Below are 543077 nucleotides of genomic sequence, written 5' to 3'. Positions count from 1 at the left end.
GTTGATAATCTCTAGATCCTTCCATGTTGCTGTTAATGGCATTATTGCTTTCTTTTTTATGGCTGAGTGGTATCCCATTGTAGATATGTACCAGATGGTCTTTGTCCATTCATCTCAGACAGTCCTACTTCTAATCCCACTTCCTCTACTGAATAACTGTGTGATTTAAACCAAGTCTTAAGTTCTCTGGGAATTTGTTTCCTTATTCGCAAAATAAGGATTTATCCTGTAGATTTGTAAGATTATTAAATGAGATAAATGTAAAATCACCTACATCATAAGTACTCAAAACTAATGTGAAGATGACTGGTACTGTGAATGCTTTACTTATCCTAAAATACACTGAATACTTTTATCAGATGCCTTTTATTTTTTATCAGGGAATACTTTGTGATCAGAGTAAATGAAAATTTCACATTTTGGTCAAATGCTTTGAGAACCAAATAATTGTTACTGGTCCAGTCATAGTGCTATTAAGTGAATTATGATGCAGGTGCAATGAGGTCTTTCTCTTGTTTGTTTCTTTTTTCCTTCCCTCTACCACTGCTCCATAGGTCTTCCCCAGGGGCTCAGTCAGTAAAGAATCTGCCAGGAATGCAGGAGATTGCCTGCAATATAAGAGGCCCAGGTTCAATCTCTGAGTTGGGAAGATCCCCAGGAGAAGGAAAAAACAACCCACTCCAGTATTTTCTCTTGGGAAATCCCATGGACAGAGGAGTCTGGAGGGCTACAGTCCATGTGGTCACAAGAGTTGGACACAACTGAGTGACTAAACCACCACCACTGCTTCATTAGCGCCCATCCCCCAACCTCACAAAATTATTGGCAGTTGTTTTGTGGTGGCCATAGTTAACTGGTCAAGAGAATAGGCAAAGTTATTCTTCCATCAGCCACTTCCCCTTCCATTCCCTTACTCCCAACCCTGCAGTGTTGCAGTTCAGCTGGCTGATGCTTAGCTTTTAGTTGAGATGGGATATGTGTTTTTAAACCAACTCTTCCTCCCAGCCCTGGATCCTGAATTTCAAGAGTCAATTCTTTCTCACACGTCCACTGTGCATGCAGGTAAAAAGATGAGCAACCTTTCAGGATGAGGTCCACCAACAATGTGTAAAATCCTGAAATTCTGCTCCCAAAGAAAACCTCCCCTGGGAAATCTAGTCCACTTATAGGATTCCAGTGGAGTCTTGGCTTAGGGCATTAACAGTACCCCTTCTCTGCATTAAAAGGGTGAAATGGTATCTTCACATCACTTCATGGCAATAGACAGGGAAATAAAGGAAACAGTGACAGATTTTATTTTCTTGGGCTCCAAAATCACTACAGACTGTGACTGCAGCCATGAAATTAAAAGATGTTGCTCCTTGGAAGAAAAACTATGACAAACCTAAATGAAAACCTAGACGGTGTATTAAATAGCAGAGAATCACCTTGCTGACAAAGGTCTGTATAGTGAAAGCTATGATTTTTCCAGTAGTCATGCACAGACGTGAGAGTTGAACCATAAAGAAGTCTGAGCAGCAAATAATTGAAGTTTTTGAGTTGTGGTGCTGGAAAACACTCAATGAGTCCCTTGGACTGCAAAGATATCAAACCAGTCAATTCAAAAGGAAATCAACCCTGAATATTCATTTAAAGGACTGATGCTGAAGCTGAAACTCCAATACTTTGGCCACATGATGCGAAGAGGCAACTCATTACAACAGACCCTGATGCTGGGAAAGATTGAGGGCAGGAGGAGAAGGGGATGACAGAGGATGAGATGGTTGGAGGGGATCACCAACTCAATGGACCTGAGTTTGAGCAAACTCCGGAAAATGTGAAGGACAGGGAAGCCTGGCATGCTGCAGTCCATGGAATCACAAAGAGTCAGACACAACTTAGCGACTGAACAACAAAATAGTATCTTATGTCCCTTTCTGTTTCCCTGCAAGGACCTCCTGAATCCTTCAGAGTTGAGGTTTGCTGCCTCATTTCACTCCTAGTCTTTCGTTCTCTTCTTCCAATTAAGCATTATTCCCTAGAACCTTAGAACCTGGACTCTTCCAAAATTATTCATCCTACCCCAGTGTAACACTCTGGTACGAGGAGGGAATCTGAATGATACAAATCGGCTTGCTGTAGCCTACTTACAGTCAGCAAAAACAAGACAGGGAGCTGACTGTGGCTCAGATCATGAACTCCTTATTGCCAAATCCAGACTTAAACTGAAGAAAGTAAGGATAACCACTAGACCATTCAGGTATGACCTAAATCAAATTCCTTATGACTATACAGTGGAAGTGAGAAATAGATTTAAGGGACTAGATCTGATAGAGTGCCTGATGCACTATGGATGGAGGTTCGTGACATTGTACAGGAGACAGGGATCAAGACCATCCCCAAGGAAAAGAAATGTAAAAAGGCAAAATGGTTGTCTGAGGAGGCCTTACAAAGAGCTGTGAAATGAAGAGAAGCAAAAAGCAAAGGAAAGATATTCCCATTTGAATGCAGAGTTCCAAAGAATAGCCAGGAGATATAAGAAAGTCTTCCTCAGCAATCAATGCAAAAAAATAGAAGAAAACAACAGAATGGGAAAGACTAGAGATTTCTTCAAGAAAACTTGAGTTACCAAGGGAACATTTCATGCAAAAATGGGCTCAATAAAGGACAGAAATGGTATGGACCTAACAGAAGCAGAAGATATTAAGAAGAGATGGCAAGAATACACAGAAGAACTGTACGAAAAAGATCTTCACAACCTAGATAATCACAATGGTGTGATCACTCACCTAGAACCAGACATCCTGGAATGTGAAGTCAAGTGGGCCTTAGAAAGCATCACTACGAACAAAGCTAGTGGATGTGATGGAATTCCAGTTGAGCTATTTCAAATCCTGAAAGATGATGCTGTGAAAGTGTTGCACTCAATATGCCAGCAAATTTGGAAAACTCAGCAGTAGCCACAGGACTGGAAGAGGTCAGTTTTCATTCCAATCCCTAAGAAAGGCAATGCCAAAGAATGCTCAAACTACCACACAATTGCACTCATCTCACATGCTAGTAAGGTAATGCTCAAAATTCTCCAAGCCAGGCTTCAGCAATACGTGAACAGAGAACTTCCAGATGTTCAAGCTGGTTTTAGAAAAGGCAGAGGAACCAGAGATCAAATTGCCAATATCTGCTGGATCATCAAAAAAGCAAGAGAGTTCCAGAAAAACATCTCTTTCTGCTTTATTGACTATGCCAAAGCCTCTGACTGTGTGGATCACAATAAACTGTGGAAAATTCTGAAAGAGATGGAATACCAGACCACCTGACCTGCCTCTTGAGAAACCTATATGCAGGTCAGGAAGCAACAGTTAGAACTGGACATGGAACAACAGACTGGTTCCAAATAGGAAAAGGAGTACGTCAAGGCTGTATTTTGTCACCCTGCTTACTTAACTTATATGCAGAGTACATCATGAGAAACGGTGGGCTGGAAGAAGCACAAGCTGGAATCAAGATTGCCGGGAGAAATATCAATAACCTCAGATATGCAGATGACACCACCCTTATGGCAGAAAGTGAAGAGGAACTAAAAAGCCTCTTGGTGAAAGTGAAAGAGGAGAGTGAATAAGTTGGCTTAAAGCTTAACATTCAGAAAACTAAGATCATGGCATCTGGTCCCATCACCTCATGGGAAATAAATGGGGAGACAGTGGAAACAGTGTCAGACTTTATTTTTGGGGGCTCCAAAATCACTGCAGATGGTGACTGCAGCCAAGAAATAAAAGACGCTTACTCCTTGGAAGGAAAGTTATGACCAACCTAGATAGCATATTAAAAAGCAGAGACATTACTTTGCCAACAAAGGTCCATCTGCTCAAGGTTATGGTTTTTCCAGTGGTCATGTATGGATGTGAGAGTTGGACAGTGAAGAAAGCTGAGCGCCGAAAAAATTGATGTCTTTGAACTGTGGTGTTGGAGAAGACTCTTGAGAGTCCCTTGGACTGCAAGGAGATCCAACCAGTCCATCCCAAAGGAGATCAGTCCTGGGTGTTCATTGGAAGGACTGATGCTGAAGCTGAAACTCCAATACTTTGGCCACCTCATGTGAAGAGTTGATTCGTTGGAAAAGACCCTGATGCTGGGAGGGATTGGGGGCAGGAGGAGAAGGGGACGACAGAGGATGAGATGGCTGGATGGCATCACCGACTCGATGGTCATGAGTTTGAGTAAACTGCGGGAGTTGGTGATGGACAGGGAGGCCTGGTGTGCTGCGATTCATGGGGTCGCAAAGAGTCGGACACAACTGAGCAACTGAACTGAACTGAGCCTACCTACCCATTCTGCTCTCTCTATGCCCACTGCCTCCTCACTGTGATTACCATCTATAATTCTACTTTGGGCTTCCCAAGTGGCACAGTGGTAAAGAACCTGCCTGCCAACATAGGAGACACAAGAGACATAGGTTTCATCCCTAGGTTGCAAAGATCCCCTGGAGGAAGAAATGGCAACCCACTTCAGTATTCTTACCTGGAGAATCCCATGGACAGAGAAGACTCAAGGAGTGAGACTGAGCACAAGCATGAATTCTGCTTTACTCCAAATGGGCTTCCCTTGTGGCTCAGCTGGTAAAGAATTCGCCTGCAATGTGGGAGACCTGGGTTCAATCCCTGAGTTGGAAGATCCCCTGGAGAAGGGAAAGGCTACCCACTCCAGTATTCTGGCCTGGGGAATTCCATGAACTGTAGAGTCCATGGGGTCGCAAAGTGTCCGACATGACTGAGCCACTTTCACTTATTTCAAAGGCGTCTTGTGCCTGGACCTCTTTCCCAATCTTCAGGCTCAGTATAACCATTTGTTGAAAACAGTCTAAATGCTAACTTGTTTGTTGTGCTTGAAGTATTTTACAAGCAGTAAATCTTCGTCCTATTCATTTGGATGAACATATATAACAAGCAAAATGGGAGAAGCACAATACCCAGACTCTCAGTCCATGGAATGTAAGCTATCCCACAAATTTATCATGTACACTAGTTCTTCTCTGGCTTTTAATTATGATGTCATGCAGTGAACTCAACCACCTCAGTTCTTTTGAGTTTTTTCTCCTTGATGGATATAAATTTTGTTTTCTAGGACCTCTATGAAACCTTGAGCTCCCCCCAGAAAATGCAGTTTGAAAACAATTGATAAAGAACAATCAAATGTGGTAATTGATGGAGTAGAACAAACCTCCCCCGCATCTAGGAGGGTGGTGTCTGCTCTCTACCTATAACTGAGCCAGCCTTACTATGATGTGAAAATGCCATTAACCTAAGTTAAAGTCATGAGTTCTGTGCCATTTTTTTCTGGAAACCAGTGTGGCATAATGATTAAGTGCCTTGGAGCTCTGGAGTCAGGCAGAACTGGGTTACAAACCAAGCCCTGTCATTTCTGAGAATTGTGTCCAAGGGCTCATTGTTTATCCTATCCTGGGACTTAGTTTCATCTTCTGCAGACCTCAGATTAATGTATATCAACCTCACATTTGTAGGGTTGTTGTGAGAAAGGAATGACCAACTGTGAAACTCTTCTAAACCAAGAAGGCAGCACAACCAGTGCAAATCCCTTCACAACGGGCTGTCCTAAACCTTCATGCATATATTAAAGCTTAAGTCACAGAAAGTGCACAACACATTTCCCCATATTTAGAACTGGTTTTAGCATTGTTGAGTTACACTAAGCCAGTTACGCTTGCTTTAAAATTCTCTTGTGAAAGAGTACCTCTTCTGAACAAGAAGGAGCCACTCAATTCTGTGCCTACAGAACACAGATACTAGCTGTAGCATCCTTTGTAAATATGATGTCATAACTCTGAACAGAAGCTTGAATTCTGTTTAATGCCCATAATCTCTCTTAGTATCTTCGCAGATGCAGTATCTACTGAATTCCTAACATCATCCTTGGCATGGTGTTAGGACTTGATAATAAAATCCTTATAGTTTTTGTTCAGTTAACTTGGAGATCTTTTATTTACGTTTTGTTCCTCCTTTAAGAGCAAGAAAACCTCAGCAGTTAAAAAGAGTAATTTGGGGGACTTTCCCGGCAGTCTAGTGGTTATGACTCTGTGCTTCCAATGCAAAGGGTGCAAGTTTGATCCCTGGTCAGGGAACTAAGATCACAAATGCTGTACAGTGCAGCCAAAAAAAAAAAACAAAAACAGTTATTTTGTCCTATGTACTATAAATAGCATATATGAAGCAAACCAAACAGTATGGCCGAAACTAATCAGTACCCGCCCCCTGCAGAACCATGTGATGAAGGTGGATCCCCTCTTGATTAGTACGGTTGAACACACCTGTATTGATCAAGTTAGTGGCTGCAGCCTCTTTGTGTTGCATATATAGACACAGTATCAAGGTCACGCAGACCTTGGCATTTGCTGAAAAACTACCTAAGTCTCTAAAGCATGTAGATAGTTTGAAATGGTTTCTTATAGGATGTTAACCCCATTCTTGTGGGCACCTATCAAATTTCTGTCACTGGATCAGAAGTAACTAGTCTAAGGGCATGGTTATATTAGTAAGTCCCTTCAGCAGAGAACTGAAAGGTTTTCGTGTCTTCTGTATTTCCTGATCATTTATCAAATTTGGTCTGACACAGATATTTCATTGGTCATTGTTTTTTGTTCAACCGACTTCAGAGTTCAGCCCATTCCACTGCCTTTTATTGCTTGCTGTTTTTAAGGAGATGCCTCAGTAGAAACCCCCTTTTTCTGTACAGTGTAATTACTGAAGCACATAAAGTGGTTATAGCAGGAATTTATCACTTTCAGGTGGAAATACTCCCAGCCAAATAAAAGATAGAGTAGGAATGCCAGAAGCAATTTATAACAGGCTCACTGACATTTTGTGTCGAGAAGCTCTACCACTGAATAAGCATCAAGTCATAAATCTCTATAAACGTGATTAAAGCAAGTTATTCTTTGAGGGGATACCACAATAAAAGAATGTTGTGATGCAAAGCAGGAAAATTCTGTTGACAAAAATCACCAAAAACAGCTGTCAGTAAAATTTACAAACAGCTTGTTTTAAATTCTGTCAAATTCCAGCAGCTGTTTGTTTGCACGTAAAGTGTTCATTTAGGAAACAGGAATTGACCCTAGTTTGTGTTCCATTGTGTTTCAAAATTTTGTTATCAGTTTAATCAAAATTCATACAGTAATTTAAATTTCTTTCCAAGGCCAAGTGAGAGGTAATCAGTATATTTAAGTATGCCTTAGACACAGTATATGTTCAATAAATTGTGAAATAAATGAGTGAATGACTGTACACCACTGTCCCTGAAATTACAAAGTGCATTTTAGCTTTTTTTCCATTCACATATACTGTTTTGAAAATTATGGTTTGTTCATATTGAATTCATTTTGCTAGCGTTGGTAATAACTCTTAATAGCCCTTCAGAAATAGATTTTAGAGTTTAGAACATTGAATTAAAATTTAGTTACTATTGTAAAGTCACTCTCTGTGAGAGAAAGTTTATCAAATCTCTCCTCAGTATTTTGCATATGCCTTCATATAGTTGCTTTTCTCACTATTTCAAAGATAGTTTATATATTTCTTCATCTGATAAGCAGGGATAATAGAAAATACTTTATTGCTATTGTACGGGTAAAGTAAGCTAATACCCTTAGCAAAGTCCTTGATTGATACACTGTAAACTTTTAATACTATCACTTTTATAGTACAAAACTCTAGGTTCAAGAATAATAAAGTGATGAGAAATTTATTCTTAGGTAATAAGAATGACGATATCCTCCTAGATACTCAGACCGGAATCCAGTATGTTTCAACTTTTAAAAATATACGTTCCCTCAGCCTCTCTCTTTCTGTGTGTGTGTGTGTGTGTGTGTGTGTGTGTGTGTGTGTGTGTATGTATATACATGTATGTATGTATGCGGCACTAGTGGTAAAGAACCTGCCTCCCGAAGCAGGAGACTCAAGAGACACAGGTTCAATTCCTGGGTCAGGAAGATCCCCTGGAGAAGGAAATGGCAACCCACTCTAGTATTCTTGCCTGGGAAATTCCATGGACAGAGGAGCCTGGCAGGTTACAGTCCATTTGGTGGCAAAGAGTCGGATACGACTAAGTGAGAACACACATGCAATTTTTAGATGTTAATTGGGAGATCGGGAAGTTTCAAATGATAAAAGCTTATCTTAAAAATAACTATACCAACACTTCTCATTGTTAAGCCAGACATACACAGTGATAATCTTTACAAGAATTATTCAAGTGGGGCAGGAGTCATAGGGTAGGGAGGGGGAGGTTGGTTCCAGGAACTGCCATGAATACCAAAATCCGAGGTTGCTCAAATGCCATGTAAGCCCTCTGCATCTGCGGGTTCCATATCCAAAGATAAACCAACCTTGGACCATGTACCAAGTTTGGGATCCACGGTTGGTTGAATCTGAGGATACAGAACCCACAGATAAGAAGGTCCAACTACATTTACTAAAAGAATTCTATGTATAAGCGGACCTGCACAGTTCAAACCCCTGTTATTCAACAGTCAACTCTATCTATTGGTTTTTAATTTCCAAAAAGAGTCTATAGAATGCAGACTTACCATATAATCTTAACAATCACCTAATGGTACAGATGTCATTATCTCTTCAATAGACAGAAAAGAGGCTTCAGATTGTTTAGTAACCATCCCAAGGACACACAGTTTATAAATGGCAGAGGTGGGAGATAGATCCAGGTCTGCCTGTCTTCAAAACCCAAGTTTTAAGCACCTGCATAACCTACTTTTAATTAAATTTAACTTCCAAGGATTTTTAAGTCCAAATTAAAGACCAGAGTGCATAATGGCTTTTAGGACAATTACTCAGTATAAAATTATAGAAGTTTAATTCATAGTCTTTTCCCTCAAGAGAATTGACTGTCTACAGTTAAGACTAATATAAGAAACAATACAAATTATATGAGACAGATTATAATTAAGTGTTTGATTATGCAGTGCATCTGTTAAGTATCACAAAATGTCAGAGGATAGAGTGTTTAAAATTGTTTATAGAAGACTGGAGTGATGGTGGATGTTTTTATGGGCGAGGTGAAAGTGGGAGTTCAGTCTTGGAAGATAGAAGTTTGAAGTAGTAGAAAGGCAAAGGAAGATTATTTCAAATGGGCAAAATCATATAACAGAGAGACACATGATGGGGAACACTGGCACCAGTTTGACTAGAACAAAAACATTAGATTGAAGCATATGAAAGGACAGTTTTTGTAGGTCAAAAATGGTCAGATAACAGCAATTTCAGCTGGCTCAAGCTAATACATATTAAATAGTAGTGATTATGTATAGTACATCAAAGTGAAAGTTGCTCAGTGGTGTCTGACTCTTTTCAACCCCATGGACTATACAGTCCATGGAATTCTCCAGGCCAGAATACTGGAGTGAGTAGCCTTTCCCTTCTCCAGGGGATCTTCCCAACCCAGGGATCAAACTCAGGTTTCCCACATTGCAGGCGGATTCTTTACCAGCTGAGCCACAAGGGAAGCCCATGTATAGTGCATAGCTGAATACAATAAAGAATTTCTGGAATTTGGGGGAGGAGTCCATGAAAAGGCACTTTCTTGAGAGGGAAGCAAGCAGGAATCAACTAATAATGGCTGAGATTATTATTTGCCCATTTATGCACTGTGAGAGAGATGTGGAAATAGGTTGCTTAGATATTCAAATAAAAGCCCTGGTTCAATTAAAGCAAATAGAATAAAATTAAAGGACTGAATTTTTTTGTAAACTTGCCTTTTCAAGGCAACTTGAGCATGAGAATAAAAATTAACTCACATTATTAAAAATAACAATTCACATTTATATAATTTTGGCATCTGTCAGTGATGTGTGGTAGCTGATTTATACAGGTTCAAAAGATCCAACACTAAATTTGTAGGAATTTTACTAGCTATTTGTTAAATGTAGCCATTATCAAAAAACATATTACGTAAGCTTAGAATTAAATAGTTTCTTAAAACAAAAGTAGTAAATATTTAAAACTCATCATGTCCTAAATGTTTTACTACATTTTAAAAATGTCAATCTTCTTAGTGTGAATTATATTTTTTAGAAATTTCTATGATGAATATGCTATAGTACATAAAGGTGTGCCCCTGCACATTTCTTGCCAATTTCATGATCAGTAACCTCCTCGTGGTGGCTTGAAATCTATGTTAGTTACAGATTAATACGTCATGTCTGTAATTCTTATATTATGAATTGGCACAAAAAAATTGATGATTTGTTTTTCCAGTATTCAAAACTAAGTCAGCAAACAATTCACTCACATCACTGATAAAAAGTTTCACCTTATCTTATTCATGAATTTAATATGAATATCAACCAGTATGTGTGGGAATTATGCTCAGAAAGCCAGTTATTCAATGTTTACCAGCACAACAGTGCATCTTCCCATCTGGTGTCTTCCTTGTCCCCCCCACACACACCCCCACACTCTCCCCGCCCCCCACCATGAAAGTCTTCAGGCTACATTTCACTTTTATTCACAGACCTGGTGCTGTTGGCTATAGCATTGGCATCTAGCTTTTCCCTCTTCCCAGGCTTTGACTCAGTCCCACAGTGATTCCTGCTGCCATAGGCTCTGAGGTCCTGAGATTCTTACTTCTTTAGGTTCCACAACACCAGACCAAAGCTCTCTCTAGCGGCTACTTTTGGAAGGTTCTCTGGGTCAACACGGCTTCATTAAAATAGGGAGATTTCCTTTTCTGCAATATTGTACCTGGGAGCTTCCCTGATAGCTCAGTTGGTAAAGAATCCTTCTGCAGTGCAGGAGACCCGGGTTCGATTCCTGGGTTGGGAAGTTTCCCTGGAGAAGGGATAGGCTACCCACTCCAGTATTCTTCGGCTTCCCTTGTGACTCAGCTGGTAAAGAATCCGCCTGCAGTGCTGGAGACTTGGGTTCAATCCCTGAGTTGGGAAGATCCTCTGGAGAAGGGAAAGGCTACCCACTCGAGTATTCTGGCCTGGAGAATTCTACCAACTGTATAGTCCATGGGGTTGCAAAGAGTCAGACAAGACTGAGTGACTTTTGCTTTCACTTTCAATATTGTACCTCTTCTGAACTAATTATGTTGCCTAGTGCCTTAAGTATCTCCTAAAAATAATATATGAAGTTGACCCTTCTGGTTTTGCTGTGCTTTTTATGTTCACATCACACATTTCTGAGGGCTGGTTTGGAGAAGCACCTCCTAACCTCCTTGACCTTCTCTGTGTGTTTCTAGCAGGTATCACTAGCTAATACACTGTACCTTTAACTTATTTATCTGATTTAATATTTGTATTTCCTTATGGAATGCATGCTCCATGAGAGCAGAGGGGTTTTTTTGTCTACTCATTTCTATAACCCCAGCACACAGAACAGCTCTGGGGGCTTAATAGATATTTATAAAAATGAATGAATGGGGACAATGTGACAGATCTTATGCTGTAGTCAGAATCAGCTTGGCCCTTTGATGCTGAGGGCATTACTTCTGGAGCAAATTTGCTCCGCATTCCCTTTAATTAAGAGAAGGTTTTTGTTTTTTATTTTTCTGTTTCTCCTCTAGAGATCCCTAAATCATCTGTGCCCTCTGCTGTGCTGGGCTTAGTCACTCAACCATGTCTGGCTCTTTGCAACCCCACGGGCTGTAACCCACAGGCTTCTCTGTCCATGGGGATTCTCCAGGCAAGAATACTGGAGTGCGTTGCCATGCCCTCTTCCAGGGGATCTTCCCAACCCAGGGATTAAACCCAGGTCTCCCAAATTGTGGGCAGATTCTCTACTATCTGAGTCACCAAGGAAACCCAAGAACTGAAGTGGGTAGCCCATCTCTTCTCCAAGATCTTCCCAAACCAGGGATCAAACCCAGGTCTGCTGCATTGTGGGTGGATTCTTTACCAACTGAGCTACCAGACAAGCCCCATTTGTGCCCTACAAGTTCTCCATAGATAATTAAACTCTTCTCCTTGGTGGGTGCTTCTTAGACTCCCCTCCCCACATCATTCCCTAGTCATACACAGAGTCGTAACTGGAAAGTTATAACATAACCTAACTGTCTGAAGAGAAATAAAACCTATGAGTGTGTAAAATCAGAATGTTTAAAAAAAATGCATTTTCTTAATGGTTCAAATCAGAATTTCTTTTGTGAGATGGTTTGGGAAAATTCTTGATAAGATGTTTGGCTAAGAAGGGTATTCATAAAAGCTAAAGCAGCAACAGGTGTTGTTTAAACTACTATGCACGAGGAGAAAAGAATTAGCTCTGGGGCCTGGGAAGGAGGAAACGGGGCCTGGGAAGGGGAGACGGGGACAGAAAGAAGAGTCAACAAGACTGTCACGGGATAGGGCTTGCAAGAAGAAAAGGCAGCCAATGAAGAATCCCAGGAGTTGCATGGTGAGAACTTTAAGAACAAGTCCTTAATAATGAAACTCTTTTAGCCGGCTATAGGATTACTATGGAAACAAATCTGAATTCCATGGATTTATGAGGCCTGGCTCTCTGAAAATTGCTATAGATGCTCTCTATGTACACTGAGGTAGAGATAATGGTATTTCATGTCTCTTATGCCTGTGAAGTAGCTGAACATATTTTTGCTTACAGATCAGAGCACATCATCATATGCTGCCCACCAACTCCCAACACCAAAAAAAAAAAAAAAAAAAAATACAGATAGGAGCTGGCTGGCAATCTGGGACCTTGAAATGATAAGGAAAGTATGAAATTGTTAGCAAAAATGGTGAGAGCCCAGATTTGAGCAAATCTGCTTTGAAATCTAATCTTTTGTTTTATCTCAGTAGGGCCACCGGGTAAGAAGATTCTGGGTTTTTTGTTGTTTTATTGTTATTTTTAAAACATCAGATACTTCCTGCCCCCAAGGGGTAACATTTTGCTCACAGAACAAGAAGGACAAAGGCTGTGGTGTTGGAAGATGTTTCAGGTTTCTAGCATTTCAACCTCAAAACCAGCCAAACAGCCCACCAAATGTGTGCTTATTCTGCCAGAGGCAAGAGACAATAGTCTGTGTGGGTAAAAAACATTACCTGAAATTTTTTCTGATGATATTATCTTCTCAATAGTGTTCTATTTTCACATTGAATAACATGATGTCCAAGATTTCACATCTTTCTGGCTTATTACTTTAGGTGAATGTAGGTGCTATAATAGCAGTAATTATCAACCCAGAAAGAACAGGAAAAGGATAAAGACCCTTTGTATTCCAGCTATTTTTAATGGTTAAGGCTACTTATAACAAAAAGGAGAAATATACGTCAAATGTATGCATATTTTTAAAAGGATCATGTGCATCTTTTGGGGGAGGAGTAGGGAGGTAAAAAAATAGGAGAGATGGAATAACAACTAATGAATAGGCTAAGAAACAAAAACAAACCAAAAGTGAAAACAGGATATTGTACTTGAGACTTGGTCCAGAACAGAGGGTGCAGGTTCAATCCCTAGTCAGGGAACTAAGATTCCACGTGTTGCCTGGCACAGCCAAAAAATTTAAAAAAAAAAAAAAAAAAAAAGATACATGGTCAAGCCCTTGCCCTGCCATTTGCTAATACTCTGACTTTAGCTAAGTCATTTAACGCATCTCACGCATCAGATGGTACTTGAGCGTGTACATGCCATCACTCTCTTAGATGCCGGAAAACCAATCTCTTTCCCACCCCATCACAGATTTTATAATCTCTGCCTCCCTTGTATTTACTCTGTAATAGGAAAAACAATAATTACATTCTCATAGTGTTGCTGTGAGAATCAAATATCTTATGTAAAAACAGTGTGTAAGGTATACACACCAATGATTATTATAAAACTATGACAAAACTAAACAGCATATTAAAAAGCAAAGACATCACCTTGCTGACAAAGGTCCATAGTCAAAGCTATGGTTTTTCCAGTAGTCATGTACAGATGTGAGAGTAGGACCATAAAGGAAGCTGAGCACCAAAGAATTGATGCTTTCAAATTGTGGTGCTGGAGAAGACTGTTGAAACTCTCTTGGACTGGAAGATCAGACCAAATACTTCTCCTTATCTGAACTCAAAATAAGACGTAGTCAACCAACTCTACATTTGTTAAAATTGAAATAAATTTTTTAAACTTCAATTGTCAGTGCACAATGGCCTCTGCTGAAGAAAATACCTTCTTTAAAAAAAAAAATCTATGAAGATTTTGTGCAACTCCCATTATGATCAATAGACAATGTGGCTTGCTTTGAAATTTTTCCTCTGGATTTCATTTCCAAGTAGGAATTAAATTTCCTTTCTTGAATTGTAGGGTGCCAGAATAAATGGTTGAAGCATTGGGGGAGAATCACAAAGTCACACTCATTCTGTTCTAATACTAGAACCACAGACAAAATAATCCCCTATAATTTAAATAGAGATATCCTCAGACCTAGGTAGTTTTTAATTATATAACATCATTACAACATCGTTGAAAGAAAAATATATCTAAAGATAATTTTTTTAAAATATTGAATTAAAATAACAATTAAAAAATAAAAACAAACAAAATAGCAATGTAATATGCCTACTCAGGGAATAAATTTAATATCAAGTCAAACAGAACCATAGCCCCATATCCTCTCTTATTCGCATTCACATGCTGCTACTGCTAAGTCACTTCAGTCGTGTCCGACTCTGTGCGACCCTGTAGACAGCAGCCCACCAGGCTCTCCCATCCCTGGGATTCTCCAGGCAGGAACACCAGAGTGGGATGCCATTGCCTTCTCCAATTCACATGCTATATTTCTTTAAATAAAATTCTAGCACTAACATATCCGTAGGTCAAGCAATCTTGATAAGCTCTGCTCTGAAAAGTGTTCTATAATTAATCAAAAATTGTTAAGTATTACTTGAAATGAGCATTTCTTTTATTTTAAGTATTACTTGCTGACAAGCACACCAGTTTTGAAGTAGTGGTAGTACCTATTTTAAATAGTATTTGATCCATGGTAGTACCTATTTTAAACAGTATTTGATCCATGGATCTTCTAAATAAAGTTGCCACTAACTTTTGAAGATAAAAGTTACCATTAAGACATCATTTTCTTTCTCACAAACTGAAATATGCCTGCAGACTTGTGAATAAATTGGTTTATGTATGCATTTCTGTATTGTGCTTTACTTAAATTTACAACCAAGTAAATATAGAACAAACCACTACATAATACAACTAAGATCAAAGGCACATAAAAGTTATAGTACGTGCATACATATATTATTGTAGTAGGATATAAGATTAAACTTACTCATTCTTAAATTCATAAGGTTGAAGAGTTGCAGACTCTAGAAATATAGGAAGGAGTTTTTTCTGCAGTAAATTACTGCAGACAGTTCAACATTTCAAAGTGTGAACAACTGGGCCTATGCAAGTATAAAGAATAAACATCACTAAATGTGGTTTATGTAGTGTTCAAGCGTGGTGTGATATATGTGATGGCTTAGTTCTGTGCCAACATGAATCAAGATGTCCACATCCTGTCAAAGTAACAATGGACCCAACCTTGCTAAGACAGCAATATGATTTCCAAGCAATGCACTTCTTAAAGAAAGAATTTAAGGAGAAAAATGGCACTTTGGAAGAGAAGTACAATCATATTTCAAATAGAATGTACTACAGCCTCTGTATTTTACGTAGCTTCACTTATTGTCTTTATGTACTACTTAATACAAATAGTTTATTTATTAAAATGTCTAATGAAAATTTGAAAACAAATATGGTACTCATTATTTTATAAGGTTTGGTATGTTTTTTAATATAGTAAAAGTTAAAAATGTTCATCTTTGTGAAAATCAATATTTTAACTCAAATAAGTACAGGAAGAGTAATTGTACAATTGTGACTATGTTTTTAAAATAATGAACCTTTTATTGCTTTCCAACATGACTTCAGAAAGGATTGCAGCTCTTTTTTGTGTTACTCATATTCTACATAAACAGAATATGAAACACTTTATAAAAGTATATAATCACAGTCAATGAACCACATTTTACTTAATAACTATTTAAGTGAAATATAATAAAATCCTGTATAAATTATGTTTTTATGAGGAATAATCATTTCACATCTTATACTGAAGCTACCTCCATCACTGGTGAGATTTTCTTTAAAATAATCTATTAAGATCAATTGTAAGGTACCTGAAGAAAGTAAACTATAAATATGGATCTCAAGATTCATATTCAAGCTAAAATTTATGCTTAATATTTCTATTGGGCATCTATACTAGAACTAGGGGTGGACAAAAAACCCAGTGTTAATGACCCAGGGTTCATTAGAAGGTACTGGAAGGGTTGGTACCAATAGTTTTTATTTCTCACTTGTATGGATGATCTTGACTGAATCACAAAGAGCAAAGCTGTTCACTCAGTCATATCCTCCTTTCCAATTACTTAAGTTGGGAAGAGACTGAAAATTTATTCTGGTGATGATTTTCTCTGATACTTAGAATTAACAAAAAGAATACATCAAATAGAAAGAGATTCCATTTCAAGTCCAGAATTAAAAGGAAGGCTATTTATTTATTTCCACATGTTGCAGAATAGCAATGCAACAGGAATGGCTTCCTCCATGTAGAACCTGTTTGATTTGTTAAAACTTGACTTTCATGTAGAAAAAAAATGTTTTTGGTCAAATAAGTATCAATATTTAGAAAGATCTTTTCAGGGAAATCAACCCTGAATACTCATTGGAAGGACTGATGTTGCAGCTGAAACTCCAGTATTTTGGTCATCTGATGCCAACAGCCAGCTCATTGGAAAAGTCCCTGATGCTGGGAAAGATTGAGGGCAGAAGGAGAAGTGGTCATCAGAGGATGAGATGACTGGATGGCATCCCTGATGCAATAGACAAATTGGGGACTAATACCAAATAGTTTCAGATCCTGGAGACACTCTGGGGGTGGGGGGGACAGAAAAAGGAATGAGCCAGAGCTATTTCAAATCTCAGTATTCTGAAAAGGGAAGGTCCACTTGGGGAAAGTATCCACCTGCCTACCCAGGAGCCACAGGAGATGTGGGTTCAATTCCTGAGTCAGGAAGATCCTCTGGAGGTAGAAATGGCAACCCACTCCAGTATTCTTGCCTGGGAAATCCCGTGGACAGAGCATGGGGTAGTAGTCCATGGGGTCTCAAAAGAGACTTGACCAAGGTACTAAACAATAACAAAATCGGTTTACTTGAGGTGGGTCCTCTTAACTCCAGGCAGAATTTCATAATAAATACTAATGTAGAAGAATGAAAAAAAAAAAAAAAAAGAAGAGGAGAAAGAAGAAGAGGGGGATAAAAGAGATATGATGGTTCTTTAACTTAAAAAAATGAAATCAAAGTTGTGAAAATAAATTACTTAACAACACTTAGGTTATAACTGCAGTTATGTGTTCATCTTTAGAATGAACAAAGCATGAGCCAAAACTTCACTGCTTTGGGGTGTAACATGGCAAAGAAATGTTTTTGATAGTCAGACATGGCATTCTTAATCCATGTTTTAATCCATGTATGGGCGTCTCTTAATCCTTTGATAGTCAGACAGTTCTTTTTTGAAGCTCCTCCCTTGTCATCATGCCTACGGCTTTTTTTGCTCCTCTCCAGTGGTTGGGGAGTGAAATTGGCACTTGCTCAAGATTCTAGCAGTTATCTATTATCACTTTCAGTGACTTCAAGAAAGTTTGCATTTTATACAATATTTGTATTTTCATGTTGAATTTGATTTGCCATTGCATTTATATCATATTCTCCAGATGCTGATGTTTTAAGCAGTGGGGAAAATAGAATCTAGTGTTAAGTGTACAGAATTCTGTTCCATTTGAATGAGTACTAATTTTACAAATGACCAGTTTTGTACTATGTAAGTATTTTGTATGTTCTTTCCTATATAATCCTATGTACATCCAGGAATTTGGTTTTGAAAACTCAAAAGAAATACCTCTTTGATCTCTAAATAATCAAGAATGGCCTGTCTTTCTGAACATCCTGTGAATGACTAGATTTTTATATAGATGAAATGTAATCATTGAGAAGTAAGTTTCTATTTCATCCTCAGAAACTTTTTTATGCTATTCTCATGTCATAATAATATCTTTGCAATATATGTCTAGTCAGTAGCAAGTTAATTGTTTATCTCAAAATTTAACTAAAAAAATAGCAGAAAAATAATTGCTTATCAACAATCTGACTGGTGAGTTGTCAACAAACAAACAAAAGATTTTCTATTTTAATTGCTTTTCTTTGTGGCAGTTTAAGTTGGTAAAAAAAAAAATGATTAGTCAGATTGTTAGGTTTGTCTTTAACTTTGCTGTTTGTACAAATATACGTAGGGAAAGGGTAACTATAAATTATGACAATTTGAAATGCAATTATAATCTCATGATACAATGCATTTTCACAGTCAGAAAAATATAACATTGGCAAGAGCCTTGTTGCTAGGAAATAAAGCTCTCTCTACCAATTAGTATTCCTGGAAGTTTTCTATTAAAAGAATGTATTGTTTCATTTTGAAAGTTTCTCTGGATTAATTTGGATTTTCAAATGGGGTTTACATAAGAAACTAAGATGATAAAAAAAATTGTAAATCAAACTTAAATCTATCCAATGCTTGTCAAAAAATAATTAAGAATGGGTATCCTGACAAAATCCCACTTATAATATCAAATCTCCACATTTCATTTGTACTAGTGATGCAGGAAAAATCATCATAATGCATCATAAAATTGACTTGTTTGATTTTACTGGGGGAACAAAAAAAGGTTTACTTTTGGAAGAAGAACCTTCATTGCCCAAACTGTTTTACATTTGGTTCACTAGAAACCAAGCCATTATTGGCCAACAGATAATCAGTAAATGAAAAGAAGCAGTAGAGATGCACTCTTTTCTGCCACCTTTAATGCCTAAGTTATAATAAGTTGGTTCATAACCTGCCCATTTTGAAGCAATCTATTTTTTCAGTCATTTCTTTATTTAGAATCCTGTGACCCTTCTCATTGCTTTAAACAGTGGGGAACACTTCTGACAATACACTAGTGGCTTCACTTCTTCTCTGTCAGCAACAAACATGCTCTAGTAACTTTGAGAAAAGACTGATCACTTTCCCTAGAACAATGGCCATAATACTTTTTCTTAGAATTTGATAAATCAGTTCAGTTCGTTACTCAGTTGTGTCCAACTCTTTGTGACCCCATGGACTGCAGCACGCCAGGCTTCCCTGTCCATCACCAACTCCCGGAGCTTATACAAACTCACGTCCATTGAGTCAGTGATGCTGTCCAACCATCTCATCCTCTGTCGTCCCCTCCTCCTCCTGCCTTCAATCTTTCCTAGCATCAGTGTCTTTTCTAAACAGTCAGTTCTTTGTACCATGTGGCCAAATTATTGGAGTTTCAGCTTCAGCATCAGCCCTTCCAATGAATATTCAGGACTGATTTCCTTTAGGAATAATTAGTTTGATCTCCTTGCAGTCCAAGGGATTCTCAAGGGTTTTCTCTAAAACCACAGTTCAAAAGAATCAATTCTTCAGCGCTCAGCTTTATTTATAGTCCACCTCTCACATCCATACATGACTATTGGAAAAACCATAGCTTTGACTAGATGGGCTTTTGTCAGCAAAGTAATGTCTCTGCTTTTTAATATGCTGTCTAGGTTGGTCATAGCTTTTCTTCCAAGGAGCAAGCATCTTTTAATTTCATGGCTGCAGTCACTGTCTGCAGTGATTTTGGAGCCCAAGAAAATAAAGTCTGTCACTGCTTCCATTGTTTGCCATTTGATCCATGGCAGGAGCAAAAAGCTCTGTCTCATGCCCACTATTCCTCTCACGTTCCAATGAGTAACAAAGAAGTAGGCTCATATTATGAAAGGTCAGGGAGATAATAGAAACAGTAGTGATATTTTAGGATGATTCTCAATTATTGTTAGCCTTGCTTTGAATTAAATCCTGCAATAAACTCAATCACAGTCATTTTAGCTCATGCATATCAAAATTTAGCAAGTTCCTAGAAACTTAGCAGTACATAAAAAATTACCAAATGATTTAAATTTCCCAAGAAGGTTTAAATCACTAAATTTCCCAAGGAGGAAGTATCACTAAGAACAAAGCTAGTGCAGGTGATGGAATTCCAGTTGAGCTATTTCAAATCCTAAAAGATGATTCTGTGAAAGCGTTGTACTCAATATACCAGCAAATTTAGAAAACTCATCGGTGGCCACAGGACTCGAAAAGGTCAGTTTTCATTCCAATCCCAAAGAAAAGCAATGCCAAAGAATGCTCAAACTACTGCACAATTGCACTCATCTCATGCTCTAGTAAAGTAATGCTCAAAATTCTCTAAGCCAGGCTTCAGTAATACGTGAACCGTGAACTTCCAGATGTTCAAGCTGGTTTTAGAAAAGGCAGAGGAACCAGAGATCAAATTGCCAACATCTGCTGGATCATCAAAAAAGCAAGAGAGTTCCAAAAAAACATCTCTTTCTGCTTTATTGACTATGCCAAAGCCTTTGACTGTGTGGATCACAATAAACTGGAAAATTCTGAAAGAGATGGGAATACCAAACCACCTGACCTGCCTCTTGAGAAACCTATATGCAGGTCAGGAAGCAACAGTTAGAACTGGACATGGAACAACAAACTGGTTCCAAATAGGAAAAGGAGTATGTCAAGGCTGTATATTGTCACCCTGCTTATTTAACTTATATGCAGAGTACATCATGAGAAACGCTGGGCTGGAGGAAGCACAAGCTGCAATCAAGATTGCAGGGAGAAATATCAATAACCTCAGATATGCAGATGACACCACCCTTATGGCAGAAAGTGAAGAAGAACTAAAGAGCCTCTTGATGAAAGTGAAAGAAGAGAGTGAAAAAGTTGGCTTAAAGCTTAACATTCAGAAAACTAAGATCATGGCATCTGGTCCCATCACCTCATGGGAAATAGATGGGGAGACAGTGGAAACAGTGTCAGACTTCATTTTTTGGGGCTCCAAAATCACTGTGGATAGTGACTGCAGCCATGAAATTAAAAGACACTTACTCCTTGGAAGGAAAGTTATGACCAACCTAGATAGCATATTAAAAAGCAGAGACATTACTTTGCCAACATAAGTCTGTCTGGTCAAGGCTATGGTTTTTCCAGTGGTCATGTATGGATGTGAGAGTTGGACTGTGAAGAAAGCTGAGCACCGAAGAATTGATGGTTTTGAACTCAGGTGTTGGAGAAAACTCTAAAGAGTCCCTTGGGTTGCAAGGAGATCCAATCAGTTCATCCTAAAGAAGATCAGTCCTGAGTGTTCATTGGAAGGACTGATGTTGAAGCTGAAACTCCAATATTTTGCCACATGATGCAAAGAACTGACTCATTGGAAAAGACCCTGATGCTGGGAAAGATTGAAGGCGAGAGGAGAAGGGGACAACAGAGGATGCGATGGTTGGATGGCATCACCGACTCAATGGACATGAGTTTGTGTAAGCTCCAGGAGTTGGTGATGGACAGGGAGGCCTGGTGTGCTACAGTCCATGGGGCTGCAAAGAGTCAGACATGACTAAGCGAGTGAAATTTACTGAACTGAAGGAGATTTTTAAAATGATATATTACTGTGAGAGATGCCTGAGAAAAAATAGGTTGTAAAACCACTAGACCATGATAACTGCCATGTCTTTCTTCCAAACAATCTCTATGGAAATTGCAAACATCCTCTGTCCATTTACTCTCCCTCTCTGAAGCTTTCAAATTCATGACAAAATAAATGACAGACATCAAATTATGGTAGAAGAATCCTGAATTGTAGGTCTCTCACTCACTAAGGACGTCACAATACTCATAAATTTAAGTTTCTCTTACATCTCCTCACCTGCTTTGCTCCAACTTAACTTGTCTGCTGAAATCAGACACATTTCATATTGATTTTTCCTTTGTGTTTCTCTCACTTTTACTTGCTTCTGTATTTATTCCTACACTGAAATTATTTTTCCCTTCCTTTCTTCCAAAAAGAAGAAACTTTCTCATGCAAGAAATCATAAAGAGAGAACAATGCTTGGACAGTTTTTTGAAATTTAACCCACCTTCCTCTTCACCCTCAGCATTTAGCAATCCTTTTAATCTGTATACAGTTGTAACTGATAAAGAAAAAGATTTCATAAATGTGGGTGTTCTTCCTTGAATTTATCATATTCCTTAAATGTAGCAATTTAGTGAACTTCATAGTCAAAACTATTGTTTTTCCAGTGGTCATATATGGACGTGAGGGTTGGACCATAAAGAAGGCTGAGTACCAAAGAATTGATGCTTTCGAATTGTGGTGCTGGAGAAGAATGTTGAGAGTCCCTTAGACTGCAAGGAGATCAAATCTGTCAGTCCTAAAGGAAATCAACCCAAATATCCATTGAAAGGACTGATACTGAAGCTGAAACTCCAATACTTTGGTCACATGATGCAAAGAGTTGACTCATTGGAAAAGACCCTGATGCTGGGAAAGATTGAAGGCGGGAGGAGAAGGGGACGACAGAGGATGAGATGGTTGGATGTCATCACTGACTCAGTGGACATGGATTTGAGTAAATTCCCAGAGTTGGTGATGGACAGCGAGGCCTGGTGTGCTGCAGTCCGTGGGGTCGCAAAGAGTTGGACATGACTGAGTGTATGAAAAACAAATAGAACAAGAGATACACATGAAATTTTTTTTCTTTTCCCGCCTCATCAATAACTCAAGTTAGATACCTAATTAATGCAAATTTCAATAAACTGGCAATCATGGGTTTCTCTGGTCAAAATTTAGTTAGGTACAAAATCTAACTACCTTCAACTAGAAAGCAAATTCTTGAAATTAATACTAATGTGAACTAGTATTATTTGTATTAGTATTATTGTGTTAAAAAAATGAATACATACATTACATGAGGTTGAAATAATACTGTAAGAAGTGGCAGGTAAAGATGATAGAAAAGACAAAAATAGAATAAAAAAAGTGGTAAAAAATATATATATACACTTAATATAAGAGTCTGGCTGAGTCTATATTTTTCAAATCTTTGTATTATTTAATCTATTCATTTTATTATTTTGTTTTTTATTTAAATTTACCAAAATAGTAGCATGGGACATAGTTAATGTTTTCAATTTAAATTGAATTAGATTTATACATTAATTTATATTTAATTTGTAATTTTGTTGATTTTATATTTTATTTACATATTTATTTTAGTTTATAAGAGCTATTAGCTTAAGAAATTAGGCTTAGTCTTACCTTTGTATGTATATATGTAAGAAAACCTCAGTATCAGAAACTTTTTTTTTCCATTTAAAAGCTACTATTTTAAAATATATTGTAAAAGCTACTTGACTCAGAAACATTTGAAGTCTCTATAAAGCTTAGCTAGGTAATGGCTTTCTATTCTTCCCTACTTCCCCAACAAACTTCCAGGAATAGAGTATATCTCTCAAAGCCTGAGAAACTACAGCACCCATGCACATGTTTACCTTATCGTTAAAGATATTCCCCAATACATTTGCTCTGGGATGTCATTTGCTCATGCAATTTTCATGAGTTAAGCATAGTTTTCAGAATAACTGCATACCCACTCTGGTTGGAACTCTCATAGTTTGAATATACAAAGTTTCAGTTAAGATCAATATTGGTTTTCGGATGAAAGTTTACATGACATAAATTCCTCAAGTAAAAAACAAACAGAGTTAATAGATGGTTGTGATAGATGTCAGAAATGTAAACTCCTGAGGTCTTACTCATCTCTGAAAACTCAGCTACTTTATCATTTCCTCCAGGAAGACTTCCTGGGCCCCTAGGCTCCAACGGTGGGCCTGGTGCTGCTCCTCTAGACTCTCAGAGTACCAGTCCTTATTGTGTTCTTTCCCATTAATCAGATGGAAAAGGAAAAGGTATAGGTGTTGGTCTTTTAATCTTTATATCAGATAAAAGGCCTGTCTCAAAGTCTCATACCCGATGCCTAGTGTATAGTAGACCCTCAATGTTTATTGAATGGGTCTAGCTCCAGCAAATCTTATTTTCCAAGAGGAAGAACACTTTTAATAAGAGGCTTTTTTTCACAGGCTACTCAGCAAATGTCAAGTCTTTTAAACTATTGCCTAGAAAAATCTTACACTGGAAACTTTAACCTTTAGAAGCCATATTAGCATTTACTTGAATGCTATGTTGTGCAATGAATAACAGTCTACATCTAAAGTTAGCTAACTTGTACTCCAATAACACAGATTTAATAAAAATGTAAAGTGGATAGTGAAATTATCAAAAATCGTAAACTCCCAGCTTATTACTCTCTAACAAAGAACATATTCTCTAGTTAATCTTCTATTTCCTAATGATCTATGGCCACTTAGTCATTCTTAGAATCCAGTCAAATCCATTACAGTATCAGTTCTTACAGCTTCCAGGCAGGAATTTCCTTCATTTGCCCACATCTTCATGTTTCCCTGTGGATGAAGATTTCATTGTATGTCAGGTGAAAGCATAGCTCAGTCGGTAAAGAATCTGCCTGCAATGCAAGAGACCCAGGTTCGATTCCTGGGTTGGGAAGATCCCCTGGAGAAGGAAATGGCAACCCACTCCAGTATTCTTGCCTGGAAAATCCCATGGACAGAGGAGCCTGGTGGGCTGCTGTCCATGGACTCACAAGAGTTGGACACGACTTAGCAACCAAACCACCACCACCACAGGTGAAAGCTGATTTTTAAAATGACATGTTCTTTGAGTAATTTTCCCTATTTGAGGAAAAAAAAAAAAAAAACCTGAAAAGATAGAGGCTTTAGAATAAGTAACAGTCCAATCGCACTTAATGTGGGTCCACTCAGGTTTTCTCTTTGCTCACTACTTTACTTTTTGTTGTTCAGTCGCTCATTCGTGTCCGACTTTTTGTGACCCCATGGAGAGCAGCACACCAGGCTTGCCTGTCCTTCACTGTTTCCTGGAGCCTGCTCAAACTCATGTCCATTGAGTCAGTGATGCCATCCAACCACCTTGTCCTCTCTCGTTGCCTTCTCCTCCCGACTTCAATCTTTCCTAGCATCGGGGTCTTTTCCAATGAGCCAGTTCTTCACATCATGTGGCCAAAGTATTGGAGCTTCAGCTTCAGTATCAGTCCTTTCAATGAATATTCAGGTTTGATTTCCTTTAGGATTGGCCGGTTTGAGCTCCTTGCAGTAAGGGTTTCTTAAGAGTCTTCTCCAACACCACAGCTCAAAAGCATCAATTATTTCAGTCTTCTTTACGGTCCAACTCTCACATCCATACATGACTACTGGAAAAACCATAGCTTTGACTATACGGACCTTTGTCGGCAGAGTGAAGTCTCTGCTTTTTAATACACTGTCAAGGTTTGTCATAGCTTGTCTAAATGCATCTATAAATAGTTGATGATTCTTCATCTAGTTTTCCATGAGCACATGTGCTTATAATTATTTTATATTGTATATGCATTTGCATTCATTCCACAAATATTTCTTGAGCATGTATTATACACCAGGCACCTCTATAGTTCTATATGCATATTTCTTATAGCAAAATATTTCTAACTTATATGAGGAAATTAGATATATCAGTGTTTTGTAAAACTGTGAATCTATGTGTTCTTCACTTTAGCACAACTACAGCTCTCCCAAGCTAGAACCCATGAAATTATTTGTGCCCATTTGTTAGTCTTCAAAGCATAAGAAAGAGACCATGTTTGGAAGGACCATGTGTCATTCCCCTCTAATTGTAGTTCTGCTACTGTTGACTGATTTAATTTTGGTCTCAGTCAGTTCAGTTCAGTTGCTCAGTTGTGTCTGACTCTGTGAGCCCATGGACTATAGCATGCCAGGCTTCCCTGTCCATCACCAACTCCTGGAGTTTACTCAAACACATGTCCATTGAGTCGGTGATGCCATCCAACCGTCTCATCCTTTGTCGTCCCCTTCTCCTCATTTCTCCAAATGGGAGGTATGTTATCATCTCCTCCCAGGTTTCATACTCTTCATGGAACTCTTGATTTTCTATCAGAAAACTTATCCCTCCCCTAGCCTTTCTATCTCAGTAAATGGTATGGTCATTGACACTGTGCCTTATGTAAAAAATTTAGGAGTTAACCTTGATTTCTCTCATCCCCTCCTCAGTATCTAATCTAATATTTTTATAACCATTGGTTTTATCTTCAAAGGTACCACAAACCCATTAATTTATCTCCATCTCCTCTGTTTTTTCCTGTCCACCACCATCTCTCACCTAATCCACTGAAATCACTTCGCTATTAGCTTTCCCATTTCAACTCTTGGAATTTTGCTGTTCATTCTCTGCACAGCAGTCAGAGTGATGCTGTAAATCTAAACAGACCCAGTAACTCCAGTGCTTAAAGCTTTCCTATAGCTTCTTCTTCCATGTGGAAGTTTTACCACTCAAAGCCCTTTCTGTGATCTTCATGCATTTCATGCTGCTCCCCCCCACCCCCATCGCCCCCATCTAACTTCCTTTCCTACCACTCTCTCCTCTGCTCACTAAGCTGCATTCACTTTGGCTATTTGCTGAAATACCAAAAAGGCCAAAAGCCTGTTCCTTCTTCAGGGCCTTTGCATTTCTGTTCCCTGGGTCAGAAACATTTTACTCCAGGTCTTTGTGGTTTAAGTGCATGTGTGCGCAGTCTCTTCAGTCATGTCCAACTCTGCCACCCTATGGACAGCAGTCCACCAGTTTCCTCCGTCTGTGGGATTCTCCAGGCAAGAATACTGGAATGGGTTGCCATGCCCTGCTCCAATCTAAATAACTCACCTTCCCTTCATTCACTTATCAGTTTCCCTCATTACAAATCTTCATGATCTTGTTATATGTATTTTTTCTGGTCTACTTCTATCCACCTAATCATTATCTTCATGAAAACAAGAGACTATTACTCATCTGAATGCCTGGATCAGGCACTCGTTCACCTAAATGTGTGCCTTGAACATATTTGGCCAAAAGTATTTGTTGGATGAATAAGTAATGAATACTTGAATGAATTTTCTTTTTTAAAAGTCAATATGCTAAAAGCTGGTTTTTTGAAAAAATAAACAAAATTGACAAACCATTAGCAAGACTCATTAAGAAACAAAGAGAGAAGAACCAAATTAACAAAATTAGAAATGAAAATGGAGAGATCACAACAGACAACACTGAAATACAAAGGATCATAAGAGACTACTACCAGCAGCTCTATGCCAATAAAATGGACAACTTGGATGAAATGGACAAATTCTTAGAAAAGTATAACTTTCCAAAACTGAACCAGGAAGAAATAGAAGATCTTAACAGACCCATCACAAGCAAGGAAATTGAAACTGTAATCAAAAATCTTCCAGCAAACAAAAGCCCAGGACCAGATGGCTTCACAGCTGAATTCTACCAAAAATTTAGAGAAGAGCTAACACCTATCTTACTCAAACTCTTCCAGAAAATTGCAGATGAAGGTAAGCTTCCAAACTCATTCTATGAGGCCACCATCACCCTAATTCCAAAACCAGACAAAGATGCCACAAAAAAAGAAAACTACAGGCCAATATCACTGATGAACATAGATGCAAAAATCCTTAACAAAATTCTAGCAAACAGAATCCAACAACATATTAAAAAGATCATACACCATGACCAAGTGGGCTTTATCCCAGGAATGCAAGGATTCTTTAATATCCGCAAATCAATCAATGTAATACACCACATTAACAAATTGAAAGATAAAAACCATATGATTATCTCAATAGATGCAGAGAAAGCCTTTGACAAAATTCAACACTCATTTATGATTAAAACTCTCCAAAAAGCAGGAATAGAAGGAACATACCTCAACATAATAAAAGCTATATATGACAAACCCACAGCAAGCATCACCCTCAATGGTGAAAAATTGAAAGCATTTCCCCTGAAATCAGGAACAAGACAAGGGTGCCCACTCTCACCACTACTATTCAACATAGTGTTGGGAGTTTTGGCCACAGCAATCAGAGCAGAAAAAGAAGTAAAAGGAATCCAGATAGGAAAAGAAGAAGTAAAACTCTCACTGTTTGCAGATGACATGATCCTCTACATAGAAAACCCTAAAGACTCTACCAGAAAATTACTAGAGCTAATCAATGAATATAGTAAAGTTGCAGGATATAAAATTAACACACAGAAATCCCTTGCTTTCCTATATACTAACAATGAAAAAACAGAAAGACAAATTAAGGAAACAATACCATTCACCATTGCAACAAAAAGAATAAAATACTTAGGAGTATATCTACCTAAAGAAACAAAGGACCTATACATAGAAAACTATAAAACACTGATGAAAGAAATCAAAGAGGACACAAACAGATGGAGAAACATACCGTGTTCATGGATTGGAAGAATCAATATTGTCAAAATGGCTATTCTACCCAAAGCAGTCTATAGATTCAATGCAATCCCTATCAAGCTACCAACGGTATTTTTCACAGAACTAGACCAAAGAATTTCACAATTTGTATGGAAATACAAAAAACCTCGAATAGCCAAAGTAATCTTGAGAAAGAAGAATGGAACTGGAGGAATCAACCTGCCTGACTTCAGACTCTACTACAAAGCCACAGTCATCAAGACAGTATGGTACTGGCACAAAGACAGAAATATAGATCAATGGAACAGAATAGAAAGCCCAGAGATAAATCCACGAACCTATGGACACCTTATCTTTGACAAAGGAGGCAAGGATATACAATGGAAAAAAGACAACCTCTTTAACAAGTGGTGCTGGGAAAACTGGTCAACCACTTGTAAAAGAATGAAACTAGAACACTTTCTAACACCATACACAAAAATAAACTCAAAATGGATTAAAGATCTAAATGTAAGACCAGAAACTATAAAACTCCTAGAGGAGAACATAGGCAAAACACTCTCCGACATAAATCAAAGCAAGATCCTCTATGACCCACCTCCCAGAATATTGGAAATAAAAGCAGAACTAAACAAATGGGACCTAATGAAACTTAAAAGCTTTTGCACTACAAAGGAAACTATAAGTAAGGTGAAAAGACAGCCCTCAGATTGGGAGAAAATAATAGCAAATGAAGCAACAGACAAAGGATTAATCTCAAAAATATACAAGCAACTCCTGCAGCTCAATTCCAGAAAAATAAATGACCCAATCAAAAAATGGGCCAAAGAACTAAACAGACATTTCTCCAAAGAAGACATACAGATGGCTAACAAACACATGAAAAGATGCTCAACATCACTCATTATTAGAGAAATGCAAATCAAAACCACAATGAAGTACTATCTCATACTGGTCAAAATGGCTGGTATCCAAAAGTCTACAAGCAATAAATGCTGGAGAGGGTGTGGAGAAAAGGGAACCCTCTTACACTGTTGGTGGGAATGCAAACTAGTACAGCCGCTATGGAGAACAGTGTGGAGATTTCTTAAAAAACTGGAAATAGAACTGTCATGTGACCCAGCAATACCACTTCTGGGCATACACACTGAGGAAACCAGATCTGAAAGAGACACGTGCACCCCAATGTTCATCGCAGCACTGTTTATAATAGCCAGGACATGGAAGCAACCTAGATGCCCATCAGCAGATGAATGGATAAGGAAGCTGTGGTACATATACACCATGGAATATTACTCAGCCATTTAAAAGAATTCATTTGAACCAGTCCTAATGAGATGGATGAAGCTGGAGCCCATTATACAGAGTGAAGTAAGCCAGAAAGATAAAGAACATTACAGCATACTAACACATATATATGGAATTTAGAAAGGTGATAACGATAACCCTACATGCAAAACAGAAAAAGAGACACAGAAATACAGAACAGACTTTTGAACTTTGTGGGAGAATGTGAGGGTGGGATATTTCAAAAGAACAGCATGTATACTATCTATGGTGAAACAGATCACCAGCCCAGGTGGGATGCATGAGACAAGTGCTCGGGCCTGGTGCACTGGGAAGACCCAGAGGAATCGGGTGGAGAGGGAGGTGGGAGGGGGGATCGGGATTGGGAATACATGTAAATCCATGGCTGATTCATATCAATGTATGACAAAACCCACTGGAAAAAAATAATAATAATAATAATAAAAAAATTAACACACAGAAATCCCTTGCATTCCTATATACTAACAATGAAAAAACAGAAAGAGAAATTAAGGAAACAATACCATTCACCATTGCAACAAAAAGAATAAAATACTTAGGAGTATATCTACCTAAAGAAACTAAAGACCTATACATAGAAAACTATGAAACACTGATGAAAGAAATCAAAGAGGACACAAACAGATGGAGAAACATACCGTGTTCATGGATTGGAAGAATCAATATTGTCAAAATGGCTATTCTACCCAAAGCAGTCTATAGATTCAATGCAATCCCTATCAAGCTACCAACGGTATTTTTCACAGAACTAGACCAAAGAATTTCACAATTTGTATGGAAATACAAAAAACCTCGAATAGCCAAAGTAATCTTGAGAAAGAAGAATGGAACTGGAGGAATCAACCTGCCTGACTTCAGACTCTACTACAAAGCCACAGTCATCAAGACAGTATGGTACTGGCACAAAGACAGAAATATAGATCAATGGAACAGAATAGAAAGCCCAGAGATAAATCCACGAACCTATGGACACCTTATCTTTGACAAAGGAGGCAAGGATATACAATGGAAAAAAGACAACCTCTTTAACAAGTGGTGCTGGGAAAACTGGTCAACCACTTGTAAAAGAATGAAACTAGAACACTTTCTAACACCATACACAAAAATAAACTCAAAATGGATTAAAGATCTAAATGTAAGACCAGAAACTATAAAACTCTTAGAGGAGAACATAGGCAAAACACTCTCCGACATAAATCACAGCAAGATCCTCTATGACCCACCTCCCAGAATATTGGAAATAAAGGCAAAACTAAACAAATGGGACCTAATGAAGCTTAAAAGCTTTTGCACTACAAAGGAAACTATAAGCAAGGTGAAAAGACAGCCCTCAGATTGGGAGAAAATAATAGCAAATGAAGAAACAGACAAAGGATTAATCTCAAAAATATACAAGCAACTCCTGCAGCTCAATTCCAGAAAAATAAATGACCCAATCAAAAAATGGGCCAAAGAACTAAACAGACATTTCTCCAAAGAAGACATACAGATGGCTAACAAACACATGAAAAGATGCTCAACATCACTCATTATTAGAGAAATGCAAATCAAAACCACAATGAGGTACCATTACACGCCAGTCAGGATGGCTGGTATCCAAAAGTCTACAAGCAATAAATGCTGGAGAGGGTGTGGAGAAAAGGGAACCCTCTTACACTGTTGGTGGGAATGCAAACTAGTACAGCTGCTATGGAAAACAGTGTGGAGATTCCTTAAAAAACTGGAAATAGAACTGCCATATGACCCAGCAATCCCACTTCTGGGCATACACACTGAGGAAACCAGATCTGAAAGAGACACGTGCACCCCAATGTTCATCACAGCACTGTTTGTAATAGCCAGGACATGGAAGCAACCTAGATGCCCATCAGCAGATGAATGGATAAGGAAGCTGTGGTACATATACACCATGGAATATTACTCAGCCGTTAAAAAGAATTCATTTGAACCAGTCCTAATGAGATGGATGAAGCTGGAGCCCATTATACAGAGTGAAGTAAGCCAGAAAGATAAAGAACATTACAGCATACTAACACATATATATGGAATTTATAAAGATGGTAACGATAACCCTATATTGAAAACAGAAAAAGAGACACAGAAATACAGAACAGACTTTTGAACTTTGTGGGAGAATGTGAGGGTGGGATATTTCAAAAGAACAGCATGTATACTATCTATGGTGAAACAGATCACCAGCCCAGGTGGGATGCATGAGACAAGTGCTCGGGCCTGGTGCACTGGGAAGACCCAGAGGAATCGGGTGGAGAGGGAGGTGGGAGGGGGGATCGGGATGGGGAATACGTGTAAATCTATGGCTGATTCATATCAATGTATGACAAAACCCACTGAAATGTTGTGAAGTAATTAGCCTCCAACTAATAAAAAAAAAATAAGATAATAAAAAAATAAATAAATAAAATTTAAAAAAATAAAATAAAATAAATAAATAAAAGTCAATATGCTTAGAGTGTAAATGTGACTCATGACATTGCAGTTCACTCAGACACTCAGAGCTCAGTGACTACATAAAAGATCCTGAAACAGGAGAGAAGGGGGCAGGGCACAACTTTTGAAAGAATGACATGGCCCAGAGGACAAAACATAAACTACGCAGAATCAAATGGGCCAAAGATGGCAGACAACTCAACTTTGACTAGACCTTGATCCTCATTCAGCAAGCTAAATGACATACCCAGAGGCACCATGACTTTTCCAAGGCACTATCAAAAGACCAAAAAGTGGGCAGTGGCCCAATTCCTGGAAATCTCCACCCCTTCCCCCAAATAGTTGGAATAATCCTCCCACTCATTAGCCTATGAAATTACCCAGTTCATGAAAGCTAACCACACCACATTTTGAGACCACTGCACTTCCCCTCTGTGATGGCCAACATTCTGTCTGTGGAGTGTATTTCTCATAAATCCACTTCTCACGTATCACTTTGTCTCTCATTAAATTCTTTCTGCAATGAGACATCAAGAACCTGAGCTTCAGTAGGTCCTGACACCAGGTCTGTGATCTTAATGGAAAGACCATGGGTTTTGGCTGGGTTCAGGTCCCAGCCACATGGATTTGAGTCCCAAACTGGCTTTTGGCTGGGTTCGAGTCCCAGCACATGGATTCAAGACTCAACCTGAGGTAAATGGCTTCAATCCCATGATGTAGGTACTTGAGTTTGAGGTTAACTAACAGATTCTTTAGTTTCTTTTTTCCCAGGATAATTCACTGCCTGTTTTCTGAAACAATTTTATGGCTTCAGAGAAAAACATTCTCAAACAAACACCACTTTAAACAAAGACCAATCTTTAAACAAACTTTCAACATGAATAGACAATGATCATTTTTAGTTATGTAAATTTAAAACATATGATTAAAGGAAAAATTTAGTACCTTAGTGATATGCAGGAAATATGAAATATATGCTAATGTTTAAATTGTACACATTTGGTAGGAAGGAAAAAGTAGTTTTTTAAAAGATAAGGTTCTAGAACTCTGTGCAATTTGCTTATAAGAGATAATAAATGTAATATTTTTCCTAATTAGCCAGGAGTTAATAGAGGATATAATCCATTTTTTATCAAAAATGAAAAAATGAGTCATTTTTATATTTTAATATAGTAATATATTTACCATATATTTATATATTAAATTATACATTTAATATATAATTTTATATTTAAATTATATTATTTTAATGTATTATATTTTGTTATATTTATTATATTTTACTAAAAATTGAAGTTCAGCTCTTAGATCAGACAGAAAAATAATTCAAGTCACATAGGAAAATAAAATTCTCTTATAAGATAAAATTAGGAAGTCTGGGGAAATTCTCATGGAGACAAAAGACAGAACTCAAAAAGATTTTTAAAAATTATTGCAAGACACATGTATCATTTTATTTTTAAAGATAAATGCTTTCTTGCTTTATGACAATATTCAGAACCTCTCCCTAAATGTACATGGAATTACAGATTCTACTGAATGCAGAAAAGAATACAGCAAGTTTGTCTGAGATCTGGCAGTCATGAATAAGGAATTTCTAGACTCGCCTTGAATGCCAATGAATGTCAAATTCATGAAACTTACTAATAATAGCACTAACATTTGTGTAATACTTTATAGTTTATGGACACTTTCAAATACATTATCTCATTTGGTTTTCAAAATGACCCTTGGGAAACTCAGAATATATTTGATGATATTTAACTGATGGCAGAAGTTAGGTCAGGCCTGAAGTCATTTAATGGCCTCCCAGATGGCTCAGTGGCAATAAAAATCTGTTTGCCAATGCAGGAGTCATAGGAGATGCAGGTTCAAGCCCTGGGTCTGAAAGATCCCTTGGAGGAGGAAACGGCAACCCACTCCAGTATTTTTGCCTGAAAAATCCCATGGACAGAGGAGCCTGTGGGCTACAGTCCATGGAGTCACAAAAAGCCAGACACAACTGAGCGACCCAGCACACACACACACACACACACACACACACACACACACACACTCAGTGACTTAATTGTTGTTTTTGTTCAGTTGCTAAGTCATGTCTGACTCTTTGCGACCCTGTGGACAGCAGCACACCAGGCTTCCCTGCCCTTCACCATCTCTCAGAGCTTGCTCAAACTCAAGTCCATTGAGTCGGTGATGCCATCCAACCATCTCATCCTCTGTCATCACCTTCTCCTCTTGCCTTCAATCTTTCCCAGCATCAAGGTTTTTTCCAATGAGTCAGCTGTTCGCATCATGCGGCCAAAGTATTGGAGTTTCAGCATCAGTAGTCCTTCAGGGTTGATTTCCTTTTGGATTGACTGGTCCTTGTGGTCCAAGGGACTCTTAAGTGTCTTCTCCAACACCACAACTCAAAGGTATCAATTCTTCAGTGCTCAGCTTTCTTTAAGATCCAACTCTTACATCTATACATGACTACTAGAAAAACCATTGCTTTGACTAGATAGATCTTTGTCAGCATAGTGATGTCTCTGCTTTTTAATACACTGTCTAAAGGCTCCCCTGATAGCTCAGTTGCTAAAGAATCCTCCTGCAATGCAGGAGACCCTGGTTTGATTCCTGGGTCAGGAAGATCTGCTGGAGAATGGATGGGCTACCCACTCCAGCATTCTTGGGATTCATTTGTGGCTCAGCTGGTAAAGAATCTGCCTGCAATGCTGGAGACCTGGGGTTTGATCACTGGGTTCGGAAGATCCCCTGGAGAAGGGAGCGGCTACCCACTTCAGTATTCTGGCTGGGAGAATTCCCTGGACTGTATAGTCCATGGGGACACGACTGAGAGACTTTCACTTTCACTTTTCACAGGTTTTCTTCCAAGGAGCAAGGGTCTTTAATTTCATGGCTGCAGTCACCATCCACAATGAATTTGGAGCTCAAGAAAATAAAGTCTGTCACTGTTTCCATTGTTTCCCTATTTACCATGAAGTGATGGGACCAGATGCCATGATACTGATTTTTTGAATGTTGAGTTTTAAGTCAGCTTTTTCATTCTCCTCTTTCACCTTCATCAAGAGACTCTTTGGTTCCTCTTTGCTTTCTACTGTAAGGGTGGTGCTATATGAATATCTGAAGTTATTGATCTTTCTTCCAGCAATCTTGATTTCAGCTTGTGCTTCATCGAGACTGGTATTTTGCATGATGTACTCTGCATAGAAGTTAAATGAGCAGGGTGACAATATACAGCCTTGGCGTACTCCTTTCCCAATTTTGAACCAGTCACTTAATACTGTATTCAGTTCAGTTCAGTCGCTCAGTCATGTCCGACTCTTTGCGACCCCTTGAACCACAGCACGCCAGGCCTCCCTGTCCATCACCAACTCCTAGAGTCCACCCAAACCTATGTCCATTGAGTCGGTGATGCCATCCAACCATCTCATCCTCTGTCATCCCCTTCTCCTATATTGTCCTGTATTGAAATAAGCAAAATCTACCCTTCAGCTTAACCTCATTTTACTTGGGAATAAAGCTTCGCATTGCACAAGAGTACATAGGTTGAACCTGCAGCAGCCCTGGGACACTCAAGGCAGCAATTTACATTTCCAGTAAGATGCAAATAGATGATTACAGATCCTTTTCTGTCAGAAAAGGGGAAAAGGTGAAAGAAAGAGCCTGCAAGCACTCTACTTCAGAAAACATGGACCTCCTCCAGTGAGGAGTTTGCATAAGTAGGAGCCCTGGAAGAGAAAGCTGGCCTTATCCACAAGCCAGCTGGGGCCACCCTATCCTCACTTTAAGCTGTGCTAGTGAACATCATGTGTGAAAGTGTTTTAATGTTCTTGAAAATGTTCATCTGTGCTAATTTTTTAAGATAATGAGTCAAGGTATAATTTAAATTTGTTAAGTGATGGGCTTCCCTGGTGGCCTAGATGGTAAAGAATCTGCCTACAATGCTGGGTTCAAGCCCTGGGTCAGGAAGATCCCCTGGAGAATGCCTGGAGAACCCCTGGAGAAGGGAATGGCTACCCATTCCAGTATCCTTGCCTGGAGAATTTAACGGACAGAGGAACCTCTTGGGCTATAATCCATGCAGCTTCAGAGTTGTACACGACTGAGCGACTAACATTTCACTTCACTTCAAGGGGGGTTTAGACTAAGATGTGAAGAGTGAGTAGGAGCAACCCAGTAAGGAAGAAGGGCAAGCAGCCGTATTCAGGCAGAGAAAGTGGCATGAGTGAAAGTCAGAGGCAAGAGATGGTACAGCCCACTTTGCTACTATGTGCCAGAATTCTTCACTGAGGAATTAATGTGTGTTTTCTTCACATAGCTATAGATGAATCAGAAGCCCAAGAACTATTTTTTTTTTCCTCTTCAAATCTCTCTGTCCCAGTTAGGGTTTCAATTGAATAGAGTCCTGGACCCTGATTTGCAGAGTTAAGAAAATTTGGGGGACTTCCCTGGTGGTCCAGTGGGTAAGAATCTGCCCGGCAATGCAGAGGACATAGGTTGGATCCCTGTGGGGAACTAAGATCCAGCAGGCTATGGAGCAACTAAGCCTGTGTATTGCAACTACTGAGCCTCACCACAACTAAAGTCCATGCCCCACAAGGAAAGATCCTGCATGAAGCAACAAAGATCCTGCGTGATGCAATTAAGACCTGATGCAGCCAAATAGAAAAACACTTTTAAAAAGAAAATTTTCTTTTGTAAGAGAAAATAGTCCAAGAAAGCAGATAGGCTTTGAGGTTGTAAGATCAGGAGAGAAGATGACATTAGGCACCAGTGAAGTAAAGCTAAAGGTAATTCCTGGATCAAAGTCAAATACAATCATGAGGAAAAAATAATCCATTATTTGTGCCAACATTAAAACCAGACACAGAACAACTTTTTGCCACATAGAGAATGGGTGACATGATTATATGAACTTATTTTGCCCCCTCTTTTTTGGAAGTCTGTTGCTTTTTGTATATAAGGCTTTTTGGCATTATCTGTCTTGGGTTTTCATTGAACAATGAAGGCTTACTGTCAAGTGATTTCCAGCGTTATTATCAGGCAGCTGTACCATCTTGTTTTTAATCATCATTTCCAGAGTATCTAGGAGCCTCTCATTGACTGCAATAAGTCAAAATACTCTGCAATTGGAAATTTTATATACTATTGTTCAATAGAACCTACTATCCAGTTTATTCAATTTATTTTATGGTAAAATCTATCAGGAATTATTGAGTTAATTATCTGGCTCGACTGTCGGGAAATTCTAGTGTGATAGTTTTTCCCCAGAGCACCAAGGGGAGTTTGCTCATTTGCTGTTCATATTATTCCCAGTGTTTTATTGTCAATGACATGGCTGACCCTAAGCAAAACTGAAAAGCAGCCAAAGTTCATTTTGAGAGTCGTTCTTCCTTTTCATGCATACTCTCTTCATCTTTTTGATAAAGCATGGATTGTATTTAGTCCCAGGAGTCCTCTGATATCCACTGACACTCACTGGATTTATGAAGTGCTTTGAACACCCAACATTTGTCATTAGGCTTGAACTGATCTTTCCATTGTTAAATTCTCTTATAAATGCTTAGTCCTTATGGGACCTAACTTATCTTCAGCATTTGATACTTCTTCCTTGATTTATCATTTTTTTTTTTTGCCCCTTTGGCCTCCCATCTGGACATCCCATTTCTTGGATTTTCCTCCTATTCCACTGCTAACTTCTTTCTGGTCTCCCTTGTTCCTTCTCTTCTCTTTAGTCTTTTAACATTGGAGGGATGCAGAGCTCAGAGTTTGGTTGTCTTCTCTTTCTCTCTATAATCACTCTCTTGATGATCTCATTGCTGGAAATATCATCTATATACCCATGACTGTCATTGTATCCCTTCAGTGGGTCTTCCTCCCGAACTCCAGACTCATGTTTCCAACTACTTCCTTGAAAGTCTCTCAGGTTTCAGCCTAGTGTTTACTACGCTGATAAAAACTGAGCTATGAATGTTCCTCAGAAAATCTGCCCCTCCTGAAATCTTTTCTGTCTCACTTGAAAGAAACTTAATTTTTCCAACTAATCCAGGCAAAATCTTTGGAAACATCCTGGACTCCTTCATTAGCTCATATCATACATCCAACTTTATGCATCTAACTTGAAAATACATCCAGAATTCAACCTCTCCTGACTACATCCAATTATCTACAGTAATACCACACCAAATGAACCATCATCATCATCTCCTATTGGATTATTACAATAACTTTGTAGCTGCTTTCCCTGTCTCTGTCCTATAAACTGTCTTGGTTTAGGTGCCTCCAATAACAGATCCTGAGTGAAAATTTGGGTGTAATTTATTTAGAAAATGTTCCTAAGAACCATTGTAGGATGAGGTGCAGAGAGAAGAGTAAGAAGAAAAGCCAATAAAAGATTTAATGTTAATAAGAAGGTCAGCATGTGAACAACTGGGGCTCAATTTTATTGGTGATCTTCTGAGAAACTGAGCAAAACATATTTCTGAATTTTACCACCGAGGAGCAAGGAATGTCAGATAGTTAACCCTACCAATAGGATATCTCCCAAATCCAAAGACAGCTACAGTGCTGTGCCTCTTTTTTTTAAGGTAAGAGGTGTAATAACTTGTCCTTTAGCATTGAAGGAATATCCTGGCATTCCTCAAGACATTGGACCATAAAAATATCACTGATGTACCATGAATATTTGTGGGGTTTATGTACTTTCCAGTTGACATATGACTCATCAGAGCATCCAGAGCATTTGCCGCTTCATGCTCACTAGTTCAATGAATATGTCATTCACCTACAGGAGTAGTGTGAAGTTCTATGGAGTTCTGCTTTAGATTCTGCTGCAATAGGAAGCAGGAAAGTTTACAAAGACCTGGGGCAGGACTCTAAAGGTATATGGCTCTCCACCAATAATCCAGATATCCTGAAGTGTGAAGTTAAGTGGGCCTTAGGAAGTATTACTACGAACAAAGCTAGTAGAGGTGATGGAATTCCAGCTGAGCTATTTCAAATCTGAAAAGATGATGCTGTGAAAGTGTTGCACTCAATATGCCAGCAAATTTGGAAAACTCAGCAATGACCACAGAACTGGAAAAGGTCAGTTTTCATTCCAAATCCTAAAGAAAGGCAATGTCAAAGAATGCTCGACATACCACACAGTTGCACTCATTTCACTTGCTAGTAAGGTCATGCTCAAAATCCTTCAAGCTAGGTTTCAACAGTATGAGAACTGAGAACTTCCGGATGGTTCAAGGTGGATTTCTAAAAAGGCAGAGGAACCAGAGATCAAATTGCCAATATCCATCAGATCACAGAAAAAGCAAGAGAATTCCAGAAAAACATCTACTTCTGCTTCACTGACTATGTTAAAGCCTTTGATTATGTGGATCACAACAAACTGTGGAAAGTTCTTTAAGAGATGGAAATACCAGACCGTCTAACCTGCCTCCTGAGAAAAATGTATGCATGTCAAGAAGCAACAGTTAGAACCAGACATAGAACAACAGACTGGTTCCAAATTGGGAAAGGAGTATGTCAAGGCTGTGTACTGTCACCCTGCTTATTTAACTTATATGCAGAGTACATTATGCAAAACGCTGAGCTGGATGAATCACAAGCTGGAATCAAGACTGCTAGGAGAAACATCTATAACCTCAGATATGAAGACGACATCACCCTTATGGTAGAAAGTGAAGAGGAACTGGCAGAATGCAAAGAGGAACTAAAAGCCTCTTGATGATGGTAAAAGTGAAAACGCTGCCTTAAAAACTCAATGATCAAAAAACTAAGATCATGGCATCTGGTCCCATCACTTCATGCCAAATAGATGGGGAAACAATGGAGACAGGCTTAATTTTCTTGGGCTCCAAAATCACTGCGGATGGTGACTGCAGCCATGAAAGTAAAAGATGCTTGCCCCTTGGAAGAAAAGTTATGACCAACCCAGACAGCATATTAAAAAAGCAGAGACATCACTTTGCTGACAAATGTTCATCTAGTCAAATCTATGGTTTTTCCAGTAATCATGTATGGATGTGAGAGTTGGACCATAAAAACTGAGCGCCAAAGAAATGATGCTTTCAAATTGTGGTGCTGGAGAAGACTCCTGAGAGTCCCTTGGACTGCAAGGAGATCAAACCAGTCCATCCTAAAGGAAATCAACACTGAATATTCATTGGAAGGAATGATACTGAAGCTGAAGCTTCAATACTTCAGCCACCTGATATGAAGAGTCGACTCATTAGAAAAGACCCTGATCCTGGGAAAGTTTGAGGGCAGGAAAAGACACAGGATGAGATGGTTGGATGGCATCACCGACTCGATGGGCATGAGTTTGAGTAAACTCTGGGAGTTTGTGATGAACAGGGAGGCCTGGTGTGCTGTGATTCATGGGGTCGCAAAGAGTCAGACACGACTGAGTGACTAAACTGAACATTTACTCTATCTAGACTTTTAATCTTGGCTTTTTGGTATTTGTTATACATTTTGTACCTTTAAGAACCCAATCTTCAGTACCCAGTTTTAATTAGGGGTGTGATTACTGACTTGATTGCTCTCTCCTCTTTGACTCTCCCTTTTCTTCCCCAGGTCACCTCTATCTCCTCCCTGCCCCTTCTCTTCTCTGCTTAAATTTGTGAATCTCTCTGGATGTTCTGGGTTGTGGAGAACACTTATGGAACTGATTACTGGCTAGATTTGTCTCTCCCCTTTTGACTCCCCCTCTTCTCCTCCTGGTCACCTCTATCTCCCTCCTCCCTCTTCTCTTCTCCATGTAGCTTTGTGAACCTCTCTGGGTGTCCCTCACTGTGGAGAATTGTTTCACCATTAACCTAGATTTTTATCATCTGTGATATATGGATGGAGAAGTCTTAAGGCTACTGTAAGAATAAGACTGAAAGCCTAAGGCAGGAGGATTAAATCCAAAACCTGAGAACACCAGAAAACTCCTGACTCCAGGGAACATTAATTGACAAGGGTTCATCCAAAAGCCTCCACACCTACACTGAGACCAAGGCCCACCCAAGAGCCAACAATTTCCAGAGTTAGACATACCATGCTAATTCTCCAGCAATGCAGGAACACAGCCCTGAGCATTAAAATACAGGCTGCCCAAAGCCACATCAAGCCCATAGACACCTCAAAACTCATTACTGGCCACTGCATTGCACTCCAGAGAGAAGAGATCCAGCTCCACCCACCAGAACACATGTGCAAGCTTGCCTAACCAGGAAACCTTGACAAGCTACTAGTCCAACCCCACCCACAGGGAGCAAACTCCACAATAAAGAGGAACCACAAGCTTCCAGCCTACAGAAAGGCCAAACCAAACACAGCAATCTAAACAAAATGAAAAAGCAGAGAAATATTCAGCAGGAAAAGGAACATGATAAATGCCTACCGAACCAAACAAAAGAGGAAGAGACAGGGAGTCTACCTGAAAAAGAATTCAGAATAATTATAGTAAAGATGATCCAAAATCTTGAAAACAAAATGGAGCTACAGATCTATAGATTAGAGACAAGATTGAGAAGATGCAAGAAATGTTTAAAAAGGACCTAGAAGAAATTTGAAAAAAGAGTCAAATCAATGATAAATAATGCAATAACTGAGATCAAAAGCACTCCGGAGGGAACCAACAGTAGAATAATGGAGGCAGAAGATAGATTAAGTGAGGTGGAAGATAGAATGGTGGAAATAAATGAAGCAGAGAGGAAAAAAGAAAAAAGAATTAAAAGAAATGAGGACAACCTCAGGGACCTCTGGGACAATGTTAAATGTCTCAACATTCAAATCATAGGAGTCCCAGAAGAAGAAGACAGAAAGGCCATGAGAAAATACTTGAGGAGATAATAGTTGAAAACTTCTCTAAAATGGGGAAGGAAATAGCCACCTAAGTCCAAGAAACCCAGAGAGTCCCAAGCAGAATAAACCAAGAGCAAAACACCCCATGACACATATTAATCAAATTAATGAAGATCAAACACAAAGAGCAAATATTAAAGCAAGGGCAAAGCAACAAATAGCACACAAGGGGATTCCCATAAGGCTAACTGATGATCTTTCAATAGAAACTCTTCAAGCCAAAAAGGAATGGCAGAACACACTTAAAGTGATGAAAGAGAGAAGCCTACAACCCAGATTACTGTACCCAGCAAGGATCTCATTCAAATATGAAGGAGAAACCAAAAGCTTTACAGACAAGCAAAAGCTAAGAGAATTCAGCACCACCAAACCAGCTCTTCAACAAATGCTAAAGGATTTCTCTAGACAGAAAACACAGAAAAGGTATATAAACTCAAACCCAAAACAACAAAGTAAATGGCAATGGGATAAGACTTATCAATAATTACTTTAAATGTAAATGGGTTGAATGCCCCAACCAAAAGACAAAGACTGGCTGAATGGATACAAAAACAAGACCCCTATATATGCTGTCTACAAGAGACCCACCTCAAAACAAGGGACAAATGCAGACTGAAAGTGAAGGGCTGGAAAAAGATATTTCATGCAAATGGAGACCAAAAAAAAAGCAGCAGTAACAATACTCATATCAGATAAAATAGACTTTGAAATAAAGACTGTGAAAAGAGACAGAGAAGGACACTACATAATGGTCAAAGGATCAATCCAAGAAGAAGATATAACAATTATAAATACATATCCACCCAACATAGGAGCACCACAATATGTCAGCAAATGCTAACAAGTATGAAAGGGGAAATTAACAGTAACACAATAATAGTGGGAGACTTTAATACCCCACTCACACCTATGGATAGATTAACTAAACAGAAAACTAGCAAGGAAACACAAACTTTAAATGATACAGTGGACCCGTTACACCTAATTGATATCTATAGGACATTTCACCCCAAAACAATCAATTTCACCTTTTTCTCAAGTGAACACAGAACATTCTCCAGGATAGATCATATCCTGGGCCATAAATCTAGCCTTAGTAAATTCAAAAAAATTGAAATCATTTCAAGCATCTTTTCTGATCACAATGCAATAAGAACAGATGTCAACTACAGGAAAAAAAAACTATCAAAAATACAAACATTCAGGGGCTAAATAATACACTTCTAAATAACCAACAAATCACAGAAGAAATCAAAAAAGAAATCAAAATATGCATAGAAACAAATGAAAATGAAAACATGACAACCCAAAACCTATGGGATTCTGTAAAAGCAGTGCTAAGGGGAAAGTTCATAGCAATACAAGTTTACCTCAAGAAACAAGAGAAAAATCAAATAAATAACATAACTCTACACCTAAAGCAATGAGAGAAAGAAGAAATGAAGAACCCCAGTGTTAGTAGAAGGAAAGAAATTATAAAAATTAGGGCAGAAATAAATGAAAAAGAAACAAAGGAGACTATAGCAAAAAATCAACAAAACTAAAAGCTGATTCTTTGAGAAGATAAATAAAATAAACCAAACATTAGCCAGGCTCATCAAGAAAAAAAGGAGAAGAATGAAATCAACAAAATTAGAAATGAACATGGAGAAATCACAACAGACAACACAGAAACACAAGGGATCATAAGAAACTACTATCAGCAACTATATGACAATAAAATGGACAACTGGAAGAAATGAATGATTTCTTAGAAAAGCGTAACCTTCCAAACCCGAACCAGGAAGAAATAGAAAATCTTAACAGACCCATAACAAACATGGAAATTGAAACTGTAATCAAAAATCTTCCAATAAACAAAAGCCCAGGACCAGACTGCTTCACAGGTGAATTCTACCAAAAATTTAGAGAAGAACTAACACCTATCCTACTCAAACTCTTTCAGAATATTGCAGAGGAAGGTAAACTGCCAAACTCATTCCATGAGGCTGCCATCCCCCTAATACCAAAACCAGACAAAGATGCCACAAAAAAAGAAAACTACAGGCCAATATCACTGATGAACATAGATGCAAAAATCCTCAACAAAATTCTAGCAAACAGAATCCAACAACATATTAAAAAGATCACACATCATGACCAAGTGGGCTTTATCCCAGGGATGCAAGGATTCTCCAATATTTGCAAATCAGTCAATGTGATACACCATATTAACAAATTGAAAGATAAAAATCATATGATTACCTCAATAGATCCAGAAAAAGCCTTTGACAAAATTCAACATCCATTTATGATAAAAAGCCCTCCAGAAAGCAGGCAAAGAAAGAACATACCTCAACATAATAAAAGCCATATATGATAAACCCACAGCAAACATTACCCTCAATGGTGAAAAGCTGAAAGCATTTCCCCTAAAGTCAGGAACAAGACAAGTGTGCCCACTGTCACCACTACTATTCAACATAGTGTTGGAAGTTTTGGCCACAGCAATCAGAGCAGAAAACGAAATAAAAGGAATCCAGACTGGAAAAGAAGAAGTAAAACTCTGTTTGCAGATGACATGATCCTCTACATAGAAAACCCTAAAGACACCACCAGAAAATTACTAGAGCAAACCAATGAATATAGTAAAATTGCAGGATATAAAATTAGCACACAGAAATCCCTTGCATTCCTATACACTAACAATGAGAAAACAGAAAGAGAAATTAAGGAAACAATTCCATTCATCATTGCAATGAAAAGAATAAAACACTTAGGAATAAATCTACCTAAAGAAACAAAAGACATATATATATAGAAAACTATAAAACACTGATGAAAAAAATCAAAGATGACACAAATAGATGGAGAAATATACCAGGTTCATGGATCAGAAGACTTAATATAGTGAAAATGAGAATACTACCCAAAGCAATCTATAGATTCAGTGCAATCCCTATCAAGCTACCAACGGTATTTTTCAGAGAACTAGAAAAAATAATTTCACAATTTGCATGGAAAAACAAAAAACCTCGAATAGCCAAAACAAACTTGAGAAAGAAGAATGGAACTGGAGGGATCAACCTGCCTGACTTCAGACTATACTAGAAAGCTACAGTCATTAAGACAGTACGGTACTGGCACAAAGACAGAAATATATGTCAACAGAACAAAATAGAAAGCTCAGAGATAAATCCACACACCTATGGACACCTTGTCTTTGACAAAGGAGGCAAATATATAGAATGGAGAAAAGACAATCTCTTTAACAAGTGGTGCTGGGAAAACTGGTCAACCACTTGTAAAAGAATGAAACTAGAACACTTTCTAGCACCATACAGAAAAATAAACTCAAAATGGATTAAAGATCTAAATGTAAGACCAGAAACTATAAAACTCCTAGTGGAAAACATAGGCAAAACACTCTCCGACATAAATCACAGCAAGATCCTCTATGGCCCACCTCCCACAGTTATGGAAATAAAAGTGAAAATAAACAAATGGGACTTAATTAAACTTAAAAGCTTTTGTACAACAAAGGAAACTATAAGAAAGGTGAAAAGACAGCCTTCAGAATGGGAGAAAATAACAGCAAATGAAGCAACTGACAAAGAATTAATCTCAAAAATATACAAGCAACTCAAGCAGCTCATTTCCAGAAAATTAAATGACCCAATAAAAAAATGGGGCAAAGAACTAAAGAGACATTTATCCAAAGAAGACATACAGATGGCTAACAAACACATGAAAAGATGCTCAACATCACTCATTATCAGAGAAATGCAAATCAAAACCATAATGAGGTACCATCTCATGTTGGCCAAAATGGCTGCTATCAAAAAGTCTATAAACAATAAACCCTGGAGAGGGTGTGGAGAAAAGGGACCCCTCTTATACTGTTGGTGGGAATGCAAACTAGTACAGCCACTATGGAGAACAGTGTGGAGATTCCTTAAAAAACTGGAACTAGAACTGCCATATGACTCAGCAATCCCGCTGCTGGGCATACACACCTAGGAAGCCAGAATTGAAAGAGACATGTGTACCACAATTTTCATGGCAGCACTGTCTACAATAGCCAGGACATGGAAGCAACCTAGATGTCTATTGGCAGATGAATGGATAAGAAAGCTGTGATAAATATACACAATGGAATATTACTCAGCCATTAGAAAGAATGCATTTGAATCAGTTCTAATGAGGTGGATGAAACTGGAGCCTATTATACAGAGTGAAGTAAGTCAGAAAGAAAAACGCCAATACAGTATGTTAACACATATATACGGAATTTAGAAAGATGGTAATGATGACCCTATATGTGAGACAGCAAAAGAGACACAGATGTAAACAACAGACTTTTGGACTCTGTGGGAGAAGGTGAGGGTGGGATGATTTGAGAGAATAGCATTGAAACATGTATATTATCATATGTGAAACAGATCGCCAGTCCAGGTTTGATGCATGAGACAGGATGCTCAGGGCTGGTGTACTGGGATGACTCTGAGGGATGGGATGGGGAGGGTGGTGGGAGGGGGGTTGAGGATGTGGGACACATGTATACTCATGGCTGATTCATGTCAATGTATGGCAAAAACCACCACAATATTATAAAGTAATTAGCCTCCAATTAAAATAAATTAATTAATTAAAAATTATTAATTTTTAAAAAGTCCACAGTAAGACTGAGCTCTGGCCACTGGCTGTCGTAACTTGCTCATCATATGCTAAATAAAAGATGTACAGATGTGTAATAGGTCAGGCATCTGTGCTAAGCAGTTAACAAGAATTACTCCTATTGCTTTTGTAAGGAAGGGAGAAAAGCCCATACAAAGTGCATTACTATCAGATATTTTCTCCTAAAGACAGAAAACTAAGATGACAAAAACAGGCCTTTTTTATTTATTTGAATTTAATATTGAAAAAAAAGTCTCATAATCTTGTTTTTAGTTTTAATTGAAAAGTTCAAGCTAGTCTAAAGCCCCTAAAATACTGTTTTCTATCAGTCCTTTGCAGTGGCTAGCCCTTCACCTGGTTCACAGTGACATCACCACTGGCCAGAGACATTACTAATAATTATCCACCAAGATATGGGAAGGTAACTATTAGAAAGACAAAAACATTTACTTTAAGGTATATGTGAAATTTTAAAATATTTTGATCACATTGAAATTCTGTCAAATGAAATAAATTTTATACTTGTATGTGTTAGTCTTCAAAGAATTATCAATTCAAAAATATCCATTAAGAGTCTAGTATTTATCTCAAAGGGTGCTAGAAACAATATATTATTTCTCATAATTGCTATCAGTGGAGTTTCCAAGGTAGTATAATCCTATTCCTGGTTTTTCTTCTTAGCATCATTCTAACAGGGAAACTGTCCATTCTCAGTGGATTTGAAAAGTATCCTTTAGAGAATTGTCTCTAGGCTGTGATAGAAGTTCCAGGACTTAGAAAAGAGAAAAGTCTATGAATTTTAGCTTTTCTTGCTGCATGTTTCAGAGCTGTGTTTCATCAGATGGTCATCCCCGGTGGCACACCACTGAGTTTCACAGGAGAGCATTGATATTCCCCACCTCTGCACTCCATTAACAATAGGAACTTGGTCCTACTTAGTCTTTATAGAGAGAAAGATACCTTGACAAATGACTCTATACATTACCTCCCTTTATTGGTTTGGAATCTGAAAGTTGTACTTTAGCAAGGCAAATGTGCCAACGGCATGTGACACCAGGGGATCTGTCCAAACCAAAGTGAAGAAGGGTACAAGATTCCTCATCAAATGCTTTAAAAGGAGATCTAGCAATAATTTGAACTGCAGTTTTGGCTCAAAAGTAAGCCCCTCTATATATTTCAGTTATGTTCTAACTGGAGTGGGTTGTCTTGCCCTTTTCCAAGGGATCTTCCCAACCAGGGGATCGAACCCAGGTCTTCCACATTATGGGCAGATTCTTTACCATTTGAGCTACCTGAGAAGCTACCTGGGAAGCAATAATTTGCTCCTTGTCCTTGGATGTCCCTGGCATTGCTTATTGTGTCCTTACTATAAAACACCCTGTGGTGATCTGGCACTGATTCTTCCCTGCTCTTGCTGATCATACCCATCACTTACCAACTCTGCACTAGGTGACATCCCCATTGGTAGTTTGAAACATTTACAGCACAGAAATCTAGCAAATGCCACAAATCCTAGCCTTTTCCCCCCATGGAAACTAGTTGTTAAACATTTACCTGCCTACCACTGAAAGCTTTTATTTAACAAGTATGAGTATAGTTCCTTTCACCTAAACTCATTGATAAGAATCAAAGTTGAAAGCCATAAAAAGATATGGAGGAACTGTAAATGCTCACTCTTAAGTAAAAGAGATCAAATTGAAAAGGCTGTATACTGTATGCTTCCAATTATATAACATTCTGGGAAAGGTAAAACTATGGAAACAGTAAAGAGATCAGTGGTCATTGTGGGAGGGGGATGTATAGGAGGGCAGAGGAGATTTACAGGGCAGTGGAAATGCTCTGCATCCTAATGTTGACCTAAAGTATATAGACTGCCAGATATTTCTTCAGCAAAGTGAAAGCAAAAGTTGCTCAGTCATGCTTGACTCTTTGCAACACCATGGAGGCTATACAGTCCATGGAATTCTCCAGGCCAGAATACTGGAGTGGATAGCCATTCCCTTCTCCAGGGGATCTTCCTAATCCAGGGATCAAAACCAGGTCTCCCATATTGCAGGTTAATTCTTTACCAGCTGAGTCACCAGGGAAGCCCAAGAATACTGGAGTGGATAGCCTATCACTTCTCCAGAGGATCTTCCCAACCCAGGAACTGAACCAGGGTCTCCTGCAAACATAGTCTTTATTCAGGATCAGACCAGCCTCTATGTCCTCCTCTCCCTGCCCCTCACTTCATACTATTCAGATTAGTTTCCTTTTTCAAGAAGCTTCCTTGGACTCAGATACTGGTATCTCTTCAACAAATCTGTGTCTTTTCCCATAAAGAAATTTTCCTACTAACTGCAAAGAAAGAAGCATTTTCTCCAGGTACTACATATTCCCCTGAGAAAATATTTCCTCGCTGACAAATCATTTTTAGACACTCTGTCCCTTTAGGCTGAAGGAATAGAAAAGAAACACAAGATTTATATGTGGTTCCAAGCCTCAGGATTTAGCCACAGGTGCTAGGATGGGCAAGGGTACAAGATACAGGAAATGTTTTCACCTCTTCTCTTAGGATATCTTATCTATCTCCTAGCCCCACTGCTACTCTGGAGAATTCTCCTGTTCTTCGTGCAGAAGTGGATAATCAATACATTTTTATTGGTTCATTACAGGAACTCAAGGATATAAATTTGTCTGGGAGAGTAGCCAGGAAACCCAGGCTCTGACCTCTGTTACCTGAGGGCCCAGGGCTTATCTCTGGCCTTTCATCCTGGGCCCCAACTCCCATTGTCTCTGAGGGCTACACCTGGCTTGTTTCAGCTCCACCTGTAGGCTCTCTGTCTCTAGCAGGAGGAAAGGAAGCTGAGAAGGTATGAAGTCTAACAAGCTAGCCTACCTTCAGGCTGGAACGCTTTACAAGGTGCAGTATTTCCCTGTCTCAATTTCTGGAGGACAAGGGTAAAATTTGCCTCAAAGATATACTTCTTCAAGATGCCTACTCATCTCATAATAGGAAAAAAAAAAAAAAAACCCAGAGTTACCAGCACTCCTTTTTCTTTAGAATAGACAGGAAGGGAGGGGGCAGGGCATAGCCTTAAGAAGAATGACACAGCTATTGACAATATGACACAAACTGATTAGAATCAGTCAGGCCCAAGATGCCTGACTACCAGCAGATCTTGAGCCTCATTGTGTGATCATTATAATACATTGTTGTTGTTGTTTAGTCCCTAAGTCATGTCTGACTCTTTTGTGACACCATGGACTCTAGCCTACCAGGCTCCTCTGTCCATGGGATTTCCAAGGCAAGAATACTAGAGTGGGTTGCCACTACCTACTACTCCAGGGGTTCTTCCTCAACCAGGAATCAAACCTGTGTCTCATGCATTGGCAGAAGAAATTCAGTGGTGTTTTTTCACCACTTGAACCACCAAGGAAATCCTTATAATATATAGCATAGCCTAAAGAACATACCCACAGGTGCTGTGACAGTTCTGAGGCAGACCAAAAGGCTAAAAAGTGGGTGTTGACCCAATTCCTGGAAATCCCTCCCCCTTCCCCAAAATAGTTGAAATAATTATCCCATTTGTTAGCCTATAAAACTACCCAGCCCATAAATGTTGTTGTTTAGTCATTAAGTCCTATCTGACTCTTGCGATCCTGTGGACTGTAGCCCACCGGGCTCCTCTGTCCATGGGACTTCCCAGGGAAGAATACTGGAGTGGGCTGCCATTTCCTCCTCTAGGGGATCTTCCCCACCCAGGGATGGAACCTGTGTCTCTGACATCTAATCTGCATTGGCGGGCCAGTTCTTTACCATTAGCATTAGTGCCACTTGAGAAGCAACCCACAAGAGACATTCCAGGTCTTAAAATTCTGACTAATTCTGAGTGCCAGGCCTTGATATTTTGATTTTTATCCCCAAATCCTCCCCTCCAGTTCCTGGCACTGAGTACCTTGAAAATGCTTGTGTTTTCTAAAAAACATGTAGCTCTCACTTGTTAGGCACCTGCTCCTGCTGCTGCTGCTGCTAAGTCGCTTCAGTCGTGTCCGACTCTGTGCGACCCCATATGCAGTAGCCCACCAGGCTCCCCCGTCCCTGGGATTCTCCAGGCAAGAACACTGGAGTGGGTTGCCATTTCCTTCCCCAATGCGTGAAAGAGAAAAGTGAAAGGGAACTTGCTCCATCGTGTTCGACTCTTAGCGACCCCATGGACTACAGCCTACCAGGCTCCTCCATCCATGGGATTTTCCAGGCAATAGGCACCTGCTACATAGTCCTATTTCAGCTGCTGAAGTATGGAAAAGGACCTGAATTATCCTCATAGTTTCAGATTCCAATCTTTCTCCAGGAACACCCCACTTTCTAAAAACTTTCATGGAAACCAGGTTAACTATCAATTTCTAGTCTATTACTTCATGAGCTTGTTTCTTGCCCTTGAATGTGACCCATTCACCTGATGCTGTATTTATCTGATTCTCAGTAAGACCCATATAATCTTGAACCTTGTCATTTGCCCAAAGACTAGATTGTCAATGTCCTCCTAGTACTGTTCCAAGAAGTGACAATCTGTTTGAACTCTTCTTTGAGAACCCAGAGTTCCACTGGTGAGGTACACTCCTGCCTGGCTCAGTTCCCTGAAAATATGAAGACTCTTGAAATAGTCAGAGTGGAGAACTCTGTAGCAGACATGGGTACACTCTGTGCCAGCCTTAGCTAATTAGATGTTTTCAGTTACGAAAACAAGTCACTTAACATTTTGGTGCCTCATTTCCCTCATATATCAAAAGGGAAATAATAATAAATAGATTTGTTGCAAGACAAAATTCAATAATGAGACAATGCTTTTGAAAATATGAAACTGTATCAGTGTGAGGCAATTTTGTTATTATATAGCCTAAGTTGCTTTGGTCTTCCAATTTCAGTTGAAATTAAAGAATTGAACACAAAATATCAATTTGGTAAAGAGAATATAGCAAAATAAACAGTCATAAAAAGATCAATTTAATCTAGACTTCATTTTTTATGATGTGAAATTATTTTAAGTAAAAATTTATTTTTATTTATAACACAGGCTTAAGAAAGAAAATATATTGGAACAATTGCAAAGAATTGGGCCATAAATTTTATTAGATTTTGACATCATTTAAATATGCATCAAGTAAAGGTTATAGGCTTGTTTTATGCTATTAAAACGGTAAACTCAAATGATAACACCATATAGGGAAAATTAAGAGTTTTTATCTTACATACTAAAATAAGATGGGCCCTTTCTTTAAAAATATTAGTACTGTAAATAGATCTTAATTTTTGCCTGTGAATAATTAACAAGCCAAAAGAACAGCAAGTAATAATTTTTCACTTAGAATTCATTATGATTAAATATTATAAATATAATTTTGCATTTTGCTCATTAACAATTTCAACAGTTTTTAAACTCTTGCCTCTCCTGGTGGTTGCTGCCGCTTTACAAGCCTACAGTCAAGGTGACTCAGCAACTCCTCTGCTCGCTTAAAATGATTTGAATTCTGTTCACAATCACCAGGGTGAACAATCACAGTGCAAAGAAATCCCTAAACAATCTTGTTTTTAGGCAGCCTTCCCATCTTCATACCTTATGTTGCTGGGATCAGAACACCTCCTTGGAGCAGACAGAGCATATTATGCTATGCCTGGGTTTTTCCATCAAGCAGTCTATTTTTCCAAATGGAAATCAAAATTATTTCCAAACCTGGTGTCAAGAGCACCAGTCTCTAGAGTGAATACAAAAATATTAGAATATGTGCATTTATTTTGCATCTTAAAAATAAATAAGAAATTAAGCCTAATCTCTTAGTAATAAAACATCATTTGACATTGGCATTCTTACACAATATTCATATAACAGTTCATGTGTATATTTATAAATTGAAAACACCTACATAATGGGTACATACTCATATATTTTTACAGATAGGACTATGTTGCTTACATGTTTGGAGGCACTTGTTTAGATCACCAGAAAATATTTGATAAATAGTCAAAGTATTGAGAGATTTGCAGTTGAGTTTTGTCTTTCTTTTAAATTAATTAATTTTGGCTGCACAGGTCTTCATTGCCGTAAAAAGAATCCTTAGTTGTAGCGTGTGGGATCTAGTTTCCTGACCAGCCATTGAACCCAAGCCTCTAGCATTGTGAGTGCAGAGTTTTAACTGCTGGACCATCAGAGAAGTCCTAAGTTTTGTCTTTCAGCCACTAATTTATCTCCTTTTTCCTCCTTGTCCAAAGGAGGAACATTCTGCTTCCCAAAATTTTGAACAATTCAGCTCTGGGTATGACATTCTGCAAAACAGAAGTCCTAGAGTTAAATTTGTCTACTTGTGTGAAGAATTAGTTCAGGGACTATATTCCTGCATCTTTGCAGTTACATACACATCTCCAAGTGACAGAGCAAACTATGCAGTCTCCTCTTTGGGAGTTAGAAGGTAGATATTTGGCATCCTGTTACTAGTAAAACTTTTTTTTCTGTATGTTTACATTTGTAGTTATTCTTGATTTGTAAATACAGGTGTTTGAACTTATACTTTTCTATTGTCAGGAAGGTAAAAATTTCCCTCTACACTCTTAGGTTTAGTACCAGGGGCCTGCAAATGTAACTGACAAAAGATAGATTAATCAGAGAAAAAGAACAAATTGATTAATATTTTTATAAACACAGGAGCTAACTGAAAAGAAATGAAACTCAATGAAGCAGTCAGACACAGGAGCTTATATACCCTTTTTAATAAAGGAAAGAAGGTTTGAGCTTCAGGGGATGACAAATTGTGGAGAAGTGATAGGGAATATATGGGAAAACTAATGGAAAATAAGAGTCATTTTAGAAAGCTTTTTAAACACAGATTCATCTTGGTGCTCTTGATATTCATCTTGGCTGTATATTGTCACCCTGCTTATTTAACTTACATGCAGAATACATCATGCAAAATGTCAGGCTGGATGAAGCACAAGCTGGAATCAAGATTGCTGGGAGAAATATCAATAACCTCAGATATGCAGATTATACCACCCTTATGGCAGAAAGTGAAGAGCAACTAAAAAGCCTCTTGATGAAAGTGAAAGAGGAGAGTGAAAAAGTTGGCTCAAAACTCAGCATTCAAAGAACTAAGATTATGGCATCTGGTCCCATCACTTCACGGCAAATAGATGGGAAAACAATGGAAACAGTGACAGACTTTATTTTGTTAGGCTCCAAAATCACTGCAGATGGTGACTGCAGCCATGAAATTAAAAGATGCTGGCTCCTTGGAAGAAAAGCTATGACCAACATAACCAGCATATTAAAAAGCAGAGACATTACTTTGCCAACAAAGGTCCATCTAGTCAAAGCTATAGTTTTTCCAGTAGTCGTGTATGGATATGAGAGTTGAACCATAAAGAAAGCTGAGCGCCAAAGAATTGATGTTTTTGAACTGTGGTGTTGGAGAAGACTCTTGAGAGTCCCTTGGACTGCAAGGAGATCCAACCAGTCCATCCTAAAGGAAATCTGTCCTAAATATTCACTGGAAGGACTGATGCTGAAGCTGAAACTCCAATATTTTGGCCACCTGATGCGAAGAACTGACTAATTGGAAAAGACCCCAATGCTGGGAAAGATTGAAGTCAGGAGGAGAAGGGGATGACAGAGGATGAGATGGTTGGATGGCATCACTGACTCTATGGACATGAGTTTGAGGAAGCTCTGGGAGTTGGTGATGGACAGGGAAGCCTGGGATGCTGCAGTCCATAGGGTCGCAAAGAGTTGGACACAACTGAGCAACTGAACTTCTGACTCTGGTGAGTCATCTTGACACAGGATGGTATGGGGGGTTGAGAATTATGTCTTGCTTTTAGGCAGATAAATGGAGGGCAAAGAACTCTTCTTCCATTTGTTGATTCCTAATTGCTTTCAGCTCAGAATAGTCTTTATGCCAAAGTGGCATATTTTGGAGTGTCACATCCAGTCCCCTTCACTAACAACATCTGCAGTGAATCAGCAGTTTCAGCCTCTGAGTAAATACTCTGGTCAGAAGAGTCATTGTTATTCCCAAACCTTTCCTCCCTTGCCTTCTTCCATGTAGGGCTGGTAAAAGCTGAATATTCTTTTTCCAGGTTCCCTCTGAGTTGGGGGTGGTCAATAAGACATACTAGAAAGCTCTGACTTCCTTACTAAGAGGACAGTTATGACTTGCCATCCATTCTACTCATTGTGACTTTCAGTGTGACTGTACCATTAGAAGATGCAGACAGCATCCTTGCAACCATGAGATGATAAATTGAAGGCCATGAGAATCCTACAGGCTGGAGCCTGACATCATCAAGCTACTGGACCAAGAGCCAGCAGCTTCCCTCCTTCAGAACTGTTCTGAGAAAAATCAATCCCTCAGTAAGTTGGATCTCTCTATTTCTTGAAGCTGAGTACATTTCTTAATTATATTGTCTCCCCTGAACAAGACAACAATAGTTTGCTTTCAGTTGCAGCCTGCATTCCTTTCTCAGCAGTTCCCATGGTTGCGTTAGCTTTTCTTAAATATTGTACATTGTCAAGTCAGATATCTCTTCCTACTTCTGCTAATTGGATTTCTTTTCTCTCTCTTACTGGAGTTTATTCCTAGGAGTTCTTTCAGACAGAACTCATAGATGGTAACCTTTTTGAGCCCTGCATGTCTGAAAAATGTCTATTTTTTGCTTTCACCATAAATTGACCTGGATATAGAAGTCTAGATTTGAGCCAGTTTCCCTTGGAATTTTGAAGTGCTTGCCTCACCATTTTCTAGTCTTCTTGTTAGCAGTTACAGGCCTGGCTAAGGTGCTGTCTTACCCAACCACAGGCAGCAGCGTGTGTGGCTGTCTTATGGGACTGGTCCCTCAGGAGCACAGAGTGAGCGGTTTCCCCAGGGGATGTAAAATCTCACGAGGGGCCCTGAGCCTGACACTTATTCAATTTTCATTCCTTCCCATTGTGGTTTGGTTGCCCAGTTGTGTCAGACTCTTTGCAACCCCATGTACTGCAGCATGCCAGGCCTTCCTGTCCCTCACCATCATGCGAAGTTTGCCTAAGTTCATGTCCATTGCATTGGTGATGCCATCCAGCCATCTCATCTTCTCATGCCCTCTTCTCCTTCTGCCCTCAGTCTTTCCCAGCATCAGGGACTCTCATCCTCTGACGAAAATACTAGAGCTTCAGCTTCATCATCAGTTCTTCTAATGAGTATTCAGGGTTGATTTCTCTTAAGATTGACTGGTTTGATCTCGTTGCTGTCCAACGTCCTTCCAGGAGTCTTCTCTAGGACCACAGTTCGAAGGCATCAATTCTATGACATTTCTGCCTTCTTTACAGTCCAGCTTTCACAACCGTACATAGGTATATATTTTTTCTTTCCAAACGTCTTTAGATGTTTTCTCTTTATTCTTAGGGTGCTGAAATATTTGTACAATGTGTCTGTATATGGGTCTTTTTACATCAGACTTTCAGTGTTATTGGGCCTTTTAGCTCTGGTGAATTTCCTCCTTTACCTTACTTTCTGTCTCCTTCCTCTCCTCTTCCTCCTCCTTCTCTGTCTATAATTTCCTTTCTTTCATTTCCTTTGCTTTCTCTTTTTGTACTGCTTGTGGGAACATCTGAATGAATTATCCAGTCTTATCTTTCCTGCTGTACATTTTGCCTCTTCTCCTGAGCTGTATTCTCAGAAATCTACTTAGCTCTGCTGGCCCCTCACTAAGTTAGCCTTGGGTGGTTCCCAGTCTGTCGACCTACTGACTGTTTTATTGCAGGGGTCATATTTTTCATTTCTGTGATCTTTATTTGTTCTTTCCATAGATGTGAATTCTTGTTTTCTTTTTTCCTTTAAAATTTTTTCCTTTCGATATGGACCATTTTTAAAGTCTTTAGTGAACTTGTTACATATTTCTTTCATTGTTGATGTTTCTTGTTTTTTGACCATGAGGCATGTCAGACCCTAACTCCCACACCACTTGCATTGGAAGGTGAAGTCTTAACCACTGGACTGCCAGGGAAGGCCCTCTTGTTTTTCTGTTAACTATCTTCTCTGATGAGAGTTTCCTCTAGAGTTTGGCGCCTCTGTCTCATAGCTTTTCCTTCAGTGTTTGGTGATTTTATTAGTTTTTGTTATATTCATATTTGAAAATTGATATTTCTGGCTCGGGGACTCTGGGTTCTGTTTACAGCAGGTTATCTTTGGTGACTGTAGGAGGGGGGAGTATGAAAAGCGAGGGTACCTAGGGGTGGTTTGGTATTAGGGCATTTGAGTCCTCATTCCTCCCGGAGAACATAAGTCTTAGGACGTTGGCCTCCACCAGCTCAAGCACCCATTCTGTGTGCCTCCCCTATGGACATTTCTGCTTTAGAAAATAATACTCATGGTTTAGGTCAGTCTAGGGAGGAGTTTGATGCTGGGAAAGACTGAAGGCAGAAGGAGAAAAGGGTGGCAGAAGAAGAGATAGATAGCATCACCAACTCAATGGACATGAATCTGAGCAAACTCTGGAAGATAGTGAAGGACAAGGAAGCCTGGTGGGCTGCAGTCTATGGGGTCCCAAAACATCAGACACAACTTAGCAACTGAACAACAACAACAACAAGGAGGAGTCAAATTCTCTCTTGCCTTTTCTTCAGTCTTGATATTCTTAAGGAGACTATTGAGGACTCAGAGCCTTGTTTGCCTGTCTAGTGCTCATGTTCGGAGACCTTCTATTCTAGGTCGACAGTTCTTGAAGTTTAGAGTGTTACCTATAGAACAGTATCCATGCTCCAACACGCATGTTCCAAACACAGTGAATTAATACCCAGATGGTATTTTGATGCCTTCTCAAGAACTTGGGATATCTCTGGACTTTCTCTTACTTCTCCAGTCATTTCTGCTTGTACTTTTATTTTTTTCAGTCTGTTTCTCTGTCCATATGCTCCTATCTGTTTTCTACCATTCGGGACTTTCTGTTTCACTGATGGCACCCTTGTTTTTTAGCTCCATGATGGAAATATCTTCTCAAAAGATATTTTCTGGGACTTCTCTGACAGTCCAGTGGTTAAGACTGAGCTTCCACTGTAGGAGGCATGGGTTAAATCCTTGGTTGGGGAATTAAGATCCTACATGCCATTTGGTGTGTCCCAAGCAAAATATATATTTTCTGTTATGTAAAAATTCCTGGGCAGAAAACTGGGTAAATGCTGTGTTTGGTCTTAATTTTTATTGTAATGTTTTCTGGTTATTACTCACAAATTTGGAAATGCAACTCAAGCCAAAAATAAAAATCACATAACCCTACTACCTTGAGATAATTAGCATTCATAACTTGATATTTCTTTTGTGGTATTCTATTAATATTTATTGAAACAAAAATGGGATCATTGAAAATATGTTTACCTTTATGTTTAATGAGTGTCTAATAAGTAGCAAACACAGGGATGGATGACATTTAGAGATGTGATGAGGGTACAAAGGCAAAAAGAAAAATTCTCTACCTTCAAGTAGCTCCCAGTCTAAAAGATACAAAGGAATATAAACATTACTATCTTCTCCCAGTTATTCTATCAGACATGAAACTAAGTATTGCTTGTATGTATGTGTGCTCAGTCATGCCGTGAAGGGATTTTTCAGATATTATTAGGGCCTTAAATCAGTTCACCTTAAAGTCGGGAGGCTATCTGGATATGTCTGACCTATTCAAATGAATCTCTTAAAGGAAAACTTTCCCCACATGTTTGGGAAAGAGGAAGTCAGAGATTTGAAGCAGGAGAAAGATTAGACACAGAAGGATTGCTGGCTTGAAAGGTGTAGGCATCTATGTGTGTAGGGATGCAGTAGGCCTTTAGTTGCTAAGAGAAAATCCTGGTTGACCATCAGTACGAGAATCAGGACCTCAGTCTGACAACTTCAAAGACTGAACTTTGCCAACAGTAAGATTTTGGAGGACTTAAATTTCCTCAGAGCCTCCAGATGAGAACCTAGCCTGGCTGACACCCTGATTTCAGACTTGTGATCCTCTGAGCACAAAATCCAGCCACACTGTAGTGGACTTCAGATCAATAGAATATGACTTAGGAGACAGTTATTGTTTTAAGCCACTAAGTTGGTAATAGCTTGTTTTGCAGCAAATAAAAGCTAATATCACCCACATATTGCTATAAGACTTAGTCAAAATATACAGGCAAAAGTTGGGGAGTACACTTGGGACTGGATTCTGAGAGTGCTGGATTAAAGGGAGCAAAATATTGTGTTGTTTATTGATTTGAGACCTCTCTTAATAGCATTTAATACTTGGAAAAGACCACAGGATCTGGTGCTTTCCTAGAAGCATGGAAATGGTGGGAACCCACAACAAATGAGGTATTAAATACCCCAGTTGCCACAGTAGACAGTGGGAGAAAGGATTAAAAAGGCTCAGAGAATGGAACAAGTGCTGAAATGGCTCCTCTCCCCAGGCAATATAGGAAACTGAACCAATAATGCATCCCAAACAAATGGCAGAGATTAGTGTGACCCTCTAATACCTAAAGGATGTAGGGGGTCATGGTCCCTTTCCTATCTCTACTTAGTTCATCAGTTTGGCTCCTGCAAAAATTAGACAGATTCTGAAGGTTATGGTGATCTACCATAAACTCAACAAAATAGTATTCCCAGTTGCAGCTTCTACATCTAAGATTTATGGGATCTTTGCTAGAGTGTATGGACATAGCCCCTGGAGAAGCAAAGGAAAACCCACTCCAGTATTCTTGCCTGGGAAATTCCATGGACAGAAGAGCCTGGTGGGCTACAGCCCATGGGGTCACAAAGAGTTGGACACAACTTAGCGACTAAACAACAACAATGTACATAGCCACAGGTAAATGGTCTGCAGACAAGGAGCTGCTAATTGCATTTTTTTCCCATCCCTGTCAAAAAGAGGATCAGAAAATGTTTAATTCACTTAGAACAGACAAATGTACACATTCAAAGTTTTGCTTTAGGACTGCAGCAACTCTTCTGCTGTCCTTTGTTATAATATGGTCAGAACAGAACTGAGCTGGCTGCACTCTCCACAGAACACCTCTCCGGTTCACTCTCTGGATACCAGCACATCAGTTTAGGAGGCTGTTGTAAGACACAAACACTCCAGATGTGCGAGATAAATCTACAAAGATTCTTGGACCCAACACATCCATACATTGGTGGAGGTTCTGGGGCATCAAAGGACCCATGATCATATTTTGAACTTCCTATAATGAAGAAGGCAATATAATGTCTGATAAGCCTTTCTTTCTTTCTTTTTTTTTTTTTTTTTTTTTTGAGGCAGAAGTTTCCACATTTAGGAATACTGCTCTACTACTCCAAGCTATATATCAGGTAATAGAAAATGGGCAAGGAATGTCTTTGCAGTAGGTCCAGGCTATGGTGATGGTAGCCCTGCTTCTTTGGCCACACAGTCTTGGGCTTCCTCTTGTATTAGAGGTATTGGTGGTGGGAAGAGATGCTCTATGGCATTTATATCAAGTCCCAATGGAAGAATCACAACATTGGTTCCTAGGGTCATGAAGAAAAACTATAACATCTACAGTAGAGAATTATGCACTTTCAAAAAGAAGGTCTGGCATGCTACTAGGCCTTTGTGGAAACCAAATGCCTGACCATGTGACATCAGTGGGTCATGTAGTCAGAATTCCCCATCGTGAGCTGAGGGACTCTGTATGTGATGAAGTCAGGTAGTGTAGGGTAAGATGGGGGTGGCACACCTGGGATTAAGCATGAGAAAAACTGGAAGCACATGAGCGCTGCATAAGCCTGCACACACACCAGTTCCATCACACCTCCCCTTCAGTTCACACTCATAATGCATGCTGGGTCCCTGATGACAAGCTAATGTAGCAAGACATCTAATCTTGGTTCATGGATGAGCTGGGTTGTTATAGATGCACGCTCATATGGGTGGTAGCTATACCAGAGTTGCCCACTCAGACAGGGCCTTGAAGAAAACAGTGAGGAGAAATTCTTCCAATGAATGGAACCTTGGATGGTACACTGAGTCATTATTTTATGTGAAAGGAGACATATTATGCAGCTAGAACACAGACAAGATTATGCCCAGGCTAACTGGATTAGGAGCTGGAAGGTCTGGAAAAGAGACATATGTGTGGATATAAGCATGTGGGCACAGAGTGTAAAAATATTTGTATCACATGTACTCACAAAGCATTCACCACAGAGGAGGGAATAAACAATCAGGTAGATCAAAAATTCATCCAATTGATAATTTATAAGCCAGCCTCTTCTTCATCTAGAGCAGTGCTGTCTCAATGGACATAGGAATGAGTAGCTATGATGGCAAGCTTGAAGGCTATGCAGGGACCCAACTGCATAGACTCTCACTTATTAAGACTGATGTAGTTACTGATGCTACCAAATGTCCAATTTTCCAGCAGCAGAAACTAATACTGAGTTCCTCAATATGGCACCATCCCTCAAAGACAACAGTCAGCTATTTGGTAGCAAGTTGATTACATTAGATCATCTTTACTCTGAAAGAAGCAGCTGACTTTTTTGACAGAGAGATGGCAGGCATTGATTTACCTTCCTTGCCCATAAGGCCTCAGGTTTATATAGTGTTTGCTCTATTCATGTGGCATCTTATGTATATTGTGTTAGACAAGGAGCCCATCTGATGACACAGTGTGGGGGTGAGGGCATGACCAATGGATCCACTGGGCATGCCATACTCTACACCAGCAAGAAAGCTGACATCACGCTGGATGAGAGCCCAGAGGCAAAGCTTTGCAATGATGGAATACCTCCTCAAGTTTTTGCCTTCAGTATGTATCAGTGCTTTTCAACCAGAGGCAAATTTGTCCCCTGGGAGGCATTTGGCAAATTCTAAGATATTCTTGGTTGTCACAGCCAAGGGGATTACTGCTGGCTTCTAATGGATGAAAGCCAAAGATACCACTAAACATCTTATATTACATAGGATAGTCCCACAATGAAATATCCAACTCCAAATGACAATAGTACCAAAGTTGAGTAATCTGACTTTAAATTGATGGACTCATATGGTGCAATTTCCCTGGAGTTGTAATACAACTTACTCATGGATTCCAGATCAATACTCATCTGGGATCCATGAATAAGAAAAAGAAGTGGCCCATTTACCATCACTTCCACCTATTCTCTACAGCACTTGCAATCTCAAGAACACTCCCTAATAAATTCCATGCATATAACCTCTATTGCAGTCTTTTTCCTGCAGAACCCCATCTGTGACAGATTATAAACTGAGCCAAGGCAGTAGCAATAACAATAAAGCCTGCATGGCCATTTTAGAATATTTTAGGGAAAAATAGAGTTCATTACCAATTGGATATAAAAGGAAGGGAAAATAGAAGACTTAATTATAACTTCTAGGTTTACTTGGACAACTGGGTTGGCAGTGATGCATTCATCAAGATAAGGAATATAGAAATAGGAGAATTTGAGGGAGAAAATGACCGATTTTTTGTGTACATTTTCATCATGTATATAAAGGAAAATGCAACAATATAATATGTATAAAGTTACTAGGCCAAATCACATGAACTTGCCATTTTTGTAGGTCAGAAAACTGTCAAATGTTGGTAATTTCAAGTGGATCAACCTAGTAATTACATATTAGCTTCTACATGGGAAAATTTACTATTTTTCTTGAAACTTACGTAGGCCATATAAGATTTCAGAAAGATAATATCTGTCAGATTTAAAAGATAATCTTTTGGGTAATGATATATCACTTACATCTATACTTCCAAAGTAAGAATGTAAGTCACATATTATTGCTTTAAGGCATATTAGGGGCTCTTGATGAGATTTGAAATTCTGCTTTATATCACTTTTCTTGTGAGAGTTGAGACATAATTGCTACAAATAGAGCCAGGAAAGGTCAGAGATAACTTCATTTCCATGCCAAAGCTTTCAAAAACATGCTATCATCCATCATAAAAAAAAAAAAAAAAGAATCTAAGACAGATGTTGTATCCTATGGCATTTGGTTTGCCTATCAACAGGCTCAACTGCAGAACCCCAAATGGCTGCATGCAGTTTTGTGTGTGGGCTCAGTCACTTCAGTCATGTCTAACTCTGTGTGTGACCCCATGGACTGTAGGCTGCCAGGCTCCTCTGTCCATGGGATTCTCCAGGAAAGAACACTGGAGTGGGTTGTCATTACCTCCTCCAGGGGATCTTCCTGATTCAGGGACTGAACACACATCTCCTGTATCTCCTGCAGTGGCAGGTGGATTCTTTACCTGCTGAGCCATCAGGGGAAGCCCAACGCAGTTTTAGGTGAGATCAAAGCTATGAACTTACAGACATGCTCACATCATCTTTATAGGCTGAAAAATGAACTCATTATACCAAGTTTCATCAAGGCTGCAGCATGTGATGTGGATTGAATGTGGGTTTCCAAATATTGCTGATACACCTGATTTAAAATGGTAGCTGAGGTCGTGGAGCCAGAAAAAGGCAGTGCTGCTTGTTATTGTTCTAAGCCTGAGAATCTGGTTTTCATTCCCATTTCAAAAGTAATCCACTGGGTATACACTAATCTGATCAGAGAAAGATAAATATTCATGACTAATATTATGTTATACACTGATCTGAAGAGATAGAAAATTAGAATATGTACATGCAGAGTTCCAGAGAATAGCAAGGAGACATAAGAAGGCCTTCTTCAAAGAACAATGCAAAGAAATAGAGGAAAACAATAGAATGGGAAAGACTAGAGATCTTCTCAGGAAAATTGGAGATATCAAGGAAACATTGCATGCAAGGATGGGCACGATAAAGGGCAGAAACGGTAATGGAAGCAGAAGAGATTAAGAAGAGATGGCAAGAATATGCAGAAGAACTATGAGAAAAAAGGTCTTAATGACTGAAATAACCTTGATGGTGTAGTCACTCTCCTAGAGCCAGACATCCTGGAGTGTGAAGTCAAGTGGGCCTGAGGAAGCATTACTACAATCAAAGCTAGCGGAGGTGATGGAATTCCAGCTGAGCTATTTCAAATCCTAACAGATGATGCTGTGAAAATGCTGCACTCAAAATGCCAGCAAATTTGGAAAACTCAGCAGTAGCCACAGTACTGGAAAATATCAGTTTTCATTCTGATCTCAAAGAAGGACAGTGTCAAAGAATGTTGAAACTACCAGACAATTGTGCTCAATTCACATGTTAGTTAGTAAGGTTATGCTCAAAATCCTTTAAGCTAGGCTTCAACAGTACATGAACCAAGAACTTCCAGATATACAAGCTGGATTTAAAAAAGGCAGAGGAACCAGAGATCAAATTGCCAACTTCTGTTGGACCATAGAAAAAGCAAGTGAATTCCAGAAAAACTTCTACTTCTGCTTCATTGACTACACTAAAGCCTTTGTGTGGATCACAACAATACCAGACCACCTGACCTGCCTCCTGAGAAACCTGTATGCAGGTCAAGAAGCAGCAGTTAGAACTGGACATGGAACAACAGACTGGTTCCAAATTGGGAAAGGAGTACATCAAGGTTCTATATTGCCACATGCTTATTACTTATATGTAGAATATATCACGCAAACCAGACTGGATAAATCAGAAGCTGGAATCAAGATTGCCAGGAGACATATCAACAACCTCAGATATGCAGGTGATACCACTCTAATGGCAGAAAGCAAAGAGGAACTAAAGAGTCTCTTGTTGAGGGTGAAAGAGGAGAGTGAAAAGTTGGCTTAAAACTCAACATTGAAAAGACTAAGATCATGGCATCCAGTCCCATCACTTCATGGCAAATAAATGGGGGAACAATGGAAACAGTGACAGATTTTATATTCTTGGGCTCCAAAATCACTGTGGATGGTGACTGCAACCATGAAATTAAAAGATGCTTGCTCTTTGGAAGGAAAGCTATGACAAACCTAGACAGCATATTAAAAAGCAGAGACATCAATTCACCAGCAAAGGTTTTTATAGTCGAAGCTACGGTTTTTCCAGTAGCCATGTATGGATGTGAGAGTTGGACCATAAAGACAGTGAAGTGCCAAAGAACTGATGCTTTTGAACTGTGCTGTAGGAGAAGACTCTTGAGAGTCCCTTGGACTGCAAGGATATCAAACCAGTTAATCCTAAAAGAAATCAGTCCTGAATATTCATTGGAAAGACTGTTGCTGAAGCTCCAATACTTTGGCCACCTGATGTGAAGAGCTTACTTGTTGGAAAAGACCCTGTTGTTGGGAAAGACTGAAGGCAGAAGGAGAATAGGACAACATAGGATGAGATGGTTAGATAGGATCATCGACATGAACTTGAGCAAACTCCAGGAGGTAGTGATGGACAGGGAAGCCTGGCATGCTGCAATCCATGGGGTTGCAAAGAGTTGAATACGACTTACTGACTCTACAACCACATGCAGAAAGAAAAATAATAACAACTCTCTTAAAATATAAGAATAGATTTGAGGACAGAGGAGTGACATTATTCACAGACAATGCCTAAGTGAGTGATGTGGCAAAAACTATCACTATAGGTATCAATCAGAATAGACTAGGTTGTTCTGAAGTTAAAACAGATAAAATCTGAAAATCTCAGTGACTTAAAACCACTAACTCTATTTCTGGCTCACATTATGTATCTGTTGTGTGTTGGCTCTGGTCTCTGCTCGCCACTGTCCTGGCTCTGGAGCACCATTTGAACAAGAAACCACTGTCTGGAACACTGCCAATCACCCAAAGTCAGCAGAGAGAGCACGATGAATTGCACACTGGCTTTTAAAGGTACCTCCAGAGTCATACACATCCTTTTTACTCACACTTTATTGCCAAAGCAAGTCCAAGGCCACAGAGAACTGCAGGGGGATGAGAAAGTACAACACTACACTATCCTGGGGAAGATAAAATAAAAGTATCAGGTGAGCAACACTATGACACACAAGACTGCCACTTTAATAGCCTGTTCAGTTCAGTTCAGTTCAGTCACTCAGTCGAGTCCGACTCTTTGCGACCCCATGGACTGCAGCATGCCAGCCTTCCCTGTCCATCACGAACTCCCGGAGTTTACTCAAACTCATGTCCATTGAGTCGGTGACGCCATCCGAACATCTCATCCTGTCATCCCCTTCTCCTCCCACCTTCAATCTTTCCCAGCATCAGGGTCTTTTCAAATGAGTCAGCTCTTTGCATCAGGTGGCCAAAGTATTGGAGTTTCAGCTTCAGCATCAGTCCTTCCAATGAACACCCAGGACTGATTTCCTTTAGGATGGACTGGTTGGATCTCTTTGCAGTCCAAGGGATAATAGTCTGTAGCTTAGACCAAGAAAAAAAAAAAAAAAATATGGCAGTGTTGGGAGATGCAGTAGCAGAAGTGATGGGAATCTTGAACTTGGCAGACCTAGGTGAGTAATGGTAAAGGCCTGAGGCCAGAACATGAGTCACTACAGACAGCTTTGGAGTTTCAGGGGACACAGGAGCCTTGCCTGGAGATGTGACAGCAGCTATTTCTCCCAAACAAGTGCATAATTCCTAGATTTTGTTATCATCAGAAAGAAGAAGAGACCCTAGTTTAAGGAAATTAGACGTTTAAAAGGAAAGTTACGATGTAAAAGAGTGACTTACAGAATCCATTTCTCCTCTTGGTGACTTTCCATAATGTAAAGTGTGCCATGTTTCATTCATCTCTTAACGCCCTGCAGTCAGCTTCAAATAATTGCTTGAAAGCTACACTATGAAGACAAATTTAAAATAGGGAAAAAAGTACATATTTTACTTGCCCACTAAAAGTATGATTTCTGTGTTAATTCCTCCTTTCTTTTGGGTTTTCTGGATTTTACATATTTGATATGATTTATTAAAATAATTGAATTTGAGCAGACTCTGGGAGATAGGGAAGGCCAGAGAAGCCTGGCATGCTGCAGTCCATAGGGTTGCAAAGAGTCAGACATGACTTGGTGACTGAACAACAACCACAAATTAAAATAATGATGCATTGACCCAGTTATCAGCCACCATATTAATTTTTATGGTTTTAATTTATAGGGCTAGGAATAGCAATTAAGAAACAAGCATGGAAGCATTTGAATGAGTTTAGCAGACTATCTTCTGTCACTTAGAAATGTTCACAAAAGAGAGGATGAGACCTTTCTATTTTCTTCAGTTTTATGTTTGACTTTATGAATAAGATTTACCCCAAAGCAAAATGATGTGGTTATTAAATCTTATAGTTAGGTTTAAGTATACCTGTAAGATAGATTGTGAAAATTTTGGTTAGTGGCAAAAAAAAGAAAAAAAAATTGGTTACTGGTGATGATGATTGATATCTATACTAAAGAAACTGAACCAGGTTGCTCTTAAATTTGTTTAATTATATGGGGCACTTCGGTGTTTCCTTCAAAATTCAAACAGATCGACAACCCCTCCATTTTATTTTGCAGTTACAAAATCAAATGGTTTTCACGAAGCAGAGAAATAGTAAAGCTGAGCAGTCACTTTCATCTTCAGAGCTAGTGTGGAGAAGTTTTGTTAATGAAAACAAGAAGGGAGGATGAGAGAAGGAAACGAGGGAGAGAAGCTTTTTCAGGGGCTCTGAATTATTCTAGTATCTAGCACAATATTTTGAACCTATGAAATGCTCAGTGATTGTCAAAATGAGTTGAGTTTAGAGTTAATATATATTATATATTCAAAGTTCTTTAATTTTTTTGGTTGAAAATTAAAGCTGTTATTTTGTTCTATTTTTTTGGTATCAGTGTATACTGGCTGTATAAAATGAGTCATTTATAGATGTCTATGGGGCTTCCCAGGTGGTGCTAGTGGTAAAGAACCCACCTGCCAATACAGGAGACATAAAAGATGTGGGTTTGATCCCTGGGTCAGGGAGACTCCTGAAGGAGGAAATGGCCAGCTACTCCAGTGGACCTCAAGAGGAGCCTGGCAGGCTACAGTCCATAGGGTCGCCCAGAGTCGGACACGACTGAAGTGACTTAGCACACACACGGATGCATACATGATTGGACGTGTATACATGTATACATTGGACATGTATATTAGAAGTGCTCCTATCGCTTCTATTTTCTGAAAGAGCTCATGTGAGATTAGTGTTATTTCTCCCTTAAATGTTGAGAGGAATTCACTAGTGAAGCCATTCAGGCCTTGAGTTTTCTATGTGGAAAAGATTTTAACTAGGAATTCAATCTCTTTAATAGATTTGGGGTCACTTCTGCTAATATGTGTCTTTTTTTTTTTTTTTTAGTTAATTGGCTGAAACATGGAGCACACGATGCCCCAGAATGAATGCATTAGAAATGCTGGACCTGCTTAGGCTTAAAGAGGAAACAATTGAAAAGCTTGGGGAGATGAGATTGTTAGAGTGGATTTGTCTTTTAAGACCTACTCACCCACACTGGGAGGGTCCAGAATACACGCCTTTCATAGCTATTGTGAGAAATAAATCTGTGAGGTGAGCCCTGGCATCCTTGAGCTCTGCGATCACTGTTCTCTGTAGACCAGACTTCACACAGTGGGAACTGCAGCTGCTGAATTGAGAAATCTAAACTCGTTGGGAGCAAATAAGATCCCAAGATGGCAGGGGTCAGGTGGCAGCACTCAACCTGCGGAAGTCCAGACAGGCATGATCACTGTGAAAGAGTCAAAGTAGCAATCAGAATAGTGGAACTCCCACAGACCTACAGCCTTGAGTAGCTGATCACGATGTTCCTGCAGGTGACATAGATAGGAAGTCTGCTAAATTCTTACTTGATCTGTATAAATGGAAAGGTTCTAAGTCAAGTGTCATGGACTGAATTTTTGTGTCCCCTCAAAACTATATTCTGAAGCACTAACCTTCGATATAATGATATTTGGATGTGAGGCCTTTGGGAAGTAATTAGATTTAGATGAGGTCATGGGGCTTCCCAGGTGGCACCACTGGTAAAGAACTTGTCTAATGATGCAGAAGATGTAAGAGATGAGGGTTCAATCACTGCACTGGGAAGATCCCCTGGAGGAGGGCATGGCAACCCACTCCAGTATTCTTGCCTGGAGCATCTCATGGACAGAGGTGCCTGGCGGGCTACAGTCCATGAGATCGCAAAGATCGGACACAACGGAAGCAACTTAGCGGAGCACACTGCACACGGAGGTGGGGCCCTCGTGATGGGGTTAGCGCCATGGGACTAAAGAGGAGGAGGAAGCATGAGGCCTCTCTCTGCATATATATACACATACTGAGGACAAGGCATCTGAGCACACAGGGAGATGGCAGATGTCTATGAGCCAGGAAGTGGACTTGGTGGGAACCAAATCTGCTGATACCTTGATCTTGGAATTCCCAGCTTCCAGAAACGCAAGAAATAAGTGTCTGTTGTATAAGCCACCCAGTCTATGGTATTTTCTTAAAGCAGCTCAGGATGTCTATAGCAGGCACTGTAGTTGAAGTGAGCTGGAACACCCATAGAGGAAGGCAGGCTTGGCAAGATGGGAGGTGAGAATTAATACTCCAAAGTTACCTTCCTCTTGTCTTCCAATCTCTTGAGGGTGCCTCCTGCGTGTTAAACCTAACTGGAAGCCAGAAGAGTATGGTTATTGCACTCTGGAGGTCAGCAAGCTGTGGCCCGCAGGCTAAATTTACCCCATTGTCTGTTTTTATAAATAAAGGTTTGTTATTTTTGGTTGCTAAATTGTGTCCGACTCTTTTGCTGCACCATGGACTGTAGCCCTCCAGACTCCTTTGTCCATGGGATTTTCCAGGCAAGAATACTGGAGTGGGTTGCCATTTCCTTTTCCAGGGGGACCTTCTTGACCCAGGGTTCAAACAGTCATCTCCTGAATTGGCAGACAGATTCTTTACCACTGAGCCACCAGGGAAGCCCCAAAATAAAGGTTTACTGCAACTTTATTCATGTGTTCATATTGTTGTGGATACTTTCTTGCTATAGCAGCAAAGTTTAGGTGTTGCAATTGGGGCCATATAGCCCTTAAAGCCTAAAACATATACTCTGTAGCCATTCAGAGAAAATGTTTGCTGATCATTGATACAGTTCACAAGATTCAGTTTCTCAAGGCACAGAGTAGAAGGTTGGAGAAAAATTCTGAAGGGGTGAACAAAGACTACCCAGCATAAAAAGTAATTTCATATTTTGTCAGTGTGTATTTGAAAAAGGTTTCTAGAAGTAGAATTGCCAAGTCAAAAGGTAAATGCCTGTGTAATTTTTCTATACATCACCACGTTCTCCTTCAGAGAAGTCATAACATTTTTGCATTGTCACTGGCCACACATGACAGGCTATTTCCCCACAGCCTAACCCACAGACTATGTCAAACGTTGAATTTTTGCCTGATAGGTAAGAAGTGGTATCTCAATGTATTACTTCAATTTGCATCTCTGATATTAATAAAATGGAATACCTTATTGAATGTGCAAGTCATACTTTCATTTCTTCTTCTCTAAACTACATTTGTTTACAGGATAAATAAGATATTTTCCATTGAAGAATAGCATGCTGTGAAGTTTGCTGAATGTATAAATATGTTAAAGTGAAGGCATTTGGAGGCCAGATGATTCATAGAATTCTTGCACAAGTCCAGCTCACAGTAGTTGGTCCACTGACTGACAAAGTGGTTGTTTCCTTGGTTTCAGGATGTGTAGTTGGAATGGATATCCGTGGTAGACAGTGTTCATTAAATTGCAGAGTAAGAGTTAATCCAGTGGAAAGGCCAGGTAGAAATTTCTAAAACTCCCCCTCCCCCCATGCCACACTTGTGAAATACATTAAGTAAAAAAATATATACATATTGCATCATAGGAGGAATAGTACTCATTGTGTGCGAGCGTGCTAAGTTGCTTCAGCTGTGTCTGAATCCTTGTGACTCTATGGACTGTAGCCCTCCAGGCTCCTCTGTCCATGGAACACTCCAGGCAAGAATACTGGAGTGGGTTGCCATGCCTTCCTTCAGGCGATCTTCCCAATGCAGTGATCAAATCTGCATCCTATGTCTCCTGCATTGGCAGGCAGGTTATTTATCACTAGTGCCACCAGGGAAGCATGTACCCACATGTTCCCTTAATTCACTATTTTGTTCCCCTAAAAACCCCAGATGGATCCTGGTCAATAAAAATAAACTGTTTCAAACTCAACGACGTAGTAGCACTAGAATAACTTCTGAAAGGAGGGTCAGAAGCAGTTAGTATTCATGTGGGATAAACATCTATAAACTTGCCCCATTCATAGGTTAATTTTCACACCCTCCGTTTTGCTATTGTCTAGAAGCACCTGGACAGTTTGGTCATCTACACAACATCATTTTGATGAGAGTGAAAGAAGAGACTGAAAAAGCTGGCTTGAAATTCAGTATTAAATATCTCAGACCATGGCATCAGTCCCATCACTTCATGGTAAATAGATGGGGAAAAAGTGGAAGCAGTGACAGATTTTATTTTCTTGGACTCCAAAATAACTGTGGATGATAACTGCAAGCATGAAATTAAAACACGCTTGCTCCATGGAAGGAAAGCAATGACAAACCTAGACAGCATATTAAAAAGCAGAGGCATTAGTTTTCGACAAAGGTCTGTCTAGTCAAAGCTATGTTTTTTCCAGTAGTCATGTGTGGATGTTAGAGTTGGACTATAAAGAAAGCTGAGTGCGAAAGAATTGATGCCTTTGAACTGTGGTGTTCGAGAAGACTCTTGAGAGTCCCTCAGGCAGCAAGGAGATCAAGTCAGTCTTTCCCAAATGAAATAAACCCAGAATATTCATTGGAAGGACTGATGCTGAAGCTAAAGTTCCAGTGTTTGGCCACCTGATATGAAGAGCTGACTCATTGGAAAAGACCCTGATGCTGAGAAAGATTGAAGGCAAAAGAATAAGGTGGTGACAGAGGATGTGACAGTTGGATGTCATCACCAACTCAATGGATATGAATCTGAGCAAACTCTGGAAGATAGAAGAGGACAGAGGAGCTTGGCATGCTGCAGTTCATGGGGTCACAAAGAGTCAGACATGACTTAGCAACTGAAAAACAACATCACTTTGGTCTATAATATTGATGACATATTAATTGGACCACTTGAGCAAAAAGTAACAAGGTAAGCACATTGGAAGCCTCATTAAGACACATGCTTTAACACTCTCCGACATAAATCACAGCAGGATCCTCTATGACCCACCTCCCAGAATATTGGAAATAAAAGCAAAAATAAACAAATGGGACCTAATTAAACTTAAAAGCTTTTGCACAACAAAGGAAACTATAAGCAAGGTGAAAAGACAGCCCTCAGATTGGGAGAAAATAATAGCAAATGAAGCAACAGACAAAGGATTAATCTCAAAAATATACAAGCAACTCCTGAAGCTCAATTCCAGAAAAATAAATGACCCAATCAAAAAATGGGCCAAAGAACTAAACAGACATTTCTCCAAAGAAGACATACAGATGGCTAACAAACACATGAAAAGATGCTCAACATCACTCATTATCAGAGAAATGCAAATCAAAACCACAATGAGGTACTATCTCATACTGGTCAAAATGGCTGCTATCCAAAAGTCTACAAGCAATAAATGCTGGAGAGGGTGTGGAGAAAAGGGAACCCTCTTACATTGTTGGTGGGAATGCAAACTAGTACAGCCGCTATGGAGAACAGTGTGGAGATTTCTTAGAAAACTGGAAATAGAACTGCCATATGACCCAGCAATCCCACTTCTGGGCATACACACTGAGGAAACCAGATCTGAAAGAGACACATGCACCCCAATGTTCATCACAGCACTGTTTATAATAGCCAGGACATGGAAGCAACCTAGATGCCCATCAGCAGATGAATGGATAAGGAAGCTGTGGTACATATACACCATGGAATATTACTCAGTCATTAAAAAGAACTCATTTGAATCAGTTCTAATGAGATGGATGAAACTGGAGCCCATTATACAGAGTGAAGTAAGCCAGAAAGATAAAGAACATTACAGCATACTAACACATATATATGGGATTTAGAAAGATGGTAATGATAACCCTATATGCAAAACAGAAAAAGAGACACAGTTGTACAGAACAGACTTTTGGACTCTGTGGGAGAAGGTGAGGGTGGGATGTTTCGAGAGAACAGCATCAAAACATGTATATCATCTAGGGTGAAACAGATCACCAGCCCAGGTTGGATGCATGAGGCAAGTGCTCGGGCCTGGTGCACTGGGAAGACCCAGAGGGAGCGGGTAGAGAGGGAGGTGGGAGGGGGGACCAGGATGGGGAATACATGTAAAACCATGGCTGATTCATGTCAATGTATGACAAAACCCACTACAATATTGTAAAGTAATTAGCCTCCAGCTAATAAAAATAAATGAAAAAATAAAAATAAAAAGATGAATGTATGCACATTAAATTACATTAAATGCAAAAAAAAAAAAAAAAAAAGAGAGAGAGAGAGAGACACATGCTCTAGAGAGGGGGAGATAAACATTATGAAGCTTCAGATACCTGCCCCACAAGCCAAATGTTTAGAGGTTCATTGGTTTGAGGCATCCTAAGACATCTCCAAAATAGTTAAGTTATCATGTCCCCACATTTTCTATCACTAGAAGAAACACAACATTTGGTGGCTTTAGGGGACTCAGAGCACTTTTTGGCATACGTGGCAACAATAAATACTCTGCCAACTTTCAGTAGGACTCAGAGCAATAAATTCTGTGCAACTGACTCTGTGATCTAGAGGCACCTGTGATTAGGTAGCTGTGAAGTTAATGACAATAGAGGAATCACAGTTCCAGAACTTCTGCTTTCACAAGTCCACAGATATAAAGGGACTAGACTCCTCGGGTGAACTGAAGAAATTATGCTCAAGGAGACTCGTTTACATTTGAACATGATTTAAGTAAGGTGATAGTTGACTCTGATCTGATGATGTAATGGATTGAATTTTACAGGTACCTGGAGGTGGTGAGTATAGTTTCTTGTGAGAAGAATGACAATCACCAGGGGTAGGGGGAATATGTGCTTATTAAATGGTTCCTGTCACTCCCACCTTCTAGTTCTCTCTCTCCTGTGTAATCCCTTCCACTTGAGTATCATTTCAGTTCAGTCACTCAGTTGTGTCCGACTCTTTGCAACCCCATGGACTGCAGCATGCCAGGCCTGGATGTCCATCACCAACTCCCAGAGCTTATTCAAACTCATGTCCATTGAGTCGGTGATGCCACTCAACCATCTTATACTCTGTCATTCCCTTCTCCTTCTGCCTTCAACCTTTCCCAGAATCAGGGTCTTTTCCAATGAGTCAGCTCTTCACATCAGGCGGCCAAAGTATTGGAGTTCCAGCTTCAGCATCAGTCCTTCCAATGAATAGTCAGGACTGATTTCCTTTAGGATTGACTGGTTTGATCTCTTTGCAGTCCAAGGAACTCTCAAGAGTCTTCTCCAACACCACAGTTCAAAAGCATCCATTCTTCAGCACTCAGCTTTCTTTATGGTCCAACTCACACATCCATATATGACTACAGGAAAAACCATAGCTTTGACTAGACGAACCTTTGTTGGCAAAGTAATGTCTCTGCTTTTTAATATGCTGTCTGGGTTGTTCTATACCCCTTGAGTATAGACTGTACCTAATTACAGAACAGGATATTGCAGAAGTCAAGACTTCTCACATCTCAGATTGTTATAAAGATCATAACTTCTGGCTTGGACTCTTTTCCCCTGGCTCTTACTGCCTGCTTGTTTTGACAAAGCAAGTTGCCATATCATGAGATGCCTAATAAAGAAGCCTGTGTGGAAAGGTGCCTACAGCAGCCTTCAATCATGGGCCAGCAAGAACCCAGGCCCATGAAGAATTGAATAGTGAACAGTGCCAACGACCATATGAGTGGGCTTGGAGACAAATCCATGTTGATCCTTGGAATGACTGCAATCCAGATGACACCATAATTGTAGCCTGTGGGAAATCCTGAAGCAGAGGACAGAGATAAGCAGTGCCAAGATTCTTGATCGCATAAGAACTGTGAAATAATGTGTAATTTCAAGACACTAAATTTTGGAGTAATTTGTTATAAAAAAAAAAAAAAACCCAGTTAATATACTAGCATATCATTGTATAGCTTGAGGGTCATCTATTCAAGACCCTCCCTCCTTTTACAGCAGAGGAAAATGAACCCCAGTGTAATTAAACATGCTCTTTTTAACATTTTTTTTAGGGTAAAAAAGTTTTTAATCACATTGAGATGTTTTATTTTTCTTTAAAATAGCACCAAATCTTTCAAGATGTTTAAATAGATGAATTATTGAATCATGGAATCATAAAGCTGGAAAGGCATTTAGAGTCAACTAGTGGTATCCAGTATTACAAAGGAAGGAAATAAAAATCTACTTTGAAAAATTCCCTTTTGTAATTGCCTTCTAAAGTGGTTTATGAGCTACATGGGAAAACTCGGCTCATTGCTTTAGCTCACCTTATTTTTGAAACCCCAAACAGTATAACTCAGTTTAACTGGCTACTTTATTCACTAGTCCTGACTTTTGGTAAGCTTTAAAAAATCAAATCCTCTGTCAAAGGATGGAGATTTGACACTATTGAGGATAGTCAAAGAAATTAGCTTCAGGCTCTGAAAGCAATTTCAGAAGGAGTTCTAAAACCATTTTAAGCAGTGGCAGTCTCACTGGAATAAATGTATATCCTGTCAGGGCAGCTACTTGCATGAAGGATAGTAATTTGGATATGTAATTTCTGCTTTGTTTCTTGAAGAGTGGAAACATTATATGTCAACTGCACAGAAAACAATAGCCATCCATTCCAGAGCAACTACAACAATGAAAATTTAAATCAAAGGTTTTAAACAGTGCTTCAATCTTTGCTCAACCATTTATACCTATGATCCTGAATATATCCTCTTTGCATTTTGTAGTTATCAGCTATTTGGGTTTACAATACTCTTTCTAGGAGTTCTGTCATTAACTATTGATTTCTGTAACTTTTTCTTTCTATATCATGTCTAATAGAAGGACTAGATTTATAATTATGTGACCCATCACTCAGTCCATATCCTCTCATTTTTCTATATACCTCATACTTTCTCCATAGTTACACATCTTGACTAATACTTAAAATATAACCATTAATAAGAAGCTCTATACTGTCAGCAAAATTAAGACCAAGAGCTGACTGTGGCTCAGGTCATGAACTCTTTATTGCCAAATTCAGACTGAAATTGACGAAAGTGGAGAAAACCACTAGACCATTCAGGTATGACCTAAATCAAATCTCTTATGACTATACAGTGGAAGTGAGAAATAGACTTAAGGGACTAGATCTGATAGACAGAGTGCCTGATGAACTATGGATGGAGGTTTGCGACATTGTACAGGAGACAGGAATCAAGACCATCCCCAAGAAAAAGAAATGCAAAAAAGCAAAATGGCTGCCTGAGGAGGCCTTACAAATAGCTGTGAAAAGACGGGAAGCCAAAAGCGAAGGAGAAAAGGAAAGATGTACCCATTTGAATGCAGAGTTCCAAAGAATAGCAAGGAGAGATAAGAAAGCCTTCCTCAGCGATCAATGCAAAGAAATAGAGGAAAACAATAGAATGGGAAAGACAACAGGTCTCTTCAAGAAAATTAGAGATACTAAGGGAACCATTTCATGCAAAGATGGGCTCGATAAAGGACAGAAATGGTAGGGACCTAACAGAAGCAGAAGATATTAAGAAGAGGTGGCAAGAATACACAGAAGAACTGTACAAAAAAGATCGTCATGACCCAGATAATCATGATGGTGTGATCACTCACTTAGAGCCAGACATCCTGGAATGTGAAGTCAAGTGGGCCTTAGGAAGCATTACGATGAATAAAGCTAGTGGAGGTGATGGAATTCCAGTTGAGCTATTACAAATCCTAAAAGATGATGCTGTGAAAGTGCTGCACTCAATATGTCAGGAAATTGGGAAAACTCAGCAGTGGCCACAGGACTGGAAAAGGTTAGTTTTCATTCCAATCCCAAAGAAAGGCAATGCCAAAGAATGCTCAAACTACTGCATAATTGCACTCATCTCACATGCTAGTAAACTAATGCTCAAAATTCTCCAAGCCAGGCTTCAGCAATACATGAACCGTGAACTTCCAGATGTTCAAGCTGGTTTTAGAAAAGGCAGAGGAACCAAAGATCAAATTGCCAACATCTGATGGATCACTGAAAAAGCAAGAGAGTTCCAGAAACACATCTATTTCTGCTTTATTGACTATGCCAAAGCCTTTGACTATGTGGATCACAATAAACTGTGGAAAATTCTTCAAGAGATGGGAATACCAGACCACCTGACCTGCCTCTTGAGAAACCTGTGTGCAGGTCATGAAGCAACAGTTAGAACTGGACGTGGAACAACAGACTGGTTCCAAATAGGAAAAGGAGTACATCAAAGCTATATATGGTCACCCTGCTTATTTAACTTATATGCAGAGTACAAAATGAGAAATGCTGAGCTGGAGGAAGCACAAGCTGGAATCAAGATTGCCAGGAGAAATATCAATAACCTCAGATATGCAGATGGTACCACCCTTATGGCAGAAAGTGAAGAGGAACTAAAAAGCCTCTTGATGAAAGTGAAAGAGGAGAGTGAAAAAGTTGGCTCAAAGCTCAACATTCAGAAAACTAAGATCATGGCATCTGGTCCCGTCACTTCATGGCAAATAGATGGGGAAACAGTGTCAGACTTTATTTTGGGGGGCTCCAAAATCACTGCAGATGGTGATTGCAGCCATGAAATTAAAAGATGCTTACTCCTTGGAAGGAAAGTTATGACCAACCTAGACAGCATATTGAAAAGCAGAGACATTACTTTACCAACAAAGGTCCATCTGGTCAAGGCTATGGTTTTTCCAGTGGTCATGTATGGATGTGAGAGTTGGACTATAAAGAAAGCTGAGCGCCGAACAATTGATGCTTTTGAACTGTGGTGTTGGAGAAGACTCTTGAGAGTCCCTTTAATGGCAAGGACATCCAACTAGTCCATCCTAAAGGAGATCAGTCCTGGGTGTTCATTGGAAGGACTGATGTTGAAGCTGAAACTCCAATACTTTGGCCACCTGATGTCAAGAGCTGACTCATTTGAAAAGACCCTGATGCTGGGAAAGATTGAGGGCAGGAGGAGAAGGGGACGACAGAGGATGAGGTGGTTGGATGGCATCACTGACTCAATGGACATGGGTTTGGGTGGACTCCGGGAGTTGGTGATGGACAGGAAGGCCTGGCGTGCTGCGTTTCATGGGGTCGGAAAGCGTCGGACGCTACTGAGAGACTCTACTGAACTGAACTGAACTAACTATTACAGTTTCATCACATAGAGATACTGAATTATAGATAGATTTTTATGTTGCTTGTTCACTTTGTTGAGCTGCTTGTAGCTACTGGAACAGCAATATTGAGAAATTTCCTGTCCTTCTATTCTCAGTGGAAAAGAGTTTTGTGTTTCCTTAAGTTTGCCTGCTGCGTGCTAAGTCACTTCAGTCAGATCCAACTCTTTGCAACCCTGTGGACTATTGCCCACACGGCTCCCCTGTCCATGGGGTTTTCCAGACGAGAATACTGTGGTGGATTGCCATATCCTCCTTCAGGGGATCTTCCCAACCCAGAGATCAAACCTGCATCTCTTATGTCTCCTGCATTGGAAGGCGAGTTCTTTATCACTGGCACCACCTGCAAAGCCCCATGATCAAGGATGTCTACCGTGATTAAAGAGGAAAAGTAGTCACATGTATATTGATGGTGTTCTTCAGATTACTGCTTTGATTCTTATTGCAATGAAGGCATCTCTAGCGTGGGTAATGCTCTAAAAGATTGTCAGCCAACTGTACCTTGAAAGGAATAAAAAGTTTGCATTGTGTGGAAGTAGGGAGCACATACTCTCAGTATGTATTAGGATACAGGATGTCTCCACAAGGGAAAATGAAACAGAATTGTTACAAAGATGATGAGACCTCCATTCTACACAGTGTTATCCTGGTGTGGGTCAAATTGCTTTCAGGTGTATCTTCAATTTGGTATAGTTGCCTCTTTTTACCATTCAAGAATATTCAGAAAAATGCATACTTTCAGTTAGGTTTTCAGGGCATTGATTTAATCTCAGCTCAGTTGTGCTAAGACGGGTTGGTTTCCTAAGCTACTAGTTAACCGGAGAGAGGGCAGAACTGATCATAGTCATAGCTGGAAGCACCCTTGGTGGCAGTATTTTGTGATATTCTTGGCTATTGAATCAGGAAGCAATGGTTGATCTCAGTCACATTTGTGGTCAATGCTCAGTGTTTGAATGTGACTGTAGTTTCCCCTGTGCCTGGGGTTCAGAGATTGTGAATCTGAGAAGTCAAAACTCCTTTTCCTGCCTGCATTGACAGCAAGACACAAGAAGACAAGCAATCAGGAAAGCTTGAGAACTCACACAGGCACACTTTGACCCTAAAAATCTGACAGTTCATGACACTCTAGTTTTACCTGCCGTTACTCTTATAGCTCTTTTCCTATGTTCCTCTTTCCTTTCTCCTCTTAGTGGTCTGTATCTCTCTCCAAATCTCCTATTGATGTTCTTTCTTTTTCTTAGTTTTCTAGCTTGCTTTGCTGTAGTCATTCAGAACTAAATAGAGTGCCAACCTCTGAACCAATCCATAGTATATTACTGTGACTTGAATCCCATCGTCTCAGTTACCAATAAATTGCAATTCATTTCTCACAGCTTCCTGGCATAACCTCTGACTGGTTCACACTAAATCTTCATTGTATCCCAGAAATCTAACCTGGCCTAGACTCTGGTTCACTTTTAGGGTTACTCCATGTCTTTCTAGGAGAATTATCCCAGTTATTAGAGTATTATTGGATTTCTTCTTAAAGTTTGAGACAATATTTAAAAATTAGAGAGAAACTATATTAATTATGGACAAATTCTTTAAAAAGTTCAAAAATTTCTAATGTCATTTCAACTTGAAGAAACATGATACTTTGTTACAGAATGGCTGGTATTTACTTTTTCTTTTCCTTTATTAAGAAAAAAGTTGAAAAACACTAAAGTATTCATCTTTTTCTCAAGTCAAGGCTTTGCTCTAGTGGGTTGGGAACTTTTCTGAACCCTTTCTATAAGAAGTAATTGGATGTGTGCATAAGATGAATTACAATTCAAACCAGTCACTGCAAGCATACAAATTGGCTCCCCTGAAAATATAGCAAATTCATTTCTGGTGAATTTTCAAAAGTCAGTTTGGCAAAGTGAGGTAGAAAAAAATAACTACAACTTCTCATAGCACTGATTATTTAATATGTAAGTTAGTTTGTATAATTTGTGTTGTTATCAGTGACACAACTCAATTATGCTTTCCTTAATGGATTGGAGATCTCATATGACCAAATGCTACTCCTCTGCACCTTAACCACTGCCTTGACACTGCCAGTGAGAAACAGCACAGACCACCACCACATCCTTTAGAAATCCTTTCCAAACAGAGAGCCTACTCTTTATTTTATATAACAATCTTATCTCCAGTGTTGTATGGATCTCGACAGAAGATACACTATGGATTATCTGGGTGGAGAATGGAAAAGAAAAATACTTTGTGAACAGTTTATTCCTATGACATTGAAAGAGAATGTCATAGGAATAAATATTCTATGCTTATTCCCCTTATTAGAAGGGATGATGCTGGGTACAGAGAAGAGAATTTCTACTCATACATATCTGCACTCCTTGCAGTGGAGTCTTAGCAAATTTACCTGAGGGCTACGTAGCACCACTGGAAATTTCCTTTTTAGCCAGCTATTTGTTTCTGGTTATTCTCAATTAATGTGCATTTAAAAATAATTGCATAGTCAGAAAAAGCTTTTCAAGGCCTCCAAAATGGCATTTCTGTCTCTCAAAATAGAACATCATTGACCAAAATGATGCTTTAGAGTGAATGACAAATAATATCCTAAAAGGGTAGGCAGAGTAAGTGGAGAGAAAGTAGGATCAGTCTTTTAACAGCCTAAGTGATCACAATTCCTAAAGGGCCTTTTTGGAGAAGGTCATCAAAAGGTCCATGACTATCAGTTGATCCAAGAACTGGGCCTGAACAATAAGAGGCACCACCCGCCTTCCCTGGGGCTTCCCTGGTGGCTCAGGTGGCAAAGAATCTGCCTGCAACACAGGAGACCTGCGTTCAGTCCCTGGGTCCAGAAGATCCCCTGGAGAAGGGAATTGGTATACCCACTCCCGCATCCTTGCCTGGAGAATCCCATGGACAGAGGAGCCTGGCAGGCTACAGCCCACGGGGTGGCAAAGAGTCAGACACAACTGAGCAACTAACAGGTTCACTTTCCCCCACCTTCCTGGTGCCTAAAATGCACTGTCTCTCATTTTCCCACAATGGGAGTGGCTTTCAAGGACTCAGTGTTGAGAGAGCAGTGTGATGTTGAGACCATCGAGATGATACATGCAACAGAACCCAGTGGTAGAATGAGTTAGGACATTGTGAGAGAAGTAAGGAGAGAAGCTGATTTAGAAGACAGAAGAAGGGACTTCCCTGGTGGTCCAGTGGGTAAGACTCTAGCTTGCCAATGCAGGGAGTTCAGGTTCAATCCCTGGTGGGGGATCTAAGATCCCACATACTGCAACTAAGCCCACACGCCACAGTGTACTGAGCCTGTACACTCTAGAGCCCGTATAACACAACAAAGGCCCAGCACAGACAAAATAAATAATAATAAAAAATACAGAAGAAAAAGACTTAACTGAGACCCTTGTGAAAATCTGTGACTGAAGTCTGAAAATGTTGTCACTAATAGATGGGAAGATTTTTCCTTCTTAAGAAAGCCGGCGAAACTATGGATATTCAACTGTTCTCACACAAGTCATCTCCTTTCTGAAATATGTGCTGAATATTTGTTCCCAAGGGAGCCTGAGAAACCTCTATGACTTTCATTTTAAAGGGCCTTTGTTAGAAACTCTTTTTTTAATCTTTATGTGCATGCCTCACAGATGAGGAGAAATGTGTACCTTTCTATTCCCAAATAAGACAAAAGAAAATTGTCATTGGATTTTATGAAACCTATATATTCCACATGAAAGAGAGTATTAAAAAAAGGTAGATTTACTGTGAGGTCCATGATGATCAAGCTTTAGGGCACCTCACATGTATGGGCCTCAAACAGAAGTTAATGCTTTGGATATGATCTGATTTATTTATTTTTTTGCTGTTGCTTTAATTTTCTTTTTGATGTCAAGATAAATCCTATCGATTTTACTATTTTTCATTCTTCTTTTTTCATACTTTATTATTTACTACCTGAATTTCCTCAGGTCTTTAATACATAAAGTTATGTATGGCAAAGATACTATCATTTATATAGTCCACTTTAGTGTTGATAATGTCTTTGTTTCATTGAAACATCTTTAAACTGGGCCTCTGAACTAGCACAACTAGGCCGTTTCTTGCTGTCTCTCACAACTCTTTCTAAGTGTGGATTTTATTAAGTCCTAATGCCACCAGTCGGGCTTCCCTGGTAGCTCAGCTGATAAAGAATCCGCCTCCAATGCAGGAGACTCCGGTTCAATTGCTGGGTGAGGAAGATCTGCTGGAGAAGGGATAGGCTACCCACTCCAGTAGTCCATGGCATTGCAAAGAGTTGGACACGACTGAGCGACCTCACTTTTCTTTTTCACCCACTCCAGTATGCTTGGGCTTTGCTGGTGGCTCAGCTGGTAAAGAATCCACCTGCAAAGTGGAAGACCTGGGTTTGAACCCTGGATTGGGAAGATCCTCTGGAGAAGGGAACGGTTACCTCCTCCAATATTCTAGCCTGGAGTGGGTAGAATTAAGAGGCTTAACTGAGTATTGAATATAGCAGAAATACCTAGTATAGGGACCAGTGACTACCTAGTTAATACAATGTGTGTTAGTTGCTCAGTTGTGCCCAACTCTTTGCGACCCCATGGACTGCAGCCCACCAGGCTCCTCTGTCCATGAGATTTTCTGGGCAAGGATACTGGAATGGGTTGCCATTCCTTCTCCAGGGGATCTTACCAACCGAGAGATCGAACCCAAGTCTCCTGCAGCGCAGGCAGATTCTTTACTGACTGAGCTAGTGCTTAACAAAGAATGAAAGGAGGCAGAGTTTCAGAATTAACATACACTAGTGAAGGAAGATACCCTGGAGAAGGAAATGGCAACCCACTCCAGTAGTCTTGCCTGGAAAATCCCATGGACTGAGGTTTCTGGTAGGCTACAGTCATTGGGGTCGCAAAGAGTCGGACACAACTGAGCGACTTCACTTCACTTCACTTCACTTCAGTGAAGGTCTCATCTCTAAATCATTAACATTTTTGTAGTGAAAAAAAAATGGTAAACACTCCACTCTCCACACTAGAAGGAGATAGCTAAAGTTTAGGATTTAATCATTATCTCAGAGTTTCTCTTCAAGAAGAGTCAGTATTAAAGACTACTGGAATTAACTATTCAGGTAGACCCTCCCTCCTCTTCAGGCACAGTAATGCTCTAAATGCTACTCAGTACAGTTATACAGTCCAGGGAAATGTGAAGGGAGTCATGTCTTGATAATTAAGGAAATATTTTCATCTGGTATGTGACTTAGTAGGTAAAGCTCCTGCAATGCAGGAGATGAAACGCAGGAGACGTGGGTTCTATCCCAGGGTTGGGAAGATCCTCTAGAGTAGGGCATGGATAGCAACCTGCCCCAGTAGTCTTGCCTAGAGAATCCCCATGGACAGAGGAGCATGGTGGGCTACAGTCCATAGGGTCAAGTAGAGTCAGACACGACTGAGTGACTGAGAATGCACACGTCCCAAATTCAGTGGATAGACATGTGCTTTGTTTGACCTCCTCAGTGTTTAAAAATTGAACATTCCACATGTAAATCCAGATCTCAGAATGGACAGGAGATGGACAGGAGAGAATGGACAGGAGATGGACAGGAGAGAACGGACAGGAGAGAGAGGTGACAGCTCTCTCTATATCCCTGCAAAACAGCCATTTTTAGGAAGCGCATCATAGGTGTGCCCTTTACAAAGGCATGCAAACTCATTCCACTTTGCCATAATTCCCATCTGTGCCCGTTAATAGCACCAAGTCCATTTCACTAATTTATATTATCTGCTTAAGGTCCAAATGCTTCAATTCATGATTCTTGGATTAGAATGCCCTATTTTCCCCCAATTAATGACTTTTCTTGGATTTGTGTTTTACTTAAATGTTCTTTAATTATGGAGATCTGTTCAATTACAGCATATACTGGTACAGTATCAAATTTAATCCAACAAAGAGGCTCCTGCGTTACCATTGCTAACGGCTCAGAACAATTTTTCCCTTATCTGTTCTGTGAGGCTGGGTTATCCACCTGCTTCACTGGCCATCATGCTAAACTCTAGGGCTGCTACCCCATTTCAAGCATCAGATGTGAGGTATTTGTTTTAGGAAAGGAAAGGTGATACCAAGCAGGACTCTGTGAGGTCCTCCTAGGTACAAAGTCCCTCTGTGTCCCCCCCTCTTGTTTGTAGAAAAAGGCTTTAGTCTCCTAGAACTTTCCCTGAGTTCCAAAGCACAGACTCAAGCAGTTGCTAATGCAGGAGTTGAAGAAATACAGAAATGAAAGAAAAGCAGTCAATCAAGAAAAGTAATGATCGCGTAAAACAGAGTCCTAGTTCCTCCTCAAGGGATATACATAACAAGCGATGCATATCGTTGAGTTGTTCTGCAGAACTAAGACCCGCCCCCCCCATCCCCACCCAGGTGGAGGATGATGACTTCATGCTGAGAACAGAGACCCCAGACTGGTTGGAATCAGAAGGTTGATGATCAAGATTCCTGAAACATCACCCCCAAATGTTGCCTTTAAAAACTGTTCCCTGAAGTCCCTCAGAGAGTTCGGTCTTTTGAGCATGAGCTGCCTGTTCTCCTTGCTAGGTGCCTTGAAATAGACCCTACACTTTCCTCAATGATAACCTGGTGTCAGTAGAGTAGCTTTGCTGCATGGCAGGTGAGGACAAGTTTGGTTCAGTAACAAGGTGATGGATTCAGGAAGACGTTGAGCGTTCTGTGAGGCAAGTAGAAATTCAGGCAGATGACTAGCAGATAAAGATGTTTGAAGGCAAGGATGTTACCTGAAGACATGGGAGCTAAAAGAGTTGTGGAGAAACCCAGGAGGGGAACTCCTTTGCAGGATCCAGTTCTTAGGTGTCTTCACTTTCAGTTCTCAAGTATAACCCTTGATGTATATACCTCTCTTCTGAAATTTCTCTAATTTTAGTAAAGAAATATACATTTGGCTAAATAGCTGATGTAGTAGTCTTTGAGAGACTGAAGTGATGGGTTAATCACAGGGAAGGAGGCTTTCTTATTCCAGGATTTTCTGGCACCCCAGAAGAGTGGCAGTTCTGGTTACCTATTGCTAAATAACAAGCACATTTAAAATGTGACCCAGAAAGCAGCAAACACATTATTATGCTCACACATCTGAGCAATGGGCAGGTCCTCACGTGGCCGAGGGCTGGAGCAGCCGCCATGTATGTCCTTCTCTTTATGCAGTCTCAGGGCCCCTCCACAGAGTCTTTTCATGTAGTTTCTGCATCAAGGTGACCTAAAGAGATCAGGGTTTCTACATTCCAGCTGGGAACTTCAAGGGTGAGTGCAACACTTCCAACATTCTCACCTTAGAGATTTTAAAATGTCACTTCTGCAACATCCCATTGCTCAAATCAGCCTCTAAGACCAGCAAGGATTTAAGAGGGGAGGAATTAGACTATACCTCTCAATGGGAGAAGCAGCGAAGAATTTGTGGATATATTTAATCTACCACTGTGGCCTTAGAAGCTTACTGGGTACAGTGTGACACAGATTTCAGGTAGTCATTAACATTACAGAAGGGAAACTCCACAGTCGGGCTGGGTATTGAGGGGCATGATCCATAACACTACAGGAAAACTCTGCAGGGGAACCCTCTCAGCCAAGACAGCAAAATCAAACCTTTGGATTGCTGCTAAAAAAGGAAAGAATGCTGACACTGGGGAATGAAGGGAGGCTTAATCATTTCTGTGAGCTTGTTGAATAGAAAGCAGTGAATCAGTTGTAATAATGCTAACGTCTCACTTATCTTGATGACACTTAACTGGTTATCTCAAACACAGGATATAACACTGAAGAAAATTGAAAAGGTTTCATAGCAGGCAAAATAGTAGTAGAATGTCTAGATGTTAATGTGTACTTATTTAATTGTAAGAGGGCCATTCCAGGCTTGACTCTCAAGAGAGAGCTCATTCTCTCTTACTTTACATGCAATTAGCATAAATACAGCTTGTGCTATTTTAGCTGATAATAAATTTTAAGTGTCTTGGTTGATTGGTGGGAACAGGGATGTGAAATGCTGCAGGAGTAAGTTCATTGACAGCAATAAGGAAAAACTCAGATTTTAGGCCTAAATAGCTTCCAGGCCCTAGTATCTTCCTCGCCTTTCACATGCTCTATTCTTTGCCACAGAAAACCCTGGAGCCAACTGCACAGGCTCATCTTCATTCCCAGTTCCCAAGGTCAACAAATTTAAACATTGGTAAAACCTTTTTCTGAGGCTCAGCATTGAGTTATTTTTGGTGTGGATCTGACCCTTAAGTTTTGCCTCTGTTGTAAGAACTGAGTCTCCCAGTTCTAATTCTTCTAAGTGGGCTTCAGTCTAGGTCCTTGTTTTCAGGGTGTTATGTTGATCCCTGATGTCAAAATCTCTTCTGGGTTGGGGTTCTGCCCTCTTGAGGGGTCCCACAGCCCAGGAATCCCTGTTTAGTTAGCAGGGCTGTTTTACCCTGTGAAAGATATTTCCAAAGCCAATTCCTATTACCTGAGCTGCTAAGTGTCTCTAATCCAAGACCCTAAAGTCAAATTTTCCTTAAGATATCATGTCTTGATTTTTCACTGAGAGACTCTTACTGCTGACTGTTCAGGTCACAGCTGAAGAATTGAGGGGGTGACCAATTCTGACCCCGTGTTTGCCACTCTGGCTGATCTTCCATTGTCTGCACTTTCCACTGTCTGATCGGACTTATCTCCCCTAGCAGCAGGTCCCTGCCTTCCCCACCATGCTCTACAAGGTTGGCCAATGATCATGCCCTGTTTAAAACTGGATTATAGTTGCTTTATAATGTTGTGTTACTTTCTGCTGTACAATGAAGTGAATCAGCTACATGTCTAATATAACCCCTCCCTCTTGGACCTCCCCCTGACCTCTACCCCAGCATCCCACCCCTCTAGGTCATTAAAGAGCACCAAACTGAGCTTCCCGTACTTTATAACAGGTTCCCACCATCTATTTTACACACAGTAGTGTATTTATATATATGTTTTTGAACTGTGGTGTTGGAGAAGACTCTTGAGAGTCCCTTGGACTGCAAGGAGATCCAACCAGTCCATCCTAAAGGAGATCAGTCCTGGGTGTTCATTGGAAGGACTGATGTTGAAGCTGAAACTCCAATACTTTGGTCACCTCATGCAAAGAGCTGACTCATTGGAAAAGACCCTGATGCTGGGAGGGACTGGGGGCAGGAGGAGAAGGGGACGACAGAGGATGAGATGGCTGGATGGCATCACCGACTCGATGGGCATGAGTTTGAGTAAACTCCAGGAGTTGGTGATGGACAGGGAGGCCTGGCGTGCTGCGATTCATGGGGTCACAAAGAATCGGACATGATTGAGCGACTGAACTGACTGAACTGAACTAAGTGTATTTATGTCTATCCTAATCTTCCAATTCATCCCACCCTTCCCTTCCCCACTGGCGTCCACATGTCCATTCTCTACATCTGCATCTCTATTCTTGCCCTGGAAATTTTTCATCTGAACTGCTTTTCTAGATTCTACATATATATGTTAATGTATGATGCTTGTTTTTCTTTTTCTGACTTAATTTGCTCTGTATGACAGATTCCTGATGCCCTCAACACCCCCAATTTAAAGAAGCAGGAAGAAAAGAAATATCTATAAAACAAATACAAAAGCAAAAGAAAGAGTGTGGGATTATTTTATGAACAAATAAATACCCCAAGAATCATGAGAACAGTATTAGGCACTTTCTATGCACCAGGCACTCTTCTAAGCCCTTCATAAATTTCAACTCATTTCATTCCCACAAAAACTTGGTACAGTAGTACTAAAGCACTAGTTGTAAGTAACTAGTCCAGGTTACATGGTTAAGTAAGGGGGAGGGGGGCTAAGTTTCAAACGCAATGATGTTTCCCCAGAATCATCACTTTTACTCATTTTTCTAAGTCCTCAAAAGATGTCAGTGTGTCCTAGTCTAGTATGATAACCCAAGTCCATAATGATGGTTGCGAGTCTTCAAAAATATAAGTTCAATGCTAGAGGGTAAAATTGTATAAGATAACTTCAAATAAGTATCTAAAAATTGATTAAAAACTGATGGGACTTCAAAGGGGCAGCATCTGTCATCTGGAAAATGAACTCATGAGTTGTTACTATCTTATGACCATTCACTTTTTCCATCAGTTCTATTTATCCTGACATACCACATCATTAATTGAGACCTGAATCTTTACAGGGAATAGGTAACACACTAGTATATTTCTGGAGTTACACCAGAAACATTTTTATTTGTGGGGTAACAAATTTTGATGCTACATAATTTTTGGATTATGCAGCTCTTTTCAGACCTAAGGTCAACAATACATGTAAAACATGTAAAAGACAATATGCCTCAAACTGAAAATAATCGGTCATTCTCCCCCCAACTTCCATATCATATTTGTAGAACTTAGACAATAGTTATCAATTTCCTCCTTTTAACAGTTCGGCCAAGTGACTAAAAAGAATGATGTTCCTTACATTGTATTTCTTAAAAAATGGACTCCAATTACCTCACAATTCAGGCATAGTTAGTTTGTTACAGGTCATGATTTAATTGCATCAGTTTAGAGTTTCTTGCCAAATTATCTTGTTAGCATCCACAGCCTTTGGGAGACTGAAAGTCCAACTAAATAAACTATGCCATCATAAATCTTTTCTCAAGAAGGACAGATGGAGTTATTAAAAACACATAAAAATAACAAAGAAACCATCCAGGACGTTAAATATGCCTTCTTAAAAAGTGTCCAACATTGGCAATGGTTAAAAGGGAAATCATCACCTGCAAATTTCAGCGAGCCTTCTTAACAAATATTTGGGCTTAACCTCAGAATGATTAAATCAGAAACTCAGGAAGTAGGCCTTGGATACTGGTGTACTTAAAATTTCCTCAGTTAATTCTAACATACAGCAAACTTAAGAATACTGATCCAAGCCAGGGGTTAGCAAACTGTGTTTATTGGCCCAGCCACTTTGTAAATAAAGTTTTATTGGAACCACAGCAACACCTATTCATACCCATATTGTCTACAATTGTTTTGGGGCTGCAGGGGCAGAGCTGAGCAGTTGAGATGGAGAATCTAAAAGCCCAAAACATTTACTATGTGACTCTTTAAGGAAGAAGTTTGCCAATCCCTGCTAATGCTGATGTAACATCACTGTTTTTGAGTGGTGTTACTTAAATGTGCTAAATTTGCTCAAAAGAAGAGAAGGTAAGGTTTAGAAGTACAGTATGTCTCTTCCCCCCTTAATTATCCTTCCAGAAAGTTACATACCATTTCCACTTATATCCTACTGGTTAAAACTTAGCTACATGGAACTGCGTAGAAGCAAGTGGGGCTGGGAAATGTAGTCCTTATTATGATGGTCTTGCTCAGCTAAAATTCAAATGTTCTATTTCTATAAGGGAAAAGAGGAATACAGATATTGGATGCCTGAAAGAAATCTTTATATCAGTCTGTTTTCATATTTAAATATTATACTCAAGATACCTAAGATCATGGCATCCAGTCCCATCACTTTATGGCAAATAGATGGGGAAACAATGGAAACAGTGACAGACTATTTTTTGGGGGGGCTCCAAAATCACTGCAATATGGTGACTGCAGCCATGAAACTAAAAGATGCTTGCTCCATGGAAGAAAAGCTATGACCAACCTAGACAGCATATTAAAAAGAAGAGACATTACCTCACTGACAAAGGTCCATCTAGTCAAAGCTATGGTTTTTCCAGTAGTCATGTATGGATGTGAGAGTTGGACTACAAAGAAAGCTGAAAAATTGATGCTCTTGAACTGTGGTGTTGGAGAAGACTCTTGAGAGTCCCTTGGCCTGCAAGGCGATCCAACCAGTCAATCCTAAAGGAAATCTGTCCTGAATATTCATTGGAAGGACTGATGCTGAAGCTGAAACTCCAATACTTTGGCCACCTGATGTGAAGAACCAACTCATTGGAAAAGACCCCGATGCTGGGAAAGATTGAGGTGGGAAGAGAAGGGGACGACAGAGGATGAGATGGTCGGATGGCATCACCGACGCGATGGACCTAAGTTTGAGTAGGCTCCGGGAGTTGGTGATGGACAGAGAGGCCTGCCGTGGTGCAGTCCAAGGGGCTGCAAAGAGACTACACGACTGAGCAACTGAACTGTACTGAAACAGAACAGAAAAAAATACTCTTTGGATCAGAAATCAACCAAGGACAGATAAGAATGCCATTATCTCTTATGTTAAAACATTTGAAACTTCAGCTTTTGCATATGATATGCTCACTGACTTAGTTTACAATGGAAAACAGAAAATAATTTCCATTTAGAAATCTCTCTATAATCATAAGTTTAGTGCTTGACTTAGATATCCAAAACTAACAGAACAGTCACCTAAACATTTGCTGTCATATCTGATGGCTGGGGTGAATCAATAATTTACGTGCCAGACGGACAGTTAAGAGTGAAAGAGGTGCTATTAATAGATATACTTGGACAACTGGTAGAATCTGGAAAATTGAGACAATAGTCACTTTAATTTTGATATACAATTTGAGTGAGCATTTTTAAATTTAGGATAAAGAGAAATAAAATTAAAAAATCTCAGCATGTATTCTGATTTAATGATGACAAATCATTGAGCCAGATGGATATCATCACTTTAGGGAAGAGTAGGGCTCAGTGGTAAAGAATCTACCTGCCAATATAGGAGGCACTGGAGACATGGGTGTGATCCCTAGGTCAGGAGGATCCCCTGGAGGAGGAAATGGCAGCCCACTCCAGTGTTCTTGCCTGGATAAGCCCATGGACTGAGGAGCCTAGGAGGCTACAGTCCATAGGATTGAAGAGTTGGACATGACTGAACATGCATGCACATACATGTTGCAAATAAAATGCTGCCATTTTAAATTGTAAGAGATTATATTTTATTGTTTTAAATTGTGGTAAATCTTTGGTGGTGGTGTTTTAGTTGTTAAGTTGTGTCCAACTCTTGTGACCCCATGGACTGTATAGCCCGCCAGACTCCTCTGTCCATGGGATTCTCCAGGCAAGAACACTAAAAATTGTCGGGCCAAACATACACTAGACAGTCCACGGATGACAAAAGCTTGAGAAATACTAACTAAAATAAGTAATTTTGAGAGCAAACAGACTTTAAATCACAATATGGGACATGAAACAAAAGGCATGAGGACAAGTCTTAGCAATTCTAACTTCTAATATCTTAAAATCCACAACCTCTATCAATCCTTTCACTTCATCTCTACTGCCATTATTCTAATTGGGTTCCTTGTCTCTATGCATTTGTCCCCCAAATCCATGTACCACCCTGTTCCCAGGGCAAGTCTCTAATGCACAAACATGGTCTTGTCGACTTCCTTTTAAAATCTTTCCATGATTCCTCAAGCTCCTCATTGCCCTTCAGGGTCAAGTCCAGACAGGACTACATAATTTGTAAGACCCATTACAGAATGAAAATGTAGAGTTCCCTAGTTAAAAAAGCAGGGAAAATAATGCCATTAAAGGTAATGGAATATAAATATTTTCCTTATTCTGTGCTGTGTCTTTCAACTTGTCACAATGTTTTTATTTACTATGCAAAGTGTGTTAGTTGCTCAGTAGTGTCCGACTCTTTGCAACCCTATGGACTGTAACCTACCAGGTTCCTCTGTCCATGGAATTCTCCAGGCAAGAATACTGGAGTGGATTGCCATTCCCTTCTCCAGGGTATCTTCCTGACCCAGGGGTGTCTTTCTAAATAAAGATAAATTAAAATCTGAAGTTACTAGAACAAATTTTACTGCTCATGTTTATATAGCACACTGCCAGTTTTAAACATAAAAATAAGTGTCTAACTCAAATGTCGAGCCACCAAAATGACACAATTTCTATTTTATAGCTTGTACATGCACATGTAGAAATTCTGCACAAAACCAATTTAACTGTTTGTATTTTCCTTCTTAACTCCTTTATGTTCTCACCTTCAGTCTTGGCAAAACCTTCCTCTAAGCTGCCTTATCAGGTCCACCTCATAGCACTTGTTACACAAGGCTCTGAATGTCGATATGGTTCATTCTTCCTTGCAACTGAACTGGGAGGCCTATGAAGTCAAAAGAAGACTTTGTTCATCTTTGTTTCTTTAGCGTTGGGCAAAGAGTAGATATTTATCCTGTTTATTATTTGAATGTATAAATGACAATAAATTAATGAATGACAGACCCCATTTCTCAGTTTCCAATTCCCAGATTCCACAGATGGAGGTGTCAGTTATGTTTTTCAAAGATTCCCAAGGATAGATACTCATAGGTATTTTCTGTAATCACATTTCTAATACTTTGCCGACTTGATCGCTTTCTCTTACTGTCAAGTATTTTTTATATTTGCTCACCACTTTTTCATGCACTTGTTTTGCCTGTGGTGTGGGGCAAAGATCCAGACAGACTAGGGAAGCCTAGTTTCCAGTCACTTTTCTAGAATATTTAGGTGAGTTACTTATTTTTGCACTATCTACCTTCCTCCAAGAGTTACTGCAAGAATTATGTCTGAGTATGAACCTGGATGGGCTTCCTTGGTGATTCAGACAGTAAAGATTCTGCCTAGAATGCAGGGGACCTGTAGAAGGAAATGGCAACCCACTCCAGTGTTCTTGTCTGAGAAATCTTGTGGTCAGAGGAGCTTGATGGGCTACATCCATAGCGTTGCAAAGAGCTGGACACGACTGAGGGACTAACACACTCTATGAACATGGGCAGAGGAGTCTTGCAAGCTGCAGTCGAGTATGCATACATGCTCAGTCCTGTCCGACTCTTTGCCACCCCAAGACTGTAGTAGTCCACCAGGCTACTCTGTCCTTGGGATTTCCCAGGCAAGAATACTGGAGTGGGTTGCCATTTCCTTCTTCAGGTGCTTTTCCTGACCCAGGGATTGAATCCTTGTCTCTTACATCTCCTGCATTGGCAGGTAGATTCTTTACCACTTGCAGCATCTGGGAAGCCCATAGTCCATGTGGTTACAAAGAGTCAGACATGACTTGGCAACTAAACAACAACGACAATGAACACATGATAACTTGTCACCAGTAGACTTTTAAGGAATGTTATTCTGTTCCATTCTCCTTCCCAGCCATTTAAATGCAAGTGTCTTCAACTTTTGAAAAATTCACTTTACACCATTTCGATTTTACCAAAGACCTACATTTTCGCCAGTGAAAAGAAATTCCAAGAGGATTTTCACTTTATGAAAAAAGGCAAAAAGTGAAAATAGCGTTCACTGTTTGAGAGGCAGCTCACATCCTGAGCAATGAGAGAGGCACCACCAAGCTCCTTCTCCAGGAACTAAACTCAGCATTTCAGCATCAAACTGCCAGAACTATATCTGTGAGCATTTCTGCTTTATCTCCTGAAATAGTTCAGTTCAGTTCAGCCACTCAGTCGTGTCCGACTCTTTGCAACCCCATGAACTGCAGCACGCCAGACCTCCCTGTAATAGTAGTTCCCGCTTATCCTTGGAGTTATGTTCCAAAATCCTCAGTGGATGCCTGAAACCATGGATAGTACTGAACCCCCAAATATTATGTTTTTCCCTATATATACATACTCATGATAGAGACTAATTTATAAATTAGGCACAGAAAGAGACTAACAACAATAACAAATAATAAATAGAACAATTATAACAATACACTGTAGTAAAAATGATAAGAAAATGGGTTTCCTCTCAAAATACCCTATTGTACAAATTTAATGTCTTTTCCACATATTTTTAAGTTAATTTTTCTTGGAGTAGAGTTGATTTACAGTGTTGTGTTAGTTTCTGTTGTACAGCACAGTGAATTAATTTTACATGTATATATATCCACTCATTTTTAGGCTATTTTCCCATATATTTCACTACAGAGCATTGAGTAGAGTTCCCTGTGCTATTTAGTAAGTTCTCAACAGTTGATATTTTCTCTATAATTGGTATATGTGTCAATCCAATCTCACAGTTTATCCCTCCCCCTTTTCCAGACCACTGGTAACTGGAAGTTTGCTTTCTACCTCTGTTAGTATTTCTGTTTTGTAAATAGGTTCATTTGTACCATTTTTTCCCCCAGATTCCACACATATGCAGTATCATATGATATGTGTCTTTCTCTGTCTGATTTACTTCACTCAATGACAATCTCTAGGTCTTTTCATGTTGCTGCAAATGGCATTATTACATTGTTTTTGGCTGAGTAATAACCCATTGTAAATATGAATGAGATAAACAGCTTTAAATGATTATATCTTAATTCAAGAGAAGAGCATTAATCACCCAAGATAACTTGAACTATGCCATTTTTTTAACATTTTTATTTTTGTATGTGATGTTGGTTAGACAGCTTAATATACCACCCTAATATATGGAAATTATACACTTAAGTATTTTGAATTTTATGTATATCTTCATATACCTGACAAGATAAAGGATAATAAAGATATGTAACATCACGCATCTTTCATTTCCAATGTCTATGTTTCTCTTGATTCCAACTCCCGTACCTCTTCTTCCTCCTGGATCCTTTCACGGTGTTCTCTGAAATTCATACTCAGAAATTCATACTCAGTGTCAGTTTGCTGATACTCCATAACCAACTATCACAGACTGGCTGGTTTAAACAAGTTTATTTTCTCAGAGCTCTGAGGGTTTTAAGTGCAAGATCAAGTTGTTGACAGGTTTGATTTATCCTGAGGCCTCTCTCCTTGGCCTGCAGATGGCTGCTTTCTCTCTAGGTCCACACAGGGATTTTCCTCTGTTTAGGCCTCCCTGGTGTTTCTCATAACACCAGCAGTCAGGTTGAATTAGGGTCCCATCCTACTGGTCTCAGCATAATTTTATTACCTATCTGAAGGTCCTGTCTCCAGATATAATCACATGGGTTAGGGCCCATTTATATGACCTCATTTAAACTTATCACCTCTTTACAAACCCTGGCTCTAAGTACTGCTGCTGTTGTTTAGTTGCGAATCATGTCTGACTCTTTGTAACCCCATGGACTGCAGCACACCAGGCTTCCCTGTCCTTCACTATCTCCCAGACTTTTCTCAAATTCATGTCCATTGAGTTGGTGATGCTATCCAACCATCTCATCCTCTGTCTACTCCCCATTCTATTGCTCTCAGTCTTTCCTGTATCAGGATCTTTTCCAATGAGCCAGCTCTTCACATCAGGTGGCCAAATTACTGGAGTTTCAGCAATAGTCCTTCTAGTGAATATTCAGTGTTGATTTACTTTAGGACTGATTTCCTTTGTGACTCCATGGACTGTAGCCCACCAGGCTCCTCTGTCCATGGAATTCTCCAGGCAAGAATACTGGAGTGGGTAGCCATCCCCTTTTCCAGGAGATCTTCTCCATCCAGGGATAGAATCCAGGTCTCCAGCATTGCAGGCAGACGCCTTACCGTCTGAGCCAACGGGGACACGCTGCTCATCAAGACACCCTGCAATTCCTTTATTATGTGAAGGGATTTTTGGTCAGCTTTACTAATGTACAATTGATATGCAATAAAGCTCGCCAATGTTATGGGTACAGTTCAAGTTTTGACAAATTATACAGTGATAGAACCACCACCACAATCATGATAGAAAACATTTTTATAACCCTAAAAATAATCCCTTAAACCCATTTGCAATCAATACTCTCTACCACAAGCAATCACTGGTCTATTTTCTATCACTATTGGTTTGCTTTTTCTAGAATTTCATATAAATGGAATCATACAGTATGTGGTCTTTTATGACTGCTTCCTTTCATTTACCATAATGCTTTTGAGCATCACCTAGAGTATGCATAACAGTAGTTTTTTATTATTGGAATTCCATCATATGGATATACCACAATTGGTTTATTCCATTCGAGAATTAATAAACATTCTTGGTTATTTTTTCCCCCAGCTTCTGACTATTATAAATAGCAAAATTGGGTTGTTTCCAGTTTTTGGCTTTTATAAATAGCTACTATTAACGTTCACATACAATTCTACGCTGACATGATTTTATTTTCTTGGATCATTACCTAAGAATGGAATGTTTGGTTCAACTAAGTCACTTCAGTCACATCCGACTCTCTGTGACCATTTGGACTATAGTCTACCAGACTCCTCAGTCCATGGGATTCTCCAGGCAAGATTACTGGGTGGGTTGCTATGCCCACCTCCAGGGGAATCTTCCCAACCCAGCGATCAAACTCATGTCTCTTATGCCTCCTGCACTGGCAGGCAGGTTCTTTACCACTAGTCCCACCCGGGAAGCCCCTAGGTCATATAGTAAGTATATATTTAACCTTTTTAATAAAGTGCCAAATATTTTTTCAAAGTGTACAATTTCCCATTTCCATTTGAGGTGTTTAAATGTTAACATTTACTTCATGTCCTCACCAAAACTAAGCATTTTCAGTCATTAATTTTATTCATTCCAGTGGGTATTTTAGTGGTATTCATTGTGATTTTAATTTTGTTTTTCTTCATGACTAATGCTATTGAGTTTAATTCTCTCTTAAATGCCTTCAAGTACTTTAGAACGTCTGTCTTCTCTCCCTGCTAGACTGTAAACTTCATGACAGAAAAAAAAAAAAAAGTTTATTTCTTTTGTCTTTTTAAATTTCAGGACATCTATGCTCTTCATTCTTTAAAAATGTTTTAATAGAATTTTTCAAAAACAGAGAAAAATTGTGAGCTACAAACACTGAGCATTCACAATGCACATGTAAGAATTATCAAGCCAAGCTTTTTGTGTTTGGTCTGTACCACCTCCCAAATCACCCTGCCACACCACACACAGAGATTCATTTTTAAAAAGGTCTGATATTGCATATTTCTTGCTCACAGATTTATCCCTAGTGTTTAGCATGATGCCCAAAATGGAAAGCACTCACTATTTATTTGAATGGTTAGATACTGTTTTTTTATATTTAACTTATTTTATCTTATGGTCTTACCTCAAAGACAGACCATTACTTTGAGTCAGTTGATTAATGGAGTTGAACTTTTTTTGGTAAATTTGAATAGAAATTTCATAAGCTGTGTTTAAAAACTGTACCCATTCTGTCACTGTCAGAGGGATGGTTAAAGCTCAGGAATATTGAAATTTCTTTAAGCAGATCAACATCCCTTGATTACTGGGGGCCAAGATTTTTGGTTGTGAAGAAGTATCGCTGGATAAATCAGCCATGAAAATGAATGGCCATTATGGTAGCTTTCTAGCTTTCAGAAGCTGTTTATTAAAGTCTGTGTTAGGTTGAATACTGAACAGTCCATCATACCGATAATGGATTGAGAACAAAACTGACTTTGGTTTCATGTCGCTTTAATATATAAATTGTAAAACTGGCTGTGAGGATGGAATAAACAATCAGAATAGCCTGTAGCAGAAAACATTTATAGACTGATGACTCGGCCAAAGTAAGGAAGATGTAAGTCAAATTTCTGCAGCCCACTTCATTCTAAGGCATAATTCATAACATAATGCTTCAAAAAATACGTTCTTCTATTGGTTAAGAGATAAATAAGACTGCCTTAGAAGTTAGACACATAAGTACACCTCCCATATTCCCCCAGTTTGGTCCTACAATTAATCCTGAATCAAGTTCTTCTGAATCTTAGTGAGTTTTGAAAAAAAAAAAAAAAAAACCTAAAAGAAAGGATATGCTTTTGAAAACCTAAGTCCTTGTGTGATAGCCTCAGCTCTGTTTTCTCAAAGAGCAATTAGATGACTCAAAAAGATTACTGAGAGGTGATCCTGACTCCCAGTTTGTTTCTGTTTCCTGTACTTCAGCCAAGGTAAGGTGTACACACTAATTGCAATAATTCTTTAATGCAGTTGGCTTTTCTATGCCATCCACTGTGGAATATGTGATGCAAAAATATCACATTTTAAAGCAGTAGTTTAACAGTTCCTGGTACCCTTATGTTGTGGTTAGATGCCAATGGCTCCATGAAGCTTACAGTTTAAAATCGCAATTATTTTAAAGTATGTCTCTTTGGTATACCACCAGTAAATTGGATTATGTTTTCTGAGCCTCCCAAGAGCATTAGCCAAAGCATATCTAAAGCTTTTCCAGTGTCATAAATCATCTTTATAGGCTCAAAGATATTTTATAATAAAGGTTGGGATTTCCCTAATCTTTTTAATGTGAAATTCATGTTTCCTTCTCTCCATTAATCCTTATCCCATTTCTGTGACTCCACTCACACGTTAAATTTATCTAGGCTATCAGCCAAAGTGGAGTGCTTGTTTACTTTTTTCTTAAAGTCCACCTCTTCATCCAAATTACCTATAGTAGATTTAGATTCTATTCTGACCTTGTTTCAAGAAAGCAGGGGACTCAGTTACTCTGGATTGTATGTGTGCAACTGTTAGTTGCTCAGTCGTGTCCGACTCTTTGCAACCCCATGGACTGTAGCCCACCAGGCTCCTTTGTCCATGGGATTCTCCAGGCAACAATAATGGAGAGTTGCCATGCCCTCCTCCAGGGGATCTTCCTGACCCAGGGATTGAACCTAGGTCTCCTGCATTGTAGGCAGATTCTTTACCATCTGAATCACCAGTAAATTTGTGTAGTGATAGGCTTATCGGTTAACCACCTGTTTTGTTGGTATTAACATAACTGGAAGCTTTTCTTTTCGGAAACATATGTTAAAGATTGTCAGAAAAATAAGGAAAGACCTCGTTGTGTACTCGAAACTAACTGAGCTCTAACTAACACTAGGGCACACTTTAAAAACTGCTCAGTGGTGTGTTCCTACACAATTATACAAAATCTTAAGAATTAAAAAAAAAACAAAAAACCTCCTGTCAGTGTGTTTTAATTCTGAGCTCTATTTATTTGACAGTATAGAAACACTTCCAGCCCTACTTGCAGGTGTGCTAAATTGCTTCCATTGTATCCGACTCTTTGTGACCCCAGGGGCTGTAATCCACCAGGCCTTACGGAATTCTCCAGGCAAGAATGCTGGAATGGGTTACCATGCCCTCCTCCAAGGGATCTTCCCGACCCAGAGATCCAACCCATGTCTCTTATGTATCCTGCACTGGCAGGCAAGTTCTTTACCACTAGCACCACCTGGGAAACCCTCTCCAACACTACCCCAATGTAAAAGAAGTGGGAAAAATGAGAACTATGCCACTTGAAGACAGCAGTCACCACTTATATTTTACAAAAATAATGGCAAAATGTCATATAAAGTTACCAAAAATTAAGTGTAATTTTATTTAAACTTTTTGTCTTTTGGCAAATACATTTGTATTAATACACTGCAGATATTTTTCATAAGAGATTCACAGAACAATTCTAATTAAACCTCTTGAATTCCTTTCAAGTAAATTTTAGAAGTCCCCTTTAAATGTACTTGGAAAGAGAAAAGGAACTTTATTGTGATGTACTATTCCAAGAAATAAAAAAACAAGAGGATGTGATGAATTGAGAAACCAAATCACACTCTTTCAATGGAATGTGGCAAAGATCAACTGACTAGTAAAAAATTAGGAAAAAAGAGCCTGAACATACACAAGGCATAATGGAAACCAATCAGATTAATTAGACACCAGTCTTATTATTACATTCCACAGCAAATGTAGAACTAAAAACAGTAAGTCACCTGTTTTGTTCAAACCAAAGCTGGATTTTACAGACATGGTTTGAGAGGCAGAGGGCAACATCAAATCATCTCTCTTCATTTGGCTTGGCTTACTGGGGAAGCATCTAGATTTTCTGAGGGTGGGACAATTCCACTGAGGAAAAAAGAGACAACTGAAAAGAGTTCAACAATGAAAACAAAACACCAAAACAGAGATGTCTCCTTCTTCTGAATGCTTCTATTCCAAAATATTTTGAAAGCATATTTCTCTTTTCATAATTTTCTAGTTTTATTCAAAGTGAATATAAAACAAGCCTTAATGCAACATATTACTCAAGAACACTGTGTAAGCAAGGATTTATGAGTCCTCAAAATGACTTCCTTTATTGTTTCCCTCTTTTATGTGAAAAAAAAGAAAAGAATTCTGAGAGTTGCAAAGGGGGTTTGAAATGACTTGTTTGTTAAGTCCTTTACTATAGGACCAGAGTCTAAACCTACCTATATGTTTATGAAAGACAAAGGCAAGCTTCAAAGTTTCCTCTAAGCACCAACATGAATGCAATTCTGGCTGCATTTAATTGGGGATTAGTAGAGAATGCAGAAATTACAGCACATTATTAAGGAACCATTCCACCCCCTGAAAGATAAGGTGCTTTTCTGATGAAAATAAGCATAGTACATTGAAATTTTCTTTAAAAAAAAAGCTCATCCTAATGAAAATAGAGAAATACCATTTATTAATCCATTAATTTTTCAAGAATAAAGGCCTTTTTATTCATTATTCTAAAAGTCAAAATCTCCATTTCAATAGAGGGCTTTTAAGGGGAGGTGGAAGAAAGTTCTAATGAATATTTATATCTACTTCTATCTGGATTTGCTTGGTGACAAGACACAGAACATTTTTACATGCTATTTAAACAGTGCATGGAACCTCACGTGAAAAATAAGATTGGCATCACACTCATGCTGGGACTGGATGTACTCTAACAGGCCATTTCAAAGATCTTAAAAGAATCAAGCTTGTTCATAGTAACAAACTTTTCTTTACCCCCAAGACGACACAGCAAAGCCAGTAGTCATTTCATTGCAGACTAATTGTCGGTGGAGTGTTTGAATCAGCAGCAGTCATGAAAAATCCAGCATCTGATTATTCCTCCTGTCCATCAAAAGGTTTCCCTGGTGGCTCAGTGGATAAAGAACCCACCTGCAATGCAAGAGACGAGGGTTCAATCCATGGGTCAGGAAATTCCCCTGAAGAAGGAAATGACAACCCACTTCAGTATTCCTGCCTGGGAAATCCTGTGGGCAGAAGAGTCTGGCAGGCTATAGTCCATAAGGTTGCAAAAGAGTCAAACATGATTTAATGACTAAACCACCACCACCATCAAAAATCCAGTAAATATTTATTGAACACTACTGTACATGTGACAGTTGGACCATAAAGAAGGCTGAGTGCCAAAGAATCAATGCTTTTGAACTGTGGTGCTGGAGACGATTCTTGAGAGTCTCTTGGACAGCAAGGAGATCAAACCAGTCAACCCGAAAGGAAATCAAACCTGAATATTCATTGAAAGGACTAATGCTGAAGCTGAAGCTCCAATACTTTGGCCACATGTTGGGAAGATCCGACTCATTGGAAAAGACCCTGATGGAGCTGGGAAAGATTGAAGGCAGGAGGAGAAGGGGGCAACTGAGGATGAGATGGTTGGATGGCATCATCAACTCAATGGACAGGAGTTTGAGCAAACTCTGGGAGATAGTGAAAGACAGGGAAGCCTGGCATGCTTCAGTCCATGGAGTCACAGAGTCAGATAGGACTGAGTGACTGAACAACAAGTGGACACGGATACTGGGGACACAGCAGTGAACGAATCCTCGGTTCTGCCCTCAACTTCCAGTCCCCTTTCCCCCCTCTTTTGTCTTGTTCTTTAGGATCTAGGGAAGAATTCTGAAACCTGTTTTTGCAAGAATCTCAACTGATGCTAACGGATCTAAAAAAATAATCACCCAGGTGGTGTTAGTGGTAAAGAATTCACTTGCCAATACAGGAGACACAAGAGATGAGGGTTTGATCCCTGGGTTGGAAAGATTCCCCTGAAGAAGGAAATGGCAACCACTTAGAAAGAAAACCCATGGTATTCTTGCCTGGAAAATTCAACAGCCAGAGAAGCCTGGAGAGCTACAGTTCATGGGGTCGCAAAAAGTTGGACACAACTGAGCGACTAAACAACAATCACCCATGTGGATGACATATACACCTTCAGTTTTCAGCTCAAGTAAAGCTTATACAGAGAAAACTTCTAGACTTTCCTTCCTTCAAACACATAATTTAATAAATCAGTCAGACTTTCCTAAACTCCAGTATTTTGTAAAAATACTTCCCTCCATTTAATTTAATTTAAAGGAGAGACAATGACTGAGAAATGTTGGAGGTATATCTGCAGCAATCAATAATAAAACCTCTGAAGGATCCTGATTGCTGTGCTAATTACCATCAAATTAATTCCCGTTGTTCTTACAAGCAGCCAAATAACCAGAAGCCAGCAGAACCAAAGCTCCGTTGGAATTTTCTCTTAGATTGGAGTTCCTTCTCTCAAGGACTTTCAGTCATGGTGTGGGTATGGAGACATATTTCTCTGCTCCGTGAGAAAGAACAATGTGGGCATGACGATAAATTTGTTCACTTTATCTGACAAATATTTATCAGGTGCCTGCAGTTTACCAGGCAGTGTTCTAAGTTCTGGGGGAACTTTGATGTCTCCTAGGTTGAAACTTTGAGTCTAGAGTGGAAATGAAGTCAGAGAATAAACAAGTAAGCAAGTGGGTGAATGAGGGTATTTCAGAGAATCAGACATAACATCAGGAAAAGAAAAGAGGGTGAAATGGGGTAAAGTCACCAGGTTCAGGGGATGGGGGAGTTCTTTAGCTCAAATGGTCAAAAAAGGCCACTTTAAGGGATATGACACTAGCCTCAGAGCTAGAAGAAACTCTGAGGTGGAGGCAACTTGACAAACTAGAGAAGTAAGAGAATGCTTCATCTGAGACCCACAGGGCCTTGGATCTTGTGCAGACTATTTCCACTTGGTCATGGAGGGATATGGGGCAGGGTCGAGGAGACCACAGTGCCAGATGTGGCTGCTTCAAGAGAAGCCAGAGATTTTGATTTCAAAGAAAATTGCTTTCAAAATATTGTCAAATAAAATTTAAAATATTTTGCCCATTAACACTATAAGTCCATGGGATCAGGGTAGAGGGCTGCCTGTGCTTTGAATCTCTGCTCTACATCTTTCTTTGGGTCTATATTACTTAGGACTAATCTAATAAAAATGTAGCTCAGTGGTAGAGCACAGGTTTTGCATGTATGTGGCCCCAGGTTCAATCCTCAGCATCCCCAGTTTCTTACCCAGTATACCCACTTAGTGGCATTTTGGGGGCTTCCCTGGTGGCTCAGTCAGTAAAGAATCTGCCTTCAATGCAGGAGACACAGGTTTGATCCCTGGGTCAGGAAGATCTCCTGGAGAAGGAAATGGCAACCCACTCCAGTATTCTTGCCTGGAGAATCCCACAGATAGAGGAGCCTGGTAGGCTACAGTCCATAGGGTCTCAGGATTTGGACACAACAGTCACTAAACCACCAACACTGATCTAATAAAATAATCTGGCAAAAAATATTAATAGCAGATGAAGACATATCTTCTAGAGATGATATTTACAGTTTGGCTGGGATGTCCCTTAAAATGTGAGCTGTAAGACATGGCTGGAAGGAAATTGTTGATCTGGAGAGGTCTGGCTCACTCTATCTCAAGTCACAGCTATAGACCTCCAGCCACTTTGTCTCTTGTAATGCTCCTTCTACTTGTGGACACAAAAACAATGAGAACTAAACTGATGGTAATTAGCATGATGATTAAGATTGTTCAGAGTTTGTTTTTTTTTTAATGGATCACTGTACGTATATCTCCAACTGTGTTAATTTCTCGGTCATCTCCTCCCTTATGGCTTAAATTAAAAGAAGTGGAAGGAAAGAAAATAAAAGTTGGACACAGGTTACTTGGTTTAATAAGGAAATATTATGTAGATATTGTCAATAATCCTTGATGAAACTAAATTAAAACATATGCTTTATAGCAAGAAGCAAATGATATTTAACTGTAGCATTTTCAGTTTTGCTCCTTTTTAGGTCTACTTGGAATCATTTTCCATTGCCTCTTTTATCTGTCTAACTCCTTCATCATGTCTCAGCATAAATGTCAGACCTTGGCTCTGAGTATTGGAAAAATCATGCTACATAGTGTTAATGCCTCACCATTTCTAAGTAAAGCCTGTACTCTTCCCAACTTGAAGCACAGAAAATATCATAAATAATTTTCTATTAGTTCTTTCTTTTAAACTATCTTTTGAGAGCAATTTTAGGTTTACAACAAGGTTGAGAGGAATGTACAGAGATTTCTCATATGTTCTCTGCCCCCTAAATATGCACAGCCTACCCTGTTAGTTACATCTTTCACTAGAGTGACACATCTATATTTTTTTTAAATCAAGGCTGAATGCATGAATATACCATCATCACCCAAAGTCTGTACTCTACCTTAGGGTTCACTCTTGGTTTCGACATTCTATGGATCTGAACAAAAGTATAATAGTAGGTATTCATCACTGTAGTATCACACCAAGTATATATTTTTATTGCCCTAAAAATCCTCTGTGCTCTGCCTAGTCATCTCTTCTCCTCCTCTAACCCCCTGGTAACCACTGATCTTTTTACTGTCTCCGTAGATTTGCCCTTTTCAGAATGCCATGGAATTGGAATCATATAACAAGATCTAGATTGGTTCCTTTCACTTAGTAGTATGTATTTAAACTTCCTTTATGTCTTTTCTTAACTTGATAGCTCATTTCTTCTTAGTGCTGAATAACAGTCCATTGTCTGGATATACCGTGTGGATCACAATAAACTATGGAAAATTCTGAAAGAGATGGAAATACCAGACCACCTGACCTGCCTCTTGAGAAATCTGTATGCAGGTCAGGAAGCAACAGTTAGAACTGGACAGGGAACTGTCAGGCGAGTGTATGTTCCTCGGTTCTTGTCTCATCACAACAATGATTTGGAGTGACGGACATTAAAGCCCTTGGCACGTCACAGCTCTCGGGTCTTGGACAAATTGTGTCATAGCTCTTAGACAAATCAGTGTTACAGCTCTATTTTATTTAGAAGATAACAAGAGAATCCATCCTCGAAGAAGAGAAGAGAGTGGAGGAGCGCACCAGCGTGCGAGAGCAGGAGGGTGGGGTGGGGGGTGGGGGGAGGGAGGGAGGGAGAGAGAGAGCACTTGGCTCCTCCTTTTATATGTTTTCTTCCCCTTGGGCCTGCCCTATGCAAACTGGGCTCAGCCAGGAGTGCTGTTCTACCTGAAGTCCTTACAGTACTCAGACCTTTCTTTGACCTTCCTTTGTTCTATTTTCACAGGCTTTTCCCTTCCTTGTCTTTTAGCCACTGCCATTTTAGACTCCTTTTCCCTATTCTAACTACCTAACAGAACAACAGACTGGTTACAAATAGAAAAGGAGTACGTCAAGGCTGTATATTGTCACCCTGCTTATTTAACTTATATGCAGAGTACATCATGAGAAGTGCTGGGCTGGAGGAAGCACAAGCTAGAATAAAGATTGCAGGGAGAAATATCAATAACCTCAGATATGCAGATAACACCACTCTTATGGCAGAAAGTGAAGAGGAACTAAAAAGCCTCTTGATGAAAGTGAAAGAGAAGAGTGAAAAAGTTGACTTAAAGCTCAACATTCAGAAAACTAAGATCATGGTATCCAGTCCCATCACTTCATGGCAAATAGATGGGAAAACAGTGGAAATAGTGGCTGACTTTATTTTTTTGGGCTCCCAGATCACTGCAGATGGTGATTGCAGCCATGGAATTAAAAGAGACTTACTGTCTATTTGGACGTAAAATAGTCTTCAAGCTGTTCTTTCTGCAAAATGAGCTTGTACTGAAGTTAGATCTTGGTTTAAAGAAGGACTTTGTACTGACTGTTCAGAGAAGCTGGAATCTGGATGGGAGCTGTAGGTGTGGACTTGCTTGTGGGATGGAGCTGTCAGACAGCTTTGGATCTTGGTTAAGGAAGCAGGTATTTAAGCCTAATCTTTTTCCAGCTTGGCTGCTGCAAAATATTTAATTACAGTATTGTTAAGTCACATCCAGATTGTAAACAAGTATGGAACATCTCTGGTGGTCCAGGGGTTAAGAATCCGCCTGCCAATGCAGGAGACACAGGTTCCATCCCTGGTCCAGGAAGATCCCACATGCTGTGGAGCAACTAAGCTCCTATGCCACAACTACTGAGCCTGCCCACTAGAGACTGCACGCCGAAACTACGGAAGTCTCCCTGCCCCAGAGACCATGCTCTGCAACATGAGAAGTCACTGCAATGAGAAGCCCACAACTAGAGGGCAGCCCCCACTCTGCAACTCGAGAGAGTCCACGTGTAGCAAACAAAGACCCAGCACAACCATAAAAAATGTAAACAAATAGTTGAGTGAACCCTTCACTCGGGCTCCCAGACTTCATGTGTGTGGTTCCTGTAAGCTCTCCAAAAACCGTCCTAGAGTTCCCATGTTCAAGCTACCACCATTCTATCACCAAAGAACTACTTATCATTCCTTCCCAGGGAACATCCTTCAGAGAAAGTAAAGCCTGCTCCATAATCTAACCAATGTGCTCCATCCAGTGATTAAAACACCTGATGGGAGGAAATTCCATTTCCTTCTTTATCCACACATGCTAGTGTTAATGCCCTTCTTCTGGGCAACAAATTCTCATTTCTCAACCTCAAGCTTTTTGTCTCATCCCTATCATAGGAAATGACAATGATATAATGAGCAAGAGACCAAGTAATTATTAGCTATTAGGAAATATATAATATCTGAAAGTATTTTGTTTATTCCAAGTTAGGGTTAGGGTGCATATGGTTTAGTCACTAAGTCGTGTCTGACTCTTTGAGACCCCATGGACAGAGGAGCCTTCCAGGCTCCTCTGTCCATGGGATTTTCCAGGCAAGAATACTGGAGTGGGTTGCCATTGCATATAATTAATGGTATTTGACATATTAATATTAAATTATGTGACATTTTATTGCCCTCTAAATAATCCCCCGTGTAACCATATAACTTTAAAGAGATTTGAAGTAACTTAATATGGTATAGCCCTCTTAATAAACGATTGCCCATAAAGTTTTTGAACGGTTTTGAGAGTGTAAAGGAGCATTACGAGTAACCAAGCTTGGTCCAAGGATGTAAGCCAGGACTGTCCTGTGCAAAACAGCATGCATGTTCTCCCTGCTTCTCAAAACACATTCTCAAGCTAAAGAAGAGTTAAGTTTCCTCAGCCAAGCAGGCAACTTTCTCTCATTTGAATTTAAAGTTCATATTTGAAAGCAAATAAAACAATCAATTCCCAATCCCCACAAATAGTGAAACCCTGTCTACTCAAATTTTCAGTATCAATAACTTCCTCCAACATGCATGTAACTAGACTATACACATCACGACTTCACCAAAACAGAGGGACGATGTAGCAAGAATTTCTTGTTCTGCTCTCTCCGCCACTCTTTTCCACTATCTGAAAATATCACTTGCACATTTGTTTTCCAGTTTGCTTTCTGTCCCCCACTTCTCCCCAACCACCCATGTGAGCCCCATAGAGATAAATACTTTTGCTTGTTTATTGCTGTCTTCCTACTGCCCAGAACATATTAGGTGTTCAACAAATATTTGTTGAATGAATGAATGATGAAAGTCCATATGTACTAAGTATTATTCAATTAAAAGCTGAAAATGAGATAGACAGGACGATGTTCTCAGCCAGGTTTTGTAGGGCCACAACTTCCAGTGTCTCTTAGGGCAGGTAAAGAATGAAATGAACACCAAAGAAATCCTTTTGCCTACAATGTGGGGGCTGTGGGGGTTGTGGTCCACTGAAGCCTGCAGCTGCATACCAGCTCTAGCCAGTAGCTGAGCTAAATAAATAAAGGTGGAGAGCCCAGTGCTGTCAGATCTTGCAAGTTTTCAAGAGCAGAAATGTGAATCTTGAGTCAATACCTAGGATGCAACGTGTTGGCTCTCTTATCTTTAATCTTTTCTATAACACTGTGTAGATTAAGTGAAACCTATCTCATGTAGAATCTGGCTTTTCAGCTGCACAATTTTGACCTCTGGTGTAATCCTAATTCCATCCACTGAAATTCATTGCTGCTGCTGCTGCTAAGTCGCTTCAGTCATGTCCGACTCTGTGCAACCCCACAGACGGCAGCCCACCAGGTTCCCCGTCCCTGGGATTCTCCAGGCAAGAACACTGGAGTGGGTTGCCATTTCCTTCTCCAATGCATGAAAGTGAAGTCGTTCAGTCATGTCTGACTCTTAGCCACCCCATGGACTGCAGCCTACCAGGCTCCTCTGTCCATGGGATTTTCCAGGCAAGAGTACTGGAGTGGGGTGCCATTGCCTTCTCCCTGAAATTCATTAGGATGAATTAATTCTTCTTTCCTGATATAAATAATGCTGAGAGTATCATCCCTCTTATTCTCAGTTTCAAAACAATGACTTTTGTTGCATCAATATATTTGTAGCTATTAACTTTCAGAACTTGGATATTTGACTGTGGGACTTACCTATAAGATACTTGACTTTGAGAATGGATCATTATTTATAAACATCTCCCTTCTCAACATGACAAAATCACTTATTATGTCTCCCTTCTCAATATAACAAAATTATTTTAAAAATAATTATCATGAAATAAAACAGTAGCTAGAAAACAATGAAAACTTTAGAAGATTTATCTTTTATTGAATTTCACATATAGTCATGCCAGTAAAAGAAAGAAAATCAATAAATTTAGAGAAAAAAATTATGTTCAACAGAGTAGTGGATTGATACTTTTTAATGATCTTAATTCCTTGTTTGTTAGAAAACAGGGAAAAAACATCTTTTTAGTTGGGCTACCCTGGTGGCTCAGACGGTTAAGAATCTGCCTACCAATGCAGGATACCTGGGTTTCATCTCTGGGTCAGAAAGATCCCCTGGAGAAGGGAATGGCTACCCACTCCAGTATTCTTGCCTGGAGAATCCCATGGACAGAGGCTACTGTCCATAAGGTCGCAACTAGTTAGATATGACTGAGCAATTTGCTGCTAAATGAATAACACACTTTCTGTGTTCAAGCCTTACCTTCTGCAATTTATCAATGACTTCATCAAAATAATTTTTTGTGCATTTAAGTTCATTAGCAAGTGTAGCCAATAATCTATCTTTGCTCACAGCTGATCAAAGAACACTTTAATTTCAAAATAGTTTTCTCACTCAGAGCAACAATTACATAGTCAGGAAAAGCCTTAAAAATTGTTTGGCATAGATTTATAAAAATTTCATTTCACAATAAATTTAGCTAACCCAATACTCATCACATCTTTTATTTCTGTGGGATTGATACTAGCAGACTTTAGATGTTTATGTAGTCAAAACTTTTTGAACATAAATTAAAAACTTGAGGAGCCTACATAGAATGACAGAATTGAAGTAAAAAATGCCCTTTATTCACCTTTACAATTACAGTGTTATCATTGTTTATTTAAAACCTACTGTTTAAATGCTGGAATATATAATTTCAGAGGCATTGGAGGCAAAATCCCACTGAGGCAAGTTGAAAGGATTCTGAACCTTCTTGATCATATAACCCAGTTTTCTCCAAATATTCCTTCATGTAGAATACAATATTTATCAAAGGATAAATAATTTTTTAACTTCTAATTTGAAGTTTGCATATATATTATTAAAGCTTAGTAACCACATCAATTGTTTAGAAATTATATGGCAAAAGATGGTTTTAGGCAGGAGTATTTTATCACTGATGTTTGGAGTTGCTGGAGCTAGATGAAATTTTTAAGAGTCTTTAAGTGTTTCTATCGTTATTTTTAAATTCCTAATCTCATCATAACCTCAGATATGCAAAAGACACCACCCTTACGGCAGAAAGCAAAGAAGAACTAAAGAGCCTCTTGATGAAAGTGACAGAGGAGAGGGAAAAAGTTGGCTTAAAACTCAACATTCAGAAAACTAAGATGATGGCATCCAGTCCCATCACTTCATGGCAAACAGATGGTGAAACAATGGAAACAGTGACAGACTTTATTTTTTGGGGGTTTCAAAATCATTGCAGATGGTGACTGCAACCACGAAATTAAAAGATGCTTGCTTCTCGGAAGAAAACCTATGACCAAACTAGACAGCATATTAAAAAGCAGAGACATTACTTTGCTGACAAAAGTCCATCTAGTCAAAGCTATGGTTTTTCCAGTAGTCATGTAACAATGTGAGAGTTGGACTATAAAAAGAGCTGGGCGCCAAAGAATTGATGCTTTTGAACTGTGGTGTTGGAGAAGACTCTTGAAGACTCCCTTGGACTGCAAGGAGATCCAACCAGTCCATCCGAAAGGAAATCAGTCCTGAATATTCGTTGGAAGGACTGATGTTGAAGCTGAAACTCCAATACTTTGGCCACCTGATACGAAGAACTGACTCATTGGAAAGGACTCTGATGCTGGGAAAGATTGAAGGCAGGGGGAGAAGAGGATGACAGAGGATGAGACGGTTGGATGGCATCACCAACTTGATGGACATGAGTTTGAGTAAGCTCCAGAAGTTGGTGAAGGATAGGGAGGCCTGGTGTGCTGCAGTCCATGGGGTCTCAGAGCTGGACACGATTGAGCAACTGAACTGAACTGAATTTCATCTACATGAGGTAGACGGATTTCCACTGCCACTCTTGAAAGGTCACAGGAAAGGAGTAGTAAGCAGAAGGAGGAAAAGAAATACATTAGAAAGAGTGTGATATACTCGCAAAATCTTTCCCACATGCTCCCTCTCCACTTTTGCAGGAGATATTTGCAGACTGTCTCATGTTTACTCTCTGGATCTGATGCCTACAAATGCTAAGGTAAGTCATTGTTTTTATCTAAAGAAGGATTCACTAAGGATGCTGAATAAGTGAGCTCTTGTACCCCTCATCTCACTGGAAGTCATTTTAATCCCCTTTGTCCTCCAGGGGCTTAATTCAGGGCCACCATTGCCTGAGTTTGAACTCAGAGCTCCGTAACCTAATATTGCCCAATGTGCAGCCAGCCAAATGCTGAAATGCCAACATCTGCAGCAGAGAAGGGGTTTATTCATGAGGGAGATAATTGAGACGATAGAAGAACAAATCTCACCTTTCTAAAGTCGAGGGGCTCTGGAGATTTATGGGATAAAGCTGAGGCTGGGGAGCATGGGGAAAGGGAACTGGAGATAGGAAAGGCTGAAGGAATCATTGGTCTGCACAGGCACAACAAGATATAGTTGTCTTCACAGGATGCTCCTCCAGAAAAATGGCAGCAGTAACTTGCTCTGAGGGCAGAGCTCAGGGTTCTATGACTTTAAAAGGTCACTGAGCCATCACTCTCACAGTTAGAGGGCCTGTGTTCCTAACTGGTCTTAACTAGCTGAAGCTCAAACTAGACACAGCTGAGTCCTAGCACCCGCAAATCAACTGGGCAAACCTCTTGTTTGCAGGTGATGCTTGGATGCCTTTTGAAGCAACAATTAAAGCCAGCTTGAGCAGCAAGGCAGCTTCCAGGTATAATGGATATTACTGATGATTACCCTTAGTTTCACCCTTGCTCTTATTTCAGCTCTGTTTCTGATCTCTTAGCATGTTTATCTTGTTTTTGAAACCAGTTATGGTTTGTATCTTTTGCATTTTATCTGCTATTCTATTTTTGTAGTAAAGATGAGTCCGGCAGAGCTTGGACTGTGAGCCAGCTTCTCTGTATTTTATTGGCAGGTACATATATGTGCATATCTGTAATGTTATTTAAAACTCTAAAAAATTCTGGGAGGAAATGCACTAAATTCATGATGGTTCTTTTCTCTGAGGAGATGAGGATGCTCAAATTGGAAGCAGTGTCAAAATCACTTATATCTGTACTATTTTTAAGGGAGACTATAGAAATATTAATTCAGTAGTTTAAAATTCACTTAAATATAAATGAAATAAAGCATAATGAGGAGATATTTTATAAATAACTGTTGCTTTATTCTTTTCAGATTTTAACGTGGAAGCATGATTTTTACCTTTATTAAACCTCAGTCCATCTATTTACATGACGTTACTTTAACAGAGCCTTAAAAATATTAAATATATATATCACTGTTTTACTTTTTATTAAAATGTTTAAATTTTAAAAATAGAAAAATTATTCACAAAGAACAATTCACTGAAATATTGTTATGAATCATTTACTCTTCTGGTACTAAAATCTACAGAGATAAAAGTATACATTTGGGTCACCATTTTTCTGGAAGTAATCAATTTACTAAGAAAACTCATTTCTCTGCAGTTCTTACTCACTGATACATAACATAATGCCTTAATGCCTTAACTGGATTGTTAGGTAGGATTTAAATGATTCACATGTGATGCTGAGACAAAGCTCTTCTCTAAGAACAGCTCAACATGATTCATACTCTGTGCTATATTTTAAGAAAACAAGAAAGAATAGAGCAACGACTATGAAAGCAGATGGGACAAATACTTTAGAAGATGTCTCAGTACCTGTAAGTGCTGTAGAACCACCTGGCTAAAAAAGCAAAAGAATGTTCATCATAATAGTCTCATATAGCGGAGTTGTTGGAAAGAGCTTCTTTTGGAAAATGACCCCAAACAAACTCAGCAGTGTCTGTGGTGTCTTCTTCTTGACTATTGCAGTGGGGTGCATTTCCATTGTTAAAAAAGCTCCATTAGTTTTAAAATATTATTTTAAAAGAAAAAGAATGTGAAGGTATAACTTGATTTCCACATTATTTAAAACCACTATTTGATGTCTCAAAAGGCTCTTTCCAATTGATATTAGTGATATGATTATAATACACATTTTCAAGGGGTATTAGTACCTGGGATCTATATTGCAGCAACAAAATATGTAATTCTATCTATGGCACCAAAGACTAATATAAATTTATTAAGACTGAGGAGTTTTATGTTATTTTTGAAAATTTCTTGATAAGATATCAGTTATCCATAGCAGATAGAACTATGGATTTCAACCTTGGTTGCACATTAGAAACACTTGGAAACCTTTTAAGACTTCCAGTGGCTACAACATACCCTGACCAATTATATCAAAATTTCTAGAAAAGGTGAAACTCTGAAGTCAGTGTAATTTCCCTGAGTAATTTCTATGTGCAGTTCAAATTGAGAATCATATACCATAATGGAAAATACACGCCTAAAATAATTTTCTCCTTATAAAATGTGAGTTGTACTCAGATTCTGTTGAGAGGAAAGTTGAAACAGGGTTTTTAGGAATGTTAATACCTTCATCTGTCCATCTATCCACTGATTTATTCAGCAAGCACTTACTGAGTTCTGATATGTGCCGAATTTGGCTTAGTTTCAATTCGATCTAGGGTAATTGTTTTTTTTAAAGGCAAGACTATACTGATCCTTTCTTGGGAGAATTTAATCTGAAGAAATAAAGTGAAGGAATAGTTTTGTGACAATTGGGGCTCAGACTGCGGTGGAAATAATCTTGTTGACTAGAGATCTTCTGCTTTGACTCTTTTCTCTTTGAACAGACACTTTAAGGCAGTGGTCCCCAATCTTTTTGGCACCAGGGACCAGTTCCGTGGAAGACAGATTTTTCCATGGGGGTTTGGGGGGGAACGGGTCAGGCGGTAATGTGAATGATGGGCAGTGGCAGAGAGGTGAAGCTTCAGTCAATGTCTGCCTGTCCATACACCGGCCGCTCACCTCATGCTGTGCAGCCTGGTTCTTAAAAGGTGGCTGACTGGTAGCGGTCCCAGGTCAGGGGGGTGAGGACCCTTGCTTTGAGGGGGAATGGAATGAATAAAATCTAGTTAAAAGGATTCCTGGAATCAAAAAAGTACAAGGGCTTCCCTGGTGCCTCAATCCACCTGTCAATGCAGGAGACACGGGTTCAATCCCTGGGTCAGGACGATCCCACATGCCACAAAGCAACTAAGCCCATGAGCCACAACCCTTGAGCCTATGCTCTGGAGCCCCTGCTCCACAATAAGAGAAGCCAGCAATGAGAAGCCCACACAACGGTGAACCCAGCATAGCCAAAAATAAATAAAATTATATATAAAAAAGATCTAGTCTCTCAGAAATTGTTAAAAACTGCAGAAAGTTTGTAAAACTGCTATGTGAAAATACTCATCATGTGGTCCATAGAAAAATTTGATTTTAGGATTTTCCTTCTGAAGAGGCACTGTAAGCAAAAATGTTTTCCAGTTTGCATTTATTACTGGTCTTGATAGCTGGAACCAAGCCAGGGCACCAACAGGCCAGGAGAGCTATTATTTGTGCAGAACTTACCATAGGGTCTCTTCTAAGCACCTGTCTCGCTGTTCACACTGTTGCTGAACCCAGGGTAGGCATGGAGTAAGCTGGGAAACTGGAAGAAGATTCCAGGAGCCAGAGGAACCATAGACATGTTTATTCTCTAATGGCTGGCGCGGCTGCCAGAACGCAGCCATACTGTATTCTCTGATGGCAGCACACACGCCCATAAGGCACCCAAAAGGGCTTTTCAGCTAGGTTTACAGAACGTAAGTGTCCCGTGGCCAATCGAGTGCATCCTGAGGCACATGTGCAGTGCTATAAGTGATCTCAGCTGTTACCATGTGACGTCATTGTTACCGGACGTCGGGCGTGAGCGAGAGGATGTCGGGCGAGAGAGCCTGACCACCGCCATCTTGGCTAATTCATTCTTTCCCTACAGCACCTTGAACATCATGGAATTCTCATAACAGTTCTGTGCAGTAGATACTAGCAATAACTCCGTTTTTAAAACAAGAAAACTGAGTTACAGAAAGGACAGGTGGAATGTCCAACATCACTCAGATAGGAAAACTGAAAGTGAACCTCAAAGCTGGGTGATGAACTTCAAAACTGGAAGTTGAACCAAGACGGTTGGTTCAAAAGCCTACCTCTGAAGGACTGATGCTGAAGCTGAAACTCTAATACTTTGTCCACCTCATGTGAAGAGCTGACTCATTGGAAAAGGCCCTGATGCTGGGAGGGACTGGGGGCAGGAGGAGAAGGGGACGACAGAGGATGAGATGGCTGGATGGCATCACCGACTGGATGGACATGAGTTTAAGTAAACTCCGCGAGTTGGTGATGGACAGGGAGGCCTGGCGTGCTGCGATTCATGGGGTCGCAAAGAGTCAGACACGACTGAGCGACTGAACTGAACTGAACCTCAAAGTGTGTCTGAGGGGGCAGCAGCAGTGGGCATCCCTGTGAGGTTGTTAGAGTCCTGGACCCCTTCCCAGACCTATTCACCAACCCCTGCATTTTAGTCAGATATCCAGGTGATTCATATGTACACTTAAGTTTGAAAAGCTATTTTCTAAATCCCTGTTTTATAGTGCCTCCCAGGTCTGATGGGATCAATTTTATGAGCTGCTTATAAAAGGGCAGATTTAATTAATGTACATGTTGGTATATGTCGGCCATAATAAGGAGCCCAGTCATAGAAATAAGGTAAATTAGATTCTTCTCTAAAACAATGATTCTCCAAACTCCTTGAAGATAAAATTCACCTGGGCACTTGATAATAAATACTCCCTTATCATTAACCTGCTAAATCATAATATCCAGGGGAAGGGCCTATCAAACTAATTTTTTTTTAAAAAACAAAGGGCTGTAAGTGATTCTTATTAGGAGGGAAGTTTGGAAATACTGCTCTGAGTTAAGCTTTTCAATCAATAAATAATGAAGACATAAGATCACTGCATCTGAAAAACTACATCTTGATCAAAAGTACTATTATTATGTCTAAAGTAATATAGGTCCATCAAAAGGGAGTTGATTGACCATAGAAGCAATGAAAAGAACTTCTCAGAGACAAAGCTTTTGATAGCAAAACTCAGGGCTCACTCAGCTCTGATAAGGAAAGTTTCCAGAATCAAAGAAGCATCTTTTGAAGGTGTATCCTACCATGGAGATGGATGCTTCAGGCTGGAGAAGCTTGATGACATTGAACACTGAAGTCATGTAATTAACATGCCTTGCCCTGAGTGTCTCTGGTCGGCAAGCAACCTTCTGATTAACGCTTGATTTTCTGTGTATTATGCTTGCAGGGAAAGAAAATGCATTGGTTGGGCAATAGAAAAGTTCAGTTACAGTTCTCATTGGTGAATCTATAACCCGGCCCTCAGATTTTGACCATCAGTGTTCTGGGCTTTAGTATCAGTCCACCTATGGGAGATATGCCCCTTTATGCTGGTAAGGTATGATTCTGAGCCCTCAGAGCCGAGGTGCGGTGTGAAGTAATGCCTGTCATTCCTTGTGGGAAAGACCTGCATGGATACACTTAACACAGCCCTCTTCCTTTAAGCTTCTCATTTGCCTTTCTGATTACCATGCCTTTCCTCTGTAGCTTAAGGCATTTATCTGCTAGTAGGGTGAGCTGGCAGGACAGTAACCCAGGAGGACAGAGTATTAGTTTAAGAAGGGATTTGCTAAATTTCTTTGACTCTTCTCCTTCCATTTAGTAGACTAACAATCTAGCCTGGAAAACTAGGGAGTGAGTTCAGAATTACAGAACTTCTTGTCAATTACACAATTTCTTGTCATGTAAAGAAAACACATTTTCTGTCTTAAGATGTGCTGTTCATTTGTAGAATGGGGATCAGATGTAGACAAAGCTCGCTTGCTCTCCATCCTGGGTAACTAAAGGCAGGAGAAGGGAGAGAGAGTAGGTAAATGGAGAAAAGAGTGAACGTAGTGCCAATTTTCTGCCCTGGTTTTGACACAGGAGTGTGTGTCTCTGTGTTAAATATTTATTGAATGAGCTGAATGTGGAAGGTGAGCCCCAGTGTATCATTTTGGACCTTGCCACTTCAACGTGAACTAGACCACACGGGATGACACAATGAAGGAGACATCAGGCCGCAGGGTAGCCACCTCAAGTTGAGTGTGACGTGGTCTTGCACTTGAGAGCAGTGTTCCTAACACTGTATTAACCCTGGCATGACTAGCGGACCTCTGAGCTAAAAGTGAACTGTGGTGCCTACGGGAAAAAGGGAAGATGTAACAAACACTCAAGGGTGAGGTCGAGTCAGCCAGGAAATACTGATATTACCACACGCTGGTCAAGCCAAGAAGACCAGATCACAAGTTATTAAATATGTCAGCCTGACTTCAGTCATTAATTCTAACAAAGAAAATAGTGCCCACAGAACAGGGGGCATTGCCCACCCCAGAGACTATCATAGGCAGAGGACACTGCCCAAGACAAATTTGACCCTTTCCTTCACTCATTAGGAGATCTTCACTCATAAGATCCCTTTTCTGACATAAGTGGAAATTCCCCACCAACCACCACCTATTAATAGTCCTCTGCTTCCCTTCCCCTTTGTTGTTGTTGTTGAATCTCTAAATTGTGTCCGACTCTTTGCAACGCCATAGACTGCAGCCTGCCAGGCTCCTCTGTCCATGGGATTTTTCCAGGCAAGAATACTGGAGCAGGTTGCCATTTCCTCCTCCAGGGGATTTTCCTGACTCAGGGATTGAACCCTTGTCTTCTGTATTGCAGGTGGATTCTTTACCTCTGAGCCACTGGGGAAAGCCCTTCTTTCCCCTTACTATCTTAAATATTTCATCTTCACCTTAACTCCTATTTTTTATTAAACTTATTCCTGTTTTTTTTTTTTTCTTCTATCATTCCACAGAAATGTCTCTTGTCAAGGTCACTCATGAGTATGTCAAATCCAGTGGTCAGTTTTCAGTTCCTATTTTAATCCTTCCAGCAGCTGCCTGGACAAGGTCAGCCACTCCCTCCTTTTTAGAAACACTTTCTCTTCTCAGTTTGCGTGTTACACATTATTTCTGGATGTTCTTTCTCTACTTCAAAAATACTGCAGTACCCCAGGATGTTCTCTTTAGATGGTTTCTCTGCTTTAGACACACTCATCTCCCTGAATAACCCCATTCAGACTTATGGCTTGAAGGCCCATCTCTATGCCGATGGTTTTCATGCTTTATTTTCTCAGTATGGACCTTTTCCTGAATTCCAGGTATATAGATCTATCAGCTCATCAACATTTCCTCTAGATGTCTAATAAGCAACTTGAACTTAATGTGCCTTAAACCCAGCTCTTAATATTCCCTCCTAAACTTGCCTTTGCCTCTCTAGTTTACACCTTCTTCAATAAATGATAATTCTATCAAGTCAGCTGCACAGGTAAAAAACCTTGGATTCATTCTTGACTTTTTTTTCTTACATATTTCTCACTAATCTGGCAGGACGGCCGTCAAAGTAATACATCTGGAATCTGACCATGTCCTACTGTCTCCACAGCTCACATTTATTCTGCTGTGCTAGTTTCTGACTTCCACTTTACCTCCCTGTAGTCTGTCCTCCAAGCTATCAGAGTGGTCCTTTGGGCTTGCTGTACCTGTGATTACAAAATGTTCTTAGGACATGGTTTTTGTTATGCCATTTTTTCATTCCTGCTCGTCTCTGCTTGACTTTATTAAGTATGTGAGCTCTTCCTATGTTGTAAACAACATGGCAGTTGTAAGCCCTAGACTGACTCACTTCCATTTAGTTTAGCAATCCCAGGCAAAGAAACGCTCTCTCCCAAAATTTAAATATTAATTCAAGGATGATTGACTCATTTTATTGGAGTCATGTGTCAACCTCTAAGCTAATCAAAGTGGTCATGAGAAACCTGGCCACCCTGGGTCATGTGCCCACCTTAACTGCTGGGATGGAGCAGAGTCACAGTCGTTGACAACCTCACAGAGACGACCTGGAATAGCAGCAAGAGGACCTCGGAAATCAGAAAAGGGAAAGAATTTAGATCAGACAGAAAATTTAGCTAGCTACCATAATTGAATACACTGTGTTTATTTCTAAACTTGACTTGATTTCTGCATCTTGGGGCAATAACCCTAGGGTTGCTGTGAGGTCCAAATACAGTTGCTTCATGAAATATGAAATTATATGCAATATTTTATATGTTAGCTATTATTAAACTGAGATTAGTCCATCAGTGGCTGATGAAATATAGATGGGTACAGAGGACAACCCTTGATGACTTACTACAGTGGCATGAGTATGGACTAAGGTTAACCAAGGATTAACACCTTAAGAAGAGAGAGAGGGAGAAAACTCATCTTGAAAGCCAGGGTAAATAGGATTGTTAGTTATACATTACAGTGAGTGATGACTAGAGGTACATATTTCGGGAAGGATTATTTGAGGGAAAATGTCATCAAACAAGGCTGCAACCAAGGTGCTGGTTAGGGCTGGATTATTATCAGCATACTAAACTGGGGAAGAGTCTGTTTTCAAAGTTGGATGTTTATTGGCAGCACTCAGTTCCTTGCAAGTTGTCAGATTGAGGGTCTCAGCTTCTTGCTGGCTGTCAGCGGAAGACCATCTCAGTTCCTTGTCAACTGTTGGCCAGAGACTGCCCACAATTTCCAGCCAGGCGGCGCCCCTAGCATGGTCACTTACTTCATCAAAGCCACAAGGGAGAGAGGCTCCCAACAAGAAAAATATTACAACTGTGTGTAAGTAATCACCTTCGCAAGAAATGGTTCCTGCCTACACTCAGTTAAGGGAATTGACCACTTAAGAAAAGGAAAACAGGAGGTGAGGATAATTAGGGGCCATCTTAGAGTATCTACTGTACTATGACAACCTATTTTTCTCTCTTTGGTCAGATTTGCAGAAAAAATAAGCTTAAAAAAAAACTTGCTTAACTTTCTATATTCAATAGATGACACAGTACGTGTGTAAGTCATGTTGTGGTTGGAGTTCAGTTGCTCAGTCGTGTCCTACTCTTTGTGACCCCATGGACGGCAGCATGCCAGGCTTTGCTGTCCTTCACCATCTCTCGGAGCTTGCTCAAACTCATGTCCATCGAGTTGGTGATGCCATCCAACCATCTCATCCTCTGTCGTCCCCTTCTCCTCCTGCCTTCAATCTTTCTCAGCATCAGGGTCTTTTCAAATGAGTCAGTTCTTCGCATCAGGTGGCCAAAGGATTGGATCTTCAGCTTCAACATCAGTCCTTCCAACGAATATTCAGGACTGATCTCCTTTAGGATGGACTGGTTGGATCTCCTTGCAGTCCAAGGGAGTCTTCAAGAGTCTTCTCCAACACCACAGTTCAAAAAGCATCAATTCTTCAGCACTCAGCCTTCTTTATGGTCCAACTCTCACATCATGGTATAGCTCCCCTACTCAGGGAGGGTTCTTGAAATGCTAGACAGATGACACTTATAAAAAAAAAGATGATCAACTCTCTCTTTAAATAAAGATAAATTATTTAACAGAATAAGCTATATGTTAATTTCATCATCCAGCGTTTGGGACTTCCATAATGGGAGAATACTTTTGAAGTTCAACTTGAGACGGAGTCAGAAAAGTTCTTAAAGCAGTGAGAATAAAAGTGAGCATAAAAAAGAGCATTCCCTAGATTAGTTAATGTGTGTTTGTGCGTCTCACCATAGAATCTGACAAGAAGGTTTCGGGTTTTTCTGGAATCGTATCTGAGGGTTTCCTTTGGTAAGACTTTCCATTTATTTCCTTCTTAATCTATAAAGTACATTGGTTGGGACATCTTGCTTACAGTATTTTAGCCTAATAATATCTAGTTAATAAATATCTTCATTTAGTACTGAACTGTTTTAGACAAAGACAGGGAAAACTTCTGTGATAGTAACTAAATATTTCTTTTGGCCTGGTTATTGGAAATTTTGAGGATTTTGGCCTATTATTCTACTGAATTGCCAAGAATGGTAGTTTAAGTAAGGGGGCTTTCCTTTTTTATTAGAGATTTCTCAATGAACTCCATGCAACAAGAATTGAAAATCTGTTCTGAGATATTGAAAGAGCCACTTTAGACATAACTTGTTCAGGGCATAGACCTGTTCATAGTGCTGGCTCCATTACACTGGGAGTTTTATTCCCATTTGAATAGAATAATAAAACATAAAGTGGAAATAAATATAATATGGGGAAATAAAAAATTATCTATTTCATTAAAAACAATAGTCAATATTTATAATAAATATAAAATGGAATAGAACCTTAAAAGATTGTGAATCACTACACTGTAAACCTGTAACTTATATAATATTGTACAACAATTATATAGTTCAGTTACAAACACAAAATCCCAGTAAGTATAAAGCAGAATCTTTTGCGCTCAAATAAATGTTAAGGATTAATAAATTTTTGTAGATCTAGGTGACATGGTCCTGGGTTTCTTTGTGAAGAATTTTGGGGTGAGGGAGGTCGAATGGAAGATTAGAGTCTTCCTGAGGGTTTCTGGGGGGAAAGTGTAGTCAGGGACAGAGTCTTCATGTTTGTGCCAGAGTCTGAACTTCAGAAGTCAAGGGAGCAGTAATTGAGGCCAATAAGGTTAGTAGTTCCCTTATCAAGTCAATAAACACATAAATACATCTCATTCTTAAATTATTAGTGAATTTACATATGAAAATGCCAACATATTAAAGACTTCATTTTTGTTTTTTTGGGGAGGGAGACTATGTCAGGATACAGTCTGTGGAGTCAAATTTACTTTTTTGTTATATGATTCTGAGCAAGATAATTACTTTTTTTTCCAAAGTTCAGTGCCCTCATCAATAAAAGGGGCCAATGAATTGAAAGTATGTTGGGAGAATTAAGTAAGAATATTGACCTAGTATTTCACACATAACAAATTCTGAGTAATTGATAGCTGGTGTTCTTATAACTACTTATGTGTCTTCACCTTAGTTTTTCCACTTGTGTAATGGGAGTGACTGAACATAACTGTATATTGGCAAAAGTATTTGCTTTTAAATATAATATTTATTTTACTGTCTTTGGGAAAATACCACATTAAGCAATACTATTAATAAAATAATGATATGTTCAATGCTTGGCATTTTGATGAACTGTGCTTTATGCAGAAACATTTAAGTGTAAAATGTTTGGTCATCTGCACATTTTCCCCCAGCAGTTAACATTAAAGTATAATAGCTAGTCTTATAAAGCTAAATTGTGAAAAATACAGAGCAAAAATTATGCAAATATTTCTCAATTGAAATAGACATCTTGGTCCTTCAAAGATTTGTGGAACAACATATATTAGCACTGTGCTGGGTATGGTGGATACAATGAAGAAGGAATGACAGGTCACTACTCTTGAGGGCCCTGGAGTGTAATGGGAAGAGAGAGACAGTAGAGAGATGCTTATAATGCAGCGGGAAATGCTTCTGCAGAGACCTGAGCAGCTTTTGTAATGAGGGTGGAACAATGCCTGAGGCTCTCTGGAAAGATTTCCTTAAGGAAAAGACCCATGAGAAAGGTGAAGAAGAGGAGTTTCTAGGTAAAAGCTAAGTGGGAATAGGTCTTTCAAGAAAAAAGAGTGGTGTGAGCAAAGTAGCACAAGTGTGAGAAAAGATCTGTCATCATAGGAAACAGCAAGAAATGCATTGAAGTCAAGCATAGACTGCATGAGGGAGAGATAGGTGGCTGTGGTGGGACTGGATTATGAAACACTCTGCAGATCAGTTAAGAAGGAGTTTGCATTTCATTCCACAGAGTGTGGAAAACCAGGCTGGGTTTATAAACAGGGAGGGATAGGATTAACTGTCACAAATGATGCCAGAGGAAATAATATCATTCCCTTTTGTTGTTCTGTCCTTAATTTCTGTCCGACTCTTTGTGACCCCATGGACTGCAGCACACCAGGTTTCCCTGTCCTTCACCATCTCTCAGAGTTTGCTTAAACTCATGCCATTGAGTTGGTTTCCTTTTACCTTGTTACTACACTTGAAAACTTAATGAAGCAAGGAGGCTCCCAGGGGCCCCTGGGGGTAAGGAGATGCAAGCCTGAGGCACCTCCCTCACCCACACCCGGGAGAGCATTTGCTGTGGTCAGGGAACTGTCATCTCCGAGGAAAAGAATGAATTGTTCAGGCAGAGAGCATATTTGGAAAAAATAGTTGTATGTATAATTTTCCCAAAAATTTTAGTATTATGAAAATCAGGTTTTATAGGTAAAGCAAAGATTGCTACTATCCTCAGAGGTAATTCAGGTGACTCATATGAAAAATCAGGTTCTGTACAGGTTATCCAGAGTGGAGACAGTCCTCTGAGAACTGGGAATTCTCAAAACATTTTCTCTACTGCAGAGAAGCCGAAAGGGATGTGGGTTGAAATAGTTTGTTAATGTATGTCCCTTACTTATATGTAGAAATGTGCTGTGAAACTCTTATACAGCACATCTTTACAGACAAAAAGGCAAGAAATAAATGTGCAGGAGTGTACAAAAGCAAAGCATTGGAATTCTGATTCCAAAGAAGGTACCCAAATCCTCCTATTCTAATGGATTCACTGTAATCTCTGTATTATGGAATGTATTATGGTCATCTTTCCATTTTCTTCTTCATAAGTAAACTACCTCAGGGGAAACTTCACTGCATTTCATAAACAGAATAGAAATTCCTGGTTTCCATACCAACCATGCCAACTTCTCTTTGTCTCTCACTTATTTATATATTCATCCATTTAGCCAACAAATATTTATCATGTATGTAGGTACTGATGGGAAAATCAGGAAGATCTAAGTAGATCTCCCGTCCTCATAGAGTTTCATGTCTAATGAGGGAGAGAAATACTACATAAACACTCAGAAGTGCAATCCCTGTCTTCCAGAGGCCGGTTTGAACTTGTCTGCCTACTGAGAATGATTGGCTGGAGCCCCCAGATCCACATCCTGGGGTCAGAAGCTCCGCTCAGCACATATCCAGGCCCCTGTCACTCATGGTCTCCCCTCCTGCCAAGCTTCTCCTGTTCTGTAATGAAGCCTCCACTGTTCTGTGGTTCTTTCAAAGACGATATTAACTTATCCCTTCCGCAATTTCCACTGGACACTCATTCACATAAAGTGTTTGTAAGTAGGACTGACTTTAACCAAGATTTGGGAGTAGGAGGATAGTCCACAGCACGGATGCACAGCAAATGAATGTGAAAACATACTTGGATATTCATGATTTTAGAAGTCCATTCAACCATCGAATTTCTCATTTGTGACAGTTAATCCTTTCCCTTCCCATGACTGCTCAGAAGCAAGCAACCAACCACCCCAATAACAAACAAAATGAACAGTAAACAAATCCCTTTATTCTTTCATGGAGCCTGACCATTTTTTTTGCTTATTTGGATTCCTAAAGACACTCATACTCTCAGAATTACACTTTCTACTCCAAAAGGCTTATCTGTGTATTATATGGAACAAGGATATTTTCTATCCTAAGAGAAATTCTGTTGCCATCTGTTAAGATATATGTATATACATAGTTTAGTTTATCAGGATATATTACTAATTAGGATGCATGCTCTAACAGAAAGTTGTTTTTTGGTTGCTAAGTTGTGTCTGACTCTTTTAGACCCCATGGACTGCAGCATGCCAGGCTTCCCTGTCCTTCACTATCTCCGTGAATTGGCTCAAACTCATGTCCATTGAGTTGGTGATGCCATCCAACCATCTCATTCTTTGTCATCCCCTTCTCCTCCTGCCCTCAACCTTTCCCAACATCAGGGTCTTTTCCAATGAGTCTGCTCTTCGCATCAGGTAGCCAAAGTATTGGAGCTTCATCTTTTGCATCAGTCCTTTCAATGAATATTCAGGGTTGATTTCCTTTAGGATTGACTAGTTTGATCTCGCAGTCCAAGGGACTCTCAAGAGTCTTCTCCAACACCACAGTTCAAAAGCATCAATTCTTCGGTGTTCAGCCTTCTTTTTGGTCCAACGTTCACATCTGTACATGACTAATGGAAAAACCATAGCTTTAACTATTCAGACCTTTGTCAGCAAAGTGATGTCTCTGCTTTTTAATACACTGTCTAGGTTTGTCATAGCTTTTCTTCCAAGGAGCAAGTGTCTTTTAACTTCATGACTGCAGTCACCATCTACAGTGATTTTGGAGTCCAGGAAAATGAAATCTGCCACTGTTTCATTTGCCCCCCCCCCGCCATCTATTTGCCATAAAGTGATGGAACCAGATGCCATGATCTTGGTTTTTTGAATGTTGAGTTTGAAGCCAGGTTTTTCCCTCTACTCTTTTACTTTCCTCAAGAGGCTCTTTAGTTCCTGTTAGCTTTCTGCCATTAGGGTGGTATTATCTGCATATTTGAATTATTGCTATGTCTCCTGGCAATCTTGATTACAGCTTGTGATTCAGCCAGTCTGGCATTTCACATGATGTACTCTGCATAGAAATTAAATAAGCAGCGTGACAATATATAGCCTTGATGTACTTCTTTCCCAGTTTGGAACTAATCCATTGTTCCATGTCTGGCTCTAACTGTTGCTTCTTGACCTGCATATAGGTTTCTCGAGCAGCAGGTAAGGTGGTCTGGTAGTCTCATCTCTCTTTAACAATTTCCCACAGTTTGTTGTGATCCACACAGTCAAAGCCTTTAGCGTAGTCAAAAGAAAGTTAGGAAGTACAATAGAATACAGTTTTAGGACTGGGGAGTTAAACTGAAAAATTAGGGAAAGGAATTTCCCTGAGAAAGAACAGCATTTCTGAAGTGCATTAGCTAGGCACAAATTGTGGGGGAAGGGCACTTCAGCAGGGGGACATACTAAAATACACACGAAGGTGTGGGGAGAGGAAGGAGTTTGGTACACTGGACAAACCAGAGAGGGCAGTATGGCTACACCCTAAAGAGGAAGAGGAGAAAGAAAGTGATGAAGATGGAGAAGTATGCAGTAGCTAGGTCCCATGTGACGCTGCCATCCGTATGACTCCAATTTGTAAGTTTCTGGCTCTTATCTAACAAATAAAATGACACCATGAATTATTTTTACTAAATTTTGACTTTATTGACTTTCAAAACAGAAACAGTTGCACTAAAGCTGACAATTCATACAGACAGACAGACACACACACACACACACACACACACACACACACACACCCTCCCCCACACACATTATATAGAGACCTTCCCCGAGGGCCATATAGTTTGGCATTGTTACAAGTCTATTCTATGGCCACATATATGATTCTGGGTCAGCTGGGTAATTAATTGAAAATTGTCTTCATATTCATTTTCCTTCCCTAGGAATGTTTCCTGCAGAAAGACCCAGAATATGAAGCTTTCTAGAACAGTTTTGAAAAATGTTGCCTGCCAGCAACTATTCTCTATTGTCTTTCAGGACTTGTATCCATCCAGCTGACACATCCATTTCCCCTGTAGAGCAAGTAACTTCTTGCTCTGCCCTGTGCCTTACTATTGGCAAGGCGGTGCGGGAATACATTGTAGTTCTGTTTACCATCAGGGTAAACTGCCCTCCTATAACATTCTTGTAGAAAGGCATTTTGGGGGGTTCAGTAAAGTATCCCTCTATTTACAGGTACTGAAAATAACATACACACACACTCTAGACATTTCACCCACTCCTTATTGCCAAGGTTAATTAATCTGGCCCTTGGCACTTTAGACCTCATAACAGATTCGTGTATTCATGATGATATCCATTCTGTTATTTTCTGAAAATAAATTATTTTGTTTGCTTTCCCAGTTCTACCAGGCTACCTTACTTTTCTTCTCCACTCTTACTTTTCAACTACTCATAACCGTTCCTTTTAAGCTGCCATTTTACTGAAAGTAATAAATTAAGACATTCATCTTCAGTGGTTTCACCTTTGCATAAGAGTCAGCAACTTACACACTAGCATGCTCACAGTGTTAAGCAGACAGGAATTCAATTCAGTAGCAAAAACATTCACTGACCTTAGAAAGAAAACTTTCCATTTATAGTTACTGGCTAGTCTTATACAGTTGCAACTTTCCAATACAGTATAATACTTGAAGATTAAATATTTTGAGGAATTTGTATCTTCTGTGCCTCTTCCCCAAAATGAAGCCATTGGCCACTTGCTGAGACTGATTTTGCTGGAGGTACTGAGTCTACAGCTGGTCATCTTGAGAGTCAGTGCTTATGATGGATCCTTGGCTGCTGGTGTCGGCAGTTTCGTAGCACTTTTGGTCTTTGGCAAAGTTGATGAAAACCTGATTTTTCAAGGGAAATGAAGCCATTAGCACTTGTAAACCAAAGGAAGAAATAAGGGGTGTGCATTTGTGTGGTGTGTGCACAATGGGAGAGCAAATAAAAAGAAAACTAGATTTCACAGTGCTAAGTTGCTTCGGTTGTGTCCAACTCTTTGTGACTCCATGGACTATAGCCCACAAGGCTCCTCTGTTCATGGAATTTTCCAAACAACAATACTGGAGAGAATTGCCATTTCCTCCTCCAGGGGGGTTCTTCTGATCCAGGGATCAAACTGGTGGTGTCTCTTACAACTCCTGCACTGGCAGGCAGGTTCTTTACCACTAGTGCCACCTGCGAAGCCCCAGATTTCATAGGGGCACACCCGAATATATACACAAACTCTCATTAGGAATCCTTCCTCTAGGTATTGAAATTTAACTGGGGTTTGAAAATAGTACCTTTGACTACATTTATAATCATAATAAATGATAAAATCTAAAACTATAATTGAACACCTATAGCCATATACTTGTGTCTATTTGATCTGTATCAATATCTTTCAAGTATAAATAAGGAGCCCAATCCAAGCTCCTATCACACATTTCTACGATGACGTTGAGAGAAATTTCACTAGTTTTAAGAATTAATACACTGAAATAAAATTTGTATGCAAATATCACATTATGTTCCTTATGCTTACTATTTAACAGGCAGACCTTTACGACTTTGTTTAAAATCATCAATTCTATTAGTCATAGATTCATCCAGAAAATTTTGAGAGACATGATACTGGTAACTGCTTACAAGTTCAAGGATAAATCTGTGTTGGCAAAGCCATAATTGCCTTAACTCTCCATAAATAAAACTCTCTGTAAGATGCAGCAAGATTTGGAGGCCACTTTAGCCTCCCTTTCAGGCCCTCTCCAGTGACAGGTACAATCAGATGCTCTATATGTCAGATTGGTTGAACTGTATAAAACTAAAACAGTGCAAAGGTAAAGGAGGATGCTCCATGAAGCCTCCACTTACTGTATATAAATGTAACTAAGACAGATGATTTGAATGAAATAAAAGAATACTGCATTTACCATTTTGGTTGCCTTAATCTAGCAGATCTAAAGCTTTGGCACCAAAATCTCACTAGATAACCCCATCCTCCCCTAATCTAGAAAGCAAATCAATAGAAATGTTATTTAAGAAACATTCCAAGGAGAAAGGAAGGAAAGTGTTAACAGTTATTTGTTTTATAGATGAAAATAATTGTTGCTTTACATATACAGACAACTGATGGGTACAGATGTCTTAGAGAAGGAAAAAAATTTTTTTCTCCATTAAAATTAGTTAACTCTTCACATTTTTTAATAACATCCCAAAATGCACTTAAAAATAAATTAACCTAAATTTTTCAGGTGCAAGATTAGATATTGCTTCAATTAAAAATAAATTGAAGGTCATTAAAAAGAAATAATTATGTATAATTAAATTTAAAAAATAAATAAATAATCAGAATGTATTAATGTGACATTGTGTACATGGATCTTGGTATCCAGCCTACCTCTTCCAGAGTGGTCTGACTCACTAAGAAATTTGTGATATTTAAAGCAGTCTTGTTGGCCTCCAGAAGATCAAAAATGTTTGCTACTCCTCCTGCAGTGACTGGCACATGATATTCTAACATGCTGAGATGCTGATCCTGTGGGAACCAAAGAGGGGGGAAAATTTATTTGTCAATGTCAGGTAATACTGAGTAGACTAGACAAAACTTGACCAAGAGCTAAGAAACACACTGAAATTGATTCCTCTGGAAGTGATCAGTTCAGTTCAGTCACTCAGTCGTGTTCGACTCTTTGTGACCACATGGAACGCAGCACGCCAGGCCTCCCTGTCCATCACCAACTCCCAGAGTTTACCCAATCATGTCCATTGAGTCGGTGATGCCATCCAACCATCTCATTCTCTGTCATCCCCTTCTCCTCCTGCCCTCAATCATTCCCAGCATCAGGGTCTTTTCAAATGAGTCAGCTCTTCACATCAGGTGGCCAAAATATTGGAGTTTCAGCTTCATCATCAGTCCTTCCAATGAACACCCAGGACTGATCTCCTTTAGGATGGACTAGTTTGATCTCCTTGCAGTCCAAGGGACTCTCAAGAGTCTTCTTCAACACCACAGTTCAAAAGCATCAATTCTTTTGCGCTCAGCTTTCTTTAGAGTCCAATCTTACATCCATATATGACTACTGGAAAAACCATAGCCTTGGCTAGACGGACCTTTGTTGGCAAAGTAATGCCTCTGCTTTTTAATATTCTGTTTAGGCTGGTTATAACTTTCCTTCCAAGGAGTAAGTGTGTTTTAATTTCATGGCTGCAGTAACCATCTGCAGTGGTTTTGGAGCCCCCCAAAATAAAGTTTGCCACTGTTTCCACATCTATTTGCCATGAAGTGATGGGACCGGCTGCCATGATCTTAGTTTTCTGAATGTTGAGCTTTAACCCAACTATTTCACTCTTCTCTTTCACTTTCATCAAGAGGCTCTTTAATTCGTTGCTTTCTGCCATAAGGGTGGTGTCATCTGCATATTTGAGGTTATTGATATTTCTCCTGGCAATCTTGATTCCAGCTTGTGTTTCATCCAGTCTGACATTTTGCACGATGTACTCTGCATATAAGTTAAATAAGCAGGGTGAGAGTATACAGCTTTGACATACTTCTTTCCCAATTTGGAACCAGTCTGTTGTTCCATGTACAGTTCTAACTGTTGCTTCTTGACATGCATACAGATTTCTCAGGAGACAGGTCAGGTGGTCTGGTATTCCCATCTCTTTAAGAATTTAAGAGTTTGTTGTGATCCACACAGTCAAAGGCTTTGGCGTAGTCAATAAAGCAAAGGTAGATGTTTTTCTGGAATGCTCTTGCTTTTTTGATGATGCAGCAGATGTTGGCAATTTGATCTCTGGTTCCTCTGCCTTTTCTAAATCCAGCTTGAACATCTGGAAGTTCATGGTTCATGTACTGTTGAAGCATGGCTTGGAGAATTTTGAGCATTATTTTGCTAGCATGTGAGATGAGTGCAATTATGCAGTAGTTTGAGCATTCTTTGACATTGTCTTTCTTTGGAATTGGAATGAAATCTGATCTTTTCCAGTCCTGTGACTACTGCTGAGTATTCTAGATTCGCTGGCATATTGAGTGCAGCACTTTCACAGCATCATCTTTTAGGATTTGAAATAGCTCAACTGGAAAAATAATGTGTATGCTTGGAAACTAACGGCTTTTGAAGAGAGATAAGTCTTGTGAATGTCTGAGAGAAAACAAATTAAAAAGCGAATAAAAATTTCAAAACATTCTACATTCATGTGTACCTAGAAAGTGACTATAATGTTGCATAGAAAAAATATTGTGGAATGATATTGCTAATGTCAGATTACAATAAGTTCACATAAGCTTTTTCAGAGATAACTTTTAGAAATGTCTTTTTTTTTTTAATGCTAGAATTGTTCTAAAAGGCTACGGATTAGTTGTTCAATTTATATTGGCTAAAGTTGGAAGATTTCAAAAGCATTGTCTAGGAGAAATCTCATTCAAATAATGCCACATTCTTTCTTAACTCTAAAAATCCTTTCAATTTATTTAGTCCATAGTATTACCATCAACTTAGTACTCTATTCTTATTTCCTTGGAGTATCTTTAACATCTTGCTTTTCTGAATATTTTATCAGTTATCATGTCCCATTTATTTTCCTTTATTTTTCCATTTATTTTTACTCTCAAATGTAACCATTCCTCTCTATGTGCACCATCAATATTATTAACTTGATGCTTATCATTCCATATCTGAGTTATTGCAAGAGCCTCTTCAGAAGCCTAGAAACCATATACACTCATATGTTCCAGCACAAAGTAGCTAGAATAATCTTTCCTAAATACTAGTTTGGTTAGGATGTTTTTTTACTCCATAATCAACCCCTGTAACCCTTGTGGGTCAGATCAAGATTATTACTGGAAACTCCTCTTCTCACATCTTTGCTTACTGTCTAGTCCCTCCCATGGATTTGTGTTTACATCACACCTGTCACTGCAGTCAGGCCATCTTACTTATTTTTACTTTCAAATTATTGTTTTGCTATCTCCCTTTTAGAGATCTGGAAACCATCATGTACTTGTAAAGAATGGTCTACACAGGAAGACATCAAATTTTTATCATCACTGCACTTGTCTTGTAAGCTCTCGTCCCATGAGGAACAGACCAGGACAAATACAATCTCAAGTTCACTGAAAGAAAAACACTATGACCAATGCGATTTGTGCAAAAATAAGGCATTCTTTTATTTTGATTTTAATTTAGATCATAGAAAATGGTCTTTGATAAGAATTGTAAAAGCTATTTCTTCCTGGATAACTTAGTTTAGGTTTCAGAGGTTGAGGCAAAAGTATTTTGTAGAGGTAAAAGAATTGTTTTTAAAAATGCTCTCTATTTTGCTTTCCAGAATCACTTTATGTTAATATGGTGCCTGACAGTTCATGAAGCATCTTTGTGGACATTTTATCATTTCGTTCTCACACCAGTCTTGTGAAGAAGATGTCAACAGTATTTATAAAATATGAATATGAGGCTCAGAGACTTTAAATCTCTTGCTGGAATCACATAGGTAGAGCTGGATCTCAGTCCAAGTCTTATAATTTCTTTTCATCATTCCACACCTGATTTTCGTTTTAAAATAATTATTTGCTATAATCATCTTGTACAAATTACCTGCACATCAAAGATGATATAATGATAACTTTTTTGCCAAGTGCATTTAAATGTGTATTATATGAGATTTATGTGTATACATTTGTGTGTGCCCATTCTGTTAATACATATATGTAAGATGAAATTAATTGAGTGATATTTCAGGTAGTATGTGATTGAAGCACTTGATTTCCAAGCAGTTCTCCTCAAAATTTTGTGGGCTTATTTTTCAAATGAGGAAAGCAAAGGAGATAATCTCTTCTAGCTGTGACATACAGACAGGAACTCTGTAATTTTTTTTTTTTTCTAAGAAGAAAAGCCCTTGGTCATATGTATCTGTCATCCCTCACTTCTCTAACATATATAACCAATAAACTACTTAAGTATACAATCCAACCTGAAAACTAATACAATATGGTCATAAAGCCTTTGTGAGGAAGAAATAATGGTATATAAAAGGATTATGACACTCTTAAGCAGCTACAAAAATATATAACTTAATTTGAAGATTTTATTTGTTCATACTAAGTATACTTCAGAATATCTTAACCATCTTGAACTAATAAATAAATATATTAAGATGAATAATAAAGGTATTGTCAACTTGAAAACAACAAACATCCACTACCCTATTACAACTATCAAAACCAGCCAATCTCCTACTTACTTTTAAGTATGTTTTTGGAAAGTGCAGTTGCATGAACCTCGTGAGGGCCTCCATGCTCACTCTGGCATTCTTCACGTGAACCTTAACAGTAAATCCTCGCCCAAACCTAGAAAGAAGTGCAGAACACAATATGAGTTATGTTTTGCTGAAATAGCTCTTCTGGAATTCTAGATAATGAGACAGGACCCAAGCTGACCATTACAGGCCCTTTTCCTACACAAAGTACTATCACTTTGCAATAAAAAGTTCAGGGCACGTTGCAAACTGGAAATAGTGCACTGCCATGACTTTTTCTTTCTACCAGTATATAAAGTCAGATCCTTTGGACAAAAGCTGCATTAGAAATAAAACATGAAGTCTTGGCTTTCTTTGCCATCCATGAACTAGTGTGTCTTCTGTCCTTCAGTTGTGTCTGACTCTTTGTGACCCCATGAACTGTAGGCCATCAGGCTTCTCTGTCCATAGAATTCTCCAGGCAAGAATACTAGAGTGGGTAGCCATTCTGTTCTCCAGGGGATCCTCCCAACCCAGGGATCGAACCTGGGTCTTCTACACTGCAGGCACATTCTCTACCATCTAAGCCACCAGGAATTGATGTCAATTTTGGGGCTAAATACTTTCTAATTTAAATCAAAGAAGGTCTTGAGAGCCAAATTATTGAAGATTTGGTATCAACTGTAAAGATTAAAATCATTGGAGTTTTAAAAATAAATAATAAACCAATATAACTGCTAACTTTTATACTTTATACTTTTGCATCAAAAGTAGTGTTTGTAAACAAGTCGCGGCAGACTCTCTGAGAATAACATGTAAGTTCTTTTTCATCCTTTTTTCATATCTTGATCAACTTTGTTTTGTAAGAAAGTCAAGCTGTTGTACAGATAAAGATATAAAGGAATGTCATGGTGTTTGAAGATTAACATGCATATGTACTCTGGCAAATATATTAATTTAATTTTAATTTGATAGCATGATATTCATGTACACCTCCCCAATGTATTTTGGTTAAAAGATTTTAAATGTAGTAAAAATGTTAAATAGCTTACTGAAAGCCTATGCAAATGACAAATGAACATACTAGACAAAAATCACTGCCTTCATGTACTTGTCAAGATCTAATTTGTTACAGAGTTAACTCTTGAAACTACTTCCTGAGAGTATTTTGGTTGGGGAATAATAATCATATCATTATTATATTATCATTATTATTAGCTTTTAGGCCTTCTAGGTTTGGGGGTTATTAATTAAAAAATATTCAATCCTCAGTACTGTTATTTAACTTCAAAGTGAATCAATGGTTAGCTTCTCCATTCCAGTTTTACTACGCATTGTAGGATAGGCTGCTGAGATAATCTTTGAAGGCAAGTATAGCACTGGTAGATCGATTACTCTACAGCGTGTGTTAAACAATGCATTTGTTCTTTACCTGCTCTTAATGTGCTGCAGTGATCCAATACATTGGAACCTTCCATTCACCATAATGGCCAACCTTGTACAGAGAGCCTCACATTCTTCCATGCTGAAAGGCAGAATCATGTCAGCATTCTGGGCACAGAAAATTGGCTTAAGTTCATAAGCATAAGTTTAACTCTTTTCTTTATGGCACCTTAGAAATACTGTTTGAATATTTGAGTCCCTTAAACTGTCTTTTCCTTTGAAGAACAAAAAAATCTTTTAACATATAATGTAAATGTCTTTGCATAGGGTTTATTACTGTTTCTTTTCAAACTTGAGGCCATCTTGCTCACCTGGATTGCTGCTCTATCAAACAGTATTTCTTTCAAGCTCTTTCAAGCTTTGAATTAAGACCTACATTTCGTACGAAATATTTCCAAAATAATACTAAGTTGTTTTCATCATGCCTTATACTCAATATTCAGATAACTTTTTTTTTTTTTTTTTTTGGTCACACCCTACAGCATGCAAGATCTTAGTTCCCTGACCAGAGAGCAAACCTGTGCCCCCTGCAATGGAAGCACAGAGTCTTAACCACTGGGCCACCAGGGAAGTCCCTCAGTTAGCTTTTATGTTTTTGTATTTATAACCAGTTAACCTGTACTTGATTATATAATTCTGACTTCATGGACTATGATACTGGAGGAGATCTTAGGTATCATCTTGAGATCTTAGGTCCACTTAAACACAAAAGTTAATGGAAAATCAGTGATTGGCTTCAGAACATATACTGTGGTTGGGGGCAAGGTTAGTATATAGGATATAAATAAGTCTTAGTTCTAAACATATCTAGTTCTTTTTCTAACTATATGATCATTATAATGAAAGGATAAACTTAATACAAGGCCAATCTTATAAGAAAGGCATAGATAAAAAGCTTTAGTAGCTTTTTTACTTAGTTGATTGGAAGGGTCTACTTCATGGAGGGGGCATGTGGACTAGTTCTTAAAGGATTAGTAAGATTAGAATTTGGAAAGATTTTGTGTAAAGACCAACTCTAGTAGAAAGCACAGCAAAGATAGGACATGGTGATAGGAAAGGGCAGGAGGGAGTGTATGTGGAACCATGAATCACTCAGATTGATTGACTGGAAGAAAAGACCAGAAAGTTAGACGAGGTTGGATAATAAAAGGCCTTGCACACTAAGCCAAAACTTGCTAAATTTTATGTGATAGGCAATAGGGAGGAATGATTGAGTTAAGAGGGTCAAAAGTTATGGAAATTTTATTTTTTAATAGAGTGCTAGGCCCTGTCCAACCGCAATAGCTGGGATCTCACCAGGAAATCCTCTTGACTTGCTCTTTTGACTATGAACATAAAATACTTTAATCCAATTGCAGAATTCACTCTCAGTATATGTTACACAGGATTATGTCCCCTCATTTGTCATCTGACTCTAAAGTTCCACACCCAATTTACCTATGAGAAGTGAGGATGACGGAACATTTATTCTGGACTTCTTCTGAAATGATCTTCCAGAGGTGCCGTTTTGACTTAGGATCCATTCCAGAGCTTGGTTCATCCTTAATAGAAAGTTACAAGAAGAATTTATCAAATTAATTAAATTTTGATGAGGTTCTTTACATGAATCATTGCATCTCACTTGCCTAGAACAGAAATCACTTTTCGAGGTCCTGTGACTAACTTGTTTTATACTTAATGGGCTTCTTTCTGCTGCTGTCAAAAAGCTCAAAATTAATCATTTTAAATTGTCAATCTGTTTAAAAAAGCGCCTCAGTGAAGTTGACACTCTGTTACTTTACACATGTCTCTTATATTTCTTGGAAAAAAATCTGCTTCAATTACTGACAAAGCCAGAGTTTTGATATTTAATACTATATCATCACATATATATCTGAAGCTACATCAACAAGATTGCTGCCTTGGTCCTGATGGTAGAATTGTGCCTATGAGTGATAGATAATATGCCATGTGAAGCACAGAGAATGCAATTTTTTTGTTAATATGATTGAGGTGTATTTTCAGTTTTATGTTATTAATTGAAATTTAATACTCCTGGGGGAAATAAAAGCAAGATTTGCAGAAAATGCCAAATAGAAAGATATAAATTACATTTTAAAATAAATGACATTTTGAAAAATTATTCAGGCATAAACTTAGAAATGTAGCAATGGAGAAGCTAAACAAGCAATAATAGATCTTGACAGACGATTAAAAAAATCAAACTGTAGGTCAAGATTAAGTAAAAATTAAAAATATATGTCTGAAATGGAAAGTATGCAGATAGGATCAACAGAGGTTTATTTTTATAGCAAGGGGTTAATTTGAAATTAAGAGAAAGAAATGAGTATTAGTTTGGGGAAACAGTAAAGATTATATTGTCACTGTTCCTACTTTTGAAGACAATGGCATATATAGTAAATATATATAAAAAATATATAGTATCTTTCTCTCATGGTCTGATTTCAATTTAGCTCATTAACGCATAATATTTGCATAGAGCTTTTTAACATTTTAAAGCACTTTACATCTATTATCTCATAGAGGTGCCTAAGGATTGTTTTCTTCAATTTAAGGGACACTTATACAATAGAATTCCATTATAAATGTCGATTGGCAGGAACATAATGCATTATATGCTTCCGGTATTATAAAGAGAGGCCTTATGCATTACTCTAACTGGGCAGTTTAAATGATTTGATCTTCTATATTACTTAATCCCTGAAATAATGTGGTGATTTATAACTGGTGATTTTATTGCATAGTTAAGCCTCTTTTGAAGTTTTGGAAGTCCCTGAATGAAGGGGCTCTTCCAGAATAAGGGCAGCTTATTTCTCTGAAATAAACACTTCACAAGGTTTGGCTTGGGGAACAGAATGCTATGTCACCCCTAGGGTAACTTATATTTCCAGGTGATCAATTTAATTTTTCAGATTTTAATCAAAATATTAACATGACATGTATTTCTTGCTTTCAAAAAATTCAGGTAAAATAGAATGGCATATTTTCAAGATTGCATCTCAAGCTAGGTAACTCATGTTTTTAAGCAACAAGGAGATAACATTTTAGCACAACACATTGTCCTAAATCGTATATTTCCTTTTTAGTAGAAGTTGGAAAATGTGTTAATTCACCTGACCAGTTACCAATACAACTGATTTCGTCAATAACTGGGAATCAAATTCTGTCATAGTTTTACATACTCATCTGAACATCCTGAATTTATTTCAGCTACTTCCTATTCCTATGTTTCCTCTGAAATTACCTGAGCCATAGCTTCAGACAAAAAATATTTTTGAGGGCATATTATTATGGCAACAAATTGCCTGGTATAAATTTCCTTAATGAGACAGTATATGTGAAGTGCTTTACAAAATAACCAGCATAGTGATTCCCAATCCAGGAATCGAGTAGCAGTCTCCTGCATTGCAGGTGGATTCTTCACCAGATGAGCTACCAGGGCAGCCCCTAATGAGACCTCAGTAAGTGCTTATTGCAATAATGATAATGAAATGTTATATACACAATTGAATATGTGATTCTAAATGGGCAGTAGCCTTTTTCATAATGATCCTCTTACCAGCAACAGAATGGAAGGTTTCCCTATCAAGGCCAGTGCAGTAGACAATTTTCTTTTTGTGCCGTAACTACACATAGAGGTAACTTTGTCCTTGTAGGGCAGCAGGTGAAGTCTCCCAAGGAGTTTTTGAACAGTCTGTGGGTGGAAAAAAGGACTTGTTGATTTTCCCTCACCAAAACCCTTAAAGCATTAAATGGGAAAAGAGCTACTTGTGAACAGAAAGTTTTATAATGGAGAAATACATATTTTAGTTTTATTTTCAAAGGTTCACTTAAAGATGAATAGTTCATTTAGAGATAAATGCAATTCTGTGGAGGCTCATTCATAAACAGGATTTCTTGTCCCCCCAATACATGTGCGTGTATGTGTGTATGTGTTTACAATGGTTCTTTCTGCTGTATTGACACAGGATTTACTTTTAAGCTTCAAAGAGCTAAAACAGAATCCATCCCTTTACAAGGCAGGTTTCTTATTGATTGTCATCACTGTTTCATCTTTTTTCTTACTGTGGGGTGAGCTGTCACAAAGGCTTTAGGTCTATTTAAAAATGACCCAGTATCAAAACTGTAGTGTATTAACTTAGGAATCTTGGGTCTTGTGGCTATTTAAGTAGTTAAATAGCTCTGGCAAATAGTGGAATCCTAGGAGGATTTAAGTAGTCCCCGAGGGTTGCAAAAATAGAGAAAACTGCCCAAAAGATTAGTCCTTCCATTAAAAAGGCAAATAATTGCAGTGAGGTACAAAAGCACATTTCAAAAACCAAATTGTAACCTATTCAATTTCACTTGGGCATTTTGTGCATGCTCAGTCGGACACTCAGTTGTGTCCAACTCTCTGATACCCTATGGACCCACCAGGCTCCTCTGCCCATGAGATTCTCCAGGAAAGAATACTGGAGTCGGTTGTCATTCTATCCTCTAGGGGATCTTCTCAACCCAGGGATCTAACCTACATCTTCTGTTTCTCCTGCACTGGTAGGCGGATTCTTTACCACAAGCCACTTGGGAAGCCCATTTTGTAGGTAGTTCCAAGTTTCAATGGTTATATGAACACTAAAAGATATATAAGCATTCACCAACCAAGGCTCAGTCCAGAGCCTAAGGCAAATCTCATTCTTTATTCTACAGTTTTTAAAAGATAATGGAATAAATACGGGCCAAGATGTTTCTAAAGCTGAGTTCATAGGTGCGTTTATGATATATATATATATATATAATATCAAGCTAATACTGCCTCCATTATCACTGTCAGGAGAAAATTGTCATAGTTTTCCAGATATCAACTTGGTCTTGAGGGTGGGTGGATGGGAAGCATAAACAAAAATGGTTTTCAAATAAACTAGTTCTTCACATTTATACTCACTTCTTTAATATCTTTTTCTGGAATTCCATGTATTCTAGCATAGAAATATAAATGTTCTTCTATGGTTACCAGGTCATCCAAAGCATCTTCCTGAGGACAGTAGCCAATTAATGAGCTGTTAGAGTTAATGTGAGCCAGAGACCTGAATAAAAAGCATCAAAAACATGAATGACTTTCTAAAGATGTTTCCCTCCTAGCCCTCAGACGCTGGGTATGTGTGCATGCTAAGTCACTGCAGTTGTGTCTGACTTCATGCGATCCTATGGACTGCAGCCTGCCAGACTCCTCTGTCCATGGGGTTTTCCAGGCAAGAATACTGGAGTGGCTTGCTGTTCTCTCCTCCAGGGTATCTTTACAACTCAGGGATCGAATCCACACCTGTTACGTCTACCTGCTTTGGCAGGTGGGTTCTTTACCACTAGCGCCACCTGGGAAGCCCCTCAGATGTTGAGAGGGTAGTTCTGTTTGGGTTGTGGCAATTGGTGAGTTGTAAAAAGACGTAAAATGATCCCACCATCATAGTCACACTGAAAAATTTAAAAATTTCCACTCACTTGAGTAGCTGGTTTTTTCCTAAGGATTTCATAATATAACCACAAAATAACATCAAAAGTTCACTTTAATTATTTTTCTCATTTAATTACATTTTGTTTGGTAATTTGAAGCAATTGTTTTTCATACCCAGTCTTATTTCTGATCAGAATGTTTCCACTTGTAGGAATTATGTCTCCAGTCAGCATCTTGAAGATGGTGGTTTTTCCTGCTCCATTCACCCCAAGAAGTCCAAAGCACTGGTTTGAGGGAGAAAAAAAAAAGATGTAAACTAATTCAAACCAAAGACACGTTTCTATTATATCTCTTTTCTTCCTTTCCTTTGGTGAAATAAATTATCAAGAAAAATAAATCACTGGATATTGCAGTGCTTTGTTGGCATTGGATAAAGCTTTCACTTTTAAAACAAATGGGTACTTAAGTATCTTTTTCTCCTTTAACCATCTGAATATTTGTGTATATACCTAGGACTTGTTTTTACATATTATACTCTAGCATGCCTCTGTGTGACATGATAGAATATCCAATAAGGCAGATGTGCTAACCTGACAAAGTAACTGCATTTACAAATTTAAAATTATTCACAGAAAATCACAACTTTACTAAATAAGTAACTGAAGAAATAATCTCTTTATCCGATTGAATAAATTTGATGCGTTTAGTTTGCAGCCCGCCTCGGCAAAAACGGAAATACCCACATTCTCTTTCTGCTTTCAAAGCTGTCTTACTATTGCTGCTATGAACACAGCAATAATATGAATATGAATGCAATTCTAGGACCTCAGTTCTGACAACTGACTTCTATATGCTGTCTTTTGAAGAGGCCTAAAAACTAAGAGTTGAAAAGAGCTCCCTGAACAGACTTCTTGACTGAAAGTCCATTCAAGAAGGATACTAACTTGGGAAGGGGGTCAGGATACGGTGAGTCCTCCCTGCCAAGAGGGGAAGGTTACAGGATAAGTATCACACAGACACATGTAAATTATATATATATAGAATTCATCAAAATATTCAAAGACTGACTTCATATTTCTAGAAAAAAATTAAGGAAAGACAAAATTTTTGTCACTTACCATGTCAACATAAAGGATGCATGCATGCCTGCATGCTCAGTCATATCCAACTCTTTTGCGACCCCCATGGACTGCAGCCTGCCAGGCTCCTCTGTCCATGGAATTTTCCAGGCAAGAATACTGGAGTGGGTTGCCATTTCCTCCTCCATATAAAGGATTGTTAGAAACAAAACATTGTTCCTTACCTCCCCAGCAGGTATCCCAATGCTGATGTTGTTTACAGCTATAATCTTTTTGTGGATAAGTTGGTAAGTCTTTGTGAGACGATGGAGTTGGACCAGGTCATAATTATTTGCACCTTTCTCAACTCTAAATCTTTCAGCCTGCACATCTTCATCTTCATCTATTGTCTCAATAACAGATGAAGAGCTAAATTTTCTAAAGAAGAGCCTAAAAAATGAACCCGATGATTTGGCATCAATAATTTTGAAATGACACCAACTCGGTTTTGACATCATTTTAAAGGTTCTCACTTCACAAAAGTGTGCCAAGTTTGTTTTAAATTTTTTATGCATTTTGCTAAATAACTTAAAAATTAGCATGGGTGTTCTTTATAATAACACTTGTTATCATATTTGAGAAACAGATTTTGCTTTCAATGACTTAAATACTTACAGATTCCCTATTACAAGTCAGAATCTTAATTTCAGTAACCGGGAACTTTAGTTTGGGTTTGAAAGTTACTCCTAACAGAGAGACCAGAGTCATTAGTAGGACTCAACACTTAGAAGACCATGATCAATGATCATTGTTTTTTTTTAATTTGTCCTATTTATTCTTTGGTCATCAATAACACTAATGTAATTCTATAGTCTTTTTTTTTTTTTTTTTTTACTATGAGTGTCTTGCCTAGGACCTAGCCAATATATTAAGGTTATCAGTCCTGAAAACTCTAAGAAATCTCAAACCCACTTCAGTATCTTGTCTACTGAATACCAAAAACACAAAACCAACAAGTCAATTTAGGTCTTCCTCCCAATGTCCCTGTTTCTTTTAATGACATCCCTAGAGATTCCAATTGTGATGTTTTCTTTGAATCTTCCCCATTCTAAAATCCACTAATGCAGTCAGCATCCTAATACTGTAAATACCTTAAAAACAGCCAGTTATTAATCATTTTCTGTTTCTGTTACCATCATAGGCTTTCATTTTCTTTCTCACTAGGTTTATCAGGGAACCTCAAACCACGCCATTGTCTCTGAATCTTTCCTTCTAGTCTGCACTACCTCCACAAAATCACAGCTCCTAAAGCACCATTTGATTGTTGGTCTCTGTTAAAAAACCTTCAATGTGCTACTATTAATATTTGTTTATTGTGTAAAGTCCAAGCTATCACTCTTTAACCAAGCAATCAGTATACTCCATAATTTTTCAACCCCATGCTTCAGCTCCTACTCTTTCATTATATTTAGTCTATGCTCTAATCAAATTTTATTACTTATTTCTCAAATATGCCCCCCCATTTTTCTATCTTTGTTTTTGTCTTTTCTTTTATTAATTTAAATCTTAATTTCCAATAAGTAATACATGCACTTCATTCATTAAAATTAAAATGGTACTAAAGAATATTTAGTGAAAAGTCTCCTTCAAATACATACAGTTTTTTAGCAGACGCATTCATAATTAGAAATAGTTTATGCATACAAATGCATAAAAATGTATTTCCCTTTTAAAACTCAAATGGTAATATACTTCATGTGTAGCTCTGAAACTTGCATTTCTCACTTAACAAATATTAGAAGTAATTCCAAATATTACATAGTGAACTGCATCATTCTTTCTAATGGCTACATAGTGTTTCACTTATAAATTATGAACATAATTTATTTAACCAGTCCCAAATACAGTACATTTAAGTTATTTCCATTCTTTTGCTATTAGGAATGGTTACTATGATGAATAAATTTATATATACATAGTTCTGCATATTTGTTAGCATATCTGTAGGGAAAATTCCTAGGAATAGAATTGTTGGGTCAATGATGTTTATTTATGATTCTGTCATCATTTTACTCAGTCTTCTTTTTATGAATATATTACTAATATCTACATACACAATTCTCTTTTCCCACTTCTACTTTCTATCCTTCTAAACACAACTCAAAGACTGTATCTTATGTTTCTGTACATGTTTTCTCTCTACCACTGAATCTTGATCTCTTTTAGGCTAACAACTGGGCTAATTTAATTTTACTACTTCATTTTACAATACTTGCAGAACCATAATAAGGCTTGAGAACTATTTACTGAATGAAAGAGATTGTGAATTGTGCTACAACTTTTAAAGTTTTTTGAGCAAAACATTTCCATTTCACTAATGGAAAAGCTTACACTATTGACCGTTCTCTGAACATTTTGCATTGAGTTTTGTCATGGATGTCAAACACTGTTTTCATTGTATTTACCTGAGTTTATTTATTAGCCACTCATTGATTAAAAGTCGCAATAAAAAGAACATGGTTCCCTGAGAAACTAAAGCCACAAACATTGCACCTAGTTTATCCATCTCAAAGGTTTCACTTGGATACTCCACTCCATATGCTTTTAAGAAGTCTAGGACCGACTGTTGTTGAGAAAGTTCGATCAAACCATAGCCAAAACAGAATTGTGGGAAAATCAGGAAAATGCGCTTGAGGGTTTCAGAAATAAGTTCTAAAGTCTGAAATAAGAGAAAAAAAAAAGTTCAGTGTTAAGTTTTCAACAAATTGATGAAAATGTGAAACTAGATGTAGATAAATACTGAAACTTGAGAAGCTTATCTAGATTGGTAATTATTGCAAGTACATGCTGAATTTACATATAAACATTTACTATAACCAAACGGTGGAGATTTATTACCAAAATAAAAGCAGAAAAGGATTATATACATTTTTGAGATGGTCTAAGGCATCAGGCCAAACCCTGGGGACTTCAGAGTGTAGTAATAGCAAGGGTACTGGGGTCTGATAGAGTATCTGTGGGGCTTCCCTGGTGGCTCAGGTGATAAAGAATCTGCCTGCATGTGGGAGACCCAGGTTCAGCCCCTGGGTTGGGAAGATCCCCTGGAGAAGGGAATGGCTATCCACTCTAGTATTCTTGCCTGGGGAATTCCATGGAGAGAGGAGCCTGGCGGGCTACAGTCCATGGGGTCACAAAGAGTTGTACACGACTGAGCAACTAACACATAGGTAGATGCCTGAGTAAAGAGGGATTTAGTAAAGTTTTGGAACTAAGGTAATTCCTACTTGAAGAGGGAATAAAATGGTAAAATGATATGGAAGGAGAAACAATCTATCTCAAAGAGGAGCAAATGGCACATTTTCATGCTATTCATACTTGGGACCAACCACTTGCAGCTCATGAATTTTCTTATTCCTCCTGGAGTATGCTTGTCTATTCCTTCCTTCATTTTCTCTTTATTCTTTTCCATTCAATTGTCCAGCATTGTTAGGGCTTCCCTCCTCACTAATCATAATTGTTAGCTATGAGTGGAAAGTGATGCTTACAAAGAAGTAGATTCCACTACATGACTGAAAGGGAATGGGTTGGGTTTTTTCTCTATGGATGTTCAAATGAATCTTAACTCATAGTCATACAACTAAGACATGTTGTCTTTGTCCCTACCATACCATAACAATTTATTAATAAGTAAGAAGTTTAGCTGACTGATTGGCTGCATGATTTCTCTACTGCCATACAAAGTATCTGACTGAATATCTCCATTCCCCTACTCAAGCCCTATCAAAATGTCAATAGTTTTGTCATTGCATAAATACAATCAGGGAGCCAAATCCTTTGAGCTGTTTTGTAGATACTGAAACCCCAGGTGGTAGAAGTTAACTTATAAGCTGCCCACAAGCACAAAGACCCCAGATGACTGGAACTGGAAGACTGATGAGATTGAACCCAATTACCTGACCACCAACCAATCAGAAGAATGTCCATGAGCTGATCACATACCCCACAACCTCATCTCCCTCACCCTGTCTTTAATAAAAACCCTTCTCTGAAAGCCACTAGGGGAATTTATGTCCTTCAAGCCTTAGCTGACTGACTCCTTGCTTGGTGCTCTACAATAAAATGATGCCTGTGTTTCACCAGAAAATACAGAGACATTAAACTAGATACATACTACCAGAGACATTAAATTAAAAATTCTAAAAAAGAATTTTTAAAGGCCATAGTTTCCCCTCCACTACATTTAATACAATCAAATGAAATTCCTCTATTCTATTCAGAGAATGCGAAATACAAAAAAATCTTTCCATCTTGAACATGTTGAAGCATTTGATCCAATCACTGAAGTTTAGCAGACTAATAAAGGACCTTACCGTATCATTAGGCTTTTCCTTGGAAAGAAAGTATACCACCGACAGGGAAACAATGGAATTGATGCCAAAAAAAAGGTTGATGCAGACGTAAGTGATGAAAGCCATTCCTGTATCATGGAAGAACCCAGCCAGCAAGTACATCCAAGAAAATGTGGCATACCTTTATATTAATAATACTAAGAATTAAAATCATACCATGATTACTCTTTTACTAAATAAATAAATAGCTTAGATGGTGTTCCAAAGTGAAAATAAACATTAGGATGAGTCGTCAAGCCTTGTAATTAGACCTCTTTTTTATCTCTCTTTTTAACAACAGCCAAAAAAAAAAAAAAAAAAATCGGAAGCACACACTTTTTTTTACCCCTACAATAAAGATGTTATGTATTTTACAATGTCACCATATGACTAAATCATGAAGTGTACTTTTAAGGAATCTTGAGTAGTCATTACAACCACAGATTAATTTTTACTTGTGAAGAGTCAGACATGACTGAGTGACTAAACAATACAATACTGGTACCTCACTCAGGCAAGATTTTTTTTTTGAATGGAAATATGAGTTTAATAGATATATATATTATAATTTAAAGTTGAGAAAAAAATGACATCATTGTTGGCTAGCTAAGAAGACAGAGCATGCTTAGAAGTTGCATGTCCTGTTTTGAGCAAACTCTTGAGTAACCTTTGGGGTAAAGAAGTAAAACTAGAGACAGATCCTTCATCAGCTAAAATTGCTAACTAAATGGATACTACTCATGCATTCAGGGCAAAAAGAACTGCTACTAAAGTATTGATATTGAACTGTACTACTCGTATTAATTACCCTAATTCAGAAACAACTTTATGTCTGTGTTCTTAGGCATCCATAATAATAAAAATAAATATACATGAATATATTCACTTTTTAACATCATATATATTTATATATACTCACAATTTGTTAATACATAAATTCACACACGTCTATACATTTTTCTGATCATTTTAAAGACTCCATTCATTGTAAATTAAATTACGAATGTAAATTGTTAAGTGTGACATTCGGCACCCAGTAAGTGCTCATTAATAATAGGTATACTATTAATAACAACATTAATTTTCACAAGTATTACACTTTACAAACTATGGACTAGCAAGTGTAATATATTGCTAATCATTACTCATGGCTAATGAAACCCCAAGACATTTGTAAATTAGCTAATGAGATTTAGGTTTGCATCTAGGAGCATTTAATTCTATAAATTCTTCTTTCACCACAGCTTACCCAAACAGCAGAAGTAGGAGAGATACAGCGCTTAGGTTGTTTTCACTGTAGAAGGCAGGTAACTTGAAGATTGCAATGACACCAATTGAAAACGCCACGGGCACCAAGTAGAAGGCCTGCGGGAATATGCAAAACAACGTTTAACATATGGCAAGCTTTTTCTTTTTTTGAATCAATAGCCCATCTAGTTTAAAACTGTAACAAAATGACCTAGAAACACTTCAAGAAATGAATTATTATCTATGTTCTTGTTGCTTGTAATGTTCAGTTCATTTTACACTGATCTCACTCTTGAATTCATCTCCTGCAATAAGAGGTCAAGTCAGTCTCCATCTTTATAGAGAGACTCCGAGTCCCTGGCGTTCCTGCCTCCAGACTTTGAGACTTGGGATCATTTGATGACAGAGGTTCCGTGAAAAAGATAAGACAGCCAGGTATCTTGGTATTAGATTCAGTCCTCAAAGTATTGATTTTATTTTGAATGCTGGAACTCTCTCAGATGGCTGATTTCTAAGGCTTGGTGAGCAGTGTGACTGATAACCACTCTGTGGTTATCAGAGCCATTCTGTGCAAAACAGCAGGACAGTGGGTACTACACATTCTTGGAATCACAGGGATATGAACAAAGAATTCAGTGTTTCATTGGCAAGAGAAATAGTAAATGCTGAGGAGTTTGCGGCAAGATGTACACAATGAAAGAGATGGTAATTTAATTAGAGAGGAAAAGGTCCTAAAATTGGAATGAGGACCAGAAATATAATAACAGAATCTGAGTAGTAAGTAGCCCTTCATAGGAGTGTGCACTTTAAGCTTTCTTGACACATTAAAGCTCCAATTAAGTCAACAGGACTCATTACTGGTTTTTTTTTAAGATTTGACTTCTACAACAAATGCATTTCAGACCTCACTGGAGTCATTAACCAAATGGATAGGCAGTTAATTACTCTTCAGTCCTTCAAGCCAATGGTCTTTATAGCAACTCAGACAATTTTGCCATAATTACCAGGCAAATACATACCCATCCCAGGCATTTGGTCAATGCTGGCACATTTGGAGTCAAGAAAAACCATCTGAACTTTGAGACCAATTTATGCAAATAAGAGAGTTATCAATGAAATTCATCCCTTATTTTCCCTATTAATCTTCTCTAATGTGTCATTCATCAGAGGCTATTACTTCAGATCTTTCACTATTAGTTGATTAAATTTTTATAAGCTTGTTTATATGTTGCCACTAGGCAAGACTATTCTGCTTTAAGCTTCCATTTCTCTCAATTCAAACTTCAACATACTTAAAATAACCTGGTGAAGGGGTTGGAGCATATTTTCCAAGTTCCACTCCCAAGATACAGATCACATTGTCTGGAGTGAGGACCAGTGACCTGCATTCTAGCAAATGTCCTGGGGAATCTGATGCAAGGTCCTCAGACCATGGAGATAAGGGCAAGGCAGGTAGATTTCTCTTTCTTCCAACCACTGGATGAATATAAGCCTGATGCAAATTTTTTTCTTTCATTTACTGTCTTTGTGGTAATAATCTGAACAAACTGAAACAAGTAAGTCTCAAACATAAAACTGTCATCTTGGAGAAGGAAATGGCAACCCACTCCAATATTCTTGCCTGGGAAATTCCATGGACAGAGGAGACTGGTCTCCCCAACCCCTGCCCTCTGTCAAAGCTGTGATCCCTATTTCCAGCAGCTTTCAGCAGGATGCCTGAGAAATAAAGTGTAAACTTGTTTAAAAAAAAAAAACTGTCTTCTAGAGTTGGACTATAAAAAAGGCTGAGCGCTGAAGAATTGATCTTTTGCACTGTGGTGCTGGAGAAGACTCTTGACAGTCCCTTGGACTGTAAGGCGATCAAACCAGTCAGCCCTAAATGAAATCAACTCTGAATATTTGTTGGAAGGACTGATGCTGAAGATGAAGCTACTATACTTTGGCCACTTGATGAGAAGAGCCGATTCACTGGAAAAGACTTTGATGCTGGGAAAGATTGAGGGGAGGAGGAGAAGGGGACAACAGAAGATGAGATGGTTGGATGGCATCATGGACTCAATGGACATGAGTTTGAGAAAACTCTGGGAGACAGTGAAGGAGGGGAAGTCTGTTGTGCTGCAGTCCATGGGGTTGTAAAAAAATCAGACACGAACGACTTAGCAGTTGTACAACAACAACTATCCAAATCAGCCCTGTCTTTCTTGCAAAGACACAAGTGACTCACCATGTCATAAATGAAGTTGGTTACCCAGTAGCAGGTGACACTGATGCCTGAAATGTGTTGCAGCTGCTTGGCTTTTGTCTGATGCTCCCGCACAACGTAGGTGACAAAGCTGGCAGTGGTGACAGAGTAGCCCATCAGGATGGAAAGGGCCACTAAAATATCGATCAAGCTGCTCATTCTGCAGTGAGCAATAGGGGAGGAGAGCACACATAAGTTTGGGGAACTCTTTTCCTTTCAGGAAGATTCATGGAAAAAGCCATCAACAAAACAGTACAAGAGTTGGCTGTGACACAAATAAGTCTTCCTACAGGGCAGCCGGATAATATCTTCCACATGACTCGGCTATGACCCTGGGATAAATAGCTTGAATGCATCTGAATCGACTAGGGATACTTGATAGAAAAACCTGAGTCTCCAAGGGTTACAGGGTATATGCAAGAGATACATAGATCTTGAGCATAGATATCATACAATACTTAAATGCTATGCAGGGAAGTTGAAATGATGAAGCATTTATGCACTTGACCTATAAAAGCAGTAGATTCTGTGAAGCTACAGTCAACAAGCTCTACTTCACAACCTCACTCTACACGCTTTCAGAAACTGCCTTTTTATCCCAGTCAGTGACTTATATTACCAGCTCTTCTGGATTAACATTCATTCAGATACAACTGTGATTTCTAATTATAGCACTTCTCAATATGCCAAGGAGAAAGGAGTCAGGCCAGATCTTTCTGCTTACGTGGCTTGTTCTTGATCTTGCACTCCTGGATAAGGATGGCTATACATGATGATACCTTAAAGAGGAGACAGTTCTTTTCATTAGTATGTATTCAGTTAATCAGAAACACTAATTTTTATACATGCTACTGTATAAAATAGGTAACTAATAAGAACCTACTGCATAGCACAGACAGGGAACTGTACTCAGTACTCTGTAATGGCCTATATAGGAAAAGAATCTTAAAAAACCAAGAGGGTGGATACATGTATATGTATAACTGATTCACTTTGCAAACACCTGAAACTAACATAGCACTATAAATCAAGTATACTCCAATAAAACTTTTAAAAAGGAATACTAATATTTTTCCACGAATAATATGTAATACTTGCAAAAGAATTTTACTTTGGTGATTATCTTTTAAAATGAAATGATTCCCTCTGCCCCCCAACCCCAATCTCATCAATACCACACAACTGATGGCACTCAAATGCACACAGAAAAAAACCCAAACCATTTTTCACATTGTGCTTGGAATTTGGGGGGAAGGGACAGGAATTTACACTTTTTATATAGCATGCTTCCCATCTACTACATTTAAGTTATTATTTTCCAGCTTCTTCTCTCCATCTGTCAATAGGTATGTTTGTATTAAAACACTCTAGAAATGTATGACATTTGAAGAAACAAGTCAAAGGGAGACCAGTTACATGAGGATCTCCTAAAGAACAGACACTTTCCACCCCACCTATGCTGTCTGAGTAACTTTAGAAACAGTAGGGGTAGGAGTGAGGATATCTCCTATGTACTTTTTCCCGTATAGTCAAAAGCTGAGCATGAACTTTCTCACTTACTGCTTATATAGTATATGTTCATTATATTAGATATTAAGACCCTTTCATGGTACCAAATATAGATTATTCTAAAGCTCTATTCTTTCCATTAACTTAAATTAATAATTTTTACTAAGTAGATTATGACATGTTTTGAGGTTAAAATCTGCAACTGTTCTGTATTGAAGGAAAATATATAAAAGTTAAAGCAAAACAAAGAAACTAACAGCAATAATAATCAACTTGACATATAATTTTAATTAAATCATTGGGGGAAAGCACCTTTCTTTTGTGCAAATTAATGGGTTGTCTTTTACTGAGAATTAATTTTCCTTGGGACCTACTTAAACCTTGTTGCTGGATTATAATATAGACAAGAGCAAGTCTCTTATTCCTGACTTATATTGATATTTTGGAATCAAGAAATACTCTATTTCACCACAGAAATCTTTACAAATACATTTACTCCAATATGAAAAATGCTGCTGAAACATTTTTTTCTATATCTTTGGCAGCAGCATCAAGTTATCAGAGTTTGGAATCTATATTACCATCTTTTCTGTGGGTTCTATCAACTACCACAGTCTTGAGTACAGTGAGTAGTCGATGAATGCTGATTGACTCTAATAAAACCTCAAAATTTCAATTATCCCCCCATATGTAATATACAGTAAAAATAACACATTTTCTGTAGTTTCTACACTTGTAAGCCTAAAATGAGTAACTTCCCGTTGACCAATGCTAGTAATGCAATAAGAATAAACATTAGGGTAGAGAGAACAATGTGTCAATATTTTTGGAGAAGAGCTGGGTTGTACAACATTTGCTATTGAAAACAAGTAAATTTGCATTCTAGGGGAAGAAAACAGAATTTTCAAGTTAAATTAACCACTAGAGGGAACCACATGAATATAACAGATATTGACTTGCAAAGGAAAGCTAATTAAAAGGTTTTTATTAGCATGTTAAAATTCAGAGAATCAATTTTAGAACTAAAGGCAAAATCTCAATTCATGTAGAATCCAACAAAGATGGCTTAAAACAGCTCATGTAGTAGGGGGAGGTGGCAGGAGGCTATTTGAACTGATTTATAAAAACAACATTATTATGGTATATCCCATATACTCATTACAATATAATAAAAGTATTTTACGGTGACATGGCTTTCTTCTTTGAAAGAAAACAAGCTCCTTACTGATAGGGTAGAAAGTTACCACTTTCACAAGACTATAAGAAAAGTTAATAAAAAAATAGAAGGCACACTACTACCAGTCTCCACATGTAATGCAAGCTAAGCCTTATTTTTTAATTAAAAACATTTCCTTTTAGGGTCAATACATAAAGTTTATGTTCCAGAATTCTTAATTCTTTATACTCTGTAACTTAGAACTACAAGCCTGCCAGGATCCAGGGCGATTCTGACTGTTTTCATCTTGGTAAAGAACACGAATAATAAATGAAACCTGAATAAAGGTTTCAAAAGCTGACTCTTCAAAGTGGCACTGTCTCTTTTTCTTACCTATATACCTTTGCAACGCTTCTTCCTAGTCATTTCTATGGTTCCTGTACTGTCACAGCAACAAACATCTTTTGTTCTCAGTAAGACATCCTAGTGAAAGTCAAACATTGAATAGTATTTCAAACCAGGTTACACTAGACTCACCTGGCTTTACTCATCATTTAACTTAATTTACCACTTTTGACTACACCCTTTATTGATGCTCTGGATCTAAGCACTATCTATCAAACTTGTTATTTTCTTCATGGTTCCTGCTGCTAGGAAAATGTCAAAGCAGTGGGGAAAAATACTGTTTTCTCAGAAATGAAGACTCTGAAAGATTCTGTCTCTAGAATGAGTATTCGACTACAGTTTACTTCCACAATTGCCAGAACACCCAGCACATGCTATTATGCCTGACAGTAGGGAGGTGAAAGAAGAGAAGACAACAGCATTTCTTTTTTAAACAGTCTGTTAGCCTATTTATTAGGCTGTTGACAAGCAAATATGTTACTTTATTTTCTCCATCTTTATTATTATTTTGGGGATCTATATGGGAAAATAATCTGAGCAAGGCTTAAGAAGATGAAATGGAGAGTAATTGAATTAGAAAAAAAAAATCAGCCTCTTTTGAATTCCAAACCCTTTAAAAAAACTATATGGAAGGGACTTCTCTGGTGGCCCAGTTGGCTAAGACTCCATGTTCCCAATACAAAGGGCCCAGGTTCAATCCCTGGTCAAAGAACTAGATCCCACATGCTGCAACTAACAGATCCCATGTGCTGCAACTAAGACCTGCTGCAGCCAAATAAAGAAGTAAATATTTTTAAAAAATGACTATGCGGAAGCTTCTTGAGAAACCCCAGAAGTAGACTTTGTTGAGTATAGAGAAATATTGGGAAAATGAAGCGGCAGGAGCCAAGCAAACCTGGGTTCAAATCCCACTTCTGATTCCCAGAGAAATAACAGTAGGAAACAATACTACTCATCACAAGAGGGTGCTAAGTATTAGCAATATTTTACACACAGCATGCGTCCTTATGGTAAATACTCAATTAATGGTAACACTTCGTTTCTGGTAGAACTTCTAAAGTTTTGATTTCACATTTAGATTTGTGTATAATATTTATTAACACTATCACTTTATTTTTTAGCCTATGTACAAGTAAATAGCTATAAAATGCTTTCCTGTGAGATATAGCTACGAGGTATGAGAACAGAAATACGTATAAAGTCAGCATTATTATCCTGACTTGATAAACAAAGAAGCTAAATTAACTTGAAATTGAGGGGATTATCCAGAATGTTCCATCTGGTGGTAGTATTACTTCTAAACTCCTTTTAAAGATCTATGGTTTACATACCATAAAACAACTGCCACAGGGAGGAAACGGGGTCTAATGCACATTTTCACATGGAGAATAGCAAGAGATTCAATACAAGGAGCTTCTATGTAAATAACTTTACCATGTCGGGCAGCATCGTATTTTGACATGTTAACTCGCAGGAGGAAATTATTCAGGCTGTTGAGGTAAGCTGGAAGGGAGTGATAGCCTTCTGGATCATACCATACCTGTAACATCCCAAAAGAAGACAAGATCAGTATGGTGTTCAAATAAATTAGGCAGTCTTTATATCTTACAGACTATATAATTTATATTTAAAATAAGTGCACTAGTTTCCTCAGTAACTTATTTCATCTTGGCAGATTATGAACCATCCACCAGAGTGCGGATCACAGAACTCTAAGTTTCCAATCTAGAGATGGGTGGAGATCATAAAAACAACTTTTTCCTACTTGATAGCACCAAGTTATTAGTTATCCTAGACTTTCTCTACAGGTAAAGCTTGAAATAAACAGAAGTCATTATTATCTTCATCTCTATGACTGGTCTATGGTGATTCTGGAACTAGAACTAAGATAATCTGTCTCTTAATAATAATAATAATAAAAACAAATGGCATATAGGCCAGGCTGTAGAAAGAAATAAAATATTAATACATATACAAGCATTGTGTCCTTAGCAACAAGATTGATAACCTTGAAATACCCCCACTAGAGAAAAGGGAACCCTCTTACACTGTTGGTGGGAATGCAAACTAGTACAGCCGCTATGGAGAACAGTGTGGAGATTTCTTAAAAAACTGGAAATAGAACTACCATATGGCCCAGCAATCCCACTTCTGGGCATACACACCGAGGAAACCAGATCTGAAAGAGACACGTGCACCACAATGTTCATCGCAGCACTGTTTATAATAGCCAGGACATGGAAGCAACCTAGATGCCCATCAGCAGATGAATGGATAAGGAAGCTGTGGTACATATACACCATGGAATATTACTCAGCCATTAAAAAGAATTCATTTGAACCAGTTCTAATGAGATGGATGAAACTGGAGCCCATTATACAGAGTGAAGTAAGCCAGAAAGATAAAGAACATTACAGCATACTAACACATATATATGGGATTTAGAAAGATGGTAATGACAACCCTATATGCAAAACAGAAAAAGAGACACAGAAGTACAGAACAGACTTTTGAACTCTGTGGGAGAAGGTGAGGGTGGGATGTTTCGAAAGAACAGCATGTATATTGTCTATGGTGAAACAGATCACCAGCCCAGGTGGGATGCATGAGACAAGTGCTCGGGCCTGGTGCACTGGGAAGACCCAGAGGAATCGGGTGGAGAGGGAGGTGGGAGGGGGGATCGGGATGGGGAATACGTGTAAATCTATGGCTGATTCATATCAATGTATGACAAAACCCACTGAAAAAAATAAATAAATAAATAAAGGGAAAAAACTAAAAAAAAAAAAGAAATACCCCCACTAAATTTTTATACCTAGTTACAACCCAAAAGAAAGTGAGTTACTTTATCTTCTATGTCAAAAGGAAAGGGATATTTAGCAATTTAAAATATTGTTGTTGCTTATTCGCTCAGTCATGTCCAGCTATCCCTGACCCCATGGACTATCCCTGACCCCATGGACTCTCCCTGACCCCTGACACCAGGCTCCTGTGTCCATGGAATTTTCCAGGGTTGCCATTTCCTTCTCCAGGGGATCTTCTTGAACCAGGGATCAAACCCATGTCTCCTGCACTGGCAGACACTGGCAGGCAGACTCTTTACCACTGAGCCACCAGGGAAGCCCATATTTAAAATATTGGTATACCTCCAATCAAGAAAGGCAGTTAGTAATTCGAAATTACAAATCTGATTTAAAGAGAAATTATTTAATGTTAGAACTCCCTTATATAAGAATATTTACTCTTATGTGTGGAGAGAGGAAGAAAAGAAACAAGGGGGAGCATTCAAGTCCCTGGCACTCCTATTTACATTCTATATGACCTTACAAAAGCCAGCTAAAGCACACTCAGTAGTACCTATCTCTCAGGGATGTTACGGGGACGTATAGGTAGTTGGTATAAAATGTTACACGAGTGCTTCGTTTATGAGTCACTAAATGAGTATTTGTTTCTTCACTTTCCACAAGTTTGTACTTGTCTCTTACTAACAAATGAGAAATATGTTATGACCAATTCAAGATTTAAAGATTACTTGTGATCATATGGGTAATCATATGTGTCTGATTCTGTGACTCTAGCTTGTTTCAAATTCAAAGCATAGATATAGTCTAGAAGGAAAAACACCAACAGAATTGTTTATATCCATCAAATTATTAAGTGTCCATGTTCTTTAAAAGCATTGCCTGGTGGCTCAGATAGCAAAGAATCTGCCTGCAGTGTAGGAGACCTGGGTTCGATCTCTGGATAAAGAAGATTCCCTGGAGAAGGGAATGGCTACCCACTTGCCTAGAGAATTCCATGGACAGAGGTGCCTGGTGTGCTACAGTCCACAGGGTCAGAAAGAGTCGGACACGACTGAGTGATTAACACACAAGAAGCAAAGCTCAATGTCTATGACACATATACAAGGAAAAATGCCTAAAACATCAATGTATAGTTAACAAAATATTACCAAGGGGCTATACCCATCACTCAGGCTGAGAAACAGAAATTGCCAGCATCTAGAACATCTTCTCTTTGACACTCTGTGTCCTTTCAAATCATAATGTGCTCTCTCAGCTCTGGATTATATGGTAGTTTTGCTTACTCTCAAAGTTTATAGTAAATGCAATTATAGTTGTGTATTCCTTTCTGTTTTTGCTTTTGCCTACTAATAGTGCTTGGAAGAGTTAGCCTACTTATTGTATGGAAATTAATTCATTTATTTTCATGGCTGAGAGTTCTATTGAATGGGTATATAACGATTTATTTATTTATGCTATTGTGTATGGACATTTGGGGTTGCATTTTCAGCTAATATGAGACATGCTACTATGTGCATTTTTGTATATGTAACCGGATACTTAGATCATGGTATGACTTTATTTTTGGGGGCACCAAAATCACTGCAGATGGTGACTGCAGCCATGAAATTAAAAGACACTTACTCCTTGGAAGGAAAGTTATGACCAATTTAGACAGCATATTGAAAAGCAGAGACATTACTTTGTCAACAAAGGTCCGTCTAGTCAAGGCTGTGGTTTTTCCAGTAGTCATGTATTGATGTGATAGTTGGACTCTAAAGAAATCTGAGCACTGAAGAAATGGTGCTTTTGAACTGTGGTGTTGGAGAAGACTCTTGAGAGTCCCTTGGATGGCAAGGAGATCCAACCAGTCCATCCTAAAGGGAATCAGTCCTGAATACTCATTGGAAGGACTGATAACTGAAGCTGAAACTCCAATATTTTGGCCCCCTGATGAGAAGAGCTGACTCATTTGAAAAGACCCTGATGCTGGGGAAGGTTGAAGGCAGAAGGAGAAGGGGACAACAGAGGATGAGATGGTTGGATGGCATCACCAACTCAATGGACATGAGTTTGAGTAAACTCTGGGAGTTGGTGATGGACAGGGAGGCCCGGTGTGCTGCAGTTCATAGGGTCACAAAGAGTCGGACACGACTGAGCAACTGAACTGAACTGAACTGAACTGGGTACTAGTATACACACACTTCTTTAGGTTAAATACACAAGATTGGAACCACTGTATTATGGAGTATACATTATTTCAAATGCTTTTCAAATCAAATGACCCACGTTTTACTTTCACCTCATGAAAATGCTTGAACATTTAAAGTTCATATTCTCATTTGTATGACATCCCAAAAGAAAGATCACAATTTACCTTGGCAAGCGTTCTATTAGCTGGAACAGTCGTTATATCAAAACGAAGATCTTTAGTCAAAGGCAGCCCCAAACTCCAACCTCCATATCTACATGGAAAAATTGATACTTGTTTTAATGAGAAAATATTCATAAATAAATCTAAAATGTTTAACCCAAAAAAGATGTCCTTTTCATTATAGGGGACTGGAATGCAAAAGTAAGAAGTCAAGAAACACCTGGAATAACAGGCAAATTTGGCCTTGGAGTACGGAATGAAGCAGGGCAAAGGCTAATAGAGTTTTGCCAAAAGAAAGCACTGGTCATCGCAAACACCCTCTTCCAACAACACAAGAGAAGACTCTACACATGGACATCATCAGTTGATCAACTCTGAAATCAGATTGATTATATTACATTCTTTGCAGCCAAAGATGGAGAAGCTCTAAACAGTCAGCAAAAACAAGAGTGGGAGCTGACTGTGGCTCGGATCATGAACTCCTTATTGCCAAATTCAGACTTAAACTGAAGAAAGTGGAGAAAACCACTAGACCATTCAGGTACGACCTAAATCAAATCTCTTATGACTATACAGTGGAAGTGAGAAATAGACTTAAGGGACTAGATCTGATAGACAGAGTGCCTGATGAACTATGTATGGAGGTTTGTGACATTGTACAGGAGACAGGAATCAAGACCATCCCCAAGAAAAAGAAATGCAAAAAATCAAACTGGCTGCCTGAGGAGGCCTTACAAATACCTGTGAAAAGACGGGAAGCCAAAAGCGAAGGAGAAAAGGAAATATGTACCCATTTGAATGCAGAGTTCCAAAGAATAGCAAGGAGAGATAAGAAAGCCTTCCTCAGAGATCAATGCAAAAAATAGAGGAAAATAATGGAATGGGAAAGACTACAGATCTCCTCAAGAAAATTAGAGATACCAAGGGAATATTTCAGGCAAAGATGGGCTCAAAAAAGGACAGAAATGGTAGGGACCTAACAGAAGCAGAAGATATTAAGAAGAGGTGGCAAGAATACACAGAAGAACTGTACAAAAAAGATCTTCACAACCCAGATAATCACGATGGTGTGATCACTCACGTAGAGCCAGACATCCTGGTATGTGAAGTCAAGTGGGCCTTAGGAAGCATCACTACCAACAAAGCTAGTGAAGGTGACGGAATTCCAGTTGAGCTATTTCAAATCCTGAAAGATGTCGCTGTGAAAGTGCTGCACTCAATATGCCATCAAATATGGAAAACTCAGCAGTGACCACAGGACTGGAAAAGGTCAGTTTTCATTCCAATCCCAAAGAAAAGCAATGCCAAAGAATGCTCAAACTACTGCACAATTGCACTCATCTCACATGCTAGTGAAGTAGTGCTTAAAATTCTCCAAGCAAGGCTTCAGAAATACATGAAACGGGAATTTCCAGATGTTCAAGCTGGTTTTAGAAAAGGCAGAGGAACCAGAGATCAAATTGCCAACATCCGATGGATCATCAAAAAAGCAAGAGAGTTCCAGAAAAACATCTATTTCTGCTTTATTGACTATGCCAAAGTCTTTCACTGTGTGGATCACAACAAACTGTGGAAAATTCTGAAAGAGATGGGAATACCAGACCACCTGACCTGCCTCTTGAGAAACCTGTATGCAGGTCAGGAAGCAACAGTTAGAACTGGACATGGAACAACAGACTGGTTCCAAATAGGAAAAGGAGTACGTCAAGGCTGTATATTGTCACCCTGCTTATTTAACTTATATGCAGAGTACATCATGAGAAATGCTGGGCTGGAGGAAGCACAACCTGGAATCAAGATTGCCAGGAGAGATATCAATACCCTCAGATATGCAGATGACACCACCCTTATGGCAGAGAGTGAAGAAGAACTAAAAAGCCTCTTGATGACAGTGAAAGAGGAGAGTGAAAAAGTTGGCTCAAAGCTCAAGATTCAGAAAACTAAGATCATGGCATCTGGTCCCATCACTTCATGGCAGATAGATGGGGAAACAGTGGAAACAGTGACTGCCTTTATTTTTCTGGGCTCCAAAATCACTGCAGATGGTGACTACAGCCATGAAATAAAGAGACGCTTACTCCTTGGAAGGAAAGTTATGACCAACCTAGACAGCATATTAAAAAGCAGAGACATTAATTACTTTGCCAACAAAGGTCTGTCTATTCAAGGCTATGGTTTTTCCAGTGGTCATGTATGGATGTGAGAGTTGGACTATAAAGAAAGCTGAACGCCGAAGAATTGATGCTTTTGAACTGTGGTGTTGGAGACTCTTGAGAGTCCCTTGGATGGCAAGGGGATCCAACCAGTCCATCCTAAAGGAGATCCTTCCTGGGTTTTCATTGGAAGGACTGATGTTGAAGCTGAAACTCCAATACTTTGGCCACCTGATGCGAAGAACTGACTCATTTGAAAAGACCTGATGCAGGGAAAGATTGAGGGCAGGAGAAGAAAGGACGACAGAGGATGAGATGGTTCGATGCCATCACTGACTCAATGGACATGGGTTTGGGTGGACTCCGGGAGTTGGTGATGGACAGGGAGGCCTGGCGTGCTGCAGTTCATGGGGTTGCAGAGTCGGACATGACTGAGCGACTGAACTGAACTGAAATCTAAAATGTTTAACTAAGAGCCTACTTTTTTCTTTCCACTAGGAACACATTTGTAGTATGAAATAAAGACTGCCTGACAAATATTTTGCAGTTTTATCAATTTCTTTTATCATATTTTAGTCTAAAGTGCATATTGTAACTGGAAATTCATGGACTCTTAAAAATAAAAAGTAGGTTTAAAAAATTCAAATAGAAATTTTAAGGATAGGTTAGTTTAAATATTGACCACATTAAGAATGGGTTAAATAAATAAATAAGAATGGGTTAGGTACTAAATACTAATTAATATTTAAGTTATACAATGTTTGTTATATGTATATGTTGTGAAATAATCTCCACAATCAAGCTAATTAACATATCCATTATCTCATAAAGTTACCATTTTCTTGTATATGTTGAGAATTCTTAAGGTCTACCCACTTAACAAACTTCATGTAACAATCAGTATTCTTAATTAGAATTGCTGTACTTAGACATCCAGTATTCACCTTGCTCTACTGAAACTTTGTACCCTTTGACCAAAATTTTCCCACCTCACCCTTCCCCCAGACCCTAGTAACCACTGTTCTACTCTTCTGTTTCTATGCATTTGACTATTTTGGATTCCCTATAAAAGTGAAATCACGCAGTATTTGTCTCTATTATTCCACTTAGTATAGTGTCTTCCAGGTCCATCCATGTTGTTGCAAATGTAAGCCTGCCACACTGCATCTATGGCAAATGGTCAGGTGCCTTAGGAACAAGCCTGTGAACTTGCTATACAAGAATACATTTTATTCACATGCAGATATCATACTCCAAGTTTTGAGATGTTCAAATTGGAACTAAGGACAACTGCCACCAAGTCATGCCTTAAAACTCTCCAAGTTTGCACAATCCAGTCAATAACTTGTCTTTTGCTTTGAGAAAAAAATATGTATAAATTTAACAATACATTTTTGAATCCCAAAACAATGCTTTACAATGTGCTCAAATAAATCTTAATTTAGTTATTAAATTAATTTAAATTTTAATATGTAAGTAATATGTAAGGATATGTAAGGAAAAACAATTTACCCACATAGATAATCAATAGAAATTTGCATTTTATTGTCACAAATTCAAGACAGTTAACTTAAAATTAGAAAACAAGATATTATAAATTAAATTTTTTATAAACAGGTTTTTTTTACCTTTTTTGTGAAAACTCATTAGCAGTTGATATAAGATAATTTTCCAAGTGGTGCCCAGTGAGGTTATAAATTACTTGGGAAGAATAAGTTCTTCTATGAGGTGGTGAATAGTTAAATTTAGGACATTCCTGAAAGATAAGATTAAAAAAGTTCATTTTGGACAATGCTGTACAAATTAAATAGACAATGTCAAGACTCTTCAGTCTCATGATTTGCCTATTAGTGCAACTGGTAGAGTGTGATAAGGGTGTCTTCTGCATCTAAAGAGCTATGAAAAAGAAGTCATCTTGCCTTTGCCAAGAAATAACACAGAGTTATTATTTATATAGAACACATACTTGTGTTTAAGACTTGCTTAAAGCCAAAAAAGAACACAAGTTAACCAATGTTAGATATTTCTTTCACTGTACTGACAAGCTTGATATATCTGGAGAACAACATTAAAGTTTAAGATGACTCAAAATTCTCTCAGTAATTCACAGGGAAGAAAAAAATATTTGCCCCAAATTGAAAAGATAACATTAACAGATATAAATTCTCAGGGATGAACAACAGTGGATAAAAAGTTTATGTTATATTAGTTTTAAGGGACTAAACCTAGGTGTCAGATTTCAGTTTTACCCCATCTAAATCTAATTTATATATATGTCTTATATACATGTTGATTATTCATAAATAAGTTGCAAATATAGTGCAGAGAGTCCCTGTATGCCTGTCACCCAGTTTTCCCCATTGTTGGCATCTTATGTTACCATCAAAATTCAGTGTCTGGGTCCATTACTATTAACCAACCTTAGACCTTAGTTTAAACCCCTTACTTATATGTTTTTAGCTTTCTGCACTTCCTGACTACATACTTTCCATTGGAGTGTATCATGCTTCGCTGCCATGAACGTTAGTTTGGAAAAAGCCTAGCACTTTTCCAGTTTTTTCTCCCATCTTTCACATAGTGTCTTAGAGCCTGAGACTAGCAAAACACGCATGGATCAACAGCATAAAGTTACAGCTTGCTCTAAAAAAGAACATTGAATTTTACCTTGCATCAAGTTGTAAAAACTTGAAGATCACATTCTATAATGCCTCTGGTTTCATAAAAAGAGATATATATATGAATGTAATTTTTAGCTTTAATTTTTTATTGAATTATACATACAGAAAAGCATATATGCTATAAGGGTACTGTTTGATAGATTTTGACAAACTGGAAACACCCTTGAACCAGCAACTGGATCAGAAAACAAAACAAAGCTAGTATGCTAGGTGCCCCCCTCATCATGCTTCCTTTCAACCCTACCACTCCCAAAGTAACCAGCTCAGGAGAGTTTTGCCTGTTTTTGTATTTTATACAAATGTAATTGTATCATGTGTACTCTCTCATATCTGGATTTTTTTCACTCATCATTTGTTTGTGAGAATATGATGTGTGTAGTTGTAGATCAAATAGAGGAAAATAATAGAATGGGAGAGACTAGAGATCTCTTCAAGAAAATCAGAGATATCAAGGGAACATTTCATGCAAAGATGGGCACAATAAAGGACAGAAATGATATGAACCTAAAAGAAGCAGAAGATATTAAAAAGAGGTGACAAGAACACACAGAAAAACTGCACAAAAAAGGTCATGGCATCTAGTACCATCATTTCACAACAAATAGATGGGGAAAAATTGGAAACAGTGACAGACTATTATTATCTTGGGCTCCAAAATCACTGCAGAAATTAAAAGATGCTTGAAATTAAAAGATGCTTGCTCCTTGGAAGAAAAGCTATGACAAACACAGACAGCATATTCGAAAGTGGAGACATCGCTTTGCTGACAAAGGTCCTTATGGTCAAAAGCTATGGTTTTTGCAATAGTCATGTATGGATGTGAGAGATGGACCATAAAGAAGGCTGACCGCTGAAGAACTGATGCTTTCAAACTGTGGTGCCGGAGAAGACTCTTGAGAGTCCCTTGGACTGCAAGGAGATCTAACCAGTCAGTCCTAAAAGAAATCAGTTCTAAATATTCATTGGAAGGGCTGATGCTAAAGCTGTAGCTCCAATACTTTGGCCACCTGATGTGAAGAGCTGACTCATTGGAAAAGACCCTGGTGCTGGGAAAGGTTGAGGGCAGGAGGAGAAGGGGACGACAGAGGACGAGATGGTTGGATGGAATCACCGACTCAATGGACATGAGTTTGGGTAAACTCCGGGAGTTGGTGATGGACAGGGAGGCCTGGCGTGCTGCAGTCCAGGGGGCGCAAACAGTCAAACATGACTGAATGACTGAACTGAATTGAACTGATTCTACTGTTGCTGGGAATTTGGGAGGCTATTACAAATATTATTAGTATGAGTATCCCAGTATATGTCTCTCTGTGAATTAGCACTTCTGACGGGTATATAATAGGAATGGAATTGGTGAGTTCATAGGATATATATATCATCAGCATTAGTATATACTATCAATGCTTTTAAAAGTTGTTTACATAAATTTGGATTCCCATCAGCAGAATATTAAGTTGAAAAAATTTTAATCTACTTTTTTAAAAAATTAAAACCTATCCAGATTCCATTTTTAAATACTAAGTTAGTAGACTTTTACTATGAACTAAAGAAAACACACAGAGAATTAGGTTAGATGAGAGATTAGAAAAAACTTTGAGAACTGGGTAAGAATAATATTTATAATGCAAGGATTTCAAAAGATGCTTGCTGGATTCCAGTTTTTATTGTTAGTAACTGTCTTACATGAGACCACAAAAAATGGTTGCATTTACTGAAAACATCTTTATTCTAAAATAGTGTACCAAGACAGTATAAGATGTAATCATATGCCACTTTGAAGAAAATATTGCTAGATTCCTCCCCATAGGGAAGTGTTGATAACATAGTGACTCTCAGAAACTAACAGTGACCTCTTTTCTTCAGCAATCTTTAATTTCTTAAAAGTTTACTGAATTGATAGACCTAGGGCTTCCCTGGTGGCTCAGTCAGTAAAGAATCTGCCTGCAATGCAGGAGACCTGGGTTGGATCCCTGGGTTGGGAAGATCCCCTGGAAGAGGGGATGGCAGCCCACTCCAGTATTCCTGCCTGGAGAATGCCCCTGCACAGAGGAGGCTGGTGGGCTGCAGTCCATGGGGTTGCAAAGAGTCGGACACGACTGAGTGACTAAGCACAGAAAACAAAAGTGTGTTTCTATAGAACACAGGGTGTTGGTTGGAAAATCTTTAATGTTTCTTTCAGGACATGAATTATTCTCGCATCCTGGAGGTGTTGCTTGGAGGCATGCAGAGTTCTGTTCTGGACTTAAACACTCCTAACTTCCCAGCTGACAGCAGTCTCACTGCGCTTTCAAATATTACGTTATGGGGGCATTTTGTTGTGTGAAGCAGAGCTTTCTGGTTACGACTGAACTGAGCCCCAAACTCACTTTTAGTCAGTTTCCACAAAGACTCTCATAGAATCACCTACCCCAGGAAGTCTGTCCTAAGATGGATTTAAAACAGTGGCCTGAAGTTTAGTGTTTCTAAGTGGTCCAGATCCACATCGCTGAGCTACCAGCTTCTATAAAATGAAATTATATCCACTCTTCAGTAACCTAGAAAGATCTTTCAAGCTTTGATATTTCTTCTTTTTTTTAACTTCACTGAGAGCGAATTCCATCTTACCTGAGTGTTTTCTGAGCAGGAGCAAACACCAAAATTAGTGATAGGTTCTCCACTGCGGTTCCATTTTCCCAGACTGTTTAAACACCTCCTGCAAGTAAGAATGATATTAAAGTGAGGTGTGTGTACATTCTCATGTTTATGTATGAGCATGTAAGTGGGTATTTGGTATTGAATTCAGTTCAATTTACCGATTTTTCACCACTTGAATATACATTGCACTACCATTTCCAAGTGCTCTGACATCTTATGGGGGATTGAGGGAGAGTACTTAACGATTAGGTAGTGCTGAGACCAAAGCTCATTGCCTCAATGTGGCAGGATGGAACTTCTTGATCCCTTTGTTTTCTTTGCTCTTTTCATCCTCTCCTCTGAAGGGAAAGGGATTTTTAGCAAAACAATGCACTAATGTCAAGTTTGCATGTGTCATGTACTATCTTGGAAGTTTGAATTTTTGTTGCTGTCCAGTGACTACATCATTTTGAATAAGCAACACTATATAGTGCAAAAGTCTGGGGACTGGAGTCAGAAGACATGGTTCTTGGCTTTAGCTACACAACCTAGTCTCTAGATTTCTTTTGACAAGTATCCTAGTTCACATGAGCCTCAGTTTCTTCATCTTAAAAATGACATTAACAACTCACAGGGTGGTTGTCACTGTTTAATGAAAATACGTATACAAACAAACTTTTCAAGTTATAAAGCACTTCTTACTATTTCAGTATAGCATCACCATGGAATGAACTAAAGGAGATAGACAAAGTCTTAAAAGATAGACTTCAATCAGAGTGCTGACCTCCTCAGTCAAACAACACACACTCACCCATCCACACTCTGCCACATACATGCATACACATGCATGCATGTGCACACACACTAGAATGCTAAAAAAAAAAAAAAAAAAAAGAACTACTTACGGATCACTGATATTCAAACACATGTTGTCAATGCCAGGGAAGCTCCACATTGCTGAAACCACTTCTTTTGTGCTTGGGTGATAATTTCTATAATATTAAAGGACAGAAACAAATTCATGTTTCCTTCACTAGTTTTCCGTGTTAAACTCATGCTCATGAATGATCTGAAGAAATGACACATGCTGTGTACAGGACTATTTTCTTAAAAATCTAAGAGAGATGTAGACTCAGAAAAAAGGTCACACAAAAAAATAAGCACATATCTCTTTTTGGGTTATTAATATTATTATTTTCCTGTCACATGCATTTAGTGATCACCTACTGTAAACATAACATTATATTATACAGAATTCTGATACTGCTATTCTATATTTAATAAAAAGTTATTTGTCATGTATTACAACAGATTGAGAAGCCGTACTTAATCTGGTTTTCCTGATTAAATATTCATTAAAAATAAAAATCTACCTTAACTTTATTTTTAGACAAATACAAAAACTCCACGCCAGTCAGAATGGCTGCTATCCAAAAGTCTACAAGCAATAAATGCTGGAGAGGGTGTGGAGAAAAGGGAACCCTGTTACACTGTTGGTGGGAATGCAAACTAGTACAGCCGCTATGGAGAACAGTGTGCAGATTCCTTAAAAAACTGGAAATAGAACTGCCATATGACCCAGAAATCCCACCGAGGAAACCAGAACTAAGAGAGACACGTGCACCCCAATGTTCATCGCAGCACTGTTTATAATAGCCAGGACATGGAAGCAACCTAGATAGATGTCCCTCGGCAGACGAATGGATAAGAAAGCTGTGGTACATATACACAGTGGAATATTACTCAGCCATTAAAAAGAATTCATTTGAATCAGTTCTAATAAGGTGCATGAAACTGGAGCCCATTATACAGAGTGAAGTAAGCCAGAAAGAAAAACACCAATACAGTACACTAACGCATATCTACGGAATTTAGAAATATGGTAATGATAACCTTATATGCAAGACAAAAAAAGAGTCACAGATGTATAGAACAGACTTTTGGACTCTGTGGGAGAAGGCGAGGGTGGGATGATCTGAGAGAATAGCATTGAAACAAGTATATTATCAATTGTGAAACAGATCGCCAGTCCAGGGTGGATGCATGAGACAAGGTGCTCAGGGCTGGGGCACTAGGATGACCCAGAGATGGGATGGGGAGGGAGGTGGGAGGGGGGTTCAGGATGGGGAACACATGTAAATCCATGGCTGATTCATGTCAGTGTATGGCAAAAACCACTACAATATTGTAAAGTAATTAGCCTCCAACTAATATAAATAAATGAAAAAAAAAAAAAACAACCAAAAGCCTCTTACAGTTGTTTGCTGGTGAGGGAAGTGTCATGTTGTGATAAATCAAACTGTCTATTCCTTTGGCAGCATCAGGTATTGTGGCTCCTAAGTTCTTTATTCTTCAGCATTTTATGACATTCATTCAGCCACAATGCACCTCCAGAGGCATTAGGAAAATGTGGTTTCAGTTAAAGGGAAGACACTTACGCATAGAACGTTGTCTGTTCCGAGGCACCATAAAGAGATGGGGTGATTTGGAGCTCTGGATAACTGTTGCTGGAACTCCTCAGCGTGCCGAGGCCCATGGCGGTTGTTACAAAGACAATGGGGAGAATAACCTGTGCTATGAAGCCCTTCCAGTTCCGGCGGGTGTGATGAAACCTCTTAATGAGAATAGCCATAATCTTCTTCAGTAACAGTTCAAAACCAGCCGATCTCTCTCCTCTGGTCAGGATTTTGTCTGATTTTAAAAAAGAGACAGAGATTTAACATGGTTATGGGAAATCTTGATAAACCAAGAAATAAAGTAACTTCAAAGACTATGGATGAATGGTATAATGTGACACGGTAGGAAAAGCTGATATCTTAAAGATTTGGATTTGAGGTTCATCTCTTCATTGATTGGGCTTCCCTCGTGGCTCAGAAAGCAAAGAATGTGCTTGCAATGCAGAAGACCTGGGTTCAATCCCTGGGTCAGGAAGATTCCCTGGAGAAGGGAGTGGCAATCCACTCCAGTATTCTTGCCTGGAGAATTCCATGAACAGAGGAGCCTGGTGGGCTACAGTCCATGGGATCACAAAGAGTCGGACACAACTAAGTGACTAACATTTTCACTTTCTCCACTGATCAGCTCTGGGCCTGAGTCTCTCCATCTCAAGGAGCATATGTAACAGTTCTTTGAAAATTATAAATGACTATACACAAATTATTCTTGGTCATAGACATAGTAATTTTAATGTCAAAGTGAGACATCTAGAATTTTATAAGTGAATACTGTCCCTAATCTCCTAAAGTCTCAGTGCAGAATCAATATGTGTTTCTGACTACTAATATTCAAGAGGTAGCTTCTCTGAAGAGATTTAATTCAAATAAATTTAACAAGAGAGCAAAACATCAGCCTAGCATAACTCAATCCTGTTGTCGGTTACTTAGTGATGGTAAATCTAATGGCCCTCATTATGGGGCCCAATGAAGTCACCTTAAACATAGGAAAAGGAAAATGCTCTCCTCCAAAGTACAATTCCAGTTCAAATACTTATTTGTTGCATTCTTTTTAGAAATCTGGATTGATTCTAAAACTCCATTTTTACCACTTCAGCAACAGAAAAGAGCTCATTGGAAAAAATGCCTACCCTCCTCCCCCACAAGCCTGCCCCACTCCCATGGCTTCTGAGAGAGAGCCGCAGAGTGGTGGAGGCCGTAAACTGTGGCTTGGGCTTCTCAGGCGGCTCAGTGGTAAACAATATACCTGCCAATGCAGGAGTCGGGGGAGACACAGGTTGGATTCCTGGGTTGGGAATATCCCCTGGAGAAGGAAATGGCAACCTACTCCAGTATTCTTGGCTAGAGAATCCCATGGGTAGAGGAATCTGGTGGGCTATAGTCCATAGGGTTGCAAGTCACACAACTTAGTGACTGAGAATTATCCATGTCTCAGTAGTGCTCATACAACAAGTAATTTCAGCAGTCCCCTCTAAAAATAGTTTCAAATATGACATTTCTTCTGAAGGTCTGCCACCAAGCATTCCTTTACATGTGATAAAATGATAGTATTTGTCAACTCTGTGGATATTTTTAATCCTCCATCACAAATTATGCGGCACAAAAATCATGATCTTCATTTAGCTGATAAGAAAAAATACAAAGCTGCTTAATTTAAAATGAATTCCAATTAAATAGAGTGAACAAGTTTAAATGAGAACTCATATCTCTGCAAAGGGGAATTGCAGAAGGAGCTAAACATTGTAAGTTAATTAGTATGCTTTTCTGTTTCTTGAGAAATTACATGTCGATGACTTACAGGTGTATCAAATGGAGCAAATATGTGCTTTCCAAACGATAATGTCAAGGAGGGGAACATTCTGACTGAAGAATAGTTTTAAATTATGAGACAAATGCAGAGGCAAATGCATAACATTTGCTTCCTGAAGCAGATGACCCCATTCTCAGTCCACAATTCCATAATCTCAACAATTATATTTCCAAAAGGTGACATCTGAGGAATCTAGCAGAGGACAAATGAGACTCCCAAGTTCCAGAGTTATACAAACACCAGAGATTATATTTTTGGAATTTTAGAGTCAAGCAAATGTTTAATCATAAGTTCTATTCCTAAAGATTTTCCCAATTTAAGCAAACTATTGGAATGACTACTCCATAATTTATATATGGTTTTACTATATGCTTCCTTAAGTAAATAGTATTTCCAAAGGCATAAACTGTCAGAAAGAGTATAAGACAGGATAAAAGCTATTTTCAAAAGAGCTCAATTCCTCAAAGCTGTGACAAGAAACAGCATTTTCCAAACATATATTGTGTGAGGAATTTGGGGGTGACCTATTATTATAGATTCTTCACTGTTAAGTCTGATTTCATGAATTCAGTGCATGCTCAGATGCTTCAGTCATGTTTGACTCTTTGCAACCCATGGACTGTAGCTTGCCAGGCTCCTCTGTCCATGGGATTCTCCAGGCAAGAATACTGGGGTGGGTTGCCATGCCCTCCTGCAGTGGGCCTTCCCAACCTAGGGATCAAACCCACATCTCCTACATTGAAGGCAGATTTTTTATTCACTGAGCCACCAGGGAAGCCCTCATCAGTTCAGAGACTCTCCCAAAAGCACTTTCTCAGAGCTTGAATTTTCTCAGCATATAATCATTCAGAGATGGGGGAAGGTTAGACATGTTTTCCAATGAAGTTTCATAAAGACTGATGACTCCTTTTTTTAAAAAAAGGACAAAAACAACTTAAAAAAATTACTATTACCACTACTTGAAGGGGCTTCGCTTGTAGCTCAGACAGTAAAGAATCTGCTTGCAATGCAGGAGACCTAGGTTTGATCCCTGGGTCAGGAAGATCACTACTTGAACACATCTAATAGCAGTGAGTGAGATTCCTTACAAAGTAACTTTGTCCATTGTTGCTGTGTGCTAAGTCACTTCAGTTGTATCCAACACATTGCAACCCTACAGACCTTAGGCCATCAGGCTCCTCTGTCCATGGGATTCTCCAGGCAAGAATTCTGGAGTGGATTGCCATGCCCTCCTCCAGGAGATCTTACCAACACAGGGATCGAAACTCCATCTCATATGTCTCCTGTATTGGCATATTCCCCTATTGCCACCTGGGAAGCCCTGTTGGACACCATCAATTATAAGAAGGACTGAACTTGTTGAACACAACAAGTTGGAATAAGTCATATCCTAACAAGGAAGTTCATGTTCTTCAAAATATTTTTGAAATAGAGAATTCAACTTGGTTTGATAAATATTTTGTATATAAAAAGAAAGCTTAAACTGGAAATAGAACTGCCATATGACCCAGCAATCCCACTTCTGGGCATACACACTGAGGAAACCAGATCTGAAAGAGACACGTGCACCCCAATGTTCATCGCAGCACTGTTTATAATAGCCAGGACATGGAAGCAACCTAGATGCCCATCAGCAGATGAATGGATAAGGAAGCTGTGGTACATATACACCATGGAATATTACTCAGCCATTAAAAAGAATTCATTTGAACCAGTCCTAATAAGATGGATGAAGCTGGAGCCCCTTATACAGAGTGAAGTAAGCCAGAAAGATAAAGAACATTACAGCATACTAACACATATATATGGAATTTAGAAAGATGGTAATGATAACCCTATATGCAAAACAGAAAAAGAGACACAGAAATACAGAACAGACTTTTGAACTCTGTGGGAGAATGTGAGGGTGGGATATTTCAAAAGAACAGCATGTATACTATCTATGGTGAAACAGATCACCAGCCCAGGTGGGATGCATGAGACAAGTGCTCGGGCCTGGTGCACTGGGAAGACCCAGAGGAATCGGGTGGAGAGGGAGGTGGGAGGGGGGATCGGGATTGGGAATACATGTAAATCCATGGCTGATTCATATCAATGTATGACAAAACCCACTGGAAAAAAAAAATAATAAAATAATAATAAAAAAAAAAGAAAGCTTATATTTCTTTAGTCTTTTTAAATTTAGAAAGTATAAAGTTGAATTAAAAAAAAATCTGTCTTGTGATTTTCTCATTTATGTTGTTCATTGGAATTAAGCAAAATGTGTACATTAGATTTATTTTACCATCTCTGTCTGTGAAATTGCTGCTGCTCACAGATAAATCATCAGGCGTTGAGATGCCATTGGTACTGGAACTTCCGATTTTCTTTGGTGTTAAGTGCTCAAGACTCATATTATTTTTTTGTGACTCTTTAGTCAAGTTCAGAAAGACCTAGAAAGAGAAGTAGGAACACTTCATTAGCATAAAACATGCATGTGTTTTCTAGCTTTTAAGCTCAATTTTTATTTTAAATTTTTGTCACATTTATTGCGACTTTAAAGGAACATACTCGTAGTAAAAGATATGTTTTCTCTAAATGAAGCAACATGCTTGTTTTCAGAAGTCAGTCTTACATAAGAATGGTACTGAGATAATTTTAAGATTTTCTGATTTGGTAAAATGTTTGTTTATAATTTTTATATAATCAAAAGCATCTTTATTTTTGTTTCCCTTTACTTATTAAAACATTCATTAAAATTTTTCTTTTCTTTTTAAAAAGAACCATTCATATTTATTCTAGGGAACAGCAAGTTAATCAGCCTCAAGCAGAAAGGAAATGTCTAGGTGTACCTCTTCCACGGTGGTATCTGAAATGCCATAGCACCCAATGTTGAGGTCACCCAGGCCTCTGTCCAGGGCTCTCAGGAGTGAAAGATAGGCCCCCGAGACTTTGGTGCTAAATGGAGGAAGCACGTAGACAAGTTCTCCCCCGATGTCCTCCTTGAGGTAGGCGTCAGGGAGATGGGACTGGATCATTGCCGTCACAGCTGTGGTGTCACACACTGTACTTGCATTTAGATTTGGACTCTAGAGATGAGAAGAGAAGTTAAACACGCCCTTGTCTTCACACTGTAGGGCCCGCGGGCCCCAGTCAGAGGGTGGCGAGTTCTTTTAGGCCAGTACAGACCTGTACCAGGGAGTTTATCACTTCTCTCATGCTTCCTGTCCCACTGGGGGTCCCTACAGTTGTCTGTCAGTCACTATCCTGCTGGCTTCATCTCCTACCTCACCCTGTCCCTTCTCCAGCCTCCTGCTCACCTTCTCCCTCTCTCTCTTACCCCAGCAACAACAAACTTTCGGTTATTCAATGCTTCAGGCTCAGGCATGCTCCCTCCTTAGGGCCTTTGCAATTGTTCCTTTGCCCCAGGTAGTGACAGGGCTCACTCTCTGCCTGGCCTTAACTCTTGGCTCATCTGTCACCTTCTCAGAGACCCTGTCTACTTAAAATGGCACTTCCTAGCATTCCCTATGCCCTTTCCTCTGCTTTATTCTACCCATAACAGTTATCACTTGCTAATATTCTAAATTACATACTTATCAATTTTACCACCTGAATTCCCCACATTCCCATCAGAACATAAACTCCATGAGGGCAGAAATCTTAGCATCATCAGTTCACTGCTGTATCCCCAGTGCCTAAGACAATGTCTTGGGCATATATTAAGATATCATATATAACTCATAAATGAATTTTTAACTGAATTAAGGAATGTGACAATGAACTACTTTTTATATTTTGGAAGTCACATTAGGATGATCAGATATAAAATAAATGAGAGTAGTCATAGCATATACATCTTGCACAATATAGATACATAACACTATTTGAGATAGTAAGGGAGCCTTAGTAAGTAAGCATTTTTGTTCTTCGAAGATGTGAAAGCACCACTGGTCTGTCTGAATTAGTCTCCACGTTGCCAGTCGAGGAACATGGATCAGAAAGTGAATACGTGACTGCATATTCCTTCATTTGCTTTTTATAGAGCGGAAAATCTAATTTTTAGTCTTACAGGCTGAAATGTAGGGAAACTAACAGGCTGATCCTTCATCAGTAGCCTTAAATATAGACTTTCTTTTATCTAGTACCTTAGTTCTCAATGTGCAATCCCAGACCATCAGCATCAGTGTCACATGGGTGATGTGGACCTTGGTAGAAGTGTAGTAAATTCTAGAACCCCTTCCCAGATCTACTGAATCAGAGACCCTTGGGGGTGGAGCCAGAAGTCTGAACTTAACCGAGACCTTCAGTGGTTCTGACACTTGCTCAAGTTAGAGAAACATGAATCTAACATATTAATAGTGAATTATAGCAATGTATGAAGCTGGACAGATTCTACTTCTGTTTCATACCAAACTGAATTTATGACCCTACAACGAGGTATACTTTCTCTCCTACAAACCTTTTTCTTGGTGAGTGTGAGGTGATACCCATCTCCAAATGCTTCCTTGAGATAAAACGGTGACCCACAGCAGCGCAGCCCTCCCTGCTCCAAGAAGGCAATGCGGTCACTCAGCACTTCAGCCTCATCTAAGTGGTGCGTCGACAGAATGATTGTTCTGGCTTGAAAACAGAGGAGAACAACCGAAAATGAAAAATGAAGCTACAGTTGCCAAGATATACTGAGTTAGAACAAGTAAATCCTGTGATTTATGGGGAAAGTCACATTTTATGAGCTAACTGAAACACTCATCAGAGGGGCTTCCAAAATTATCAAAGAGAAATTCAGAAGGGGTGTTCCTAAATATCTGCGAGGTGGAGGTGGGGTGGGGGGCTGTTCTTATAAGCTGACAGCAAATATGTTGTAAGGCTAAATGTCCATAGTCTGTAGTGGGGGCTACTTCTGTTAATCCCTTATTCTGTTCACTTGGCTTCACTTCCATTATCTCTGTCTTTTTCTCTCCCTCCCTCCTTTTCTTCACTATGAAAAAGCAGTAATTTTAAAGACTTTTTGAAAATTTCTCTCTGATTAATCCACTCCACTCTGATTGCTCCTTTGCCTCACATCCTGTTAGCACTTATTTAGTCTGTTTTCAGTTTATTTTCGTTTGTGTATGCTTGGTATCTCTAATTAGATTCTAAGCTCCTCTAGGCAGAATTTGGAACTTCTGTTGGATTTGCATACTCTCACAGAGGTCAGTTAAGTGCTCAATTCACAGTGGGCTCTATACAATTACACACTAATTGATCCAGAAATTTAGCTAGGAGAAGACAAGACCTGACCTTAGATGTTTAATGGAGATTATAAACAGAAAAGACTTCAATTTGTGTGCTTGCATCCCAGAGGGCAAAACTATAACTGCTGGCTGGAGAAGTTATAAGAAGGTACTCATACCAGTTTTGTTCTTGGATATAACATCCCATATACTTCGCCGAGAACATGGGTCAACGCCAGTGGATGGTTCATCCAGAATTACTACCCTTGATCCTCCGATGAGAGCTATGGATATGGATAACTTCCTCTTCATTCCTCCTGACAGTGTTCCAACTCTCTTATGACGATGGCTATATAGTCCAGTATCTTTTAAAGTCCTTCAGAAATGATGGACAGTGGTTATGTTTTACAGACAGAATATTTGAATTTTGGAAAAACACAAAAAGCACCCTAAATAAGAGGCATTCATTGAACAACTATTATGTGCTCAACAAGGTAAACTATTGAGGATTCATGACATAGTTTTCTGTTGTCTATCAACTAGTTGGAGGTACAAAATTAATACTAAGAAAACACCATAAGGACTATATGGTTCATTATTTTATTCATTCATTTGACAAGTATTCATGTCTAGAGTCCCTGCCTGTTTTCTGCCAGACTGTGTTTTAGGTGCTGTGGAACAGCATCAAGCAGATAATGTTTCTAACCCATGAGAAGATGATGACACAGTATGGTTGTGTATCAGGAGTAATGCAGGGGAAATTCAGTTGATAAACATACTCCCAAGAAGATTATAATTTGCTATTTTATGATAAATGTAATAAAAAACAAGTAACACTGGGTATATGAGATGAGTGCCTGGGGTGTGCTATTTTAGGCATCTGTTTTACACACGGTGGCTCCCTCAGAGAAGGTGATGTTTGAGCAGAGACCAGAAAGGTGGCAGAGTAAGTCTAAGGGCTGTCTGGGGAAGGCTGCTCTAAGTAGTGGGAACACGGGAAGCCCTGAGGCGGGAGCAGGCCCAGCATAACCGAGCGTTCACCTGGGCAAGCATGCCTGGAGCAGAGTGAATGGGGATGAAGCAGAAGGAAAACATGAAAAGCGAGATTGGGGGTAGGTCAGGAAGAGTCTCATAGGCCTTGATAAGGACTTTCCTGAGTTTCACACTGAATGTGGTGAGAAACCATTAGAGGGCTTTGACAGAGGAGTGGTCTAATCTGTAGTTTAAAAAGGTCACGCTGTCTGTTCTTTGAAGAATAGACTGTACAAGGGAAAGTAGGAGCCAGGGGTCCAGTTGAGACTTGTATGGTGGCCATGGAGATTAGAAACACAGGAATGGCGGCAATGCAGGAACCAGAAATGAAGGCAACTATTTACAGTGTAATAACTGGCTTCTGAGGAGAATGTATACAATTCTCATAGGCCCTTATACAAACCCATAGGCCCTTAAATGCATACAACAGTAGAAAAGTAGAAAAACTGAAAACAGTTGTTTCCTGAGAAACTCTTTCCTACTGGTATTATTACTGTAACTTGACTTCTTTTTGAGAGAAGTTAGCCAGCACATGTTCTCATTCCTGTCATATCTGACCTTTTCACTTCTTCATGCAGCTGCTTTTTAGTCCAGTGAGGAACTTTGATGGAGCCGTAGAGTAGAAGGTGCTCCTTGGTGGTGAGGTAACTGAACAAGACATCATGCTGCATGCAGACGCCCATGTTCTTCCGCACAATGTGCAGATCTGTTCTGATATCTTTTCCATAAACAAAGATGGTACCTGCTGAGGCCCCAAACAGTCCAGTCAACATGGATCTGGAAATGAAGAAACCATAAGTTAGGTGTGAACCAAAACTTTGATGTAGATTTTTGGACTAAATATATCTCAGTTGTTAGCAAAAAATGTTATAGTGTCTCTTCCCAGGGCAGGTCAAGCTATGAAGTAAAATCGGATTAATTGGGAGTAAAAATTAAAATTGCTTTTAAGCTTCTAATAATTTAGAGTGTTACAGAAGCATTACATGTAATGCTGATGGTGGGTGGTGGTGGCAATAATGACAGAAAGGGTTGGGCTTTTTAACTGTAAATGCACTCTCTTCTTCAGCAAACTCCCACACATCCCTGGCATCAGGTAGTTCCCATAGGTCATTAAGCCTCAAATTTCTATTTCCCATATGAATTCTGGTCATCTTCAGTCCCCCACTCTACCCTGTGACTAGAATATTCTTACCTACAGAACTCCTCATCGTATTTCAGATGGTCAGTAAACTGGGCAGTTATTTAATATCCATCTTCTCCACTAAAATATAAGCCCCATGAAGTCAAGGAAAGGACATGTTTTTTTTTTTGTACCATTCTTACTATCTAACTAGTGTCTTACACATAATAGCTCTTAAAGGACTACTGTGGATTAAATAGGGAATCAATACAATGTGTGATTCTTCCCATAAAAATGCATTAAAATCAAGTAACATATTTCTTTGTACATTCTTTATACTCAGAAAACTACAATGGGGACTTTCTCAGCTAAAATTATAGCCTCATCAAAATCCTTCTCCATCCCTTTCCTTTATTGTCCTCTTATTGCCTATTAGAAATCTTAATTTTTAAGCACTGTATTCTCAGCTCAGCAACCCACTCCAGCATTCTTGCCTGGAGAATCCCCATGGATAGAAGAGCTTGGTGGGCTACAATCCATAGGGTCACAAAGTTGGACACCAATAAAGAGACTTAGCACAAACATAGTACATTCTCACTAGAAAGTCAACTCTGCATTGAAACAGGTCATATAAATGAGAGCAGCTGCATGCTTGCTCTTTTCATAACTCTCTTTTGTCCCCTTTTAGTTACTGAAAATTAATTACTGAAAAATGTTTTGGCAGTCACTGAGCTTACTCATGATGACAGTAAACAGCATATCTGACAATGGATACTTTTTCCCAAATATGTCTAGAACACCAGCAGCATCTTAGAGCTCACTCCAAGCAAAGCCTAGTGGAGACTGGAGGTGAGTCACAGAAAAAATTTCAAAGCAATGTCACTTTTAAAACCATTCGAATCTTTTCTCCATTAGGACACAGGAAAATGCTAGTTAAGTGAAGAGAGAAGAAGAACAGCCCATGTACTATTTGTGAACTTTTTGATCTATATCTGATAGCTAGTGATTCTTTTCTTTTTTCTTTCTTTCATGAATCAAGGCAAAGAATCCATTTAATAGAGTAGATGGGGCTGAGTGTGTTTATATCAAAATTTGTGAATCCAAACTGGTATACAGGCCAGGATAAAAATGCAAATAAGTGAAACAGACTAAATGTATGAGGCAGTAAAGTTGGTGGGGAGCAGGGATGAACCAGAAAGCAGACCTTCTTTGAGAACAGTCACTAATGAGTCCAAAACAATTGTCTCTATCTAAGCCTACAGGTTCAATGTTGCCAAAACTTTCTAATATTTAAGAGATGACAGGAATGTTTATTTTTATTTGAAAACTCTCCTATTTTTAAATACTGGCACAGAAATAAAATATTTTAAGAGTACTAGTGGGCCAATATTAGGTAGACCAAAATGAACCTATCTGGTGGGGCTGATCCAGACTTTGAGCTCACAGGTTGGACCTTGCTTCTACAGTAAGCAAGTTGAGGTATCTTAATCCATCTGGGAGCTGTAACAACTCTATTTTTATGAAAGAATTGAGGAAATATTAAGTAATATGCTTCCATGACACCTAAGTATTGAAAAGCAACATACATCGTGGTAGTCTTCCCAGCTCCATTGGGTCCCAGCAATGAAGTAATATGACCTTCATAGAAGTTCAGATTGAGGTCATCAACAGCAATTTTTGAGCCATAGATCTTTGTGACCCCATGCAGAGCAACCCCAACTGTGAGATCTTTAGGTTCAGGCTCAATGTTGGAGGAAAACTTGTATTCAGGACCTGGAGAGAAATCAAGAGAAGAGTTGTAAGCTCAAAAGGAAAGAAAATGCAGCTAGATTTAGACTTTTCCTTAATTAAAAATGGAAGACTATAGACACAAGCCTCAAAGTAAAAAATAATTCCAGATATAAATGGTCTATTATAGTCTCCTGCCTTCTCACTTGTTTTAAAAAATGAATGAGAGCATTGAAACCACACTCTAAGGTTTATATTACCTGTCTCTGTCAGAAAAAGTAGTCTCAGAATATAGTATCATAATACTGAATTCTCCTTTATTCAAATCAAAGATCTCAAATATTCAAAATACAAGTTTAAGGCTTGGTCTTCCAATTGAACAGGGTGATACATATGTATAAAATAAATGTCTATACTTAGTGGATAACGCTTACTCAGATCTGTGGTTATAGAATCAGTTCATTAATTACTCTCTACATTTCCTTCATGCATCACAAAAGAACTAGTTATATGGATCATCCTTACTTTATAAAACTGACACTGCTCACCCAATGTCAGTAAGTCACGAGCCTTAAATTGTTTGTTCTTTGTTGGTGATGGATTATGCTAAATTATCCATACTTATTACTTGGTTACTCCTTATGACTAACGACAGATGGCTGGAGTGAAGGGTGCAGACTGTGGCCAAGGAACAAAATTTTTCTCTGTGTGAATCTAACTGGACCACAAAGGGATCTGCAATCTTGGCCTAATTAGCACCATATGCTAACCAACTGAGTTAATGAGCCCAGGAAAAGCCACGATTTAATCTCCCTATGAGTCCAAACACATATGTGTAGACATATTCATCCATGACTAAGAGGATGATAATTTCACCATTTAGAAAAACATAATTAAAATCACTAGTCATGTAAATTTTATATCACTTCTCTCATAATAATGCATGTTGTTGACCTACTTGTCTTACTGGCAGATGGGTTGGTGTTCTGCATCATGATATTAGTAAACATAAGCCCATTGCTTTTCTCATGATTCACTTCTGCACATCCCAATCGTTCTTTCCAATAGGAAGGAAGGAATGGAAAATACCACGGAGCTGCCATACCGTATGTGCCTGTAACAAGAATGTATTAGGAAAAGTAGTTTTAAATTGATTGTTAACATTAAGCATCAGAAGTTAAATAACAGTATTTACTATGCAGTATTTAGGAAATATTTTCATTTTTTTGATTCTATATAAAACTAAAGTTGTCTCAGTTTCCAAAGTAAAGTAAAAAAGAAAGCCAGTTTTTTAATTCTTTCCTTTATAAACAGCTTCACTGGGTACAGTTATATACTATAAAATTTAATCACTGTAAGTGTAGAATGTGATCATTTCTAGTAAATAAAATTTTGCAACCAGAACAACAATCCCCAGATTCCAATAACTCCAAAAAGTTATCTCATGTGCTTTGCAAATAATTCCTGGTTTCAACCCAAGTCAGAGGCAATCACTGATCTGCTTTGTCTCCACATTTTTCTCTTTTACAGAAAGTTTATATAACTGGAGTAGAGTAACAATCTTTCATTCATTCATAGAATAAAAAATGTACAAATATAAATAAGACTTAATGGAAAAACTTCTGAGCATGTTGAAGCTTTAGCCATTTGAGACCTTGGAGGGGAACCCCACTGGTCTTGTTCATTAAATTTGATAAATTCTCCTTAGAATTAGGAAACTTGATTTTTTGCTTTTATAATATCTCATCCTCCCATTCGGAAAGACTGGACTCTATGCTTCTTAATTCATTCTATCCTTTAAAGGAATATCAGAGGAAAAAATTCAAAGGTGCATTATCTCAGCTTGGAAAATTTTGGTTAGTTTTAGGATTGAAGTATTTTTGGAGATGATATTTGGCAAATAAAATATTAGAAAATATATATTAGCAGTTTTATAATGATGACAATCATGAAAAGCATGTACGTGTAGGAAGCATGATCATACCTGGGAAAACGTTCCTGACATACCAAGCAATAAGGAAATAAATGAAAGAGTCAGCTAGGATTAGACAGCACAGCCAGCCAAATGAAGTGGTGTCATCCTGAACTGGGGAACTGTACATATTTTCCCACTGAAGACCTAAGTGAACACATACATTTATTTTTCCGTGAGACATTTTGTAGGTGTGAAAGATAAAATCCAGTTGAAAAGAAAGTGAACCTACCAATGCCTTGCTCCTCATAGCGTGCAATATACTGACTTGCATAACTGAAAGCTGTTGGAGACAGCAGGCTCTGTGAATAAAATCAACCACAGTGATAGTTCTTGTAGATTTCATACATTTTTCCCAGAGAGGTCTTCACCTACTTCAAACTTTGGGCCCTTATATAGGTAAAACTGACATCAACTCTCTAATCATATTTAAAAGCACAGAGGTCCCTTACCAAGCATACTACAACTTTGGAAGAAGAGGGAAGGAAATAGCAGAAAACAAAAGAAGGAAAATTATAACTTGGAAAATATTTGTCAAAAATCCAAAATACATATCTAAACTTATTAAATGTTGTTCATCAATTTACAAAATTGCTAATTATAGAGTAATGCAATGTAAGGTTAACATCAAATGAAATGTTAGGGGCCAGAAGATGTTTTTACTTCATAGATTGTCTTCAAGTAATAGAAGTTTTATGCATGCAAATATATTAAAATGTCAATTTTATAATGCAACAAATTAAAAATTTTAAATGTTGTTTAAATACAAGGTGGCCAATGTCAAATGAGTTATTTATCGCTTTCTATTTCCACAAACAAGTTCTAATATGAGCCTCAGTCAATGGTGAACTTTACTTCTGCTTTCCAAATTTCAATATCAGTGAACTTAACGCTTTCATTAAAATTCTTAAATTTGGTACTTTGAATTGAAAAAGCAGAAAAGAATTCAAAATTGATTATATGCTATCAGCGCATTTGTATTTATGCCTGTAGGTTACATGTCTTAAAAGCCACAAGAATTAGTCATATATGAGAACAATGCCAGTAATAGAGGTTCTAAGATTTTTATGGAACTGGGCCAGAGATAAGTCAGAATTCCTGATGATCTTCAAAACATGATATATTACATTTTAACTGCTCTTTCTTACAGCATCATCTATTATGATTTTAGAAACAGTGGAGGAAAAGTTTTCTTTTCATAGTCTTATGCTTGTATGGTAGACAATGATTAGGACAGTTATGCATATTTTATAATTACTGAACTTGTACATTTAGAGGGTCTAAACACACACAAAAAAGTTCATTCCTTTCATACCCTGGCCATTCAGTTGTGACAGCTGACTTACCATGAATACTTTTATTACATAGCTCAACTCATTTTCAACTGTAATCAGAACAATAAATGGAAAAAAGGCAATGATGTAAATGAGGCTTCCAATCAGAGCTGCAATGTTGGTGCTGTTGAAGAAGACACTGATCAGATAGCTCATGGCGATAACTGAGAAGCTATAGTCCGAAAAATACAGGAACAAGATGAACCCATTTGTTTTAGGAAGAATATTGCCAAACTTGAGTATGATGATGAGGATGACGATAGTAATTAGTAAAAATCCAACACTCTCGATGAGCCAGGCAAAAAAGTGGCTGCAGGAGTTTACTCCCATCATCTTCATGTACTGTAAAAACGAAAATGTGTTAGTTTCTTCTTAAGCTAATATATTCTCAGATGATAATTATTTCTGTACCATTCAAAAATGTCCACCAGACTCTTCAAACACAAGAAACTAGGCATTTTAATGATGCTTCTAAGTATAGCATTTGTCCACGCTCACTATGTGACATTAACATGGGCTGGGCAGTTTAGTTCAGCCCATCTTAGATTGTAGCTCCCAGACTGCCCCAATGTAATGAATGATTTGGATGGTGAGGTTTGTTTTATTTTTTGACAAGTTCATTTTATAACTGGTATCTAAGTGATGTTTCCAGATTAAACTAGTTGAGAATAGACACAAAAATTTATGGTATCCCCTGCAGAATTTTACAACATGAATTTGATATTTGTGCAGGTAAGAATATTTCAAGTTGGTGAAAACTCATGATTTATTTCAAATTCAGTGTATGGACTGAGATAATAAAACTCCATTATTCTCAACTAAACATTAGTGAACAACACAATAATTATTCATATTCCTGTAAGAAATAAAGTAGACCAGATTCCTAAGATGTTAAACTGTGCAAACTTTGAAGAAGACTTTCTGCTTTTTGGCATAATTTCCCTATCCTTAAAATCACTAACAATCTAGGTCAGGTTTGTTATCTTTGTTTTTAAAAAAAAAAAAAAAAAAAAGTCCATGCACCCAAAATGAACACATGCATCTCAGATAATCTATACCTCTCTCTCAACTGATATTCTGTATTATCTCAGTGATATCCCTAGTGGTCAAGGCATTCCATCAAGGTGGAAAGACAGACTAACACGAGGTGTTTTTGCATTAACTCAAAAGGATTCTGAATGATCTGAAGCCCCCAGGACCTTGGGTGTTTCGAATCGGTGACTTGAATTTGTACCTGGTTTCTAGTTGTAACAACTCTTGATTAATAGTAAGTTTATGAATCTAATATTCCATCTTAAAAAGAACAAAATTAATGTTCCACTAACAGCTTTGTAATCCACTATTTTTTTTTTTTTTGTAAAAATCAAGGATGTACAATGTCCTCCCCTTTAAATCTAACTTGTCTAGGAAAAAAAAATAGGGAATGTGCCAAATCTTTTACTATACAAACAAAATAGTGATTTTTACTTTCTGCCTTTGCAATTTATTCCATTTTGATAATGCTGTTGCTCCAGTTGTTACCATGGAAACAGCTACCTGACTGCCACTAGTGTAAGCTGTGGGACTTAAGCTAATCACCACTAAGGAAGTCCTGTGACTTCTCTTAACTTTGCCCTTTTCCTCACCCTCTTCTCTCCCTACTACTTCTTTCCTCCGAGACCCTGCACACTTTGTAGTAAAGATTCAGCCTATGTTTCTATAGGAATAGATGTGTGTGTCAAAGTCAAAAAAAAAAATCAGCATGGAGTGAAGATTCACTATGGAAGGTTTTATCCAATTGCTATGTATCTATCATTGAAAAGAAAATTAGATTTTGGTGTGAAAGAGACCTCACAGATCTTATTTTAGCCATTTCCCTGTATCCCATCCAATTTGCAAAATTACTCTGTCATGTTTGATGCCTTCATTTCAGAGATACCAATTTTTTTGGTATTTTGGCCTTTCCCATTATTTGTATTTTGATGTTTTTACTGAGTTTAATGTTATTTGAATATAACTAAATGGGAAGTTATAGAACCCATGTAACTACCCGAAAGCTGATATTCACCACTTAATTTCACTTGGCCTATACAAAAATTTTCTCCTCCACCCAACAGCAATGTATGTCAGGAGGAGGCAGTATCACTATATTTTACAAAGTGGATATGAAGTATCCAGAATGCTATCAAGGACATGAAATAGAACTGACTTCATGTTTATAAATGTGTTTTCCTTCTGTGACAGTAGATAGCTTCAGTATAAAACATTTGTATATCTAGAAAATTCTCCATTCATAGCCTTGTTAAAAATAATTTAGCAAACCCAAAGAGCAGGAGCAAAGGTGTTTATCATGGTAATATGGAAGTTTTCAAGGCTCAAGATCAGATTTCTATTCCCAAGAATTGGTAAAAGTTGGAGATTGATCATTGCTTTTTATCAAAACAGAACAGATTAGGTGCTTCCAACAGTGTTTACTACTTAGCATTCTAGCATCAAACTTCAGAGTTAAACTTCAGGATTTTATGCCATGAGAAGAACAGCTGTTATACATAAAGAGAAAAAGCAATGAATGCATGTAGGTCATCCATAAATTATCCAGATTCACTGCCAACTCTGTGATAATCAACAAGACCAAGCTTGCTAATGGAAGGTGGCCCACAGAGAATGACTGGCTGTGCTGTCTTGGATGCCGCTGGTGTCTCCTCAGAGTGACAGATGCAAGTGCCAGCTTTGTCATCAAACAGCCACTTGTCTCAAGTCTCCCAAACCTGCTGGAGCAATTCATCAATATCTGATCACCTGTTGCTCAGGAAAACCCCTCTGCACAGTGATCAAACTCTGCTTCAAGAAAGAGATTCTGTGAGATTTTAGATAAATGAGTCATCACATTCAAGAGAAGCTTATGCACAGGGACTGAAATTAAATACTGTCAAGAAAAGAAATCATAAATATACATATATTTACTTGACAGCTATGTTTTCATTCAACAAGAATGTCAAGAACTGATTAATAATAATATTTTTGTACTTCAAATTTTATATTCTGTTATAGATATTTATGTTATTGTTTTTAGTAGGATATAAAGGATATTGTGATCATTACTTGGAATATTCCATATTCTCACTAGTAGGATGAATAGTATATACCAATAAGACATAAAAAGGAGTAAACTGGTATTCAAAAAAAGGAGACAAAAAAATTGCCTCAAGTGAAGTACCACAGAACTATAGACTTTCACATGATTTTTGGCAATCATTTTTCAGACTACAGATATTTTAGGTTACCTGTCTGAACTGAGAGAGAGGACTCCAAAATTTTGTCTCAAACTGAATATAAACAATGAAATCCCCATAAATGACTTATTTTAGACCAAATAGATGAAAATAACCGTAAAACCAAGAACATAGTGTGAAAAGCAACTCCTCTGTGTGATATAAAATCAGCCTTTGTTTAGTTTTATATTTTAATTTTAAAAAGCAAGAAATGCAGAATAAAGCTCAACTGAAGGGCATTTTGAAATAGTTTTCTAACTATATGATTAATTTTATCACTAAACTTCTTGGGCATTAGTATTTGTACTAAGTCTCTTTAACAAGTTAAAGGAATTTACTAGAATCATACCATAATGAGGTCAAAGATGAATGCCTTCATTGAATTAGCAACTGACCTGATTTCTACGTCTAAATGTGAGAACAATTACAGAAGGAAAAAACGTGCTTTGTTTTGTTTTTACTTTTTTATTCAATTGGAATGAGAAGGAAGTAAAGAATGGGCAGCTTTAGATCTTAGTGAATATTAAAATGATAATATTAAGAAATGATCTTGAGTTGCTGATAATCTAAGAGATTATCCACCATTATCTTCAAAAGTCCTAAATAGTCTATGATACTAAAATAAAGTTGTAAGTGGGAAGGTAGCTATGATATGGAAAAGGACTGGTCAGAAGTGCTAAAGAACTGTTAACATATCTTGATTGTCCTCACTACATAAAAGAACAGATAACTATATGATGTGGATAGAGGTATAAGGTAATTTTAGGGTGCTAAATAATAGTGCAAAACATAAATGTATCAAATCAGCAATTTGTACACCTTAAATTTGCATAATGTAATACATCAATTTTCAGTAAAAAATAAATAGAATAAAATAAATAAGCTCTTAGTTAAAAAAAGGTTTAGCATGGCAAAGTTCAAGAAATGGCATGCCTTGTAATTATTATTAACCAAAAATTACTCTAACTAAATACAACACAGAGATGAACACGTGCGTACACACACACACACACACACACACACACACACACACACACACACACTGTCTGTTGGGGTTAAAAAAAAGCCAGTCCAGATCCACCATTCACTAAAGTATAGTTTTTAACAAGTCTTCTCTCAGTTTCTGGGCTCAGCTTTTTCATCTCGAAAAAGGAGGAGGCTAGTTTAGAACTGTCAGTGGTGGAAGGAGGTGAGCAGGCGTGTTAGGAATATTCTGCTTCCATCAATTCATCTCACAAATAGATCGTATTCCTTTAAATTTAGGACACTGCTAATTTTAAGATATGTCATTACTTTAACTGCCACCAAGAAAGAAAAATCACTGCCAAATGAATTATGACACCCTATCAAATATATCTCAATTTCAGAAGCTTTAAAATGTGAACAAAAAATCATTATCTTCGAATTGATAAAAAATGAATAATTGAATGCCTCTTCTGTTCTGGCAGTGAGAAAGTACATTCTGGAAATATAATGCTGAATAAAGTCTAGATGACATGACTCAAAGAGTTTAGGGACTGGGCACAAATGAATATGAACTGAAAGACTCAGATCCTGATGTTCTGATTCCAAGTTCAATAATCTTCCATTATGTAACTCTGACTTCCAAGACTAGCTGGTTAAATTTTGAAAGTGGATGCCTGCAAAATGAAGACACAGAGCTACCAAACAGAAAGTAGTTCACCATTAAAAATGCCTTTCATATCTTCTATTGAGAAAAACTCTTTATTGTGCTTTGATATTTTTTGGTGACATCCATAGATACATTCAGAGTACTATTTTTAAACCAAAATAACATAATATGCATGTATTATACATATACACACACAGAACAGACAGATACATAACACATGTATATACACATGCACATCTTTACTGCATTTCTAACATTTTAAGGTAGATATTTATTTCACTGTAGAAAAGAACTCACAGTCTATCACAGTTTTCTACTTCAGAGTTTTCCTTTAATTTGTAAAGGTTCACTTCTGAGTACTAGGAATCAGACAGAAAAATATAAGGTACAAGCTTGCAACCAAAGTTATGGTCCACGACGTGGATTTGAGCTTCTAAATTGGGGTTAAGAAAACATTGTACACAGTCCTGAAAACAACAGGGCTCAAACCAGTTGATGAGACTTTTACCAAATTATAACTGAAATATACTGCTGAAGGTCACCTTAGGAAACATCACTATGAACAAAGCTAGTGGAGGTGATGGAATTCCTGTTGAGCTATTTCAAATCCTAAAAGATGATGCTGTGAAAGTGCTGCACTCAATATGCCAGCAAATTTAGAAAACTCAACAGTAGCCACAGGACTGGAAAAGGTCAGTTTTCATTTGAATCCCTAAGAAAGGCAATGCCAAAGAATGCTCAAACTACTGCACAATTACACTCATCTCACACACTCATAAAGTAATGCTCAAAATTCTACAAGCCAGGCTTCAACAATACGTGAATTGTGAACTTCCAGATGTTCAAGCTGGTTTTAGAAAAGGCAGAGGAACCAGAGATCAAATTGCCAACATCTGCTGGATCATCAAAAAAGTAAGAAAGTTCCAGAAAAACACCCATTTTTGCTTTATTGACTATGCCAAAGCCTTTGACTGTATGGATCACAATAAATTGTGGAAAATTCTTCAAGAGATGGGAAACCACCTGACCTGCCTCTTGAGAAATCTGAATGCAGATCAGGAAACAAGTTAGAACTGGACATGGAACAACAGAGTGGTTCCAAATAGGAAAAGGAGTACGTCAAGGCTGTGTATTGTCACCCTGCTTATTTAACTTATATGCAGAGTACATCATGAGAAATGCTGGGCTGGAGGAAGCACAAGCTGGAATCAAGATTGCCGGGAGAAATAACAATAAACTCAGATATGCAGATGATACCACCCTTATGGCAGAAAGTGAAGAACTAAAGAGCCTCTTGATGAAAGCAAAAGAGGAGAGTGAAAAAGTTGGCTTAAAGCTCAAGATTCAGAAAATTAAGATCATGGCATCCGGTCCTATCACTTCATGGCAAATAGATGGAGAAACAGTGGAAACTGTGGGAGACTTTATTTGGGGGGGCTCCAAAATCACTGCAGATGGTGACTGCAGCCATGAAATAAAAAGATGCTTACTTCTTGGAAGGAAAGTGATGACCAACCTAGACAGCATATTAAAAAGCAGAGACATTACTTTGCCAACAAAGGTCCATCTAGTCAAGGCTGTGGTTTTTCCAGTGTTCATGTATGGATGTGAGAGTTGGACTATAAAGAAAGCTGAGTGCCGAAGAATTGATGCTTTTGAAACTGTGGTGTTGGATAAGACTCTTGAGAGTCCCTTGGCCTGCAAGGAGATCCAACCAGTCCATCCTAAAGGAGATCAGTCCTGGGTTTTCATTGGAAGAACTGATGTTGAAGCTGAAACTCCAATACTTTGGCTACCTCATGTGAAGAGTTGACTCATTGGAAAAGACCCTGATGCTGAGAGGGATTGGGGGCAGGAGGATAAGGGGACGACAGAGGATGAGATGGTTGGATTGCATCACTGACTCAGTGGGCATGAGTTTGAGTAAACTCTGGGAGTTGGTGATGGACAAGGAGGCCTGGCATGCTGCAGTCCATGGGGTCGCAAAGAGTCGGACACGACTGAGTGATTGAACTGAACTGAACTGAAAAGCACAGGCTCAAACTCTAGGACAAGCCAGGAAGTCTGAAGTTGAGCTAACAAAAACATGAAGCAGTGTTTTGTTCTGTGTAAGGAGAAATAATCAATTGCGTAAAAGCACTGGCAATGTAAGTTTGAAAAGTACAAGGGCTAACAGGTTACTCTAATCTCATTATTTCAGATTGTCAGGCAGGCCTTGCAATAATTATTGTGCCCTGGTTTTGAAACATTTCCCCTATCTTTTCATTTCATGAGTGAGTGTTAAGAATGGGTTCATTATAGGATTAGCAGATAAAATAATTCTATTGCAATACAATCCAAAAATCACACAATGCTGTTTCATAAATCCTAAAAAGAAGATATTTTGGATTTGGGGATAATGATGAAGAATATGCTCCAGAAGAGATCATGCTTTACATCCCAAGTCATGTGTTTCATTGTCATTATATTAACATAATCAGTCGCATAACATGAAATTCTTAGTCTCTATAAATCACAAATCAGCGAGAGAGACATGAAGGAGACAAGGTATACTAGAATGAGAGTTTGCTTTCTGAGAGCTGAAACAAGACTTGTATCTTTGCCCATGTCCATATCTATATCTATACCTATAACTATATCTATATCTGTAATAGTATCTATATATCTTCATTTGGACTTAAATACTACACCAACAGTTTTCCTGCCTTAGTAGTTATTATTATTAGCATTTAAACTTCCTCTTCTAAAGCCTAAGTCTTACAGGTAACTTCTTGAGCAAAAATTACTGTCAGAATTGTAAACTGTATTCAGATTTTATTCAGATCTATTCAGATTTTGGTTTTCAGAAACACTTAGACAACTTCTATGCAATTTTTTCAGAAGACAAAATAAAATATTGCCATACCACCTGTCTTAATGATTCATAAAATATTTTTCCATCTAATTTATCAGATATAGGTCAGGCTTTCTGAGTTTGCTCAGGTATTATGAAAATTATAGTCATTAATTATATATCCAAGTAGAACTTATTTGTAATAAGAGATTCTCAACATACCTCATGAAGCCGGAGGTCTTTTTCATAAACAAGCTTTTTTACAAATGCAGCTATAAATACAACCCAGGCAACCATGAGCACGATTGGAAGAGAATAAGAGACACTGGTTAGGAAGCTATAAGGAAAAACAAAAACAAAAATTCAGTGACCAAAATGAATGCCACATTTGCTGATTGTAATATACAAAGAACACACTCCCTCCTACATTAAAATTATACTCCTTTTTTAATATTGAGAATAATTATTAATATGACTATTTTATTTATGAAGTGTGAGGCTGACTTAACGGTAGGTACATGATTTTCTTGCCACAATGCTACAAGAGTAAAACAGTTCTAGATTGTTAGATAAAATTGCCAAATTGTTTAAAGGGTGACTGCGCATGTCCTGTTTAGGAAAATAATTATTCTATAGATATAACTGCAAGGCTGTAAGGCCTTCTGTCTAAACTAAATTCTTATCTAAAAGGCAGATTCAAAGTTAGATAATGATTGGTTTATCTAGCTAAAAGCTGTATTTTCTCTAATTACTGTATTTACTACTCTTCAGAAGCTCATAGTTATTAAACCATATTTCCAAAAATGAAATAAAATAAAACTCAAATAATATTTAAAATGCAAAGAACTTGGATTCCTCAAACTAATGCTCTAGGGGATGCTTCATAAACAGTATAGAAATGTTTTTTTTTTTTTTTTTCCTGGTAATGTGCTAAACTAGCAGGTCATTGGAAGACAACTGGACCCAAATATATTCCTGAATCATTGGCCCACGATACCTGAATGTTCAAATGAAGTGTTTCTCAAAGTTGAACATACATCAGAATCACCTGAAGGGCTTATTAAAACAGATTTCTGGGCCCCACCCCTAAGCTTCTGATTTATATCGAGGTGGGGTGAGGAATTTGCATTTTAAACTATTTCCCAGGTAAAGCTGAAGCTGCCAGTCCAGAAACCACACTCTAACAACCATTATTCTTACATTAGCCACTGACTATGGACTAAGGCAAAGGAATAGTTTTCAATGAGAGAAACTCTAAATTGAGCTGTTTTATACCTTGGGCTCCACTGACGCTTTCACTTGCAGAAATGTCCCAAGGCCATTTTCTATTTAATCTAAAACGCCAAGGAATTACCTTGAAGTTCCCCATGAAAAATGCAAATATTAATGGAACATGACATCACCATCATTCAGTTTCACTTTAGCATCAGAAGTGCATCACCATCAGGGATATGAAGGATTTTTGGTGGGCGGGGAATGAGGGTTGGGGCCATATCCAGTTTCTTTTGGTTCCTGGGGAACTGTCTGGCATGGGGAAAGCACTTAAAGAATATTTGCTGAATGAATTTTGTCTTGGATCAGGTCCAACCTTGATGCTGTTTCTGGCTCTAGAATTAGGCAAAGGACTTCATTCATTAATAACAACCCTCCACTAATGTTTCTTCAAGTGACTGTGTATTTTAGGTTTGATATAGTATGAAAGAGAAAATTCTGGTTTGTAATTTAAGGACCAGTGCAGTAACAAGTATTCAACTTTGGGCAATTTACTTGGATTTCAATTTTTTCATCTGGAAAGTGTGGCTGATAATATTTGTTCTCATTTTATGAGGTGGTTTGGTAGAACGAATGAACTAATATATGTGAAAGCACTTTGTACGCAACAAAGAGTTTATATGTGTACGTTGAGATGTTAGTTTCTACTCCCATGAAGAACGCAAAGTACAGCTACTTTACTCTCAAAAGACACATCCAGGTACCCACCATTCTAGGTACTAAAATTTACAAGGGGAAAAAAGTCAGCAGGAAAACAGATGAGGATTTTCATTTAATTGAACCCACAGGTCTCTACTATTGATGCAAGCTGTCCCAAGTCACTCATGGTTCATGCAATAAGGTCTGGACTGGCTGCTCAGAAGTGGCTGACATTGACAGCAGGCTGATAGAATCCTCGCCTGTCAGGAAGACAGAATCCTGTCGTCCTGTATCACTGCTGCACAAAGGGCTACATAAACTCATCTCCTCTAATGCTCTTGAAGCAGCCAAAGGAGACAGAAGCATTGATAGAAACAGAAAAAAACAAAACAAACAAAAGAGACTCATCTGAATTGTATATAAACTGCCATAACTGGGCTGAATAACAAGTACAATTTGTTTAAAGTGATATTCAGCCTCAAGCTTTTGTATAGGAGAATGAGCTTGAAAAACTTAGCCCTCCAATCTTATTGTCTCACTGTGGTCAGACATGCAGGAACCATCCAGTGCCCACCTGACTGGCAAATTCTGTTCAAATTCAACTTTCCAAAAGCAGGATCTTTACATTTTTTGTTGATTTAGAAAAAACATTTTAGAGAAAGATTGCTACCAAATAGTTTCAGATAGCATAATATTTATCTTAGAGAGTTGATCAATACTGTGTTTTATTAAACTTTTTCCTTAAAACTATACCCTCACTCATGGATTTTTAGTTAAATTTGAGAGTTAGAAGGGATTTTAAGATTATTTTGTTTAATACTCTCATTTGACTAGAGAAAGGTAAAACCAGTGGGTAACATCAAAATCATGCAGTGATGTACTCAGGTCTGGAGTCCAGCTCCTAACTTTGGGGCCAAAGTACTTGGAAGGGTATGGGTTATGATAAAGAAAACATGGATCATTTGGTAAGAACTTTAGCATCATTTGGGTAACAGTGAGCAGCTATAGTGAGCTGGTCCTATACTGTGAACCTTTCCCTGGAAATAAGCATTTGACAAATATTTGGTCAATACTATCCCTTCCACTTGATAACATGTGAATGAATGAGAAGAAATGAATTCCAAAAAAAGTGGTTGATTATGTAAAACGCCTGCAAGTGCATGGACTTACTTGTCTTTCATGTAGCAGGGATAAGGAATTGCTTGGACCTGGACTGCTATTTCCTGGGAGTTCCTTCCAGTCTGCAATTCAACAATTGCTCTTTCAATACTATCCTGTAAGTAGATAAAAGCCCTGCCATAGATCTGGTTGTGTGATGGAGAATTGTGTGGCCCTGGGGCCCAAATCTTGGCTCTAATGTTTCTTGTGGTCTGTGAGGTCTTGAGACTCATGCGGATGGTGTATTTTACAACTGGAGGAAGAGAGACGTTTTCAGAGTCATAGCTTCTGTGCCGGCTGCTATTAGGAGGAAGCTTAAAAATAACACCTAAAAATAAAATGGCAACATCAGAAAGGTTATTTTATGGTTGACATTATTCTTTGTTTGGAGGGTCCACATGGGGGCAGCCAGACAAGCAATTGAGTTAGTAATGTGACAGTAAGTTCAGACTTTTAATTTACAGAAAAGATGGTTAATTGAAAGTGACAATCTCAGAGATTCAAAGCAGGAGTTTGAGAATATAATCACAGACTAAGTGGCCAGATTAAATATTTCACTTTAAGCCACTTACTCAAATTAAACACACATATACATTAAAATGAATAATCTTGACTGATTATAAGGATGGACTCAAATTTATGTAATATGTAATTCTTTTCAGCTTTAATTTTAACAATATCAACAAAACCACACATATTAAAGGCTCCTCAACCAAGATAGTTGGTTGACGACATGAAAGGTTCTTATTTCCAAGGACATCAAAGGGGACAGTGTGCTCGCCCCAGCCCTGACTACTTTTTTTGAGGTCTGGATGAAAGAAGTGATGGGAAGAATTTGGCCAATTTTAGTACAAAGAAAAGCTCAAATTCTAGTAGAATAACACTTACTTCCAAAGAGTTCATTGCTTTTGTAGAGTCTTTTAGCCTCTCTTTCCATTTTATCTATGCTTTCTGCTGCCTGAATACGGTCATATAATACACAGGAGGAAATATTCACTGTCAGGGAAGATAGTATGCTAAGTTGATCAATGAGGTCAATGCTGTTCTCTAATTTCAGCCTTAGAATATCTAAAGAAGAAAAAAGACACAAAGCATATTATAATGTTGTTTCTAGTAGTAATGGGACAAAAATACTGATTTTTTGGTAAGTATTAAACCTTAAACTAGATTATAAATAATATGAACTTGCAGAATTTACTCTAAAAATGTCAAGTACTCTATATCTGGGAAGATGTAGCCAGTTGTGCAAATGCTTATTGAAAAGAATTTTGAATTAGATATAGATACAGTAGACTCATACAAAGAATGTATGCATGCATGCTCAGTACAAGCTAATTCAAAAGCTAATTCTACTCTGCTACAATTTAATTAACCAAAGACTAAAGGTGAATAATTTTAAAATTATTCTACCTGCATTATTTAGGAAGAAAACTAAAAACTAGAGGTGAAAAGTTTGAATAAACAGAAATGCTTGCTTTGCTTAGGGAGTGTTGATGTAAGAATTTAAGCAACGAAAGTCTATGCAGAGTGTGTGGAACAAATAAACAATATCATTCAATAAGTTGTAATACAGAAGCACTTCTTAGGAGGCTGTGACAATCTATGGAACATAGTTACAACTTTCTGATATTGTTTGATTTAAAGTCTTCTGTAAGTTATCTCTACTCATATCTGTATTAATCTAGACGATCAAGATTTTATTTCAGGTAATTACTCTTGAAGAAAAGGAATTTAATTGCTCTTCAATTTCATGAATCTTTATGAGGAAATCAACTGAGACAAAGGGTAAATATAAAATTGTAAGTTCATAAATCACTTGGCCAATTAAATTTTCACTGACTTGATCATGAATACTGAGAAGGCTGTGAATGTCATAAATTCCTCTTTACAGAACCCAAACGTGTCTCTATCATCATCCAATAGAAGATTAAATTTCTCACAGAGGGCAGCTTCTTAAAGGACATCTCTCATTATAACTTAAAATGAAATGTTTTGCTTGATATAGATGTTTGTGGGGGAGGGGTAAAACTGTGGTTGAATAGTGGCCTCCAGCGGCCACTGAAAATCAACACACCTGCAAAGGATTCTTCAGAAATGCTGGTAGACGGAATCTAAGAGCTATAAAGAGTCAGTGGCCTTTAAATTCGAACAGTATAAAATCTCTTTGATATTAAATTAAGTATACAGTTATACAGATAGAAAGTCTCACTTATATGGTCATTTTAACCTTATTTTAAACTCTGAGACTCATTTCCTATATCTAAAGTTAGGAATGAAAAAAACTATCTAAGAACTTTATAGTTTATCCCTGATATTTTGATCAAGTGTTTCCTTACCCAAATGATACTTTTAGAGGATAAATCACTAATATCTTTATTTAATCAAACAAGGTTGATATCATAAAATACATACAATTATATACATTATAAATAGGCATAATTCCTCCCCACTGGTTTACAACTTAAATCACTTAAGTCCCAGTAGCGCTGGAGAGGAGAAAGAGGGGCATTAGCTCTACTGCTGGCAAATTCTGATGTTTTCAATCCCTTCCTCTTACCCATGGTTGCATAGCAACCAGGAATCAGACACAGACTGAATTACATATCTTGCATCCCTTAGGTTGAGGGTAGGAATGTAGTAGAGGGAATGCATAAGTTCAGACAGCTTTCTTTGATCCTCTCCTGCCTGTCCCTTTTAAATGATCATGAGAGGAGGAGCTAACCTTGAACAGTGATTTAGGTTTATTTTCTCTTGAGTCTCCACATTGCTTTTGTTTTTCTCACTCTATAGCCTCTTCTGGTTACATTCTGAGTTAGTCAAAGCAATACTAAGGCCAGTGGAGATAAAAAATTATAAATGTAGCAGAAATAAACCGTTTCATCGTCTGTTTTTAAAAACTTGCTTTTCACCAAGTTACCCCCAAAAAGTGTCCTCTGGTAGAAATCTACCTGTGATTGAAGGACAAGCTGCATTTACAGGGAATACATTGCATTATAATTATTGAGACCAACTACAGGAAATGGGTATCCAAATAATCATTACGTTTAACTGTACAATTTACTAGAAAAAAGATGGATAGATATACTCAGGATTTTAAGATCTTATATGGGACAATGCTTTTCACATTTCTGACATGACAAGTAAATAAAGGTTTTTTGAATCTGGACTCACCGAGTTCATCTATCTGTTTCAAAAGTTCAACAGCATCAAGTCCCACGGAGAATTTTACAAAAACTTGCACAAAGGGATTCCTTAGAGTATTCTAACAAACAATAATAGGGAGTCAGTTTCAATATAAGGACATGTTTAATCACTGTCTCTTTAATAACACCACAGTGAAATGAGGTATCACTACTGGGCATTCTCAGTCCATCATCTTGTAAAGGCTCCCATACAAATCTTTGAGAAAAAGAGAAGGTGTGTGACTGCTAATTCTGAGTTTTTGCTCCTCTGTAGATACAAATTTGTCACCATGTAGAAGTAGCCAGATAAAACCATAATTAACAACATTGGGAAACCATGTTTAACTGAAAACACTTTTCCCCAATAGCTACTATATCAATTGTTTTTAACATACATTATAGAATTTTTATGGTTCATAATTGAACTTTGTTCAGTTGAAACAAACAAAGGAAGCTTTAAAAACTGTGATGTCTATGTGAAATTTGACATCACAACTGATTTATATTCTAGTCCTACTAATTCCTGGCTGTGAGGCTTTCAGCAAGCATTCAGCCTTTTCCAGCTTCAGGTTACTTTTCTGTAAAGTAGAATCTAATCAAACTAGCCAAACGCAAATTATTACGGTATTGTTTTATTCTGTAATAAGTGCAGCTAGGTGAACACAGAAAAAATAAACTGATTATAAAACTTTAAATTACTCCATACTGATGGCAAGACTGAAAATTTTTTAAAAAGTGTTTAAAATATAAAGACTCTTATAGCTATCTTCCAAATTAGGAGACATAACTTCTACCACTGAAGTTATCTACTAGGTAATACTTACTGAGTTCTTACTATGTGCTGGGTACTGTCTAATAGAATATACCTTAATTTTCTCACTTAGTTTTCCCTAATACCTAGACATAAGTACTATTACTATCCCCAGTTAATAGATGACAAGGCTAGGACTCAAGAAGCTATGTAAATTCCTTAAGAATGTACAATTAATAAGTGTCAAAGGGAAAGTTGAAGAGAGAGACTGCAACTTGATTAAAGAAATGTTTATTCATCTTATGTATGAATTCATGACTTAGTTTTTATGTGAGCTAGGCGTATGTTGTTTTCTTTTTAGAAGATAGTTCAATACCACTTATTATTCTGTCCTTCTTACCAATATCTCATTTTGTTATCATGGACGTAAATGATTAAGAATAATATGTATTAATATAGCATATATAATATAATTAATTTGCTAAACATATAGCTTCTAAGGAGCCTAGGAGTAGTTGGCAGAATGAAGACAGATGGCTATCACACAGCTATATACCATGATAACCCAAGTTCTTTAAAATCGAATTATTTACTAGGAATTTGCTCATTGTAGAAAATCTGAATCAGAGCATTACTAATAAACAAAGCGCTATGTTAGCTCCAAGTCAGAGATGATCCATCAAATTATTTCCATTCTCTTATTGTTCCTTTACACTCAATCCTGTCTATGATATAGAATATTATTTTCAAATGCTTCCACACAATGTAATCTTCAAAAGTCTGTGAGGAAGTTATCAATAGACCCATTTTAGAGTTTCATAAACTGTAAAAAGTATTTTAAGTCATTTGCCTATGAGTTCACAATGACAAAGCCAGGTCATGTACTAAAATTTTGAAATATCAAATTCTACACACATTTTCAGAAATAAATTTTCCTCAATAATTGAGAATAATAATTTATTTTGGTCTAGAACAGAATAAAGATACTCCCGTTAGATGGTGATACTTTTATGAACGTGGTCACAGAATTTTCTTCTTACCAAATTACTGCACTTTGGAACTATTATGCAATGATCATGTCCCTTGTTAATTCACTTTGTTAGCCAGCAAAACTTTCCTTAATGAAATAATATGTGTGGGATTATTATCTGTTCACTGAAAAAAAGTTTCAGGAGAAAATAGCAATTTTTCACTGAAGAAATACATGTGTCAATGAGGTACTGTTTATATAGCCTTTATTATCTGAAACTCGCTAAAAAAGGCCACTTGGAATGAACATTTGTGATTATCAGATGTAGGGAGTGGGTAGATGGGGAATTGGATGAAGGTGGTCAAAAGATACAAACTTTGAATTATGAGATACATCTGTACCAGGGATGCAATCTACAACATGATGACTAGTAGTTAATACCGCTGTACCACACATAGGAATGTTGCTAGAATAGATCCTAAGAGATTTCAGCACAAAGAGAAAAACCTTTTTTTCTTTCTTTTTACTGTATTTACATGAGATGATGAATAGTAACTAAATCTACTATGGTGATCATTTCATAATGTGTGTGTGTGTTCAGTTGTTTCAGCTCAGTTCAGTCGCTCAGTCGTGTCCGACTCTTTGCGACCCCATGAATCGCAGCACGCCAGGCATCCCTGTCCATCACCAACTGCCTGAATCTACCCAAACCCATGTCCATCAAGTCGGTGATACCATCCAACCATCTCATCCTCTGTTGTCCCCTTCTCCTCCTGCCCTCAATCTTTCCCAGCATCAGGGTCTTTTCAAATAAGTCAGTTCTTTGCATCAGGTGGCCAAAGTATTAGAGTTTCAGCTTCAACATCAGTCCTTCCAATGAACACCCAGGACTGATCTCCCTAAGGATGGACTGGTTGGATCTCCTTGCAGTCCAAGGGACTCTCAAGAGTCTTCTCCAACACCACAGTTCAAAAGCATCAATTCTTCGGTGCCCAGCTTTCTTCATAGTCCAACTCTCACATCTATACATGACCACTGGAAAAACCATAGCCTTGACTAGATGGACCCTTGTTGGCAATATCTCTGCTTTTTAATATGCTGTCTAGGTTGGTCATAACTTTCCTTCCAAGGAGTAAGCATCTTTTTATTTCATGGCTGCAGTCACCATCTGCAGTGATTTTGGAGCCCCCCAAAATAAACTCAGCCACTGTTTCTACTGTTTCCCCATCTATTTGCCAGGAAGTGATGGGACCGGATGACACGATCTTAGTTTTCTGAATCTTGAGCTTTAAGCCAACTTTTTCACTCTCCTCTTTTGCTTTCATCAAGAGGCTCTTTAGTTCTTCTTCACTTCATGCCATAAGGGTGGTGTCATCTGCATATCTGAGGTTATTGATATTTCTCCCGGCAATCTTGATTCCAGCTTGTGCTTCCTCCAGCCCAGCTTTTTCATGATGTACTCTGCATATAAGTTAAATAAGCAGAATGACAATATACAGCCTTGACATACTCCTTTTCCTATCTGAAACCAGTCTGTTGTTCCACACCCAGTTCTAACTGTTGCTTCCTGACCTGCATACAAATTTCTCAAGAGGCAGGTCAGGTGGTCTGGTATTCCCATCTCTTGAAGAATTTTCCACAATTTATTGTGATCCACACAGTCAAAGGCTTTGACATAGTCAATAAAGCAGAAATAGATGTTTTTCTGTAACTCTTTTGCTGTTTTGATGATCTATCAGATGTTGGCAATTTGATCTCTGGTTCCTCTGCCTTTTCTAAAATCAGCTTGAACATCTGGAAGCTCACGGTTCACGTATTACTGAAGCCTGGCTTCATTCCAATCCCAAAGAAAGGCAATGCCAAAGAATGCTCAGTTGCTTCAGGTGTGTCCAACTCTTTGTGACCCCATTGACTGTAGCCCACCAGACTCCTCCGTCTGTGAAATTTTCCAGGTAAGAACACTGGAGTGGGTTGGCTTTTCCTACTCCAGGGGATCTTCCTGACCCAGAGATTGAACCCGTGTCTTTGTCTCCTGCATTGGCAGATGAGATCTTTACCACGAGCACCACCTAGGAAGCCCAATCATTTCTATATATATCTCAAACCATCATGCTATACACCTTAAACTGATACAGTGATTATGTTAATTATTTCTCAGTAAAACTGTGGGGAGAGGGAGAAAACTGAAATTTAATCAAGAAAATATTGTTCTTAAGATCAGAGATAGGTAGGATATTTAAAAAATGGACATATTTAAAATCAGAACTACATTTAATAGAAAATTGTGGGGAAGATATTTGATGAAAAGTTTATTTTAAATTATGGGCTCCCCTGGTAGCTCAGCTGGTGAAGAATCCACCTGCAATGCAGGACACCCTTGTTTAATTCTTGGGTCGGGAAGATCCACTGGAGAAAGGATAGGCTACCTACTCCAGTATTCGTGGGTTTCCCTGCTGGCTCAGCTGGTAAAGAATCCACCTGCAATGCGGGAGTTCAGTCTCTCAGTCATGTTCAACTCTTTGTGACCCAACAGACTGCAGCATGCCAGGCCTCCCTGTCCATCACCAACTCCTGGAGTTTACTCAAACTCATGTCCATTGAGTCGGTGATGCCATCCAACCATCTCATTCTCTTTCACCCCCTTCTCCTCCCATCTTCAATCTTTCCCAGCATCAGGGTCTTTTCAAATGAGTCAGTTCTTTGCATCAGGTGGCCAAAGTACTGGAGTTTCAGCTTCAGCATCAGTCCTTCCAATGAATATCCAGGACTGATTTCCTTTAGGATGGACTGGTTGGATCTCCTTGCAGTCCAAAGGACTCTCAAGAGTCTTCTCCAGCACCACAGTTCAAAAAAGCATCAATTCTTCTGTGCTCAGCAATGCAGAAGACCTGGGTTCAGTCCTTGGGTTGAGAAGATCACCTAGCGAAGGGAACAGCTACCTACTCCAGTATTCTGGCCTGGAGAATTCCATGGACCATCCTAGGGGTTGCAAAGAGTCAGACACGACTGAGTGATTTTCACCTCATGTCATTTATATTAATTGTGCTAAATATCTATTTAGAAATTAGTGCTACATTTCTAATAAAATTTAGGTTGTAATTGTAATTATGACTAATTATTAGTCAAAACAAAGACTGGGTAAAACATCTTTTGGGTATAACTTTTTTACCAAAGTTGTATGACACAAATTCTTTGTTCTATGTTTAACTTCTTGAGCCATGATTATAAAGAAAGGCATTTTTTTTGTTGCTGTTGCAAAAATCTTCTAGGGTTTAATCAATTTTCCAAGGACCTCTATCAATTCTTTGAATATGCAATCCATACTTTTTTGAAGTTCCTAAGTTGTTACCATTCCTGAAAATGTTCTCTTCTATTGATAATGGGTCTAACTCTGCTGCCTGATGTTTGTGTGTACATACTAAGTCGCTTCAGTCATGTCCGAGTCTCTGCGACACTATGGACTGTAGCCTGCCAGGCTTCTCTCTACATGGGATTTTCCAGACAAGAATACTGGAGTGGGTTGCCATGCCCTCCTCCAGGGTATCTTCCCAATCTAGGGATTGAACCCACATCGCTTATGTCTCCTGCATTGGCAAGCGGGTTCTTTATCACTAGCCTGATATTTAGCTGCCAATAGCTCTCTTGGTGATTGCAACAATTCCCAACACAACTTGCATCCTCTTCAGAGAACTCTGCATCTTTTATGAGACTTGAGATGATACTTTTCAACTAGTGTATGTTGGATTTGCGGTGCTTTGTCAAACATTTGTCAGATATCTCAACCAAAGAACTCAAATTTAACATTCTTCTTCAGAATATCAGTACTTCAGGAATTCTGGTTCAGTTAAAATAGCAAAACATAATTTAAAGAAATAACATATTTTCAGTAGATTTTATGGCATTTTAGTTTTGGAAAATAGATTTACATCACTAGGGATGTGTCAGAATTGACTTGTAAAATGATTATCTCTGAATTACTTACAGAGAAACTGTGTTATAAGAGGTGAGGAAGGTTACAAACACGAATGGCAGATCTGTTATCCTGTCTCACACCTGCTCTCTGAAGGAGAGGCAGTTTTAATCTGTTGAATATGGATTCTACATTACTAACTGCCCATTCTCCTAACGAAGGTGATTCAAATGTCAAAGAATTATAATCCGTATGAAAGGTAATGACAAAACTGTCTCCTACCTGGAGCATTGGAATCGTCTGGTTTAACAGTTGGAAGGAATTCATGAAAAGCGGTGACTTATCCATCCACTCTTGAGATTTTTCTCTTAATTCTGCCAACTGCCTCAGGGTTACATTAGACTAAAAGACAAAGAAACAGAAATAAATCTGGCCCACTGGTATTTTTCCTGTATTTCTAAAAGGTATCTCAAGGTTGTTTTGTTATATAACTCTAAGAAACAGTTCTAAAAAGTAGAGTTAGTAAAACATTGTCAGAAATTTCCCAGGTGATCAAAATTTTTTAAGTGGCAGCTTTTATAGGGTCAAGGTTACAAATAAAAATTCTGGAAAATTTAAGGTTTACTTCATGTCCACTGAAAATGTATAGCTGAAAGGAAAGCACATCTTCTGGAATTCTCACAAGTTACCCACTTTTACCAGTGGTACATTTAACTTTACTACTAGAGAAACATTCTAGTTCAAGGATGTAAGAAGACAGATGCTTTCATGTAATGCTGGTGGAAAGGGATGTGTATAGCTTTTTCTGGAAAGCAATCTGATGACAGTCATTAAAATAGAATACAATATTCTTCAGTCCCTCAATCTTTAACATTCACCTCAGTGAAATAAAAATACCACTGTGTAAAGTCATATACACAAAGTATTTGTTGCCACATTATTTACATGAACAACAACAACAAAAGTAAACACTAGAAACAAAAAGAATGTCCCAACATTTGAGAATTGACTGAATGTGAAAAAGTGTTCAGTCTTCAAAAAGAATGAATAAACTGTATCTATTGAATTGGAAGAATTTCCACAAGGTATTGTTGTGTGACTAAAGTAATATGTAGAAAAGTATTATAATGAAGCCTTATTTTAAAAATGCAAACAATGACCATTCTGCATATGAGTGAATCCAGTATCATAATATATAAAAGACTAGAGGAATGTACATAAATTATCAAAAGCCACATCTTTGAAAGTTAACATTCATTAGTTTACATGAAAGGAAGAGCAGGATCAAGCAAGGAGAAAAAGATGAGAGGCAAGCAAAACAGAAAAAAAACCTTAGAAAATAAGCATTTAATGACTTCATTTGTAAAAAATTATGGAAAAGTGTGCAGCCAATAAAGCAAACAGGATATTAAAACACAAATAGTAAAAGCAAAGATCATTCCAGAAATCAGTGATGACTTCATATCTATTTTTATATAGATCTAAAAATAATTTATATTTACATAAACTATAGTTTAATGACCAAGTAATGATAAAGTATAATTTTTTCACCTTCATTCTTATCATTTTAAAAGCATCATGTTTATAATTCAAATCACTAATGTCAACTTTAAGAATGAGAGAAAAAGGCTATTATGGTTATACTAGGTAGTTGATAAGTATAGTTACTGTTAATAATGCTGTCTTTCTCAACATCTATCTTGTATATAATTATAGGATGTTAAGCTGTACAACCAAATATGAAGCCTATATAAATTGCCATAACTTAGCAATTGCTTTTATTCAAACTAGCTGTATTTGCCCAATATTATTTTTTCTAGTGCCATTATTTTTACACATTTTGAAAGTTAGATGCCAGCTGTAGAAAAATTTCCTGCTTTGGGTGATAAATTGAAAAGTCTGAGGTCCTGCTACAACTAACCTCATTCTCAAGTGTCAACGTGGTTCATTTCTCTTCAAGGAGCTACTATCCAATCTATATCTTTACACATATACGGGGCAGAAGTTGAGAATTGTTAAGAGTTTCAGAAAGCCAAAGGTAAATAGTACGTAGGCTAGAAAAATATCTGAGCCAACTAGAGTAAATTCGGAAGCTGACTACTTTAAAAATCACCTTAATACTTAAGATAGAAACTTTGAGTATTAATGGGCAAACCTTTTCCATTATTGCCTTTGTGACGGGGGTGTATGGTGCATACAAAATCCTTCCCAACAACATGGGTTTCAAGAAAGCCCAAATCACCAGTCCAGCAGGCATATTAATGATGTCCTTATAAAGGGAAAAGCAAAATGGTGCTGGAAAGAGAAAGCACAATAAAACCATTTAATATATATATTTAAAATTTATTTATGGTAAATTGACAAAAATTATTGTTACAACACCCCAAAATACATGTCTTGTATGTTCTTTGCTATCAACAAACACAAGGCATCTGGTATCAAAGTAAGAGACCGCAGTAACACAGCCTTTTTGGGCGTAAGTTGAATCTAACAAGAAAGTGCATAATAAGTGATGGCATTTTACCAAGAGGAGTTAGAAAGGTTGAAAACCACATTTCAGAATGTCTTCCAACAGGTCTTCTTTTTTTTTTTTTTTTTTTTTTTTTTTTTTTTTTTTTTTTTTTTTTTCCTTTTTTAATTTTTATTATTATTATTTTTTTTTCCCAGTGGGTTTTGTCATACATTGATATGAATCAGCCATGGATTTACATGTATTCCCAATCCCGATCCCCCCTCCCACCTCCCTCTCCACCCGATTCCTCTGGGTCTTCCCAGTGCACCAGGCCCGAGCACTTGTCTCGTGCATCCCACCTGGGCTGGTGATCTGTTTCACCATAGATAGTATACATGCTGTTCTTTTCAAATATCCCACCCTCACATTCTCCCACAAAGTTCAAAAGTCTGTTCTGTGTTTCTGTGTCTGTTTTTCTGTTCTGCATATAGGGTTATCGTTATCACCTTTCTAAATTCCATATACATGTGTCAGTATGCTGTAATGTTCTTTATCTTTCTGGCTTACTTCACTCTGTATAATGGGCTCCAGCTTCATCCATCTCATTAGGACTGGTTCAAATGAATTCTTTTTAATGGCTGAGTAATATTCCATGGTGTATATGTACCACAGCTTCCTTATCCATTCATCTGCTGATGGGCATCTAGGTTGCTTCCATGTCCTGGCTATTATAAACAGTGCTGCGATGAACATTGGGGTGCACGTGTCTCTTTCAGATCTGGTTTCCTCAGTGTGTATGCCCAGAAGTGGGATTGCTGGGTCATATGGCAGTTCTATTTCCAGTTTTTTAAGAAATCTCCACACTGTTTTCCATAGCGGCTGTACTAGTTTGCATTCCCACCAACAGTGTAAGAGGGTTCCCTTTTCTCCACACCCTCTCCAGCATTTGTTGCTTGTAGACTTTTGGATAGCAGCCATCCTGACTGGCGTGTAATGGTACCTCATTGTGGTTTTGATTTGCATTTCTCTAATAATGAGTGATGTTGAGCATCTTTTCATGCGTTTGTTAGCCATCTGTATGTCTTCTTTGGAGAAATGTCTGTTTAGTTCTTTGGCCCATTTTTTGATTGGGTCATTTATTTTTCTGGAATTGAGCTGCAGGAGTTGCTTGTATATTTTTGAGATTAATCCTTTGTCTGTTGCTTCATTTGCTATTATTTTCTCCCAATCTGAGGGCTGTCTTTTCACCTTACTTATAGTTTCCTTTGTTGTGCAAAAGCTTTTAAGTTTCATTAGGTCCCATTTGTTTAGTTTTGCTTTTATTTCCAATATTCTGGGAGGTGGGTCATAGAGGATCTTGCTTTGATTTATGTCGGAGAGTGTTTTGCCTATGTTCTCCTCTAGGAGTTTTATAGTTTCTGGTCTTACATTTAGATCTTTAATCCATTTTGAGTTTATTTTTGTGTATGGTGTTAGAAAGTGTTCTAGTTTCATTCTTTTACAAGTGGTTGACCAGTTTTCCCAGCACCACTTGTTAAAGAGGTTGTCTTTTTTCCAATGTATATCCTTGCCTCCTTTGTCAAAAATAAGGTGTCCATAGGTTCGTGGATTTATCTCTGGGCTTTCTATTCTGTTCCATTGATCTATATTTCTGTCTTTGTGCCAGTACCATACTGTCTTGATGACTGTGGCTTTGTAGTAGAGTCTGAAGTCAGGCAGGTTGATTCCTCCAGTTCCATTCTTCTTTCTCAAGATTACTTTGGCTATTCGAGGTTTTTTGTATTTCCATACAAATTGTGAAATTCTTTGGTCTAGTTCTGTGAAAAATACCGTTGGTAGCTTGATAGGGATTGCATTGAATCTATAGACTGCTTTGGGTAGAATAGCCATTTTGACAATATTAATTCTTCCAATCCATGAACACGGTATGTTTCTCCATCTGTTTGTGTCCTCTTTGATTTCTTTCATCAGTGTTTTATAGTTTTCTATGTATAGGTCCTTTGTTTCTTTAGGTAGATATACTCCTAAGTATTTTATTCTTTTTGTTGCAATGGTGAATGGTATTGTTTCCTTAATTTCTCTTTCTGTTTTTTCATTGTTAGTATATAGGAATGCAAGGGATTTCTGTGTGTTAATTTTATATCCCCAACAGGTCTTCTTAATTTTACAAAATATACAAAATTCTGCTATTGCACCAGATACATAAGAGCTATCCAATAAATGTTTGCTGGATGAATAAAAAGATGTATAAATGTGTCAATCCAATTGCTCTACTAAACACCCCATATTGCTTGGAAGAGCTCAGTTGATCATATTTCACATCTCAAAGCTTATAGATCAAATAAACAGCTTTGATGTGCCACTGAACGTTTGTAGTTCTGCTACAGTCATGAAACTCTTTTATGTGTGAGACAAATTTCTAATTCTAAAAAGTTAAGAAAAAACACTGAGCAGATTTAAGGCATGTTACTGTATCATTCACTGGCAAGGTGTTAAGAAGCTAGACTTTGCGGCAGATTGCCTGGGTTCAAATCACAGCTTTGATACTTTCACGTTGGGCAACTGTGGCCAGGCTACTCAACTACTTTGTGCCTCATTTCTCTTGCTAAGTTGCAGCTATAGTAGCAACTACCTCATAGGGTTGTTGTGAAGAGTGAATGAGTTGATATGCAGATCATGCTTGATGTGTGGCAAATGCTATATGAATGTTTTCTTTGGGAAAATTAATGCTTCATTTAAAATAAAATGCTAAGATTACAATGCACCATTTAAAAAAAATTAAAAATGGGGAGAAGACCTGAATAGTCATTTTTCCAAAGAGGAAATGCAGATGGCCAATAAGCCCATGAAATGATGTTCAACACTGCTAATTAGGAGGGAAATGCAAATCAAAACTACAATGAGATATCACCTCACACCTGTAATAATGGCCGTCATCAAAAAGAACACAAATAACAAATGAGGGCAAGGATGTGGAGAAAAGGGAACCCTGGCACACTATTGGTGGGAATGTAAATTGTTACAGCCACTGTGGAAAACATTATGGAGTTTTTCTCAAGAAACTAAAAATAAAACTATTCTATGACTCAACACTTCTACTTCTGGGTATATACCCAAAATAACCAAAACACTACTTTAAAAAGATACATGCACCCCAATGTTCATAAAGACATTTTTTACATTTACCAAGATATGGATGCAACCTAAGTGTCCATCAACAGATGAATGGATAAAGATGTGGTATATATATATATACACAATGGAATTTTAGTCATAAAAAAGAACGAAATTTTGCCATTTGCAATAACGTGGATGGACTTGGAGGACATTATGCTAAGTGAAATGTCAGACAAAGACACATACTTTATATCATTTATATGTGAAAACCAAAAACCACAACAAAATAGTGAATCTAACAAAAAAGAAACAGACTCACAGCTATAGAAAACATAGTGGTTACCAGTGGAGAAAAAGAGACAAGATGGCGTAGGGCAGAGGCACAAACTACTATGTATAAAATAAGATACAAGGATATATTGTACAACAGAGGGTATACGGCCAATAAAAAAAAGACTAAGATTTAGTAGACAATGTTAGGAGGTGATACTATCATGCTGATTTTGAAGTATACTCACTGGCATGTAAGGGAATTCCATACTTTGCAGCAATTTGTTCTTTACTTAATTTATGAGTTAAAAAGTCCTTAGTGTGATTGCCTTTCTGCCTCTGAGAAGAGGGCAGCAAGGCAACTAAATATTCAGTGGTAATTCCTTGGGAGCACAGTGCTTGGGAAATGGTACTAAATGATCCTTGGGGAGTGTTTATCCGGTTGTTTCTGTACATTGCCTGTGAGATAAAAATATATGATTTATTAACATTATATGAGCTATAAATGCTATTGAAAACAATATCGAAAACCTCACAATGTTTGGAGAATTCTTTCAGTTCCACAATTTCTTTAAAATAGTATCCCAAATGTAAATGCAGAATGCTAAACTTCTCCAATTCAAGTGGCAAAAACTTTTGCCATAGAAGAAGAGTTTTTCTGTAAGGACTTTGGACAATGTACTCTATCTGTAGTTGAATGTATTATAACTAATCTCAAAAGTTAAGACCCACTCCAGTATTCTTGCCTGGAGAATCCCAGGGACAGAGGAGCCTGGTGGGTTGCTGTCTATGGGGTCGCACAGAGTCAGACACAACTGAAGCGACTTAGCAGCAGCAGCAGCAAAAGCTAAGATGACAAAAGGAATTTTCCAGCAAGAACATTACTGGGTGACTTTTCTACCTGTGTTAGTGGAAAACTTCTGGGCAGATGCATTTGTTTCAGGGATCTCATTTTGTCTAGCAGCGGTCGTGTGCCAGAAGCCATCTGATTGAGGATCTCTTTTAGCCTTGTGAAGAGTTCTATCATCTTTTCTATTGGTTTTTGATTTTCCCTAGGGAAAAACACCTAACAGGAACAAAAAAGAAAAGAAATGATTTTTTTTTGTGGAAAAACTGGAACCCTCCCACACTGTTGGTGAAAATAGCAAAAGGTACAGTCACTTTGGAAAATATTTTGGAAGCTTACTAAATAAACACAAATTTACCATACAACCAACAATTTGATTCCTAGATATTTACCCAACAGAAATTTAAAAAATATACCCACACAAAGATTTGTATGGGAATGTCTATGGCAGCATTATTTAGAATAGCCAACAAGTGGAAACAATTCAAGTGAATGGATAAACAAAATGTATATCTGTAAACTGGAAAACTATTTGACAAAAGAAAGAAATTACACACTGACATGTTACAACATGTATGAAACTTAAAACATTATACTAAGTGAAAAAAGCTAGATACAAAACCCACAAATTGTATGATTCAATTTAAATAACATGTCTAAAAATGACAAATCTAAGGAGGCATAAAATAGATTAGACAGTGCCTATGCTAGAAGTCAGAATGAGATTGACTGTAAATGGACAGAAAGCTTCTTTTTGTGTTGAAAATTGTATTTGGGATTATTATAAAATCATATTGTGGTAACAGTTGCACAATTCTATAATTGGCTTTTAAAAAAACCCATTAAACTGTACCCTTAAAGTGAGTGAATTTTATAATATATAAATTATACCTCAATAAATTTGCCAAAAATAAGTGATTTTAAAAGTCAGAAAGGCAAATGTCAATTACATAATTCTTCATGTACACTATTATTCAAAAATCACAATTGCTCCTTAAAATCAGAAAAGCTCTGTCAAAAAGCTCATATGGTTTATCAGGCTTAATCATAATCCCACAATGCATTTCTGTTGCAGGAAAAAAACACTGAAATTATTTTTTTAATGTACATTTTATTCTCTCTTTCACTCATTTATTCAACAAACATTAATTGAGTGCCTGTTATGTTCCCAGCACTGGGGGAGGTGATGGGTATAGCATTGCCCAAACTGGCATCATCCTTTCACTCAGGGAGTTTTGTATTAATAGGAGGAACAGATATGAAACAAATCAATGAATAAAAGGCTGGGTAATATGAGGAGGTAGGGAGTTTAGCTGAGAAATCAAAAGAAATCTTTCCAAGATGACACCACAAAGCAGAGAATGAACAAACCTTAGGAGGAATAAGGAGATATAGATAGTAGAGGGGTAAAGATCTGTGAAGTTCCTGAAGAGGGAAAGCTGTTGGCATGTCCAAGGGGGTCAAAGACCACTATTGTGAGCACAAGATTCAGTTGAAGAAATGTTACAAAGACAGAGCTGTCTCTATAACATGGCTATTAACTGCAGATTCATTTTTTTTCTTCCAGTTCTGCCAAAATTCTAGGCATTCCTACACTGATTTGAAATAAATTGACTAATGATGAGAAATTTTTCATTATTTTTATTTGCAGTTCCTGAAAGAACTAGGAATGGTCTTCTGCTTGTCAAATGCACATATTTAATTACTATACTCAATAAGAAATAGTTTGATATGTGCACTGCAGAAGCATTGTAAGATAAATATTAAAATTTTAGGTGAAAAAATTAATAATTGCAGTTTTTCTGCATTTTAAGTCATGTTCATGCTCAGTCATATCCAACTCTTTGTGTTCCCCTGGACTGTAGCAAACCAGGCTCCTCTGGCCATGGAATTTTCCAGGCAAGAATACTGGAATGTGTTGTCATTTCCTACTCCAGGATATCTTCCTGACCCAGAGTTAGAAACTGCATTTTTTGCTTCTCCTGCATTGGCAGGTGGATTCTTTACCACTGCGCCACCTGGGAAGCCATACGTCACAGTTTATGTAAAATAACTATTGTTTAGTTAATGGGTATTTGCTAAGTTCTTCTATGGGCCAGGCACTGCTTTTGCTATTTAAAACATTTCAGTGAACAAAGAGGCCCTTATGGAGCTTATAGCCAAAAAGAGGCATACTGACACATGTATATGGAATTTAGAAAGGTGATAATGATAACCCTATATGCAGAACAGAAAAAGAGACACAGAAATACAGAACAGACTTTTGAACTTTGTGGGAGAATGTGAGGGTGGGATATTTCAAAAGAACAGCATGTATACTATCTATGGTGAAACAGATCACCAGCCCAGGTGGGATGCACGAGACAAGTGCTCCGGCCTGGTGCACTGGGAAGACCCAGAGGAATCGGGTGGAGAGGGAGGTGGGAGGGGGGATCGGGATGGGGAATACATGTAAATCCATGGCTGATTCATATCAATGTATGACAAAACCCACTGGAAAAAAAAATAATAATAATAAAAATTAAAAAAAAATAAAAAATAAAAAAAAGAAAATAAAAGTGAATATTAAACAGAATACATAGTATGCTGGAGGTGGAATAGAAAACGAGCAGAACAAGGAAAGGAGGTTTGAGAGTGCTGTAGACGAGGCTGGCTGCATTTTAAACAGAACTCTCATGGTACCTTACTGAGGTCAGTGTTGAATAAAGTCACAGAGTTCCGGAAATCACAGGCAGGACACCTCCTAGAATGGTCCCACGCAGCAGCCCTGGACCCAGGGAGTAGCCACATAGGAAATGGGATTTGAGAAACAAGGAGAGGATGTGCAGACTCTGGGGCCCCTGCAGGAATCGGGGGTTACGGGGATAAAATGAGGAGCCACGGGAAGGTGCTGAGCAGAGGAATGACATAATCTGATTCAAGTTTTAAAAGAACTGCGCCTGCTGCTTGGGGAGTAGGAGGGTGGGGCTGGTGCAGCGGGAACAAGTGCGGAGGCGAAGGGATCAGTTAGGCGGTCACTGCAGAATGTAAACTAAGATAACGATGACCTGGAACAGGATTATTTACAACTAGTCCTAAAAAGTCTTCATCTCCTTTGAGAAAATGTTTCAATAACACAAGTCTGCTGTGTTGCTTCTGATTTTCTTTTACTTTAAAGAGAAAAACATTTTTTTCAGTGTTTTTAATAGCAAGTAAATAATTTTGACCTAGTAGAGATTTGAGTGAGTATAGGTATTTAATTTTCTTATGTTTACATTTTTATTTCAGTTTTTTATTTACTAAGTACTTATAAAGCACCTATTTATTGCAAGATGGAATTACTGCTGACTTTACAGCTCTAATAAAGACAATTTCTTTTGTTCTACTGGATAAATAATGCTAGCCTCTATCTAAATCTAAGACAAAAAAAATTTTTTTATAATACAAAAAAAAAATCTCTCAATTCTTTCACTTGAAAAAAAAAACTTAGTTCTAATCTTTATTTCTATCCTATCAAATTAGTGCTTATTCACTTAAAAAAAAGTTATTGTAACATTTGTATTTCATTCTCTAGTGTATATTAAATTTAATTCCTGGTCTTGGATATACAAATTGAGAGTTAATAAGGCCATAACATTAATTTCCTCAACTATTAAACATGTAAATTTGCAATATATGATCTCTAAGGTTCCACTTAGCTCTAAAATTAGATTCAACTTAGCTCTAAAAGCTTTAATTCCAAAAGCTACATAAATGGATTGCATTCCTTATAGTATCAGAGAGCATACACGTCTAATAAAATATTTTTATACTAAACTATAAATTTAAAATCATTTCATCCACAGTAACTTGCCTTGTATGTGAAGTTGTAAACATCTAAGTAGTGCAGAAACGTAAGTCCAGTGAGGTAAGATAGACGGGATCTCTCTGGAAGAGGCTTGATGCATAATTCCCTCATTGCATCTTCCAATTTGGGATTGGTCATATTACCATCACAAGAATGCAACCAGAAAACACTAGAAATAATCTGCAAATTGGAAGAAGAAAAATACTTTAGCTGTGAATCCTTTCAAGCCACCTGTCCATTTGGAGTTTTCTTATACTTTTAGACTTCGTTTAAAAATAAGACAAATTAGCCTTAAAAATCAAATCATTTTTTTTGTTTAAAACACTAATTGCTATTAATAGTCCTATAAGAGTCCATGTGTGTGTTCAGTCACTCAGTCACGTCCAACTGTTTGGGACTCCATGGACGGTAACCCGTAGGCTCCTCTCTCCATGGAATTTTCCAGGCAAGAATACTGAGTGGACTGCTGTTTCTTACTCCAGGGGACCTTCCCAACCCAGGGATCGAACCCAGGTCTCCCGCATTGCAGGCCAATTCTTTACCAGCTGAGCCACAAGGGAAACCCAAGGATACTGGAGTGGGTAGCCTCTCCCTTCTCCAGCAGATCATCTCAACCCAGGAATCGAACCGGGGTCTTTTGCATTGCAGGCAGATTCTTTTTTTTTTTTTTTCCATTTATTTTTATTAGTTGGAGGCTAATTACTTTACAATATTGTAGTGGTTTTTGCCATACATTGATATGAATCAGCCATGGATTTACATGTGTTCCCCATCCCGATCCCCCTTCCCTCCTCCTTCTCCATCCCATCCCTCTGGGTCTTCCCAGTGCACCAGACTTGAGCACTTGTCTCATGCATCCAACCTGGGCTAGTGATCTGTTTCACCCTTGATAGTATACTTGTTTCAATGCTGTTCTCTCAGAACATGCAGGCAGATTCTTGACCAACTGAGCTATGAGGGAAGTCCTTAAAGAGTCATAGTTCACTGGAAAGCTTAAGAAATATCATGGGAAAAGAGACAGAAGAAATCCATAGTGAGTCCAAGATTTCTTGCTTGAAAGACTGGGTAAATAGTGGTATCAAGAAAGAAAATTGGTTTGGATTAAGTTTGGGAAAATTACTAGTTTAAGACTCTTGCTGCCTTAAAATTTTATTCTTACTTTATTTAAACTGCATTTCATTTATATAATCATTTGAAGTTACAATCTTACCCAGTAAACTCTGGGGTCCAGAGGTGAATGGTGAAGAAAAAAAATCCAGAATCACATAATAGTATGAATCCTGGACAGTAAAGCTTGTTTGGAAAGTGACGTGTGACTACAGGAAGTTAAAGTCATTTCTATTTCCACTGAGGTGAAATAAACAAAATGTTTATGAAATTCAAGAATATAGAATCTTTTCTCTCTTTCCTTTTTAAAGTAATAGGAATGTATGCTCTCTTGTCTACCTGCTTTTACTTACTAAACTGAACCTGTTCTTCAGAAGCCAAAAATGTGATTGCTGAAATTAGATCTTTTAGGATCTTATGAGTGAAAGGTGAAATCAGGGGGCAAAGGTAAAGAAATATTAATTGCTAGAACTAGAGGAAGAAAAGTGAAGGTAAAGCAGTTTTAATTTTTGTCTGGGGGAACCAATTAAAATGACACAACTAAACATAGATATTCCAAAGTCAGCCTTAAGGGATTTTAAAAAACTTTATCCCATATTGGAGAATAACTGGGTTGTGTTTAGAAATGACACACTCTGTCACACGTAAGTTTTGAATGGATGAAGTCTTAAGCTCTGCAGTTCTTTTGGAAAATTTCTATGACACTTCCAGACAATGAACTTGGAAAAGGGATAAAAGATAAAACATTTCAAATGGAAAACCCCATTATCAGCCTATGAGGAAATGCCATTACTCATTTTCACAGCAAAATACCTATACCTACAAACTTACCCAGAGTTTTCTCAACCATATCTATTTATATACTCAGTCTTATCTCAGAGATTAAAAAAAAGAGTATTCATTTTTATTTTAGTTCCAACGAATTGTAAATGGCCTTCCTTTTTTCCCCTGATTACACTACTGAAACTTGCTTTGACATCATCATAATAAAATGTGAAAACTGACCTCAGCTAATGTGATTGTGATAGTGAACTAACAGAATTACTGATGGCACCACTTATTTAAAAAAAGCATCTGGGGGTGAAGATAAAGAGAAGACAAAGAGGGCAAAGGAAGGGGAAGGAAAAGTAGAGGGGAAGGAACAGACAGTGGTAATGTTCTTGCTTCAGGACTTTTCCTTCTATTATTTCCTTCTATTATTTTCACCTAAGAATTAGGCTTCTAATTTTACCATTTGCATGGAAAATTCACCAGATCTGCATGCAGTTTCTCCAGGTTTTACTGATAAGTGCTCAACAAACACTAAATGCTATTTAAGCTTTTAAAAACCTGCATGTAAGTACAAACATATTCCATCCCACCTCAGCTCTGTTGTCAGGAATGGGAATGGCCAGCAAATTGTCGATACTCTGATTGGACATTCCTGTTGCTCTCCTCAGTTCTTCTTTCAGCTCATCAACATTTTTAAACATTTCTATTAACTGGCCTGCAAGAAAATAAGACAAATCAAAAGTCACATGTGGGTTGCAATGTAATTCCTTTTAGTCATTCTAATATAAAGAAACCTTCTAGACTCAAACATATATTCAACATATATGCCTTGTGTCAGGAACAGATGTCTCTCAGTTTTGGCAAACTTTGTGTCTTTAGGATCTATTTCTATCTGATTTAGACTTATTCCTGTTATGATATCATTAACCCAAGGTAACAGATTGCTCTGGATTATAAATTTTCCTTAAATGTGTACAATGCAAGGTTGATTCAAAGAAAATATGGTTTCCTTGCAGACTTTGATCACACAATTTACTAAATATATATCTCTCTATTTGATTTAAAACATCACACAAATTCAAGATGCTTTTTCACCTCAGATCACATAATATTGTCAGCTTGGGACAAGGTTTGCTAAATCTGAAACAATGCCACAGAGCATTTTTTTCTTAACTTTGCCCAGCACCTTGTGTTTTATAAAGGATTTTCACAGTCATTATTTCAATTTTCAAATAGAATGTGTTTAACTTCAAATTCTTTTAGAACAGTTATTATAATTATTTCACATCTGGGTCATTTGATGAATAACAAATGATATTTTGACTTTATTTTAGGAGATTGTGATCTCCATTTTGTAAATGCCTTTTCAGTTTCTTTATGAAGTATCCCTCATGCAAATATACTTTCTTTATTTTTGGACTTAGTGCCCTTCCAATTTTGTGGCTGCCTGTTGTCCAAAATTCTTAATGTCTTTCTTTTCAGTATTGAGGTATTATGCAAAGAAGAAATGTATTGCATGATGCATCATGCTCAGAATACTAATAGGAGGTTCTGAATCAATATTTCTGTACACAGCAGTGCATCTTTATTTTTAAAATCAGATTATTCTCACGGAAGTAAATAAATCTCATCCTCGCTCTTGCAACCTACTATTTAATGCACTTTAATATAGGAGAGAAATAAAAGGTGAATGGTCTAACTAGTTAAATTTTTGAAGACATTTTGCTATGAAATAAAATTTCACCATTTCATTCTCTGCTGGCTTGCTCTGTGTTTACTTTAGACAAGTGACCATATTTGAAAGCTTCAGGTGTTTCATGTATAAGGGCAGATGCAAAGTAGGTTTCATTAGGAACTTTAAAATAGCCTTTCCTAAACTGTAGCAAGAGAATCATACACATTCTAATAAGACAGCATTTAAAATATGGATGGGGAAACACCTGGTTTTTCAAAGGTGTCTGCACTGCTATTGACATGCAGCGTGGCTTCTATGGTTGGCATTAACCGTGTGATATTTTCCAAGTAATTCATTTGCAATGCCTGTTCTAAAAACCTGAAACAAAGCAGAAGAGGAAGAGAAATTGAACTAGGAATATCAGTAATTATTTGGGAAGAGATTTTGCCAAGGAAGAAGACAATGAAAAAACTCACCAATCCATATCTAAATTAATTTTGCTTGGATCCCCAGAAAGCAAATCTCTCAGTTTCTCAGACAGAACATTGTCGTGATACAGTAAGCTGGTGGCTATTTTGGTGCCAAGCTCTGCTGCTTCCAGGAGCTGCACATGAAACGCACTCTCTTCACATAGGTTCCCAAAGTCCATACTGGAGAGCTGGCACATCTCCTTTATTGAATTGAAAGTTTCAGGTTCACAAAGAAGCTTGGTCAAGTTTCGAAGCTGAGACAGCTTTCCAGAGGGGGAAAGAGTGGGAAATATTAGTGACATTATTCTAAATATTTAGTAGTTGATAATAAGCAACCAAAATTGATTTACTTCCTAAAAGCATTTTGCTTATGTGTTTAGTTAGTTGGCATGTGGCAACAGCTTTACCACAAAGCACTGTTTTCTGTCACTTGAGTTTATTGTTCTCAAGAAGTTTTATAAAACTTTTGAACCTATTAGACTTCTTTCTCAACAGTATTCATAACTTATAGATTCACAGGTTTAAAAAAATGTAGTTTAATCTCATTTAAACCACAAATACTTAAACTAATTTTATATGTTAGCATATTTTAAAAATTATGTGTAAGGGCAGACAGCAAAGCAGATTTGATTTGAAACTTCAAAAAGGTTTTCTTCACACTCACAAGATGGCTACTGTCAAAACAAACAAATGAACAAACAAATAAATTAAGCCATAAAATAACAAGTGTTAGTAAGATATGGAGAAATTAGAACCCTTATGCACTCTTGATGGGAATGTAAAATGATGTAGCCACTATAAAAAAAAAATAGTACAGTAGGTCTTCCAAAAATTCAAAATAGAATTACCATAATACTCAGCATTTCTGCTTCTAGGAATATACTCAAAAGTATTTATTAAAAGCTGGGTTTTAAACAGATATTTGTGGACTCATGTTCATAGCAGTTGTATTCATGATAGCCAAGAGGTGGAAGCACTCCATGTGCACTGACAGATGAATGGATAAACACATATAGTGTGTATATGTGTAATGTGTATATGGTATACACATATAATGGAATACTATCCAGCCTTAAAAATTAAGGAAATTCTCTCACATATTACAATGTAGGTAAGTCTTGGGACATTATGCTAAGTGAAATAAGCCAGTCATAAGAAGACAAATACTGAATGATTCCATTATACGAAGTACTGAGCACAGTCAAATTAATAGTAGCAGAAGGTAGAATTGCAGGTGCCAGGGACTAGAGGGTGAGGGGAATGAGAAATAGGTGCTTAATGCATATAGGATTTTTCTTTGCAAGCTTAAGAGTTTTACAATGTGTGTATATTTAACACAACTGAACTACAGAGTTAAAAATGGTTAATGTGGTAAATTTTATATGTATTTTGCCACAAATTTAAAAAAATTAATTGACCAAAAAAAAAAAAAAAGATTTTTAAAACTGCGGCATGAGAATCACATATATTTTAAAATATGGATGTGCATATACCTGGTTTTTCATGTGTCTACACTGCTAAACTGACTGACATTATCTTCTATCCTCTTATTTACTGAGGGAAACTTTTGTTCTATGGAATGCTTAAAAAGGGTCTAAAATCCTTTACTCAGAAAAAAAGGAGAAAATTGAAAATCAACTAATTTCCTACCCAGTCAAATATATTCCTCCGTGCAGTTCACTATGCTCTGTGTGTTCTGAGGCTATATTCCCAAGTTATATATCCTAGGGGAAAATATTATGCCTCTGGGAAAGCTAGTTCTGTTGTGCTCAGAAGCAACCCTAGAGCTATTCATTTTAAGACGTGAAATAATTTGGAGCAACATCTAAAGAAGCAAATATATGTGCCATTTATTACAGCTCAGTTTCCAATCAGCAGCTGCATTTTGACAGAAATGATACAAGAAAGTATTCAGGAATATTTCTTTGCATATGTCAAAGGGGAAAGGTACAATGATGTGTCTTGGATGAGAGATTTATAGTAACTACATGTAGGCACAAGCAATTAAACACAAATCATTTTAGACAGTAAATATCATTGGTCTATTTAATATCTAATTGACTTCTGGGTTCATATGTATTAAAATTCTACTTACTAGTCTTATTGTTATGAGAAATTTTCCATTCTGCAACAAACTCAATCATTTTACCAGATGTAATGATATATTTATCACTTTTTCCTTCCTTTTATTTTCCAAATACTAGATATGATTAAACTTCTAATGAATAGAGGCAAACTTCTCTGCCAGTGACTTTTATTTCGGTGATTTCTTAAATAAAAAGATAAATACTTGGAGCCCAATTTATTTTTTTAATTGAGCTTTTAAGGGTGTAGTAAGTTTGAATGATTTTACCCAGTAGAGACTGAAATATATTTTTTAATTGCAAGTTTGACATACATGTATAAGAAACCAATAAAAGTCCATATAGAATAATCTTGGCTTGATAATGCAAAATATATAGAAAGAGAAATTGTAAATCTAGCCCTGCTACTGAAGTAGAATTTGTCCTCTGAAATAAGAATTTAATTCAAGATTAATGATGCGCCCTGTACTGTGAGGCACAGTCACCAAGGAGCAACATAATGGTCATTTAGTATTTGTCATTAAGAGCTGAACAATAAAAAGGCTGAACACTGAAGAATTGATGCCTTCTAACTGTGGTGCTGGAGAAGACTCTTGATAGTCCTTGGACATTAAGGAGATCAAACCAGTCAATCCTAAAGGAAATCAACCCCCAAGATTCACTGGAAGGACTGATGCTGAAGCTGAAGCTCCAATACTTTGGCCACCTGATGAGAAGAACTGACTCATTGGAAAAGACCCTGATTCTGGGAAAGATTGAAGGCAGGAGGGGAAGGGGATGACAGAGGATGAGATGGATGGATGGCATCACCAACTCAATGGACATGAATTTGAGCAAACTCCAGGAGGTGGTGATGGACAGGGAAGCCTGGTGTGCTGCAGTTCATGGGGTCACAGAGTCAAACATGACTGAGCGGCTGAACAACAGCTACTACTTTCTTCTAAAAACAATACATGCATTAAACTTTTAGAAACTTCACAGTTTATTAGTAATCAACATATATTCAGAGAATTATAATTGTTTCTTCAAAAGTATGTGTCAAGTCCAGATTACAGGTTTGTCAAAGTGTTATGTATTAAGACCCTGACCTACATAGTAAGGTCTCAGCCTAAACTTGAACAATGACCCATAACTAACTGCATGTCCAGCTGTGACTGAATTCCCTTTTGTCTACGGTTCCTAATGCATCTGAATCAGAATTGTAAGTAACATGATGGCATAGAGCTCAAAATGTCATATGCATAAAAATGCTGAAACAGCAATGCTCCTGGGCTCTTAGAAGGTGAATGGAAAAAAAAAAAAAGAGGCCTCTTAAAAAATGTGAGAGTGTTACAGTATAGTGTGCTATCTGTATTTTTGCTTAATGTGGGGAATATCCATTTTGTCTTCATCCTTTTAATGATATGTATTGAATATTTTCCATGTGTTGGACTCAATGCCAGGTGCTGAGGGTACATAGCAAAGCAACACACTTATTCACATTCCTATGGAGTTTGTAGTCTAGGAACAAATGCGTTCTGTCAATTGCAAATTGCAGCCATGCTTGTTATAAACGGCAAAGGACTTTCTACCTAAGGAACAGATTTATAGTTTATTTCTTCTGTGGCTTCTCAAACTTTTTTCATAACGTAACCTGCAATGGGAGCAGAATACTCAAAATGTGGATGCTGTTTTAAATTATCCTTTGCTCTATTTCCAGGACATTAGTGTAAATGATTGAGCATGTATTGTTTCCATTTCCCAGTGTACATTGTGTGCTGCCCAGTTACTCTGCAAGTTGAGAACTACAATGAGTAATTGCCCTGGTAACACTATTACATCACCAGGGCTCTGCTTTAATACCATCATTTCTTCACACATTTGTGAGTCCGGTCTTAAGATCATGCTACTGCTAGATGTGATACTTTGAAAAAGCAGAAGGCACAATTTCATCAGATTTTACACTCTAGTTGGAGAAATAGACCCCACATATACAACAAGTTATAATACTAAGTAGTAAATTCCAAAAGCCAGAAATCTCAGTTATTGGAGACTCCACTTCCCTATGCCTTACACACCACTGGCTGCCAAGCTGTGTCAATTCAACCTCCTCCAATGCTCTTGACATTCTTTTCCTTCTGTTCTCTGCCACTGACATCTTACAGGGCCTCACATTTTGCTTATATTATTGTAAAACTCACCCATTTGGCTTTCTTTCAGTCTGTCCTCTACAAGTCTCCTAGAGAGATCTTTTTCTAAAATGAGGAATTAACCTTCTTCAAATTCACGGTTTTCAGGATCAGATTCCAACTCCTTGAGTAAACAATCTCCTTGATCCCCCAGGTCTTGGGGATCTGAGCCTTCTTTCCTGCCTCTCTTATAAGAACCTTGTGCTCTAGCTGGACTGATGACCTCAGGTAACCCCTAGCTGTCCTTCAGATTCACAACTCTGTTTTCTTACCAACTCACATCTCTGTGTCTGGAATGTAGGACTATTAACATAATCCTACACAGCCTGGCAAGACTCAGAGTAAAGAGTATCTCCTTCATGAGATTTCTTCTCTCCACCTTCATCCTCTGCAATCTAAATCAGATATACCACCTCCATATACAGAATCCTGTCCATCCACATACCACAACACTTGTCTCGCTGTGTTATAATCACTGGTCTGCTTTTCCATCTCCTTCACTGGATTGATTATAAGGACTCTGGGGTTAGAGATTATATCTTTTAAATAAATAGAGTAGCATTATAGGAGCACAGAGGATGGATGCAATGAATGAATGGGTAAAAACAATATGTGCACAAAGTCATTATCATTTGGAAACAGGGAGAAAGGAGATACTCTGATATTATAGGAGTGACATTTAAACTTGTCCTTGAAGGATGAGCAGGTCTTTTCCAGATGAATGCATAACTTCTTTCTCATTTAACGAAGATATAAGTCTCTCATATAAACTAAGATAGTGCTAAATTAAGTACACTAGAAATTTTATTCATGTAGAAGATTAAGCCTACAATGTAGGTAATCTAGTATAACTAGCATATTTATTTGTAATATACAAGGACACATGTTTTCTATGCCTGCTTAATTAAACCATGTTGACTATACAGACATCATCCTGCTTGCCCTGAATAAACCAGTTCTAATTTTACTTTATCCATGGCTACATAAATCCAATTAAACTGCTGTTCTTACTCAGAAAGCTGCTTTCAAAATTTAATAGGGTTATTTAAGAAATAGAGTGGATTTCATGGTAACCTGCATAGTGTATGCATGAGCTAAACAAAGAAAAAGAGACAAATGCCAACCAATTCAAACTTCAGAGTTAACATTTTTTTCTATGGCTTTTTCCCCCTTTCTTCAATATCATACATTTTAATATGATTTGGGTTTCTGCTTCTGATGATAACAAAAATAAGGTGAGTCAATTTCTGAGATTTTTGTATACTGTGAAGTCTAAAACATTAGCTTTGAAATCAACATTTATAGCTTTAAAACCTAGGGACATCTCAAATTAGAAATCAAATTTTTAATGCCTTTTAAAATCATGTAGTTTAATGAGACAACTGTAACAGGAGTCATTCCTTTACATATTGCATTCTGTAATTAGGCTCTTATGGGTTATTTCAGACAGAGATAGACACCAATTAAAAACAAAATACAATTACATAGCACCAACCAGAACTCGTCACCCCTTTTCTAGCATTAATCTAGGGTCAAATAAGACTAAGACTTATAAATATACAGATTTAAAAATTACAAATATATCTTTCCATAGAATTACAGGAAGTATTGAGGGTTTTTTTCCCCTTTCATGGCTTACTTTTGATTTCAAGACTTCAGGAACTGGAGGGAGGTAATCCTCATAGGAACCATTATGAAGAAAAGATTTTTTAAATCGAATTGTAGAGTGCAGCATTCTTAAACTTTCTGTAAAAGAGGAGAAAAGAATTACCTTATGTGAACTGCAAGGTCATTTAGGAAATCTATTTGAAAGACACCTTCATCCTAATTTATTACTACGTTTTTTCTAAGATAATAACCTACTTGAATCTAACTATAAAATGAGTGAAAATTTAATCTTTCCTTGAACCATGGAGGCTATAGAGTTCATTATTTTTAAAATATTCATAGATATTCTGCTTAGAGACAAAAATATTTCCAGCAAAGGTGCTACACAGTATTGGTTCTTTGTGAACTGAATATGCTTTTATTTTGGGTATATTATTAAGCTGAAGGGTTTGAGAGAGAATAGGTTGTATAATCACTGTGATACAAATATGCCCTCCCACCCTTGATTAATTCATGACTGGTATAGAGAGATCACACTGAAATATTTGTTGTGCTATTTGCTTGCCATTAAGTCTCAAAAAAACTATTTAGGTGTAAGAATAGTGAATGTATATCTCCTACAAATAGATGATTTATCTTTTAAAAAGAAAAAGAAATATTTGATTAAATCTAATCTTCACAGTTGTCCATGTAAGTAGAAGATGGAAAACAAACTGCATAAGGATAGGAAGTAAAAAATAGTTTACTACAAAAATGTCTTTATTTATGTAATTTACATCTGCTTTTGGAAGTCTTCATTATCCTTTTTATTATTTTTTGACAACTAAGATTAAAGATATAGAAAATGTCATGGAGAGTTATGTGAACTCCTAATTCTGGAGACATGGAAAGTTTACCTAGGTGGTCACTCTCACGTTGGGCTTCCCGGATAGCTCAACTGGTAAAGAAATTTGCCTGCAATGCAGGAGACCCTGGTTTGATTCCTGGGTCAGGAAGATAAGCTGGAGAAAGGATAGGCTACCCACTCTAGTATTCTTGGGCTTCCCTGGTGGCTCAGCTGGTAAAGAATCTGCCTGCAATGGGAGACCTGGGTTCAATCCCTGGGTTGGGAAGGTCCCCTGGAGAAGGGAAAGGCTACCCAGAATTCCATGGACTATTCATGGGGTTGCAAAGAGTCAGACACAACTGATCTACTTTCACTTACTTTCTCTCATGTTATTTCTTATATGGTTATTATACATTAAAGTTTGGCCAGGTGGCCAGGTGGTACTAGCAGCTGCAACAGGAGTAGTAATAAAATAATATGATTAGATATTACTTCATATATCAAACCACTGTAACAGATGCATATGGCAGCGAAGATTTTAAAAATTTCTTCTGCTTTAAAGCAAACATAAGACTTACTATTTTAGAACAAAATTAAAAACCATGAGTAGCATTTTGACTCTTAAGAAAGGAGAGCATTACCTTTTGATCCCCTGGCTAAATTGCCAGTGACATTTCTTACACATGCCAAGTAAGGAATATAAGGACTATCTGCTGATATATTTAACAGGGCATCTTCAAACTTTTCCAGTATTAGGAGCCTATAGAATTAGAAAAGAAGATGTAAATTAAGTCATATAGAAGTAAAGTAAAGCTATTTTGCTGAGATCCTGTGAGTCCCTGGTTGTCTGGCACTGGTTGACTTGAGCATTGAAACACTGGGAAGTAGGACATCTTCCCCCATCCAGCCCAACTGCACAATGATAGCACTACTCTGGATTCTCTGAGTATTTACCTTTTCCACGGCACTACCTTTATATTTAGTTACTTTAATATCCAATCGTAAGTGAGCTTAAGATCATTTCTAGGCACATTTACATGAAAGAAAAATCACTGGGCTAGCATTGCCAGATAACAGACAGGGATCCCAGTTAAAACTGAATTTCAGCAAAATAACAAATAATTTTTCGGTGTAAGTACATCCCACACATCTTGCGTGTTTCTTTCCTTTCCTTTCTCCTCTAAATCTGGCAACCCTCTCTCTGGACTTCAGCTTCCTCTTTTGTCAAATGAGAGATAGGGGGCTGGGTGATCTGCTAGGTCCCTTCCACTTATAACATTCTCTAAATAATTTAAATTCACGTAGTTGTGATTAAAAAAAAAAAATGGTAGAATACAACTGAATAATGTCAGTTCCTTTTTTTCTTTAAGCAACCAACTCAGAGTTCCCCAGTTAACCACTTTCTGGCTTCCTTTCAAATCAACTGCATGTGAGGACATAGTCTAATATTTTTGAGGCACACCGTTGTGAGTAAATGTGTGCATGTTACACATGCCCAGTCACTTCATCTATGAGGCTGCATCTCTTGTAATTTCTTCCCTTAGTGTCTATTATTGAACTTGATGTACAGCAGAGATAGAATAAATGTCAGTGGTTGATTTGGGTACCATCTATTTTGAATCAAACTGCACAGCACACAAATTAACTAGTTCTATTAGATGTTAACTTAGATTTTATTCAAATACTAATGGAAGAGACTCATTCTGGCATAGCCAGTAAACATGTAGGATGATGTTTGCACTAACATTAAAATCTCAGAGTGTTAGGCTATGCGTTAATGACACTGGATCCTTGAGGAACTTAAATAAGAAAATCCATGGCAAGAAAAGTCTCTAACTTACCAGTCAGGGCACAGCTTATTGGTCAGATGGCTGACTTTCATTTAAATTTAGTCCGTACCTTTCATGTTTAGAAAAACTGCACTCATTCCTGAGCTTTCTTGCTTTTTTCAGGCACTTCTTTGACCAAAGACTCTCCTCTTATTACTGCTTCTCTTTCTTTTGTGTTTGTCTTCCTCTTTGTCATAATTATTATAGCATTGAGCCATTTCCATCTTAGTGCCATGCTCAATAGCAAACTATTTGTCTAACTTTTCAAATGAAATAGCATAAGAACTTCTTATGACAAATTTTCAAGCTTTAAATAGAAGAATGTTGAGCTAAAAGTGACCTTGAAATATCATATAAGCCATTATCTTAGTTCTCTGAAGAACATCTGATTACCAAGATTTTTGAGATTCTATTTAATATATACCAAAAATTAAGATATATATCTATATATCTATATATAGATATACATATGCCAACTGTTTTGGCATAAACATCCCAAGTATTTCTTTAAACCATTTAATTTACATATTTTATATAAAATTTTACATACATCCTAAGAATGCTTACAAAAAAAGATGAACTTACAGATAGATGCGTGCATGTGTGTTCATGTACGCACACAACAAAAAAAAAAAGTAACTTTAGTGCAAAAGTAAGGAGGGAGAAGAGCTATGAGGGAAAAAATATTTTTGAGCAGCTTTCCAAAGAAAATTCTGGACTATAAACACTTTCATCTCATGCCAAGTATTTCCACTCTGTGATTATTTTAAATAATGCGGGAAGGGAAAGGGAGCCCAAAGATAAGAAATCCCTTAATTTCATCAATCTCAACAAGAGCCATCTTAAAAGTAATGAATTCTTCCCAATAAATTGTCAGCTAGCTGTCAGCAACCAACTACATTTGCTGTGTAATTTTCACATCTAAAGGGCTAGCACTATCAATGCTATGGATGTCCCCAAGGCTCTGATAAAGATACCCGGCTTCAGCAATAAGTATCCAGTTGTCTGAAGTCAGAGGTTTTTTTGGTTTGTTTGTTTGTTTTTTAATATTTTGCTGGCTATATAGGGAATGTGTTTAAAAGACTTGATTATTTGGAATGTGGAATCCTGTCTGGGGGAAAATTGCCCAGGGCTGCAAGACTGCTCTTGGGAGAAGCATCTGGTTCAGGCACCTTAGAGGAGAAATGTGGGAGCAGAAAGAGGAGGTGGTTGTTGATGGAAGAATTTTGCCTAGAATTACCCAGAGTTGGGAAACTTCTCACTGAATAATAGAAAGTTTATAAACAATTGTATAGATTCTATTTCAGAAAAATAAATGAATGGTTAAAAATAAGTCCTACTATTTGTTTTTGTTTCCATTTCCATTAGCCCACAAAAACATATCTTTTGGGACAAAAGTCAAATAATTTCAATAGTATAATTTATCAGGCCAAAACAACTTTTATATGACAGGTCACCTAGTCTCTAAATTTGCCTTGAACTATATGAATTTACTTCAATGAGCTTCTACAGGCAACTGCTTGAGTTTTCGACCTTAACTGTTAGTTATGTAACTTTTAGTTAAGTTAGTTAAGTAACTGTTAGTTACTTCAGAGAACTGCTTATATTAATGGTCCTTAGAAGCCAACATTACTGCTGTTATTCCCACTGCCTATTCACTGTCTCAGGAATAGGTAAATATATAAACATATTTACATGAACCACAAACAGTCCAAAATTAAATAACTTATAAACAGCTTTGGCTACTTGAATACTACTGAAGCAACAAAGTTTGCATTACCTTGGGGCATCGATTTTTAATGTCAATTTTTAAAACCTGAGATCAACAGTAATGTAAAAAGTTGGAGATTTTTACATCTTTTTTATGAAGATGAAAGACTTTGAAAAGAGTTGGAAATTGGGCCTCCAGCTAGATTTTCCTCATAGACATAAGGTGACCTATCCAGACAGAACATGTGGGATCTAGTTATGCAATCTTAGAACTGAAAACCAGATCTTCATGTCGCATTATCTAAAAGTATCACTGAATAAAACCAAAAAACAAGTTTCAACTTTACTGCACTTCAACTTTAACTTTTTCTTTCGTCAGTCAACAGTTGATTTTTTCTATCCCATGGTCTTACACACTGATGAAAAGAATGATGTTTATGAATTGTGCTGCTTGCTTATTCAGTCAAGTTACTTACCAATTTAGAAACAAACCAACAAAGACTTACTGTGCAGCCAGGCTGCTTGGGGATAGTGACTGCCGATCTTCCTCACCCCACAAATGTGTTGTTTTGTCAGAGCCACCTAAACAGGTAACATTTAGCATTTCATTAAAGGATTTATTTTTTTAAGTAAAAATCATCCCAGGTCAAATTTATGGGAAGAAAAGCAGACAGTCTGCAGAATTTTTCTCCAAACGACTTTACAGAGATGTCTAAGATCAGTTGGAAACATTTAAAATATTTATTTATCAATTGCCCCCCAACTGAAATAATACCAATGGTTAAGCATATGCATTTCTAACAAACTATTTCTCTGTGCATCAAACCATTACATTATTTTATCCTGTGACCTGTATGCATAGATGACTCAAATATCATGATGCAGATTGACTACCTCGGTGACTTGTTAATCAAATGAAACCAATTCCAATCTCGTGGGCTTTTTTGTTTGTTTGCCTTCAGTTGTCTAGAATGTAGCCTTAGGAAACATCTGCCATCACTAATCTATACTTTTTATCTTTCAAAAAGCAGCCAGTGATTACAATTGAATGCAGCTGTGAATGCAAATTAGCTAATGTTTATAGAACCATTCTGAGTGGTCTCAAATAATGTGAGGTTTGGAGTGTAGCAGGCAATCACTAAGTTGTGTCTAATGGAAACCATATATGAAGATCTAATTCAACATGGAGAATTGCCCCTAGAAGTTAAATGGGTCCCTGAGTCAGCTTGCTGCATAGCATTCTATCATTGTAGGGTAAGTGTAGCTGAGAAACATTCCATATATAACACAGGGAGCGCAGCCTGGCATTCTGTGGTGACCTAGAGGGGCTGGGTGGGGGGAGGAGAGGAAGGCTCCAGAGAGAGAGTATATATGTATAATTATGACTGATTCATATTGCTGTATGGCAGAAACCAACACAGAAAGCAATTTTCTTCCAATTAAAAAATTTTTCAAAAATACATTTTCCTGAATAAAAAAAAAAAAGTAAGTGCAACAACATTCACATGGAAAATTTAAAAATGGCTACTGCATAAATAAAAACCCATCAGAAATCCAACGCTTTCATTCAACTCCTTTAAGGAAACGGTATTACTTATTTCACTCTTCTCTGTAGACACTCTTAATTCCTCATAAATAATCCAGAAGTTCCAGTGCTGTTGTTTTTCAACACTGGCCTTATCATTTTCAATAGGATACTTTATTGACAGCTTTACTACTTCTCCCATTGTCTCTAGTTAGTGTGTTCTGAAGTCTTCTAAACAGGTTGTAGCACAAAACTAGGCAGCCATCCGTACTTTTCTCACGCTGATCATTTTGTTTATTTAAATAAGCATGTGTGTAAAAGATTACAGAATTAAAAGCCTCCTTGTCTACCTTGGTATCAGTCATGTCTGAGTAATGTCTGTACCATCCCCAGTTACTTGGCAGAATGGCTTTTTCAGTTTTCCTCTCTGGCAGGAGTCTCTCTCTTCTCTGCTCAAGACAGCTAAGTATTATTGCTCTAATGCATCAGTGAGTGAAAGGACCAAGAAGATACTCAGTATAAACAAACCTAATTAATAATGGTGAAAGTGAAAAGTGAAAGTGAAGTCGCTCAGTCGTGTCCAACTCTTTGCGACCCTGTGGACTGTAGCCTACCAGGCTCCTCCATCCATGGGATTTTCCAGGCAAGAGTACTGGAGTGGGTTGCCATTTCCTTCTCCAGAGGATCTTCCCAACCCAGGGATTGAACCCAGGTCTCCCACATTGTAGGCAGACACTTTACTGTCTGAGCCACCAGGGAAGTAATAACCATTATTTATTGGCATCCATATGTAGAATTGGAGAAGAAGGAAATAGCAACCCACTCCAGTATTCTTGCCTAGGAAAGAATCCCATGGACAGAGTCTGAGCCTGGTGGGTTACAGTCCATGGGGTCGCAAAGAGTCCAACACGACTTAGCAACTGAGCACATGTATAGAATAATCCAGGCTAGGACTCTGTGAAGATTTATGCTTCTGCAGTGTAAAAGTATATAAAACCATTTTTCCAAGATCAAATATTGCTCAATTTGAACTCCTATGAGTTCATCAGCATTTGTATACTATATGAATGAGCCCATTAGAATTTGTATACTTTATGGTTTATGGAATGTCTCTTCCTCATCAGGCTATTAAAATGAATAACTAATAGAAATTAACTTTGTATATATCAATTGTAGGCTTGACCTTGATGTTAAGTATGGACTTTGCCCTCTAGGCACTTGTCCTTCTGGACTTTAAAGTATCTGAGAAGTACTGTATTGAATGGGTTTTAACGAAGTGGAAATTGTTACAGCCCTTTAAAAAGCAAGGTTTTATTTTTATTTGTAGAATTAGGCATATATAAAAATGGTGCCCAAAGACAGAGAAAGAAATCTAGTGCACAGATAACCTCTTTTCACCAGTAAACATGGCTTTTTGTTTAAAGATGTAATTTCATGTAATTTACAACTTGACAAAAGAGTAAACATCAATGAGCCAAAAAAGGTAATCTTCACCCTCAAAACTCAGTTTTATAAATGGAAATACTAAACAGTGAAGCAGGGATCTTTACTGGGTCAGAGCTGAGAATTAGATTCCTTAAAACAGGAAGTTAAGATTCCTTAAAACATCTTCTCAAGTGTTTATTAGCATCTTCGTATTGTCATGGTTGCTGAGGAGGCTTCTGGAAAAACCTTAAAGTGTGTTCAGAATCAAGGCTGAATCAAAAGTAGACATGGGGTGTGGAAGTTTGAATTATAAGTAGACATGGAGTGCAGAGAGGAATGGAGCGATGGCTACTGAAAAATGTATCATGTGGGGAGGAATCTGGCACAATGAATCACACTCTATGACTGGCTGAAAGTGGAGCCATTCTGAGGCTTGGTGGTGGCAAGTACTTGTGTGAGATATGCTAGAAGCAAGTGTGTACATGTCTCAGATGGTAAATATGAGTAAGGCCGTTTAAAAGAGCTAAGGGACCTGGCTTTGGGCATAGACAGATCCAGGCTCTCAATCTCAGTTTAGTCACCTGCTGGATGCATAACATAGGCAAAATGCCCAGCCTCCCTTTGCCTCAGTTGTTTTGTCTGCAAAATGGGATAATAAATACCTCTTATAGATTTGTTTTGATGATAGAATGGACTTAAAATAATAAAATATTTATCATTGACACACAAAAAAAGAACACTACCTTTTTATTTTTTCTACTTTCTTTCTTTGAAAGAAGAGAATGAGACCTTCAAAGCTATCTGAGTCCTGTCAATCATTAGAGAGGACCCAAGCGAGCAACTCTGCTATGAGTGACCATTTCACTCCAGTTTATTTGGTGTAAAGCCAAGGGAGGACATGTGTTCACAAATATTGCTAAATGCTATGAAGAGTAAGCATGGGTGGCTTGGGCAATGTGGCAGGTATTTGTACTTCAAAACAAGTTTGGGTTTCCTGGAGGATTCCCAGAAATACTTGGAAGAATTTTTCAAAGGCCATGAAATTTCTGCTCAAGTACGCATGCATGCATGGGCTTGGGGTTAGTGACATAGAAACTGACCTTAATACTACTGCATTGGTATCTTTAGACTGATGAAGTCACATGTGTAGGAAATTTTTAAAAACAAATATAAACACATCTAATTCTAAAAATAAAAACACATATCCTTAATGTATTAATATTTCCTTGTCATCCTGATTATCCAGCGGCATGGTTTAACACATGTCAAAATTATTAACATAATCATAGAAATGCGGCATGGCCATTGTTAAATATTGAAAATTGAGCTATATTGTTCATCAGGAAAAGTGTTTTGCTGCCTCAGTTAATGAGAGGTTCTTTGGCTTCTAAGGCACTAAAGAACTTATGTCCTTTGTAACAAAAATTCCAACTTTATCCCTCTATACAATTATAAGGTGTGAATCTGAAGATGAAAAGGAAAAGAATGGTAAGGAGAAATCTGAAGTTCTCAAGTCTTTAAAATGCAAACAGAAAAATATACAGAGGAAATAATTAGTGTTTGTTATTGTACTGTCTGCTTTTTCTGGGCTGGACCTCTTCTTAAAAGCATAAGACTTTTTTTTTTTAACCCTAATGTTCATGAAGACCACTGAATTTAATAACAATCAATCCTGTAAGCTAGTCATTAATTCTGTGACTGAAGGCATAAAAATTGTTGTAGACTAACAGAAATTGGTATCCAAGAGTATGTTAGATCCTCCTTCAAGAAGTCTTCAAGGGGGGAGGAGCCAAGATGGCGGAGGAATAGGACGGGGAGACCACTTTCTCTCCTACAAATTCATCAAAAGAATAACTGAATGCAGAGCAAACTTCACAAAACAACTTCTGATCGCTAGCTGAGGTCATCAGGCGCCCAGAAAAGCAGCCCATTGTCTTCGAAAGGAGGTAGGACAAAATATAAAGGATAAAAAGTGAGACAAAAGAGCTAAGGACGGAGATCCGTCCCGAGAAGGGAGTCTTAGGCGGCATTGCTTGGGCTAGGGTCCGGGCCTGAATGCCCTGAGGACAATCGGAGCTTCTGTGAGTTGCCAACTTGAACTGTGGGAGAGCAAAAGAGAGAGAGTAAATTAACCGGCCGAACACACTGCCAGCCGTTCGCAGAACAAAGAGACAGAGAAAATCCAGAGAAGAGCTCCCAGGCTGCAGTCCAGCCCAGCCCCGCCGGAGGCAGGAGGCAGGGGGGAGGGGAAGGTCGCTGCGAGACACAGGGCGCAGGCACCCGACCGGCGCGGGCGGGGACTGGGGCTGGGGACGCGGAGGGCAGAAGGCGCGCGCACCCGACTGGCGCCAGCGGAAACTGAGACTGGGTCTGCGGAGGATAGTGGGCACGCCACACCTGGGGAGAGTGCGCCCACCAAGCCCCTGGCTGCCTGGACCGCTCTGACGGGGAAGGCACAGAGAGCAGGCGCAGCTTTTCGTTCCGTACTTTTGTGGAACACCCGAGGGCTGGAACCTCGCGCAGCGCGGGACGCGCTCCATATAGAACAGCCGGGAGCCTGAGCGGCGCTGACGGAGAAAGCAGCGTCAGCCCCTCCCTGCAGCGCCGGCCTGTCCCCGCAGCGCCAGCCCCTCCCCGCAACGCCAGCCCGTCCCCACAGCGCCAGCCCCTCCCCGCAGCGCCAGCCCCTCGCCACAGAGCGACGGAACTAGCTACCTGAATAAGAGTCCACCTCCGCCGGCCTGTGTCAGGGCGGAAATGAGGCTCTGAAGAGACCGGGAAACAGAAGCCAAATAAACAAAGGGAACCGCTTCAGAAGGGACCGGTGCAACAGATTAAAATCCCTGTAGAAAACACGGACTTCACTGGAAGGGGCCTGTAGATATCGAGAAGTGTAACCTGGAACGAGGAGCTATCTGAAACTGAGCCGAACCCACACTGACCGCAACAGCTCCAGAGAAATTCCTAGATATATTTTTACTTTGTTTTTTTAATTTTTTCTTTTTTATTTTTTCTCTTTTATTTTCCTTTAAAATTCCCTATTACTCCCCCATTACTCCTTAACTTTCATTTTCATAGATTTTTACAATTTTTTTAATTAGGGAAAAAAAAATTTTTTTTTCTTTCTTTTCTTTCTTTTTTTCTTTCTTTCCTTTTTCTCTTCTATTTTCTATTTTTCTTTTTCTCTTATTTCTTTTAAAGTCCTCTAGTACTCCTCTACTACTCCTTAATTTTCATTTTCAATACACTATAACCTTACAAAAAAAAAAAAAAAAAGAAGCCCTATTTTTAAACCGAACTTCATATGTATTTCTAAAATTTTTTTTGTGTGTTTTCGTTTTTGTTTTTAATATAGTATTTTTAAGAGTCTAACCTCTATTCTAGATTTTTAATTTTTGTTTTTCAGTATATGATATAAATTGTGAACATTTAAGAATCCAATATTCAGTTCCCATTTTTATTCAGGAGTGTGTTGATTATTCTCTCCCAATCTTGACTCTCTGTTTTCTACCTCAGAACACCTCTATTTCCTCCTTTCCCCTTCTCTTCCCAATCCAATTCTGTGAATCTTTGTAGGTGTCTGGGCTACGGAGAACACTCTGGGAACAGACAACTGCGTAGATCTGTCTCTCTCCTCTTGAGTCCCCCTTTTCCTCCTCCTGCTCATCTCTATCTCCCTCCCCCCTCTCCTCTTCTTCATGTAACTCTGTGAACCTCTCTGGGTGTCCCTAACAGGGGAGAATCTTTTCGCCATTAACCTAGAAGTTTTATTATCAGTGCTGTATAGTTTGAGAAGTCCTGAGACTACAGGAAGAATAAAACTGAAATCCAGAGGCAGGAGACTTAAGCCCCAAAACTGAGAACACCAGAAAACTCCTGACTACATGGAACTTTAAGTAATAAGTGACCGTCCAAAAGCCTCCATACCTACACTGAAACCAACCACCACCCAAGAGCCAATAAGTTTTAGAACAAGACATACCACACAAATTCTCCAGCAACACAGGAACATAGCCCTGAACGTCAACATACAGGCTGCTCAAGGTCACACCTAACACATAGACCCATCTCAAAACTCATTACTGGGCACTCCATTGCTCTCCAAAGAGAAGAAATCAAGCTCCACGCACCAGAACACTGACGCAAGCTTCCCTAACCAGGAAACCTTGACAAGCCAATCGTCTAACCCCACCCACTGGGTAAATCCTCCACAACAAAAAGGAACCACAGACCTCCAGAATACAGAAAGCCCACTCCAGACACAGCAATCTAAACAAGATGAAAAGGCAAAGAAATACCCAACAGGTAAAGGAACATGAAAAATGCCCAGCAAGTCAAACAAAAGAGGAGGAGATAGGGAATCTACCTGAAAAAGAATTTAGAATAATGATAATAAAAATGATCCAAAATCTTGAAAACAAAATGGAGTTACAGATAAATAGCCTGGAGACAAAGATTGAAAAGATACAAGAAATGTTTAATAAAGACCTAGGAGAAATAAAAAAGAGCCAATTAAAAATGAATAATGCAATGAATGAGATCAAAAACACTCTGGAGGGAATCAAGAGCAGAATAACGGAGACAGAAGATAGGATAAGTGAGGTAGAAGATAAAATGGTGGAAATAAATGAAGCAGAGAGGAAAAAAGAAAAAAGGATCAAAAGAAATGAGGACAACCTCAGGGACCTCTGGGACAATGTGAAATGCCCCAACATTCGAATCATAGGAGTCCCAGAAGAAGAAGACAAAAAGAGGCCATGAGAAAATACTCGAGGAGATAATAGCTGAAAACTTCCCTAAAATGGGGAAGGAAATAGCCACCCAAGTCCAAGAAACCCAGAGAGTCCCAAACACGATAAACCCAAGGCGAAACACCCCAAGACACATATTAATCAAATTAACAAAGATCAAACACAAAGAACAAATACTAAAAGCAGCAAGGGAGAAACAACAAATAACACACAAAGGGATTCCCATAAGGATAACAGCTGATCTATCAATAGAAACCCTCCAGGCCAGAAGGGAATGGCAGGACGTACTGAAAGTAATGAAAGAGAATAACCTACAACCTAGATTACTGTACCCAGCAAGGATCTCATTCAGATATGAAGGAGAATTCAAAAGCTTTACAGACAAACAAAAGCTGAGAGAATTCAGCACCACCAAACCCTCTTCAACAAAAGCTAAAGGATCTTCTCTAGACAGGAAATGCAGAAAGGCTGTATAAACGTGAACCCAAAACAACAAAGTAAATGGCAACGGGACCACCCCTATCAATAATTACCTTAAACGTAAATGGGTTGAATGCCCCAACCAAAAGACAAAGACTGGCTGAATGGATACAAAAACAAGACCCCTATATATGCTGTCTACAAGAGACCCACCTCAAAACAAGAGACACATACAGACTAAAAGTGAAGGGCTGGAAAAAAATATTTCACGCAAACGGAGACCAAAAGAAAGCAGGAGTCGCAATACTCATATCAGATAAAATAGACTTTCAAATAAAGGATGTGAAAAGAGACAAAGAAGGACACTACATAATGATCAAAGGATCAATCCAAGAAGAAGATATAACAATTATAAATATATATGCACCCAACATAGGAGCACCGCAATATGTACGACAAATGCTAACGAGTATGAAAGAGGAAATTAATAGTAACACAATAATAGTGGGAGACTTTAATACCCCACTCACAACTATGGATAGATCAACTAAACAGAAAATTAACAAGGAAACACAAACCTTAAATGACACAATGGACCAGCTAGACCTAATTGATATCTATAGGACATTTCACCCCAAAACAATCAACTTCACCTTTTTCTCAAGTGCACACGGAACCTTCTCCAGAATAGATCACATCCTGGGCCATAAATCTGGTCTTGGAAAATTCAAAAAAATTGAAATCATTCCAGTCATCTTTTCTGATCACAGTGCAGTAAGATTAGATCTCAATTACAGGAAAAAAATTGTTAAAAATTCAAACATATGGAGGCTAAATAACACACTTCTGAATAACCAACAAATCATAGAAGAAATCAAAAAAGAAATCAAAATATGTATAGAAATGAATGAAAATGAAAACACAACAACCCAAAACCTATGGGACACTGTAAAAGCAGTGCTAAGGGGGAAGGTTCATAGCATTACAGGCTTACATCAAGAAACAAGAAAAAAGCCAAATAAATAACCTAACTCTACACCTAAAGCAATTAGAGAAGGAAGAAATGAAGAACCCCAGGGTTAGCAGAAGGAAAGAAATCTTAAAAATCAGGGCAGAAATAAATGCAAAAGAAACTAAACAGACCATAGCAAAAATCAACAAAGCTAAAAGCTGGTTTTTTTGAAAAAATAAACAAAATTGACAAACCATTAGCAAGACTCATTAAGAAACAAAGAGAGAAAAACCAAATTAACAAAATTAGAAATGAAAATGGAGAGATCACAACAGACAACACTGAAATACAAAGGATCATAAGAGACTACTACCAGCAGCTCTATGCCAATAAAATGGACAACTTGGATGAAATGGACAAATTCTTAGAAACGTATAACTTTCCAAAACTGAACCAGGAAGAAATAGAAGATCTTAACAGACCCATCACAAGCAAGGAAATCGAAACTGTCATCAAAAATCTTCCAGCAAACAAAAGCCCAGGACCAGATGGCTTCACAGCTGAATTCTACCAAAAATTTAGAGAAGAGCTAACACCTATCTTACTCAAACTCTTCCAGAAAATTGCAGATGAAGGTAAGCTTCCAAACTCATTCTATGAGGCCACCATCACCCTAATTCCAAAACCAGACAAAGATGCCACAAAAAAAGAAAACTACAGGCCAATATCACTGATGAACATAGATGCAAAAATCCTTAACAAAATTCTAGCAAACAGAATCCAACAACATATTAAAAAAATCATACACTATGACCAAGTGGGCTTTATCCCAGGAATGCAAGGATTCTTTAATATCCACAAATCAATCAATGTAATACACCACATTAACAAATTGAAAGATAAAAACCATATGATTATCTCAATAGATGCAGAGAAAGCCTTTGACAAAATTCAACACTCATTTATGATTAAAACTCTCCAAAACGCAGGAATAGAAGGAACATACCTCAACATAATAAAAGCTATATATGACAAACCCACAGCAAGCATCACCCTCAATGGTGAAAAATTGAAAGCATTTCCCCTGAAATCAGGAACAAGACAAGGGTGCCCACTCTCACCACTACTATTCAACATAGTGTTGGAAGTTTTGGCCACAGCAATCAGAGCAGAAAAAGAAGTAAAAGGAATCCAGATAGGGAAAGAAGAAGTGAAACTCTCACTGTTTGCAGATGACATGATCCTCTACATAGAAAACCCTAAAGACTCTACCAGAAAATTACTAGAGCTAATCAATGAATATAGTAAAGTTGCAGGATATAAAATTAACACACAGAAATCCCTTGCTTTCCTATATACTAACAATGAAAAAACAGAAAGACAAATTAAGGAAACAATACCATTCACCATTGCAACAAAAAGAATAAAATACTTAGGAGTATATCTACCTAAAGAAACAAAGGACCTATACATAGAAAACTATAAAACACTGATGAAAGAAATCAAAGAGGACACAAACAGATGGAGAAACATACCATGCTCATGGATTGGAAGAATCAATATTGTCAAAATGGCTATTCTACCCAAAGCAATCTATAGATTTAGTGCAATCCCTATCAAGCTACCAACGGTATTTTTCACAGAACTAGAACAAATAATTTCACAATTTGTATGGAAATACAAAAAACCTCGAATAGCCAAAGTAATCTTGAGAAAGAAGAATGGAACTGGAGGAATCAACCTCCCTGACTTCAGACTCTACTACAAAGCCACAGTCATCAAGACAGTATGGTACTGGCACAAAGACAGAAATATAGATCAATGGAACAGAATAGAAAGCCCAGACATAAATCCATGAACCTATGGACACCTTATCTTTGACAAAGGAGGCAAGGATATACAATGGAAAAAAGACAACCTCTTTAACAAGTGGTGCTGGGAAAACTGGTCAACCACTTGTAAAAGAATGAAACTAGAACACTTTCTAACACCATACACAAAAATAAACTCAAAATGGATTAAAGATCTAAATGTAAGACCAGAAACTATAAAACTCCTAGAGGAGAACATAGGCAAAACACTCTCCGACATAAATCACAGCAAGATCCTCTATGACCCACCTCCCAGAATATTGGAAATAAAAGCAAAACTAAACAAATGGGACCTAATGAAACTTAAAAGCTTTTGCACAACAAAGGAAACTATAAGTAAGGTGAAAAGACAGCCCTCAGATTGGGAGAAAATAATAGCAAATGAAGCAACAGACAAAGGATTAATCTCAAAAATATACAAGCAACTCCTGCAGCTCAATTCCAGAAAAATAAATGACCCAATCAAAAAATGGGCCAAAGAACTAAACAGACATTTCTCCAAAGAAGACATACAGATGGCTAACAAACACATGAAAAGATGCTCAACATCACTCATTATCAGAGAAATGCAAATCAAAACCACAATGAGGTACCATTACACGCCAGTCAGGATGGCTGCTATCCAAAAGTCTACAAGCAATAAATGCTGGAGAGGGTGTGGAGAAAAGGGAACCCTCTTACACTGTTGGTGGGAATGCAAACTAGTACAGCCACTATGGAAAACAGTGTGGAGATTTCTTAAAAAACTGGAAATAGAACTGCCATATGACCCAGCAATACCACTTCTGGGCATACACACTGAGGAAACCAGATCTGAAAGAGACACATGCACCCCAATGTTCATCGCAGCACTGTTTATAATAGCCAGGACATGGAAGCAACCTAGATGCCCATCAGCAGATGAATGGATAAGGAAGCTGTGGTACATATACACCATGGAATATTACTCAGCCGTTAAAAAGAATTCATTTGAATCAGTCCTAATGAGATGGATGAAACTGGAGCCCCTTATACAGAGTGAAGTAAGCCAGAAAGATAAAGAACATTACAGCATACTAACACATATATATGGAATTTAGAAAGATGGTACCGACAACCCTATATGCAAAACAGAAAAAGAGACACAGAAGTACAGAACAGACTTTTGAACTCTGTGGGAGAAGGTGAGGGTGGGATGTTTCGAAAGAACAGCATGTATATTATCTACGGTGAAACAGATCACCAGCCCAGGTGGGATGCATGAGACAAGTGCTCGGGCCTGGTGCACTGGGAAGACCCAGAGGAATCGGGTGGAGAGGGAGGTGGGAGGGGGGATCGGGATTGGGAATACATGTAAATCCATGGCTGATTCATATCAATGTATGACAAAACCCACTGGAAAAAAAAAATAATAAAATAATAATAATAAAAAAAAAGAAAGCTTATATTTCTTTAGTCTTTTTAAATTTAGAAAGTATAAAGTTGAATTAAAAAAAAATCTGTCTTGTGATTTTCTCATTTATGTTGTTCATTGGAATTAAGCAAAATGTGTACATTAGATTTATTTTACCATCTCTGTCTGTGAAATTGCTGCTGCATACATATCAATGTATGACAAAACCCACTGAAATGTTGTGAAGTAATTAGCCTCCAACTAAAAAAAAAAAAAAAAAAAGAAGTCTTCAAAACCTTTAAAACCAGCATTTCATATGAAAATAGTTTAAGATCTTGTAATAAACAATCAGCTTGTGACCTGATTACTTATCTGTAATCTAAAAGTAAAATCTACATATTTAAAAGCTGGCAAGCTCAGTTGAGAAAGCCTATTCCTAAACTCATTCGGAAACAGTAAATACTAACCAAACATTTGACTTGTGAAGTAGGGATATAGTCCTAAATGTTTGTCTGTATATGGCTGTGTGTGTGTCTGTGTCTGTGCATTTCCATGTGTGGTATATAAGGCTATTCTCTATATGCAAAGATCTTTTCTGATTCACTAACACGATGCTATGGTTTTTCTTACTGGGTGGACAGTGGGTGTATACAGATCAATTCAGGCTCTGATGTCCATCATGCATTTTCAAGATGGCTGGCTGAAGGGTGAGTTTTATCCAAAGACTCATTCAAATTTTGGAAAAAAAGGGCAAAAATGCTGCAATTCAATGTAGGCATTTGTTCAAAAAGTTGTGGTAGAAATCTACTTGTTGAGGCTTAGTCCCTTACTCTGGTATTTATTTTTTTGTACCAAGAATAAACATAGCTTTATAATATAGCTAAGAGAGACCATTTTCATAAAAATAAAAATCCTAGAAAGTCACAGCCTCTTATCCAGCCATTTCTCCTTGTCTCCACACTTTGGTTAGCTAAAGATCCAGATTTAGTGGTAACATATGTTCCCATGTAAGAATAATGTCGTGCATAAATGGTTGCTTCAGTTGCATTTTGTTTTTTACTCCTAATGGAACTGAATACAGAATTGCAATGCAGAATTGAATACAGAAAGATAGAAATATAATACCTTCAGATGGGGAGTCCAGGGTATACAGCAGATGTTTAACAGATTTATGGAGAGTTCTGAAACCTTCGTTAGTTGTGACGCGTGGATAAACCTTCTGCACGACCAGCAGCACACTAACAAGTCGAAAAACAATTAAACCAGATTGCATTTCAACATTTGCAGACAGAAACAAAAGGTTATTCAAGGAGAAAATAGCTACAGTATTGAAAATTATTCTTTTAACATAAAAGACAAGATGCTGCTTTGTCATTTAATTGCTTGTTTGTCTGTTCATGCACAAAATCCCAAAAAGGATTCTTGAACCATACAGGATTCTAAAGCCTAAAAGGTCTTAAAGTAAGGAGTGAAGTTCACACACTTTTTTTTTTGTTGTTGTTAAGATCTAAAAATAAGTGGTTAGAAACAGCAGTTTCCAATAAAAGGATTCCTCTTTTTTTGTTTTTAAAGGAAAAAAATTAAATATTGGAAATTATTTTCATTAAACATCAAGCCCAGATAAAGGATCCACTTTCAAGAATAATTATTAATTAAGTATTTGATACTTTTGCTAAACAAATGTTAATTTTTTTAAAAAAATGGTATCTTGCCCTAATTAAAGATTGCATTCTATCCTCTAAGTAGCCCACAGGCACTGCTCCAGGGGGTAGCTCAAAATTAATCCCCTGACTAATTGGCACTGTCTTCCCAGGATTTTTATGTTACTAATAAGATGGGCAGTCTACACTGGGAATGAAAAATCAGCAAATTTACTTGTTCATGCTTGAGTTCATCCAGTATTTCCAAAAAATCAATTACCAACTTAAGAAATGCCTCTTTTTTATCCCCTTATTGTCATTAGTACATTAAAAAAATGTTAGCATTGTACAAGTATGTCTGAATTTCACAAATACTGTGAGGCTATATATATATATATATATATATACACATACATACACACACACACACACACACACACGAGTAGTAACTTAGAACAAAAGGCTTTGTTAAGGATTTGCTATTGTGAAGTTAAATGTAGTACATGTTAGCTAATAGCTCTTCCGTATGTATCTTAGTCAACTGAAGGCTCACATCAGCAATAGCATGTGCATATACTTTCTACAATATTTTTGGAATTTTTAATATTTAAATTAAGATCATTTTAATTTTAGCTCCTAGCCATGAATGACAATTATATTTAGAGAGCTAACTTTTGAATGTCCTCTAGTTTCTAGTAGGTATGTATATGGATATATAAACATATATCTATTTATTTATGGGCTTCCCTGGTGACTCAGTGGTAAAGAATCTGCTTGCAATGCAGGAGCTCCAGAAAGACAAAGGTTCAATCCTGGGTCAGGAAGATTCCCTGGAGGAGGACATGGCAACCCACTCCAGTATTCTTGCCTGGAGAATCCCATGGACAGAGGAGCCTGGCAGGCTACAGTCCACTGGGTCTCAAAGAGTCGGACATGACTGAAGCAACTTAGCATGCATATATATTTATAATTTTATTTGCTTCTCTAATAATTCCATTAAAGTCAATTCATTTGTCTTGTTATGGAACACTAAAGTTCAAAAGTTAAATAACTTACACAAGGTTAACCAGATAGAGCTGGTTGTGTCTAATTTCAAAGTTTCTGCTCTTTCTCCTCTACATCTTAACTCTGGTGCTTTGCCCCAACATGGCAGAGAACAGGAGGACAGAACATTTCTGCCCTGAGCCACAGCCATTGTTAGCTTGTTTTTCCAGCTGTGTGTTTGGCCGTGGTGGGATGGCTGAATTTTTCTCGTCTGTGCTCTGTATACATAACAGTTGCTGCCTCAGGCATTTTTATATTTACCCCAAGAACCTCCTGGTTCTCAGACTTTGTATTAATCCTGGTGAATACAGAGACCGGGTAAACCTTCTGAGATTGGAGATTTCTGCCAGCCTTGACCCAGCTTGGCCTCTGCTTGACTCAGCTGATCTTTTGTCTCAAAGTAACACCTTCAAAGACTGGACATTTGGCAATCTCATTGTCAGCATTATTGTTATTAGTATAACTAATAAAAATGTCAGTAGATGTAATTCATCTTTTTCTATCAAAATGCGACTAAAAAAATGACACCTGACCCTGTCCTCTTTGAAATCCTTTAAACTATTGATGAAGATAATTTTACTTCACTTCATTGGTTTTGTTTTTCTGTCCAGTTCATCATATACAAATGAAAGTTATGCAAAACAAGTCTCCTTGTAAGGTAATTTAAAAAGGAGTTTTTGTGATTCATATCTAAGTATAAAACTTCCTCCTCATAAATGGTGACTATTATCTATGTTTTTTCATATGCTCTTCTTGATTTTTGAGATTGCTCATTTTTGCTAACCTCTGTCATAATCTTGACATTTTGCAATCTGGTTTCAGTGATTGAACTATATAACAAGTTACAACTTTACAAAACTGCTGGAGGAAATAACAGCAATGAGTTTTTATAGGGTTTATTTGTTCATATTACTTGATCAACAAAGAGTAAGATAAAACAGTGATTTGGTGACAAAAGTCATTTGTAAAGAATTTACTGCTTTTAGTGGCACTTTAATAATAATAGTAAAGATTTGACTTTAAAAAATGGTTGATATAAAAGGTCTTTCAACAGAAATATAATGCAAGACATTTAATTTTAAATTTCCTAGTAGTTACATTAAAAATGTTAAAGAAACAGATGAAATTAATTTTAATAATATATTTTATTTGACCCAATATATCCAAAATATTATCATTTCAACATCTAATCAATATAAAATATATAGTATTTTATCTTTTATTGCATTATCTTCAGATTTCAAAGTATATTTTACACTAATGAAGCATCTCAACTCAGATGCTGTTTTCACTGAAAATATTTAATCTGTATTAGAATTTCATTGCAATTACCAGTGAAAAGTAGATTCACATACCCATGTTGTTTCAAATATATTAGAAGTTTTTCTAATAAAGTTTTTCTAATAAATTTAAATTAATTAAAAATAAAGTTAAAAAATTTTAAAAAATAAATAAATAAAGTTAAAAAATTCAATTCCTTAATGATAGTAGCACACCAAGTGCTCAAAATCATGTGACACCCTGTGCACCTTAAATTTACAAAATGCAACATGCCAAATTTATTAAATCAAAAAATCCCACAAATAGCTAGAGGCTATCATGTTAGAAAGAACAAGTATATATACTGGCAATAAAAATTTAAATTAATTAAATAATAAGTAAAAGTCAAATGCTTTAAAAAAAGTTATCCAGGTTAGAAAAAAGTCAGCTGTCATCTGCTTTATAATAATCTGAAGCTATTTCTTTTAAAAGCTGTTTTCATTATTCTGTGGAGTGGTTTACAACATTCTAATCATTACCTGAGAACATATCTATGGTATAATATAATAATTTTATTTTAAACTTTAAGGGAATTAAAATAGCCACAGTGCAATGTCCTTATGTAATTTGCTCTATCAAAATGATGTCTAATGTATTTTTAATTAATTTATTTTTGACCCAAGGGTATTTTTTTGGATCTTCCACCTTTCAGTGAGAATTATTTTATGGGAGTTTGGTTTTTATTTGTTGTTTAATAACCAAATTTCATTAAGGTATAATTCACATACAACATGATGAGTCTATTTAAGGTTATTATTCAATAAGCTTTGACAATATATACAATTATGTAATCACCATGCTAAATAAGATATAAAATACCTTATTTTAAGGTGATATAAAATATCACCTTAAAAAAGTTTTGTCATGCTTCCAACAGTTGCCCCAATAGCCACTGTTCTGATTTCTAACACTGTATATTAACTTTGCTAATAATATAATATCTACACATCTAGTATGTATTTATTTTTTTTTGATCTGGATTCTTTTGCCAGCATAATATTCATAAGATTTATCTATGCTGTTGTGTGATTAAGTAATCTGTTTATTATTCTTAACTGAGTAGAATTCCAATTTTTCATCCATTCTGTTTATGGATATTTGTTTTTCTCTCAATTTTTAGCTATTGTGAATATATCTGCTATAAGCATTAGCATACAAGTCTTCATGTGGGCATACATATGTTTTCATTTTCTTGGGTAAATAACCAGGGGTAGAATGCTACACCACATGGTTCTATTTTTAGCTTCATTAGAACCTGTCACACTGTTTTCTGACATGGTTATATCATTTTACACTCTAACTTGCAAGGTATGGATTCTATTTGCTTTACATTCTTGCAAGTAACTAGGGTCGCTCATCTTTTAAAACTGAACCCGTTTTAGTGAGTATTAGTGATATCTTATTATGGTCTCAAGGGTATCTTGCTACACTGCACAATTCAAACAATTCTGTTTCTCCTTTAATCATTTACCTGTTTGTTTTCTAAAATAGAATATACAAAGGAGGAAGAGAACTAAGTGTCAAAATTCTGAGTGAGTGAAAATTTCCTGAAGAGCCAAAATGAGGACCAAATCAAATTTACTAATATCTTGCTTCTTTCATAGTTTAGTTATGACATGTTATTTATTGTGGAAAGAGCATAGGACTTGGATTCAGATTCCTTGAGTTTAGGTTCTAGCTTTATCACTTACTTACTTAGTTGTAGAATCTTGAGGAAGTCTTTTGACCTTCCTGAAGAAGTCATTTGACCTCCATGAAAGTGTGTTTTCTTTCTAATAAAATGCAGACATCTGTGGTCTCAATCTCAAAGTACTGTTATGAGAATCAACTGAAATTAAGGTACCAACATGAGGGCTTATTACAAGGTCTTTGAACAAATATAAACACTTAGAAGTTCTCCAGAGAAGATGAGAAAACTCTTTTCTGGTGATTCAGACATTAACAATAGAATCCACTGTGCTCTTAGTGACATATTAGAGAGGCATCTGGGTTCTGGAGTATAAAAACCCAGGTTCAAACTCTCTTAACATCAATTATTTAATTTTTACAACCCTCTATTATCTCATTTATGAAATAAATGAGAGTTCTGTTGTTAAGTTTCAATGTGAAATATATGAAGGGTCCAGTAAAGTGTTTGGCATGTACCAGGCACTCAGTAATCACTGGTTGTTGATGCAGTTGTTTTGTTTAATGTACATTTCCAAATTAGCTAGGCATCATAGCCAAAACCTAAATATGTGTTTATCAAATTCTAAATGCTAGCATGCTCAGATCTCTTTTACTAGGAAAACAGAATTTAAAGGGATTTCTTCTGCAAGTTTTTCAAATCTTTGTGTCATATATGTCAAATAAAGTCAACCCAATATGCAAGGTTGTTTTTTGTTACTGTGTAATACAAAAAATCCAATGAAATATTTTCATCTTGAGTATGTAAAATACTAGATGCACAGAGCCTTTTTTGTCCCTGAGTGAGACTGAGCCATTCCAATCAACCGTTGCTCTACCATCTTTTTCAGAGTTCTGGGATATCAATTGACATTACTGATGTTATGATTAGTGTTCCTCATTTCCCCATATATATGTTAATAACCCTGATGACCACAGTGTATCTTTCTCCTTTGCTTATCCAATACCCTTACTTTCACTGCCAAAATCTGCAGTAAGTGCTGAAAGGTTATTTGCTGTGTTTAAATTAACTACTTGGCAGTGATCTTCAAGGTAACGTTAGAAAGAAAAAAAAAAAAAGACTTCGTTATGAACAGTAATTCTTACCTGTTTGCATTTCGAAGCACATCAAATAGATTGCTTAGTGTGCTGTCATTCTGGAACACATTTGGAAAACTGGAGAGAAGCTCCCACACAGCTGTCTGCTCTTGTACTTGTGAGAAAAAGGACAGCACTTTAACCATTTCCTGAAACACTGTCTTCTGGTTGTTTGGATCACTTGATAGCTTAAAAAATAAAACCACAGACAGGGTGAGACGAGACTTCAATATCTGTAACCACATGGCTGACTATCTTTGAAAACACTGAACGTCTAGATTTTCAGTTAAGTAATTCAGATTTTCATTTAGTTGAAGTAATCTTTTACCTGGAAAAACTATAACCATTTCAAATGCTCTTACACGTAATTGAATTTTTTCCTATAATTTTAGATGTTGGCATATTTAATGTTTGGTTAACAAAACTATTTATACAAAATACTTTAAATTGGATTTTGGGAAATTAAAATTAATTTCTTAAAATAAAATTAGCTTCTGAGTAATACGTTTGTTTTTCTCTAGGACCTAGTTTAGGATATAAAGAAAAATACTCTCTATATCCATTAGTAGTGCATGCTCAGTCTCTTAGTTGTGTCTGACTCTTTGTGACCCCATGGACTATAGCCCACCAGGCTCCTCTGTCCATAGGATTCTCCAGACAAGAATATTGGAGTGGGCTGCCATTTCCTCATGCAGATCCATTAGTAGACCTTATATTATTTGCATAGAAAACCTTTAAAATTTAGGTGTTTTATGTATAAATGTGTGAATATATATACAAATATATGAAAATGTTTATTATTATAATTACACATACTTAATAAAATATTTCCAAAGTTCTGTTGCAATACAAGGAACTTTAGTTATAATAATGATCTATAGTGAATATCCTATAGTCACATCTTGTACTCTAAGCAAACAAATAAAAGAAAACCATGATCTTTACTCTTGCTCTGGATCATAGGTCCCAGATAATACCTTCAGGTATTTTCTTCATTATATTCCCACCCCAAACAATTTTCTTAATAAGCTCATTCATACTAGTAGTCAGGTTTTTGTCGGATCTTAATTCAAGGTCTTTCATGCTGAAAATGTGATTTTGAACAAGGTATTCTTAGCCACACATTCTATATGACTGCTGAGTTTGTTGAGATAGAATTTTAAGTGCTCTACATTGAATTGGCATTATTATAACAGTGTTTCTAATCCGGTTCATTTGGAAAACTCTGAGTAATGAGGAGTAATTTAAGCATTCTGTACTTCAGTTCAGTTCAGTTCAGTTGCTCAGTCGTGTCTGACTCTTTGCGACCCAATGGACTGCAGCTCGCCAGGCTTCCCTGTGTATCACCAACTCCCAGAGCTTGCTCAAACTCATGTCCATCAAGTCAGTGATGCCATCCAACCACCTCACCCTCTGTTGTCCTCTTCTCCTGCATCAGTGAGTCAGTTCTTCACATCAGGTGACCAAAGTATTGGAGTTTCAGCTTCAGCATCAGTCCTTACAATGAATAGTTAGGAATGATTTCCTTTAGGGTGGATTGGTTTCATCTCCTTGCAGTCCAAGGGACTCTCAAGAGTCTTCTCCAACATCACAGTTCAAAAGCATCAATTCCTCGGTGCTCAGCTTTCTTTGTGGTCCAACTCTCACATCCATACATGACTACTGGAAAAACCATAGCTTTGACTAGACAGACAATTGTCAGCAAAGTTATGTCTCTGCTTTTTAATATGCTGTCAGGATTGGACATAGCTTTACTTTCAATGAGCAAGCATCTTTTAATTTCATGGCTGTAGTCAGTATCTGCGATGATTTGGCACCCAAAAAAATAAAGTCTGTCACTGTTTCCATTGTTTCCCCATGTATTTGCCATGAAGTGATGGGACCAGATGCCATGATCTTCATCTTTTGAATGTTAAGTTTTAAGCCAGCTTTTTCACTCTGTTCTTTCACTTTCATCAAGAGGCTCTTTAGTTCCTCTTTGCTTTCTGCCATAAGGGTGGTGTCATCTGCATATCTGAGGTTATTGATATTTCTCCTGGCAATCTTGATTCCAGCTTGTGCATCATCCAGCCCAGCATTTCCCATGATGTACTCTGCCTATAAGTTACATAAGCAAGCTGACAATATACAGCCTCGACATACTCCTTTACCAATTTGGAACCAGTCCATTGTTCCATGTCTGGTTCTAACTGTTGCTTCTTGACCTGCATACAGATATCTCAAGAGGCAGGTAAAGTGGTCTGGTACTCCCGTCTCCTGAAGAATTTTCCACAGTTTGTTGTGATCCACATAGTCAAAGGCATTGGTGTAGTCAATAAAGCAGAAGTAGATACTTTTCTGGAACTCTCTTGCTTTTTTGATGATCCAATGGATGTAGGCAATTTGATCTCTGGTTCTTCTGCCTGTTCTAAATCCAGCTTGAACATCTGGAAGTTCTCAGTTCATGTACTGCTGAAGCCTTGCCTGGAGAATTTTGAGCATTATTTTGCTAGCATGTAAGATGAGTATAATTGTGAGGTAATTTGAACATTCTTTGACATTGCCTTTCTTTAGGATTCAATGAAAACTGACCTTTTCCACTCTGTGGCCACTGCTGAGTTTTCCAAATTTGCTGGCATATTGAGTGCAGCACTTTCACAGCATCATCTTTCAGGATTTGAAATAGCTCAACTGGAATTCCATCACCTCCACTAGCTTTGTTCGTAGTGATGCTTCCTAAGGCCCACTTGACTTTGCTTTGCAGGATGTCTGGCTCTAGGTGAGTGGTTACACATTGTGGTTATCTGAGTCATGAAGATCTTTTTTGTATAGTTCTTCTGTGTATTCTTGCCACCTCTTCTTAATAAGTTCTGCTTCTTTTAGGTCCATAGCATTTCTGTCCTTTATTGTGCCCACCTTTGCATGAAATGTTCCCTTGGTATCTCTAATTTTCTTGAAGAGACCTCTAGTCTTTCGTACTCTATTGCTTTCCTCTATTTCTTTGCATTATTCACTTTTTATCTCTCCTTTGGAACTCTGCATTCAGATGGGTATATCTTTCCTTTTTTCCTCTGCCTTTAGCTTCTCTTCACAGCTATTTTTAAGGCCTCTTCGGACAACCATTTTGCCTTTTCTCATTTCTTTTTCTTGGGGATGGTCTTGATTACCACCTCCTGGAATGTCATGAACCTCAACCCATACAATAAAATTCAGAGGATCAAGGGGAAAAATGTTAGATGTGAATATGTTTAATTTATTCTCATTTATAACATTTTGAGAGAACTCAAAAATTTTGATTTTGTGAACTCTCATTGTATCTGGAATTTCATTAAAAGAAGACGATCAGTATCTTATTTTCTTATTTTCACACCATAATTTAAGACTGGCATATAAAAAAGGTCATTCGCACTTCATATTATAAAGTTCTTGTTTCTAGTGTATAATATTTTGAAAAGTGGGATATATTGTTTCATAAAAATCAAAGTTTTAAATTAGGTTTTATCTTAGAAAAAACGTTTAAATGATTACCCATTATTCTAGCTTCTGCGAATTACCAGGCTCTGAGAGTTTAATTATTAAACTTATATTACATCCTGAGTAATCTCACTTAAAAATCTCAGAGAAAACAGTCAATCTTCATTCACCACAAACCAAAGTCAAATCTCATCTACAAAGATGAGATTCCATCTCCATATTAACCATAAAGCAATATTTTTGGTTTAATGGATCATTTCAATCCAGCACATTTAAATGGAAAGTAGTCATTGCTTAGAATTTGACATCATATGTGAACCTTTGTGTGTGGAATTCATGCCAAATGTGAGCCAATATTTCAGTCAGTATTTTCCAGTCCATGAGATCTATGGACTTGCTCTTTGAATCACTTTGAGTTGCTTTGTGCATACAAGAATGGAAATGATACATTTCCTGCTATTGTTATGAGACCTTGATCATATTAAAATGTTTACACTCACCTGAGAGAATTGGTTTGTTAGTTCTTGGAGAGAAGACTCTAAAAGGGTCTTGTTGGACAGGCAAAATAAATTAAGAACATTTTTCCCTAGAGTGGTCCAAGAGAAGGCATAATCAGCAATATAACCTGGATAGTTCTCACACAGCTGTCTTCGTATCTCTTCTGAAGTTGAATTTTGCTGTAAAAGCTAAAAATGTGTGTGAGAAAAGCGGTATAACAATGTTAGTAAATACAGATATCAAATATATCAGTCTTCAAGGAAACCGACCTATCTATATAATAGCCATTTTAAGTTCCTCCATTATAGCAACTATTAAATTAAAACTAAAATACATTGAGTTCACCCATGAAAATCCCTGAGAGAATATGTGAATACAGTGATTATTGTCATCTTTATGATTTAAAATATTTACATATGATCTTTTTTAACTGAACTCATTTCTTGCATCTGACTAGACAACCTAATGTACTAGAGCTTCTCTGACAAAAATCCTCAGGCTTAAAAAATCTTAGTTTTTCCTGGGCATTTAGCAGCAGAGATTTAGGGGTCCTAACAATTTGTGACACCTCATGGGAAACTGGCCAGAATTTTTGGAAGACTTCCAAAGAGGACGAGCTTCAGAGTCTAGTCTCAAGATCAACAGTGTTTATTTAGAAGAAGTAGAGAAACATGGATTATGTTTCATTGGAAAAGCAATAATTTTATTTAGGAGTTATGCACTAAAGAAAAAAGAAAAACACATGTATGAAGATACATAAAAGCATACAATTACCAAAGGTAATAATCAGAAAGCAATTTTATAATGGAAGTCCCCCATATATTTCAGAGTACAGACCAGTCACAGATGTAACGCAATTTTTAGCTATAATATTGATCACATTCAGCATTATTAAGTTGTTTAGATATTTATAGAGCCAATTACAGTGAGTTGCAATATTTAATGCACCCTTCCTAATAATTAATTCTTACAATCTGTCAGGTGAAGGCTAACTATCTTCATCCTTCCCTTTTTATATCACAAAATCTACACTATACCTTCCAGTGATTCAACTTCTAAATATAATGAAATAAGACAGGATCCATTTATTCTAGGATATACTCTAAGTGCCAGGTCTTCTAGTCATTCATCTATATCTCTTTCCTAACATTACATATAAATTCACTCCAAAATGATTTCTCTACTTATTCTTGCAAGGGTTGCAGAAAGCAGTAAACAGAAAGAAAGAGGAATCAGAGAGATTGCTGACACAGGCATCAATATGTCATTCTAATTTTTATATCCTTTCTCTGCTCCAACTACTCTGAAAATATGTATCTATACATAGAAAATTCATTCTTACTTATCTCCACTGGATATATGACTCTGTGCTGCCTCACAAAACTCTGAAATTTTATTTCATCTGAGAAAGAGAACCTGGGAATTTCAATACAATACAGTGCTTTTTTTTTTTTTTAGAATAGCATTGATATTTTAGCTATTAAAGAATTTAACTGATATAATACAAGACTGTTTGCTTATAGTATTAGAATATAGAAGAATTGGAATGGAATAAAATTATAAATAAAATAAAATTATTAGAATATGGAAGAAATGGAATGGAATAAAATAACTTTTCCTAGTTTACACCCTGATGTGATTTGTGGAGGCTTTATACTGGAATTAAGTGGGCACATGGTGGGGTTTCCTCAGTTACACAGGGTGATTTAGGTACCTCAACTATTATATAAACCAGGATTTCAAAATCTAGACTGAAATGACTGTGAAGGTCTTATATATCAACCAGCACTGGCAGAATTGCCTTGATGGTATGGTGCCTTTTCCATACATTTTGAATTGTTCTTTGGTTTACTGACATAAACAAGTTTATTAAGATGCCTCAGTTATACATAATGTCAATTCAAGGGGAACTAAGAGACACATATTAAGTAGCAGGGTTTAAGGTCACAGGAATATGAATAACATGAATAAAGATCAGAGTTATGTCTCCATGTTTCAGATGGAAAAAAATGTCTACTAGATAAGATGTGGCTGTATTATTAAAATTCTTGTGTGTGTGTGTGTGTGTGTGTGAGAGAGAGAGAGAGACAGAAAGAGAGAGACAGAGAGAGACAGAGAGAGACAGAGAGAGACAGAGACTGAGAGAGAAACAGTCCCTCTATGGCAAAATGTTGAAAATGATCTCCTCTTAATTTCTGAAGAGCATGCAAAGCAGGACTCAAATGCCCATGGGCCAGCCAAGTAACTTAAACGTATGAATCTGGTTGGATAAAAGACCATAAGGAAAAGTGGGGATTTCAGTTAACAGAAGGGTACCTCTTCGGCCTAAAGACATTCAAATTCAATTTCTTAGAATCCTCGTATATGTGCACACATACACATGTAGCTCATAGGTTGCCAGTATACACCTCTGAAAATGATGTTTATCATTTTGCAATCTGGAATCTTAGAGAGGAAGATGAGTAAACCAGACAGAAATCCATAGGTAAGCTCTTTAAGCCATGCTAAGGAAAGGGATTTTATTACTTTGGGGAGATATTGTTTATAGCTCCAATTTTTCCAAAAGCATTATTAGTATGGATGAGCAAGCAAGTCTGATGGCTGCTATAGCCTCATTTGCTTTCATACAGCTTTTTCTTCCCTGCTTCAGAAAATTAAAAGATCACATATAATGCCACCCTATTTTTTTTTACCAAATGAAAATCTTAAGTTCAATTAAGGGACTTAACAGGGAAGTAAATAAATATCCAAGACTTTAAGGAATTTAGAATGTCTCTAAATTAAGCTTTTTATCAAAGAGCTCCTAAGAAAAGAATCTCTCTGAGATATTACTCCAAATGGGAGTACTCTTCCTATCCTCTATTAATCTAAGGGGTGTTTGTTTACCTGCTTTTTTTATGAGTCCAATACAAAGTTGATGGAAATTACCTTTTCCAAACTAAGAATCCGGGCAAGCACTTGACTACCATTGAAAGTATCTGTTCCAGTACTTTCCAAATCAGCACCTGTATTAGGAAATACTGTGGCTGTTGTAAAAAGAAAGAAAAGATTAGCAAAATAAAAACACAACTCTCTCTCTCTCTCTCTCTCACACACACACACACACACACACTCACACACACACACACACACACGAATCCATAAATATCACTTATGCTTTCACATACTCCACAACAAGAAATGTGTTCAAATATGCACCTTCCATGAAAGTCTCCTACTGGCAAAATGCTGAATTCCATCAGTTTTTCCTTTCACATAAAACTGATGGCTTTGGTTTGCTCTTGGGTTCCTTCCAGTAATTCTAGATGTCATTTGCTTTCATTCCAGTTTATATCATTAAACTTTATCACCAATATTATTGCCTAATAAACGGAATCATTTCAGTGCAAGCCTAAAGAATCTGAGGTGCCTCCACTAGCCCCACAATCCATCACACCCAACATCTGGTTGAAGAATCTGCCAATGTGCAATGCACATCTGGTGATAATGGGTTTTTTTTTAATTATTCAATTGGGAGGCTAAAATCTGCTTAAGATCATAAATTCTCTCCCCCCAAAGTGGTTTCTAAATGATATTTCAGATCAAATAAATGGGAGGAAGCAATTAGTCCAGACTACAGTATACTCTAATTAAGTAATTTCCAAAGTGGTCTCATCCAATACCATTTATAATGTGGCACAGTGTTCTGGGTTAGGAGCATTAGCCGGAAAAGTATGTTCAGATCTATAGCATGGAGGTTCATTAGCCAGTGTATTGACTTTTATAAATTTTGGACAGAAATACTTTATTATCCTCACAAAAAAGAATCTTAATATTCAAAGATACAGTGACCAACATCAGCAGGGCCTAGACTTTGTCAGAATGCTCATGGGGCTGAAGAATTTACATTCCTCTAGACCAAAGCAATACATTTGTGAGATGACTGGCCAGAAATATAATCCATGGCTACTGCACAGAGCAAAGCTAACTGGACCACCACAACAGTATGATCTTATTCTTCTGTTCTTCAGCCTACTCGGTCAGACACCCGGAGATCATCCACCACAGCATGTTAACTCCTCAAAACCACTCACAAACGTATTCCTACTACAATAACAAAAGATTTTTTTTCATGTGGCTCATCAACTTAGATTGGAATGTTAGCGTCATAGAATCTTAAACATCACATGGCATATTTAAAGGTTCTTTTTTTTTCCCCAGAGCACCAATCATAGTCTGACATGGAAGAATCTCTATTTTGTTCACTAATATATCTCCAATAGCTTGGACAGTACCTGCACAATAGCAGATACCAAATGAATATTTGCTAATGAATATGAAACAGTCCTGCTGTCTTGAGAGTTTATTCTCAACGTGTGGCTTCTAATGACTGTATCTCAGGAACATCTGCAGCAGAAGCACCTGAGCAGAAGGTTCAGGAAGCTCAGCATGTGGGTATTCTGCACACTAACATCTGAGGGCCACTGGCTTGGCTGTGAATGAAGGAGTACACAGGCATGATGAATGACGGTGACCCTGAGAGGTGGAGTGGGGGAAGAAGACTATTAGCTGGCAAGTCCCACCCTGACAGTTGCTCTAGTACCAGCTCAGCTGGATGACTGCAACAGGGAGGGTGCTTAACCTTGCTAGGCCTCATATTCCTCACAAATAAAACGTAAAGCTCAGACAAATCTGAGACTCCATTCAATATGTTTTATTGCTGGGCATTCTAACCATCCCAGCATCATTTAACTGTAGACAATGGAAGAGTTCCTGGTCAACTGTGGGAAAGTGTGTAATTCTCAACATTACATTAGTACCATTTAGGCTTTTGCTCCTGAAGAGTATCACAGTAATAACTTAATTTCCTATTATTCTCAAGACCTTTGCATAATTGCACCACCACACTCAGGCAACTGTAAGGAGTGTTCAGATCTCTCAGGATAGGCTAGGCATTCCATCTTTGCTTGAATTTTTAAAAGTACAACTTTTAAAGATGAGACCTTTTCTGGCTGTTCCAAAAGGCCTGTTCTAAACTGGACAGAAGAGGATAGCTTACCTAGTGATGCGTGCCTCTTTTGTGGAACTTCAGTACTGTGGAGTGATAAATTGCTGTCCTTCTCCAGGTTGGACGACTTTCTCAGAATTTCACTAGAGAAGAAAAAGCAAGAACTCTATATCACTCACATTAATTTCAGTTAGTTACAGCAATGTATTATGTGGCAGATTCCAGGGTTCTCCTAGGACTTTCAAATTTTTAATCTACTTTCTAGGATTTTATGACAAAACTCACCTCACCATATATCAATGAATATATAAGGCATCCTACAAAGTAAATTTTTCTTCAGAGAAAATGGCGTAGATAAGGTTGAAATCTTTTTCTTTTTTTTACTATATTCTTACAGAAAAAAAGGACATAGAACTCAACACTGAAAATCTTTACGATACATATTTTTTCTTTTAAAAAATGGTGGATCCCAAACAGATGGGAGTCAAAGGCTGCTTTGGGTACTGAAGTAAAGGTCTGCTTATTTGTCAACCTTTAAAGGAAAACAAGTTTTCTATGTTAAATTAAAGATGGCATTTTGAGGATTATCAAAGATGAATACTTTCAAGAAAGATTCAAAGAAGAAGGGGCAGAACACACATCTATGGAATATCTAGTCTGTGCTAGGTACTATGGTTGGTGTCATGGCAGGTGGCACCAGATGTCAAAGAAAGAACAACGCATGCAGTGTTTTAATTTCACTGAATGTATCAAGGCTGTAATGATAGCATATGATGCCAGGAATCTCTGTACAACATGATCACACCACCTTTTGGCAGAAAATGCTATTGGACCATCCCACAATTCAGCCATCTTCTTCTTCTTTTTAAAAACAACTTCCTCGAGCCTGGTGCACTGGAAAGACCCAGAGGAATCGGGTGGAGAGGGAGGTGGGAGGGGGGATTGGGATGGGGAATACGTGTAAATCTATTGCTGATTCATGTCAATGTATGACAAAACCCACTGAAAAAATAAAAAAATAAATAAAATAAAATAAATTTTTGTAAAAAAAAAAAAACTTCCTGTTTATTATTTTTAAAATAGAAATAATCACATTTTATTGAAAACTTGATATACCTAAAGTAAGTATCTGAAATAAATGTATCTATTTCAAGAATGAAATAAGTCCAGATGTCTGGAGTGAATAATGTGAATTTTGTCTGATTGTTTGTAAAAAGCTTACTGAAGGTACATAAGAACAGATATAAAAAGACAAGAGCAGAAAAGCAAGAAGTTCTGCTTGCTACTGTGGTTTGATTTGACTTCCTTTTTAGAAACAAGATCCGAATCCTGGTTCCAGGGTACTTTATGATTTATAATTGGAAAAAAAAAATCTCTTTTTTTCCCCAGTGTGTCCTTTTAATAAAAATGATAAGAAAAGGTGATATTTGTCTTTATTCCCTAGTGTTCTTCCAGTATCCTCTATAAAATGTACTGGTTGCTCCCAAAGTTCTACATTCTTAATGTATATTTGAATTATTCATGACCATGACTACATTCCTCTAAATCTTCTTATATCCCTTATGCTGACTATTTGGATGGGGAAACTGTTCAGATAAAAATAAGAACTGACCTGGACCTTTTCCCTTCTCTCAAACAGAAAGTTTTAGACGGTTTGAGAAAGTCAGTTTCACTTTTCTTTTTCTTGACACTTTTTTAGTTGAGCTTGAAATACTGTAAGGAGCACCACTGAATATCAACACACTGTGAAAATAAAGGGAAAACTACCTTCATAAAAATTTTAAGGAATAGGGACAGCAACAAAAACCAAAGGGAAAGCAACAATGATCAAAAAGAGCAAGAGAAAAAACTGAGTAATAAATGGGAGTGGGGGAGGTGATAAGAAACTAAGGAAGTATGAGCTTGGAGAAGCAAAAGCTGCATTTGCTCCACAGGGGACATCTTGCCCATTTCCCCACATTCAGGTAAAAGCCCTAAAACTACTCCTTCAAATATTCTTTCGATACCAAAGACAAGTTCATCCCTTTCCCAGCAAACTACTGGCTCAACAGTTCTGAACTTACTCAACAGAAAATGGCTCCACTGGACAAGGAAAATTCTGGAGGCTTCTTTTCTAACGGGACCTGCCTTGACCAGGAAGTGGCCATAGTTACATGGTGGTCCATGCATCCCATGTTACAGGAGTGGGGAGGTGGTTCACCTCCTCTTAGGTGGTCGTGGTATGGCTTTTTGCCAGGGAGAGAGCATGGGCTATCATACGTGCGTTGCAGTTCATCATCCTGAAAATTTCCCGGTTTATTTTGTCTTTACAGTATGTAGTGTGATGGCATGGGTACTCGGCCCCTGCACAACTATTATCTGTAAACTCAAAACGGAGACCACAAAGTAAATGTACAACAGCAAGCATTGTGGGTAAAAAGATGAATTAAGGCTATTAGGTGAAATTCAGTTTATCTCCTCCAGGAAAGGTAACTGGTTCTTTTAGCTCCCTATTAAATTGCTAAGGGAGCACAGGAAGGTAGCCAGTCTTACTGAGTTCAGGGTGATCTCTGACCATGCTTATAGACAGAGAACTCTATGCTTCTTAGACAATGAATGGGTTTCCATTATTTCACACAATTTAAGCACTTTGTTCATACTTAGTTTATATCAATTTTAAGTGTACTATGTTTGCTTGTGTACCTATTCCTATCACTTTTCCATTTTAGGCTGTGACATCTTTGGAAGTAGGCACTATGATGATCTTTTTATTTGAAACATCTAATACGGTACTGAACCATAAAACTGAATAGCTGATTAAATAAAAATAGATGGTATTGCCAGGGTGTAGAAGAACTTTGGAGTTAATAGGTATCTTTCAAATTCCATTTCTGCCTCTTCCTAAAAAATTGCAGCCTCATCTATAAATTAGGAATGATACACCCATCTTGCAAAGCTGTCATGAATATTGTGTGAGGTGTGCTTATCGAGTTCCTATTGGGGCCCTGTCATCATAGATACTCACCAATATTAACTGTCAAAGTGCCCACAAAGATGGTACAAAGACACAACCTTCACCATCAGTATGCAGCTGAAGCCCCACACTTATGTATCTATGGTCCTCACAAGATCCTTCTAGAATACTAGAAGCTTCAGGATCTTTGGACACCAAATGGATGAACCCTTATTATTCATAAACTGGGGCCTGCACACATTGGCTGGTGAGGTGGGAAGAGGCAAAGGGCCTAATCCAGAATTTTATAACTCTTTCTTCACTTTTAAATTTAATTTCTTTATCAGTTTACTCGTAAGAGGAATTTACCATTTGAAGGAATGATCAGTTTTCTCTTTGGGCTGTAAAATTCTCAGGAAGAGTCAATCTACAGTGCACTCTGTTGGCAGATGGCACACGACAAAGACTGAATAATGAAGAATATCGTTTGGAAGAACGGATAGCTAAGGCAGCAACATTTTCATTTATTTTTTGTTCTTTTTAAATTTTAATTTATTGTTTTTATTGACAGATAATTGCTTTACAGAATTTTGTTGTTTTCTGTCAAACCTCAACATGAATCAGTCATAGGTAAACATATATCCCCTCCCTTTTGAACCTCCCTCCCGTCTCCCTCCCCATCCCACTCCACTAGGTCGATACAGAGCCCCTGTTTGAGTTCCCTGAGCGATAAAGCAAATTTCTGTTGGTTATCTATTTTACACATGGTAATGTAAATTTCTATGTTACTCTTTCCATACATCTCACCCTCTCCTCCCCTCTCCCCATGTCCATAAGTCTATTCTCTATGTCTGTTTTTCCATTAGTTCAGTCACTCAGTCATGTCTGACTCTTTGCAACCCCACGGACTGAAGAATGCCAGGCTTCCCTGTCCATCACCAACTCTCAGAGCTTACTCAACCTCATGTCCATTGAGTCAGTTATGCCATCCAACCATCTCATCCTCTGTTTCTCCATTGTTGCCCTGTAAATAAATCCTTCAGTAGCATTTTTCTAGATTCCGTATATGTGTGTTAGAACACAATATTTATCTTTCTTTCTGACCCACTTCACTCTGTATAATAAATAGGTTCTAGGTTCATCCACCTCATTAGAACTTACTCAAATGTGTTCCTTTTTATGGCTGAGTAATATTCCATCATGTATATGTACCACAGCTTCTTTATCCATTCATCTGTTGATGGACATCTAGGTTGCTTCCATGTTCTAGCTATTGTAAATAGTGTTGCAATGAACAATGGGATACATGTGTCTTTTCAATTTTGGTTTCCTCAGGGTATATGCCTAGGAGTGGGATTGCTGGGTCATATGGTGGTTTTATTCCTAGTTTTTTAAGGAATCTCTATACCATCTTCCAAAGTGGCTGTATCAATTTACACTCCCACCAACAGTGTAAGAGTGTTCCCTTTTCTCCACACCCTCTCCAGCATTTATTGTTTGTAGAGTTTTTGATGATGGCCGTTCTGACTGGTGTGAGGTGATATCTCACTGTAGTTTTGATTTCCATTTCTCTAATAATGAGGGATGTTGACCATCTTCTCATGTGTTTGTTAGACATTTGTGTGTCTTCTTTGGAGAAATGTCTGTTTAGGTCTTTTCCCCACTTTTTGATTGTGTTGTTTCTTTTTCTGGCATTGAGTTGTATGAGCTGCTTGTATATTTTGGAAATTAACCCTTTGTCAGTTGTTTCATTTGCTATTATTTTCTCCCATTCTGAGGGCTGTCTTTTCACCTTGCTTATAGCTTCCAGTTTTCCCAGCACCATTTACTGAAGAGGCTGTCTTTGCCTCACTATATATTCTTGCCTGAAAAAAGCAACTTTTTAAAATAGCCTGGTCTGCCTCCCTTGTTGCATACCTGGCTGTACAAAGACCCTTGGAAAAGGAAGCACCCAAAGAAGGCAACACATGCATAAACATATGATCAATCTTACACTGTATCCACCATATTTATTCATAAACTCACAAGCATTTATTAAATTCCCAGGACATATAGGGGGCAAGACAAACAAACAAACAACAACAACAACAAAACAGGGACTATAATATGTTAATGGTAATAGCTAAGGAAGGATATGGCCAGGGGATGATGACCACACATGACCGGGGGTGCTAAATTAGAGTTATCATTTGCATTTTGTATAGAGCAAGATCCTAGAATCATTACCTAATTCATGGCTCTTGCTACCTTAAAATCTTTTTGTTCATCCTTTCACTACACTAGTGGTTCCCAACTGGGGGCAATTTCTGGCCCCTCCCCTGCTCCCAGGGGACATTTGACAATATCTGGAGACATGTTGGCTGTTACACTGGATAGGAGTGATGTTAGTTGTATCTAGAGGCCAGGGATAAGAGTAGAGACCAGGGATGCTACTAAACATTTTACAATGCACAGCACAACAAAGAATTATCTGGCCCCAAGTAGCAATACTCTACTAGGCTATGATAAAGAAGTGGACTTATTCAATGACAACTCAGTCCCCACCAACTCCCTAGGACCAACTCAGGAGATTTAAAAATCCTATTCAGGAATTTGGAATAGGTATAAGGAAGTCTGAGAGAATCTTTCTCATACTAGATATCTCTGGGAGGTATATTAAGGCACTATGCAAAACTTTCGGTGCCTCTTGAATCCAGCATGTAAGCTCATCTAGATCCAGAAAATTCAATCTTCTGGGTGAGGCAAGAAAGGCTGAGTCAAATCTTCAAGTGACCCATGGCATCATTTTGACTTTTACCAGACCCAGTTCACATGTCCAGTACCATGGAGATGGTTAAAAGCATTGCCTCTAAGATGCTGAAGAAGTAGATTCTGACTCTACCACATTTATAGTGCTCTACTTCAAAAGGGACTTAATAAGGGGAACATCTTGGATTCAAAATGTTAAATTTAAGATACTGGGAGGGAAACTAGGCTGAATAGTTTTACTTCTTCTCAGACATGTCTACCAACAGTTCCATTTGGGAAATGTCACATTTATAGATATCACCATAGCGGTAGGATTTATGCACTTATACTGAATGTCTTTGTATTTCCTGTGAGTGGGAAAGACTACCTGTGTGGGTGGCATCCATGTGCACCATGGTAATTCTGTCTTTGAAAGGAATTGCTTCTAGGAAAGACACATATGGCAAATCCTAAAAAGAAAATTCTGACATTTTTTTTTTTGTCTCTAAGGATTAGTTAAACTTATTCTATTTTTCATTTTCCCCATAAAATATACAGGTAATGCAGTGACACCTGGAAAGAAGGTGTGAAATATGCTCCAGGCCCAGTTCTGACTCCAGCTTCAGATGACAGGCATTACTAACTTTAGGAACAAATATAAGAATGTTATAATGGCATTGAGGCCTCCTTGGTTATACAGTCGTCCTTCCTGACTACCCCCAAGCAGAAGTCATTCACAGGAAAATTTTAACTTTTTCATCATTTCTTGAATTTCATCCTCAAGTTCATTCCTTCAGGGTCTTCCAGGATTCAGATATAATCCCTGCATGCCCATGTTCAACATGCACCTCTCTTCTAGGTGGCTCACTTGCCAATCAACAACCAGTCAAGGTGTTAAGATTTAGAAATGCCTTAATATGTTGCGCTGTCTTAGGGCTCTTTATATTCTTTGGAGGGACTTTGGAGATGTTATATCTGAGCTAATACATTTCTAAAAGTTTTCAGAGGCAACGTGATGGGGCAGATGAGGAAAGGTCTTGGGGGCAGATGCACATCAGAAGCACGTAGAATAAGGGGGAGGAGACAACGTTGCAGGAGGTTTCAGATGACCCTGTACATATTATGTCCTACCTAGCCCTGACACAGGGAGATTAACCTGGCAACATTACAAAGGAATTTGTAATTCTGCCGTCACAGTCAGTAGCAAAGCTGTCTGCCTATTCCTCTAAACCAACTATACAAGGATCACCATTCATTTCTTTCTTAGGTTCTGAGATTCTTTTTTGAAGTTGTTGTTGTTGTTGTTTAGTCACTAAGTAGTGTCCAGCTCTTTTGCAACCCCCTGGACTGTAGCCCGCCAGGGTCCTCTGTCCATGGGATTTTCCAGGCAAGGACACTGGAGTGGGTTGCCATTTACTTCTCCAAGAGATCTTCTCGGCCCAGGGATTGAATCCCACATCTCCTGCATTGGCAGGCAGATTTTTTTTTTTTTTTTTTACCACTGAGCCGCCAGGAAAGCCCTTCTTTTTCTATCTCAAATACACCTTCCTCTAGTCTGGTAACTGCCACCCTATCTGACCTTCATGATCTCACCCATACAGGTCTCTGGAGAACTCTTCTGACATCTCCCCACCCAACCCTCTCTCCACTCCAATAAAATATCCAACAGTCAGATATATATTCTTCAGACAGAAACAATGTCTCAGAGTGCCTATATAACTATTCACCATCTGTTTTTTTTTTTGTCTAATGTTGTAGGCACCATGAGAAGTAAACAAATAGCCATCACATTTGCCATGTGACAGATTAATTTACCTGTTTAGTAGTTTTTGTCTTTCTCCCACCAGATTTTAAGTTTTTATGGGAATGTGCCTTAGTCATCTCTGTATCCACAGTAACTTGGATAGTCTCCAGCACATGGTACATGTTCAATACACTCTAAATCAACGAATTAACAATTTTGCTTGCATGACAGTTAAAGACTTCCTTCCACTTTGCTTTTGATAAATGATGTTTTTCACCTTTATTTTTATACAAATACTCACAAAAATGATTACTAGATGGTTATACACTACTCTGAAATTAATACAGTTATGAGACCTAATACATCTTACTTCTTGTTTATAGTCAAATGAGGATGCATACCTGTTCTACTTCCAGTTACCCTAGATTCCCAATAATATCTTTAGTTTCTAAACACATCCATATTTTTCACTACTAAACAAAGGCCTTGGTACTTAAAAAAAATGCCTCTGAATAGAATCAGATTAGCTGTGTTTCAGGTTCTGTAGGAGCCATTCAATACTCCAAGCAAAGGTATGAATTTGGAAACCACGGGTCATGGATGAGTGTCGACACGACAGAGACAAGGAGTGAATCCATGGAGGCAATTCCCCAGCAGGAGCTGCGGGAAGGCTGAATTGTTTCTCCAAATAATGACCCTGTGAGCTCTGCAAGATGATCTTTGCCATTTGCCAGCTGTGTGGGCAACAGCACAGTCAGGAGCCCCCGCTGCTCTGATGTATTCTTAGAGGCAGCGCAGGGATGAGGGACCATGAGGGTAAGTCCCATGATGCTGGATCATCCCTGTGCAAAAGAGCAAAACAATAAACGTAATCATTTCTTCTTTCAGACAGCTCGTTACAGTTGATGCTGAGTTGATGGTTGAATTTTTTTTTAAACCACCTCATCCTGAAGCTAATGCTTAAAGAAATGAATTTAATAACAGAAGACTGGTGCTAATGCAAAAATGCATCAAAACACCTGGCAACTGGCCAGCAAGCAGTGACCTCGGTGTGATCATGTCTTCAGAAGAGCATTCTATTAAAATAAACATGGTGGGCCTCCTTTGATAAGGCCAAAGATAGCATTTTTTCCCCCTCACTTACAAAACAGAAAAGGAAGACTGTTTTGTTTCTTAATGTGGCTATGCTAGTGAATCTTTCTTCACCAAAGGGAAGCAATTTAATGAAATGACTTACCCAGTGTGGAACAGCTTACCTAGTAACCACGTCCCAGTTTCACTGCATGGCTATATAATACATAAAAATTAATAGCATGGTGGGAGATATCATTAATGTAATTTTATTAGTGCATGTAATTTCCAAATTAAGCTCCAAGTACTTGGTAGTTTAGAGAAAATACTGAACATACAGCAATATACAGCTTGAACTCAATATAATACCTGGATATTAGAATAAAAGTGAAGAAAAGAGATCTGATCAGCTATCTAGAGAATAACCAACAGAGGGTAAAAATAAACTTGGACTTTAATCTTAGTTCTAAAATCAACTCAATGGCTCATCTCAGGGGGCTCCATGAATTTGGTCCTCTATTATGTTACTGAGGACCATATACATAGAAATACACAGAAAAATACTTTTTTGGGGGTAGTAATGTGTATAGATAGACTTCTTAAATATTGATAACTATTCTCCTTGTTGTTACTTAGTTCTTCATGAGAAAAAAAAAATACAAAGAAGAGAGCACCAAGTGGAACCAGTTTGTTAATAATAGACATTAATTTTGCTCATATCTTCTCTAACACTTGGTTCACGAAATGTCCATCTCAAGTACAACTTCACCATGAAGGTTTACCTGATTACATCAGCTGAAAGCTCTCTTTCTACTATAAATATGGAGGATGTCTTGCTTCAATTTCCTCCTGGCATTCTTTTTTTGCACTATCTCCTATTATCACTCATTCAACATTTACCTTCTCCTGCTAGCCCAGATGATAAAGAATCCACCTACAATGCAGGAGACCTATGTTGGATCCCTGGGTCAGAAAGAAGGGAATGGCAACCCACTCCAGTATTCTTGCCTGGAGAATCCCATTAACAGAGGGGCCTGATGGGTCCATGGGGTTGCAAAGAGTCAGACACAACTGAGCAACTAACACTTTCCCTTTCACTTTTCTCCTGCTAGAACACAGGCATAAATCATGCCTAACTCGTCACTCACACAGGGACACAGAGACTGTGAACTAGTTGAATGAATAAAGTATTCATTCAGTTTATCTCTACATTGAGTATCCAGGGGGACAATAAGCTCTAGTCATCTTTTGGTCTCCTTGCAGATACACAGCTAGTTGCTAGTTGAGGTAATGCTTGTATGTGCTTAGAACGTTAGTCTCATAGACAGTATGTAATGCCATTTCCCTGTTTAAAAATTTCCAATGGCTTCTCATTATACTAAAAACAGAAGGAAAATTCCTTCTGTTTCCTTACCTGTTTGATTCTTCATGCTCTTTCTCTGGGGTTTTTCATTTTTTCAACAAATCCCCTGCCTTTCATCATTCTGCACTATGTTCTATTCATATCATATTAGGCAACTTTCTGTTCCTCTAAATGATCAAGTGTGTCCCCGTTTCAGGATCACTGACTGCTTCTCTGCCTGGGACTTTCTCTTCTAGATGCTCATATGCTAGTGCTGGCTTCTCCTGGTCCCTGTTGGTCTCCTCTCAGATGTCACCTTCCAACAGAGGCCCTTCTTTTGCTATCCTATTTTGCTATTTAATTCTCACCTTTCAGTTTCTACCTCTTAATTTGCTCTATTTTCTTGCCAGAGCATTTACTATTATCAGTGATTATGCTATTTATTCATTTGACTGCTTTTTTGCTTTTCCATTAGAATGCAAGTAACAAAAGGGTAGAGAACTTGTTTGGTTCACCTCTGTATTACAGTGCCTAGAATGGTGCCTGGCACACAGAAATTTCTCAGCCACTATTTCTTGAATATATTGATAAATGAACCAGTGAACATCAGAGCGCTTTATGCATAAAGACTAAATAACTTATTGACACAATAAAAACCGGTGTGAATCAGCAACCCAACAATTATGTTGTATCTCAAGTCATTTCCCAGAATAATTCTTGACGTGTTGATATTTTATGTTAAATAGCTTGTAGTTACTTACTCTCTCAAAGTATTACCCATACTAACTGATGATAAAAATCATGACGATAATATTAAAGGAGAAATGGTGCTACATGCCAATGAATTTAAATTAAAATTCGAGGGACCAAGTATCTCTGATTACAGATAAATATAATCTTTTCTTAAGAAACACACAAAAAAATCTCTACCAAAATAATCTCATGGTTGATTCAGATTACAATGTTATTAGTTCCACAAATGGCTAGGCTCTTGACTCTTTAGATTTAAAATCTCAGGATGGAAAACTGAGGGTGCAAATGGTCTAGATTCCCTATCTTTATTCTTCAGCTTCTTCTCATACCATAAAATAGGACACATTAACCTTATTTAAAGGTTGTTCTTCAATTAAGTATACTTCCAACTTTATTACTTTGATTTCTAGATCTCTTTGTTTGCATTTCCTGGTTTCTGTTATATATAGAAGTACCACATAGAAGATAATAACCCTGACCTTGTCCTCCATCTTATGTTTGTGATCGAGTCTTAGGGCAATGCCACTGACAATTTGAGGTAGGACAGAGAATCTCTGAGGGAAGTTATAATGACTGCCTTGGCTATCCAGTTGTTTTTTTTTTTTTTTTTTTAATTGGAGTATAGTTGATTTTTTTTTTATAGTTAATTTTTGGGGGCTTCCCTGGTAGCTCAGTTGGTAAAGAATCCGTCTGTGATGCAGGAGACCTGGGCTGGATCCATGGGTCCAGAAAATCCCTTGAAGAAGGAAATGGCAACCCACTCCATTATTCTTGCCTGGAAAATTGCAGGGACAGAGGAGCCTAACGGGCTTATGGTCCTTGGGGTCACAAGAGTTGGACACAACTTAGCAGCTAAACAACCACTGTAGTTGATTTATAATGCTGTGTTAGTTTCAGGCGTACAGCAAAGGTGTACAGATGTGTATACATATAATCACCTTTTCCAAAGACTCTTTTCCCATATAAGCCATTACAGAGTCTTGAGTAGAGTTCCTTGTTCTATACAGCAGGTTCTTATAGCTATCTATTTTATATATAGTAGTGTGTATATGTTGGTTCCCATCTCCCAATTTGTCCCTCCCTCTCTTATCCCTTAAGGGAGCATAAGCAAAAACTGAGTAATTCATCCAAAGTAGATTATACCTAATTCCACATAAACATGGTAGTTCCAGTTTGTAACCACTTTGTTCTTTCATATTTAGATCATCACATTTGTAGATATAGAAAATAAAATTGTATATCTAACCTAGGATGGCTTCCCATATATTTCATAAGGAAACAAGATTTGACCTCTCAAAGCAACTGAATACACTTGGGAAATGCCCCTACCTGTCTTTAAATAGTGCACTGTTAATTCCTTTCCTACGAAGCAGGTCTTGTGGTCCATAAGGTGTGTCTTTGCATTTAGAGTCTGTGTCACAGAGTAGAGTTTGCAGGAACGGGAAGAATCCAGTACTAGGAAGGTTTCGAGGTGCAAGATAACCTGAAAGTCAAAAAAAAAGTAAATAGTAATTAAATCACTATGATGTTTCCTTGGGAAGGGAAAGAAGTGCAGTAAATATTCTGTGAAATTATCTTCTGGATTATGACTGCTTGGGTCCCCTATGTATTCAAAGACTAAAATGCTTGTTGCCCCACAAATTTCTCTTCCTGGGATTTATTCTAAGGAACTAGCTGCAAGAATGTTTGCCAAAGTGTTAACAATAAATCCATATTATATTATTCATATAATAAAATACAATGCAACCAATAAAAATGTCAAATAATATAGATATTTATAATACAATGCTAATTTAAAAGAGTAGATCAGAAAACAGTATGACCAGAATAGCCATAATTTTTTCAAAAATATATAAATATATGTAGTATATTAAAAAATCTGGAGCAGGACTTCCCTGGCGGTCCAGTGGTTAAGACTCTGTGCATGGGGTTAAGACTCTGGGGAATGGGTTTGATCCCTGGTCAGGAAACTAAGATTCCCACATGCCGGGTGGCAAGGTCAAACAAACAATAAATAAGTTTTAATAATAAAAATAAAAAATAAGTTCATTCTCTAAGTCTGTGAGTTTGTTTTTATTTTGTAAATAAGTTCATTTGTATCACTTCTTTTGAATTGGAGGAATTCTTTTTCCTTAGTGGTCTATTTCACATGACCTTGTTTACTTTCATTTGACTACATATTAACTATTTTTTCCTACAATATACATATCTTCTTTTGTAATCAAAGGCATTATAAATGCAGCCAATCTTCCAGATACAGGAAATATTTTTGATGTCCTCAAAATTTAAAATTATCCTATACACACAATATTTTCTTCCTATTTAAAAACAAATAACAATGATATAAATGAATATGCAGATTTTCCCTAATATTAAAGACACAAAATTGTAGCAGTTAACAGGTTTTATAACCTTTAACATTTGCTTTATAAAATATGATAATGGCATACATGAGTTAAGACAATATGCAAGCTGTGAATTACAAATCTTTTCACAATATTAGGTTTGGTACTAAAACACTGGTTTCCTACCTTTGGGGAATACAGATACAATGAATTTTCAAAAAAGCTTCAGAAACCATGAGGATAATTCTGACCAAAGGCTGAAAAGTGAAACCTTAAGTTTCTCATGAAACTATTAAAATGAGTGGCAGTACAGATGTTTTCATTATAAACATAAAGAAGAATTTTTTTTTAAAAGAAAAAATAGTAAAAGCAATCAGGTTAAGCATGCATTATTAATAGAAATAATAATAAGTAGAAATTTAAATAACTTAAATACAGATATATTAAAAAAAATTGAAAATAAAAAGGAAGAGGTAGTAGGAAAATTGGCCAGGAAATAAGAAAAGAGGAAACAAAATGGAAAGACTGAAAGATGCAATACTGTAGACTTTGAACATGGAGGAAAGAGCCAAAAGCCAAGGAAAGTGGGCAACCTCTAGAAGCCAGAAAATAGAGCCTCCAGAAAGAATGCAGCCCTGCTAACACCTTTACCTCACAAAGACTAAATAAATCTTGGACTTCTGAACTCTAGAACAGTAATGTAATAAGTTAGTGCTTTTTCTAAGTCAATTGTGGTAATTTGTTACAGCAGCCACAGGAAAAACTAACACAGTAACACCAGTATGGATTAAAGTTTTGAAAATTCAAACGAAATTGGAAAGAAATCCACCAGACTACTCATTACTACCTTCTCAGAAGCTTCTTTTTCTGACACCAGAAAGACCAGTGTCTTCCCTAATATTAAACAAGTGATAACTAGAGTGAACCTCAGTGTTTTCATTGTAGCACAATTCCCTGAATAAGCTCAAGAACAGCAAACTGCCTGTTAGCGGTTCATGTCACTCTGTCACAACATTCTGCCATACAAGACCTCTACAGTTCTGCAGTGGGATTTCACCATGAATGGTAAGTCGCCCTGTTACACATATCCCACCTGGAACCGCTCATCTGGGGTATGAGGTTATTCCTAGTCCATCTCAAGCACGTGCAGGGGGTTGTCAGAATGGAAGGCAGATAGAAGGGCTACAGACGATCCCTCTCCCCTAAAGCACTCATCAGGCAGATGGTGTGACTGACCTAGAGCTGAAAACAATGGCAGTTCAGCCGTAGGAACAGAGGAATAGAGGAAAAGAAAGGAAAAGATGTCAGGGGAAGAAAATCTAGGAAGAGGTGGAACATTACATCCAGTGTTACTTATTCTGGCACCAATTACAATTCGTAAATTATTAAAGAAAAATTTGAGAGAATTTAAACCTACAACATTCCTTGATGTGATTAATAATAGATATGCCTATTTTATAGGAAAATTCATTAAGGAATCTCTTCAGAAACAAGACCCCACTCTGTTCAAAAAGTATAGAATTTCACAGTTTTTTGATAATTGATATTTAACCTGTTACAAGGGGTTCGAGAACAAGAGGAACTGGCTGACGAGTGTACAAGTTAAGTTAACACAGTGTTGTGCAGAACATGAACTGCCGGAATTATTTATTTTACCATCACCTTTTAACAAGAACCATATACTCATTAAAATAAGAGAGTCTGTGGCAACAATAATAACACTGATTTATTAAGCACCTATTGTATCCCATGTAGCCATGAAATGTTATTACAGGGAATGGATGCAAACCAAATATTTTTAGTAGTAAGCCACCAGTTAACTAAGCTTTTAACTAAATCAAATTTAGTTGTCATTGTTTTAAGAATGAAACAGCCATTATAAAAAGATCTAGTTTAAGAATTTTTAAAAAGATACTTTGTAAAGAATTATGATATCCATCTATACATTTATGTTTATCTAGAAAGAGGATCAAGTTTGGTTTTCCTTTCCCTTGCTGCACAAATGTCCTTATTCGGGACAATACTGGTGTGTGACATTATGCAAAAATAAAAGCAGTAGTTCTCAAAGTGCAAGTCCTGGCCTGACAGAACCAGCATCACCTGGAAACTTATTAGAAATGAAAATTTGAGATCCCACCTCAGATCTACTTAAACAAAACCTTTGGGGATGGGGTTCAGCAATCTTTATTTTAACAAGCCCTTCAGGCAATTCTGATGCACACTAAAGCTTAAGAACAATAAGATTAGATTATTGACAAGCTTTATTTTCTTGAGCTCCAAAATCACTACAGATGGTGACTGCAGCCATGAAATCAAAAGACGCTTGCTCCTTGAAAGAAAAGTTATGACCAACCTAGACAGCATATTAAAAAGCAGAGACATTACTTAGCCGACAAATGTCCATCTAGTCAAAGCTATGGTTTTTCCAGTGGTCATGTATGAATGTGAGAGTTGGGCTATAAAGAAAGCTGAGTGCTGAAGAACTGATGCTTTTGAACTGTGGTGTTGGAGAAGACTCTTGAGAGTCCCTTAGATTTCAAGGAGATCCAACCAGTTCTTCCTAAAGGAAATCAATCCTGAATATTCATTGTAAGGACTGATACTGAAGCTGAAGCTCCAGTAATTTGGCTACCTGATGCGAAGAGCTAACTCATTTGAAAAGACTCTGATGCTGGGAAAGACTGAAGGTAGGAGGAGAACAGTATGACAGAGGATGAGATGGTTAGATGGCATCACTGACTTGATGGACATGAGTTTGAGCAAGCTCCGGGAGTTGGTGATGGACAGGGAGGCCCGACCTGCTGCAGTCCATGGGTCACAAAGAGTCAGACACGACTGGGTGACTGAACTGAACTGAACATTAGATTGCAAACTTTTCCATTAGAGTTAGACAGTAAATATTTTAAGCTGTGGGCCATACTGGCTCCATCACAAATACTCAGCCCTGCCATTGTAGCATGAAAGCAGCCATAGACAATATACACAAGAATGGGCCAGCTTGCATTCCAATAAAGCTTAATTTACAAGAAAAAGCAATGGACTGGATTTGGTCCATAGGCTATAGTTTGCTGAACCCCCAGGAGGATAACCTCTTACACATGTCCTTCTCCCTCTCCTGCCTCATTCTTTTTTTTTTTAATTATTTATTTATTTTATTTATTTGGCTACAGCAGCTCTTCATTAGGGACTCTCTATTTGTCATGCGTGGCCTTAGCTGTCCGCAGCATGTGGGATACTAGTTCCCTATTGTTCAGTCACTCAGTTGTGTCTGACTCTTTGCGACCCATGACCTGCAGCATGCCAGAATTCCTTGTCCTTCATTATCTTCTGGAGTTTCGTCAAACTCATGTCCATTGAGTCAATGATGCCATCCAACCATCTCATCCTCTGTCACCTCCTTCTCCTTGTGTCCTCAATCTTTCCCAGCATCCGGGTCTTTTCAAATGAGTCGGCTCCTCACATCAGGTGGCCAAAGTATTGGAGCTTCAGCTTCAGCATCAGTCCTTCCAATGACTATTCAGGGTTGATTTCCTTTAGGGTTGACTGGTTTGATCTCGTTGCTGTCCAAGGGACCCTCGAGTCTTCTCTAGCACAACAGTTCAAAAGCATCAATTCTTCAGTGCTCAGCCTTCTTTATGGTCCAACTCGCACATCCATACATGACACTGGAAATCCCATAGCTTTGACTATGCAGACATTTGTTGGCAAAGCAATGTCTCTGCTTTTGAATACACTGTCTAGGTTTGTCATAGCTTTTCTTCCAAGGAGCAAGCGTCTTTTAATTTCACGGCTGAAGTCACCATCTGCAGTGATTTTGGTGCCCAAGAAAATAAACTCTGTCACTGTTTCCATTTCTTCCCCACCTACTTGCCATGGGACCAGATGCCATGATCTTAGTTTTTTAAATGGGATCAAACTTGCATCCCCTGAATTGGAAGGTAGATTCTTAATCACTGGACCACCAGGGAAGTCCCTCATTCATTTCTTGCCTGTACTCATCCTTACTCCTTCTTTTCCTCTTCCCTTATCTCAACTAATCTACTTACTCTTCCCTTTTTTCTATTTCTCAGTCTTTTGTCTTTCCTTTCCACAACCACCTTCTTGTTTCCATTTCTTCTTTTCTCTCCTCCTCCTGCTACTGCCCTTTCTTTCACCTACCCCTCTATCTCTTTACTCACTGATATAGCCACAAATGCATTTTCCCCAACATCCCCTCTTATTCTTTTTTCTTTTTCACCACTACAGAAGGATTTTTGCCTACTTCTATAATAAATTCAGGAGCTTGTTGCTCACTGGCACTATCTATAGAAGCACTATTTTCTACTTATTGTACTTTTAGAGAAAGAAATGTCACAGCCTTTTTGGTAATGAAGCTACTTCCATTTGACATCATTAGGCTGAGAAAGCATTCTGTAGGCTGCCTTGGTGACATTTGTAAATATTATAATAATGGTACAATTGGAGAACTTCCACTGTGTTTCTTTGTGTTTTCTCAAAGCAGGTCAGAACCCAACTTAGGTGATTTTTTGTGTTCTCAGGTGAAAGGAATTTGTTCGTTACCCTAGTGAAGAGGTGGATGATAAATTTTGGAATAAAATATTGACTTTTAAAAATATGGAGTTATTCATTTGAGGGGTTATGTTTTTCTTAACTTTTTGGATACAGGGTCACATTTGAGGAAAAAGTATCAGTCCTTCTAAGCAGGCAAATGATAAGTCGCCTTGTGAAATACCACAGCAACAATCTGTCACCATGACAAGCACACAAAATGGGACAAACATTTCTAGAAACATTACCTACAAATGATCAAATAACCTGATATGAATTAAACAAATATGGGAAAGAAAATGGATCTCAGAAGTAAATAAGTAATAATTTATTTAAGTAAGTCTTTTTCTTCTTCTAGTTTTTGAGCAAATTTTCTTCTCAGTTACATTGTAAAAGACATACTGAAAATTATGAACAACAAAAAACCTGACATTTCAAATTGTCAGACACTACAGGGCTGTCCTTGTTCTCCTCCACATGCACTTTCCACTTAGAGGATCAGCTTGTCCTGATCCTGTTCCCCTGCCCATCACAAGGTAAAATCAAATACAGCAGATCTTTCTGACTTCACTCCTTCTGAAAAACTGCCTTTTTTTTTTTACCTTCACGGCCCAAAGAGACCTTGCATGCGTGCATGCTAAGTCACTTCAATTGTGTCCGACTCTTTGTGACCCTATGGACTCTATCCCACCCACCTCCTCTGTCTGTGGGCTTCCCCAGGCAAGAATACTGGAGTGGATTGCCATCTCCTCCAGGGGATCTTCCTGACCCAAGGACTGAACCCACGTCTGCTGCATTTCTCCTGCATTGCAGGCAGGTCTTACCACTGAGCCACTGGGGAAGCCATAGAGGCCTTAGCTTGGGGTTAAATACTGATAGGACTGAGAATCTTCAGAGACATCAGCTCAATAAAATTACCCTTTTGAAAGACTAAAGAATAAGCCATGTGAAAGAAAGAAAAGTTCTAACATATTTCTTAGCACAATGCTCAGCACATTGTAAGCAATTATTAATTATATTAATAAATGAATCAATGAGTAGATGAACCCCTGAGGGTCACAGTAAGACAGAAATGATTTAGAGTTTTAACATAATATACATCCTTATTAATTGTAAGACAAAGTTTTAAATTTTATCACCCAATTATAGTAAGTTCAGAGGATAACAAAGGATATATTAACAGTAAGCTCAGTGGATAAATACAAAGGGTAATATTGCATTATATTCATGTGTCTTATAAAAGTAGATATATTGATATTGATTAATGAAATCAATAACATTTATTGTTACAGGCCCTTTAGTTCTTGGTTTCTACAAAAATCTAGCTAGTACACATTGACATCTCTAATACCAACTGCTCAGGTTATTATCCACAAAGTGAATTCATCCATCATCTATTAAATAAAAGTTTACTGAACGGATACTGTGTGGCTGGCACGGAGGAGGTGCTAAGTAAGGTTCATTCTTCTATTAAATTTTCTTTCATTTAAACATTTTAAAATGTAACTCTGGGTTATTTGTGTGTGTGTGTGTGTGTTTGTGTGTTAGAAAGAAAACAAATTAGTGTCTGATTTCAAAGTGCATCATGGTTTTAGTAAATAAAGTGCATATAGAAGTCACTTGTTTTCCTGACATGTCAGAAATACTATGTATAAAATATAATTGAAAATATATAGTAAAATATTGTTTTAAAAAAAAAGATTCACATTTTGACAGAATTAAACAGCTATCATTTCATGTGAACTCCATGACAGTTCTATAGGATAGGTAAGGCAAGTGTACACCCGCATTTCGCAGATAACCGCAGAGAGACCAAACAATTTTACTCAAGGTCACATGGAAAACAAGAGGCCAGGGATGGATCTAGAACTATATGACATAGGACAATAATGAAAAAAATATTTTGTTAAGTTTCGGTACATCTTGGAACTAACAGACTGAAACTCTGAAGAACAGGTACCACCTCTGGTTTTGCTGTTGATTCACTGAATTCCCAGGGCAAATTAATCTCTCTATATCTCTATTTTCACATCTACCAAATTGAGGATAATGGGCCTTGCCACCTCATGGGGCACAAGGAAGATTAATTAGATAAAGCTTGTGTAAAGTCCTATGAACACTAAGGAAGGAAAGGCCACACAGAATCATGAGTTACCGATGCTCACTGTTGTTGCAACATTTGTCTAACTCACACACAGTGGCTAGGGCTCTGCTGTTCTGCCTGGTCTCTCATCTCTGTGCTGGGAACCAATGGGTGGATAAGAGGATTGCATGACATGTTTCTCCCCCTAGTAATTCATAATGTGAACCTGTATCAACTGGTGTAGTGCTTCAATTACTGCATGCTCAGTGGGTGTGGTGCCATGACACATCCTTCCTACTTCTCCCCAGACAAGTCTTGCTTCACAAGTGCTTTCCCAAGTTCAAATCCATTGGCAAATGTAGACTGTTCCTGGCAGTGAGGGCTGAGGCACAATGCCTAATCCTTAAAGCGGTGGGTAAGGAGGTCCTATACACAAAAGGTTGGCGTCTGTATATGTCTAATGGCTAGAGCTCCAAACTTTGGCTACCCGATACGAATAGCCAACTCATTGGAAAAGACCCTGATGCTGGGAAAGATTGAAGGCAGAAGGAGAAGAGGGTGGCAGAGGATGAGATGGTTGGATGGCCAATCAATTGAATTGAATCGCCAATTTAATGGACATGAACTTGGGCAAACTCCAGGAGATGATGAGGGACAGGGAGGCCTGGTGTGCTGTAATCCATGGAGTCGCAAAGAGTCAGATGTGACTTGGCAACTGAACAGCAACAAACTGGCTAGAGTTATTGAAAACAAGAACACACTTTGGGTGACTGAGATGGCATTCTGCCTGCTGGGATCCTTCCCACATCTCCCACACTCCCTGGAGCTGCTTCTAAGGACCACAGTCAATGGATTTTGAAAGATGCAAAAAATGTCCCTGTGGAGACAATTCTGGGCTCTGGCTATGCCATTGCAGGCATGAGAGGAAGTGGGGAACGATTCCTGCCTGCTTTTTATCTTTGGCTTATTATTATTATTATTTAAGATAACAGGGTGAGGCAATTTGGACTAGGGATATTGCAATCTCTTTGGATGTTATCTCTTCAGTCCTCAAGGTACACACTTGAGTTGATGGTCAGTCAAAAGGGCTCCATAACCCACATTACTAAGTTTCTGGAACAGAATGAACAGCCCTCCTTTCTGAATATTAAGGGGACCCTTCTGGGTGATGGCTTCCAAAGGGCATGGTCTGATCTATTCAAATCATAAACAATGATTTGATTCAAGGCTAGGACACACAACAGGAACACATATATGCTAGATAATAAACTCCCACATGGACTGACTCTGGAGAAATTTAAAAGTAAGAATCTCCATAATACTATTAAAAAATATTCCCACTTGGCAAAGAATGTTGAATTCTACAATTCATCTTGGGTGAGTGGGTCTGTTTGTCCTGTTAGATGGCCTAACCATAACCAGTATTTTGCCTTTCTGAAACTCGTCTTTTAGGCAGAGAGACTCACAATTGCGTTTTTAAAATCTCCCTGACTTGGCCATTCACAAACAGAATCTTGGCAACAGTGTTATTTGCTTCTAAGTTAAAGTTAAAAGAAAAAAAAATTAATCCTAACTCCTCATTTCATTGCAGGACATTCTTCCTAATAAGCTTAATTTCTTAATTCTCTCTGGATATGGTTGACCAGGAGAGAGCCTTCTGGCCTCTGGGGCAGGGCTGATATGAAGCTGGGTATACATTGGTATGACTGTGTGGATTGGTCATATCAAAAAGACCTGATAGAGAGGTGGGCTGAGAGCCACGGTGCTGAGCTACATCAGTTGCAGCCTCTCCCCTAAGACATGCTCCCCTCCGACACAGATCCAGAAATATCAGCTAACATTTAGCAAAAAGAGGGGGTACTCCAGAAGAGTGATATTTCTTCCAGTGTCACCACATCTGTTCTGACTTGTGAAGGAGTTCTGACTGTGCTAATTGTTAACTACACTGCATAAAAGGCAGGTACCCGGGTAGTTAACCCACAAAGCCTGCACTTTAAGAATGAACTGAGGAACTGATTCCTCTCTCCATGTGATGTTTGGGATTGGGGGAGTAGGAAGAAGGAGAGCATCAGGATTTCCATCAATTCTTGGACCAAATGAGTTTAGGAAAAAGAATTTATTTCCTTTCTTTTTCTTGTTTCTTAAGGTAGCACTGGCTCCTATCCTGCAAACGAATGTTCCATGGGGAAACAGTGCCTTAACCCATTTTCTCACGAACTCCCAACTGAAAAGGGACCTGGAACTAGAAAGATTTCCCCTTAGCCCCCACCTGCCACTTCCAGGAGTGTTATTTTTATATAATGAAATGTTCTGGCTTTGAGTCTCACCATACTAAAATTCCCTTCACCAAGTTAGCTTAGATAGAGTAATTCAGCAAACACCCTAGTATTTATTTGTGGGAGTCCATTACACGTGTGCATTACAAACATGGGAGTCCTTCAGCAAAACCTAAGCCACTGTTTGGAGAAGGGAATTTCATTCCAGAAGGATTTAGGGAGGCTTTTAAAAGTACACACTCTATAATGGAAAAAAAATAAGGTAATGAGGAAATCTGAATGAGAACAAACAAAGATTAAGAAAAAACAGAATCAGCACATAATAGATGCCAAAGGTCTGTATGTTATTAGAGGTGGACCACAAATTTGAGTCTGAATGTCCTAAGGAACTGAAAGAAATGACCATTTAGCCAATTCACAGTATTAATAAAAATAAATAAATGCTTTGGGAGAGGTACAGCTTTCCCTATATTGAGAGAAATACTAACTCTCAGGCATCAAGAGCTAGAATTCAGTAGGTCCTGGGGCATTTGCTCCCACCCAGCACAGGAGCATCTTTGAAAGTGACTAACCATCCAGAAACTCATCCTTAACGGTGAGTGACTGACAAACCCTGAGAGTGTTTGCCCCTAAGCGGCAAAGACCAGGGAGAAACTGAGGAGCTGAGCTCTCCTTACCACTTAGTAACAGGGGTCATTTCCAGGTTGGGGCACCATCATCATAGTACTGGTACACAAAATACTGATTAAGGCAGTAAAAATAGCATAAAGCTGTTTTGTGTTAAACAGAAACATGTACCCTGTAAACTCTCCCCCAAATCTTTGCTTATCTGATAACTGAGTTAAGTTCTGAGTTAACTTTTAGGAATTACTTTTTTTTTTCATTTATTTTTATTAGTTGGAGGAACTTTTAGGAATTTCTTTTTAGGAATTACCCTTGTGAGTGAAGTATAGGACAGGAACAAGAGTTTAAAATTATCCTTTTTAATCCTAGCTTTGCAAGTGATTTACTATGTAACCATGACCTCTACCATGAGTCATTTCCTCACTTATGCAGGAAGAATAAATCTGGATACCTATCCATCATAACCATTACAAGTAGAAGAATCTCCTATAAAACGTGATTAGCCATGTTGAAGTATTAAGCACTTAAGATGAAAATTATGTTTGAAAATTAAAATGTGATCTCAATAACCCATTAAGAGTTATGACATGGAGAAAAGAACTTCAGTTGTCATCCCTATAGAAGTATGCTACTAATAACTGGGTTTTTTTTTATTCAGAAATCTGATTCAGTTATGATTACAGAGAGTTTCGTGCATTACAGTATAACAAAAGTCAGAGCAATGCATTGCTAGGAGCATTGTATAAGAAAAGAATTAGGTCTTATAAAGGCAGAATTTAGTAACTTCTCTGATTCTAAGATGGTCTTGGGAAGAACAGGATCTGCTCACAGGGTTCCAAATCTGATCATTCCTCAACAGCTTGTGTAATATTCATATCTTTGGTATTCATTTTACATCGATTTACAAATGATTCTTGTGACAACCTGTCAGTGGAAAATGTATGTCACAACCTTTTCTTTCAAGCAGCGCTGCTGACAAGTAGCAGTCTCATCTTCTTGTCAAACTTGACTTTCTCCTAAACCAAAGATTCTCTTACTAAGACTTCTGCCAATCACAAAGAGACAACTTAAGTGACCTGTGGCTTGCTTTGTAACCCACAACATATTAATGACCTTCCCCCTCCCTCTCTGTAGAACAACTTTTCATCAAAGCCACTGTCTCATTAGGAGAGAAAAGAGAAAAATTCCCCAGTGGCATTTTCCTAAGTTGTAGAGTCAAAAATATTAACATAGCAATTAATATTTCCCATTTTTTCTAAGAAAAAAAGTTCTTTTTTTTCTGAGAAGAATGTACCTCAGAAAAGTAGAATCGAAATCATGAAATGCCATTTTACACCTATCAGATAGGCCAAAGTTTAAAAAGTCTGACCACACCAAGTGCTGGAGAGGATACGCAACAGCAGGAGCTCTCATCCCATGGTGGGGAAGAAGTACGTTAGTAAAGCTACACTGTGGAAGTGTAGCAATGCAGGAGACCAGGGTTCGATTCCTGGGTCGGGAAGATCCTCTGGAGAAGGGAATGGCAATCCACTCCAGTAATCTTGCCTGGAGAATTCCATGGACAGAGAAGCCTCACGGGCTACAGTTTGCGGGGTCGCAAAGAGTCAGACACGACTGAGTGACTAACACACACACACACACTGTGGAAAGCATCTGGACACAGTCAACGTTATTGAAGATATGCATATCTCTAGGTATATATGCTAGACCACATGTGCACACGCTCAGAGAGACATAAAAGAATATGCATCACAATACCATCATAAATAAATAAAATGAAGACGTGATATCATCAAAGACCAAGAATAAATAGATTGTGATACATCTATGCATGGAGTACATGGTCAAACTGAATACACTAAAATTGCATAAATCAACAGAAATAAACATGTAAAATTCAATACTGAGGCAAAACATCATGTCCAGCTTCAATAGTATGATGCTAAAGGATGCTAGAATGGGGTACCATTTATGTAAATTTTAAAACTCTGTGGTCAAAAGGCATAAACTTCCAATTATAAGATAAACAAGTCCTGGGGATATAATATAGCATGGTGACTATAGTTAATATTTTACTGTAAAACTGAAAGTTTCTAGCTAAGTAGATCTTAAAAGTCCTTATCACAAGAAAAACAATTTGTAACCATGTGAGACAAGGGATGTTAACTCCCTGTGGTGATCATTTAGCAATATAAATATATATTGTGCCATTATGCTATAAAACTGAAACTAATATTATATATCAATTATATCTCAGTAAAACTGGGAAAAACACTTATAGTTATGCCAGGAGACAGATAAGATAAAGGTTCAGGTAGCACTATTCATAACAGAAGAAGAAGTAAAAGAAGCCACTTAATAAGCCAGTAAGGAAATTAGCAGAAACAGTTTTCTGCAAAGAATTATAGAATTGTCCCTGTCCAATTCAGAACAAAGCCCTGCTTCCTAGGACCTGCCTCAATTATCATCCAAAGTCTAAATCCTACAATAAGTTCTCCTACAATAACACTCTCTCACTGAGACATAACCACAATTCCTCATGGCGTGCACTCTCCCTAGTTCCAAGGAGTAATAAACTCAGCTTTTCCAACAACAACAAAATTAAATGAAGTCCAAAAAACATGAAAGCTTTTTTTTTTTCTAAAAGCAGGAAAATAATATAATGTAGTCAGGTATAAAAATACATAGTAGAAAATAATTAAGCTACCAATGGTATTTTTCACAGAACTAGAACAAATAATTTCACAATTTGTATGGAAATACAAAAAACCTCGAATAGCCAAAGTAATCTTGAGAAAGAAGAATGGAACTGGAGGAATCAACCTGCCTGACTTCAGACTCTACTACAAAGCCACAGTCATCAAGACAGTATGGTACTGGCACAAAGACAGAAATACAGATCAATGGAACAGAATAGAAAGCCCAGAGATAAATCCACGAACCTATGGACACCTTATCTTCAACAAAGGAGGCAAGGATATACATTGGAAAAAAGACAACCTCTTTAACAAGTGGTGCTGGGAAAACTGGTCAACCACTTGTAAAAGAATGAAACTAGAACACTTTCTAACACCATACACAAAAATAAACTCAAAATGGATTAAAGATCTAAATGTAAGACCAGAAACTATAAAACTCCTAGAGGAGAACATAGGCAAAACACTCTCCGACATAAATCACAGCAGGATCCTCTATGACCCACCTCCCAGAATATTGGAAATAAAAGCAAAAATAAACAAATGGACCTAATGAAACTGAAAAGCTTTTGCACAACAAAGGAAACTATAAGCAAGGTGAAAAGACAGCCCTCAGAATGGGAGAAAATAATCACAAATGAAGAAACAGACAAAGGATTAATCTCAAAAATATACAAGCAACTCCTGAAGCTCAATTCCAGAAAAATAAATGACCCAATCAAAAAATGGGCCAAAGAACTAAACAGACATTTCTCCAAAGAAGACATACAGATGGCTAACAAACACATGAAAAGATGCTCAACATCACTCATTATTAGAGAAATGCAAATCAAAACCACAATGAGGTACCATTACACGCCAGTCAGGATGGCTGCTATCCAAAAGTCTACAAGCAATAAATGCTGGAGAGGGTGTGGAGAAAAGGGAACCCTCTTACACTGTTGGTGGGAATGCAAACTAGTACAGCTGCTATGGAAAACAGTGTGGAGATTTCTTAAAAAACTGGAAATAGAACTGCCATATGACCCAGCAATACCACTTCTGGGCATACACACCGAGGAAACCAGATCTGAAACAGACACGTGCACCCCAATGTTCATCGCAGCACTGTTTATAATAGCCAGGACATGGAAGCAACCTAGATGCCCATCAGCAGATGAATGGATAAGGAAGCTGTGGTACATATACACCATGGAATATTACTCAGCTGTTAAAAAGAATTCATTTGAACCAGTCCTAATGAGATGGATGAAACTGGAGCCCATTATACAGAGTGAAGTAAGCCAGAAAGATAAAGAACATTACAGCATACTAACACATATATATGGAATTTAGAAAGATGGTAATGATAACCCTATATGCAAAACAGAAAACGAGACACAGATGTACAGAACAGACTTTTGGACTCTGTGGGAGAAGGCGAGGGTGGGATATTTCGAGAGAACAGCATCGAAACATGTAGATTATCTAGGGTGAAACACATCACCAGCCCAGGTGGGATGCATGAGACAAGTGCTCCGGCCTGGTGCACTGGGAAGACCCAGAGGAATCGGGTGGAGAGGGAGGTGGGAGCGGGGATTGGGATGGGGAATACATGTAACTCCATGGCTGATTCATGTCAATGTATGACAAAACCCACTTCAATACTGTAAAGTAATTAGCCTCCAACTAATAAAAATAATTGAAAAAAAAATACATAGTAGAAAATATAATATAAGCATGGGAATGTTACACACTGGGTTAATGACAATGGTTTCCTTTAGGAACGGAAGGAGGGAGACAGAAAGGAAGGGAGAGAAAATGATGCTGGAGGTTTACACAGGGCCTCAATGGTACCTTAGGATTTGATCTCTTTTAAACAACAACCAAAAAATTCTGAAAAATACAACATAAAAATGCTAGGGTTTGATAAATTTAGGTAGTGGATATGTGAGTATGTCATTTTTTTTCTTTCCAATGGGTTTAAAATACTTCACACCTTTATTTTAATGATAATATGCTGGAATTACATAAGATTCAGATACGACTTAGAGACTAAAATACCGCCGCCACCACATAAGGGTTGAACTAGGGGGATTTCCCTGGTGGCACAGTGATAGAGCCCACCTACCAAACAGGAGATGTAGGTTCAGTCTCCAGGTCAGGTAGACACCCTGGAAAAGGAAATGGCAACCCACTCCACTATTCTTGCCTGGGAAATCCCATGAACAGAGGAGCCTGGTGGCCTACAGTCCATGGAATTGCAAAAGAGTCAGACACAACTTGCAAAAGAGTCAAACACAACTTAGCGACTAAACAACAACAATAAGGAGGAGGTTTTAGTTACTGAAGTACCAGAGAAAACTCATTATAATGCAGTTTTACCCACAAGCCAGTTTAAAAATAGCTTAAAGCAATGCTCTTTGAATTGATAACTTACATCCACTTTTTGTGAATGTTGTAACTCACTGACCTCGGTTTTTTGCTTACTGTCCGTGCCCTGTGTATTATGATACTAGTTGGAAATCTCTCTTCCTGAGAGGCATGGCTAATTCATAACTCATTAAATGCATGACTCTAAACTGTTCATTATATATTACCTCCATCTTCTCTTCATTGAGCATCATCTGCTATTGTGTTTACTCCATTACCAAGCTTAATTAAGTCTTTCAAGGGTTTCTCATAATCCTCCAAACATGTTTGGCAAATATGTACCATTTATTTGCATTGCTTCTGAATTATTAATAAATATGTTTTAAAATTGTTTCTAGGTTTCTAAAATTCATCTCACTCTTTAAACTGATTGCCATGCTCTCTACATTTTTGCTTACATTATCTGGTTTTTGGAACTCTCCTGGGATCAAACCTTTTATCTACTGTTTAAGTTATGAAAGTGAAAAGTGACAGTGTTAGTAACTCAGTTGTGTCCGACTCTCTGCGACCCGAAGGACTGGGTTCTGCCAGTCTCTTCTGTCCATGGGCTTCTCCAGGCAAGAATACTGGAGTGGACTGCCACGACCTACTCCAGGGGATCTTCCCCACCCAGGGATCAAATCTGAGTCTCCTACTCTGTGGGCTATTCTTTACCATCTGAGCCACCAGGGCGCCTCACTATTAAGTTATACTGCAACTTATTTAAAGAACCCTACATTCTGAGCCCTGTGGGAAGATCACAACAGACTGCCAACCACTGGCTTTCCCAACTGCAAATATTCCGTTAATTCTTTCAAGGAATTGCAGCAGGTTAGAAAGACATAACTTAATTTATTAAAACTATACCAAGTGAGCTGCTTGGGAAGTCATTTCTTTTTCTTACTAAAAGAAAAATGTGCTCACACCTAATGTGAATTCCCAGGATCTCTCTCCTCACATTTTAGAAGCAGGTTAGCCATTAGCCAGCTGTCAGCTCTTTAAAGATACTCTCACAATTACTGGTAAATGATACAACTTTATTAGTGAGTCAGTTTCATTCTGCAATCTCTTCAGGTTTCTTAAAATGATAACCAAGTTAAGCAAGGCCATTTCAATTCCCCAGACTGTTAAAGCTTTCACTACCACTCAGGTCGGTGGTCTCCACCATCATGCAGACAAGAGTAGTGCAAGATCAAGAAGCACAGTGTTTAACCTGGACTGTCTGAGGCAAAACTAACCTAAGAGACTTTACCACATGGATGCTATCACGGAATTCCTGTTACTCTTTTAAACTGTGGGAAATTTTGTCTTTAAATCCCTTCTTAAGCTTATGCAGCCCTAGAGGAAAAGTTTCTTTTCTGCTATCCATTCTTGGGTAATATTGTTCCCATTTGCATTTCTATATCAGCAGTACAACACTGTTACTCATTCACTCAATCAATCTGCAAATTACCAGCAAACACCTTGTATGTACATCACACGAAAATGTTATTGGTGGGCAAGAGACCTGTAACTGTCTCTATCCAAATGTCCCTCTCATTAGGGAGACTAATGAGAGTTACGAAAAAAGCATAGAGTTCATCATGTTAGCAAAATGAACCCTGGTCACCCCCAACTTTATTTTGGGGCTTTAATACCTGAGAATTATATCCAACTGAATCAGTAACTTCCAGGCAATTTATCCCTTCTTTTGTATTTTGGAACTGCCCTTCCAGGATTGGACTTTCTGAGGCAACAATAAATTGGATTCTCATAAATCCAATAATTAAAATAAACTGGGATGAGAATCAGCACATGAACTAGGTGAATATTATAGTGCATTTTGTTTCTTCCTCATTGTCCCTTCTTAAGTATATTCAGTGAACTTCAAAGAAGCCCTTTTTGTGTCAGAGGCAAGCAGATGCCTTTGTCTTAGCCTAAGGACTTAGAGAGAAACAGAAGGATGTGAAAAGTCTTCAAGTGCTTTCAGAGATGATAGATAACAAGAATTGCCTTCCTCACACTATCCTCTCTTTTCAATTCAATTTCTGGAAAAGGTGAAAGAAACATAATGCAGTTGTATAACACACGAGAAAATCCTTCTGTAGACAGTGGTGGGTTTCTTTCCAGGAAAAGGTGACAGTATGTGAAACTGAAGAATTAAAAGTTGAAAATCACAGCTTTCTTTCTGGCTCTGAGAATATAAAATATAAATGAGGGGGCCTTACTAAATATTCAATATAAATATCCTCAGTTCCAGGCCTGAGGATATTGATAAATAATAGAAATGAAACATGGAAGATATCTGAAAGTTCATAATGATCACCAATTTTCAAATACCAAGATTGATGTTTGCTATTTGCTATGACCAGTGCATTCTCTTGGCAAAACTCTGTTAACCTTTGCTCTGCTTGATTTTGTACTCCAAGGCCGAGTTTGTCTGTTACTCCAGGTATCTCTTGACTTCCTACTTTTGCATTCCAGTCCCCCATGATGAAAAGGACATTTTTTGGGGTGTTAGCTCTAGAAGGTCTTGTAGGTCTTCACAGAACTGTTCAACTTCAGCTTCTTCAGCATCATGGCAAATAGATGGGGAAACAATGGAAACAGTGACAGACTTTATTTTGGGGGGCTCCAAAATTACTGCAGATGGCAACTGCAGCCATGAAATTAAAAGACACTTGCTCCTTGGAAGAAAGCTATGACCAACCTAGACAGCATATTAAAAAGCAGAGACATTATTTTGCTGACAAAGGTCCATCTAGTCAAAGCTATGGTGCTTCCAGTAGTCATGTATGGTTGTGAGAGTTGGACTACAAAGAAAGCTGAGCACCAAAGAATTGATGCTTTTGAACTGTGGTGTTGGAGAAGACTCGAGAGTCCCTTGGACAGCAAGGAGATCCAACCAGTCCATCCTAAAAGACACCAATCCTGAATATTCATTGGAAGGACTGATGCTGAAACGGAAGCTCCAATACTTTGGCCACCTGATGTGAAGAACTGACTCATTTGAAAAGACCCTGATGCTGGGAAAGATTGAAGGCAGGAGGAGAACAGGATGACAGAGGATGAGATGATTGGATGACACCACTGACTCTATGGACATGAGTTTGAGCAAGTTGGTGATGGACAGGCATGCCTGGTATGCTTCAGTCCATGGGGTTGCAAAGAGTTGGACAAGACTGAATGACTGAACTGAACTGAAGATTGATGTGATTTCACTGGCCACTTACTATGCTTAAAGGAATAGTTAATTTCTTCCAATTCAGCATTAGTTTTTCCTGATTATTGTCCCTGTTGTTTTATGTCATTCAAGTCAACAAAATGAGTTTCCAACTTTTACTCAAAGCTACTAGGCTTGCACCAATTTCTTCATAAGCATCAGACTTAAAAAAAAAATAACTCCTTTTGGGAACAATGCACAGATGTTATTTTGTGTTCCTTAATTAAATGTATAGGAAAAACATTAATAGAATTAAACTCCAAGCAAGAGACTGCCAACATTTTTAAAAGGTGAGGAAATCAAGTACAATATAAAAAATCAGGAAGAAATAAGTCAGATGTACCAAAAGGATTAAGATCAAAATACTAATTGGGCCAGGATTCCTTAATGGATAATTGGATGGCTACCATTTATTATATTCCTAATATGTATTTCTTCATGTGACATATATTGTTTCTTATTCTTATAACAGCTCTGCTGGGTGGAGACTTTTTCCTTATACCATGTAGTAACTTGGGTGGACTATTTTGCATGTATTTGGAAGGCTTGTTTTGCATCTTTAGTCCCAAAACATTTTTCCAGCTTGCTTATGGGAAAATAAGGTCTATCATGAGTAACTTCTAGTGTGATTTTTAAAATCTCCTTTAAAAAACTAAAGTGAAAACTCTTCTTTGAGATGTAACTAGATGAGTCTGAACTTTAAAAGGAAATCTATCACAGAACTAAGTCTGGAGAAGGAATTGGCAACCCACTCCAGTATTCATGCCTGGGAAATTCCATGGATATAGGAGCCTGGTGGGTCACAGCCCATGGGAAAAGAGTCAGACATGACTGAGCGACTGAGTATTCATGCAGCATAGGACAAAGAATATTCCTAACTACCAAAATGCTTGAAAAATAAGCATTTCTAAATCTAAAAAGCAACTGCCCTGGGCTATTTAAAAGAGAAACACTACTTATTTACACTTCATAGATTAAAAGAGAAAGACATTGCCAGAGTCAAGGACATGCCAGAAGCAGACCAGTCAGTGGCCTTAAGGAATATCCACTCCTTCCCATGTCCAGTGGAATGCTCCGTTGGGAAGTCAGGACTTTAAGTGCCCTATTCCACTCCCTTTTTCTACTTGCTGCAGTAACTGAAGTTTCATATAGACTGTAGTAGAAGTACCCAGTAACCCTTAAAAGGAGTAGTCAAGCTTTTCTTTCCTTCCCCCTCAGAATCATGTTATTTTTAATCTTCTCTGGACCACTTCTAGGATGTTCCTATTCCTATTAGTTAATTGAAGAATGAGAATTAGTTGATTGAAGTTGAGAATTGTTTGGCTTATTAATTTTTGCTTTCTACACTAAGCTTGGTTTTATGGTGCCAATTTCGGCCCAGGAAAAGGAAGATATCAATTATCTTGTCTAAATTCTTTTGTTGTGCATATTTATAATCAAAAGCTCCAGTTAAAATTTATCTTCATTAGTTCTCTTTAGTCTCCCTCCCTTCACTTCTTGACAAAACAAACAAAAATTCAGGAGGGAAGGATTTGATTTAGTTTCCTCCTAAATAAAGGTGGATTTAAAACAGTGGGCTATTTTGGCATACATTGTCACTTTATAATTCATCAGAGAGCTAATATATAAAAGTATAATAATTTTTTAAAAATTAAAAATAAATAAAAATATGCATTTACCCTTGGATGGTAAGGAGACCAAACCAGTCAATCCTAAAGGAAATTAAGACTGAATATTCATTGGAAGGACTGATCCTGAAGCTGAAGCTCCAGTACTTTGAACACCTGATGTAAAGAGCTGACTCAGTGGAAAATACCCTAATGCTGGGAAAGATTGAGGGCAGGAGGAGAAAGGGGCAGCAGAGGATGAGATGGTTGGATGGTATCACCGACTCGATGGACAGAGTTTGAGCAAACTCTGGGACAGGGAAGGACAGGATAGTGAAGGACAGGGAAGCCTGGCATGCTGCAGTCCATGGGATTGCAAAATCAGATACAACTTACTGACTGAAGAACATTTAATATATTTAAATACATTAATACAACTTAATAAAGGAAATCAGTCCTGAATATTCATTGGAAGGACTGGTGATGAAGCTTCAATAATTTGGCCACCTGATGCAAAGAACTGACTCATTGGAAAAGAGCCTGATGCCGAGAAAAACTGAACGTGGGAGGAGAAGGGGATGGAGGAGAAGGGAGAGGATGAGATGGTTGGTTGGCATCACCAACTCAAAGGACATGAGTTTGAATAAGCTCCAGGAGTTGGTGATGGACAGGCAAGCCCAGCGTTCTGCAGTCGCAGAAAGTTGGGGTCACAAAAGAGTAAGACATGGGGTTGCAAAGAGTTGGACATGACTGAGGGACTGAACTGAACTGAATACATTTTAATGTTAACTTAATATTAATGTTAACTTCAATTTAATATTTAAAAACTTAATACATTTAAGTGTATGTATGTTTGTATATATATTATTATTTGTTAAATAGTATTTTGAAAATATATTTGTGTGTTTACATATTACATACACACACACAACACACATGTCTTTAGGAGAGCCCAAGAGAATGCAAGAGGGGATACTGACACAGGGAACAGACAGGCGTTTAGGAAGAAGAGATTCAGAATGGAGTTGTGTCCCTCTATGAAATCAGTAGAGGAACTTGAAGTTTCTAACACAAAGTCAGTGTCAAAAAGGCCTTGAATAAATTTCTGTTACTAGACTACTGGAACTGTCCTCATTATGAGTGTTACACAAGTTGTGTAGACCTCAGATAAAGATAAGAATCCCTCTTTACAAGTCCACATGCAGATAGGTATTGTGCTTAAATAAAATTTTAATGCCATCTTTTCTGAGCAGGCTTCCCATCTTCAAGATAAAGTCTGAACTTCAGCATTGAGTAAAACTACTGCAAGCCCCCACCCTCTACTAACTTCCAACTGCAGGATGGCTCTCCCACCAACTAAGATAAATAATTTTGTTTCTATTTTGCAATAAGACTTTATAATTATGCCATAAGGTTTACAGGAATATAGGCCCAAGGAAGTTAATATTCCTTGCTCAGCCCTTTGCCTTCTTTCTCTTCACTGTGTCCAGCCTGAAGGTCTTAAGGCTGAACTGAGGGGAAATAAGGATCAATGACCCATGAAGAGTCAAGACGAGGCTCGCACATTAACACCAGGTCTGTTTGTTCCACACACAAGCCCCTTGCTAACCACCAGTCCTGTATTTCTTAGAATATATAGTCAGTTATATCTCCCTGAAGAGTTGGCTCAAGAGGGTGTCTTTTTCAGGTGGCACTAGTGGTAAAGAACCCGCCTGCTAATGCAGGAGACATAAGAAATGTGGTTTTGATCCCTGGGTTGGGAAGAGCCTCTGGAAAAGGAAATGGCCACCCACTCAATTATTCTTGCCTGGAGAACCCATGGACAGAGGAGCCTGGTAGGCTACAGTCCATAGGACCACAAAGAGTCAGACATGACTGAAGCAATTTAGCACACACACAACATGTAACTACTTGTAACTCTTATCTGTTTCAATGCTCTTTAGCTTTAAAAGTAGATTTACAAATAACATCACATTTGAGCCTCATTCACACGACTATGGAAGCTAAACACCATTTCCCCTTTTATGGATTGGGTATTAAAAGCTCAGTGACATTTGTAAGTAAACAAAATAGTAACTTTAAACTACAAGTTGTGGTTCCAAATCCCACTCTCTTTCCCATATCATTTACATTGTGTGATCTGAAAGCTGATCGATGTATAGAAGAACCCACCTCTAATTAAATCTCTTCCTAACTTGCCTATTATGATAGGCATTGCTCTAGACATGTGTGCTTTTACACCAGATTAATGGATTATGTGGCTGAGGCACGGGGTATATGCCATATCCACAGGGATTACTGCCTGTCAGTCATTAACATGGGCTTCCCTGGTGGCGCAGATGGTTAACATGTAGAGTCACCTACCAGAGAACAGGTCTCTGTGGCAATGAATAGTGCAAAGTGAAAGTCTGACCAAGAAAGGAGGCTGGGAACTGTCCCTAAATAGGACATTGGAATTATAGCTCTAGATTCAATACAGAAGTGTCAGAGAGCGCTGGAATGATTCATGGAAGCCAGGGAGAAAGGCTGGGAATGTCCCATGGTCTGAAAACACTAATTGTCTTTGGGAATCAACAGCGATTATATATCAAAGTCCCTTCACACTGGACAGCCAGAAAGAATTTGCAAGAAGAGAAAGAGGGGAAAAAAAAAAAAACTAACCACACTCAGTCGTCCTTTGGATAAGTGTAATACAGGTTTTCACTATTTCCCTAGAGTGTGCTAAGTAGAAGTCCTATAAACTTTACCAATTTTGGTGCTCTCTTGAGGACAAGGAGGTTGAAACCCACAGATCAGATGGGTATACTGAGGCAGGGAAGTGGCATGTCAAGTGGTTTAGAATATGTATTCAATCTAGTGGCTAAGGTAAATGGGATTTCATGCTGAATGCCTTAGTTTTAACTGTGATGCACATTTTCCCCTTAAACCATCATTTCAAAATGGAAATATTTTTGGTATAACTTGGTATTTATGATTTTCATGTTTACTATTACGGGGTTTCTATTTTTACATTTTATTTTTCTCATAAATAATATTTTCAATCTGTATGTAAAACATCACTATGTACTTTACATATGAATCACAACTTATGCTTACAGACAGCATTCTTTCAGACACCATAAAATGTGATGACACTTTATTTATTAAATGTCAATCTGAGCCACAACTATATAGTTTATTGTCTTACTACTCAAACAAAATGGTTGCAGTCATCTTCCTGTAATTCTTTAAAATAAAAAATGGAAAATTAGAGAAGGAACTACAAACGCTAAGGTCAAAGACAGTCTTCTGCTGATCTGAAATGACTGTAAGATTAAAGCTTTTCAACTACCAAGGCCAAATCAAAATCTTTAACTCTCAAAAGAGGGAGCTTGGCCAGGAACTTTTCATAACTATTATTCCAACTGCATAAAGAGCAATGTGCCAATTTGATCCCAGGAATGCATGGATAGTTACAACTCTCCATGAAGGTCAAGTTGCCCTACTGGTAAAGTTTTATGTGTATACATGCCATATATAGATAGGATGGCTGGAGTAGGAGCTCAAAAAATATAGCTGAATGGACAAATGAACAACACAGTGTTTGGTGCATATAGAAGAAGCTAATGCTGTGACAACCACACTTGATTTACAATGAGCTCCCTGTATTTCAGATGAGCTAGACTTTCATTGTTGTAAATACTAACTGAAATGAAGTGAACCAGATCCAGGTTTCAAAATCTGCTTGACAACAGGTTATAATGAGCATTTGTATAATGCTAGCTCCGATTTCATCACTGCATGACTTGAGCTAATTTGATTTCACCTCCTTTTTTCTTCAGGGACAAAAAGGAGGCAACAGCATCTACCTTGAGTGATATTGTTAAAAATCAAATGAGCTGTTGTATGTAACAGCTCATCCATAGTCCTGGGCACAATAAATTTTAATTCCTCATACATAAATATTTTTTATAATGGGATTTACTTCAGCAAAACCTGGCCTAAGCTAATTTGCTTTTATAAGGAGCAATTCTGTCTTCTTCCTTTTAATATTATACCCACAAGCATAAGCTTCTCCCTTCTGTTTCTCCCTTCTATAACTATTCATTCTATAGATGGTTTAGCACTTGTTAGAGTGCCTGCTGGGCACAGTTACCAGGAAGGGTGAAAACAGAAGGGAGGAGGAAGGGCAGAAATGTCTAACAAAGCGTCATTCTGCTTCCACAAGAAAATTCAAGCACATAGGCACTTGGAGAATCAAGCAATGTGTAACTGACAGACCTCAAGTATAAGTGAAAAAAATCATGTAATTTTAATATTAATATAAAACATAAAAGATCGTAATGGTGGCAGAATAATCAGGACACCAGGATTAAAGACAAGACAAGTGATAGTAAAACAGGGAGAGAGTAAGGAATGGGGAAGATTTAAGCTATGAAAGGAGAGCATTTGTCCAGCGAACCTATCCTTCCATCGGAATCCAGTGCTGTCAGCAGCGCAGCAGCGCTGGTGCACTTATAGTCCACCATTTTTAGGAGGAGGCTGGCAAAAACCATTGGGTCTGATCAAAGGACCAAAAAGTTAATGGATATATATATATATACATACATATATATATATATATATATGCCTATATTTTAAAACATCAGGATACAGTATGTTGTGTGTTCATTAATTTTAACCTAGCATCTATCTTTAACTTTTGAAGTTAATTCAAACCTAAAATCCAGAGGCTATTAGTTAACTTTTGAAGTTCCCAAATGAGGAATACACAGCCCTTGGATATTTAAATCTAAATGAAAAACTTCAGGAGGACCTGAGCCAAGGTGGCATTTTGCAAAGGCAGTGCTCCTCTGGCCTTAACTTCAGTCAGTCCTAGAATGTGTCAGGTAGTATAAGGGACATCAGAAGTACATTTTCATCAGTGTAATGATTGCTGTCTAAGTTGATGTGGCTTGGCGAGAAACAGTGCAAATGCACTTCCAAATTTACACGAACAGGGTGTAAGAACCACCAGACAGTAGGCTGGCATTTCCATTCAGCCTTGTGCCCCAAAACCAACCAGAAGATTCTGGGAAAAATGCCCACTGCTGCTAAATGAGTGCTGCATATGTCTCCCGGAGAAGGCAACGGCAACCCACTCCAGTACTCTTGCCTGGAGGATCCCATGGACGGAGGAGCCTGGTGGGCTACAGTCCATGGGGTTGTGAGAGTCGGACACGACTGAGCGACATCGCTTTCACTTTTCATTTTCATGCACTGGAGAAGGAAATGGCAACCCAGTCCAGTGTTCTTGCCTGGAGAATCCCATGGTCGGGGGAGCCTGGTGGGTTGCTGTCTATGGGGTCGCACAGAGTCGGACACGACTGATGTGACTTAGCAGCAGCAGCAGCAGCAGCATATGTCTCCAGGGCACCTTTCTGGCAAGGTCCTTGTCAGAGTGCCTATAACTACCAAGAGCTGGGACTGCATTGAGCTTCATGAACAGTTTCGTGTGACCTCTTTTTTGCATGTTTGCTAATAAATGTTTTTATGGGTGGCAAACCACAAACTTGTTTTCATTATAAATACACCAACTGCCAGCAAGGTTGTCAGGGAGGGAACCCACAGAGCTCATTTCTCTCAAGTTATCAGACAATTATTCCTGTTGTCTACCAAGAAGATCCAACAACCATGAAAGGCCAAATTGGCTTAGGAAATTCTAAACAGATGGGAAAGCACAAAGTAGCAAATATTTATTTAAATGGTTGACTAGAAATCCAGATCTTTAGGTTCCATTTAGACCACAAATTTATTCTTTGTGCCTGCCTCTGGGCTGGGTATTAGGAGCAAATATAGATATGGAAAATAAAATTCTTAACCTAAGTGGGCATACAGGCTTTCTGTGTGTGTGCTCACACAAGTGCACATGTATGTGTGTGTGTTGAGGGGCTCAAGAAGATAGAAAAGAGAAAAGCTTGTGTCTGAACAATTACAATTGGTCTAATGCTTGCTATGACAATGAGGTCATGCACTGCATATGCTATTAAAGTATGAAATTTGGACTCCTAATACCATTTGTTGGCGGGGGTAATGTGGACAGGAGGGGGTTAGAGAAGTGGTATCTGCCATGAGTTTTGAAGGACAACTTGGAGCTAGCCGAGAGAATGACAAGACGGTGGGGGGGGGGGGTGGAGAATAATATATGCAAAGGCATAAACGTAAGAAAGCCCTGGAGGAATCTGAAGTACAATAAAGCCCCGTGATAATGCAATAACTTGAATTCAGATGCAAAGCGTTGGCTCACCAGGTCATTTCATTATCCCTGCAAAACAGGCTCCTGTATTTTACATGGTTGAATGTTCTGGACCCCGCTTATGATGCTATGGCAGCATTTCTTTTAGTTCACTGAAAGTGGTTAGAGCATGAAGTACGTGGCTGTGAGTGATGGGGAGAGGCTCATGGCCAGAGACGGCACTGAAGAATTAGGTCAGGGCATGATTATAACAGGACTTAGGGTGGCATGTGACAGTCTGGATATTAACCTGAAAGTAATGTTGAGTCAGAAGGATACAAAGCATGGAAGCAGTGTGTACAGATATACGTTTAGAAAAAGTAATTGGCATCAGGATAAATGATAAACTGAAGGGCTAAGACAGGGAGATGCAAACCAGATAAAAAGCTATCGTAGTTAGAGCAAAGGAACAGGATGATGATCTAAACCAAGGCAGTGAAAGTGGAAATGGAGACAAGAAAATTTCAAGAGACATTTGGAATAAAAAACTGAGATCACTTGGTGACTAAAGGATGTGAGTGAAGAGGAAAAATGGTTACCATTTTACAACTCTGGGTGAGATGGAGGATAGTAGATCCATTCCCCACATTATGAAATGGTCAGTCTGAAAGAAGGAGAAGGTAGGGAGCTTAGTAACAGATTTGTTGAACACTTTTAACTAAGCCACATTTCCTAATTACCTCTCTTTGGGTATCGCAACTGGGTTAGTCTAACATGACAAGAACCATTAAATTTCAATAGCTAGAACTGAGTGGGATTAGATTCATTTATCATGAGTTGACTTGGAGATTTGGAAATGGAGCTGTCAGAGGCTTAGTCTGGGGATATCTGTCATTACAAAAAAGTAGAATTTTAATAAATGGGAGAAGGCAAAATTTATTTCATTAAAGGAGAAGGAAACGAGAGTGAAGTCGAGTGTTGTAGGAAGAAGCCTGTTAACTCCTGCATTTGTCGTTGGTCAAGCTGAACAATGTTGGTGATGGAACACAGAGGCTCTCAAATGAGCAAATGGGGATTTGGTGCTTTGGAGGAAACTTCAGTGGTGTGCTGATGTAGTCATTCCATAAAGCATTGGTATATCCATCCATCCAATAAATATTTATTGAATATCTGCTAAAAGCCATACATACTAAAAGAGTTGGGAGAGTTTAGACAAATTTTAAAAGAAGCAACAACAAATCTTGGTCAGAACACTCAAAGATGCAGACCTCCATTCCATAGGGAATCCAGAGATATGACAGGAATAATTAAAGTGAATTAACACCTACTCAGGGTTGACTGGGGCTTCCTGAGTGCCTCAGTGGGTAAAGAATCTGCCTGCCAATGCAGGAGACAAACAGGAAATACAGGTTTGATACCAGGATCTGGAAAATCCCCTGGAGGAGGAAAATCCCCTGGAGGAGGAAATGGCAACTCACTCCAGTATTCTCACCTGAAAAAATCCCATGGGCAAAGGAGCCTGACAGGCTACAGTCCATAAGGTCACAGTCAGACACAGCTGAGCAACTAAGCACAAGCACTGGTTTGACTGGACTGTTTTTAGCTATGGCCCACATTTTTTGTTTTTTTCTCAAGGTTTACTTATGTTCAAATAAGCTCCTTATAAACTATATATATATATAGCTTAGTTTTTCATGATACTCATATTCTTTCTTCTAAGAATGGGAAAAGAGCATTTCAAAAGGAGAAGAGAGACTGCTATTACTCTAAAACTATTAGGAATCTTTATGTTTAAGAAAATCAAGACAAATACTAGCAAAAATACGATAGTAAAACAAAGACTCCCTTTTACAGATCAGTGTGCAGGCCAGAAAGCCTCTAAATATTTCTGCTCTCAGAAAATATTTTTCCATCAATTTAATTCTGCGTGATTGCTGTCTAGGGCCTACTGGAGGGAGTAGAATTCTTTCAAATGTTGGTTCTATTAAAATGTACTTGGCTTCACAACTATAAACAGTTGATGCAGCAATCTTTATTGCCTTCAGTTTTAAAGTACAGATTCAAAAAGAGAAAAGTTCCATTAATAGTGGTTGTTGCTAAAGATTACAGGACAAATCTCACATTAAGAGGATTTTTATCCAGTGTACTTTTCTTGGCACAATTTCACATATATGATCTAGTACATAAATATAGAAACCAATGAACAAGTTATATCCTTTCTCAGACCTTAGGATAATTTAGAATGGCAGAACTAAGATAAGAACCATTGATTTCTTTTTTGTCTCAAACTCTGGATCAATGATTCTTACAGCATGGACAGTAATAAATAAGTAGTGTCATGTGGGTAGTAAACGACTGATATTTTCATAGCTCTAGCCTGTATCTTAATTTTTTCCCCAGACTAGTAACATGATATGTATAACAAATCATCATGGAACCTGAGTTCAAGTCTGAAGCTCTTCCATTTAACAGCTGTCTAAACTTGGGAAAGTCACCTACTCATAATAATCTTTTCTAGAGCATTTAACGTATACTTCTATAGACTACAGGCATCCTTCTCTATAATTTCACAAACTATCTTTTGACATGCTATTGTCATGTTAGATGTGCTGTATTAACTCCTCCCAAAATGCTCTGAGGTAGATACTATGATTATCCACATTTTCCAGATGAAGAAATAGATTCAGAGAAGTTAAGTGATTTCTCAAGGTCAAACTGGAACTTGAATTGAGCACCTCGAACAAAGGTCCATAGGTTTGGTCATTAGACTCTATTTGTGATTCTGGGAATTTTGATTTTCTCATCTGTAAACTAGAAATCATAGTCATGAATCTCTCAGGATTTTACCAAGAATTATTGTAAACGCAATATTACTTTAAAAAGGGATTACTGTTATAGTTGTTCTATTCTCTGATTCCCAGATTGAAAGATAGGGTACTGCTTTTTTTCCTTTGTCCCCCAAATTCAATCCCCCCACATCCTACTGACCCGTTCTTCCTAATATCTTCAAGAGTTATTCATTCTTCTCCATTCCAGTTTCTCCAACTGAGCAAGCAAGAGTGCTCATCACTTCTTATAATTTTGGTAACTGTGTGGTTATTTTTCTTGCTCCAGCTTTCCTCACCCTGATCTAGTCTTCTCACACTATCTGGTTAATATACACAAAGCACCATATTTCCATTACCATGTGTCACTCTTTACTGCTTATTAGCTAAAGACATCCTAATATAGTCACCCTGATATTTGGAACTCTGGGTCCATTGGTCTTATATTATGTATTCAAACTCATTTCTCAGTAGAATCTAATGGAATTGGGAGGGGACATTATCTGTCATGTATGAAGCCTTGCTCTTATGTGGAGGAAAAGACAGACTTAGGCATAGACCTCATGAAAGGGAGACCAGGACCCGCACCAAATAAATACACACAGTAAATTACAATGATAAAGAAAGAATGGAATGAGGGTGAAAACTAACCTAGTATAGAGGTTCAGGGAAATTTCCCTGAAACAAAATAAGACCATTCATCTTGCATTCCCCACCACCATGAACTTAGTTCTTCTCTTCCTTCCCTTGAAAAACTTCTGATCCTTTCCATGCAAATCCAACTATCCTTTTAGTCTTCCTCAGAATGCAACTTAAGTCCTACTTACAATATGAAGCTTTGCTAACTTCTCCAGCCTCCAAAGATTGAACTTTTTAACAAATCCTCATGCATTTGTGGTTCTTCATTCCTGCTATCTGTTGATAATGCAATAGATTATGGGTTTCAGGGAGAGGTATGGGTGACTAAACAACAAACAGCTCCCACAACTTGATGACAGACGTTTTTATCTAAAAATACCATGTTCTTCTCCTCTAGATTCCACATAGAGTTATAATAAATGAGGGTTTGTTTGATGAATAGTTGAATATTCAGGAGTTGTACACAGCTCGATTTCTAAAATCTAAGTAACAAAAGTAGGCACCAGAATCATGGTTCTAATACATTAAGTAACCTTCCTAATGTTTGAGATTAAGCTAATCCCACTCTTGCTCATTTGCTTTAGGTTTTATTTGAGTTTAAAACTGATACTTTTTGTATTAACATTGCAGAAAAACTGACGGCCTATTGTTCTGGAGGTCTGGCTACATTACCTAATGTTAACACAGAATTTATAATAACCCCAAAACTGAGCCAGCCTAGGAAATTCACTGGTCCCTATCGTTTACTCTCCAGATTATATATTTAGTGCTAAATTCCCACAAAAAAAACCTAAAGATAATTCACCAAAATAAAGACTTTAAGTTTCAGCCCTTGGCTTGTTGCTGAGAGGAATGTAATCCATGTAACAAAGCTCTGTGGGTTTTTTCCCCTGGTTTCCAGAGCTCTGCTTAGCATGCAGTCTTGTTTTTGCTTTTGTTTTTTTTTTTATTGCTAAATCATGTCTGATTTTTGTGACCCCAAGGACTGCAGCCCGCCAGGTTCCTCTGTCCATGGGGTTTCCAGACAAGAACACTGGAGTGGGTTGCCATTTCTTTTTCCAGGGGATCTTCCTGGTAAGGAATCAAACTCTTGTCTCCTGCATTGGCAGATGGATTCTTTATCAGTTAGCCACCAGGGAAGTCAAGCATGCAATCTTAAAAATAGCTAATTGAAAGTAACAGGATTCAGTAGAGGTGGGTGAAGTTTTCAATGGAGACTGAGTTCAATTTTGGTGCAAAATTTTGCCACAGTATGAGGGCTTAGGTATGCCGTGTTGTTCTGGGATTCATTTGCTTCCCTTTGTCTGTGGGTTAAATATCAAAGCATAGTACTAGTCATAGAAGAGGAATTCCAGTTGAACCACACTTATTTCTCTGCTCTAATCTGCTTTCACTCTTAAAAGACTGTATCCAAAATATTGGCACAATGATACAAAGTTCATTCTACACAGAATCTTGGAGTTCCATATCTCCTATAATTTTTATATCTATAATAACTTCTACCCTTTATACAAGATGTCCTTTCAACAAATATGATAAAATAATAACCTGCACAAGAAACAAACATTTTGGCCTGTACTCTCCAGTCTTCCTTTGACTTGTAAATAAATCTGAATGGATTTCTTCATATCTCAAGTCTTCATGTATTATTGTACCAGATTTGTTCATTCGTTCAACAAATATTTGTTGGGTAACTACTAAATGCCCTGCAATATTCCAGAGAGTGATTCTGTTAGCTACGCCAAGAGCAAAGTGAGTGTTTCTAATAGAGATGAGTGATTCTGTCTAACATACAGCAAGGTGAGTAGAAAGAGAAATTGGGTAGTAAGATCAAAGTACATCTTGGCTTCAACACTTACTTAGTGAGATCTGTCACTGAAACGTCTGAAATGAATATCTTCATCTACAAAACAGCAACAGTTCAAAAAAATATTTAAAGAAGCTTCCATGTGCGGACATCTGTGCCAGGTGCAAGGAATGCAGTACGGCCTCGAGCAGAGGAGGACTCTGCATGATGGGGCTGGATATTTCAAGCATGTCTAGTGCATGTTATTATTGTACCACTGCCTCTTGCTCTTCCATGTGATGGTTTTTAAATGTGTTCACAGACTATTTGACACTCTTTCCTCCAAAAGGCGGAACCTAATTCCTTTGCCCCTGAATATGTGTCAGACTTAGTGACTTGTTTCTAATGAATAGAACATGGTAGATAATGTGCTCTGAGGCTTCCCAGGGTAGGTGACAAAAAGGACAGCTTTCACTTGACTGTCTCTTGCATGGCATGGTCTGGCGGAGCAGCTGCCATGCCAAGAGGACACTGAAACAACTTACAGACAGAAGCTGAGGCTCCTCATCAACAGTTGGTACCAACCCGTTAGTCAGGTAAGCAATCTACCTGGAAAACAGACATTCCAGCCCTAGTCAAGGTATCATGTGAAGGCAACCCTAGCCAAATTTTAACTGCAATCTCATAACAGACTCAAAGCTAAAACTGCACAGTTAAGTAGTAACCACATTTCTGACCCATAGGAACTGGAAGATAATAAATGTTAGCTGTTCGATTTCCCCGGTGGTTCAGTGGTAAAGAATCCGCCTTGCAGTATAGGAGAAACGGGTTTGAATCCCTTGTCTGGGAAGATTTCCCATGCTATGAGGCAACTGAGCCCGTGCATCAAACTACTGAGCCACGCTCTGGAGTCTGTGAGCTGCAACTACTGAAGTCCCCATGCCCTACAGCCCATGCTCTGCAACAAGAGAAGCCACTACAACGAGAAGCCCTTAGCCCTGGCACCACAACAAGGGAGTAGCCTCTGCTTGCTGCAACTAGAGAAAGCCTGTGCACAGCAACAAAGACTCCACACAGCCAATAAATAAAGTAAAAAATATATTTACTGCTGTTGCCACTAAGTTTTGGGAGGTAATTTGTTATAGATAACTAATACCTGTGATAGAAACACCTGGATGAAGATAAACAATTATGGCAGAAAATCTTTCAAACTTCCCTTAGTTGAACCTTTTGTATTAGAAAAAGAAAAATTAAATACCTCCTCACAATTTCCTGATATCTCAGTTGGTAAAGAATCCGCCTGCAACGCAGGAGACCCCTGTTCGATTCCTGGGTCGGGAAGATCTGCTGGAGAAGGGATAGGCTACCCACTCCAGTATTCTTGAGGTTCCCTTATGGCTCAGCTGGTAAAGAATCCCCCTGCAATACAGGAGACCTGGGTTCTATCCCTGGGTTGGGAAGATCCCCTGGAGAAGGGAAAGGCTACCCACTCCAGGATTCTGGCCTGTAGAATTCATTCCACAGACTGTATAGTCCGTGGGGTCATAAAGAGTTGGACACGACTGAGTGATTTTCACTTTCACAAGGCTTCTAGTACTACAGAAGAAGATCCAAACTCCTAAGTCTAGTATTAAAAACTGTACATGATTGTTGGATAATCAACAAGAACTACTGCATAGCACATGGAACTCCGCTCAATGTTATGTTGCAGGCTGGATGGGAGGGGAGTTTGGAGAAGAATGGATACATGTATATATATGGCTGGGCTTCCCAGGTGGTATAGTGATAAAAGAATCTGCCTGTCAGTGCAAGAGATGCAGGAGACGCAGGTTCTATCCCTGGTTCAGAAAGAACCAGGAGTAGGAAATGGCAACCCACTCCAGTATTGTTGCCTGGATAATCCCATGGACAGAGGAGCCTGGCAGGCTACAGTCCATGGGGTCTCAAAGAGTTGAATGGGAATAAATGACTGAACATGCATATGTATGGCTGAGTCCCTTTGCTGTTCCTCTGAAACTATCATAGTATTATTAACTGGCTATACTCAATACAAAATAAAAAGTTATGTTAAAAAAAAAAGAGTTGGGTGTGGACCAGGAAAATTTGAATGTTAAAAGGAAAAAACAAACCACAAACATTACATGATAGAATGACTCCCAACTTGATCTCCTCTACTCTTTAGCACACTCTGCTTTGGCCAAATCAGTCAGTCTTAAAGGAAATCAACCCTGAATACTCATTGGAAGGACTGATGCTGAAACTCCAATACTTTGGCCACCTGATGTGAACAGCTGGTTCATTAGAAAAGACCCTGATGCTGGGAAACATTGAGGGCAGAAGAAGAGGACAACAAAGGATGAGATGGTTGGATGGCATCACCGACTCAATGAACATGAACTTGGGTAAACTTTGGGAGATAGTGAGGGACAGGGAAGCCTGGCTTGCTACAGTCCATAGAGTTGTAAAGAATTGGACAAAACTGGTGACTGAACAACAACAACCTGTTTGTTACAGATGTGGGCATGCCATGTAGAATATGAATCTCCAGAAGCATTTTTGTATCATCTCCACAGAAGGCAGTAATTCTAAAACAATGAAACAATTTTTTGGACAGTTTTCTCATTCTCCTAATATCTATGAAACTAGCAGCACAGTGATGCAGTGTTAGAGTGTGAAGCACTTGTTTAAGTGAAACTGGATTCCCCAGGGTATATAACTTAACCATGAAATCATCTTGGAGAAACACCTGTGCAGAAAACTTCAGGATATTATTAGTACTTCCTTCCTTAGTCACCAGTCAGACAGTACTCTCTGAGATGAGGCCTTCTCCTCAACTGTCCTGAAAATGCTGTCTTCAACATGAGACGTGAAAAATGGTAAACCTGTGGACATCTTTAGGATTGCAGCAACAGATTCAGTGCTAGAATGAGGCAGAAAATGCTGGGAATGGTGGCAAGATAACTGAGGGTGAAAGCAAATTCTTCTTTAAGATTACACAAACAATTAAATTCATGCAACTGACTTAAAATAAGAAAATATAATTAAAAAGAAAGGAAAAAATAGCTCTCAAACATTGGGTTGCAAAAGAATCATCTAAGGAGTTCTTTAAACTGTCAGGTCCTCAACACCGCCCCTAGTCACCACATTCAGCACCTCATCACCTCATCATCTCTCCCACCTTCTCCATCTCCATCACCAGGTGACAATTCAGAAAGCCTAGAGTCAAACCCCTGAAATCTACATCTTTCATCAAGTGTATTTAGATGATTTTGATTAAGGTAGAGTGGTTAAGGGTATCAGTTTGTAAATCATGAATGTAGAAAAAAGATAAGGAGAAAAAATACTGTCAGTATTGTGATTCTTATACCATTGTCTCTTTAGCTACAATTTCACTTCCCAGAGTTGCCCTAAATTGTGTTAGTCTCATCTGGGCAGTATGAAATTAAAGGATTATAGCTAGTCGTGCATGGAAAACCTCCATATTATAAAGAGCGGCGGTGGTGGTTTACTTCCTCAGTCATGTCCAGCTCTTTTCGATCCCATGGACTGTCTAAAGAAATCTGGATTTGAAAATCTGGGAAGAAAGTGAGGAATTGAAGGAGGGGGTGTTTAAAAATTTACCATTTCCAGGGCAATCAAGAGATCATGAAAATGAAAAGTGAAGTGCAAGTTTTAAAACCAGAATTCTGTGCTCAAACCACTTACAAGTTTCTACTAAACCATCTTTGATTCTGCTGCAGGAGCTTTTTCTAAAATGTTCTCTGATCCCAATGTTCAGATTTTACTTATGTGTACGTTTTTGTGTTACATGCATAGAAAAAAGTATGAGAAAAAGTATACTGAAATGTTAACAATGGTTATCTTTAGAAGGAAAGCTTATATGGGACTTCTTTCTGAGACATTAATACTTAAGTTACTAAACTTTTAAATAGTTAAGTGTGTATTTCTATGGTCAGAAAAAAATATACTTAAACAAAAGTAATCTACTAAAAAGTTCAGCCTCTTCAAAATAAAGTCCAATATTTTTAATATTGACCAAAAAGCCTCATCTCCCAATGCTCGCAATAAACTTTCTCTTTTTTCAGACAAAGCAAACTCCAAATTGCTGGCACATCTAACTCTTTCATGTCCTGTGCCCTCACTCATGTTGACCACTGTCTGTTAGGAATGCAAAGACACTGTCCAGCTAACAAACTCCTACTCATTACTCAAGAGCCATGCTAAGACATTGGATCTTCTTGTGAAGTCTTTCCTGATACCCCAAGCAGTGCCATATGAGCCACAATGGAGCCTAAGGCAAAAAAAAAGCAGTAATATTGATCTTGATTTTACTTAAAATTTTGGTATTTTATATGCAGAATTTTAAAATTAACTGATATTTTAGAATATAAAATATGACTGAACTTGATTACTGAGTTTTTGTTAATCTCTCAAATTTTGCCTTGGATATGCCTCCTTGTAGCCCCAGCCCTGATTCCAGGTAAAATTTTCTGGACCCCATCTTCTCTGCTGCTTCTGGTCTTGGTCCTACCTCCACTGTGGAATTTATTGCATTTATATTTATTGATTATAGTTTCTGATGTATAGTCTGATGTAGACTTTTTGCTCTGAGTCCTCATGATGTTCTGGATCAGCACAGACATAAGAGATATGTTTTAAATATGTGACAATAATAAGATAAATGTGAAACTTTAATTAGCTCTTAAATTTTCTGAGCCAGTTTCTTTATCAGTCAAATAATAAGAGACTAGATTGTATCAATGATGCTCAATTATTGATATTATACTCTATATATTAAAAATATAAACAATATCTTATATCATAAAAAATATAAAAATAACATCCAACACTAATGTAGCTCTTATTATGTCCCAGGATCTTTTCTAAGTATTTAACAAGTATTAATTCATTTAATTCTCACAACAACTCTGTGAAGTAGGTGTTATCGTTAACTTCAATATACAGATATGTAAAATGAGGCTCCAAGTATCCAAGAGATTTACCCAAAGCTTGTGTTTGAATCCATATTTAAATTTATTTAACTTATATGCAGAGTACATCATGAGAAACGCTGGGCTGGAGGAAGCACAAGCTGGAATCAAGATTGCCGGGAGAATTATCAATAACCTCAGATATGCAGATGACACCACCCTTATGGCAGAAAGTGAAGAAGAACTAAAGAGCCTCTTGATGAAAGTGAAAGAGGAGAGTGAAAAAGCTGGCTTAAAGCTCAACATTCAGAAAACTAAGATCATGGCATCTGGTCCCATCACTTCACAGCAAATAGATGGGGAAACAGTGGCTGACTTTATTTTGGAGGGCTCCAAAATCACTGTACATGGTGACTGCAGCCATGAAATTAAAAGACACTTACTCCTTGGAAGGAAAGTTATGACCAACCTAGACAGCATATTAAAAAGCAGAGACATTACTTTGCCAACAAGGGCCCATCTAGTCAAGGCTATGGTTTTTCCAGTAGTCATATATGGATGTGAGAGTTGAACTATAAAGAAAGCTGAGTGCTGAAGAATTGATGCTTTTGAACTATGGTGTTGGAGAAGACTCTTGAGAGTCTCTTGGACTGCAAGGAGATCCAACCAGTCCATCCTAAAGGAGATCAGTCCTGGGTGTTCATTGGAAGGACTGATGTTGACGCTGAAACTCCAATACTTTGGCCACCTGATGCAAAGAGCTGACTCATTTGAAAAGACCCTGATGCTGGGGAAGATTGAGGGCATGAGGAGAAGGGGACGGCAGAGGATGAGATGCTTGGATGGCATCACTGACCCAATGGACGTGGGTTTGTGTAGACTCCAGGAGTTGGTGATGGACGAAGCCTGGAGTGCTGCCATTCATGGGGTTGCAGAGAGTTGGACATGACTGAGAGACTGAACTGATGAGAAGAACTGACTCATTTGAAAAGACCCTGATGTTGGGAAAGATTGAAGGCAGGAGGAGAAGGGTATGACAGAGGATGAGATGGTTAGATGGCATCACCCACTCAAAGGACATGAGTTTGGGTAAACTCCGGGAGTTGGTGATGGACAAGGAGGCCTGGAGTGCTGCGGTTCATGGGGTTGCAGAGAGTTGGACACAGCTGAGTGACTGAACTTAACTGAACTGTGTTTGAATCCAGGCAGTTTGGATCTCTAGTCTGTGCTCTAAGCCCCTACATTGCCTCTCACAATAGTAATGATTTTATATATAAGCATAAATATGTAAATATATAATTGAAATAAAGATTTTATTTTTTAAATTTGAAAATACCATAAGTCACTCTAATTCTAACCTGCAACGAAATTCTAACTGACCTGAAACAAGCCAATATTGTATGCTGTGACATTTCTTCAGTGAGAGATATTTTCACTCTAAAAATACACTGGTTTATTTATCTAAGCAAAGGACATGATATGACCTAATCAAAGAGAATGAGAAAATTTTGAATAGTGAGAGTAGTATAAAAATGAATAAGGTTTGGTAAGCCAGGTTTCCTGGGTGATGCTTAAAGGAAGGTTTAATAAAGCAGTCACTCAGGAAAACACACAGCCAGCCAACCATGAAGCCAGACCCTCACCTGTGAGCCTGTGTGGGGGCTTGATACCTTCTGACAGGTGCAAACAATTGGCTGAAATCACTTCGTTAAATCAGGCTCTGAGCTTCAAGGGTATAATGGAAACATCGACTGATAGTAGTCAACTCAGCAAATGCCATTACTATACTTGTAAGAATTTTATAAGAAATCATTTATTTATTTGTATTTATCATACAGGCTTGGATATTAGAGGTCCCTATGTGATCATAATAGGAATTCCTCTGGCCTAGAAGAAAAGGGAAGAAAAGGGAAAAGGAGTGAAAAAGTAGACACGTGGCTCACAGAGCCACTTTTCAGTGAGGCAGTAACTCTGGGAAGCTTGTCAGGTGAATCATCAAAAGTAGGGGTGATGTGAAATGACCAGAAAAAAAAAAAATCTCCTCCTCCTCCTCACCTCCTCCACTGTGCAATCAACAGCTATTCTTTACTCTTTATCTTTCTACTTGTTAAATTGTTATTGTACTTGAAGGTATTTCCGGTTCTCTGGTGCAACTCAGGGTACCGAGCCTAAGAGGGGATTAGTTGAGAAATCCTTTTGTCATGTTATGTAGCATTAGGGTGTGCATCAGGATTGTGTGAGAGACTGGCAGAATTCAAGTCAGAGCGATGGGCCACCGCCAGCAGGAGCTGTGGCCGGCCCTGTTCACGTCCCCCTTTCTTCTGCTCCATACCATCTGCCCGAAAACCAGTCACTGTCTAACCCCAGACTCAGTGTCTATGAATTTCAAGAATTTATCTCCGTGTTACCATCTAAAGGGTCAGTAATGTTTCCCAAAAAAGTTAACTACTGATTTACAGATGGAAGAAGTAAATGACAGGACACTGGCTTTGAAATTCAAAAACTGTTCCAACATTTTATGGAACTTAAGCAAGAAACAGACTATAAATCTCTCCCACACAAAAATCTCTTGTATGCATTCACAAGGACTTATTAATTTGTGAGGGAAATTCCCAGGTGAATCTACCTGGGGAGGAGTGACAGAGCTTTATATCTACTTTCTTTTCCTAATATAACCATATAGACATTTTTGATAGCACAGTCATATTTATTTGGATCAGAGAAGTAAAAATCAAACCCTAAACAAGTTAGCATCTTGTCCTTCACCCACCTGATTTACACTGATAATTTTTTTATTATTATCCATCTCTGGGTGAGTTTTGTAATCCAAGCATCCATATCAATTTTTCAAACTATCAAATTCTGACCAATATATTGCACTCTTATTTTGTTCACTATGTTGGGAATTATGCTGTATCTGAGAAGAATTTGAAGTTATATGATTTCTGCTATACACATACTATCTGTCCAATGAGTCAAGATTAAGCAAAAGTCATTCAAAAACCACTACTAGCTAATACATTCACAAGAAAGACATAAAGGAGAAATAGCTGTAGTCTGAATGGTCAGGAAGGTGAAAGAGTAGGCCATAGATGGGAGCTTGTTGTTTAACAGATGATGAGGAGGAGCTATGAACATGGGATATGTGGAAGACTTTCAGACATGGTTTCTTTAGGCACATGCAACATACTGCCCAACAGAAAAAACAGAAAGCTGGATGAATCCTAATTATGAAGGTCTTGAAAGTGAGACAAAGAAGAGTTGAAACTTGATTGATCTGAAGAATATTTTAGGGATATACCTGATGACAAAATGTGGGAAGTGTTAGAGGCAGTGCTTCCAGAGATGCACCCCCCCAAACAAAACAAAACAAAACAAAACCTTTTGAAGAAATCCAGGCATGAAGCAAGGAGATCTTGAACCAAAAGGTGGCAGGAAGGATGGAAGGGAAGGGATAACATCCAGGATGCATTTCACAAGATGGGTTCCGAACTGAAGGATAGTGGTTTGGGGAGGTGAGGTAAAGTGAGGAGTCAGGATGACTCAGACGGTTCTAACCTGAGAGACGGCCTAGTGTGGCTGGCACACCTGTGATGGAGAAACTGGATGGGGCAAGCCTCAGCAGAAGGTGAGCGATGACGAGCTCTGAGCTTCCCAGAACAAAGCCTACATTAATTTCAGCCAATCAACACAGAAAAGCGTATTGTTTACTGTAGGTCCCTCAACTATTACTATTAAATCATGAGTGTTATGGGGAGCGTGATACACCCTGGAATTCTGTCCTCATGCACTTGTCTTTATTTCCATAAAAACACACCACACAAAAAGTCAGCAGCAAGAACAGGGCCAGATAAAAGCCTCACTTCTTGGACCTTCACAGCCTTCATCAGTGACAGCCCTCATAAGCTCTTTCCTCTTAACAATTCAGATCCCAAAGATATAACAACACCCATGGATCCCACAAACTGCCAATTAATCAATAATTCCAATCTTTCTTCTTACATTTTTTTCCCTAGAGTCACTGCCAAATTGAGTTCACTTTTACAACCTTGTTCTATCTCTGATAGTACTAACAGGTGGTATGAAGAAGAAAATGGAGAGGTTGTAAACTCGAATGAGTCAAACTTTAGGATTGCCATTGCTGGCCTTTGTAACCTGGAAAAACCCACTGTGTGGATTGGGAGAGGGGAGGGAACTGTGGTTAAAATCAAGGCTCGGGCACATAGTAACTATGTGAACATTAGTAAATTACTTAACATTTCAATGCCTTTGTTATCTTTAAAATAGTAATAGTCATATTCAAGGAGAAGATGTAAGCATTAATTCAGGAAATATATGCAAAGAACTTAGCAAGGTACCTGCTGATGGTCAAGTTGTCAATAAAAGTTTAATTATTATTTTTATCATATTCATGAAGGCAAAAGGTATGCTTTGGAAGCCAAAAGACATGCTAGGAATGATAACCTTGCATTTACCCAAAGCTACTAAGTCACATCGGGATAGGTGGAATCAATATCACCCTCTGATAACACAAGTTTGGATATCATTCCAGTTGGCACTTTCCCTTGCCTTCCAACAATCCCTGTTTCCAGATGTGGAATGTGTTGGGCTTCTTCTCTTCTGAGGGGGCAGGGATATTCGAAAGTGACAGTCTTGAGACAGTGGGTGTTTCATTCATCTCATGATCATATTTGTGGAATTTCCATTATGCTTTTAGTGATATTTCCACTAGAAAAATAATGCTTTTCATTAACTTCATAAAAATGTGACTTCTTGTTGGCAAGACTACATTTTTTCTGGAGACCACTTATCTCACTATGGCAGGGTCTTACTACTCTTGAAAAGCAGTAGGCTCCTCACTGATGATGAACTGTTTGCATGCCCTTTCATGAGGATGTACTTATTAAAGGGAGACAGAAGTAACTCACTGCACATTATAGCTTGACTTAGCCTAAATGTAATTTGGGAGTTTGGTTTGATTTTGTTTGCTTTTGCTCCCTAAGCATAACACTTTGGCTTTAATGTTTGCCTCTTGACAAGCCACTGCCTGTAGTGATTACAAGAGGTTGGAGCTATTTCAAACTTGGCGCCTTAGCCCATATCTTCTCCATGTGAACAAGAAGCATCTGGGACTCCTGCCAGCCTATGGAAAGTTTTCTTTACTTGGAACTTACTATTTGCGGGGGCAAGTTACCTAAGCTGTTGGTGGCAACACAAAAGGGAGTAAGTGAAGGCAGATGATGCTGAAAGTACACATTTTGCCCCTGCCTGGGGATCACCACGGCAGGGACTGCAGCAGCTCCCTTATTCACCAGAAACCCAGTCTTCTCCAGAGCCCTCAGTCAGAAAGACTATGGAGGGAGTCCTTTCAGTTGATGATATTTATTCTGAATGATTTATCAGTCCTACATACCTCCCTGGCTAATCTGGGAGCAGACGGTGCCCATGGGATGACAACTCCCATTTTCACCATAGCTGAGTTTCAACTGGGGTGTAGTCTGGAGTTTCATCCTCACTTCTCTATTGCCCAACTAGTACTGAAGAAGTCACTGTGGCCTGAAGAGGATCTTTAATTTGTTACGCAGGAGCTGATTTCTGTGATACTAGAACTGCAATGATTCATGCAGAATTTGTCAAACAGAGGAAATGTTTCACGTTAAAAACTATACATACCTCAGAATCTTCCTCTTGCCCATATTTTTATATTTCATGATAGAGATGGAGAAGGAATTTATGTCCCTAATTGCTAATTTTTAGTCTACTTTTGTAAAACCTAACTAATTGAAACATGAAAAAATTAGTACTGACTACTAGATGTAAGAAATGCCAGTCCACAAGCTTAAAACCATATTCTGGAACCAGACTGTCTGGGTTCAAATTCTGACACCACCACTTATTAACTGTGCAATCTTGGATGAGTTACTTCATCACTTTGTGCCTTGGCTTTCTTGACTGTGAAATGAATGACACAGCCATTACACAGTAGAAGATCAGGAAGTATTTATCATGATTATTACTAGCTCAGTTTATCTTTTGGTATAGTAGATGTAAGAAACAAAGAAAAACAACAATTTTTAAAAAACAGAATTAAAAAGCCTAAATCCAAACTGTCATTTTGAAGTTATTCCCTCTCTATCACAAGGGAGGGAAAAACGTAACTGCATCTATACCAGTTTTATTTTTTACTTTTTATCTATACCAGTTTTAGATTCTCTACACTACTGTATAGAATAATACCTCCAATGATAAAATTACACTTTATACTCTATTGATTATAGGGTGAGCTGAAATCTTGGACATACTTTACATTTGAATCTATGTATAAGAGGATAAAACACCACACAAATCTCATGGAAAATGATTTAGTAAAAGTAGTTTTTAATGTCTTTCTCTCTTATTGCATATGACTGAATTTTAGAAAATTAAAATATCCTTGGGTCCCAGTGTTCTCATCTGTAAATTGAGAGGGTCCCATTCAGTTCTAATAACAAACCAATTGACAATTTTCTAGACTTAGCCTTATAAGGTCTGAGAGACCAATCAAAATACTTTTAATGTTTCAATTTTTCTATAATTTTGTTCCCTCCTCCCCACAAACAATCACCTCAAAACCAGTTATCATTCGAGTATGATAACAGGTTCACAGTTAAAAATGGTTATTCATCTCCTTTTGGACTGTGTGTTTTACAGAGCCTTTTATTTGATCTATGAAGCACTTGTCACAGTTTTTTTTTTTTTCAAGCTTTTCTTCATAATTTAGTGGGACAATAAGAGCTCTCCATGATTTTCCCCCATGAATCTCTAAATCCTATTGGTGGTGGTGGTTTAGTCGCTAAGTCGTGTCTGACTCTTGTGACCCCGTGGTCTGTAGGCTCCTCTGTCCATGGGATTTTCCAGGCAAGCGTACTGGAGTGAGTTGTCATTTCCTTTTCCACTAAATCCTACTGTGCTGTGCTTAGTCGCTAAGTAATGTCTGACTCTTTGCAACCCCATGGACTATAGCCTGCCAGGCTCCTCTGTCCGTGGGGATTCTCCAGGCTGCCATGCCCTCTTCCATGGGATCATCCTAATCCAAGGATCAAACCAGATTTCCCGCATTGCAGGCAGATTCTTTACCATCTGAGCCACCAGGGAAGCCCTTCCAACAGTATGCAATGGAATGAATCTGTTATAAAGAACTAATATATGAACAATATGAAGAAAATAAAATTATAATGTTTCTTATAAACAACCTAATGAAATCTCATCAATAACTCTACATAACGATTTGTGCAAAAGTCCTTTAGAAATGATTAGGTGCAATTCAAATGTAAGGAATTATTTATTCTAGCACCAAGAGTTTAAATGTTTCACACTAATTGAATCAATATTTTCTTTTGAATTATCATATTGTGTATGATTCAAGTAGATTCCACCGTGGCTCTCATCTTACTTCTTAAAATCAGGTGATTGAAAAGCACTGTGATTATTTTTAAAAGCCACTAGCTCATTATTCTCTTTACAAATAATTCAGCACAGTATTCTTTTATTTGGTGAGCTACCATAACTAATCTGAAATGCAATTTGATTTCTCAGAAATCTTAGTTACAAGCTTTTTAGGAGATGGCTGCTTTGTGAAACATGAGACACCTGACTTGACTTTACTCCTCTCCAAGAAACTGACTCCAAAGTTTAAAAACAAAAGTAAGAACAACCTTGGTCAAATCTGAGGGGTTAAAAGCTCATCCTGCTCAATTCTGAAAACTTTTCTGAATCTCCTCGACATTTCATCCAAGGTCCAAAAGAAATCATGAACTGAGTTGGGCACTGTGCCAGTTTTACAACTCGGTAATTATTAAATGTAACTAACCAACATTAATTGGAAAACAATTTTCTTTTAAACTAAATGTTTTGATACATATGCACCATTCAAATATTAGCCCAGAAGAGAGATGAGATTAATGCTCCGGATTTCATCATTCAGTTGATTAAATCCCAGTCTACGGCTTCTCCTATGATACAAAAGTAAAGGATGATCTAGCTTGAGATGGCTGCCTGTTTGTGTTGCACACAACATGGTGATATTTATGAGTTATCTGTGACAAATGATAAGTGATTTAAAATTTTATAGTTAAAGATTAAAATATATTCTGGCTTATACATATTATATTTTTCTAGATAAACAGTACAGGCTCAACTCCTTACTCTTAATTCAAAAGACTGAGGAAAAGGCATATTAAGTATTTATACAAATATTGATATTTCCAATTGGAAAAATTACTCAAAAAATGAATTTTAGAATAAAGCACTAAAGTGGTAGCAAAATAAATCTTAACCAGAATCCAAAAGTTAGAGAAATAAACAATTGTCATTTACTTACAAGTTGGCTTTGGTCTTGGAGGAAATTTGGTCCGGGTAATAGCCAAAATTATGAAAATCATAACTGGCCATAAAATCAAGACAAGTGTCCAAAGCTGCAAAGTAACGACAGAAAAAATGTTAATTATATTGCTAAACTAAAACACCTGACAACAAGTACATTATTCTACAAAATTCCAATACAAGCTTGATATTTGCCTATAAATGTTATTAGCAAGAAAGGAATGAGATTTTTAAAAATGCAAGAGACCTTGAAATAAATGCAAAAAGGAATTTTCCAGGTTTAAAATCTTAAAATGATCTTCTGAAGCCCACTTTCCAATGACCTTTCTTAACTACCCCAAGAATGATGGTCTTAAAAGTCAAGTATGATCAGGAAATTCCTAACTTGAAAATCTTTTAGATCTTCCCAGTTGTTTGTTGAATAAGGCTTAACATGCTAAACAGGGCAAACAAAACCCAACCTACTTTCAACCAAGACATATCTTACCACTTCCAGTGTTGCATGCTATGCTCAGGTATAAAGATTAGTTTGTGACATTGGATAATGACTCAAAAAACATTATTGAACAAGTGAATGAATGAATGATTGCTGAGCCACTAGGGAAGCCCTCAATGAATGTATATTACATTAAAATTTCTGTTAGAGAATTTCACTGTAAGACACTTCAGGAGCAGCTTTCCTCCCCATGTAAACATGATTCAGTTCATAAGACACCATCAGCTTAATATTTACATACCTATAAAGTTGGTTCCAGAGCAGTGAAAAACATTTATTCACAAGATGGCTCAGTTGGTAAAGAATCCGCCTGGAATACAGGAGACCTGAGTTCGATCCCTAGGTTGGGAAGATGCCCTGGAGAAGGGAAAGGCTACCCACTCCAGTATTCTTGGGCTTCCCTTGTGGTTCAGCTGGTAAAGAATCCGTCTGCAATGTGGGAGACCTGAGTTCGATCCCTAGGTTTGGAAGATCCCCTGGAGAATGGAAAGTCTACCCACTCTAGTATTCTGGCCCGGAGAATTCCATGGACTGTATAGTCCATGGGATCACAAAGAGTCAGACATGACTGAATGACTTCCACTTTTCTTTTCACAAGAACATTAACTGTGATACGTAAGCAGTTAGAGTGCTCAAACCAAACCACACAGAACATTTGCCTGTAAGTCAAACCTGACCTATGTTTCTGATTATGCAGTCAGATACATTTTCATTCCTCCCCCATTTTTCAGAGATGATGTGCTTCTGCCAAATCTCAGTCTACTGCCTGGGGCTCTTTAGTTCTCCGAAACAATCTAGACCCATTCAACTACCAATCCTTAAGTAATGTTCAACCTAAATTTTCCATGAAAATCTCCATGTATCTCCATTAGCACTGACCTCCTTGCTGGCAGATATGTCACCAAATTCTTAGGCTTTGGGTTTAAGGTCAGTTTTAAAAAATGGAGCAAGTTCACTATCAATCCTAAGGCACTAAGTTTAACCACAACATAAAAGCTTGCAGACAGGCTCGCAGCTCTAGCAGTGATTCTCAAGCATTAATATGCAGGCAATATCTCCTAAGGATCTTGTAAACACACAGGTTCAGATTCAGTAGATCTAAGGCTGGCCAGAGGTACTGTATTTCTTTCTAACAAGCTCAGGTAAGTGTTGCTGTTGCTGCGGTCCATGGACCACTCTTGGTATAGAGTGATTCTAAATGCATATTACCCCACTGAACTAGCAGAACTATTTAGTGTTGGAATATTTTTGTTGGAAAGCTCCTTTGAGCTCACCTACTGAACATAATTCTGGGCATTTGTAAACTTGGATAGAAAAAAAAGATTACATTTTTAATTTCTCCAGCTTATGACTGAAATAATATTTCCACTAATGGAAATCAATGTAGTATTTCCATTAATGACGAATGTAGGCTAGGAACCTACACCTATGACCTTGTCACCCATAGAAACCACAGATATTTTCAAATCATATTAGTGCTGTTACAGATACTTCAAAGTACTGTTTATACTCATCATAGAATTACAATTAGAATTGTCATGGATTCACCTTTATTTATTTAATGCTATATAAACATATATTATCATATCATGAACTTGCATTTTGATACTTAAAAACTGAATTTCTATATAATTGGTTTTATTTGTAATGCTATTTTTTTTCTTGATTTAAAAACATTACTCTTAGAAGGACCATAGGCTTTGCCTTGTTGACCAAGACATCCATAGCACAGAAGTGATTAAGAAGCCTTGATCTGATCCAGCTCCCTTTTTTATTCTTTGGCCACAGAAGGTTAGCGTAATTAATCCAAAGTTAGATACCCAGTTGGGAAGCAGAGCAGGGGACAAGGATCTGGACACCTGATACTTAAACTAGCATTAAAAAAAAATCATACTGCTCCAAGGAACAAATCAGAAAGTACTACAGGAAGTGTATAGGAATAATATGTGCTATGAAAATATAAGATGTGTTACTATTCTAGCCTAGTCTCTGATAAGTTCAAAAATTAGTCTATTCTTTGATGATCCTAGATACAAGGTACCATTTTTATTCTATGTGACTCACTCATTTGAAAAGTAGACTATAAGGAATTAAGGTTAAAAATATTTGATGTTTGTGGATTTACTGGTTTTATATTTAAAGTCATAGTTATTCCTTTAAAAATATATTCATCTGAGTAGGTTTAGTGCCCCAAAGCTACTTTTAGGAACATCTATTCATTTTCCATAGCAACCTCATGAGAATTCAATGAGCAACTGAAATCAAATACACCAACACAAATGTACATTCACATTCAAATAAGGGACATTTGTCACGGGTTATCTTTAAGTTATCTTTTGGTTGATCTAATTTGATGGTTTCATGAGTACATTTCAGTAAACTCTGAGATTAATTTTAGACATGATTTAAATCCAAACAAAAAATTCAATCTGTATTGGAGTAGTTCAAGGTAATTTACACCCTGTTACAGGTAAAATCCACAGCAAGCCCATAAACAATGTATTATCACAAGATTTCCCTCAGGATTTTAGGTCAGAGAGGTCTGGAGAACATTTCTGCATACTGCACTATAGAAGGATAATAAATCCAAAGCCCTCCACATTGTGATCTTGGAAATGTTAAGGTTGACAAGTTAATCACAAAAGCAAGAAATAAGCAAATTTAAAATTTTCATAGCAGCAGGACTGCTTGCAACACCATTCTAAATATTATCATAAACAACCTAGAAGCAAATGCAATGTCATGGATCTAAATACTAAACCAATGAGCCATAACTTTGTTTGTTTGGAATAAATGCTGAAATATTGATTTTATATAAATGTACATCAGGGCTACTTGAAAACTTTGGGAAAAGTAGTTTTTAAGAGTTTCATACTTTTGCTAACATTTTAATCATGTTCCATGTGCCTCTATACCTCACTTGCATTCCACCTCCCCTGCATGCTTGATATCTAATGGCATATGCACTAATTTACAGTTTTTTAGTGGACCGTGGCATTTGTCTCTTTTTATCTCTCCACAGATTATTTTCTATTGATATGTTCCCTTCTATTTTTTCCTCTTCACTCTTTTTTTTCTGAAAAATTCAGTGCACAAAATTCCTTAGGTGGAGCAAGCAAGGTCAGTCCACACTAGGACTCAGGGCACCACGATGATAGAGTGAGGGAAGTGGGTCCCTACCCAGGTGAAGAGGACACCCACAATACAGCAGCTAGGCACTGGGGTGTCAGCACCCAAGGTGGTTAAGGAGGGTGTCTGTGCAGGGCAAGGAGAAGGTGATTGGTTTCACATAGAAAGTTCATTGAAAGTAAGTATATCCCCCATTAGAGGAGCTGGGCTTCTCACTATCCAACAGGGAAATCATAAACATGGAAAAGGGGGAAACTAGAATGAACTCTGTAGTGTTGGGCTAGAAGTAAAGATATAAAGGCTATGAACTACTAGTTCATGAACTATAGCTATAAATGTGTGTACAACTTGTTTCTTTCTTTCCAGTCCCACAAGTAGTTTCTGCCTCATTGTATAATTTCTCTGTCCCAGTCCTGGGAATACCTATTTTTTTCAAGAAAGGCTAGCTTCTTTTAGAGGATGAGAGATAAGTGTGCTTGTTGCTATTGGGCTATCACTATTTTCCAGGCTGAAGAGAGCTATAAAATATATGTAGAATGTATATAGATACAGAGATAGTTAGATACATACATGCATACATAAGTCTAAAGAAATAGATAGGCAGATCAATAGATAGAAGGGTGCGAGACATACTGCTCAGAGAATCTCAGAGAATGTTGGAGACACATCAATAAAACACAGATACCTACTAGTGGCCAAATTTGAACATCAAATCTGACCCACTGGCCAAAATTAAACATCAAAATATTTGATAATAAAAGAGTATATCTATATCTAACTGTATAAACTAGGAATCTATGAGTTTATGTAAATATGAATAAATGTATATGGAAACAGATACATTGAAAGTTTAATGAGAAACAGAAATACGTACATGGTCTCAAAGTATTTCCCCATAGAAAGTGAAGTTGCTGAGTCGTGTCCAACTCTTTGCGACCCCGTGGACTGTAACCTACCAGGCTCCTCTGTCCATGGGGTTCTCCAGGCAAGAATACTGGAGTGGGTTGCCATTTCCTTCTCCAGGGGATCTTCCTGACCTAGGGATGGAACCTGGGTCTCCCACGTTGAAGGCTGACACTTTTCCCTCTGAGTCACCATAAAGTGAGACAAATTGACACCATGCACCACCTGATGTGTTGTAATATGAAGAACGAGCATCATTCTGCGGTATTCCTTCCAGAGATAAACAACCCAAGTCTCTACAAAACAGGGCTTCCCTGGTGGCTCAGAGGGTAAAGAATTAGCCTGCAATGCAGAGACCTGGATCCAATCGCTGGGTTAGGAAGAACTCCTGGAGGAGGGCGTGGCAACCTACTCCAGTATTCTTGCCTGGAGAATCCCCATGGCCAGAGGAGCCTGGTGGGCTTCAATCCATGGGGTCCCAAAGAGTCGGACAGGACTGAGCGATTAAGCACAGCTACAAAGCAACAGAAACTCTACAGAACAACTGGTCTTAGATGTTCAAAAGGTGTCAGGCTCATGAAAGTCAAGGAAAGACTACTGAACAGTCACAGACTGAAGGAAACTAAAGACATGAAAACTAGATACAGAAAAGGATTCTGAATCATGTCTTTTTTTCTATAAAGGACATGATTGGGAGAACCGGTGATGCTTGAATTGGATCTAAGAATTTAATGGTGGCAGTGGCTAATGTGCCACCAACCTTCATTCAGGAAACTAAGATCATGGCATCTGGTCCCATCACTTCATGGCAAATAGATGGGGAAACAATAGAAACAGTGACAGACTTTATTTTCCTGGGCTCCAAAATCACTGCAGATGGCAACTGCAGCCATGAAATTAAAAGAAGCTTGCTCGTCGAAAGAAAAGCTATGAAAAACCTAGACAGTGTATTAAAATTGCAAAGACATAACTTTGGCAACGGTCTGTACAGTCAAAGGTATGGTTTTTCTAGTAGTCATGTATGGATGTGAGAGCTAGACGACAAAGAAGGATGTGAAAGTCACTCAGTAGTGGCCGACTCTTTGCAACCCCATGGACTATACAATCCATGGATTCTCTAGGCCAGAATACTGGAGTGAGTAGCTGTTCCCTTCTCCAGGGGATCTTCCCAACTCAGGGATCCAACCCAGGTCTCCCGCACTGCAGGCAATTGTCTTTACCAACTGAGACACCAGGGAAGCCCAAAGAAGGCTGAGCACCAAAGAACTGAAACTTTTGAACTGTGGTGTTGGAGAAGACTCTTGAGAGTCCCTTGGACTGCAAGGAGACCAAACCAGTCCATCCTAAAGGAAATCAGTTCTGAATGTTCATTGGAAGGACTGATGCTGAAGCTGAAACTCCAATACTTTGACAACCTGATGCGAAGTACTGACTCATTGGAAAAGAACTTGATGCTGGGAAAGACTGAAGGCAGGAGAAGGGGGTAACAGAGGATGAGATGGTTGGATGGCATCACCAACTCAGTGGACATGAGTTTGAACAAGTTCTGGGAGATAGTGATGGACAGAGAAGCCTGGTGTGCAGCAGTCCATGGGGTTGCAAAGAGTCAGACACAACTGAGCAACTGAAGGACAATGACTGGCTTGTGTTGGAAGATGTCCTTGTTTGTGAAGTATGCACACAAAATTATCTGAGATAATGGGGCATCAATCTCAATGAGCTCTCGAAAAAATATATATTTGTACTGTTCTTTAAATTTGAGCAACTTTAAATTTGAAATTATTTTAAAATTTAAAAAAATTGAAATCAATATAAAAGTAATTCCTTTTGAAAATCCAGAACCACTTTTCAAAAAACAGCAAAAGAGAAGGGATGAAGGACCAAGAAAAGAGATTTAAAAAAAACAAAAACATGCTTTATATCCAAGGACGTCTATCTTTTGCACGCATACGGTAAGGTTTGGAGAATTAATGATGGTAACAGGACATATTTCAGTGGCCTGGAAATCAGTAAGGTCATCCACTCAAAATTCTAGGTTTAGATCTTAATAAATTCCTTGAATAAACCAAATGTAAATTCACTCTAAATTTTCCATTTAGTGCTGATCTGTAGTAATTTTTAACTCAATTGAATTACCTAGAAACATTTACCTCTGTATTTGCTGAGAACTATTGTTTCAAATCTTTAAAAAACTTTCAAATCTAATTTTCTAAAAGAACCTTGGCAAAGCACATAATTTCAACTTTATGTCATTCACATTCCACTACTTTGTTAGAACCTTTTATTTTAATTATTGTTAGTCCTCCTAATTCTGTATGTAGCCACCATTTTTATTATTTTCATTAAAAGTAAATAATAAAATAAGATACAGTAAACTTTAAATTACTGTATTACTATATATTTAAAAATTTGAGAAAATTCCTGTTATTTAAATGCCTGTGAATCAGATATTCACTCTCTAGTCTTAATCATGTTGTTGTTTGTTGTTCACAGGTTAAGTCCTGTCCCACTCTTTGTGACCCAAGGACTGCAGCACGCCAGGATTCCTCGTCCTTCACTATCTCCCGGAGTTTGCTCAAATTCATGTCCATTGAGTCAGTGATGCCATCCAATCATCTCATCCTCTGCTGCCCTCTTCTTTTGCCTTCAATCTTGCCCAGCAATAAGGGTCTTTTCCAATAAGTTGGTTCCTCGCATCAGGTGGTCAAAGTATTGGAATTTCAGCTTCAGCATCAGTCTTTCCAACGAATATTCAAGATTGATTTCCTTTAGGATTGACTGGTTTGACCTCCCTGCAGTCCAAGGGACTCTCAAGGGTCTTCTCCAGCACCACGATCAAAAGCATCAGTTCTTCAGTGCTCAGCCTTCTTTATGGTCCAACTCTCACATCCATACATGACTACTGGAAAAACCATAGCTTTGACTAGAAAGATCTTTGTCAGAAAAGTGATGTCTCTGCTTTTTAATACACTGTTTAGATGTGTCATAGCTTTCCTTCCAAGGAGCAAGCATGTTTTAATTTCATTGCTACAGTCACCATCTGCAGTGATTTTGGAGTCTTAATCATAAATGTCTTCATTTCCAATTGTCTGTGCTTGGCTTGCGCTTCCCTGGTGGCTCAGGCAGTAAAGAATCCACCTGCAATGCAGGAGACCCAGGTTTGATCCCTGGGTCTGGAAAATCCCCTGGAGAAGGTCATGGCAACCCACTCCAGTATTCTTTCCCAGAAAATCCCATGGACAGAGGAGCCTGGTGGGTTACAGCCCATGAGGTCGCAGAGAGTCGGACACAAGTGACAGACTAACACTACACTACTACTGTTCTCTGCCCACTTCACAGAGTCACATTCCTATCCTCATCTTATTGAAATTTGACTTTGTGCCCATTGCACTAGAGTGGTTTGCAGTTAATTATGTCTGAAATAAATGATACTGAATATCAGGACGATTTTCAGATTTCAATGGTGATTCTTTTACTTAACTCTGAAAACAAGAGTAAAATGTTTAGGATAAAGAGTCTCGTTTTCCCTCCAGGAAACCATAGTCTTGGAGAGTCTTAAGAAAATTTATGGTTTTATATACACCACAGTAGTCATTTATATAAGGCTTATACATTCATTAATGCAATAAAAAATTATTGAGCTCCTATTGGTACCAGACAATGAGGATAAAACAATTAAAATTTTCAGTCTTTTAAGGATGGTAAACATGAAAAAAATTATAACCAAATGTAATGGATAACACCAAGACATAGGAAGTCAAGAGTCTCAAAGGAAGATAAAGGAAGAGAAGCTGAATCTAAAAGCTAAAAGATGAAAAGGGGTCAGGCAGAAGAAAGGATATGTGTGTTGGATGGAATGTAAGAAAGAAGTGTTTCCTCAAGCAGAGGAAATAGATGGGTGAAGACACAGATGGGAAGTGAAAGTGAAAGTCGCTCAGTCGTGTCCGACTCTTTGCGAACCCATGGACCATACAGTCCATGAAATTCTCCAGGTCAGAATACTGGAGTGGGTAGCCTTTCCCTTCTCCAGGGGATCATCCCAACCCAGGTATCAAAGCCAGGTCTCCCGCATTGCAGGCAGATTCTTTACCAGCTGAGCCACAAGGGAAGCCCACAGATGGGAAAGAGGGTAGAATATTCCAGGAGAAGAATTAAGTCCAGAACAACTGGTACATCCAAAATTTGAGAATATGTCTCTGCAACCTGCTTATGCAGCCTGTACTTGAAAGTTTCCAGTGACTAAAAGTTCAATATTTTATGAGACTTCCTCATTACTGGACAACTCACACTGTTCTTTCTTTCTTTCTTTCATTTTTGCTCATATCAAGGTGATGTCTTCCTTCCCATGACTAACACTCCTTTGTCTTAGTTTACCTCCCCCTTTTACAGAAGTATTGTACAAGTATTCAATTAGAGACAAAGTCCTCTTTTCTCCTGGATACTAATGCCAGTTCCTTCAGTAATTCCCTATTAAATATGATTTCAAAGTATTTTCCCCAGGATGAATTCTTGTTGTCAGTGATCTTCTTAAAATTAGTATCAATGGAGCAGTTTCTCAGAGCCATCTGAGGTGTTGTCCCTCCCAGTTCTCATTTTGCTCCAAAGAAAACTTAACTCACAACTCAGGAAAAAAAAAATTAGTATCAAAATAAATAAAGTCTTAACAATAAATGATAACAGCTAATATTTAGCTGTGCAAGATGCTACATTAAACACTTCACATGCTTCCCAGGTGGCTCAGTGGGTAAAGAACCTGCCTCCAATGCAGGAGAGGCAGGAGAGGTGGGTTCGATCCCTGGGTCGGGAAGATCCCCTGGATCTGGAATGGCAACCCACTCCAGTATTCTTACCTGGGAACTCCCATGGACAGACAAGCCTGGTGGGCTACAGTCCATAGGGTCGCAAAGAGTGGGACATGACTGAAGCGACTGAGCACATCACATGCACACACTTTATCTGATTTAATATAATCACTTTATCCCTCTTGCAGATGGGAAATTCAAATCTTAAAGAGACTAAATAAGCCTTCATTCCATAAGCCATTAAGTGCTACAGCTGATATTTGGACCCAGGGAGCCTGACGTCACCACCTGTACAGTTAACCATTAAGTTTTGTGGCCAAACCACTACAGAACAGATTATTAGCTCTCTGACTGCAATACTATACTTTTATTAGTTCAGCCTGTGAGAGTACTAAAAGTCATTTAAAGGTCAAGCTGTAACCTAGAATCATAACTTTTTTATTACAAACTTGAAAGTAAAAATCACCCAACCTTTCATACACATCCTTTTTTTCCCTCTTTTATTCCTTTCTTTTGCATTTTCTCTTAAGTCAAGGATGACTGTCACTTGGTGTTAGCAAGGGGATTCCAAGGCTCATTTTCAGAAGACTGATACTTCAGATCTGGAATAAACTTTAGTTTCACCCCGAAAACAAGGAAACAAAAAGTGACACAGAGTTCTCAGATAATTGGGCTTTCTGTTAATGAACACTGCCATCTACATAAAAACCCATCTAAAACTGGGATCAAGACAATGTTCTGAAATCCATATTTACAGATTATAATACAATTTGAAGACTGGTAAACTTTCTATGGTGTTTATGAAAACAGCACATTTTTATTGGGCTCTAAGCTAATTTATTTCTATATTTCTAAAACATCTTTATCTCATTTACTTTTTGCTTGACTAAACTAATAAGTGGGAATACCAGACCACCTGACTTGCCTCTTGAGAAAACTGTATGCAGGTCAGGCAGCAACAGTTAGAACCGGACATGGAACAACAGACTGGTTCCAAATAGGAAAAGGAGTACATTAAGGCTGTATATTGTCCCCTGCTTATTTAACTTATATGCAGGGTACATCATGAGAAATGCTGGGCTGGAGGAAGCACAAGCTGAAATCAAGATTGCCAGGAGAAATATTAATAACCTCAGATATGCAGATGACACCACCCTTATGGCAGAAAGTGAAGAAGAACTAAAAAGCCTCTTGATGAAAGTGAAAGAGGAGAGTGAAAAAGTTGGCTTAAAGCTCAACATTCAGAAAAGTAAGATCATGGCATCCAGTTCCATCACTTCACAGCAAATAGATGGGGAAACAGTGGCTGACTTTATTTTGGGGGACTCTAAAATCACTGCAGATGGTGATTGCAGCCATGAAATTAAAAGACGCTTACTCCTTGGAAGGAAAGTTATGACCAACCTAGACAGCATATTAAAAAGCAGAGACATTGCTTTGCCAACAAAGGTCTGTCTAGTCAAGGCTATGGTTTTTCCAGTGGTCATGTATGGATGTAAGCGTTGGACTATAAAGAAAGCTGAGTGCCAAAGAATTGATACTTTTGAACTGTGGTGTTGGAGAAGGCTCTTGAGAGTCCCTTGGACTGCAAGGAGATCCAACTAGTTCATCCCAAAGGAGATCAGTCCTGGGTGTTCATTGGAAGGACTGATGTTGAAACTGAAACTCCAGTACTTTGGCCACCTGATGCGAAGAGCTGACTCATTGGAAAAGACCCTGATGCTGGGAAAGATTGAGGGCAGGAGGAGGAGGGGACAACAGAGGATGAGATGGTTGGATGGCATCACCGACTCAGTGGACGTGATTTGGGTGGACTCTGGGAGTTGGCGATGGACAGGGAGGCCTGGCGTGCTGTGGTTCATGGGGTCGCAAAGAGTCTGACACGACTGAGTGACTGAACTGAACTGAAACTAATGAAATGTGCATGTCTGTAATGTGCCAGGCACCATAAAGAACAAGCAGATTCAAATGTTTGGAACAATTAAAAGGGCTTAAGGGGGTAAATGTATATGGATCCAAAAGTCATAAAAGGGCTTGGAACATTTGACCATGTAGCTGAGTGAATTGTGCAAGATCAAATTAATTTAATATGATTTAAAATTCAATTTGGAATTTGAGTTTAATTCTAAAGTGTTTAATCAGAACACTATTTTAATGCATGGACCAACCTGTTCAAAATTTTTAAGTCTTCCTTTTTCTTTAGCCACTGTGAGAGAAAGTTAAATGAGCAAGGAGGAAGTGTCAAATTTGATCCAATGTTAAAAGTTTATCAAGTTGTGGGAACATCTATGATAGAAAAACTAGGTCTGTCATCAACTGAGCTAAAATGTGAGCCGCCAGCTAAATAGTTACAAAAGCAGAAAATAAATAGGTGTGGTTACTTTTCTTTCTTCAGCTCATAGGTCTGGAATTAGATTCCACTTCTATAGAGACTTGTAATCACTTCTTGATATGCCTATTTAGAACTCATCTTCTTAACGAAGGATAAATTCTTGCCTTGCATTACCTAGTCTTCAAGCTGCCAGTCTCTTTGCTGTCCCAGGACTCTGCTTCCTGTCATTAACTGGCATATCATTAGATGAGCCTCCCTGTTGCTAACTATCTCCGGTGGAATGTATGCTCATTTTTCCATTATTTTTTAGAGTTAAATTACAAGCCCAGCAGGGTAGCAACTCCATCTAACTGATTTTCTCTATTACCTAACATTTCTGTTGGTGTCTAATGTATTCTTTTCACACTCTTCCAAGTATTCATTTTTTGCAATATAATTGAGAATTGACATTACCACTAATGTTAAAAAACAGCAATATATAAAGTCCCCTTAGTGAATATGATCTCTTTATTGATGGGCTGAACTCTGAGCAGGGATTAGAGAATATTGGGAATGGAAACTAAAGTTAGGAGCAATAGAGAAACAGCAGGAGGTAATAGAAAGAAGAGATCCATTTTTGGTAAAATCTAACTTCGCATTTTAAAATTCACTATATGATGCTGGACAGGTTCCCTTGAGCTCTCGGGGACCCTGTAAAATCAAGGCAGTTAGACAATTCCAAATAGTTCAGAATTCTGACATTTGATTTTACAAAAGAGAAACATTAGCTCTAAGAATAATTTTGATGGAAGTCACCTCAAAAATTAAAGATTCTGTCTTCCCTTTTTTGCAGCTAGCTCACCTCTGAGACTGTACAGTGTTTTTAAATTGTTCTTTCAGTTTCTAGTCTAATATATACTTTTATAATAAGCTTCCTAACTAATCCCCATTCAACTTTAATCATTTTTACCATATTTCTACTTGTTTTTTCCTTGTATTGGTTTCTCCATTTGTAGATTCCTAACTTCTTCCTCTAGACTGTCCTTTCCATTGCCTTGCTTTGTGATAGACTCTCTTGAAAACAAAGTGAAAGAGGATGTCATGGAGGTGATGCTAGCATTTTTCTTTAACATTCACTAAGGACTATACATGGGCTTCCCTGGTAGCTCAGCAGTAAAGAATCCACCTGCAATGCAGAAGGCATAGGAGATGTGGGTTTGATCCCTGGATTGGGAAGATCCCCTGGAGGAGGGCATGGCAACCCACCTCAGGATTCTTGCCTGGAAAATCCAATGGACAGAGGAGCCTGGAGGGCTACAGTCCCTGGGTCGCAAAGAGTCAGACGTGACTGAGCATGCACACACACAAGGACTATACATCTCTAGTGCACACAACTTAATTTCTATTTTCCTAAGAGTATATTTTTAAAGTGCCATATTCAGAATAACTGCTAAGTAGAGATAAAAATACTTGCACTTTAAATAACTGTTTGATGGATGACAATAGTCCGTTTCTATACACAGACTATATCCCCTCTCAAAGTTATATCCTCCTTTTAACATTCAGTCTTTTAATTTGTCTATATTTTCTCTTTTAATATTTGTAAAACTCTTATCTCCTTCAATATTTTTCAATTCTAATTTTCCAACCTCTTGAGTTTCTCTTTCTTCCCTCATAAGTGACATTGACCCACGTATTTCCTTCCACCTATTTTGTCATCAAGCTTCTTTTCTGGTACCAAGATAGAGGATTGGCTCCAGGTAAAACTATGAGAAAGTGAAGTAAAGTCACTCAGTCATGTCTGACTCTTTGAGACCCCATGGACTAGCCTACCAGGGTCCTCTGTCCATGGGATTTTCCAGGCAAGAATACTGGAGTGGGTTGCCATTTCCTTCTCCAGGGGATCTTCCCAATCCAGGGATTGAACCTGGGTCTCCCGCATTGCAGGCAGATGCTTTACTATCTGAGCCACCAGGGAAGCCCTAAAAACTATGAGAAAGTACACCTTTATTTGTCCTCTAGCCCTCCACTTAGAATTGTCCTTCCTTCTCCTTTTGGCACCACCATTTTCTAAAGGCCTCATGTGTCCCTCTAGTTGCTCATAGCGGATTCAAGCGGGCCTTCGGTATAGTTCCAAATTTTAGACTTTTAATGATCTCACTTTCTGCAAACCAAGACTTATCTGTCCTAGGTCACATTTTTTTAAGGTGCTCAAGGAAATTGGTCCTGAATATTCATTGGAAGGACTGATGCTGAAGCTGAAGCTGAAGCTCCAATACTTTGGCCACCTGATGCAAAGAACTGACTCGTTGGAAAAGACCATGATGCTGGGAAAGATTGAAGGCAGGAGGAGAAGGGGATGACAGAGGATGAGATGGGTGGACGGCACCACCGACTCAATGGACATGAGTTTGAATAAACTCCAGGAATTGGTGATGGACAGGGAGGCCTGGCGTGCTGCAGTCCATGGAGTCACAAAGAGTCGGACAAGACTGAGTGACTGCAGTGAACTGAACTGAAGATCTGAATCATTTGATGTCACAAAATAAACTAGTAGTTCATGTATTCTCTTTCCCTAGTCAAAATATATTACTGGGGACTTTCAAGGATTCTGGCTACATAGGAATAATGTAAGTCATCATAGTGAAAACATTTTAGCATGCCTGATGTCCTTCTTCTTTAAATGTGCCATGTCCAGCAGAAATTGACTAAAATGGAGAAAAGCTCTAGAGTAGAATATTGATATGCCAGTTACTTAACAGAATAGGAAGGAACTTATTAAAGCTTCTAAAGATAAAATTTCTCAATGAAAAAGTTTATTTACCTGAGGGATTTTATTTTTAATTTTTAGGTAAAATGGAGTTGTAAGGAAAATGTACCACTTCAGCATTCAGCTTATCAGTAACAGTTACAAGTTTTCAGTTTCTCTATTCTTTTACTTTTAACTACTGAGTTTTCATCACTTAGGAATTTTACTGTATATCAATTTCTTCCTCTCTCCCACACTCCCTTCACCTGAATTTCCTTTCACCATTTCTTTAAGTAAAATATGACACAGACATTTTCCCAAATCCATCTATAATTTATTTGCCAAATGTTTCACCATTTATACAGCACATTTGGTTCTTGCCACCCTAGGAGGTAGATATGGTAGACCATTTCCATATTTAGAAATGGGAAAACCAGTGCTCAAAGAAATTGTGATATGACATTTAAGTCATGTGGCTGGTGAGGAACAGAACCAAGAAGGTAATTCTTGTCTTCTGACCACAAGCACCAGACTCTTTCCCCGCTAAATTTCACACAGAACCTACCATGGGAAAATTATAGAAAGTTTCACTTTTGTGTTGTTTCCAATTTAAAAACTGAAATAAAAATACTAATGATTTAAAATTTTATGTTCAATACCCACACCCATACAATCACAGAAAGCCTTGTGATTTTAAATCCTACCCACCAAATTCACAAAGGCAAATCAACTTCTCCCTATTAATATATACATCAGAACACTTAAGTAAAGTGTCAGGCACTGAAAGCAAACCTAGAGTGAGATAAGATACATAGACACAACTTTGGCATATTATTTGTAAATATTTATATTATTCATTTTAGGCTGGGATAAATTATACTGAGTGCCTTTTGGATTTCTCCAGTTTTCTAACATTCTTCTTAATATGCAATAACCTCACAAAAGTCAGGTCCTTTCTGTCTCCTGGTACCCTATCTGGTGAGGATTTCACAGCTGGCTATATAATTTAAAAAGCAAACATGAATGTAAGAGCTCAAAAAATAAGCAGACTGAAGCAGTAAAGTGATTCAACAACACTCTTAAAGCTTGGAATATATATTGACCCTTGTTTGGCATTTCTAGTAAATAATTTTTAAATACTCAAAATTTCTTAGATGATTTTCTATACCAACAGCCCTCAAACTACTTTCTTCCTACATATTTCTTATCAACCCACATTTCTATCACTTTTGGTTTTCAAGTACATTTCAGTCCCATTTATTGAAAACTTTCATCTGAAACTTTTCTTCATCTCATTTTTAACAATTTGTTAAGAAAATTCCTGAAAGCATGTGGCCCCAAATCTAGAATTCAGCACAAGTTCCAATTCAACCAGTAACAAGACGTATCCATTTCTTTGCCCAGGGCATGTCCTGGTTTATTCTTTTAATTTACCGAAATCAAAAGGCAGCTCTGGGAGCATGTTTAGACTCGCCCCATGAGCTGTAAAACAGATGCAGAGATTATTTCTAAATATCTTATTCCTGCTTTAGAAAGTGATTTAAAACTCTTCTCTTTTTACCTCTCATTAACTCTACATTTTAAAACGGTCTGGAACACTGCCCCCATGACCCCACTCCTTTGTTTTACTCACCGGCTGCCTTTTGACACCCAGCCAGTTTTTCCAGACCAGAACCCGAAGCTGATGAAACTGGGAAGCCATCCTTCAATATGCCACAAACAAGAGAATTCCTCTTTTGTCCTCCAGCCCTCAAAGGAAGAATTGGTTCCCCGTCCAACTTGCTGTGTGTCAATGGGTCAGAAGCCTATTCATGGCATAGCTTTCCTGGGAGCTGGGGTTAAGAAACCCACAGATCTCTTCCTGCTGGATTTTTCTCTTGGGTTAATCCTGCCCAAGGAGCACTTCTCAACCAGCTCTTCCCCTCAAACAATGAGCCAGGCCAGGATCTTGTGGTGATATTCACTAATTTTAAAATAACATCCAGTAGCTGCCTGTTGCATGAAGTCCAGACTCAAGAGAGAATGAATATCATTCAGATAATGCCCTACTGGAAAAAAAAGCTGAGCCCACACCTCCTACTCTCCATAAAATTAACTGCCTATCCACACCTTCAAGAAGGTGTCACCTGCTCTGGACACGTCATAGGAATTAGGTGGGACCCTTGCCAGGCCAGTAGGACTTGTCCTACATTCTCTCACCTTCTTCACTACATAGTGCCCGTTCTGGCAGAGGCAGGGCACAGAGAGCGCATTACAGACTCTGGGACTAGTGACTGTCATAAAAGAGTGTCATTGAGATGTTTTACGTCCATGAGGCCAGAGCTCAGTTGAAACACTTTGAGGCTCAGCCCATCATGAGATATCCTAGAGATGGTTTCAATGCTTAAAGTGAAGTTAATGCTTTGATCTGAGGGGAAGTGACTATGCTGGCTTCTGTCACAATTTGATAGGTTACCAAAAAATGCAGAAAATAAAAGGCAACCTGTAGGTGACAATAATGACACAGTAGATTGATTCCCTCATCTGGGGGCCAGGGATTCATGTGTCTATTACAGGAGAGCCATGTTGTTTCAGACTTCATGGTCAAAGGAGACATAGGCTGACCCAGGATATTTCTGAGGGTATGATAAAATGAGTGAGTTCTAACTGCACTTGAAATCTCTAAATCAGCAGAAGGAATTTACTGGTGATTAAGGGAAAAGTAAAAGGTCTCGGGCCTGAATTATTCAAGGTACTTTATAATTAAGTATAAAGTACTTAATGATATTATAAATATAATTTTATTATAAATCACAAATTTTAATTGTGATTTAAGGTATATATATAATCCAGAAGCCTGACATAAAAACTTTTAGGAATAACTTTGCTTTAACATCTTAATGACAACACATTCCCTCTGATATTCAATGCCTATACTATCTGCCTGTAGCCAATATAGTCCAATTTCACAATCCAATAGTCTATCATTAAGTGCCTGGCCACCTGCCAAACTGGCATATATTACAATATGTGAATATAACCTCTGCCTTCCCATCCAGACTTGCTTATGCTAACTCCTCTACCTGGGATGCACACCTCCCTCTCAAAGCACCTCCCTCTCAAAACTATCCCCAAATTGACATCTTCCATGAAGCCTTTGTAGGTATACCCCAGAGGATATCCTCTCTCCTGCCTTTGAATCCAGTGTGGTTTTTTGTTCATATTTCTTTCAAGGAACTTGCATTTTTGCTCCATTGTGATTTTTATACAATCATTTTCCCCACACTAGATTGTAAATGCTTTGAGAGAATAGACTATTTTATATCACAATATTTTACACATGATCAATGCTCAGTAATGGCTGCTGAATTTAATGGAAGACAATATTTGAGCCAAGATTAGTGAAACTCCACTTTGGTCCTCACGCCTTTCCATGGCTGCTCCAGACTCTGTGAAATAAGTTAAAGCAATGTTTGAATTTTCCCTTCAAACCCAGAGCAAGTGCTGATTCAGCTTCCTGGTCCCCATGCCAACTCTGCTATATTGATGGCAGCTGGCCTGGGGCTGACTGGAGCCATTTTGGCACATGCCTATTCCAATTCTGGCTGTTTCCCTACTGTGAATCCCTTTTAAGCCCAATCTCCATGAGGCAGGCAGTCTTGAATATCTAGAATTTGGCCCTTTAATTCTTTTCTGGACAAGATTAAAGACAAGGTGCTCTTCAGACAGCCGAGGGCCACGGCAAAAATACCCTCCTTCACCACTCCTGGGATGCTGAGTCCAAAATTTATCAGGCTCTCTCCAGCTTTGCTGATGACTTGAGCTCCCACTTCCCTGCATTCTTTCTCTGCCATCTGTCACAGTTTACGACTCACTGATGGTTTGGGTCACAAATAAACATTACTCAGCTGAGCAACAGGGTGGGATCTGGGGATATGACTCCGTATATCGAGAGAGACGTTATAGACACAGAATCAGTTTATTCATTCAGGTTATTTCAGGTTAAAAAGCACTGACTCACTGTGCCACTGATGCAGGTGAGAGGTCAGCTCAGAAAGTCCAAGATGGTTTTTCCCAGCAGCTGCTCAGGACCTCTCCAGTGAAGTCATGGAGATGTTTTGTTTTGTTTTGTTTTTTTAACTTCAGCTCAAGATTCTCTCTCGGGATGTCCCCTTGTTCATATACCTTCATCTACTACCTCTAATATTCTGATGAAGATAATGCATTTTGTTATAATCCCTGACTCCCAGGAGATCTATTTCTTCAAAGTGATCTCAAAATGATACACTAGGTATTTAACATATGTAAGATATTCCTTTATATGGACTTCCCAGGTATCACGAGTGGTAAAGAACTCACCTGCCAATGCAGGAGACATAAAGAGATGTGGGTTTGATCTCTGGGTTGGGAAGATACCCTGGAAGAGGGTATGGCACCCCATTCCAGTATTCTTGCCTGGAGAATTCCTTGGACAGAGGAGCCTGGCGGGCTACAGTCCATGGGATCACAAAGAGTGGGACACGACTGAGGTGACTTAGCACTCAGCACTCATCCCTTTATACTTGATGACACACAATGTCCTTAGCTCCAAACATCACCTACATTTCCTTGAAGACCGGGGTAATCTTTCACAAAACATAATTCAAAATAGTTTAAGTAGGATGACATAGACAATCAGATCTCCAAAATTTTCCCCACTCTGAATATCTATTTCTTGGCATTTATATCTTCTTTAAGTTTTTCAAATCTCCTTTTATTTTTTTAATTTTTATTTTATATTGGAGTATAGTTGATTTACAGTGTTGTGTTAGTTTCAGATGCACAGCAAAGTGATTCAATTATATGTGTGTGTGTGTGTATATATATTCTTTTGCAGATTTTTTTCCCATGTAGCTTATTACAGAATATCAAGTAGAGTTCCCTGTGCTATATAGTAGGTCCTTGTTGATCATCTATTTCATAAATAGTAGTGTGTATATGTTAATCCCAATCTTCTGATTTCATTTTAAATTTGAGTTTAAAACCATCTTTTAAAATTCCATTGAGGAAAAGGCCTTGCTTAACATTACTTTTGGAAGCTATAGCTTACATAAATAGGGATCATAACCTCTGATCAAAATAGAACTTGAATTTGCAGCCAATTAGGCTGACTGCGCTCTTTTCCCCATAGGGGCTCAGTGTGAGATGGCTGCAGACAGCAGCCTCCATGGTCATGTACACAGCCTGTTCCCAGGACTGGTTGCCAAGGGACCTTGGAGACAACTCTTTCCAGTGGACATTCATGACTGGCATGCTGTCCCCGGTCTGGGCTTCAGACAGGTATGCGTGGTGCCTTTGGAAAGCCCTAGGACAGAGGAGCCTGGCGGGCTACAGTCCATGGGATCCACATGGGCTGAGTCATAATGTCCATCCACACCTAGTTGCAGAACAAGGAGCATGTGATTGAGGCCCTCTGCAGGGCCATGTTCAACTTCCCTGGTCACTAGAAGATCCACATCTCCAAGAAGTGGTGATTTACTAAGTTTAATGTGAATGAATTTGAAAATATGGTGGCAGAAAAGTGGCTCATCCTAGATGGCTGTGAGGTCAAATACATCCATAATTGTGGCCCTCTGGACAGTTGGTGGACCCTGCACTCATGAGAGTTTGGCGGCTGTCCCCATCTTAATCATGCCCACCAATAAATGCTACCTTCCTGTCCAAAAAAGAAAAAATAGAACTTGAAGTAACTTTTAGACCAACCAAAAGGAAATGTTGGAGAAAATGTACAAGATGATGAATGATAGTGAATTCTGTTTTATTTTTTTTGCATAGAGGAAGATGTAGTTTTGTGCCTAACTCCTGACTGTAGACTGGGATGTTACTGACAGATACTTTAAGATTTCCCCTGAGGGAAGAAAGAAAAATTTGGCAACCAGAAATATGCTGGACCCAGGACACACAGCTGATGAAAAATACATTTTTTAAGCAAAAACTAAACTGAGCAGCAAATACAAAAAGTTAGAACTATACAATACATGAAAGAACACGTTTCCAAGGCAAACCATTCAATATCATAGTAATCCAAGTCTATGCCCCGACCAGTAATGCTGAAGAAGCTGAAGTTGAACGGTTCTATGAAGACATACAAGACCTTCTAGAACTAACACTCAAAAAAGATGTCTTTTTCATTATAGGGCACTGGAATGCAAAAGTAGGAAGTCAAGAAATACCTGGAGTGACAGGCAAATTTGGCCTTGGAGTACAGAATGAAGCAGGGCAAAGGCTAATAGAGTTTTGTCAAGAGAACACACTGATCATAGGAAACACCCTCTTCCAAAACACAAGAGAAGACTCTACACATGGACATCACCAGATGGCCAATACCAAAATCAGATTGATTATATTCTTTGCAGCCAAAGATGCAGAAGCTCTATATAGTCAGAAAAAACAAGACTGGAAGCTGACTGTGGCACAGACCATGAACTCATTATTACCAAATTCAGACTTAACTTGAAGAAAGTAGAGAAAACCACTAGACCATTCAGGTATGACCTAAATGAACTCCCTTACGATTATACAGTGGAAGTGAGAAATAGATTCAAGGAATTAGATTTGCTAGAGTGCCTGAAGAACTATGGAAGGAGATTCATAACATTGTACAGGAGGCAGGGCTCAAGACCATCCCCAAGGAAAAGAAATGCAAAAATGCAAAATGGTTGTCTAAGGAGCTATGAATAGAGCTATGTATAGTAGAGATGTAAGTAGCTATGAATAGAAGAGAAGCAAAAGGCAAAGGAGAAAAGGAAAGATATACCCATTTGAATGCAGAGTTCCAAAGAAAAGCAAGGAGAGATAAGAAAGCCTTCCTCAGTGATCAGTACAAAGAAATAGAGGAAAACAATAGAATGGGAAAGACTAGAGATCTCTTTAAGAAAATTAGAGATACCAAGAGAACATTTCATGCAAAGACGGGCACAATAAAGGACAGAAATGGTATAGACTTAACAGAAGCAGAAGATATTAAGAAGAGGTGGAAAGAATACAGAGAAGAACTATACAAAAAAGATCTTCACAACCCAGATAATCATGATGGTGTGATCACTCACCTAGAGCCAGACATCCTGGAATGTGAAGTCAAGTGGGCCTTAGGAAGCATCACTATGAACAATGCTAGTGGAGGTGATGGAATTCCAGTTGAGCTATTTCAAATCCTGAAAGATGATGCTGTGAAAGTGCTGTACTCAATATCAGCAAATTTGGAAAACTCAACAGTGGCCACAGGACTGGAAAAGGTCAATTTCATTCAAACCCCAAAGAAAGGCAATGCCAAAGAATGCTCAAACTACCACACAATTGCACTCATCTCACACGCTAGCAAAGTAATGCTCAAAATTCTCCAAGCCAGGCTTCAATAATACTTTAACAGTGAAATTCCAGATGTTCAAGCTGGTTTTGGAAAAGGCAGAGGAGCAAAGATCAAATTGTCAACATGCATTGGATCATCGAAAAAACAAAAGCGTTCCAGAAAAACATCTACTTCTGCATTATTGATATGCCAAAGCCTTTGACTATGTGGACCACAGCAAACTCTGGAAAACTCTTAAAGAGATGGGGATAGTAGATCACCTTACCTGCCTCTTGAGAAGTCTGTATGCAGGTCAAGAAGCAACAGTTAGAACTGGACATGGAACAAAAGACTGGTTCCAAATTGGGAAAGGAATAGAATACGTCAAGGCTGTATACTGTCACCCTGCTTACTTAACTTATATGCAGAGTACATCATGAGAAATGCTGGGCTGGATGAAGCAGAAGCTGGAATCAAGATTGCCAGGAGAAATAACCTCAGACATGCAGATGACACCACCCTTATGGAAGAAAGCGAAGAAGAACTAAAGAACTTGATGAAAGGGAAAGAGGAGAATGAAAAGTTTGGCTTAAAATTCAACATTCAGAAAACTAAGATCATGACATCTGGTCCCATCACTTCGTGGTAAATAGATGGGGAAACAATGGAAACAGTGACAGACTTTATTTTTGGGGGCTCCAAAATCACGCAGATGGTGACTGCGGTCATGAAATTAAAAGACGCTTGCTCCTTGGAAGAAAGGTTAAGACCAAATTAGACAGCATATTAAAAAGCAGAGACATTACTTTGCCATCAAAGGTCCATCTAGTCAAAGCTATTATTTTTCCAGTAGTCATGTATGGATGTGAGAGTTGGACTATAAAGAAAGCCGAGCACTGAAGGATTAATGCTTTTGAACTATGGTGTTGGAGAAGACTCTTGAGAGTCCCTTGGACTGCAAGGAGATCAAACCAGTCCATTCTAAAGGAGATCAATCCTAAATATTCATTGGAAGGACTGATGCTGAAGCTGAAACTTCAATACTTTGGCCACCTGATGCAAAGAGCTGACTCATTTGAAAAGACCCTGATGCTGGGAAAGATTGAAGGCCAGAGGAGAAGGGGATAACAGAGGATGAGATGGCTGGATGGCATCACTGACTCAATGGACATGAGTTGAAAGTAAACTCCAGGAGTTGGTGATGGACAGAAAAGCCTGGCGTGCTGCAGTCCATGGGGTCCAAAGAGTTGGTCATGACTGTGTAACTGAACTGAACTGAACTGAACTGAAGCAAAAACTAAACTGAGCACTAAATACACAAAGTTAGAACAATACAATCCATGAAAGAACACATTTATCAGTAAGTTGTTTACAGATGTTATTCTTGTAGTTGTGCTAAGAAATTAAATTACTCCATTTGGCAGGACTATGGTAATCTGCCACAGAACTTGGTTTTTCCAGTGCATCTGCCTAAGGCCAGCAGATCCAGATTGTCTTTAGGAAGGATTCTAAATTCTTGGTCCACAATATCTGCTTCCCACCCCTGTCTCACCGGTTGGTGACTCTATGTCTTTGGAACTGAAAAGTGCATCCCTTTATTAAGCAAGGGGTCATCATATCTGCCGGAACTTGCACAGTACTGATGCTCACTTCTCCAGCAATAAAAATAAAAATATAGCTTTATTGTGGAATAGCTTGTGGAAAATTAGTTTTTCAAGGTTTCTAGACTTCTGCCTTCCGTGTATGTGCATCCTATGTCGCTTCAGTCATGTCTGACTCTATGTGGCCCTATGGACTGTAGCCTGCCAGGCTCCTCTGTCCATAGGGATTCTCCAGGCAAGAATACTAGAGTGCGTCGCCATGCCCTCCTTCGGGGGACCTTCCTGACCCAGGGATCAAACCCGCATCTCTTATGTCTCCTGCATTAGCAGACAGGTTCTTTACCACTAGTTCCACCTGGGAAGCCCAAGTTTTGGAAAATTAAGCCATATTAAGAATTAGATTTGTGCATGCATAGTCATCCTCCTGAGGTTGGTCTCATCTACTAAACCTAATTAGGTAGGGTAAGAGTTCTAATAAAGATATACAATCATGTAATTGGTGGGCTATATTAAATGTTGGATGTGGCAATTTTTGTCAACCAGTCAAATAACACACTCCAGGACCAGGGCCTGAGGGAATTGATCCAACCACAGGTTAATGTGGCAGAAATACATTAATTTTTAAAATAGTATTTATTAAAGGACTTTCCAGGTGGCACAGTGGTAAATAATCCACCTGCCAATGCAGGAGACTCAAGAGACATGTGTTTAATCCCTGAGTCAGGAAGATACCGTGGAGTAGGAAATGGCAACCCACTCCAGTATTCTTGCCTGCAAAATTCCATAGACTGAGAAGCCTGGCGAGCTACGTCCATGGGGTCACAAAGAATTGGATATGACTGAGCAACTGAGCACACACACAAAAACACACACAGATCTACAGTAATAATAATAAATTCTAGATCTTAAAGTCTTGTCTATTCAACTAAGCACTGTATAATATGAATGTAGCACAGGTCTCATTCTGTAGTAGGTGGTCAATTAATGTTTACTGAATAACTGAGTAGCAAACATTTGTGACACATTTATTGAATCATTATATGAGGTCAATTACATAGAAACTGGCATCATCCCCATGTTCAGAGGAAGAAAGTAACATTCACAGAGATGCTTTAACTTGCCTAAGTTCTCCCAGTTAGAAGTGGAGTCGATGGAAACAGCAGAAAGGGAACCCAGACTGTGTGTCTGTACTTTTCCTCTCTGGGTCACACTACCTCCAGTCCTGTGTACTGCACTGCATAGGGAGAGCTGAGGAGAAGTGGAGAGAGCTTCAGGGTTTTTTCTGGTTCTCCAGGGGCCTACAAATCACATGGATTAAATTCTTTTAGTGCCAAGAATAAGCACACAAAGAATAACTACACCAGGGATTCAGGAAAAAGGAACACTGCTCTTTTCAGGCTTCTTGGTAGAGCATCAAAGAACTTCCTAGCCCGGTCCTTGCCAGCCCCATCAGGTGTCGTCTCTCCAGTCTCAGCCATCCCTCCTGCCATCTGCTGTAATGCCTTGGATGAGGACTATCTACTTTTTTGTTACTAGTCTCCCTCTGCCCAAAATAAAATCATGCTCCTTAAAAGACTGACTCAATTGTTAGTCTCTCTCTGAAGCCTTTCCCAGCCCCTCCACCTGCCACACCCCGACTCCTGGCTGAATTAATCACCCCTTCATCTGTTTTATCATAGACCACTGTTCAGAGTCAACTCCTGAATCAGCCTTTGCCACAGTCAGTTGACCTCCTCAACTATACTCCCAGCCCCTTGAAGAAAAGGACTGTACCCTATCAAAACTAAGGGTTAGAGATTAATTCTACATCCCTGGAGAATGGTGAGAACTCTGGCCTGATTAAATCTAAGAGATGGTTTGATGTGGTAAACAACAAAGTTTGGAGAGTGGGGGACCTTAACACTGAAGATCAGAGGATGCCATACTGAAGATGTAGAATGGCAAGTTCCTGGCAACTCTTCTAAAGAAACAGATGGGATAAAATTGAGGCTGTGAGAAGATGAAAAAGGTAGCAGGACAACAAATTCAGGTTGAGACCTGAAACTTGTTTTGAATGGGAGAAAAAAAAATGTGGAAATGAGTTAATGATGAAATGAAATAGTTTAGGAATTTTTATGGGAACCAGATCCATAATTTTAGTCCCTCATCTCCAAATTGGTTTTTGTTTATAGCATCAGTGACAACTTATTTTTTCCTCACCATTGACTTTTTCATTTAGATGCTATGAGACGCCCATCACCCCTAGGATCTAATCTTTATAATAAACTTGTGATGTTAGATTACAGCCTCTGCTGTATAGATAAGGAGGCACAGGTCAAGTAGCTTTTCTGGGTTACATGGCTAATGAGTGTAAGGACAGTGATTTGAACCCAAGTCTCTGTGTTTGCAAAACCTGTTCTCCAACAGGCAAGCATGGATGAGAAAACACAGCAAGTGTGCGCATTTAACCTAGGTGGAAATGTGAAATAAGTTGGGAAACTGAAGCCAACTCATGGCAAAAATAACAGCATCATCCTTCTATGAGGAGGGTGGGGTTCCAACAGAGGCTTATGATAATGAGGCACTAATTGCTAATACCTCATTACCTAAGATCAACCTGTGATGAAAGGTGGTGATAGCCAATGCTATGAAACAGGTAGGTGTGAGGAAGGTATCAGATTCAGGATTTTCAGGTGCTTTATCCACACTGAGACACTCCGAAGATTATGTGGTTAGAATTGTGTTAAGAAGTGTTAGTCACTCAGCCGTGTCCGACTCTTTGTGACCACATGGACTATAGCCTGCCGGGCTCTTCTGTCCATGGGATTCTCCAGGCAAGAATACTGGAGTGGGTAGCCATTCCCTTCTCCAGGGGATCTTCCTGACTCAGGGATCAAACCCACATCTCCTGCATTGCAGGCAGATTCTTTACTGTCTGAGCCACCACGGAAGTCAAGAAGCAATTGGTAACAATCTGATTCACAAAATCAGGAAGTAAAACAAATTTTAAGTAGGTTTAAACAAGACTCACTTCAAACTAAGTTAAAAGGCAACTTCTCTCTTCAAGATGATACAGTGGTACAGAATGCCCCATCACAAACAACATGGTCTTGTAAGAAGAACCATTTTGATATTAATAACTAATGATTATCTTATCATTGAGCCATGTAACTCTGGGAATTATAGAGTGATTAACAATCTTGCAAAGAATTACTCACCCACTCATCCAGGATGAGTAGTAATTTACTTGGTCAAACTGGTAAAGTGTGTTGAATTAATTTTACTATATATGATGCTATAATCTAGTGGGGATAAGAAACAGAAACTAATTGGTCCTTTTTTAGTCAACTCATTAAAACTTAAGGGAAGATTTGACATATATGATCAGTTCTCCCTCCCACTCCCCACACACACACTTTTTGCAATATAAGTTTTAATCAATTCTCCACTTTAGAGGAAAAAGTGACAATGAAAAATACTATCATTGTTTTCTTCTCAACTTATGTCTTTCCCCACAAAAAAACCTAACACAGCTTAAAAGACAAAGCTGTGTTTTTATCTAGTATTACTTCTTTATTTATCTCTCTAGGAGAGAACACTACTCCTAGATTAGAGAAGGAACTGGTCAATGATTTCAATTGGAACCAATAACAAAATTTTTTTGTTTAAAAGTCTGGTGATTCAAGCACTAATTGTCATGTCTGCAGAATTAAAGTCTGTTTTCATGCCCCTTCATGTGGCTCCTTTAATAGCATTTCCCTTTCATCAGGTGCCCCACAAGCCATATTTTGGAATGAAGGAAAAGAAAAGATACCAGAGAGAAATGGAAAGGAGTAATTTGTTTTCATGTATATCAGTATATGATAGTTTGACTTCTGAACAAGAGAATGTATTTTTTAAATAGAATGGAATAAATTCACAGCTCCATACTCAGAAAATCTATTTCTGTATGTGTGTATATAGATATAAAAAATGCCCATATAGATTTTACAGATACAAAAGCATATGTATAAGTATATAAAAATATTCACAAAATTTTAGGCATTATATAAGCACACATGGATTGTAAATATGAAGAAATGGTGTATAATAAAAATGAAACATCTGGCCCTCCAGATACACATTTTAATGAGTGCTTTAATGATAGCATATGACAAGTGGAACATATGGCATATCAGGGAAGTCTTGCTACAGAGAACTGGACAGATCTTTTGAACCAAATTTTGTAGCATCTAGATTTATCCACAGTATTTTTCTAAACTCACAAATTCAAAACCAATTTAAAGTCAATAACTGAACATTTGCTAATTTTTTATTGTTTATACATTAAACTTCTTCCTAGGGGAAACACATGTAGCACAAAATGCATATATCTCAATCTAAAATGACAAATTGAATGACCGTAATGAAGCTAATCTTGCTCATTCTGCTACTACTCAGGCTTTCTCTTTGGACCATGGAACTATTTTAAAAGCTGGTTATGATCTATACAAAGGCCACAATAAAGAAGAAACTTGTTCAAAACTCTTTGAGAGGCTTGCAGAAACTTTCCTACAACTAAGGCTCTTATGGGAAACATAATCCCATTCTCACCTACAGCTTGACCTGCAAATCTTCAGCCTGCCTTCAATAATGAAAGTTCATTGCTCAGAGCAAACAACAAGCATTTTGTGTAGCACCAGGAGCCCCTGAAATGGAGTTCTTTTGATGCTATGGTTCTGCAGCCTTGGGAGGTCACTGGCAAGATGCCACTTTGATACAGCAACTTCATTCCCTAAACTAGGGGCCAAGTGAGAAATGCCAAATCATGTTGAAAGAGAAGGCACTGACTTACTGTAAAAGGAGAGAACACTACAAGAGCTTATTTTAAAAGACTTGTTTGGACAAACAAGGAAGCAAGGCATTTGGAAGGAAAGAGCAGAGGGAGTTTAGCGAGGAAACAGACACGGAGGCCACTTTCCCTAGATTCTGGAGGCTCCAATGCTCTATCCAGAAAGTGGGGTAAGAGTTATGTTTAGCCCATAGATTTGTTGGGGAATTAAATTAAATGATCCAACAAATGCAGGCAACTAAATGTTAACTAGCTCCTTGCTGTGCCCAGTTCCTACATCTGCATTTGTGGCTTGAAATAACACCCTACATAATCCAGATAAGAAACTCAACCCACCGGTGGTGTGTATACAAAAATAAAAACAAAGCTTCCCCTTATTGGAGATGAGTGGCTTACAAACTGGAGAGTGTGTGACTTCCCAGTCTCACCAATGTACCCTCTCTTCTTTCCCATCTCATGTTTTCTTCATTCCTCTCTTCTTCCTCCTATTCTGGGACAGTTAAAATCGTCCCTCTCTCTTGCTGAGTAGCTTTACTTCCTTCTCTGAGGCCTGAATGACTCCTTCCCTCCAGATGCTAGAGGGATGCACTGACACCCCAGCTTACCAGTCACTAGGATAAGGCTGTTTTCTCACCATAAGAAACTCTGGTAGCTTCTGAAGAAGTAAAAATTTCACAAACTCCTTACAGTTAATTACTGTTATTACTTGCTAAAATAATGGTTGATCACTTGGAACCTCCAGAACAATGACAGTCAAGGAATATAATGAGACTAATTCCATAGTAAATATTTCAAATTCAAAGTAACATTCCATCATAAAGCAGAATATATGAGATATTTTCATTTTCTGTTTCTTATACCCAAGGCAGTTTGAGTAGAATGGTAGACCCTTCTGGAATCTGTGACATTTTCTCAGGGGCCCATGAATCCCTTTTGAAGATTTAATATTTTGAGTCTTTCATGTTTATGATATTCTGAAAACCTAAAGTAAGTTTATTCTACCTCATCTGGGTGACCATCTTATGAACAATTAAGTGTCAAATGATATGACAAAAATGTTCAACCTTTCAGTGAACTGATAAACTTATCTAGACCCTTTTCCTAATGTGAAAATGCCAATTATTACATATCTCTTGGAGAAGGAAATCGCAATCCACTCCAGCATTCTTGACTGGAGGATCTCATGGACAGAGGAGCCTGGCAGGCTACAGTCCATGGGGTCACAAGAGTTGGACAAAAACCACTATCACCACATATCTCTTATTATAACTCAAACTGAAAAGAATCTTTAAATTCCCATACAAATTGTAAAATTAATACTCTGTGGCAATATTTATAACTTATTTTTTTATTTTTAATATACATTAAGGCTTTGATTTAAATCCTTAACATTATATAGTGAAGCAAATAAAAAGACTAATTGCAGCGAGTCAGTAAGAAAACATGGAAGTAGATTTAATGAGGAAATTACAACTGAAGCAACTTAGCAGCAGCAGCAGCATACTATCATGATAATGTTGAACAAATATGTACAAATGTATTTTAAAAATTGTAATTTCAGCACAGAGCAAAAAAATTAGCAGGAAATGACTTGTTTATGACACTCAATAAACCAAGATTTCTTGGTTATACTTTAAATTCAGAGAATATTGTTCTTTGAAGGCTTTTGATTAAATATAAAGTCTGAACTAGCAAAGTTAGCTCAAAGCTTTAAAATAATTAAAAGTTTTAATTAATTAACAGCTTCAAAGCTTTAAAATAATTAATAACACCATGTATGATTTGTATGAACACGCATTTCCTACATTTTGAATGTACCAACTATACTGCCTCTTCTTTGTTGGTTAGAATCAATCCGTTTAAATATAAAAAAATAGCAGGTAAACATGGACATAACCTCTATGATTAAAGGTATGAAGGACAGAAAATTACATCATATGCAACACTGAGAAACTCGGGATGGACATTTTGGGACCTGAGATGATCTATAGATGTGTCACTTGGCTAGGCCCAATTTCCAGCTACTCATTCAAAGTCTAATCTAGGTGTTGCTGTGAAGGTATTTTGTAAATATGATAAAAGTCCATAAACAGTTAACTTTAAGTAAGAGTATAATATTAATAGATTATCTGGGTGGGTCTGATTTAATGATTGAAAGACTAAGAGTGAAAGGGAGGCTTCCCCAATAAAGAAGAGATTTAGCCTGTGGATGGAAGCTTCAGACAGAGTTCCAGCCTGTCCTTCCTGACATCCTGTACTATAGATTTCAGACTTGCCTGGCCAACTCCCACAACTGCATAAGCAATTCCTTGCAATAAATCTCTTAATATAGATCTCCCGCTGGTTCTGCTTTTCTGGTAGAACCCTTAGTGATACAGGGCCCCAGTAATCTGAGGACATGCATATGTTCAGCAATCATAAGGAATCAATATCAAATAAAAATTTAAATCCAAAAGAACTTGGTAGTTATTTAAAAACTAACCTCTCACATGTTAAACTAACATTTTTAAACTCTTGATTTTTAAAAAAGTTTCTGAAACAGTTATGCTTATGTTCAAATACTTCGAGAGAAAAAAAAGAACTTGCTTTCAGTAATTTTAAAAAATGCTATCTACTTCTTATGAAGAAGCATTATTGATCGTAAAACTGGGAAAGTTTCAGACAATTACTGTAAACTATATTGGATGAACAACAAAGAGACTGCAGTGTAGGGAAACTAACACTGAAGAGATAATTTTAGCAAACAGCAGGTATAAGAATGACTTTCCAAACCATGAGAGAACTGTTTCAGGCGTTACAAGTCCAGAGAACAGACAAGATCTGTCACTCTAGTAGAAACCAATGAGGATCCATAACAAATGTGGATCTGTGAGCCTCCCATTTCCCAAAGACCACCATTACCTTGGGTCTTCATGCTTCCAGATCATAAAACCAGTGCTCAATAAACCTCTCATCATCTTGAAGAGGATCACAAGGAATGAGAAGAAATTTAAAAGACAGGATTTATTCCAAACACATGGAGCATCATAAAGACATTATTTAAGCTCGCAAGGACTGTTAAACTGCCTATCAGCAAGCTTGTAGAATTTTTTTCCCCTCCATGTTATCCAGTGGACTAAAATACTATAAAGAAGATACATTCTATTAGAGAAAATACAAGAAGCTGCAATTTAGTTACACATTTAATAGCAGCATGAGTAAAGTTTCAACTTCATCATAATAGAAGTGTTCTGGACTCTTTTCTTGAAATAACTGGAACTGAGGTAGTAACCCATGTCAAATGATTTACCAAAACCTGCTCTCTGAATAGTGTTCAGGAATATACTTAAATGCAGACAGAAATGGCAATGCACTCCTGTATTCTTGCCTGGAGAATTCCATGGACCAAGGAGCCTGGCAGGCTACAGTCCATGGGGTCACAAAGAGTCAGACTCGCAAAGAGCTACACTGAGTTACTAACACTTTCACATATACTTAAAGGATTTTTTGTTTGTTTGTTTTAAAATTATGGCAAGAGAGATTATTTAAAGGATGCCTACGGATAGAAAGACAATGGAATGGAATGTGTGACATCTGTTTCTTTTCAGATAACTTGGACTGAATTTGAATCACTGAGGTTTTAGGGTTGAGAACCAAAAACTGATGGAAATGTTCACAAGAGATTTCATTAAACTTTGAGTACAAGCAACGTTTCCTTGTTGTGTAGGTGATAAAATGTAGCATAAAATTACAAGAACGAGATTGGTTTTCCTGTCAAACAAAAGTTGAGTCATTTATAATCAGGAATTAAGACCCTTAGTCCTTTTCAGACATCAAACCTTCTGGCACAGAGCAAGTTGGAGGAAGGAAAAGGCAAAGGGGATCTCAACTGATTAAGACTGACCTCTTAAGACGGCCAGAGTCCTTTAAGAGTTAGCATTAGTTCTTTAATAAGGAGGAAATGGGGCTTCCTACCAGAATTCACCAAAGCCTTTTGTAGCGGAACTGTTCTGAACTGTGGCTTTAGTCTCATTATTTAACTAAAGTATGCCCCACAGACTCAGCCATTGTAAGATGACGCATTGAATACCTGAGTGTCATTTCAGGTATCCCTGAACCAATGTGATTAATGGTTGTATTATATCATCATGTATGTTATCACTGTACCTAACCAGAATTTCATGGTCAGTAATAAGTGCCATTTGGATGTATTATTATTATCTTCATTGTTCTTTTTAAATACTGGCAAAATTTCTAGATATCATTTGGAATAAAAATTTATGTGCTGGCTTATATACTGAAATTCTGTGTCAATTAACACACACACACACACATATATATATTTATTAGAGTAAGAGTAAAATGTTGCTACAATGGTATGCTTTGGAAGCTATTAATTCAATGTAAAAAAAAACAGTTATTAAGAATTTTGAAGTCTTTAAGTAACTATGAAAATAGATTGACAGTTAATATGACTGTCAAGAGAGAATGCACAAGTTTGTGTGTTTTTACACAGACTGTGTGGCCGACGACCAGTGGGCCTCATACCCTGGTATTTGTGCCTTTGTGTAGTACCTTCCCATACTTAATAGAACCCACCTTTCTTTGTAGGAGATCAATCAAGATGGCAGAGTGGGAAGATGTGGAACTCACTTTCTACAAAAACACATCAAAAATACATCCATATGTGGAAGAAGCTTCACTGATAAAATTGGAAACTGGCAGAGAGACTCTTGTAGAAACAAGGCTATAAGAAAGATCCACACGTAACTGGGTAGGAAGGGAAGGGAAGAGAAGCAATCAGGTTGAGATCTATGCCCCGAAGAGAGGAGACTTAGAGACAAAGGGAGAATACATGAGCAGAGATCCACTCTGAGAATACAGGAGCAGTCTGAGCCACATTTTAGGAGTCCCAATCCTGGGTCCTACGTAGGGAAGATAAGCCCCTTCAGCTGGCTGAAGGGCTGCACGGACTAAGACTCAGGGTTGTGGGAAGCCTGACTGAGCTCCGCTTGTGAGGAGTGTGTGAGTGCTGGCTTGCTCCCAGGGCAGGGTAGAGAGGACAGACTGAGGACTGCTCCTGTTTTCCTAAGACCACCCAGGCCTGCATCCCAGCCTGAGCCAAGCAAACGTTCCAGCCGCACCTACTTCACCTTGCAGCTCCACACTAGAGCGGAGGTTGCTGTGACTGGCTGGGAAGAGAGTTCAGACACAAGACACAGAGGTGACTCAGACCTCAGGCTTCATCTGCACGGGCACGGGCAGCCAAAGCTGGTGTTTACACGGGCAGTGCACCAGGGGTGGTCCTGATCTCTGACGGCAGCCAGACCGCCACAACCCATGCCCAGTGCGCTCCGAGAGCCACCTGGGCCCCACCTGCCCTGCGGCATGACCCCACCGCAGACTGGTGGGAGCGGGGGCTGGTTGTTGCGGTGAACCAAGGAGACCCAGATAGAGCAGGGGCTGCCGCTGCCGATGACGCCGGCACAGGCAGCACACTGGAGGCCACCTGAGTTCTGTGGCTGGCCTGCCGTGGCCCCTGACTGGTCACAAGCCTGGAGTCTGCGTGGGCCCCTCTTGCTCCAACACTGCTCCCCTCTGTGGCAAGGATGCCAACGCTGGCAGAGGGGAGAACACATATTTAAAGGGAACAGAGTCAACTTGGACCCAATCCTCAGAGCTTCTGCTCCATCAACCTGGGATCTAACTCCACCCCTGATAAAGAGAGTGACAGCCCCTGAGCAGAGAGGAAATCCCACCTCACAACCAGCTCCAGCTCTAGCTCCTTTGACTCCAGCCCCCCTCCCTACCACAGTGATGGCCACCAGCATCCCATGAAGACAGGTGACTTCTGCTCATAGCAAGTCCAGCCCTCCTACCAAAGGTACGCATACTGTATAGGGATGCTCCCACATAAGGACACCCTTTCAAGACTGCGCTAGTTAAATTTTAACTTAAATTCATAAAAGCAGAGAAAGTTAAGCAAAATAAAAAGCCAAGGGAACTGTTCTCAATTGAAAGAGCAAGAGAAAACCCACCAAAAATAAATGAAACAGAAACAATCTATATCAGATAAAGAATTCAAAGCATTAGTAATAAGAATGCTAACTGAATTCTTAAAATTCAGAACAGATGAACAGGTGAACACTGAGAATCAAACTGGCTAGGTTTCTACCCAGTAAAGTTACTATTTGGGGAGAGATACTTTGAGGCAATGTTACTATCCTGTTCCTCCTTCTACTATTGTCTACTAATTTTACACACTAAATTCACTCTTCTAGACTTCTATTTAGCCAATTACAAGACCCAAAAAATTAAAAATACTGAGACTAAATAATGGCAAAGTTAGAAATCTTTTCAGGAAGTACTAGCCTGACACAGTATAGAGGTTTAGGCAATAATATACATAGTTTTGATAAAGTCCAGGGTTTTCTGTTTCTCAAAAGTTTTAGTTAAAAATAAATGGCTTTTTCCTAAATTATCCAGGAAATTATAGTTAATTGACCCAGATGTAACCTTATATGCTTTGCCAGCATTTCAAAGATGCATTTCAGTATCTATTAAAATGTCTTTTTATCATGAGAATTATTTTCTTCTCTGATAATGCCTTACCATTGTGAATAATAAAACTATTCAAACTACTTTTCATAATGCAATTTAAAAGGAGCTAATGAAAAATCCTGAGTTCAGATTCTAGGCTAGAAGTGTGCCTGCATTGGGAGGGGAAAGAAATTAGGAACATGCTCCCACTGACATTCTCCAGGAATTATTTTAGAACATAACACATGTTTAAAGTTTCTTAGAAACTCTAGAAAATGAGGAGTAAATATCACAAATTAGGTCAAATAAGATACATTAAAATCAACCTGTAGGGAAGAATATTACTGTTATTAATACAATTTGACTTAATTTAAAAACAGCTTATAGACTTCATGTGTTATTACCTAAGGGGAAAAAAAAGGAGAAAGTCAGCATAAAATGCCTATGTACATGATTTTCCATGAGATCAACATGCACTAACCCTTTGAAGACCTCATCACTGGCACTACACTGAACACATAGTTTTTGTGAGTCTGTATGGAACAGGGCTGAGAACTTAGCAAAACCCTTATAAATTCATAAAACTATTGTTTATCAACCTATCTTTGAAAGTTAACAAGCATATTGGGATTGGTGGAAAATTCACATGTATACATAAAAAGTATAAGCTGAGGTCAAGAGTATAGCTTCCCACTTAGAATAACTTCAGGGAAACATCCAACAAGTCTAAAACATTATAACTTGAATTCTGTCCAACTTTATGTGCTCCAGGACATTTCTGATGAATGCAAAGTCATCTGAACAACTTAGAGAACTGGAAGGTTAGGAGGAAAGTCACCAATTAGCACAGGTACTAAATTTTTTTCATGACCCAGGATATGTCAGTACTCTCTGCATCTGAGTTCTTAAAGTCCATGTCTGTAAAATCAAAATTATGATACCGACTTGCTTCTCAATGTTGTTGTGAAGGTTATCCAGTAAGAGGCACAGCATTCTAAAACATTGAAATGGGTTCCTCTATAATAAAGTCAAATGTCAATATCTGTTCCCCAGAGATATGGTAGATATTTCTCTTCTGGGAGACTTTATGAAGTCATTTGTCCTGTAAGTGTGTAACATCCACTGGTCTGAAAGGAGAATGTTGGATTAAATTTCTTGACATCCTTCACAGCTTTATTCTCTTGTAAACTGAAAGCTGCTTTCATAAAACAGTTCTCAGTAAGGTCTGATCAATGATATGTGCTCTGTTGTCCATTCTTGCCCTTCCAAATTGTTCTCCAGATTGTATCCACAATGATTTTTTCGAAACACACATATAAAGATGTCACACATACTCCTTTTAAAGCCCTTGAATGCCTTTCCTTTGGGTTTAGGACAAAGGACATGTTTCAATGATATTCTCTCAAATCATCCCATCCTTGCCTTCTCCCACAGAGTCCAAAAGACTATTCTATACATCTGTGTCTCTTTTGCTGTCTTGCATATAGGGTTATCATTACCATCTTTCTATATTCCATCATATATGTGCTAGTATACTGCATTGATGTTTTTCTTTATGACCCAGCAATCCCACTGCTGGGCATACACACCGAGGAAACCAGAACTGAAAGAGACATGTGTACCCCAATGTTCATCACAGCACTGTTTATAATAGCCAGGACATGGAAGCAACCTAGATGTCCATCAGCAGACAAATGGATAAGAAAGCTGTGGTACATATACACAATGGAATATTACTCAGCCATTAAAAAGAATACATTTGAATCAGTTCTAATGAGGTGGATGAAACTGGAGCCCATTATACAGAGTGAATTAAGCCAGAAAGAAAAATGTCTATTCTAACATCCATAGCACTGCGCTAATCTTGACAACACTTACTATTGCTGCAATTTACATTTTTGTGTGTGGTTTTTGATCCCTCCGTATCCTTTACTGGATGGTAAACATATTAGAATCCTTGGTGTGTTGGGTCACATTGTGTCCCAGGCCTTACATAGTGCCTTACCCAAAGGAGACTGTCAGTAAACTTCTGTTTAATGAATAGTATTTACTTAAATCATTACAACTCTAATTGAAGGCAGTCAGTTTGCTTCAGTCACTCAGTCATGTGATCGACTCTTTGCAACCCCAAAGACTGCAGCATGCCAGGTTTCCCTGTCCATCACCAACTCCCAGAGCTTGCTCAAACTGATGTCCATTGAGTTGGTGAAGTCATCCAACCATCTCATCCTCTATTATCCCCTTCTCTTCCTGCCTTCAATCTTTCCCAGCATCAGAGTCTTTTCCAATGAGTCAGTACTTCACATCAGGTGGCCAAAGTATTGGAGCTTCAGCTTTAGCATCAGTCCTTCCAATGAACATTCAGGACTGATTTCCTTTAGGATTGACTGACTTGATGTCCTTGTAGTCGAGTTAAGTCAAATAATCTCCCTTTTGGCATGACCTAGCTTCACATTACAAATTAGAAAACAGTATATTGATGCTATAGCTATGCAAGATTTTTATTTAAATAAGATTTAAGAAAAAATAGCAAAAATAACTTCTTTTTGAGTTTGGCATCTTTACTGAGAACACAAGCTGCCCTTGATCTCAGTAAGGAGTAGAAATGCCGTGATGATTGGCAGCCATTGTGGAAGCCCATTAGTAGGTCTCAGAGTCACCCCTCAAAGGACAACAGTCCAGCCTGCTAAAAGGTCTAACCTAGATTTCCATCATTTTACATTATGTGCTAATGCTTTCCTCTGCCCTCTTTAATCTTCTTGTGGGATAATGCTAACCATTTCAGCTTCCTATTGCTAAAATCTTCTGGACTTCTTGTTTCTTTAAGGGCAACAGGAAACAGCTAAAATTATCAAAAGTATCCTGGGTAGTATATGCTTCCCGTTTCCATAAAAATAAAACCTGTCCTTAAATGTCAGCACATCTTTAAAAATATAAACCTATTAAGGAGGAAACAAACATTTGAGTGAGCCCACCTCTTAGAGGAAATAGTTGAGTTACACGTAGGAAAGACTTCAGAGCAGCTCTCTGAAATAGAATAAAAACAAGAGCAGAAGTGTATTGATTAAAACTCCTGACACCTGAAAAGAAGGAGTCCTGGATTCTCTCTGAGTACACAAAGGATTTGTTCCACCCTTGAGCACAATGATTTCTTTGGGTCTCTTATTTTCTTTAACAACAGAAATACTTATCTTGCATTCTGTTTCATCCTCTGGGATTTTTCCTAATTATTTATTTAGATTATCTCCAGCTTTATTAAGATATTATTAGCATATAACATATTAAATTTTAAGCGGATATACATTGTGAAATAATGACCACAATAATGTTAATAAACACTGATAAGCATCAAGGATTCGCTGCCTGGCAGGCACAGAAGCCAATAATAATGGCACAGGCTTTTGAGAAAGAAAAGAACTTTATTGTGAAGTCAACTAGCATGGAGACAAGAAGTGAGGCTCTCAAATTTGTCTCCTCATCCAGGGTCCCAGGCAAAATTTAAGGAGTAAAGGGAATTTCAAACTTGGAAGCTGATTTCAATTCAGTTCAATTCAGTCACACAATTGTGTCCAACTCTTTGTGACCCCATGGAATGCAGCACGCCATGCTTCACTGTCCATCACCAACTCCCCAGAACTTGCTCAAACTCATGTCCATCAAGTCGGTGATACAATCCAACCATCTCATCCTCTGTCATCCCCCTCTCCTCCTGCCTTCAATCTTTCCCAGCATCAGGGTCTTTTCAAATGACTCAGTTCTTTGCATCAGGTGGCCAAAGTATTGGAGTTTCAGCTTCAGCATCAGTCCTTCCAATGAATATTCAGGATTGATTCCCTTTAGGGTGGACTGGTTGGATCTCCTTGCAGTACAAGGGACTCTCAAGAGTCTTCTCCAACACCACAGTTCAAAAGCACAAATTCTTCTGTGCTCAGCCTCTTTATAGTCCAACTCTCACATCCATACATGACTACCGGAAAAACCATAGCCTTGACTAGACGGACTTTTGTTGACAAAGTAATGTCTCTGCTTTTTAATATGCTGTCTAGGTTGGTCATAACTTTCCTTCCAAGGAGTAAGCGTCTTTTAATTTCATGGCTGCAGTCACCATCTGCAGTGATTTTCGAGCCCAAAAAAATAAAGTCTGACACTGTTTCCATGGTTTCCCCATCTATTTGCCATGAAGTGATGCCATGATCTTAGTTTTCTGAATGTTGAGCTTTAAGCCAACTTTTTCACTCTCCTCTTTTACTTTCATCAAGAGGCTTTTTAGTTCCTCTTCACTTTCTGCCATAAGGGTGGTGTCATCTGCATACCTGAGGTTATTGATATTTCTCCCAGCAATCTTGATTCAAGCTTGTGCTTCTTCCAGCGCAGCATTTCTCATGATGTACTCTGCATATAAGTTAAATAAGCAGGGTGACAATATACTGCCTATTTGGAACCAGTCTGTTGTTCCATGTCCAGTTCCAACTGTTGCTTCCTGACCTGCATACAGGTTTCTCAAGAGGCAGGTCAGGTGGTCTGGTATTCCCATCTCTTTCAGAATTTTCCACAGTTTATTGTGATCCACACAGTCAAAGGCTTTGGCATAGTCAATAAAGCAAAAATAGATGTTTTTCTGGAACTCTCTTGTTTTTTCAATGATCCAGCGGATGTTGGCTCTAGCTGATAGCAAGTAGTAAAAAGATTAATACTAAAATATGAAACATAAAGTTTTTACAGTCCTTCAAAAAAAATACCTTATTGCTTTGAGAACACATGAAAATGTGTTATTTTTAAACATTGTTAGTGGTTGAATTTGGATTTATATAGGCCTAATCCAGATTCTTTGGTGTAAGCCATTTATTTTAAAAGATGTCCATGTTTTCTCTTCCTGGTCAGGTGGAATCTTGGCTGTCCTGTTTATTTTAGAAACCTAATTTAAGGTCAGTTATAGGTTTACAGGACTTCCTTAGTGGCTCAGATGGTAAAGAATCTGCCTGAAATACAGTAGACCCGGGTTTGATCCCTGGGTTGGGAAGATCCCCTGGAGAAGGGACTGGCAACCCACTTCAGTATTCTTGCCTGGGAAATCCCATGGACAGAAGAGCCTGGAAGGCTACAGTCCATGGGGTTGCAAAGAGTTAGGCATGACTGAAGCGACTTAGCACGCATGGGTTTACAAGAGTTATGAGGGCCTGAGAAATTGACAGTGGGTTTCCCCCTGATATTAGAACTGTGGGTCCTTCTACTTCCTTCTGTCCATGGAGAGTGTGCCTGTTTGGGAATTGTCCATTTCACTTAGGTTGCAGTTGATCCTCAGGAAGTTGATGTTTTCCAAGTTTTGAGGACTCAATCCTCTGGGCTTACGCAGTACAGAAACATTAATCTACTAGAAGTATATTTGTGTATAGCAGATAAAGTAATATCCAGAAATTGTACACATTTTATAGTATCTAGTTCTTTTAAAATATGATCATTTTCAAAATTGCAATAGTATTTTATACTTAATCTTAAAGAGGGGTCTTCCATATTACATTTCATAAGGGCTCAGCTACAGCTTGCTTCTATGGGCTACTCTTATCCTAAGCAGAGCAACTAAGACCTTATCCCAAGTTTAGTTGGTTTCTTTTTTTAAGGCAAGACTCTTCTTTTCAGTCTTCCCCATAGGCTGGGGGTCTCCATGAACCATGTAAATTCTATTGTGTTCCAAGGGCCCCAGACACTCCTTGAGTCACCTTGGTTACGAAAGCTTCTCTGTTGTCACTTCAACTTGAAAGAGACAACCCCAAATGAGTGATAATTTCTTTAGCAAAGCTTTTGTTATCTTGGAAGCTTTCATTTTCTCATGGAAAAGCTTCAATCCATCCTGTGAAGGTGTCCATAAATACCAGGAAGTATCTATAATTTCCTGTGGCTCTTAGCAAAGCAGTAAAGTCTATGTGTCAACTATCTCCTGGTTCTGTCCCTCAGATTTGCACACTTTTTATTATTGGGGTTGCCCAGTTTTAGCATTGTTTCTGGCACAGATCAGGCAATTTTATATTACCTTTTGGATGGTTCTTTTGCATTTGTGGACCACAATAAACTTTTGTCACCAGTGATAGGATTCTTCACTTCCATAATGGGTTACTTTATGTAAATGAATAATAATTCTTTCCTTTAAATGCTCAGATATAAGCATTAGCCCCTATTCATTGTAAACCCAGTCTTCTTTCGTTGTTTGGTATTGATGACCATCTAACTCTCAAAAGTCAGCATGAAATCCCCGTTCATCTGCTCTCACTAGATCCACTTCTAAATACTGAGGCATAAACAGGGATAGGTCCACCTCAGAATGAGTACTAAGGCCTTAGGATCTGGGTTTTTGGTTCCAGCTGCCTGAACAGCCAAACTATTTCCTTTAACTTAACTATCAGTCTTTTGGTGGTCCAGGCAATGTACTATGGCTTTTTTTTTTTTTACAGCATTATAACAGAGTCTAATAAAGCCAGTTTCCATTTAATTTTTCTTCTTGATGTTAGTAGACTTCTCTCTTTTCATTTCCATGTCCCATGAGCATGCACAATAGAGAAGCCAAACTTAGAATCAGTATAAATGCTCACTTTATTCTTAACTCTAAAGTGCACAACTCTCACGAGTGCTATGAGCTCTGCCTTTTGGGCAGATGTACTTGGAGGAAGGGATCTGCTTGCATGACTTCCTGATGAGTTACTATTGCATACTCAGCCTTTTGAAGTCACTGACCGATGAAGCTGCACCCATCTGTAAACATTTCTATATCTGGATTTTCTAAAGACTGATCAGTCAGTTTGATTCTGCTAGGATAGAGTCCTTCAATTATCTGCACAGTACAGAATGCCTTCTGGTATTCCAGTACAGCTTAATGGCTCATTGTCATTTCCTTTAAGAGCCTCCTATAGAGGTTGGGCCATCAGTCTAAAGTTAGGAATCCAAATACAACAAAACTCAGCCATTCCTAAGAATCTTCAAAATTACCTTCTGATGGGTGGGTACAGCCATCATAGTTAATGCTCGCCTTTGATCCAGCCATAAGTTTCTTTGTCTTTCTTTCTGATAATTCAAAATCCTAGATATTTTATCATTGGTTGAGAAATACATGCTGGGAGACTTTATAGCCCTGGTCTGCCAAAAAATTTAAAATGAAGATTGTATTTTGTTCTAAAGCTTCCTTAGTTTTACCATCAGTAGCAATTAGTATATGTTCTACATATTGGAGTGTGTGCTAAGTTGCTTCAGTCATGTCCGACTCTGTGGGACCACTAGGCTCCTCTGTCCATGGGATTCTCCGGGCAAGAATACTGGAATGGATTTCCATGCCCTCCTCCAGGGATATTAGAATAGGAGTTCTCATTTAATTGGAGATACCTTAGGTTCTTGGCTAAAGCTTCCCTGCAGATGGTGGGGGCATTCTTAAATCCTTGTGGGAGAACCATCTGGCAATATTGTTGTTTTATATTAGTCAAGCTAGCGAATGTCTCCAGATAAAGTTGTAAGCAAAGTATAATGATTTGGCACTGACAGATGTGTGTGTGAGTGTGTTTTCAGTTGCTTAAGTCATGTTTGACCCTTTGAGACCCTATAGACTATAGCCTGCCAGGTTCCTCTATCTATGGGTTGTACCAGATGTATAATCTCTACAATTTGGTTAATGGCTCTCAAATTCTGTATCAAGTTCTAATCTCCAGTCCTGGGTTTTTGTCCTGGCAGGACTGGAGTATTATATGGGGATTGACAAAGTCAGAAGAATTGGTAATAAGAAAGGTGGTTATCAGAGGCTCTATATCTCCCCTCGCATGCCTCTTTAAATTGTACTGCTTTGAATTTGGAGCCTTAGCCCCTGACAGAGTTTGACTACTATTGGTTCGGCCATCTTGGTTCTTCTTGGCCTTCCATCAGCTCAAACATTTACTCTTAACTTTTGAAGAATTTCTTCAGGAACCTCTTTTTGAGGCTTGTCCCAGTTGTAACAGTGCAGATTAGAGTGCATAGGCTTGGTCTGGGAGTTCTTTAATGTCTACTTTTTTTGGTGAGAAAATCATCTAATTTTGTAGGTAGATCTCACCCAACAAGGGAATAGGGCACTCAGGCATATACAGAAAGCTGTCTTTATACATCAGAGGCAGAAAAGGGGGAGTACATAAACAAATCTCCTGGGTTGAGGCATAAGAGAGAAAGCAAGAATTTTAAGATTTAGGAAGAAATTCTGGCTCCTACTTTGGTTTCTAGAGAGAAGCAAGCAAATGCAGTAATGACTATCCACAACTTGGCTGTAAGAATTCCCTAGAGAAGCCACTAAGGAGAATGGGCAGTCCCAACAATGACCAGCTTGGATTTGAAGGTTTACTTAGGGAACACTGAAAAGTTTTCCATTAGAGATTATTGTCAAGAACTATATCCTGAAAGTCACACATGCCAAGGAACCTGCCCCATCAGTTCCAAGAGCATAGCCAAGTGAGTCAGAGGCTCCCGATAGCTTTTCCCCATGGACTGAAGGAAGCTTGCCTATTGTAGAGAGGTCTAAAAAAGCCAGGCTCTGTCTCACCACTTTGGAAAATGTATCCAATGATGAAGAAAGTGGAAGAGGTGAGTGTGTCATCTTGAAGAAAATAAAGTGAGGAGGCTGCCTGAGACTCAGTCAGAGCTGAATGTGAAAGAGAACTGAGTATGTTGGAGTTTAATCTTCCTGGTAGCTCACCAAAGCATTTTACATCTGCAATGGAGGTCACATATAAGCTCATCTAGGTGTCTGGGTGATTTTCAGGTTGAAGACATTCAACCCAAGACCTCATATAGTCCATGGCCTTTAGCACCACCACCACTGTTTGTTCCTCTGGGCAAAGTTATAGATATACGTGGGCATGCTTAGTCAGCCAGTTGTGTCTAACTCTTTGCAGGCCTATGGACTATAGCCCACCAGGCTCCTCTGTCCACTGGATTTTTCAGGCAAGAACAATGGAGTGGGCTGCCATTTCCTCTTTTTGGCGATCTACCTGACTCAAGGATAAAGCCCACAACTCCTGCTTCTCCTACATTGTCAGGAAGGTTCTTTACAGCCACCTGGGAAGTGTATATGTTTAGAACCATTTCAATGCTAACTCCATGCTAGTTTGTCTCACATAAAAGAGGACTAAATTTCTCAGTGAGGAAAACCTAAAACGTGTTCAACTGAATAAAATTAATTTAAACCAGGCCCAGGGTATGCTCCTTAAGGGTGGAGAATTTTCCTATTTTATACTCCTGCATTTCTCCTTTACTTTCTCACACGAACAAGTTAACCAGGTCTGGTTTCATTGAGAATACATGTCTGTATCAATACCTCCAATCATCTCAGACATGAGTGAAAAATCCCATCACCTCCGTAAGGCAATTTTTCTAGTCACAGAGCAATGTCTTATATCTCCTGAGTCAGAGAATCCTCATTCATATCAGGTTTATTTTATTTTTTGGCTGCACCTCCTGGTAAGTGAAATCTTAGTTCCCCAACCAGAGAGAGAACTTGACCCCCCTGTGGTGAAACCACGGAGTTGTAACCACTGGACCACCAGGGAAGTCTCTCATATCAGGTTTAATAAAATTTTCTACAGTCATCCAAGAGCCAACCCCTATTAGCCAACACTAACAAATAAAACAATCAGACAAAGACAAACATAGACAAAGAAATCCAAAGGCCTGGCACTTTAACCCAGGGTTAGGGGCTCTAACCCTTAAACTGTGGGTACCTCAGGGCTATAACCTTTTATGGAATGTTCCCTAGGATTGGGCTGGGGTGCTCACTGAAGTGATCCTGAGAAACATCTATTCACCTTCTGCCTCACCTGGGGTCAAGCCAGTGCAAGCACACTCCTCACAAGAGGAGTCCAGGCTTCCCGCAGCCCTTCTCTTAGTCCCTGCAGTCCTCCCACCAGCGAAGGGGCTCCTCTTCCTTGTGTAGGACCCAGGACTCAAGGGACTAATCTTTGGCGCTTACCACTCACTCTCCAGGGTGGATCTGTGCCTGTATGTGCTCCTTTTCCTCTGAGTTCACTCCCAGGGCAGCCTGTTTACGTGTGGATCTGTCTTATAGCCTTTGCTGTACAAAGATTTGTCAGTTTCCAGTTGGTCTTCCATGAGAATTCTTCCATAGTGGATGTATTTTTAAGTGTTTGTTGGTGGAGGTGAGTTCCATGTTCTCCTTCTCCACCACCTTGATCAATCCCCTCATCATGCTCTACACTAAATTCCCAGAACTCACTCATCTTAGAGCTACAGATTGTACTTATTGACAAATGCTATTTCTCCCATCTCCAAGCCTCTGGCAACTACCATTCTTCTCTCTGTTTCTTTGAGTTTAGGCTTTTTTTTAGATTCTATGTGTGAGAACATACAGTATTTGTCTTTTTCTGAATTATGTCATAGCATAATGCCCTCAGGTCCATCCTTACTATTGCATATGGCAGGATTTCCTTCTTTTTTATTGGCTGAATAATATTTCATTGTGTGTGTATGTGTGTATATATATATATATATATATATATGTATGTATCACATTTTCTTTACCCAGTCACCTGTTAACAGACATTTAGGTTGTTCTGATGTCATCGTGGCTATCGAGAATAATGCTCCAATAAACTGGGGGTGCAGATATCTCTTTGAAATAGTGAGTTCATTTCCTTTGGATATACACCCAGAAGTGGGGTTGCTGGACCAGACAGTAGTTCTACTTTTAACTTTTTGAGGAACCTCTTTACTCTTCTCCATAGTAGCTGCGTCAGCATTACCATCAACAATACACTAGGGTTTCCTTTCCTCCACAGCCTCACCAACACTCATTTTCTCTCTTATCTTTTTAATAACAGCCATTCTAACAGGTGTGAGATGATGTATAACTGTGGCTTTAATTTGTATGTCTTTAATGATTAGGGAAGTTGAGCATCTTTTCATCTATCTGTTGGTTGTTGGTATGTCTTCTTTGGGAAACTGTCTATTCAGTTCCTCTGCCCATTTTTAAATTGTATTGTTTTTTTGCCATTGAGTTGTCTAAACTTCTTATATATTTTCAATATTAACCCCTTATCAAATAATTGGCTCGCAAGTATTTTCTTTCATTCTGAGGTTGCCATTTTATTTTGCTGATTGTTTCTTTTTACTGTGCTGAAGCTTTTTTTTTTAATCAATAGTTTAATGTAGTCCCACTTGTTTTGTATTTGCTTTTGTTACTTATGCTTTTGTTATCACATCTAAAATATTATTGTCAGAACCAAAATCAAGGAGATTTTTAGCTATGTTTTCTTCTAGTAGTTTTATAGTTTCTGGCCTTACATTTAAGTCATTTATCCATTTCAAGTTAATTTTTGTGAATGGTGTAATATATGGGTCCAGTTTCATTTTCTTACATGTGGTTGGTGGTTATCCTGTTTCCTGCATTTTCTGGTGGTTATCCAGTTTTCCCAAAACCATTCTTTAAAGAGACTACCTTTTCCCCCACTGAGTCTTCTTAGCTCCGCTGTCAAATATTAGTTGACTGAATATGTGTGTTTTTACTTCTGGGCTTTCAATTTTGTTCTCCTGGACTATGTGTCTATCTTCATGCCATCATATGGTTTCAATTACTATACCATTTATATGGTAATAAAGTTTGAAATCAGAAAGTGTAATGCTTTGTTCTTCTTTCTTAAGATAATTTTGACTATGTGGGGTCTTCTGTGGTTTCATATAAATTTTAGGATTTTTTCCTATTTCTGTTAAAAATGTCATTGGAATTTTGATAGGGTGTGCACTGAACCTATAAATGGCTTTAGGTAGTATGAACATTTAACAATATTAATTCTTGGGGTCCATTAATTCTTCTGATTCAGGACATTTTTTTTCATGTATTTGTGTCTTTAATTTCTTTCATAAATGACATAAATTTTCAGTGTTAAAATCTAATAAATTTATGTACAAATTTAACATACAAATCAAATTTAACCTCCTGGGTTAAATTTATTCCTATGTATTTTATTATTTTTGATGCTATTGTGAATCTAATTATTTAGCTTATCAGTTTTTCATGTTTCTCCTAGAATGTATGCTACCTGAGGACAGGCTATTACTCAAATTAAGGACCACTTTAGCAAAACTGTAGGCTCAAAAGAATTATTTGTTCAATTAATAAATTATTTCAACTCATTGATAGCTATGAATATAATAATAGTTCCTACACCAAAAACTATTTTAAGCACCTTATACATATCCTGACTCCTTTATTTTCTATCATGTAGCTGGAAGTTTAGCAATGTATTCACTGTGATTAAAGAGCAGTCTTTCTCTGCTGGGTAGGCCAGCCATTCTCTCTCAGTTTTCAAAGGAATATATATGGAGTATCAAGTAAACACTCAACTAGGCTCCTAACAAATAATAGTGAGACAAATATTCCAGACAATCTGCTCATATATTTCCATGTCAGAATGTGTAAGGCATCTAGCTCAGGGCCACAAGGAATACCAGATGAATAAGGTCCAGCTCATTCTCCAAAGAGCTCATAATTTTTGCTGTTAAGTCAGCCATATCTGACACTTTGGGACCCGAAGGACTGTAGTTCACCAGGATGCTCTGTCCATGGGATTTCCCAGGCAAGAAAACTAGAGTGGGTTGCCATTTCCTTCTCCAGGGGATCTTCCCAGCCCAGGGATTGAACCCACCTCTCCTGCATTGGTAGGCAGATTCTGACCACAAGCCCTGATAAAAATCTGTTACCCACCCACCACACCCACTCCCTTTACTAGCACCTTTCCCCCGCTGGACTCCCAAAATGCATGCAGCCAGTTTTATATCATCAGGTGGGAAATAGGAGACTATCTTTCTGAGGGAACTGATCCACCCAAAAGAAAGGACTTCAGCCTTTATTCCTTTCGTCTCCTTGCAGCCGAGAAAGCAACATGGGTCACCAGCAGCTCTACTGGAGCTGAGAGAATTTGGCTAGGGTTCTCGCTCCTGCCAAGTATGCTCAAACTAGCATGGTCTCATCTGGAAATATGGCCTCAATATGCATCACCAGTGTTTCTGCCAGTACGATGACATTGGCTTCATTAAGTTGGACCAAGTGAACTTCCTTGAATGGATCATTCAGCACATCTACCTTGTCATTCAGTCATGTCCAACTCTTTGCGACCTCATGGACTGTAGCCTGCCAGGCTCCTCTGTCTATGGGATTCTCCAGGCAAGAATACTGGAGTTGGTTTCCACTTCCTTCTCCAGGGGATCTTCCTAACCCAAGGATCGAACCCAGGTCTCCTGCATTGCAGGCAGAGTCTTTACACAGAAATAATACTAGCTCTTTGTATATAAAATAAAAGTTTAAAATTTCAAAAAAAAAGAAAAGCCTTCAGAAATTATTTTGAGAGTATCCTAGTGTGAGAGCCAGGCACCATATCCTATCATTCTGTGGCAAGGTCCACAAACTAGCCAACCATGTCCAGAAACAGAGCTCCCAGTAATGTATTCTTTATAAATGAACAATTAGAAACCACCAGGCAACGAAAGGAAGAAGAAATAGCTTAAAGGGTTGAAAGTGGTTGAAATAGCAGGAATTGGGAGTTTTTCATTATAAGTAAAGTACTACTTTTTATTTTTAAATTATGGCCAGTCATTACTTTAATAATGATTAAATTTAAATTTTAATGGGTACACAGAAGCAGTGTAGTCTGGAAAGAGGTTTACCCATTCTGTCGAGGTCTCCATGGGTAACATTCCTCACCATGCGCAATATATAACCTTCAGCTTCTAGCCTCTGACTTTGCAAGCTCAAAACTTCATTTTGCCTGCACATAAAAATCAGGTTCATCTCTGGAAGGAATGAAACTCAATCACACTCATGAGGTGAGGTATAATAATTTAGGATGAGACCTCACCACTCTGGTAGCCAGGATGCCTGTATCTGCAAAAATTGTGTATTCCTTTTCTAAAGTAAAGCAATATGGTTAGGTAAATGAGAATCACTGGCTTACACTGAGAAATTACTGAAAAGTTTCAGAGCCCCTGCACTTGCCACAAAATCTACACTGTTAAGACGGTTGCTTGGAACCAAAAGTAAACAAATTCAATGACCTCATCTAAACTGTTACAATGATTCTGCAAAGCAGTGTAATTATTCACTGCCTTAAATATTCAGAATATTCTCTTATTCTAAGAATAAGAAGCTGATGCTCAGTAAAAGTTTGCCTAAGGTCACACAGCTAGCTTCAATGTCAATAGAGGTTTGTCTGATTCAGAGTATTTCTGTTGTGCCTCATTACCTTCCCAGAATAAACAAGGAAATGGGTGATATAAGGACTAACCCTTCTTATCTAAGCAGTTTTTCCCCTTTCTGCCATCAAAGTCCTTTATCAAAACCCATCTTCTAAACATGGAGGATTAAAAATCAAAGAAAAGGAAAGGGAATAATATTTAATGAACTCCTACTTATGTAAGGCTCAGTGCTAACAATTTTAAAATTTTTCTCTACCTATTTTAAAAATAATTTGCTTATTCAATGCATTTATAAGTCTACCTCTTTTACATACTGTTCTTTATTACATACAAACAGCAGTTATTTTGTATTATTAAACCAGATTTGGAAATTTGCTTTGCTGTATTTTGAAAATCTTGTTGGCACTTTTACGTCTGTGAAGTTAATTGCATAAAAACATGTTCAAAAGGTCCAATGTGTCTCCAGTGAGTAATGCTACAGTCATTTCAGAAAATGAAAATAGAAGTGATAGCATCATATTCTGTTGTCACCACTGCTTGAAAGCCAAATTTTAATGAGCCCAGCTCTATAATCTGCCTGAGCATTTATAGACCTTGGGAGGGGAACTCTAGAGCTTTAGGCTAAAGCAGCAGCAAAGAATGTCTCTCACTAATGTAAGAACAGTGCTGGGTATGGTTGTTCTGAGGGCAGGCTCATCAACTGTGGTAACTTGCAGGGGGCACCACCCGGGGTGGGAATAGAGTTTGCCAAATTTGCCACTAGACATTAAGAGATATGTAAAATCCATCAGTGTTTCCCCATTTAATTGTGGGGAAATGGAAAAAAAAATACAGTAGCCAGTTACTACACTGCCAGTACAGAAGCATTACAAATATCTATTAACATTTTTTGTGTGTGGAAATCCAACTATATACCTTGGGAAGGTGGGCAAAAGGTAGCAAGAAAGACAGAAAAATAATAAGATGGAGCCAGAAATCCCACCTGCCAACTCTCTCAATATGCTGAGTGTGTAAGCCCAAGATAAGTAAAAGCAGGAACATGAATCTGTTCTCTCAGTTTATCTCAGCTCCTCCAAGCTTCTCATAGTGTGAGAATCAGATGCACTAAATAGAATTCTGCTACTCAGACACTGAAGATAGTTTTCTTACAACATGGCCCCTAAACAGAAGCCAACTTCTTCATCTGGTGCTCAACAGAAGATAAAGCAATGTATTCCAAAGCACAAGGAAAAACTGACTGAGCCAATCCCAGCTGCAAGATGGTTTGGTGGCCTCCAGTTGGCATCAATCTAAAAGGAGTTTTGATAGTAACTAAATAATCAGCAGTTTTTCCTTTCTTGCCGACTTGAGAACCCAACCTTGAGATAAGATGTAACTTAGCTATGTGCTATGCTTAGTACTCAGCCATGTCCGACTCTTTGCTACCCCATGGACTGTAGTCTGCCAGGCTCCTCTGTCCTTGGGGACTTCTCTAGGCAAGAATACCAGAGTGGGTTGCCATGCCCTCCTCCAGGGGATCTTCTCAACCCAGGGATCAAACCCCAGTCTCCCACACTGCAGGTGGATTCCTTACTGTCTGAGTCACCAGTGAAGCCCAAGAATACTGGAGTGGGTAGCCTATCCCTTCTCCAGGGGATCTTCCCAACCCTAGGAATCAAACTGGGGTCTCCTGCATTGCAGGCAGATTATTTACCACTGAGCCACTGACAAACACAGGTTCTAATAAACTAGGTTACAGGGTTTCCCTGGTAGCTCAGTTAGTAAAGAATCTGCCTGCTAATGCAGGAGACACAGGAGACCACATGAGACATGGGTTTGATCCCAGGGTCAGGAAGATCCCCTGGAGTAGGAAATGGCAACCCACTCCAATATTCTTGCCTGGAAAATCCCATGGACAGAGGAGTCTGGAGGGCTACAGTCCATGATGTTGCAAAGTATCAGACATGACTGAGCAACTGAGCACAAACCTAGCTACACCAGGTTCTAATAAGCAGCCTCTAGATAGGGTAGTCTAAGAGTGCCTGGCTAGTGTCTTAACTGAGGATGTTAGTAAGATTTTAAGATGCTATGAGGCCAAAAGCCATGATGAAGATATTAACTATTCCAATGTGCAACTAGGATACATTTGAAGTGAGGACTCCCTCATTTCAAAGGCCAGGGGTTCTGTGTAGTCAACAGATAGTAGGTAAGGGCACAATTCCAAGAAAGAATGCAGACATAATCCTTATTACGAGGGGAGGAGAGGAAGAGATGTTTGGAGAGAGTAACATGGAAACTTACATTACCACATGTAAAACAGATAGCCAACGAGAATTTGCTGTATGTCTCAGGAAACTCAAACAGTGGCTCTGTATCAACCTAAATGGGTGCGATGGGGAGGGAGATGGGAGGGAGGTTCAAGAAGGAGGGGATATATGTGTACCTATGGCCGATTCATGTTGAGGTTTGACAGAAAACAACAAAATTCTATAAAGCAATTATCCTTCAATTAAAAAATAAATTAAAAAAATAGAACTAAAGGTGTCATGATTCTGATACTAAACTTATCAGTCCTGTATTTTAACTTGTGCTATAAACAAATGTCTCTCTTATTATCTTAAATATTCCCTAAATTGTGTAGTGGTGTGATCTGAGGAGCTTTCAGTTAGTTCTGAATCCTTGGCAATAGGCTACAGGGGCAAGAAAGCTAGTCTAAAGCTATACATTTATTGTACATTTGGTTTCTAAAGCTTAAGATATGTAATTTATCATTGTTGGAGCCCACTTTTATTGTGGGATGCATCTGTTTTATACATCCTCTTGAATGATGAGATTTAAGTCAAATACCCAGTCAGGATCCTTGGAATGGCTCCAGATACTGGTGATATTCACCAAGCTGGACTGGTAAGTATTTTTTTTCATACTATAAAAGATGTCTTATTGTTAAAAAAAAAAAAAAAAAGGTACACCTCACTAAACAACTGTTAGGATGCCTAAAAAAAAAAAACAAACCAATCCTGGCTCACACCAAGTATCATCACAAGAGTTTCTGTAACTCTTATCACTGGAGGACATGCAAAACAGTATAGCCAACTCTGTAAAAAAAAACAAAAAAAGCTTGAAAGTTTCTAATAAAATTAAACATACACTACTTACCACACAGCCCAGCAATTCTATTCATAGATATTTACTCGAGAGAAATAAAAACTGACATTCATACAAAAACCTGTATATGAATTTTATGTTGTTGTTGTTCAGTCGCTCAGTCATGTCCGTCTCTTTATGACCCCATGGACAGCAACAAGCCAGGCTTCCCTGTCCATCACCATCTCCTGGTCCTTGCTCAAACTCATGTCATTGAGTTGGTGATGCCATCCAACCATCTCATCCTCTGTTCACCCCATTCTCCTCCTGCCTTCAATCTTTCCCAGCATCAGGGTCTTTTCTAATGAGTCAGCTCCTTGTATCAGGTGGCCAAAGTATTGGAGCTTCAGCATCAGTCCTTCAAATGAATATTCAGGGTTGATTTCCTTTAGGATTGACTAGTTTGATCTCCTTGCAGTCCAAGGAACTCTCAAGAATCCTCTCCAACACCACAGTTCAAAAGCATCAATTCTTCGGCACTCAGACTTCTTTATGGTCCAACTCTCACATCCATACATGACTACTGGAAATCCATAGCTTTGACTAGATGGACCTTTGTTAGCAAAGTGATGTCTCCACTTTTTAATATACTATCTAGATTTGTCATAGCTTTTCTTCCAAGGAGCAAGCATCTTTTAATTTTATGGCTGCAGCCACCATCTGCAGTGATTTTGGAGCCCAAGAAAATAAAGTCTGCCACTATTTCTATTGTTTCCCCAACTATTTGCCAGTAAGTGATGGGATCGGATGCCATGATCTCTGTTTTTTGAATGTTGAGTTTTAAGCCATCTTTTCCACTCTCCTCTTTCACCTTCATAAGGGTGGTGTCATCTGCATATCTGAGGTTATTGATATTTCTCCCAGCAATCTTGACCCCAGCTTGTGCTTCATCCAGCCCAGCATTTCGCATGATGTACTCTGCATATAAGTTAAATAAGCAGGATAACAATACACAGCCCTGATGTACTCCTTTCCCAGTTTGGAACCAGTCCATTGTTCCATGTCTGGTTCTAACTGCTGCTTCTTGATATCCAAACAGGTTTCACAGGAGGCAGGTAAGGTATTCTGGTATTCCTATCACTTTAAGAATTTTCCACAGTTTGTTGTGATCCATGCAGTCAAAGACTTTAGCATAGTCAATGAAGCAGAAGTACATGCTTTTCTGAATTTTACAGCCTATTATTTATAATTAATATTTATAATATTTTTATAATTTCCCCCAATTAGAAGTAACCCAAATGTTCTTTTAGCAAGTATATAGACAAACAAACCATGGCACATCCATGTGGTGGAATACCTTTCACCAATAAGAAGGGGTGAACTATTGGTATATACACCAACCAATGAATCTCAAATGTATTATGACTTTAACACTATATTATTCCAATTACATGACATTCTGGAAAATGCAATACTTTAAAGTGCAGAAACAAATCCATAATTTCAAGGGTTAGGACTGAAGGCAGGGTTTGAGAACAAAGGGAGAGCTCAAGGAAATCTTTGGTGTCACAGACCTGTTCTGTATCCTGATTGTGGTATTAGTTATATATGGCTATGAATCTATTAGAACTTAGCTCTACATCAAAAAAAAAAAGTGAATTTAAAAAATGTAAAAATATGTACAGCTTTACAACAAGATTTGTTTAAAATGAAGATACTGGCAGATTCACCTAGAGGTCAGCAGTATGAATTTAGGTGAAAAGGTAGGAGAATTTAGGCTCAAAATTGATTATGAGCCAAGGACAAGCAGATCTAAGAAACATGGTAGCAGGCAGGGCACAAGGAAAAGATCATTAGAAGGGAATTCTCTGTGATGTAGGCTAGGCATGAGTGCAGTCATGAAAAAAAGGAAGCATTTCTTTACTTGAGAATCAGTTCTAATTTATTTTAAGAAATCATTTCAGAATTGTTCATTGATTTCTGTCTCTGGAAAGTAACCAAGGAAAGAATTTTCCATGAGACAAACAGGTGGAGACAGTGAGAAAAAGAAAATGTGCTTGGGATTGATTTTAAATGAACTTAGCATTTTCTCTAGCATTCCCATATAGTTGTTCCATATGAAAATAATTTTCAATAAAAATATATAAACACAATATATTCACAGAAATAGGCCAAATAATTAATTAACATGTCTTCTCCCCTCTCACAGTACAGACTCACTGGAGGACAACTGTCATACCTAATAAGAGAGGATAAGGAAGAAGAAGGGGGCCTCCTTGGTGGCTCAATTGGTAAAGAGTCTGCATGCAATGATAGAGACCCAGGTTTGATCCCTGGGTAGAGGAGGTCCCCTGGAGAAGGAAATGGCAACACACTCCAGTAATCTTGCCTGGAGACTTTCATGGACAGAGGAGTCTGGTGGGCTATAGTCCATGGGGTCACAAAGAGTTGGACATGACTGAGTGACTAACACTTTCATTTTCAAGGAGGAAGTGGATTTCAGATAGAGATAGAATCTGGGAGACCAGCATAGCTCAACTTAGTAAGATTGAAGCACAGCTCAGAGATCATCGAAGGATCCCTGCTGTTTAACAGATGAGAAAACTATGGCCCAGAGATGTGAAGTGACTTGCCAGAAGCCGCAAAATTATTAAATTGTATAACCTAATCTTCTGTTGCCATATGCAGTGCTTTTGGTTTGGGTTTTTTTTTTTTTTTTCCTATAAAAGTACAATTTGTTATTCTTTCCAAAGGGGAGAGGAAATATAGACCAAAATGTACAGTTCAAACACTCTATGATATAGTGGGGGGACAGGGTGTATATTTGAAAATGTCATTAAAATGCAATTTGTTCTAGTGTCCTGTTACTAGCAACCATAATTTGGTAATTTTCACAACTCTGTCAAATGAAAAAAATCCATTATTATTTCTCAGACAGGCTGAGTCTCTCTCTCTCACCTCTAGTAGCTGAAAAGTTACACCAGCACAAAGACCAAATCAGAAATGTGGACTTGTTGTGACGTTTACATACAGGAGTATATTGCTGGCTCTTCAATTAAGTGGGTTGCTGTGTGGCTTGCTCTAAGAAGATTTGCCCTCTAACCTCAAACTGTTAAATTCATTGTGCAACCCAATCTCAGTTCTTGGTATGCATTTATTCATTCTTCTAAAAAAAAAATTATGTACTATTCCTGGAAAGAGTACAGACAAAGTCCCAACAAATGGAATAAGGGCTTAAGGCCAGAGATGGCCCTGCCCTGTGGATGCTGACCTCCTGCCTTTATCTTGCAGTTCTTGAGAGACTGCTGAACAACAAAGGTGAGGGGAAGAGAGAGAGAGAGAGAGACTCAGTCCAAATAAGAACTGATAATGGATTTTCTTCACTTGGTTGAGTACAGAAAACTACAGTTATTAGTTGCAGGACGTTGTTTAGAAAGGTTTGCAATATATAATTTTGGTTCACTGACCAAATTAATGCATTGCAGATCGATACAGATTTTTTGTTGTTGTTTATGGACTTCTATACATGCTCTGTAGTTCCTAGAAATCTGCAAGAACAAAGTATCATAAAAGGGCCACTCAGGTAATAGTAAAATAACAGCATTATCTTTCCAGAATTATCCATTAACCATCCTTGAGCGAGAATGGGAAAGGCCAACTTACTAGATGCTTATAAAGGTCAACAACAGAAAATATTCTTCCTAACGCCACACATGCATGTTACAGAATTACTGCTGCAGCTCCATCATATAAACAGCAATAATTTAAAATGATGGATGATTTTTTAATGAAATTAATCTTCAATGGTAGATTTAATGATAGAAGGGGGGAACTGAAACTCAGGTTCTGAAACATCCTTACACATTTGTTTAATTCATACTGTCTGTCTCTCCACAGTGGAATTCAAACAAAAACAGCACCCTGTCCTGACTGTCGTGTTCACCTCCATATTTCTAGCGTCTGACCAAAACTGAACTTTATTGAAGGAGAGAATCGATCAATTAATAAGACAGAAATCTTTGATCAAGGGAAACTTCAGGTCTCCATAAAGAAGACAATAAGAGTAAAAACTTTTTGAAAAGGTTAACTAATACACAAACGAAAAATATTTTTGTTATTGTCATTTTAGGCTGAGGATATTCCCTTCGGAGTATCTACACCCATCTGCTTTAAGACACTAGTGACAGCTGTCTTGGCCAATAATTTTGATGCTCATTCCATCACCTTAAGTGTTAGTAATTCTAAATATGAGATCTCATGACATTTTGATAGAAGGCCACCTACAAATGTGTTTGAATTATACATGCAAACAACCTGAATTAATATCAAAGGCAAGGAGGATCTTTTTCTCAGAGGGCAAGAAGAGAATTCACACCAGTTTATCGCTTAACACTTGGGCAAAGGCTTTTGCTGGAAGATTTTTAACATTCTTTTCAGTATTCAGTCAAACAACTGTCTGAAGAGGATGGTGTGATTTGGATAATAATTTCTCAAACACATTTACATCCCTAATTTCTTTTTGAACCAAGTCAATCAACATGCCATTTGGGATGCACCTGGAGGCAACTTGTTTGAGGTTTTCTTCTGGAAAGTGAGAACTACGCAACATCCGTGTGCACCTGAACTGCCTGTAAACGCCTCCCAAAGCCCCTTTGCTGCAGGGAGAACAAAGGGAACATCATTTTCAGTCAGAGCTTCGTGATTTCTGTATTCCACAAGCTGGAGAACAGAACAGAGGATGCACTCAGCTCTCTTCGGGGTCACTCTCTGAAATGGAGAGGAAAAGGCTGTTTTTCACATTTTCAAATGCTTTTCCTTCAGTCTGCTGCAACTTTGCCTAACAGCCATATTTGCAGGTGGCGTTGCCTTGGAAGAGTTTCTCCCAGTTTTTCACTCAAATGGTGTGAGAAGTGGGGTAAATACCTTTAGTGATTTATTAAATGTATAGCCCCCAAATCCTCTTTTTCAGTTTCATTATCTTTTTCTTCCTTTACATCTAGCGTTCCTAGACCCTTAGCCTGCACTCATAGCAGAAGCCTGCATTCAAAGAATTTAAGGCTGAACATGCAGGGAATTCTTTAAGGAGGGAGGAGGGGGGAATGATCCCTGGTAGGGGTAGGTGAAAATGAAAATAAAAACACAATGCTTGTGCTGCTGTGTTGATACAATTAACTTCTCATCACTCATCATTTCATTGAAGAATCTCTGCAATATGAACCATTCCTACCTTTCCAGGTCCGACCACTCACATACATGAGTTTTAATGTCTAGCCAATCCAGACCAATTTCTCTTCCATAATTATGCTCTGCACTTTTCTCACCCCTGTACTTTTAGTCACACTTGTCCCTTCCCTTGGATCATACCCAGTCTATCTCAGCCTCCTCCAATCCTATTCATTCTTCAAGCATGCTAAGTCACTTCAGTTGTGTCCAACTCTTTGCAGCCCTCTGGACCATAGCCCGCCAGGCCCTCTGTCCACAGGCTTCTCTAGTGGTTCAGAGGGTAAGGAATCTGCCTGCAATGCAGGAGACCTGGATTCAATCCCTGGATAGGGAAGATACCCTAGAGAAGGAAATGGCTTTTCACTCCAGTATTCTTGCCTGGGCAGTCCCATGGACAGAGAAGCCTGGAGGGCTTCAGTCCAAGGCATTGCAAAGACTGGGATACAACTAAATGACTAACACTTTCACTTTCACATAATATTGGGCTTCCTAGGCAGCACTAGTGGTAAAGAATCCGCCTGCCAATGCAGGAGACACAAGAGACATGGGTTCAATCCCTGGGTCAGGAAGATCCCCTGGAGGAGGTCATGGCAACCTACTGCAATATTCTTGCCTGGAGAATTCCATGGACAGGGGAGCCTGGCAGGCTACAGTCCATGGGGTTCCAAAGAGTTGGACACAACTGAGCAATTAAAGCTTTCACTTTCATATAGTATTGGGCTTATATGCAGAGTACATCATGTGAAATACAGGGCTGGATGAATCGGTAACTGGAATCAAGATTGCCAGGAGAAATATCAAGAACCTCAGATATGCAGATGATACCACCCTAACAGCAGAAAGTGAAGAGGAACTAAAGAGCTTCTTGATGAAGGTGAAAAAGGAGAGTGAAAAAACTAGCTTAAAACTCAACATTAAAAAAACTAAAATCATGGCATGTGGTCCCATTACTTCATGGAAAACAGATGGGGAAAAAACTGGAAACAGCAATAGCTTTTATTTTCTTGGGTGCCACAATCACTGTGGACAGTGACTGTGGCCATGAAATTAAATGATGTTTGCTTCTTGGAAGAAAAGCTATGACAATCCTAAACAGCACATTAAAAAGCAGAGACATTACTTTGTCAACAATGGTACATCTAGTCAAAGCTATGGTTTTTCCAGCAGTCATAGTCAGATGTGAGAGTTGGACCATAAAGAAGGCTGAGCACCAAAGAGTTGATTTTTTCAGACTATGGTGCTAGAGAAGATTCTTGAGAGTCCCTTGGACAGCAAGGAGATCAAACCAGCCAATTCTAAAGGAAATCAACCTTGAATATTCGTTGGAAGGACTGATGCTGAAGCTGAGGCTCCAATACTTTGGTTGCCTGATGCAAAGAGCCAACTCACTGGAAAATACCCTGATGCTGGGAAAGGTTGAGGGCAGGAGGAGAAGGAGGCAAAAGAGGATAAGATGGTTGGATGGCATCACCGACTCAATAGACTTGAGTTGGAGCCAACCATAGAAGACAATGAAGGACAAGGAAGCCTGGCGTGCTGCAGCCCATGGGGTCCCAAAGAGTCACACACGACTGAGCGACTGAACAACAAGGTGGTGCTCGTGGTGAAGAATCCACCTGCCAGTGCAGGAGACTTAAGAGATGCAGGTTCGATCCCTGAGTCGGGACAGCCCCTGGAGGAGGTCCTGTCAACCCACTTAAGTATTCTTGCCTAGAGAGTTCATTCTTCAAGAGCCATCTCAAATCTATCATTAACCCTTTACTTCTGGTCCCCCATCTAGACGAAACAATATAAAAATTGAATTATTTTTTACAGCAGTGTGAGATAACAGTTGACTAAACCCCTTCAAATGAAAGATGATACCCTGGAGCACAAACCCAAGAAACAAAGTATTAGCCAACCTATTCTTCCAAGAAGAAAGAAAAGTCTTAACGAGGAGGTAGGATAGAGACCTTGCAGGGTAACAGCCAGTGGAAATATCTGGTGGCTAAGTAACCAAAAAATATTTTAAAAATGGAGAAACCAGCTTTAAAGTTGCTTGCATGGTGTGAAGATTAGTTTTTGTGTCAACTTGACTAAGCTACAGTACCCCAACTATTTAATCAAACACTAATCAATGTGCTGCTGTGAAGGTATTTTGAAAACGTATATAACGTCTACAATCAGCTCACTTTAGATAAAGAGAGTAGCTTCAATAATGCAGGTTAGCTTCACCCCATCAGTTGAGGGCCTTAAGAGCCAAAACTGAGGTTTCCTGCGGAAGAAATTCTGCCTCAAGACTGCAACATGAACTCCTGTTTGAGTTTCCAGTCTGTATACGCATATGTATGTATACATATGTATTACATGTATGTTCATATATTATACATATATAACAAATAAAAACATGCATGGGTAACAAATACATATCATATATATATGATATATGCATATCATATGCATATATGCAACTATATATATATGCATATATGCAACTATATATCTATATATAGTTGACCCTTCTTATTCATGAATTCTGTAGTTGATAATTTGCCAATCCACCAAAATTTATTAGTAACCCCAAAACCAATACTTGTGGTGCTTTGCAGTCATTCACTGACATTCATGTAATAGCAAAAAATTTGAGTTGTCCCGTGTGCATATTCCCATCTGAGGTCAAACAGTCAAATCTTTTTTGTTTCAGCTCTCATACAGTAAACAAGTTTCCCTTTTTTATATTTAGGGTCACTTTTTCTGTATTTTTGTTGGTTTTTCCATTTAAAATGCCCCCAGCATAGAGTTGAAGTGCTGTCTATATTTCTAAGTGAAAGACGGCTGCAAAGTAAGCTTTATTCAGGCATGAGTTATAGTTCTGTTGGCCATGAGTTCAATGTTAATAAATCTCTCTCTCTCTCTCTCTCTCTCTCTCTCACACACACACACACATACACACATTGTCCTCAGACAGAAACACACATAAAACAAAGTTACATATTGATCAGTTGATGAACATGTTGGGACCAGTGACCCCAGGAATTCATCCTTGTACTTCCTCTAGGATGCATGGTTAAGAGTTTGCTAATTCAGCATTCACAGCAATTTAACAGAACATAACTACTGTAGATAAAAATAATTGACTGTACACACATAAATGTGTACATACATATGTATACCTATATATCTATCTTCTATTGGTTCTCTTTCTCTATAGAACTCTGATGCACATGGCAACTGTCTCAGGTGATGAATTGTTTCTGGTGTTCCAAGGAGAAACTGGTAGGGAGTGGAGGAAGCAAGAGAGAGAATGGGAAGCCAGGCAAGAAGCAATCTCAGTTGAAATCCCACACAGCCTTCCTGGAAGGACTGTGTTCCAGGTTGGTCCTGGCTATAGATGTCAATGACTCAAACACTGTCTTCTGAGGAAGCATATAGGGCCAAGTCCACAGGAATGAAGCAGGCTCAAGCTGTGAGGACAGAGAAGGAATTGACTAGTAGAGATCAAGTCAGCACCAGAAAAAAGGGAATCACCCTTTATCTTTGTAAACCTCACCCCTAGCACATAACCAAACACCTGGTGTACACTTAATGCTAAAAAAAAGTGTCAGTCGCTCAGTCGTTTCTTACTCTTTACAACCCCATGGACTATAGCCCACCAGGCTCCCTCATCGATGGGATTCTCCAGGCAAGAATACTGGGGTGGGTTGCCATTTCCTTCTCCAATGCTAAAAAATATGTGGAACAAATAAATGATCTCTCCTGCTGCATTTCACTAAGATTCACATGAATAAACAAACAAGGCAGAAAATCAACCATTCTCAGGAGTACTTTTCTGATGCTTCTCTAAAGCACAGCTGTTGAAAAATATCTGTGAAAAGGAAGAGTTTTTAAAATATCTTCATGGTTATTTCACAGACAATTCCTTTCATATGATATATGATAAAATTAAAATTCTTAGTCTTTTGTCACAAAATTTTGAGAACTTGTCCTAACAATAACACAGGGAAGAAGTCTTACATTGAGAAACACAAAACATACATTGCCAAACCAGGAAACTCTTTCTCTCTCCTTCCCCCTCTTTCTCAAACATATACACACATGAATGGTTACTATTTCCATTAAAAAATTTTCTACATTCAACATAAAATTCATGTTTAAATAAATAAACCAGTATCGAGGTAGTTTTCTACAAGGTGTTCACCAAGTGAGGAATAATATTTGTATGTAAAATGTGAGAAAAGATTTGTAGGGAAAAAGTCTACAGTGGTACCTACCTTTTGCAAGAATCATACCAACATATTTGATTGGCCAAAAAGTTCATTCAGGTTTTTCTGTACCATCTTATGAAAGACTTGAACGAATATTTTGGCCAACCCAGTATAACATCCAGAGCTGATTCTTTAAAATTCTGTGAATATATTTTTTAGCAGGCTAGAAGGATTGGATTAACCCATAAGGCAGCTATGGGTTATTGAGATAATTGGTATGGTAATTGAGATACTGCTCAATTATTAGGGATAGGTCCTTATCACCAGCATAATCAAGTTCCAACTCCTTAGCATAGCTTGTAAGATCTTTTCACCAGCAGTCCCCACAACCTGTTGCTCCAGCCATATTTCCTGCCCCTTGCCCTTCAGCAGAGTTTACTATGGGGACCACCCAAATTATTCACACTTCCTCCAGTGTAATTGGCCATGCTCTGGTCCTGTTTCTTTGGCCAGGCATAGTGCTGTTCTCTAGGGTAAATTCTTACTCATCCATCAGGAACCAGCTTAAATAATCTGTGAAGCAATCCTTGAGCCTCTTACTCCAAGGCAGGTAAGTCAAGCTTACCTCTGTGCTCTTGGGTTTGTTTGTTTGTTTGTTTTTCACATATCCCATCTGATGGAAATTTTGTCATACTGTATTTTAATTGTGGGGTGTGAAAACTTTCTAAGGAGAAGGATTATACTTTATTATCCTTGCTCCCATGTGCCCTGGCACATAGCAAGTTTTCAATAAATAATGGACCATTTTTTTTTATTTTAAGAAAAGTGATGATATGAAAACTTTGGATAAATGTAAACAGTAGGTGAATGATTTGTTACTTTAAGAATATTTAGGAGCATTGTAGAATTAACAACAACAAAAAAAAACTCTCCCAAAAAGGAATAAGCATTAATGGATAAACCCCCAAAACAGTGGAGAATGACATAATAAAATGCTAATCTAGGTATTTAAATATGTTAAACACTTTTTCAAAATGAAAATTTGGAATGAAATCTTAACCTGAGACTTGGATAAGAAATTACTTCCTAGAATTAAGCAGATGCTACAGTATAGAACCAGTGATCAGTAATGGAAAGAAGTGTAAGCTGACCTACATCCTATCTGAAGAAAATTGTGTGGGGATGAGGGAGGACTCTAGTCAAGTGATCATTTCCATGAGAGTTTCAACATGAGATACAGGATGAGTGTTGCAGTAGATATGAGGACCTGGAGATGGGTAGTCTGAAGCAGGTTATACTCAGGTCTAGTCAGGTAGGTAGCTGATGGGCATCAGGTAGTTCTGGAAACAGGAAACAAAATCTCAGACCTGAAGCTCAAGTTCAAGGGTAGAATTCCACACCCCTACAAAGATTGACAATGAAGTCATAGTGAAACAAGAGTAACAGGTTATCAAAACAGAAATTCAGGCACAAGTGAGAAGATGGGAATACAGTCTGGAATTAGGGTACAAGGTGGAGGTTTATCAAAGCATAATCCTAAATATGACCACCAAGGCAGGGCACAGTGCCAATTTGGAAATGGCAGCAGATTTAGTGAGATGCTTAGTCAATGGAACTCCTCACCAAGGGCTTCTAGAGTTCCCCTAGTCAAGAACAGGATTGGACCCAGTGAGAGCCACACAAAACATGCCTTGAGGAATCAAGAATTCAGGTTAGGAGAAAGAAAGGAGACAGGAGCCAGAAATGTCACGAGGAGTTTTAATGGAAGTCAGTAAGGGCACTTGCAGGGAAGGCTGGTTGCTCCCTTCAACATGTTAATGAATATTTAAGTATGCAAATGCCAGCTAAGACGATTTGTGACTCTTGATGGGGACACGAGGAAGGAGGAAGGGTCCAACCCACCTGATGACACCAAGGGTTTGAAGAGCAAAGCAGCTTTGAGTTGTTAGGATGCAGGAGAGAGAAAGAACTGCCTCAAAGAAAAGATTAGTTGATTCATAGCTAAGCAGCTCTGAAGTGAAACTTCAAAGACTCACAAAGACAGAAAAGGGAAGAGGAGATGAAAAAAACCAAGGGCAGAACTTACAGAGCAAAAGTCTTGGTCAGGGTAGTATAGTTTGTTTTGAGACCACTTTATGCACCAGCAGGTAATTCGATCCTAGGTAGTAAGTAGAGTATTTTAAACAGAATTTTTAAAACACAATTGATTTTCATCAAGAAAATATTTTCTAGAGCTATTCCATTAAACCCACTTGATTCTTTGGTGAATTTTCTAACAGTGTAGCTAAGTTTTTTTCATTTTTATCTTTAATATAACTAAAATCACTTTTATTGAGATTGACTCTTTCCAATTTATATATTACTCAGAAGTTATAACTATTCTGCTGAATTTTTTGAGAACATTGTATTTTCCCAATTATAGCTTCCCCATTGTGACTTTCTCTGGCAGCTCTTCTAACAAGCCCAATTTCTCTATGTCAAATTTGACATATTTAAATGTCGTCAAAAATATTTGATTCTGGTATCAGATTTTAGTGGTTAATAAACCTCATCATGTAAAATTCTAGCTCTTTTATTTTATGAGAAGTATTTTTACAAATTCTGATTTCATTTAATCTTTCCCAATATTCTTTTTCCACAGATTTTTAATCTTTAACAAATTTTATAACGTTTCATTTTCTTCACTGTAAGCTACAGTTTTTCCAGTAGTCACATACAGAAGTAAGAGTTGGACCATAAAGAAAGCTGAGCACTGAAGAAGTGATGCTTTCAAACTGTAGTGCTGGAGAAGACTCTTGAGAGTCCCTTGGACAGCAAGGAGATCAATCAAACCAGTCAATCCTAAAGGAAATCAACCATGAATATTCATCGCAAGGACTGATATTGAAGCTGAAGCTCCAATACTTTGACCATCTGATGTGAAGAGTTGACTCACTGGAGAAGATCCTGATTCTGGGAAAGACTGAAGGCAAAAGGAGAAGGGAGTGGCAGAGGATGAGATGGTTAGATAGCATCACTGACTCAAAGGACATGAGTTTGAGCAAACTTTGAGAGATAGTGAAGTACAAGGCAGCCTGGCATGCTGCAGTCCATGGGGTCACAAAGAGTTGGCCATGATTTAATGACCGGACAACAAATTTTTATTTGGTAATAATTTTACCCAAAACATTTATTATAATATTTATATAATGGAGTAATATGCAGAAACAAACAAAAAACAAAAAAGATCTCTATGAACTACCATTACTGTTAAAGAATAAAAGAATGCCTGGAGAAGGAAATGGCAACCTACTCCAGTATTATTCTTGCCTGGAAAATCCCACAGACAGAGGAGCCGGGCTGCTACAGTCCAGGGGGTCCCAAAGAGTCAGACAGAACTTAGTGAATAAACAACATATAATAAGATTAGTTTTTCATCATTGGGGAAATGATGTTTTAACAATTGGCTGTCCACTCTCCAAAAACAAAGAAAGAAAGCATACCTAGACCTTACAAAGAAATATGAGACAATTATATTTATTAGCAGCTCTAATTATGAAATAATGTTAGAGGCAAACACAGGAGGAAGGCTTTACTGAGTAGGACATGGAGTCCTGGAAGACATGAAGAGAGTAAACCTGGCCCTACAAAGATTTAAATAAACTCAGTATGAGAAAAGGTGCCAAAAAGATGTAATAGATAACTGGCAGAAAATCACAACTGGTATGAACACACATGTTGTTTAAGAGCAGAGTGCTAAAAAATAAATAAATAAAAATAATAAATAAAAATAAAAAGAGTGCTATGCCACATACAAAGCAGTCGGGCACACAGGCGGTGCATACCAACGGGTGTGTCATGCTTGAAGAACTCGAATAAAGAAAGTGTGATAGGTTCTTAACCCCATTGGTCAGAAAATTAGAAATTTATAGCAAAAATTGACTCTCAGATGAATTAAAGTCTAACCTGGTTAATATGCCATACCTGTATCAGTGTGAAAAACAGGAGGATGGTCATCATTACCCGTGTGGATGTGTCTGCTCTGGTTTGGGGTGGTACTGTAGCATGATCTGTCCACTTTATAAATGTGTGTTCCTTTTGAAACAGTAACTCTAGACCTAGGAGTTTCATCCCACTGGAATAAATATATACATAAAAATATAAAAAGAATAAAAGAATGTATACACTGTTATCATTTGTATAAGAAAAAAGAAAAATAACATATATAATACATAAACACATTTTTTTTTCTACTTTTTGCAAAAAGAAACAAAAATTCCTGGAAAAATAAACCAGAAACTAATGGCAAAGGTTAAATATGCATGTATGTGGAAATGGGTAAGTATCACCATGATGGTGATACTTCTCTGAATATGTGTTTTTAATATACTTTTGTTTTGAACCATATAGACATATTGCCTATTCAAAGACTAAAATGAAAAGGGAATTTTTAAAAAATCTAAAATGAATTCAATCAGAAATAGATTGAAGCTAACAAATAATCACTCTGAAAAATACTCATTAGTTTGTGTTTTAATTCCAAGCTTATTTATTAGAATATTAGAAGTAATTCTTCTTCAGTAGTTTACTGATATCTGATGAATTCAATTCTTCTTAATATGTTTACTTTGTAGACTATGTGCTAAATGTTCATGCTATTGGTGGAAAAGCAGAGGAGAGTCTCAAAGTACTTCAGGGATAGACAATCAGTTCAGCTCAGTACATTTGTAAAAAAAAAAAAAAAAAAAAAAAAAGCTATGTTCTGATAATAAGGAGAAAGATCAGCCCAAGATTTCCGAAAAAGAGAATAAGATGGCAGAGGGGACGGATCAGTGCAGGTTTTGCCTGGTACCCAAAAAGGAAGTATAAGCTTTGATCTTTGGCATAACCAACCAAAACCACAGCAACAAAAAGGACTGTTACAAAGCTTAAGACAAAAAATAAAGTTATCTTCATTTCAAGAAGGAAAAAAAAAAGGACAACACAACTGATCTCAGTGGCAAATACCTTAACAAGGGGCCTCAGAATTCAAGGAAAGCTGAGTTACAGTGGCTGAAGAGACTTTCTGAAGCTTTATCATCTAGTCCAGGCTATATAACCTTCATATGATAAAAAGAAGTGCACTTGATCTATTAAAAAAAAAACTGACTTTGTGAGGAGGGAAATCACAGAAAGGAACAAAGCAGTACTGTTTATCTTTGGATGGACTTTCAGAGAGAAATCCCCAACTTCTTACCAAAATAGCTGTGAAAGATTAACCCTGAGGAACAGCAAAGATGAACTTAGCTTTGTTGTTAAGCAGGTTCCAGGGTGAGGGTTAGATAAGAGGAAAGACATTTTTTTTTTTTCCCCAAGAAAATGACAAAATTTTGTTCAGGAGTTAGGTCTCAAGAATTCTTTACACAGAACCATTTTTATATATTAGCCTGTATCTTAGCTTCATCTCTAAATGAAAGTTTAGTGTAAACCTCAGTGTTTTAGTCTTGCATTTATTAAAGGAATTTTTACCACTATAAACATTTTCATGCGGTAACCCTCTGTTGAACTTCACATTATTTATTCCATAATAAAGCTCCTAAATGCAGAGGACCAACTACAAAATTGTTTCAATTTTAACAGGACAACTGTATAAATAGTACCTAGCTTGTATTGAAATATAAATTGTTGCCTTCTTATGAAGTTTTAACTACAAAATATGCACACTCTCTAGATTCTTTCTAATGATCTCCTCCATTTTTGCCATGCCTCCCAATAGCTTTTCACCTTTACAAGCTGTTTTTTGGTTTTCAAGGCAATACTGGTGATTGGCTGTCTAGCAGACTAAGTTATGCTCATCCTCTAAAAATTAATTTGGAAGTTCAAATAAGGCTTGTATATAACAAACTGTCAGAATTTTTAAAAGTTACTGGATAGTCTAAAATGTCTCAGTACCTTTAATTAGTCTGCAGATATATTTCACTGCACAGACTTTTATGGAAAACTGGATTCTCTTGTTAAAATAATTGTCTTTAATTCCAGATATTTTACAAATGGTTATCACATATCCAAAAAAAAAAAAAAAAAAGTGACCTCATGTGCAAATCATTTCACTTTCTATTCCTTTAAGTAAAGAATTAAAACAATCATATTTAACCCTTGGGCAAGCAATAAAATGCACTAGAGATTGTTGGAACAATTCGTGCTATCAAGCTCAACTACTGTATTTTACATATAATTAATACATCACTTCAAAAACACCATGAGCAAAAATGCAGCAAAAAAATCACCAAGAGAGAGAGATGAAGAGAGAATTTGATTTTGGATGATTCCACAATCAGTCTGGTTGACCCAAAATGAAATATTCTTCATATTCCAACTTCTACAATTCTACTCTTACCACCTTCTAAAGAAGACGTGGTTAACAACAGTATGGACTAACAATAATTTATGGATATCCAGATCTCTTTGGCTTTTCTTTTTTCAGCCTACCTACTGCCTGTTTTTGTATTTCCATGTGTCTTTCAGTCACTTAAAATCTGTATCACAGAGGAGAGCCAGATAAAACAGCATGATAATGTGAGCTGAGACCTCTCTCATGCAGATTCCCTCTGCCCCCGTGGCAGCTGGGAGATCCAGAGATGTCTGGGTGACCGAGGGCCAGCAAGGAGGGTGACAGGAAAGCACAGGAGCAGACATAAGCACGTTGGCCCCTCAGGAAAGAGCGGGAGGCGCTGCATGATGGGCACAGTGTGAAGACAGTCCCTTCACGGGCAGTCAATAGAGGCCATCACACTGAAGACAGAGGACTCAGAAGTCACTACTATGAAAAATTACACAGTGATGCTAAAACCCACAGGTTTGTGTGGTATATTATCAGTCAAATTTTAAAAAAAATTTAAGAAGTATTTCATATTCTCTTTAACTTTTTAAACAATGAAATTTTATTTTCGATGGCAACATGAATAAGTGGATGGAATTCGATGGAATAAGTGGTCTGGACAAATTCTCTGATGCTTTACCTCTCCAGCAGTTCCAAAGCAAGGGGATGTTATGGTTCTTTTGCTTCTAATTTTTCTAAAAAATACAAACATTTCACCACATGCTCTATGACAGTGTCTTATTCACTGGATAGACAAATGTGTGTATGAGAAAACTTTGAAACGAGACCCAAAGCTAGCATGAGTGTGAGCGTTCTGGCAGTGTTTTCTGGGTGTGTGTGTTTCTTTTTGCTTTGAGAATCCACTTTTAAGAAAGCTAACCAGCAACTAACACTTTCGAGTGTGAACGGCCAGTCTGGCCTGAACTGCTTTACTTTTCTGACACTGTTTCTATCATACGGATTTTACTCTGGACACCACATGCAGAACCTGTCTGTGCTCCTGACAGAGGGGATGGCCAACCCGTCAACAAATCTGTCAACATCGCATTCAAGTAAGGCAGCGCTCCCAGCACAAGACCGGGAAACCCAGCAGGGATCCTAGCTTTTGTTTTACTGTGAGTTATACTGATGTCTTATATAATCAAAACAAGAAACCTGTTTAAAGGTCGAGAATTCCAGGTTGTGCATATGATTTTTATCTAACCTCACCCACAGCTTTTCTTTGATCAGTTTATTTAGGAAAAACCATTCTTCCCTCCTCCTATCGTAAGTATAATAGTATAAACTCTTAGTTGATGCTTCAGATGACTTGCTTCCTTTACCACAGTTTTTGTTTTCTCTACTTATTTTGACCAAATATTGGTGTGATCAGAGGCTGCTGGATGGAAGCTTTCCGACAAACAATAGACAGGTCAAAGGCCATCTCCAGCTTTAAAATTTACCTAGTTAATGAACGGCCTGAGACAATAACTGCCTCCCCTATTTTGCCTGGTTACCTGAAAACAAAAATACTTGATGAGGAAATGATGCAACGAAAGGAAAGCAAAGAGCCAAAGTGTACAAAGTAACTCCTGAAATTCAGGAGTCTTTGATTCAACCCCTAGTTCAGCTATTAATTAGTCTCAACCCCTAGTTCAGCTATTAATTAGTCCTATAATCTTTGGCTAAATCTGTAAGCTTATGGGTTTTTTATATCATTAAGTTTTAGGGTGCTTTATTATGCAATAATAGTAACTGTAACACCTTCAACTCACTAGGGAACATTCCTCAAGATATTTGCAAGTTCATGGAAAAGTCAGAATAGTATTAACTGAGGACCAGCATCAGAATAGTCAGAATAGCATCACCATGTAGGACTGGGGCACACAGCGGCTGATAAATAGCCCAGCAATCACACTTTCCTTCTAACTCTCATTATTCTGGTGTTTTGATAACAATTTCCCTGCTTTTAAAAAAAAATAATCTTACCAATCATGAAGGCATTTTTAATAACAGTTTATTTTTGTCTGTTTAATTTTATATAAATGGAATCATATTGCACACCTTTTCTTGTTTCTTCCTCTTTTGCTCTATATTAGGTTTATGAGATTTATCCATGCTTAGGCAACTCACTTCCTAAAAGACCAGATAAGCTTCCCAAAGCAGCACTTCATAGAAAAACAGAACACAACTCAGTCTCTTTTAGTACACAATATGGAAAGACTGTTCACAGTTTGTGCCTTCTGAGGTTCTTTCATGCCTAACTTTTGCCCTTCCTTCCTTCCTTCCTTCCACACATATTTAAAGAGCAACTAACTTGTGCCAGACTCTGTTCCAGGTTTTAGGGAGCGAGCAGCAAATTATAAAGTTCTTTATTCTCATGGGGCTTACATTTTAGTACATGGAGATAGAAAATAGTAAGACAAACTGACTTACAAATCACAAGGTAAGTGCAGAAAGAAAAAGAGAAAAAAGGAGGAGGAAAGGAAAGAAATCAGAATAAGAGTTTAAACTTGGAGAGACTGAAGAGAAGGAGATTACCCCTCTCATTCCCAGCCATGGTTTACCTTTTAAATCCCTCTGACAATCATCTCATAATCTCTTTTCAGTCTTAATTCTCTACATATGGAATCCTAATCCCTTTCTTTTCAGAGTGTTGCCCCTTTTCCAGTAAAAAAAGCAAGCTACTTGCTTTTTGCATTTTGCTGGCATTCTTGTGTGCGTGTTCAGTTGCTCAGTCACGTCTGACCCTTTGCAATCCTATGGACCGTAGCCCACCAGGTTCCTCTGACCGTGGGGCTTTCCCAGCAAGAATACTGGAGTGGGGTGCCATCTCCTCCTGCAGGGGACCTTCCCAGCCCAAGGATCAGACCTGCATCTCTTGCATCTCCTGCACGGGCAGGCAGATTCATTACCACTTCACCACTTGATCATCAACCAAAAACTAAAACGGTTTTTTTCTTTGAAGAAGGGTAAGTGGGCTCTGCTCCCCCAAGGTGAAGGAAGAAGCTCTACCATCAAAGACAAACACATCTCACTGTAACAAATATTAGTCTTCTTCTAAAACAACACAGTCTAGTCTCCTATAAGGAAATCATATTTATTTCTGCAACTTGGCCTTGAGAGCCCTGCTTGTGAAATAACAATCCAGGAGTTACTATGATAAGAAGTATGTGACTAATTCCTATGGCTGCTGTTTGAATTGGAGGGCCACAACCTAACTTGAAAATGGCTGAGGAAATTCTCAAGTCTTTTCTGATAGTAGCTGGGAAGCAGGGAGGTCTCAATTCATCTCCCCCCAGCCTTAGGTGAGAAATTTGGACATAATTCCACATGGAAAAGAGAGGAAAGAATTTTTTTTTTTAAATCAGGGGACAAGAATCATTACAGGTTAGCTTTAGGGTAAATCTTAGAATGATGATATGACGTACTGATAATCATAATAACAACATTAATAACAAGAAGGTGGGAGAACTAGTCAGAAAATGACTACAAGTGCTTAGATGAGAACTAATGAGCTCTGAACTGAAGAAGTGGGAATTAAGTGGGAAAAGTAAGAAACAGATTCAAGGCACATTGCAAAAAGAAACTGCAGAGCTTGATAGCAAATTAAGTATCAGGCAATTGAGAGATGTCAATATTTCAAGTTTGGGTACTATGCAAAAAGAAATAAGGGATAAAGGATGAAAAGAAGAGACAATTAGGGCCAGGATGGTGGGGTGGAGAGAAAATAGTGTTGAACATTCTAAGTTTTAGATGTTTCCTGACATCCTGTGCTAAGTCAAAGTTTCTCAATCCCTGAGTCAAGGAAGACTTCTCAGAAGCAATTTCAAAAGAAGTTAAGAATGTGGATCCTGGAGTTAGACAAGTACTGGTTTGAGTCCTGCCTTCACACCGTGCTACTGATGTGACTCTCGGCAAGCTGTGGTCTATGCTCTTCATCTTTAAAATGGAGCCAACAGTGCCTCCCTCATAGGAAGATTAAATAAGAGGGTTAAAGGATAAACTTTGAGTAGATTACTTTGAGTATTTCCTGGAACATAGTAAAGGCATGTAAAAGTTATAAATCTTACTCTTTGTTCATTGCTTTATTCAACCTGACTTAAGATAAAGGCCCATATAAAAATGCTAAATTATCCTCATCTAACACAGAATCACTTCCTCTTAGTTTGATCTCAAGATGTGATTCAAGCTTGACAGTCAACGACTTGGTTTGCAGGCTGTCCCAGGCTTTCTTTCCAACAGTGATGAGACACATATATAGAGTGTCTGGTAAAACTCTCTGCCTAGAGAGATCAGAAATGGATTCTGTACACTTTGCACTTTGTAATCATGATGAGAATTGTATGTCAGTACATCACACTTTTACATCCCTAATCCTACTCAAAATGATTTCAGTTGAACAATTTGACAAAATGGTGATGTAAAAAGAAGTTATCTTATGTGAGTAAGAAGGAGTCTCCTCCCTGATGGGCTATGATAGCAAATCAATGTTTTATGTGGGGGTGTGAACAAACAAGTTGTATCAGAATCTTTGGAACACACCCAAAGCTTATGAATGAATGTAATGTCCGGGTTTGTAATGCTTGCTACTGTGGTATTAGAAACAAAATGTCTATTTTAGGTCATGGCAGTGATTTCTTAAAGTTTTAATGTCCCTAATTAAATGTATACCAGGCAACTGTCATACAGTTTACAAAGATTTTAAAGAAAACCATTCATTCATTCAACATTTATTGAGTATAGACCCCATGTAAGAAAGGAAAAGGACCTAGCAAAATTTGACAAATCCCACCCTGAAATTTGGCTCTGCCACTTTGTAGTAAGATTCTTATACCTAGTGAGTCTAGCTCTCCCCTTTAAAATGGAGACAATAAATCTACCTTGCAAAGCTGATGTAAGCAGCAAACACTGCAATGTGTTTAAAGTGCCTAGAGCCTTGCCTGCACAAAATAAATAGAACTGAAGTTCATTAACATTTTGATATTATTAATATAATCACTGGCCATTAAATAAATATTCAATAAATAGAAATTACTTCTACAATATTACACATGCCAAGTACCACAGTGCATGAGAGACAAGTATACTGCCTCTGCCCTCCAGCAGCTCACCACCTTAAGGAGAAATGTGGGATCCTCTTCGTAGCAATACAAGATTGGTGGAAAATACTGAAAAACAACTCCCTGATACTGAGTTTGTCCTAGAATTCAAAGTCATTTTAAGAAATGCAGGTCTATCAAAGCATAATTGGTATCAGATTGAAAATAATTTCAACCTTCCACAGACACCACCCACAAAAGACTTGCTAGCTAAGATCTTGAGTAAAGACATCTGTCTGTGCTTCGGACAAGTGGAAGTTCTGCTTGTATTATAGTGTCTGCGGATGGGATCCTGATAACCTGACCTCTCTTGCATATTTAACCATTCTACTTGTTCCTTCTTGCATTTCTAACTCGGCAGAAATGTAACTTTGTAAATCCTATAAACATGTAATAGCACTATAAAGTTTGAATCACTGGTTATATAATTACTTTGTCATATATGACAATTCAAAAGTTTAAACAGATGTGCCATAGAGTACTAAGTAAATATTAAATACTCATACACTGTATCTTTATCATTAAGCCCATTTTTAGTAGAAAAGGAGCAAATATTCACAAAAACCTACAATATATCTTATGTCCCATTCAATTAGTAATTCAACTGTTACTTTCAATGTCAGATTATCTTCCTGTCTTACCATTGCTCTTTGTAAACATTTGACAACAGCTCCAGTATAAATACATTGAGCCTATTTCTGAAAGTGTACCTTACAAACAACTAATAATTGATGGCTATTTGCTCTGTTTCAAAAGAACTAGGAAATGTTTTGCCATCACCAACCACCTATATCAGCATAAGGAGTAGATCGTAATTCTAGGAATGCACGTAATTCATTTCATATGTTAATTTCCAGGTATGTGCCAAGGACTGTTCTAGGCATTAGAAGTTAAAAGATTAATAGTGTATGATTATGAAAAAGTTCCTGGATGTAAGAAGACAGACAACATCATCAGTAATTTTAATATAAAGCTGACTATGTCCTCTATGTCCACACAGATGAGTATTTACCTGAAATGAATTCTGGTTTTTGGATGACACCTTCTGTAGCTGTTACTAGTCTGGATGCTAATGAAACAAAGATTTTTACCCATTTTTACACAGATTGAGGAATTTTAGAAATGAACATTCATTTAGATTCTTAGTGATTCAAACTAAAGTATCTCTTTGCTTTTTAGATTTCCTGTACTTATCCACAGCATTGTATTGTCAAGTGTTCCACCATTCATCCTACTACTATAAGAAAAGAAGCAAAAATAACGAAATGATAAATACCTTAACTAAACATTAAGTTTCTTGAAAAAGTCTGAAGATGTTCTGCAGCATCTTTGGGTTTAATGTGGCGCTTCCTGTCATACTTCGAATAGCTAAAGAAAATGTGTAGACCAAAAAAGGGGGAGTGGAAAAGATCAGGAGAGACCAAAGACTCAACTGGGGTTAGAAAGCCTGGCTGTGTTCTTGTTTCAGACAATGATTTGCTGTATCATGTCGGATTCCTTAAGTCTCAGCACCTTCGCTGTAAAATGAGGAAAGATGAAATTCTGATTCTAGGGTTCTTTAAAAAAATTATTTTATATTAGAATACTGCCAATTAACAATGTTGTGATAGTTTCAGGCAGACAGCAAAGTTTCAGGTAGACTCAGTCAAACATATACATTTATCCATTCTCCTCCAAATTCTAGGGTTCTTAAGAGAAAAGTAAGATCAACTCCAAGGGTCCCTTCAGTTACTATGAAAAAAAAGTTGTACCCCCAAGTGGATATTGGAAAATGACAAAGCTTTGTCCCAAGAACAACTGATTTCCTGATGATTTTCTTAAAGTGTTTCTCAAGTGGGAAAAATAGGTTCTGCACATTGGTAGCTGGCTATTGAGTCTCTCAGAGGCAAAAACAAATGTCAGCAAAGTAGTAATAGTAGTGCCAGGATGAAAGTTTCCCTCTTAATCCTTTATTAGAAAGCCTAACCACCAGGAAAACAGAATCTAGACTTGAAAGCCTCTTGTGATGGTTAGTTTTATGTGTCAACATAGCTAGGCCACAGTAACCACTTATTCAAACACTAATCTAGATACTGCTGTAAAGGTATTTTTCAGATGCTAATATCTACAATCAGTTGACTTTATGTAAAGAAGATTGTCCTCTATAATATGGGTGTGTGCATGCATGCGTGTGTGCTCAAGTCATGTTCAACTCTGCAATTCCATGGACTGTAGCCACTGAGCTCCTCTGTCCATGGGATTTTCCTGGCAAGAATAATGAAGTGGGTTGCCATTTCCTTCTCCAGGGGATCTTCCTGACCCAGGGATCGAACCTGTGTCTCCCATGTCTCCCTCATTGGCAGTTAAGATTCTTTACCACAAGTCACCTGGGAATTACAATAAGACGGGTGGGCCTCGCCTAATTATTTGAATGCCTTGATAAGAAAACTGAGGTTTCTCTGAGGAAGAAGAAATTTCTCTTGCAGACTGCATTGTTAGCCACTGCGCAAGAGGTTCCAGCATACTGACCTGCTCCACGGATATCGAACTTGCCAAGCCAGACCCCACAACCGCATAAGCCAGTTCCTTGCAATCAATCTGCCTTGCTCTCTCACCCTTGCTCTTTATTTATATTTATAGCTACATATATATGATACATGTTACATTTTCTCTTTTTACATATTATATATACACATATATAATGTAGGTGTATATTCTACTGGTTCTGTTTTCCTAGTAGATTTCTAAGTTGTACGCCTCTATAAATATAGATCGACAGATGGGCTTCCTGGTGGCTCAGTGGTAAAGAATCCACCTGCAATGCAGGAGGCACAGGAGAGAAGGGTTTGAACCCTGGTTCAGGAAGATCCCTTGGAGGGGGGAATAACAACCCACTCCAGTATTCTTGTCTGGAAAATACTATGGACAGAGGAGCCTGGTGGGTTAAGTTCATAGGGTCGCAAAGATTCAGACACTACTGAAGAGACTTAGATAGATAGTCCATCTGTATGTATTTAAACATACCTGAAAATCTATTACTCATGCGAAGATTTCATTAACCTTGATCTTGTAAGCTAAAACTATCAAATTAGAATAAAAGCAAATATGTGTGTATGTGTGTGTGTGTATAGTACTTAATATGTGTCAGTCTTATTTTATACAAATTGATTTATTTAACACTTACTTCAACTCTGTGAGAACGATATCCCTATTATCCTGTTTTACAATTAGGGAATCAAAAAACCAAGAGAGTTCCAGAAAAACATCTATTTCTGCATTATTGACTATGCTAAAGCCTTTGCATGGATCACAATAAATTGTGGAAAATTCTGAAAGCGATGGGAGTACCAGATCACCTGACCTGCCTCTTAAGAAAGCTGTATGCATGTCAGGAAGCAACAGTTACAACTGGACATGGAACAACAGACTGGTTCCAAATAGGAAAAGGAGTACATCAAGGCTGAATATTGTTACCCTGCTTATTTAATTTACATGCAGAGTACATCATGAGAAACACTGGGCTGGAAGAAGCACAAACTGGAATCAAGATTGCTGGGAGAAATATCAATAACCTCAGATATACAGATGATACCACTCTTATGACAGAAAGTGAAGAAGAACTAAAGAGCCTCTTGATGAAAGTGAAAGAGGAGAGTGAAAAAGTTGGCTCAAAGCTCAACATTCAGAAAACTAAGATCATGGCATCTGGTCCCATCACTTCATGGCAAATAGATGGGGAAACAGTGGAAACAGTGGCTGACTTTATTTTTGGGGGCTCGAAAATCACTGCAGATGGTGATTGCAGCCATGAAATTAAAAGACACTTACTCCTTGGAAGGAAAGTTATGACCAACCTAGACAGCATATTAAAAAGCAGAGACATTACTTTGCCAACAAAGGTCTCTCTAGTCAAGGCTGTGGTTTTTCCAGTAGTCATGTATGGATGTGAGAGTTGGACTCTAAAGAAAGCTGAGTGCTGAAGAATTGATGGTTTTGAATTGTGGTATTGGAGAAGACTCTTGAGAGTCTCTTGATTGCAAGGAGATCCAACCAGTCCATCCTAAAGGAGATCAGTCCTGGGTGTTCACTGGAAGGACTGATGTTGAAGCTGAAACTCCAATACTTTGGCCACCTGATGAGAAGAGTTGACTAATTTGAAAAGACCCTGATGCTGGGAAAAATTGAGGAAAGGAGGAAAAGGGGACAACAGAGGATGAGATGGTTGGATGGCATCACCAACTCAATGGACATGGGTTTGGGTGGACTCCGGGAGTTGGTGATGGACAGGAAGGCCTGGTGTGCTGCAGTTCATGGGATCGCAAAGAGTCAGACACGACTGCGCGACTGAACTGAACTGAACCTGAGACAAGGAGAAGTTAGGTATCTTCCCCAGGGTTATGTGACTGGTAGAGCATAGCATGATGATTCAAACTCAGGAAGTGTGGCCATAAACCAGAACTCTGTAACCACCTCACTACTGCTGCCTCTTGGAATCAGTCCTGAATTTCTCCCAAAGAGTACCAAATGATACTATGGCATTAATAAATCTGGAATATCCAACTTCAGATTTTTATGTGGTTGCTGGAGCCAAATTCAGCTAGATCACTGCTCTAGCTAATTCCAAACTCATCAGACAGTAGTGAACACCTTCACATCAGTTTACTTCAAAGTTATTGCAGGAGTGGATGTGAGGGACTCTGCGATTCCACGGACCATAGCCCACCAGGCTCCATCGTCCATGAGATTCTCCAGGCAAGAATACTAGAGTGGGTTGCCAGTCTCTTCTCCAGGGGATCTCCCTGATCCAGGGATCAAACCCCAACCCCCTGAATTGTGGGTAGATTCTTTTCTGTCTGAGCAACCAGGGAAACCCCAAGAGGGAGAACATATATGTATCCTTACACTTCATATTGTTGCACAGCAGAAACCAACACACCCTTGTAAAGCAATTATCCTCCAATTAAAAAAAATAATAACATAGAGGAAAAAAATTCATTGCTGACAAAAACACATCTCTTCATCTACTCATTGTTTCCTTAACATTAACTGCTAAGCCAGGAGCAACCGCAGTCTTCATGGATACTGAAGTGCTATATGAGCCTTCAGAGGAGCAATGAGACTTAGTCTTGGGTCTGAAGATGTTACCATTACTGAATAGGTTTGAAGCTTTTTATATTCCAAAAATTCCCCATGAAGGTTGAAGGAAATAGAATTCTTAACTCTCACAATTGAATATAATTGAATAATATATAATAATATATTATTATATATAATATATATAATATAATATATAAAAAATACAGACAAGAGATGTCAGTCATGGTTGTGATCACGTTGTCAGTTAAAACTCAGACAAGACTGACTGAGACTTGGTTACATCTTGTAAGCAGTCCAAAGTCCTCCTGAAGACTTTCCTGTCAATTTCTATTCTTATGATTACCTAAGTGTTGAACTCCAGTTTCCACTGAATTAGACTCATGCATAGACCATCACACCATTCTGCCCATGCTGTATTTTTCCTTTATCACATCAACTCAAACAGGTATTTCAATTCTCTTCCATAATTTTTATCCAATTTGGTATGTATCTAATTGTCTCTTCTGCCAAGAAGAATCCTCTATGACTTGGAAATGAACAAAAGAGATTGGTGATACTACCGTATCCTTTCAGTGAAGGTCTGGGTATGGTCTACTGGACTCTGATGAGATTATCTGATTTTACACAGGTGTGCATCTCTATCTTTCTATTAATTAGACTGTTTTACAACTCTCTCAGAATTGTAAAAAAAAAAAAAAAAAGACAGCAATGCAACAATTCTTGTCTAAAGCAACGGTAATGAATTTTGCCCATTTAAAATAAAATTTATTTCTGCCTTGTAGAAAAGACTGACCCCAAACATAAAATGCTACTGCTCTGTAAGAAATTAACTAGTTTTACATCTATCAGCAAATTAATTTAAGCATTCCAGATTTCATATTTATTGCTGTTCTTCAAATTCTCATTTCAACTAGTCTTCATATCATAGTTTCCTGCATTATTAATGAATTGAATAAAATCTTTGACACATGTTTATTTTATACTTGCATGAGAGCCATATTAACTTTAAAATCATAACACTGACCATTTGTGAAATGGACAATATTTATATTGAAGAAACACAAAGGATTTTAAATTTAATATTAAGCATCCTCCTTAAAACCTCTTTTGGCTGTTTAACCAATTCAGGTTCCAAACTCCAACTATGTTGTTAGGCTCCAGGTTCTTTTGTTTTCTCTACTCTCCCCTGCTGCTGCTGCTGCTAAGTCGCTTCAGTCGTGTCCGACTCTGTGTGACCCCATAGACGGCAGCCCACCAGGCTCCCCTGTCCCTGGGATTCTCCAGGCCAGACTACTGGAATGGGTTGCCATTTCCTTCTCCAATGCATGAAAGTGAAAAGTGAAAGTGAAGTCACTCTGTGTGACCCCATGGACTGCAGCTACCAGGCTCCTCCGTCCATGGGATTTTCCAGTCAAGAGTACTGGAGTGGGTTGCCATTGCCTTCTCCAACTCTCCCCTACCCTTATGCAAATAACTCTCCTGTATGTATCCTGCTCCCCAAGCCCCTAATAAGGAGACTTGAAGAATTAGTCTACAAAATAAAAATCTTTCCTCCCTAAGAAAAAAAATAGTGCCAACCTTATCTTGGAAGATATCCTAGTAAGTGAGACTGTAGAAGATTGAAAAGGAAAATCAACCAGCAGACCAATTTGTATTTTACAGATGAAAAACCAGACAAGACTGACTGAGCCTGGGTTACATCTCGTAACCCAGAAATTATTTGCTCACATATACTCAAATACTTAATATATTATTATAGAAAATATGCCTTTTTCTACAATATAGAAAATTTGAGACTGAACTAGAAAATTTAAATTAAGTATTAAAATGGAGTTACTTCAGTCTTGTTGAAATCTCTATAATAGGATCAGGGGGAAAGTTTTAATCTAGTAAAACACAAATTAAATACACAGTGTGTAGTAATATTTGATACAATTATAAATTAGTTCTTCAGAACTGGAAAGATATCTTCCTATGGAGAAAAATGTCACAAACGTCGGCATCAGTAGATTGGCTGTATCATTTAAAAACTTCAAATTTACTAGAAACAACTGTGTAAAACATCATTGTTACAACATTATTTGGGGGAAAAAACAAAGCTGTCTAAACTGGGAGAAACTTTCAAAATTTGTCTTGAATGTAGTTTCTTTATAAAAAAAGAATTTAGGAAAAGGCTTATTTTCAGTTTGATGGAGAAAATGTAAATACTTGTAGTGATGTTGAAAGGAAATTTTAGAAATTTTCAGAGGCCTTACAAAATAAATAGAATAAATACTTCAAATATATATACAGCTAATAAAAATAATTGAAATAAAGTGTTAATATAATAGCTAACATTTATTCATTCAACTTCACAAATAGTTGCAAGGTTTTCTTTCTTTCTTTAGCCTTGACTCAAAGTTTCCTTAATGATGCCATCTTTTAACTAATACTATCAAACTTTACCACCAACACTTCCTATTCTTTTCCTGCTTTATTTTTCCTTTGTAGCACTTATCATTACTGCATCTACTATATTTTCTGCTTTTTTTTTTTTAATATTTTCTGCTTTTTAATTTTGGATTCTGTTCCTTCCTCTAAATGTGCTCTCCAAAACAGCAGTAATTTTTTTGTCTCTTTGTTTACTTCTGTATCTATATCACCTAAAACAGTGTCTAGCATATAGTAGACCCTCAATAAAGTTTTGTCTGCAGAATGAACATTGCGTTTGGGAATGGAAGGATACAATTTTTTAAGTAGACATAAAAATTATACAAAAATTGATTGTGAATGAGCCCATAAAGCCTGAAAATTCAAAAAATTTCAAAGATATCAAACACATCATACTTTCTGATCACAGTAGAATTAAGTTAGATTTGCTAACCAAAATTTAACTAGGGATGCTCCCCATCCTAGGTCACGAGGGAAATGCAAATTAAATTAACAATTAAATACCACTATGCCCCTATTAGAATGGTCAAAATCCAAAACACTGCCATCACCAAATGCTGGAGAGGATGTGGAGCAACAGGAACTCTCATTCCTTTCAGGTGGGAACGTAAAACGATATAGCCACTTTCAAAGACAGTTTGGCATATTCTTACAAAGTTAAACATACTCGTATAGTATGATCCCGTAGTCATGTCCCTTGGTATTTATCAAAAGAAGGCAAAAATTTATGTCCAGACAAAAACCTGCATATGATATGTACCACAGTCTTATTTATAATTGCCAAAACTTAGAAACAACTAAGATGTCCTTCAGCAGGTGAATGGACAAGTAAACTGTGGTACATCCAAAGAATGGAACATTATTCAGAGCTAAAAAGGAATGTGCCATGAAAAGACAGATGCATATTCCTAGGTGAAAGAAGTCAGTCTGAAAACACTACATACTATGTAATTTAAGTTATATGAGATTTGGAAGGGGCAAAACTATGAGGACAGGAAAAAGATCAGTAATTGTCAGGGATGAGGGGAGGGATTAACAGCTATTTGAGGCGCAATGGAGATACCTATTCGATTCTATAATGCTGGCCATATGCCATTACCCATTTGTCCAAACCGACAGAATGTACAACACCAAGAGTAAACTGTGGACTTTGGGCAGTTATGATGCGTCAGTATAGGTTTACCAGTTTTAATAAATGTAACACTCTGGTGATTTATGTTGAAAACGAGGGACACTGTATATGTACATGTGGGGAAAGGTGAGATATGAGAAATTGCTGTACCCTCCTCTCAAATTTTACTGTGAACCTAAAACTGCACGAAAAAATAAAGGCTTTAAACAATTAAGTAGAAAAAACGACAGCAACACAGACATAGGAAGGAGCTAGACTTCCTACTTAGTTATGCAACTGAACCACTAAGGAATCCACAGTGAAAGGGCCAGAGGAATAGAGACTCTGACCCTTCTTCTCTCTCCTCCTGCTCTCCATCCACTACTGCCAGTAATCCCCAGAGGCTGAACCTAAGAGGAAGTCAGTGGAAAGTAAGCAAAACCATTAAAGTGGTGGCACAGAGGTCAGCTATCCAGGGCCCCACGCTGAGTGGGAAAAGTGGAGAGTAATCTAAAGAGGTAATGAAAGATATTAAGCACAAAACAGTGTGGACAAACAATAACAATACTTAAAAAAAAAAGCAGACATAGTACTTAGTGATAATTAGTTGCAAAGATTTCCTTTAAGGTCAGGAACAAAACATGATGTACACTGTCATCATTCTAATCAAAATTTTTCTCGATATCTTCTCTAGGATATCATAGTAGAGAAATGTAAAAGAAGTAGAAAAATAAAAAAGGGAGAAAAACAATGCCATTATTTCCAGGTGATGTGATCGTCTCAGGATAAAACTCAAAAAATTTACAGATAGAACATTAGAATTGAAAAGAGAAGTTACATATGTAAAATGAGTGTCTTAAAATACACTGCTTTGTTTATACAACAAATGTACAACAGTAGTAAAACATGTGTCATAAATGAATTCACCAAGTGAAAAGATCTCTGTGGAGAAAATGATTAAACATATTAACAGACATTAAAGTAGATCTAAATAAAATGGGGAGTTAAACTATTTTCAGGGGTAGGAAAACTTTCTAAAGCAAATCAATCTTTCCAAATTGATCTAGAGATTAAATGCAATTCTGATCAAAATCTCCAAAGGTTATGTTTGGGAAATCATGAAACTTACTTGAAAAAATGTATATAGAAAAGCTCAGGACCAAGGTCAAGACTGCCCTACCGGATCTCAAGCCATATTATAAAGCTATATAATTATAACAGTGCAGTATTGGTGCCATGTGACAAACAGACCAATGGAATATAACAGAGTCCAGAAACAGAGCCACACAGACAATATTATATAGTTGGCACTGGAGAAGTGGGAAAAAGCCACCGCAGCAAATAGTTCCGAAATAATTTAGTATATCCATATGGGAAAAAAAGGAAATTTGGCTCCTACTTCACACTGTATAAAAAAATCAATTTCAGGCTGATTTATTATTCATTATAAGGCAAAATATACAACTTTCAGAGGATTATATAAGAGAATATCTTCACGACCTCAGGGTAGAAAGGGATTTCTTAAGCAAGGCCTAAAAATCAACAACCTTAAGGAAGATTGAGGGAGAGAGACAAGATAGGAGTATGGGATTAAGAGATATCAACTATTATGTATAAAATAGATAAGCAACAAGGATACAGTATAGCACAGGGAATTATCGCCATTTTTGTGTAAAAACTTTTAATGGCGTATAATCTCTAGAAATATTGAATCACTAAGCTGTACCCCTAAAACTAATATTGTAAATAAAATACACTTCAATAAAAAAATTTTTTAAATAGGAAAAAAAGGAGGTAGATGACAATCTCACTATAAGATTGCTTACATAATTATACCCAGAAAATGGGAAAAGTGTCTCTGATATTTTGTTCAAATGAATCAGCTGCAGAGAAGTTTATATAAGACCATTTGCCTGTATGTGTATGTATATATATGTATAAACGCACACAGGAGAGTGAAAAAGCTGGCTTAAAACTCAATATTCAAAAAACTAAGATCATGGCATCTGGTCCCATCACTTCATGGCAAATAGATGGGGGACAAAAATGAAAACAGTGACAGATTTTATTTTCTTGGGCTCCAAAATCACAGTGGACTGTGACTGTAGCCATGGAATTCAAAGACACTTACTCCTTGGAAGAAAAGCTATGAGAAATCTAGACAGCATATTAAAAAGCAGAGACATCACTTTGCCAACAAAGGTCCATATAGCCAAAGATATGGTTTTTCCAGTAGTCATGTGATGTGAGAGTTGGACCATAGAGAAGGTTGAGCACCGAAGAATTGATGCTTTCAAACTGTGGGCTGGAGAAGACTCTTGCAAGTCCCTTGGACTGCAAGGAGATCAAACCAGTCAATCCTAAAGGAAGTCAACCCTGAATATTCAATGGAAGGACTGAGCTAAAGCTGAAGCTCTAATACTTTGGCTACCTGATACAAAGAGCTGACTCATTGGGAAAGACCCTGATGCTTGGAAAGATTGAAGGCAGTAAAGGAAGGGGATAGCAGAGGATGAGATGGTTGGATGATATCACTGACTCAATGGATATGAGTTTGAGCAAACTATGGGAGATGCTAAAGGGTAGGGAAGCCTGGTGTGCTGTAGTCAATGGGGTTGCAAAGAGCCTGACACATCTGAGAGACTGAACAACAACAAAATTTCCTCTCTAATATGGGTAGATAAGAAAAACTCAGTAAATACCAGAGTAATAGATATAATCAGTTAAAATTGATTTCCTGTGCTATTGGTCTTTCCATTGCAGCTTTGAGTAAAATCCTTAAGGGCACTCTCCCAGGGCCACTGTGGCACAAATTTTCCTGTATTCTATTCAAAACTTGCAATTCACATGAGTAATTTTTCTATATTAGGCATTTCATTAAAGAAGGTACTAATTTAGTGTGCACAACGTTGGAGGTACTATTAGCTCATACCCTGGATGAGGGAGGGAGTGGAGGAGGTTGAAGAAACTGAGGCAGAGTATTGATGATTTATCAAGATTGCAAGATAAAAAACAATATGCAGACATCACCCTTTCATAGCCCCTTTTCCTCTGCCAGGAGTTGTAGCACAGATAAAACCCAGATATTGGTAGCAATGACTGGAAACTATAGTAATGGACTCATTCATTAAAGACAGAGTGGCTAAGATCAGCAAACAAGTCTCTTGAATAAGATGGTTGGACTAGAGGCTGGACTAGACAAGTGATGCAAAGTCAAAATGCTTTGAGAATATTAAGCAATATTTCTGTCTACAAAGCCAATAATAAAATATATTTCTGATTCTAATGACTTCATAATAGAACTGCATTTCGATGATCTATTAAGATGATACAGTAAGAGAGATGTCAAATTTTTGCAGTTTTGTATTCCTGTTTATTTTTTCAGTTGCATTCATCTTTATCTGCATTTTTATGAAAATAAAAAGAGCAGGAGAGCTGGTTTGACTGACAGCCATCCTTGGTGCAGGATTTCCTCTTGACTGATAAATATTCACTTCGCTCTTTATGAAACATCTCCAGGATACAACAGTCAGAAAGCCAGAAGACAACGTTCACCATTAGTGAACTTGCTGGAAGTTTTGCCAAGATGTTACAGAATGAAGGAATTTTAATACTGAACCTAATTTATAACTGGGAAAGTTTGAAATATAGTTTACTACACAGCTTTTATTGGGGTACTTGGCAGAAAGTAATTTAAGAACACAATGCAAAACAGATACACATTCAATGTCTGCAAGTTCATTTTAAACATGGGTAAATTCAGTTCAGTTCAGTTCAGTCACTCTGTCGTGTCTGACTCTTTGCAAGCCCAGAACTGCAGCACGCCAGGCCTCCCTGTCCATCATCAACTCCTGGAGTTTACCCAAACCCATGATCATTGAGACAGTGATGCCATCCAACCATCTCATCCTCTATCGTCCCCTTCTCCTCATGCCCTCAATCCCTCCCAACATCAGGGTCTTTTCTAATGAGTCAGCTCTTTGCATCAGGTGGCCAAAGTATCAGCGTTTCAGCTTCAACATCAGTCCGGCCAATGAACACCCAGGACTGATCTCCTTTAGGATGGACTGGTTGCATCTCCTTGCAGTCCAAGGGACTCTCAAGAGTCTTCTCCAACACCACAGTTCAAAAGCATCAATTCTTCAGTGCTCAGCTTTCTTTAGAGTCCAACTCTCACATCCATACATGACCACTGGAAAAACCATAGCCTTGATTAAATGGACCTTTGTTGGCAAAGTAATGTCTCTGCTTTTTAATATGCTGTCTAGGTTGGTCATAATTTTCCTTCCAAGGAGTAAGCGATTTTTAGTTTCATGGCTGCAGCCACCATCTGTAGTGATTTTCGAGCCCCCAATAATAAAGTCAGCCACTGTTTCCACTGTTTCCCCATCTATTTGCCATGAAGTGATGGGACCAGATGCAATGATCTTAGTTTTCTGAATGTTAAGCTTTAAGCCAACTTTTTCACTCTCCTCTTTCACTTTCATCAAGAAGCTCTTTAGTTCTTCTTTGCTTTCTACCATAAGGATGGTGTCATCTGCATATCTGAAGTTATTGATATTTCTCTCAGCAGTCTTGATTCCAACTTGTGTTTCCTCCAGCCCAGCATTTCTTATGATGTACTCTGCAGAGAAGTTAAATAAGCAGGGTGACAATATACAGCCTAGATGTACTCCTTTTCCTATTTGGAACCAGTCTGTTGTCCCATGTCCAGTTCTAACTGTTGCTTCCTGAGCTTCATACATATTTCTCAAGAGGCAGGTCAGATGATCTGGTATTCCCATCTCTTTCAGAATTTTCCACAGTTTATTGTGATCCACACAGTCAACGGCTTTGGCATAGTCAATAAAGCAGAAATAGATGTTTTTCTGGAACTCTCTTACTTTTTCTATGATCCAACAGATGTTGGCAATTTGATCTCTGGTTCCCCTGCCTTTTCTAGAACCAGCTTGAACATCTGGAAGTTCATGGTTCACATATTGCTGAAGCCTGGCTTGGAGAATTTTGAGCATTACTTTACTAGCATGAGATGAGTGCGATGAGTGCAGTTGTGCGGTAGTTTGAACATTCTTTGGCATTGCCTTTCTTTGGGATTGGAATGAAAACTGACCTTTTCCAGTCCTGTGGCCACTGCTGAGTTTTCCAAATTTCCTGGCATATTGAGTGCAGCACTTTCACAGCATCATCTTTTAAGATTTGAGTAAATTAGTTGCTTTCAAATATGCTATTAATGGAACAAGACACAAAAAAAGCCCCCTTTTTCTCTGTTTTTCAACAAACTTGCTTTATTATCATGCAAGTGATTCCTTTCTAATTAAATGGTGAGTTCATTGAATTGTCCAAAAAAAGTTTTATTTCCTCTCAATAAAAAATAAAAAAAAAAAAACTGCTTCAACTTTCTTAGAACTTCTTGTTTTTTGGTTGGCACCACTCATGCAGTTTTTATTAGTGCTTTTTTCCTTAATAAAAGAAATTCATTTCCTTTTTAAGATCTTTACTTTGATATTTTCCTTCATAGTTTTTTCACATTAAAATTACTTTTCTCTACTGAAATTGGACAGTGGTGGCTGTTTTCTGATGTCCTTCTTGTATGTTAATTTCCCCAACATTTTGTTGCTGATGACACTGTACCACATTGCAGAACATTTTTCCAGAATCTGGAAAATGTTGCTGTGTAGCCATCCTCTTCCTTTGAAGGTCATGTGTTTTCATGACCTTCTGTGACAGTGTGATCTTGTCTGAGCCTCCACACTGGATCACTCCACGTTCATCTCTACATTCCCTACAGTATCTAGAATCCAACATTTTATGCTTAGCATGTTCTCCACAGATGCTAGTTGAGTCTACTTAAATTCTCAGGTAGGATTATTGTGATGATGGTTGACAGAAAAGCTAATCTCGAAATTTCAGTAGAATACTTCATTAAAGAAAGGTCATGTCCTGTTAACCACTGAAATTAGGTTCCTAATTATATTGATGGCCATAAATAAATGCTGTTACTAGCACTTAAAATATCCAAAATGTTTTTTTCTAATCTAATATATATGATACATTTTATGAATAATAAAACTAGCAGATGATATAGAGCTCTGATATTTCCTGAATTTTTAATCTTTTATTGGGAAAAATTCAGATTTATAGAAATATTGCAGATACCATAAGTTGCAAGAATAGAGTCAGCAACTGCTAACACTCAGTCACATTTACTTTATGTGTGCATGTGTGTGTGTGCACGTTGTACATTTATATACATATTACTTTTACTGAGTCATCTGAAAGCAAATTGCAATTTGTGACCCTTTATCCCTAAATAATTCAGCATGTATTTCCTAAGAACAGGATGTTCTCTTACATGACCATAAGAAAAAAAATCTAATTCAGCATGTTTACCATTGGTGGTAGTTTAGTTGCCAAGTCATATCCAACTCTTGAGACCCCATGGACTGTAGCCCACCAGGTTCCTCTGTCCATGCAATTTTCCAGGAAAGAATACTGGAATGGGTTGCCTTTTCCTTCTCCAGAGGATCTTCCTGACCCAGGGATCAAACTCTGGTCTCTTGCATTGTAGGCGGATTCTCTATGGATGGCCTACCAGGGAAGCCCAGTATTGTAAGATTACTATCTAATACATCATACATATTCAAATTTCATTAGTTGTCCAGATAATGTCTTCCATAGCATTTTTTTCATTTTGGATTCAGGATCTAATTCAATATCATACATGAATTTTGTCATGTGACCGTTTAGTCTCCTTCAAGCTGAAACTGTGTCTCGGCCCTCCTTTTTCTTTCATGACATGGATTTTTCAGAATAGGAGAATTAAATTTGGGTTTGTCTAATTGTTTACTCATGGATTCGGATTATGCATTGCTGGCAGAGGGTCTACATAAGTAATCCTGGACCCTTCTACGATAATCACTTTAGGAGGCACAAAATGTCAGTTTATCCTATTACTGAAGATGAGAATCACTTGGATCACTCGGTTAAGATGGTGTCTACAAGTTCCTAGCACAACACATTTTGTAATCTATAAGCAGATGGTTAAAATAGGCCTTCTTCACTCCTAAATAGAAATTAGAGTGTTTTATCCAATCAGCTATATTCCAGAACATACTCTTTAATTCGCTCCAGTCTATCATCCACCCCGTTTCTTGCCCAAAACTATTCTGTCCAATGTCAGCAGTGATTGTTTAATTGCTCTTTTTTGTTTCCGTCCTTTTCCACCAGTTTTCACCAGCATTCAACACTGTTGAACATTTCTTTCTTCTAGAAATACTTCCTCACTTGATAGCCTCCTGTTTTTCTGCTACTCATCTGTCTTCTCTGCAAGGCTCTGCCCCCACTACTTGGTCATTAAACATTGACATTCCTAAGGATTCAGCATCAAGTCTGTATTTCTCTCACTCTATCTCTATACAAACCCATGCATGCACTTGGCTTTCATTACCATCTTAACATAGTTAACTTTCAAATGTATGTCTCTAACCCCAAACCCCATCTCTGAGCACAAATCCCAAATGGAAAGTGCCTGCTTGATAGCTCTGCTTGAAAAGTCACAAAGCTACCTCAAACTTAAAATATCTAAAATCAAATGACTAATATATTATCTCCTCCACAAAACCTCCAGCTTCCCCCACTCTTCCTTGTATCAATGAAGGACATAATAAGAAAATCCATGAGTCATTCTTGATACTACTTTCTTCATCAGGTCTCCCCCAAATCCAGTCCAGCAACAAATTCTATTCATTTAATCAGGCAAACTGATCTACTCCCTAAAGTCACAGCCACCATTTTAATTCCTTAGGACATTATTTCTCTCCTGGATGACAGTATTAGCCACCTGACTATCTCCCTGCATCCACTTTTGCCCCTGTACCCCGTTCTCCAAACTGGGGCCAGAGTTCTCTTTCAATTAGAACATCTCTCTCTCTGTCTCTTCTCATACACATGCATACTTGCAATTATACACACATTCACACAGACACACTCATTCTGTATTTTAAAACCTCTGATGTCCTTCACTGATTTCAGGATGGAGATCTACATCCTTATTTTAGCATGGTTCACAATAATTTGAATAAAATGACGCCTACCTACCTCCCCCAACTTCACTGCAAGCCCCTTATGTTTCATTCTATTTACATGAGTCAAACAAATCTGCTACCATTTTCAGAAAGGTACCAGTTTTATTCCTTACCCAGAGGATAAACCCATCCTCTCTCTTTGACCTAGTTAAACCTCTACTCCTAACTCAGAACTTAGCTTAAATATTGTTTCCTTCATGAAGCCTTCTTGACTCATCAGACTACATCATATATTCTCACTGTACCAGTTATCTTTTATTCCACTCTTATGAATAAACATATCTTTACTTATAGGATGTCTAACTTTTAGATTCTAAATTCCATGAATATAAGGGTCTTCTCTTTTTGGCTCATCATTTTAACCCCAGCATTTTGCTCAGTGTCTGACATATGGTATACTTTCAATAATAAATAAGTGTGTGCATTTTATTGAATCAATTTCCTTATCAAACACTTGTGCAGTGTTTACCATGTGCTAGACACCATTCCAAATATTTTTTAAATGTTAAATTACATAATCTATATGTTCTATTAGCTTCTTTTAAAGTACCCTCAGCTGCTGATTTTGGACTGTATTTTATACAACATTACTTCAAATTTATGACCTGAAGGACACATGTTAAATGGACATTCTGGGCCTTTATAAAGATGAACTTTTAGAAGGCTTTCTTGTGAACTTTACATACCACTCTAAAATATATCACCTAACACCCAAATTATAATGTGCGGAGAGATGACAAAACTCTGTGAAGTTAATGGCAATACATCCATCTTGATGTGGACCCATGAGTGAGATTTTCCTCTCTAAACAATATCTGACAATTCTGGGAGAAGTATGCTTTCAACTATGTTACACATTCATGAAATGAATAAATGTTAGGTAATTGAAGAGCAAAATAAAAAGACCTTCTGTGATTCTTACAAACTCAGAGACCCATGTGGTAAATTTTATAGTAGTGCTGAGTTCAACAAAACATGATCCAGTCACCAAAAAATCTTCAAAAACATTTTAAAATCATTAACTTTAGTTTCTTGAAGACTGCTAAAGTGAATCCAATAGCCTTTACCCTCTCCTTTAAAAAACATTCAATACTCAAGACAACTTTCTCATGGTTCTTACTCCTTAAATCCTAATACATATATAGCCTTTTCTTCTGTCAAGTCTCTTGCTTCCTGGAATATACTTCATGCTAGACATTGCAGTTTTTCAATTCTCACTGTCTCATTATTTGGGGGGGGGGCAGTATTTTATTTTTTGAAGAAACACAGATCTTTTCTTTTCCAAGCTTCCCCTACCCTCAAATATTTTAAGGGAGGAGTGAGGAGAGATTGAACATGCATATGTTAATAAATTTTTACACTTATCATGGTGAATCTCAAACTGTAGCATGCAAAAGAATCACCTGGAGAACTTGTTAAAAGAGATTCCTGAGTTCCACAAATCAGAGGTTTTAATTCTGTAGGTGTAATCAGGTTTATGAAACTATATTTCCTTCATAGTTGTGTTTTCTGTCCTCTTTAAGAAATTTTTGCCTAACCCAATGTCACAATGATTATGCTCTGTTTATCATGCTTTTGTCCAGAAGTTTTATAGTTTTAGGTCCAGTTCAAGTTAATTTTTGATATAATATTAAGTGAGAATTGAGGATCATTTTTTCCCATATTCATATCCAACTGTTTTAGCACCAATGAATTACTCTAGCATATCCATGAAAATCAGCTGAACTCCATATGCTAAAATCTATCTGGATTCTCTATCTGTTCCAAACTGTGTAAATACTGTAGCTTTACTGTAAGCCTTGAAATCAGGTACAGTTAGTCCTCTAAAAATTCTTCTTCTTCAAAACTGTTTTGGCTGTTCTGGCTTCTTTGACCTTCCATATAGATTTTAGCCTATTTTGCCAATTTCTTCAAAAATACATTGCCAGGATTTGATTGGTATTGTATTGATTCACTATGGCCATCTTAATAATATTGGCACTTTCAATTTATGCATGGTAAATATCTTCCTTTGAACTTCTTTAATTACCTTCAGCAAAGTTTTACCATATCAGTTCAGTTCAGTTCAGTCGCTCAGTCATGTCTGACTCTTTGTGACCCCATGAATCGCAGCATGCCAGGCCTCCCTGTCCATCACCAACTCCCGGAGTTTACTCAAACTCATGTCCATCGAGTTGTTGATGCCATCCAACCATCTCATCCTCTGTCGTCCCCTTCTCCTCCTGCCCCCAATCCCTCCCAGCATCAGGGTCTTTTCCAATGAGTCAACTCTTCACATGAGGTGGTCAAAGTATTGGAGTTTCAGCTTCAGTATCCATATAGTTCCCCATAATTATAAGGTCATTCAAGCTTTCTATTTTTTCTTGGGTTCATTTGGGAATTTCTATCTTTAAAGTGAATTTTTCCATTTCAAAGATAATTTGCCTTTATAAAAAGCTCCCAGATACTGAGATGTTACCAGATAAGAACACACTTTGATAGCATTGTGCTATAATGCTACAGTCATGAACATAATAGATTTCTGTCACACACTTACTATTTTATTTGCTATAATTTACAGCCAAAAATCTCTCAGTATATAGATCTTAGGAAGTAGAATGATACCAAATTCTTAAATATTGTCCCAAATATATATTTTAAATCACAATTTAAGTTTTGGAAGTCATATTCAACTGTTGGTCTTATTCAGTCATATTCAACAGTTAGTGACTTTTAGCATTTATTCTCGTCCAGCTAAAAAAATATAAAGAGTATTGTATTCTTATACTCAAAAGATGTTGTCTCAGAGATCTGTTCTGAGTTTCTGTTAGCTTATGGTTTACATTAGTCTGATTCTACCACAATTTAAGTTACTTCCTGAGAGAAAATGAATGGACTGCTATTACCATAACATAAAACATAACATAACACATTAGGTTTATATATAATATACACACACATATACATATGATGTAATATATACACATAACATGTATATATATTACATCATATGTATTATATGTATATACATACATATGTTTTATATATATATATACACACACATACCCATATTAGTGGGCTTCCCCAGAACAGCTGGTAAAGAATCCACCTGCAATGCAGCAGACCCCAGTTTGATTCCTGGGTAGGGAAGATCCACTGGAGAAGATAGGCTACCCACACCAGTATTCCTGGACTTCCGTAGTGGCTCAGATGGTAAAAAAATTCACCTGCATTGCAGGAGACCTGGGTTTGAGCCCTAGGTTGGGAAGATCTTCTGGAGAAGGGAACAGCTACCCACTCCAGTATTCTGGCCTGGAGAATCAGTATGAGGATCAGTTCAGTTGCTCAGTCATGTCCAACTCTTTGCGACCCCATGGACTGCAGCATGCTAGGCCTCCCTGTCCATCACCAGCTCCCAGAGTTCACTCAAACGCATGTCCATTGAGTCGGTGATGACATCCAACCATCTCATCTTCTGTCATTCCCTTCTCCCACCTTCAATCTTTCCCAGCATCAGGGTCTTTTCCAGTGAGTCAGTTCTTTGCATCAGGTGGCCAAAGTGTTGGAGTTTCAGCTTCAGCATCAGTCTTCCAATGAATATTCAGGACTGATTTCCTTTAGGATGGATTGGTTGGATCTCCTTGAGATCCAAGGAACACTCAAGAGTCTTCTCCAACACCACAGTTCAAAAGCATCAATTCTTCGGTGCTCAGCCCTCTTTATAGTCCAACTCTCACATCCACACATGTCTACTGAAAAAACCATAGCTTTGACTAGATGGACTTTGTTGGCAAAGCAATGTCTCTGATTTTTAATATGCTGCTAACTTTTCTTCCAAGGAGTAAGTATCTTTTAATTTCATGGCTGCGGTCACCATTGTAAGTGATTTTGGAGCCCCAAAAAATAAAGTCTGTCACTGTTTCCACTGTTTCCCCATCTATTTGCCATGAAGTGATGGGACCAGATGTCATGATCTTAGTTTTCTGAATGTTGAGCTTAAAGCCAACTTTTTTACTTTCATCAAGAGGCTCTCTAGTTCTTCACTTTCTGTCATAAGGGTGGTGTCATCTGCCTATTTGAGGTTATTGATATTTCTCCCTGCAATCCTGATTCCAGCTTGTGCTTCCTCCAGCCCAGCATTTCTCATGATGTACTCTGCAATAAGTTAAATAAGCAGGGTGACAATATATAGCCTTGATGTACTCCTTTCCCTATTTGGAACCAGTCTGTTGTTCCATGTCCAGTTCTAACTGTTGCTTCCTGACCTGCATACCGATTTCTCAAGAGGCAGGTCAGGTGGTCTGGTATTTCCATCTCTTTAAGAATTTTCCCTGTTATTTACCTGGGGCCAAACTATGGTGGAGGTAATGAAGATAATGGCAACCTCCTTCAAAAGGTCCCATGTATGTACTGCTACACTCACTGCCCCCAACACTGTAGCAGGCCACCACCAACCCACGCCTCCACTGGAGACTCCTGGACACTTACAGACAAGTCTGGGTCAGTCTCTTGTTAGGTCACGGCTCCTTTCTCCTGGGTCCTGGTGTGCACAAGGTTCTGTTTGTGCCCTCCAAGAGTCTACTTCCCAGTCCTGGGTAAGATCTGGCAGCTCTGTGGTGGGGTTAATGACGACCTCCTCCAAGAGGGCTTATGCTGTACCTAAGTCTGTTGCACCCAGAGCTCCATCCTTGTGGCAGGCCACTGCTGACCTGTCCCTCCACAGGAGATGCTCAAACACAGTTCTGTCTCAGTCTCTGTGGGGTCTCTGGGTCCTGGTGCGCACAAGGTTTATTTGAGCCCTGTGAGCGTCTCTGGTGGGAATGGGGTTTGATTCTAAATGCGAATTTGCCCCTCCTACCATCTTGCTGGAGCTTCTCCTTTGCTGTTGGATGTGGGGTATCTCCTCAAAGTCACTCCAGCGCCTACTATCTTGCTGCGGCTTCTCTGACCTTGGACGTGGGCTATCTCCTCAAAGTCGTTCCAGTGCCATGCAGCCACTGCTCCAGTGCCGCACAGAGAATTCCATGGACTATAGTCCATGGGGTTGCAAACAGTTGGACACAACTAAGCAACTTTCACACATATTAATGTGTGTAAGTATGATGTATGTGTGCATGTGCCAAGTAGCTTCAGTGTGGACTGAAGCAACCCTATAGACTGTAGCCTGCCAACCTCCTCTGTCCATGGGATTCTCCAGGCAAGAACATAAAAGATTAAAATAATTTTTTTAATATTTAAATATATATATATATTTTAAAGATCAGTGATCATTTAATGAGTACAGGCAGGACCCCAGGTCTACTGGTCACATGCTACTAAAAGATCTTCTCTCAGATTTTACTACATTCTTCCCTCTCTTGACTCTTCCTGACTCCGTGTCGATGAGGAAGTAAGGACTAGAGAAAAAATGCAGTACTGTGTTTGAGTCATGTTTACACTGCAGAAGGTATATAGACCAATTGTTGAAGGAGAAAATATTGATATTTTAAGTTGGTTGCAGAGATAAGAAATTTCTATAGCGTTCAGGAATTGGTAGTGAGGTAATATGTCAGGTCCTAGACATCATGACAGGTCACAAACAGTGTGGTGACTGAAGTAAGCTGGAGAGATCTATTTTGCTTTATTCCAGTCAATTAGGGACTTAAGGAAATTCAATTATAATATCCAATGAATTATAAAAAGATAAGCATAAGTAGCTGAAGGGGAAAACTTGTAAATCATCTCTGAAGGAGTATGGTATAAGTAGCCACCAGTATATTCAGAAGCAAATATTAAGAAGAAAAATACTAGAGATGATAAGATAAGGTAGATGGAATAAAATGATGGACAGTTAATTATTTTAAAGAAGAGGAGGCCAAGGGTCTACTTGGTCTTCATCTTCAAGCTGTATTGTTATAGCAGACAAATCTAACTTCATGGGTGAAATGGGCTTGCATTACAGTAAGAGAAATATACAAAGATCCACATAAGACAGCAATGGAAACTTTAGATTTTCTATTAAAATTGATGACTAGAACCCAAAAGGTATGACATGGCATTTTAAAACAAACATAACTCTGAGGTAATAAGGAAAATTATCTGAAATTCAGAAATAAGGCAACAAATACTGTCTGTTGTTGCAATGTAATATGAACCACTGCCTAACAGACCCATCCAAGGATTATTTAAATTTCTAGAAGAATGCATCTTTGTTTAATTTACTGCTTTATATTGTTAACTGTCTTGTCTCTGTGAAATTAGATGTTAATTTGCAGATTTCTGTTCATAGAAAGGATATATAAATGGTTACAATTTTATTGCTATGTAGCACATTAACGAGTTTGAAAACTTAACTGCAATCTTATTCAGCATTCTTTTTTACTGACTATAAGTACTCAGATTCTCAAATTCACCTTTCAGTCAGATTTACCATCCTACTCCTACTGCTCCCTTCACTAATGAGGTAAATAATTATTTAACACACACTCATCATGACTAAATATGAGTCACATTTTTAACCTTTTGAAAATTATATTTTACCTAATAGTCTTTGATAATTTCATTAACATGTCAGGCACTTTTGTGACTCAGACAGTAAATGAATATAAGCAAAGAAAGCTCTTATAGATCGATGTATCAATGAATAAAAGAAAATGAGAATAACAACATGCAAAAAGAGCTTCTGTCAACCATATCTGAGACAATCCGTGATTTGGTTTAAAAAATGAAAGCAAAAGCATAAAGCCTGAATAACTAAAATAAGAATCCAAGAATACATGCTGATATTAGTGAATGAATAAGGGAGAAAAGAAAATTCTTCTTTACATTATAATGTAGAAGGAATAAGTGATATAGAAAATCATATTTTAAACAATCAATAATTAATAAACAATTAAGGCAAGAATCATCAATATATGCTTAAACTAGTGGATGAAGATTTCATGAAGAACAGGATATTTATATAATCTCAAATTATCATCCCATCAACTAGTTATAAATTACAAAGTAATATAAATTACAGAGATATTTTGATATGGGAAGGTATGTATCTTGAAAAGAACAAAATTTCCCTTCAAAAGTATTGCTCTCAAGAAATGTAACCTAAATATAACTGTATGGAAGTCTCAAACTAATTCAAATGGAGATACTTTCTATAAAATAATGAGTATTCTTCAAAAGTAATCATATCATTTTATGTGAATAAAAGGGAAGGAACCCTTGTGCACTGTTAGTGGGAACACAAACTGGTGCACCCATTATGGAAAACAGTACTGAGGTTCCTCAAAAAATTTAAAATAGAAATACCATATGAGTCAGCAATCCCACTTTTGGTATATATCCAAAGGAAATGAAAACAAGATCCCAAAGAGATATCTGCACTCATATATTCATTGCAGCATTACTAGTAATAGCCAAGGTATGAAAATAATCTAAGTGTCCATCAATGAATCAATGAATATATAAGATGTGGTATATTCAATGGTATTATCCAGCCATGACAGAGAATGAAATCCTATCAGGTGTGGAAAAATGCATGGATGTAGAAATTATGTTTATTAAGCTTAGGGTATTATGCTTAGTGAAATGTCAGACAGAAAAGACAAACACTGTATGTTATCACATGTAGAATCTAAAAATGAAAACAAGCAAACAAATATACAAAACAAAAACTGACTCAGACATGTAGAGAACAAACTAGTGGTTACTAGCGCAGAGAGAGAAGGGAGGAGAGGCAAAATAGGGATATGGGATTGAGAGACACAGCTACTACATATCAAATAAACAATCAACAAGGACATATTGTATAGCACAAGGAAATATAGCCATTATTTTGTAATAACTTTAAATGAATTACAATCTATAAAAATATTGAATCACTATGTTATATAACTAAAACTAATATAATAATATAAATCAATTATGCTCTGATTTAAAGGATAGATAAAATTATTCTAAAACCAGAAAATATATATATTAATGTCATTTTTAGACAAAGAAAGACCAAGATAGTGTTCCAGATGAAGGAGACTAAAGAGATATGACAACTGAATGTAATGTAGTTCCTGAATTGGATCTGAGACTGGTAGAAAACTATATAAAGAACATTATTGAAACAATTAGTGGAAATTACATCATTTAAAAATGTTTTGTAGATTATATCATACTATTGGATTCACATTAAATTTCCTAATTTTAGTAATGCAGTTATGTAAGTTAAAGGTCTTATTCTCATGAAATGCACACTGAGGTCTTTATAGCAGTAATAAAACATGATCCCTACAATTTACTCTCAAATGTTTCATGAAAAAAGTTATATCTCTATTTAAATCTGTGTGTGTGTGTGTGTGTGTGTGTGTGTGTGTGTATCTTTCTAGATATATACATACATTTATATTTGTACACATACACAAGTAAACTTATGCAAGAAATCTAATTTCTAGAAAAATCAAAAGGAAAATGACCTGAATCATTCTCAAATTAAGAATTATTATCATTAACAATTGAAAAATATCATAAAACTGATGTCAGCTCAATAATTGTTAGGAAAATAAATGAGATTTTCATAAACCATGTTTTCCTTAAAACACTGCATCTAGCGATATATGAAAATTCTGAAAACAATTATGGTCTAAGATGGCTGAGAAAAAATCAAAATGTTCTCATGTTAAAGAAAACAACAGTGAACAATTTCAAAGTAAAGAATATTAAAGTAAGAATATTAAAAAATAGGAGTTTGATATTTTTGTTATATAAACAGTTCAGGAAAATGGTCATTTTGAATATGCTCTGCACATATTAGTAGATCCAACAAGAATCCTAAATTATGAAGCGAATTTGTTAATGAATTCACCACAGCCTGAATTATTTTTGTAAGGTCTTAAAGAACTGAGAAGTTGCTAGGAGACTGAGAGAAAACAAATGTAATTGTATCTTTTAAAGAGGTGACTGAAGCAATTAACATCAAATGGGTCACAAAAAATAGCTTGCAGTGCAGCAGAAAATAATAGGAAAAAGCTGTATACAAATGAATGATAGGTAACATATCCCTATCAAGGAAAGTTCGTGAGTCATAAAATAGATTAGATTTTCAAAGAGGAAATCATCAGCTGCCTCACTCAACTGAGAACTCCTTGGAGACAAGAGAATGTCTGCTCAACTTTGAATAACACACTATAGATATTTAGCAAATATTAGTATATGGAAGTAAAGAAGGAAAGAGAAAAAAGGACAAGAGGGAGGGAGAATGGATAGTGGGAGAAATGAAATATGTTAACTGAACATCAATGCACTACAGCATGACTTACACAAAGCACTCAATTTAATGCCTCATGAATGTCTACAAATTTTATTTAAACTGAAAATATAAGTACAGCATCATGGTGACTAAGAATGACTAAAGTATGATATTGAATAAATTCACTCTGTTATTCAACGTTCAATAAACAACCAGTGACGTTCAGGAAATATGCTATTGTTTCAATGTTTTGTTTCACACAGAAAACTACTACTAGGACACAATTCTATTTGTGCAAATGCAATGGTTTTGAATATGATGATAGAATGGGTTGTTTGGTTCTAGGTACTTTGGCTGTTATCTTTGCCATAAACATCTTCGCCGCAAGCATTTTCACCACACAACTAATTGGTCATAAGGCCACTTTGACATAAAAGATAAATAACAAAAAATAAAAGAGGGACATTTAAAAGGGCATAATGAAACATGAAAAACAAATTATAAAAGACTTTATTGTGAAATACAAAATATTTGAATACATTAAAATGTGTGTAGATGTTTGACAGTATTGCACAAATAACTAATTTTGTTTTGTGGGTTAAACCTAAGCATTTGTCTCAAGTTTTTTGTTCACAGGATTATACATTTGTTTTGCTTGTTGACTTATTCTCCTTGTTCGGCACTGAACTTTTTTTTTTTTTTTTTGCCACTAGAATTTCTCGCTATATTAAGAGAGGTATCGGTTTCCAAATCCTAGGACACATATTTGTAACTGAGTTTTATGTTGCATTGTGAAAGCCCATTCTACACTGGTGTTTGTTCTTGGCATATCATCACAATCCAAAGTTCTGTTGTCAGGTGTTCCAAAGTTCTGCAGGAAATGTGGGTTCAAAATTTCACCTTCAAGGCCCTCAGCCTTCTTCAAATTTAGGCAATATAAAAATAGGAGTCATGTGCCAATGGACAAACAAAATCATACTGTCAAACTAAATGGTCAACCAGTTATTGTATCTTTTAAAACAAAATGGTCTTATGGCCAATTAGTTATGCAGAGAAAATGTGGCAAAGATGTCTATGGCAAAAATACTATAAGTGAAAGTAGCTCAGTCATGTCTGACTCTTTGTGACTGGAATTCTCCAGGCCAGAATACTGGAGTGGGTAGCTTTTCCCTTTTCCAGGGGATCTTCCCAACCCAAGGATCGAACCCAGGTCTCCCACATTGCAAGTGGATTCTTTTTTTTTTTTTTTTTGCAAGTGGATTCTTTACCAGCTGAGCCACAAGGGAAACCCAACAATACTGGAGTGGATAGCCTATCCCTTCTCCATCAGATCTTCCCAACACAGGAATCTAACCAGGATCTACCTACATTGCAGGCGGATTCGATACCAACTGAGCTATGAGGGAAGCCCAAAAAATACTGAACATGATTTTTATTCAGTGTGGGAATTAGCCACTGGTTAAGAAATACAAACAAGCTATAACTAACAATCTCCATGATATTGTGAGGAATGAGAACTATAAACAGGCAACTATGCAAAAAGTGAAAGTTGAGATAGTTTAAGACAGAACTCAAGTTTGACTTATTGAAACAATGAGTTCTGTATAAAAAGGAAGGTGAGAATGCAAATAATTTGCCTTCACCCTTTCAGTGATTAACACAATATATCGTCTCAAAGGATAAATGACAACATTTTTAAAGAGCTTGCTTTTGGAATCATCTTCAAATAATTTTTATAAAGTCATGACATTGGTAAGATGTGTTATATTCTAAGCCCCTCTCAGGTAGAGATTTATCTAACATGCTGAAAGCATTATTTTACAGTTGACATACAAATCTCTCTCCAAAAAAAAAGTGTGTCTTTTAAGTCGTCTGTAGAGCACCAGGTATACCCTGGGAAAAAAGATAATAAAGGATAAGTGTTAGTGCGTTAGCCACTCACTTGTATCTGGCTCTTTGCGACCCCATGGGCTGTAGTCTGCCAGGCTTCTGTGACCATGGACCAGGCTTGGGGACCAGACAAGAATACTGGAGTGGATAGCCATTCCCTTCTCCAGGAGATCTTCCCAACCCAGGGATCAAACCTGGGTCTCCTGCATTGCAGGCAGATTCTTCACCATCTGAGCCACCAGAGAAGCCCCAATAAAGAATAAAGTGATCCTTAAATCCTAAGAATAATGAAGATGTCAAGACTACGCCACATGCTGATGGTAAAACATCCTACAAACCTATTAATGGCCTTACTGAAGATAATTAGAATAATCAGACCAACTTATTTTATAGAATTTTAGGGTTATTTTGTATATACAGAGATTAAATAAATATCATAAAAAACAACAAAAAGATTTCTACTGTTGCCCCACTATTCTTTCATAGCAAAACGTTTTTAAAAGTTTGTTGTCATAAATTTTAAAGCAAAGCATCTTTCAGTTTCTACTTAAAGAACAAAGTGATTTTGATGAGAGTCCTATTTTTCTCTAGAGAAGAGACTCCAAAATATTCCTGCAATTGAAAAGTTGATAATTTACAGTAACTTCCTTACTGTACACTCATTCACCTTTCTTAAATTTATTGGCAAGCTCATCTTCTTGAATGGTTTCTGTAATTGGAAACTCTGACCAATGAATAGAGAAAGCAGAGAGGAGAGCATGAGAACAGGAAATTAGAGACAGGAAGTGAACACTTGTATAATTTTACTTGTTCTGTCACAATAGAAGCTCCCGCCCTAGCTCTGAAACATCTTTCTCTCACTTACCAGGATGAAAGACCTCAGCAGGGAGATGACTGGTTGTTACACCTGCATCTGGGTGTGGTTTGAAATTACTAATTCATCAAGGACTCTCTGGAAGGCTTGAAACTCTTTGCTCTTCAACCTCAACTGACAAAGTAATGACTTTAAATCTACCAGCAGTCAGTCCTCATAAAAGAGGTGAGAGATTGACTGAAATCAAAAGGAAAATTTTGCTCAGATACCAAAAGACAATTCCCCTTTGTCAGATCACTAATCAAACAGGAACAAACTCTTTCCCACCCAGAATTTTTGTGTTTGTTTATTCTGGTTTGAAAACACAGTGTTCATTTGGTTTTTAAGCATAATCACTATTTACATTAATTCTAATAAGGGACTTGGCCATCTAATGATGATACTGATGTTTTCTTTGTCTAATTGGGTAGGTCAAGGCACTAATTTGGCTCATAACTATGGCATGTTTTTATAGACTCTGGTGAACTTTAATTGCTTATGAATATTAGATTATAAGACCACGAGCCTTCAGTAGCATCCTGTTCAGCCCCATATGGTTTTAAATTTGACAATATGTTGTCCATTTCCTGAGTATCCTTCATTCCAAATGGCCCTGAGGGTGAGAAAGAAATAACACATATGGCTCAAGTAGCTGAAGCCCATTAAAATTTTTGCTGTTGACAGCAACTAATGAGTTATTGTTAGGAGAAAAAAAATATTGTCAATAAGCCCTTTCTTCCATTATAATAAAATTGAAATACAAAGATAGCATAGCTCAATGCCCTGTAGTTTTACTGTGAAAGTTGTATTTAAATGACGCTCATGATTCCATAGCCAGCCCTAGAGTAAGTGTAAATGGAAACTTTAGACAAAGTGCACCTTGGTGTGGAGCAGGCTGAAGCTGATGAAATACCTGAGCTATATGATAAAAGACCTGACTGGCCTCAGGCAGAAGCGGGTCACAGCCCCATGACCACACAATTCCCAGAGTCTGTCCCTCACTCCCAGTGCTGCAAATGGGCGACTGTCATTCTCTACTCCACTCCTCTGGTGCCATCCCCAGGTTTCAGGGACTGGGTGGCGTCAACCTTCTGTGGTCTAGTAGAAACTATGATGCATAATCAAAGCTGGCAAGAGAATCACACTTTTGCTGCCAGATCAGAGCCTGGGCTTCTGGAAGGCATTCATCACCACCACAAACATGCGTTCAGATTCCCTCATGGATTTTCCTAAAGTGCAGTTCTGCCCTCATCCCACTTCTCTGTGGTCCTTCCTATCAATGCCATCCTGGAATCTATAATGACCAGCACTAGGTCAGGCCAATGAGACTCTGATTCCTTCTTGTTGCTCAGGTGACCTCTCAAACAAAAAGTCCTATTCAGTAGTCAAGCTGAGTTGGCAAGAATTAATGGAATAGAGGCAAGGAGGACCACCTAGGCAGTTATTTACAATAGCCCTCATAAGGAAGGAGTAATGTTGAGTCCCACACAGCAGTAAACAGCAGGACCCTCAGCAGCCACGGGGATTGATAAGAGCAGAGCGATTCTGAAAAAGCAAGCAGCAAGATATCCTTACTAGGAGAATGTAAACACTTTGGGTTTCCAAAAAAGATTTGGTGGAGGAGAGGGAGGAGAAAGAGTAGCAGCTAGTGTCTTTATAGTAACTGGGATTGGATTCATTGTAATTTGACCCAGTGGTGTGCTGGAGCTGGCTCACACGGAATTATTAAATATTCAGGAATTTTATGAGTCCCATTGGTAGTTTGAAATTGCCTACAGTTAGAAATATTTGCACTAGAGAAATTGGCAAATGCTACACAGGAGCCAGCAACCCCTCACTCCCACCTTCCCCCGCCCGAGGTTGGTTAAGTATTTACCAACACAGCACTGACTGGGCTCCATAAAGCAGAAAGACTTGAGAACTCTGCCACATATTTGATTTACACAATTAATTGGCCTTGCTCTCTCTTTCAGTAAAGCAAAGAATGCTGCTGATACTCCAAAATTTAGAAGCTTTTGGAAAATTCTTTGAAATGCCATGTCTATTTGACCTACAACCAAACTTCCTAATTCCTCATCATGTTTTTTTCAGAAGCTAAAATCAAAATCTTCTTTTATTTGGGAGCACATACATCATAGGAAGTATTTTGGGTCATAAGAAAAGTTGGTCCTGAATTTTCAACATCACAAACAACTAGGCTATAACACAATATGCTCGGTATCCGAATAACCAACATTGCCTTTATTTTATTTTAATTTATTCTTCTGATAAAAATCAATCCTATTCTGACTGAATTAGTAACAATAGCAATATATCATTGATAATATAAAAGTGAAATCTAATTAAATGCTTTATCATAATTTCATCAAATCTTATATTTCTGTTGGCAACAAAGAACTATCTATATGATCTTGTAGACAAGCAAAAAGAAGAAAATTAAATATAGAATTATAGCTACTAGATATTAATCACTGTTTACAATTATAGATCAGGGGTCAGCAAACTACCAAAGCACATGGGCTGGCAAACTACAGCCCAATAGTTAAATCCAGCCAGGCCTATTCATTTACATATTACATATTTTTACACAACCAAGCTAAATAGTTACAACAGAACTGTGGCCCACAAAACCTAAAATATTTACTGCCTGGCCCATTACAGAAAATGCTTGCTGACCTCTAGCTTTTTCTCAATATAATAAAATTTGCAATAGAAGACAGTGATAGCATACATATTGCTTAGTAACCTGCTTTCTGCTCTCTCTTATACTATATAGCGGGTGTTCTTCCATGTCATTAAATGTTATAGGGCATTATTTTTTAAGTTGTGTAGCTTTCCATCACCTGGATATAACAAAATTTGTGTAGGTGATTTCCAATTTTTTAGGTAATAAAAAGTCTTCACTGTAAACCTTTGCTCATATCTCTATTTCCTTAGTGTAGATAACCAAGATTTCAGACTTGGTTAAGTTTTGCAAAATTGCCCCAAAAAGAGGTTCTCCCTATTTATATTATAACCAACTTGCTATAAATTTTAAATGTAAAAAGACTGTATATTTCTTAGGTGAAAATTCCCCAAAGGTTCTTCTTGAACATTTGGAATAAATATTTTTAAATATGTATCTTTATAAATTACCCTTGTTAAGAGAATTTGATAAAATATATACTCTTCTTATAGATATGCTTCAAATTTTGGTCACTGATGCGCATTTTAGAAGTGTAAGCTTTAGGAATGAAACTTCCCTGGTGATCTCGTAGTTAAGAATCTGCCTTTCAATTCAGGGGACACAGGTTCAATCCCTGAACAGGGAACTAACATTCCACATGCCTCAGAACAACTAAGCCCACATGCTGCAACTACTGAGCCTTCGTGCATGACATATCTAGGGAGTCCACGTGTCACGACAAAAGATCTGCATGATGCAACCAAGACCCAGTGGAGTCAAATAAATAAACAAATATTAAAAAAAAAGTGATTCAAAATTTTTTAAAGTATATGCTTTATGGAAATCAAATATACTGACTGCATGAAAAAAGTACTTGTAGTAATTTTTCTAAGCCTCAGTCTTTTGCACCTATGAAATGGAATAATATAAACTCTTCTAATCTGAGAGATATTGAAATAATTGAAGTAACAAATGCATAAGAAGAAAGTATAAAATGCAGTTATTACCTCAGAAGTAAGACCTGATGATTTGAATTACTTCAGCAAGTTTCTATTTACTGCCTTTTAGCCTTAAATAATGAAAATAGATACTAAACTTTTAAAAAATATGCAAATGTGTAACTGAGAAGGGGAAAAAAGACAGCAGGAATAAGACAAAATCCCCATCTCTGTTTCCCTTCAGAAAAAAATTTCCATGCTCCAAGGCCACTTAATAATTCTTCTGGGTGGGAAAACGCCTGAGAGCTTCAGGGTCTAGAGGAGGAGTCCCATAGGCAGCTGCACATCCTCACCAGGCCACTAGACTCTTGGTTGTCCTGCCTCATCACCACTCACTCCTTTTCGGTCTCCTTTTCAGGTTCCTCTCCTTCAGCTTATCCTCTTGACGGCGGAGTAACCAGGAAGAGGGTGTTGGCGCTCTTCTCTCCCCGGGGACACCCAGCCCCATGCCTTCAACACAGATGGCTCTCACACCACGTCCAGGTCAGACCTGTCTCCTGAAACTCTGAGCTCCCACATTTCACCACCGAGTCAATTTCTCCACTCCATGCCTAACTGCATCTTAAAGCGAATATCATTCAGATCTAAACCCCTGAACTACCCACCTCAACCCATAAAGCTGCTTGTGCCAGGTTGATGGCAACGCCAACTTCCTGGTTGCTCAGATGCACACTTGGAAGCCATTCTTACCTTCACTTGCATCAGGCATTCAGTCATCAGGAAGACTGGGTTGGCTCTACCTTGAAAGAGTGCCCTGAAGCGGACCATTTCTCACCCCTCGACCACAGTGCCCCAATTCCAAGCCTATCAACTTTGATCTAGATTGCTATAATTACAGACCTATTTGTCTTCTTTTACACTTAACCTCTCCCCTGACTCACACGTACAGTCTATTCTCCGCACGGCAGCGGGAAAGATCCTGTGAAAATATTTGCTCTGATCATGTCCTTCCACTCTCTGACCACCCATTTCCCTCAGTGTGAATCAGAATCCTTACAGCAGCCCACAAGGTCTTAGCATGGGCTGCCCCACATCACACCTCTCTGACCACCTCCCCTCATGTTTTCCCCTCCACTCACTTCACACCCCAGCCATGCTGGTCTCCTTCTTTAAGACCCTCAATGAGCCAGGTTCTCTCTGACTCGAGAGCCTGTTTTAGCTATTCTGTCTTCTTCTAGATATTCATAGGGCCAGCTCCCTCATCTCCTTCTCAGGAAGGCCAACCTACTTAAAATATAGTTGCCCCCCCTCAACTCTCCATGCTCCTTATTCTGCCATTTATCAATTTTCTATGTGCTTAGTACCTTCTAATATATGATGTAATTTATGCATTTGTATTTTTATTATTTATTATGTGTCCTCCTCCTCTAGAATATAAACTCCAACTGGATGCAGATCTTTGTTTTGTCCAACAGAGTAAATGAATTAGTAAGTAGTTACAGTCTCACTAGATAATTCTGAGACTGTGTCAAAATAATGATTAAAATAGAATTAAAGATTTGGGGGGAAATGCAGGAAAAAATAAAGAAAATGGGTTAAATAACATTATTTTAAATCTAAAAAAATGCATTAAAAGTAAGTAAGGAAAATAATAGATACCTGAGTAGAAAAGACTTCTAAATACCTTAGTAGAAAAGACGAGAAATCAGAAGATCTCCAGAGAAGACTGTACTCTTGCACTTGCTAACCATAAGGGTAACCAACATCAGGAATGGTTCACGGCATGGAATACTTTAGGAATCAGTTCAGTCAGTAGCTCAGTCGTGTCCAACTCTTTGCGATGCCATGGACTGCAGCACGCCAGGCCTCCCTGTCCATCGCCAACTCCTGGGCTTTACTCAAACTCATGTCCATTGAGTCGGTGTTTCCTAATCCATAAGATGGGAAAAGCCACTTATCACTTTCTTATCTCAAGAAATTATTGTCAGGCTTGTAGGCAAATACTCGTAAATTTTAAAGTGCTTTATAAACATGAATTATTTTAACGTTCTGGTGTTGAAATACTTGCTTAGACTGACTTTTCTTGGCTCCTAATTGACAATTGGCAGTTACAACATAAAAGTCCCTGAGTAGTTCTCATTTAGGAGAAGCAAAATTGATCCCTGCCTATCTTAGCTCTCAGTGAAGACAAAGAAAAGATGGTGGGTAATGGACAGGCCAGGTCTCTCGTGAAATAATTGCTTTCTGCTAGACTTCCAGCAGTACAGCCTTAAGGATGCAAAATGCCACAGCTGTCTTCTTAATTGGCAAAATACACAGAATGTTCCAAAGAATGAATATGTAGAAAGATCACATAAATGATGAGAAAGCATTTCTAGTAAAGTCTTAAATGAAGAGGCTGCTTTTTCTATGTAAATTCCTAAATCATGTGATTTATTTTTATTAATAAAGACAGCAATTAACTGACCAGTAATTGGTATCCCAAAAATTCAGCAATGACCAGATAAGTAGCCAGAATCGAGCTGTAATGTTCTTCATTTATTTAAAGTCCTGCTTTCAGGCCTGCTTTAAATTTGCTTTATGAGACCGATAACATTAAAATAGTTTAAACGTGAAAGTTTTAGAACACATTAGAAGCTCTGTGTAGAAATCTGTAAATAGAGATAGATAAATATGTGAAGATCTTGCAAGCAACTCCTCTGGTATTTGTATTTCTTTACTCCAAAAAGATGCCTTCTTTGTTTTTCCAGTAATGCTAGTGCCCTCCAGCGGTCAGTATGGTACCTGCCATTTTATTAAATCATTCCCTGCTTTCAGATGGTTGTAACCGCTTCAAAATTTAGAGACTGATGCTGAAGCTGAAAATCTAATACTCTGGCCACATGATGCGAAGAACCAACTCATTGGAAAAGACCCTGACGCTGGGAAAGATAGAAGGCAGGAGAAGAAAGTGATGACAGAGGACAAGATGGTTGGATGGCATCACCAACTCAATGGACATGAGTTTGAGCAAGCTCTGGGAGATGATGAAGGACAGGGAAGACTGGCATGCTGCAGTCCATAGGGTTGCAAAGAGTTGGACACAACTTGGTGACTGAACAGTAACAATAGCTGCCTTCAAAATGTGCTTGACTACCCAAAAGAGAAGGAAAAAATACACACACACACACACACACAATAGTCATCAATTTTTAAAAATGCTGAACCACAATAGAATCTATAGGACAAAATAAATAAAATTACTCCCACATCACAGTTAGAAAGAAGCTTTGTAGATTAATTGCATCTCAAAATTTTGAAGAAAGATTTAGGAGGTCAAAAATAGAGTTGAGAATTTTGTGAAAGCCATGGGGATTTCATATATAACAAGGTCAGGGTGAAGCCAACTATGCCATTGCCTGAGACTCTGAACCTAATAACAGCTTAACTGATTCACACTCATTGCTGCATCAATCCCTTGTAGCTCAGTTGGCAATGAATCTGCTGCAATGCAGGAGACCTGGATTTGATTCCTGGGTCCAGAAGATCCCCTGGAGAAGGAAATGGCAACCCACTCCAGTAATCTGGCCTGGAGCATCCCATGTACAGAGAAGCCTGGTAGGATACAGTCCATGGGGTCACAAGAGTCAGACACGACTGAGCAACTAAACCAACCATGTTATTGCTGCACTGCCATGGAGCATCCCAGAGCATTCAGAGGCTGTGATCATACACACCACCTAACAATGCAAACTGGCAAGATTCTGTGCCTCCCTTGATTTAAATGGAGTGCTAGAGAAATGAGGCAGCACAGGCTCTGTGGAAGGCTGGTAGGGAAGAGCACCAGCTTCTGGCTCACCTCTCTATAGACCTGACAGACCCTAGACATGCCTGGGGAGGTAAGTCTTGACCAGGCATTAATCATCTGTTGGAAAATACCTATACATTTTTGGCCTCTGGGGTCAGATCAAGGCTCCAGTCCCCCCTGCCCTCCACTCTTAAAAGAGAAGCAGTGCTAATTTCTGAGGATCTTCATCGGGCCATGCTGTTGGGACAGAGGGAAGAACTCCCAGTGTTATGGTAAGGTGAAGGTACCACATCTCCTGGTGACGCTTTCCAGGGGGATTTGGTTCCTCAGATGTCCTGTCCTTTCTGACTTGTCTCATTAAAATGACTTTCCCATCAGCTCTAGAAAGAGGATGAGGCCCTGCTTTCCACCTACTAGTCAAGTCCCTCAACTGCCTCCTCTGACCACCCACCCAAACTCTGCTTCCCGTCTTGTTAAAAGAAGGCCTGGCCTGGGGCAACGCATTAGAACGCTTTACTCTGGGTCCTAGAGGGAGAAAAGTCATCCCTTCCACCCCCTTATTTCTTTGTGTTTATCCTTCTCCTTTGCCATTAAAGATCAGAAGGAACTCTTTTCAGTTAGGCCTTAAGCAAAAGACACATAGGAATGGTTTCAGCCCTTATGTAGCCCAGCATAACTCATCAGGCCTAGGAATTCCATATAGGATGCTGCCACCAAACTTATAAAGTAATAAACAGTACTCATGGGCTTGTCCTCATCCTCAGTGCAAGGATCTCCCATGGGAAATCTAGTAGAAGTAGCTATAATCACAACAGGTAGCTGTTTAGGGATTTAGTGATCTTGAGTCCTGCCTAATATCAACTCAGAAATTAATATCATAACTCTTAGAACAGTGTGGGAAGGAGTAGAGGAAAAGCAAAGATTAAGGCAAAATGAAAATATCCTGTTTGCTACCACCACCTTAAGACATGGGCCTATCTATGTGGCTTCCCCAAATACAGTATTCTGGCCTGGAGAATTCCATGGACTGCCCAGTCCATGGGGTTGCAAAGAGTTGGACACGATTGAGCGACTTTCATTTTCGCTTTCCCCAAATACATGGTAATTCTGGAGCATTTAAATTACATGTCTGAACATTTGGGTATTTTGAACTGCTTTTTTTTTTTAAACCATGTTTACAGTTAAGCTACCTAAAAAAAAGCAAGCTCTATCCATCCTAAATGATTTGTTTTAAAACCCATCCCACCTTTAAAATATTCCTCCAGATAAGCCAGTGGTGAATATCTACATGATAGGTAAATATTCAGCTTTAGACTAGAAGAATCAGCATATTTCACCAACAAATTTTTTAAAAGATAAAGCAAATAATCTTATCTTACCCATGTTGAATGCGAATTCATTCTAGAATATCCATCTCATGAGAGAGAGCCTGACATTCAACACTCACACATTCCATTTTCAAAGGTAAATGAAAATGCTGCAGTCTGAGAGTTAATTTCTACTTAGGAATAAATGGAGGAATGTGGAGGAAAATAACTCCCAATTGGAAGATACTGAATGGCAATAAAGTCACTCATGGCACTATATATATTGAGTGGATCATTAATAGCCAAGTAAAGGTGCAAGATCAATGTGGCATCGGGACCTTAACTGTGTCAATGATACATAGCAACACAGATCATCATCCTTAGAGAATTCAAAAGTTTCCAGGACTGATCCTACGAAAGTTAACATTATATTTTTGGTGGAAAACGTAGTTCAGTGAAAAGAGCTTAGTCTCTGAATGTAGGTAAACCTGAATTTGAACCTCAGATTTTCTAATCGCTGGTTATGTGATCTTGTTCAGGGCCTGGTATACAGGAGAAATTCAACAAATCAGTTTCCTCTGAAATAAGCCTATATTAGTTTATTATTGCTACCTCAACAAATTACCACAGGCTTCATGGTTTAGAACAACACAAATTTGTTTTCCTATAATTCTGGAAGTCAGAAGTCCTAAAATCAAGGAATTGGCAAGGCTGTGTTTCTTCTGAAAGTTTTAAGGAAGAATTTGTTTCTTTGTCTGGACACTACCCAACTACTACTATGGCATACTGGATACCAAGTATCAAATGGCAAAAACTCCCAAATTTCTCATAGTCAAATTGTCTCTGCATTTCACTGTAAACACAATTAACTGCCTGATTCTTTCAGAGTGGCGCCTTTCAAACTTTTTGGTCTCAGAAGCTTTTACACTCTAAATAATTATTGAAGACTCTGAACAACTATAGTTTATGGAAGCTGTATCTATAATATTTGTCATATTCAAAATTAAGAGTGGGATTACCAACAGTTCCCTGTATAGCTCAGTTAGGGATTCCCGGATATCTCAGTTTGTACAGAATCTGCCTGTGATGCAGGAGACCCTGATTCGATTCCTGGGTCGGGAAGATCTGCTGTAGAAGGGATAGGATACCCACCCCAGTATTCTGGCCTAGAGAATTCCATGGACTATATAGTCCATGGGGTCACAAAGAGCTGGACACCACTGAGCAAGTTTCACTTTCACTTTACAAAGAGTTACAAAGAGTGACTAACACTTTCAACACTTTACAAAGAATACACAAGAGAATACATAAGTACAAGCTCCAGTAGTTGTCAGAAAGATGACGTCATCACATATCATGGAGCCACTGAAAACTCAACTCATAGGAGAATAAGAGTGGAAAAGCAAGTGACATCTTATTGTTTAGTCGCTAAGTCATGTCTGACTCTTTTGTGATACCATGGACTGTAGCCCGCCAGGCTCCTCTGTCCATGGGATTTTGCAGGCAAGAATATTGGAGAGGGTTGTCATTTCCTTCTTCAACATCTTATTATTATTATGAAAAGAATTTGACCTTGCAGAACCCCTAAAAGAGTCTTAGGGATCCCTAGGCTACATTTTAAGAAATTCTTTCCTAGAATACATCACTTGAAAAATGCCAAGATTCAAGTCTTTTGAGAACAAAATGTAGATTTCAGGTGGTATAGTCCCTGTCACAGATGAAGAAGTTCATTGTATTAAATTCAAAACAAGTGACTCAAAAATGCTGACAAATCGCAGACATTTTCTGATTGAGTTCAATGACAGCAAAGTAGAAAACAAATACAACTATTACATAGTCATACTAGTCTGCCACCTGTCAATGCCAACATTTATTAATATAAATTAAAAGGAGTACAATTTAAAAATTAATTTTATTGCAAGTATAGCATAAATACAAAAATGTATACAAATTATTAGTATAGAGCTCAGTAATATTATGAAATTTAAAATCTCATAGAACACAACATGCTGATCAAGAAACAATGTTAACAGCATCTTCAGAAGTCCCCAGATTCTACCCTTGACAAAGGTACTCACTATCCTGATTTCTAAACATCATAGATTATTTTCATCACATGAGGTTTTCATGGATGATACCAAGCTTCCTGGCTGGATGATTCAATGAAAATCATTCCTACCTTGGGAAAAGAGCCATGAGGGCAACTAGATTCTGACCCTGGGGCCCAGGTATTAGGGTAGAAGGGCTCCTCCCTTCCCTCATCCCTCATTCTCTCCCTGGCATCTCAACCCATATACCTCTACTTCTGACTAAGAGACTCCTGATGGCTAGAGCTTCACGAGATGGATTTCCTATTTCTTGGCCTTTATGAAGGTAGCGTTTATAAAGCAGAAGAAGAGCTGAAGGGTCAAGGCCAAGCTCCAAAGTCTGACAACCTGGTCTTGACATTTCCAACAGTCCTCTGAGTGAAGGACCAAAGTTATCCAAGAACCTAGATGTCAGTTAAGAGAAGCTCTTGCCCCAAAGAGAAATGTACCTGGACCCTAGCATGGTGAGGGGATGAAACGGCATCTGGGGGATCTTACGACCAGTGAGTTATTCAACAGAAGCAGGAACAGCTGCAGAAATGCCAGTTCTCCATCTCATGAAGCCACTGCCACGCTGACTGTGCTGAGAACAGCATGGCAGCCAGTGTCACCTACCTCTGGTAGAAAAGATCAAGCAACAGAAACCTCTTCCACCTTCCTGCTCCCCTGCAGACTTGGGTTGTAGGCTGCATTCATTCCCTGAGGGGTTAGAATCAACTAGTGAGGAAGGGGGAAGAAGTTTTGAAATGCTGAATGGATTCTAATTCCTGAGGTAACCTGAAAACCCAGTTTTAAACTGGGAGAAAATTAAACGAATTAGCTCAAGTTGTCCACATGAGCCACAGCAAGGGACTCAGTATCAGCAATTACACTGAGTTCTAACAATGTTTTAAAACTTCACTGTTGTGGCCATGATCGTCCTACACACTGCAGAGGCTATTAGCTATTTCATCCATACAGATGTAAAACACTCAGTAATATTTTCCCCTGGTTGAGTTGTGTATTCAATTTGGGGGATCCCCCGACACTGGCCCATTTATTAGTTGAAGTGATCATGTGAAACCACAGGCAGCGGAACCTTGGGAACACCTGCCACAGTGTTTATAAATACATAGATAAAAATATGACACCACACTTGATAGACCCCAGTACCACACAGATATAATTATAGTCTACAGGCTTTCTCAAGGGGAGGTGGAGGTGAGGATAATGAAGTCAGCCTCATTCCCCTCTCTAATCTGATTCCCAACACAAGCCAAGCAGCAGTGTGGGGCTGAGAAATGAGCAGAGGAAACCACAGAAGAGCTAAAGTGTGGTTGGTACACTGCTGCAGGTCTGAGAAGTATCTGTTACTGGTTCATGACAAGATAAGTATAGAAATTGAAAGTAAGGATTTAAAATTTTTGGAAAAATTTGCTGATAACTGTACATCTATTGAAACTAATAATTTAAAATGTGTGTTTCTATTTTGTATGTTTATTTTCACTTTTCTATTGTTCTGGTGCTACTGCTAAGTCACTTCAGTCGTGTCTGACTCTGTGAGACCCCATAGACGGCAGCCCACCAGGATCCCCCGTCCCTGGGATTCTCCAGGCAAGAACACTGGAGTGGGTTGCCATTTCCTTCTCCAACGCGTGAAAGTGAAGTCGCTCAGTCGTGTCCGACTCTTAGTGACCCCATGGACTGCAGCCTACCAGGCTCCTCTGTCCATGGGATTTTCCAGGCAAGAGTACTAGAGTGGGGTGCCATTGCCTCCTCTGTTCCATTGTTCTAGTATGTCAATATTGTATGTTATAAAAGTAATGGTCAGCAACAAATTGGAGGGTGCTAGGGGATCTGATCCATCATCTGATCCAAAGACAACGTGAAACACTGATCTAGATGGCAGAGCCCTCGGACCTATTGATTGAAACCTAATAGTTAATCTTTTTATGAAAAAGTACTGATTCCACAAAGATAATATTTTTTCTTAAATTTCCCCGCAGTTTGGTTAACTTCAGTAAGTAAAACACGAACTCCAAATTTAATATCAAGATTTAGATTTGACAATTTAAGAGCTAAATAGTAAACTAATTAGCAATCACTATACGCGCACACACACACACACACACACACACACATATACTCATCAGATACAAGTCAATTTAATATCATTTATTTGGCCTGGTTCAATTGGTTTATAGGCTTCCACGAAGCAATACTATTTAATCAAATACCAAAGGCATGCTTGTCACATAAGATGCTACATTCCAGAGACAATAAGAAAAATGCTATCAAAAGTCAAGAGACATGACACTAGTTTAGATAAATGAAAAGCAATTTGAGAATATGGAAAAGAAGACCACTTTTTTAAAAGTAATTTTCCCCTTTGGTTTTGTCCTATCTTTATAGTTCTATGCAAATTTAACATCCAATACAGATCTCATAGTGTTATTATTGACACTCACAGTTGAAAATGCTTATTTACAAGTGCTTATCTTGCCAAACAGATAAACACTAAGGTGCTTTGTAATGGGTTTTTGTTTTGAGTTTATCCATTGATTTGTAAAGTTCAGAGTGAGCAGATCCCCTGTGTTAGACTTTTAAATTTGCAAGCACTGGAGTTCAATCAATTCCAATTGTTGAAGTGGGACCAACATCCTTAGGTGAAAGAAAACATTATTTGATAACTCCTTTTATCTTCTCTAAACTGAGAAAAGCAACTGTCTCATTCAAATGCCAGTTTCCCAATGAGAAACACACACTTTCTGCTTTATCTCCAACATAAGACAGAAATAAAAAAGAGAATCCAGCAAGCAGGAGAATATTACATTGTGTATGAACATCAGGTAGACATAAACAACAAAAACAGATCTCAAATTGAATAACTACACCTTTAAATGGATCCAGAAGTTATTAAATGGGACTCATTTCTTTAATCATAAAAACCAAGTCATTATATTTTCTCTCTCATATTGTAAGAATTAAAGATTTTTATTATCTTTTTCCTGATTATAAAAGTAATAATGTTCATTATAGAAATGCATAATAAGAAAGCAAAAAACATTCATAGTCTTATCACATCTAGAGATAAACATTGTTAATGCTTGTATTTACTACTGCCCTTCCTTTCTATAGATATTCACACACAATTAATTTTCTATATAGCAGAGATAATAATATGAATATCATAACATATCAGTGTGTATCTTATTCTTGTGTTTGCTATTAAAATATATTTTCCAAACTTAACACAACTATTTGGATACACAATTTCCAATGCTGTAATATCCTATTGTATTGAAGTTATAATGCACATGGGTACTCTTCTATTTGTTGAACACAATTTTTTATAGAGGTTAAGAAGTTTTAAAATCAGACTTCATTCAATTCCTGACTGGCTCTGTCATTTATTAGCTATGTGACTATAGCCAAATTACTTAATCTCTCTAAACAGCAATTTTCTCAGTTATAAAAAATTAGGATAATACAGCCACTGTATAGAGTTCCAACAGTAAATATGATGATGTATATAAAAGAGCTAAGCACAGTCCCTGACTTTTTTCAGCAAATGTTAATTATTTTGATGCTGAGGTGAACATCTTAGGTCATACAGCTTTGGTCTAGTTTTGTTTTGTTTGTTTTTTTTAATTTAGTTTAGACATATGTCAAGAAGACTAGAAATAGAAAAGTACATTTTAAAGAGTACTTTTCAGCTTTGAGTACAACCAAGAGAATTACATTATTATAAGCAAACTAGTAAGACAACATAGAAAAAGTTAATGGATCTAAATGCTAAAAGAACAAAAACATTTTGTGAATGCCTACTTCACTTGGAATTATTCATACATTCCTCAGATAAGTGTTAAAAATGAAAATGTGACTGGTACACTCAGTAAAAGATGTTAAAAAATAGATGGTAGATAGGAAGCATACAACAATTTGCACATATTTTCCAAAAAATAAAACCTTTAAAGGGCGAGAATCCTCACCTGCCTAAGCTCATCATCTGTCTTAACCTTCCCTTCTTTCCTTTCTCATTCCTCACCCCACAACCAACCTGGAGAAGCAGCTGCTGACTGCTGATCTTCTACACAGATGTTGACTTCACCACAAAATACATTCATACACACAAAGTCTCTTTACTCCATAAGTCATGAAATATAAGAAAGGGGAAAAGGAATGAAATGGTGAAAAAAAAAAAAAAGAACTATCAAAAAGATCCAAACCCATTCACTCCCACAAATCTCGAAAACACTTATAAGAGAGAGAAGTTAGTTACCCATAAATCAATTTATTACATTTGTCAAAAGAATACACATATGTTAAGTAATTTTTTCTTCATTTACATTTTTAAAATACCTTGGGAAATTGAGTTTATAAGAACAACTGTGGCAGCCAACCCCAAGATGACCATGGTATGGCCACATCAAATAAGGCTAACATGGGCACCCAACAAGATACTGTGGAAATGACTGAATGTGACTTCTGAGGCCCGGTCATCAAATATGCTGCAGCTTCCCCCTTGCTCTCTCTTGGATCATTCACTCTGGTAGAAGCTAATCACCAAACATTAAGTGAGACAATCTCCCCTATGAAGAGGTACATGTTGTGAGGAGCTGAGGTCTCCTGCCACCAGTAAGCATCAGCTCATCAGCCTTGGGAATGAGACACACTGATGAAGTGATAAATTGATGGTACAACTAAAGCTGGTGTGCTTATAGCACTACCGTATTACAGTATTCATTTAGTTCATACTGACCAATTAAATTTTACATCATGATGTATAAAAAGAATTTAGGATAATAACTAAAACATAAACTTTGAGATCAGGTAGGGAAAATTAAACTCTAGCAATCCCCAACAACATCCCAAAAGTGGTTATTCAAGTGGTCTGTAAATAAATGAATAAGTCCTCAGATTCACTAGTCATCAGGGTAATTCAAATTAAAACACAAAGAGATAGAACTGTATACTCATTAGAGAGGCTAGAATTAAAAATAACGATAACACCCAGTGTTAGTAAGGATATGAAGCAACTGTAACTCTTATACACTACTGAAGAGGGTACAGCCACATTGGTAAACTATTTGGTAGTATATACTAAAGGTGAACTTGTGCATACCCTATCACCTAACTGTTCCACTCCTGGTAATAAAACCAACAGAAAAGTACCCATATATGCACCAAAAGACAAATAGAAAAGACTGTTAAAAATGCCAAAAGACTGTTAAAAATGTTAACAGTCAAGCACTAAGAACAATTCACATGTCCAATAGCAGTAGAATGGGTAAACTTGGGTGTATCCATACAAGGAAATACTATACAGCAATAAAAAATAAATTACAGAGCTACACACCAACAAGAATGAACCTCGCATATATAACACAGTGAAAGACGCCAGTCTTTTAAAGCAAAAAAAAAAAAAAAAAAAAAAAAGGACATCAATGTAATTCTAGTAATGTAAAGTTCAAAAGCAGGCAAAACTAATCCATGGTGATAAAAGTCAGAATAATGGTTTCCTTTGGTGAGTAGAAGGAGGAAGTGACTGGGAAGGGATAGAGGGTGGAAAGCTTTTGGGTACTAATAATAACCTATTCCTTGACCTGTCTGGTAGTTACACAGATGTATTCATTTGGTGGAAATTCATTAAGCTGTATATCTACAATTTGTGCACTTTTCTATATGCATGTTATTCTTACATAAAAAATATTCACTTAGAAAAAAATACCTTACATGGTAATATATCATCCTTAATTTCCTGATGTTCATGAGTGAACATGAAGGGACATTAGACAGGACAGTGCTCTTGTTAGGAACTGAATATTGAAGTATTAAGAGGAAATAGGGCACATGTCTGTACTTCTTAAGGGAATAAAATATAAAATATATAAATTATATAGAGAGACAAAGTCAACAATGAGGCAAATGTGGTAAAAATGTCAACAACTGGGGAGTCTGAGTGAAGGGTATATGAAAGTTCTTTGTGTTAATTTTACAATTTTTCTATGACTTGAAATCATTTCAAAGTAAAAAGTTTAAAAAATTTCCAAATATATCCAACTAAGTTTCCATGGGTAAAGAGTGAATTTCTCTATGCCTCAGAAGGCTCTAATGTTACATGAAGTTATTAATTTCTACCTTTTAGAGCTATATTTTGAGAAAATAACAGAAATAATAAGTAACAGTTACATAACTTGCCTTAGTGTGAGCCAGAATTTGAACCCAGAGACTGACTCCAGAACCTACATTTCCATCTGGCACATGACTCGGTCAAGCAAACGACGCAGTAACTGACACACAGCAAATGTCATCAATGGTACCTATAACTGATGATGACAATGGTTCTTCTGTTAGTTTGCTAGGGCCACCAGACAAAGAAAAATAAAATGAGAGATTTTAAACAACAGAAATTGGAAATTCCCCTGCAGTCCAGGCTAGGACTCTGCACTCTTACTGCCAAGGGCCTGAGTTCAATTTCTGGTGAGGAAACTAAGATCCCATAAGCCTCATGGCAAGGTCAAAAAACAAACAAAAAAACCCACATAAATGTATTCCCCCACATTTCTGGAAGCTAGAAGTCCAAAATCAAGGTGTTAGCAGGGCCAAGATCCCTCTGAAGGCTCCAGCTTCAGATCCTTCCTCGCCCAGCCCACCTCACAGTAGTCCAAGGCACTCCTTAGCTCGTGGCAGCATAACTCAATTCTCTGACTCCGTCTTCACCTGGTCATCCCTCTGCGTAGTGTCCATGTCTCTTTTCCACTTCTTATCATAAGGACATCAGTCATATTGGACTAGGTACCTATCTCATCTTAATTTGATTGCATCTACAAAGATTCTCTTTCAAAACAAGGTCACATTAACAGGTACTGGGAGTTAGGTCCTCAAAATATATTTTAGGGGGACATAGTTCAACCCATAATAATACTTTAAAAATGCTTACTTTCTGCCATGTTCTTGCAAAAAAGAGTGAGTTTAACTAGAAGAACTCCCTTGCTGATACCAGGGCACAGTAGAAATGATGCCTGGGCATGAGGAAAGGAAATCCTCTATGAGTCTGCCTTGTGCTTAAAAAAAGCAAAATGGAAATGCACCATTCTGTTCTCACTAACGCAGTCATTTCAAAGTTTATTCAGTTCCTTCTATATTAAAAGGTACAATACAAGGGCAGATGGCCCAAGAGTGCCAGGAAAAAGCAGAGTTTGGGAGAAACTATGATAAAGGGACCAATTACCACTCAGCATAATAAATATCAAGCGATACATACATAAAAGAGCAGAGAGCCTGGAAAATTGTTACATTTAGCTAAAGGTTTCTCTTCCTCTCTACAAAGTACTTTTGGCCTTGGGAACCAGGTGTGTCTGTGTGTATTAGATTTGATAATGGGAGGCTTCCAAATCAAGACTGTATCTCTATTTAGCACTGGAGGAGGGGTGGGAAAGAGGGAAGGGAGAATGGGGGTTAACTTGGAGTGTAGTGCCCATCTTTGACTGTCATCGTGAAGCTTCCAGGGTGATTTTCTAGTTCGAATAACTCAAATATTCAGACAAGTCATGCTGTGGAGTGTTATGCCTAGAGATTACATGCTAGAGGAAGATCAGACATGTCCTGGTGATTAAGAGAGAGGGTTTCCCAAAGGGGAATTCACAGAGTGTAGGTATGAAGAAGAAAGCAGTTGCCAAGAAAAGTGGAACTGAGAGATCAAGGAAGGAGTTGTGTCCACAAAGGCAGTCCTTCACAGAGGTTCAAGACTGGGAGCTTTACCCTGGGGAATGGCAATAATAACAAGCAGCAGACAGTTTAAGATTTTTCTCTATGTCCTAATTTCCCTTTCCTCCCAACACAATAGGTGAATCAGATCCATTTGCATAGCCTAGTGTGGCAAGGTATGAAATTAAGGAAAGGAGTCATAAGGAGAAGTATAGTTAGTGCTCATCTATCCCTCTGCATCCAATCATAGGAGGTCTATTTTCCAGAATATATAAGCATTGTTAGCACCAAAAATAGTAGTGATCAGTCCTAAGGCTGAACAAAAGGAGATGGAAAGGACAGTAAGCTGAGAAAGGCAAGAGTTAAGAAGATTGTTTAGGAATTGGTGTAGGATAAAACAAAATTTTCAAAATATTCCAGGAAAAAGTGATTTGGGAAGATGGATAGGGAAAGGTAGTGTGATACTACATAATCACTGTAAAGCTTGTCCCCAAAACTTCATCATTTACTATCTGTATCATATACTTGCATTTTTATAACTTGTATTTTAAAAAGCTATCAGAAACTTCAAGAAAACATGATTCTGTTGTTTTTTAACATCACTACTCATTAGGGTCTAAGTTCTGTGAAGTCAGATGTTTAATTTATGGAAACCAATCAATTGCAAATGATTTTTGTCCTGAAGAGAAGCTACCCTGAAGGTTATGGTTTATTGCCATGTAGGGCATTAGCCAGATTTACATATAATTTAGCAATCTAACTTCATGATTCCTTATTTACCTTTTTACTTATTATACATATCAATCTCATATTCTTATTTAGCCTTTTTGTAACCTACTAACTAAATAAAAGTTTGATCCATGCTATCTACTTATATACAAATTATATTTTGAAATTATACATTAAATCTGCATACATTTGCAGAAAATCATATCAACAGATATATGTTTTCAATTCTGAGCCTGGCTGTTTACAGATAAAATAGACAGAAGAGGAAGAAGAAGTAAGAACATGTCAGACATTTCAGGAAGTATATTTGTAGTTTGTAAAAGTAAATAATATTATAATATTTTATATCTGACTACAGTAAATAAAGCTTCATGAAGGTATTTTGGCTGATGGGAATATGTAAACATAGCAATGATTTGCAAATGAAGCACGATAATTTTATGTTTATTAAAAAGGGGGTTATGGATTTGAAAGAAGTAAAAAAACATTCCTTTACGAAATTGTTCAGTATTATAAACTTTATGCCCTGGACATATGCTATACTATTCTATTTACTATTGTTCTTACTTTTCAATTTTATAAATAAACTAAAATGTACTTGATAGGAAATATGCTTTAAGATTTTGTCTTTGACATCCATATATAAACATGCTGTAAGTTACTGTGGTGTGTGACCAATTCATGCAGCTTGTTAGTTATGCTAACGAGGACAAGGCCTCAGCTATGGTCCCCAGATGATCAAACAAGTCTTTCAAATTCATGCTGGGTTATTAGTCACAAGAGGGATCTACTGATGAGTAAGAATCTGGATGAAGCAGCATAAATCCATCAGCCCCCAAGTAACTCCAGTTGTACACCCCAAATTTCAGTTTGACAGCATTCTTTATCATGATGTGGGGCTCAGAAACACATCAAACCTAGAGCCAACTTTAGCCAATGACTTTTTAACTAATGGAAGTCAAGAATAACATTAATCATCCTTAGTTTTAATAGTTCATTCTCCAAAATATTAATAGGGCTTCTCTTGTATAGAAAAATTGATTTTGCTTTAATTATCAGTTGTTATACTGGAGCTTTATCAGAGGCTGACTTATCCTCAGCTTACATTTAGCCCACTCTGACTTATTTGGCTTATTCAGGGAATGTGGATTCTCTTTCGCCAAACCAGTTCTAACAGTGATAAAAACCCCTACAGCTGTTCTTTCTTTGCCAGAGGCTTTTGGTGGTTTTTAAAAAAAGAATGGACTCCTCTCTCTATCTAAAGACTCAATTTTCCTTGGTTGCTGTACATAAAGAAGAAATTGATTTTTCTGTTCCATGTGACAAAACCTGAGAGAGAAAGATGTGGGGGTGGGGTGGGGGGGTGGAGGGAGTCCTTTCATGATGTCATGAAATATTCTTACATCCTATCAAGTATTTTTATTGATTGATTTCCTACACCAGGTCCAACAGAATTTCATATCAAAAGTAGAAGTATTTGACACTTGGTTTTTTCCAAAGTCTAGCCTCTAAAAAAGTATGATCTAAAAGATCATATTTTACACAGATTCAAATAAGGAAGGCTTCTCACAGAGGCTTCTCAGAAGCCAATTTTATTCCATTATTTAATTATGGAAGATATAATATGCTAATAAAATTACCTTATTTATTTGTAAAGTTTATAGTATATTAGATGGCAATAAGAGTATGTATACAGAAAACTGGGAGGGAAGGAAGTATGGAAGGATGTGAAGGGTTTTGCAAATACCTGAGTAGCTGAGCTATTTCAAATCTTGAAAGATGATGCTGTGAAAGTGCTGCACTCAATATGCCAGAAAATTTGGAAAACTCCGCAGTGGCCACATGACTGGAAAAGGTTAGTTTTCATTCCAATCCCAAAGAAAGACAATGCCAAAGAATGCTCAAACTACCACACAATTGCATTCATCTCACTCGCTAGTAAAATAATGCTCAAAATTCTCCAAGCCAGGCTTCAGCAATACGTGAACCATGAACTTCCAGATGTTCAAGCTGGATTTAGAAAAGGCAGAGAAACCAGAGATCAAATTGCCAACATCCGCTGGATCATCGAAAAAGCAAGAGAGTTCCAGAAAAACACCTATTTCTGCTTTATTGACTATGCTAAAGCTATGGTTTTTCCAGTAGTCATGTATGGATGTGAGAGTTGGACTCTAAAGAAAGCTGAGCATAGAAGAATTGATGGTTTTGAACTGTGGTGTTGGAAGACTCTTGAGAGTCCCCTGGACTGCAAGGAGATCCAACCAGTCCATCCTAAAGGAGATCAGTCCTGAGTGTTCACTGGAAGGATTGACGTTGAAGCTGAAACTCCACTACTTTGGCCACCCGATGTGAAGAGCTGACTCATTTGAAAAGACTCTGATGCTGGCAAAGACTGAGGGCAGGAGGAGAAGGGGATGATAGAGGATGAGACGGTTGGATGGCATCACCAACTCAATGGACATGAGTTTGAGTAAATTCTGGGAGTTGGTGATGGACAGGGAGGCCTGGAGTGCTGCAGTTCTTGGGGGTCTCAAAGACACGACTGAGCGACTGAACTGAACTGGAGTAGCTTACTCCCACTTCTCCTTCTAGTCTTTCCTTAAATATCACCTTCTTAGTGAGGCCTGCCTTGATCACTGAAACATGTCATTTTTGATTCTCTATAAAGAATTCTACATTTTTTTTCTTTTTTATAAGATTTAAGGCTGCATTTATGTTTTTATTATGTGCATTGCTTATTATCTGCAACCTCTTACTCCATGAAGGCAGGCATTTTTGTCTATTTGAGTCACTACTGTATTCCAAGATTTTAGAACATTGCATGACACAGAATAGGTGCTCAATAAATGTATATGGAAAGAATGCAAAGTGTAGTCAGAGATGGTCTCTCCAAAAAGTTCACAATGAGCAAAGACGTGAGACTGGAAAGGGAGTGAGCCCTCAAAGTTGGTGCATGCCTGGAATGTTGAAGCAGCAGCGATTCCTCTAAACTGCAGCGATTCCACTGCAGTTGCAGTGGAACAGACAAGAACGAGAACAGTGGAAGAGGAAGGGAAGTTAAGAGACAAGATTGTATGGTCTGTGGCTCCTTATAAATACCTCTGCTTTTACTGAGAGTGAGAGAAGCCTTTGGAAAGATTAGGGCAGAGAGAAATGACAACTGTACGTGCTTTTGAAAGGATTTCTCCAGCTGGTCACGCTGTTGAGAATAGGCTACAGGGGGAAGGGCAGAAAAGGGGAAAACCAGTTACCAGGATGTTGCAATAGTCCAGGAAGGAGATGACAATTACTTGGCCAAATAGGTTGTTGTAAAAAGTGGCTAGATTCTGCACATATTTGAAGACAGAGCTGATGGGATTTACTGACAGACTGGATGTTGGGTATGAGAGAAAGAGATTCATATTCTGGCAACTTCAAGGTGTTTGACCACAAAAAGTGGTTGGATACACATGCAGTGATGAGATGTAAAGATTACGTGAGGCATATTGGTGGGGGAGGGGAAGGTGGAAAAAAGTGCTGAAAACCAGTTCTTTTCTGCTAAATATTGATTCTGATGGTCAAAACAATTCAAATTTCTTGCCCTAATTTATTTTCCCACGTTCCCCGGTAGTTTATGCTGTGGATTTACCTTAAGCTTCACAGAGACCTTCAATGACTGTTACTTTTGGGGGCTTCCAACATTACTACCCTGGAGCCTTTCCAGAACCCCAGAAACTTTCTAGGATGTGCATGTGTGCTAAGTTACTTCAGTCCTGTCTGACTCTTTGCAAGCCTATGGGCTGTAACCCGCCAGGCTCCTCTGTCCATGGAATATTCCAGGAAAAAAATACTGGGGTGGGTTGCCCATTTCCTACTCCAGGGAGTCTTCTCACTCTTGACCCAGGTCTCAAATCCACATCTCTTGCTTCTCCTGAACTGGCAAGTGGATTCTTTACCTCTGTGTCCCCTGGGAAGCCCCATATGTGCATGTATATAGTTGTTGTTTGTTTGTTTTAAATGAAGTTTGTGTTGGAGATATTCAGTCAAGAGATGGAGCTCCAATTTGAGAGTGACTTACCCACCATCCTCCTGTAAGTGTGGGACACACCTCAGAGGGTACAGCATGCGCATCACCTGTGTCTCGTTAGCAGTCAGCTTCGGATCTGATTCCCCGTTGCCAAAAACTGTTAAAAAATATAATAGACAACTGAGGTAATATAACACCTTTATTTATCACTTCATGAAGCTGATATTCTCTCCTTAGAGAACTGCAAAATGAGGTGAAAGGCGGGAAGCTTTTCTAGGACAAAGAATAAAGAACTAGAAAGAGACAAATAGAAAATATCTGGCTGGGGCCACACCGTCAAGCCAGTTTGAAGTGAGAGGGAATGAGGACGCCTAGACGGCGTTTACCGGTCAAGCCAGGCATTGACAGAGACCTGAAAGTTTCCACTTGCTCCTGTGGCACCCGGGCCGGAGCGCCTCCATCCGGAGCCTAGAAAGTCACTTCGGCTCTGTTGCTGTGTTAACAAATCACTCCCAAATTGAGCGGCTTCAAACAACGTTCATTACCATTTGTGGGTTCACCTCTGGCGACGGCTGTCCTGGGTGGTAAGATATAAGGTCTCAAACGGAGGCCGCAGCTCCCTGAAGGTGCCACCTCAGCTGGAGAAACCCCAACCTCGGCTCCCAGCCGCTCGGCCCTCCACAGGGCTGCTTGCTGCCCTGCAGCCTGCCTTGCCCCGCTTGCCATTCAAAGAAGAAGCCATACAGTCCCAGTTGAAAGCGGCCCCATCACTTCTGCCACGATGTCCGTCACCAGACCAACCCTGATAGTGTGAGAGAGGACCCCACGAAGGTGAGGCCAGAAGGTGGGCATCTTCTGGGACGACGTGGGAGGCTGACGATGGCAAGCCAGTTTTATCAATTCCCATGTTTCCTGGCACAACACTTTGTATACAGTCAAGAGAATGGATAACGCGGGATTCGTTAAACAGTGCTTTGCTATTACGGTCATCCCTCAGATAAACGAGGCGAATTGTTTCCAGAAGGGCCACGCACCAAAATCTGCGCATGCTCAGTCCCATACGCTGCCGTCTCTGTACACACGTTTTCACATTCGCGGATTCAACCCACTGTGGGTGGAAATTTCGAATCTGCGGATACAAATGCCAACAGGAGAACACCGCGGGCTAGCGAGTCCTTGTGGAAGTGGATCCATGCAAATTAAACCGGGGTTGTTTAATGGTCAATTGTATTTTCTTGCATAAGAAAGGTGGGATAAAGAATTTTCTTCAAAGCTACTCATACACATTTTGCATTTAATGTTGACACTGTCTTGATCTTATTATGTGTCCCTGGAAAGTTTTTTGTTTTTTAATTTTCTTTTGTCTGAAAACTGTTTCTTTACCTTAATGCTCCTGGTGCTAATCTAGTACAAGACATGTGTGCGTGCTCAGACGTGTCTGACTCTTTTTGTAGCCCACCAGGCTCCTCTGTGGGCTTCCCTGGTGGCTCAGAGGGTAAAGCGTCTGCCTGCAAAGCAGGGTTCGATCCCTGGGTCGGGAAGATCCCCTGGAGAAGGAAATGGCTACCCACTCCGATACTCTTGCCTGGAAAATCCCATGGACAGAGGAGCCTAAGTGAAGTGAAGTCGCTCAGTCGTGTCCGACTCTTTGCGACCCCATGGACTGTAGTCTACCAGGCTCCTCTGTCCATGGGATTTTCCAGGCAAGAGTACCGGAGTGGGTTGCCATTTTCAACTCCAGGGGATCTTCCCTACTCAAGGCTGGAACCCACCTGTCCTGCATCTGCAGGCAGATTCTTTATCACTGAGCCACCTGTGAAGCCCAGCACAAGACCCTCAGGGTTTCCATTCTTAGCCCTTTCTAGCACTGTGACCTTGAGCTTCTAAGGTCTTCATGTCCTGCATCTGAAAAATGGGGGTAAGAATAGAATGTCCCTTAGTGTGTTACAAAGAAAATGAGATACAGGAGCACTTTTTTAACCTGAAAACATTATGCAAATATAGCTGATTATCTTTGACTTTGAGATTCCACGTTTTTTGTTGATGACCCAGAGAACAGCCTTTGCCGCTCCCTAGTGGCAGCAATGTTCTCCTGGGAACACTGTTCTAGAAATAAATCATCTGCTTTCATGACTCTTTGAGACATGCTTTTCTTTTAACATGCTTAATATTTTGTGCAGACTGCATGAACCCATTACATAAATAATACATAGAAAATAATCTAAGCAGAAAGAAGGAAAGAAAGTGAAGTCGCTCAGTCGTGTCCAACTCTTTGTGACCACATAGATTGTAGCCTACCAGGTGCCTCTATCTGTGGGCTTTTCCAGGCAAGAGTACTGGAGTGGATTGCCATTTCCTTCTCCAGGGGATCTTCCCAACCCAGGGATCGAACCCAGGTCTCCCACATTGCAGGCAGATGCTTTACCATCTGAGCCACCAGGGAAGCCCAATCTAAGCAGTCGATGGTTTAATTATTCTGTGATTGCACTTTATTGGACTTTTCCATTTCTCGGCCCTTGTTAAGCTTAAATGCCCTAAGTGCCCTCCTTGTGGGCTTCCCAGGTGGCTAGTGGTAAAGAACCTGCCTGCCAATGCAGAAGATGCAAGAGACTCTGGTTTGATCCCTGGTTTGGGAATATCCCTTAAAGAAGGGCATGGCAACCTACTCCAGTATTCTTGCTTGGAGAATCCCATGGACAGAGGACCTGGCAAGCTATAAACCATAGGGTCGCAAAGAATTGGACATGACTGAAGTGACTTAGCACCACACCCCCGCCCTCCTTTTATCCATCCGTTACAGTCTCCTTGCCCTTAATGTATTAGCAAACATGAATCTTTAGTGGGGAGAAGCACACCTATAAAGTGGTTCAGGGAATAAAGAATCTGCCCACAATGTGGGAGGCCTGGTTTCAGTCCCTGTTTTGGGAAGATCACCTTGAGAAGAGAATGGCAACCCACTCCAGCAGTCTCACACCTGGAGAATCCCATGGACAGAGGAGCCTGGCGGGTTACATTCCATGGGGTCCCAAAGAGTCGCACACGACTGAGCAGCTAATGACAAAAAAAGTGGTAATAAATTTTATTGATGCTATGGTGAAGTAATTCTTCTGCTTGGGAGTTGTTTTGACATTCAGGTTCAGTAATAAAAAGATGCACTGTGGGGTCTCTTCAGCCTGATATTTAATCTTAATCCTGAACTAGGTTCTTTGGGAGGAAATGAGACATACGACAGATGACAATTGTGTTTCATTTATAATTAAGCATAGGGAGTCTTGTTCTGACTCATGAAGGGTTGCACAACTTTTGCTCCAAGAAAAGCATCCAAGTATTTTATTATGCTCTTATTTTTCCTAGTGATCCAAAATATTTTTTCTTTTGCTATTGATTTTTATATGGAACTTTTCTAGATGTTAGATGGAAGATTTTAGTTTAACCTTGTAGACTGACCTTTTCTCTTCAAACACAAGATTTTGGTTTCAAGTTCTGAAAATATGATGTAATATTAAAGGTTGACTTTTCTGAATAAATTATGAGAAAGTGCACCTGATAAATGAGTTAATCTACACAAAGTGTAGAGAATAGAGTGTATTACCAAACTCAGGTCCAGCATCTTTGCTAATCGAAAGCCAATACTCAACACAAGTGTTGGTTGGAAAAGAAAGTGTTGCTTTATTCAGGAGGCCAGCAACCTGAAAAGAAGATGAACTCATGTCCAGAAACCAACTCCGAAGATTTTGCTCAACCATGAAAGTTTTTAAAGAGAGAATAATTTGGGTAGGGAGTCAGAGATAATATCTTCCACTATGTCCAGGCACATTACCATTATTAGTCACTTTATAGTATGTGTGTGTATGTGTGCTAAGTCGATTCAGTCATGCCCAACTCTCTGTGACCCGATGGACTGTAGCCCACCAGGCTCCGCTGTCCATGGGATTCTCCAGGCACGAATACTGCAGTAGGTCGCTGTGCCTTCCTCCGGCATTGGCAGGTGGGTTCTTTACCACTAGCGCCACCTGGGAAACCCCTCAGTTTGTACCTTCAATACATTAATTTGCTTCTTACAATCTGAAGCCTACAGAATAAATATTATGTCCATATTACGCTCAAGGCAACTAAGGTCCTCAAAGATAGGGTGATGTGGCTGTAGCACAAAGTAAAAATTTCATTTACTCTTCTTGCTATTAACATATGAGATACTTATCAAAGTCTAAACTTTAATACCATAGCAGCATTAGTTAGAACTAATGTTAACAAACATCTTTTTTTTTTTTTTCAAACATCTTTAAATGAAAAGAGTTGTGTCTTGGTCTGAAACCCACAGTTCATTCTATTTTAGTATATATGGCACTATTCCAATGGACTACTGCAAAAATCAGTTTAATCTCATGTTTTCTCTTTCGATTAGTATTTTTCTAGTTGTACTTAACTATGTTTTTACACTTGCATTCTATCATGAGCTTCTTGAGAACAGTGGTTAGTTGATATTCATGTTTGTCTTTCTGACACTGTATTTCTGCCATTTAGGCAGATAGGGCTCAATAAATATTTATTAAATTGAGTATTTGAAATTCACATGCAGGAAAAATGCTTAGTGCTTAAGTACTGTTTATTTTCCTCTTATCACTAAATCTCTGCATTATTTTCTGCTTTTTGTTTCCTATAAAAACCTACAATGACTGGCCAAGGAAATTTTCCTTATTACTATAATGAACCTTGTCTTTTTAAATTCAAAGTTGGCAAACACTCTGAAGACACTGTGTTAATGCATTTCTCTTAGAAATGTGAGTACTATTCAGAGCAAAGAGCTCACATATTCAGAGATTATACAAGACAGTCCTTAATTCTAGCCAATAGGTATTCACTTTGGGGAGTAAAGAAGAGACTGGAAGAATTAAAGGGGGAAGAGGAAAAACAGAAATAAATAGCATGTTGGTAAGAGAGGATGTTTATTTCCGCAGTTGTGAGCCCCAAACTAACAATAATAAGATAGGCAGCACTATTATTTTGTAATATAATTATAATAAAGAACACTTTTAAAAAATTTAGACAGCAACGGGTATATTTTGTGGCAAAAATGTTACTTTGAAAAAGAGATGAATGTGTTCGGTTTTGTTTTCCCTTTTTTAATGGATTAAGAAAGGCATCCCCAGTAATTCCCTGATGGTCCAGTGGTTAGGACTCTGGGCTTTCACTGCGGAGGGCACAGTTTGACCCCGGTGGTGGAACTAGATCCCTTAGGCCACAAGGTGCAGCCAAAATAAGAAATAAAGAAAGGTAGTCCCCCTCACTTCCTTACCCATTATCATTCTTCTCATCCAGGCTTGAGTCAAGTATTTGCTAAGTTTCAAGACACCACTTTTCTTTTTTCCCCTGACTGGACAAGTAATATCTGTATTTTTCATCTTAATAAAAAAAGATATATTATATCCTGTAATTTACAAACATTGTTTATCCCATGAGATACACTGTCCATCAACATAACACTAAGAAAGTAACATCTTTCTTAGTCGTGTGGACAGTGACTGTAGCCATGAAATTAAAAGATGTCTGCTTCTTAGAAGAAAAGCTATGACCCACCTAGACAGCATATTAAAAAGCAGAGACATTACTTTGCTGACTAGGTCGGTCTACTCAAAGTTATGGTTTTTCAAGTAAGATGTCTGGATGTAAGAGTTGGACTATAAATAAAGGTGTGCGGAAGAATTGATACTTTTGAACTGTGATGTTGGAGAAGACTCTTGAGAGTCCCTTGGACTGCAAAAAGATCCAACCAGTCCATCTTAAAGGAAATCAGTCCTCACTATTCAATGGAAGGACTGATGCTGAAACTCCATTTCTTTGGCCAGCTGATGCAAAGAACTGAGTCATTTGAAAAGACCCTGATGCTGGGAAAGATTAAAGGCAGGAGAAGCGTACGATAGAGGATGAGATGGTTGGATGGCATCATCTACTCCATGGACATGAGTTTGAGTAAACTCCAGGAGTTGGTGATGGACAGGGAAGTCTGAAGTGCTGCAGTCCACGGGGTCGCAAAGAGTGGGATAGGACAGACCGACTAAACTGAACTGAACTGACTTTTCTATCAGAGCTTTCAACACTTTTAACTACACTTCAGCCTCTAGGACAGGTTGCCCTGGGCAACAAGAGTTAGCCCCAGGGGCCTGGGACGGCCACATTTTGATGGCAAGGATAAAAACTCCCAGAGTATGAGACTGCTGGCGGCGATCCCTTCAAGTTAAGGGTTTAGACAGCCAGCTGCAGCCAATGCCTCTTTCCCTTACAGCCCTGAGGCGCCAATTCTGCAATTGAACACGGGCGGGTTGGATCACGTGACGGATCAGGTGCTCACAGGGCCCGCCCCGCTTCCTTCCGGGATAAATTCTGGCCGCACCGCCTCCGTGTGCACGTGTTGTCGCCGCTGTTGTCCCCAGCTTGTCCGCGGACCCCTGCGGCCTGCAGCCATGGCACCCGGCCAGCTCGGTGAGGTCCTCGGCGCCCTGGCGGAGCCGCGCCGTCGGTCTCCGTGCCCCGCGGCGCCCTCACCCCGGCGATGGCGGCGGCCGGATGGGAGCTGTGGGGCCCTGGCTGGGTGAGGGGCGGCGCTGCGGTCGGCAAGGCCCGGGCCCACGCGCTCGAGTGCGGCTCGCTGGCGGCGGACCCGACGCCGGGTCAAGGTCTTGAGTAGTGGGGACCGTGAGATTCGCGACTGCCCTCTCCAAACCGCTCCGCCGCCCCTGGACCCCCTGGGCTTTGAAGCACTTGTACTGAGAGTGATGCGAAATGTCTTTTGTTTCAGCTTTATTTAGTGTCTCTGACAAAACTGGCCTTGTGGAGTTTGCCAGGAACTTAGCTTCTGTTGGTTTGAATCTGATCGCCTCTGGAGGGACTGCAAAAGCCCTCAGAGATGCTGGTTTGGCAGTCAGGTAAGGCACAACTTGCTTTTTAAAAGTTAAGTCCAATCCAAACGTAGTTTGGTGACGTTGACCAGAAAGTACTCTATTCCATTCACTGCATGACATAACCTTATTTGCTCCTCCCAACAGTGCTGTGAGATTGTTAGGTTAAACCACCTTTTTCAGAAGATGAGGCTTAAACTTAAACTTATTTTCAAGTTTACAGAGTAAGGAGTTGGGACCTCCAGAGGCCTCATTTCAGAGCCCCTGCCCCCGCAGCCGAATCTTATAACACATTAAATTAGGTGCATTGTTTGTTGTGCAAGGAAGGAGTTGTGATTTTCAGGATGCTCATGATCTTTTTTTTTTTTTTTTAAGAAATGATTTATTTTTGGCTGTGCTGGCTCTTTGTTGCTGCCAGCAAGCTTTCTCTAGTTGCAGTGACCAGGGGCTAATCTCTAGTTATAGTGCAGGAGGGGCTTCTCATCACCCTGTCTTCTCTTGGACTCCTAAGAGAAGCTCTGGGCTCTAGTGCTCACAGACTTCACTGAAGCTGTGGCTGTGGGGCTTATTTGCACCACGTGATCTGTTTTGACTGGCTATTTAGTGAAACTGTTCACATCATTAAAACTCAACTCTTAAGATTCAACCTCTCTTCCCCCAGTATCTGTGGTAACCATGTACAACATGTTGATGTCTTTTCTTCCAGGGTTTTTATAAGCGTGGTCTTTATTTCATAGGTCATACAGAAGACAGATAGTTTTGCTTTTTGCTTTTATCCCCACATGTTGTGGGTTTTCAAAAACTTGGTGGGCTTCGCTGGTGGTATAGTAGTGAAGAATCCCCCTGCCAGTACAGGGGACACAGGTTCAATCCCTGCTCCAGGAAGATTCCACAAGCCGTGCAGCCGCTGAGCCCCTGTGCCATAGCTGCTGAAGCGTGGGTGTCCAAGATGTGGGATGTCCATGGCTCTGCAACATAAGCCATGGCAATGAGAAGTCTACCACAACTGGAGAATAGCCTCCACTTGCTGCAATTAGAGAAAGCCTGTGGGAAGCGCGGAAAACCCAGCAAGCACAGCCAAAAATAAATGAATACATTTTTAAGAAAAATAAATAAAAATTTGCTTGTAAATTCGGCCAGAGAAAGTGTTCAGGTCAATTTGGGGATATGGATTGATACTTAAATGCTGTCTTTTATTTGACCCTGCGTCGAACTTTGTGAATATCTTTTCCAGCTTACATTTTTATTTTTTTTCTTTTTTCAATGTAAAGGTTTTTAACTTTTATGTAGATCAATCCAAAAGGCTAAATCCTTGCTATCCCTTTTAGTCTGTTCCTGGGATAAGGATATTAATAATTTTGTTGTATATTGTCAAATTACTTGTGAGTTGAATTTATTTCTTAATATTTCATTAGTGTGGCTTATGATTCATTTTCTGAATTCTGAAAATCCAGGCTCTGAACAAATGTTGGAAGATGCTTTGAAATGGTATAAAATGTAAAATGAAACTCAGCAGAAACAGTAGCAATATTCTGTTTGTCTGTTTTCAGAGATGTCTCTGAGATAACTGGATTTCCTGAAATGCTAGGGGGGCGTGTAAAAACCTTGCATCCTGCAGTCCATGCTGGTAAGTGGTTGGATATCTTCAATTTAAAATGGTCAGTGGTTTTCAATAAACTTTGCAGTGGGTTGGCCAAAAAGTTTGTTGGGGTTTTTCCATTTCATCTTGTGGTTAATAGAATAAGCAGGAATAAGGAAAAGGCAGATCATAGCTCAAAAAAAAAAAAAATACCTGTGAGGTTATGTTGGTTTTGTCATATCTGCTGCTAAAGTTCATAATACATTAGAATGTTTAAAATACAGTCTTGTTTGCTTTATTACCTGATGGATTCCTCTGGTTGCTGGTAGTCCTGGCCTGATAAATAATTTAGAGTTTATTTCCTGCTGGAGTTAATGAAAATACTTAGGTTTTAAAGAGTGAAAAAACTCTTGCTGTGGTTCAAGCTTGGAATAAAGCGTCACAGTGTAACCGACTTTCAAAGGAATCTTTTTAAATGCTTTACTACTTATGGCAGTATATGCATGGATGGAACTGACAACGGGTGAAAATTCTTGTACATTTTGTTGCTCAAGAAAAAGGGAATCCGGAACTGTTGCAGTTTTTAAGTATACTCACTAATCCTAATTTTGTACTGTCTGGTATTAATTAGGCAGTGCTAGGGGCTTTAACATGCTTGATCCAGTCATGTTAGAAAGAAGTGCCTTATTCTGGCTTGTTTTTTGAACCTAATACTTTAACTTTGTTGAATTAGGAATCTTGGCTCGTAATATCCCAGAAGATAGTGCTGACATGGCCAAACTTGATTTCGATCTTATAAGGTAAAAAATTTCAAAGTTGAACTTTTTCTGCATTAAGGATCAAAGACAAAGAAGCCAAATCTGGTGTCTCTTTTTAAATATCAAGGTTAGCATTAGGCTTAGCTTCCTGTTTACTTATTGTAAACATTTATTGAGGACCTTGTTTGTGACATTGTATGTGGGTAAGCATTTTGATTTTGCCTAATTTATATTCCTGAAATACATAATTAGGCTTAAACAGCCTTTGCTTTTTTTAAAAATTATGATCTAAATTGTGGTGCCTATAAGTAACTTAGTTATTTGCATAATGGTATTCCTCATTTCTTTTTGTTGCATAGGTATAATAGCTTTATTCAGATATAATTCACATACCATATAATTTCTCAGTTTAAAATAGATAATTCAGTAGTTTTTAGTATATTTAGAGTTGCACAGTTACCACCACAGTTAATAGAATATATTCATCACTGCACTTCCCTCTGGCACTCTCCCTCCTGCCCGAAAACTCTGCCCATTAACGTTCAATCTCCATATCCCCCAACAACCTAGGCAACCAACAGTCTATTTTCTGTCTCTCTGGATTTACAATGAACACTGCCCGTCAGTGGAATTGTATAATATATGATCCTTTGTGACTAGCTTCTTAGCATGTTTTTAGAGTTCATCCAAGTTATAGCATATATCGTTGATTCATTTTTTTATTGCTGAAAAGTTATCTCTTATGTAGATAGACTCTCAGTTGATGGATATTTGGATTGTTTCCACTTTTGGATATACTGACTAAAGAAACTGGACATTTGTGTACAAGTTTTTGTGTGGACATATATTTTCATTTCTCTTGGGCATATACCTAGGAATGTTAATTTCATGGTTATCTGGTAACTCTTTAACCTTTTCAGGAGCTGCCAGACTTGTTTCCCAGGCCTCATCAATTTACATTCCCACTGGCAGTGTACAAAGGTTCTTCTTTCTCTGCATCTTCACCAACATTTGTTATCGAATTTTTTTTTTTTTAACATTTTTAGTGGATATAATACAGGTTTCTTGTGATTATGATTTGCATTTCCTCATGATGTTGAGCATGTTTTCATGTGCGTACCTTCAGAGAAATGTATTCATTTGTATACCTTCAGAGAAATGTCTGTTCAGATGCTTTGCCCATTTTTTAAAAATTGAAATATAATTGCTTTACAATGTTGTGTTAGTTTCTGCTATATTGAGTTATTTATCTTTTTATTATCGAGTTGTAAGAATCCATTTTATCCCATTCTGTAGATTGTTCTCATATTCTTAATGGTATCATTTGGCCATCATAAATGCTTTAAATTATGGTAATATCCAACTTATATGCTTGTGCTTTTGATGTTATTTCTAAGAAGACATTTTAAAATATAATGGAAAAAAATAAGAAAAAAAATATAATGAAGATTTATGCCTATATATTTTTTTTAATTTTTAGGGCTTGATAGTACAGTGGCTAGCTCAGGTCACCCAGGCAGCAACATTTCGTTATGACTGGGTGGGAATAACGTGTACTGAGAGCATTTGATGACTCTGGCCCCTTCTGTTTCCCTGTGCTCTGCAACCATGAGAGGCCCTGATGTTTCTCTGTAACTTTTTAGAACTTTAAAATGTCAAACTCAGAGTTCATATTTTAGATCATTAGGGGTTTTGGTCATGTTAGCAGCTACTGATGTGTAAATGGTGGAGGTTTCCGCTTGTTAATGATAGCTGAATTCCTCTTTGTTTCAGAGTTGTTGTTTGTAATCTGTATCCCTTTGTGAAGACAGTGGCTTCTCCAGGTGTAACTGTTGAAGAGGCTGTTGAACATATTGACATTGGTAAGTTAGGAAAACCATATTTGAAGACTGTTTACACTGTAAATGAAATGACTCTACTGTCTGAGCCACCAGGGAAGTCCCAGTGTTCACTGTTGAAGGAGTAGAAGATAGTCTCTGGGATTGTTGTTGTTTAGTCACTAAGTCGTGTCCATCTCTTTTGTGACCCCATGGACTGTAGCCCGCCAGACTCCTCTGTCCATGGGATTCTCCAGGCAAGAATACTGGAGTGGGTTTGCCATTTCCTCCTCCAGGGGATCTTCCCGACCCCGGGATGGAACCGCATCTCCTGCAACAGCAGGTGGATTCTTTACCACTGCACCACCTGCGAAGCCCAAAACAACATGTGGGTGTGCTTGCATGCTAAGTCACGTCCGACTCTCTGCGACCCCACGGACTATATCCCTGGGATTTCTCAAGCAAAAATACTATAGTGGGTTGCTATTTCCTCCTCCAGGGGATCTTACCGACCCAGGGATCAAACCAGTGTCTCTTGTGATTAATTCATTGATATTTTCAGAACTCTTGGTGTAGAGATTGGTCTGGCTTATTTTTCAAGTATGACTGAGCATGCACATACTATTTTTCTTTATTTTGAGGCTTCCCAGGTGGCTCAGTGTTAAAGAGTCCGCCTGCCAAGCAGGAGACGTGGGTTCAATCCTTGCGTTGGACAGATCCCATGGAGATGGAAATGACAACCCACTCCAGTATTCTTGCCTGGAAAATCCCATGAGCAGAGGAGCCAAGCAGGCTAAAGTCCTTGGGGGTCACAAAGAATCAGAAATGACTGAGCATGTTTTCACACACACACAATATGTACAGTCACTTGATTTGAAAGAGGTTAAACTGATGAAAATGCAAATCATCTTTTGTTCTTCAAAGGAGGGGTGACTCTGCTGAGAGCAGCAGCCAAAAACCACGCTCGGGTGACGGTAGTATGTGAGCCAGAGGACTATGCAGCCGTAGCCTCAGAGATGCAGGACTCCAACAGCAAAGACACATCCTTGGAGACGAGACGCCTGTTAGCCTTGAAGGTGAGAGCACGCTTTTATCTGGTGCGGTGTTTGCAAAACCAGCAATACTCCGTTCTCACCACATCACATCACCTGCCAGGGCTCTGCTTGGAGCTGTTATCCTTTTATTAGAAATGGAGAGACCAACATTCAGAGAGTTCTTCTGTCTAAAAATTGAAAGCGAAGTGGAAAGGGAGTAATTCTTCTTGCTGTTTAGTATTAGTTGGTGTCTTTCCTGCATGGATATGTGTGTGGGTTTGTGGGTGTAGTTGGATATATAGCACTTGAAAATGATTTTTAACCTCAGATTTGGTTTTAACCCCAGTTTGGGAAATATTGTGGGTATTTCACAAACCTTAACTTTTTTTTTAGGCTTTTACTCATACAGCACAGTATGATGAAGCAATTTCAGATTACTTCAGGAAAGAGTACAGTAAAGGAGTATCTCAGATGCCTCTGAGGTATGGAATGAACCCTCATCAGACTCCTGCCCAGCTGTATACCCTGAAGCCCAAGCTCCCTATCACAGGTAAAGGCTGAGGATACATGGCATGGTTTGCCATGTCTGGGTGTGTATGTGTTGTTCTTTCTCTTGTGTCAGACGTGATTCACTTTTTAGAAAATGAATTGCATGATACCTCTTATTAGTTCAGCTCAGTCGCTCAGTCGTGTCCGACTCTTTGCGACCCCATGGACCGCAGCACGCCAGGCCTCCCTGTCTATCACCAACTCCCGGAGTTTATTCAAACTCATGTGCATCGAGTCGGTGATACCATCCAGCCATCTCATCCTCTGTTGTCCCCTTCTCCTCCTGCCCCCAATCCCTCCCAGCATCAGGGTCTTTTCCAATGAGTCAACACTTCGCATCAGGTGGCCAAAGTATTGGAGTTTCAGCTTCAGCATCAGTCCTTCCAATGAACACCCAGGACTGATCTCCTTTAGGATGGACTGCTTGGATCTCCTTGCAGTCCAAGGGACTCTCAAGAGTCTTCTCCAACACCACAATTCAAAAGCATCAATTCTTCAGTGCTCAGCTTTCTTCACAGTCCAACTCTCACATCCATATATGACCACTGGAAAAACCATAGCCTTGACTAGATGGACCTTTGTTGACAAAGTAATGTCTCTGCTTTTTAATATGCTGTCTAAGTTGGTCATAACTTTCCTTCCAAGGAGTAAGTGTCTTTTAATTTCATGGCTGCATTTACCATCTGCGGTGATTTTGGAGCCCAAAGAAATAAAGTCTGACACTATTTCCTTTTATAATCACCTGAAATTTGAGTTGCCAGTGGGACTTGTAAACAAAAAATATTGCGATAATCCAGGGTTTTGAAGAGAAGTCAAGTTGAAGATGCAGATTGGAGTGCCTTTGTGTGGATATTGGTTTTGGAGATGTTGGGACAGGATGAGATGGTCTGGATTTCATAGTAAGATGGTTAGGACCCAACCTTGAGGTGGCGGTAACGGAACCATCAGAGGAAACAGGGCTGCTGAGAGCAGTGGCTGTTTGATGGAGAATGTTACAGAAAAGCAACTTGCTTGGAATGATGGATTGATCTGGCAGCCTGGTTGAAATGGGCCAAAATAGTAATGAGAGGTTAGGAACTAAGAATGATATAATTCTTTGAAATTAGTCAGGGCTTAAGGACTTGTAGAGTAATAAAGAGAGTTTTACAGGTTTTTGGTTCTGTTTTGTTGTGCTTCATTGCTCAGTGATGTCCGACTCTTTGTGACCCCGTGGACTGTAGCCCGCCAGGCTCCTCTGTCCATGGGGATTCCCCAGGCATGAATACTGGAGTGGGTTGCCATGACCTCCTCCAGGGGGTCTTCCTAACCCAGGGATTGAACCCAGGTCTCCTGCATTGGCAGGCATGTTCTTTACCACTGAGCCACTAGGGAAACCTGATGCTATCTTGCATAATAGTTTTACCACCCTAAGAACTCCTCCCCTTCAGCCTTCTAACTAACCACAGGCAGCCACTGATCTTTTCACTGTCTGTATACTTTTGCTGTTTCCAGATATCGTATAGTTGGAAACAAACAATATGTAGTCTTTTCAGACTGACTTCTTTCACTTAACAATCTGTATTTAAGGTTCCGCCATGTCTTTTGATAGCTCATTTCCTCTCATTGTGGAATAATATTTCATTGTGTGTGAATGTACCAGTTTATTCATTCACCTATTGAAAGACATCAAAAATAGAAGGATGCTGTTTGGCAGTTTATGAATAAAGCTGTTATAAAGATTTTTGTACATGCTTTTGTATAGACGCAAGTCTTCAATTCATTTGGGTAAATACCTAATTTTCTGTTGTATAATTTTATTGCACGTTTAGTTTCCTTTCTGACTCCCCTCATAAGCTTCATGATGACAGTAATTTGGGAGGGACTGTTTTATTTATTCACTGATAACATCCCAAGTTCCTAGAACAGTGCGTAACATTGTAGTAGGCCCTCATTAGATACTTGGCAAGGTTTTGCTTGTGAAAGTATCTGCTATCAAAGATAACACAGAGGAAATGAAATTGTTAAGTTATTTTTAATTGGTGGCCCATTTTGTGTGTGTATGCTAAACTTCTTATAAATATTTATCCATAAGATTTTGGCTTTTAAAAATCCTTCCACTGTTAAGAAAATAGGCAGCAGAAAACTTGTAGATTCCTTTTTAACTGCATTTCAACTTGAACCCAAACCTACTGAATCCAATTAAAAGAAGAGGACCCCCTCCCCTGTCCAACAAACAGGTGTTTTCCCTCCATCTCTCCCACCCACTAAACTCCTGCTTTAGTTTATAACATTATTTCTTAAACTGACACGACTTGCAACTTTAAAATACTATGCTCAGTTGTGTCCAACTCTGCAACCCTATGCACTGTAGCCCCCCCAGGCTCCTCTGTCCATGGGATTCTCCATGCAAGAATACTGGAGTGGGTTGCCATTTCCTTCTCCAGTACTATATTATAAATACTCTAAATTGTACACTAAAGTCACAACAATTATTTTATCTTACTTCTGTACTGAAGTGGATCCCTGATGATTGCTAGTCTAGTTGTACTTTTTCCTGTTCTGAATTCTCTGCTGATTTATTTATGGGTTGGCTGGCTTTGGTCTTCATGGTGTGTGCTCATATTTATGTTCATGCATTTCTGTGTGTGTGTGTGTGTGTGTGTGTGTGTGTGTTTGGTAAGATGGGTTCAGACTCTGATGCTTTATTCACTCATCTCACTGAGTTCTGTTCGCCTCTTCGTTATACTTCTTTTGAAGCATTTTTGTGCAATCTTTATATGTTTAAATTTTTTTCTAGGAAATGTACACATCTGATCTTACTGACCTTGCTTGTTCATGTGTATTTTTACATGTAGTTCTGAATGGAGCCCCTGGATTTATAAACTTGTGTGATGCTTTGAATGCCTGGCAGCTGGTGAAGGAGCTCAAAGAAGCTTTAGGCCTTCCAGCCGCTGCTTCTTTCAAACATGTTAGCCCAGCAGGTAAAGCATTGCACCCTGGGATTCTCGGAAACTGTTCAAAATGAACTTCTTTTTAAATTTTTTAGAAATTTGACAAGATCTAAAGCAAATGTAAACAGTCTGGGAAGTCCGAAACCACTTTTGATTAATAATGATATCAACATAGTAATGGGATAAAATCAGATAACAATAACATGCACATGTGTTATTTACATAAAAATAATGTGTAATATTGTTATAAGATAGGAAGGTCAGGAAATAGTTTTATTTGTAGTGGAAGCATGTTTTAGAAAATAAAAGTGATGTTGCCTAATGCAGAATGACTAAAATTTTTCCACATGGTTGAAAATTTAACTGAGTGGACATCAAGAATTTGTTACTACACTTGTAACTTTCTATGGCCATTGTCTGAGAGACCTTTTTGCTTCTGTGTCTCAGTCAACTTTACAGCTTATTTATAACTCCCACTGACAATTCACCACATAATTAGTTCTCAGATATTGTTTGGATGTTCAAACAGTGGGAGCAGCAGGAAAATAGTGTGTGATATCAGGCAGGACAGAGAAAGAGTTGGTAATGAAGTAAAGTATCTCCATACACATGCCTGGTGCTGGCAGACTCGGTGGCTGTATTTCAGAGGCCAGAGAGGAGAGACTCCCCTGCTTCACCCTCTCCTGCAGTTATGTTTTGGCATTTAATTATCTGGCCAAGTAGATTTTTGTTTAATTTGGCCTAAGCACTAGAAAGGACCCTGCATAGACCAGATGTTTGGAAAAATGTTGTCCTGATGTAGGAATTGACAAGTGGTAACTCTGAGATTTTTGATTCATTAATGGTCTCTATACCAGGTGCTGCCGTTGGAATTCCACTTAGTGAAGACGAAGCCAGCGTCTGTATGGTCAATGATCTGTACAAGACCCTCACACCTATAGCCACTGCATATGCAAGAGCAAGAGGTCAGAAGACTAATAGCATGTGGTTTGTTTTTTTTCTTTTTTTTTTTTTTAAGAGGAAAAGTAATATTTTATCTTAAATATCCTTTTTGTTAAAAGATTTCAAATTATTTTAATTCATTTTTATTAGTATTTCAGAATAACTGTATGAGAGCCTTAGAATAAATTTTTGTTTATAAAAATGTGTGTTTTAGTATTTTAATGTAATAAAGGAGGACACAATTGGAATTTGGTACATAAAATTTCAGATTAGGCTATTGATTTGTATTGTATTTGTATTGCTTAAATTGTAGTTATTTAAGTACACTGAATTTGGTTAAAGTTAATATTTTACATAATTCACAAATGTCTAATTCATGAGTTTAATAGCTTGTGAATATTCTAATAACATTAATGGGAGATTATTGAGATGCTTTATCATAGTTTGCCTTCTACAGCAAGGGTTAGCAAGCTATTACTCAATGGGCTAGTCCAGCCCACCACCCATCTTTGTCAATATAGTTCAATTGGAGTAGGGTAGTATAGTATTGTCGGTGACTGTTCCAACCTCAGAGTTAAAACAGGGATCACAAAGCTTAAAAAATGTTTACTATTAGGCCCTTTGCTGAATGTTGCTCTAGAAGGTAAAATTAAAGAATATTTCTTGCTGATTATTTCAATTAAAGAACTTACTAATCACTGTTTAAATCATAAGTTAGATTTTATGTGATCACTTTGGGGTTTTCTGAATGTTATTTTTTTCTGTATAAGGAGAATCTGTGATAAATACTACGTTTTAATTTTTATTTACAGGGGCTGATAGGATGTCTTCCTTTGGTGATTTTGTTGCATTATCTGATGTTTGCGATGTCCCTACTGCCAAAATTATCTCTAGAGAGGTTAGTGGAATTCTGTATCTTGATCCATATATAACTGAGTAGAGCCAAATTTTACATAGTGTTTATTGAAACCATAATGTATAATATTTGTATTTGGCTATTGTGATATAAAGTTTTACATATTTAATTCTTTTAAATTTTCTAGTCATTATTTTAATGCCAAATTATTATTTCTGAAGTTGACTGTAAACCTTCATTAGGTCTGTAATGAAAGAAAGAGACTGTATAGTGGGGGAAATTATAACCTACTCTGAAAAAGTAACCCCCATCAATTGAGTACCAAACAAGCATTCCAGAAAGGGGGGGGTGGGTGGTTGTTGGGGATTGGGGAGACAGAAGAAGAATGAAGTTAGCTCAGGTAGCTTGGAAGGAAATAAGTTAGCAATTAAGGCTAACAGGGTCTGTGGCTTGACCATATTTAGTTTCATCTCAGGGCTTCTTATCATCACCCCTACCATCCCAGCTGCAGTGGAGCTGGCATGCTGCTTTATAGGTTATATAGCATGAGGCTTGGGGTGTGAGCTGTGACTTTTGTACCTTTTGTGTCTTTAGCTATACTGTGTTAATCTCTGATTTCCTCTGAACCCCTTCTCTTGCTGTTGAGGAGCCTGCCTTGCCTCGGATCATTTAGCCAGGTTCTAGCAGAGCCAGAACTGGAAGAACATGCTCTGTCTAATTAGTGCAAAACAACCCCTGAACAGAATGGTTAAAAAAGTCATGTTGTCTTCCTAAGATACATGTATCACAGCAGATCATTCATATATTCTTCCTTAAAATTGAAACAGACAACCAAAATGATACTAATGAGATAAGATCAGCTGTAAAAAGTTGTCTTCTAGCACAGACTCATCTTTTCCAGGTGTAGTGTTTGTATTATCTAGTGGAGGTAGAAACCAGAAACTGCTGCTGCATTTTTTTTTTTTTTTTTTTTGCTGCTGCATTATTTATGACAGCGAAGTATGTCTAGATTGTTTAAGAGGTGTTCTCTGATTTTTTTAAATAGAAATTAATATCTAATGTTGATACGTGTATAGGTATCTGATGGTATTATTGCCCCGGGCTATGAAAATGAAGCTTTGAAAATACTTTCCAAAAAGAAAAATGGGAATTACTGTGTTCTTCAGGTTAGTACAATTCATATTTGCAGTAGTAATTTGTTCTTTTATTTTTCCACATATTTAATCTTTCCTTTATACTGATAACCCTTCTAATTTATCCTTCTTTACTATGATTTCTTCATCCTTAATCCTGCAGATTTTTTCTTCCTGTTAATTTTTTGAGTTTCAGATCAAGATAGCTTTCTCAGCCTTTCTTTTAACTTTTTAAAAAGTAATTTATTTAAAATAGTTTCCTATTCAAAAGGTATTAAAGGTTATTTGAAATCTTTCCTTCTGCCACTCTGTTACCTTTTTTAAAAGTAATATCTTCAATTTCTTGCTCATCTTTCCTGAAATACATAGTCTGTGCATTTTCAGGAAATACTTGATTGATATTCAGCACAATGACAGTATCAGGTTTCAGGGTGTCAGAATACCAGGGCTTCCTCAGTATTTTGTTTGGGAGTCTGGCTAAGTTTGCACCTAGACACATAATTACAACCATGAAAAAAACTGTTTCCTCGCCTGACCAGCGGCAAGTTTTTTTACGTCAGTTATAGGTGGGCACATCTCAGTTTTAGAAATTTTATAATAGAAAAGAAAAGGACCATTTTAGAATTCATGAAAATGCAAATTAAGTAGAATTAATAGGAAGGCGTGCTTCTAAGTTACAGGTTATCAGTGCTTTCTGTACTGTATAAGTATAGAAATTGTCTGGGGAGAGAGTAGTATTATGACACAGGTTATTCCCATGTCCCATCATTTCAGATCAAAATCTGGAAGAGGTCAAGAGAGCCATGAATGACATACCCCTTTTCAAATGACAAAGACACATACTACAAATGCTATTCTCCATTGAACTTTTTAATCTTGGCTGAGTATTTGTAATACATTGTTAGAAAGAAAAGAAAATTAGTGGTTAATTTTTGTGCCACTGCCTGTTTGGTAGCCAATCTGTTTTATCTACTGTTTTTTGTGGTTTTTTTTAGGAAAAAAAACTATGTGGGTAGTGCTTTCAGTTACTGAAACCAGAAATTCTCTGTTGGAATCATTGATTATATTATGTTGGTGTAAGTTACAAAATCCTGTGAGGTTATAAAGCCTATAAAGTTTTGGAGTAAACTATTGGTGCCTGGCCGTTCTATTACATCCATCCTGAAATGATCTTGTACCTGCTTAAGTCAGGGGGAAAAAAAATGCATATAACTTTGCTTGTAATAATATACCTTGAACATAAATTAAGTGAAAGATTTTGAGAGATGTAGATTTTTTTACTCTTAACTTTTTAAATTTGTGTTTATTTAGATGGACCAGTCTTACAGTCCAGATGAAAATGAAATTCGAACTCTTTTTGGTCTTCGTTTAAGCCAGAAGAGAAATAATAGTGTTGTCGACAGGTCACTGTTTAGCAACATTGTTACCAAGAATAAAGATGTAAGTCTGAAAAATAACTGAATACCAGTAATTCAGTAGACCTGTTTTTTTAATATTTATATGCTTATGTATTTATGAAGGCCCATATTTTAAAACTGATTGATACGCAAAGAGCTAGCCCTTCTTTGATTTGTCAGGTAAGTTTGAGAACTTAAAAAGTGAACAGAAGACCAACCATGTTAGAAACTTTTGTGCATCTGTGTATATGTGGTTGGTTATCTTCAGTTCTATGTAAATGGGATCGTGTCTTTTATCACTGGACTTTTTTCCGTGCATTAAGCAACAACTATGTTTCTGTATCAGTAAGCATAGGTCCACATCTTCATCAGAAAGCCCACATGGCAGTCTGTGTACTGTGACGGATATCTAGGTTCTTTCCACGTTCAGTGCTGTAGTCCATGTTTACATGTAGTAATGAATTTGCTTTTATCCTGTTGTCAGATTTTAGAAGGACATGTTCCTAGGATAATACTGGATTGGGTGTTTGTTTTTTAATTACAAGTTTGGTATTATTTAATATGCACAGCTCCCTCTGAGTGGAGCATGACCTCTGTCATCTATATTGTAAAGATCACAAAATTGTGAGATAGAGGACAATTAAGAGATTTGGTTACACAGTAAGGAAATGGTTGAGCTGGTACTTGTTTTTCTGAGATCTCCTGATTGGGCCTTCAGTTTTAAAGGATATTTTCTCCAGATCTGATGTTGGCTGTACTTTTTTTTTTTTCTCATTACTTTGGATGTGTAACTAACTTCATCATTATCTGGTCTTGTTTGCTGGTATGCCTGGCATTTTTGATTGAATACTCGCCATGAGATACAGATGAACTAAAAATTCACATTTTTAAGGCAAGACAGGAAAAATTTAAACATAAAACTTGCTCTCTGCCCTTTGGCCTCCTGTCTCCCCTTGAGTGTGCACTGTGCATCTATATTATGTACTAACCAGGCCTCCCCAGTGATAGAATTACCTGCTCAATCATAAAGACCACTTTTTTTCTGGTCCCAACCATGTAATTCTTAGAAGATAAGTTCTGTGAGGGGTCACAATGACCCACCACCCTGCTTTGTATGGGCAGACATCTTGGGTGAACTTTATGTATATTGCCAATACATTACATCCCTTAAAAATAGAGATTCGTACAGAGCAGACTGATCAGACAGTGTAGGAAGATTCTGGGCTGCACATAATGGAAATTCATAGATTAAAAGTTATGACCTTACTAATATTACTATTTATTTCTGTCTGTTTTACAATATCATTCTGTCTTGCAAATGTGTGACTGAACATTCAATAAAAATAGTGATGACTTTGCAGTGAGTTGAAATGATTGACCAAATATATCTTCCTATAAAGTCAATGATTGTGACAGTGTAGCTGTAGATAACGGGAAGAAGCAAAAAGAGGGAACCATTTCTTGTACCATAACAGGTAAGACATGTGGCCCAGAGGCTTTTGGTCACTGTTAACAGGGACCAGTCCAGTAACAACACACCAGGTGGCCTCTCAACAAAATTCTTGCCTGAACGGAGTGAGCATTCCTAGCACCATGGGACAAAATTAGTCAAGAAATGCCTCCCAAACCCTGGTTGAAAGTAAGACAGAGAGGGAGCGGATCATAAAATTAACAAGGTTACCTACCATCTACTTCTGTAAGAATCAAGTCTTTAGCCACTGTATTCACTGAAAGGAATTCAGGATGAGGTACTTTGTGCTCTAGAGAAACTTGACAGAACTGGCCCTCAGATAATTTAGATATTTTGAGGAGATTTTATGAAACCCAGTTTCTTGCATCTTCCCATACTTAGAAGAGTACTGAAACCATTAACGAAGGCGGGTCTTCAAGGATAGCAGTGACCTTCTACTGAGATGTCTGCTTGGTTGCATATACCCCTTCGTCTACATCAAATACATGCTTGCCCCACTCTTACCTGTTTGGAACTGTTCTCCAGGCACTCTGAGAGGCTTTCTCCTGGGTTTATAATCCTTAGGTTGACTCAGAATTTTCCATTTCTTTTGTAGATTGACTGTTGATCAATTTTTTTGCCTATAATATTAAAGAAACCATAAAGATACTTTGAGCATCTGGTTAGTGTTATTTTCCTTCCGTAGAGCTGAGCATAGGGCTTAGCTCATTTACCTCTTAGTTACTGCCTTGCAACTAGGAAGAGGCCTGGAGGGGAAAGCAGAGTCACACTGTTGCTTCCTTTATCACTGGGGTCTTTGCCTCTTGCCTCTCAGTACTCTGTATTTTATGAGCTCTGTATTCAGTATTTGTTTGCCCTTAGAAAAGGATTAGTCTCTTAACAAGTCATTTTGTAACAGAAGTGGACAATGAGTTGGCTATTGTTCTCAAGTCTGAGTTCTGAGGCTTTAAGTAGAATGCTGAAAATAGGCTTTAAAATCTTTACCCGGGTAGTTCTATTAATAAACATATAGTGATTAAGGCATGATCTTTGTTGATTTACTGGGTATTTCATTTGTATTGTTGAAAGTTAATGGTGCCCTAAAATAAAAGAACATATAGGAATCATAAGTAAAGATATCTTGGCAGGTTTTTGGAATCTACTCCTTTGGTAAAGACCTTGAGGTCCTGGGGTAGCAGTGTTACTTGAAGCAGCTCACAGTAAAATGGGGTCTGGATTTCTTTTTTTTTTTTTTTTTTTTCCACTTTTTTTTTTAAAGCTGGTTGGTTAACGTATTTTTAAAAATACTGAAAGGGCATTGAGCCGAATTCCATTGTACCCATGCTGCCAACCGTGCCTATTTGTTGAGAATCTTAATTTTTGTAAGTTTTCCTTGTAGGTTTATAGGTATTGGACTGATTAATAATTTAGTGGAACTTGAGAGGTTTTATGCTTCTGGCTGTGCTATCTTGGATATTTTTACAAGTCTGTGATTTTAATCATTTATCTAAGTTCTTTCTACTTGTTCACATGTATTTTTAATAGAAATTTGGAAACCTAAGAATGAGAATGGTGGATTTATCTTCCTTTATATTCTTCTCCCTTCTTCATGTGTTCATTTTTATGTGTATGTCCCTTTTCTTGAAATGTCTCTTCATGTCTTTTGCCCATTTTCTAATTAAATTTGTGACTGAGTTTTAAGAGGTTTTTACATATTTTGAATACTAGTTCTTTGCTGGATATGTAGTTTGCAAATACTTTCTTGCAGTCTGTAGCTTGTCTTTTTATCCTCAATACAGTACCTTTCAAAGAGCAGAAGTATTAATTTTGATGAAGTTTGATTTAGCAGTTTTTCAGTTAGCTAATTTATCAATTAGCTGTGCTTACATATTTTGTCCACTTAGCATACCAGCATAAATCATTATCCTTCTTTTCAATTTTATTTGCTCTTTATAGTAAAAATAATGACATTTTTAGTTATCATAGTTGTTTCATTCTATTTGAACCAGTATTTAGTTCATAATACATTTTTTAATACATTCTACTTAGAATATTCTAGGCAAACCAAAAATGATCCTAATATGATTTTGCCTGAAGAGCCTTGGATATGTGTGCATCACAATTGATTGTAGTGTCTATACAAATTATTCTCAGTGTTTTTTCTGAACATAAAATTTAATAGCATCTCCAGTTATTTGTTGATACTGTGATAGAGAAAATACTGTTTGTCAGTGTTGGAGTGGATATAGTTTTCATGTCTAGTGCAATATGTAAACAGGCTTAAGCCAAAATTGCTGTAAAAATGGTGTCAGTTTGAGTGTGTGATGCATTAGGCATCACACAGTTTCATGACAAATACATTAAATATGATCCTTTCAGTAAAACATGATAGTGTCTCCTATGAACAGTTATAAAGACTATAAAGAACTAGAAAGACTATAAAGACAGCTGAGCACTGAAGAATTGATGCTTTTGAACTGTGGTGTTGGAGAAGACTCTTGAGAGTCCCTTGGACTGCAAGGAGATCCAAGCAGTCCATCCTAAAGGAGATCAGTCCTGGGTGTTCACTGGAAGGACTGATGCTGAAGCTGAAACTCCAATACTTTGGCCACCTGATGCGAAGAACTGACTCATTTGATAACACCCAGATGCTGGGAAAGAGTGAAGGCGGGAGGAGAAGGGGACGATAGAGGATGAGACAGTTGGATGGCATCACCAACTCAATGGACATGAGTTTGAGTAATCTCCAGAAGTTGGTGATGAACAGGGAGGCCTGGCATGCTACAGACCCTGGGGTTGCAAAGAGTTGGAAACGACTGAGAAACTGAACTGAGTGAACAGTTAATTTCATTCCCTCATCTGAAGGATAGAACTGCATTATAGGCCTGTTATAATAAATGACACATAGGATGCTAAAAGTTAAACAAAGTTTAAAAGAAACACCAGTTTACTATTCTGTTTTTTCTAGTTGCCGGAATCTGCGCTCAGGGACCTCATTGTGGCCACCATTGCTGTCAAGTACACTCAGTCTAACTCTGTGTGCTATGCCAAGAACGGGCAGGTAACTAAGCTGTCAGACTCGCCTTGGTGGGGAAACTGCGTTTTACAAAATGATACTCAAAAATCCATCTGCCTTGAGAACTAGACTGGCTTGAAAAGGAAGACTTTGCCAAGTTTTTCTCTTTGGGTTTGCTAGTATTTACCCGGTGATGACTATAAGGTATTGTTGGAATTAAGTATTAGAATTGGTCCTCTTGCTCCTTACCTGGAATGAGCTGGCACATTTTGGATTAGCGAACTGTTAATAGCTCCTACGGAACTAGTTTATTCGCTCTTCTCCTCCCTGTCAGTAGTATTTCCAGTGAAGAGGGAGTAGAAAGTACTAGCCCATTATTTTGCAGCTTGAAGGCTATTTTTATTTATATTTCTATAAGTCATTTTACTAAGAGTCTCCAAGCGGGGATTAGCATCATCTTTTAAGATCAACTTTATTGATATAAATTGTATAAATTTATATACAGTAAAATGCACCCTTTTTAAAAAAGTTTAACACTTCACACAGATTATATGGTCGTCTGACCACTACCACAGTCAAGATGTTGAACGTCTCTTATAATCTGATGTTAAGCTAGAGGACTTCTTTCTTAGTGCACCAGCCCACAGAGAATAGAACCAAGGTGGTTCATCACCAGGACTCTGCTGGCTCTGGGGTGAAGCTGGATTTGCCATAACAACTTCAGCACTATTTCTTCTCATAGTGTCTTGAGCTCCTCTCTAGACATTTCTTAAATTATTTGGCCCATAAGTGGGAGGGCAGGGTGGATATTAAATGGAATTAATTAATATTAATAACCTGGAAAACCCTTTCAAATTCAGCATTTTAGTGATTGCCTACTGTTGCAAAAGAGCTAGACACGACTTAGTGACTAAAAACTGTTGAAAGATTGCTAACCTGTAGTAACAAAAATCTGGAAGATTGTGGCTACTGGTCTAATAAGTTCAGTAAGACCATACTTTACTGCTGATGTCCAGAAGTTCTAGAAACTTCTGTAATATTAATAGCCATGCCTCAAATGTCACTGAAGAGTAAAACATGAATAGTATTTATAAAATATGTTACCCTAACCTTTTAAAACTATTTGTACTTCGTTTGCTCTGATTTTTCCCTCCCCCCACAAAATTGATAGATTTGAGGGGACTATGCACAGAAAATCCATTGAGAAACATGTTGTTGGAGAAGTATTCATTTTAATGCCCATGTTCTTCAGGTTATTGGCATCGGAGCAGGACAACAGTCTCGTATACACTGCACACGCCTTGCAGGTGACAAGGCAAACTATTGGTGGCTTAGACATCACCCGCAAGTGCTTTCCATGAAGTTTAAAACTGGCGTGAAGAGAGCAGAAATCTCCAATGCCATCGATCAGTATGTTACTGGAACTATTGGCGAGGTAAAAGGGTTGTTATTGAGTGGGATTTACCCTTTGCTGTGTAACCGTCATCATCACTACAAAGAGAAAAGGTATCAGGTTGGCCAAAAAGTTTGTTTGGGTTTTTCTGTAAGATGTTATGGAGAAATTTGAATGAACTTTTTGGCCATCATATTTTTCTTGAGGCTTTAGATTGTCTAAAATTAGTAATCTCAACAATCTCTGTCTCATTTACCTTTCTTTGGCATTCTTTATCCCTTTCTGACACCACAGATGATCTGTCGTCTTAGATTATAGCCATTGGTTTAGTTTTGTATACTTGTACCCCCTGCTGGTTTTAAGTTTTGATGGCAGGGACTGTTCTTCACCCATCTTGGATGCCTGTCACAGCGCCAGGCATGTTGCTTGCTGTGTGATAGATGTGTATTCAACATTGCATACAGGTTACTTGATAGCAGGTAGCAAATGCCCCCCAGATTCTCCAAAAACTCCATTAACAACTCAGTGTATTTGTGTTATGTTTCATGTTCTTTAATGTTTTCTACCTTAAAGAAGGTATGAAGAAGCATTAAAATTGTAGGTATTAGGTAGCCTGCTAAAAAAGTAGGACTTAGCCCAGTTTCTGGAAATACAAGTGCTTAATGGGTAATGGTTACAAAATAAAAATTAAGTTCTGGTCTTCTGAGGGGGCGAGTCAGCTCTACTAGGTTGTCCAGCCAGGGATAGGAATCCACAATGCAATCAACAAGTGTTGGAGAACATGCCTTGTAACCAGGAAGTGCTTCAAACAGTCTTTTTTAAAAATGATTTTAATACTTGATTTTTCTGCTTGATTATTACACAGCAAATTGTGATCTAAGTCCTGGAAGAGGACTTACATATATGAATAAGAATAAAAGTAGATTGTAGAGTACTTTCCAACATTCTGATTTGTATGAGATAGTACTGAAAATGGTGTAATACTTGTCTTTCCCCTCTGCCCCTACTTACAGGGTGAAGATTTGATTAAGTGGAAGGCACTGTTTGAGGAGGTCCCTGAGTTGTTAACCGAGAAAGAAAAAAAGGAATGGGTTGACAAACTTAATGAAGTTTCCATCAGCTCTGATGCTTTCTTTCCTTTCCGGGACAATGTAGACAGAGCTAAAAGGGTAAGTATAAAGTTGGTGTGTGTTTGCATAGATTTGGTTATTATGTACCAACTATTTTAGAAATAGTGCTTCTGATTTTTTCAGTTCTATGAGTTATATATAAGTTGTGATGATATGATGTATAATAGCTAGAGAATTATTTGTTCCATTTGGTGTATGGATAGCCCAAATTCCGTTATTTTGCCTCTTTGAAAATGAATCGGTCTTTAATGTGAATTGTTGTTAGCTTACTCTCTTTACTAGGGTTGGCAGTGGTAGTGGTTGGTTCTGGCATGTTTGGCATGAGGTTGTATTTTGACAGTCGGTCTCTGTCTTCCCCTCCCAGAGTGGTGTGGCCTACATCGCTGCCCCTTCTGGTTCTGCCGCTGACAAAGTTGTGATCGAAGCTTGCGATGAGCTGGGAATAATCCTTGCTCACACGAATCTCCGGCTCTTCCATCACTGACTTCATCAATAACATTATTTTGTACCCTGCCTATGTGTAGGTAAAAAATCATATATGGAATTTTGAAAATAACCTTTTTTAAAAGTAAAGCATTAAATTTTCATAATCTTCGGTCTATACTGTCTTAGTTATAGGCACTGTCTTGATTATTGTAACTTAATAGTAAATAGTGAAATTGGGTAGTGTGAGTCCTTCACAGTAGTCTTTTGGAAGGATTTCTTGGCTATGTCCAGGTCCTTGTTATTTCCATATAAATTTTCAAATCAGCTAGTCTGTTTTTACAGTAAAAACCTCTTGAGATTTTAATTGGCATTGCACTGAATCTGTAGATCAGTTTGTGGAGAATTGATGTACCATCTTTTTTCCCTTTGAAGGTTGATCCCCTCTGGTTCCCACCAGCTTTTGGTTGCTTTACAGGACCTTCAAATAGACCTTTTAAATATTTTTGTCCAGTGTTCATAATCATCTACAGGTGGATTCGTCCAAAAATTTACACCAATAAATACAGTAATTTCTAATAATTGGCTTAAATAGCGTCTATATTTCTAAGTCATTTCTAGCAAAGTATTTCCCCCCCTAGGAATTTGACCATTTTATGTTAAGTTTTCAAAGTTGTTAATTAGCATATAGTTGTAAGTAGTTTTCTGAATTTTTAAAAGATCTTTATTATGGATGTTTTGGGATGAATACAAAATAGTAAAATTCTGTGTATCCATAATATCTCATGACTGCTTGAGTTTTATCTACTTTTTCCCCACTTGCAATGCCTAAACACTATTTTGAAGCAAAGTCTGTATATTTCATTCGTAAATATTTCAATCAATTAATATAAAAATAAAGTAGAAAATAATTTTTAAAAGGAATATTCTCACACTTTAGAAAATACATGACTACTTCTATCGACTGAGAGCACCAAGAAGTATGACACCCCAGGGGCAATGAACATAACTGATGCTAAGGTCGTGGTTTCTAATGCCACTATCTAAAAGGAGCCAGGACTCCTTGAAGAAATAGCTTACTGCAGTCTGAGCAGAAAACCCATAACAAAACATCTGGATCAATAAACAGTGTATTTAAGTTGGGGGAGTGTCTAGGGCCCAGGAAGAAAAACATCAGCCCTCACTCATGTATGAACCATCCACTGAGGGCAGCTTATACCATCCTGATAGCTCTAGGGGCAGCTTCTTACTAAAGCCCAGTCTTTGTCCCCTCCTCAGAGCAAAAGTTCCTGCAGGTCTTCAAGTGCTTCCATTCTTGGACACTCCTAAAGCTCGTTTTTGCTACACACCGTGCTAGGCACAAGTTTACTTTGAAAAATAAATGTAATAAACCATGCCTGTGTGGAAAGTGCATTAAACATCTGTAGCTTAAAGAATCTTTTTTTTTCAGCCATGCTGTGTGGCTCGCAAGATCTTAGTGCCCTGACCAGGAATTGAATGTGGGCTCCAGCAGTGAAAGCGAAACGTTCTCTTAACTGCTGGATCACCAGGGAATTCCCAAGAGTCATTTTTAAATACATATATCACCATCAATGAGGTGAAAAAGAATTTTGCCAGCAGTTCCCCTGCCGTTCCCCCTCCTCACCATACCTGTTCTTGACTATGGCCCTTGCTTTCCTTCTAGGACACCACCTTTGGGCCGTTTATAATAATCACTACCCTGTTTGATACTCACCAGTTTGGTGATCTTGGGGACATGTCTTGTGTTCATTGCTCAGTCGTGTCCAACTCTTTGTGATCCCAAGGACTGTAACCCAGCAGACTCTCTGTCCCTGGGGTTTTCCAGGCAAGAATACTGGAGTAGGTTGCCATTTCCTCCTCCAGGAGATCTTCCCAACCCAGGGGTCAACCCCATGTCTCCTACATTAGCAGGCAGATTCTTTACCAAGTCACCAGCCTCTTGGAGTTTTGTTTTCTCATCTACAAAATGGAGATGGATTTGCTCTCAGAGAGGCTGAGTAGCTCCTGATTATTAGCACGCAATCCAGGGTTAGTTTATCAGGTTCAGGTTCCAACTTTGTTACTAACAACCTGTGTGGCGTTAGGTGATTCACTTAGACTTTCTTCTTATAAAGTGATGTTGCGGTACACAACTCTTAGGGTTGCCCTGAGGAGTAAATGGAACAAATGTTTAAGAGCACTTAGAACACCACCTGGGGTGTGATAAATACTATTCATAAAACTGTGTATTGCTTTCATAATGCTTTTGTGTGTATGGAGCATAAACGGTAATGGAAGATGATATTAAAAATGATGGAAATTGGATTTTGCCTCAGTTTTTGAACTGGTAGCCAGAAAGTTTCTGAGTTCCTTCAATCTTTCATCTACTGTGTTTTCCCAAACCCCACTTCTTACAGATACCAAACTGGTTGGCTAGACCAGCACCAGGGTCCTAGCCCAGGCCACGACCCCTTATCTGAGTCAGAGATGTTCTTTCACTGATGGGATTCATGCAGTGAGTAGCAGAAACTGATGCTGAGATTAAAACAGCACAAACTTTATTCAATGGCCAAAGAATGAAGAAGCAGGAACCTAGTTTGCAGATCAACTTCTCGATCCAGTTCGGGTGGAGACACCAAATATATAGAAGGTTCAAGGTAAAAGGGAGGGAATTGGAAAGAGGGGGAGGAATATTCATGAGTTATCCAAGGACAGCACTCGTTTACGGAATTCTCCAGGCCCAGATACTGGAATGGATAGCCATTCCATTCCCCAGGGGATCCTCCCAACCCAGGGATCGAACCCAGGTCTCCCGCATTGTAGGCAGATTCTTTACCAGCTGAGCCACATGACCACCTGACCTGCCTCTTGAGAAATCTGTATGCAGGTCAGGAAGCAAAGGTTAGAACTGGACACAGAACAACAGACTGGTTCCAAATAGGGAAAGGAGTATGTCAAGGCTGTATATTGTCACTCTGCTTATTTAACTTTAGGCAGAGTATATCATCAAAAACACTGGGCTGGATGAAGCACAAGCTGGAATCAAGATTGCTGGGGAAAATATCAGTAACCTCAGATATGCAGATGACCCCACCCTTACGACAGAAAGTGAAGAACTAAAGAGCCCCTTGATGAAAGTGAAAGAGGAGAGTGAAAAAGTTGGCTTAAAACTCAGCATTCAGAAAACTAAGATCATGGCATCTGGTCCCGTCACTTCATGACAAGCAGGGGGAAACAGTGGAAATAGTGGCAGACTTTATTTTGGGGGGCTCCAAAATCACTGCAGATGGTGATTGCCGCCATGAAATTAAAAGATGCTTACTCCTTGGAAGGAAAGTTATGACCAACCTAGACAGCATATTAAAAAGCAGAGATATTACTTTGCCAACAAAGGTCCGTCTAGTCAAAGCTATGGTTTTTCCAGTAATCATGTATGGTTGTGAGAGTTGGACTATAAAGAAAGCTGAGCCCGAAAGAATTGATGCTTTTGAACTGCAGTGTTGGAGAAGACTCTTGAGAGTCCCTTGGACTGCAGGGAGATCCAACCAGTCAATCCTAAAGGAGATCAGTCCTGGGTGTTCATTGGAAGGACTGATGCTGAAGCTGAAACTCCAGTACTTTGGCCACCTGATGCAAAGAACTGACTCACTGGAAAAGACCCTGATGCTGGGAAAGATTAAAGGCAGGAGAAGGGGATGACAGAGGATGAGATAGTTGGATAGCATCACCAACTCAATGGATATGAGTTTGAGTAAACTCTGGGAGTTGGTAATGGACAGGGAGGCCTGGTGTGCTGCAGTCCATGGGGTGGCAAAGAGTTGGACATGACTGAGCGACAGAACTGAACTGATCCAAGGACAAGGCTTTGGTTTGGATCTAGAGACCAGTGCAACACCCCTTCTCAATCCGTATGGGTGCTGGTGGGTGTGTCAGCATTTGCTAATATATTACAATTTTATTAGCATTTGCCAGTCTCCAGGGCTAGTGGAAGTCAGATATGTCACCATCTTGTGCCTAGGTGACTCTAAACAGTTCTTGTTTTTTCTCTTTGCAACTTCCTTCTAAAACTTAGATAAGAGTAATTGGTCTCCGTTTGAGGGAGGGGCAAGGATATGATTCTGGGGTGACAGCCTTGATAATATTACCAATAAGCAACAGGATATTAAGGAGGCTTTCTGTAACTAAAGTGCCATTTTTTCCATTGAAATAAAATGCACATATAAAATTTATCATTTTAAACTTTTAAAATTGTGCAAATCAGTGATTTTTATTATATTCATAAAGTTGTAGAGCCATCACCACTATTTAATTCTAGAACATTTCCATCACCCCGAAAAGAAGGCACATTCTGATTGCCAACTATTTTCTATTCTTCTCTCTCTCTGGTAACCATTAGTATACTCTCTGTCTCTATTAGTTTGCCTATTCTGGACATTATGTATAAATGGAACCATACATCATGTGGTCCTTTGTGCCTGACTTCTTTCATTTAGCGTGTTTTTAAGGTTCATGACATAGTGTATATGAGTACTTCATTCCTTTTTATGATCCAATAATATTCCATTATTCGAATATACCACATGTTGTTTTTTCATTCATCAGTTGATGGACATTTGAGTTGTTTCCACTGTTTGGATGAAAAACGGTGGTATGAACATTTATGTACAAGTTTTTATGTGAGCACTTGTTTTCAGTTCTCTTGGGTATATACATAGGAGTAGAAATGCTGGGTCATGTGATAACCCAAAGGTTAGCTTTTTTTTCTAATTAATTGATTTATTTTTGGCTGGGTCTTTGTTACTGTGTGAGGGCTTCCTCTAGTTAAGAGTGCACGAGCTTCTCATTGCGGTGGCTTCTCGTTGCAGCGCACAGGCTCTAGGGCGTGAGGGTTCAGTGGTTGGGGTGCATGGGTTTAGCTGCCCCACGGTATATGGAGTCCTTCCAGACCTGGGATCACACTCATGTCCCCTGCATTGGCAGGAGGATTCTTAACCACTGGGCCATCAGAAAAGTCTGATGATTTAGCTTTTTAAGGAACCACTACTGTTTTCCACAGCAGCTGCACTCTCTTTACCTTTCCAGGAGCAGTGTATGTAAAGGTTCCAATTTCTCCAGCAAAGTGACATGATCAGCACTTGGCTCCACATATTACAGCTAATGCAGAATTATACGGCGCAGCAGGCTTCATTGTAAAGTCCTGTCCAGCAGTCTCCTGGCAGAGACAGTGTTTCTTTCTGGAACTAAATGATGGTTTCCGAGGTAATGTGATGCAAAGAGCTCCCTGGGCGCATCCTTGGCCTGCGGTGTTTTTTCCCTAAGGGCAGTCTGCTGGGATGGTCAGGCTGCAGGATGGGTGATTCCAACCCCAACCCGTGCAGGGAGCTGACAATCACCCTATGCTGGCCATCTCCAAACAAAGTTAGTAACTTCAGGCCTTTGGAGGCTCCACACAAGAGCCATTTTAGGATAAATTTGGCTCCTAAGATTGCTAAAACTTTTAGTCTCTAAAGAGTAAGTAAAGAAGATTCAAGGAAATGTAAAACATGCTTTAATATCTCATACCTAACTTTACTGAGGAATGTTAAAAAATGAATTTCCCATTTGGGGCTTTCAGCTGAAGCATCATTTCTCTTGCTATATTATTACTTACAGTATTCTCTTCACTTCCTCTGTAATTTATATAGATTTTTGTTTGCAATTTAAATTGAGTCTCTTATTTTAATGAGGATATGAAATAGGATGATATGGCAATGATAATAATTTCCATCTCCAATATTACTGCCATATATACTCTTTAAAATAACTTTCTTAGTCTGAAAAATCTAGGGCAAGGTCATTTGTGTGCTGTACCTGCTTTATCAGCCTATGTGGTTATCTTTAAATGTCCCCAAACATGAGAAGTCCCAAGAGTGATCTGTTTTTTTAATGGTTGAAACGTTATCTACTGAAAATGGGTTTTTTTAATTGGATCTTGCCACTTTTCCTACTGCAGTAATGGGAGTTGACTGAATGGGAAGCAATTTCAGCACTTAAATGTGTTGATGTGTTGTTTCTTAATCACTTTAATGAGTTTCATACAACTAGAAATGGAATAGAATTTTCAGTGGAATGTAATTAAATGGAAAAGTCACTTCCTATACTTGTAATTTCCACTTGATCATTTCTTTTTTCACCTCTGCAGAATATCTGCCTTACAGGCTTATGTCATCAGTGTTAGGCACTCAGTCATATCTGAATCTTTGCGTCCCTGTGGACCTAGCCCACCAGGCTCCTTTGTCCATGCAATTCCCAGGCAAGAATACTGAAGTGGGTTGCCATTTTCTTCAGGGGATCTTCCCAACCCAGGGTTTGAACCCGGGTCTCCTGCATTGCAGGCAAATTATTTTTTTGAGCCACCAAGGAATGTAGTGATATTGTTATACCCATTAATTTGCATAATTCACTCAGGTCATTAAAGCTGAAAACAACAAAAATACACAATAAGTTTTCTTACAAATCAAGTGCAGCAAGACAAAGTATAACTTCAAAACTGCAATTTTTCTTTTTTAAGTCTGATATATTTACAACTTTTATCTGATTTTGCTTGAATTGCCAATTTCTTGCCTATATCCAGATCGGTATATTCATTATGCCTTTTCAATCTGGCCTACTTAAGACTGCTCTCAGGGGCAACAGTAACATAAGTCAGTAAAAACTGTAAAAGATCTTTGGGAATCCTTGTGTTTGAATGATTTTGCTGAAAAGCTGTAAACAAGAAAGTTTTACCATTTTGCATTGTGATACCAACACATAAAAGGCCACTGATTTTGTTTAATTTTTCTGATTATCTAAATGTAGTTGCTGACTCACTATTGAAGTAGCTTCATTTGTAAGTTTAGTATATTGCTTTTGAGAATCTAGCAGGCGTTTTGGAAAAGGTGGTACTTTTTTTAGTCTTAAATGTGGAACTTTCAGGTTTTATATTTCAATGTGCAAGTTGTTGACAGGCTCACTATGCATTTAATTAATATAGTCCAGTTGGATTTACTTAAATGCACATTGGGAAAAATAGTTTGAGGCTTGTCATCAGATAAGTAGTTTAAAGCCAAGTCAGTCTCAACTGACTTTAATTTTTGACCATGCCAAGTGGCATATCAGATCTTAGTTCCCCAACTGGGGCTTGAACCTGCACCTCCTGCAATGGGAGTGTGTCGTCTTAACCACTGCACAGCTAGGGAAGTCCCTCCTTTTTTTTTTTTTTTAAAGTTATTTATTTATTTTTGTCTGCTTTCAGTCTTTCTAGTTGCAGAGAGTTGGGGGCTACTCTCTAGTTGAGGCACTTGGGCTTCTCACTGCAGTGGCTTCCCTTGTGGAGCATGGACTTTAGGGTTCATGGGCTTCAGCAGTTGCGGCCCAGTCTCCAGGACACAGGCTCCATAGTTCTGGCGTGAGGACTTCATTGCTCTGCAGCATGTGGGATCTTCCCGGACCAGGGATAGAACCCATGTCCCCTGCATTGCAAGGTACATTCTTAGCCACTGGACTAGGGAAGCCTCTTCCTTATATTTTTAAATGCAAAGACTTTTCAACAGGATGGAGCTAAGGTGCAGACTTTTACTAGTGTGGTACCTGGGCCTTCACCTTAAAGATGGAGGCAACAGGCACATTCTCTTTAGTGAGTCTGCGGTGGGGTTCCCCCTTACACTATGCGCAGATTTGTACCGGGTCACATTTCTCTGTCCTTAAGCACTGATGAATCACATATGCGGGACAGTTATTTAATATCACTGTGATCTGTTCTTCCTGAATGATTTTTCCTTTCACATGTACAGTGCAGCCATCTTGGTAACTACTGGCTTGACAAAGCTATACATTTAGTGATGTTAACAGAAGTGTGGGGTCTGTGTCCTGCTTAGGACTCATCTGAGCTGGAGTCTGTAAAATTAGACCACAAAACCTCTCCCAAATGAGATGCTAAATGGCAATAGTTTGTAAACTATACTATAAACCTGTTCCAACATGAGGTTTTGTTTTTTTTAAACAAATGAACCCTGAGAAAATTCTTTCTGTATTTAGTCTTAATATTCATTGCCAGGTGTTTCTTGAAATATTTTCTTTCATTGCACAGTGGTGCATTAAAAAGTATTTTCCATGTCTTGTATATTATGAATTGCTAATCTTTTGCTATTTACTAATTTATTTCCAATGCTGCTGTTTTACTATTCTAAATGCCAGATATAATCTCAAAGTTTTGTGGGTTCCTCAAAGTTAAACTGAAAAGAAATAGCCTTTCCAGACCAGGACAATGCAAACTTTGTTCATCTGGGCACTTCAGGGTCAGCTGGCAGGAATTAAGACAAGTTGGATTGAGGTTATTACACCACAGTGCTTCCCTAAGACTAGACTCCTCTAGGCCATGTGATTTAAGTAGTTTGAACACCTCAGTCATCTTTTTCTTTCCCTTATATTCCCTCTTTGAATAGATGTTTATTTAATGAAGGACAGAAAGAAAGTGGGAAAGAGGAGAGAATTACAATGGTTAGAAAAGAACAGTGAAAAGGTTATTTCAATTATACTTCTGAAGAGCTAGCTAGCAAGTTAAATAAGTATTTGAATCCACCTAAATCTGGTAAAGTGGAAAATATAAAATTATCTCCAACACTGGAAGAAATAAAATGACAAGACCGAATCTGGGTTTAGGGAGTGACAGACTTAGCAAAGCTTGTATTTAAATCACCAAAATGTATGAGACTGACGCGCTACCTACTGTGCTAACGAGGCACCTTAAATCACCAAAATTTAGAGCCATGTACATAGGTTTTCAAATGTTTGCTGAGTAACAAAGAAAAAAAAAAACATTCAGGAGGATTCTTTATCTCCCCCCGGAAGTTCTTTCTTTTTTTTCCTTTCTTTCAGGGTGCATTGGGTCTTAGTTGCAGCAAGCAGGATCTTTTGTTTTGGCACACGGGCTTAGTTGCCCCATGGCATGTGGCCTCTTAGTTTCCCAACCAGGGATCAAACCTGTCTCCCCTGCATTGGAAGGCAGATTCTTGGTCACTAGGCCACCAGGGAAATCCGCCCCTCCTACCCACCCCACCCCCCAATTTCTTTATGTAAAAAAGAAGACACAATACTCAAGTTATGGAATGTAAATCTTTTATTAAACGGTTGTCTTTCCACAGTAGTAAAGCTTTGGCACATACAGTATAAAAAATAATCACCAACCATAATTAGACCAAATTCCTCTTATCAGCTGCATACTAAGTGTCTTCAATACAATTTTTTTCCATATAAAAATATTGGGAAAAATTGATAAATAACAGGTAAGAAAAAGATATTTCTAGGCAATTACTAGAATCACTTGGAAAAAATGACTACTGTGGCTGTTCTGAATACCACAGTAACAAGGACATGCTGTTCCTACAATATTTCGGGCCAGACAGTTAAGTGGAAGCAGAAGTGTTCAGGTAACTTTCCTACTTAAACTTTTGGTAATATCATTTCAAGACATTTTGTATCTTGGTTGGTGCATGTGCTTCCCTATGGATCCCAATCCAAATCACAAGTTAAAATCACTTCATTTAAAATACTGAGCGGCATCGAATATTTTGGAGAATAGAGAACCTACTGCTCCCATGTATGAGAAAAGTCTCAAAACACTCCCAGGGTGATGCTTGGAGAAGCTGTGAGTTGAGCTGAAGCTGGAGAAGTGACTCCAGAGCAAAGGGCTTAAGAAAGACGCACACTAACGGGGTCTGCTAACACCACTCCAGCTGGGATGGACCTTGGCAGACAGCCACGCTTGTTTCTCCGGGCTGGAAATATTACTCTCGGGAATCTTCTCTGTCAGCCTGTACATCCAAAGGCATGAAGCACTCAATTGGGCAGTTGACATTCTGTGAAAATAGAAGAGAGAAGAAAAATCAACAGCAAATCCTATAAAGCCTACAGAAGAGAAAAAGCGGAAGGGTGGCTTCTCTGACAGTTACTTACAGATGGAAGAATACTTCTAGCTTTGAGCACTTAGCTATACACTAGGCAACAGGAGATGCTTAAGAGAACCCACATTATGCTATAGGATACCGTATTCTCTTCTTAAGTCATTTAAAAGAGTGTTTAAAGATTTGGTTTGTTCCAGAAGAAGGGTTCCTATAGAAAGGGACTCCCTCCTACATGCCTGATCGCCTTTTAAGGAGAAATATGCCGGGCCAGTGTACTTACAGTGTTTGTTCTCTGATGGTATCTCTGGGAGTACTGGTTGTAGGAGTGGCCACTGGCGCCTTCGTTACCCGGCTCAGCCCCTGGCCTGCGGCAGTTGTCACAGCGCCAGCCCTGAGAGAGCAGAGGCGTTAAGTTAGAGGAGGTTTAGGATAACACAGGAACATCGCAATTTAGCGCTTGTGTCAAAGAATTTCAGTGCTCAAGCTGGCAGAATACACGCAGTTAATCATAAAGGAAGCGTTGATGATGATTTCATGCATTTATAACTCAGAGAACACATTTTGGCCGGTTTCTCACATTGTACAGCTGCCTTTGTTTACGCTTTTCCTTTTTCCTGAAATGTCCCATAAACTCCCATGTGTGCTAGGTCGCTTCAGTCGTGTCCGACTTTGCGGCCCTATGGACTACAGCCGCCAGGCTCCTCTGTCCATGGGATTCTCCAGGCGAGAACACTGGAGTGGACTGCCATTTCCTTCTCCAGGGGATCTTCCCGACCCAGAGATCGAATCCGTGTCTCTGGTGTTTCCTGCATGGGTAGGTAGGTTCTTTACCACTAGCACCACCTGGGCACCATCTGGTAAGGCTCATTCCACTCCTGACTTTCTTAATAAGCTTTCCACACTAGATGATGGGAGAGGTTTTCTTAGAATCCTAGAGCTTTTAAAAAGATGTAAGATCACTTGGACAGACACCCTTATTTTACAGGGAAGGGTAAAGAGACCCAGAGAAAGGACTGGCTGTGAGGAGCCTGAAAATCACAGGGACCTGCCACCCAGCTGGGTGAATACCAGTCATGTTCTGTCACTGGGAGGTCCTGGGACTTTCCAGTCAAGTGAGCCGCCTTTTGCCTAAATTAACCTGAGTTGGGCTTTTTTTCTTAAAATCCGAAAAAAACCTAAATAATACGATCACTTTCTTTTTTATATTGCCAGTTAAGTATTTCAGACATATTTCTCCATTTAAAAGCATATTCCCAAAATACATTACTAAGACAATACAGGTAAATACCTATTATAGAATCAATGAATCTTGCTTTCATATAAATGATGTAATAGTACCCACTCCTGTCTCTAGTGTTTCAGTTAGCACTTGCTTTAGAACAGGTGTCATATATGAAAGATTTTATGTGCATAAATCAAGAGGCAGAGTCTAAAGTGAGACCAAAACTGACTGCACAACAAATTCACTTACCAGCACACATTTATACACTGAGCACATGACTAGAAATGACTAGGTTCTGTGATCTTTATACGTGTAAATGAAAGACCGAGACTTCCCCTCTCCCCAACTACAAGTGGTGAGATAAGATCAGAGTAGCTTCCAGGGGCTGCCCTCAGCCAGACTGCTGATGACCCTTCCCTGCTGCCAGTTTAATCTTCCTTAAAAAAAAAAAAAGCCCGTCTTCCATCACATTCCCTTTCTTCTTGGGTACCTGCAACTGGCTAATACCAAAGGCATCAACTGGTGAGTCCTACCCAGGAGTATGAGCATGTTCTTGAGGTACCAGAACTTGAAAAAGCTGTTGGGAGGGTATGTTTTCATTGAAAGTAAAGGAATGTTATGTTCCATTGCTTTTATGTGAGTTTCAAAGGCATTTTGAGATTTTGAAGATTAGAGGAAAGAACAGGACTTTTTTGTTATACTGAAGTAAGACACAGATTAGAAATGGTTGAGAAGTACTGGCATAAATAATGGCCTTGCAAGGCCCTCCATAAGTGGCCCCCACTTCTTCCCATTTAATGTCTTACCACTGACAACAGGCAGAGGGTGATTTCCCCAGAGCCCACCCACGCCAGCTCCTTGCCATCCCAGGAGGGGTGATCTCTCTGCTTCCCTGCTCCCTCGACCACAATTTGCCCATCCTAAACCCCAGCCAGTTCATAAATGTCTTTTCCACCAAACCTCACCTGCTGACATCAGCCTACCTGGGAACTGGATTTGTCAGACCCACTCAGAACCTGACTTACTCATCCCAACGTTCAGTGTATGCTAATTTAATGCGTCCAACTATATTAAGATCCAGAACCATCTTTCACTCTTTTCATTTGTCCCATATTCCTGAGCACAGCACCAGACCTATGGTAGGCATCTATTTGGCATTAACAGAGGGTACAAAGAAGCGATATTTTCTAAGATCTGGGTATTATTCAGAATATTTAACAGCAGTGTCACGGGCCACCTGCCCATCAGAATGGAGCAGGAGGCCTAGTGCTCCCCAAACATTTAACACTTCAGTTGCTGAAGAACGGAGGCAGTCTGAGAACAGTAGGTGTGAGGGAGAGGCTGAGGTTGCTGAGAAAGGGGAGAGCTGGAAAGGGGTATGCAGTAGTCTTATGTGCCAGCAGGAAATGGGCACCCATAGGAAGTGTAACTCTCAATCATTAGCACAGAAGCTTCCCCCCTTATCTAAATAGCAAGGAGCCTGGACTATCTGGTCTTACCCGCTGGCCTCCAAAGCATGTGCAGGAGCAAATGGCACCAAGATACTCCTTCTGCCACTGTTCTCCCACGTGGTAAGTCTTCCCATCATCATAGCACGTGGCCTCATCTACGCAGACATAGAAGTCAGACGTGTTTACAAGACCGATAACAATAATACAGACTTGATCCCTCTATGAGGGTGGGTTCTGTTTTTTTCCTAAGTTTGTATCATCACAGCCCACATCCCATGTGTTAATAGGAATCATCCATACAAGAGGTACCGCTGTACAGATCTTAGGGCGGTATTTCCAAAGACTAGATATAACGAACCAGAAAAAGTTCAATGCCAAGACAGATCATATTTTAAAAGTTGAATCCAAAGACTTGTAAAGCTTTCTTGTAACATTTCACTGCAGATTATAGTCAAAATACTCCGGTCGGAGAAGTGCTAAAGTGCCCTACAATAACATTAAATCGTGGCTCATTTTTGAAGCCTGTCTCTGCTTTCCCAAATCAAAAGATTAACAAACCCACTGTTCACTCCTCAAGATCTAAAGTCAATCATTTCCAGGGATGAGAGTTACAGCCTAGTAATGAAAACCGAGAGTGTTCAAAAGGCACTAAAAATGATCTGTGGCAACGTACGAGGATCACACTTGAATTCTCCTTTTCCATTTCCAAGACACGTGCAGCTCATCATCTGGCCATTCTCTCCCTGGCGATCCCACTTCTCTCCAATCTTGTAGTTCACTCCATTGTCATGGCACCATTCTGGGGGGTGGGCAAAATCAGAGGCAAGGAGTTACTGGCATTTCTGACTCACATGATGCTGAGTGTACTGGGACATGCCACCGAATTTTCAAAGCCCAGTATCTGGAAGGAGTAGTAAGGAAAGTTGAAGGTCACGATTCCTCTGACAAGCCACTTTTTTGGTTGGATTTTAAAATATCTTTGCAGCTTAACATTTTCTTGGACACTTTAAGAACCAATTTATTCCATCATAATCATTTCACAAGAATAATCAATGACCTTCATTTGACATCTCCCTATTAAGATTTAAAATTGGGAAGGCTAAACTAGGATTTGAGTAGATTTTTAGGAATAGATCATAGATGAAAAGTCACTTTCGGATTTGCAGAGATCCTGGGTACAAAGTTCAATTAACCAACAAATAAAGATTAGCTGGCTTCTTGTAAATGTGAAAAGTGAAATAAACCTAAATATCAAAATAAAAATAATGATAAATCATGGTTGTCATTCCTACAAATAAAACTGGTTCCAAGGAATATCTAAAATTCAGTTATATATTCTTTAACTTCTATACACAAAAGATGACTTTTTTTTTTAAAGATGACTTTTAATCTTCAAAGTTTATACTAAAAACAATCTTCAGAAGTTTGTATAACATACACGACTTCTATTTTATCAACAAGTCAGTCATTCAAGTTGAGCCAAAGAATCACATAAATCAACTTACAGCTCTGCTCTGACAACTGCGCCTAAGTACTTACATAGGTAATAAATACATAGTCTTAAAAACAATTCAGTTTCAGAAATTAAAAACCACCTAATTGATACCAAATGTTAAAACTTTCAACTCCTAAACAGCAGTACGACACTTCTACTGCTCTTTCCGTTTTCAGTCAATCATAGTAGTTCTGCATCGAAAAAATTAGTTGTTTTTATATTTCAGTTTGAATTAAACCATTTCAAATACACAGTAAGTAAAATACTCTGAAGATCTTTAAAAACTCTATTATGTTGTATTTTCCCGAATACAATTTTTGTATGTGTATGTAGGAGGCTTGTTATAAGGCATAATGGTTAACACCTATAAAAATAAACCAGTTTTCAATAATCACATCTCCTAAAAACAAAGACATAAATGCTAATACTAAATCTCAAAGCATGATAAGCAATTCCTAGGATTATTTTAACTAAAACATAATTTAAAATATTAAAATCTCTTTATTAATTAAAAATCAAATCTTTTTCAACTGAAGTTGATTCTTAACTATCTACAAATGAATCGTCTTTACTCTAGATTATTTGGCAAGGTTCAAGCTATCCAGTGTGTGTATGTGTATGTATGATATCTGTGTACGGGAGGGAGATGTGAAAGATGTGTGTGTATATACTATGATATGTGTGTATTTGGTTCCTACTGAGAAAGTGTTTGTGAGTATAAATGTTCATCTCTTACCATGCTCAACACTAAAGATTAAAAGAGATTTGAGGTTTCTTTGTGTCTCTGCTGCCCTTCATTAGACTTGACTCAGCAAACCTGACTTTATTCATTTAACAAGAAAATTTTAAAAATCATATTACCATTGCAAATTAATGTTTAATAGTCATACTGAAATACAACCTTTGAGATGAAGCAATATTCAACAAGTAAAATTTCCCATCATTTTTATATGATGCAAAATGTTACTTTGAGTCAAGCAATCTCCCCTCATTTGCTTCATGTTTGGAAGAGCCTTGTCTGCCAAACATGCTTTCCGGCACACTGTGCGATTGCATGGAACTGCAGGAGATGGACAAAGCAAGCTACTCACTAGATGAATCGCATCTGAAATGACCACTGCCAAAGCCTAAGCACTGGCACGAGAGTTTAAAGCCAGAATCAGACAACCGCTCCCACTCCTCTCCAATGGCATAATGAGAAACCGTGTAGGGGTCAAAGCACGAGTCATCCGTGGGTTGACTTAGGCCTTGGTCAACTACATGAAGAAAAAGAAGGGAAAAAAAGACATTTTATTATCATTTTGGACCATAAGAAGAAAACTGAATTATCGTATATAATGACTTATTCTAAACCCAAAATCCCATTAGCATTAAGAAGGATTCATCCTCAGTGCATCAGCTGCTCTGACGAACAATGCTTAGATTTTGCTAGTGAACACTTGCCACAAGCCTCTTAAAAGGAGTCCATCTTTCATTTTTGCCCTCAGTTCTAAAAAAAAAAAACCCATATCACTTCTGTTAAATATAGTTCATAGAACATGGAACAGATCGTGAGGCAAGAACTTCATAGGGTGCAAAGGCTGGAAATTCCTCTCCATCAGTATCTGAGTGACCTTAAGCTAGTTATATAATGTTTCCCTGCCTTTTTTCTCCCTCCTCTTTAATGTGGAGATAATAATAAAAATACTTCCTCTTGCTGAAGATCTTGTGAAGATCACATGCAATCATGAATTCCAGGTATTGGCCTATTGCCAACACTTAGAAAATGCTCACCAAATAAAGAGTAATTACTAGAGGGCCCCTTTGGCTTTTAATGCAAAAGTCATAGCCGTTTTATATACCATTAAAATGTAATCACATAAATGTGGTATTCACTTTCACTGCATGTTTTGCATAATAGTGCAAAAAGCCTAGATTTTGTACATTATTGTCATAATGATCAGACTGCTTTACTTTATCAATAAACCCAACTGTTCCAAGTAAGAGGAAGCAGTGTAATATCAAATGACTTGGTAATCACTAATGGAATCTCTTCATGTTGTCTAAGATCCGGTCTTTTATGTTTTGTGAAAGCAGATTTTAAAATAATCTATGCAAATAAAGCATGCTTCAATTCAGTCTCTAAAAATTAAATAAACTAACTTCTGTGACTTTGAATTCCATTGCGTACATTTCTTTTCACAGTGCAAAAATAAAAAACTCAAAAGCAATAATATTTGAAGTGCCTAATATTTTGAAAAGGATCATACTGGAAGAAAATAGAATTTTGTCAAAACTAAGACATCTGAAATGTCTCAGAGCTGGGAGAACCTGGCTAGAATGCAGAATATTACTGTTGGTAATGAGTCAGAAGGAAAAATGGAAGGAACTTAAACTGCTAAGAGGGTTTCAATAGCCCTCCTAAAAATAACCAGAAGTAAACTTTTGGAGGTGGAATCTTTTTAAAAAATGATGAGGAAAAAGCACAAAGTCCTTTATGTTCTTGAAAATTCCTTTCACGTGGCATTCTACTAGCAAAACCACATGAAGCAAAAGGTGCACATTAAATGGATATATAATAAGCATAAAATGATCCACCCCCTACCCCCAAAAAAACTCAACTGCTAATTCATAGGAGTTTATATGTGAAAGAACACAGTCATCTATCAAATGAGAAAGAAGGCTGAGGTTAAGCATCTGGCCATAGGAATAAAACCTATCACTGGGCGGATAGAATTTAGCACTCCCTGCTAATAGGGAATAGAGAACTCTCCAGTGGGAAGATTCATGGTTCTGATTAGTCTCTATTTCATGTTTCTGGTGAATCTTTAGCTGTCGCAGTTTGAAAAGCCAGCCGATACACTACTGGTTTAAAAGGACTTTCTAGGGAATTCCCCAGTGGTCCAGTAGTTAGGCCTTGGCACTTTCACTGCCATGGCCTGGGTTCAATCCCTGGTCAGGGAACTAAGATCCTGCAAGCCACAAGGCATGGCCAAAAAACGAAACCAAACAAATATCCAGGTGCTATAAAGAAGAGTCAATGACCATTTAACTCTGTGGCAGTTTTGGGCCTCTATAGTCATGAAATACGGGCTAGAATCTGCGTGCCAACACATGAGATGCAGGTTCAATCCCTGAGTCAGAGCTCCTGGTGGAGATTTCAAAATGGCAGCCCACTCTAGTATTCTTACATGGGAAATCCCATGGACAGAAGAGCTTGATGGACTACAGTCCATGGGGTCACAAAGAGTCGGACACGGCTGAGCGTCTGAGCATATACACACAATCATGAAATAATGTGGGAATAAGGGAGCTCTTTGGACAGAAATGGGCTATGTTGGTAGCATTTTACATTAGAAGCAAAACCCAGCCAGCACTGATATCTGCAGATAAAGAATTTCCTTTACAGGTAATCACCAGGACTTCCCTGGTGGCTCAGATGGTAAAGAATCTGCCTGCAATATGGGAGACCTGGGTCCCAGGTTTGATCCCTGGGTTGGGAACATCCCCTGGAGAAGGGACTGGCAACCCACTCCAGTATGCTTGCCTGGAGAATTCCATGGACAGAGGAGCCAGGTGGGCTACAGCCCAGGGACTTGCAGAGAGTCAGACAAGACTGAAGCAAGTAACACTTTCACTTTCAGTCCTTTCAGTACTTAAACATTACTCAGGAGCAGCAACCTAGTAAGATGAAGAGGGTCTGGGAACAGAGATCCGGAGACTTGTGTCCTGTATCACACCAGGTACTCACAGCCGGAACTCGGAGTGTTGGACTAAGCAATATTTGAGGTCCCAATATGTGGCCTATCACCACATAATGTTTGAGACTCTCTTTCCTATTCTTACGTATTTTACAAACATACTAGGATACTTTGAGGGAAAAATGATGGAATTTAAAGTTGCTCATTTTCCTCATGGAATTATTTCCCAAAGTCAAAAGACAAAAACAGGAAAAGAACAGTCGCTTGAAGAAGCATCACTGGGCTGGTCCACAGTGTGCCTGAATAACCCGGACATTCACATACCAGAATTGCCCACGGTAACCACCTCCTCGCGAATCTTCTGCCTCTGCTGGTCTTTTATTGCCTCCACTATGATGTTGTAGGTGGCCCCTCTGGTAAGGCCCGTCAGGGTGGCACTAGCAGAGGTTCCAGGAACTCGGAACTGCAATGATTAGCATATCCAAAGTGGGGAGAAAGTGTTACAGTGAGGAACTGACACAACTTCCCCTATTCTTTTCTCAATAACCCCTACTGTGTAAACAAAGCAAAGGGAGACAAATAAAAGTGGAGAGGTCCCAACCAACTAAGGAGAGGAATGGAACTTAAGTGAGGGGTTGCTTCTATCTGCCAGATTTTCCTGCCCCAAATCTACCCTGCGTGCTCCATAGTTAACCAGGAACCCTCACTAATTCTAGGGACAGCATCCTCTTCATTCTACTTTAGTTGCAAGTCTGGGCAAGCCCAGTGGAAGCCTTGGCCATCCCCCCTCACATAAAAGGGGGACACTGTGCTATGTGGGAGACATTCACCCCACTCAAGTGGCATCTGACTCCAACATGGGGTCCTTCAAACACTTTGTTTGAGGGGGTAAATCCTCAAACTCCTATTTCTAAGCTCATAAATCTTCGTGGTATAGTCAGTTTTTAAAATTCTGCCACTTTCTAAAACTAAGAAAACGCTAAAAACTGATATCAGCAAAACAAAGAAGAGAAATTTTAGTCAGCGAATCAATCACTTATAGGCACAGCTTCAGCCAAGGTCTTTCTCCTTTGACATGTGGTAGATAATGGGATTTGATTCTTCGAGGACAAACCATAATGATAGCATTTGAGCCCTTCCTGAACAAAAGTCAATTCAGGCAGGATCTCTATCTGTCTTCTAAGATCATTTCTTTGTGTATATTACTATGGAACTTCAAACGATTGAGGATAACAGAAGTGATTTTATTCTCTCCACTAAATGAAAGCTAATGACATTGTCTGGTACATCTCTTAAAGTAGAGCCATCTTTAGATTAAAAACAAAACAGTCAGGACTTGAAGGGATAAATTTATACATACAGCCAATGCACTTTACTGTACAGCAGAAATGAACACAACACTCTAAAGCAATTAAACTCCAATCAAAAAAAATACCAGGACTTAAGCACATCACCTTTCTAAGAGGTCCTAGAAGTAGGGTCACTGGACATCAGAGCTCTGGTCATCACAGTAGCCTAGCTTACTTTTTCCCCAGGTGTCCCAGAAGTAAAGAGAAACATGAGTTACCTGTAAGGGTTCTTCATCAATGCCAACTGGATGACATGAAATGATATACTCAGAGCTCTCCTGGAATGGGGTCCATGAGATGGTTGTCTGAGAGAGAGCTTCTTGTCCTGTAGAAGCATTTGGATTGAGTCCCACAACATGAGGGTAGAGATGATGGTCTACGTCTCCCCTGGGGACATGACCAATTTGGATCTCCTCATTTACATTCGGCGGATACGGTCTTGGCCTATGCCTTACGGGGGTGGCCGTTGTGGGCGGTGTGGTTCGCCTAAAACCATGCTCCTCAAAGATCATTTGTTGCCCAAGACTGGGCTGCTGACCAGAAGTGCCGGGAAGCTGAATACCGTTTCCAGTGTCATACCCAGGGTTGGTGATGGAAGGGGTCTTTTGAACTGTGGAGGGAACATCCAAGATCTCTGGTCCATGAAGATTGGGGTGTGGAAGGGTTACCAGCTGGGGAAGCTCATCTAGCCAAGAGAGGTTAGAGCCAAAAAAGCAAAGCGTGTTAAGCTCCCAGAAGTAGCCTCAGGAAGTCATTATCAATTCAGGCAACAACGACTATTTTACAATCTGATCAAAGCTCCTGAAAAATTAGCAGTTCTTAAATCACAAAACACTTTTTTTCCCCAAAAAAGAAATCTTTATGATTTTTCTCAAAGTTTTCTTTATAGTTTAGAAGGAAAAAAAGTGTTAGTATGAATTTATCATACACACAAAGCTTTGAAACGCTAAGCCACATAAAAGCTGCCTCTGCTCAAATTAAGCCTAATGGAACTGAAATATGCAGGCTTTTTTTCCCTCTTTCTCACTTGAGAATCATGTTATAATGACTAGAATCTAGACTAATTATATCAGCATCTGAAGTATGAGGATATCAGAGGTTTAGCACAGTAGTTTTTCATCGCTTGAAATGCTAAGAATAGGTTAAAACACATAAAATAAAATTCATTTAAAAATTCTATCAGCATAAATCAAACATTTTCTTCAAATTAAACTGAAATTGGATAAAAAGTAAGACATTATTTAGTTCAAGCTTCAGAAACCAAATAGTAAATAAAGACAAATGAGAAAGAGTTTTCTCTTCCCTCCCCACTTTTTATAAAAACACTTTTAACTCCAAAAGAATATACAGATGAACAGCAATGATCGAAACTTGGCTTTTACATTCTAATATCTGGCTTGAACTTTCTAAAGATGAATGAATAAAAGGTCTTTATATTGACTGGCTAGGAAAAAAATGAAACTGAACTCTGCAGTGGTCAGGTCATTCTCGCTATCAAAAAGCACAACATACATGCTAGGCTGTTAGAGGAAAAAAAGAGTTCCATGAGAAATACATCAAAACCTGGAGCATTTTTTCACTGCAAGATAAATTGTCTGTAATTAGTTTTGTCATGACGGGCTCCCCATTACCCAGAAGGTGCTCGTTACCTGTCTTTTTCCTCCCAATCAAAGGCTCACTCTTCTGATTGTTCTTGAGGGCAATGACTTGGATTGTGTACTCTGTTCCTGGTTCCAGACCTGATGGAAGGACAAATCATCACATTACATCTGTGGGTTCAGCTCATCAAATGGAAGTTGATCTCTGAAACAAGCATCCTCTCTTCAGCTGGTTGCTGGCCTCTTGAAAGGCAAGGGAGACTTTGCTTTGCTTTGCTTCTGTAAACACTCAAATACTCTGTATACAATGAGCACTTAGCAAATTAATTATCTTCCTATCAAATCTGACACCTGAATAAGCACTTTAACTTCTTGGGTTATTCTTTTAACATGTTGTCACATCTGCTCTTTGAATTCAAGAAAACCTATCATCATTGTACACTGCCAGTGAAATACACATTTAGGACCAATCAATGCAGACCGTACACATGAATCTACTTAGTGCGTAGGCCAGACCACTCTCAGCGGCAGGATTAGTGAAAAATCAGGCTACAGAACAGTGCTCTACAGGAAAGAATGATCACTTTTTGTGCAGTCCTGGTAAGAAGTATCCAAATCAACGCCTTCCATATTTGATTCTGTTTTCCTAACTCCAAAGTTTCTAAAAAAGCAGTGTCTCCTGGTACCTCTGTGTTCTATAGGATATTTTAAGTCAAGATGGTACTCTATAAACACAGGTTTAATTTCTTGGACAAAAATGATACCAGAGACGTATGATCTCTTATTCCCCATCCCAAGCACACTCTCCAGCATGAGTGAGAATCAATTTGCCTCAAGACCTATCCTGAGAAACTGGATAATGAAGGCCGTGAGAGGTGGCACTCTGGCAGATCTTCTAGCTTATCTTTCTTTAGGTTGCCGAGTAAGAGAACAGTATCAGCATTTGGTAGTTTGCTTTGAAGAGTGTCTTTTTCTAGGAAGAACTGATATGCGTTTGGCAAACATAGAGCAAATAAAAAGATTCCAGAATACCATTATGACAGTACTGAAGTTACTGCATTTTCATGAATTCATGACTTCTGAGATGTATTGAGCTTAACAGCTCCTGTGTAGACAGTGCCCTCTGAAGTTATCAGAAATGGGCTTCTTGATCTGATGGTAGAGCACCAAAGACACAGTTGCAGTCTGCTAAGCACTTTGTGTGTCCCAGAGAGTAAAAAGGAAAATGGTAGCATGGATGCAGCAGTACCAGTAATAGTAGCTTCTGTGACACCGGGGCGGGGCCGAGGGACCACTTCTCTAGGAGGGGACCCAGGCTTCTCATACTTGATGATATAACCAGTAATCCTGGCACGGGGCGGCAGCCACGATATCAGCAGGGAGTTGGGTGTGGTGGCCAGGAAACGCAGGTTGGATGGTGCATCAATGGCTAAAAGAAAAAAAAATTAGATCTCTTTAAGAAAACGAATAACCGTTTATTCATTTTCCTAGACTTTAAAAATGGACTTGAGAGAATCTAAGAATTCTATAAACTGTAAAAATGATTCACTGTGATCTTAATACAGAAGTATCAACCTCATTTTTGTTGCTCAAGTCCACATGACTGATGACACATACATACAAAGGGGCATTTCTTCAGTAGAAAGTGTAGTTACCAGTGGAGGCATCGATGACCACAGGGGAGCTCCGGGCATTGTCATTCAAGGTATACAAGTGGATCTTGTAGTCAGTACCAGGTTGTAAACCTGAAATTGGTAAAGAGATGATTTTTATCTGATGTCCATTTACTAGAAAAATTTTCAAACTCATCTGCGATTTTCATGATTCCTTCTATCATTGCCTATTTATACAAACCACTACAGTGGTTTGAATAAATTAGAGCATGGTATGGGTGTTAACTGTCCATGAGAAACAGGTCTCAAAAGAAAGGCACTGATGCACACAAAGACACTTTCTAAAATAAATTTTAAAATACAAAAATGCTGTGTTAAAAGTGGCCATTTTGGTGATAAATAGGGGTGAGGACCTATTATCTGTGTTTTAATCTGATTGTCACTGGTTGGTAACTGGGATCAGAACTTTAAATCTCTAAAAGTTCTAAACTGACCCACATATTAAACATTCTCTGACAACTTCAATCTCTAAGAAATAGTACTGTTTGCTTTTTAAATTTAATTTTGCTTTATAATCTACATAAATGTTAAGAACTATACATTCTGAGTTTCTTTTGGATTTCAAGCATTATGTATAAATTTTTTTTTTTCCATAAGAAAGGGTTCATTGGTGAAAGATCAAATTTGATTAATGGGATTTATGCCATTTCTCTGGAAAACATTAGCAAAACCAGGCATTTGCAGGACAAAATTTTTGATCACAGGATGAAAACAGGTCGTAGACAACAGAGCTGGGTTATCATAAAACACTGAAGATAAATTTAATCAGTGTACGTGGTAGAAAAACTAAGAAGCTAATTTATGTTGTGAATTGCAGTTAACAAATGTGGTCAGAAGAGTGGGTTCTCAGACCTGTGATGGTGTAACTTCTGACATCTGGCCTGATGGTTCTCTGAATTGGAGTCTGGCCATTTGCTGGGATAGCATCAACTTGGAAGCCGGTGATCGTCTCAGTCTTGGTTCTCCAGCTAATGGTGATGGTGGTCTCGGTAGCATCTGTCACACGGGCCCTTCTTGGAGGGCTGACATCTGCATGGGGTTACAGCCATAGATTAGTATGAGTGCCTGGATGGCTCATATAGTTAAGGTTTTGATATTAAGTTATTTTTTATATACCAAATATATCCATTTTTATATATTACTAATAATGTGTAGATTTTCCCCTGTGGCAACCAGAGAGAAAAGCTGCCAGTAATCAGGAAAAAAGAAAATATTCACCTCGTGTACCTTTTTTTTTTTTCCCTTGAGAAATGAAAAGCTTTACAGATATGGCCAGTGTTTCCCAAGGCTGACTTTAGCTATCTACAAATACCTCAGTAAATGTTAAAATTATTGTTATCACAATATAAAATACATGTAGTAACATAAGGAAGGTATATATATTATATATGTGTATATAATGTATACAATAATATATTGCTAGTATTTTGTCATTCTTATAAGGATTCATATTTTTTCTCAACAGGTATGATGCCATCCCTGTCTTGTAGATCAGAAAACTTTGACACTTTCTGTGATTTCTGAAAGAGAATAACTGTGGGTCATGGATATGGCAGAAAACTAGAATCTGGGCCACCATCGTCTAATACTTACTACACTGTTAAGACACAACAGAAGCCACCATGCCCTCCCCAACGTTCACTCTATGAAAACAAATCCTAACCAGTAGAACATAACCTAAGTGTAAGCCCTAGTTCATTGCACCAACACTGTCACACTATGAAGTGATTCTGTGTATGTACATCAGTACACCACTGTGTACACCACTTTCTGGAGAGGGCCACAGAAGTAACTCAAAAAGAGGCAAGCTAATCAATTTCCAAACCAGGAATCATTCCATTGTTAACTTAGTAATCTAGATAGCATTTGCCATTCTTTAATTTTTGTTTATAAAGCACGCTAATCAACGCTAAAAAGTTCGATGACTCACTCTCCAGAGTCGTAACGACTCCCTGAGCCGGTCTGCTTGTCAAAGTGTCCTTAAGAGCGTAGACACTCACTTCATATTTGGTGGCAACCTAGAAAGAAGGACGTGGTAAGCTTCAACAATGAGATGTTCTGAAGCCCAGGAATTTCCACTCCAGCATTCAAAAAAATGCAATGGTTAGAAAAGAAAAAGACAAAGCTAGCGAAAACCACAGAACTGTACATTCTTAGCTTAATTTCATTCCTAGACTGCAGATGATCAACAACATACTTAACTACACAAATTTAAAAATGTATTTAGGGTTAAGCCCAAGTAAGCCATAATTTAGCTATTTCCACTCAGCTGACACAAAATGAGGAAAATGGTATTAGCCTGTTTTCTCTTTCATGATCTGAAAGGTGCAAATCATGAATTTGTCTGATCATAGAGAGGAAGAGAACAGTCTTATCTCTGAACCCTCTTTCTGTAGTTTCTCCTGAAATTGGTCTTATGTTAAGAAGTACACTACTTTCCTAGGTACCTGGCTAGCTCTTTGCATGTACCTCTAGAGGTTAAAAATGACTTCAGAAAGGTAGTATTAGGCTGTGTTGGTAAAAACTAGAGAATATTTCTTGCGAGGGTAACAACATTCAGAAAAGCCATAAATAAAATGGATTTATGCATTCAGCCTATGGCTATATAAATTGCTCCCCCCCCCACACACACACACATTTTAAAATAAACAGAATACATTTAAAGAGCTATGCAACATCCAGTGCTCCTCATAAAATCCTGTCCCTGAGAGTCATTTGGAAAAGCTTCATTCTACTTGACACAAAATTATTACAAAATTAATCTGACAGCAAAGAACACAGATTTCTTATTTTATTTCCACCACTGTCAACTGTGTAAGAGATGATCTACTTCTTTACTCCAGTGAAAAACACTTCTTACCATGAGCCCTGACACAACCACAGATGAGCTATCGGGAGCAAGGTTGATTTCTTTCATCGGTCCGGTCTTCTCCTTAGGGGTCACCCGCACTCGATATCCAGTGAGCTGAACATTGGGTGCCGTCCACTGGGCGGTCAGGCTGGTTGGTGTCACCTGAGTAAACTTCAGGTTGGTTGGTGCAGGAATGGCTGTTGGGATGGTTATCGGTTAGAGTTTATCTTATATAAGTGGGGGAAGGGGGGAAATAAAGTGAATTCCAACCAGTACATAGGTTGTGCTTATTTGGTTTGGTAGGTACCCTAGTCAAGCAGAGATTCAGTATAGAAAAGTACAAAAGGGGATGCAAGATGAAGAAAATGCTTGCTGAAAAATAAAGCGCTTTTTAATCCAGCAATGCTCAGGATCACTGGAAACATCTGGGTAAACGCCAACAGTCTAAGAGACTTTAGGTTTTAGCAGTTTTTTGGGGGTTTTTTTGCTTTCCTTTAACAAAAAAAAAAGTCATATTAGTTTACTGACCATTAGGATTGATTTTCCATTTCTAAGGGAAGATGAGCAGGAGCCCCTTTCTGACAAAAATTATCTTTGTACAGAAAACCATTTCACAGAGTATTCCATTCCAAAGATAGGATTATGTTTTTATTCTCTTTATTTGGACCCCATGGACGATATCACTGCTAAATCTGAAGTATTCTCTGTGTTGCAGCATAGGAAGAAAATTGGCTCAAAACAGAAGCAGGAAAGAGAAGCAAAGAGCAATAATACGGATTGTCACCTCCAGGTTTTATGCTGTCACAGGGGACATCTTTAGCATTCCACGCTGCTTCAGAGACAAGCACAAGAAGATAAAGCATGGTGGAAAGCATCTGCCCTACCATCTCTTTCCTATGCATCTGATTCCTAGGCCTTTAAGCAAAATTATACACTGAGCATGTGATCTCTAACCAGAGAAGGAAGGGCTTACCCATGTGTGCTCAGAATCCTGCTACCATGAAATGGCTCAGTTTGGGTTCCTTTCTGAGAGTAAGCTCTAAGATGCCAGATTTCTTTCTTTTATACACAGTGAGCATAACCACAGGGAGTCAAGAAATAATCCACAATTTTCATGTTAACTTCAAATGTCTTGCTTTATGGCCTTGGTGGTAAGCCAAGCCACTCCAAAATTTCCTATTATTAGAATTTCTCTATGTCACCTACACTTCACTGCTTATTACTGTTCTCCTGTAAAGAGGGGCTTTCCTAATAGATAGGCTGTGTTTCTGGGTACCCCCTTACATGGTAATCAATAGCCTGATAAAAGTGTAATGCACTCAGCAGGGCATAAAGCCACTGCTCCCACGAGCACCCAGTGGTGCGATGAACGATATACCTGTGGACTGGGTTCCAATCAGGGGCTGGCTCTCCATATCATCGTGCAAGGCAACCACACTGACTGTGTACTCAGAACCCGGCCTGAGGCCTTGCAGCTCTGCAGTCTCCTCTTCACCATCAGGTGCAGGGAATAGCTCATGGATTCCATCCTCAGGGCTCGAGTAGGTCACCCTGTACCTGGAAACTTGCCCCTGTGGGCTTTCCCAAGCAATTTTGATGGAATCGACATCCACATCAGTGAATGCCAGTCCTTTAGGGCGATCAATGTCTGTTAGGCAAATTAATGGTAAGAGGTTATGTGAAAAGCAAGTTGTGAAATAAGCATTTTGATAACATGCAAAGCAGTTCTGCAGATACCATTTTTTCTTTGATGAATTAAATTCCAATTAACCCACTATTAAATGGAAAATTACTTGACCCTTGCATAAGGCTTTTTGGTTTAGAAAATATTTAATGTCGCATCACTTACTAAAAACAGGTGTACATGAGATGCGTAGATATCCCGCAAAATGTCCCCAAATGAGGATTTATTTATATACATTTTAAGATATTCTACCTAGATTTGTTTTGGCAATGTGATGTTAGTCTCACAGACCTGGATTTTTTTATACTTGGAAGTGGTAAAGTTGATTTTAAATGTTAGATTCAGATTGTTATAATCTTTAACCCCCCCCAACCCACCCATTGAGTATTTACATTAAACGTCAGTCCAGCCACACAAATGCTCCAAACATAAGAGCTTCATGTGGCACACTTCAATCAACTTTACCATCCAGCTCTCGAAAAGGAGATGCAAGCACATTTTGTAGATTTGCTATAGGCTAATAGGATTTTGCTGAGGCCATTTGAGCAAAAGCAATTCAAAGCATAGCACAACTAACTATGGTAGTTCCCCAACTTCTTTCCCTGTATGTTCATCACTGAGAAGGAGAAATGTTTGCAATGGGCTCAGCTCAAGATACAAACTAGGTATCCAGACAGCTAAGAACAAAGTTTGACTTTGAACATGGAAAACAGACACTGGTTACATACTGGTTACCGCTGTCTGAACCAGAGGCTGACTCTCTCCATTTTGATTCTGAGCATAGACACTGACCACATACTCCACTGTGGGCTGCAAGCCTTCAATTGTCATTTCTGTTTGATCTGCAAAGGGAGTGAAAAGCAAATGCAGCTTCTATGTCATCCGTTATGACAACCAAGGACTTTCAGCATTTGGTAATAAACGTGTGGTAGCCAGGAATTTTCATTTGCAGAATTATCATGAAAATATTAGAGGACTCACACATGGATTTCCTCTTAGACAAACACGTTCAGTGCTAATACAAATTACCATATTGGAGTGAAGTCCACCAAAGGCTAAACTCTAAAATTGAATATGATGGTGCCAACAATGAATGATGCTGCTCTTGGAAAAATGAAAACTAACTGGACTTTAAGATATAGCCTGAGGATCTTAATTTCACAATTATTTTATATGAAAACAGAAACAAGGGCTAAAAGAATATTTAAAAGTCAGCTAGGCCCACCTGTCTCTTCTTAATGTGCATGATAAACAAAATCACAAAGATGAAATCTAGTAATTTAAGATGTGCACACCATCAAACACTACTACATATATAAAAACAGAAATGCAGTCCTAAAACTTCTACCGTATAGGGAGTTGGTAACAACCTCGAGCCCCAAATTCATAAATACGGAAACTTTGACACTTGATATGCAACTGTATAGTACTCACAGCCAGCTGGTCATTTATTTACAAAAACATATCATTTGGTCCTACTCTGTTTATCCTGATGTATGTGAGAGGTTGGCTCTTCTTACCTGGACCTACAGTTTTCGTTTTTGATGGTCCTGGGCCATTTTTAGGAGCAGTGGTCACTCTGTAACCAGTAACAGGGGAACTTGAAGGCAGCCACCTGACACTAATGCTGTTGTCTTGGACATCAGTCACTTGCATCTGTGATGGTTTGTCAATTTCTACAAATAAAAACCAAGAGAAACCAATGAAGCCCCAGCTCCTAAGGACAAAACTAGACTAGGCTTTGTCTCCAGTTCTGGTACAGACAGAATAATCTCTTACTACTACTAATGATTCTCAGATGTTTATTTTGCAGATGCACGGAGAACTTTTGAGAGTGGTGCTTGGATCTTGATACCATTGCCTATTTTCAATATGCCTGTTTCATTCACAAAGAAATTATATTTCCTATAGATGGTGGTCTCCTTACCTTATCGGCTCATCCATTCATTCATTAACAAATATTTACTGAAAATCCTCTGTGCCTCTCTGTATTACAGGCACGTGAAATACAGCAATCAACAAAACAGAAAAAAATCCCTGCCCTTGGGGTGCTCCTTATATATCTGGTTCAAAACTCTGTAGCTGTTGCTTCATCTTTTTACAAAAGAAAATCGGTTCCACAATGAGGAAGATACTTTGGGAGAACACTGTAAAAAGTTTTTGTGTAAATGAGCCTGGGTCATCCGAGAAGAAGATAAGTACCTGTCCGGTAATTGATGGAAACGGGCTTGCTGCTTGCCGGGCTGTCCCCACGGCCAGTGACAGCATAGACAGTGATGGTGTAGTCCACTCCAGGTTTAAGACCACTGATGGTAGCTGTAGACTTGCTCCCAGGCACGGTGAAGTCCTGGACAGGGCTACTTCCTCCTGTTTGAAACGGGGTTAGTTCAAAGTGTGAGGGACCGACAGACACTTGGGGATTGCTGAGTTACTGAATTAACATATTGAGAGCAGCTTGTAAGTTATGCCTTTGCTTATTCACTTTTAAAGAGTCCTATTAACAGACCCTGAACAGAAAAGTATATTTATTTATGTATGTAGTAAGCCTTGAGTGTGTAAAAATTGAGAGAAAAATTGTAGTTAAAATGCTCTTTTAACATTGCAGCTTTAACATGTGGTAGGTGAAAATTAGAAGGGGAAAGAGGGTAAGTCCTCAATTCAAGACTGCACATATTGGGCTTCCCTGGTGGCTCAGTGGTAAAAGAATCTGCCTGCCAATGCAGGAGATGGGGGTTTGATCCCTGACCTGGAAAAATCCCACATGCCATGGACTACATGCCATGTACCACAACTACTGAGCCTGTGCTATAGGGCTTGTGCTCTTCAACAAGAGAAGCCCGTGTACCCCGACTGGAAAAAGGCCTGTACAGCAACAAAGACCCAGCATAGCCACAAACAAGTTATATATATGTATATGTATGTATGTATGTATGTATGTATATATGTATATAAAAGATTTCATATACTGGGGTCCTTTTCCAACATCTTAATGGAATATATTCATGTTAAATAAAATCTTAAAAATACAGGAAAGTAAAAGGAAGAGAAATACAAATTACTTACCATTTCACCACTGATAATACAGTTGTGAATTTACAATCCTTCTTCCTCAGCTCTACTGTTCCCCTCTAGTATTATACAAACAATGTTTTATCTTGATTTTGCCAACAGTTATATCACACATATTTCCTACACACTCTTAAAAAAAAATCAAGGCTCCACTGAATGGACTTGCCAAAGTTTCTTTAATTATGCACCCAATACTGGGCTTTAAGGTTACCCCCGTGGCAGAAGACTCAATCAGGGTGTGAAGAAGCCCTTCCCTAACGCACCTGTTTCTCCATAGGTGATCCTGTAGTATCTCACTGTAACAGCAGGAGCATCCCAGCTGATCAGCAGGCTAGTGGGGGTTGCAGCAATGACTTCCAGGTCCCTTGGAACATCAGAAACTAGAAACACAAGGGAAAGTTTTCACATCTGTAACTTTCCAAGGATGCCCTGATCCACCTTTTGTTCACTCTCTGGATCACTGCTTTTATGCTTCCTCCATATAATAATGTAAATGTTATACAAAATCAGCAAAATTAAAAGTTATGAACAATGCAAGGTTAGGGGTCAAGGAGACAATTCAAATCGTGGCAAGATGATTATTTCAAGTTTATGTGAAGCATTTTCCCCTCAATTTCTTATTTTGAAAAAATTTTGAAACAAAGTAAAAGTTATAAAAATAATATAATGAACCCCCATATTTCCTGTCTAGGTATTTGCTAATTGGTGATATTTGCCATGTTTCCTTGCCTCTGTCTATGTCTTTTTGTTAATCCATTTGAGACTGAAGTACAGAAATGACCATACTTCTTCCCTAAGTACTTAAGCATCTATAGTCTAAGAACAATTTACAATGTTATATTAAAATGATTTTGTTTTTAACAGAGAACTTTGAAACAGAACGTTTTCAACTTTTCGAATAAAACTTTAGTTCTTAAAAATGCACATACACCTAATCCAGGTGAGAAATTTCTTGGAATAAAGAAGTTATCTCATAACCATAATCTATTTTTTTTTGAGATATGATGACTCAGACAACACAGAGCTGTGTCACAGAAGCTATTGCCTCCATAGGAAAGTCCTCTGAGTTTCTTTGCAGATGGGAAAACAAGTTACCTGTTGATTGTTGGCCAACCAAGGGCTGACTTTCCTCTTTACTATTAAGAGCAACAATGCTGACCACATATTCTGTGCCTGGGATCAGGTTGGTGAGGGTGATGGAATTCCGAGAGGGGGGCACTCGATCTTCCCGAGGTCTTCCACCCATGTGTTCAGGATGATGGCGGATCCTGTAGCCAGTGATGGTGGCTCGCGGAGCAATCCAATGGACAGTGAAAGAGTTGGCAGTGATATCAGAAAAGTCAATGCCACTTGGGGAATCGAGACCTGTTTTTCCCATCCGGGGGAGGAAGAGATAAAGGGGGAAAAAGGATAGCACCAACTGAGGAAGTGACAAAGAATGTAAGGAAAAGTAATATCCATCCAGCGTTTCAACCCTTTTCCACTAACAATGAATTGTCGTGAACCTTAGGTTCTGACACATTGGTTCTAAGGCACAGATATATTTAAAAATAATAAACTGACTCTGTTCAAGTTGTCCAACTCATTTTTTTTTTCTTTTTGTTTTGGCTAAGTAATCCAGGTGATTCTGCGTCACATTTGAAGACAGGAGTTTAAGATATTCTGGGAACTGATATTTTTCAAATGCTTCATTGTTCAAGTATTCTGTTTCTATCCTATAAGTGTATCTCTCAACGTAAGGCAAGACCTGCCCGCTCTCAAGATTAGGTGTTTGGCTCTCAAAGAAGCTTTCTACACTCAAGAGGGAATTGATATGTCAACAGGGTGCTAACAATGCCAAACAAAAGACTTTCTAAAACTAAGATAAGACTTCATCCTGGACAAATTACAGTTCACCTAATTCCTTGTGAATTGAGAATTTAGCACATTGAAGAAAAATTAACAAAATTTAGGGCTGATCTCAAATTCAAATCACTTAACTTCTCTGGGATTTCAGCAATTTTCATTTTAGTTATAACATTTACTTCAATAACATACTCGAATCAAACTGAGATACCATCGCCCGCTTAGCGCAATAGGCAGCATGTCAGTCTCAAATTGAGATACCACAACTTCTTTTTGGAAGCAAGTGGACTATGAAAAATAAGCAAGTGGTTATATTAAAGTGCACTTTTTAAAAGGGAAAAATTAACAGTAATACTCATATTTAAGAAGGGCATAATATTATAGATTCTATTCTACTCCCTTTATAGGTAAATGGATATTCCATCAAGTAGGGAAAAAAGAAATAAACTCATTGGCTTAGTAAGGAGGGAAAATACTTAGATGACAATGACAGTGTTGGGTCAGCCATTAGACAGAGCTGCCTAATGAAAAGGAATTTCACTATCTCTCAATAATGGAAATTACAAAATATTATTCTTGGGAGATAGTTTTTAAAAGACAGACAACAAAGTTTCTGAACTATTTTCAATCCTCCCTGGAGGCAGAGAGTACAATCTTAGTGACTGGAAGTCAGAGTAACAGTTGAATAAGGTGTTTTAATTTTTTAAAAAAATCAATATTTTTTTATTGAAGTATAGCTGATTTACAATGCTGTGTTAATTTCTGCTATACAGCAAAGTGATTCAGCTATACATATATATACATTCTATTTTTTAATATTCTTTTCTGTTATGGTTTATGATAGGGTATTGAATATAGCTCCCTGTGCTATAGAGTAGGACCTGATTGTTTATCCATCCATGTATAATAGGTTGAACCTGCTAATCCCAAATCCTAATCTCTCAGTCCTTTCCTCCCCAACCCCTTTCCCTTTAGCAACCACAAATCTGCTTTTTATATCTGAAAGTCTGTTTTTGTTTCATAAATATGTTCATTCGTGTCATATCTTAGATTCCATATATAAGTGATATGGTGTGTGTCTTTCTCTTTCTGACTTACTTCACTTACTATGATACTCTCTAGTTGCATCCATGTTGCTGCAAATGGCATTATTATTTCATTCTTTTAAAATGACTGAGTAGTATTCCACTGTATACATGTACCACATCTTTAGCCATTCATCTGTCGATGGTCACTGAGGCTATTTCCATGTCTTGGCTATTGTAAACAGTGCTGCTATGCACATAGGGTTGTGTGCATCCTTTTGAATTATAGTTTGGCTGTGTATATGCTCAGGAGTGGGATTACTGGATCATACGGTAACTTTATTTTCAGTTTTCTAAGGAATCTCCTCACTGTCTTCCACAATGGCTGCACCCATTTACATCCCCATAAGGTGTCTTAATTTTTAAGACCAGTGGTCAAAGATAATGACCGCTCCCCCAAAAAATGGAGATGTATTTTTAGAAGCAGCACCACATTTTGCTCTTCACAATTGGAAGGTGAAAGCTACTCTGTAAGCACGTCGCCCACATGACTCACCGGTTTTCTGTCTTCCTCTCAGAGGTATGCTCTCATGCTGCTCGTAAACGCTGGAGACGCTGACTAAATACTCGGTGCCAGGCAGGAGATCTGAAAAGACAAATGAGAATTATTTTTATAATGTGCTTGAAAGAATGAAAAACCGAAGCACCCTTGGTACTATTTCAACTAGTAAAATATCCAAGAGTCCAGTTCTAGAGCCTATTTACGCCGAAGTGAACGCTGCTACCTGGAGAGGGGCTATCGGCAGGGATGCGGAAGGGCCGCGCTACCCTGGAGCGTCTTCAAGCCCTTCCCTCAACTCCACTTCCGTGGGTGTGACTCAGCTGCATCTGAAATAAGCTGGAGCTTCTGCAGCACAGTAATATTTCTGTCATTCACTTAACAGCACATCTGTTGAGGGCACGTATTCATGACTATGGCACTGCAGATATCAGTTATACTCCTCACAGCAACACAAGGAGGTAGACTGCTACTTTTAAAAACTGGTTTATTGCCAAACGATAAACTGCCAATACTTAAAATGTCTAATTTGACAGATTTTGACAAGCGTATAGACTTCTGAAACCATCACCACATTCAAGACAATGAACATATCCATTACCTCCAAAAGTTTGGTTTACAATTATCCCCAGCTCACAAATGAGAAAAATAAGGCACAGAGAAGTTATCTTTTCTGATATATGTGCCCAAGATGACACAGCAGATGACCCAAGTGAAGACCAACGGTCTTAACAATTAACCTTTACTTGAAAAGAGTCATACTTATTATAGAGAGTGATGGGTTCTGCCATACTAAGGTAAGATCAGAAAATTTTAAGGGGCTTCCCAGGTGGCTCACTGGTAAAGAATCCGCCTGCAGTGCAGGAGATGGACAAGACATGGATTTGATCTCTGGGTCAGGAAGATCCCCTGGAGTAGGAAACAGCAACCCACTCCAGAATTTTTGCCTAGAAAATCCCACGGACAGAGAAGTCTGGAGGGCTACAGTCCATGGAGTTACAAAGCCAAACATAACTGAGAGCACACACACACAGAATATTTGAGGTGAAAATACATTCCTGGGTCTCCTTTCATTCTGAGGTACCAAAAAGATACAGAGTAAGGTTTCTAACCTTTGAATTCCTACTCACAAGACCCTTTTCCCGCTACACCATCTCCCCTTCTGCAGGGGCCCCTGAAAGTTTTAAAAAATCACAAGACTAGGAAACAGGATGTTTGGACTCCCGTTTCCTCCTTCCTGCTTGGCCAGGGGCAATGGACTTGGCCACTGGAGACCTCAGTTGCTTCAACTGTATAATCAGGATAATTAATGGCTTCTCTGGGGGGAAATGGCTACCTTGTGATCTAGAATTGGATCTAGAATAAGACCTTAGAACATTTGAACATGTGACAGATCTGTGGCTAATGTGGGGCAGACAGTGGTCCTGATGCAGAGCCTTTTGTAGTGGGTAATGCCGTAACTACTGATTCCAGAATGAATGCTCCAGAACAGAATCATAGCCCCACTGAAAGGCAGACATATTGATTTCTCACCCTCAGCCACAAAATGAGAAACCAGGACTATGGTCATGCTGAGTTGCTTTTCTTTGTATTTCATTCTCTAAAAGATTCTCTGAAAGATGGATGATGTCTTAAGACCATCATTAGGTAGTGTACCTAAATGTGAGCTAGTTTTCCCTTATGTAAAAACATTTGCTGTTCTTATATGTGTATTTTACTATTACAGCAAAAATAATGAGAAGCAATATTTATGTGAAACACAACATGTAGCAGTCTCCTTTTATTTTCTTTAATAAAAAATATCAATTTCAAAAGGGTAGGAACTAGAAAGAAACAACTTCCATAAACTGTGGCTGTTTATTTTAGTGTCAGTTATTTTCAAAAGTCCTCCTCCTTCAGAGAAATCCTGCTAACAGATTCTTTTTGAAGTACAAATTAAACTTCTGGCTCTTTCTTCAAAATAAAATCCTGATCTATCCTGAGTGACCAGTCACTGTTTCTAAGTTTCAAATACCAAATAGATTACCTGCTGACACTTAAATGAGAATAAGACAGATGCCGTGACACTAGTTTCAATCCTCATTTTTTTCTCTCGCTAAACACTGAGATTTAGTCATGTAATGTCTCTTAGCACACATTTGTTTTTAATGTGCTTATTTGGAAGCAGGACTTGTTTGAAGTCTTTGAACTTCACAGTTGGTGTTTTTCCACTCTGATTTTTAAAAAGTTGTAGATATCAAAGATATGTTAAAATAACAACAAATATAACATCTTTCAAATTACAGAGCTGTGCATTAGATTTGGAATCTAGGTTGTAGTTCTGTTGTGTCTGTCTTAATCTCTGTTGCTCCTACCCGAGAACACAAAATTCTTCTCCGTACGTGCCAGCCTAGTATTTACTGAACAAATACACTTGAATGCTTACTTGTTAAGACCACCGCATTGTCTGAAGGAGAAATCGACAGCTCGGCAACATCCTCCTCATTTTTCACGGGCGAGTAACGCACGAGGAAGTTGGTCAGTTCAATGGATGAGGGTGGAGCCCAGGTGACACGCATCGTGTCGGGACCAACATTGGTGAACCGCAGGTCAGTGGGAGGAGGGACAGCTGGTTTCAAACAAGAAGGAAGACTCAGTTAATAATGTCACTTAAAAAATAAAGCTGAACAAGGACAGCTGGAAAGGTAAAACCAGTACTTCATGCATAAAGGAAACAAGTCATCATCATGCAAATAGTCTCATCTAATCTAAATCATAGTGTACTACTGTTAAAAATAAAACACTACACCCAGTACTGTTAGGCCCCTTTAACCTTTCTGCCGTCCGTATATTTTAAAGAAAAATTTCAATTCACTTTCAAATACATAAAATCAAGGTACATGATTAATACCACGGATGATTATTTGATCCCAGGCTGAAGAGGCTTAAGTTGCCACACAGCAAAGAGAAACATAGCGATACTTTCCAAACAAACACATGCATACAGACAAAAAGACAGGAAGGTCCTAAATGTCCCCCTGACAGGAGTGACTACAGCTACGCCACAGCTACAATTCCATCAGTGAATTCTACTTACAGGTGAGAAGGGTTCATGCAAATGGGTTCTCAGCATGTTTCTTACCATGCAGGGCAGAGAACCTTTATAGTGTTGCATGCTGGTCCCCAGTCTGTGGTTAAAGAGGAGTTTCTTTAGCTTATCATGGCAATAAAACCTAGAATGCACCAAAGTCTCGTTTTCTCCTACCACAAAGAAACCCTCCTTCCACTCTACCCTAAATTTCAATCAGTTTTTAGACACTCACAAACAAGATGGTAGAGTTTATTAAAGAGCAGAAGGAAGAGTCTAATGGTACATTTTGGAAGTACATTTCCTCTTATTAACTGGTGCTCTTGATACAATTTGGTATAAATGTTAGATTTTTTTTTTTTAAATTCCAGGTCTGCAAATTCAATGAACTTTTGGCATTTTTTACTTGATAGATCAGATGTCTATATTTCTCTAGCTTTACACAAATTCATATTCATGACTTCAGTGAAAATGTACTTAAGACTACCACGTATGTCTTCATCCAATCAGTGAAGCATATGCCTTCTGCTCCTTACCCCCTGATCCACCCTCTCTTAATCTTTGACAAATTGCTGGTTTTTCCCTTGAAACATCCACATTTAACCAGAGTGACTGGGGACAGCATGCAACACCATCCATGTCTTAAACACAGAAGTTTTCAAAATTCACCCGTTTGTTGTGTCAGTGTAGTAGGGGCACTCTCTCCGCCATTAATGAGAGTGATAACGCTGATGTCATAGTCAATGCCGGGCTCCAGCCCTGTGACTGTGTAGTATCCTACTGAGGAGTCCACAAAATCTTCAAAAATAGGGATACCTTCTCCTGCCGCAACTACTGTGATGCGGTACCCAATAATGGTGGAAGAGTTTAGCGGGGTCCACCTCAGGCCGATGCTTGAATCAGTTATATCAACAAAGCTTAGGTCAGTGAGTTGGGGCACCTCTATTGAGTTACAAAGCAAAGGAGGGCAAAAGGAAAACAGAGGCAAAAAAGAGGAAAAAATAAAGCAGTGTACATCAGGTTACTAGTGGTAAAATTGATAGTGTTAAAGCAATGATGGTAATATGCAATCTGTCCCAAATTATCTGAAAAGACTTTTTAAGCACCATGAATAGTTTGCTTCCCTGGGAGACTAAAACAGGTTACAATATTCCTTTAGGGGTTTTTGGTTTGTTTCTTTTTTGAAAATCCCCAAAACAGTAAAGTTTGAACCTCTCAGGTTCTAAAGATTACAGTCCTGTTTGGGATATCAAAACCATTCTTAGAACCTAGATATAATATCTATAGTAAGTAACAGCAAAGTTAAAAAATAATCTAAAACTTTTTAGTAGGAGAATAAAGCTTGCATGAAAAAAGTTAAAAAAATTGATTGATGAGTTTTTCTTTTTTTCCCATAGAAAAACTCATGACAACATCAGGACCATAATGCTAACACATTATGAATGTATGGTTTAAAATGTGCCATTCAAAAGTACATTCAGGTGAAAGACAGGCCTGAGTCCAAGGCCACTGTTAATATTTTGTTCATTTCATAATCAAAGTTATTTAATTAGTATTAGTAAAAGCATTCTACCAAATCGTGCAAAGAACACAATCTGTCCAACGCTTTCATTCTGTCATGATTCAATTTTGGACGAACAATAGACCTATCCCATGGTAGATCTCTTCAATGTTGTCATTCAATCCACAAGAAAGTACACCCTAAAAGTGTGGCCTTTCTTTTTCCTTTTTTTTTTCAATTAAAAAAAAGAGGGATTTGAAATAGCAAGATGAAGAACTGAATGTGTGTGTCAACCAAGAACTATTTCAGTGCTCACATATGGAGACTGTAAGATCAGGCAAAAATGTATGGATGGGATGCATTTACCATATTACTTTTCGCCTGTTGGTACTGAGTACAGACATATGACATTGTTTTAGTAATACTTCCACGTGAGCGGACAGTACAGAGTTAATGCCATGGCTGCCACTCCACTGCATACCCATCGCGACAAAGAGCATCCCAGTGAAGCACAGAGAGTCAAGCAGTGTTAACAGCAAGCATTTGTCCAAATAGTGGCTTTGACGTCATGGTTCTAGAGATTGTGGTTGGGAGGTCAGAATTAAATCCCAAACATAGTTTGACACACTCAACCATCTGGGGATTAAGAGGTTAATCCCCACTCTTATTGGAACTGCCACTCGGAAGGTAACAGCTGATTTTTCCATTACCTGGGATGATGGTATCAGAGATAGGGACACTTTCCTTGTCATCTTTGACAGTGTAAACACTGACATTGTACTCCAGGCCCGGACTCAAGTTTTCGAAGGTGCAGGAACTCTGATCAGCATGGACCACTTCCTCCAGAGAGTATCCCTGCTGGCCGTTTGTGGGGGTGGTGGTGATTCTGTAGCCAGTAATGTCTGCAGAAAATAGAAAGGAAAAAGTTACTGCCCAGAACCTTTGCCACCCTGAGCCAATTACTGGACTGATGCACGCTCGAAGGGGGATGGGGCAAGGACTCAACCTTTACGTGCTGAAGACTCCACCTCCTGTCATTCAGTGCTTACAACAGCCCTGAAGGGAGGTATTAATATCCTCAGTTTAAAGAGAATCTTAGAAAGGGAAAATGATTACCAGAGGCTCTTCTGTCCTAAATTCCATGTTCCTTCTACCATGCATACCCTGTTTTCCTTAGTGGATCATTTGCAGGACAGCTGAAGGATATTCTGTTATACCTGCTTAGCAGGGAACTGGCTCTCACCCTTAGGCATACTCCCCAAAATAGGTTCTCCTCATTTATTAAAATAAGGTCTGAACCTATGGGATTTACAGGTGGGGAAGATCCCCTGGAGAAGGGAATGTCTACCCACTCCAATATTCTTGCCTGGAGAATTCCATGGACAGAGGAGCCTGGCTGACTACAGTCTATGAGGTTGCAAAGAGTCTGACATGACTGAGTGACTAATATTATTCAACAATAAGGAAAGGAGAAAAAGTGAAAAACAAAAGTTTTCCTAGACTCTATTCTAGGAAAATTTTATTGGGATTTCCCTGGTGGTCCAGTGGTTAAGACTCTGTGCTTTCAATGCAGGGGTCTTGGGTTTGATACCCAGTCAGGGAATTAAGATCCCATATGTTGCATGGCATGGCCAAATTTTTAAAAATAGTGTATTAACTGCTGAAGACTTCAGAGATCATAGAAGTAGGGCAGTGAGAGGGTTGAGGGGAGGAGAGAGACATTCAAATTAAAATAGCAATGACCAGAGAGTCACAGGGACAGACTAAAAGTAAAGTGAGAAAGTTATGTTTAAGTTAAACTTACTAAAAAGGGAGAAAATGATGGTATATTTTATACTCAGGAATAAGGTGACCACTAAAGTAGTATATACAAGGAATTCCAACTGGATGGGAAATAAATGTTTAGGTCATTACATGTGCTAATGATCATTCATATGGATAGACTAAACCATCCATTAAGACTAAATATTAATGATCTAGCTTCAGACAAGCATGAAACTTGCCAATCTAAAAGTTTCAACTTTAGAGTGATTCAACTGGAAATAGTGTAGTTTGGGCTTAAATGATGCTTCTACAGGTAATGAAAACTTCACCAAAAATCACTTTACTTCAGAGGGAATTAAAAAAGATATTTTGAGCTAGCTTTATTGTGTGTGACAGCACATATTGATCCAATTTAGAGATAATTGCCTCAACTGTGTATCCCAGCAAAGGTAAGAACTATTTTTAAAAAATAAGAATACAAATCAGAATAGTGAAATAATAAGCAAAATAAAGCCATCTAATAAGTACATATAGTCGTTATGGATGCCATCAACATTAGTTGGCATTTCTGTTTCTAATTTAGAATTTTCCCAATAACGAATATCCTGATATCTCAGTAGTAATTCCCCTAATATAACCAATGATAAATATTTCAGTTAACACTTCTCATAGACTTGACAAAGATCAGGAATATCTAAAATTTCTCTTGCCATCGCCCCATTCCATAATGATACTTGAATATTGTCATAGGTATCTCTACACACATTAGGATTGTATGGGGCTTCCCTAATGGCTCAGCAGGTAAAGAAACAGCCTTAAATGCAGGAGACACAGGTTTAATCCCTGGGTCGGGAAGATCTCCTGCAGGAAATGGCAACCCACTCCAGTATTCTTGCCTGGAAGATTCCATGAACAGAGGAACTTGGCAGGCTACAGTCCATGGGTATAAACATGTGTGAACGAGTTTAGATAAAAGCTTTATGTAAAGCTTTAAAAAAACAATCACAGAATGCCATTGAGCCAAATTTCTCAGTATTGAGTCTAAGTCAAACTAACAATTAAGATCCAAATACATGATGCTGAATGTGAGAGTGAGTCTGAACACGTAAGTTACAATCCCAGTTCTGTAACATTTGTGACAATGGATATAAGTTAATTTTTTCTGAGTCTTAAGGTTTTTCATTCTGTAAAAGGGAGGTGATTTCTCCCTTTCATTGCCCTTAGAATTCTGTCCTCTGATACATTGTGGGCTTACCAGGAGTGGTACTCCTCTCCCAGGACACGGTAAGCACTCCAGTGTCAGGGTTTGTCTCCAGGTGCAAGTTCGTTGGTGGAGACAGTGCTACACAGAAAAAAAATTTAATGAGAAGTTAAAGCTCGCATGGGGCTTCCCAGGTGGTGCTAGTAGTAAAACCCCTGCCTGCCAATGCAGTTGTTGTAAGAGATGTGGGTTCAACTCCTAGGTCAGAAAGATCCCCTGGAGGAAGGCATGGAAACCCACTCCAGTATTCTTGCCTGGAGAATCCCATGGACAGAAGAGCCTGGTAGGCTACAGTCCATGGGGTCACAAAGGGTTGGACATGACTGAAGTGACTTAGCATGCACGCACGCATGCATACAAAACTAGCATAAAGTGCTCGAGCTATAGAATGTTTCTCTCCCTTCCTCCCCACTCCCTCCCTCTCTCCCTTCCTTCAATTATCAGTAAAAATAAAGAAGTTGTACTGTGAAACCATGATGGGTAGCAATTCTCTGAGAGCATTTTTTTTTTTACAATTTTAAATTTTGCAACACTGCTGAAATCTTTTTCTGTGTTATCAATTCACAGATAACTTTTGACATGGAAAGAACACTTCTGATGCCATGAATTATATGATATCAGTTGAACTTGCTACTCCAGACTTAGAATAGCTAATAATATAAGGAGGAATGAAATCTTCCCCTTGTGTCATTATTGTAAGTAACAAGCAACTGCTATCAGTTACCTTTAAAAAGTGCAACAGTTTAAAATATGAAAAGAGGCAAAGAACTCTTACGTGTCACCACTTTCTTCACAATTGGCGCATCTCTCTCTTGCCCGTCTCTGAGGACAGAGATGGTGTAAACGTATTCCACACCTGGAGTCAGGCCGGACACAACGATGCTTCCTGACTCTGAAGTCACTTCTCGTGGTGCTTCTCCTCCCTGGCTTGGTCGTACACCCAGCTAGGAGAAAGAACGCAAAATAAACACCAGGGACAAACATTTCCAGAGCTGGGTTACTGCTGAGTTGTGGTTATGCTTCGCATAATATGGACTCCTCAGGAACTGTACTCTGCTTTTAGTTGGGAATAAGTTGGGAAACTTACTTTAGCTCTATTAAATAATTTCACTGGAAATTCCCCAGAATTGGGGGGAGGGTGCCAGTTAGGGGAAGTATCTTCCAAAACTAAGTTAAGGTAGTTTATAATGGAAGATTCCAGAGAAACATCATTACATCTTATTTCGCTTGATAAATAACCTCCTGGTACAAACCAGAAGTACACAAAGTCTACATGTCCATTCATTTCTTATTTTCTTTTTGTTGGAAGAAATCCTCCAGTTCTCTCTTTAATGAGTTACTAACATTCAACTTAAAAATGTACCAGCCCCTGTAACACATTGTACTTCAAAAACACTCCTTTTGAAGAAGTATGTTCACAGCTTCAAATGCAAGATTGATATGTTACAAAAGAAGAATTAAGATTACTATGTCCAGAATTTTCAACCCTTTTAGTATTTTATTTTAAAAAAACCTAGGTAATATTGTGTCATCAGGGTTCAACTCTGGAGGCAGCCTTAGTAAGTTATAAGGCTTCTGAAAGTCCAAATGACACTACTAAGAGAAATTTAAAAGATACACTAACGATCTTCAAAAAGGGATTCTCTGTATTTAAGTAGTGTAATTATCAATATGCTACTGCATATTTCAAACAAGAAGTGGTCTTTGGTATATATTTTAAAACAAACAATCATTAGGATTTAGTCTTGATTTTCAAGTATAATAAATATTTCTCTCTCCACACTCTAAATGCCAAAGAAAGGAAATCTTTTAAACACATTCATTTGTATTCCTCACTTCCCTAATACCATTACTTTAAAAAAACAAGTATCCAGATCTATAGGGGAAGAGCTTAATCTTAACTTCTATTAAGAGATTCACCCAAGGGGCTTTGAACAAGTTGAGATGAAGCTGATTGGATGAAAATGTGATTTTTGAGCTATTCTGAGTTTAATTGGCCTCCCTAAATTGGTTTTTGTGAACTTGATACCCATTTAGAACAATACAACAAATGCAGTTTCCCTAGATATATCTTTAAATGTAATTCCCTGGGGGAAAGGATAGTGAAAACAAGATAACAACAACTAACAGCTTCATACTGTTTTCTTCTTTGCAAAGCACTTTTACAGCCTCAATCCATCTTTCCAGCAATTCAGGAAGGCAGAAGTATTGTGATGCCCTGACAATGTGGCCAGAGAGGTATGAGCAGAAACAGGACAAAACCCAAGTCACCCGATTCTTGAAACATCCTGTTTTAACCACATCCAGAAACACACCTCAGGGCTGTATCAGAAGAGATTAGGAACATCTGCAGTTTACCTTAAAACCAATCCTTGGGGCAGGCGTCCAAGTAATCACAATGGTGGTCTCCGTCACCTCTGTGTTGTAAGGTGGGATGGAGCCCAGAGGCTGCACTGTACAATGGAATCAAAAAAGCATGTGTTCAAACCTTGGAATCATGGAGAATGCAGATAAACATTTTTTATCTGGTACCTCAGTTCAGTCAACTAACGATCCAAAACGTAACATACATGAAAATTTGGAGTAGATCAGTACCTTTCAACCTTTCATGTACCACACAAATCATCTGAGACCTGGCTTAAATGCAGGTTCTGATTCTATAGGTGCACATGTGGCTGGGTAGTTTGCATTTCCGTAACACCAATGCTGTAGGTCCATGAATCACATTTGAATAACGAGGAGTTGGATCACCACAGAGGACCCTTTCAACTCCTTGGATTCTGTAATCTGTGTATTTTCATCATGTTTGGGATTTGAGTTTGATGACAACAACTTTCCCTATCATCAGTATAAAATCCCACATAAAATGTAAAACTGGTCATCACAAACTGATTATCACTCTGCTTCTTAATCATTATTTTGAGAACAATGGTTAAATTATAGACAATTATGCTGAGTCATTCCATAATGATGGTCAATTATTATTTTTTATTTCATATAGGAGTATAACTAACTAACAATATTGTGATAGTTTCAGGTGGAAAGCAAAGGGACTCAGCTTTCCATGGATATACATGTATCCATTGTCCCCCAAACTCCCTTCTCATTCAAGCTGATGGCCAATTATTTTTGGTTACAAAAAGAGAGGCCATATGAAAGTTAAACAAAATCTGCCACTATGGATGCACTTAGAATTCTAAATAGTCTTTTTTTAAATATATAATTATTAACTCAGAATAATCACACTACAGAAATTTAGCATTCTGCCACTGGAATTAGGAATTATAAGAAAACTTGATTTCAAATCTCTAGATCCTGACATCACTTTTATTTCTTAGTGAAAATAATACTTAAAAAAAAAAGGAAGAGTATGTGTACACAAAGTTGAGACACATTTTCAACAGTCTTACAGACCTTATCATAAACTTAAACTCTTTAAAATATAATTGGCAGAACAACTAAGTCTTGTAATAAGGGGAACAAGCATTTCGATAACTGGCTGCTATGGGAAAGGTGAAGTGTTAGAAGTTAAGGCATTTGTATCAGGTGAGTCAGATTCCAGGTTTTCAAGCATGTGGCCTTGGCCACATGTTTGGTGCCTTCATAATTTCTTCCTCTTTGCATCCCAACCAAATTTTTGTACCCACCAAGAAGAAACCTAGTAAATGCATTTTTATTCTAAATTATAAATGGCTGATTTTACAAAGACATCCTGCAGACTTAGACAAATGAATATTAAGAGTCTTTAAGACTACTCTGTTATTACTCAGCTCCAGTCATGGGAAGATTCAGGCCCAGCACTGCAATTGTCTTCCAATCTAGATTTTCGTGTGCAACTTTTTAAAAATTACTTTTAAAATCCTGTTGTCTAAAAAAACAAAATATGTGTGTGGGCTCCTTTGTAATGACTGCTCTAATGGCTGGACTAAAGTTCTACTGGTTTAGAGGCATGTTTCATGAGAATGTTATTATTTTGATGATGTTTTCAGAAGAATTAGGATGGGTGACCCATGATGCCTTCCCAGAGTCACTGAAATCATACACTATTTGGTTGCCACTGACTTTGCCAAAATGCCATGGCCATCCCTGAGTGTCTATTTAATGACCACAAGAAACAATTCAGGGAGCAGTCAATTTCTTTCACTGAGCATCTGGGAAAGCCACAATTTTTTCAAAAAAACATTCTCAACTGTCTTGGGCTTTACAATTGGGTGTTTTCTATTGCTTGAGCCAGCCAGCTAAAAGGTTCCCAAGTTTAAGATGATGCTCTCTGCCTGGGAACACCATTACGGGAAACCCTCCAAACCACAAACCCACAAACTGATGGCAAACAAAGAATGTGACTGTAAGTATGAGCTATGGATTCTGGCAGGTCTTGTTAGGTGAAGGATAGCCTGGATGTTAAAAAAATAAAATTTGTCCTATTTATAAAGGAGTAGGCTGATTTTCTCCCAGAAACAGCTCTCCTACCCCCACCATATGCTCTTAAGAATTTAGTACAAGTTATAAAACCCAGAAAAGTTATTTCAGAATTTAGTTTGGTAACAGTAAAAAAAACGAAAGAGCAATTTCAAAAATATGCAAGTCCAGCTGATGTTCACAACCTCAGAACTCCCTGCTAACAGAAGCTTATTTAAATCTAAAGCGTGGGGGGCTTCCCAGGTGGTCCAGTGGTTAGAAGGCATGGATTCTACCCCTGGTCAGGGAACTAAGATCCTGCATGCTGCACAGTGTGGCCAGAGAAAAAAATGTTAAACCTAACTTTGATTGAACTGTTTTCACAATCATCTATTCAACAAATATTTTTTGAAAGCATACTATGTGTAAGGCATCACTTTTATCTAATAAAAGAAGTTTTATCAGTTAACTCAAATAAAATTTTATTTTTATAAATGTACTGTGTAGACAATAAAATAACACGTCCAGTATATCAAAGTCCCCAAAAGTACTTGAAATAGCCAATAACTGCCCCACCCACTCCACTTATTATTGTTACTATCATTAAAAATGCTTTTTCTTAGAGAAACGCAAATCAAAACTATAATAAGATACCACCTCACACCAGTCAGAATGGCCATCATTATAAAGTCTACAAATAAAAAACATTGGAGAGGGTGTGGAGAAAAGGGACCCCCTTCCTACACTGTTGGTGGGAATGTAAATTGGTGCAGTCACTATGGAGAACAGTATGGGGTTTTTCAAAAGAACTCAACATAGAGTTGCCATATGATCCAGCAATTCCACTCCTGGACATATACACAGACAAATTCTAATTCTAAAAGATACATGCATCCCTAGATTCATAGCAGCACTATTTACAACAGCCAAGACACAGTAGCAAACTAAATGTCCATCAACAGATGCATGAATAAAGATGTGGTACATACATTAAAATAGAATATTACTCAGCCATTAAAAAGAATGAATGCCATTTGTAGCAACATGGATGGACCTAGAGATTATCATACTAAGTGAAGTCAGAAAGAAGGACAAATACCATATGATATCACTTACATGTGGAATCTAAAATACAACACAAATGAACATATCTATAAAAAAAAGTCTCACAAATGCAGAGAACAGCCTTAGGGTTGCCAAAGGGAGGGGAGGTGGGGGAGGAAAGATTGGGAGTTTGGGATTAAAAGGTGCAAACTAGTATATATAGGATGGATATACAACAAGGTCCTACTGTATAGCACAAGGAACTATACACAATATCCTGTGATAAATCATAATTGAAAAGAATATATACTCATATGTATAACTGAGTCATTTTGCTGTTCACAGATATTAACATTGTAAATCAACTATTTTTCAATAAAATAAACAAGATGCTTATTCTTTTATAGGCATTTTATTCAACAAAAGAAACTATGTAAAATATGTTTCATGTTAAAAAGTAAAAAAGATAACACGTGGTCAGTAAAAGAGTTAAATCTACTAAACTCTCCATTCTAATGCAGAGAATGTCATCTAGAAGAAACAGACATTTACAAGAAATATAAAGATACAGATTTCATGTTAATAGATTTTAGAGTCTTAGTAACATGTAACATAAAATAGCAAAATTCAAAGGTCAGCTTATAGATAAAAAGTAGATTTTACTTGTTTATAACTAGTAGTTACTTAGGAAAAAGTGTTTACTAGCCAAGCTTTATACATGCCATTTAAATGGAAATAAATTTTTAGTAAATTATGAATTCCTATAAAGAAAATTCTATAGACACTTTTTTTGTGAAATAAATTTCACAGTAATTAATTAACTTTAGTTTTTGAGTGCTTTTTAACATCTATTTTTCAAGTTAGAGTAAGATTTGTGGAAAGCTTTTAGGAAATTGCAAGCTAGTTTGTAGTTGCAATATATGTTGAAAAAATGATAATTTAGTTCCTTCTATAATTCAAAATGAGCTAAAAACAGCAATTAATGCTTATCTAGAAATTATCGGTCTCATATTTCTTTGGAATGTAAATGAGATGTTATTAATAGAAATCAATTTATGAATATGCATTTAATAGAAATCAATTTATGAATACAGTCCTCTATTGTGATACAGATACGAAAGAGATTTAAGGTCACTTCCTGTAAAGTGCTGTGCAAAAGACAGACATGACCAAAAATTACTGTCAGTATTTTTCATTCTGTGGAATTTCGAGAGGGATTTAAGAAAAGTTTTTAAAAAAAAAGCTGTTCTGTTCTGCAGAAGTACTTTAATCCGCTGCCGTCAACACTCATCACTTCCTTAGCTTCTTGTCCTGTTGGCTTCTATTCAACTGGTAGATGTTTTTCTTCCACACTTAATGCTGTCATTCGATGCCCAAAGTATTAGGATGTAGACACAGTGGCTGATTTTTTTTCTTGCCTTAACTAGTATTTAGTAAATTCATTTAATTCAGTAGCATCCAATTTTCAAATAACTTGGGTGTCTTAAACCATGCTACTCAAAGTACTGGTCTGGGAGGAAATAAGGATCTTGGTAACATATGTAACCCACTGCTTCCTTCATCAAGAAAACTGCTTCAAAAAAGTATTAACTAAACTCAACAGTGTGCTCCCGGATCCATCCTGGCATGAGCTCATTAGTCCATGTAACAAACAACTCACAGAGCAGCAGTGGGTCCATGGATCACACTGTGAGTAGGACCACTTTAAATCTCTTTTTTTTTTTTTTCTTTTTTTTTTTTTAATTAAAAATAATTATTTAAAACTTGTACAAAGTTTTTTAAGTTAACCTTGTTCCTCTTTGGCCACACTGCACAGCTTGTGGGATCTTAGTTCCCTGGCCAGGAAGCTGGGCAGGGAAAGCACAGAGTCTTAACCACTGGACCTCCATGGAATTCCCTAACTTCTTAAGAAATGGATGAAGGAGAGAGAATGTAAGCACAGATGAGACATCACCAAGAAAAGACATTTAAATTTTGACTTACGAGTGGTGAAGACTCCGGTGACTCTGGGGCTCTGCTGATTGCCCTTCACAGCTACGAGGCTCACAGCGTACTCAGAGCCAGGCTGCAGGTTCCGCAGAGGGTACTGCGAGGCTGAGGGCCCCACGTTGTACTGCTTGGGCTGGCCTCCCCGGGTCAGGCCCACGGTCAGTCGGTACCCAACTATCCGGGCGCGAGGTGGAGTCCAGGTCACTATGACCGTGGTATCGGTTTCATTGATAAACTGGAGGTTGGTGGGAGCATCCAATTCTAGAAAAAGAAAGGAAACATGTCAAGAAATAGCTGCACTTCAGAATTATCATACTGAAATCCTAAAGTTTGACTGAATTTTCTAAGTTCTTTCTTCTCAAGGTTGAAACAAAGATCAAAACCTTGGAAATACTGAGCCATGAAGCTCTTCTTCATGGAGAAGAAGAATGCTACGGAGAACTTAAAACTCTTTGTCAGTGATGAGAAATTACTCACTGCGTTTGCCTGACTCTGATCCTGTGGAAAGTTTAATTTTCCAGCATGATTTTCCCATTACCCTCAGAAATTACACTAACATTGCAGAGATGGTACTTAAAAACAAAAGCCGGTACTTGTTTGTTCTGCTCTGAGCCAAACAGGTGAAGAAAAGAGAAATAAACCCATTAAATTGAGGGTAAGAAGAAAGTTCCACGTGGAACCAGTGACATTTTTTGCATTTATTCAATGACTAATCCTTTGCTTGAATAGTAAAAGTAACTTTCACATGATTCAGATTAGACAAAAATGATAACATATACTCAGAACCTCAGATTCATGGCAAGACCCTGGTGAGTTTGCCCTAGCACAAAGAATCTCATAAATTGTTGGTTTGCTTCTTGAGTGTGATAACTGGCAATTTCCCTACAATAATTTAAAACACTTTTCAGAGGGAGGAAATGTTTAAGAGGTAGTCAAGTATAATAACTGAAAGCATGGGCTTTGCAGTCAAAGAGACATAGGTCCATGTGGATCCCACGCCATCATTTCTCAGCTCTGTTACTTTAAAAGTTGCAGAATTTTTTATAAGCTTCAGTTTCTTCAAGTATCCTGTAGGGATAATAAGACCTTCCTTATTAACTCAAAATGAGGATTAAGTATGAGGATAATGCTAATAAAGAACTGAGCATATAACCTGGTGCTTAACACACAATGAATGTTTTAGCAATTACGATTTATAAATAATTCTGCTATAAAAGGATTAAGAGACCACACTTGAAGTCTGACCTAGGTATATTTACTTACACAAATAGTACTCAAATTTTCAATCCATGTCTCCATTAGCAAGGAAAAATAGGCTAAGTTTTGCTCCTTTAGTGTCATGCCCCCATGTATTTGGGAAATGGATTACCAATTAGCCCCTATGGAGCTTGTCTGAGTTTGTATTCACGTCTGATGGGCTCTGTGTTGACTACACATTTCCTGTCCTCTGAGTATGTTCCTGTTTCTAATTGTGAACCTAGGAGTGAATGGCATGCTGCCCATTCACCACAAGTGGAAAGGGAGGGCGGAGAGTTTGGGGTGGAGATAAAGACCAAACCTACTGGTTGCCTGTTGTGCCGTTAGAGGCTTGCTCTCCCTCCCCTGGTGCACGGCGAAGACTTTGAAGTGATAAGTGACCCCAGGGGACAGCCCGGTGACTTCTGCAAAGGTGTTCCTGCTGACGGGCAGCCTCTGCCCATGCTCCCCGGGCAGGTTGACGGGGATCACATCCACGCGGTAACCGGTTACTGGACTCTCTGGGGGTGTCCACATGATGGTGATCTTCACATCTGTCACCTCCACAAACTGCAGGTCCCTGGGAGGGGGAACTTTATCTAACAGACAAGAGTCCAGTGGTCATTCGCAATTCCTGCTGAGAATTATTTTTAAAAAACCAGTTTGCCAGATGTGTATACGGCAATTCATAGAGTCCCTCTCTTCAGAGCAAAGCTGTTTTCTCTTTAAATCTAAGAACACATTTTGGGGGTTATATTTTCATGGTTTAGTCATCTTGCTTACATTTGACATTTAAAACTATTACGTAAAATGTGAATGTTAAGCAGATGACTTTCTATCAAATGAAGTGTCGTATTGGGGGGATTTAAAATAAACATACTCCCCAAAACCCCTAAGTGAACTTGTGACAACAGAAAAAAATGTGGTTTTTACTTAATGAATCTTTTTTTAGTACTTAAGAGCAACAGATGAACTACCCCTTAGGTTTCTTGGGGAAAATGTGAAGGCTTTATGCTGTCAATTTTTAATCAGGAAAGCCAACAGCCAGCTTTTATTAGTTACTTTACAGTGAGGACATTTCAGCTAAATTTCATAAGTTCAGGGATAGAATAATCTATAGGATGACTTGCATATAGGAACCGTAGACAGAGACAAAATAACCCCCCCAAAGAGACAATTATTCTTTGATCTTACATGTCTGGTTGTCCCTAGTAGGCTCATGGAATGAACACAAGCCAAGGTTGGTTTTGTTCCTCTGGCAAAAGGGAGGTCCAAGATGTGACTTTCTTAAGCCTTAAGAGGTAAGATAGCACCAGACACATCTTTAGGTTACCTGAACGTGGGACTCCAGTGGTTTCCTGCTGGATGAAGACGGGAGTACTTTCTTGATTTTCTTCCACAGCATAGATGGTGATGTTATACTGAACGCCAGGTTGCAAGTCACTGAGAGTGACAGAGTTGGCAGTTTCAGGAAGATTGAGTTCTGTGCTACTACCCTCTACGGATGGGGAATAGACAATTCTGTATCCTGCAGATTCAGGAGAAAAATATAAAACATACTGATGAAACACAGGTTTCAAAAGGCCTAAATCCCCCTTTCCTAATAGCCCTTAGCATCTTGGTGGATCACTCTTGAAGAGTGAGCAATTCTTTTGGACTCATTCAATAGTGCTACTTCTTATAAGGACTATTCAGCCCAAAGACAAAATAAGAATAGTCATGCAAAGCTTTTTAATAATAAATATCATCCTCGAAGACTGAGATCCTTAATAAATGTCTGTTAGAGAAGCCAGGAGGTGAAAATATTCATGTTAAATTGATTTCTTTTCTTTGAGCTCTAGATGATGGGAGCAATCAAGGAACCACTCTGAGCCGGAGCTGTCTAGCCTGTCTGTGTCTTTTAAGAACTTCAGAAACAGTTAAGTCACCTAATGAGCTAATAAGGCATCTCGGCTACCTCTAAGAATAAGTCTCAGAGTGAGGTTTTCAGAAGAATTGCCCCTCTTCTATCATGGGAATGCCTGGTTTAATAAATCCATGAGGTTTGTACCCGTGTGATTGTGTATGTGCACGTTTGTGTGAAATAGGTTAATTAAGACATATTTAAGAGGAAATTATTCATAAGAAGGTAAGGCTGTAAGAATTAATACCACACACAGACACACATACATCTACTCTGGTCCAGTAATTACAAGACAGATATGTGATTTGCCTGCTCATAGATCACAGTCCACTCCCTCACCTCCTAAGGCATCAAGATTAACATAGGAGCCAAGAAGATGCAGCTAAGCTGACCTGTGATGGGTGCCCGGGGTCTGCTCCAGCGAACAACAATAGAAGTGTCATCAACTTGGTCCACGGTAGGGTCAGGAGGGGCATCAGGTGCTAATAAAGAAAGGAAGAAATGAGAAAAACAGGAAATACTGCTACAGGTCTGTTTCACAGAGGGGAAAAAGTCTTTTCATACCACGCGTACCTGTTGTCTGTGAGGTAGACAGGATCAAATTCTGCTCTCCTTCCTCGGATATCTCATAAACATTCACAGTGTATTTTCGGCCAGGAAGCAGGTCAGGGATATTCACGGAAGTGGCTGTGCTGGGAAGATCTTTGAAATAAAAGGGAACGGTTACTATCAGCGCATACCAATCCCTCTAATGACTCCATAACCTATGAGAAGGATAGTTTTAAAACTATATATTCATGGGGGTGGGGGGAATGAAGGAAGAAAACTATAGAGAAATGTACTAATGTATAGTCAGTAATTATCAATACACTATGAGATAATTTTTTCCCCTTTTCCCAGATATTTTCTCTAAGGATATATAATTTTAAACCACCCCCAAATATGTAAATGTTGTCCTCTGTAGTTGGAAGTCTAAGTAGTGGTTATGGGTGAGGGATGTTGGGGGATAGAAGAGGAGGGATATTCTTTTTCTTGATCTGGGTCCTGGTCACGTGGGTGTGTTCTTTTTATAAAAATTCACTGAGTTCTATGTTTATGATTTGTGTATTTTTCAGTGTGTATATTTCTCCACAATAAAGTTTTTAAAAGTCCGTTAAACATGAGAATCCGAAAAGCATGAATAAGGGTACTGTGTCTCTCCCAAAGCTAACAGTCCCCATGCTGGCAATTACTTCCAGGAAGAACACACTATTGTTGTGTGGAGCTGTGCCCAGGCTAACATAGAACACAGCTCCCACCAGGGACCAGGAAAGTGAGCACGGTTCAGGAAAAACCCAGGTCGGTTCTCAAAAGGGTCAGTTGTTTTCTGTCCTCACACTGGAGGGTCAACTAGTTCCAAACTTCCCAGGCCACCGGCGTGGATGCCCCCCCACTCCCACCGCCCAGTCCCACCCCCAGCAGAGTCTCCCAGCAGCCGGGCATCAACACATCGAGCTCACCCAGGTACTGTGGTTCATCTCCCTCTTCGCTCAGCTCATATTCCACCCGGAATCCAGACACAGTGTCTGAAGCCGAGACCCAGGAAACCACAAAGCTGCTGGCTGTGATTTCAGTCACCGACTCAGAGGTGGCCACAACAGGGGACAAGGGTGTGGTCTCTCCAATCACAGTGTTGCCTAGAGTCACAGAGAGGGCAAAGAGCCTTCAGCCATCGATAAAACTTACTACCATCATCCGTAAAATAGCATTTAAAAAAAAAAATGTAGGTGCCGGACTTCCCCATTAGTCCCAGTGGTTAAGAATCCACCTGCCAATGCAGGGGACATGGGCTTGATCCCTGTGACCAGGAACTAAGACCCCACATGTTAAGGGCAGCTAAGCCCATGCGCCACAAAGACTGAAGCCCACGCACCCATGTTCCACAACAAGAGAAGCCACCACAATGAGCAGCCCACACGCCGCAACAGAGAGCAGCCCCAGTTCTCTGCAACTAGGGAAAGCCAGCGCAGCAGTGAAGACCCAGCGCAACGAAACAAAATAAAAAGTGGGTATTCATATTCATCCATGGAAGAATACGAATCGAGAAGGAAAGCACTTCCTGTGGGGAGCCCAGCTCTGAGAAAGCCAGGCACAGATGGACGGGCCGCTGGGATACATACTGGTCACCGCTGGGCTCGTGCTGGTGGTGGTAAAGTCGAAGCGTGTCACCTCTCTTTGGCCATAGTGCTGGACGCTGATAAGCTGGCCCTCGTACACCACACCTGGCCTCAGGCCTTTGATGGTGTAGGAGTTTAAGTGGCCAGGAATGGTAGCTTCTTTCCAGCGGTTTGGAGAATTTTTCTAAAAATTTAAGTGGAAAAAAAAAAGATCACACAAGAATTTACAAAGATGAACGCTGATAGATCATGTGGAGCATTCTTCAAAGAGGAACGAGGAGCCTATGAAGCTCCGTTTGAGGGGGAAATCATGGAAAGTTGGGATCAGAATAGAAACCTGTAGCAGAATTTGTTAATGTTAATAATAATGATTATTAAAGCTAATATTTACTGATGGTTTACTATGTACTATGCTCTGTGCTGTTTTCCTTCCATTCTCTTATTTAAGGTTTATCTCTTCCCTCCTCCAAGTTAGTGGTATTATCGTCCTGATTTTACAGATGAAGAAACAGAGTTACATGACATGCCCAAGATTATACAATGGGAGGCCCTGGGCACCTTCCTTTTTGCCAGATTAATTATTCAGTTTAATAACAGCAACTCAAGGTGATAACCCAAGTTTTGCCTTTCCCAATTTTTAAATTTCCACAATGAATTGGGATATATTCCTCTCTGAAGTGGGAAAAGGCTTTATAGTCTATGTTTATTTAGTGGGATACAAACCAAGTTTCTTACAGAGCAAAGGCATAATATTCTTTCATGACTCAGTTCCCGGGACCATCACATACGAGGCTTAACACTGCTCTGGTTTTATGACTCATTCTTGGATATGAACTACTCCATCAAAAGTGGTTAGCCAACTTTGGGTAAGACTGCAGAAGAATGTGATCTCAGTTTATTTAATCTTTGTCTCCAGTTTATGTTTTCACATCCTGTCCGAATTTATTAATATATCATGGATCGCAAAAATTATGGCAATAAAATGTGTAAAAAAGAAACATCCTTACTTCAAACAAGTTGAGATCTTTTTAAGTAAAAATAGTCTGCGAAGTCACTTCAGTCATGTCTGACTCTGTGTGACCCCACAGACAGTCAGCCCACGAGGCTCCTCTGTCCCTGGGATTCTCCAGGCAAGAACACTGGAGTGGGGTGCCATTTCCTTCTCCAATAAATAGTCTACACTAATATAAATCAAAATACATTTTTAATATCCAGTGATTTTACAAAATTATCCAATCAACCAGTTCCTCAATAATTCAGATACTCAAGTGTCCCTTTATAATTTTTAAATAAATGAAAGTGATCCTAGTACTGTTTACATTTAAACACCTTGTGAAAAACAGTAAATTAGTCATTATAATTAGCTCAGATTTAATAGTAAGCCTTTCATTCAATGTGAACTTTTTTGGTTTGTTATTAGAAGAAAATACTCAAGAATAAACTCTCAGGTGACAAATATTAAAGAAAAACCCAAAAGTGTTAAAAAAAAATCTCGAAGAAATAACCTCCACTCTTTGGAGACTTTCTTTTTTTTTTATTTATTTATTTATTTTTTTTTTTTTAATTTTTATTATTATTATTTTTTTTTTCCAGTGGGTTTTGTCATACATTGATATGAATCAGCCATGGATTGAGACTTTCTAACTTATATACATTTTATGTGTGTACTAAGTCGCTTCAGTCGTGTCTGACTCTGTGTGACCCTATGAACTGTAGCACACCAGGCTCCTCTGTTCATGGTATTCTTCAGACAAGAATACTGGAGTGGGTTGTCATGCCCTCCTCCAGGGGATCTTCCCGACCCAGGGATTGAACCCGCATCTCTTAAGTCTCCATTATTGGCAGGTGGCTTCTTTACCACTAGCGTCACCTGGGAAGCCCTTATACACATTTTATACCTATGTGCAATTATCCCTTATTACTGTGGTCTCACACATACTTCAGAGTTAAGTTTATAGTAAATAAAATCAGTGAAGAGAAATGAGAGATAAGAAAGTGTTAGAGAGGAAATATATTCATCCCATCGACTGACATCATTAGACAAAAAGTTCTGCAAATGGCTGCTACATATACTGTGGACATTAACAAAAAAAAGGTGAGAGAAGAAAAAGAATGATTTCAACAGCTTGAATTTTTCAAAAAGAATCTAATACAATTGCATGAGCTGGTCAAATGTTTTATTTTGCTTTGCTTTTTTAGTTCCTAGAAACCAATAGCTGTGATTTACAATGGGCATTTTTCTCCTGTGCTTAAATAGTTTCTCAAATTAATGTCATACATTTTGGAGAGATATAAGGGCAGACTTGAGAGGGTAAGAGAAACTACAACTTAATATATCAATATCCTCCTTAGTGAGACTTAATAGATCAATATCCTCCTTAGTGAGGTTTCTTCAGTTTCTAGATGATTAGTAGGCAGTCACAAAGTCATTCATTAAATACACTAACTATCCCTCATCTATACTTTTCTCTCATCATCTCTCCCTTCTATCCAAATAACTGCAAAGATTAGAAAGTAAGATTTTATGAAATGATCATGGAAATTCCCTGGAGGTCTACTGCTTAAGACTTTGGGTGTTCACTGTCATGGCCTGGGTTCAATGCCTGGTTGGGGAACTACGATCCCTCAGACCATGTGGCGTGGTCAAAAAAAAAGACAAAACAATCACTTAAAAAGTGAACCAAAAAAGAAAGATATTAACTTAGCTATTTTGTTTTACAAATCACGGAAAATGATACCAGTAATTTTCTTTCCCTTTGATGGAGTTGCAAGACTTTTAAAAACTTTAGATTCTCTTCCCATGCTGGGTAAGAAAAATTTTAAGCATTATCATTTCTAAGTCCTCACAAACAAGATGTTTCTAACATGAGGACCTAAGTTCTCCTAAATACCAAAAGAAAGTTAAGTCTATATGTCAATTAGATTGACCACATATTGTTTGGTCACTAAACAAATACAATGCCAAATGACTAGTTCATCAGATCTACTGGCCCCAAAACTGAAACACATTTTCAGAATCTGTTCATTTCCTTCTCCTTTTAAAAAAATATTCAATTATTTACTTTACTTTTTCGCTGCACCTAGTCTTAGTTGCAGCACATGGCATCTTTTAGTTGTGGCACACAAACTCTTAGATATGACATGCAGTATCTAGTTCCCTGACCAGGGATTGAACAGGAGTCTCCTGAATTGGGAACAGGAAGTCTTAGTCACTGGACCACCAGGAAGTCCCCAGAATCTTTTAATCAAGAGCCTCAGTACCCAAGGTTTCAGAGCAGGATACTCACAGGTTTCCATCTGAGAATGTACTTGGAAATGTGAGATGATTCTGGTGCATTCCATTGGATGGGGTGAGAGTTGGGTTGACTTGGGGTCTCAGTGATGATTACTTGGACAGGACCACTTGCCTCTGAAAATGAAAATATGAGATTTGGTGATCTTGAGCATTCCCTTACTTCAACTTAAAATTTAGTGCACATGGATGGCCATCATTAAAGACAGTTTTGCTTATCAGTAAATAGGAACACAATAAAAATTATCTGGAGTTAATTTTTTACATATTGACATTGGAAATCAATGAGACAAATTCTTTTTTTCTTAATTAATCACTGTCAAATAACAATATTGTGTTAATTTCTGCTGTACAGTTATGTGATTCAGTTACACACACACACACACACACACACACACACATATTCTTTTTTATATTCCTTTCCATTAGGGTTTATTACGGATATTGAATATAGTTCCCTGTGCTAAACAGTAGGATCTTGTTGCTTATGCACTCTATATATGATAGTTTGCATCCGCTAACCCTTAACTCCCACTCCATGCCTTCCCCACACCCTTCCTTTTGTCAACTACAGGTCTGTTCTCTATGAGACAAATCCTTTTTTAGCAGATAGATTCTTGTCTTTCACATGAAAAATGCAACTCAAACTTATTTATAAGCAAATAAAATAATTTTTTAAATGCCACTTAGTTTGCTTTCTTCTCCATTTTCAAAGAATTGTGAGAAAACTGTGGAACTACTCTAACACAAATAATGTAATACAGAATACAAACTTCATTTCCTTATACTAGACTTCTTTGAAGGAAATTCTAGCTTGTGGAGCTTTTCATCAAGGACAAGTCTACCATCAAGAAAGAAAAAAAAATTCCAAAGACCATATGACATGATGTAAAACAAACACATTTCTGAATGGGGTAGAATCTTAGACAAACAGACAAAGGTAATAATTAAAGACTCAATTTTATTTCTCATCCTCTCAGTCTAAGACCCTATCAGTTTGGGAAAATGTTTTATTTTTATTCAAGAAGTTTGCTCTAAAATCATTCCATTGATTGGTCAAATTGTTGAGATCAAAATTATATTTTTTCAAAAGTAGTTATCAACAAAATGACATTTTGAAGTGTATACTAAATTTAATATTTCCACATCTTAATGTGTAAAACTATTATCAACAAATTTAGGGTGTGGTTTTGGTTCTTCTGCCTTTTTTTTTTTTTTTTTTTTTTAAGACCAAACAAGAGAAGTGAAATCAATTTCTTAATGGGGTAGATTCTATTTAGGATAATTATTAAATAAATGGAAAATTTATGCCTGCAGAACAGAACACTAACACTCTCTTTTTTATGATGTCAATCAATGTTCAACTTATTAGAAATAAAGTTCCTTGTAATAACATTTCTAAGAATTTCTAATTTAACTGACATTCTGTTAAACAGAGCAAAATTTTGCGTGTTAGCTGGAGCAGTTCAGCAGATTATTAACAGATTTAAGTTTTCCATAAGGTCATAGGAAAAATATTGATTTTCAAACTTAATTATTATCCTTACTATTAAATTTTCTTTGAAAATAAAGTTTTCTCTAGCAGAACAAATATACAACTTGCATATCTGGATAGACTCAAAAGTTCTAGAATAATATACTCACTTCCATGCTGAGAATAATTCAAAGTGTGGCTAAAGACTAATAAACATTCTTTAAATCTTAATTTCATCTAATACACATATTTGTAAGCTGTACAAAAACCAAAATTAATAAATAAAATTCTCAATATTTAATCCTAAAGTGTATATTTCATAGACCATGGCAGGGTGTTTGTTTTAATTAACTGGCAGAAGTCAATTCCACAACCCTCTTTAAATCACCCCTTCAACATTATATCTGTATGAATATAAATACATTCTAAAAAACAAACATTGAGGCAAAATTTTAGAGATGTGATTATTTAAAGTACTCCCATATATATCAGTAAATATAGACTATCGCATTTTTATATTAAAATAATTGGTATAAGGCTGCTTAAATATTGATCCTTAAAAGAAATCCTATCATAATTTCCTTATGTAAAGAGATGCCTGATATGTATTTTAGTTTAACAACCATGATTTTGAGAGAAAAACGTTTATGATGCCATGAATGTACACCACCAAGAGTCATTCCTAAAGCTAACCAAGGACTTTGGATGATTAAATGCCAATGTAGGTTCATTGACTGTAACAAACATACCACTCTGGTGGGGATGTTGATATTAGGGGATGTTGTGCTGTGTAGGAACAGAGGAAACATGGGAAATCTCTGTACCTTTCTTTTGATCTTGCTGTGAACCTAAAACTGCTTAAAAGTAGTCTTAAATCATGATGATTATGGCTGATTCATGTTGATGTATGGCAGAAACAATACTATAAAGCAATTATCCTCCAATTAAAAAAAAATAAATCTTAAAAAAATTATGGTGGTTACATGTTTATCCAGATTAAGTTTTAGAAAGATAACACAAGTGACCTTTACTGCCTCCCTTTAAGCTTGATCATGCTGCTATGTCCGCGAGGAGGAGGATAGTAAAGAAAAGGGGAGGAAAAAGAAACGGGCGACTCAGAGGTTTTTACTCAGTGACGGAGCAAAACAACATGAGGTTTCTTCTAAAATTCCAAGTGCTGGTTTGAAACCTTATGTTTTTAATGTTAGGACTGTACCATAGCTCACCTTTAAGGGAACTACCCTAAACAGGGCTAAGATATCTTGCATTTAGCACAATTTTGTTCAGAGAGTAAAAAAATTATCCATGATTTGTAAGGTCAACTAAATTCCAGCTATCACTCTACTCCACTTTTTCTACATATGATTCGAGGATAAGAAATCTTAAAATTCTGACATCATTTACATTATTTAGACTTAGCATTCTGATAATCCGTTTGATATTGGTTAATCGGTAAAGCTTTGTAAAGTAACCTGAACAATGACTCATGCCATTGTGAAAACTTGACTCCCTCTCTTATTCAATTAATCATACTAACTATGAAACAGTTAAGAAGAGATATGACAAAATATCTACACTTTCAAAACCAGTTTGAAATAAGGCCCAAATGAATAATTTCCAGTAATGGTGACCCTGGAGAAGTTAAACATTTATGCATTTGCAACTCAGCCCTTTTTTTCTTTATTTAGTTTGCTGAGATCTGTGCTTTCCTGGTTGTTTATTGACAAACCAAATCCCTCTTATCTTCTGTTAGTTTGAACAACTCTACTGAATCCTCTGTAGGAGGAACAAACAGGGCAAGGCTCAGAGACAACAGACTGGTGATCTGTTGTTCCGCCATCCTTCCCACACTCTGAAAGCCCCACAAGCCAGGCGGGAACCATTGAGCAAACCAAATACACAGATAAGACCCAGACTGTGTACTGAGGCCAATCTCCTCTCCGCTGAAATTGCCTCTATGCTCAATGGGCTCTTCTGTTATGAAGAGTAGAAACAAGGTCAACACATAAAAGTCCAACACAGGAGCATTCTCTCCCATTTAGATTTCATCTCTGGCGTGTCAACCTATAGGCTTCCAGCAAGCTGTTATGTGAACAGGATTACTTTAAAAGAGAGAGCGAAAAAAGTTCTAATTCACTGAGAAGGAAATCACTTTCAAGACCACCACACCAGTAAGAACCATAAATAGACAATAAGAGCATTTTTTTAGAAATGTCTATCCTTTGGTTGTATCATTTAAAAAAAAAAAAAAAGCTTCAGTTATATACTTTCTGAACTTACAGCAATTCTGCAGAGCTTTAAAAATTACTGAACAAAAAAAATTATTTTAAGTGATTCCTACACACAAATCTACCATAAAATACGGTTTAAGAGCCAGGTCAATCTGTGCTGAGAACCTGTTAAGCTAAGTCATCTTAAGCAGCCCAGACAGCATCTGAAGCCAGGGGAGAGCAGGGTCTCTTCTAAGTTCAGAAAGGGTATATATGAACGGTTTTTAGGATCACAGATTATTAGTTTGTTGGTGCTGGAAGGAACTTTAAAGGTAATCAGCTAAAATCTCCCTGTTTTACAGATGAGGAAATAATGAATGAAGCTTGACTTCTATCTACTTAGCAGCATGTACAAACCTGGACCCATGTCTTAGCAAACACTGTTTTTGGCCAAGTTGTTCCATATCTTCTTCTTTATGACAGTAAATCTCTTATCACATTAAAAAGGGACTTAGTTAACTGAATCTTGATTTCTGTCATAGGCAGATTCCAATGTCCTGACGATCTCTCTTTCTATTTCTGAATACAGGCCACATCTTAACTTAGCAGAGAGCCAAGAGGCTTTGATCTCAGTAACTGCTCAAATAAGTGATGCCTAAAAATTATTTTTATTTTTTGGTCACACCACAAGGCATGTGGAACTTCTCTGACTAGGGATCAAACCCATGCCCCCTGCAGTGGAAGGGCAGTCTTAGTCACTGGGCTACCAGGGAAGTCCACTCAGTAAAAATTAAATTCAATTTTTTAAAAAATGAATAACACCTCCAGCTAGGCACTGTGTCCTGTGACCTGAAAAAAATCCAGCAATAAACATTTTCGACTATTTGAACAGCATGGGCAGAGTTACTCAACTCTGGACCCAGGATATTTTGTTCCAGACTCCAATAGATCAAACACATGAACATTCTGACCAAAAGAGGGCCTGGATGAAACACTGAATGAATACATATCATGTGTTGTATTTCATGCAATTTTTCCGTTAAGAAACATAACAAAATCCTGACCTTTACTCCCAGCATCGGTTACTCCATGGTTTCTATTTACAGGTACAGATGAGAAATGAAATTTAGCCAGTGTTTTAACCTAATGGAATGTTCTACAATGTTAAGAAACAAATTTACATGCAGGCACTTTTTCACAGCCTTCTACTCCTACTTGACCGGGGAGAAAGGAAAACCATTTAAGTAAAAAATATTCGATTAATGATTAGACAATGAAATGAGAAAAGGGTGGGAAAAGGAGGAGATACCAATTTAGGCTTCAGAGTATTAATAAACACTGATGTAGCTGTGTATTTTATAACACGGTGTAATAAAGCTACTCACCTGGATAGGTCTGTAAGGGCTGGCAGGCCCACTCCCCAATGCCACGGCCATAGCAGTAACACTGGTACCTGACCCCCTGCAAATACTTCTCCCATGAGTCTCCAATTTGATAAAAGGTGCGGGTTTCTGAATCCTGACATTGGTCTAAAATATACACAAGTAGAAGATTAAGCAGTCTTGAAAACTTAAAGTGACAAATTTAAATTTGGTGTGCTAGAGCACAGATTCTTAGTTTTAATAAAAACTTGAAACTGTCCTAACAAATAACAGCAGTCCAAAAATGTTTTGTTCATATCTTATACCTTACTGGACAGTTAATGGTCAAAAAGTATCCACTGGGAGGAATAATCAGCTTTCTAAAAGAATAACATTTCTAAATAAAAATGTTAAGATTTATTTTTCAGTATATATTGACAACCTGAATCTTAATTTGAGAAAAATAAATTAGATTTTATATTTTACCCATCTTAATTCAAATAGTTTACCATTTGAAGAGCAAGGATAAAATATCACTTTATGGATATTTTGTGGATAAAATGTGGATGACTTAATTTTACATATAAATGAACTGAACTAAATTTCAACTAGTGAATAACTTGCTGAGCAGCTTCTAAGAAAGCCTCTCAGACCTCTCACAGCTTTGGCATTCGCAGGTCAAAAAAACTCATCTAATCAGTTTGTTTTCTGGGTGAGCAACATGTCTCTGAGTAAAGAAATATTAATGGATTACCTTAAAGCTGGTAACACAGCTCTTTTAAGGCCCAACCCCCACTATTTGCTTAGATCTATTAAAAGGGCAGCCAAGAAAAATAAGGAATTGGGGAGGGAGATATTTACTGGCATAATCATTTGTCCACATTATTGCACAGTCAGCAAAGCAAAGTTCTCTTTCAGACATGAATTATCTTTATGATTCAGAACCAAAAAACAAATTTGTTTCAATTAAAGTAAACCTTCATGTGTTAACCAAATTCAGCAAAAATCAATGACTACCACTCTCAAGTTTAGATATTGGTCCAAGATTAGAGAAAAGACTTTGCCAAGCTCTCTGCAGGCCATGATCAAAGTCCAGAGCCAGTTTCAATCAAGTAATATCAAAGAACTCTCCTTATCTGAAATTTGCTCGCTCTACTCAGTGTTCAAATCCAGCTAGAGACACGAGGCTACTTACCAACAGGATCACACTTCCACCGACCCCGGCCCTGACCGAAGCAGGTACAGTTCAGCATGTGTCCCTCTTCGTGGCGTTTGTGGAATGTGTCATTCACATTGTAAGTGATGCCATCGACGATGCACTGATCTGTTTAGGAAACAGTGGGATGGGTGGAGAATTTTTAAGTTTCACTGATGAAATAAAAGAAGCTACACTTTTCGAAGCATATAATTCCTTCCACTTAAGTAGCAACATCTTCCACTAAAATAACTTTTCTACTGGCATAGCATAAACATTTTTTTCCAAAGCTTAGTTAGTACTACACTTCTTGCAAAAAAAAAAAAAAAAAATTCTCTCTTAAAACTTGGACAGATTAGAGATCCAAGTATATACAACAAATTTTAACTTTCGGAACAAGTTCTTGCTGGGTTCAAAATGACCTTTAGATTTCTGCTTGTTACAATAAATAGGAGGCAGATTAAACATTCTAATAGGATACCCAGCATGATGCGATGGTCTCATCTCTGGAATAGCAGGGCTAGGGAGATACTTGGAATGTGTAAAAAGAATACCATAAGTGACATTTGGAAAGTTAACAACAACAACAAAAGCAGGCCAACTCTGTTGTTAACTTGCTGAGATCCTAAGAAATTACTTCCCTCTCTGGGTCTCAGTTCCTTCCTCTGTAAAATGAGGAGTTGGTCTGGATGCCTTCCTAGTGTCCTTTTCAGCTCTGCAACATCATATGTAATTATCATTAGACCTGGACTGTGTCATCCATCGGGCACCATAAAAGGAGAACAAGTCCAGGCCAATGTCAACACAGAGGCTACATGGACTATTTATTAGCCCAGAGCTCTACCTAAGTCTTATTTTTCAAACCAAAGAAATAGAAACACTAAAATAGTTTTAATAGATCAACAACCGTTATATCATACACCAGGGTCCAAAGGGGGAAAACTAGAGTGAACAAAAGAAATAAGTCTCTATGTCTTTGTCTCCTTGAATTAAATAAAGGAGATCTGCCAAGATCTGATTTTAGAATAGCATGGTCTCTTTTCTTTACAAAAATTGCCCAGTCTTTTCTACACAAGAATCCAACAGCATAACTACAAGCTAAAAGGATCAAGTGATATCAAGTGATCATGTTCTATTCTTTGAAGTCATCTTTTTGGCTCAGCCTAAGTACTTACATCCCGGGAATGTTTCAGAATCTTAGAAATGCTCTGCCAGATTTTCTTAACTAGCTGTCTAACATGCAAAATCTATCCAACACAGCAGACTAATGGAGTGGCATTGCATACTTTTCCTGCTTTTGGTAAAGCACAAGTTTTCACAAAGAAGTCTGCTTCTCTGTATTCTCTGTCCTCTCAACTATTTTCATTAACAAGTGAGCATTACCTCGGAGCTGAGAGTAGGCGACACACGTCCATTCTCCACGACCATTTCCAACACATGTGCATCTCATCATGTGGCCCATATCATGCTGTTTGTCCCACTGGTCTCCAATGCGATACATGACCCCTTCATTAGTTGTACAGATTTCCTCGTGGGCTGTTTGGAAACAGAAGGGAAATGCATTACTACATAAATAGATCACAAGGGCTGAAATGTATGCAATATTATCAGTCTGGTTTGGTGATCCTAAGAACTCTCTTAGAAGGAAATCTTCTGTGCCTCAAAAATTCATTGAGCTCTACCAGAGAGAGAAAACATAGTCCAAAGATGAGGTTTGTTATGGGGAAAAATTACAGTATGGTTAAGCGATGTAAGCCACAATTATGCCTACCCATTCAAGGGGTTTGCAATGTTCTAGAAGTCTGGATTTGACTACTGTCTCCTAACATTTGCTAGTTTGTTTATTCTAGATCAAAGGGAAACAATGTATATGGGTATAGAATTGTAAGTTAACATGTGTTTTCCTTCTAAATCCAAATTTTCTTTTGCTGAAATGAGAGGAATAAAAGTAAGCATAGGTATTATGCTTCCTTTCTTCATTTACACAAACTAGAGCACCGCCTTTTAAGACAAGATCCCTATTGATTGGAAAATACAGAGTCTGGGTCATTTTGGTGTTTAATAAGTGATAGAGCTTATTCTAAAGCTGTATGTTAACACTGCAGATCTGTGACTGCAGCAGTCACTTCAATGTTTTAAGCTACTCAGTTGTGTGTTTTTTACAAAAGACACACCTGTTTAAAAAAAAAAGTGTATTTCCAGACTTTTAAAAAGTACCTTTATTCAGTGGGATTTAAAAATCATATAAGCAATTATAGAATTCCTATACTTTTGAATAATTATGTAATTCTTATAAATCATATGAATAATTATATATTAAATATTTGATTACATACAGATCATGAAGTTTTCTGCTATCTAATAATTAAGTCTTAATGCGTGAAACAGAAGTAAGCCAGACATGATTCTTCTGTCTTACTCCACAAACGGATGCCTACAAGGGCTTCCTCTTACCAGCCATGGGGCAGAATCCAAACTTCTGGTCAGCATCATAGTTCTGCGTGGTTCCACACCATTTCATGTTGTCCCTCCTGCCCTCAGAAGTACAGTCCGTGTAGTTGTGGTTGTTGTATAGGAAAGGGAAGTGGCACAAGGCCCCATTGGAATTTCCACCTCGAGTCTGAACCAAAACTGTCCAAAACAACACACATGTCAGAAGAAAAAGATTACAGCTGAGCTCTCCAATGTACAGTGCGGAGTTACTATGACTAAACTAGCCAAGTTTCTGCAACTAATTCAGAGTGTGTCTCAGAATAAAAGATGTCTAATAATATAGTTCTAAGCCTCCTTAGTATATTCACCTTCACCTTTCAAGCAGATTTAAATCCACTTTTTGCTCTCATTTTTCCAGCCAAAAAGATTAAATGGTCGCTTTGAATAAATCATGGTTTTAGCCAAAACAAAAGCAAGAGCACGCAGGCCTGCCTCCTGTGTCATCTTCAGCCCTGTGGGAGCACCTACTGATTTTCTCATACAAGCATCTTTAATCACATAATGATCCCAATGTGTCAAAAATAAATGCACTGGAGGGCTCTTCCCTTGGTGTCATTTCCCAAGACGACTGGCAAACTTGGGAGGATCTTTAACTGTGAAGCTAGTTCCATGTCTCTTGGGTCCAGATGACACAAAGGTGGTACTTCTCACGTGGAAGCTTGAAAGGAACGCCCAGCTTGCCAGCCAATATAAATGGAGCCTGAGAAACGGGGTTTCCTCACTGTTGTGGTTTCCCTTGGGATACTCACCAGTATGGTCTGTACAGAAAGAATATTTCTGGTCTTGCTCATAATTGGAAGTTGTGCTGCACCAGAGGTGTCCGTCCTGCCGTCCTTCCGTCGTGCAGGAGTAGAAAGTCCTGCCGTTGTAGGTGAACGGGAGGACGCACGGCTCTCCGTTGGAATTGCCGCCATAGGTCTGGGTTACAGCTACAAGCATAACCAAAAGGGTCTCAGTAAACATAGCTGCCCTTGTCCCTCACTGTTGTTCCTTATTTGCAGCTTAACTGAGACTGACCTTGTGTCCTCAAAGGGGGGAAAAAATACTATGAGTATGACCAGCTATAAGTATTAACCAGATCATAGTGTTATCAAAATAGCTTACTCAGAAAGCCACATTTTTTTGTGGGTAGAACAACACCTGAGTTCTTCTTCTGACATCCATAGTTACCACCTCAGCCGCCATGCCTCAGTTTCCCATTTGCAAAGCTATTGGGTTGGCCAAAAAGTTCATGCGGGTTTCCTCTAAGGTGTTACTGAAAAACTCGAATGAACTTTTGGCCAACCCAATATATATTAACCCAGGTTAATTAAGGATGTTGCTCAAGTGATCCTGGAGGGGTATATATGGCTCTGTTGGTACTGTAAGAATTCATACATGAGGCTGTACTAGGGGAAAAGTCAAGTGCACCAATTATTATTGCTACAATTGCTACCACTTTTATACCCTGGAAGAGTTGCATCAGGTTGTTGAAAGAAGTTTACATCACAAAGCTTCAGAACTTTGGGATTTACAGTACTAAAATAGGGATGGATTAGTTTACTCAGAAAGTAACCTCCTGTAACATTTTAGACAGACAAAAATACACAGCAGCTTAATACTCACTATAGCAAAGAAAACACATAGATTAAAAAGACTGAAAAAAAATATATCAAACGCCAACCATGGTTGTCATCATAGGCTGGTAAGGTTATACACTTTTCTTGTTTTATTGTTTTACATTTTTTGGGAAATGAATGTATTGCCTTTCAAAGTCTAAATAATAAGAAAGTTATTGGTCCTCTTTTTAAAAAAGATAACGCAGACCTGTCTCTTGGCAGCTGACTCCGTTGCCCAGGCAAGTGCAAAGCATTTGCTTATTCCCTTGTGTCTTCAGCCACTGCATCCCCACAGAGTAAACCACACCGCTGTCTGTGACACAGTGACCATACGGAGGCGGCTGAGGATGAGGCTGGGGCTGGTAGATGGCGGTTCGGACATCAGTGAAGGAGCCAGATCCTGAGGACATGAGAAAGAAAAGTCACAGAGCTGGTTAAGGGAAAGCTACTTCCTGGAATAATTTTCTGGGATCTTCAAGGTCTCATCCAGATGACTCTGCAATCCATCTGCTTCCTGAGCTGGGATTGGAAAGAAATGCACCCCCCTCTTTGCATTAGCTTTGGCACTCAGCCTAAGAAATAATCCACAAGAGGCTACGCAGTGTTCTCTGCCTTCCAGCTTACCTGGAGCTACCAAGAGTGTGTTTCCAAATCACCAACATTATTCTGCCACTCCACAGAGCAGGTACCTTGGATGACTGCTTACTCCATGTCAGCGAACCAAAGCCCATGACTTTACAGACCTCTACACCTAACGCTCTGATCAGCTGACTTCATTCTTTCCGTTTCATTCAGTTCAGACCACTTCATCCTTTGGTCCACGCCTCATCCGCACTGAGCTTCTCATCATTCCTTCCCGTACCCTCCGCTGTCCCCAGGCTCTTCCCTCGGCCTGCAGTGGTCTGTCTCACCATCTCTTAGCCCAATATATCTGGGCATCTCTCTCCCTGATACTATTTTGAGAAGTCTCTGCAGCTCTGCAGCAGACCTCTCGCCATCGATGTAACTCTGAGCTCCTCAGACTGTGCCCTGGGCAGCCATATTGGATTTTCTATTCACCACCCCTCCTCCTTCCACATTTCATTTCTCCAAAGATTATTTGGGAATTCTGTTGTGGTTTTTTTCCTAAAATCAATCAGTCCTCTTAAGACAGCTTTCATTTCAGAGTAAGACAACAGAATATGCTGATCTTTTCTTTAAACATAGACATCTGTTCTCTTAGGGGTCAGGCCCAAGGAGGAGCAGAATTAGAACTGAAGCTAGAATGTCTGGTAGACTGAATTCAGCATCTCTCTAAGACAGTCCTCTTAAGAAAGCTTTCCTTTCAGAGTAACACTGTAACCCAAATACTTCATAGACAACGGTCCCAAGGACACACATAGGTCCCAAGGACACACATATCAGGGGAACATGGCATCTGTTTTCATACACCCCACTTGGAAGAGTCACAATGCAAAGGAATATTAAGCTTCTGTAGAAGAAAGTTTTTATTGGTTTAACCCTATGTTTCTCAAACTTTTTTGAACAACAGAGCCATTTCAGTATTAATATTAGTAATAATAATAAAAATAGATAGCAATCATTGAATGCTTACCCCTGATTAACCTTAACTACATTTTTCAATTTAAACTGCTTCAGTAGGCTGAGATTTGTAATTGTTTCTTTTTTAGGTTAGCAGCAATTTTACTGAAAGTAATCAAATAATCAAATAAAATAACTCAAAAAATGTTATCAAATTCAATCTTGTTTACCTTCCTAAGTGCTCATGGCAAGATGAAAACTCACTGAAAGGAGGAAAATCCAAGTAAGTAATTAATACTTTTTGCTAAATGACCTATTGATAACAGACTAAACAATAATGCTAGTGCACTGTATAGTGAAAACTTGATAAAACAGAGCAAGAATAACAGAAGTACATATTCTTGACTGACCTCTTTATTTAGATTCTTACAAAACAAGCTATAATGCAAAGATCCTAGTCTTGTACTAGAAATAATTAAGGAGGAAGCACAAAATATGCAGAAATAATTGAAACTTATTTTTTAAAAAAAGCTTAGATATTGTGTCATTCCTTTCCATGTCGAGGACTCCCCTGAATTCTTCAAATTTGAAAACCAACACATGAAGAAAATGACTGTGCATTATTTTATGGAATGCAACAGAGTTTGCTGGAGCATGAAAACCACACATAAAGGATTGTTTCCACAACCAAAAGAACAGAATGTCAGGGTAAGGAGATATATTCCATTCTAAAAAAGAAAAAATGTACTTTTCCCCCTTTTCCCAGCAGAAGAATCAAGGGATCATGGAACTCAGCGAAAGTTTCTCATTTCCATTAAAATGTACTTTAGATATTCAACATATATACACAAGGGTATGTATATGAATATCCACATGTGTATCGATCTATAGATCTCGATGTATTTATTTATAGCTTTGTATATAAATCATGTAGGTTTCATGATATTAGTCATTTTTCTTGGCCACCAGTTTAACCTCTTGGGACTAAAATTGGATTTTGCCCCCAAGATCCATTGTAGTTTCATGTTTATTTAAGTTTAAAAAACTTGAGACATTAAACCAAGTTTTAACTAACAGCCTGCAAAGGAACTCGGCTTCATAGCCACACCATCCTTGAAGGGCACACAGGGGAAAGATGGCTTTGCGGAAATGCTCTGTGCGAGGTACCCCCGGCTGGTCCCGGCCCGCGCCTCACCTGCAGATGTCGTCTGCACCGAGGAATGCCTCTCACACTTCCACTCGCCGCGGCCATTGCCCGTGCAGATGCACTGGAGCAGGTTCCCCCGGTTGTCCTTCTTGCTCCAGGTATCCCCAATCCTATAGGATGTCCTTGTGTCTTGATCATTGCACCTGTCTGTGTCAGAAAGGAAGCGTTAAAACATGTAAATCAGTTTGAGCTTGGCAAGGGCTTGATGCCAACCTAAAATAAAAATAGAGTTGCTTCTAATAAGGACCTACTGCATAGCACCGGGAACTCTACTCAATACTCTGTAACAAGTCTGTAATGGTGGTGGGTTAGTGGCTTAGGTATGTCAAACTCTTGAACCCCCATGAACTGTAGCCTGCCAGGCTCCTCTGTCCATGGGAGTCTCCAGGCAAGAATAATGGAGTGGGTAGCCATACCCTTCTCCAGATCTCCCCAACGCAAGAATCGAACCTGCGTCTCCTGCATTGCAGGCAGTTTCTTTCGACTGAGCTAAATGATCTAAATAACCGATCTAAAACTGATTCACTTTGCTGTACAACCAAAACTAACACAATACTGTTAACTATACTCCAATAAAAAGTTAAAAAAAAAAAGGAGAATACAGTTGCTTCAAGTTTGGTAAGCTGTTTTTGGATGATACTTTCATATCCAGCTGTGGTGCCATGGGTGGTAAACTTCTAAAAGATGTGATTGCATTTAAAACAGTGTGAAGGAAGCTATATGATGTAGTCTAATTCCACTCATCTGTTTGCCAGAATGCTGTTTTTCACTCATTAAATTTTCATTTAGTCATTCAGTTCATTAAATTTGATAAAAATCTTTCATTCATTACATTTTTTCACATCGTTTATTTGACCAAATTCATCCCCTGGCTTTCTAGTCTTCCGTCTGTATCCTTCTCTGGCTCTCCTGGCTTTGAGTCATGACTGTTTACAACCTGCGTTATCATTTTCTTTAGGGGGTTCTCTTTAGAAAACCAGAAACAATTGGGAAGCAAGTAGGTCTCAAAGGGTCTCAACCAACTGCCCCAAAGGAGCTATTAAAAGATAGCAGCATCTGTTTTTTTCATTTGTTATGCAAAACAACTCAAGGCACCACCAACTTCTCTGACTAAAATATTCTCTCCCTCGGTCCCACCCCACCCCCTACCAAACACAAACCTATTTAACATTACTAACAAAATGGCATGTTTTGAATTGCTCATGGTGTTAACTCTTTAATGGGAAAGTGAGATTATTAATATAAAATAATGTTTGTTTAGGCACTAAGTTACGTCTGACTCTTGTGACCCTATGGACTGTAGCCCACTAGGCTCCTCTGTCCATGGGATTAGACACCAAGAAAATAAAATGATAATTTGTAACTAAATTACCACTAGTTTATGATTATCTGGCATATAAATTGTTTCAATTATAATCCAGCTTTGCCCATATGCTGCAATGTGATAGAGAGGATTTGATTTGTTTGTGAAACAGAACTACACTGGGTTAGATAAAAAATAACTAGTATTGTTAAGTTCAGACAAATACAGACACATATTGATCTCCCACCACAGTAGAAGTCTGAATAACGATATCATTGCTGGTGACACTTTTCCCCAAATCTCCAACCAAGTGTTGTCTTCCCCTGACCCTCCATTGTACTATTTCAGTATCTGTCTCAAAGTGTTTAATTCTGTTCTTTGTAGAAGATGAATATATATAAGCCTTTCTCATCATCCTGACCTACTTACTAAGTTCTCTTTGACGAGTCGGCTAATGTCCAGTTCATTTTTGCATCCCTACACCATCCTGAATAAAGTAGGGACTTAACAAAATTTCATGGAAGAAATGACTTTTCTTTGAGAAGCTTTTCCCAACCTGTTATTAGAAGAGCTCTAAATAATAGATAAAGAGTTTCAGTCAAACATCTAACTTGTCTTAAACTAAAACATTGCTGCTGAGGTCTTAGATATCTGATAATCATAATAAAATTTTAAATGCAAAAGAACTGGCAAGGTGCTCAAAAATATTTAGTTTAAATTGCTATCACTGTTAAAGAGAGATTATTTTTTGCTTGCAAGAATTCAAATTTGGATGGTGAACATGATGAGATGGTTAGATACTTTCAACTAGATAAGACATGTTCAAAATATTTAGATTTGATTTTAAATGTATAACACCAATAGTTGATGGCTGTTTTGCTTCCAAACTTTATAGCTTGACATTTCAAAAAAGGAACATTGAATCCCTAAGGCAAAAAGTAAGGCCTCGGGGCAATCTTAGAAGGAGCTACAGAGAAATACCAGTGTTTCTTTCAAAAACTTTCAAAGTTTAGCTTCTTCACAGCACTAATAAACCTACAGAGACACTATCCTTAACCCCAGAATAGAGGTTAAACATAATAGGTTAAACATAATTTAACCTATGGGATAAGTAACTTTTATTTTCATCAATTTTGCTAATGTATATGCCTTACTTAAATGTCAAGCATAGAAGGAAACCCAAAACTTTAGAGCTTTGCTCCTCTCTATGTCAAGAGCATTCTCATGCCCAAAGATGCATGTGCCTGTTATTTTAAAGATTTCTTTGCTACTTAGAAAATATCTCAGTGATCACTTAGAAGAAACATTTGCAACTTATCTTCGGGTCCACAACACATTTAGCATTGAAATGAACGTTAAGGTTCTTTCTCAGTAGGTGATAACCTAAGAACTAAGCTGTTTTGTTTTAATTTAGTCTTCTTTGAAGAAGTAGAATAAGTTGGTTACAAAATTTTTCTTGACATCCAAATGTTAGCATGTTGGTGGAACGGATGTTGTACGTGATCTCATATGACAATTCTCTCTAGGAATCCAGAAAACAATGCCTGACAGCATCTGTAACATACAGATCTAAAACGTACTTCTGGAGGTGCAAGTGATACGTCCACTGCCTTCTCCCAGGCAAGTACAGTCCACCATCATCCAGCCCTGATAAGGCTTTTCCCAGGTCTCCCCAACAACGTAGGAAGTGCCAGCAGCCTGATCAAAACATTTCTCAGCTGTAGGGAAATTTGAAGGAAAAACAGAAAAAAAGGGGGGGGGGCAGTTATTTCAAATTGTGCTGTTTCCCTGTAATTTACAGTATATTGTGTAAGCAAAAACCCAACCACATTTTTTTAAGTGGTACTCTGTTCAAAAAGAAAGGCACGCCCTGTAACTAAGCACAGAGCAAGTAACCAAAGTGAAAGGAAGCTCTAGCCAAGTTGGCAGGCAGAAATTCTGTTCTCCTAATAAGTACACGGGCTGTACATTTTCAGCTAGTACTGTTCTTCACACCAGTATTTTGAGCAAAAAGGATCTATGTGCCTCCTGTGGATCTATGAATCTCTTGCATATTGAGACTAAGTATGCAAAATTCCAATCTTTATTAAAAATGACCAATTATGAATGCCTGCATAAAATGACAAGAAAGCTATTTAAAATTTGGATTTCTGTAAAAACAGAGGCAACACAAAGAAAATAAAAACCTCTGCATTAGAGAACAACAATCAGAATAAAATTTATAGCCAGAAACTCTTAGATTTGTATCTATAGATTTCCGCTGAAGATTGACACCAAAGGAAACAGCAATTTTTGACAGAAAATGACCAAGAGATGATAGAACACACACCACATGGTGTTTATATCCACTGCGTTCCAATAAAGAAAGATGTTAAAAGTCTCATTTTTTTTTTTTCCTTTAAAAAGCTTACATCTTGACCAAGGAGAAATCTGAGAACAGATCTTTGAGAAAACAAATGACTTCTTCCTAAATCTTTGAACTCTATCTTAAGCTTTGAAAAAAAATTAAAAGACTTCTATTGATACATGTATGGTCAGTCACATCTGACTCTTTGCCAGCCCATGGACTGTATGCAGTCTACCAGCGTTCTCTTCCCCAGAATTTTCCAGGCAAGGATAATGGATACTGTTCGAGTTGCCATTTCCTACTTCCAGATCCAGGAATCGAACCCAGACCTCTTGCATCTCCTACACTGTCATGTGGATTCTTTACCAGGGCGCCACCTGGGAATCCCTAAGACTTCTATACATGGTTGGGAATTTGAACTGATTCCTTGAAGAAGACTATGGATTACACAACATTTCATTATTTTAAATAAAATTCTCAATCTCTTATCTTTTTTATTGGAAGGCAGGTATCTTGTCATGTCAATTTTGATTCAACCCAACATTTTGACTGTGTATCCCACCCCCATTTATCCCCAAGTCACACACCTATGGGCTTGCAGGTCCATTCTCCTTTCCCATTACCCAGACACACACACTCTAACATGTAACCACCAGTCTCGTGTGGTCTCCTCCAGGTGTCACCAATCTTGTAGGACTGCCCCCCTTCATGGCAGCGGTCTGTTCAAGATAAAAAGCAAATGTTACAGACAGTGGGACAGAAAATAGTTTTAAAACAGAAAAAGTCTCATATTTCAACCCTTTCGGTTAGCCAAAGAGAGTAGCTTTCCCATCAGGGACAGGGGAAAAGTTACCAGGTCTGGTCATTTGGGGTCCTTCAATTGAATGTCTGGTTTAAACACAATGGGAAACCACAGAGGAAATCTGAATAGCAAAGAAAGGAGTCATAAATCCTGGATCCCCAGAGAGATCACAGGAAATTGAGTTCTAAAGCAGAAAAGAAAGGCTGCCAGGCATGGCCTCCACACACACATAGTGGGTTGAGCCTGAGACTAGTTCAATGCAAAAGGCACACTAGACCTAGAGTTCCAGCTTTCAGGATGTGGAGAGTCCATATTTCACCCTAGGATAGAAGTGTCTTTTTGATGGAAAGCAAATAGATGTATACACAGCAAGTGTGGAAATCTGGTTAAACACAAAGGCACATACAAAGGTTAAACTGTCCACTATATAAACACTATGGAACACTGACTCTTAACATTTACCAATAATCTTGGATAAACTCTAACGTTAAATATAGGACAGGCTGATTGGGCTTATTCGCATGAGACTGATTTGTCTTTTCCAGAAGGCTGTACATCATGCTTTTTCGGCGGGGGGGGGGGGGGGGGGGGGGGGGGGGGTTGCCGCTTAGTTCCCTGACCAGAGATTGAACCTTCACCCCCTGCAGTGGAAGCTCAGTCTTTACCACTAGATTGCCAGGGAAGTCTGATTTGTCTTTTGGACTGAGCCTTTAAGAGACTTATACAACGATGGATTAAAAAACACTAAATGCTGCGTTAATAGAAGCTATTGGTAACCCAATGAATCATACTGGAAAGTTTGACTTAGCTAAACTAGAATTGCTGAGAGTAAGTCCAGATCCCTAAGTACCTTGGAAAATTCATTCCACATTATTCCTAGGAACAGAGAGCTCTGCTGCCTGGTTATAAACTACTGGTTACAAAGAAACCAGGCTGTTTCTGTGAGATCCAAGCAGTGTGTACATTGCTAACAAGACCAGCAGAGCACACAATGGCTAATTCATTCTTCATGACCATCTTTCCAATCACTGCGGATCACTACACGAGCAGTCTGGCTTGAAGATGCCCAGATAACATAAAATGGGCAACTCCTCTAAGAATGGGATGGAACCCAAGAGATTTGCTTGGTGAGGCTACATACATATGTGTACACACACACACACACACACACACACACACACTCTCTCTCTCTCTCTCATAAATGCACACAGACTGAACACGGACTTCACCTGTGCTCAGAGCCACCTTTCAGAGTCACAGGAACCAGCTGTGTGGCCGTAGAAGGGTGCCTGCTCACCTGGGATGAATCCCCACATTGGGAATGTCCAGTCATGGGTAACAGAAAATGACAGTGATGGGCATGGGGAGTTCACACTGTGTTACCCCAGCGTTACTGGACAGAAGACCACTCTTACTTGCAATGGTGCAGCTTATTCTCCCACGCCCAGCCCCGATGCAGGTGCAGTCCCAGATCATGGAGTCCTTCGGGCGCTCGTAAGTGTCGCCCACCCGGTAAGTGTTCCCCGTGTACTTGTCAAAGCATGTCTCTTCAGCTGCAGGAAGAACGAAAGTCCATGTGAGCCTTATACAGGGAAAAACTTTTCTATTCCACTACTCTCATCCAAGGGAAAACCTCCTTTTCGATTCTGTGAGTAGCAAGGGACAAGTGGAAAGTTTTTAAAACCTGAAGTAGGAGATCTCAATTTTACCCTAGGGTCTAACAAAGCCTCAGTTTTCAACCTTTGACAAGTTCTCTAATTTTCTGGTGACGAATTTCCATCGGAAAGGATTCTCAGGCGCTTAGGGAAAAGCTATAAAGTACAACCTTAGGACCAGCTAGATTGTGAAGGAAGGACTTTAGATTCCTCTCTCTGGCTCAGAAAATCAAGCCAAGGTCCACTTAAAAATAAACAATCTGAAGAGCTCCCGCCCCCACCCCAGCACTGGCCCTTGTTAATCCTGCTGTTTCCATTTTAGCCTCATCAGTGGTTCTCTGCAGGAGTTGCCATAATTTACAAGAAATAGATCAAGGGTCATAAAGGAATGAGAACTTTGAAGTGGTCAGTGGTTTTATGTTGAACTGCAGCTGACAAATCGCTTGACAATGTTCTGCCCAAGGTGTTTTCTGCCCCGTAATCTTACAGTCTAAGATTTGGAATTACTTTCTAATAAATTAGAATTTTTTTTTTTCATTTTTTTTTTATTATTATTTTTTTTTCCAGTGGGTTTTGTCATACATTGATATGAAAAATTAGAATTTTATAAGCAATTCTTTTTTTTTGAAGGGAGAAAGAACACACATCATTCATGTTTTTCATAAAACGTTTTGGGAAAGTAAAACAGAAAGAAGACCCTAGAAACTACTTTGGGATATATCTGTTCTTTTGTTTTAAAGGTAAAAAGAACAATATAATTTGAAAAGCAAATATAAGCAGCTATTAAACCTTTTTTAAAAGATAATTCTATTAGGGAAATGGGATATGTAATTTTACTACTAATCCGAAATTTAATCAACAAGCGTTACTTCTCTGTTAGGTTCTAATAACTATAATAATAAGAACTAGGCAGGCTCCCCATCACTTACGTTCAGGCTTGGTCTCACAATTAAAGCCCCTGCTCCCTCCATAACAGGTACAGACCAAGGCACTGCCCAGGTAGGTGCGCTCCCACTGTTGGTTTATCTGATAGTGCTTTCCATTGTCATAACAACCAGCTGTAAGAAATGAAGAAAAAAGTCATTAAATTTGATCCTTCCTTTTTCCAAAGTATGGAATTTTCTCGCACAACTAAATTGATGAACCTAAGCAACAAATGAAGGGGGAAAAAGTTAATCATCAGAGCATCCGAAGAATTAAAAGCAACTAGATATCTAAAGAGTTAACCACACATTTGCACACGTAGATATTTAGGTATTCCTTTTGTTTTTCTTTTGACTTGGTTAAATGTTATACAATGATGTCATTTCCATCTGGCCAGGGGTCTGCACCAAAGGAATGGAAACATTTTGAAAAGCAGATAACTGGGAATTACATTTTAAAACGTGCAAGGAATTTCGGTGCTCTTTGGGGGTAATAAGTCAAGAAGGGCAATGCTAAGCAGTTTCCATTAGCCAAGGAAAAGGGAGGGTGTGTCTTTGAGAAACTGGAAGAGGAATTCCAATCTCTGTTCTTGGAGAAGCATCCTGAGAAAGCATTCTAAAGCAATTACATCTCATTCAAAGTAGGAACAACATAATTATTCAGCTATTCTCCCCCCATCCCCATTTTGAAAGTATTTAACCAATTACTTAGTAACAAAGAAAATAAGCATAAGGACCACACTAATCCCAAAAATAAACGTTTAAAGGGGTGCATCATTTTTCTCATTAAAGACGAGTTTTGGTTAATTCAAAGGAGGCTGACCTGAGTCGGTACCAGCCCTGAGGGACATCGCTAGCTCCGCCTTCCAAAGCCTTATCTTACCTAAGCCCACAAAACCAGCCTGCTCAAAGCCAGTCTTCTATGCCCCCCTCTCATTTAGGAGTACACACAAGCCACCCGCGCGCGCGCACAAACTTCAGTCACAACTTTGGTTGGCTTTCCGGCCCCGTCCTGAGGCAGCCTGTTCCAGCCCACGGTGAGTACTCACGTTTGTTCTGACTGACAGTCAGCGGGGACTGGGGCTGAACGATCTGCTGCGCCTGTCTCCTGCCCTTCGAGGCTCCCGCGGAGGGTACCCCTGTCCCCAGGGACAGGACGGCCAGCAGCAGCAGCAGCAGCCCGGGCCCCGGATCCCCGAGCATCTTGAGATGGTGAGGCAACCTGCCACTTAAGTTTGGCTCCCTTCGCAACCTGCGGGCGGAGTCCCCTTCCAGTACCTCCAAGAGAGTCAGAGCTGGAGGATGGGGAAGGGGAAGGGAAGAGGGATAGAAGGGAAGGAGAGGACGAAAGAAGTGGCTGCAGGTCCCCTCGCCCCGGCTCGCGACTAGGGCTCTCCCTCCTCCCCTTGCAAAGCGCAACCGGCGCGGGCGGCCGAGCCCGGAGAACCAGGGTTTATATGGGACTGTCCCTTCCCGCCCCCCGCGAGGCCCCGGGCGCCGGGGAGGAGGGACCGGCCGGACCCCCTCCCACCCTCCTCCAGCCGCAGCCGCCGCCGACCGCGCGCCCATTGGCCCAGGCTGCGGGTGACGTCAGGGGAACTGTGGGTTCGCCCTGAACAAAAGAGATGCTGATCGCCCGCCAGGATTGGGACAAGAGAACTTTTTTCGGTTTCCTTTGCGGTCGTCAAACTTTCGGGGGGCAGAGGGGGAGGGATGGGAAGCGTCTGGAAAGGGGTAGACTGGGAGGAAAGGGAGGGGCTGGAGTCCCGTGTAGCCAAGGGATCGCAAGTCCATCCTCCCTCCCCCCCGCTTCCCTTTTTAAAATATTTTATTGGGGTGAGACGGAGAGGGGGGAGTTCAGATTGCGTCACCGCCGGGGGTAGGGGGAAAATCTCCGCTCACTGGAGTGTACTTAGACGGGAAGGAAAAACCATAAAGTAGCCACCACCTTGCAGCTATAGGAATGTAGGCTTTGCCGTCCCGGGGAGCGGCTAGCTTCCCTGCGGTTCCCTCTCTTTGGGTCTGTGCAATGACTGGGGACTCACTTTGACTTCACAGCTTCTTGTTCAAGTCTTCTGCCTTTCTAAACGCAGTACCTGCTGGTTCCGAGGACGTTTTAACTGAGGGTGGGAGGTGGGAAAGGAGGAAGGCGACGGAGGGCGGAAGGGAGAAAGGATTCCTTTAATGAGCTTCTACTAAGTACCAGGAATTCCGCGGGGCGGATCTAGAGGGAAACTCGGAGAACGAGGTTTCTTTGGAAAGGACAGAGCAGCCGTTTGCTTTTTTTTTTTTTTTTTTTTCCCCCAAATATGCAAGAAAGTCTTCTTGTCCTGGGGATGGGATGCCTGAAAACTGGAAAGTTGGACCGATCTTGGAGAGAGAAAGATCGTAATGTCCTTGCCCATGTTCACCGTTACACAGAATAGAGATCGTTGAGTCATTAAAGGTTGAGAAAAGACCATTTCCAGTCTTTCCTTCTTACAGTCGCTTCCTTGCTTTTATTTGGCGTTTTCATTTGGTAGACATCGGTTTCATCATAGAGTTCCCCTCCCCCAGCCCCGCTGCCAGATTTTTTTTTTCCAAGTGTTACTTACTCTAAGAAATGTGGAAAGTTCCCATTTAAGATTTCCCAGTCTTTCCCTCTAAAGGCATGGGTAGAAAGGGAATTTGAGAAGTCGCTAGCCTTTAGCAACTCATCACATCAGTTCTTTTTACAGAGAAACACAAGGCACACTTGCTTTTTAAAGATCTTCAAAAGGAGTCCTCAACTTTCTTCAGCAACTCCTGAAAGATCTAAACTCAAAGTTTTGCCTCGCTCGTTATGTTAGTAGTGCAGACCTCCCATTGGCTTTGAAAATCTGTGGAGGCTGAAAGCAGGTTTGTCTTTTTTCTGCACATACTTAGAGAAAAAGTTCCACCTTTGGTAACTGCCATGGGTAATTCGAACTCTGGTCTATAAAATGCCCAACATCAATGGTACAAAACTAACATTTGTTTTCGTTAACACAGGGACTTAAAGGGGAAAAAAGAAAACCACAGCAAATATCAGTTTCCTACAAGAAGTGTAAAATAACTTCCTAAGGCGTCTTTGTGACCAATTTTGCAAGTTGAAGGAATGCCACAAATTTAGAGTCCTGTCTGGGTTAGAGTTTTTTTGTTTGTTTGTTTGTTTTTTCAATTTCTCATCATCACTTGACAAAGCAGTCTTCTCTTTCACACATAAAAGAACCCCTGTAAAATTCTTCATAAATTTCTGGGAAGCCGATGTTCCTTCCAAAGGGAAGGGTACCTGGAAATCAGGATGTAAACAAGATAAACTTGAAGCTAATGCTTTCTTAAAATATACAGATTCTGGGGGGAAGGAAATCAGTGGTTAAAAAGTATTTTGTCAACCAAAGCCATAATAGTTTGACATATTTACTGTACTCAAAATACAGAAGAATAATATATACATGAGAGCTTGGAGGAAATAGCCTAAGTGACTTACATTTCAGAAGAAACTGATATTTCAGTCTGTTGAAATATAATTTGCTTAAGACATGGTATATTTGTAAAGTCTCACAAGCAAAAATATACAATATTCTGACTGAATGTTATAGAAATGGTTGACAGTTTACCCTTTTACTTAAAAGTGGCTTTTTTTTTTTTTTAACTTTGGAGACAGAAGCATTTTCTTAGTTAAGACAGCAAGGCTTGCTGTCGTATTCTTTCATTATCAAAGTCCCTTATAATTGTGTAAGTCTGTTATCTCTAGCTGGAGAGATAATTAAATCTCTCCATTCTAATCCTGTTCAAACTAGCGATGCCTGGTGTCCAAGGGTCTCTTGCACTCCCGTAAGAATTCTGAAGTTTATTTTGACAAGGACTGGTTCTTCAGCAAATGGTGTCCTCCTATTTGTAGGATATATCTTTGGATTTCTTTTTCTCATCTCGAATTGAGATAGAAAGTTGATTGATAGGTGGCTGGCACTGGGGCTGGGCATGGGAATCAGCTGTAAATGGGCATAAGGAATCTTGAAGGGATGATGGAAATGAATGTTTTAAAACTAGAATGCAGTGATGGCTGCACAACTTGGTGAAGTTACGGAAATTCACCACGTTGTAAACTTAAAATGGTAAATTTTATGATATGAGTTGATTGTTGTTGTTTAGTTGCTAAGTCATGTCTCTTTCGTGACCCCATATACCGGCGCCTTCCGGGCTCCTCTGTCCATAGGATTTCCCAGGTAAGAACACTGGAGTGGGTTGCCTTTTCCTTCCTCAGGGATTTTTCCTGACCCAGTGATCAAACCCTCATCTCCTGCATTGACAGGTGGACTCTTTACCACTGAGTCACCTGGGAAGCCCTGGTATATAAATTATACCCCAACAAAGTTGTTTTTTAAAATATCGATTAAAGCATAGGATATCTTTAATCATTTTTGCTTGTACC

General features: G+C 38.4%; 3 protein-coding genes, 2 non-coding genes and 1 pseudogene across 12 annotated transcripts; 4 read left to right on the top strand and 2 right to left on the bottom strand.

Annotated features, from left to right (window-relative positions):
* Positions 1-125487: 125487 nt before the first annotated feature.
* On the bottom strand, positions 125488-325976 carry ABCA12 (ATP binding cassette subfamily A member 12). The gene is made up of 53 exons (XM_061148811.1): positions 325678-325976; positions 309653-309746; positions 264477-264630; positions 252630-252721; positions 250520-250617; positions 247594-247779; positions 243650-243828; positions 237999-238111; positions 225064-225139; positions 221660-221778; positions 220224-220330; positions 214339-214595; positions 214128-214240; positions 212778-212902; positions 210316-210489; positions 206538-206702; positions 205885-206095; positions 201953-202092; positions 200080-200199; positions 194156-194246; positions 191873-192052; positions 190997-191312; positions 188138-188252; positions 180211-180540; positions 179097-179166; positions 178877-179011; positions 177851-178006; positions 176751-176937; positions 174603-174821; positions 173192-173388; positions 172259-172419; positions 170649-170885; positions 170102-170249; positions 165993-166245; positions 164460-164546; positions 163546-163633; positions 159892-160019; positions 156114-156201; positions 152388-152493; positions 148608-148662; positions 147866-148043; positions 145643-145758; positions 144376-144535; positions 142471-142724; positions 140251-140455; positions 139122-139231; positions 138441-138582; positions 137079-137213; positions 134957-135060; positions 133509-133601; positions 132083-132188; positions 128241-128378; positions 125488-126705 (listed from the first exon to the last, which is right to left on the bottom strand). The coding sequence occupies exons 1-53, from the start codon at positions 325744-325746 to the stop codon at positions 126604-126606; spliced, it is 7782 nt and encodes a 2593-aa protein (XP_061004794.1). The 5' UTR covers positions 325747-325976; the 3' UTR covers positions 125488-126603.
* Positions 325977-329154: 3178 nt separating this feature from the next.
* Positions 329155-329287, top strand: LOC133061058 (small nucleolar RNA SNORA70). Its single transcript, XR_009693895.1, has one exon. It is a non-coding gene; the product is annotated as a small nucleolar RNA SNORA70 (small nucleolar RNA).
* A 27883-nt stretch (positions 329288-357170) lies between these two features.
* LOC133060508 (small ribosomal subunit protein uS14-like) lies at positions 357171-365812 on the top strand (annotated as a pseudogene).
* A 74756-nt stretch (positions 365813-440568) lies between these two features.
* On the top strand, positions 440569-463849 carry ATIC (5-aminoimidazole-4-carboxamide ribonucleotide formyltransferase/IMP cyclohydrolase). The gene is made up of 16 exons (XM_061148810.1): positions 440569-440701; positions 441018-441144; positions 442668-442744; positions 443430-443496; positions 445228-445316; positions 446196-446347; positions 446699-446855; positions 449689-449814; positions 450642-450749; positions 451539-451624; positions 452659-452748; positions 454027-454155; positions 458531-458623; positions 459831-460013; positions 460985-461140; positions 461466-463849. Exons 1-16 carry the CDS (start codon positions 440683-440685, stop codon positions 461583-461585), a joined length of 1779 nt encoding a protein of 592 aa, XP_061004793.1. The 5' UTR covers positions 440569-440682; the 3' UTR covers positions 461586-463849.
* A 6793-nt stretch (positions 463850-470642) lies between these two features.
* Positions 470643-540054, bottom strand: FN1 (fibronectin 1). Of its 8 annotated transcripts, none has more exons than XM_061148801.1 (46): positions 539695-540054; positions 538652-538780; positions 537483-537620; positions 535853-535984; positions 534499-534636; positions 531604-531762; positions 529096-529287; positions 528039-528218; positions 527251-527427; positions 526180-526332; positions 524797-524925; positions 523626-523769; positions 518552-518673; positions 515268-515448; positions 514608-514784; positions 513682-513810; positions 513501-513590; positions 512539-512733; positions 511532-511804; positions 509964-510230; positions 504897-504991; positions 503314-503482; positions 502533-502619; positions 500224-500415; positions 498682-498954; positions 497371-497553; positions 494943-495032; positions 492612-492881; positions 491780-491896; positions 490650-490814; positions 489968-490123; positions 489176-489289; positions 488142-488411; positions 486773-486960; positions 485843-485930; positions 484765-484941; positions 483895-483984; positions 483489-483668; positions 482291-482380; positions 480860-481326; positions 479617-479755; positions 476704-476868; positions 474791-474916; positions 474166-474272; positions 471725-471835; positions 470643-471399 (listed from the first exon to the last, which is right to left on the bottom strand). In XM_061148801.1, exons 1-46 carry the CDS (start codon positions 539846-539848, stop codon positions 471328-471330), a joined length of 7440 nt encoding a protein of 2479 aa, XP_061004784.1. In that variant the 5' UTR covers positions 539849-540054; the 3' UTR covers positions 470643-471327. The 8 variants fall into 8 exon arrangements, with proteins under 8 accessions (XP_061004784.1, XP_061004787.1, XP_061004785.1 ...); XM_061148804.1 differs by having other exon boundaries at positions 480860-480966; positions 539695-540053; XM_061148802.1 differs by lacking the exon at positions 488142-488411 and having other exon boundaries at positions 539695-540053.
* TRNAE-UUC (transfer RNA glutamic acid (anticodon UUC)) lies at positions 501044-501116 on the top strand. The gene has a single exon. It is a non-coding gene; the product is annotated as a tRNA-Glu (tRNA).
* Positions 540055-543077: the final 3023 nt, after the last annotated feature.

Source organism: Dama dama, chromosome 8, assembly GCF_033118175.1.
Source record: "Dama dama isolate Ldn47 chromosome 8, ASM3311817v1, whole genome shotgun sequence".
Classification (NCBI taxonomy): Eukaryota; Metazoa; Chordata; class Mammalia; order Artiodactyla; family Cervidae; genus Dama; species Dama dama.
This window is presented reverse-complemented; position numbering and strand designations above follow the sequence as displayed.

Coding starts and splice junctions, on each gene's coding strand:
- ABCA12 (XM_061148811.1), bottom strand. CDS start 325,746: ATGGCTTCCCAGTTTCATCAGCTTCGGGTTCTGGTCTGGAAAAACTGG. Junction 173,389..174,602: donor CTGCATGAAGAAGTGAAAAG/GTCAGATATGAC, acceptor TCATTTCTGAAG/GACTTTAAAAGATACTGGAC. Junction 164,547..165,992: donor GAACAGACAACGTTCTATGC/GTAAGTGTCTTC, acceptor TTAATATTATAG/AAATTATCACCCAAGCACAA.
- FN1 (XM_061148801.1), bottom strand. CDS start 539,848: ATGCTCGGGGATCCGGGGCCCGGGCTGCTGCTGCTGCTGCTGGCCGTC. Junction 534,637..535,852: donor ATGGACCTGCAAGCCCATAG/GTGTGTGACTTG, acceptor ATTTCCCTACAG/CTGAGAAATGTTTTGATCAG. Junction 510,231..511,531: donor AACGGCACAACAGGCAACCA/GTAGGTTTGGTC, acceptor TTCTTTTTCTAG/AATTGGATGCTCCCACCAAC.
- ATIC (XM_061148810.1), top strand. Junction 451,625..452,658: donor CCAAAATTATCTCTAGAGAG/GTTAGTGGAATT, acceptor ATACGTGTATAG/GTATCTGATGGTATTATTGC. Junction 460,014..460,984: donor TTACTGGAACTATTGGCGAG/GTAAAAGGGTTG, acceptor CCCTACTTACAG/GGTGAAGATTTGATTAAGTG.